Here is a 455629-nt window from a genome sequence, read left to right on the forward strand (position 1 = left end):
TAGATGCCCATCCCAGGAGCTGGTGGAAGACCCAGCCCCCACACTCAGACTATTCCACATTGACAATGACCTCACTTGCCCAGTCACCTCCGCTGATGTGGCATCACAGACCCAGAAGGACCGAACGCTCAAGCATGTACTATCTTGGGTTCTGCGCGGGTGGCCCATGGGGAAGATGGCAGAAGAATTCACCCCATTTCCCAGAAAGCAGCAAGAACTAGCCACTATGAAAGGCTGCCTCCTGTGGGGCAACAGGGTCGTGATTCCCAGATCACTCCAACATAAGACTCTAGAGACTCTGCATAGGAGGAACCCAGGCATCGTTCGCATGAAGGGGCTGGCACGAAACTATGTGTGGTGGCCAACCCTGGACAAGGATATAGAGACCTGGGTGGCCAGATGTGACCCGTGCCAGGAAGTCCGCCCAGCGCCACCCCGTGCCCAGTCCACAGAGTGGGAGGCTCCCAGCAATCCATGGTCAAGAATCCACATAGACTTCGCGGGTCCAATGAGCGGAAGATACCTCCTCATTGTTGTGGATGCCTTCTCGAAGTGGCTGGAGGTTGTGCCCATGGCATCCACAACAACAGAAGCCACCACCAAGGCACTCCGGAGACTATTCGCCACGCACGGGCTACCGGATGTCCTCGTTTCCGATAATGGGCCGCAGCTCACATCCAAGCCCATGGAAACGTCCCTGGCAGGACTGGACATCCGTCATGCCCTGATTGTCCCCTACAGACCGGCCGGAAATGGGCAAGTTGAAAGGATGGTGAGGCTCACCAAAGGAGCCCCTACCAAGATGGGCACCGGCGACTGACAAGAGAGAATGGACCAGTTCCTCCTCACTCAACACATCACGCTGCACTCAACGACGCACAAGAGCCCGGCTGAACTGTTGATGGGCAGAAGACTGAGGTCTCATCTGGACCGGCTGCACCCCCTGTACAACCCGGAGGTGCCATCGGATGCCAGCCACCACCCCCTGCGCCTTTGCCATAGGAGACCCAGTCTTCGCGCTCAATTTCCACGGGTTTCCGAAATGGCTGAAAGGAAGAATTGAGAGCACAACCGGCCCAAAGTCTTATAGAGTGGAGCTGGAAGATGGACAGGTCTGTAGACGTCACATCGACCAGCTCCGGAAAAGGTGGAGGGAAGCGGAAGGAAACCAGCCTGACGAGGTAGGCCTACAACACCCCGATGAGGTAGGCCTACAACACCCCGACGAGGTATGCCTACAACACCCCGACGAGGTAGGCCTACCACACCCCAAGGAGGCAGGCCTACAACACCCTGATGAGGTAGGCCTGCCACACTCCAGCGAGGAAGGATGGCGACACCCCGGTGAGGTAGACCCGCACCACCTCAGCAAGTCAAGCCATCGCCGATCCAAGGGAGTAGACCGGTACCTGCAGCCTGAGGGGAGTCAGCACCGCGCCGACGAGGAGGCCATTCGCCACCCCAGCGAGGGAGACCTCCACCTTCACGATGAAGTAAACCGGGGACAACACACAGAGGGAGACCCGCAACCCCCCGGCGAGGGCGACCTGCCACACCCCGGTGAGGGAGACCACCACCGATGCAAGGTAGTAGACCGGGGACAACCCAGGGAGGGAGACCCACAACGCCCCCGCAGAGCCAGCCAATGACTCCCCCGTGAGGGAGACCACCATCACGCCGGCAGGGTCGACCAAGACCACCCCAGCGAGGTCGACCTGCACCAGCCCGACACGGTAGACGGGCGACCCCCCGGCGGGGTTGGCCACCCGCCACAAGCCGACACGCAAGAGCAACAACAACAACAACAGCAACAACAACTGAGACAACAGAGCTACCAACAGAAGCCGCAAGGGGCAAAGGACAATAAAATGGACTTACCGGACATCAGTCGTCACCCCCGGGTCGACAGTGATGTCCAGCCACGAGGTTCCAGGGATCCCGGTCAGCGGAAGGACCAGTGCCACCAGCAGGTAAATCCAGACGATGTGGCCGGAGATGCTGGGACAGGGCCCGCACACTCGACGGCCGGACCCCAGACCCTTCTGGGTCGAGAGCCGGAGGGGACAGGAGCTTTGCCTGCTCCGGCCGGCGGCGAAACCCAAATGGAACTGCGCAGGTCAGCCAGGACCATCAAGCGTCCTGCCTACCTGCGTGACTATGTGACTTTCATTAGCGCTGATAGACAGACTTCGAACTAGGAGGGGAGGGGTGTTATGTCCTTATAAGGACATCCGCCGGGGATTGGCTAATCCACCGGCGGGAGATTCAAACAACTGTCATTGGACGGCTGAGTCTGCCGAAGCATATAAAAGAGCTCCGGCAGCACAGCCGTCCATCTTCATTCAGAGCTGAAATAAAGGTACTGAATTTATTTATTTATTTATTTGTTCCTATTTCTATACCGCCCTTCTCCAAATAGGACTCAGGGCGGTGAACAGCCAAAGTAAAAAACAGAACATACAAAATTTAAAAACAGTTTAAAATAATTAAATATTTTGGCCGTAAATTAAAACAACCCAATTTAAAATCAATTTAAAATTTAACTCAAGCCAGCCCAGCTAGTTGAAATAAATGGGTTTTCAGGGCCCGACAAAAAATCTGGAGGTCTGTTATTGTACGTATCTCTGGGGGGAGGTTGTTCCAGAGGGTGGGCGCCGCCACAGACAAGGCTCTCCCCCTGGGAGTCGCCAGCCGACATTGTCTGGCGGACGGCACCCTGAGGAGGCCCACTCTGTGCGAGCGTACTGGCCGGTGGGAGGCTATTGGTGGCAGAAGGCGGTCTTGTAAGTACCTCGGCCCTAAGCCATGGAGCGCTTTAAAGGTGGTCACCAACACCTTGAAGCGCACCCGGAAGACCACCGGGAGCCAGTGCAGCTCGCGCAGGAGAGGTGTCGCATGGGAGCGCCTCGTCGCCCCCATAATCCCCCACGCGGCCGCGTTTTGGACCAGCTGGAGCCTCCGGGTGCACCCCAGGGGGAGCCCCATGTAGAGAGCGTTGCAGTAGTCCAGGCGGGAAGTGACGAGTGACTGTGCGTAGGGAGTCCCGATCTAGAAAGGGGCGTAACTGGCGTATCAGGCGGACCTGATAAAAAGCCCCCCTGGCCACGGCCGTCAAATGATCTTCTAAAGACAGCCATGCGTCCAGGAGGATGCCCAAGTTACGAGCCCTCTCCGTGGGGGCGAGCGATTCGCCCCCAATAGCCAGCGATGGCGTCAGCTGGCTATATCGGGACGCCGGAAGCCACAGCCACTCGGTCTTGGAGGGGTTGAGTCGGAGCCTGTTTCTCCCCATCCAGGCCTGCACGGCCTCCAGGCACTGGGACATCACTTCAAGGGCATCGTTGGGGTGGCCTGGGGTGGAGATGTACAGCTGGGTGTCATGAATGGACCAGAGCTGGTCGCGTCTTCCTTTCCCTGCGCCGATCTAACAGTAAGGTCTGTCATTTGTCATGTGACTTGTAGCTCCTGAATCAACACATCATGCCTGCAAAGATAAATGCAACCTTTGGATTGAAGAACACATTTATTATCTGAAGTGAAATCAGTTTCTTCCTTCACACTTTTGGTTTTTTGTAGTTTATGCATGTAGTAAGCCCCCCTCCCTAGATTAAAATATTCTTTATTCTTAATATTAAAAAGGATAGAATATTTCCCCTAAAAAAGAAAAATTGTAAGAAAGGTAGAAAACAGCCCCAATCTTTCTGCTATAGGAAAAGAGCCTCAAGCAGAAGCTTGAAGAGGCTGATCTTTAGGAATGGAGATTTTGTACCTATTCAGAAAGACTGGGCCAATCTTTCATAAGCAGACTCCAAATAAGCAACACAATAGGCAAGCCAAAGATAACAAGATTCGTTCAGAGAAACACCTAGGATTTGCATTTCCTCTTTTGCTTGTAGAGTCAGCCATGACCCCTACATGACCCCATAGGAATCTGGCAACAGCCATTAAAATATTGAAGGACGTACTCTTGCACAGTGTAGGAAGAAAAATCCATCTGGTTCAGTTCCAAACTGGGAGAAATGTGCTGGAAATAAAATGGAGGGTGATTGGAAAGAAAGTTTATTGATGAGCAGAACCAGCAACAACATGTGGTTCTGGGGCAGCTGACAAATTAGTTTGATGAGTGCAAGGAGTTTTATAGTTTCTAAAATGCTGCAGGAATTGTGCAATGTGGTGAGCCTGGTGTCTTGCTATTCTAAGGGTGGTGCAATAATCCTATTATGTCCTAAAAATTCACATCCTGTCCTTAGAATATGGGTGGGGGAAGGATGTAAATTTTAATCCCATCACTGGAGGTGAAGGTATTTTATTTGTGAATAGGCTGGCCCAAGGATTTCTTATTGGGCCCAAAATCTCCATCGCTAAAGATTTGTGCTGGAGGCTGTTTTAACTATGCAGGAAATTGGGGCTGCCTTCTGCCTCTAAGAGCAAGTTTAATATAATATTCTGCCTCTTTTAATATTCCCCAAAATATTTCATTCTTCTGGGGGGAGGGAGGGGGCTTCCCACAACAGGAACAAGCATCTCAATCACAAAACCCCAAAGAATGTTTAAAAGCCCACCTACTCTCAATCCCATTTTGTCAACCACCCCAAAAACATGCTGCTGTCACTAGTTTCTTGCTACCGAATAAACAGAGACTTGCTTTCCTGCAGCCTGCCTACATTTATTTCCAGCATCTTTCTCCCAACTTGGAGTTGGACCGGATTTTATTCTTCCAACATGCATTCTAGCTTTCCAGATTCTGCAATCTTTTCACAATTATAATAAAACAAGGCCTCAAAATTTTAGTCTTCTGGAAGAAGAAGCCATATGGCCAGGAAGGCAGGGCAGAGAAGTTGGCTGTTCTACTACCGAAAATAAAATGCCATACATTTTTGTGTTAAAGGCGCCAAACTATCCCTTTACAGAAACTGTCCTCAGCTCCAGAACCGCAGCAACAACCTCGACCCGCCTGCTAGCCACGCCTCTTTTCCCTACGCAATAATCAGAAGTAGACCCAGCGACGCAGCGTCCAGTTTACAGTTGACAAGCGGCGCCTCGTGATTTCTCCATTTGATTCCTGTCACTAGCCAATCCTGGGTATTTCCGGACGCGTTTTCTACCTTGCTGAGCGGAGCGCGGCGGGGAGGCGGAAAGGACGTGGTCGGGGATTTCGGCCGTTTGCGTTTAACGTGTCTGAAAGGCAGGAGGTTGGGACTGAGTGTTTTATTTGTTTTTCCAATGTGAGCCACCCAACCCGAGCAAGCAAGAAGGCAAAAGCTATAGTTGCTGACTCGTATGAATGAAAACGTTTAAATAATATTTTAAACTATGCTGGCTGGGTTTCCTTATTGTGCAAACCTGTGAGGAGATAGGTGCTTCTGGTTTAGTAAACGCCTGATAATGGAGAAAAAAGTTCCTCAGCATGCATAGAACACATTTCTTAAACCATGGAATGTCTGCAGTTTCCTTCACATTTTGAATAAAGGAGCAAGACTAAATTTTCAGAACAAATAATAAGAATTTTCGTTCCCTCTTTTTGCGGAAAAAGGTATAGTACTGTTACGTTCTGATTTCTATTTTGGAGGGTTAAACTTTCAAACTTGCAAAAATAGGTTAAAAAGACTTACACTTTCCATACTTACCATAAAATAAACAAACCTTTGAAATTATTGAAGAAAATGGTGATTTCATTCATATATTTCAGTCATACACATATTTGTAATTTTTGAATTACACTACAAAATGCCTTGGACTATCTCCCAGTTGGGTGATATTTAAATACACAAAAGCATAAGCATGCTATTTTGTAGTTGTTAAATCCAATACTTCCGGACTGTAACCCCTTCGTGTTTAGGTTGCACAAGTATTTTGTATTTTTTGCCTTCAGCGGCATTTTTTGCTTTTGTGCAAAAGCATGATAGATGCTTTTTTTCCCTGTAGAGGAATTGTGCCTTTCTAAGATTTAGCCATTATAAATTGTAATATTATTTTAAATAAATAATAGCTCTAAGGTAATTCTACACATAAAAATTCTATGACTGGATTTGCACTTTTGCTAAACTATATTTTAATTATAGTTTATTAAGTTAGCCGTTATTTGTGGTTTTTATATAATATGTGAAACTGAGATTTTAAGTAGTCAATATGCCTTTCAGCTTATTTTTGAAGCCACTGGAATTCCTTACTGACAAAATGTGTCATTGTTACTATTTGAACACAATTTTGCTTATTTAAAAAAATGCATTAAGTCTCTGATAGTGATACTTTAAAGTCCCTAAATTGATTTAAATCTCTAATAAAAGACTAAAATTGTTGTTTCTTGAAAGGAAAAAATGCTCCTATATGAAGCAAAATCTGCAGTATAGCTTAGCATGTTTGAATTAAACCAGGCTTTCGTTGTTATTATTATTATTGATGAGACTGACTAGTGCACAGTAGGAAAGTAAAGCTTTTTCTAGTTTGGTAGCAGATAGCTGTAAAACACCAACATAGCACAGTAAAAAGAGAAGAAAACATAATTGGCCATAACCAATTGTCAAACCATTACCTCATATTATTTTGGGTTTTAACCCAACTCTCTCAGCCAAGTGGGGACATCTAGAATTGTTTGAATGGATATAAGGATGTGAAGATAGATAGATAGATAGATAGATAGATAGATAGGTAGATAGATAGATAGATATTATACATACATACATACATACATACATACATACATACATACATTGACCGGATCATATCTTATACAACCTGTCACATCCCAATACAATTTACATATTTCAATATGCCAAAATATTCTTTTTCCCTACTTTTTTATCTTGTCTTAATACCTTCTATACTTATTATATAAACAGTATCACCATCCGCCCTTCAAATCCTAATTTCTTAACATTATTTCAATTAATTATCTTATCCATTGTTAATCATACATATTCTCTTTTAACTTTCATATTAGTTCATTCTTCATCCTAACAAGTTTGAGTATACTCGGGGTTGCCCTTCTACTCGGGGGTTGAGTATACTCGGGGTTGCCCTTCTACCATTCCATCTCCCTTATTTTAAAACAATCTTTCTTCTCCTTCTCCTTTTTCCCTTCCCTCCCTTCTTCTATCCTTTTCTACTTTCTTCTTTCCTCCTCTCCTTCCCCTTCCTTTTCCCCACTCCTCCTTTCTTCCTCCCTTTCTGACCTTCTCTCCTACTCTTGTTTCCCCTCCCTTTCTTCCTCTCCTTTTCCCTTTCTTCTGCTTCTTCCTCTCTTCTCCCTATCTATCTCTCTATTCCTCTTTCCATTCTCTCTCCATTGTTGTATTCATTTTCAATTCAATATTTTCCAAAATGGTATCCGAGCAACCCTGATTTTTTCTCCATTTATTGAATATGTTTCTCAAAATCCCCATCACATTTTTTGGTTATTAACAATGTATTTCATCTTATTCCATTCTTACATTGAAACCCTTTAACTTAATTAACCTTCCACCTCTTATTTTCCTTAATTCCTAATTTCTTATTCTAAAATCAACTAATTATTTTATTTCCTCATTTAAACATTTTTTTCTAAATCCCCATCAATTTTATATCTTAATTTCAGTTATTTTCATAGTTAAACCAGATTACATTTCATATTACATCTGCTCAGGGTGGATAAAAATCAATGATTTTTTTTTAAAAATCAAAAAAATCGGATTTTTAAAATTTAAATCGGATTTTTTTTATTTTTATCGAATTTATTTTAATAAAAAACTTTTGGGGTAAAAATCTATCGTAAGATAGTTTTCTATTTAAGATACATAAATTAGTTTATTCAGCACGAAATGGAGCTTAGTTAAGTAGCATGAGGCTGTATATTCTGCAACACTGGGACTATCGGTGAGTCAACAGCGGGTCAAAGGAGTAGCAGAGATGACAGTTGCCCTTTAAAAATTATGATTTAAATCGAGTTGATTTAAATCAAGCCTTTTTTACTAGTGATTTAAATCATGATTTAAATCATGATTTAAATCGACTCGATTTAAATCAAATCCACTCTGTATCTGCTGATCCATTTTACAATAAACAATATACTTCATCTTGTTTGTTTCTTACATATAATTTCTACTATTAAAACAATTCCCTTAAATCAACTAATATATGCTTTATTTCCCTTCCTTCTCTTCATTATTCTTCCCCTTTTAACCATTTTCTTTTGGTCTCTCCAAAATTACACTTCTTAATATTTTTCTCCCTTTGTCCCATCTTTATCTTATCTTATTCTTTTTCTTTTTCTTCTTATATTTATTGTATCTTTTCTCCTGAATCCTTTCTCTAACTTTTAAGACTGTTACTGTCATAATTCTCCCCCTGTTTTTACCCAGTCTTTTCCCATTTCCTTCTCTTCCCTTCTTTTTTGGGAGATATTCCCCCCTGTCCATTTTTTTTTTTGAAACTGTAAATCCCAGTGTAATTATCTTTTTATCTTCAATTATTTTCCCTTCAACATTGTATTCTTTCTTCTCATTTATATTCTCTTTTCCCTTTTTTGTGTATTCTAACCAGGCTTCTGCTTCTTTATTACCCTTGAATGCTTCACGCACATTTTTAAGCATCTCTATTAATTCCTCATACTCCCAATGCTCCATATTGTCAATTCAATTTTTTTTAATATTTTAATTTATGTTTAATTAAGATTCAAGTCCATGTAGCCTCTCTTTTTTATTTCCAAATAATATCCAGTTCAAATATTTATCTAGTTCATTCCAATTTAAAGCTTTGTTATTCTTCACCTCCTTTCAAAGTCAAGACCCAGCTATTTAAAAAGAAACAAATACTCCGTAAAGTTCCTCACGGTAGTCAAAGTCATTGCTGTTCCTTCAATTTTCAAAGCAATCGTTGCAGTGCTTTCTTTCCACCAGCAGATGTCTCTCTCCAATCCACAATTCCCAAGACAACAAAGTAACACGTTTACAAAAATGTTTTAAATCCACATAAAAAATACGTTCTCTTCAATTTCTTTTCCTTTTATTGTTTTTAATTTCTCCAAATTCCATTTTAAATCCAATTGTAAAATTTCCTTTCTTGTGCTTTGATGTTTTAGCTTCCTCTTTGTTCTTCCTTCCAATATCAAAACTATCACAAATAATTAAAATCTTCATTAAAGAGTGCTTTCCCTCGGTTTTCTTTTTCCTGTATTATCTTTAATTTCTCCAAGTCCAATTTTAAGTCCAGGTAGAAAGTTTTCTTTTTTTGGGCTTTAGTCCTTTAACTTCCTCTTTGTTCTTCTCCCTCCATTAAAATTCCCAAGTGCCAATTAGCTGCTTATTTCCGCACCGAGACCTCTTTTAAGTTTTTTTAAAATTCCTTTTTTACCTGTGAGTTGGCCAATCACTCCCCCGGTACCAATATTCCATTCAAACATCGCTCCTGCACAAAATCTTTGTCCGGTTGCCCCAGCTCCAGAGCGGTCATTTTAATGGCCGCCCCACCGCCGGTTCAAAGAGCTGCCTCTGACCCTTCGAGGAATTTGCCTGTTCCTCTTGGTCGTCCGAGGCACCTCTCTTTCTTTGCCATCCCTACAAGATGGTTCCGGTCTGAAGACCCCCCCGACAATGGTTTGTCTGGCTGGGTTTTCATGAGGCTTGTCAAAGCCCGCTATTTTCCAGCCAGTCTCGCCGTGACGCTTCTGGTTCCCCCTGGATGTGAATATTAGGGCTGTACAACAGAAACTCTTAACAATGCAGGGAACAAGTATAAGACAAATGTTTATTTCATTAAGGCAGATGTACAATATGTCTGCTTTCTAAGTTGCTCTTGGCTCTCTTTGCATTCCTCACAAAGTATGCATTCCTCACAAAGCAAAAGGGATAGATGTACTTGGCCACTTCCAGAAGAAGCCACTTAATTCTGGAAAAAGACCCAGCTAGAGAGGGTTGCTAAATATGTGCTCCCTAGAATGCTAAAAACGACTCTTCCAAAATACCCTGTTTCCCCCAAAATAAGACATTCCCTGATAGTAAGCCCAATTGGGCTTTTGAGCACATGGCAATAAGGCCAAGCGCTTATTTCAGGGGTCAAAAAAATATAAGACAGGGTCTTATTTTCAGGGAAACACGGTATTTGCTCATCTCTAATGAGTATAAGAGTTCATCTATCTTCAGTGTTTCATACCTAGCACTACAGAAGTATGTAAAGTAAGTGCTATCCATTGATGCTGAAAGTTTCAGAGCTAAAGAACTCCCAATAGCAATCTTGTATATTTACCACAGTAGTAATCTATGCTCTTCAATCTTTATGTAAAAACAAAGCAAACCTCCAACTCCTTGATCACAATTGAATGGAGTAATTGAACTTTTTTTTAAAAAAATACATGTTAAATGTTCACATATCTACTTTGGCTAGATCTTGTTGTGGCCCGCCAGCGGTCTGCGCAGATCGTGGCTGATCCCGACGAAGAGGAGGCTGGTGTAGTGTCACGCCAGCAGCCTGCGCAGCCAGCGCTCGCGTCGGACAGCGAGGAGGCTGAAGAGGATGTGGTGCCAGAGGCAGAGACTCAGCCAGGGCATTCAGAACCTCCAGAGGTTCCTTCAAGTGGAGAGAGCGAAATGGAGGAGCCTCTTCTCAATGCTCGAGCACGCAGGGCTGCCAAAAGGCAAGAGTGGCTACTCAGGAGGAAGAGGTCTACTCGAGAGTAGGGCTTGAGGATAATTGGCCACTCCCTTAGCCTATTTAAGTTGCACGCAGCTAGTGCTTTCTTGCTGGAAACAACTCGTATTTTATTATCAGAGTATTTTGGTTTATCATATCTTGTTTTCTGGGCTGGTGGCCAACCTTTGCCGGTCTTGTTTATTCTTGCTACTTAATAAATTTGATAAGGACCGTTGGTGTGTGTCAATATCTTCAGAAATCCGGAGCTGCGGCAGAATAGATCTCGTATATACAAAGGCCCATAGATTGGAGATTCCAAAAGTTAGAATGTTCCATGTATTTATTTGTATGGAACTAATATACATACAAATATCTGGAACAATCTTTTGGAATCTCCAATCTTCCCTTTGTACATTCAAGATCTAGACTAAGGCCAGTGGCGGTACAGCAAATTCCGGGGCTCCTGAAAAATGCTGATATCCCAGCTGCTTTAGGGTATCCTCAGGGATCATACCTGTCCTGTAGGGACAGTGAAGAACGGAAGCACAGGCAGGCATGAACAGGGAGGTTGCAAACTCCCTGAAGTGTCTGCATCAGCCTCCGACCCAGCAGCAAAGAAAGACAGTCTTTAGGAGCTGTCAAAAGCCAGACTTGCCACACGTAAGATAAGGGAGAAAAGAACGAGGAGCGATGGTGAAATGGAGTATTGTTACTGAATGAGTGATTGGCCAACTCATAGGTAAGATGAAGAAACTTTTTTAACTTTAAAAGAGCTCCCAAGCTGAAATAAGCGGGTAATTGGCATCTGGGAATTTAAAGCGAAGGAAAAAAAAAAAAAAGAGGAACTTTAAAAACAAAAGCCCTAAAAGGAGAACTAATCACCTGGATTTAAATTGGACTTGGAAGAAATTAAGAATAAATATAAAGAAAAGGAAATTGAGACAAAGCATTTATTTAACAACAAAAGGAACTAATTGAAAAACAGAAAGCACTACTTTTGTGGATTTACAATTGATACTTTTGCCTGGGGATTTGTGGATTGGAGAGAGTCATTTGGTGATGGAAAAGAAATATTGCACTTAAACCAACGTGAGAAACCGTATGGGGAATATTTGTTTAAACAGCTGCAGTAAGATTACAAAAAGAACTTTAGATGTACTAAAAGAAGAAGGGATAATCTATACATGGTTTCAGTATGGTCAGCTTCAAGCTAGATGGAGGGAAGATCAAAAAATTGGGGTTATGCAAAATGAGGAAAATTTGATGAAACAGATTAGAGATCAAAGTCAGATACATATTAAAAGGTTGTATAATGCTTTATTGGAAATAGATTCAGAAACGGAATTGGTTAAGGATTGTATGATAAAATGGGCACAAAACTTTCAGGAACGAGTGATGATGGAAACATGGGAAAAGATTTGGGTCAGAAATGTTAAATTTACGCAAGCACAAAATTTGAGAGAGAACTTTTATAAAATGTTTTATAGATGGCACTTAGATCCTAAAAAATTATCATGTATGTAGCCGAATTTGCAAGCTAAATGTTGGAGATGTGAATGTGATGATGCAACCTATTATCATATATGGTGGACTTGCAAGAAAATCAAGGCATTTTGGATAAAAATTTGGTGGGTGATGCAGAACATTCTGAAAAAAAGGTTGAAATTTACTCCTCAATTGTTTTTACTGGGTATAACGATGGATTGTACAGTATTAGAGACTAAATTGATTTTGAACTTAATATCAGCAGCAAGGCTGTTGGTAGCGCAATACTGGAAGAAGGACTTTTTGCCTACTATTGAAGAGTGGATATTGAAAGTAACGAACTTAGCAGAAATGGCGAAAATCTCAGCGTATTTGAAGGACTATACACAAGAAAGATACGTATCGGAATGGAGAAGATGGATTGATTATATTCAAAATAAGTATCAGACAAGAAAATATCAAATAGCTTATGAATGAACGTTAAGTATTAGAAGTATTATGTTATCTATAGTGGAGTTAAAGTTTCAGGGGGGGATTTGGTAGTCTGAGGATAGATAGGTTAATTTAGCTTATGATTGTTAATTGAAATACCCTGTATTTTGCTCTGGGAAGTCTCGGGGGGGGAAGGGAAAGGGGGGGAATATTGGGGGGGAATTTTTTTTTTTTTGTAAAACTTTTCAATAAAAAAAAAGATTACAAAAAGAACTTGAAATAACCTTGAACTGGGGAGACTTAAAAGGACTATTTGAATTGGATTGAATTGGATACTATTTGGAAAGAAGAAAGAAAACAAAGAAAACATTAAATGGACTTGAATTCTAACTATATATAAGTGAAAATAAAAATAAATTTAAAAGTTATTTCTTTTTAAACTTTGAAAATATGGACAATATGGAAAATATGAGTACGAGGAGTTGAGGGAGATGTTGCAAAAGGTGTGAGAAGCATTTAAGGGAAACAAAGAAGCAGAAGACTGGATAGAATAGAAAAAGAAAGAAAGAGAAAAGATAAATGGGAAGCAAGAATATAATGTGGGAAAGGAAGTAATTGAAGGAAAAAATATAGATCACACTGAGATTAACAGTGATAAATTAAAAACAAAAAAAGGGAAATATCTCTCAAAAAAGAAGAAAAGAGAAGGAAATGGGAAAAGAGAAGGGGAGAACTAAAAGGGTAATAAAGTTAAAAATTAGAGGAAAGATGCAGGAAGGAGGATATAATAAACACAAGAAGAAAAGGAAGAAAGAAATAAGTGAATGGGAGAAAGGGGAGAAAATAAGTGAAATTCAGGAGAGTAAAAGAAAATGGTTAAAAGTGGAAAGAAAAAAAATGTAATAGAAAGGAATTAAAGCGGTGATATGTTTTTTTTTCCAAAAAGTTTTTTTATTTTTTTAAACAAAAACAACATAAAAACATCATCCTTCCAAACAATCGCAGACAGTGTTTTGATCGGTTTAGATCATTTCGTGCTCTCAAAGAATTTTCAAAGTCACATTATATGGCAAATGTTCTGACTTCCGCCGGCGACGTCAACGTGTTAGGGGCAAAAGGAACGGTGCTCCGTTTCCAAAGCCCCTAATATCCTCGCGGGCGCTGATTTCGGCGCTACCGACCCCGTAGAGGTCGGTAGAAGAAGGGGAAATTTCTGAGGACCTCGGGGAGGGCGGCAATCCCCCCGAAGGTTCAGGATAACTCCTCTAACTCGGAACGAGGAAGAACCAGCCACCCGGCTGGCCAGAAACGCTGACAGCTGTTAAGAGGGAAGCGAAGATTGAAAAAGAAAAGCATCGGTGAAAACAGAAGTGAGGATTAAAGATTGAAAAGGTATATCTGCATTTTCTAACGGTTGGGAGAAAGCGGGCGGAAGGAACCCTTGAGTAAAAGAGGAGAAAGAGAAGCGGCGACTGATAAGTGGAGTGAAGGGGAGGAATCCATATTGAAAGTGACAGCGCGTAATCTGGTAGTCAGTGGAATCCGAAAGAATCCAGAGGGAATACGGTTGAACGAAGTGTGTGATTGATAACCAGAGCTTCATAACAAAAAGCTGGGAGAGCGAAGGTCTCTGAAAACTTAAAAGACTTAACGGGAGGACTTTTAGAGCCCCGGATATCCATAGAAGAAAGGATGGTGAAGCCATATTGAGCAACGGCAGGGAGAACACAGTCAACTTAGAACTTATAACATTGTTGCCGATACTTACTGGACAATCCAGACAAAGGCTTCCTTAACAGGATCAAGTTTATTGATCGAGTTAATTGGATAATTGGATAATAAAGCAACGGGACTATTGGATTGTGTTATTTGGGGAAGCAGACGCTTGATACTTTTGGCGCACGATCGGTGTGTATTGGACAAAAAGTAAAGTAAAGGGAGGAAAAAGTACGATCGGACGTGAAATACATTGGATTTATAATTTTTGTTTCTGCCACGGCTTATCCCGGTGAGGACTTGAATTGAGGATTACGGAACAAATGGATAATACATGGACATATTATATTGAAACTATTGACAGTTGAAAGGAAGTGGACTTGAACTATAATTGGATATTTGATATAAAGATTGCCAGAACATAAGATACTACCAAGACCAACTACTAATTACTAACAGTGACTAAGAAGTAATATTTGGTGTATATATACTCACTGCTTTGGAAATCTATACTTATATGACTGCATAACATTACCTTATACTTATCTTGTACCCATTAAGTGAATTGTTGCCTTATTAATTTGTTTTTATATATTTATATACGTAGAATCAGAGATATAGATTTTATTATAGCTAAATATAATTTCTATTAATTTGTCTTTATATAGTTAGAATCTCAATGATTTGTTAATTTGTCTTAATACAACTAGAATCAAAGATCCGGATTATATTATACTTATCATAGCTATATTATAATTACAAAAGTATATCCATATACGTATGTTATATAAATTAAAATAAATTGGATAAATTAGATAAGTAAGATAAATATTTAGACAATTGCTGAAGGAATCTACGTTTGACATTTGATTGCATAGTATGACTTTATTTATAAGAAGTGTATATTAATAGATTAAGTGATATATTAATTTGATCTATATATAGTTAGTATTAAAGATTTAGTCCATAGTATATTAGATACATTTATATTAACTACATCCCTTTACCTTCTGAGAGAAATCATATTGCACTTACTCCCTACTTACTAATATACCACTTACTCAAATACTTAATACCAGGGAGAATTAGCTGATGGATTGCTAGAACGTTACACTTTTCCCTCGACCCTCCCACTTAGCTTCCCATGCTGATTGATTTATAAGTACAAAGGAGCCTGGAAAAAAGAGAAAAATAAATTTGGGTGAAATTTTAAAACAGACCCTGAAATATTGACCAGTATATGAAAATCTGGGAAAGAATAAAAAAAGAGATAATAATGGCGACCACAAGTATAACGACAACAGCTAAAATAAGTAAGAAAACACCATCGGGCCAAATGATACTTATGAACTCACCAGCTCAACAGAAAGTAATTGAAACCACAGAAAAGGAGAAGATGAGTCCTGCCCTACAGAACATCCACTCCGCATTAGCAATGATCCAGGAAGGCATGAACAGAATGCAGGAAACCATGGCACATAATCATGAAGAGACCAAGAAAAATCATGAAGAATTGAGGTCAGATGTGAGTGAAATTAAAGATAACATCAAAAATATGATGAGAAGATAGAACAAATTCAGCAAAACATAACAGAAAACGAGCAGAGGATCCAAAAGGTGGAAGAAAGAGTAGAATATGTGACCAACAGAATGGAAAGAATGGAACAAGATCAAGGGGCATTTAATAAGGAAACTGAGGACGCGTTAACCTATCTGGAAATGGAAAAGGCATCATTCTACTTACGGTTTCAAAATGTAGAAGAGCAGAAGGATGAGGATCTAAGTGAAATAATGATTGAGATACTGGCAAAGGCAACCCAGGTGGATAAGGATGAACTGCGAAACGGAATGGATGAAATATATAGGGTGTACACGAACTACGCAAGAAGAAACAAATTACCCAAAGAAATTCACATAAGATTCACGAAAAAAATCTATTAAGGAAGAGATCTACAGGAAGATGAGGGAAGAGACAATCATGCATAAGGGAAGAGAAATCATAACTCTCAAACAAATACCAAGAAGAACGAGAGGTCAAAGAAGAAATTATAATTTCCTGACCACCCAGCTAAATAAATTTAAAATAAAATTCCGCTGGCTACTACCGGAAGGCCTACTTATCTCCTGGGATGAAAGAAAGTACAAGATTGATAATCTGGAAAAGGCTCAAGAATTCTTTGACCAGCACTTTACAATGGAAGAGGAACAGGAGACAAGGAGAGAAGCGGAACCCAGGACACGGCGGATGGAGAAGGAAGAAAAAGATCAGGAAGAGGCAAAAAGATTGGAGAGAGAAAGAATGGAGAGAGAGGGAGCGAGGGAAAAGACTCAAAGAGTTACCAGAAACACAGCAAAGTTGAAAATCACAAATAGATAAACTCGATAGAGATGGAAGGAGAAATAAAAATTATATCAATTAATATAAACGGACTCAACTCCCCAAGGAAAAGGAAATATATATTTACGAAATTGCAAAAATTGGACTTAGATGTGATAACTTTACAAGAAGTACACATTAAAAGACAGCAACAAATATTGTTGGAGAATCAAAAATTAGGAAAATTATTCACATCCCTAGGAGATAATAAGAAGAGAGGAGTGGCAACTTATGTCAAAAACCATTTAAAAGCTAAACAGATATATACAGATTCGGAAGGACGTATTTTAATAACTGAAATACAAACAGAAACAAGGAAAATATTGCTAGCTTCTATCTATGCACCTAATGGAAACCAGAGAGAATTTTACAAGAAACTACATGATACAATTAAAGATTTGGAGTACGAAAATATCTGTGTTGTCGGAGACTTCAACGCAATCGTGAATATACAAGATGACTATCGAAGTAATAAACAAAGTAAGACTCGAAAAAGAATCTTACCGGATACATTTAAGGATATGACTGAAGAATTGCAATTACATGATGGATGGAGAGAGGCCAACAAACAAACCAAACAATATACCTTCTACTCAAACCCACACCAGTCATGGTCTCGGATTGACATGGCCTGGATGACGCCAGACCTCAGGAAGGATCTACAAGACATTGAAATTATACCGAATACATGGGCCGACCATAATCCTATAAAAATAACATGGAGAGGACAGCGAAAGCAGAAGAGGTGGATGATGGACACCGGAATAATAAAAGATAGGGATTATGTGCAGATGATGGAGAACGAACTTAGAATATTTTATCAAATAAACACAAAGGAGCAGACTTCAGTACAGAATCTGTGGGACACTACTAAGGCCTATATAAGAGGCCTCGCAATAGCATACACAGCAAAAAAAAATAAAGATAAACAACAAAAGAGGAAAAAATTAATGGAAGAACTCAACATATATGAGTCACAATTACAGAAACAGCCTGACGACAAAACAACAAGGGAAAAATTGAATCGTACTAAACATGAGTTGAACTTAATTTCACAAGCAGAAATCGTACAGAAAATGAAAATGGTCAAGCAGAAATACTTTGAATATGCAAACAAAACAGGTCGCTGGCTGGCATACAGACTGAAGAAAGAGAGGGAAAAAAGAATAATATACCAATTGCAGGATGAAACAGGACAACTATATAGTATGAATTTAGATAAAAAACATATAGTAAGGGAATTCTATCAAAACCTCTACACACAAGAAGAAACTCAAGACCAAGATATTATGGAATACCTACAAAAAGCAAATATCCAGAAATTAGAAGAATCCCACAGAGAAATACTGAATAAACCAATAACAATGATGGAGTTGATGGAAGCCCGAAAGAAACAGAAGAACAACAAAGTCCCAGGTCCGGATGGAATTCCAACGGAATTTTATAAAAACTGCCAGTCTGCAATAGACGAACTACTACTACAAGTTCTCAATGAGGCACTGCTGGAAGCAGAAACACCTAAATCTTGGGCCGAAACAATTATCTCACTCATCCCCAAAGAAGATACGGATCCGACTAAAGTCCAAAATTATAGACCCATCTCGCTGTTAAATGTAGATTATAAACTATTCACGACAATTATAGCACAGAGGCTGAAAACAATTATACATAATTATATACACCCCGACCAAAATGGTTTTGTCCCAAGGAGACAAATAAAAAACAACATGAGGACAATAATAAACGTTCTCGAATACTACGAGCAAAACATCAATAATCAGGTAGCGCTAATCTTTCTCGACGCGCAAAAGGCGTTCGACAATTTGAACTGGAAATTCCTTATAGCACAACTGCAGATTATGAATTTCGGCGACAAATTCCTGAAAATGATTAAGAAAATATATTCTTCCCAGACAGCAAGAATTATAATTAATGGAGATATGACCGAAAAAATAAGCATCCAAAAGGGGGTAAGACAAGGATGCCCGATATCGCCTCTACTGTTTATAATCTCACTGGAAGTCCTTCTAAAGAAAGTAAGAAAGGAAGAAGAAATAAAAGGACTGAAGATAAGGAATGAGGAGTATAAACTACAGGCTTTCGCGGATGATGTGGTCTTCATAGTGGAACAACCGGAAGTAGCGGGAGTCAAATTATTAGAGAAGATAGAGGAGTATGGCAAAGTGGCGGGGCTTAAGATCAATAAACAAAAAACCAAAGTCTTGACCAAAAATATGACAATGACACAAGAGGAAAAATTAGAAGAAGAATTAGGAATGCAAATTGCGAAGAAAGTAAAATATTTGGGAATTTGGCTTACTACAAAAGCAACAACTATTAGAGAGGACAATTACATTAAATTGATGAAGCAAATTAGAAAAGACTTGGAAAGATGGAATAAGGTACAACTATCATTTCTTGGGAGAATAGCGTCTGTAAAGATGAACATATTACCAAGACTCCTATATCTCTTCCAAGTGATACCAATTGGTCCGGGAAAAGATTTCTTTAAGGATCTCAATAAGACAATAATGAAATACATCTGGCAAGGAAAGAAAGCTAGAATTAAAATAAGATGCTTACAGGACACAAAGGAGAAGGGAGGCCTAGGTCTACCAGACTGGGAGCTATATTACAAGGCGGCGGCGTTGAATTGGATCAGAGAATGGATAGATCTATCAAATAGGAGAACGCTATACTTGGAGGGATTTGATCTGAGTCGAGGTTGGCATGCCTTTCTGTGGGAAGGCACAGACAAGCAACATCCGTACTTCCAGAGACATGTAATAAGAGGTGCACTATATAAAACATGGCAAGATATCAGAAGGCAACACTATAGTAAAATCCCACGATGGTTGTCGCCTATGGAGGCGCTAATTTATCCAAACACTATAGAAATAGGAAAGATGCGGAAATATCAAGAATTGTTGAGTAGTGAGGGAGACCTACTTACGAGACAAGAACTGGAAAGACGAGGCATTATGATTGATTGGTGGCCATACCTTCAAATTGAGTCAAAATATACAGCAGACCGGAGACATTATGATTTTCAAAGCCAACCAAGTGAACTAGATAAAATTTTAAAAGGCACAGATGAGAAAATAATATCTAAAATTTATGGATATTTAATAAGGTATAAATTAGAGGAGGAAACAGTGAAAGAAAACATGGTAAACTGGGCAAGAAATATAGGTCACAATATAGAGTTGGATAGATGGGACAAGCTATGGGCAGAAAATTATAAGATGACACTGTTGATTCCATACAAAGAAAATTTATACAAGATATTTTATAGATGGCACCTTCCTCCGGCACGTTTGGCTAAAATGTTTCCAAACACATCACCAATGTGTTGGAAGTGCAAGACACAAATGGGGACATATTACCATCTCTGGTGGTCTTGCAGGAAGGCACAACGCTACTGGCAAGAGATTAAGAGAATAATCGAAGAAACAACGAGGCAAAGTGTAGAAATGAAACCAGAACTCTTTCTATTTGGAATGACTACACCACAGTGTACCAAGGAGATAAAATATCTTACCATCCACATATTGACAGCGGCACGTATAGTGTACGCTCAGAATTGGAAATCCGAGATAATACCAACAGAAGAAAAAATAATAACAAAAATAAATGAATGCGCAGAGATGGATAGGCTCACAAAAGAGCTCCAAGATAAAGAGAACACTGACTTTTATTTAGTTTGGCAAAAATGGTACACATGGTTAGAAAGAAGGATAGGGCCAACAACATAGGACATTAGGAGAACATAACTCAAGAATTGCAGAAATAGATACATGAGATGAGCCGTAGGATTGTATAAATAAATGAAGAAAGATACTGCTGAACTTCAATGAATATATCAAGGTATAAGCAAGTGAATTTGTAAATAGTATGATTAAGGAAAATTGGTTAAATGGACATTAATCACCGATGCGAAGGTTTTCTAGAAGTTAGTCGATTGACTCTTTGTTAATGTATAAGTGTTTACATGTATTTGTGTTTTATGTTTGTTTATGTTAATAAAACTTAAATATATATATATATATATATATATGAAATCTGGATAAAATGTTTAAATATCTGTTTTTTGCTAGAGGAAAGAACATTTGCCATATATATAATAGCTATATAAAATAGCTCCCATATCAAATAATATTGTTTATCTTCCTGTTCTCTTATTTCAAGTGTCAATCTCATTTCAGCACAGTCCAACATTTATTTTCTTAATAATTTCTTCATCAGTAATTCACTTCTCTCCTTTCCAATTTTTTGCAAATACAATTCTAGCCACTGTTAAAATATTCACAATTAAATATTGCAGTTCTTTATTGAATGTCTCTGGTAAGATCCCTAATAAAAATATCTCTGGTTTAAGGTCAATATATCTCTTTGTCATTTTTTCCAACCACGTGTGTATCTTAGTCCAAAATCTTCTTGCGTCTACGCATGTCCACCACATATGGTAATAAGATCCTGGGGTCTGATGGCACTTCAAACACTTCTCCGATTTGTTCTTGAACATTCTAGCTATCCTCGGGGGCAGATGCCAGCTGTAAAACATCTTATTCAAATTCTCATATGCTGTAGACATTGTCATTTTATAATTATGCGACCACAATTTTTGCTATTTCTCTAAGTCAATACCATAACCAAAGTTTTTCCCCCAGCTATCATTGATTTTTTAACTTCTTGTTCTTCCAATTTTACCTCTAGCAAGTACCCATATAACTTTTTAATTATGTGGTCATCAGAGCCCATTAGTATCTTATCCAAAACAGTCAGAACATTATAAATACCTTCTTGTTTGAAATCTTCTCGATATCTAGAAAATATTTGCATATAGGAAAACCAATCCATCTTAAATCCCTGGTCTTCCAGGTCTTGTTTTAGTTTGAATTCACCCTTTTCATCCAATATATCATTATATCTAACAATTTGTTCCCTTTTGAATATCACTGAATATGAAAAAGCTTCAATTGTAGATACCCAGACTGGGACCTTCATATAATGATATTTTTTAATCTTCTCCCAATTCAAAAACAGTGCTTCACGTATCTGATGTCTTCTAAAATACCCGTTTTTTTGGTTCCTTTATACCATAAAAAGGCATGCCACCCCATCAACAAATCATGTCCCTCCAAAGTCAATAGTCTAGTGTTTTTCAATGTTATCCATTCTTTAATCCACATTAAACTAGCTGCTTGATAGTATAGTTCAAAATTAAGTAAACCAAAACCAACTCTCATTTTAGCATCTTGTAACAGCTTAAGTTTTATTCTTGCCTTCTTTCCCGCCAAATGTATTTCATCACCATTTTATTCAAGTCCACAAAGAATTCCTTACCCAGCTTTATCGGAATTGTCTGAAAGAGATACAAAATTTTAGGTAAAATATTCATCTTAATAGTTGTGATCCTGCCAATCAAAGATAATTGCAAATTTCCCCATTTCTCCAAGTCTTGTCCTATCTGTTGCTTAAGCTTATTATAATTATTTTCTTTAAGTGAACTTCACCTCGTTGTCAATTGTATCCCCAAATATTTTACCTTATTCGTAATCTGCATATTTGAAATCTCTGTCAATTCTTCTTTTTGCTTTTTCAACATATTTTTAGTCATTATCTTCATCTTCTCTTTATTAATTTTCAAACCAGCTACTTCCCCAAACTCTCCAATGCTTTCTAACTATTTATTGACATTAGTGGTTCTTCAATAATAAAAACCAAGTCATCAGCAAAGGCTTGCAGCTTATATTCTTCCTTTCGTATTTTCATACCTTTTATCTCTTTTTCTTCTCTAATATTTCTATTTAAGACTTCCAGAGTCAATATAAATAATAGTGGGGAGAGTGGGCATCCTTGTCTAGTGCCTTTTTCTATTTCAATAAAGTCAGACAGTTCTCCTCATCGGAAGGAAATGGCAATCAGAGATGGGTAAGGACTCTTCTGTGCAGCATAGGACTGAGTCTGCAGATTTGCATAGCTCCGCCCTCTGCTGGTGATTCCCAGTGTTTCGACTTGGTCTATGCTGGACAGTCGTGTCTTCCTAGACCGGGTCATTCCCTTCACTTTTCACCTCTTTTTGGCTGAATTTTGGATTGGATTTATCATTTCTCGACTTCTGGACTGTTTTTTGACTTCGATTGAGTGGATTCCGGCGTGAAGGGCCTTACCCGATCCTGCCGAAGGCCGCGGAGCGGCGGGGGACTGCCGGCCGGCAGATCCCTTGGAGGGGCGGCTAAACGCCTTATTACGGCTCCCCTCAGCCTCCCCTGTCATCGGGAGAGCTTCTAATTGCGTTTTAAAGGCTTTTGCCAAGCAGCTCTGCTAGCACCAAACAGAAGAGCTGGACGCGATCTCTGCTGCTTTTACTGCCGGTGGCTAGCAGTTTGTATTGGCAATACGTAGGGAGGCGCTCATCCCTTGTTGTCTTGTGTCCTCGCCTCTGTATCATGGTCAGAGCGATTGGCGACCTCTACGAAACGGGATTCAGCCTCATCAACAGCTAAGTGTTACCGGTGGGCTCATTTACCCGTTTTCAGCCTTTGCGCTATCAGCGGCCATTCCAAGTTGGCGGACACCACGAGGCAGCACCGTGCAGTGCCGGTGGCCAGGGGAGTGAGGCGCAGGCATACCAGTGACCCGGGGGAGGGCAGTTCGGGAGTACAACCGCCTTCTAAAAGAGCCCCAAAGAAGGCCCCAGTTCCCATTGCACCCAAGTCTTCCAGGGAGGAACTCAGGCGTCATAAGGCACTGGAAAAAGCTGTTCTCAAGGCCCAGCAGTTACCGGTGGCCATTTTGAGCACTCCTTCAGCCTTACATTCCCCTCAGGAGTTAGCGCCACAACCCAGAAGAGATCTCTCGCTGGATCACCCAACGCTCTGTGGCCTCCGGGCACAGAACCACTTTTTCAAACCTTGCCAAATGCCAGTGCCCCTAACACCTCTGGTGTGGACGCACAAGGACTGGCACTACTGGCACCAGCTCCACAGTCCTCCCTTCCACCTTTATTGGATCCACAGGGCATGGCTCCACCTGCCTCATTGGAAGCTATCATAGCTAGAGCGATCCAGCAGGGCTTGGTTCAAGGATTACAGCAGGGTCTTCTCCAGTCCTCGCCTCAGTACGATCCTGACCAAACGCACCTGCTTCAGTCACAGGAGGACATCTCTGAGTTGCAACACTATTCTCCTGAACATTCTAAGCACGGTTCTATATCTGAGGAGGAAGAGTCCAGGGACCTGGCTCTCTCTGATGACGAAGGTTTGGGACCAGATCAGCCCGCCTTCATTGGGCTCTTTAGGCCCCATCTTTTCAGATCTTTACTTTACAAGGCCCTTGCGGTTACCCACCTTGGCAGCTCAAACTCTTCCAGTGGTGGACACCCTGGGGATTCTGACCCGGCTACATCCTTATTCGTTGAACCTGCAGTCGAAGCTGAGCTGGTCCTGGCCCCAAAACTTTTCACTGATGTCATACAGCGACAATGGTCTCTTCCTGGAGCTGGCCTGGCTCCAAACGGTCTGGATAAGCGCCTCTACCAATCAGCTCCAGCTCTCTCCAACATCTTGCAGGTTCCATCTGTGGACGGCCCCATCGCTGCCTTGACATCTGCCTCTTGGGTAACTGGATCACCGGAAGAATATCTACGTCCACAAGACAAACGGGCCAAAAAGACTCTGATCAAAGCCCACCAGTCAGTGGCCTGGGCCATCTAGAGGCCACATCGGTGTCTTTTTTCAATTGAGCTTCACTCCTTTGGCTCAAACAGCTTCAGGATAGACTGCCTCCTTCTGATACACGCACACATCAGGACTTAAACAAAATTGCGGCAGCCTTGGAATACTCAGCAGATGCCACATTAAACTCAGCTTGCTTCACTGCCAAGACTATTGGATCTACCATCAGTTCCCGGCGTCTTCTCTGGCTCCACCATTGGCAGGCAGATACCAGGAGCAAATGGCAGTTGGCTTCATCACCCTACTCTGCTAATTCCTTGTTTGGGCCCCCCTTGGAACCGCTGTTGGCGGAAACTAGGGATCGTTGCACGGTTTTACCGTCTGTTTCCAGGCGCACCGACTCTCGATACTCATGGTCGGCTGCAGCCCTTTCGTGCCCCGGACTCTGGCTTCTTCTACTTTTTTTTTTGAATTTTTTTTTATTTTTAAACAAAACTTAAAACATAAAACAATTGTCATCCATTACAATTACAGAAAGTGTATTGATAGGTTACGAATCTTTTGTGCTTAATCCTCTATCCCACATTTTCTTATTCAACAGTTTATTACATTATTATTCTCCTTTACCAATTATTTAACAGTAAATTATCCTCTATAAGGGGGAAAAAAAACCCTTTATATATTTTATTATCTTATCCATTTCATTTCATATTTCATTTCCATTCTTTCTTGTCTAACCATTGATAAAATAAATCCCATATCAAATAATATTGTTTATCTTCTTGTTCCCTAATTTCAAATGTCAATTTACTCATTTCAGCACACTCCAAAATTTTCTTGATAACATCGTCATCCGTGGGTATCTTCTCACCTTTCCAGTTTCTAGCAAATACAATTCTAGCTGCCGTTAAAACATTCACAATTAAATATCTCATTTCTCTATTATATATTTCTGGTAAAATCTCCAATAAAAATATCTCTGGTTTAAAGTCAATATATTTCTTTGTCATTTTTTCCAACCACCTGTGGATTTTTGTCCAATATCTTTTAGCTTTTGCACATGTCCACCACATATGGTAATATGAGCCCGGGGACTGATGACACTTCCAACATTTCTCCGATTTGTTCTTGTACATTCTGGCTATTCTCGCCGGGGGTAGATGCCACCTGTAAACATCTTATACAAGTTTTCCTTATATACTGTTGACATTGTCATTTTATAATTCTGTGACCATAATTTTTCCCATTTCTCTAAGTCAATCCCATGACCCACATTTTTCCCCCATGCAATCATTGTTTCTTTAACTTGTTCTTCTGCCAATTTTACTTCTAATAAATGGCTATACAATTTTTTAATCACATGGTCATCAGAACCTATTAAAATTTTATCTAAGTTTGTCAAGGTGCTATAAAAACCCTCCTTTTTAGAATCTTCATCATATCTAGACTGTATTTGCATATATGAAAACCAATCCATTTCAAGCTCTTGTTCTTCTAATTCTTGCTTCGATTTAAGTTCGATTTAAGAGGGGGGCTGGTGTCGCAACGAGACAGCGGGAAGTTTTCGGGGCTCCGGAACTACCGCTGATATCTCCACCGCGGGACGATCCAAATTGAATCTCACTGTCCTGTTGAGACAGTGATAGAGGAGGGCACATTTTGTTGATCCCAGGGACACCGCAAAGTCCCTGGTTGATCCAGGAGAAACTCTTTTTTCCAGCGCTGAAGAGGCAGCCATTAAGCTGCTGAAGTTGGGACAGCCCCGAACGGAAGAGAATGAGTGAAAGTGTTACGATCTGGTGAGAGTTTTTTCTAATTTGATTTTACAAATACCCTGAAGAGCAAATGCAACTAGGATTTAATATAGAAGTAATTTAGCGGCGGAATTGAGCCTGAATTTAAGTTAATTTTCCTAAAATATAAACTATTCCTATGTGTGGATATCTGTGGAAAATTTTACTTTAAACTTGACGGGACTGGACTGGACTGGACTGGAAAGGAGGCTTACTTTTTTATCTGCTTAAATATTGAATTTTTGATGTTAACTGAGATTACTAATTTTGGAATTAGATTTGTCATTTTTGTTTTTGGCAGACCTTTATTTTTTTAATATTCTTTTTGCTATATTGCTAATTGAAAGAAGTGGAAGAAATAAGAGACTGCCATCTAGTGGATTGAAATGTATCTTCTAACAGCGGCTCTGGAAAAGAGAGCTGTTAGACTAAGTGTGCACAAGAAAGGAATTTTGAATGTTACACAGTTGTGGGCTTTTATATAAAATGGAAATTCTTTCTCTCTCTAGTTCCACTCTTCCACTTCACTAATAATTTTATTTTTTAAAACATTTTAAAATATTGGAACAGATATATACATATATTTTTTTCTTCTCCCTTTTTTTTATTCCTTTATTCCTTCATAATAAATGTTTACTTAATTGGATTAAGGCACATAAGAGCCTGAAGAAATTCCTTTTTTTTTCTTTCTTCTTTTTCTTTTTTTAATTTACTGATTGGAGATTGTTATTTGAATGGGTTTTTGGCTATTTTACACAATTGGATTAAGACATACAAGAGTCTGAAGAAATTTTCCCGTTTTCTCCTTTGGTCTCTTTCTTTTCTTTTTTTCTTTTTTTTTCTTTCTCACTTGTTGATTGGAGATTTTTACTTGAATTTGTTTTTGGCTATCTCCGATGATTGGATTAGGGCACACAAGAGCCTGAAGAGTGTTGGGGGATTTTTTTTAGGTTTTTTTTTCTTCTTGCTTTGCTGCACTTTCCTTTTTTCCCTTTTTTGGTTTTTTTCTGTTTTCTCTTTTTCTTTTTAACCTTTTGTAATCTCCTGCCATCTACAAAACGGATTAGGGTTGAGAAGAACCTGAAGATATATTACGCTACCGTATCGAATTGGATTACTTATAGAAATGAGCAAAAAAGCAGTAGTTATTAGTTCTGCCGGATCGACCCTTTCTTCATCACCAGCGGGAGGACAACGATCAATACAGATGATGATTCAGCAGGAAAAAGAGAAAGAACGTGAGAAAGAAAAAGATGCGACAATGCAGATGATTTTGCAAGGAATACAAGACATAAAATCTAAAATAGAGAAAACAGATGAAAAAGTGGAGAATATACAGCAGATGATGAAGAAATATGAAGACAGACTTGAAAAAATTGAAAAAGAGGAACAAAGAGATAAAAAAATCAGAGATATGGATTATAGATTAGAAAAAGTTGAACGTGATAGAAGCGGCTTAGGATGGGAGATGGATAAATCAGAATTTTACTTAAGATTTCAAAATGTAGAGGAAGAAAAAGGAGAAAATTTGGCGGAAAAAATGATAGAAATTCTTGCAGGAGCTCTAGAAATTTCTAAAGAAAAAATGTTTGATGGCGTTGATGAAATATACCGAGTATATACTAGATATGCAGTGAGAAATAAACTACAAGAGAAGTCCACATAAGATTTACCAAAAAATGAATCAAAACACAAATATTGCAGATAGCAAAGAGAAGGCGTTACAATACAAGAGCAAGGAAATTACGGTGCTGAAGCAAATACCGAGAAGAATAAGAGAGCTGAGAAGAGAGTATCAATTTTTGACAAAAATACTGCTCCAGAAAGGAGTGAACTACAGATGGCTGATATCAGAAGGATTGGTGTTTACATGGCAAACACAAAGATTCAAAATAGATTCAATTGACAAAGCTAAAGCATTTCTTGTGGAATATATAAGAGAAAAAGATGTGCCAAGAAGGGAAGAGTCACTGCTCCAACTAGAAGAAGAGGATCTCCTGATGATGGGAAAGGAGTAGAGTGCATTAGAAGGCGCAGTAGGAGATGCCATAGAATACAAAGAACAACTTGAATTGAGACCTAATAGATCAACAAAACCGGACTCTGGCTTCTATCAGTCCCACTACCAGCAGCCCTTTCAGTCCCGTGGCCAACAGCAGGACTCCCAGGTCAGGCAGGGAAACAGGTTTTCCCCCAAAACGTTCCTTTCGGGGTGGCAGGGGTAGATCTTTCCATAGGGCCAAGTGATTCGGTTTCCTCCGCCCCTATTGGTGGACACCTCGCCCTTTTTGCCAATCAATGACGGGTTTCCACTACAGATTCGTGGGTCTTCCAAACTCTCCAATCTGGACTTTCTCTGGAATTTTGTTCTCTCCCCACCTCGGTCTTCCTCTCTTGTCCCATTTCTAGGGACAAGCTTAAATGGACCTTGGTTTCCAAGGCCATTGAACCTCTGATTGCCATCAAGGCAGTTCAATGCATGCCCCCCGACCAATGGGGTCACGGGTTCTATTCCCGTCTCTTCATAGTGAGGAGTCCTCGGGGGGCGGGGTGGGGGTGGAGGGCCATTTTGGACCTGAAAGCCTTGAACCGGTACATAATATACCGCCGGTTCAAGATGCATACCCTCCACTCTATCCTCAATACTCTCAGACCAGGGGATTTCCTTTCCTCTATTGATTTGACAGAGGCTTACCTCCATGTCTCTATCCATCCCGCCTACCGTAAGTACCTTTGTTTTCACTACTGCGGGGGTCATTACCAGTACGCAGCCCTCCCCTTTGGCCTTTCCTCTGCCTCCCGAGTTTTTACCAAGATTATGGCGGCCCTTGTTGCCCATATCCATTCCCTACCTCTTCGAATTCAATTTTATTTAGATGATATTCTTATCCAATCAGCATCCCGTCAAGCTGCCCATCAGGATTTGACCACTACCGTCCAGGTACTTCAACGCCATGGTTTTTCCATTAATTGGGCTAAAAGCCATTTAACTCCGTCTCCCACTCTCCAACACTTGGGGGCGGTTATTGATACCATGGCATCCATGGTTTCTCTCTCTCGGGACCGCCAATCTCCCTGCGCTCCCTTGCTCAACAATGCGTCACGGATCGTGCCTCCTTGATCCTATGACTATCCCGTCTCCTGGGCAAAATGGTTTCAACCTTCAGCATTGTCCCTTGGTCTCGCCTCCACAGCAGGGAGTTGCAATGGTTCCTCCTTCCTCATCAGAGGGCTCGCTCCAGTATGGCACTTTACAGGGTGTCCCTTCCTCCCCTGCTGGTCAACTCACTTCGGTGGTGGACGTCATCGGCGATCATCAAGTCCAGCCCCTTCCGGGAACCAGTGCGGTTGATTGTCACCACCGATGCCAGCCTCCTAGGCTGGGGGGCCCACCTGGACCATCAGTTGGCTCAAGGTCAGTGGTCACCCTCAGAACAACACCTCAGTATCAACCTCCTGGAGTTACGGGCCATCCACCTGGGCCTTCTCCATTTTTGTGAGAGGGTGGAGAATTGTGATGTTCTTGTCCTCATGGACAACATGATGGCTAAGGCCCATATTAACAGGATGGGACACATTCGAGGGCTCTCATGGATGAGGCCTTCCTCCTCGGTTTCTGGGCCGAGACTCATCTACGCTCCATCCATGCAGACTACATCTCGGGGGTGGCCAACTCTCAGGCGGACGCTCTCAGCCGACACCAGTTGGATCACGCCAAATGGAGCCTTCCTGCAGACCTGTTTCAAGAGATCACGGTGCGGTTCGGCCTACTCTTGGTAGACCTTTTCGCCTCGTCCGCCAACCATCAAGTGCCGAGGTATTTCTCACAGTACCGGGATCCCAGGGTGGAAGCCACGGATGCCCTCCGCTCTTCTTGGCCTTCGGGCCTTCTATACGCTTTTCCACCTTTTCCATTAATCTCCAGGGTCCTCAGGAAGGTAATGGAGGAGTGGGCGGAGATCATTCTCCTAGCCCCGCACTGGCCTTGGAGACACTGGTTCCCAGACTTGGTGTCCCTATCTGTCTCGCGTCCTTGGAGCATCCCCGACGATCGGATTGTCCTCACCCAGGGGGCTCTTCAACACCCGGATCTGACGTGGTACCACTTAACCATTTGGAGATTGAGAGGGGCTTGTTGATGAGGGCCAACGTTTCCACCTCGGTCATTTCAACCATCCAAGCGTCTTGTCGGGAGTCCACTAATCGCATTTACAACGTGACATGGGTTTTCGTTTCCTGGTATCGAGGGTCAAACGTTCAACCGCTCTCGGCCTCAATCGTGGACGTATTACGCTTTCTTCAGGAAGGGCTTGACATGGCGTTAGCCCCCAATACCCTCCGCCGCCAAGTCGCCGCCATCTCCTCAGTGTTGACCTGCGGCTCCTCCACAGTTTCTCGGCACCCCATCATCTGTCACTTCTTGCGTGGCACCTCTAACCTGTGTCCTCCCACCGTCCACCATTTTCCCACATGGGACCTCAACAAAGTTCTGTCCACACTGACGGTATCTCCATTCGAGCCCCTTTGTCTCGTGTCTCTCCATTTCCTTTTGTTCAAGACTGCCTTCTTAGTCACCATCACGTCGGCTTGACACATCTCGGAGCTCGCCGCTCTATCCATGTGTCGTGACCTCTGCGTCTTCCACAGAGACAGAGTCGTTCTCCGTTTGGACCCCTCCTTCGTACCAAAGGTTAACTCTCTATTCCACCGGGCACTATTCCAACTTCTGCCCCTCCCCGTCTCACCGCCTGGAATGCTCCTGGCACGCTCTGGATGTCCGACGAGCACTTAAAATCTACATCACTCGCACGGCTCCATTCCGAAAAACTGAAGCTTTATTTGTCTCGTACCAACCAGTGTCCATCGAGGTCAAAACCACGGCCCCTATGCTGGGACGGTGGATTCAGGCCACTATTTCCACTGCTTATCAACGTCAATTTTTGACGGTCCCGCGGAACATTATGGTTCACTCAGCGAGAAGCGCGGCCACCTCTGCTGCCTGGGCTACCCAGGCCTCGTTGGAGGAAATTTGCCACGCGGCAACCTGGACTAGCCTCGCTCCATTTATCCAACACTACAGAGTCGACTCCTTTGCCTCAGCGGATGTGGCATTCGGATGTTGGCTACTCCAGGCTGTTCATGCAGTTTAGACCTCCAGGGTCTCGATTTCTTCCCTCCCGGTGGACATGCAGCTGTGGTATGTCCCATGTCTGACTGCCGTTTCCTTTCGATGAGAATGGACATTGGTCTTACCTGATATGTCCGTTCTTTATGAAGAGGAAATGGCAGTCAGCCCCACCCTCTTTGAAAGGCCCTGTCTCTTGGTGGGGTGGGTGGATCTTTAATTCTCTCTCATTTCAGGAAGACACGCCAGTCTGCATCAGCGCCCTCGACGAAACACTGGGAATCACCAGCAGAAGGCGGAGCTATGCAAATCTGCAGACTCGGTCCTAGGACGTGGACAGGATTCTGGGTAGACTGAACGCGACCACTTGTTTATTGGACCCGTGTCCTTCCTGGTTAGTACTGGCTTCCCGGGAAGTGACACGAGGCTGGCTCCAGGGGATTATAAACGCTTCGCTGAGTGAGGGTGACTTTCCCGCCGCCTTGAAAGAGGCGGTGGTGAGGTCTCTCCTCAAGAAGCCTTCCCTGGACCCGGCAATGTTGGTAAATTATCGTCCGGTCTCCAACCTTCGCTTTGTTGCGAAGGTTGTTGAGAGTGTGGTCGCGCAACAGCTCCCCCAGCACCTGGATGAAACGACGTATCTGGATCCGTTCCAGTCGGGCTTCAGGCCCGGGTACAGCACGGAAACGGCATTGGTCGCGTTGGTTGATGATCTCTGGAGGGCGCGGGACAGGGGGTGCTCCTCTGTCCTGGTCCTGTTAGATCTCTCAGCGGCTTTTGATACCATCGACCATGGTATCATGCTGCACCGGTTGGAAGAGTTGGGGGTGGGAGGCACTGTGTTGCGGTGGTTCTCCTCCTTTCTCTCTGACCGGTCGCAGTCTGTGTTGACAGGGGGACAGAGGTCGACCCCGAGGCCCCTCATATGTGGGGTGCCGCAAGGGTCGGTCCTCTCGCCTCTCCTGTTCAACATTTATGTGAAGCCGCTGGGCGAGATCATCCGTGTTTTCGGGGTGGAGTACCATCAGTACGCTGACGACACCCAGCTGTACATCTCCACCCCGGATCACCCCAACGATGCCCTTGAAGTGATGTCCCGGTGCCTTGGACCCCTTCTTGACCGAGACTCGTGACAAGAAGGAAGTTTTGGCTCCTGTTTTTCGTAGGGGGGATTCCCGTTATGTACCTCATCCTGCACGGCCTCAATCTCGGGCTTCTGACGGTGGGGGTCCTTCTACTTCTTCCGCCTTTTTCCCTCCTCCGCGGCCATTCCACAATTTTGGGAGGTCCCAGGGTTCCCAGGATAGGCTGTCCCGGGGAAAACCCTTCATGTCCAAACGGCCCTTTCGAGGGGGAGGAGGTCGTTCCTACCGGTGCCGTCACTAGTCACATCTCTGACCCTCCCATTGGCGGCAGATTGGCCCTCTTCGCTGCCATTTGGGAGAAGTCTATTTTGGATGAATGGGTCCTGGCCACCTTAAGATCAGTGTTGGCCATTGAATTCCTTTCCCCTCCCCCGAGCACCTTTGTCTGCTGCCCGATTTCTCATGACACCGAAAGGAGGGCTCTTATGGCTTCTGCTGTTCAGCATCTCCTTTCCATCAGGGCTATCCAACTGATCCCTGCTGACGAAATTGGGACGGGATTCTATTCTCGAGTTTTTCTGGTGCCTAAGTCCTCGGGAGGGGGTGTGTGGAGACCCATTCTGGACCTAAAACGGTTAAATCGGTACGTGGTGTATTGGAAATTTAAGATGCAGACTCTTAAATCTATTCTTGACGGTGTTAGGAGGGGCGATCTCCTTTTTTCTATCGATCTGACTGAGGCCTATTTACACATCCCCATTCTACCTTCCCACAGACGTTATTTGCGGTTCTGTTATGGGGGGGTTCATTATCAGTATCGGGCTTTGCCCTTCGGACTTTCGTCCGCCCCCCGCACCTTTACTAAGGTGTTGGCGGCTTTAGCCGCTTACCTCAGGCTCTCGTCGATCCTTTGTTATTTAGATAACATTTTAATTTTGTCGTCTTCCGCTCTCCAGGCTACCCAGGATATTCAGTTTACTCTTAGGACATTAGCTGCCCATGGTTTTTCCATTAACCTGGAAAAGAGCCATCTGATCCCTTCTACCTCCCTGGTTCATTTAGGGGCTCTAATTGACTCATTACAGGGTAAAGTTTTTCTCTCCCCAGAGTGTCAGGTTAGCCTGCGGGAGTTGGTGGTTAAAGTCGAGGAATCTCGGAAGGTCTCTCCTTATATTCTTTCCCAACTTTTGGGGAAGATGATTTCTGCCATAGCCATTGTTCCTTGGGCTCAGCTCCACGCCCGGGAGCTCCAATGGTTTCTTTTACCTTTTCAGAAGGCGGGTAGAGGCTCTTCTTCCAGTCAGATCCTGCTCCCTCCGGCAGTTCGCAGATCCCTTCGATGGTGGTGGTCCCCGGCCCTTTCGGCAGGTTCTCTCTTTCTCGAGCCCCAGAGAGTAGTGGTGACAACAGATGCCAGTCTCCGCGGCTGGGGGGCACATTGTCAGGGTCAGCTCGCCCAGAGTGTGTGGAACGAGATGGATGCTCGCCGTCCAATCAACTGGCTAGAGTTGCAAGCCATCTTCCTGGCCCTCAGGGCGTTTCGTCAACTTCTAGCCGGAGCCCATGTACTTGTCTTGACGGACAATGTAACGGCCAAGGCTCATTTGAACAAATTGGGGGGTACCAGGTCGAAGTCCCTATTGTCAGTGGCTTTGAAAGTCGGTCTCTGGGCGGAACGTCATCTCGGATCCCTTCGGGCGGAGCACATCTCGGGCATCGACAATATTCAGGTGGACTGGCTGAGCCGACAACAGCTGGACAATGCAGAATGGCGCCTCCACCCCCAAATCTTCCAGGCTCTGGCCCGTCGATTCGGGTCCCCAGTCGTGGACCTATTCGCTACTCCTGCAAACACACAGTTGCCTCGCTTTTTCACCCGGTTCCCAGCCCCTCAGGTGGAAGCTGTCGACGGCCTCCGAGTCCCCTGGCCCCAGGGTCTTCTATACGCCTTTCCTCCAACGTCTCTACTCCCCAGAGTGATCCGCACGCTCTTGGACGAACGGGCAGAGGTAATTCTTCTGGCTCCACACTGGCCTCGCAGAGCATGGTTTGCAGACTTGGTTTCCCTCTCTGTCGCTCCCTCCTGGTGCATCCCGATCACAACAGACACTCTGAGTCAAGGGGCAATGAACCACCCAGACCTCCCATGGCTCAATCTGACCGCCTGGCGGTTGAGTGGTTCTCTCTGAGCACGGCTAATATTCCGAACGATGTTATACATATAATTCAGGCCTCCCGTCGCCCTTCTACTAACAGAATCTATTCTGCCACCTGGCGGTCTTTCTGTTCTTGGTGTGACAGGAATGGCGTACCTGTACTACAGCCTTCGATAGTGGACATTCTGGTGTTCCTACAACGAGGTTTTGCTGACGGCCTCTCTCCAAACACGCTAAGACCCCAAATTGCAGCCATCTCTTCGGTACTTACCTGTGGGTCCCTCTCGTCTTTGGCGCAGCATCCTCTAATTCGACGTTTTCTCCGCGGGGCCACTAACTTGTCTCCTCCCGTTTTACACCGCTATCCCACTTGGGATCTACCTTTGGTCTTGGACTCTCTCATGGGGCCTCCCTACGAACCCCTACGAACAGCGTCTCTGCGCTTGTTGTCATGTAAAGTCGCCTTCTTGGTGGCTATCACTTTGGCTCGTCGCATATCGGAAGTGGCTGCTCTCTCCACCAGGGCGGACCTTTGCGTGTTCCACTCGGATCGTGTCATCCTCCGTCTGGATCCAACCTTCGTGCCGAAAATCAACTCTGTCTTCCATCAGTCCCAAGAGCTCATCCTCCCGAATTTCTGCCCTCGTCCTTCTCACCCTCGCGAACGTCGTTGGCACACTCTGGATGTTCGCCGTGCCCTTCGCATCTATATTAAACGCACTGCATCCTTTCGACGTTCAGAAGCCTTGTTCGTCTCCTTCTTACCCGTTTCTTTGGGTCTCAAGGTATCTTCTTCAACTATCGGTCGCTGGATCCGGCAAACCATCGCCTCCGCCTACAACTTCCGCTCCCTGCCGCGACCGTCTCATGTGACTGCCCACTCTACACGCAGTGCAGCTACGTCGGCGGCCTGGGCTACGCAGGCCCCATTGCTGGAGATTTGCTGTGCGGCCACATGGACCTCTCCGGCTCCCTTTATTAAACACTATAAAATTGACTCATTTGCCTCTGCTGAGGCAGCGTTTGGTCGGCAGGTGTTGTAGAGGGTTGTTGCTGGGGAGGCTATTTCGGACCAGCCTGGGCCTCCCAGGTCTCGGGACAGTGAACTTGGGTATGTCCCACACTGGCTGCTGTCTCCATCCACAATGGAGAAGGGGCGTTGGTCCTACCTGATACGTTCCTTCTCGTTGGGTGGAGACAGCAGCCAGACCCTCCCGGTTTTTTTGTGCCAGGCTGGTCTCGTTTTTCTCTCTATAAATTTCTCTTATCTTGACCACACGCCGAGTCTTTCCTTAGTTTTTCGCCAAAAGCTGGTCTACCCGGCAACAAGGGCGGGATTTAAACTTTGGATAGACCCAGTCCTTCAGGCTGATTGGATGAGGATTACCCACACTGGCTGCTGTCTCCACCCAACGAGAAGGAGCGTATCAGGTAGGACCAACGCCCCTTCTGGCATCTTTGATTTGTGTAACCCCTGGAACAAGGTAGAGCCTCTTGATAAGCACCATTAGCATTATCTCTTCTTGATCATCTTCTTTGTGTTTACACTTGGCTATTTAGCCCCCTGGAGGGAAGGGAACTCAAGATAGTTCTTAGGCAGGAGGGGGAGAGATAAGGCTCTGATCAAAAGGTGGAACATATGTTTTGATGAATGCTAAATACTGTATTTTTTGGAGTATAAGACGCACCTTTCCCCTCCTAAAAGGGGGTGAAAATTTAGGTGCGTCTTATACATTGAATGTAGTCCCGCCCACCCACTGGCCCCCACCCTTTGGTCTCTGCCTCTCAGCAGTTACCTCCTTGCAAGCAAACAGCAAGAAAAAAGCTGATTGGATTGGCATCCCGACTCTCAGCTGATTTGCTTTCAGCTGTTTTGCACAGGGCTCTGCTGCTTGCTGCAAAGAAGTAAATTGCTGGAGCAGATTTTTTTCCCCCTTGTGCTAATCAAGCTATGCTGAAAACGAAAATGAAAGTAAAGCAGGCTGTTTGCTGTTTGCTGTAACGTTGCAAAATTAGGCAGAGGCAGAGGGAGATTTCTTTTTCTTCTTTTTCCTCACCAAAAAAGGTAGGTGCAAACAATGGGAAATTTAGGGCAAAAGAGGAGAGTTCAATATTTTAAAATATAAAAGAAAAAAAGGAGAAAGAAAAAGGCAAAAATAAAAATGGGAAGGGAGAAAAAGAAATGAAAGAGAAAGATGTTATACATATTTAGACTTGAAATATGAATAGTAGTAAGAAATAAATGGGAAATCATGACTGTAAAAATGAAATGAATAATAATTGGAATATTTGTCTTTGTATTTTTGAAATCTAGACAATGATAAGTTTTTATTTTTTTATTTTTTTAGAAATATGAATAAGTATAAACTGTAACAATTGAAATACCTTCAATGGTATATGGTGGTGAAAGTAAAAAGGATTAAGTTGTAACTTGGATAACAGCTAGAACATTTTTAAATTTAATTAGGGAAATTGTAACAATTGAAATATTTTTAATTATATATTGTGATGAAAGTAGAAATGATTAAGTTGTGATTTGGAGGATTATATGGACAAAACTATTTGGGTTACTGGGAGAGTTTAAGATGTGAAAATGAGTAACAAGGGGAAAGCTCTATTTAACTAGGGTATTGTAATAATTGAGATACTATTAATTGTATATTGTGTTGAAAGCAGAAATGGTTAAGTTGTGGTTTGGAGGAATATATGGGGGAAATTATTTGGTTTATTATTATTGGTAAATATAATTGATTTGTAAGAAATTGGATTGCATGGAAATAATTGGAATATTCATGTTCATATTGATTAATATACAAAAAAAGATAGTTATATAACTAATTGATTTAAATTAACATGTTGAATTTGTATTGAACAATTGTAATATTACATAATTAACCAATGTGAGGATGAATATAAAAATAGATGACAATGGGAAGGGGTATAATATAGAATAGAAGGGAAAAATTGAATTTGATTAAGATTAGAGATGAGGATGAAGGGTAATATTGGTTTTTTAAAAAAATAGATGAGGAATAAATATGGCAAAAAGGAAATATAGAAATTGTAAATTTAATTGAAATGACTAAACACTGTTTAAATTTGTGAACTGGCCAAATACTCTGTTCAAAGAAAATGCATTGTATGTTTGTATGTGTGTTTGTCTAAAAAATACAAAAAAAGTTTTTATAAAAAAAACAAAAAAAAAGTAGGTGCATCTTATACTCCGGTGCGTCTTATACTCCGAAAAATATGGTACTTTATAGACTCCAATAATGGTATATGTTTGTTCCAGGAATTTAGTCAATGTGGCATATTTATGTTAGAACTTCAAAGGCATAACATATGTATGTGTTCCAGGAAACAAATATTTACAGCATGCAGGTATACAAAGACATCTTTTATCATACATATATATGTTGCAGGAAACAAATAACAAGTTTCTACTAATTCTAGTATTTCAGTATATCTATTTCCTTACACTAGTTTTCAAAGTTACATAATTTATTTTTCTTCTTTTTAATAAGATTGATATGTGATTTCAATAATTTTAACAATAACAAACCCACAGAAGCATTCATGATTTAAAAATATTTTAACTTGACAGTATTTCACTTTTTTGTACGAATATTTTTAGTGGCAATATATTCCTTGATTCATTTTAAGATTTAATTGGTGTTATTAACACAAGATAGTTATGATTCAGTTAGGCTCAATGCTTTAACGCTCAATTAAAGTTTGAGAATTTTCTTCAATTTAAAATTTTAATATGTTAAGCAACATATTAGCTATCTGAGTGTTTTTCAGTCAAGATAGCCAAATTGCTATAAATAGAAGACTGATTTTGTATAAATGGAGGCTTACTTTTCAGTTGGTTTACTGATGTGATTTTTACTTATTCAGTGTAAGGAAGAACTAATAATAGAAACCAGTTTCCATGCTGCTAAATTAAGAGTGAACAAAATATTTTGAGCCATGCTGCTTCCAAATGATATTGAGAAGGACTGGCGGAAGCAAGATGTTTTTATCAGAGTATAATCTCGGCTTGAACCTAGTTATGTTTGCATGTTTTGGTTTCTTGATGTGATTAATCTAATGTGAAGGTGAGGACTAGCATGGTCATAAAAAAAGAGCCAGGCATCAGATTGGCCAATTAAAAATTTCTTTCTTTTGAATTCAAATTTTATTTTATTCAAGATTAAAATACAAAATTCCAAACAAGTAAAGAAAACAAAACAAAACAAAAATACACAAAACAAGCAAGACATTTAAAAAGTGCATTGAAAAAGAAAAAAAAACCTATCATCTATAAACATATTATCCCCCTGATTAATACATTACTACAAAATTAATTTTCCACCCATTGCAAAACAAACCCAAAAGATTTTAAACTACCAAATCCATTTGCAAAGTACTAACTTGTCATCTATATACTATATTAATGACAAAATAGTTAACAGAAAGAAAAACAATACTAGTGTTTCAAAACCCTCTGTTAATAAACTATTATTGTGAACAACTCAGAAAATTTTCTATGGCATCTATTTATCCCAAACCATCTCAAAGGTTAACAGTAATTGTCCTGGATCAAATATCCATGTTTGTATCTTAATGCCATTTCTTATCAATTGTCTAATTTAATATAGTAAGTACAATATCCAAAGTCAGTCTATCTTTCCAACAAAGTTCAGATAAACCTGGTTCCTGATTGTGATAAATCCATTCTCCAGCGCGCTGCTTGGAGAATCCAACAGCGTGGATTATTCTTAGTCTGTTAGCCAGAGACTGAGTGAATATATCTTTAAATCTTGTTGACTCCGCCTCCACTGACAGGCTGAGGTTCAGTTTTATTCATCATATTGTGATTGAGGAGTTTGGACTTTGAGATCGGCCCTCCTCCACTGCTGATGGTTGGTGAGTCGCTCCTGGGGCTCCAGGCCGGCTTCTACCATCCGTACCTTCAGAGGCAGCGTCGTGGAGCTCTGTCCTTTCGGACATCTCCGCTTGCTTAAAAATTTGCTGCTGGTGTGCACGCTGGTTCCCTGGCTTGCTGGCACAACCGCCGCCACCTTATTCAGCTGCACAGACTTGCAGGGCGGCTTCGGAGTCACTGCCCGGGTCTGCCGCAGCAAACTCTAAGTGTCAAATTGGCTTCGCTGCGCTTGGAACACTCTGTAGTATTCGTGCGCTTTTGACTTGCTGACAGGACTGCGGAGGCGCTGGAGGGCTTTTCCTGCCCTCGCGCCATTTTGTTTATCAACGGCTAGCCACAGAGGTGCTAAGGAATAATTTCCCCTCGCGCCATTATTCTTGCTGCAGTTCGAGTTGCTGAGGCATGGAGGAGCCGCCTAGCTCTTGTGCCTTTATCCGGAGACAATTAGCAAATCAGTGCTGGGGGCACAGATTTACTCCTGCACCTGTCATTAACTGCTTCGCTGTTAGCGCCAGAGTCGTCTTCTCGCTGAATTGAACCAAGTGGAAAGAAGGGCACCAAACATGCTCCTAGCGTTGCCAAGCCCACTTCTTCCCGGGGCTCCGGGCATTCCTCAGCAGATGCCAAGGATACTACTAGGAGGCATCAAGCCTTAGAAAGGCAGTTTGCCTTGGCTCACAAGAAGTCCAGTAATTCTGGCCATCGGGACCGTTGCAGTTACCATGGCTGCTCCAGATACCGGTCTGAACCCTCATCCTCTGTCAACAGCTGCCCAGGGTGCACCCTCTCCTGTTGCTCCCCTCCAGTCTCCAGACACTGGGGGACTACATCCCTCTCAGCCTTCCTTATCTACAGGGCCTGGAGTGGTGGCTCAAAACCAACTTCTGTCACTCTCTTCTGCCCCGACAGCAACGTTCAGCCCCACAGCTGCGGGGCTCTGCGCTGGGGAAGGATTGCACCTGACTCTGTCCTGTAACATTCAGGCCTTAGTCTCTGAGACAATTTCAAAAATCCTATCAACTGGACATCACCAAGGCATTCAGTTTCCCTTTGTGCCAATGGATCCCCAGCCACTCGACCAGCCATCTGGCGGGTTTGAACATGATGGATCTTCTCAACAGGATTTGATCCATAGCGAGGATTCTTTGCTAGATGATGAAGACCGTGGGGCCATGGAATTCTCCAATGACGAAGGCCTGGAGCCTGACAGACCATCATTTACAAGCCTCTTCCGTACCTCTCTCTTTAAATCCTTATTACATAAGGCTAAAGTCACAACTTGTTTGGCCGCCTCCAAAGGTCAACCTGATCGACAGGAGGCATCTAATCCCCATGACGTGTTGTTTAAAGTCCCCAAGGCGGAGCAGGAGTTCATTCCCTGTCCTCAACTTTTCACAGAAGTGATTCAACGGCCATGGAGCCAGCCCGGTTCTCTAACAGCACCTAATGGTCAAGATAAAAAGTTATATTGTTCTGCCCCAAGTCTTCAAGGTTTGCTTCAGTTACCGTCAGTTGATGCACCTGTGGCCAGCCTAACCTCCTGATGAATGATGAATGATACCCTGATGAATGATATCGCAGACAGCCTGCCGACGGAGGACCATAAAGCTGAACTCGCCTTCCACAAGACTCACCAAGCGGCAGCCTGGGCCATTAGGGCTGCTACTTTGGCGTCTTTCTTTAATTGAGTATTGTTTATTTGGCTGCATCAACTTCAAGAACATCTCCCCCAGAAGACACAAGGCTGCACCAAGATATCAACAAACTGGTGGCAGCCACCGAATACTCTGCTGATACATCTCTGAATGCAGTGAAATTCGCTTCCCGCGCCCTAGCCTCCACTGTCACATCTCGTCACCTCCTTTGGTTACGTCACGGAGGGCACACCATACAAGGGTTCCAATCTTTTTGGGGAAGCTTTGGACCCTATATTGGTGGAGGACAAGGATAAACAGAAAATTATGCCATCTTCCTACAGACGGGCTGATCTCCGGTATACTCCATATATGTCGCGGCAGCCCTTTTGGACTGAGCCTAGACCCAGTGGGTCCCAACCCTACAGACCTTACTCCCAGGGGTTCGACCGGCCATCTGACAGGTCCTTCTTTAGAGATCAGGGTAGACACCAGCCCCCGGCCAAGCGACCGTTTAGAGGGTCAGGCACTTGGCCCTTCATTTGTTACATCCAGTGCTCAGTTTCAGCCAACCTGGACAAAAGATGCTTAATGGACGCAGAAATCCAGCACCTCCTGGACATCTGCGCCATAGAGCCAGTTCCCAAAGAACATCATGGGACAGGTTTCTACTCAATCTTTTTCCTCATTCCCAAAAGTTCCGGGGGCTGGATGGGGATCTTGGATCTCAAGGAACTAAACAAGCTTTTTGTGTACCACCAATTCAAAATGCAATCCCTCAAGTCGATCTTGGGTTGCATCAGGAAGGCAGACTTGATGACTTCAATAGACCTCAGGGAGGCCTACCTTCATGTTCCAATACGGACATCTCATTGAAGGTTCCTGCGTTTCACTTATGCCAATCGGCATTTTCAATACCGGGCCATGCCATTCGGCCTGTCATCAGCCCCCAGGATCTTCATGAAACTTTTGACGGCAGTGGCCACAACTCTCCGGCAAATAACCATCAGAGTTCTTTGCTACTTGGACGACATTCTAATTCTGTCATCCTCTCACAGACAAGCTCTACGAGACCTGGTGATGGTGCGTCAAACCTTACAACTTCACAGTTTTTCCCTGAACCTGGAGAAAAGCCATCTACAACCCACCACTTGCATCCTCCATCTAAGTGCGGTGATAGACTCTGTCAGGGGACAAGTCTTCCTGTCTCCAGATCGTCACCTCAGCATCATGACCTTAATATCTCAGGTCCTTTCCTCCAGATCAGTTCCCCTGCTCCTTTTGTCTCAACTGCTCGGAAGATGATCTCGTTCATTGCAATAGTCCCATGGGCACATCTCCATGCCCGACAGTTACAATGGTACCTGCTCCCGTACCAGAAGTCACTTCGCAGCAGCTCCAGAGTCAAGGTGCTGCTTCCATGGTCGGTTGGCCTATCTCTCAGTTGGTGGACTTCCACGGCCATGGCAAAGGGATGCATTTTCCAAGAGCCGCAATGCGTCACCGTTACAACAGATGCGAGTCTGATAGGTTGGTGCGCTCATCTTCTCTCCACAGTGGCTCAGGATTGCTGGTCTCCGACAGATCTCCAAAACAATATCAACTGGTTGGAGCTGCGGGCAGTTCACCTGGCCCTCTGACACTTCCACACTCTGCCATTGCAGGGCAACATGTGCTAATTTTAACAGACAATGTAACCACGAAAGCACATGTGAACCGTGAGGGCAGCACTCATTCCAAACCACTCATGGATGAGGCTGCGAGGATGCTGTCATGGGTGGAGAGACACACTCTCTCGATCACGGCACAACACATCTCCGGGTCAACCAATATCCAGGCGGATTGGTTGAGCAGGACTCAGATAGATCAGTTGGAGTGGCGTCTCCATCCCACTCTATTCGGAGAGCTGTTGCACCGCTTTGGACGTCCAATTCTAGACCTCTTTGCACACCCCAATAACGCTCAGCTCCCCCGTTTCTTCTCCCAGTTCCCATGTCCAGAGTCAGAAGGGGTCGACACGCTCCGGTGTCCTTGGCCACCGGGCCTGCTATATGCATTCCCACTCCTCCCGCTCATCCTGAGGGTGGTGCGCAAGATCCTGGTGGAGGGTGAAGACATCCTTTTGGTCGCCCCCCATTGGCCGCGGCGTCTGTGGTATACGGACCTAGTGAGTCTGTCTGTCGCCCATCCCTGGAGGATTCCCCGGGACAGGATCTCTCTCAGCCAGGGAGTCATTCAGCATCCACAGCCTCAGAGGCTCCAGTTGACCGTCTGGCATTTGGGAGGATCCTCCTGAGGAAGGACAACCTTTCAGGGTGGGTGATCTCCACCATTCAAGCTTCCAGGCGTGCCTCTACGAACCGGATTTACAACGCCACATGGAGGTCATGGAAGCGCATTGATTCAAGCTCGGCTTCCGTGTCTGATATCCTTGAATTCCTTCAGGACAGTTTTGACAAAGGTCTTGCCCCGAACACGCTTCGCAGATAAGTGGCGGCCTTGCACACTGTCCTACTGGATATTGATGATCATCCTCTTACCCAACACCCAAGGATTCGTAGTTTTCTTAGAGGAGCTGCCAACCTCCGTCCCACTGTTATCCACCGCTACCCAACATGGGACCTTCCCCTGGTTCTCCAAGCGCTCATGTTGCCCCCCCTTCGAACCTTTGGGGTCCATCAGCCTCCGGTTTCTGACTCTGAAAGTCGCCTTCCTGGTGGCAATCATCTCTGCTCGAAGGCTTTCTGAGATTGCTGCCCTGTCCGTTCGGGGTGACCTCTGTATCTTCCATTCGAACAGAGTAGTGCTGCAGATGGATCCCTCCTTTTTGCCCAAGGCCAACTCATTATACCATCGCGCCCAGGAACTGGTGTTACCTGATTTCTGCCCGGGCCCGCGGCATCGCCTGGAAGCCCAGTGGCATACCTTGGATGTCAGGAGGGCCCTCCACAGGTACATTAAATGGACTGCACCTTCCCGGAGATCTGAGGTGCTCTTCATCTCCTTCCTTCCTGCATCAATGGGCTGGAAAGTAACTTGTTCTACAATCTGCTGCTGGATTAAGGTGTGCATATGCAAGGTGTACGCGCTGAGGAATAAGCCCCTGCCGGGACGGATTCTACCACACTCGACAAGGAGTGCTTCCACCACTGCAGCTTGGGCCACCCAGGCTTCTGTGATCGACATTTACAGGGCGGCCACCTGGATTTCACTTACTCCATTCATCCGCCATTACAAGGTTGACTCCTTTGCCTCAGCTGAGGCGTCCTTCAGATGGCGTGTGTTGCAAACTGTCCACTCTACGACGGCCACCCGGGAGCATTTAGCCTCCCTCCCTTCTTAGTATTTGCTTGGATATATCCCACGCTTTTGGATTCTCCAAGCAGCGTGCTGGAGAACGGACATTGTCTTACCTTAACGTCCCTTCTATGCGCGCTGCTTGAGAATCCAACCTGCCCTGGCCGGCTTCTGCTCTTCAGTTCCGGATGGCTCTACTTGACATTCTTCTTGTCTCATCCTTTGTGAACAAAACTGAACCTCAGCCTGTCGGTGGAGGCGAGTCAACAAGATTTAAAGATATATTCACTCAGTCTCTGGCTAACGGACTAAGAATAACCCACGCTTTTGGATTCTCAAGCAGCGCGCATAGAAGGGACGTTCAGGTAACACAACGTCCGTTTCCCCATCTCCTTCAGTCCTCCTAGGAAAAGCCAATTTGCTTCTTCACTCGTTATAATTTCTGCTATTGTAAAAGACTACAAGCTTGAACTTCAGAGAGGTATATTATATCAGCTCATTTAATTCTAAGAATATACAGTCCCAATTTCTTTTTTTTTTTTATTGAAAAAGTTTTACAAATACAAATTTTTCCCCCTTTCCCCCCCCTTTCCCTCCCTAACCCTCCCTTACCCTCCCCTCCCCCCATGGCTTCCCCAGAATGAAATCCAATTATACATTTCTTCCTGACATTCTAGTATACTATCCCCTGTAAACTATACATTTCTAGACAACATTCATCTAAAAATTATCTAATACTTCTTAGTTTAGTATTTATTCTACCCATAATCTATCCCTATCCTCCACTCCCTTACATAAATCTCTTGTGTCCGGTCTTTTATATATGCTGATAACTTCACCATTTCTACAAGACTAGCCAGCTTCAGAGTCCATTCTTCAATAACATCCCTTTTCCAGTATAACCTAGTCTATCACCATATACCCTATCAGTTTTGTTTCACCCACTTTTCCGCAGGTCCGCCATATATAATTATTTATAAAATCTAAACAATCACATCAGATCCTTCTTCCAACAGAGTATTTAGTGTCTTTAGTTGTCATCTGCCCACATCGTTAAGAAATACTTTTATGTATAACCCCCCCCGAGTGACTTTATATTTATATTCCATATAATATCTTCGCAAAGTCTTCCATCTAGATTATTAATTCCATCAATCGTGTTAGGGTAACAACCAGATCAACTGCAAATGCCCTTGTTCCGTAATCCTCTTGCCTCATAATTATTCCCTTCAACGTACACATAATCCATCTTTCTTAAAATCTATAATAGAAAATTCCAATTCACTTAATTATAGGCCTTCTCCACATGCTTAAACACCAGCACTGCAGGGATCTGTTTATTCTTCTCAAGATAGTCCAATAAGCCTATAATTTGCCTCACATTATCTTTCATATATCTGCCTTCTATAAGTCCTACATAAACATAAATCAATTCTTAGATAACTGGCATTGATATGTTGGATAATAGTTTTACAAAAATTTATAATCCATATTCAAAAGAAATATTGGTCTAAAACTTTCTAGTTTTGTGGAACCTGCTTTTTTTCTTGCCTTGTGGTGCCTTGAAGCTCTGCTGTTGTTGCTTTTCTGGAATTTGTTTATATGCTATTCGAGTTGTATGCTGATCTTTAACTGTGGAGGACATTAGATCAAGATCCACAGCCACTTTTCTTGTTTTTTTAAGTGGTCCAGCTAAAACCTTTAAAGGATAATCCAAGCGTGAGTCATCCAAAGAGCCCCCTGTATTTCCTTGTATTTCCATTGGCTCCACCTCCATCTGCTTCCACTGGACTTTAGTCTTTTGTTCAATTTGCTTTTCTTTATCTCCCTCCTGTATTCCTGACGCTGACAATATACGTGGAGATGTTGGGCCAATTTTAAAAACATTGCGATAAAATTCTTCCGCTTTTTCAACAGTATTTAATCGATATCTTTCTCCTTTTTTTTTTATTGCAAAAGTTTTACAATTACATTTTTACCCCACTTTTCCCCCCAACCCACCCCTCACTCCCCACCCTAACGCCCCCAAACTCCTCCTAACCCTCCCCCTGACTTCCACTGAATATAATCCCATCAAAATCCCTTTTTTAATAAAACTTGAACCCCTCAAACCCCCTTATAATTTTTTCTCTTCACAATTCATACATTCATACATTTCTATTTTTATATAATACTTTCAGTGAAAAGCTATTTGATACTTCCTAGCTTGATATTTATTCTGCACATAATCTATCCAATTTTTCCATTCCCATACATAAGTCTCTTGTGAGCGGTCTTTTAAATATGCTGAAATCTTCGCCATCTCCGCAAAACTGGCCATCTTTAAAGTCCATTCTTCAATAGTGGGTAGAGCTTCATTTTTCCAATATTTACCTATCAATAATCTTGCTGCTGTTATCATGTACAATATCAACTTAGTTTCATCCAATGTAAAACCCTTTACTATGCCCAATAGAAACAATTGTGGAGAAAAATGAATTTTTTTCTTCAACACATTCTGCATAACCCACCATATTTTTATCCAAAAAGCCTTAACTTTCTTGCAATTCCACCAAACATGGTAATATGTAGCATCTAAACAATCACATTTCCAACATTTTGGCTGAACATTGGGATACATACAGGATAATTTCTTGGGATCTAAATGCCATCTGTAAAACATTTTATAAAAATTTTCCCTCAAATTCTGCGATTGTGTAAAGATATCTTTCTCCTTGATACGTCAATCTTATGCCAACTGGGACATCCCATCTGTATGGAATCTGTTGTTTCTTTAGTTCAATCACCAAAAATCCAAAATCTTTTCTGTCTTTTAACATCTTAGGCGGCAACTCTTTGTAAATCCCAATCTGCCTTCCATCCACTTGTAGGGTAGAAACAAAAAACTTTTGCAAGATGTCATTTCTTATTCTTTTATCTGTAAAATATATCACTACATCTCTAGGCAATTGCCTTTGTCTTGCTACCCAAGAATTCACTCTGTAAATCTTATCAATTTTGGACAAAACCTCTTCAGGGCTAACCTTTAACATCACAGCTAAAGCATCAGCACAGATCCTTCTCAAATCTCTGTTATTTTCCTTTATCCCCCTCAGTCTTACAGCAAATTCCATAAATTTAAATTGCATCATTGTAACTTCATTTTCAATCTTTTGCATTTTATTATCTACATTATAGATCTTATAATCAGCTTCCTTCATTTTAGACTCTACTTCTAAGTTGGTTTCTTCGATTCTTTTATCAATCTGAAGAATTATTTCTGAGAAGCCACTCAGAACTGTCAAAAAATCTCGCTTCATCTTATCATACCTTTCTTACACCAGTTTCTTAGTTTCCTGTTGAAATTTCTCAAAACTTCTGGTCCATAAGCACAATAATAAATTCGTTCAAGTCTTTAAAATCAGTGCTTAAAAACTGCTCTTGTAATTTATGAGTAGGGGAACCCCCCCATACAGCTTTGTTTTCTGGCATTAAAGCCATTCTGCCACGCAGACAGACTCTTTTTTTAAGGAGGAAATCTTCTCTCCCTTCTCACCAGCACAAAATCCTCTCAGAATTAATCAAGTCTCTAAGGGAGATAGAACATAAAGACAGTTTGGAAAAAAAAACTTTTTCCTTCTCCTCTAACCAGCGCTCTTATTTTAGATACTTTATAGCATACTGAAACTATCAAGCAAGTCCACTTTCGCTTTCAGCTTTGTTTTTTTTCTCCTTTCAAGCAGCTAAAGCCGGGCGCCATTTTAAACCTTCATTCTTTCTTCAATCTTAAATCCAATCACAGGGGTAATATATATACTTGCAGTTTTAGATTCCAAATCCGGATTTCACTCTGTTTATTTTAATCCTTTAACTTTCACTAATTACGTTGGTTGCGCCGTCTGGCTCTGCAATAAGCAGAATTCCCCCGTCGTCCGGAACCTCGGCGAGCTGGATAGGGAGCCTCATCCTGCTTCCTCTCCAGAGGCAAAAAAGACACTCTGGGGACTTCGCAGGGGCTCTACCTGCTCTCGCCGGCTCTCCTCACGCTTCTTCAAAGAAGCAGAGTTTTTTCGAGCTGCCTCTCAGATGTGGAGGTGGCTCTTTACGGGCGGCGGGGCTGGCGGTCATAAAAGACCGTCTGGCGACGACAGCGACCGGAACCGGAAGCCAGTCCCAATTTCTTTTCAATTGAACTAATCGATTCCAAATCACATTCCTTTTGTGAATCTAATTCCAAAACAACATGTCTCTTAATATTTTGCACAGCCATTATCATTGTATCAAACTTTTTGAAGAAGCTTTCAGCTAGAAATTGCATGTTACCAAATAATCTTTTCAGCCAGCTCTGTTTGTTTGTAATCCGATCCATTGTTACTCTGTGTAAATTAGTCAGGAAACAAAGAATGCTGAAGCAAAGTGAAAAAATAAATTAAAGTGATAGGGAGGATATGTTATGGATATGTCAATCCAGAGTTAAAAGAAAAATTAAAAAAAAGAAACTCCAAATATTTTGCATGTTAATAAAGTACAAAAACCCTAAGGTAAAAGTCTAATATTGATCAAATAAAAGCCCTCTCTAAGAGGTTTACAGAGTCAGCATATTGCCCCCAACAATTTGGGTCCTCATTTTACCCGCCTCAGAAGGATGGAAGGCTGAGTCAACCTTGAGTCTGGTGAGATTTGAACTGCCAAATTGCAGGCAGATGGCAGTCAGCAGAAGTAGCCTACAGTACTGTACTCAAATAACTGTGCCTCCGTACTTTTTATATTTCTGTTTTAAAATTTAATAAAATTACTATTAAAAAGAATTTATGAAAGTCCAGTCCTTCCCCTCCAAATATTGATCCCAACCAGGAGAACCAGTTTAATGAAAAGCAGGAAAATAGTAGTGTTCCAATATTTGAGGGGCTGCCACAAGGAAGAGGGGGTTGGCCTATTCTCCAAAGTAACTGAAGGCAGGACAAGAAGCAATGGATGGAAACTAATGAAGGAGAGAACCAACCTAGAACTAAAGAGAAAACTCTTGATGATATGTTTGCAAAATAGTACTATTGTATTTTTCGGAGTATAAGACACACCGGAGTATAAGACGCACCTTAGTTTTTGGGGAGGAAAATAAGAAAAAAGCTGGCAGGTGGATCGGCCTCCCGGAATACCCCCAATCAGCTGTTCCCAGAGGTGAATTTTAGCAACAGGTTCCTTGGTTGTGAGCTCTGTACCTTGTTTTTTGTTTTTTGCTTTTTGCTTTTTTTTCTGCCTCTGAAACTTCTGAAACTCTGTTTCAGAAAAAACTTTTTTTTCTGCCTCTGAAAGCCTCTGAAATAGAGCTTTAGAAAAAAAACTGAAGTTCTGTTTGGGGTTTTTTTTTCTGAAGCTTCGTTTCTGATGCTTTTTTCAGCCTCTGAAACCTCCGTTGGAGAAGCTGGGAGGGACTACATTCGGAGTATAAGACGCACCCAGATTTTTTTGGGGGAAAAATACTTATACTCCAAAAAATATGATATGTGGTATTTAGATTTTCCTGGCCTGGTCTAGCCTGGCTGCTCAGGTTTGGCCTTGAAAGTAAATTGTGTAGACCAACACCAGCTATGTACCAGGATGGACTAATCACTAATGGATCTATTGTCTTAATATTGTCCCACAACAACCTTAACTAGCTGCCAGGTTAGAACATCAGCCCTCGTGATACCACTAGATAATAATCATTCTTCATATGTCTTGTGTTCATTTCAAATGATTATTTTAGAAATCTGATTAGGATAATCTCTTTTATTTTATCATTTTCTAAATTATTTTTCATCTGCTATTAGATGAGATTGTGTGGAGTAACATAAAATGAATAGTGTCCTTTCAACTGCATAAGAGATGAAGATAAAATTTTGGTTTAAGGAAGGAAGGGCAATTTTTATCTATTTCCTTTTTGTCAAAAGGAAGGCAAGGACAAAAGTAATGAATTGAAAGCATTCATCTTACTTCTTCTTTCTTCCTGGCCCATTTTGTGCTTTGCTCTAATGTTTGGTAAACTTTGTGATAATATACAAAGACATAAATAGCTACTAATGAACTAATGAGTTGGAAGGAGGTAAAGTTAACAGCCAACATATTTGGTATCACTTCATTATATTTTTTCATTCCACATATTTGGTATTACTTTATTATATTTTTTCATTCAACATTTCTTAAAGTTATTTGTCAGTTCTGAAGTCTAATTTATATCGTGTTTTTATTTTATCTTTCAGATTATGATACAGATGCAAGGCTTTGGGAGAAAGTATATTAAAGCCTTTTTGAAAGGTTTTTTTGTTGCTGTTCCTGTGACTGTCACTTTCCTCGACAGATTGGCTTGTATAGCGAGAGTAGAAGGGACTTCAATGCAGGTAACTAGGATCTTTTCTGCTGTGTTCATTTTTAAGTACCGGGTTTCCCCGAAAATACAACCTGCCCCCAAAATAAATTCTAGCCTGATTATTTTGGAGTGGGTCTAATATACGTCCTACCCCAAAAATAAGCCCTAGTGAATGGAATGGTCATGGCCAGCACAGGAGACAGCCCTTCCCTTCCCTGTCACCTCAGGGTTGCTCAGCCCCTTAACCGCAGCCCGTGGATCAGCTGATCCAGCGAGGGCCAGACATTCTGTCTCTCCAGGTGCCTGGAGATGTTTCCTTTTTTTTTTTTATTTTAAAAACAAACTTTATTCAATATAAGAAGATAAAAATTGTACAAAACATTCTTAACTCTAAAAATGCAATTCTAAATTACATACATACTAAAACTAACAAACAGGATTATCTATCTATAATATTTAAACATGTGAATATATATATACATTAACCTTAATTTCTTAATGACGGTGTATATTTGTTACCTTTAATTTCTTACTATATTTGACTTTACTTTTTTTCCCATTGATTAATCCATTCATACCATCTGTCCCATATTTGGAAATACTGTGAGTCTTCCTTATCGTTTAATTTTAAAGTTAATCTATCCATTTCTGCGCATATAAATATCTTTTGAATTATTTGCTGTTCCGTTGGCAACTGTTCTAATTTCCAGGATTGGGCTAGGGTTAATCTAGCCGCCGTGATTATATGTAACGTGATGTACTTTATTTCCTTTCTACTACTTTTTTTAAGTATACCTAACAAAATTTCAGGTTTTAGGTCAATCTCTTCTTCCGTTATTTCTATTATCCAGGTTCTAATTTTCATCCAAAAATTTTTAATTTTTGGGCAGAGCCACCAGAGATGATAAAAGGTTCCCAGTGTTTCTCTGCATTTCCAACATATCAGGTTTAAATTTGCATACATTTTCCATTGCACTGCTAAGTCACTTCATTATAGATGGGATTTTGTCATCTTCCTGTCAGGGACTGAGCGTGGTTTTTTTCATGAAATCCTTTAACCACGCCCCCTCTGCTGTCCTTCTCCTCAGTTATTTCGCTCAGTCTACTTGTAGGGACCTGTGAATTTCCTCTGCTTGAGTTTAGTCTTAGTGTTAGGGAATTTAGACTTTATTATTTTTGTTTCACTTCTGGGCGTTTCATTAGTGGAGCAAAAGACTTGCTTTGGGACAGCTTGCGGCTGCGGCTGTCCCTTGTTTCTGGTGGTGAGGGGACTGGTTCTGGGGCTCCAGACCATCGCCTCACTGTCCATATGCAAGCGATTGGAGTCTGACCCGGCTGGGCAGCTCCAAAACGGCCTGTGCCGTTTCTCCTTAGCCGCTGGTGAGCTCGTCAGTTCCAGGTGAGCCTGGTAAACCGCGGCCGCCATTTTACAGCTCCAATTAGAGTAGGGCGGCTCCGGAGTTCCTGGTAGTTTGACTATTCAAACTCCGTGTATTTGCCTCACTGTCACTGCGGGGAAGCAGAATTTCAAACACTCTGCTTTTTTTCGCTGGAGCTGATCGTCCTGGAGAGGCTGCGAGACGCTGGGTGCTGGTAATAATTTCGCGCCCTTTTCCCCTTGAAATTGATTGACAGTTGAGGTATTGGCGGTGTGAGGAGATTATCAATCTTGACCGCCCTGGCTGCCTGCTAGCTGCGGAGGGGGAAGCAGAGTGACAATAGTGGGAGGACTCCTACTTCTGTTTGAGGTATTCATCTGTGGGTCGTTTGACTTGGGCGGCCATTTTGTGACTTTCTTTTTGGCGCCAAAACTGTTTCTACTTAACTGAAGCCTGCTGCCATCTCAATTTATTTTACTATGGCAGACCAGGAATTCTCATCTGACAATGAGCAACCTCACTCACCGCCTAAGGCAAAAAAGAGTAAAAAATCAAAGTCTAAAGCCCCTGCAGTGTCTGCCAGACAGGATCCTGAGGCTTCTTCATCCAGGCTTCCTCCTTCTGCTGCTATGGACAGAGATGCCATTAGAAGGCATAATGCTTTGGAGAGGCAATGCGAGAGGGCTCAAAAGAAAGTTCAAGCCTCCTTGGTTTCACCTTCTCCTTAGTCTGAGGTGGAGGATGACTTAACTCATATAGATCCGATTCAGCCTCTCTCCACTCTCAGGGTGCTCAGCAAGATGGTCTGGCTGCAGCCCAGAGTATGAGCTTGGGGGTGCAGGCTATGGATATGAACCAACCTGTTAGTTTTCAGTCTATTCTTACCAATGCTCTAGCCCAAGCGTTTGTTTCAAGTTTTAGTCAACAGATGCCTATTGCACCTGCGACTTGCCATCTTCATGCTAACCAGTTGCCCTCTTCTTCTGCTAGCTGCCATTTTCATGCCAACCAGACAGTTCCTGGACCTAGTCAGGCTAGTCAGGCTAGTCAGGCTATCTCGCAGGATCCTCTTGATAGTGAGGAGGCAGAGCGTTTTGAAGGGGAGGTTGAGGAACCAGAGTTTTCAGAAGATGAAGGTGTTGAACCTGATAAGCCTGCATTCACTACCTTATTCCGGCTTGCTGTGTTTAAAACGTTGCTGCGTAAAGCTAAATTGGCAACCAACATGGCCTCTATCTCCAGTTCTCATGCCCAAGACACTGGCAGTCAGAAATCTCATAATGACTTATTTCCTGTTCCTTCCCAGGATCAGGACTTTATTCCCTGTCCAGAGTTATTTTCTGGGGTCATTAAGAAACAATGGGAACACCCGGGGGCCCTTTCTGCCCCCTCTGGGCTCGATAAGAAAATTTATTGTGTAAACCCCTCTCTGGAGAGCCTTTTGGCCCTTCCGTCTGTGGACCCTCCAGTAGTAAATTTATCATCGTCTACTATTTTTTCCTCAGATGTCATGGAGTGCTCCGCTCAGAGGATAGGAAAGCAGAGGCCGCTTTCAGAAAGAGCCACCAGGCAGCTGCCTGGGCTGTAAGGACCGCCACTTCGGCCTCCTTTTTTAATCGGGCGAATCTTGTTTGGCACAAGCAGCTTAGGGACTGCCTTCCCCCGGATGACCTGCGTCTTCAGCAGGACATAAATAAGATGGTGGCTGCAGCCGAATATTCGGCTGATGCCTCTCTGGATGCAGCTAAGTTTGCAGCTAGGTTGATGGCGTCTTCGGTGACATCTCGTAGACTACTATGGCTTCGCCCCTGGCGGGCTGATTTAAAAGCTAAGTGGAAATTGGCATCCTCCCCTTATCAGGGTAATAATTTGTTTGGCTCTGCATTAGACCCCGTTTTAGTTGAGGGTAAAGATAAGAAGAAGGTCCTACTGGTGGCCTATCGTAGGACTGAGCGTCGCTTTATGCCATATTCCCAGAGGCAGCCCTTTCGTCAGGACCCAGGACCCAGTGGGTCCTATGCTTCCAGACCTTACACGCAGGGGTATGACAGACCAGCTGACAGACAGTCTTTTAGGGGCAGAGGCAGGTTCCAGTTTGCCTCTAGATGACCCTTCAGGGGTTCTGGATCCAGGCCTGGAAGGAGAGGCAAATGACTCGCTTCCCCCACCTTCCATTGGCGGACGACTCAGCCACTTTGTCAGTCAGTGGGAGGAATCCACTTCCAAGGATTGGGTCCTTCGGACTGTGAGACTAGGTCTTACCTTGGAATTCAGAACCAGGCCCACCAACCATTTCCTTCCCTGCCCTATTCCTCGTCAGCCAGAGAAACATCAGCAGTTGAGGAAGGAGATCCAACATTTAATAGATATAGGGGGCTATAGAACCTGTTCCTGCAGGGCAAGAAGGGTCGGGGGTGTATTAGGTTCTGTTCCTAGTTCCCAAGGCCTCGGGGGGCTGGAGAGCCATCCTAAATCTCAAATTTGTCAACAAGTTTCTTCTATTCTGAAAGTTCAAAATGCAGTCCCTCAGGACTATTCTGGATTGCGTGCAGAAGAACGACGTGATGACGTCGCTGGACCTCCAGGAAGCTTACCTGCACGTGCCAATCCACCCGGCCCATCGCCGCTTCCTGAGGTTTGCTTATGCGGGAGTACACTACCAATATCGGGCCATGCCATTTGGTCTTTCCTCCGCACCACGAACTTTTACGAAGTTGTTGGCGGTGGTGGCTGCGACCATCCGGCTGGTTCCGATCCGGATTCTCTGTTATCTCGACGATATATTGCTGCTTTCTCAGTCTCCTCAACAGGCTCTGCAGGATCTGAGGACGGTGACCAACATCATCACTCGTCACGGCTTCTCCATAAATCATCGAAAGAGCCACCTTCAGCCTACAACCAGAATTGCTCACCTGGGGGCGCTGATAGATTCGGAGGAGGGACTGGTTTACCTGTCGCCAGAACGGCAAGCCGACATCAGGACCTTAGTTCGACATGTCCTAGATCATCCACAGGTAACATTTCTGACCTTATCGAAGCTGCTCGGGAAATTTATTTCTTGTATCTCAATAGTGCCGTGGGCGCGAAGGCACGGTCGCCAACTCCAGTGGTTCCTCCTGCCAGCGCAGAAGTTGGGCCGGGGCACATCTGCATCCAAGGTGAGACTTCCTCCCAGTGTACGAGCGTCCCTCAGGTGGTGGGACTCAGAGGCGATCAGCAAGGGTTGCTTCTTCCAGGACCCCGACAGGATTGCGGTGACATCAGACGCGAGCCTGTTGGTCTGGGGTGCACACCTGGGGTCAGAGGTTGTCCAGGGTCTGTGGTCTCCCTTAGAAGCCAAGAACAGCATAAATTGGCTAGAGCTTCGAGCTGTACGCCTTGCCTTGAGACACTTCCAGGACATGCTTCTCCACCAGCATGTCCTGGTTCTGACGGACAATACGACCACCAAGGCCCATATCAATCGCAAGGGAGGCACGCGATCCCCCTTTCTAATGACAGAGAGATATGTTGATGACCTGGGCCGAGACTCATGTTCTTTCCCTGAGGGCAGAACACATTTCAGGGGCTGCCAATGTCCGGGCCGACTGGCTCAGCCAGAAGCAAGTAGACCCCTCCGAGTGGAAGCTCCACCCGGACCTGTTCCAGTGCATCGTGGGCAAGTTCGGCCTTCCAATCGTAGACCTCTTCGCCAGCCCGGAGAATACTCAGCTTCCTCTGTTCATCTCAAGATTCCCAAGTCAAGGGGCTCTAGGTCACGACGCCCTCCGTTGTCGGTGGCCCCGGGGTCTACTGTATGCCTTTCCGCCTCTAGCCCTCATCCCGAGGGTAGTAAGGAAACTGATAGCGGTAGGGGCGGAGGTCCTCCTCTTAGCCCCTCATTGGCCAAGACGAACCTGGTTCGCCGACCTAGTGGCCCTGTCGGTGTCGCCCCCCTGGACAATACCTCGGGACCGGATCTCTCTCAGCCAGGGGGCAGTTCAACATCCAGACCCCAGTTGGCTGCGCTTAACCGTGTGGCATTTGAGAGGGTCCTCCTGAGGAGGCGTAATGTTCCGGGTAGGATGCTTGGCACCATTCAGGCCGCTAGGCGGCCCTCCACTATGAGGATTTATGAGTCGTCCTGGCAGACCTTCTGCAGTTGGTGCCGTCTTTCGGACGCAGGGTGTTACAACAAGTGGTTTCAGCGTCCAGTGAGGGGACCAGTCAGCTTCTCCCCCTTTAACTCCTGACGCTTGGGTATATCCCATCTATAATGAAGTGACTTAGCAGCGCAATGGAAAACGGACGTTGCTTACCTGAACGTCCCTTTTCTTTGCGCTGCATGTCACTTCATCCCTCCCTGTTACCTGCCTGGTCCTGGGCAGCGGGATTGTTTCTGTTTTCTCATCAGCTCCTGGGTTTGACACGCGACTTCGCGAAACAACTGAGGAGAAGGACAGCAGAGGGGGCGTGGTTAAAGGATTTCATGAAAAAAACCACGCTCAGTCCCTGACAGGAAGATGACGAAATCCCATCTATAATGAAGTGACATGCAGTGCAAAGAAAAGGGACGTTCAGGTAAGCAACGTCCGTTTTTGCCAATCTAGCAAGGGCTAGGTACCACCTATACTACATCTTGTAATGGTTCTCTTTATATGTTGTTGCTTTGTTATTCTGCAATTATTTTCCCATATCATTTCCCACTCTTCCAATTGTATATTTCTTCCAATGTTCCTAGCCCAAGCTATCATTTGACCTTTAACTATGTTTTCTGCCAAGTCGAACTCTAATAGGTATTTGTAAATCTTTGAGATTAATTTTCCCTCTTTGGTTTCTAATAATTTATCTAGTTGGTTAGATTTTATTTCAACTCCTCCTTCTTCACTGTCTTTTTTGTATCTGGTTTGTATTAATAAGTACGGCCACCAGTCCATTTCTATACCCTGGTCCCTGAGCTCTTGCCGTGATTTTAGTCTTCCATTTATATCCAGAATTTCTTTGTATCATATTATTTTTTGGGTGGCTGATGTATTGGGGTGCATTGTTGCCTCTAATGTAGATATCCAGCCTGGGACTTTCATATAGTGCTTACGTTTAATTTCCAACCAGGTGCCAATTAGTGAGTTTCTTATTAGAATGATTTTTGAAATGTTTATATGTTTTATTTCCAATATTCCACAAATAAGCATGCCAGCCTTTTAATAAATCGTGACCTTCCAATTTCAATATTCTTTGGTTATCCAAATTGACCCAATCCTTAATCCATATCAGACTTGCCACTTTATAATATTTTTCCTAGGCTGGTAGGCCAAAGCCTCCTCTGGTTCTATCATCCTGTAATGTTTTTAAATTTATGCTTGGTTTTTTCCCCTCCCATATAAATTTTGAGGTTATTTTATTCAAATTTGTAAAGAAATTTTTCTCTAATTTAACCGGGATAGTTTGAAATAAGTAGAGGAGCCTTGGGAGTATATTCATCTTTATCACCGCAATTCTTCCTAGCAGCGATAATTTAAGTTTCCCCATCTCTCTAGGTCTTTTTTAATTTGTTGTATTAGTTCTCCATAATTGTTGTCTTTGATAGCTATATTTCTGGTTGTGAAGTTTATACCTAGATATTTTATCTTTTTAACTGCTTGCAGTCCCGATTGTTGTTCCAATTCTTCTATTTGTTTTATTGTTAGATTTTTGGTTAATATTTTGGTCTTGTTTTTATTAATTTTTAGCCATGCCACCCTGCCAAATTTCTCTATCTCCTCCGTCAATTTTAATTGTATTTCTAGTGGGTCCTCTATGAAGAATACAAGGTCATCAGCAAAGGCTTGGACCTTGTATTCTTCTCCTTTTACTTTAAGTCCTTTTATGTTTTTATTTAGTCTAATTCTCCTAAGCAGATTCTCCAGGGTTAAAATGAAGAGCATGGGTGAGAGTGGGCACCCTTGTCGTACTCCTCTACTTATTTCAAAGAAATCTGTTAATTCCCCATTCACTAGTAGTCTTGCCTTCTGATCTGTGTATATTGTAGATATTATCTTTTCAAATTTCTCTCCAAATTTCATATTTTTTATCTGTTGTGTCATGAATCTCCAATTGACCCGATCAAATGCTTTTTGTGCATCCAGAAAAATCAGCGCTGCCTGTTTCTCTGGATGCACCTCATAATATTCTGTTATATTAATCACCATCCTTAGTTTATTTTTAATTTGTCTTGTCGGCAAGAATCCATTCTGATCTGGATGTATTCTGTTATTTAATATTATTTTTAATCTATTCCCCATTAAGTTCATAAACATTTTATAATCGGTATTTAGTAGGGAAATTGGCCTATAATTACTAATTTGTGTTGTATCTGTCCCTTCTTTGGAAATTAATGAAATATGTGCTTCCTTCCAAGATTCTGGTATCTTTGCTTCTTTTAATGCCTCATTGTAAACCTCTAATAATATCCCATTTAATGATGTTCCTAATCCTTTGTATAGTTCTATTGGTAGCCCATCTGTTCCCAGGGTTTTATTATTTTTTTGTTTCCTGATTGTTTCCTGTAATTCCTCCATCGTAATCTCCCTATTTAGCATCTTTTTTTCCTCTTCTGTTATCACGGGCATTTCCTCCTTTTTTAAATATTGGTCTATTTCTTCTACTTCCATCTTATCTTGCTTATATAGGTTTTGGAAGAATTGAATTGTTATTTTTTTTCCCCTGGGCTCTGTTGTAACTTGCCTTCATTATCCTGTAGTTGATGGATTATTCGTTTTTCCCTTTCTTTTCTTAGTTTATAAACCATCCACCTCCCCGGTTTATTTGTCTGCTCAAATTGATTTTGTCTTATGAATTTCAATGCATTGACATATTTTTCTTGTTCAAATATATTCAATTTGTGTTTGGCTGCCATCCAATTGACTCTTATTTGTTCATCCCCTGGTCTTTCCTGTAATTTCTCTTCCCAATTTTTAATCTCACCATAAATTTTGTTATATTCCTTTTCCCTCTCCTTTTTCCTTTTACTATTATATGCTATTGTTATTCCTCTAATGTAGGCTTTTGTTGTGTCCCACAAATTTTGTAAGGATGTCTGGTTTTTATTATTATCCTTGAAGAACCATTTCAGTTCTTCTTCTATTCTCTCAGTATATTCATTTTCTTTCATTACCTGTGTATTCATCATCCATCCACTTTTCCCCTTTCTCCATCCTCTCCATTCTATTATTAATGGGTTATGATCAGCTCAGTCATTTGTCCCTATCTCTACTGATTCAATCTCCTGTGTTAAGGTCTTCGTAGCCCATACCATGTCTATCCTCGACCAAGATTTGTGAGGGTTGGAGTAGTATGTATACTTTTCCTCTTTGGGGTTATATAGTCTCCAAATGTCTACTAAATTTAGTTCTTCTATGAGGGATAAAAATGTTTTCGTCAACAAATTTTTCTTATTATTTTTTATTCTGATTACTTCTATAGTCTTTTTTTGGGTCTACAATGGCATTAAGAACGCCTAGCAGGCATACATTTTCTATATTTTGTTCTATTATTTTTTCATGTAGGTTTTGGTAAAATTCTTTTTGTTCACTATTTGGTGCATATACCACAACTAATAACACATTTTTACCTTTAAGATTAACTTCGATCATCACGGTTCTTCCTATTCTATCTACATATTTAAGTTTGCTTTCTATCTCTTCTTTAACGTAGACTGCTATCCCTTTTTTCTTCTCATCTGTTAATGATATAATTACCCTAGTTTTTTGCATTGTAGATACTTTTCTTCTTGTTTTCTTATCTGGATTTCTTGAAGACATACTATGTCTGCTTTTTGTTTGATTAATTTTCTAAATGTTTGATTTCTTTTAACAGGAGAGTTAAGTCCGTTTATGTTTATTGATATAATTTTCAGATTCCTGTCCATTTTTAAAAGTTGGTCTTACTTCTTTTTGTTCCTTTACTTCCTGTCCCTTTTTTTTTCTTGGTTTTGTGCTCTTGTCGTTACTCCTTCTTCTTCTTCTTCTTGAATTTCCCCCTCTTCCTCTTTTTCTTTCTCCTTATTGTTCTTTCTACGTAGGGATATTTGGTCTTCTCGTCTCGATGTTGTTTTGCCTCTCCTTTCCGACTCTTCTCCTCTGCTGTCTGTCCCTTCTTGTTCCATCACCTGATCGTATAAGTTTTGTGCCTTTTCTATAGTATCCACTTTTATCTTTTTCCCCTTCCACGTGGCTAATACTCCTTCCGGCAATAACCATCGAAATAATATTTGTTTTCTGTTTAATAATGCAGTGAGGAATCCATAATCTTTCCTCCACTCTCTAATTCTTTTTGGTATTTGTTTTAATGTTATTATCTCTTTTTGTTTATAATATATTGGTTCTTCTTTAGCTATTTTAAAGACAATATCTCTAACCTTCTTTCTTACAAAACGTACGTGGACTTCTCTTGGGAGCCTATGTTGTCTCGCGTAGTTGGTATTTACTCTGAATACTTCGTCTATTTCGTTGATAATCTCCTCTTTATCTCTTTGCAAAATCTCGGCTATCATTTCAGCCATTACTAATGTCAGGTCTTCATCTCTTTCTTCTCTTACTTTTTGGAATCGTAAATAGAATGCCGCTCTCTCCATTTCAAATTGTGCCACTGTACTTTCAAGTTCTTTATTGAGACCTGTCATTTTTACATCTAATAGTTCTAATTTCTCTTCTGTTCGTTCTGTTTTTTTTTCTATGGCCATAATCCTTTGGTCGTTTTTTGTAATCATCTCCTGAATGGAGTCCATTTTTCCATCTAGTTTTTGGATATCTTCTTTGACAGAATTTTTTTTTTATTGAAAAAGTTTTTCAAATACAGATTTTTCCCCCTTCCCCCCAACCCCCCTTCACCCTCCCCTCCCCCCATGGCTTCTCCAAGATAAAATCCAAATTGATATCACATTATATAATACTTTACCACCCTTTTACACCACCCCCTATGTGCTAACCATTTCTTTCTAACATTATTATTATATCCCCCCTATACTATACATTTCAAAGCAACATTCAGCTATAAAACTATATAATAAATCCTAATTTAGCATTTATTCAACTCATAATCTACCCATTTCCTCCATCCCCACACATATATCTCTTAATTCAAATCTTTTAAGTATATTAATATCTGAACATAACATCCCTTTTCCTAAACTAAACAATCAGTAACCTAACCTATCTCCACCCACTTTCCTACAGGTCTATCATACATAATATTTTTAATATCTTTGTTCTTCTGCCCGCACCACTAAAAAATATTTCCATATATGAATAAAATCCTCAAATGACTTTAAATTTATAATCCATATAGTGTCTTCTGTAACTTCTTTCAACTAAATTATTAATTCCATCGCCCATGTTAGGGTAACATCAGCTTCAGCTTCCAACAGTATATTCAGTATCTTCCATTACCATCTGCCCCCATCAATAGTAAGTATTTTTGTATATAAAAAAACCACCTGAGTGACTTTATATTTATATTCCATATGGTATCTTCTGTAATGTCTTTTATCTAGATTATTAATTCCAACCACCACATTGGGGTAACAACCAGATCTTCTGCATGCCCCAATCCCATAGTTCTCTTGCCTTATAGCTCAGCATATACGTAATCCATTTTTCAAAGAGTCCAAGATAGAAAATTCCAATCCACTCAATCAGAGGCCATCTTCCACATCCCAAAAGCACCAGCACTGCAGAGATCTGCCACTCTCCTCAAAATAGTATAAGTCAATAATTTGCCTCAAGTATATTTCATATATCAGTCATCTATAAATCCCGCTTATTATATTTAATCGTCTCTTCAATAACTGGCATTAGACTGTTGTTTAGTTTAGAATTTTTTAGTTTTGTAGGACCTGCTTCTTCTTTTCTTAACTTTTTGTGGTTTAGATCTCCATCCTGGTTGCCTTCCTAGGACTTGTATATCAGCTGATTGAGTTACATGCTGGTCTGTAACTTGATAAAACATCAAATCGAGATCCAAAGCCGCCTCTCTTATATTTATAGGTGATCCAGCTATAGCCTCTGAAGGAGAATCCTCTGTAACTTGTTGTTTTTGCATTACCTCCATCTCCATCTGCTTATCCTGAGTTTCAATTTCTTGTTCATTTTCAATTTCTTGTTCCTAACACTGGTGACATACGTGGAGATGTTGGGCCCATTTTAAAAACCTTGTAGTAAAATTCTTCCGCTTTTTCAACAGTATTTAGTTGATATCTTTCTCCTTGATATCTCAATATTATACCAACTGGAGCATCCCACCTAAATGGGATGTTTTGTTTCTTTAGCTCAGTCACCAAAAATCCAAAATCCTTTCTATCTTTTAACATCTTGGACGGCAGCTCTTTATATATCCAGATCTTCCTTCCATTCATTTCTGGAGTGGAGTTAAAAGACTTTTGCACAATATCATTTCTTATTCCTTTATCAGTAAAGTAAATCACCACATCTCTGGGCAACTGCCTTTGCTTTGCCACCCAAGAATTTACTCTGTAGGTCTTATCAATCTTACAGAATACTTCTTCAGGACTAACCTTTAAAATCACAGCCAGAACTTCAGCAGACATCTTTCTCAAGTCCTCTTTATTTTCCTGTATTCCCCTCATTCTGATCGCAAATTCCATAGATCTGAATTGCATCATTGTGACTTCATTTTCAATCCTTTGTTTTATATTATCTGCATTGTAAGTCTTGTGATCAGCTTCCTTTATTTTAGACTCTACTTCTGAACTATTTTCTTGAATATTTATCAAATCATTTTCAATTCTTTGTATTTTATTATCCAGATTATGAATCTTATAACCAGCTTCCTTCATTTTAGACTCTATTTCTAAGTTGATATCTTTATCCATCTTTATAATTATTTCTGAAAAGCTTTTCAAAGCTGTTACAATATATCGTTTCAGGTTATCATACTTTTGTTGTACCAACTCTTTAATTTCCTGTCTAAATTTTTCAAGATTCTGGTTCACAATCTCATCATGTCTTGCCATCTCCTCCAAAACAAATTCCTTTAGGTCTTTAAAGCCATTCTTCTGCATCTGCAAGCTCAAAACTTGTTCATGTGATTTATAAATGGGGGAGCCCCCCCCCACAGCTTGGTTGTCTGGCTTTGTCAGTTTTAACGCCATCCTGCCACACAAACAGACTCTTTTTTTAAAAAAAGACTTCTCTCCAGACAATATCAATATCAAGTCTCTAAGAAGGAAGAAGCATGAAATAGGAATTTTTCTCTTCACTTCTAGCCAGCACTATTGTTTCAGATACTTTGTAACGTATTAAACTGTTCAAACGGAAGGACTTTCGCTTTCAGCTTTCTTCTCAAGCCTCAGCCAGTCGCCATTTTAAACTTTCTCTTTTTTTCCCTTTCACTCTTTCTTCACTTTTAAAATCAATCATAGGGTTTTTAGAAATACTTGCAATTTAGAGTCCCAAATCCGGATTTCATCCTGCTTGTTCAGACAGTCTGTTAGTTTTCGCTGATTGGGTTGGTCCCATCGTCTGGCTCTGCAAAGCGCAGAGTTCCCCCGAAGCCCGGAGCAGCGGCGAGCTGGATAGGGAGCCACATTCTGCTTCCTCCCCAAGAGTAAAAAAAAACTCTGGGGAGTTCGCAGAGGGCTCTACCTGCTCTCGCCGGCTCTCTCTCACGTCTCCTCAATGAGACGGAGTTTTTCTAGCCATCTCTTACGGGCGACGAGGCTGGCGGCCCCGAAAGACTGTCTGGCGACGACAGAAGCCAAACCGGAAGCCCTTTGACAGAATTTTTAATTTCATCTAAGTCTCTCCTGGTTTCCTCATGATTTTTAGACATACACTCTTGCATTTTTTGCATAGTCTCTTGTATTGTTACTAACGTGGTCTGAACTGTCTGCATACTCATGGTCAGGGTTTGTTTTTCAGTTGGGAAAATCCCTTCTATAGTTTTTTGCGTTGCTGGAGATGCCATTAATCCAATTGGTGTTGAAGTAACCTTCTTCCCTGATTTTACTGTGGTTACTGTAGTAGATGTCATTTCTTTCAGAATTTTATATTGTTTTTCTAAAATTCTGTCTACTTTTTTCCAAATCAGCATCCGCTTCTCAATCAATTTTTTTTATACTATTTGATATTAAAGTTCTTAAATGAGATTAAATATCTTCTATTTCTATTATTCTTATGGTAAATATCCTCTTATATTCAGGTATGTGATCACAATCTATATTGCCTTACTAATTTACTTTATATCTCTATTATTCCACTATTATTCTGATTGATTTTCAATTCAATTGGTTATATAGCCTATAGAAATATATCGTTAATACAAACTTATACCAAATGTTATGATATTCTATCTCTAAGATAATTAATTAGTTATCTAACAGACGTTATAATAAATTAGATCTCAGTCAAAACGTATATAATGGTGTAAGAATCAAAATATTACAATATTACAATATTTAAGCAATACTAAGTTAATATATATATATATTAATTAATACTATTTGAGTTAAGTTGATCTTCTAATAAATAATTAAGATAATTAAGAATAAATTAAGGAATAATTAAGAATAAATAAATTACTATAATTACTATAATTACACAGTAAAACTTATAATTCAATGTATCGTTAATATTGGTAATTATTATATTTAAAATATATGTTGCATATAAGTATATAATATAAGTATAATATGGGTTTTTTTAAAGGGTTAGTTACTATAAAATTCACTGATCACGTTTTTGCAGTTCTCCAAAATCCACCAATATTAATCCACTCTTCTTAAAGTTAGAAAGCAAAGCACACACAGTCTTTCACTCTTACTGTCCAAAATGGCGATCCTTACTTTCTGATTTCTTTTTATCCCAGATTAGTTGTTGTCTATATTGTTCTTCTCCATCGGTGTAGCTTTACCCAGAAAAGAAAAATCAGCATCCTGCTTCCTATCGTTTCTTCCTCCAAGATATACTCTCTTGCAAATGTCTCTTCAGTAAATAAAACTAACGTGGCAGGTTTCGCTGAGTCACTTCGCTCCCCTCATTGTTTGCCGCCTGCACCTTTCCGAGTCTCTCTGCCTTTCTGCTACTCCTCTGGGCTCTAGGGTTGAACTCCTTGCAGCAATCGTCAATAGAGTTATTTTAACTTTTTGTTCTCCTGCTCACATTGATTTTCACCCCGTGCTCACTCGTTCACTTCCTGCTTTTTATACTTGAAACGTTGAGTCTCTGCTCTGGCCAGATCGGCCGTCTTCTTCCCGCGTCCGGAATAAGAGCTCTTCTCAGCGCGGCGGGAGACCGCACCTTTCCACACCACCTCCTCCAAAGTATCCCTCTTTCAGTCGGTCCGCCCCAAGACCGATCTCTCCCACAACTGGCTCCGAAACGCTGAAAAATCGACACGGAATGCGGAGCACTCCTTCTCGGTGTCACCTCGACCCACGCCTCAACCGGAAGTCCGCCTGGAGATGTTTCCAGCGCACTCTTACTAGCCCCAGACCTACCCACAGTGCCAGGAACCTTGCAGCCGAGGCCAGCATGAGAAATGGGCTCCCTTGCAGCGTGTCCTCTCTGGGCCTCGCCTGCCTCAGAAGCCAGGGATTCTGCAGACATCCTGGCCATGTAAATGCTGCCCAAATCCCCAGATTGTTCGCAGCTCAAGCAAGCCGCACAGCCTCTCCACATGCCTGCCTGCCTACCACACCTGGGCCTGGCAATCACTGTCTGCCCCAAACCAAGCAGCAGGGAGGCTTCGGGACAGCGCCCTTCTAACACCCACCACCCTGGCAAAGGCAAAGTGGAAGCAGGCAGTGGCCACACAGGGCTCCTCCGATGGCCTCCCCAGCCCCGGCACTGCTCGCAGGCAGCCCATACACGAGGTCTGGGCACGGGTTGAGCTTGGCATTTCACCTTCCTGTCTGTTGTGAACTTTTGGCTGCATGCAAGGAAAGCAGAAGCAGCACAGACCCTGGCTTGTTTCTCTCCCCAAACTCTGCGCAGAAGCGGCAGCACTGCTTTGAGGTTTGTCATACCAGTGCAGCCTCTTGGAGCAGGACCCTGCAAGGCTTGTTGTGGTGTTGCACGCGTGAATGACAGCACCGCCATGAGCTTCATCACACTGGCGCAGCTGGCGTCATACTACTCGTGGTTGTGTTGGTATGTTGAACCTCATGCTACCACTTGCAACATTCTTCTCCAAGAGGCTGTGCCGGCACAACGAGTCTCACAAAGACTCATTTCTGGCAGAGTTTGAGGGAGAGAAACACAGACCAGGGTCTCTGCTGGATTGTTGCTGGACTTCTTTGGATTTCGATTTCAGTTTTTTTGCGACACCTTCTGGCCATTGGCTGCTCCCCACCTACAACCATTATAGTCAAACATGCCCAAGGCTTTGCACAAATTGAAGCACGGTCACAAAGCAGGGCGCTCTGAGGATCCACCGCATCTAGGGGCCTCTTTGGGCAGTAAGGAGGTTACTTCTGGATCCCTTTCTAGGCTGTCGGATTCAGACCATCCCCAGCCTCATCACAAATCCTCCTCTCACTCTCACCCTTCCCGTGCGGAAGGGTCGCCAGGATAAGGTACTTCAGAAGCTGTGTGCCAAAGCCAGCGGCCACCAGCAATCGGCCAAGAAGATGACTATGATCTCTCCGCATGCAGCCACGGCATGTGACCCTGGGGTACAAATGGATCAACTTTCCCTCCAGGACTGTCCGGCTCCCCCGCAATTCTGGATCCTGGTCCAATAGCAGATTCTGGCACGCCTCCACCCACCTTGCTGGTCTCATCCGAGACAGTGTCAGCACCTCCTCCAGCTGAATCTGGCCCTGGGGGGCCACAACAACATAATTTTCTCTCGCAAGAACAAATCCAACAGTTAATTGTAGCAGCGGTGCAACAGTTATTGGCGTCCCAAGTTCTGCCCGCCAGCAGAGCTGCCTTGGTCCACTCCGGTCTCTCTACCTCTCGGGTGGATGTCTCGCAAGAGGACGCTCTTTCCATAGAAGCACCGGATTCTCCCGTTTTGTCCGTTTCAAGCTGTGCATCGTCGCAGGCCGAGGACGTTTCTCACGATTTGGACCTGTCAGAGGACGAGGGGCTCCCTCCGGACCAGCCCGCATTCACGGGCTTGTTTCCCCAAACTTTGTTCAAATCGTTACTGCACAAAGCTGTCCTTACAGCCCAGCTGGGCTCCCCGCCTCCAGCGCAGGCTGGCCCTACGACGTCAAAAGGGGCTCTGAATTCTCTCTTTGCTGAATTATCCAGGCCTGTGGACATCATTCCTACCCCCCCTCTGTTCCTTGAGGTCATCCGGAAACAATGGTCCTCCCCCGGATCGACCCTGACCCCCACTTCTACGGACCGACGGAATTACTGCGTGGCACCGAATCTGGCCGACCTTCTCCAGGTTTCATCCGTAGATGCCCCAGTGATTGCACTCTTGCCGCACGCCCTGGTCCCTGGTGCTTCAGATGAAGGCCTCCACCCTGAGGAACATCGGGCAGAGCAGGTTTTGCAATGGGCACACCAGGGGGCCACCTGAGCCATTCGTTCTGCATCGATAGCGTCATTCTTTAACCGCACTACGCTCCTATGGCTCCATCATCTGCAAGATGGCCACTGGGGATGTCCGCGTTCGACAAGAATTGAACAAGATCATTGCTGCCACACAGTTCTCTGTGGACGCTACCCTCAATGCCACCCGATTTGCGGCCAAGTCCCTCTCCTCCTCCGTTACTGCCCGGCGCTTAGTCTGGCTTCGCCACTGGCAAGCTGATTCCAGGCATAAATGGCATCTGGCTTTGGTCCCCTTTTCTGATTCCAAGCTTTTTGGGGACCCCGTTGATGCTTTCCTCACAGAGACCAAGGACAAAAAGAAGGTCCTTCCGGTGATCTTCCGTAGGGGAGACTCAAGGTTCCACCCTTACTCATCCCGTCCCCAGTCTCGTTCCTATGAGGGGTCTTCTTTTTCTGTTCCCTCTGCCAGACCGCAAGGGAGTTGTCAGCCTAGACAGTGGGGTGTTCAGGACAGAACGCCCAGAGGTAGGACATTTGTTTCCAAACGGCCCTTTTGAGGGGGAGGAGGTTCTTTCTTTCTTTCTTTCTTTCTTTCTTTCTTTCTTTCTTTCTTTCTTTCTTTCGATTTATATACTGCCCTACTCCCGAAGGACTCAGGGCGGTGAACAGGCAAAAAATAAAATACAGAAATACAAAAGTTAAAAGATATAATTAAAACCAGATTAAATAATTTAGTCCAAGACAATTCAAAATCCCAATAATTTAAAACAAATTAAAATTTTGATGTAAAAAATTTTAAAACGGGAGAAAATTAGGCCAGGCCGGTTTCTCTAGGTGCCGTCATTAACTGCATCCTGGACTCTCCCATAGGGTCCAGGATGCAGCCCTCTTTGCCCCTGTTTGGGAAGGTTCCACCTCCAATAAATGGGTCTTGGCCATGTTACGATCTGGGTTGGCCATTGAATTCGTCTCCCCTCCTCCGATGTCTTTTGTCTGCTGTCCGCTTCCCAGCAACATCGAGAAATGGGCCCTTATGGACTCAGCGGTTCAGCATCTCCTTTCAATCAGAGCTATTCAGCCTGTGCCTGAGATTGAACAGGGGACGGGATTTTATTCCCATGTTTTTCTTGTACCAAAGTCATCGGGGGTGGGGGGTGGGTGGAGACCTATTCTGATCTTAAGCGTTTGAACTGGTATGTTGTATACCGGAAATTCAAGATGCAGTCCTTAAGATCAATACTCAACGGTGTTAGGAGGGGCGATCTCCTCTCTTCCATAGACCTCACCGAGGCCTATCTCCACATTCCCATCCTTCCCTCCCACAGGAAGTTCCTTCGGTTCTGCTATGATGGGTGCCATTTCCAGTATCAGGCCTTGCCCTTTGGCCTTTCGTCTGCCCCTCGGACCTTTACCAAGGTATTGATTGTATTAGCAGCATTCCTTAGGGCTAAGTCTGTTCATCTTCAATGCTACTTAAACGATATTTTGATTCTGTCCGCTACTCCGCAACGAGCTTCCTCTGATCTTCAGCTGACCCTCCAGACCCTGGCTTCCCATGGCTTCTCCATTAACTTAGAGAAGAGCCACCTTGTCCCTACCACTCGTCTGCTCCACCTGGGGGACCTGATAGATTCGGTGGCAGGGAGGGTCTTCCTTTTGCGTGAACGGCAGGATAGCTTGAGGTCTCTGGTTTCTAAGGTTGAATGGGCTAGGTCGGTGTCTCCCCATGTACTGTCACAGCTCCTGGGCAAAATGATCTCTGCCATCGTGATAGTTACCTGGACCCAGTTGCACTCGAGGGAACTTCAATGGTTTCTTTTGCTGTTGCAGAAGGCGGGCAGAGGCACTTTTACCACGAACATTCCCGCCTCCAGAAAGGTGATCAGGTCCCTGGGGTGGTGGTGGTCACCTGCAATATCCCGAGGTTGTCTCTTCTTCGACCCGTGGAGAGTGGTGAGCCTTCTGGGTTGGGGTGCTCATTTTCTGGGCCAAGTGGCACAGGGGACCTGGAACAGCACCGACGCCCGTCGCCCCATCAACTGGCTGGAACTGCGGGCGGTCTACCTAGCGCTTCGAGCCTTTTGTCATCTCATCTCCAACTCTCACGTCCTGGTTCTAACGGACAATATTACGGCAAAGGCCCATATCAATCGTCTAGGGGGCACACAGTCCCTATCCCTCATGTCGGAGGCCTTGAGATTGGCTGTCTGGTCGGAGACTCACCTCGCCTCGTTGTGGGTGGAACACATTTCTGGCGTCGCCAATGTTCAAGTGGACTGGCTAAGCCATCAACAACTGGATCACACAACTTCCGGTGGCTCCGCGGACGACGAGGACGGTCTCCATAGACCGCCAGCCACCCGATCTGTAAAAACCGCCTTGACAGCGCTAAACAGCTGTCCGGCGGTTTGAAAAAACTCTCCTTCGGGCAAAGAAGGAGAGGAGAGTCGGAGGGGGTGGGTAGAGCTCCCCGAAAGTCACTGGATTAATTCCAGGGACTCGGAGGGTGAGAGCTCCCCAGTTCACCCCTCCCATTGCTCCGGATCGCTGGTGCCTCTGTTAATCAGAGCAAGATGTCTGCGTCCAATTCTGCCGGCAAACAGTGAGTTTTAATTATTTCTAACAAGGCAGACAGAGCGGAAGCAAGAGTGCAAGCTTTCTAAAAAAAAACAGAACTTAACTCTGTGAATACATTGTTGCAAACAGAGCTCTCTTGAGCTGGAGGCTGGAGAGGAAGCCTTTGTTATGGGCAGAAGGGAAAGTGAAAGTTAAAGGGAAACTGCTTGTTAAGAGCCCTCTGCCTGAAGAGAAAACTGCTGGGGATTGAGTTTAGCTTGAAGAGAGGATTGTTTATTTTGGAAAAACTTTGAAACATACTTTGTAAGACTGTTTATAAGATTCTGTGGCTGTAAAAGGAAAAAACTTTTTTTTTAAATAAAATGGCTGCTAAACAACTAAAGCCACCAACTTCTAAAGGGGGAGGAGGTTCCCCTGTAGTGACTCAAAAACAACAACTTCCGGCTGACACACAGTCACAAGACCTTAAAGAATTTATAATGGGTGCCCTGAATAATCAGACAGAAATGATGAAAGAATTTTCAGAGGAGTTAAAGAAAATTAAAAGTGTGGTGGAGGAAAAACATGATGAAATAAGAGATGACATTGTTTTTGCAGTTTCAGGACTGGCTATTTATATGTTAAAGATTGAGGAGAGAGTACGGGAAATTGGTGATGATAACTTGGAGCTTGCAACTAAAGTAGGAGAGGTTATGATACAAACAGAGAAAGTGGATGATGAAATGGTTATGTTACAATACAGATCAATGGAATTTGCCCTGAGGCTTAGAGGTTTGAAAGAAAAGAGTGGTGAAAATTTAAAAGATGTTTGTTCCAATGCTTTAGCAGAGCTGATCTCAGAAAGGCCAGAAGATGTGGCAATTCAAATGGAGAAAATTTACAGGGTCAATTCCTGGCTGACAAAACAAAAGCAGCTACCAAGAGATGTGGTGATTTATTTCACAACAAGGAGAGTTAGAAATGATATTCTACAAGCTTCTTACAGAAACAAGATTAAAGTGGATGGACAAGAGCTGGTGGTCCTGAAAGAGCTTCCTCCCAAAATGTTAAGAGACAGAAAGCAGTTTGGTTTTTTGGTGAATGAACTAAAAAACCAGCAGCTCCAGTACAGATGGGATGTCCCATTTGGGATAATAGTGACATACGCTGGGCAAAGACATCGCTTAAACACAGTTGGAAAGGCAAAAGATTTTTATGCCAATGTTTTAAAAGCTGGAAGGCCACCCTCACCAGGGGGTGCTAGAAAGCAATTGGAAATTACACAACAAGAGAAAGATGGAGGGCAACCACAAACTTACGCTCAAGCACTAGCTGGAGGAGCCAATTTGGAAGAAGATTTACTACTGAGTGGGGGTCCACCACCAACCCTTGAGTCATTAACGATGATACAGCTGCCAAAAGATCAACGATTGACAAGAGCTACTTACAAACAACATCTGGCACAACAGCCTCAAGACTCAACCCAACAAGTCCAAAAAACACAACCAGTGGGAGGAGCTAGGCCGAAGTCTAAAATGGCGGAGGAGGTTCAGCTGATGCTCTCAAAGCTTGGAGCGCCCAGAGATGGCAAATAAATTTTTATCTTGGAATGTCAACGGTTTAAATTCTCCACAAAAAAGAAAGAAAATATTTCACTATTTGAAGCAATTTCAGAACGACGTCATTTGTTTGCAAGAAACGCATATTAAATCCTCAGATCAAAAGTATTTGATAAATTCAAAATTAGGTACACATTTTGTGGCATCAGCACCAGAAAAGAAAAATGGCCTAGTTATATACGTTAAAAGAAGTTTAGTGGCCAATTTAATTGAGGCTGACACTCAAGGTAGATATATTGCAATCGAATTAACAACACAGAATGGGAAGCTGCTTGTAATTGGAGTATACGCACCTAATCAACAACAAGATAAATTTTATAAACTTTTACATACCAAAATATTACAATGGGATTATAGATCTTTACTTCTAATGGGTGATTGGAATGGGGTAATAAATACCCAGAAAGATAAAAAAAGTCTTTCCAAGATTTCTATGCGTGCTAAGTTGCCTAAATCTTTTTTTGATATTTTGGAGGATATGGAGCTCAGAGACATTTGGAGAGAAAGGAACGTATTGGAGAGTGATTTTACTTTTTTTTCAGATAGGCATCAATCTTTTTCTAGGATTGATTTTATATTAACTACAAATGATCTTTTTTCTAGGGTGAAGAGTACGAAGATATGTCCAAGAACTTTAACTGATCACAGCCCGGTTTGGGTGGAACTAGAGCAGGAAAGAGGGGAAAGGAGGTCTTGGAGGTTAAATGAGAATTTATTTAGATATGAAGATAACTTGTGTGAGCTTAAAAAACAAATGAAGAAATTTTTTTTTAACAATATGAATAAAGGAACTTCGATGGAGATGGTATGGGATGCGTGTAAGGCATATATGAGAGGAACATTAATTTTTTTGAATAATAAATATAGATTAAAACAACAAAACAGACGGAAAGAGATAGAGGAGGAAATTAAAAAGAAAGAACAATTGCTTATAATTAACCCGGGAGATAAAAAGGCAAAAGATATGATTAATATTTTAAGAGAGCAATTTAATATGTTAATGGCTGGGCAAGTAGCAACCAGCATACAATATGCCAGACATAATACATTTTGTAATGCTAATAAACCTGGGAGATGGTTGGCTTACACGATGAGGAAAAAACAAAAATCACGTGTTATAGACAAGATAGAATTTAGAGGTAAAGAGATTTATCAACAGAATTTAATAAAAAAGGCTTTTTTGGAGTTCTATACAAAGTTATATGCTAAAGATGCAATTCAAGATGTTGATATTGATAAATATTTAAAGATGGAGATTCCTGAATTAACGCTGGAACAGAGAGAGAGATTGAATCAGTCAATAACTTCCGAGGAAATTGTTGGGGCAATTAAACAATTAAAAATAGGTAAGGCTCCGGGAACAGATGGACTAACAGCTGTCTATTATAAACATTTACAATCTGAAATGTTAGAACCACTCAAAATTTTATTTAATAAAATACAAGTAGGAGGAGGAGTACCACCTTCTTGGAAAACAGCCTTTGTCTCACTAATTCCAAAGGAGGACCAAAATTCCATTAAACCTGAAAATTTCAGGCCAATTTCACTTCTGAATACTGATTATAAGATTTTTGCTAAAATATTAGCTAATAGATTAATGCCAGTTATGCAACAAATAATTCACAATGATCAATCAGGGTTTATAAAAGGGAGACAAATGAGATATAATGTTAGACAAATCGTAAACTTACTGGAATATTTGGAAAAAAATAATCAAGTCCCTGCAGCGTTTATATTTTTGGATGCAGAGAAGGCATTTGATCGTTTGAACTGGCAATTTTTGTTTAAAATAATAGAGAAAATGCACTTTGGGGAATATTTCACACAATCAATTAGAGCGATATATCAGCAGCAAACAGCACAAATTATAGTTAATGGAGGTTTAACAGAGGCTTTTAAAATTGAGAAAGGAACAAGGCAGGGGTGTCCTCTGTCCCCACTACTACTTATTTTGACTTTGGAGGTACTATTGAACAAGATACGTGATTCAGAAAAATTGAAGGGTATTGTAATTAGACAACAAGATTATAGATTAAGAGCATTTGCAGATGACTTGGTTATTACCTTATCCCAACCTATAGAGTCGGCTCCATATATATTGGATATAATTGATCAATACGGGAAAGTATCAGGATTTAAAGTTAACTCACATAAGACAAAGATGATAGTTAAAAATATGACTATACTTGAAAGAGATAAACTAGCAAGATTAACAGATTTTGAAATAGTTAAAAAGGTTAAATATCTAGGGGTATACATAGCAGCTTCAAATACAAAATTATACAAAAACAATTATGAGGTTCTTTGGCAGAAGGTACAGAAGGATATGGAAAATTGGAAAAAATTACAGTTGTCCTTATTGGGAAGAATTGCAGCAATTAAAATGAATGTTTTACCTAGATTTTTATTTTTGTTCCAAATGATACCTGTGCTTAAGAAAGATGAAAATCTGAGAGAATGGCAGAAAGGTGTTAATACTTTTATTTGGGCTGGGAAAAAACCCAGAATAAAAATGAAAATTATACAAGATACACGTGCAAGAGGGGGTCTTAAAATGCCTAATTTAAGATTATATTATGAAGCAGCGGTTTTATCACAAATTAGTGATTGGTTTAATTTAACTGAGGGGAGAATTTTGAATTTAGAAGGTTATGATTTGTTATATGGATGGCATGCCTATTTGTTATATGATAAAAAAGTGGATAAAGTATTTAAGGTTCATATATTAAGAAATGCTTTGTTAAGGGTTTGGAAAAAATATCAATATAAGTTAAATTATAAGATACCTTTATGGGCAAATCCTAGACATGCAATAGAAAATATAAGTATAGAACAAAAACAGGAGGTGATTACTTATAAAGAGCTTCTTATTATGGAAAGGGGGGTAATGTATTTGAAATCTTTAGATATACTGAGAGAAGAAGGTATAATTTATACATGGTTTCAGTATGGTCAACTTCAAGCTAGATGGAAGGAAGATAAAAAAACTGGCTTTGTGCAAAATGAGGAGAATTTGGTAAAACAAATTAGAGATCAAAAACAAATGCATATTAAAAGGTTGTATAATGTTTTATTGGAAATAGATTCTGAGACGGAATTGGTTAAAGACTGTATGATTAAATGGGCACAAAATTTTCAAGAGCCAGTAATGATGGAGACTTGGGAAAAGATTTGGATTAGAAATGTGAAATTTACACAAGCACAAAACTTAAGAGAAAATTTTTATAAAATGTTTTATAGATGGCATTTAGATCCTAAAAAATTATCATGTATGTATTCTAATGTGCAAGCTAAATGTTGGAGATGTGACTGTGATGATGCAACTTATCATATATGGTGGACTTGTGGAAAGATCAAAGCATTTTGGATAAAGATTTGGTGGGTGATGCAGAATATTCTTAAAAAGAGACTGAAATTTACTCCACAGTTGTTCTTACTGGGTATAACTACGGACTGTACAGTTGCAGAGACTAAATTGATTTTGAACTTGATAACAGCAGCAAGATTGTTGGTAGCACAGCACTGGAAGAAGGACTTTTTGCCTACTATTGATGATTGGATATTGAAAGTAACTAATTTAGCTGAAATGGCTAAAATTTCAGCATATCTGAAGGATCACACACAAGAAAGGTATATACAGGACTGGAGAAGATGGATTGATTATATACAAAATAAGTATCAGACCAAAAAATATCAAATAGTTTATGAATGATTTCTTTTATTTGTATAAGCGTTATATAAGTGATATTAGAAGTATTATGTTTAAGAAATAGAATTTTATATATGGGGGGTTAAGAATTTTTTTTTCAGGGGGTGTTAGTTTAATGATTGGTTATGCAATTTAGTTTATTGTTAAAGGTCAATAGAAATACCTTGTGTTCTGCTCTGGGAAGTCGGGGAGGGGGGGTTGGGAGGGGGGATTGTGGGGAAATTGTGATTGTTTTAAAACTTTTTCAATAAAAAACAACAACAACTGGATCACACGGAATGGCGCCTTCACCTGCACATCTTACGCCAAATTGCGGCATGTTTCGGGATGCTGGTGATCGACCTCTTTGCCACGTCGGACAACGCTCAGCTTCCGCGCTTCATCTCTCGGTACCAGTCACTGCATATGGAGGCCACCGACGCTCTATGATCCCCGTGGCCACCAGGGCTACTCTATGTGTTCCCTCTGGTCTCCCTGCTTTCCTGCGTGATTCGCAAGCTGTTGTTGGAGCGAGCGGACATCATCCTTCTGGCTCCGCATTGGTCACGCACCCGGACCTGCAGTGACTACGGCTGACCACTTGGTGGTTGAGCGGCGCGCCCTAAGAGAGGCCAACATCCCGGCAGAGGTGATATGCACCATTCAGGCTTCGCGACGGCCTTCTACAGACCAAATTTACTCAGCCACCTGGCGGGCCTTTTGTACATGGTGCGATCGGAATGGGGTTCTACCCCTCCAGGCCTTGGTTGTCAACATTCTGGTGTTCCTTCAAGAGGGCCTTTCCAAGCTGTTTCCTCCTAATACATTGAGAAGGCAGGTGGTGACAATCTCATCGATCCTTACCTTCGGATCGTTGTCTTCCTTGGCACAGCACCCCTTGATTCGGCGGTTCCTGTGGGGCGCTACCAATCTATGCCCGCCTGTTCTGCATCGATACCCAACCTGAGATCTCTCTGTAGTTCTAAATTCTCTTACGGGTGCCCCGTACGAGCCCCTGCGGACGACTAGCCTGTGGCTCTTAACTTGCAAAGTTGCTTTTTTGGTAGCTATTACCTCGGCCCGCCACATCTTGGAGATGGCCGCCCTCTCCATCCGTAATGACCTCTGTGTTTTCCACGAGGATCGTGTGGTACTCTGCCTGGACCCTACCTTTGTGCCCAAGGTCAACACGACCTTCCACCACATGCAGGAACTAGTCCTGCCCAACTTTTGCCCTCGCCCGGCTCACCGACTCGAACGGCGGTGGCACTCTCTGGATGTCCGGTGGGCACTACACATTTACATTAAGCGGACTGTGGATTTCCACAGAACTGAAGCTCTATTTGTCTCCTTCCTGCCGGTTTCTTTAGGTTGCAAGGTGTCGTCACCGACCATAGGACGTTGGATCCGGCAGATGATAGCCAAGGCCTACAAAGTACGTTCCCTACCGAGACCTCCTTGACTGACTGCGCATTCTACCCGCATTGCTGCGACATCGGCAGCCTGGGCCACCCAGGCCTCACTGCTCGAAATCTGCAGGGCAGCGACATGGACTTCGCCTTCTCCATTCATCCAGCACTATAAACTGGACAAGTTTGCTTTGGCTGATGCCGCCTTTGGTCGTCGGGTTCTGCAGCGAGTTCTCTCGTGGGAGGGTTCTTTGGACCAGCCTGGTCCCCTCCCCAACTGTAGGGACTGTGATCTTTGGTATGTCCTATCCTGGCTGCTGTCTCCACCCACAATGGAGAAGGGGTGTTGGTCCTGCCTGAGGACTCCCTTCGCCAGTCTGGTCTCTATGTCTTTGCCTTTCTTTCCTCTTTGATTTGGTCTCCCACACGCTGAGCCTGTCTTCTTGTCTTCGCCAAAAGCTGGGTCTACCCAGTAACAAGGGCGGGACTTCACAGCTTTGACAGACTCAGTCTATCAACCTGAACAGATGAGCACAACCCATCCTGGCTGCTGTCTCCACCCAACGAGAAGGTGCGTCTCAGATAGGACCAACGCCCTTTCCCCTCCATGCCAAACTTTGTGTGTAGGTATGAAGTTTCACAAAGCTCCTTAATCCGGGACTGCTGGCTCCCTCACTTTCTGCTTTTTATACACATACTGATGTACCCACCCTTCCTAGGGCTGCCTTTCTCCTTCCCAAGACTCCATTTCCAAGGAAAGAAGAGTGCTGGGCGGCACTGGATTTCCCCCCCCCCCCGGCTCCTCTCAGCCTCAACTTTGCTCCTGAAAGCCTGCCAACTTCTCTGGTTGAGCTCCACCAGAGCTTGGTTTTGGGAAAGACCCTTGGAGAGATGAAGTGGGGAGGGGGGGGCTGAGGGCAAGCGGCAAGGCAAAGCTAATAGCTTTCCTTTTTGCTTTATCTCCCAAAAGTGCTCCTCAGGCGTGGCCACTTCTGCAGCAGGAGATGCGCCCCACTCGCCTCGCAATGGCCTTCCGAAGGGTACTCTAGCAATAGCTACATTTTTTTTACTGTTATTTCGTTCTGACTCACGTGGCCCAGTACGGTGTTAAGAGTTAACATTTCTGAAATTTTACCATAGCTATGGAGGTCTCCTTTTGCAGCGCTCTGCTGCAGCTTCGGAGCAAACCTCTGCCTTCCCTGCACAGGATTGCAAGACTGGAGGCTCTGAAGCCATGGAGGGAGCATTTTGGGATGTGTATCTGTGCAGGGCTCCTCTTTGAAAGAATGATCTGCAGTTGGCAGGGGGAGATTTTCCTGCACACCGTCCTAGCTGCGGAGGAAAGGACAATGTGCAGGAAAATCTCATCCCCCTGCAGATAGTTCTTTCAGAGAGGAGCCCTGCACAGATGCACATCCAAAAACGCTCCCTCCATGGCTTCAGAGCCTCCAGTCTTGCAATCCTGTGCAGGGAAGGCTTTAACAGATTTAACAGATTAACAGAATTGTAAGGGACCTTATCGGTCATCTAGTCCAACCCGCTACTCAAGCAGGAGACCCTATACCATTTCTGACAAATGGCAGTCCAATCTTTTCTTGAAAGTCTCAAGTGATGAATCTCCCACAACTTCTGAAGGCAAGCTGTTCCATTGGTTGATTGTTCTCACTGTCAGAAACTTCCTCCTCATTTCTAGGTTGAATCTCTCCTTGGTCAGTTTCCATCCATTATTCCTTGTCTGGCCTTCAGGTGCTTTGGAAAACCGCTTAACCCCTTCCTCTCTGTGGCAGCCCCTCAAATATTGGAACACTGCTATCATGTCTCCCCTGGTCCTTCTCTTTACTAGACTAGCCATGCCCAGTTCATGTAATCATTCTTCATATGTTTTAGTCTCCAGTCCCCTAATCATCCTGGTTGCTCTCCTCTGCACTTTTTCTAGAGTCTCAACATCTTTTTTATAGTGTGGTGACCAAAACTGGATGCAGTACTCTAGGTGTGGTCTTACTAGGGCTTTATAGAGTGATATTAGTACCTCATTTGATCTTGATTGTATCCCTCTGTTAATGCAATTTAGGATTGCATTGGCTTTTTTAGCTGCCGCTGCACACTACTGGCTAATATTTAGCTGATTGTCCACTAAGACTCCAAGATCCCTCTCACAGGTACTGCTATTAAGCCTGGTTTCCACCAGTTTATATGTGTGCTTTTGGTTTTTCTTACCTAAGTGTAAGACTTTACTTTTCTCTACATTGAATTTCATTTTGTTAGATAGGGCCCAGTGTTCGAGTCTGTCAAGATCCATCTGGATCTTGAGCCTATCTCCTAGAATGTTAGCTATTCCTGCCAGCTTAGTATCATCTGCAAATTTGGTGAGTTCCCTTCTATCCCTCATCTAAGTCGTTTATGAAGATATTGAAAAGTATTGGGCCTAAGGCAGAGGTTTGCTCCAAAGCTGTGGCAGAACGTTGCACAAGGAGACCTCCACAGCTATGCTAACATTTCTGAAATGTTAACACCGTACTGGGCCATGTGGGTCTAGACAAAATAATGGTAAAAAAAAATGTGGATTCTCCATTGAGAGTGGAGACAGCAGCCACGATGGGGTATGACAGTTTAAAGGATTGAGTCTGTCAATCAAGCTAAGGCATGCCCTTGTTGCCGGGTAGACCAGCTTTTGACTCAGTCCTTCAGCGTGGACGCGTGTGTGGGTCTTTAGCTCTAGCTATTACCTTTGCTATCTGCTTTATCTGTATTCGTTTTCTCTGGTGTTTGACTCAGATTGTTCAACGGTTTCTGGCTTGGACTACAGATTATTGGCTCTGTTTGGATTTTTTCGGCTGACTTTGGACTGTTTGGACTTGGTTTCTGTGAGTTTGACTGGCTTTGGACTTTTTTTCCCTTCGGCTGCCTTAGCGGCTGCCGGGGGATACAGGGGTTTCCTTCCCTTGGATTTCCCTAGGGGACGGTTTTTTCGGAGGCTGGACTGTGCTGGGCTTTAACTCTTTGCCTCCTTAATTGCTCCCCTTTCTAATCGGACCGATCACTGTGAATTGCCTGTTTCGGGAAGCCGCGGACTCAGCGAAGCCGCGGTGGCCATTTTAAACTGTTTTTTCCCGCCGTTTGCATCAGCGCCACTAATTAGCTGCCTCGGTGCTTGCCTTCTGGTGTTGGCCCGGCTTTTTCTGCTGCCTAACGGTCCAAGGACTCTGGCACTTAATTCATTCACCTTTGAAACGGAGAGGTCATTCTCACAGCTGGCCAATATTGACATTTGTGGAGCTTCGCACTCCCATTCTTGCACTGCAGCAGCCCAGATTCTGACTTTGGCAGCTCTCCTCTGTTAACGGCCGTCTTCTCACGCAGCGCCCTCAACCTAACTGGATCTCCATTGGAAAGTCGGCCATTTTGTGGAGCTTTTGCGCTCCCTGCCCGCAACAAAAAACTGTTTTTCCTGGCTGGAGGCCAATTTGATAAGCAATTGCTCATTTGAGCTGCCTTCCTTGTGGAGTTGTCGCGCTCCCCTCAGCACGTTACAGGGCCATATTCTTTGAGGCACAGCCTTTAAATTTGTGGAGTCTAGCGCTCCCACTGACATCTGGGCAAGCTTAGTTGTGGAGTTTCTTCTGCGCTCCCGCTTCTTCCTCGACTTTTTCCGTTGGCTTGCCCGTTGACTGCTGCAATGTCAAAGGCCCTTTCTAAGTTGAAGCACGGCTGTAAGGCTGGTGCCAGTGAGTGTGGCCAATCAGACTCCTTGTCTGCTACCCAGCAACCGGCCCGGGAGGCCCCCAGGGTTCCATCCCTGGCTTCACACTCCTCGCATTCTTGACATAAGTCTGCCAAGTGAAGATTGCCATCTTCTTCTAAAGTGGAGAAACGGAAGGACAAGGTTTTGACAAAGCTATGTGATAAGGCTTGTGCCAATTTGGCTCCTACTGTTCCTCCCCCACCTTCTGCTTTGGATGAGCCGGCACCTGTGAGTGTGCCTAGGCCTCCCACTCCTGATCAGTTGTCTCTCCAGGACTGTCCAGTTACTATTTCTGCTGATAACCTGTGGGGTTCCGATTCTATGGCTCAACCATCATCTTCGGAACCTGCTGCCTTGCAGACCGCTTCTCCCTCGGATTCGGCTGCTGTCCCTCAATCTGAGATGATTACTTGGCAGCTTCTTCCTGCCCAGCTTCAGCAACTGATTGAAGCAGCTGTGCAGAAGTCCCTAGCCACATGTCCCTGTCCTCCAACTCGGCAAGGATCGGTGAGATCAGCTTCTCCAGTTTCTTCAGACTGGGAAGCGCCTGGTTGTTCCCATGCGGCTCGGCCCGACTCCCCCACCTGCTCCCATTCGAGCCATCCTTCGGCCTTGACTGATGTGGACTATGCTGATTCTGATTTATCAGAGGATGAGAATCTTCCTCCAGAGCAGCCGGCCTTTACTGGTCTTTTTCCACAAGCTTTGTTCAAATCGTTACTTTTCAAAGCAGTTAATATGGCCCGGTTGTCTTCGCCGAACACTGATCTGGCTCCGGTCACGTCTTCTTCTGGGCCCCTGGACCCCATGTTCGCAGAGCCTGCTAGGCCTATCACTTCTATACCGACACCCCCTCTCTTCTTGGATGTGGTGAAAAGTCAATGGGAGGCTCCAGGTGCGGCACCCCTTCCCTCGTCTAACGACAGAAAGAATTTTCAGGGTGCTTCAGATTTGGACTCTATGCTTCAAGTTCCCTCGATTGACGCTCCTGTTGCGGCGCTGTTACCTAACGCTAATGTTCCTGGCGAACCCGACGAGGGTCTCCGTCCTGATGAACTTCGCTCGGATCTGGTTCTCCAGAGAGCCTTTCAGGGGTCCGCCCGGGCGATTAGAGCAGCTACCACGGCTTCCTTCTTTAATCGGACCACCCTGCTTTGGCTGTGTCAGTTACAAGAAAAACTGCCTCCGGAGAACACTCGAGCCAGGCAGGACTTAAACAAAATAGTGGTGGCTGTTCAATTTTCCGCAGACTCTACCCTGAATGCTGCCAGATTCGCGGCCAAGTCCTTGGCTTCTACTATCACGGCCCATTGTTTGGTGTGGCTCCATCACTGGCAGGCGGATGCCAGGCACAAGTGGCGCTTGGCATCGGTTCCCTTTCGGGGAACTAAACTGTTTGGGGCCGCTCTAGATCTTTTCCTCACTGTGACTGGAGATAAAAAGAAAGTGTTGGTGGCAGCCTATCGTAGAGGGGAATCACGTTATTCACCATATTCATCTCGTCCCCTTCCCAGAGGTGCGGACGGGGTGTGTGTCCTTCCTTTTCTTCCTTCCCTTCCTTTAGATGGGATAGTGCCTTCAATAAACAAAGGGGTTCCCAGGATAGGTCAGTCAGGGGGTGTCCCTTCGCTGCCAAACAGCCCTTTCGAGGGGGAGGAGGTCGTTTCATCCGGCGCCGTCACTGATTGCATTCAGGACCCTCCCATTGGTGGTAGGTTGGGCCTTTTTGCTGCCATTTGGGAGAAGTCCTCTTCTGACAAGTGGGTCCTGGCCACCTTACAATCTGGTTTGGCCATTGAATTTCTTTCCACCCCCCCCCCCCGGATACCTTTGTTTGCTGTCCGCTTTCTCGTAACTCCGAAAGACGGTCCCTCATGGACTCTGCGGTTCAGCATCTCCTGTCGATCAGGGCTATCCAACTTGTGCCGCCTGGTCAACAGAGGAAGGGATTCTACTCCCGGGTATTTCTAGTTCCTAAGGCTTCGGGGGGGTGGGGGGTAGAGACCCATTCTGGACTTTAAGCATTTGAATAGGTATGTCGTGTACCGGAAATTTAAAATGCAATCGTTAAAGTCTATCCTTGATGGTGTCCGGAGGGGCGATCTCCTCTCCTCTATAGACCTCACAGAGGCTTATTTGCACATCCCTATCCTTCCCTCCCATAGACGGTATCTCAGGTTTTGTTACGGGGCGTACATTATCAATACAGGGCCTTGCCCTTTGGCCTCTCATACCTTCACGAAGGTTTTGGCCGCCTTGGCGGCGTACCTTAGAATTCACTCAGTTAGACTTTTGTGTTATTTGGATGATATCTTAGTTTTATCGCCCTCCCCGTGGCAGGCAGTGGCGGACGTTCAACTGACCATCGAGATCCTGGCCTCTCATAGTTTTTCGGTCAATTTGGAGAAGAGCCACTTGACTCCCTCTACCCGTATCCTTCATTTAGGGGCTCTGATTGACTCGGAGACGGGTAAAGTTTTCCTGTCTCCGGATCAGCAGGTTAGTTTGCGGGAGCTGGCAGCTAGGCTTGAGAAGGCTCGGGTGGTCTCCCCCTTGGTCCTTTCTCAGCTTTTAGGTAAGATGATCTCCGCCATATCGATAGTTCCCTGGGCTCAGTTACACGCCAGGGAGCTTCAGTGGTTTCTCTTACCATTACAGAAGGCTGGCCGAGGCACGTTCACCCAACTGGTTCCAGTTTCCCCTGCTGTGCGCGGGTCCCTCAGGTGGTGGCAGTTCCAGGCTATATCGGAGGGCAACTTCTTTTTCGAGCCACAGAGAGTCATCGTGACGTCAGACGCCAGCCTTCAGGGCTGAGGGGCTCACTGCCAAGGCCAGATTGCTCAAGGGATGTGGACCGAGTTGGAGTCTCGTCGACCAATCAATTGGTTAGAACTGCAGGCGATTTTCCTTGCTCTTAGGAGCTTTCGTCGAATTGTTTCCAGGGCCCATGTTCTTGTCCTAACGGACAATATGACTGCCAAAGCACATCTGAACAGACTGGGGGCACCAGGTCCAAGTCTCTGTTGACGGTGGCTATGAAGTTAGGATTATGGGCGGAGCGACACCTCGCCTCGCTTCGAGCGGAACACATTTCGGGGGTGGCCAACTCTCAGGCAGATTGGCTGAGCCGTCAACAAGTGGACAACGCCGAGTGGCATCTGCATCCTCGTATCTTCCAGGAACTCGTCCGCCGTTTTGGAGCTCCGCTCGTTGGCCTTTTTGTGACTCTATCAAATGCTCAGCTTCCACGCTTCTTCGCCAGGTATCCCGAACCTCGGGTGGAAGCCATCGATGCTCTCCGGGTCCCGTGGCCAGCAGGTGTACTATACGCTTTCCCCCCAATGTCCCTGCTACCCAGGGTCATCCGCAAACTTCTTTTAGAACGGGCAGAGGTGATTCTTCTTGCCCCTCACTGGCCCCGGAGACCCTGGTTTGTGGACCTAGTATCCCTCTTGGTTGCCCCCTCTTGGCGCATTCCTCTCATCGAGGACGCTCTGACTCAAGGTACCCTGCTCCATCTGGACCTTCCTTGGATCAGTCTGACCGCTTGGCGGTTGAGCGGGGCATGTTGAGGAGTGCGGACATTCCAGCGGACGTCATTCGGACTATCCAAGCCTCGCGGCGTCCTTCGACTGATCGCATTTACTCAGCTACCTGGCGGGCCTTTTGCTTATGGTGTGACCGGAATGGGGTGGAGGTCCTTGAGGCCTCTATTGTGAATATCCTCGTTTTCTTACAACAGGGACTTTCAGAGGGACTTTCTCCCAATACACTTCGTCGCCAGATGGCTCCATTATCGTCTGTACTTACCTGCGGTCCCTGTCGTCGTTGGCATAACATTCTCTGATTCGCTGCTTCCTCCGAGGCGCTACGAACCTCAGCCCACCGGTCCTGCATAGATACCCTACCTGGGATCTTCCGTTGGTGTTGGAATCACTTACTTATGGATCCTCCATATGAGCCATTGCGGACTACCAGTCTCCGGCTCCTCTCGTGCAAGGTTGCCTTCTTGGTAGCCATAACGTCGGCTCGCCGCATCTCAGAAATTGCGGCTCTGTCCACTCATGCGGATCTTTGTGTGTTCCATGAGGATCGTGTGGTTCTCCGCTTGGACCCTACCTTCATTCCAAAGGTCAATTCTGTCTTCCACCGTTCCCAAGAATTGATACTCCCTGATTTCTGTCCGCGGCCTTCTCACCCACAGGAAAGACATTGGCACTCCTTGGATGTTCACCGAGCATTGCGGATTTACCTCAAGAGGACTGCCCCCTTCCGCCGATTGGAGTCGTTGTTTGTTTCTTTCTTACCTGTTTCCCAGGGATGCAAGATTTCGTCGTCCACCATCGGTCGCTGGATTCAACAGACTATTACTTCGGCTTATGATCTTCGCTCGTTGGCACGACCTTCCATATTGACTGCTCACTCCACCCGCAGCGCAGCTACGTCGGCGGCATGGGCTACACAGGCCCCGTTGTTTGAAATCTGCAGGGCTGCTATGTGGACCTCTCCTGTTCCCTTTGTGCGACACTATAAACTGGACAAGTTTGCCTCAGAGGAGGCCTCCTTTGGACGGCGGGTGTTGCAGTGTGTAATTGCCGGGGAGGGTGTTTTGGACCAGCCTGCTCCCACCCTGCTTTTGGGACAGTGAACTTGGGTATGTCCCATCCTGGCTGCTGTCTCCACTCTCAATGGAGAAGGGGCTTTGGTCCTACCTGAGATGCACCTTCTCGTTGAGTGGAGACAGCAGCCAGACCCTCCCTGTGCTAGTCTGGTCCTTTCTAGGCTTGTTTTTCTGCCTGCTTTCCTCTCTTGTTGCCTATCTCTTATCCCACACGCCGACTCTGTTCTTCAGTTCTTCGCCAAAAGCTGGTCTACCCGGCAACAAGGGCATGACTTAGCTTGATTGACAGACTCAGTCCTTAAAGCTGATTGGGTGGTCATACCCCATCCTGGCTGCTATCTCCACTCAATGAGAAGGTGCGTCTCAGGTAGGACCAACGCCCCTTTTACTGCTGCTACAGTACCCTTCGGAAGGTCAGCGCGAGGTGTGTGGGACAAGTCACTTGGCCTGCTGCTGCTTTTACGGCTACAATTGGCCAGAAAAGTGGCCACACTTGCTGGAGGTTTTTAACGGCACCCACAAGGCAGTTGTTACGTGGACAGAATTGCCTGCTGTGACCTAACGAGGTAAGGCGGGCACGAGGCATGTGGGGTGCATCGCTTCGCATCCTACTGCTTTTGTGGCTGCAATTGGCTACCAAACCCTCCAAGCTTGCTGGAGACAGCGGCCTGAGCGGCACCCGCAAATCAGCTGTTTTGTGGATGGTGGGATGGCCTGTTGCGACACTTCAGGAAGCTGGCACAAGAGGCCGCTTGCCCCGCCCCCTGCCTCATACCAGTAGATGGGGGAAAAAATAAGATCTCCCCAAAAATAAGACCAAGCGCTTATTTCGGAGGTCAAAAGAAAATAAGACCCGGTCTTATTTTCAGGGAAACATGGGTATAAAGGCCTGAATTAGAACTAAGAGACAATCCAATTTGAAAGGCAAGATAAAAATATAATTTGTGGTACTAGAGAGATAAACTCTGTACTGTACAGCAAAAGCCTTTCCTCACAAAGATGGTCATTTCTAATGTGTTTACCAAGGTTTTGTATTTGGGAGAAATATGAACGTACTTCCATTTTATTGAATATGATTTTGAAACATGCCCCTAAATGTCTTTGAGCTGAGAGAAAAATATTTAAGGAAAGTGTTATTGATAAATCAAAATATGTAGATAAATAAATGCTTTAGGTGAGTGAGTTAGAAGAATTCATTTTCTTATATGTTTTCACAAAAATAAGACCTGCCCTGAAAACAAACCCTAGCCTGATTTTTTTGGGGTGGGCCTAATATAAGACCTACCCTGAAAATAAGCCCAGGAGATGGGCAAAACCAGCATGGGAGGCAGCAAGTCTGTGGTGGCTGACAGTGTCCAGCCGCAGCTGCAGCCCGCCAGTCCTTTGCTGTAGCGCAAATACTGTTAATTCCAAACCTGCAGGCAGAGGTGGGGGGAAAAGACGGAAGATCCAGATGTACTGTGTGGCTGCCTGACTCACAGGAGGCTCGCTGGAGGTTTGCGCAGCGGCACTGGCAGCAGGTGTTCTGACCTAGGCCTCCCAAGATCATGAAGCAGACTGCTCATCCTGATAAAACCTCTTTTATTTAGGTTAAAGGGAATTCTGCTTCAGCAAAGTCCTGGCAAACAGTCTTTCATGAGATTTCACAAAAACAGACCTCTATCAGGCTTGGAGAGTTGCCAGGGTGATATCTTCCAAACGCCACGCTGTAGCAGCAATTATTTGGCAAGAAGTCAAGAACAGATCTTCCCCCTAATGAATTGAACTAATTGTCTCCCTCCCCTTTGCTCCTCTTTATTCCCTATGGGAGGGGCCATTCACCGTCCACCTGTACCTTTATTTCTGAGGTGGCACTTGTTCCTTAGCTGTTCCCTTCTCCTGGCAGCTCTGCACATGCGCACATCAGGAACAGTCTCCAGCTATTCTGCCCCACTGATATCCGACTCCGAAGGCAGCTGATAACTGTCAGACGGCCCTGACCCCATCTTTGCCTCTGACGCAGAGCACTCATCAGAGCCTTCCCCAGACTCTAGAACTGGCCATGTTCTTCCCCAACCTCCTCACTGTCTGAGTCTGTCACCAGCTCCGCTGGCGGACCACAACAGCAGGCAGCGGCAGAGCCATGGAGGATGGGGAAGGCAGGCAATCCCGACACCCCCTGTGAGTGTTTGTTTGGCGCGGCCATAGGCAAGCCGAGAGATGGTGGGACAGAATGTGGGGCACATTGGGATCGCCTCTGCCTCCACCTGGCCTCTGCTGTACACTTTTTGCCCAGAGAGAGACAAAGCTTTGTCTGCTTGCAAAGGGAATGCTTTGAAACAGACCTAGTCACTCCATTTCAAACCCCTTTGCAAGCACACAAAGCTCTAAGTCTCTGTTATTTCTCAGTCCGAACGAAAAGTGTTTGGTCACCTATCTGGTGCTTGGCAATGGAGCAAATCGCTCAAAAAATATCAAGCGAAGGAAATGGAAGTAATCTGGGGAAAGTGGCCAGATGACTCTGAAGTGGTTGAGGAGTGAGTGGGTCATGGGAGGAATCTTTCCTAAAATCCTAAGTGCGTGAGGGTGAAAGAGGAACCAAAGAGAGAGCAAAGGAAGAGGATGCCTTCACCTTCTATACCCATCCTTCCCTGCCCAGGCTCTGCTTCCCCCCCCCCCCGAATTCTTGATGAGCATCGGAAGCAGAAGAGGGCAGGAAGGAGACCAGAGTGGCCAGGAAATGAGGGAAATCCACAGTTGCCCATAGATTGATAAGCCGAGGGTGGTGGTGGTGGTGAGCGATTTGTGACATCCTGCCCCACTGTTGGTGAACTGGGGCCAGGGAATTCTTGACACTTCCCCAGGAATGCCGGGGAGGGGAGTAAAAGGGGTGCCACATCAAAGATTTTGGGTGTCAGGCGAGAGGGGCGGACGGGGATAATCCATCCCAGGGGGATCCTTCAGGAGACAGAATAATGGCTTGGGAAGGAAGCACCCAGGTTCGGCTGCAGCGGGATATACTGGTTATATGTGTAGCATGTGTTATGTTGTGATATGTTGTGTTGTGGGAGGGGAAAAAAAAAAAGACCGGTTCTGATCAGCACATAGCGTAATGCAGGGGGTGAGACAAGAGCACGAGAAAGTCTCTTGATTCCTGTGCATGTCTTTTCACATTTCACTAAGTGTAAACATATGTATATGTGTGTGTGTGTGGTGGTGAGCAGAGCCCTTCCCGAGTCTTCTTGCTGCCTGAAAATACACAGTGAACACTGTATCTTTCACCAGTTGTGTGTGTATTTGCTGAGAACCTTCAAATTGCACTCTTCTCCCTCGGGAAGAGCTCCGCTCCATACACACACGCATACACATACACATACACATACACACACTCCATACACACACGAAGAGCTCCATACACACACGCACATTTGCACTGGGGTGAAATGTTCCCAGTTTGGACCGGATCGCCTATCCGGTAGCGATGGCGGTGGGTGGTTTGGAGAACCAGTAGCAAAAATCCCTGCACCCGCCCCCCATGCTCAGCTGAGCCGCGCAATTATCAGAGGCTTTTTTTTTTTTACTTTTAAAAGCATTTTTTCTACAACCTCTTCGGCCGAAAAAATGCTTTTAAAAGTAAAAAAAAAAAAAAAAAAAAAGCAGATCCTGGGCAGGAAAGGGGGGGTTGCACAGAAGGCAGAGGCACCCTATTCCTTCACTCATTCTTTTGTTCCTCTTTCACCTCACATGCTTAGGATTTTAGGAAAGATTACCCCCATGACGCACCCACTCCTTGGCCACTTTAGAGTCATATGGCCATTTCCCTCAGATTATTTCAATTTCCTTCGCTTGATGTTTTCAGAGCGATTTGCTCTATTCCCAAGCACCAGATAGGCGACCAAGCACTTTTCGCTCAGATGGAGAAATGACAGAGACTCAGAGCTTCATGTGCTTGCAAAGGGGTTTGAAATAGAGTGACTAGGTCTGTTTCAAAGCGTTTCCTTTGCAAGCAGACAAAGCTTTGTCTCTTTCTGGGCAAAGTGTACAGCAGAGTCAGGCGGAGGCAGAGGCAATCCCAACGTGCCCCCCACTCCATCCCACCATCTCTTGGCTTGCCTGCGGCCGCGCTGAATAAGCACCCACACGGGGTGTCGGCATTGCCTGCCTCCGTATGCCTCTGTCTGCTACCACTGCTGCTGCGCAAGACTTCCCTAAAAAGAAGCCCAATGCTTATTTTCAAGCCCCAAAGAAAATAAAACTGAGTCATATTTTCGGGGAAACACGGTGTATTTACACTGATCTTTTTTGATAAATGATTCTTGATCAAAGGCATTTGTGATGGTTCCAGGAAATGTTAAAGAGAAATCTCATGTAAGACTTTCATGGAAATAATGCGGCACTTTGTGTGAGTGTGAGTTCTGGTGTGAAAGGACAGCATTATTTCCCTTGCCGCATGTGTTGCTGAATGTTGCTCTCTGATTACATAAGGGAGGCTTTATGGAAAAAGCCATTTGAAGCATGTCAGTTGCACTCATACATTAAACATTCTTTTTATGACCTTGTAATCCCTTAATTCAGGGTAGAGTCAGGGCAACTGGATGGAGCTGAGTGTTTACTGACTGGATGTCCTTCCTGAGGCCGTGCAGCAGGAGTTTGCAGGATATATTTTTTCTTTGCACTCTAGGGGAGAAACATCTGGTACTAGGATAAAACTATCAACCTTCCGAATGGGAGGCACTAGGCCTCCACGCCGCTCAGTTGCACTCATACATTAAGGCTTTATAGTGATTTTAATCTGGGAAGAAACTTAAGGAAAGAAACTAAATTTAATTGGAATTTTCAAATTCTGTTTGACTTCTTAAGAATACTGATCAGGTCAGTTATTTGTTTCTGTAAGGGATGCTCTGATACAGTTGCAAGAAAAAGTATGTGAACCCCTTGGGATTACGTGGAGTTCTGCATGAATTGGTCATAAAATGTGCTCTGAACTTCATCTAAATCACAATAATAGAAAAACACAGTCTGCTTAAAATAATACTACACAAACATTAGATGTTGCCATGGTTTAATTGAACATAACTACATATTGTAGCTACCATATTGTAATTAAACCTGCAATTTTGGTCATATGTTATGACGGCTATTAAGGAGGTCATCACGTGACCATACCCAATTTTATTTTATTTTTGCAGTGATTTTTAAGCAAACACATCAGTCCTAAAACAAAAAACATGATCGTAAAACAAATGCCATGGTTGTTAAGTGAATGCTATTGTTAATAAGCAAAAGTATTGTTGGGCTTACTAGAAGTAAATGTTTTCTGACAAAAACATTGTATATTATGTGACCATAGGTAAGTGCAGATGGTCTTAAATGTGGGCCAATTGCTGAGTGCCCAAAATGCATGACTGCATGACTGTGGAGGGATGGATGGCCATTGGAATTCTGAATCTGGTTAATAAGTCCCTTTTGGGGGGTTTGTCATAACTTCAAATGGTTGCTAAAAGACTGGTCATAAGTTTAGGACTACCTGTATGTGACTGGCAGGATTGTATATAATACACATCTAGCTATTTTGCACCTTTTTAAGACAAAATGTGTCCTATCTTATGTTCAAATGTTTTTACATATTCCAGCTAAAAACAGGCAGTTGGTAAGCACATTGACAGTCCTAAGCTACCTTAGGTGTATTGATATCAGGGGTGAAATGCTCCCGGTTCGGATCGGCTCGGGCGAGTAGGTAGCAATGGCAGCGGGCAGTTCGGAGAACCGGTAGCAAAAATCCCTGCTCCCGCCCCCCATGCCCAGCTGAGCCACGCATCATCAGAGCCTTTTTTTTTTCTTTTAAATGGCTCTGACCAGCAAAGCTCTGACAATCCCAACTGAGTTACCTGCTAATCAGGTAACTCAGCTTGGATCGCCAGAGCCATGTAAAAGAAAAATCCTTTTTTCTTTTAAATGGGTCTGGCGACCCCAGCTGAGTTGCCTGCTAATCAGTAGCAAAAATCCCTCCCCCTCCCCCCCTCAGCTTGCTTACCTTAGCTGCTGGTCGTAACGCCTTGTTGTAAACCCTGCAATCCATTGCATCAGCAACCAACTGAATCTCCCTGCCTGGAATCAAGCAAAGCTGGCTGAGGAATTCTGGGAGTTGAAGTCTACAAGTCTTAAAGTTGCCAAGGTTGGAGACCCCTCTTCTATTGGGTAAGTTTTTTTCCCCTTTGGGAGCTTTAAAAAAATAGTTAATTGGGTTTTTATTTAGTTGTTCTTTTTTAGACCTAGCCATTTAGAGTTTAGGAAGTTTTAAATTTAGCTGCTTTTATATAAAAATAAAAATAAATTAAAATAAAATATTTGTGCAGCTTTCTGAGATTTAGTGTGTTTCTGTAGTGTTTCACTCTAACTACACAAACACACAAAATCTCACAAAGCTGTATGTGGAATTTTGTGTGTGTAAAGTGTGAAAGTTGTTTTTTTGGGCTTTTTGTGGCTGTGTGAGGTTCCTGTGTTGCAGAGGCCATTTTGGATCTAGCATAGCTGCTTTTATATTGTGGGTGAGCCAGTTGTGTTGTGTTGTGTTTTGTAGGTTAAAAAAGGGCAAAGAAGTGACGTCAACTTGGCCACGCCCACCTGACCAACAAGCCATGCCCTCCCAGTCACCTTACCACTAAGCCCCGCCCACTAATTAAGCCATGCCCACAGAACTGGTAGCAAAAAATTTTAGATTCACCCCTGATTGATATCATTTTAAGATAGTAATGCAGGTGGACTTTCGGTTGGCTCCGCATGCTTCGAGATGCTCCTCCGTGAGCGCCCGATCCCCGGCACTGTAAAAGCCTCCAGAACAGCAAAAAAACAACTGTCTGGAGGCTGGAAACTCTCTCCCCAGGCAAAGGGGAGAGAGAGCCGACAGGTGGAGGTAGAGCCCCCCCAAGTGCCCTAGGAGAAATTCTGGGGCGCGAAGGGTGAGAGCTCCCTAGAAGCCTGTCAATCTGCTCCGGACCTGGGTCGACTCTGCTAATTAGCGGAGCAAAAAGCCGCGACCAATTCTGCTGAATACAAATGAGGGGAACTACAACATCCTGAATTGCTGCAGGCAGAACAAGCCAGGAGAAATCAGACTGCAAGTATTTAACTTAACTCCAATGTTTATTGCCTCCTTCGGAAGTAACAATTTAGTAAATTTGCAACAAAATGGCGATTGAAGCTTGAAAAGGGCGTGGAAAGTGAAAGTTAAAGGAAAGTTTCGTTTCGCTGGAAGCCTCTTGCCTGAAAAGAGCTTTTGTAATGAGAGAAGGAGGATTTTAAGACATCAATTTAAGATTGGGGAAAACTTTTGACTTTGATGAACATTTCCTTTTGGCTTCTGACTAAAATATAAAGATTAATTTAACCTAAACCAAGAATGGCCTCAAAACCTGTAAAGACTGTTTCCACTAAAGGAACTGGGAGTGCTGGAAGTTCCCCAGCTCACACTTTTAAAATGCAAGCCTCTGCACCCCCAACAAACCCACAGACTTTAACGATTGAAATGATACAAGAAGCCCTAATAGCTACACAGACTAAACTTGCCACTGTGATTAACGAAAAAATTAATGAAACTAATGAAAAAATACAGGCTGTTTCAGAGGACATTTCAATTCGGAATCAGGAAATTAGGGAAGATATATTACTGGCATTTAAAGGTCTGGCAGGCAATATTGAAATACTGGATGACAAAGTTGAAAAAATTAAGCAATGTACAGAAATTTTGGATAATAAAGTAGCAGAGACTCAGAATAGAATTGAAAGGGCTGAAGCTGATGTAATGATGATTCAATACAGGGATATGGAATTTGCTTTAAGAATAAGAGGGGTGAAGGAAAACAAACAAGAGAATTTGAAAGAAATGATGTCAGAGGCATTGGCACAGATGTTAGGGGAGAAGAAAGTGGAGTTAGGCTGGCAGATTGACAAGATATATCATGTCAATTGGTGGGTGGCCAGATAGAAACATCTACCAAGAGACATTGTAATATATTTCACTACAAGGAGATTACGCAATGAAATTTTACAGGCTACCTTCAAAAACAAGCTTCGGGTGGAAGGCCAGGAGGTGATGACAATGAAAGAAATTCCTCCCAAAATGTTGAGAGCTAGAAGGGATTATGCCTTTCTGGTGGATGAACTGAAAAAGCGTGAGATACAATATAGATGTGAAGTGCCAGCCGGCTTAGTGGTGACATATTCGGGAGAGAGATATCGCCTTAATACAATATGGAAAGCAAGAGATTTTTACATCAATGTGTTAAAGGCTGGGACATCCAAATCACCAGAAGGAAAAAGAAAGAAGGAAGTAATGGAAGGAGAGAAAGAAGAGCTGATGACAGTAGTCCGGGGGGAGTTTCAACGAGTCAAGAAGAATTGTTACAGATTGCTGTTCAAGATTTGGATTTAATTGATATATCAGAAGAACCGAAGGATCAAAGACAGACTAGAGCAGCAACAGCTAAACGCAGGGAAGAATTAAGACAGCAACAACTTCAGATGGCAACTCAAGAAACTACCAAAACAGAAGCTGTGGGAGGAGCCAGACCTAAAAGTCAAATGAGGCAAGAACATCAGAAAGTGCTCCAGATGCTTCAGAGGTCCAGAGATGGGAACTAGATTTTTAACCTGGAATGTCAATGGTTTGACTTCGCCACAGAAGAGGAGGAAAATATTTCACTATCTTAAACAATTTAAGAATGATGTAATTTGTTTACAAGAGACTCATATTAGGATACAAGATCAAAAATATTTGACAAATACAAGATTAGGTACACATTATGTAGCAGCAGCACCAGAGAAGAAAAACGGTATAATCATATATTTGAAAAGAGACTTAATTGCCAAATTAATTGAAGCAGATGATCAAGGAAGATTTTTAGCGATTGAACTTTTAATAAAAGGAGAAAAATTACTGGTAATTGGAGTATCTGCCCTGAACCAACAACAAGAAAAATTTTATAATCTTCTACATTCAAAGTTGATACAATGGGGATACAAGACTTGTATCCTATTGGGTGACTGGAATGGTGTTTTGGACGTAAAAAAGGATAAGAAGGGACCTAAGCAAAATGTTTTAACAAGAGCAAGATTGCCCAAGTCGTTTTTGGAGATGATGGACGATTGGGAGTTGAGGGATATTTGGCGTGAAAGAAACCCAGAAGAAAAAGATTTTACTTTCTTTTCGGATAGACACCAATCCTTTTCAAGGATTGATTTTATACTAATTACTAATGATCTTTTTTCTAGGGTGAAGAATACAAAGATTTGTTCAAGAACATTGACAGACCATAGTCCAGTTTGGTTGGAACTGGAGTATGGAAAAGGGCCTAGGAAGTCCTGGAGGTTAAATGATAGTCTGTTTAGATATGAAGAAAATGTAAAAGAGTGTAAAAAATTTATGAAGGAATTTTTTGTTATGAATATGCAAAAGGGTACATCTATGGAAATGGTATGGGATGCAAGTAAAGCATATATGCGAGGCATTTTGATATATTTGAATAATAATTATAGAAAAAAACAGGGGGAAAAAGAAAAGAATTAGAAGAAGAAATTAGAAAACAGGAACGAGCTTTGATAGCTAATCCAACAGATAAGAAAATTAAAGAGGCAATTAATTTACTGAAAGGTCAATTTAATATGTTAATAGCAGATCAAGTGGCAACTAACTTACAATATGCTAAACATAATACTTTCTGTAATGCTAATAAACCACGTAGGTGGTTAGCATATATATTAAGGAAAAAGCAGAAATTAAGGACTATAGAGAAAATAAAACAGAAAGGTAAAGAGGTTTATGAGCAAGAACTGATTAAACAAACTTTTTTAGAGTTTTATTCAAGGCTGTATGCTGGTGAGAAAATTCAAGATATAGATATAGATAGATATTTGCAGAAAGAGAACATCTACATAACTTCAAAAGAGCAGAGGGATAGTTTAAATCAATTGATAACTTCTGAGGAAATTTTGTTTGCAATTAAGCAGTTGGAAGTGGGTAAAGCTCCTGGGACGGATGGTTTGACAGCTGTTTATTATAAAAGCTTACAGGAGGAAATGGTGGAACCATTGAAGGAATTATTCAATAATATACAACAGGGAGGAGAGGTACCTCCAACTTGGAAGACAGCTTTTATTTCTTTGATCCCAAAAGAGTGTCAGGATCATACAGATCCAAAAAACTATAGGCCGATTTCACTTTTAAATACAGATTATAAGATTTTTGCTAAAATATTAGCAAATAGATTAATGATAGTTATGCAGCAAATGATTCATCATGATCAAACTGGTTTTATAAATGATAGACAAATGAAAAGTAATGTAAGGCAAGTTGTTAATTACTAGAGTATTTGGGAAGGAACAACCAGGTCCCCGCAGTGCTAGTATTTTTTGATGCTGAGAAAGCCTTTGATAGATTGAATTGGCATTTTTTATTAAAATTAATAGAAAGGATGCAACTTGGAGAACATTTTATACAATCTATTAAGGCAATATATCAAAAACAAACAGCGCAAATAATAATGGTGGTTTAACAGATATTTTTAATATAGAAAAAGGAACAAGGCAAGGTTGTCCCCTGTCTCCATTATTGTTTATTTTGATACTGGAAATCTTACTGAGTAAAATACGTGGGATGGATACAATAAAGGGAATTAAAATTAGACAGCATGAGTATAAGCTACGGGCATTTGTGGATGACCTGGTTGTTACCTTAGCCCAACCAGTACAATCAATTACAGCCTTGATGGATATAATTAACTTATATGGACAAGTATCTGGTTTTAAAATAAATACAGCTAAAACAAAGATAATAGCTAAAAGTATGACTAGAAGCCAAAAAGAAGAGATAGAAAGGGTAACAGGATTTGAGATAGTTAAGAAGGTTAAATATTTAGGGGTTTATATTATGACCACAAATACAAAATTTTATCAGCCCAACTATGAACCGTTATGGCAAAAAATACAGAAAGAGATGGAAAATTGGAAAAAACTACAACTGTCTTTGCTGGGAAGGATAGCCGCAGTAAAAATGAATGTTTTATCAAGGTTTTTATTTCTTTTTCAAATGATACCTATACTTAAAAAAGATGAAAATTTGAAGGAATGGCAGAAGGGCATAAATAAATTTGTTTGGGCAGGGAAAAAACCGCGAGTAAATCAAAAGATAATGCAAGATACACGAGAAAGAGGAGGTCTTAAAATGCCTAATTTAAGATTGTACTACGAAGCCACTGCCCTCTCAGCAATTACTGATTGGATAAATTTAACGGAGGAAAGGATATTAAATATTGAAGGATATGGTCTGGTCTACGGCTGGCATGCTTATTTATTGTATGATAAGAAAGTAGATAAGACTTTTAAAAGTCATATATTAAGAAATGCTCTATTACGTGTCTGGAAAAAGTATCAATATAAATTAAATGATAAGTTACCAATATGGACAGTACCCAGACACCTGATAGAGAATATAAATTTGGAGCAAAAGCAAGATAAGACTACATACAAAGAACTCCTTTATAAAGAAGGAGTCAGACTACAATTAAAACCTATGGAGCAATTAAGAGAAGAAGGAATAATTAGAACTTGGTTTCAATGTGGGCAGCTGCAGGCCAGATGGAGAGAAGATCAAAAAATTGGTATTTCGCAACAGGATGAGAATTTGATAAAACAAATAAGAGACAAAAGTCAAATGCATATAAAAAGGTTGTATAATGTGTTAGTGGAAATAGATTCAGAAACAGAGCTGGTCAAGGACTGTATAATAAACTGGGCACAAAATATAGGAGAACCAATAATGATGGAAACATGGGAAAAGATATGGGTTAGAAATGTAAGATTTACGTAAGCTCAAAACTTAAGAGAGAACTTTTATAAAATGTTTTATAGATGGCATTTAGATCCCAAAAAACTAGCCTGTATCCAAACTTACAACCTAAGTGTTGGCGATGTGGATGTGAAGATGCTACATATTTTCATATATGGTGGACATGTAAAAAAATTAAGGCTTTTTGGATAAAAATATGGTGGATTATGCAAAATATTTTAAAGAAAAAGATTAAATTTACACCACAGTTTTTTTTGTTGGGAATAGTCACGGATTGTACTGTAATAGAAACTAAGTTGGTTTTGAATTTAATAACAGCTGCCAGGTTACTGGTGGCACAGTATTGGAAGAAGGAAGATCCACCTACTATTGAGGAATGGACACTAAAAGTCGTGCATTTGGCAGAGATGGCAAAAATTTCAGCATATCTTAAAGACCATTCAAACAAAAGATACATAACGGAATGGAGAAGATGGATTGACTGTATTCAAAAGAAGTATCAGACTAAGAAGATTCATATAGCTTATGAGTGAAACATTTTTAACTTTTAGCTTATGTTTATAGTGTTTTGAGTTATAAGGAGTTAAAGACCTAGAAAGAATTTGAAGTCAACAATTTGTTAGCATATTTTAGTTTTATGCTTGTGGATGCTATACCCTGTGCTTGTTCTGGGAAGTCAAGGGAGGGGGGTGGGGGGAAGGCTGAGGGGGGATGGGGGGAGGGAAGGGCTGAGGGGGAAGGGCGGGGGGGGAGAAAATGTTTGTATTTCTTATAAAACTTTTCAATAAAAAAAAGATAGTAATGCAGGTAATATTTGTGATATGCAAAGTAACAGTCATTATTTTTGGAACAGTTGTAGAGAATAGCATTTACAGTGATTGAGTTGTAAATTATTTTAAAATGTTACAATAATGGATAATTTGAGAGGAATATTAATATCTAACTGAAGATACTGTTTTCTTTTTTCTTTTACTTGAGCAAGGAAAATGTGACAAAATTCTCTTTGTTAAGTATAGTTAATAATAATAATGATAATAATAATTTTATTTCTATACCGCCCTTCTCCCGAAGGACTCAGGGCGGTGTACAGCCTATTTAAAAAACACAGACAAAACAACAGTATAAAATTTAAAATAATTAAATAAAGTGGCTCAAATTTAAAACCCCAATAAATTTAAATACCCCAATTTAAAACTATTGTGTTGATAGTCCGGCCTGGCGGAACAACAGGGTCTTCAATGCGCAGCGAAACACCTGGAGGTCGGAGATCTTACGAATTTCCGGGGGCAGTTCGTTCCACAGGGCTGGGGCTCCCACAGAGAAGGCCCTCCCCCTGGGCGTCGCCAGCCGACATAACTTGGCTGATGGCACCCTGAGGAGACCCTCTTTGTGGGAACGGACTGGTCGGTGGGAGGCTATTGGTGGCAGAAGACGGTCTCGGAGGTACCCGGGTCCTATGCCATGGAGCGCTTTAAAGGTGGTAACCAACACCTTGAATCGCACCCGGAAGACCACTGGGAGCCAGTGCAGCTCGTGCAGGAGGGGTGTCACATGGGCACAACGGGTTGCGCCCATAACCACCCGCGCGGCCGCATTCTGGACCAGTTGGAGCCTCCGAGTGCTCTTCAAGGGGAGCCCCATGTAGAGAGCATTACAATAGTCCAACCGGGAAGTAACAAGGGCATGAGTGACCGTGCGCAGGGTGTCCCGATCCAGAAAGGGCTGCAACTGGCGAATCAGGCGAACCTGATAAAAGGCCCCCCTGGCCACGGCCGTCATATGCTCTTCTAAAGACAGCCGCGCGTCCAGGAGGACACCCAGATTGCGAGCCCTCTCCGTGGGGGGCAAAGATTCACCCCCAATAGTCAGCGATGGCACCTGCTGACTATATCGGGGTGCCGGAAGCCACAGCCACTCGGTCTTGGAGGGGTTGAGTCTGAGCCTGTTCCTCCCCATCCAGACCCACACGGCCTCCAGGCAGCGAGACATCACATCAAGTGCATCGTTGGGGTGGTCTGGGGTGGAGATGTACAGCTGAGTATCATCAGCGTACAGATGGCACTTCACCCCAAAACCACGGATGATCTCACCCAGCGGCTTCACATAAATGTTGAACAGGAGGGGCGAGAGGACCGACCCTTGCGGCACTCCCCATGCGAGATGCCTCGAGGTCGACCTCTGTCCCCCTGCCAACACGAACTGCGAGCGGTCGGAGAGGAAGGAGGAGAACCACCACAAAACGGTGCCCCCTATTCCTAACCCCCTCAACCGCTGCAGCATGATACCATGGTCGATGGTATCAAAAGCCGCTGAGAGATCTAATAGGACTAGGACAGAGGAGCAACCCCTGTCCCGAGCCCTCCAGAGATCATCCACCAACGCGACCAATGCCGTTTCTGTGCTGTACCCCTGCCTGAAGCCCGACTGGTACGGGTCTAGATAGATAGCTTCATCCAGGTGCCGGGGAAGTTGTCGTGCCACCACGCTCTCAACAACCTTCGCCACAAAACGAAGGTTGGAGACTGGATGATAGTTGGCTAATTCAGCCGGGTCCAGGGAAGGCTTCTTGAGGAGGGGCCTCACTACCGCCTCTTTCAAGGCGGCAGGAAAGGCACCCGCACTCAGAGAAGCACCTATAATCCCCTGGAGCCAGCCTCGTGTAACCTCCCGGGAGGCCAGTACCAACCAGGAGGGACACGGGTCCAATAAACATGTGGCGGCACTAATCTTACCCAGAACCCTGTCCACATCCTCGGGAGTCACAGGATCAAACTCCTCTCAGATAACATTCTCAAGACCTGCCCCGGTCTCCTCCCGTGGACTCATCCAATCGGAGTCCAAGCCATCCCGAAAAATGGTTAGATTTTGCCGCTTTTATCGCCACTAGGTAGGTCTTGATATAAGACCTCACCTGTGTCCGGTCGGAATCGGATTGACTAGTCCTCCAAATGCTCTCTAGGCGTCTTTTCCGACGCTTCATCTCTCTCAGCTCCTCAGAGAACCAAGGAGCTAATTGAGATCGGCATCGGGTCAGAGGCCACAAAGGCACGACGCGGTCCAAAGCTCCAGCGGCCGCCCTTTCCCAGGCGGCCACCAGCTCTTCAGTCGAGTCGTGTGTTAGAGTCTCAGGAAACGGCCCAAGCTCCGTCAGGAACCTTTTGGGATCCATCAAGCGCCTGGGACGGAACCATCTGGTCGGTTCCGTCTCCCTGCGGTGGGGGCAGGCGGTAGGAAAGTCTAGTTGAAGGAGTGAATGATCTGTCCATGACAAGGGTTTAATATCTAGGTCCCCTCTACCAAGATCATTCAACCACTGACCAGAGATAAAAATCAGGTCCAGAGTGTGTCCTCCTATGTGAGTGGGGCCTTGAACTAACTGGGTCAGATCCAAGGCCGTCATGGAAGCCATGAACTCCCGAGCCACCTCTGACGCCTCACCTGCGGATGGGAGGTTGAAATCCCCCATGACAATAAGTCTGGGGGTATCGACCGCCACCCCGGCAATGACGTCGAGTAGCTCGGGCAGGGTCGCTGCCACGTGGCAGGGAGCCAGGTACATAGTCAGCAAACCCATCTGCACCTCACGGCCCCACTTCACACAAAGGAACTCACATCCAGCTATCTGAGGAACAGTGGTCTCCCTCGGACAAAGACTCTCCCTAATGATCACCGCCACTCCCCCACCCCTCCCCTGGGCCCTTGGCTGATGAAATGCACGGAAACCTGGCAGGCACATCTCTACGAGGGGGACCCCCCCCCTTGGCCCAACCAGGTCTCCGTAATACCTGCCAGGTCACTTGATATGACCCCCTGCGCCCGTCATATCTGCCCCTCCCACTCATGATTTCAATTACACAGCCCTTTCTATCGTCCCCCTGCCCCCCGGTTAAATTTCCTTTCGTGACCCCTCTGCTGCAGCTAATCAACCCATCATCCCGCGCAGTCGCTATCTGGACCCCCCCAGGTCCACTTTTACAACCCCCACCCGTCCTCCCGGGTCCCCTTAAAATTTTCCTTAAAAATTTAGCTAAAATACCCCTCAACCCCCTCTTTGCTGCATGCCATCTCTCGGGGTCCCAAAGCCCGTCATCAAGATAGGCCCTCGATAATGTGGAGGGCCAGGCCTGCGAGAGGGGGGAGTCTCGCAGCGCAAGAAGGTCGGTTTTTTGGAGCATCAACCGAACCAAAGTTAAATGGAATGTAATAGAAAGTGAAGTTTATTCAGCTTGTTGTCTTACACTCATTGATAACAGACCTTCATCAGTGATATTATTGTCTTATTTGAAATGTTCACTGTACAATCTACAAGAATTGGACTTGTAATAGACCAAAGGCTCCTAGCTGGTTTTGGGTACTCATTATCCTGGTTCACACTGTGCTTAAAATTAAGAGTTCCTTTTTGATTTTAACACAAGTAATATGGTTCACTCTCCTTATTTTTACATTTGTTTTCACATTCTGAGCAAAGCTATGTGTAATGCAGCAGGACAGTTTCTGAAGAACATAGTTTTGCTAATAAACCAGGCATTTATTTGTCAGAATTGAATAGTGGTATCAGATATACAAATATCTGATTTGCAGTGCTGCTTTATCTGTCTGTTTTGCAGTGCTAGTAATCTGAGTTATTAGTTCCGAAATACATCAGAGTGGTATTAGTTGTGTCCTAAATTGTCAGCAGTTTCAACAGACAAAGTACAGTAAAAAAAGAACAACTATTTTTCCTCTAGTAGACAGGAGTTCTGTTTTAGCAAGTATCAGGGAAGTAATCAGATACCCAGGCAATTGGTTCTTTTGGATCCAGAGACAATAAGCATATCAGTAAATAAAGGATTTTAAGTTGTATTATTAGCTCAGGCAAACGGATTTAAAACCATAACATAATATACAAGCAAACGGATTTAAAACCATAACATAACATACAAGCAAACGGATTTAAAACCATAACATAAAAAACATACATATCAAGCAAGATGATACCCAAATCTCTTATAAGTTTATCAGCTGTTCTCCTTAGTAATGACAGTAGAGATGTCCCAAGGGTAGCTGGTTTCCATATTACCCAATGCTAGGTTCCGGAATGGGACTTTCAGTCTCTGACTTTTCATTCTCCTCTGGTGTTTCTCCTCGGGCAATTCTCCCCTGACTTATCTCCTCAGCTGGCACGCCTCCAGTCATTTGCCGTGGGGAATGAGCCACCGGCTTCTTCGTCCCAGACCCTTTGACATTCGGCCCAGTCGCAGAAAGAGGGTTCATCCTGGGTGTTCCGTCCTCTCTGACAATTAGCCCCCAACCAATTGGCTAGAGGGGGTGTAATAGAAATCCAGCCAAAGGAGAGAGGTGTAAAAGAATTTGCCAAAATGCCTGACTTCCTTCCTTCCTTCCTTCCTTCCTTCCTTCCTTCCTTCCTTCCTTCCTTCCTTCCTTCCTCTCTGCCCCCCCCACCAATACGGGGAGGAAAGTTGGTTTACTCCGAAGTAAATCCTACTAAATTCAATGCTAGGATTTAAATTCAGTGAAAGGAGAGAGGTGTAAAAGAATTTGCCAAAATGCCTGACTTCCTCCCTTCCTCTCTCCCCCCCCCCTTCCAATACAGGGAGGAAAGTTGGTTTACTCAAGTAAGTCTCACTAAATTCAATGCTAGGATTTAAATCCAGCAAAAGGAGAGAGGTGTAAAAGAATTTGCCAAAATGCCTTTCTTCCTTCCTCTCTTTCTCTCTCATCCCCCACCCCACCACCACCACCAATACAGGGACACTGTTACTGAGCGGGCTAAAAGCCTTCCTCCCTCCCTCCCTCCCTTCAACTAGTTAGTTAACCAAGTCTGGAAGGGTCCAATAGAAGAGAATTTTTCCTTCCTTCCTTCCTTCCTTCCTTCCTTCCTTCCTTCCTTCCATCCATCCATCCATCCATCCACCCACCGACCCACCCACCATAACAGCATAACATGGCAACTAGCCATGTTTGAGGCTCCTCTAGAGGGGTGGAGCTTAGTGAAGGTTTTGTGTGTGTGTGTGTGTGTCTGTGAAAAAGGAAACGTAGGCCATTTCACTGGATAAAAGGCCATTTCACTGGATCACACTGCAGAGAGCAGTTGGTTCCTCTTCTGAACTGGAGACCAGACTATTGTGCGGTGGGGGGGGATAAAATAAAATAAAGAAAGATGGATATTGTTTTTTGGAACTCCACCCCTCTAGAGGAGCCTCAAACATGGCTAGTTGCCGTGTTATGCTGTTATGGTGGATAGATTGATGGATGGAAGAAGGAAGGAAGGAAGGAAGGAAGGCATTTTGGCAAATTCTTTTACACCTCTCTCCTTTCGCTAGATTTAAATCCTAGCATTGAATTTAGTAAGACTTACTTACGAGTAAACCAACTTTCCTCCCTGTATTGGTGGTGGGGGGGAGAGAAGAGAGAGAGAGAGAGGAAGGAAGGAAGGAAGTCAGGCATTTTGGCAAATTCTTTTACATCTCTCTCCTTTCACTGGATTTCTATTACACTCCCTCTAGCCAATTGGTTGGGGGCTAATTGTCACTGAGGACGGAACACCCAGGACAAACCCTCTTTCTGTGAATGGGCCGTGTCGAAGGGTCTGGGACAAAGAGTCTGGTGGCCCATTCCCCAGGGCAAATGACTGGAGGCATGCCAGCTGAGGAGATAAATCGCCCAAGGAGAAACACTCGAGGAGAATGAAAAGTCAGAGACTAAAAGTCCCAGACCCCTAGGTTCTGTGCAAAATCTCCCCATAGACAATAACCCCAAAGTTTGTTCATGACCATAGCAGGGGCATGATTTCACAAGACTGCAAGACTGTGGCACATGGGGATGGGATGGGATGGCACAATGGGAATCAAAGGTCTGAGTCTTTCATATTACAAAAAGCTTTGCTGATTTCCATTCCTCTTCTCCTTTATTCAGCCAGCAAGAGTGGAAAAACAAGCAGGTTAGTTCAATCTGAGCTCTAAGCTTCCAGATTTTTCTTAATATGAAGGAGAAATCCAAATACATCACCAAATTCCTTAACAACGACTGTCTGCATTGCAACTACAAGCTCATCTTGAGATAGTTAATGAAATTTGTGTAAAGATTGAAAGTTTGAGAGGTAGCCTTATGCAAATATTAATTCTCTGAGTGTTGCAAAAATGCGGATTGGGACTTTAGTAGAGTGAACCCGTGTATGTTGATTTTCATTTTGTGCCTCAGAAATTATTATATCTTCCACAACTGTTCTTTAAACATAAGTCATTTGAATGATCTGATACATTAAGGTTGTGTGTTAGGGAAACACTATTTTGAAATTAACATTTCTTTCTTTTATAAATACCTCCCTTAAAATATTTAATTTAATTTGTTCCTTAAATATCAAGTTTCTGGTAATTTCAGTTACATGGTTCTACTGTGTAACACAGTGAGATTTAGTACTTTTAAGATTTTCAGTGATGGTATTTTTGAAGGCAGTGGTTAGATTTTTGAATTAAGGCCTATTTGAAATGTTAAAACTTTACCCCAAATTCCTTATTTGCTCTTGAAAAGGAGACTGTTTAATAGATTCCTGCCTTCTCTATAATTCATGCAATATGGCTGGTATATTCATTTTTGTTATTGAAGATGACTATGGACAGTAGATCTGTTTGTAGGCCTTGTTGATTTTGCATGGTTTTATCTAACTTCATATGATCTCATATATTCATTATTTAAAACTACATATAGACATATGACTTGATGTTCTTTTAAACATATTTCCCCATGAAACAAATTTTTGTGGAAATTTTGTTACTAAGTAGAATGGGAAATATATTGCATAATCAGGGAGTTTGAAAACTGAAAGATACCTGTGTTCTATTCTGCATATTAGTTCCAGAATTGCAAATCAGATTGCTTCATTTAAAAATATGAGCCAAGTTCTCTCAGAGAAGCTAAAGCATTGTAAAAAGCATGTGATTTTACAGTTTGTGTGACAGCTTTGCCATTTTGTACTACTGCATCTGTACCAGGAAAATTGTAAAAGTAGTGTAGTTGTCATGGTTCATTTGGAGCTAATTCTATTGTCAATTGAAATCTTGACAATAGCTGTCTTAATATAGTTGATGGCCTCCGTGTCTTCCCACAAGGCTGCAGGCCAAATGGCATGTACGGCCCAAGGCCAGCCTGCAGTGGGGTGTTGGGATCCACCAGCAATTAGATCAGCATTCGATGGGAGTGAGGAAAAGGTGGCCCTTTTTATAGGGCAAGTACTAAACCACATGGATAGGTACGGCCACCTCTATACCTCCCAGTGGGACAGAGTAATGGCCATTACAGCAGTGATGGAGGGGGAGGCTGCTGATTGGGTGGGTCAGCCTCCGAAGGGCCTCCAGGGGGATGGGGAAGGCCGTTTGTCAGCCTCTGCTTTTACTGCTTCAGCTGCCATAAGAAACGGGTGGGAAACAGTTAGGGGGGCGAAGGGGGAAAGGGCACAGGAGGAGTCTTTCCAAGAAACGAAACCCATTCTCCAAAGGAGCCGTCAGACCAACCGTCATTACATTCCTGATGGATGACGTTGCCAGACGTGATTCCACCTGACCTTTGGGAGACCTTTGGATTGGATGATGGGCGATGGACAAGGGGGGGGGAGATGCTTTCTAGATGCAATTTCACGCGTTTTGCTTAGTTCCAGCTTTACCTGGGTTGCGATCGCTTCATTTTCAGTAAAAGTACTAATCTCTATAAAAAATGGAGTTTGGGTCATTCTTTCCTGGATTTTGAAGGAAGCATACCTGACAGTAAGATGGAACTCACTCCAGTCATCCCGGACAAAAACCGAGGGGACTGTAATCCAAATTATGTCAGATCAAGAGAGTGACGGAGACCAGATTGGGGCAGTGAGTTCCACGGCAGCCGCCCTCCAAGCGGAGAAAGAGAATGCGGAATGGTTGGGAAAATTCTGGCTGGATTCTGAAGAAGCCAGATGGTCGAAAGGAGTAGGGAGATTGCTGGACTGGGGGAGGACCCCCCGGGGAGTAACCAGCTCCCGACCTCGTAAGAAAGAGGCAGTCTGGCTGCAGGAACAAAAGGAAAGCTTCATGCTGGCACAAGCCTTACAACTTCTCCGTGATGTGGAAGAGAGCAAGAAAAGCCGGGAGAGCCATGAGTCTTTTGGGTTCCCTGTGGAGAAGGGAGGAGAAGGCCCCAGGGGGGAGCCAGAAGAGATAGCCTGTGGGGGAGAGGAAAAAGCTGAGGAAGGAACATCCCAGGCTTCTGCAGCTCAAGGGAGGGATGCAGCCGGCCAGGGACCTCCCGCCTTGCAGCCCCCCCCCCCCCGCAGACGTAAAAAGCCAAAAATTCCCCCCTACCTGGGAAATATGGTGGAAATCCGAAGACCTTGGGGTTTTTCCTGACCCAAGTGTGGAACCACATGCAGGACTGGGGGGAAGACTACGTATCAGATGCCGCCCAAGTGAGATGTGTCACGAACTCCTTAGAGGGATTAGCAGCTGAATGGATGGTGGTCCTCCACAATAATAATTCCCCCTTACTGAGAAATTACAATCAGTTCATGGGGGCCCTTAGGAAGCGGTTGACCACTTGAAGACCACTTAGCTGAATGAAAGGCGAGACTCAGGATGAAGGGCATCCAGCAGGGCCGGAGGCCTGTGGCAGAGTATATCTAAGAGTTTCGTGAGCTGGCACCCTATATGACAGGGTGGTCAGAAATGGCTCTGTTGGAGAGCTTCAAAGATGGGCTGAATGAAGAGATATACCGAGACTGTAGAAGTATGGGGGTCCCCGAAGACTTGCAGAGTTGGTACATAGTAGCTGAGGATGTGGAGATTGAATTGGCCCGAAGCCGACTCCGAGGAGGGCGTACAGGGGACCAGTCATCTTCCTTCCACTGTAAGGGAGCACCAAAGATGGCTGGGGGGAGAGCAGAATTCAAACCCAAATCAAAGCCCTTCACCTGCTTCAAATGCAGGAAGGAAGGACATCGGGCTGCTGAATGCTTCTCCAAACCAGCTCCGGGGCCAAGAAGGGCGACAAAATACCCGCCAAGACCCGTGGCAGTGCCCTGAAAGGAGAAGTCGTTGAGTTCGCTCCCCGAAACCAGGGTGAGCTGGGAACTCCGACCAACAGCGAGGACAGCGAGACGGACTCCGATTCCGACACCGACGATCGGGTGAGTCATACGGAAGACCCCCTGCTCATCCACGTAGAAGTAAGGGTGCCATCCACAGGGACCCATGCCCAAATGTTAGCCCTGTTAGACTCGGGGTGCACCAGGTGCATAATTAGCCCCAAGGTGGTGGAGGAAATGGGACTGAGACTAAAAACGTTAAAAAGACCCATTGCGTTCTGTCAGCTAGACGGATCGATTGCAGGAGGGGGCCCAGCCAGTTTTATGACCGAACCCCTTGAATTGCAGTTGGGAGATCATGTAGAGAATCTCAGATTTATTGTGGCCCCTGGCATGGAGAGACCCTCATACTTCGTACTGCCCTGGCTTCGTAAATGGAACCCACGGGTAAATTGGAAGATGGGGGTCCTGCGCATCCGCACTGCAAAACCGATTCCAGAGAAGGAAAGTCCACCCCTGAAGGACGATATAAAACCGGAAAGAGCGGAAGTAGCAATAGACCATATTGTGGGGCAGGAGAAGATTCCAAAGGAGTATTGGGATCTCTGTGAAGTTTTTAGTGAAAAGGCCTCAGACGCGCTGCCTCCCCACCGGGCTACCGACTGCACCATTGAAATACTCCCCGGGGTGAAGCTTCCCAAACCAAAAATCTACCCCATGACCCCTCGAGAATTAGGGGAATTGCGAAATTTTATTGACAAAAATCTTGAACGGGGATTCATCGAACGAGCCAAGCCTAAGGTGGCGGCGCCAGTGATGTTCCACGAAAAGAAAGATGGCTCCTTCCGCTTGGTGGTCGATTATAGAAATATCAACGCCATTTGCGTGGAAAATGTTTACCCCCTCCCACTCATGAAGGACATGTTAGCCCACTTAGGGAAGGGAAAAGTCTTCACCAAACTCAATTTAAGAGAGGCATACTACCGAGTGAGAATTAAAGAGGGGGATGAATGGAAAACAGCATTTAATTGCCCACTGGGATGTTTCCAGTTCAGAGTGCTCCCTTTTGGCTTACAGGGAGCCCCTGCTGTATTCATGCAATTGATCAACGAAGTATTGCATGAGCACCTGTAAAAGGGAGTGCTGTTCTACTTGGATGACATTCTTATCTACTCTGAGAACATGGCCGACCATGTGAAATTGGTGCGAACTGTCCTGAAAAAACTCAGGGCTGCTGAACTATATGCCAAACTTTCTAAATGTGAATTCCACCAAGTCAAAATCGACTATCTTGGATATCGCATATCGCATGAGGGAATGGAAATGGACCCTGAAAAGGTTCGAGCAGTATTGGAATGGGCCGCGCCACGCACCCGCAAACAACTACAGAGTTTCTTGGGATTTGCTAACTTTTATAGACAGTTTATCCCCTCGTTTGCCAAAATTGCGCTGCCAATTACGGATCTTCTGAAAACAAAAGGTGAAGTAAAACCAAGACCCTCGAAACCAGTTGAATGGACTATGAGTGTCAAGCCGCATTCGAAAAGTTGAAACGGCTGTTTGCGGCTGAACCAGTACTCAAACACCCAGACATGGAACAGCCTTTTGTAGTACAGGCTGACGCGAGCGACGTAGTTGTGGGAGCAATACTCTTGCAAAAAAATGCAGAAGGGGAACTACAACCTTGTGCCTATACACGTCCTGTAAACTATCAGAAACGGAAAGGAGATGGGCCATATGGGAAAAGGAGGCTTTCGCAGTGAGATGGGCGCTGTTAACATGGAGACAATTTTTAGAAGGAGCAAAGCACCCTTTCGAGGATTGGACTGATCACAAAAATTTGGAGGCGTTAAAAACACCACATAAACTGTCCCCAAAGCAAGCTCGTTGGGCCCAACATTTCAATCGTTTCAATTTCACTCTATGCTACCTTCCTGGTGGAAAGAACTTCATGGCAGACGCACTTTCCAGATTGCCTCAGTACAACAGCATCAAGAAGGAGGTGGTTCAGTCTCAGTGCCATTTTTCCACGCAGACAAAATTTACTGGAAAAGAGAAAAAAAAAACTTTTTTCCAACCAAGATCAATATCAGATCCCCAAGGGGAAAAAAAGGAAAAAAAAACAGAAGTGAGAGTGAGGTTTTGCCTTCAGTTACAGCCAAAAGTATTCATTCCGCTACTTTGTAATTGAAAACGGAAGGAGTTTCCCTTTCAGTCTCTCTTCAAGCCGCAGCAGCAATCGCCATTTTAAAAAACTTTTTTCCCTTCACTTCACTTCTTAGGCAAAATAAAATAAAAAGAATACTTGCGCTTCAGGATCAGAGGTCCAGCTCATATCTTCTTTAATTAATTTATTTGACAGATTTACAGGCTTGCTTTTGCCCCCTAGCTCTGCGTGTAGCAGAGATTTCCCAGAGCCCGGAGCATCGGCTGGGGATACGGGGAGTCTCTTCCGCTCCCTCCCAAAAGTAAATAAAAAACTTTTGGGATTAGGCAGAGGACTCTACCCACCCCAGCCGGCTCTATCTCCGTTTCCTAATGGAAACGGAGTTTTTTCGAGCCGCCATTCCGCTGAAAAAGGCGGCTCTTACAGGCAGTGGGTTCGACGATCCCGAAGGAGCGTCCAGCGGGGACAAACAGCAAACCGGAAGTGAAAGTCTCTTATAAAGCTAGACAAACAGGCAGTGGGGGGGGGATTCCCCCATTAATAAATTACATCAACAAGTTTTAACTCTCCAGTCTCAGAAACCTGACTTTAATATAATAGAATTTCTTCTTGAGGAGATTGTAAGAAGGGATGAGATTGTGAATCAGCAACTTGAAAAATTTAAGTTGGAAATCAAAGAAATTGGTGAAATCTAAGTTTGGCTTTTTGGATCGAAAGATTTTAAAAACAGCTAATGGCTTAGCAGACTTTGTGATTCAGTTGGATGCAAATACTAAATTATTAGAGTCTAAAATGAAAGAAACTGAGGAGAATTTGGATGACAAGATCCAAAAAATTAAAAAGGATTTGGCAAACACTCAGGATAATAGTTCAGAAGACAAACTTAAAATGGAGGCTGATCAAAAGACTGGTAATGAAGAAAATGTACAACAGAGGATTGAAAGAGAAGTTTTAATGATCCAACACAATTTTACAGAATATGCAATTAGACTGAGAGGTCTGCAGGAAAATGACAGAGATGATTTAAGGAAGATATCTTCTGAAATTCTGGCTGGGATTTTAAAGGTTCAACCTGACGAAGTGTTTTGCAGGATTGACAGAATTTATAGAATAAACTCCTGGTTGGCAAAACAAAGGCAATTGCCTAGAGATGTGGTGATTTATTTTACAGACAAAGAAATTAGAAATAATATTGTGCAGAATTCTTATAATTCTACTTTGCAATTTCGTGGAAGAAAGATTTGGATTTTTAAGGAACTCCCGCCCAAGATGTTAATGGAGAGGAAGAAATTTGGTTTTCTAGTGAATGAGTTAAAAAAAAGGAATATTCTATTTAGGTGGGACGTCCCAGTTGGTTTAATATTGAGACACCAAGGAGTAATTCACCAACTGAATACTGTCGAAAAAGCGGAAGAATTTTATCAAAAAAATTTAAAAATAAATTTAACATCTTTAGGCATAACACAGGACAAGCAAAAAGAGCTGGAAATAAAGGGAAAACATCAAATTACAGAGGCTGTGGTAGATAAACTGTCTTCGGACTCCTTGGATACCCCAGCTGGACTGTCTATAAATTTGAGAGCAGTGTCATCTGATTCTAATGTGATGAATTATCAAGTTACAGACAAGTGCGTAAATCAACCAGTTGATATACAAGTGATGGAAAAGACATATGAGATAATAAAACAAAACCAACAAGATCAATTTACAAAGCAGAATGACAACCGATCAGCTGATACACAACTTGTAGGAAGGAAATCTGGATGGAAATGCAACCCGCAAAAGAAAAAGAAAAGAAACAGATCTCGTAGAAATAGTTTCTAAACCAAGCAACAGTGAAGCCAGGGATTTTAAAAAATAAATGAATATGTGAAAAGATATTGGAGGCGAATTATCGTTTAATGCTATCTTGAGGAAAGTGGCAGATCTCTGCAATGCCGTGATTTTGGGATGTGGAAAGAGCCTTACATTGTTGGATCTGAACTATCTATTTTGGATTTCTTTTACCGATAAATATATTATAACTATTTTGAGTTACAAGGCAAGAGAGTCATGCTGGGGCATGCAGAAGATCTGGCTGTTACCCACTAAGATGATGGGAATTTATAATCCTGATGAAAACCACAATTACAACTATATGGAATATAATTATAATGTCACTCGGGTGGTTGTGTTTACTTTTATATATACATGAGGATATTCATTATTGATGGGGGCAGAAGATGACTGAAGATTTTGAATAAACTGTTGCACCAGGATGCTATGTTACCCTATTATGGATGATGGATTTAACAATCTAGTGGAAAGACATCAAAGAAGATACTAAATGAATTATAAATTTAAATTTATTGTCTTTTCTCTTTTTATAAAATGGAATGTATATATAGACATATGTATGTTTTAGCAGAGTGGGCAGTGGATTATATTTAGAATTGTAGTGTATGGTAATCTTGCAGGAAACTGGGTTGAAATAGGCTAGTTTAGTGATTGATTAGTTTAAGAAAAAGGATTTTTAAGTCATATATTTTGGGGAGTGGAAGAATTGGATAGAACTGAATAAATGTTAAATTTGGAGAAGGCTGCTTTGAAATGTTATATTAATATATATAAAAGATTAAAGGTTATGTTGTTGTAATAATAATAATATTTTATAAGTTTGGGGGAGGAGAAAAAGGGTAGATTATTGCGAAAAGCGGAGAAAAGCGGAGTTATAAGAATATTATGCTAAGGGTCAGTACTTTGAGGAGTGAGTAAGGGCATGGTAAAATATTATGTAATTAATTATGAATTAGCTTATTGTTGTGAAGAAGAAGTCACAGGGGGGGATGGGTGGTGAGGGGAGGTTGGGGAAGAGGGGGGGAAAGGGGGAAAAACTTGTATTTGAAAACTTTTTCAATAAAAAAAAAAAAAAGAAGGAGGTGGTTCAGCCTATTATCCCTTCGACACAATTGGCAGCACCAGTTACTACCAGAGAACAGGCAGAAGCCGAGCCAGAACTCTCGGGAGATTTGATTCAAAAATTACGAGAAGCCCTGGAAACTGACGAGTGGTTTAACAACCACTCGAATGAATGTACACTCCGTGATGGACTAGCTTGGATTGGGGCAAAATTGTATGTCCCTGCCAGTTTAAGAGTAACAGTATTGCAGTATGCCCATGACGCCAAGGCAGCGGGACACTTTGCATTTGTTAAAACTCTACATCTTGTTAAGAGACAGTTTTGGTGGCCTGCACTCAAGAAGGACATAGAGGCATATGTGGCTAGCTGTCCAGTGTGTGCCTCGGCTAAAAGACCTCCAGGGAAGCCACCTGGATTACTTCAGAGTGCCGAATGCCCTGTGGAAGGAAATATCCATGGATTTTATTGTGGACGTACCAGAGAGTAAAGGGTGCACTGTCATTTAGGTGGTGACAGATTTGTTTTCCAAACAAGTATATTTCATCCCTTGTTCAAAGATCCCTTCAGCAAAAACCCTTGCAAAACTGTTTATTCGTCAGATTTACCGACTACATGGAGCTCCAAAAAGGATAATCTTGGACAGGGGTGTACAGTTTACTTCCAACTTCTGGAAGGAGTTTTTGAAGTTGATAGGCTCCGCCCAGGGACTTAGTTCCAGTCACTACCCCCAAACAAATGGGGCTTGTGAAAGGACCAATGGGATTTTAGAACAATACCTGAGATGTTACGTAAATTACCAGCAAGACAATTGGGTGGACTTATTGCCATTTGCAGAAGTGGCATATAATAATTCCATACACAGTAGCACCGGGTTCACTCCGTTTAAGGTAGCATCGGGCCAAGATTTCGTACCGATCCCCGAGCTACCACAAGATGATCCCCAGAACCCATCCTTGATGGACTGGATTGAACAATTAAGGAGCACTTGGGCAGTAACTCGAAAAGCATTAGATGAGGCACACTGAGCCCATAACGCCCAGGCTGATAAGAAAAGGTCCCCAGCACACGTGTATAAAGTGGATGATAAGGTCTACTTCTCCACTAAGTACTTACAGACTTCCCAAAAGTCAAAAAAGCTTGGTCCCAAGTATGTGGGTCCATTTCGTGTGATTAGATTGATTAATCCAGTAACAGTTGAATTAGAGTTGCCAAAAACGTTGAGACGAATACACCCTGTATTTCATGTTAGCTTGTTGAAACCTGAACACTCGTCTCCGCTAAGGCCGAACCAAAGCTCCCCTCCAGTTCCCATACTCATAGAGGGGGAGCAACATTTTGAAGTTAAGGAAATTTTAGACTCTAGGAAACACCATGGTAAAGTGCAATATCTGGTGGCCTGGAAACATTTCCCTTTGTCTCAAGCTGAATGGGTGAATAAACGGGATGTCCGGGCCCCAAAGAAAGTACAGCAAGAAAGCCTCTGGAGCCTGGAGAAGGTGAAAAATGGGCCTACTGGGCCCACCATGCTATCACATGCCAAAAGCGGGGGTCGTGCACACATGCGCGGGGGCCATTGAATTATGGGTGTGGGTACATGTGCACGTGACCCCCCCGCACTCCCCCCCGCTTTTGGCACGTGATGGCAAAAAGGCTAGCCATCACTGCCCTAGTCAATAAAGTCCTGGAGAAACTGTTACACACATGATTGCATGTGAAACTATCGAAATGTGAGTTTCAGTGGACCCGATTGGACTACCTAGGGTTTTGCATATCACCAGTGTGGGTGGAGAGGGACCCGGCTAAGGTCAAAGCAGTGATAGACTGGCAGGTTCCCAGGACCTGAAAACAATTACAAAGTTTCCTGGGGTTTGCCAATTTCTACCGCCAGCTTATCCCGTCATTTGCCCAGATAGCTCTACCATTAACCAATCTCCTCAAAGCAAAACATCTCAGAGGGAAGCCTCGGGCAGGTCACCTGATACACTGGACCGTTGAATGTCAACAAGCATTTGAACACCTAAAGGCGCTTTTCATGAATGAACTAGTCCTCCAACACCCAGATCTGGCAAAGCCTTTTGTGGTGCAGGCTGATGCTAGTGACGTCGCCGTGGCTGCAGTCCTGTTACAAAAGAACGAGATGGAGTGCTGCAGCCATGCACATATACATCCCGGAAATTAACGGAGACAGAACATAACTGGCTGATCTGGGAGAAGAAGGCCTTTGTTGTTTGATGGGCATTGATGACTTGGCGGTATCTCTTGGAGGGCGGGGTTGTGCCATTTGAAGTGTGGACAGACCAGAAGAATTTGGAGGTCCTGCAACAACCCCGATGACTGTGGCCAAAACAGGTGAGGTGGGCCTTGTATTTCAGGTGTTTTCATTTCACCCTGAAATATATACCTAGGGGGAAAAACTTCCTGGCTGATGTCCTATTCAGGAAGCCACAATATGAAAGTGCCCATGAGGAGGTGGTGCAAGCTATCATACCTGTTGACCAAATCCAAACAATAAACACCCACCATTTGTAGACTGTAACCTTCCAAACTCCCGGTGGCCCCATCCCTCAGGCCATCCAGTTTGCATTACCAGGGGACCACTACCAGGAGCTGCAGAGAAGACTAACGCCATAGTAGCACAGTATCTATGATGTTATGTCAAACATCGACAGACCGATTGGGCAGATTTACTCCCATTTGCTGAGGTAGCGTACAATAAAGCTATCCATAGCAGTACAAGATATACCCCATTCCAGGTTGCAACGGGACGAGAATTTGTCCCAATACCAAAATACCCTAAAATTGCCCCAGTGGATGGCGGAGTGAAGGAATGGACAGACCAAACGAAGGGCATATGGCAAGTGGTTAAAGAGGCATTAAATCATGCAGTGGCAAGGTACAAACGGCAGGCGGACAAAAAATGAAGGCCACAGCCTATGTTCAAAGTGGGTCAAATGATGTACCTGTGCACCAAGTAAGCCTCCCTGGTAAGAAACTCGGACCTAAATACATAGGGCCCTTGCCCGTCTCTGGGTGATAAATCCAGTGACAGTACAGCTTCGTCTGCCCCGGCTGCTGGGGAAGACCCATCCAGTGTTCCACAGCAGCCTACTCAAGCCAGTCCGCATCTCTGCATTAAGGGGACCTGATGTACCACCGCCACAGCCTTTTGTGGGGGGGGGGGAACCGCAATTTGAGGTGGAAGATATCCTAGATACGAGATGGCACAAAGGAAGACTCCAATATATGGTAGTATGGAAAGGGTATCCACTCTCAGAGGCCTCCTGGGTACCCAGTGAAGACATGAACGCCCCCAGACTAACCATAGCATTCCATCGACAAAATCCAGAGAAACCGGGGGAGAGGATAGCCCGGCTTGAGCTCACTCTGCTGTTTGTGTTCCAGGTCCCAACTTCCTGGTAGGGGGCTCGCATGTCAGCCCCAACGCGTGGCCACGTGTCGAGGCTGCCATTCCGGTGGGTGCCAAGGTTCTGGCAAAGTGGCAACTCCCATGGCACCCTGGTTCCTCAGCTTACCTCCTGGCCACCAAGCAATGTGAAGATTCCTCCTTGCCTGCATCTTTGTCATTTCCCGGCCTGGCAGCAAGCTTTCTGAATGGACTGGTCAGCAAGTACAGCTGGGAGCGGCTTCCTGAGCAGCTGTTGGGGGAGGCTGAGAGACTGAGGGTCATGGAGAGGTTTGGAAATGGCTATAATGATGGCTAATCTGGAGGAGTAACCATCGAGCTGGGAGCGTGTGGGAGTAATGCCTAATTGCAGTATCTAAGGGAACAATGATTGATAAGTGGGGAGGAGCCGGGTTAAGGGTCACCTGGTTGATAAAGCTTTATAAGGTGGTAGGGAGCACAAAACATTAACTCCAACAAAATCATCCTGTATTGATTTATGGATGTTAGTTTGTGCCGGTAAAGGATTCAAACCATCATTTGGGTGTGTGGAGTTTTCTTTATACACTGGAAAAAAAGATATTGTAGCAAAAGCACTTAGACTTACCATATTTTTTGGACTATAAGATGCACGGTGTATAAGACACACCAAGATTTTGAAGAGGTAAGTTAGAAAAAAAAGTTTTTTGCAAAAAATGGGGTATACAGACGGTTTGGGAGGTTTGCAGAGTGCTGCTGGGGTCTGGAGGAGGGTAAAAACACCCCCGTTTTTATGAAAAATGGGCCCGTTTTTGCAAAAAATGGGATGCGCAGAGGGTTTGGGAGGCCTGCAGAGTTCTCCTGGGGGCTGGGGGGGTGGGCAAAAATGCCCCCGTTTTGCAAAAATGGGGGCGTTTTTGCCCTCTCCAGCCTCCAGGAGTACTCTGCAGGCCTCCCAAACCCTCTGTGCATCCTGTTTTTGTGAAAAATGAACCCATTTTTTTTTGCAATAATGGGACAAGCAGGGCAGGGCTTTGGGAAGCCAAAAATGGCTGTATTCAGTGTATAAGATGCACCAACATTTCCACCCTCTTTTAGGGGGGAAAAAGTGCATCTTATACTCTGAAAAATATGGTATATACTGCTTCACAGTGCTTTACAGCCTCTCTAAGCGGTTTACAGAGTCAGCATATTGTCTCCAATAATCTGGGTCCTCATTTTACCCAAGTCGGAAAGTTGGAAGGCTGAGTCAACCTTGAGCCTGGTGAGATTTGATCTGCCAAACTGCTGGCAGCCGGTGATCAGCAGAAGTAGCCTGCAGTACTGCATTATATCCACTGCATCACCACAGTGATTTATGTTTCAGAAACGGTTTTGTTGACAAAAAGCAATATGGAAATAACTTGCAAAATAAAAATACAATTTTTGGAGGGAGAGGGTACCAAAAATCAATAATTTTTGATACTTTGACATTTTATTTTATTTTATTTTATTTTTACTTTAATTTATATGCCGCCCTTCTCCGGAGACTCAGGGCAGCTTACAATGCGTTAAGCAATAGCCTTCATACTTTTGTATATTTATACAAAGTCAGCTTATTGCCCCCACAAACTGGGCCCTCATTTTACCTACCTTAGAAAGGATGGAAGGCTGAGTCAACCTTGAGCCTGGTGAGATTTGAATTTACAGTAATTGCAGACAGCTGGTGTTAATCACAATGCTTTTAGTCTGCTGAGCCACCAGGCCCCTTATTTGTTTATCATGGCTTGGTTTTGATATGTCTAGAAAAAAATGAAGTAATTCTAATATTTCTTAATAAAATTTTGAGAAATTATTTTTACTTCCAATCTCAACCAACATTTGACTTGTTTTTATAGCAATGAGTTTTTTATGTAATAAATTGTTGCTTCCGACTTTTGCCATGGAATCATAACTTTTTGTAAGTGCAGCCATCATTTCTTATCGACATGAACATTGTCAAATGGAAATGTATAGTTTTTTTTATATAGTAGATGTCATTTCATATAATAAGTATAAATTTCATTGTATTTCCGCTTCTATAATTCTATAGCTTTGACTTCATAAATATGAGCAATGCCCCCATGACTTAAAAAAGAGTGTTCACATTAGATTTATTATAGATGAAGTGCATTTGTAATTCTAGTATTTCCTTGGTACTTCTCCCTAAGCTACTTCAAAACTGTCTTTTCAGTATATTAACTTTAAAGATCAGATGAGCAACCTTTTGTAAAAAGGTTGGATCAACTATTGTAAAATATTCTACAATATTCTAATATGCAGGTATTATTTTCCTCATATTTTCAGCCTCTGTTTACATACATAGCTTAGGCAACGTGGCATGGGTTACAAGTAGATAGCATGTGATACAGTTCAGTGCTTTTAACGATTCGGTGTAGAGCTTTCCTAAGCTTGATTCTTTGCAAATCTCTTGACCACTTTTCCCCCCAATTCTTATTGATAAGAATTCTAGGCTTCTCAGGGGACACAGGTAGAAGAAAGCTATTATGCAAGTTGATTGGGTTGTTCTGTTTGTGAATGGTAATACCTGTTCCTTTTTAATCCTCCCAGCCTTCACTGAATCCAGTAGAACAGCAAGTATCTGATATAGTGCTTTTAAATCATTGGAGTATTCGGAATTATGAAGTACAACGTGGAGACATGGTTTCACTTGTGTAAGTAGCTTTATGCAAATGTCAGCATGTCTTTGTTTTCTTCTTTATTGATGAGTGACAGTTGTACGATGATTACCATTGCTGATTTTCATTAGTTGTGTTGTTTTGCTATAGGCAGATATAAGTAACTTGCAATGTTACAACAGCAGTAGTGATTTAATGATGGAAGATTATATAACTTTATTCTGAACGTAGATATATTTGTGATGAATATGATGTGACCAGAACAGTTTTTCTTCAGTATGGAAAAGAACGTGTGGTAGGCGTTTGAATGATTTTGTTAGTGCTTCATTTTTACAGATGCGTGGCCATAAATGTGTTTGGTTATTTCCTAATACCATAAAATGAAGAGCCATACAGTGGTGCTGTTTCTCTGCTAAGTATACTCTTGGCAATTCAAGAATACAGACTGTTCTTGTCTTAATGGATGTAGAAATGAATGTTGAATTGTGCATAACAGATACTATGACATTAAGCAAATGGATGGTACATGCTCTGAAGAAAAAATTTGTTTTTTCAATTTATAATTAAAGTATTTGGTGCATAGACAGTACTGAGGATTGTGTTTGCTTTTCCTGGCTGAAAATTGCATGTTAGTACTTACTGATTGTTGGGGAAGTATACTTTATATGTTTATTATTAACATTCTCAATGCATTAAATTACTAGTATTAGCAATAAGTACATCTTTATTATGGCCAAACACCAGCAGAATAAAATATGTACAAAGAGTAAAATAAAGAAAGTAAATAATACTTAAGATAATAAGTTTCCAGGCTATTTCTTATTTACTATTTAGTATTTTCCCAAAAAGAATCATACTGTGCTCTATTGTTATTCACAAGACAGTGCCCAGGGCTTCTCTAGATATTAACTTGTGCCTAATATTACCAGCTACTGGAAAAAACATGCTGCATTATATGTAATGCAGATAATACCTTTATTGGATAAATATTAAGAAATGTGAAACTAGTCCCTATGACTTGGAAATTTTAGCAGAATAGGAGCAATAGGCTTGAAATGATTGTCTAAAAATTGTAATATAAAGGTACATGAATAACATTTTTTTAAGTTCCTGATTTGCAAAAGTATGATGACTCCTTGAGTGGTATGTTACTAAATCTACACTCTAAGACTGTTGAAAGTTGCAAGTGAAATCTTGCATTAGCAAATGTGTTTCTATATTTAGGGAACATAAATGAAAAGAGATACTGTGTTTTCCCGAAACTATGACCTGCCCAATTGGGCTTTTGAGTGCATGCGCTAAAATACCCCCCCAAAGCCCCCCCAAATACTTAGATGCATGTGCAGCTGCTGCGTAAACAACACAATGTGAGGAGACGAGGCCAGAGGGGGGCAAGGGAGGGGGAACATGCCCCACACACCCCACACGCACTTGCCATCCACACGGAACGGCCTCATAGAGGCCGCTCCCGCAAACCTAGCTCCTGCACCCCTTCTCTTAGTGGTGTCCGCAAAAAGAGCGGCCGCAAAAATACCTCTTGCCAGCCCTAGCCCTGTTGACCTGGAACTGGGGGGAGGGGGACTGGCACTGGAGCTCCGAGCAGTGACCGGTGGGGGCTGTCTGCGCAGCCATGAAGCAGGATCGGCATGGCTGGTTCTTGCCTGCAGCATTGCCAGCGAGGATTGGGTCAGGGCTGCTGCCGCTGCCACCTCAGATCAACAAGCCAGATTCGGTGAACCGGATGCACTGCTGCCACTTGGGAAAAGAGAGAGAGGAGGTGCTGCGAGAGAGCCCATTTCTCATGTTCTTCTTGTCCCGGGCGGCGGCAGCGCATTCAGCTCCCCGAATCTGGTTTACCGATCTTGGCTGACAAGGGAGAGTGGCAGGTGGAGAGGGGTGGGGCACAGAGAAGCGAGATGCATGGAGCAAGATGGGGCTCCCCTTGCCATCTCTTCTCCCCCTCCTCACTAGGCATGGCAGGAGCTGGAAGTTAGGTAAGACATGCATCTCACTTCTGCATCACTAAGAGAAGGGGCACACGAGCTAGGGTTTGCGGGAGCAGCCTCTGCAAGGCCATTACACGTGGATGGCAGGTGCATGTGGGGCGCTTGGGGCATGTTCCCCCTCCCTTTCCCCCCCTCTCCAGCCTCGCCTCCTCACCTTCTTCTCCTTCTGAGTGGCAGCAGCGCATTCAGTTCCCCAAATCTGGCTTGCCGATCTCAGCCGGCGAGGGGTAGTGGCAGATGGGAAGGGGTGAGGCAGTGGAGAAGCAAGACTCATGGAGCGAGACGGGGCTCCCCTTGCCATCTCTTCTCCCCCCCCCTCACCGGGCATGGCAGGAACTGGAAGTCAGGTGAGACACGGTGGAGAAGTGAGACATTGTCTTACCTGACTTCTAGTTCCTGCCATGCCGGCGAGGGGTGGGGGAGAAGAGACAGCAAGGGGAGTTCCATCTCACTTCATGCGTCTCGCTTCTCCGCCACCCCACCACTCTCCCCCTGCCACTCCCCCTTGCTGGCCGAGATCAGCAAGCCAGATTCAGGGAGCTGAATGTGCTGCTGCCGCCTGGGAGGAGAAGAACGTGAGAAATGGATTCTCTCACAGCGTTTCCTCTCTCTCTTCTTCTCTCAAGTGGCAGTGGTGTGCTCCAGCACCAGTCCCCCTGCCGCGGGCCAAGGTTTAGGAGCCTCCTGCACCTCAAAAATAACCCCCCCCAATAATAAGGCCAAGGCCATATTTCGGGGGTCAAAAGAAAATAAGACCCTGTCTTATTTTGGGGAAAACACAGCAGCTGCCAGGTTTTCCTCTGTGGTAAGTGAAACACTCAATTTCTGCAAGTTTGGAAATTAATTTCTGTTTAAAGATCTATGTCCTTGATACATTTTCTTGAAGTCATTATTGCCTGTCCATAGCCTAGGGCCGTGATGGCGAACCTATGGCACGGATGCCACAGGTGGCACGTGGAGCCATATTGGTGGGCACACGAGCTCAGCTCCGGCATGCATGCATGCGCCAGCCAGCTGATTTTCGGGCCTTCTGGGCCCACCAGAAGTCAGGAAACACACTGTTTCCGGCCTCCAGAGGTCCTCTGGGAGGGTGGGGAAAGCCCTCCCCAGGCTCCTAGAAAGGCACTGGAGCCTGGGGAGAGCAAAAAAACGGGCCTACCGGGCCCACCGTGCCATCGCATGCCAAAAGCACCGGGGGGGGGGGGCAGGGCACATAGAATTATGGATGTGGGCATGCGTGCATGTTACCCCACCATGCTCCCCCCACTTTTGGCACGCAATGGCAAAAAGGTTAGCCATTACTGGCCTAGGGACAGTAAAAATTATGCGTGAAAGTCCAAGGAAGCATAGTTTAAAAGTTACAGTCTGCTTCACATAGGAATATATTAAGGAATATATTAAGAAATAATATATTAAGAAAATAAAGCCAAGTGGAAGGAATTTTCTTTTTAGCTAGTAGTCAATGTCTATCAAAACTCTGATTTCAACTGTCTGCATTACGACCTCCAGTTGTTATTGCTGCATTTGGGACACATAATTCCAAAATAGTTGCTATATTCCTTGGCTTATCAAGGAATTTAAGCATTTTAAACATTTAATCTGTACTGTTTTTTTCTCTTGATAACCTGGTGATGTAGCTTGGGTCTGGTAATAAATATCATTATTTTAGTCTTTTGGTAGTTAATTTGAAGATGTTCCTTGCTACAATATTTAACTAGACACTAAAGGATAAGTAGAGTTTGTGACAGTAGCACTGCATCATCAGCATGCAACAATATTGGGATTTTTTGTTTTACCAGTTTAAATGGGTAATGTAAACTAAACTAAGACCTTAACTAGGGTATTAATATCGTGTTTCTCCGAAAATATGACATGTCCTGAAAATAAGGCCAAGCCTGATTTTTGGGGTGGGCGTGAATATACGCCCTCCCCCGAAAATATGCCCTAGTGAAGGGTGGACATGGCCAGCAAAGGAGGCAGCTCTTCCCTTCCCCAGTCACCTCATGAAGGTTCAGCCCCTTAATTGCTGTCCACTGATCAGCTGAGCCAGCAAGGGCTGTGCAACTCAGCCCAGACCTCCAGCTGCCGGCCTCCTCCTCCTTTTCCTGCCAATCATTCTTTACTTGGGATCGCAGCACAGACACACATCTCCAAAATGCTCCATCTGAAGCCTTCAGCCTTGTAATCCGGAAAGGGGCGTCTGTGCTGCGATCCCAAAGAAAGAACGGTGTGTGTATGTGTGTGAGAGAGAGAGAGTGAGAAGAAAGAGAGAGAGAGATCTGATCCAACCTCAGAGAGTTATCCAGGGCTGGTAGCAATGTTCTCTCCATTCCCCCCCCTCTCTCTCTCGCACACACACACGTCCCTCACCCCCCCAACCCTACCAAAGCAGCCACATCCCTGCAAACTACTGCGCCCCCACCCCTTCCACCACCTGCGGCACTGACTGTAGACCTTGAGCACCTGCTCCTGCACCATGCTGGCACCCCGCCCGCTCTCGCCCCCGTGCCCAGGCACTACATCCGCATAGCCCGCGCTACCGAGCACCAGCCACAGCAGCCAAAGTGCCAGCATCACCACCCTGGGTCTTCCTTGGTAGGGTGGCCACCAGCCGCAGAGAGGCCTCCATGCAGGCCACGCGGAAATCAGCATGTGCGCTTCCGGTGGGGGCGGGGCAGAAGCTGCGTGGTGGGACAGTCGTGGAGGACTACAATGGCAGGCCTGACGCGTCCTGCAGCTGGGCGCAGTTCTCTTGGTGGGGATCGCTGAGGCACTGCAGTTGTTGCTGCTGCTGCCGCCACTGCCTGTGGAGGCCTTGGCCGCCCCCCTGCGGCCAAGCTCAGCCGTGGGCGAGGAGCGTTGGCCATGGCTGGGCCGGCCGAGCTGTGTCTGTCGGGGCTGCCCTTGGCACAACTGCCTGGCATGTCGGTGCCAGGCACCTGGAAAGAGTAAGCAGGGCCTGTGGAAGGAAGGGAGGGTGGGCAAGGGTCCCACGAGGCTCCCTTCCCCAGGAAGAGTCTGGCCTGGTTGCCATCCAGTCTGGTGACTCCTGAGGTAGAGGGGGTTCCCGGGCTTGCTGGTGGGCACTCTGGTCAGTCAGCACTCGGGTAGGGGGACCGCGGGGCGATTGGAGCGAAGAGAAGCAGGGGGGAAGGGGAGGCCTCTGGCAACCATCACCATAGAGCAGGAAGCACACTCCCAGAGCAGCCACTGCCCTGGCTGGGGTTTGGAAGCCACAGAGACGGAGTTTGGGGGAGAGAAAGAAAGACTTCTGCTGCTTTCCTTGCATGCAGCCAAAAGCAGAAGCAGCAGAAGTCTTTCTTTCTCTCCCCCAAACTCCGCCTCTGCGGCTTCCAAACCCCAGCCAGGGCAGCGATTGCTCAGGGAGTGTGCTTCCCACTTTATGGTGATGGCTGGAGCTGGAGCTGGAGCTGGACTCTGCGGGGGGGGGGCTGCCCAGGCCGTGGCTTCCATGTGGGTGCTGGTGGTGGGCACTGGCGACATTTGCTATGAGCTCCTCAAGGACCTGGTGCTCACCGGCTTTGTTCACATTGACGTGGTGAGGCCTGGGAGGTGTGCGAGCGGGGTGGGAGGAGACAGGCACTTACATGGCTTGGCGGCTTTGGCCTGCTTGCATTCTACACACACACACTGCGGAATGGGAGGAGCTTGATGGCAGCGCATGGAGGGAGCCTCTCTCTGCCAGACTCCCAGCTGTGAATGCACAAGCCATCCAGGGTCTCCTGCACCCCCAAAATAACAAGACTCCCCCGATAAGGCTAAGCCCTTATTTGGGGCTTTAAAAGATAATAAGACCCTGTAATTCTCTGGTTTTTTAGGACCAACTTGTTCTTTTGGTATCAAAGATATATAAGCAGTTGTCCAAGATGGGGGTATTTTGCCCCCTTGTTGAATATTGCAAAATAAGTCTCTAAGTTGTCCCACCATTTCAGCTTGTAAAGTTTTGTAATACACTGCGGTCAAACCATCCGTGCCAGGAGCTTTGGCTGTTTTTAGCTGTTTAATTGCTGCTGTTATCTCCTCCTCTGTTATAGGATAATTCATTCTTTCCTTTTGTTGATCAGTAATTTTTGTAACTCTCTTATCCTTTAAATATTTTTCTATAAGTCCATTCTGCACCTCTTCTTTAGCATATAGTTTAGTATAATAATCCACAAAAGCTTCTTTAATTAGTTTTTGTTGAAAGATTTCTTTCCCTCCAATATCAATACTATCAATAGTCCGTATACTTTGTTTTTTCCTCAATGTGTAAGCCAACCATCTGCCCGGTTTGTTAGCGTTGCAAAATGTATTATGCTTCGCGTATTGTAAACTTGTTGCAACTTGTTCCGCCATAAGCATTTGAAATTGGTCTTTCAAAAGTTTTATAGCACTTCGTATTCTTTCATCTGTTGGGTTTTTAATAAGTAACTGTTCTTTATTCTTTATTTCCATTTCCAACTCAAATCTTTTCTTTTGTCGGAACAGTCTATGTTTAGAATTCATGTAGATGAGTACCCCTCTCATATAAGCTTTACTTGCATCCCAAACAATTTCAATTGGGGTACCTTTATTCAAATTTATTTCAAAAAATTCTTTCAAATGCTTTTTAAGTTCTATTGTATTTTTTTCATATCTAAACAAGTTCTCATTTAATCTCCAAGAACGTCTCTCAACCTTATCCATCTCAATTTCTATCCATACAGGGCTATGGTCAGTCAGAGTTCTTGGAAAAATCTTTGTTCTTTTTGTCTTAACAAGTAAATCATTTGACAACAGGATAAAATCAATCCTAGAAAAAGATCTATGTCTATCCGAAAAAAAAGTGTAGTCCAATTCATTTGGATTATGTATTCTCCAAACATCTTTTAATTCCATATCTTCTTTCATATCAAAAAAAGTCTGTGGTAGTCTAATTCTAGACTTTGCCAAGCTATCGAGGAATGGACTTTGAAGATGGCCAGTTTTGCAGAGATGGCGAAGATTTCAGCATATTTAAAAGATTGTTCACAAGAGACTTATGAATGGGAATGGAAAAGGTGGATAGAATATGTTCAGAACAAATACCAAACTAGAAAGTACCAAATAGCTTTTATTTGAAAATAATGTATTAGAAATATCATAATGTAAAGAGATAAAGAGGGAAAATAATATAGGGGGAGGGATGGGTTCAGGTATATATATCAGTATTATTAGTTATGAGTACATAATAGGGAAGTCTGGGGGGGAGGGTTAGGGAGGGTTAGGGAGGATGGGAAGTTTGGGGAGGGAGGTGGGGGGTGAAAAAAGGGGTGAAAATGTAATTGTAAAACTTTTGCAATAAAAAAAAAAAGATAATAAGACCCTGTCTTATTTTTGAGGAAACACAGTAACAACGAAGTGGATTTATCCGTAACACCTTTTTGCACTACTACTATATTTGAAGGGATCATTCTACTTAAATTTTAAATTCTTAATGATCTAAGAGGAAAAAGTAAAAAAAAAAAAACGCAGAAAAAGAGATAGACACTTAAAACAGGGAAGATAGTGATTAATTTTTCAAGACAGAGAACAAAAGGTGAAGAATTCTTGTAAACTATTGTAAACTGACACTTCACAACAGGGAAAATATTTAAATTTTTAGAAATTTTTTAGCAAACAAACAAAAACAAAGAAGTCATGGAAATAGAGACTGACACTAGTGACTTGCAAACTGTGCCATATGTTTCAGCTTATGCCCACAGAAGACCCAAACTATGTATGTATCAAATGTAAACTACTTGAATTACTAGAAGAAAAAGTTAAGGGTCAACAGGCAACACTGGCCACTCTGAAACTCAATGAACAAAGCGAGAAATCTCAACCTAAACAAGAAGACCACACCAAAATATTTATTTATTTATTTATTTGATTTGATTTGAGTCCTTCTCCGACAGGACTCAGGGCGGTGAACAGCCAAGTAAAACATAGCATACAAAATTTAAAACAAATTAAAAAGATATTAAATAATTTCGGCCCACAATTTAAAACACCCCAATAAAATCAATTACAAATTAAAACTGAAAGATGGGATCAAGCCAACCCGGCTAGATGAAATAAGTGAGTTTTAAGGGCCCGACAAAAAGTCCGGAGGTCTGGGATCATACATATCTCTGGGGGTAGGTTCTTCCAGAGGGCGGGTGCTGCCACAGAGAAGGCTCTCCACCTGGGGGCCGCCAGCTGACATTGTCTGGCCGATGGCACCCTGAGGAGCCCCTCTCTGTGTGAGCGTACTGGCCGGTAGGAGGCTATTTGCGGCAGAAGGCGGACTCATAGATACCTAGGCCCTAAGCCATGGAGCGTTTTAAAGGTGGTCACCAACACCTTGAAGACCCGGAAGACCACCAGAAGCCAGTGCAGCTCCCGCAGGAGGGGTGTCACATGGGAGCACCCCGTCGCTCCCATAATCCCCTGCGTAGCCACATTCTGGACCAGTTGGAGCCTCCGGGTGCACCTCAAGGGGAGCCCCATGTAGAGAGCATTGCAGTAGTCAAGGCGGGAAGTGACGAGTGCTTGAGTGACCGTGCGTAAGGAGTCCCGATCCAGAAAGGGACGCAACTGGTGTATCAGGCGAACCTGGTAAAAAGCCCCCCTGGCCACGGCCGTCATATGCTCTTCTAAAGACAGCCATGCGTCCAGGAGGACACCCAAGTTGTGAGCTCTCTCTGTGGGGGCCAATGACTCGCCCCCAATAACCAGCGATGGCACCAGCTGGCTATATCGGGACGCCGGAAGCCACAGCCACTCGGTCTTGGAACAGCCTGAGTCAGAGCCTGTTTCTCCCCATCCAGACCCGCATGGCCTCCAGACACCGGGACATCACTTCAAGGGCATCGTTGGGGTGGCCTGGAGTGGAGATGTACAGCTGAGTGTCATCAGCGTACTGATGGAACTCCACTCCAAAGCCACAGATGATCTCACCCAGCGGCTTCACATAAATGTTGAACAGGAGGGGTGAGAGGACCGACCCCTGCGGCACCCCACAAACAAGGCACCTCGGGGTCGACCACTGCCCCCCTGCCAACACAGATTGCGACCGGTCAGAGAGATAGGAGGAGAACCACCACAAAACGGTGCCCCCCACCCCCAACCCCTCCAACCGGCGCAACATGATACCATGGTCAATGGTATCAAAAGCCGCTGAGAGATCTAACAGGACCAGGATAGAGGAGCAACTCCTACCCCGAGCCCTCCAGAGATCATCCACCAACACGACCAATGCCGTTTCCGTGCTGTGCCCAGGCCTGAAGCCAGACTGGAGCAGATCTAGATAGACAGTTTCATCCAGGTACTGCGGAAGCTGCCGCGCCACCACACTCTCAACAACCTTCGCGACAAAACGAAGGTTGGAGACTGGACGATAGTTAGCCAAAACAGCCAGATCCAGAGAGGGCTTCTTGAGGAGGGGCCTCACCATCGCTTCTTTCAAGGCGGCCAGCAAGACACTCTCACTCAAGGAAGCGTTAATAATCCTCTGGAGCCAGCCTTGTGTAACCTCCCAGGAAGCCATCACCAACCAGGAGGGACACGGGTCCAATAAACATGTGGTCACGTTCAGCCGTCCCAGAATCCTGTCCATGTCCTCGGGAGCCACAGGATCAAACTCCTCCCAGATAACACTCTCAAGACCTGCCTCAATCATCCCGTCTGAACCTACCCAGTCAGAGGCCAAGCCTTCCTGAATCTGAGCGATTTTATCATGCAGATACTGCACAAAATCCTCAGCTCGACCCTGCAAGGGATCATCCCACACTCCCAGATAGAGGAGGGAGCGAGTCACCCTAAACAGGGCGAAACAAAACAAAATAGGGAGTAAACAGCTTCTAAAAAAATAATAATGATGACCTCATATATGAAAATAAAGAAGAAAACCAATACATCCAAATTGAACACAATAGGGAACAAACAGCTTCTGCAAAAAACAAGCCTACATATGTACCTAAAGAGCAAGACCGATGGAAACATGTTTATTTCAGGTCAACAAAGCCTTGAAACATATGCAAGATCATTTATTACATGATCATAGAGGTGAGGACATGATTTGATGGTGAGGAATAAAGATTAATAATTTGTTATGGATAGATCATTTTCTGATTATATGGTTGATTAGCACCATGACTTTCCATAGAGAGGGTGATCCATTCAAATGGTCGGTGTCAGGTCTGCCAGGCTCAGCTTGGTGCCTCACAGCCATCCTGCCATCAAAGGTTAAAAGGGGTGGAGCATAGATAGGCAATAAATGGCTGCAGTGGGTCAAATGGGAGGCAGTGCCGGGGGTTGGGAGCGCGGCCCCGCTATCTTCATGCAGTGGCCCGCTCCGGCCCCCAGGATTCTGCCTGCCTCCCTGGGGGTCTGAGAGAGAGGGTCCCTGGGCTTAGGCTGGTTTATTTTAACGCCAGGTCTGTGGTTAACAAAGCTCCCCTGATCGATGAACTGATTGAGGAGGAAAATGCGGACCTGGCTTGCATTATGGAAACCTGGCTGGGCATGGAGGGAGGTGTCCCTCTCAACGAACTCTGCCCGCCAGGTTTTCGGGTGCTACACCAGCCGAGGATCCAGGGGAGGGGTGGAGGGGTGGCGGTTATTATCAGGGAGGCCCATGGTCTGCGGGTCACTGCTCCTCAGATAGACGGATGTGAGTCCCTTCTCATGAGATGGGGACTACAAGGTCAGTTGGCCCTGTTGATTACGTACCTATCTGTCAGCCTCCGCCTTTACTGCTTTGGCTGCCATAGTAATGGGAGGGGGGAGAGCTAGGTAGCATGGGGGGGAACGTGCTGGAGGAAACGAAACCGATCGTTAAGCCACCGGACTGTATTTTTGAAGCTGCCGTCGGGCCAACGGTCATGGCATTCCTGATTGATGACGCTGCCAGAGGTGTGCTTCCACCTGACCCCTGGAAGACCTTTGAATTGGATGATTTACGGTGGACAGTGGGAGGGGATGCTTTCTATATGAAAACCGAGACTAGAGAGGGAAGAAAACCCCCTGGAGGACGGAGTAGAACACGAAAGGGCGGAAGTGGCAATAGGCCACATCGAAGGGGAGGAAAAGATTCCAAAGGAGTATTGGGATCTCCGAGAAGTTTTTAGTGAAAAGGCCTCGGATGTGCTACCCCCCCCCCCCCACAGAGTTACGGACTGTACCATTGAAATACTCCCCGGGGTGAAGCTCCCTAAGCCAAAGATCTACCCCATGACCCCTCAAGAACTAGGGGAATGGCGAAACTTCATTGATAAAAACCTAGAACGGGGTTTTATCCAACTAGCCAGACCAAGGGTGGCGGCGCCTATAATGCTCCGAGAAAAAGAAGATGGCTCCTTTCGTTTTTTAGTTGATTATAGGAATATCAACGCTATTTGCGTGGAAAACATTTACCCCCTGCCGCTCGTGAAGGACATGCTAGCACATTTAGGAAAGGGGAAAATTTTCACCGAACTGGACTTATGAGAGGCATACTACAGAGTAAGAATTAAGGAGGGGGATGAATGGAAAACCGCGTTTAACTGCCCACTGGGATGTTTCCAGTTTCGAGTGCTCCCTTTTGGACTACAAGGAGCCCCTGCTGTGTTCATGCAATTGATTAACAGAGGTCGACCTCGAGGCATCTTGCATGGGGAGTGCCACAAGGGTCGGTCCTCTCGCCCCTTCTGTTCAACATTTATGTGAAGCCGCTGGGTGAGATCATCCATGGTTTTGGGGTGAAGTGTCATCTGTACACTGATGATACTCAGCTGTACATCTCCACCCCAGACCACCCCAACGATGCTCTTGATGTGATGTCTCGCTGCCTGGAGGCTGTGCGGGTCTGGATGGGGAGGAACAGGTTCAGACTCAACCCGTCCAAGACCGAGTGGCTGTGGCTGCCGGCGTCCCGATATAGTCAGCAGGTGCCATCGCTGACTATTGGGGGTGAATCTTTGCCCCCCACGGAGAGGGCTCGCAATCTGGGTGTCCTCCTGGATGCACGGCTGTCTTTAGAAGAGCAAATGATGGCCGTGGCCAGGGGGGCTTTTTATCAGGTCCGCCTGATACGCCAGTTGCAGCCCTTTCTGGACCGGGACGCCTTGCGCATGGTCAGTCACGCCCTTGTCACCTCCCGGCTGGACTATTGTAATGCTCTCTACATGGGGCTCCCCTTGAAGAGCACTCGGAGGCTCCAACTGGTCCAGAATGCGGCCACGCGGGTGGTTATGGGCGCAACTCATTGTGCCTGTGTGACACCTCTCCTGCGCGAGCTGCACTGGCTCCCAGTGGTCTTCTGGGTGCGATTCAAGGTGTTGGTCATCACCTTTAAAGCGCTCCATGGCACAGGACCCAGGTACCTTCGAGACCGACTTCTGCCACCAATAGCCTCCCACTGGCCAGTTCGCTCCCACAGAGAGGGTCTCCTCAGGGTGCCATCAGCCAAGTTATGTCGGCTGGCAACACCCAGGGGGAGGGCCTTCTCTGTGGAATGAACTGCCCCGGAAATACGTAAGATCTCCAACCTCTGGGTGTTTCACTGCGCACTGAAGACCCTGTTGTTCCGCCAGGTCGGGCTATCAACATAATAATTTTAAATTGGGGTATTTAAAATTTTTGGGGTTTTAAACCGGCCAAATCTATTTAATTATTTTAATTTTAATCATTGTTTTGTCTTGTGTTTTTAAATTGGCTGTACACCGCCCTGAGTCCTTCGGGAGAAGGGCGGTATAGAAATAAAATTATTATTATTATTATTATTATTATTATTATTATTATTATTATTATTATTATTATTATTATTATTATTATTATTATTATTATAGTACTGCATGAGCACCTGTATAAGGGGGTGCTGGTTTACTTGGATGACATTCTTATCTATGCTGAGAGCATGGATGACCATGTGAAATTGGTGCGAACTGTCCTGAAAAAACTCAGGGCTCCTGAACTATATGCCAAACTCTCTAAATGCGAGTTCCACCAAAGCAAAATTGACTATCTTGGATATTGCATATCGCATGAGGGAATAGAGATGGACCCTGGAAAAGTTCGAGCAGTATTGGAATGGGCCGTGCCACGCATCCTCAAACAACTACAAAGTTTCCTCGGATTTGCTAACTTCTATAGACAGTTTATCCCCTCGTTCACCAAAATCAAGCTGCCAATAACAAATCTTCTGAAAACAAAAGGTGAAGTAAGACCAAAGCCCTCACGAGCCCTTGAATGGACTATGGACTGTCAGGCAGCATTCGAAAAGTTGAAAAGGTTGTTTGCTGCTGAACCAGTCCTCAAACATCCGGACATGGAAGAGCCTTTTGTAGTACAGGCTGATGCCAGCGACGTGGCAGGAGGAGCAGTACTTCTGCAGAAGAATGCAGAAGGGAAATTACAACCCTGTGCCTATACGTCCCGCAAATTGTCAGAGACCGAAAGGAGATGGGCCATATGGGAGAAGGAAGCTTTTGCAGTGTGATGGGCATTGTTAACGTGGAGACAATTTCTTGAAGGAGCTAAGCATCCTTTTGAAGTTTGGACTGACCATAAAAACTTGGAGGCTTTGAAAACACCGCGTAAGCTGTCACCAAAGCAAGCTCGCTGGGCTCAACACTTCAACCGTTTTAATTTCACTTTACGCTACCTTCCTGGTGGAAAGAACTTCATGGCGGATGCACTTTCCAGATTGCCTCAATATAACAGTACCAAGGAAGAAGTGGTTTGGCCTATCATACCTGTGACACAACCAGCAGCGCCAGCAATTACCAGAGCACAGACGAGGGCCGATCCAGCCCTCTCGGGCAATTTGCTTCAGAAACTACAAGAAGCTCTAAAGACTGACGAGTGGTTTCGAACCCACTCGAATGAATGTACACTCCGTGATGGACTAACTTGGATTGGGGCCAAATTGTATGTTCCGGCCAGTTTAAGAGTAGCGGTGTTGCAGCACGCTCATGACACCAAGACGGTGGGACACTTTGGATTTGTTAAAACTCTACATCTCATTAAAAGACAATTCTGGTGATCTGCCCTCAAAAAGGACATAGAGGCATATGTAGCTAGCTGTCTGGTGTGTGCCTCAGTTAAGAGACCTTCGGGGAAGCCACCTGGTTTACTTCAGAGTGTGGCAAGGCCAAATGCTCCTTGGAAAGAGATATCCATGGATTTTATTGTAGACCTGCCAGAGAGTGGGGGGTGCACAGTCATTTAGGCAGTAACGGATTTGTTTTCCAAACAAGTGCATTAAATCCCTTCAGCTAAAACCCTTGCAAAATTGTTTATTCAACATGTTTATCGATTTCATGGCGCTCCAAAACGTATAATTTCGGACAGGGGTGTGCAATTTACCTCCAACTTTTGGAAGGAGTTTTTAGGGTTAATAGGCTCTGCCCAGGGGTTAAGTTCCGCCCACCACCCTCAGGCGTCCGAACCAGGACTCTCCTCCGGTCCCCATACTGATAGAAGGGGAACAACATTTTGAAGTTAAGGAAATTTTGGATTCTAGGAAGCATCACAGTAAAGTGCAGTATTTGGTCGTCTGGAAGCATTTCCCATTATCTCAAGCTGAATGGGTGAATAAACGTGATGTCTGGACGCCAAAGAAAGTTCAGTTGTTTCACACCAAATATCCTGATAAACCCTAATTTCTGTGTTGTGTTGTTTTCTCTTTCCCTATTTAGGACTAACATCTCTTCTGCAGAGGGGCCAAATGTCAGCCTCCGCCTTTACTGCTTTGGCTGCCATAGTAACGGGAAGGGGGAGAGCTAGGTAGCATGAGGGGGAGCGTGCTGGAGGAAACGAAACCGATAGTTAAGCCACCGGACTGTATCTTTGAAGCTGCCGTAGGGCCAACGGTCGTGGCATTCCTGATTGATGACGCTGCCAGACATGTGCTTCCACCTGACCCCTGGGAGACCTTTGGATTGGATGATTTACGGTGGACAGTGGGAGGGGATGCTTTCTATATGCAATTTTCGTGTGCATTGCCTTAGATTCTGTTTTCCTTTGGTTCGTTCACTTCACTTTCTAGTAAAAGTACCTTTCTCTATGAACAATGGAGTTTGGGTCATTCTTTCCTGGACTTTGAAGGAAGCACACCTGACATTATCTCCCAGCTTCGTATCAACGGCCCTGCCTGGGCTGCTAAATGCCATATCGGGGCTGGTGGTTGAGTTTCCCAGACTCATTGTGCTGAAGGACTTTAACCTACCCTCCCTGGGGAAGGTGTCAGGAGCTGCCCAGGAGTTCATGGCTTCCATGGCAGCCATGGACCTGACCCAGATAATACAGGCCCCGACTCATCGGGGGGGGACACGCCTGATCTAGTTTTTATCTCGGAGCAGTGGCGGAGTGAGTTCGGTGGGGGTTTGCCAGTTATTTACCCCCTGTCATGGACCGATCACTATCTCCTTAGGCTGGGCTTCCATTATGCCGCCCCCCTGTCACGGGGAGGCGGAACCGACCACCTGGTTCCGCCCCAGGCGCCTGATGTACGCTGAGTGATTCCAGACGGAGCTTGGGACTATACTTCTCTCACTTTCTCACGCCCCGGTCGAGACTCTGGTGGATGCCTGGGATAAGGCGGCTGTCAGGGCTCTTGACCGGGTCGTGCCTTTTTCAACCTCTGACCCGACGCAAATCCCGGTTGGCCCCTTGGTTTACTGAGGAGCTCCGGGAGATGAAGTGTTGGAGGAGAGGCCTGGAGAGCTGTTGGAGATCCAGCCGTTCCAAGTCTGACTAAGCACAGTTGAGATCCTTCACTCGATCTTATCTGGAGGCGGTGGAGCATGTTCACTTCTCCGCCCTCATCACGTCCGCAGATAATCGCCCGGCCGCCCTGTTTAGGGTGTTCTGCTCCCTTTTGAATCAGAGAGCAGGGGATGACTCTATGCAGGGACGGGCCGAGGAGTATAGTCAACATCTGCGGGATAAAATCGCTCAGATTTGGGATGGGCTGGACTCTGACTGGGCAGGGTCGGCCGAGGAGGTGGTGACGGGACTGGTGATTTGGAACGAGTTTGATCCTGTTACTCTTGAGGAAGTGGACAGGATCATGGGGAAGCTGAGTACCACCACATGTTTGTTGGACCCGTGTCTCTCCTGGCTCGTTTATTCGGCCCGGGAGGTTACACCTGGCTGGATCCAGGCAGTGATTATTGCCTCCTTAGGTGAGGGGAGTTTCCTGGGCACCTTGAAGGAGGCGGTGGTGAGACCCTTCTCAAGAAACCTGCCTTGGATCCAGCTATTTTGAATAACTTTCGTCCTGTGTCCAACCTTCACTTTATTGCGAAGGTTGTTGAGAGCATGGTGGCACATCAGCTCCCGTTGGCCCTGGATGAAACACTATATCTGGACCCGTGCCAGTCGGGTTTCAGGCCCGGGTACAGCATGGAGACGGCATTGGTCATACTGGTGGATGATCTCTGGAGGGCTCGGGACAAGGGATATTCCTCTGTCCTGGTCCTATTAGATCTCTCGGTGGCTTTTGATACCATTGACCATGGTATCCTACTGTGATGCCTGGAGGGGTTGGGAGTGGAAGGCACTGTTCTATGGTTGTTCTCCTCCTGGGCATTCGCAAGCGGTGTTGGCGGGGGGACAGAGGTCTGCCCCGAGGCCCCTCACTTGTGGGGTTCCTCAGGGGTCTGTCCTCTCTCCCCTTCTGTTCAACATCTATATGAAGCCACTGGGGGAGATCATCCGTGGTTTTGGGGTGGGGTATCATCAGTATGCTGATGATACCCAACTTTTTATATCCACCCCGAATCAGCCCAGTGATGCCCTCGACGTGATGTCCCGGTGCCTGGAAGCAGTGCGGCTCTGGATGGGGAGGAACAGGCTTCAGATCAACCCTGCCAAGTCAGAGTTGCTGTGGATACCGGCATCTCGGTTCCAAGGGAATATTCCATCGCTGGTTATAGGGGGTGAGGTGTTGCACTCTGTTGATAGGGTGCGCAACTTAGGCGTCCTCCTGGATTCACGGCTGCCTCTGGAAGATCATGTTACTACCGTGACCAAGGGGGCATTTGCCCAGATTCGTCTGGTGCGCCAGTTGCGCCCCTACCTGGATCGTGATGCCTTATGCACAGTCACTCATGCGCTCGTCAACTCCTGGATTGACTACTGCAACACTCTCTACATGGGGCTGCCCCTGAAGACCATTCGGAGGCTTCAGCTGGTGCAGAATGCGGCCGCGCGGGTAGTGATGGGAGTGTCCCAACACTCTCATGTTACAACCCTCCTGCGGGACCTGCATTGGCTACCAGTTGCCCTCCGGATGAGATTCAAGGTGCTGGTAATCACCCTTAAAGCCCTAAATGGCTTAGGCCCAGGGTATTTGGCAGACCATCTGTGGCCAGCAACAGCTCCCCATTGCCCGGTGCGTTCCCACAGGGAGGGCCTCCTTGGGGTGCTGTCAGCCAGACAATGTTGGCTGGCAACCCCTAGGGAGCGGCCTTCTCTGTGGGCACCCCTACCCTGTGGAATCAGCTCCCCCTGGGGCTCTGGGTGGCCCCTGACCTTTGCTCTTTCCGCCGTGGCCTTAAAACATCGCTATTTCACCTGGCCGGCTTGGACTGAAGGGGTTTTAGAGGGGTTTTTAGTGGTTTTTATAGTTTTATAGTTTTATTGGGTAGTTTTAAAGGAAGGATTGGACTGTATGTGTTTTATTGTTGTGAGCCACCCTGAGTCCTTTTAGAGATAGGGCGGCATATAAGTCCAAAAAATAAATAATAAATAAATAAATAAATAAATAAATAAATAAATAAATAAATAAAGTTTGTGTATATGATGGGAAATAGGGAGGGGGAATGACAGGTGATAAAGACCAGAGAAGCTGGTATCAGCATTCAAGGCCAGGCACCCTAAGAAAGAATGTGGATTACCTCCAAACATCTCTGCATTCTCAAAACACTTTGACGAGTTCTGATTGGCTGAAGATGGACTGGTCACGGGGAGAGGGCAGGGATGAGGGGAAACCTTTCTGTATGTTTTGAGCACCAGAAACTCAGAGCTACCCTGACTTTACTGCAGCCAACATCTGTTTAGTAAAAGAACCTTTCGGTTCAACCAAATGGGAGTTGAGGGTCTTTCTTTCCTAAGGGATAAGATTGGAGCAGATCTGACATTAGGCTAGCTCTGCAGTTGTAGTCAACCCAGAGAGGAAATCGCCTCTACCGTGGGAACCGTGCAAACGAAGTTGGCTCAAGGAAGCAACCAGGAAGAGATCAAAGTCTGGAGGGAAGCAACCTTGAAACCCCCTCCTGGAGGGCTGAATCTATCTGAGTGCCTGGGAGAGGACGACCTGCCAAGACCACAGGGTCAGGAAAAAGGAAGAGTGGAAAAAGAAGCCCATTGGAGTGACATTCATCTGTGGGAGTCGTGGAAGCAGCTAGCAGGAGACACAAATGGAGGAAGAACCAATCGCAGACGAACAGGATCGAGAGGACTGGATGATGGAGCAAGCTATAAAGTTCCTGAGGTGGGCTTTTGGCAATCTCAAAGCATGAGAAGCCCTGGTCTAGGTTGCACACCAAGCTGACCAGCTGACTCCAGCCATGGCAAGTGATGGGACAACCACCTCTGTTGCTGCAATGGCATCAGCAGCAGGCACCACAGCAGCGGCAGCAGCGGCTGCACCTGCACCTGGCCCTGCAGCCCAGCCTGAATGGGCTGTAGGAGCAGTGTTACTGCAGTAGAGAGGATGCAGGACACCAGTCCTGTCATGGCCCCATCAGAGCCCAGAAGGAAGAGTTGGAACTGAGATTATCCAACAGGGAAGGCTCACCAGAGACTGAGGACAATGATGTCTCAGGCCCCTCAGGCATTGGGTGAGGTGGCCAACCAGATGGAGAGCTGCCTGCTACACAGGCACAGGAGTGGATCAACTGCTGATAGGCAGCTGATCTCTGATGGGGAACAGCTGTCTACTCCACTTGATCCAATGGCAAGGAGAGTGGAGTGTAGGCAATCCCAGAGAAGGGCTGCAAGGCTACTTGGGAGGAGATCACCCCACTTCTCCTCAAAAGGAATACCTGGAGGGGAATAACTTAAGAAGAAGCCATGGTGATTTAATCTTTGCCAGAAAAAATTGTAACATTTCAAATGCTCTTTTACACTCCGCTGACCATAAAATGGCCTGCCCAGGCTGTGGCTTTGATTTAGTGGGCTTAGTTCATAATAAATCAGTCAGGGACAATGCTACTTGTGCGAATGAGGGGATGAAGTGCCTATAGAAATTGGCAAACCCCAAGAAACTCTGCAATTGTTTCCTTGTTTTTGGGGCTTGCCATTCTAACACCATCATAAACTTTGCAGGATCCATCTTTTCTCCCTCACCTGATATTCTGTAAGTGAAGTAATCCAATTCAGTGCGATGGGACTCACACTTGAATATCTTTACAAATAATTTGGCGGATAGGAGTTTTTCCAAAACTTGACAAACTAACCTGGTTTGTGCCTCCATTGTTTTTGTATAAATGAGGGTGTCATCCAGGTATACAAGTACTTCCCTGTATAAGTGTTCATGCAAGACCTCATTTATCAGCTGCATGAACACAGCCGGGGCCCCTTGCAACCCAAATGGCATCACTCGAAACTGGTAACTACCCAGGGGACAGTTAAACATTGTTTTCCATTCATATACAACTGAATGAAATGAGCCGCCTGCCTGACATCATCCGATAGCACCGTAAATCCAGCTTGCCCGATCGATCACCCTGTGCCACCACCACTGTTTGTGTCCCAGTCTTTGTTGCAGTTTTCTCGCTGCGAACCCCACCTGGCTTCCCGTGTTTCCATCTCATTTGCGGCTCGTGTGTTGAGCTGTGGATACGGCTCGACTCCTCCTCTTGCTACCCCTTCCTTAGACCATCTATGACAACAAGTTTATGTAATGTCTTCAAGAAAGACTTGGTTATTTTTTACACAAGTTGTTGCAGTGCTTCAGATCCCTTTTGCACAGAATGTAAGAAATTTAGTGACTCAGACATGCCTATCACTTCTTCCAGTAAAATAACTTTCCAATTTTCCACATTTGATTAACCCCTCCCCTCCAATTCAGAAATAGAAGCAGAAACCCAAATTAAGTTATCTATTGCAGCATGCTACAAAATATGAATGAATATCAGAGTACCTTTGCTGATAGAAACATTGTTTTGCTATATAAGGGAAAAGTAGATCATCTTTCTCCAATTTATAATTCTTTTTTTTATTTAAAAAGTTTTTTTTATTTTATAAACAAACAAACAATACATAATCAACATTCAATATATCTTCTGAATACATCTTTTAAGTCTTCTTTTTGCTCCTCCAATATTTATCATATTTTAATGTTGTAAACAACCAAACAAATAATACATAATCAATCATTCAATATATCTTCTGAATACATCTTTTAAATCTTTTTACTCCTCCAATATTTATCATATCTTAATATTGTCATTCCCTTTATTATAACATTTCCCTCATTTTTCTTACTTCTCTATTAATACCTTGATCTATCTTTTAATTATATTAAAATTAGATAACTATTTTATCCCCACACAACCTTCAACCCCCCCCTCCCCACCCCCACCCCCGACTTCCCAGAGCAAAAACAGGGTATAGCATTAAACTAAACATAAGCTAAAATATACTAACTTGCTACAAGATTCAAAACTCCCTCACCCTCTTTAACTCCTCTTTTAAAAATTGTTCATCAGCCTCCCCTTTTAAAATTCTAATTTAAACATTTTAAAACTTTCTTTAAAGCATATCTTTTTAAAAAAAGAAAAAAAAGAAAATGTTATTTTGCATCCATTCAATTTTAAATTAATCATTTTAGTACTTCATTAAGTTCTTTTTTTTCTCAAAAAATACTTCAATAAAATATTCTTCAGAATATAACCTTAAAGATACTATTAATCCATTGAGTTTAGTTATTCTAACTCTTAAATTCATTCTTCAGAATATCAATTACAAAACTTTCAGAAAACTATCCATTAACTTTAAAATTAACCATTTTAATACCACAGTCATTTTTTAAAAATGCTATCCATTTTTAGTTAAACATTTTTACTTAAACTTAAAAAAGAAATGCTAATTTCAATAGACTTTTCAAATTTATTATTAAGATCCTCCCCAAAAGAAATTAATCTTCAATTCTTCTCTTCTTTCTATATTTTTTCCAATCCTTCTTCTTCAATAATACTTTCTCCTTCAGCATTGCTCCTCCCCCTGCTTTTATTTTCAAAAAATTTTGAATGTAGATTTGAGACTGATGCATCTTTGAAAATCGCTCTCTCCTAAAAGTTATCTCCTTCATTTTGAAGCCTCCATTTTGACTCTTCCTGCTTATATAATCAGTCACTTCCTTCCTTAAAAATTGATTCTGTCTATAAAACCAAGAATTGTCACAATAAAGTTTATCAGTCTGCAGGAAAGAGTCTATTTGCTGCTTTTCAGTTAACTGCATAGAAGCCTCTGTCAAAACCTCTGTTTTCAATGTGCTAATTTCCATCGTGTTTCTGACAGCCTCTTTTCCCTGCTCCAAAGACAAATTAGTTTGATTTTCTTCCTCTTTTCCAGCCAGCAAATCATTATTGTTCTCCAGATTATAATTTTGAATAGTCCTTTCAATTGATTCCAGTATAGCAGAAGTATAGAAATTTAAAAGTTCTTGTAAAACCTCTACAGTCACAACTTGTGAATTTGCTGGTTCATATAGTAATGATCCTCCATCCTTGATGTCAGCCATATTTCAATTCCCAGTTTAAGTTTATTCAGCTATCAGGTCAATAAATCCAATAATTTTCCACACAATTTAGAAGTATAAAGTATAAAGTAGTTGAGGCCAATACCATAGTCTTTTTCATTTCACTAGCACTTTAAATCTTTTTCTTGCCACGTAATCCGGTAGCTGTTGCAGTTTTAACAATTACTTTCACTTGTAAGTTTCGTTTTAACACCCTTAAGCGCCATCCTTTTTCTTTCTTTTAAACGGAGTTAAAGTTTAATACTTGCATTTTCTGTTCTCCTGATTTGCTCTGCCAGCATCCAGATTCAAATTTTCTCATAGTCCTTAAAATTGCACTGCTGGTGTGGTCGCGGCCCCTTGTTCTGCATAGAGCAGAATCGTCCCTGATCCGGAGCACTGAAGGGCTTTCAGGGAGCTCTCACCCTGCAAACCCCAGGCTTAAAAAAAAAAGCCTGGGGGTCTAGGGGAGCTCTACCCAGACCCTTCTGCTCTTCTCTCCCCCTTTTTCCCTGGGGGAGAGTTTCGAGCTGCTAGAACAGCTGATTTTCGCTGTTCTAGAGGCAAACGGAATCACGGGGCTGGAGCTCCTAAAGGAGCGTCCATTCGGGGAACGCGGAGCCACCGGAAGTCTAATTTATAATTTATTTATTTATTTATTTGTTTCCATTTATATACTATATTAATTCTTATTAGACAGGAATTAAGTAAGATGGTGGAGGGGGTGGAAGACAAAATTTACTATGATTAATTGTCTGTTGTGGTACAGCTTTTTCTCCTATTTTCCCAGCTATAATATCCAGTGATTAATGAAATTGGTGTTTCCTTTCCATTAGTTAATGATTGCCTTAGCTCGGGTGTCAGCAACCTATGACTCCAAAGCCACATGTGGCTCTTTCAGGGTGGAGAAGGTCATGGGTGGTGGTGGTAATGGAACAGGCCACCAGCCTAAGACCACCCAAGGCCTCCCCGACTCACTGAAATACCTCATGCTCCCCACAATTGCTTTCCCCCCACTCAACCTGCCACGCCGGGTCACTTACCTTGTGAACATCTAGCAAGCAGTCTCCTCTCCAGCCTCTCAGCCATATGTGCCCGTCTACAGTTCTGTTTGGGATTTCACAGGCCTCACTCGGCATGTTGCCAGCCACAATGGAGCTTCTGGGGATGGATCAGCCTATCCAATGCTCTGTTCAGGCCTCTGTGGACCACCCCGGCCCTTTGCAGGCTGAAATGGAGCTTTCAGTGGCTGATCTGCCCCTCCGACGCTGTGTTTGGGCCTCCACAGGTATCTCTGGCCCATTGCAGGCCAAAATGGAGCTTCTGGGGGTCGATCTGCCCCTCCAACGCTTTGTTCAGGCCTCTGTGGGCTTTCCTCGGCCCGTTGCAGGTTGAAATGGAGCTTCAGGGGGGACGGAGTGTTGGAGGGGCCACAGGGCCAGGGGAAGCCCACGAGGCCCAAATGGTGCATCAGAGGGGTCCACCCCTCCGCCCCTCCATCCCCCTGGAAGCTCCATTTCAGCCTGCAGTGGGCTGGGAAAAGCCCGCAGAGGCATGAACAGAGGATTGGAGGGGTGGATCCGCTCCCCAGAAGCGCCATTTTGACCTGCAACGTGCCAGGTGAGGCTTCTGGAGGCTTGAACGGAGCGTCGGAGGGGCAGATTTGCTGCTCAGAAGCTCCATTTGGGCCTACAACATTCAGGATGAATATTGCAGACCCTCTGTGGTTGTTCATAAGGACGAACAACTGCCGTGGTGCTGCAAGATTCATAGTTTTGGGCCTTGGTCGCAAATGTTAGGAGGCACTTATCGCATAACTTTGAATCTTCGCTAAGGGAATGCTCTTAACCCAGGGATTACCTAAAATCAGAGATGTCAAACTTGATTTCATTGAGGGCCACATTAGGGTAGTGTTTGACCTTGGGCTGGGGTGGGCGTGGCCAGCTCAACCTCACTTGTGTCAGGGGCACCTGTGGCAGCCGAAGCCAATGAAAACAGGCTCCCAAGCTCAGTTTTCGGCTGCGATGGTGTCCTGCAACCCTCTGCCAGTGAAAATGGAGCTCCATTTTCACTGGCAGAGGTGGAGGCGGAGGCAGAGGCAGAGGCAGAGGTTTCCAGGGCGGCCCCATGGGCCAGTTCTAAGTACCCCATGGATCGGATTCACCCCCGGGGCCTTGAGTTTGACACCCCTGCTTTAAGTGAAGATAAATATATTTAGGTTGAAGTAATGTTGATGTACTTTGAGCAGTCATTAGATCATGTACTAGTGAATGGGAAGACAGTGGGAATAAAAGGGCAAGGTTAAGGTAATAGTTGAGAATGAGCAAGAGCTTTGATTCCCTAAATATTTCTCTATAATATTATTCAGTGAGTTAGGGTCAGGTAGTCCTCAGGTTACAATCCTAATAGCTAAGCAAAGCAGTTGTTAGCATAATATCACCTGATGCTTCCCTTCCCCAGCATGAACTGCCTCTCATTCAACTCCCACCAATCTTTCCCATCTCTGTCCTTTTATCCAGCCTGCATTCTGTCACCTAGCCCCACTACTCCCATTCACTGATTTCTGCTTCTGGCTAGTATCCAGAAGCTGGGTGAAGGCTTGGAATGCATGCAGTGAGTGTAGCAGAGCAGCAGAGCCTTATTCTGTCAAAGGGAGTTTGCCAAGCCCAGCTGGCAAAGAGGCAGCAGAACAGAATTGGTAGAGGAGGCAGGGTAGCAATGTGGAGGGGAGGAGCCCCATCTGCTTTTTGGGTAAGGAGTGAAAGCCCACAGACTATGGAAAGTGCAGGAGAGGCTGCTGAGACATATGTACTTCATTGTCAGGCAAGGCAGGTTAAGTGGTGGTGAATCCTCAGGCAAAGGTGGCAGCTATGCAGGAGGTGCTTTTAGAGATTTTGGTAGAACTAGAGGGCAACTTGCATTGAACACTAGCCTATGGAGGCAAGATGGAAGTGTTACTGGAAAACTGGTCTGTGGGTTTCAATGCATTGAAAGCTACTGGCCCTTCTTTATTTTTTTATAAAAAGTTTTTTATTTTTTCAAAATACAAACATTCCATCTTTCCTTACACAGTGTGTCGTCTGGGTTGAAATATCTCTGTGTGCCAACCTTCAACATTCACAACATCATTCACTTTAATATAATTCTCTAATCTTAAAATTATAGTGTATTAAACAATTAAACATTATAAGCCTATTCATTTTTCCTCTTAATATGTCTTCTAATAAAACTACAATAATAATAGCATTACACATAATTATCCTCCTCATCCTAATGCTAACAATTATCATCTTATTTATACCTCTATCTTAACATATTTTCTATTCTTCTTTAATTTTCTTCTATTTCCACTTCCCCTTTTACTCTCTAACCATTGATAGAATAGTTCCCATATCATATAATATTCAGTTTGTTCCTTCTCCTTAATTGCTAGTGTTAATCTTTTCATTTCTGTACATTCTAATATTTTTCTAATCACCTTCTCCTCAATGGGAATCTCTTCACTTTTCCAGTGTTGTGCAAATACAATTCTAGCTGCCGTTAGAACATGGATAATTAAATAAGTATTCTCTTTATTATAGCTTTCGGGTAAAATCCCCAGCAAAAATATTTCTGATTTTAGTTCAATATGTTGTTTTGTCATCTTTTCCAAATGTGTCCTTATTTTTATCCAATATTTTTGTGCTTCTACACGTGTCTACCACATATGATAGTAAGATCCAGGTATCTGGTGGCATTTCCAACATTTAGCTGACTTATCTTTAAACATCTTTGCCAACCTTGCTAGTGCAAGGTGCCATCTATAAAACATCTTATACAAGTTCTCTTTATATGCAGTTGACATTGTTAGTTTATAATTACTATCCCACAGTTTCTGTCACTTATCTAAATCTATCGTATAGCCAAAATTTTTCGCCCATGCTATCATTGCCTCTATCAGATCCCTAAAAGTGATACTGCCCTTCAATTGGGAGAAGGGGGGGCCTTGGATTTGATTTATTAGCATTGCCTGTATCAACAGTTATTTTACAACCTATATCCTGGTGCCAAAGTGTCCTGAGATCTCCTTAACTTTGGGGAATGTTTATGACGGCCCTGTGGGATGTTTCACTTTAAAGGATAATGGAGGATAGCGATGGGAATACATGTTTATCTGGTTCTCAGGGTAGCTGATAAAGAAAACATCTTCACACTTGTGTATTGGCTAAAATCTGCATTCTGGCTAAAGGGAGGGGTCTCTACTGCTTTAATCCAACTTGTCTTGCCTAACGCTATTCAGATGTTGCTTTGCATCCATTGCTGTCACTTCTGCTTAATAACAGGTTCTTTTTGAAATATTCCATTTCAAGAGTTCTCACTTTCTTAAGTTAGGAGGCGAGGCAATCCTTACAGAAAGCAACGTCTGAAAAACAGTCAACCCAGAGAAGAAATCTTCGCTCTACTGAGAGGACATTACAAACCATGTCCGAACAAACCAAGGAACAGGGAGAAGCCAAATACTGGGGGGGGGGGGAGCCAAAGGAAAGCGTTTTCAGGTGGCAGACCTGTGATCCCCTTCCCAATTCCAAACATGCAGAGGCAAAAAAAAGTGCATCGCATTTCAGGCGGCAGATCTGGCCAGGAGGAAAGAGAAGGTGAGTCTGCTGAGGAGGACGAGGGCGTGCGGCTCTGCAATGTGCAATGGGAAGAAAGGCACTTTCAGGCGGCAGCGCTGCAATCCCCTCCCCGAATCCAAAACGGTTCCCAGTTCCCCTCTGCACTTTGCAGGGGAACTGGCTGCCTGCCGCCTGAAACACGGCTCTGAGAATTGCATTGGGGAATCCGGGCAGCAGTGCCTGGAAAGAAGGGACATTTCACTTTAGGAACTCCTGTTCAGCTCGCTCAGCTCCTGGGTGCGGAGAGGGCTTAGGCAGCAGCGGCATTGCTGGGGAGTGAAGTCATTGCGACCATTGTCTGCCCTGAGCTGCCTGCTGGGCGGCCAGAGAGGTGACCAGCTGCAAATCATGGCACCCGCCTTGTTTCCCGAAGCTGCCGGGCAGATTCCCCCCCAGAGAGTCCCAAAGAGGTTTGTTCCTCAGGCTGTGCTCTGTCCCTCCCCCCCAGAGCATGCGAGGGGTCTCTTTGGGGGAAAGCAAGTAGTCCCTGCAGATCACAGGAGCACCCTGATAAGTTTTCTGGAAAAGAACTTATCAGTAATCGACGCTCTCTTTTCCAGCTGAGTCTCTGAGGCACCTCTCGGTTGCAGGAGGAGGAGGAGGGCGGCATAAAGCAGCGCCACTTTAAATGCTGGTACGCAGAGGTAGAATTCTTGTTTTCTTGTTTTCCTCCCCCCCAAATTAAGGTGTGTCTTATACTCTGGTGTGTTTTATACTCCAAAAAATACGGTATCTGTTGGGTAGGAATCCATTTTGGTCCGAATGTATAATTTTGTTCAATATGTTTTTAATTCTATCTGCTATTATTGCCATAAATATTTTATAGTCAGCATTTAGCAACGAAATTGGCCAGTAATTCTGGATCTTCTGTTGTTCACTATTGTTTTTAGGGATGAGAGTTATTAAAGATGCCCTCCAGGATTCTGGTATCTTGGCCCTTTCCAGTACTTCATTAAATGTTTCTAATAACAATTGTTCTAATGACTCTTCAAATGTTTTGTAAAATTCAGCGGGGATTCCATCTGGGCCTGGAGTCTTATTATTTTTTTGCTTTTGAATTGCTCTTTGTATCTCCAGTTTTGTTATTTCCTCATTTAATACTTCTTTTGTTAACTCTGATAATCTGGGAAGATTCCTTTTTTGGAGATATCTTTGAATATCTTTCTCTTCAATTTTTTTCTAAACTATATAATGTTTGAAAGTAATTTACTGCTATGTTTTTCTTTTTTTCTTCCTGGAGGTGCACCATCCCATCCTCATCCTCTAATTGTTTTATTAATTTCTTTTCCCTTTTTTAAATTTATAGGCCAACCATCTTCTGGGCTTGTTGGCATTTTCAAAATAATTTTCTTTAGCTGCTCTAATTTTTTGTGCTATTCTTCTTGCGTTATTAGTTGTAGTTTGTGTTTAATTAGCTCCTTTTCTACTTTAATTTCTTGGATTTGGGGTTCTTTCTGTAATTTAGGTTCTACTTTTGCTAATTTTCCTTGGAGCTCTGTAAGTTGTTTCTTTTTGATTCTATTTTTCCTTATTGTGTATGCTATCGATAGACCTCTTACATAGGCTTTCGTTGTGTCTCATAAATTTTTAGTAGTGGTCTTTTCATTCCAATTTTCTTTTAGAAACAGGCCTAATTCTTTTTTTGTATATTGAATAAAATTCTTCTCTTTCACTATCCTTTGATTCATAGTCCATCTTCCTCTTCTCCTAACTTCTTTCCAGCTGATTTTTAATGGGTTGTGGTCTGTCCATGAATTAGTTTCAATTTCTATTTTCACAATATCTTTTCCTGTTTCTAGATCCATCCAAGGCATATCTATCCTGGACCATGATTTTTAAGTTAAATTCCTGGGCCAATTCAAAGAATGCATATGGTAATATTTTCCTTTCATGATTTTTCTTTTTTCCGGTTCTATAATCTTTTTTTGGGTCTACCACTGTGTTAAAGTTGCCTACTATGTATACTTTATCCATCTGTAATTCTATTAATTTTTTGTGTAATTTACTATAGTATTCTCTCTGATGTATGTTAGGTGTATAAATAACTACAATTAATATTCTCTTTTGTTGTATTGTGAGTTCAATCATTAGCGTCCTTCCCTCATTATCTGCATAAATTTATTTGGGATTTAACCTTTCCTTTATATAAACTGCTATCCCTCTTTTTTTTTTGTTTCTGCCAATGCTATGAATATTTTTCCTATTTTAGGGGCTTCCAAAAAACCACTTTTTCCTTTTGGGATATGCACTTCTTGTAGGCATACTATTTTCATATTCAATTTTTAAAGTTTAGTGATTATTGGTCTTCGCTTTATCGGTGCATTCAACCCATTTATGTTAATTGATATTAAATTCACCTCCTCTTCCATTAAATTTACTTATTTGTCCTTCCTGCTTTCTTTTTTTGTGTTACTTCCCTTTGCTGTCTTGTTCTTACCCCTGCTCTGTACTGATTTCCAGTCTCTAATTGTTCTCTTGACCCTCGGTTTGATTCATTTCCTTCTTGGCTCTTTGATTCTAATTCCTCTCTACTGTCTGGTTCTTTCCCAAAGTTTTGTTCAAAAAATACCTGAGCCTTTCTACTGTATCTTCTCTAATTTTTTTGTCTTCCCAGATTATCAGCATGCCTTCTGGTATTAACCATCGGAACATGATTCTATGGTTAATCAGTTTGGCAGAGAGGAATTGATAATTTCTCTGTTGATCACGAATTCTTTTGGGTAATTGCTTTAGTGTTATAATTTCTTTCCCTTTATACATCAATTTATCTTCTCTTGTCTTTTTGTAAATTTCATCATGAATTGATTTCTTTGTGAACCTAATATGAATTTCATGTGGTAGTCTGTGTCGTTTCATATAATTTGTATAGATTTGATATACCTCATCAGTACTGTTCCCTAATTCCTGTCTATTTATATGCAGGGGCTCTGCTAGTAATTCCACCATGAGTTTATATAGGTTCTCCTCTCTATTTTCTACCACATTTTGAAATCGTAAATAATGGGAGGATCTCTCTAGCTCAAGACGTAATACTGTCTCTTTCAACTCCTTTCTCTCCATTGCCCATCTCTCTTCCACAGCTTCTAGTTTCTTTTCAGTTCTTTCTACTTTGGCCTCTACTACTTTTATTTTTTGTTCATTATTTGCTATTGATTCCTAAATCTTTTCCATTCTGTCATCCAATTTCCTTATGTCTCCCTTCACTCACACATGTCCCCTTTCATTTCTCCATGGTTGTTATTCATCGTTTCCTGCATTTTCATCATGACCTCTTGAATCATGTTCAGAAAGGTCTGCATGTTTTGTACAGCTGCTGGTGTTCCTAATATTTCAGTAGGTTGCATATCTGTTATTAATTTCTGCCCTACAGGTGAAACCATCATGGGAGTTGTCTTTTTTACTGTTTTTGTGACAGTAGCTGTATTTGACATTTTAATTTTTTGAGAGTGACTATTCCACAACACCATATGTATCTAGGATATTACTCCAGACTGTATCTGTACCTCTTTCTATCTCTGATCTTTCTTCCTAAACTTAAATCAACATATAGTACAAGATTATCAGTAGTCTCAGTTCACAGTTAATTTCAAGTCAATAATATCAAAAGGGGAGTAGATATATTTCCTATTGTTAGAATATTTGAGACAGCTACAGGAGAGGCTTTCTCCCGAGGAAACCAGATTACACCAAGATATCAATAAGATCGTAGCCGCCACCGAATATTCGGCGGACGCCTCCTTGAATTCGGCTAAATTTGCCTCTCGTGCGCTAGCTTCCACAGTCACATCAGGGCGACTCTTCTGGCTTCGCAGATGGAAAGCTGACGCCAAGGCCAAATAGAAGCTGGCTGCGGTGCCGTATAAGGCCCCCAAACTCTTTGGAGCTGCACTAGATCCAGTCCTCATTGAGGACAAGGACAAGCGCAAAATTCTGCCAGCATCATACCGCGGACCAGAGTGCCATTATACTCCTTACTCTCAGTGGCAGCCCTTTTGCGCTTCCTCAGGACCTGGGAGCTCCTTTTCACAGCAGCCTTCCTTCCAGAACAGTGACTGTTTCTTCGACAGGCAACAATTCCGCGACCGTGGCAGGTTTCAGTCTTCAGCCAAGTGCCTGTTCTGTGGGTCCAGGTACAAGACCTTCCTCAGGGGCAAGTGACTTCAGGCCATCAGATCTCATTGGCAGTTGTCTCCATTTTTTTCACCGCCAGTAGGAGCAGTCGATCTTGGACGTGTGGGTTCATCACACTATTGCTCACGGACTCTCCATCTAGTTCACCGGCTGCCCTCCTTGTCGCTTTCTGCATTGTCCGGTTCCGGTCTCGCCCAAGAAGCAACATCTAATGGCTAAGGAGATTCGACATCTCTTGGACATAAGGGCCATAAAACCGGTTCCCTTGGATCAATATGGGACCGGCTTCTACTTGGTTCTGTTTTTGGTCCCCAAGAATTCGGGGGGCTGGAGGGGGATTCTAAATTTCAAGCAGCTGAATCTGTCTGTCTGCTATCGCAGATTCAAAATGCATTCCCTTCGATCGATCCTAGGCAGTGTGAGAGAGGGAGACCTTTTACAGTCTCTGGATCTCAGGGAAGCTTACCTGCACGTTCCGATTCATCCCTCTCACCGGAAGTATCTGAGGTTCGAGTATGCGGGCGGCCATTTTCAATACTGTGCCATGCCCTTTGGGCTCTCCTCGGCCTCCAGGACATTCATGAAATTGGTGTCAGTGATGGCAGCTGCTCTCAGACCCCTCCCTGTGAGGGTCTTGTGTTACCTCGATGATATTCTGCTACTCTCGTCCTCTCTGGCCCAGGCAACACGTGACAGGGAGTTGGTGATCAGTGCCTTCCAACAGCACGGCTTCTCGATCAATCAGGACAAAAGCCAGTTAATCCCGTCCACCCGTCTCCTTCACCTTGGGGCGGTGATAGACTCAGCCAAGGGACAGGTGTTCTTGTCACCGGACAGAGTCCAGAGTCTCAAGGATTTGGTAACCCAGGTACTTTCCCAGAGGTCCATCCCCTTGCTGCTCCTGTCACTACTGTTAGGGAAGATGGTTTCCTGCTTTACGATCGTCCCCTGGGCTCGCAGGCACTCACGCACCTTACAGTGGTTTCTCCTTCCCTTTCAGTGGACAGGCCGCAGCAACTCATCTCACAAAGTGACCTTACCTCCACAGATTCAGCTCTCGCTCCACTGGTGGACATCTCCCGCCCTATTGCGGGGCTGTTACTTCCTAGAGCCAGACTGTCTGGTACTGACCTCAGACGCAAGTCTTCATGGCTGGGGCGCGCAGCTCCTCAATCAGGTGATGCAGGGCCAGTGGTCTCAGGCGGAACAACTGAACAGCATAAATTTCCTGGAGCTGAGGGTGATTTGACTGGCTCTTCATCACTTTCAGCCAACTTTGGAGGGACATCACATCTTGGTCCTCACAGACAACACATCGGCCAAAGCATACGTGAACCAGGAAGGGTGCACAAGATCGAGGTCACTGATGCTCGAGTCGGAGAGGATGTTCAATTGGGCAAAATGTTACACTCTTTCCATCAAAGCAGACATTTCCGGTGTCGCAATCATTCATGCCGACTGGCTGAGCAGGGAGCAGATCACCCCTACGGAATGGCAGCTTCACCCCCTCCTGTTTCAGGAGTTCACTCATCGGCTCAGGACTCCGGGCATCGACCTGTTTGCCAGCCAATTGAACGCTCAGCTTCCTCAGTTCGCGTCTCGATACCTGACCCCGCTGGCAGAGGATTGCAATGCCCTTCGGTGCCATTGGCCCCCAGGCCTGTTGTATGCATTCCCTCTGATCCCCCTCATTCCGTGGGTTGTTTGGAAGATGCTCGCCGAAAAGATGGAACTGCTGTTAGTGGCTCCCAATTGGCCACGCCACCCATGATTCTCCGATCTGGTGACGCTCTCCATCTCTCGTCCATGGGTGATTCCTCCACATCGAGTCTCTCTGTGCCAGGCGGTCATAAGCCACCCAGAGCCTCAGTGGCTCCAGTTGACTGTCTGGCACTTGAGAGGGTCATCCTGAGGAGGGACGGCCTGTCAGACGAGGTGATTGGAACAATCCAGGCGTCCAGACGGCCATCCACATCCCATATCTAAGAGGTGTCTTGGAGAACGTTCTGCACCTGTGCTCCAGGCACCACGTTGATCTGACATCTGCGGATATCCCGGACATCCTCAACTTTCTCCAGGCTGGTTTGAACAGAGGTTTGGCTCCTTCGATTCTATGGAGACAGACAGCTGCCTTGTCAACTGTGCTCACGTGCCCACCTTACCAATCCTTGTCGCACCATCCTCGGATTCGGGGTTTCCTCCATGGTGCCACGAATCTACGGCCGCCTACAGTCCATCGATATCCATCCTGGGACCTTCCACTAGTCCTGCAAGCTCTTACATCACCCCCATTCGAACCTTTGGGTTCTGTCGCTCTCAAGTTCCTCTCGTTCAAGGTGGCTTTCCTCCTGGCGATTACATCGGCCAGGAGGGTTTTAGAGCTCACCGCCTTATCAATTAGGAAGGATCTCTGCATTTTTCATGCTAATACTGTGGTTCTCAGACTGGACCCTACATCTACGCCCAAGGTGAACTCCTGGTTTCGCCGGGCCCAGGAGCTCATCTTACCAGACTTTTGCCCGTCTCCTCGGAACCCCCATGAGGAGCGCTGGTACACGCTGGATGTTCAGCGGGCCCTTCGCTGTTACATTTGCCGTACAGCTTCCTTTCGCAGGACTGAGGCCCTTCTGGTCTCGTTCCACTCGTGTCAGGGCATTTATTAATCCCATGTTTGGCTCTGGGAGATGAATCGAGGCTTATCCTTGTTGCAATATTCTGATAAAGAAACGCGAAGAAAAGTTTCTAATAAAACTCATTTATTTGTTATAAAGAAAATAAAACACCTCACTAACTAAGAAAAGTTAATTGTTACATTTTTGAAAGTAATTCTTGCCGGCTATCTGAGCCGGACCTCTGGCAAGAGAACAAAGGAAAGAGTGTGTGAAGAGCAAGTGAAGGAATGTGGGTGGATACGGAAACACGTAGCTTACTGATAAGAAGTTGGCAAAGCTATGGAGAGTCTGACAGTCCAGAAATAATGAGCTCAGCTGGTAAATAAAATAACGCAGTGACATTCCCCTTCTTTGCCAGTTGAGCGAATATCAGTTCATCATCAAATAAGGCACATCTTCTCACGCAGATACTCGTGTTGAGCTGCTGGAAGTGGTTTGTTGAGCATATCAGCAATTTGATCATGTGTAGATACATACTGCATTTTTACAAAACCTTTTTTCACTAAATGCTTTATGTTTTGGTAACGAATGTCAATGTGTCTGGACCTAGAACCTGTAAAATGAGATTCAGAAATATAAACCACCGATTCATTGTCTTCCATCACGGTGATCGGTCGGATCGGGTGTGTCCAGATATCTGTGACTAAAGCATCAAACCAAGTTAGAGAATTACATGCATCTGAAACACAAGCATATTCAGCTTCAGTAGATGAACAAGAGACAAAATTCTGTTTACGTACTTGCCAATAAACAGGACATCCATTTAAGAACATCATATAACCTGAAGTACTTTTACGTGATTTCTTATCACTTGCCCAATCAGAATCTGCATAACAACATAATTCTGCATAATCAGTATGTGTTGGTTCTAACAATAACTTCAAATGTTTGGTGTATTTTAGGTATCTCAATAATTTCTTAATGCATGTCCAATGAAACTGTTTTGCCTTACCTACGTGTCGAGATAAGAGATTAACACTAAGTGCAATGTCGGGTCTGGTCCAACTACTAATGTACAATAGTGACCCTATGACTGAACGATAAAGTGTTTGATCCTCGAACTCAGGACTTTCTTCTTGTGTCAAGTTGTGAAAATCTGTTTGCATGGGTGTCTTTGTTGTGTTAGCATCTTTCATGTTGCAATGATGCAAAATTTGTTCAATTTTATCTTCTTGTGAAAGACTAAACCCCTTCTGTGTTTTTTCAATCTGAACACCTAAATAAGTGCTAATATGACCCAATGATTTCAATGTGAAGTATCTCTGCAAAGCTTTGGCAAAAATTTCACTCATTTGCTTATTTGGACCAATATAAACAATATCATCAACATAAACAAGAACTATCTCATATGCATTGTTAGATCTTTTTGTGAACACGCACTCATCAGTTTCGGACTTAATAAAGCCCATTGAATTTAGTTTGTCAGTAAGACATAAATACCACATTAAACCAGATTGTTTCAGACCATAGAGACTTTTGTTTAGGAACCAGGTATCCCCTTCTTGCTGTCGGAATCCTGGAGGACTTCTCACATAGATCTCTTCGTCTAGGTCTGCATGTAGATAAGCCGTGTCAACATCAAACTGGAAAACTTCTAAACCAAGGATAGTTGCAGTTGCTAAAGCAATTTTTACACTCTCAGTTCTAACTGTTGGTGAGTAAGTATTTGTGTAGTCCTCAGGATAACGTTGAGCGAAACCCTGAGCAACAAGTCTGGCTTTGTACAATGACTCACCATTTGGTTTATTTTTGATTCTATAGACCCATCGAGTGCCAATGACCTTTTTGTTTGATGGAGGTTTTGCAGGTGTAAATACTTTGAGTTTCTTTAGACTGTCCATTTCAACCTGCATTGCTTCATACCATTTGTCTTGCTCTGAATCGGGGAGCTGCTTGATTTGTGTGAAATTATCAGGTGGAAGTGTGACATTGCAAATCAAAGGCAAGGGTGCTTTTGTCAGTTGCCAAGAATATCGTTGTGGAGGGATTCCTTTTGTGGCCCTCTTGGAAGTCTCGGAACAACTGTCCAGTCTTCTTCTGCTTCGTCCTCGTCCTCACTTTCGTCGCTAGCATCAGCATCCGCGGCTTGCGAAGACGGAACATCGGGTTGAGAAGAACCAGTGGAATCTTGAGCATCAATCTGCGTGGCATCAGCAGTATCATCTCTGGGAAAATAAACTCCAGGATCATTGGAATGAATCCTGGACCAGTCAGTATCTTCTTCAAAATTAGCAGATTGGGAAATCACAATTGCATGTTTAGAGTCAATAAATTTGCTCCATTTTGAGTTATCATCAATACCCATAAATCTCAGTCTCTTTGCTGCTGGACTTCCTTTTCTTCTTTGAGCTAAGGGAATGTTCACCATAGCATATGAACCAAAAATATGGATGTTTTTAAGATTGGGCTTGTAGCCATACAACATGAAGAAAGGAGTCTGATTTGTTACACTGCTCCAAGTACGGTTGACAATGTAATTTGCATACTTGATAGCTTCACCCCAGTATATCTTACCAAGGTTGGCGTCTTCTAGGAGACAACGCATCATGGTTTGCAGTACCCCTTGTCTTCGTTCTACGACTCCATTATGAGCCGGTGTGTAAGGCGCCGACGTCTGATGAATAATTCCATTCTTACGCATCCAGTCCTGGAAACACTGAGACATGAACTCGGCACCACGATCACTCTGGATTCTGGCGATGCGAACTTGGTGTTGGGTAGAAACAAGGGTTGCAAAGTCTTTAAAGATCTGAAAGGTCTCTGATTTTTCTTTCATAGGATATACATATCCATATCTAGAGTAATTATCAACAATTGTTAGAAAATATTTTCTACCACCAAATGATGGCGGGAAAGGACCAACTATGTCAATGTGAACCAAATCAAAAATGCGTGTTGACAGGCGTGTAGCGCGTTTGGGAATGGCTGCTGCTTTGGATTTGGCCTTTTTGCATACAGCACAATCCAAAAACACCTTACACCCCTTTAGATCCAAACCTTTTGCGAACTCCGGCATCTTCCTAAGAACACGGAAACTGGCATGCCCCAATCTCCTATGCCATTTGTGGATACACCTGGAATGCAAAGGTTTACCAGTTAGTGAATTCTCAACATTAACATTTTTATGCGGAACCTCAGGCTTGCTCTGAGCAACCTGTTTACCAATTCTATTTTTGTTGGCTTTAGGAGCCTTAGGGGTAGCAACAGGATCTCTCACTGGAGCATCTCTCTCTGGGCCTGTGCTCTGCCTTTTTGGAGTTTGCATACTTGCCTGTGTTTGTGTTTTAGGCTTTGGCTTTAAGTAATAAACACCACCAATTAATATGGTTTCAGCAACAATATCTCCATCTTTAACTATGTAACTTGCTTTTTCAAGGTGGTGAACTTGGAACTTTAACATTCTAGACAAGTGACACTGACTAAGCAAATTACTGGTTGCTGTTGGTATGTAATAAACATCAGGAATGAATGCATCAAGCTCTTCAACCTAAACAGTTCCTTTTCCTTTGACCTGACAAGGATGATTTGAAAAAGAATAAAGTTCACGTAGTTCTGGTTCAGGCTCGTGCATTTCTGTGAAAAGTTCCTTTCTGTAGGTAACATGCAATGCTGCACCACTGTCCAAAGTCCACAGGAGTCGTCTGTCGTACTCTGGTTGAGGTTGTGGATCATTGGTTAAAGCCAATGTGGCGAGTGGAGTTTGTGGATCACGCCGGGGACCACGACGACCTTGTCTTCCGCCTCTGCCTCTGCCTCTGGAATCTGTTCCTCTGGGCTGGTACGTGACGGGAGCTGGAACTCGTTGGGGACAATCCCGGGTGGCATGTCCCACACGATTGCAGGTATTGCATCTTGGCGTCCTTGGAGCATAGGTCCTTCCTCGGAAGGGGCGACTAGCTGGAGCCTTTGATGCGGGTGGTCCTCTCAAGTGTGGCGTGGCCAACATGAATGCCTCTTCTTCAATTAAAAGTCTACAGACATTGTCCACTGTGCGTTGAGCAATAGGGACTTGGTTAATTTTTGTAACAGCATCTTTCCATTCATAATTCAAAGAGTTAATAATGATGCTGATCATTTGAATATCTTCAATGTTATGGCCTCTTTCTCTCAATTCTGTTCTCAGACCTTTCAGTTTGGTCAAATGTCCTCCAATTTGTTCACCAGGTTTCAATCTCGAACCGTGGAGTTCAGACATGAGTAAACATGAAGATTCAATTGAGATAGGCCTGTAGCAATTTTCCAATTCAGCCCAAATTTGTCGGGCTGTTGTATTTGGTGGAAAAGTGACCTGCAGTTCAGTATCCATGGACATCAATAATGTTGTGCGAGCCCTTATCTCTAAATCTCTTATTGCATAAATCCAAGGTTGAGCAGGAGGATTAAATACCATAAAATGAGTGCCTTCTCTAAGAAGCAATAGTGTAATCTCACTGACCCAGGCTTTGTAATTGTGTCCTGACATTTTTAGTTTTAACTCACCAGTTAGTGGAGAGACAGAAAATGCCTGGTAAGGAGCCTGCAGTTGGTATGCTGGCTGTGCTGGCAGAAATGCCTGTGGTATTTGCTGTGCCTGTTGTGGACCTAAAAATGGTCTTGGTTGTGCCATTGGAGGTGGGCCAGGAGGTGGCCCTATTTGCACTTGTGGCTGGGGCACATACGCAGGCATTTGTAGCTGCTGTGGCTGATGCACTGGAATCTGCTGTATTCCAGTTGCCATTTGTGCTTGAGCTGCAATATTGGCGTGGCCTGCTGGAGATGCAATCATTTGCCTTTGCTGTGTTCCATCTAAAAGGGCACCATCACCACCAGGGGGTGTTGGAGTTTGAGCCCGTGGAGACACTTGTGGCGTTTCAGCTTGAATCTCTGAGTGAGTTAGAGACAGGTTTGCCAGGGTCTGCTGTAGTAATTTAAAATGTTCATCTAAGCTCCTTTCTCTTTCAGCTTCCTGTAGTAAATTACTTTCGCCAGCAGATGGTGCTGCACCTTCGGGCAGCTCAGTTTCAAGAAATGATTGCGTGGCAGGTTTATATGTAACTTGATCAGGGAGACTTTCATGTGACGTATGCAGTGCCCTCTGTCTTAATTGGCCTGACACAGAATCCACCAGGGGGAGTGTCTTTGGCTCTGAGCAAGAAGACAAGATGGCCTCTTTTGAAAATCTTAAGTCACGGGATTCTTCCTTATCATGCTCAAGCATAAACAAATCTCTCTTAAATCGAGACAGTTCATTTTCATAATATTTTACATGCTCACGATAGGATTTGATGGCCATCTCACGCTGGGTGAGCTCAGGGCTTTGAGAAGAATAATGAATTACTTCTCTCTCTGCGTGGGGGTGAAAAAGCTTCGCCATTTGTGGAAACTTTCTTGGCCTGGCACCAAGCACATCGTAATCTGTGGGCTCTGGTAGAATAGATTCATAGCATGCAAATTGAGAAGAAAAAGCTACCGACCTCAGTCGCAGTTCATTATCTTCAAAAGCAGCTGTTCTGATATCTGTCCTTTGATGTGTTTCCGAAAGCATTTTCAGATCTTCTTCACCCATGGCACCTTCTTGTTCCAATTGCGTAGCAAGAGGCTGGAATCTTGAGGGCGTTACTATCTCCTGTTCTTCTTCCAAAGAGGATAAAGCTCTATGCTTCATTTTTCCTTTTTTCTTCTTCTGTTTCGGCATCTTAGCAAAATAATTAGCGTACCTCAGTAGCTAAAAACTAATTGCCTATGCGCTCTTATCAGAAGTAACAAAACAAGGAAAAAAGCCATAAATCAAACCATCCTCTGCTACCAGAATGTCAGGGCATTTATTAATCCCATGTTTGGCTCTGGGACTAATTACCCTGGTTTAAAGGAGGAGATGAATCGAGGCTTATCCTTGTTGCAATATTCTGATAAAGAAACGCGAAGAAAAGTTTCTAATAAAACTCATTTATTTGTTATAAAGAAAATAAAACACCTCACTAACTAAGAAAAGTTAATTGTTACATTTTTGAAAGTAATTCTTGCCGGCTATCTGAGCCGGACCTCTGGCAAGAGAACAAAGGAAAGAGTGTGTGAAGAGCAAGTGAAGGAATGTGGGTGGATACGGAAACACGTAGCTTACTGATAAGAAGTTGGCAAAGCTACGGAGAGTCTGACAGTCCAGAAATAATGAGCTCAGCTGGTAAATAAAATAACGCAGTGACACTTTCCCAGAGGTCCATCCCCTTGCTGCTCCTGTCACTACTGTTAGGGAAGATGGTTTCCTGCTTTACGATCGTCCCCTGGGCTCGCAGGCACTCACGCACCTTACAGTGGTTTCTCCTTCCCTTTCAGTGGACAGGCCGCAGCAACTCATCTCACAAAGTGACCTTACCTCCACAGATTCAGCTCTCGCTCCACTGGTGGACATCTCCCGCCCTATTGCGGGGCTGTTACTTCCTAGAGCCAGACTGTTTGGTACTGACCTCAGACGCAAGTCTTCATGGCTGGGGCGCGCAGCTCCTCAATCAGATGATGCAGGGCCAGTGGTCTCAGGCGGAACAACTGAACAGCATAAATTTCCTGGAGCTGAGGGTGATTTGACTGGCTCTTCATCACTTTCAGCCAACTTTGGAGGGACATCACATCTTGGTCCTCACAGACAACACATCGGCCAAAGCATACGTGAACCAGGAAGGGTGCACAAGATCGAGGTCACTGATGCTCGAGTCGGAGAGGATGTTCAATTGGGCAAAATGTTACACTCTTTTCATCAAAGCAGACATTTCCGGTGTCGCAAACATTCATGCCGACTGGCTGAGCAGGGAGCAGATCACCCCTACGGAATGGCAGCTTCACCCCCTCCTGTTTCAGGAGTTCACTCATCGGCTCAGGACTCCGGGCATCGACCTGTTTGCCAGCCAATTGAACGCTCAGCTTCCTCAGTTCGCGTCTCGATACCTGACCCCGCTGGCAGAGGATTGCAATGCCCTTCGGTGCCATTGGCCCCCAGGCCTGTTGTATGCATTCCCTCTGATCCCCCTCATTCCGTGGGTTGTTTGGAAGATGCTCGCCGAAAAGATGGAACTGCTGTTAGTGGCTCCCAATTGGCCACGCCACCCATGATTCTCCGATCTGGTGACGCTCTCCATCTCTTGTCCATGGGTGATTCCTCCACATCGAGTCTCTCTGTGCCAGGCGGTCATAAGCCACCCAGAGCCTCAGTGGCTCCAGTTGACTGTCTGGCACTTGAGAGGGTCATCCTGAGGAGGGACGGCCTGTCAGACGAGGTGATTGGAACAATCCAGGTGTCCAGACGGCCATCCACATCCCATATCTAAGAGGTGTCTTGGAGAGCGTTCTGCACCTGTGCTCCAGGCACCACGTTGATCTGACATCTGCGGATATCCCGGACATCCTCAACTTTCTCCAGGCTGGTTTGAACAGAGGTTTGGCTCCTTCGATTCTATGGAGACAGACAGCTGCCTTGTCAACTGTGCTCACGTGCCCACCTTACCAATCCTTGTCGCACCATCCTCGGATTCGGGGTTTCCTCCATGGTGCCACGAATCTACGGCCGCCTACAGTCCATCGATATCCATCCTGGGACCTTCCACTAGTCCTGCAAGCTCTTACATCACCCCCATTCGAACCTTTGGGTTCTGTCGCTCTCAAGTTCCTCTCGTTCAAGGTGGCTTTCCTCCTGGCGATTACATCGGCCAGGAGGGTTTTAGAGCTCACCGCCTTATCAATTAGGAAGGATCTCTGCATTTTTCATGCTAATACTGTGGTTCTCAGACTGGACCCTACATTTACGCCCAAGGTGAACTCCTGGTTTCGCCGGGCCCAGGAGCTCATCTTACCAGACTTTTGCCCGTCTCCTTGGAACCCCCATGAGGAGCGCTGGTACACGCTGGATGTTCAGCGGGCCCTTCGCTGTTACATTTGCCGTACAGCTTCCTTTCACAGGACTGAGGCCCTTCTGGTCTCGTTCCACCCGTTCCGGCTTCCATGGGCCAGAAGATTTCTGCTTCCACGGTGGGACGGTGGATTAAGGCCTGTATTTCGCTTGTTTATGACTCAAAGCCAAGCCCCTGCCTGGCAAGATCTTACCACATTCCACCCGTTGTGCGGCTACTACGGCCGCTTGGGCTACACAAGGTTTGTCTTGGACATCTGTCATGCGGCCACGTGGCCATCCATTTTGCCCTTCATTTGTCATTACAAGATTGACGCTTATGCTTCGGCCGAGGCTTCGTTTGGGTGGAGGATGCTACAGGCCGTACACTTGGACCTGGATTCAGGGAGCAGTCAGCTTCCCACCCAGGGGCTTTGAGCTTGGGTATATCCCAACCATGAATTGTGGGAGCAATGCACTGGAAAACGGATGTAGTCTTACCTGAACGTCCCTTTTCTGGGCTGCAACCACAATCCATTCCCTTTCCCTTTGGCCTCCTGCTCTGGACCTGAGGACTCTGGGGTGTCAGTGTGTGCTGTTCTGATTGTGCAGTGTCTCATATGTAGGTTGTCTGCACTTTCGAGACAAAGACTGGAGTGCAAGGAGACAAGGGGATGTGGTTATAGCACGAAGGAAGAAAGTTTTTCTCTCAGTTGCTGTCAAGACATGGAGAATAAACCCAGCCATGGATTGTGGTCGCAGCGTCCAGAAATGGGACGTTCAGGTAAGACAGCGTCCGTTCTCTTCTATAGCTTTTTCTCATCTTTTAACCTCTTCTTTTCCATTTATTCTCATTTCTTCTTGTGGTCCTAAGTATTGTTCATAAAATTGTTCCGCTTTTTCTATAGAATCCAATCTATGTCTTTGTTCCATCCCAGTCACCAGTATTCCCTCTGGAATCAGCCATCTAAAATTCACTCCATTCTTCATTAGTTGCCTTGTCAGGAATTGATATTCGTTCCTTATTTTTCTTATTCTCCTCGGAATTTGTTTTAGTACTACTATTTCCTTCCCTTTGTATTTTATAGGTTCATCTTTTGCTCTTTATAGAATCTCTGCTTTTATTGCTTTTTTTTTTTTTTTGTAAATCTCACATGGACCTCTCTAGGAAGTCTGTGTCTCTCCGCATATCTAGTATTTACTCTGAATAGCTCGTCGACGTCTGCCAAGATTTTTTCTTTGTCCACCTCTAGGGTGTCCGCCAGCAACTCTGCCATCATCTCTGCTAGATTTTCTCCTTTTTCTTCCTCCATATTCTGGAACCGCAGATAATAATCAGCCCTGTCCATTTCTATGATGTTATTGTTCTTTATTTTTGTCTGTTAGTATAAGTCTGTTACCAACATCATCCACTTTTTTCTCCGTTTGTTCCACTTTTTCTTCTACTTTCTGTAGAAGTAAACGTTGTTCTGTAGAAGTAAAAGTTGTTCATTACTTGCCATCATTTGTTGAACATTCTCTAATTTATCCTCTACTTTCTCTAATTTGTTTTCTACTTTCCCTATTTTTTCTTTGAAGTCATCATGCAGTGCTTGGATCAACCCTTTTAATTCTAACTGCATCTCATTGGCCTTCTCTTGTTGTAACAAAGCATCCAAGGTCCTCTGTCCAGATGGGCTTGAGGCTGCCGACAATGACACCAAAGATGGTATCAATGGTGTTTTCCTCATTTTGAGTTGTTTTAGTATTTGTAATCCACAAGGAGAAGAAATTGTAATTAACCGTTCTAATCTGAGGGTAAGAAAAGGGGAAAAAAACAGAAAAAGGACAAAGGACAAAAGAAAGCTGCTGGCCCTTCTGAGGCTTTGCAGGAGGAAGGCTGGACTATGCAAGCAGAAGTCCTGTGTACAGACTCTGAAGCCTGCTGGCAAATTCTCTAGGGGTACTTCCAATGTGAGCTGCAGAATATGCGCTGTGCCTTCAGGATTCAGAGTTCAAACTGTCCTTTTAATTATTCCCTTGCTTGTATGTATACTATGGTGGACCTTTTCTTATCAGAACTAAAAATAATATTTCTGCAGCTATAACTTCTTAAAAATCATTCTGTATTTTCAAAGGCTGCACATTGATTCCTTGCTACATTGAAAGACAAGCTCTGCAGTAGTGCCACTCCATTCATGCCATCATTCTATTCACCATCAGGAGAAAGAGGTTGCTGGATACCAGTTTCTGGATACTAATGGCATGCATAGATGTCTTGATATACTTGCATTCAGTCTTACGTGATGCAAATATTTTAATTTATAAACCACCTCTCCAAAAAGATAACCAGCACAGTGATAAGCCTAACTTCTTTCACATCCACAGCCAAACTGGTTAAGGAAACATAGAGTTGGTGAGCAGACAGGTGGGGCTATACAGCATCAGCTTTGCCAGATCAGTCAAAGAGCAGCTAATTGCTGGCCTCTAAAGACTCCTCCACCATCCTCCATATGACCTCATAGGATGTTCTTGGCTGTGATAGTAAAGAATATATTAGTTTCAGGTTAAATTCCACTTTAGACTGGTTTCACTAAAGTAGCAAGCTGGCAACAAGATGGACATTATGTTGGGAAGAATGTATGCTTAGCAAATGATTAGTGGGTTATCTTCCTCTGTCAAGCAGGACCATGTAGATAAGTCTTTTGATACAGTGTAGCTGGCTATTATCTAATAAAAGCACTTTATCAAGAATTGGAATCCATGTTACATATGGAAGAAGAACATAATAAAAATCCAATTGATCAGGGGTGGGTTCTACTTACCTTTACTACCTGTTTGCAGTGGGGCCATGGGTGCGCACGTGCAAAGCGAGCGCACACACGCGCTCTTCTGCTCATGCGCATAAGCATTTTGCTGACATTGGGGTCAGTGGGTGGAGGCTCCTGCCGATTTTACTACCTGTTCTATAGAACCAGTGCGAACCGGGAGCAACCCACCACTGCAATTCATGCTTTGGTGTGTTTTTCCATAATCATCTTGCCTCAGTAATTTGTATCACAATCTACCTTGGTCAGCAGAGATCTTGCCCTTGAGGAAAATATTGAAGTATCTATGAGAACAGGTTTAGAAAGTCATGTACTGCATTTCACCTTGGAAGTGTAGATTTGGCTACCGTGTTTCCCAAAAAATAAGACCCTGTCTTATTTTTTTTGAACCCTGAAATAAGCGCTTGGCCTTATTGCCATGCGCTCAAAAGCCCGATTAGGTTTATTATCAGGGGAAGTCGCATTTTGGGGAAAACATGGTATTTGGCTACCCCTATTTTTCTTTGCATGCTATAATTGCTTGGCATCAGGATCCATAGAGCAAGGAGAACTGTTATAAACATTACATTCATTACAGGCAGAAAAAAACAATGCAGCATTGTGATGAATCCATATAGCCTTTACCTAATCCTTCATTCAGTAATAAAATGCCCTCCTTTGAAGTCAGAGTTTCCCTGTATGTATGTATACAAAAGGTTTGCTAGTGCAGGACTTTATTTAGACTGGGTCAGTTATTTATACATGGAGAATAGTCATTACTCTAGCACTCTACATTTGAACAAAACTCCTGCATTTGTACAAAAGGTGGTTCATGTGTTTTTCTAGTTGGACAAATGCAGTCATTGGGGAGTGAGATTGACAATAGTTATCCCCATGTGCATCAGATTAATGGTCTAAATGAGAGTAACGAGTCCTAATTATTTTAGCTCTATTTAAGTTAACTGTCAAATAATGCTAGGAAAATGATCACAACAATTATTTTGCCTGTGTATGTGTCATTGTCAAACTAAATTTTCATTAATATTCATTGAAATTTAATTGAGAATATGATCAAACAGCAAGAGTCAATACTTTCTGTTCTTAACAGCAATTTGTTAATTTGCTGGTGCTTTTGATCATGATTTGTGATAATTCTGCCCCAGATACTGGAATAATTATGTGTGTGTAGCACAACATGATTAACATGCAATAATAATTTGAATATGTTGGGTCAGTGCTTATTCAGTAGCAAAAAAAGTGAAAAATAAATCAAAATGTTCACTGCTTATTATCAAACTGTGGTATTATAAATTATACTAAATGGCATAACAAATGAAAAGCACAACTGACTGTATCCATTTGATGCAAAAATAGTGTATTTTTCTATTTGTTATTGCTAAGTATTCACTAGGTAAGTTATTTTTTGCCACTGTTTTGAATGTTGCTTGAAACAAATGTGATTGTAACCATTGAGTTATATCAGGAGCAGGTTTTAAATGTACTTTGTTTTTTAAAAAATCCAAATATACAAAATACATGAACAAGTTCTTGCTACACGGTGTCAGTATTAGAACAGTGTCAGGGTTGGGTGCCAGCTGGGAGGAGAGGAACCGCAACAGTTTGTCGGGTGATTCTCCACTTGTCTGGATGCTTCCTTGGGGTTCTCCTTCCCTGGGATGCCGATAGGGTCCTGAGCTGAGGGGCTGGGGCTGGGGCCAGGCACTCAGATGCTTGGTGACTGTTTTGGCCACATCGGAAGCACTTAACAGTCCCTGGCAGTGCCAGTTGTGGTGTTTCAGCCAGCTTTGCAGGGGCTCAGTGTCCCAGGGTTCTCTTGGCTGGCTTCTCTGGGGTAGGCTTGCAATGTGGGTGTCAGGTTTCGAGGTCGTCTCAAATAAATTGCATTTCAAACAAAGTATTTGAAGAAAAACTCCTATTTATTAAGCACATTTTACACACGACTCCATCGAAGCCAACACTGACTTCCAGACCCAAAACCCTCCCTTTCTGTTCCCCACTCCCCTGCACTCATTGGCCATCTTCCAAGTCATTCTACCCCTAATCTACTGCTCCAGCTCAAAGGAATTTCCCCCCTCCCATCCCATCTCCTAGGGGATATTATTTCCAGGGTTAATAAGTAGGTGAAAAGTCAAACGTCCCTTTCCAGACACCTCCGCCTCTCCTTCTTATGTCAGCACTAGAGTAAATGCAGCTTGAAGTGCTGACAGTGGGTGGATCTCTAAGTCTATTGCCATGGCCAAATTGTACCAGTCCTGTATACGGTCCAGAACTCCCCTAATGACACAAGCCTGCCTGAGGTCTTGATCCAGGGCCTCTTTGAAGTGGTAGATGAGAAGGCATTCTGGCCAGTCTCTCAGTTTTCCGGCCAGCCTCAAGAATTCCCAGACAAAATCCTTTGGGGGTCAGCCAGCTTGTTTCAGGGCTTTGATCTGAGCTTTGGCCTCCTTCCGGTGGACCATGTCTTCAAACCGGACCTGGAGTAGCTGCACAACCTCATCAGCATCTTCTAGCTCTGGGACTCCTTCATTGTGTAACTGCCCTATCCAATCTGCTGCATCCCCTTCATTCATGTTGTCTACAATCGCCGAGACTATGTCTCGATCGGTCTGATGTTGGTCTCCATAATGGTCAATATAGGACCAAATCCAGTTTAGGAAATAGGCCAGCTACCCCGGGGTTCTGTCAAACGTCACTCTGAACCATGGGGGAGGGGCAACTGGCTGTGCAGGCTGTGGGGCCAGGGCCAGTGGTTGGACCAGATACTGCACCCACCCCTGGGTAGAAGGCCCAGCCAGGGGGGATTTGGTCAGCGGGAGGCAACCTGACAGGTTGGTGAGGGGGGGTGTTGAGTCTCAGCAGCCCCAATGGTCCTCCCTGCAATCCCAGGCTGGATTGGCCTAGTGGCCCTTGCTGTTGCGCCACGACGGCTCTTGGAGGATTCTTATGGATTAAGGAACCATGACTGTTTGCTCTCTATCTTAAAACTGATTGAAAATTATTTGTAGTTTCCAATTAATTTTTTTTTACAATTTTAAGTGAAATGCAATTTTTATTATTAAAAGTTCAAAAATATTGTTTCATACTTCTGCTATTGAGTCTAATCAATAAATAGGACAATGACAGTGACAATTTGTGGAAAACAAAAACCGTGACTGTGTTAAGATGATACTATTGTTCCTGATCTCCTAAAATTCAACATAATTAATAGTAACTTTTTTTTAAAAAATGACAATATGCCTGCCAATTTTACTTTTACTAAATAAACATGGAAATTTAAAATGCTGGTCCTTCTTAAAATTCTATTCTTAGTTTTAAGTGTTATTAATTTGCATTTGTAGTTTCATATGCTACTTTGAAGTGGCACAATAAGATAACATGGTAGATCTCAAATGGCTTTCTAAAGACTTTTCCTCAGAAGGCTGTCAAAAGAAAAGTACTCAATTATATTTATTTATTTATTAAATTTGTATACCGCCCTTCTCCTTTCGGACTCAGGGCGGTGAACAGCCAAAATAAAAACATTTGTACAAAAGTTAAAATAATTATTTAAAACTAATTAAATAGAATCTGGCCCATAATTTAAAACATATCAATTAAAATCAATATCAAACGTTAAAAACAACATGGAATCAGGCCAGCCCGGTTAGCTGAAAAAAGTAAGTTTTTAGGGCCCGACGAAAAGTCCGGAGGTCTGAGATCACTCGTATCTCTGGAGGTAGATCGTTCCAGAGGGTAGGTGCCACCACAGAGAAGGCTTTCCCCCTGGGGGTCGCCAGCTGACATTGTCTGGCTAACGGCACCCTGAGAAGGCCCTCTCTGTGGGAGCGAACCGGCCAGTGGGAGGCAATTGGTGGCAGAAGGCGGTCCCGTAAGTACCCTGGCCCTAAGCCATGGAGCGCTTTAAAGGTGGTCACCAATACCTTGAAGCGCACCTGGAAGTCCACTGGAAGCCAATGCAGCTCGTGCAGGAGAGGTGTCACGTGGGAGCGCCCCGTCGCTCCCATAATCCCCCGCGCGGCTGCATTTTGCACCAGTTGGAGCCTCCGAGTGCACCCCAAAGGGAGCCCCATGTAGAGAGCATTACAATAGTCCAGACGAGAAGTGACGAGTGCTTGAGTGACCATGCGTAAGGAGTCCCGATCTAGAAAGGGGCGCAACTGGCGTATCAAGCGAACCTGATAGAAAGCCCCCATGGCCACGGCCGTCGTATGCTCTTCCAAAGACAGCCGTGTATCCAGGAGGACGCCCAAGTTGCAGGCCCTTTCCGTGGGGGCTAATGATTCACCCCCAATAACCAGTGATGGCACCAGCTGGTTATACCGGTAGTATCTATACCAACAGATACTAACACTCTGTGTATATTACGTATAATGCTTTTTTTCTCATATACATACACAAATGTATACATCTGCAGTTATATCTAGTATTTTCAGTGCTGAATATACTGCAGTTATTTTTCTGTAATTACTCAAGATTCAGTCTCCTTAGAACTCAATGTATTTGCATGTTATGAGTTCAAATAATTCATTAAACCCTACCAGAGCATTATCTCTTTAATCTACATGTATCCACATAGTTGACTTTCATACTATTGTTGGTGCAATCATGTATTTACTTCCTGAAGCAATGACAAATGGTTCCATTCACTTGGTCCCTCATTTTTCAAAGTTTTCTTTCATCATTCAATAATCAACTTTCATCATTCAGAGATCCTTCATCAGTTTCTCATAGATGGTCATTGAAACTTAAACCTTTTTGTGCTTATTGAAATTCTCTTTCTCCCTTGAGAGTGGAGACAGCAGCCAGATGTGGGTTATGCTCATATGTCAAATGTGGACTGAGCCTGTCAATTGATTATTAAATCCCGCCCCTATTCCTAGGGATTCCAGCTTTTTTGCTCAGTCGTCAGACTGGACAGTTGTGTGGAAAGTGTGCTCTATCTGCTTTTCAGCGTTAGAGTGTTATTTCTGCTTAATTTCTTCAGTTCTTTTATCTACTGAACATTTTAATTTAATTCAACTATACGTCAGAAGATTCTTAGGACATCTGAGGACGTTTTCTTCTTTCAGCATCAGAAAACATCGTTGAAACTGGTCAGTTAATCATGTCCTTGGAGCATTCCGCTCCCTTAAGGGGGCGGGGGGTTTAATTTCGCCTTTATCAGCAGAAGCTATTTTAAATGTAAAAAAACCAATTGTTGAGTCTTGCGCTCCCCTTGTCACAGCTAATTTAAGCTGATCATTAAAGTGGAGTTTCGCACTCCCTCATGCTAACCGCTTGTCGGCCACTAAATAAAGTCACAGCTTTACAGATTGTTGCTGCAATTTTTACATCAAAGTCGGCTTTGACGCTTTTAAAAACAGCCTCCCTTTGCTGTTGCTGACTTTAACTGATTTCAGCTGTTTAGCGCTGAATTGCGGCCAAAAAATTTAGCCGAAAAGAGGAGTCTCACACTCCCAAGATCATCTAAAAACCTCTTCTAACATAAATTGATTTCAGCTGCTTAGAGCTGAGTTGCGGCTTCAAATCTTGCCGAAAGAGGAGAATCACGTTCCCAATATCAATTTACGCTCCCAAGAGCAATTAAAGCCTCATTTAATAATTATTCTACATAGGTACTTATAGTTACTTTAACGACTTTTAACTGTTGGAATTTTATCTCTGCCTTACAATTGAGCCTCACGCTCACATTGACAGTTGAGTCGGTTGCCATTTGAATACCGGCAATAACTCAAATTCCATTCCTGAGAGCCTCCAGCCTATCAGGCTGTGCCAGTTGAGTGCTGAAACGCCATTTTGATTACTGGCGCAGCTAGAATTTACATTTACCTGAGAACATTAAACATATTAGCCTTTATCTATCCTTTTAAACTATTGAAAAATAATAAATATTTTAAATAACTTACATTTTACTGATTATAGATTTGGTCTTATTCCCAATCTATTATTATGCCTAAAGCTATCTCAAAATCCAAACATGGCCGAAAGGCCACAGTAAGAGATCAATCACAGGCTTCATTTAGGGAGGATCATAATCAGAAACAAAAGGAATGTGTACTTCCTATGCGCACAACCGCAAAACATTCTTTGGTGACTCCCAGTGCTGTCATCAGTTAGAACAAGACTGTTAAAAAGTCACGTAAAGAAATAATTATACTGACTCTAAGGTTTCTTAGTTCAATCATCTGAAGTTTGGGGTTCTAATCCCGTTATGGGTACAACCACTACTGAGGAGTCTAGCGCTCCCACGTTCTCAGTGCTTAATGCACCAACATCCTCTGTTCCTATCCAAACTTCTAATGAAGTGGACCAGGCTGGAGATCAAGCGCAAATCAATTGGCGCACATAATATGGATGATGCTATTTCACTATAGCCATAAACTTCTGCATTTGAGGAGTTATCTCGCTCCCTGATTCTTGCCGCTTGTCGGCAGTTTTAAGAAAGCACAGAGTTTTTCCCTGCTATTTTAAACTGCCTCACAGCTGATTGAGGCTAATTAACATTTTCGACTACGAAGCTTGACTTTCTCTGGCTATCTCCGTTTATCAGTGCTTTGATTATTTGGCCAAATTAGACTGTTTAAGACAGATCTGCCTTCATTTGAGACTGAGCAGTGCTTCAGTTTTTGACAGTTACGCCAGCTCAAGTTCTTAGGTGACTGCTCGGCCGCCATTTTGTTTAAGGGCAAGGGCACAGTTTTTTTCTATCAAGCCTCCAATCCTTAGTTCTGTACTGGCTATAAGCATATTCTGTCCTTATAAACTAAGACTGCCACATCTGGCTACTGGAAATGGTGTTGGAGATATAATTTACATCTATAACATGTTTATATTAATTTAAACTACTTTTAAATTTACGTTGCCCTATTACAGGGCTGATAAAATTTTAGGGGGTTCTTTCAACCCGATTGATTAATTAAGGCCAGTCATGCCTAAGGCTCTGGCCAAGTCAAAATTAGTGCCACAGTGCGAGAGCAGTCAGTGGATTCTAAAATGGAAGCTTCCAAGCATACTCAAGGGGAAGGAGTAGCAATTAAGCCTTGTTCTGAGGCTCCTCCTAAGCGCAAGGAGAAGCTACTAAGAAAAACTATTGGCAAAGACAAAGGCACTGGTTCTGCCCCATTGGCTATAACGGTTGGGTCTCCAGGAGAATGTAGACATGCCTCCTCTCTGACCTCGGATCACATGTCAATACAAGATTTCCCACTATTAGTTGAGCCATCTGATTTATGGGGATCTCCTCCTCCTGTTCGGAGTAACAATAATGTGGAGTCTAGCACTCCCACTCTTACGGTGGCACAGTTTGTGGATAGCTAGCTCTGACAGTTTTCAGAGTTAGACTGTTTTCCTTCATACCTGATTCTTTGGATTTGACCTTGGATGTCATACTTGGCTATTCTTTTGTTTGCTGGACATCCTTTCATCGAACTGGTAAGTTTCTGTATGTTGGTGGAGCTTTCTACTCCCGTGGGTGGCTCAAAATCACCGGCTTTGCCAGTGGAGCACTGCATTTTAAACAGCGACTTCTCTTTGCGGAGTCTTGCACTCCCCACGGTCTTTGGGCAGCCATTTTTTGTCACTGCCAGCCGCATAACTGTTAGTGGAGTTTTTCGCACTCCCTGCCTTTCGCCACTTGTCGGCCTTTCACTCAGGCATAGCCTTTCTCCAGCATACTCAATAGAGCCGCTTCTCAGCTGTTTGAGACTAGTTGCCGGGTTCTGAGTGGAGTCTTTGCGCTCCCAGACTATCACCGCTTGTCGGTTCTTTTCCTCCAGGCTCTGATTCTCTTCTGCGGAAATGAACAAAGCTCTGCCCGCTGTCACTATTAACCGCTTCTCAGCTGTTTGACTTTGCCGCCCGCTTCAAAGTGGAGTTTTCGCACTCCCTGTGGTTTGCCACTTGTGGTCACATCACAAGGGCTTGGTGATCTGTAAAATCACCCTAATTTATACCTGCTTGACTCTTTGACTTCTCTTACCTGTCCGCATCTCAGCTGTTTGACATTGCTGATCTGCTCAGTAACGGAGCTTTGTGATCCCTGAGTTGGCAGTTCTGGCCGCCATTATGTTTAGGGGCGAGGCGACACGTTGAGTTTCTCTCAGGCCTCCAGTCTTTCTGGCTGTGCCTGCTACCCTGGCCTAACCTTGCCTTCAGCCCTTTTGGCAGACATTGCTTCACCTTACAGGCTTGGGGTTAATTGCCTTCTCTTTTCTCTGTTGCTGCCTCGCATATTTATCACAGAATGCATCTAGAATTTGACATTCCCCTGATACAGGACTGCCTTGCTTAACATGGAGTCTATTTTCCACTTCTTGGGTGTTATATGGCTTATCGTGCCTAAGGCTCTGGACAAGTCAAAACAGGGCCACCAGGCCACAGTAAGGGAGCAGTCAGTTGCTTCCAAGCGTAAGATGCCAAGCATGCGCAAGGGGATGGAGTATCCATTAAACCTCAGGCTAAGTTTTCTGCTAGACGTAAGGAAAAGCTTCTATGGAAGCCTGTAGTCAAGGCTAAGGACAGTGGTCCTACATCATCTACAACAGCCAAGGTTTTCTCCAGGGGAACGTAGACGTGACCTCTCTCCGACCCCAGATCAGATGTTGCTGCAAGACTTCCTGGTGTCAGTTGAGTCAGCTGATTTATTGGGATCTCCCCCGCCTGTGGGGTATCAATGCTGTGGAGCAGGGCCGGATTTAGATGAAAAAAGGCTTAGGCTATTCCATTTATGAGGCCCTTTCACCTATAGTGAAAGTGTAATTTTAATTTTGCAACAATTTGAATGTAGGCCCCTCTTGATCTTGAGGCCCTAGGCTGAAGCCTAGTTAGCCTATAGGAAAATCCGGCCCTGCTGTGGAGTCTAGCACTCCAGCTGGGTTGGTGGTGCATCCACCTGTATCTTCTGCTCTGGTTCAAGCCTCTACAGAGGCCGACCCAGCCTGAGACCATGATTCTAACCCTTTACGTCCAGAGGACATTCAATGTATGATTGCAGCAATGGGGCAACGATCCCTGTCGACTCATACTTTCTCGACTGCCAGACTGATTACAGTGTATTCGGTCCATTCGGACTATTCGGCTTCGCTGGACAGAGTCGATATGGAAGATACCCTCTCGCTTGTGGGCTCAGATTCTCCATCTGTCTCCTATATCAGTAGACACTCTGTATCGGAAGAGATGGAGCCTCAGGAACCAGAGTTGTCGGAGGTTGAGGGCTTACCTCCAGATCAATCTGCATTCACGAGCCTATTTCCCCAGGCTCTGTTTAAGTCTCTTCTGTTTAACTCCTCAGCAGGACATTTCAGATCTCCAATTTACCATTCAGACACTGGCCTCGCACAGCTTCTCTGTTAACATAGAGAAAGCCATCTGAAACTCTCGACTAGAATTCTTCATTTGGGAACTATGATTCTAGAATTACGGTTCCTAGATGTCTAGAATTCTTCATTTAGGAACTATAATTGATTTAGTTGAAGGTAAGTTTTTCCTCTACCCGGATCGTAACCCGGGTTGAGATCTCTTGTGGCCAGGGTCATAAAAGATAGAATGTCCAACGTTGCAGAAGCTGTGGATGCTCTACGCTCCCCTTGGCCACAAGGTCTGTTGTACGCCTTTCCACCGATTCCTCTAATTCCGAGGGTAATTCGGAAACTAATACTGGAAAGGGCGGAAATCATTCTAATAGCGCCACATTGGCCAAGAAGGTCATGGTTTGCAGACCTCATGAATTTATCAGTGACTCCTCCTTGGAGGATACCATGTATCATGAATTGCCTCAGCCAGGGCGTAATCACACATCCGGAACCACAATGGCTACAGATGACCGCATGGCGGTTGAGCGGGATGCTCTCCAGCAAAATCACATTCCATCTCCAATAATTAGAACCATGCAGGCATCTAGGCGGTCATCAACACAACGAATTTATTCAGCAACTTGGTGCACATTTACATCTTGGTGTGAGACCCAAGGTTTTTCTGCTCTTCAAGCTTCTGTTTTGCAGGTACTGATGTTTTTACAGGCTGGTTTAGAAAAAGGACTTTCTCCCAACACTCTCAAGAGACAGGTGGCTGCTATCTCATCTATTCTGACATATAATCCAAATAATTCATTGCCACAAGATCCCATGATTCGTCGTTTTCTCAGAGGAGCAGCTAACCTTTGTCCACCAGTAATACATCGATATCCTTCTTGGGAACTTTCAGTTGTGTTGGATTCACTTATGGGTTCGCCATATGAACCAATAGACTCTACCAGTTTACGTCTATTGTCAGAAAAAGTTGTTTTTCTAGTCGCGATTACTTTGGCGCGACGTATTTCAGAACTTGCAGCATTGTCGATCTGAGATGATTTATGTGTATTCCATGTAGATAGAGTGGTCCTCAGATTGGATCCTACTTTTATACCTAAAATTAACTCTTCTTTTCATCGTTTGCAGGAAATTGTTTTACTAGATTTTTATTCCTCACCTTCCAATCCATTGGAAAACAGATTACACATGTTGGATGTCAGACAGGCACTGAAGTTATACATCCAGAGGATGGCTGATATTCGTAGGACAGAGTCAATGTTCATTTCCTATCTTCCGGCTTCATTAGGAAATAAGGTCCTTCATTAGGAAATCTTCTTCGACGTTAGGTCGATGGATCCGAACAACGATTAAGATGGCATACGAACCGCGATCTTTGCCTCCTCCTACCAAGGTGACAGCTCATTCCACCAGAAGTGCTGCAAATACAGCTGCTTGGGCTTCTAAGGCTTCATTGTCTGAAATATGCAGAGCAGCTACTTGGACCTCTCCTTCTCCATTTCTTAAACACTATAAATTAGATAAATTTGCCTCTGCAGAGGCTGATTTTGGGAGAAGAGTTTTACAAGGTGTTGAGGTCAGGGAGGAGTTTTTCGGCCCAGACTGTTCCCTCCCATGAGTTGGGACAGTGAACTTGGGTATGTCCCACATCTGGCTGCTGTCTCCACTCTCAAGGGAGAAGGGGACGTTGGCAATGCCTGATACGCCCCTTCTCGTTGAGTGGAGACAGCAGCCAGTCCCACCCAGTATCAATCTGGGCACTAAGAGTAGAATTTATCTAACAGTTTATTTTTTTCTACTTTCCACACTCAGAGTCTGTCTTCCTCCTTCACCAAAGCTGGAATCCCTAGGAATAGGGGCGGGATTTAATAATTAATTGACAGGCTCAGTCCACATTTGACCAATGAGCATAACCCACATCTGGCTGCTGTCTCCACTCAACGAGAAGGGGCGTATCAGGCATTGCCAACGTCCCCTTCTTTTCCGAAAGATTCTTATTTAGTGGAAAATCAGAAGTGTAACTGGGTAAACAGAAATTTACTTCCGAAAATCCTGACACAGAACACGGAGTATCTATTGATATAGGTAATACTTTTAAGATGTATATTTTCCCCTTTGTAAAATAATCACCAGATGAGATAGCAGTAAAATTAGGAAATATAGATGGCAAGTAAAAGAAGTCTAATAAATTGTAAAGTGAAGGAATGCTGATCTTAGAACTATCAACAATAAATGTATTGTATGCTCTCGATGGCAGCAAAGATTTAGATTTTACTGCCTCTTTTTGCTGCCATCTAGTGATCGTCCACATATTTACAGCCAAACCTGAGCCAACCTGAGAAAAAAGACATCTCAGGAGTAAATGTTTGCTTGGCAGTAGAAAGTTTTTAAAGACTTCTTTTAATAATTCCCAGCCTACACTGAGGTTCTAATGAAGGTCATGCTTAAAAGCTACCAGTCCCAGGCCTTGGCTGAAAATAGTGCCTTACACAATATTTAATTCCTTGACATTGCTATAGTCCCGATTTTATCTTTATTGATTTTCAAATTGTCTGTGAATACTGCTTTTGGAAATAGACTGCTGTTTCCTAGATAATCTGTTTCGATCTTTGAAAAAAAAACCATGGACTAATTATCCATTTTGCAAGTGATTGACTTCCTGCATATTTGCTCTAAATAGCCCAGTGGTGGGTTTCTACCGGTTTGCCCCGTTTCAGGTGAACCGATAGTGGCAGTGGCGGGAGACTCCGGCCACCTGCCCAGACATCATCAAGGATGCTCTGCGCATGCGCAGAAGGTTCTGCACATGCACAGAAGCGCTGTACGCGAGCTCACAGTTCCAAACCAGTAGTGAAGGTAAGTGGAACCCACTACTGAAATAGCCACTCCCTTGACAGAATGCTTGCAGACTTATTTCCTGCTCTTTGCATATCTCCCATTTTTATCTTAATGTTCCAATTTTATATGGACCGATTTTTCACTCTTTGACCCATTGCAGCTGGTATGAATTACAGTCAGCTAACATCTTCATGGTTGTGATTTGATGCTTAAATCTGATATTGTTTTTTTCCCATAAACAAACACAACTAATCTTTATATTTGGAGGAATATTTAGTCTTGAAAATTGAAAAGTTAATTTCCATATTTTCTGTATAATCTTTTAACCTTATTTTTAAAGGGGGAAAATCTATTTTTTAACTCTTGTACACTTGATTCTATTGCCCTCTTGTCATTTCAGTTGTCTTGAACTCTGCAATGCATTAGAAGGTGGTTTCCAAATACTTTAATCAAGTATATATATTTGGACAGCAAAATATTTATCTTAAATGCAGTGTCAGCATTTCAGAATGTATTGCTAGTCAGCAGAATTTTTTTTTTATTTTCTCTTATAATCTTACAGGTTGCTTCATATATGCTGCATTAGCATGAATAAATTAGCATTATTTTAAGATGGATCTTCTAGAACCAAGCTAGAATAACTGCTTGTTTCAATTCTTCTGTTTTTATAGCTTTTGGAAACAATTTGACCTGCTTTGTTCCTTTTGTCTTATTATATCATTTAGTACAATATATTTAGAGAGAAGATTCCTTAGCAACAGGATTTACATGCTATATAAAGTTTTCCCTGTCAGTTGTGTCCAACTCTAGGGCATGATGCTCATCTGTTTCTTGGCTGAGGGAGCCAACACTGTCCGAAGACAATTTCTTTAGTCATATGGCCAGCATGCTCCTGTTGCATGGAGCTCAGATCTCAAACCCCGGCTGTCAGTTCTCCATCTGGCAAGCTTAGCATTTTTAACCAGGGATATCAGTTATTTTCGTTCCCAAATAAAGATTAAGCACCAGTCTAAAATCTCTGTATATTGTACATAGTACAATTGATCATATTTATGAAATGAATAGGGGAAATGTTTCAGAATTTGAAGCACAGAATTTCTCTGTGGTTCACAGGGAAGCAGACTTAGCAAGAGTATTTAGACCAGGGGTGAAATCTAAAAGTTTTTGCTACCGGCTCTGTGGGCGTGGCTTAATTAGTGGGTGGGGCTTGGTGGTAAGGTGACTGGGTGGGCGTGGCCAAGTCAATGTCACTTCTTTGCCCTTTTTTAACCTACAAAACACAACACAACACAACTGGCTCGCCCACAATGTAAAAGCAGCTGTGCTAGACCCAAAATGGCCCCTGCAATAAGCAGGAACCTCACACAGCCACAAAAAGCCCAAAAAAACAACTTTCACACTTTACACACAGAAAATTCCACATACAGCTTTGTGAGATTTTGTGTGTTTGTGTAGTTAGAGTGAAACACTACAGAAACACACTAAATCTCAGAAAGCTGCACAAATATTATTTTATTTTAATTTATTTTTATTTTTATATAAAAGCAGCTAAATTTAAAACGTCCTAAACTTTAAATGACTAGGTCTAAATAAAGAACAACTAAAAAAAACCCAATTAACTATTTTTTTTAAAGCTCCCAAAGGGGGAAAAAACTTACCCAAACTTACCCAAAACAGGAGTCTCCAACCTTGGCAACTTTAAGATTTGTGGACTTCAACACCCAGAATTCCTCAGCCAGCTTTGCTGGGAGTTGAAGTCCACAAGTCTAGGCAGGAAGGCAGGCAGGCAGAAAGAGCTGCTCACCGATGAGCTTGAATGCAGGCAGGGAGATTCAGTTGCTTGCTGATGCATGGATTGCGATTGTCATGCGATCAGCAGCTAAGGTAAGCAAGCTGGAGGCTGGGAGGGGGGGAGAGAAAAAAAGAAACTTTTTTTCTTTTACATGGCTTTTAGCAGGCAATTCAGCTGGGATGTCAGAGCTTGGCTGGTCAGAGCCATTTAAAAGGGGAAAAAAGGCTCTGATGATCACGGGGCTCAGCTGGGCATGGGGGGCGGGGCAGGGATTTTTGCTACCGGTTCTCCGAACTGCCCGCCGCCATCGCTACCTACTTGCCCGAGCTGGTCCAAACCGGGAGAATTTCACCCCTGATTTAGACCTACCTTTTTCAGGATTCTGCAGAAAGCTGAACAAATGCTGTTGCTTTTTTAAGGAGTCTGTTTCTTAAAATTAAGATGATCTTAAATTTAAAATCTGTTCCTTTCCCACCCATATTCATGGCTTGTGCTTTGTGGCATTATAAAAACACTAAATGGGATGTGGTGCTGCTAGAATGGAAGAATGAAAGGTTCCTAAAGCATCCTAAAGTTCCACCTTGATCCATTTTGTAGCTTTATGTGTTTTCATTTTTACCTCTTTTTCTTCTTTCTGACTGCTGACTTTATTCAGTTTCATTTGATTCTGAACTGGTGAAATGATCATCTGACCTAAAATTCATTTCCTTCTTATTGTCTTTAATAAAAGAAGCAAAATTTCCACCCTCTTCCACACACTGGTAGATTGCCAGCAACTTTTTAGATATATTAGAATTTTATGATGCAACCAACCAGGCTGTGAAATTGCTCTCTAAACATTTCAACTGAGAACAAATCTAACTGAATGTAGTGATTTCATTTTGGGATAAAAATCTATATAATTGATTATAACTTTAAGTACATGAAAAAAGTAATTCATAAATTACTACATGCCTTTTACATTATAAATTAAATCTCATTCCAAGGACATTATTATTTTTGTTATCTTGTGAAAATTGATTTGCCTTGTCCAGCTAGTGGACCAGACAATACAACTTTTCCAAAGTTATGTAGGAATATTTAGGATCGCATTGCAACTGCACAATTAAAACAAGCTTTCAAAAATCACATGTGCATTTCTTCAGAAATGTATCTCTATTAGGAATTAAAATATGTATTGGAGATACATATATTCCAGAATAATGTCTTCAGAAAGAAAAATACTGAAGCTGTTTTGATTGTAATCAAAAGTTGTATTTTTCGCGGCACCGCCAGACGGTCCTCCGTGACCGCCGCCCCGTTGCCTGTAAAAGAGCCGCCTTTACATCTGAAAGGCAGCTTGAAAAACTCCATTTCCTGATGGAAATGTGAGTCTGAGCGGGCGGGGGTGGGTAGAGCCATCTGCGAAGTCCCCAGAGTCTTTTTTTAACTCTTGGGGACGAGCAGGTTTGAGCTCCCTATTGTCCCTCGCCGCTGCTCCGGGCATCGGGTGCACTCTGCTTTTTTTTTGCAGAGCTAGGCGCTGGAACCGGATTAACTAACGAATCTAACAGATGGATTTATTTAAAAAAGATGAGACTTGGACTTGGGACCCTAAATTGCAAGTATCCCTAATGAACTTACAAGCATTTTAAAGTGAAAGAGAAGGAAAAAAAAGTTTTAAAATGGCCGCTGAGGCTTGGGAAGTAGAAGAAAGCTGAAAGTAAGAGTCCTTCCATAACAGATACAAAGTAGCGGAATATATAGTGCTGGCTACAATTTGAAAGAAAAATAGTTATTTTAAGTTCCTCTCTTCTTGGAGATTTGTACTTGATCTTGTTTGGGGGGTAAAAAAGAAGAGTTTGTTGGAAGGATGGCGTTACTAATTAAATCTGATAGACAAGAAGGGGGGGGGTGCTCCCCCACTTACAACTGTTTGAACAAGCTCTGAGCCTACAGACTCTGCAGAATGGTTCTAATTTAAAAGAATTTATTCAGGAGGAAATGGCAAAATATTATGAGACTGTGAACCAGAAATTTGAAAATTTAAGGCAGGAAATTAAAGAAATGATACAACAAAAGTATGACAACTTGCAACAAAAGATTGTAAGAGTGACTAATGGTTTTTCAGAAATTGTTATAAAGTTGGATACAAATATTAAATTGCTAGAGTCTAAAATGGAGAAAATTGATAATTTGAACAATAAAATATTAAGAATTGAAAAGAACTTAATAAATATTCGAGATAATAGCTCAGAACTAAAGTCTAAAGAGGAAGCTGGTCACTGGTCATTAGACTTATAATGCAGAAGATATAAAGCAAGGAATTGAAAGAGAGGTTGTAATGCTGCAATACAGGATTACAGAATTTGCGATCAGAATCAGAGGCTTACAGGAAAATAACAGTGATGATTTAAGAAAAACATCTGCTCAAGTTTTGGCTGGGATCTTAAAGGTTCATCCTGAGGAGGTATTTAGTAAAATTAATAAGGCTTATAGAGTGAATTCCTGGATTGCAAAGCAAAGGCAACTGCCTAGAGATGTGGTGATTTATTTTACAGATAAAGAGATAAGAAATGATATTGTACAAAAATCTTTTAATTCTACTTTACAACTGAATGGGAGAAAAATTTGGATATATAAGGAATTGCCGCCTAAAATGGTAAGAGATAGAAAGAAATTTGGACTCTTGGTGTCTGAGTTAAGAAGACAAAATATTTTATTCAGGTGGGATGTCCCAGTGGGTATAATACTGAGATATCAAGGAGTAAGATATCAGTTAAATACTGTTGAAAAAGCGGAAGAATTTTATCATAAGGTACTTAAAAAGCAAAATCAACAAGAGACAGAAATTCAAGAAAAGCAGAAGGAGATGGAGACAATGAAGAAACAACAAGTTAAAGAGGTCTCCACAGATGAGCCGCTCTTGGATTCTCTTTCAGAGGTCTCAGCTGGATTTTTTAATATAAGAGAGGCGGTTCCGGACCTTAATGCAATGATTTGTCAAGCCACAAACCAGCATGGAAGTCATTCAGTTGATATACAATCTACAGAACCAGAAAGATCTCAGCCACAAAAGCAAACCCAACAGGATCAAGTTATACATCAGCAAAACCAAATAGTTGATACACAACCTACAGAAAGGAATTTAGGATGGAGATCCAACCCACAAAAAGTCAAGAAAAGAAGAAGTAGGTCTCACAAATATAAAAACTTTTAAACTAAACAACAGTGCAATGCCAGTTACTTATGAGAGGACTGAACATATGAAATGATAATTGGCAAAGTATTGGTTTATTTAATCCTGAGGATAGGGCAGATCTCTGCAGTGCTGAATTATTTTGGGATGTGAAAAAGGCCTTAAATTGAATGGTTGGAAATATCTTGTTTGTTTTTTTTGGATTTCCGGATAAATATATTACTTGTATGCTGAGTTATATGGCAAGAGATCTACTGGATCGTGGCACGCAGAAGATCTGGTTGTTACCCTATTATGATGGTTGGAACTAATAATCTGGATAAAAGACACCTCCATAAACATTATATGGAATATAATTATAAAGTCACTCGGGTGGTTGTCGGGTTTTTTTTTTTTTCTTTCTTCCAATATGAAGATACTTGTTACTGATGGGGACAGATGGTAATTGAAGATACTGAAAATACTGCTGGAACAAGGATGCAATGTTACCCTAACACGGGTGATGGAGTTTATCATCCAGTTGAAAGATATTACAGAAGATGCTATATGGATTACAAGTTTAAAGTTTTTTTCTTTTAGGATTTTATTTACATAAGGGAATATTTTTCTAGGGGAGTGGGCAGAAGAATAAAGATATTAAGAATAATTATGGTAATTTTGTAGGAAAGTGGGTGGAGATAAGTTAGGTTATGGATTGTTTAGTTTAAAGAAAAGGGATATTATGTTTAGATGTGAATATATGTAATGAAGGGGGGGAAGGAAATGGGTAGTTGAACTGAACAAGTGTTAAATTAGGATTTATTGAATAGCCTTAGAGTGGAAGTATGCTTCGAAATGTTATATCGTATGGGGGGTAGTAAAAGGGCAGATCACGAGCAGAAATTGTTAAATTGGGAGATATAATAATATTATTATGTTAAATCAGGAGTTATTAGACATTGTTATAATAGAATCTCACTTTGAAATGCATATTATAGTATAGTATAAGGGGGTATGATAATTTTATTAGAAAGAAAGGGTCAGTATATGGAGATGGAGTAAGTGGATAGTAAAGCATGATATAATCTGTTATGAATTTGGGTTTTATTATGAAGAAGTCAAAGGGGAAGGGGGGGTGAGGGGGGTTAGGGAGGAGGGGGGGGAAAGGGAGAAAATTTGTATTTGAAAAACTTTTTCAATAAAAAAAAAGTTGTATTTTTCATCATAAAAAAGTTTCACATATTCACTGTGTCTACAGAATTTGTTCATTTTATTACACTATAGGTCAATTCTAGTTTTATTTGTTTATTGAAAACTCATGGCTAAGTGTATCATACAACAGAGGAGGAGAGCCTTATTCAGTTCCACTATTGTACATATAATTAAAAAACAACAAATACAGAAAAAAATCTTATCTATTTGTTTAGACAGCATTATGTACCTCTTAGAAGTTCTTAAGAAATCACATATAAAGTCTTAGAAAACAGTTTGGTTGGTATAGAACTTCCAAAGACAGGTGTTTCCTTTGTAAAAAAAAATACTACACCAGTAAATATTTGTATTTGTAACCACCATTTGTACTCACTAAGTTTCCATAAAGGAATCCTTTTTCACCTTTTAACTGAGCACGATAGAAGAGAGTCTTGATAATGTCACCTTAAAGCAACAAGTCTAATAACCTTAACTTTCATGGCATGTTTGTTGGAACCTCTACAACTGTGGCCTGCACTTCGAGGACTATGCTTTTCTCTTTATCAGCATCCCAATAACTGATTAAAGGAGGATAAAGTTCACTGAAAGAAAAGGATTGTTTCTTCACATAATTCTTGAAAAATCTGTGTCCTGCATCACAATTCATTTCATGACAGATGCAACTGAGGAGAACAGCAACACAAGAGAATCCTAAAAGAAAACCAAGGCAGAAAAGAACTGTAGTGCTGTTGATGCTGTTCTTCTCACAATTTCTCATTGCCGGATCCAATTCTTTTGTTGTAACATTGATGCACTGTCTTGCATTCTGAAGCCGGATAGTGGGGATGTCTATACAAATTTTATATTCCATTGATGAGGTGAGATGAGTAAAATTATAGACCTTTCGGTGTGATGGAATTCGAACTCTATGAGAGGACAGGGAGTTTCCATCTTTTGGAAAGGCAGTCCACCTAATGTTAGATTTCACAATTTTAGAATTTGTTTTCCAGGATACTAATACGGAATTGTAGCGTACATCTTCTACTGTTATAGAGAAAGATTTGTGATTCTCCTGGAGAAAAGAACCATCCACATTTATCATAATGGATTTCAAATCTGCACCTACTAAATTAGTTGCTATGCATGTGTATAGGCCACTTTCTTTTTGTGTTATATTACTGATCTCTAATGTTCCTTCTGAATGTACATAATATTTAAGAGAAACAGTATTGGGTAAAAGCTTATGTCCTGATGGAGTAATCCAATATACTTCAGGTTCTGGAACGGCGGTAGCTCGACAATGTAAGGAAACATAGCTACCTGTTTCTAAATTTAAATTTACAGGAAAACTTTCTGGGGCTATCAGTGGAAGACAAATTTCCATCATCTCCCTGAAATGAACCATCCTGACATTCTGGCCTTGGAATTCAGGAGGATCTACACAAAATAGTGACTCTGGCTCCATGAATCTGATGCTCGTTTTATTCATATTAATCCATCGAATGACACAATCACAACGCATTGGATTGCTGTGTATGCTAATTTCCTTGAGATTGGGCAAAGATTCAATTGTACTGTGATACAGTGCACTCAGTGCATTGCTATTGAGCATGAGTGATTCCAGCCGTGGAAGGCGATAGAATGCATTAGGGTGTATATATGATAATCTTGGATTATTGGTTGCTTCTATTTTCCTTAAATCTGGCAAATTTTCAACAGCGAGGTTATCTATAGATATCAGTTCAGGCATGTTATTAATTCCCAATTCTTTCAGGTGTATCATGTTGCTAAAATCCCCTCTTTGTATTCTGTTAATGGGGTTTTTGTTTAGATCCAAAAATTTAAGATTTGTAGCCTTTTGAAGAGCTTTGTGGGGCACTTTAATTAATCTGTTGTCATAAAAAGAGATGCTTTCTAAATTGCCAAGACCAGTCAAGGCATTATCTGGTATTTCTCTGAGATTTATGCCTGCTAAAACCAGGCTCCTCAGATTTATAAGGGGTTTAAAGTTCATATCTTCAATTCTGCTTATTGGATTTTCTCCAATCATAAGAACCTCCAGATTAGGAATAGCTTCAAACCATTTGCTGTTAATTATTTGCAGTTTGTTTGAATTGAGATGAAGCCTAAGAAGGTTATCAAGGCCTGTAAAAGCCTCTGATGCAATTGTAGAAAGTAGATTGTGATTAATGTAAAGCTCTTGGAGATTATTAAGTCCAAAGAAACATCTGTCAGGCAATTCTATAAGTTTGTTTTCCTCCAGATATACTGAAAGAAGTTGAGTTATCTTCTGAAGTTCGATAGTAGCCACTGTGGATAAACTGTTCTGGGATAAATCCAAACCAGTAAGGTTTACAGGAAATTCTCGAGGGTATTCAATTTTTTTAATACAGTTTGCTTGTAGAAGTAGTACCTGTGTATTAACAGGCAGTTGAGGTGGAAAAGTAGAAAGGCCTACATCATTGCAGTCTACTGTTGATGCCTCCATGTATATTGACCTAGGAGTAAACCACGGTCGTATCTCGCAGGAACATGACTGGGGGCAGTCTGTTTTCTTATTCAGAGCTTGTATTGGAACAGTGATAGTTAGGCCAAGTATAAAGTAAATTTTAACTGACATGTCCTTCATCTTAGCTCTGGATTTCAGAAAATCAATTGTATAGTTTTTATGTACAGTAAGGGTTGGTTATTTGATAAGACAGTCACTTGAATTTGTCAAATAGTGCATGCTGCAGAAACTCAATGTTCCTTTGCTTTTTGGAAATGCACTGCATCTTTATAATCACCATGTCACAATTTAAAAGGCATTTTTGGAAAATGATGTTATATCACATGGATAGATTCTTTAAACCAAAAATATCCAGACGAAAATATCAAAGGAAGTAGCTTGTTTATATAACTGGAATCATTTTAAATTCCATTACATCTTTTTTCATTTTTGTTTGTTTGGAGAAAATAACCTACAATATAAAAGAGAAAATAATTAATACTATCAATGAATATAGCAATGAAGGTTTATGTATTATTATTTATTTAAAGTTATAATTTTTGTTGTTTTGTTTATCTTAAAAGTTTGTTAGCCTAATAATAACTTATATTCTTATAACTATCTAATGTCAACTAGCAAAGCTTTCAAGTTGCAATAAGCGGGGTGGGGTGGGGTGGGAGAACTGATGGAGCTGCTTGATTGCCCTAACTGAAACTACATCCCACAAATGCCTCTATAGATTTTGTCCTAGGTTACCGGAGGAAGCAGGAGGGATGTGGTTCTATAGCCTGCCAATGTGGTCAATTGGAGAATGTGATTTATGACATGGCCAGGGAGGAGGGGGGAGACAGGGTCATAGGGGACCGTAAATCTATGTGAGGTCAGTTCTGACTGCATCAGATTATTGCCGGAATGGTGCTCCTAATAAATCACTGTATTTCTTTTGAAGTTTGGCTCGTAGCTCATGAATTAATTAGGGCATCTTTCAGAAACTTCTAACTACTAAAACTACTAAAAGTAGTTAGAACTACTTTTTAAAATCTAACAAGATCACCAGATTTCCTGAATCCTGGACTCTCCAATCGCTCCCCGATATCTGACGGGCCTGGAGGGAAAATCAGGCAACCATGGCAGAGGACAGGCTATCTGAAGAGAGCCTGATTGCAGCCGGGGTGCAGCCTCCCTCAGACATCAAAGCTGAAATGCCTGCTCCAGCGGCGGAAGCAAGAAGAGATAAGTATTGATGGGAGTTAATCCCTAAAGCAGCTGAAGTTGAGTTCCCCCACCCCAATGCCCAGAAAAAGAGGAAGCCCCTGAGTGAATTGGGAAGAGTGGAGTGGATGCTGGACTGGAGCCCCTGGGGAGTTCCAGAGAGCAGCTGAGGGAGGAATTTGATCAGGCCACCCTTTGTGATGAGGGGCCATCATGCAGGCCAAAAGAGAGGGGGGGAGCAGTGGATCCCTTTGAAGTGAGGAGAAGCAGACAGGAACACAACCCCTCTTCTCCACCCATCAGAAGGAGGCTGCAACCAGTGCCTTTTCCATGCAGCAGGTAGGCTGCCCAGGGCAGACAACCCCCTTCCTCCCTCCGAACTAGAGCTGAGGAAGATGGCCAGCCACATCAAATGCAAGCATACAGAAGCCAACAGGGGGAGGGAGGAGCAGTGCGGAATGAACCACCCCAGTTCAGGGGAAAGTTTGATGGGGATTCAGAAAAGCTAGCTCTAATCCTTGACTCAGCTGAGATCCACCTCCAACGTTATGGACACCTCTACCCATCCCCCAGAGCCATGGTGAATACCACCGCAGAGGGCTACAGGGGGAAGCAATGGAATGGCTAGCAGCCCTTCACAAGAGGAGACCGCCCCCAACTGCAAGACGCAGATGACTTCCTATGACTGCTAGAGGCCAGATTCGAGGAGGTGGAGGAAGTCCTGTATGCGGAAGATGAGCTCAGCTATCTAAAGCTATCTAAGAGCTGAGGTGGCGCAGTGGTTAGAGTGCAGTACTGCAGCTACTTCAGCTGACTGCTAGTTCAGCAGATCAAATCTCACCGGCTCAAGGTTGACTCAGCCTTCCATCCTTCCGAGGTGGGTAAAATGAGGATCCAGATTGTTGGGGGCAATATGCTATCTAGTATACTGTCTTTGGTGTAAGCCACCCAGAGTCCTCGGAGAGTGGGCGGCATAGAAATATGAATAATAAATAAATAAAGCAGAGGGGCCGCCCCATTAAAGAGAACATCCGTGAATTTAGGAGAGTCATTGGGAGGCTACCCCCTTTACCAGAGCGGCTGTCAGTGCACCTTTTCAGAACAAGCCTAGACAAGCAAATTGCCCAGGTAACCACTTACCAGGACATTCTGAACCGGCTCTCTGAGTGGTTCCAAGTAGTAATAAAAGTCAATGGTGGATTGTGCGCCAATGACATGAGAAAGCAACCAGACATGAAAGAGAGCGGTCAACCCGACCTGGTTCCCTAGCTGACAGGAAGCCACAGCACCATGGCGGGCCCTGAAACCAGCCCTCCCTCGAAGTCCGCTGAAGTGCTACAGTTGTGGGGGGATGGGCCACATGGTATCTGCATGCATGACCCCAGCCCTGAAGCCTAGGCCAGAGCCCTGGGTTGTGCCCTGGGTGGTGACCCAGAGCACAACTGGAACAAGGCCCCAAATGGGCCACCAACAACGTCCCAGCAGGCCCTCCAGACTGCAGAAGTCCCTCCCCACGCAGCCAAAGGGGGGGAACCCTAGGCAACAACTACCAGTCACCAGAATCCTATGACAGTGAGGACGAGGGCGAAAACAACCCAATGGTGAAGGGACCAGTTTTCCCATTCTCACAGCCCCAAAAGCAGGGAACAAGGGGACTTTTCAAGCCCTAATAGACTCAGACTGCATTAGATGCTTGATCAACCTAACCACGGTCCTGAAACTGGGGACCAGAGCAAAAAGACTGGTCCACCTGATCCGGTTCGAACAGATCGATGGGTTCCTAATGTGGGGAGCCTATGCCACCCACCTGACCAAACCAGTGAGGCTAGAGCTAGCAGATCACTGGGAAGTAATTTGATTAGTAATAGCCCCCAAATGACAGATGCAGTCATACTGGGACTCTCCTGGCTAGACAAGTGGGGACCGACCATCTGGTGGCAAGGAGAGGTGCAGACTAAGGATAGCAAGGGGGCCCCAACCCCCTCCACGCCAGCAAACAGAAACACCACCCACACAGGGAACCCTCCAAAAGAACCCACCAGAACAACTGGCAGCCACATCCAACAAAACCCCAGAGACGGAACAGATCCCAAGGCAATATCAGGACCTCGCAGAAGTATACAGCGAGGCAGAGTGCGACATCCTGTACCCCCACCATGAAGCAGACTGCACCATCGAAATCATCCCTGGGGCAAAACTACCCAAGCCCAAACTGTATGCCATGACACCCCGGGAAATGCAAGAAATGCACAAATACATAGACAAAAACCTAGCAAGGGGGTTCATCGAGCCAGCCAAGCCACAGGTTGCAGCGCCAGTCCTCTTCAAAGAAAAAAAAAAAAGATCAGGGACTTCCGGCAGTGACGTCAGCATGCTTGGAACAAGAGAATGAGGCTCCGTTCTTGTAGTTCCAATATTCCCAACCAGGAAGCCAAATCAGGCACTATTGATCCCGGAAAAATTAATAGAAAAAAGAGGAATCTTCAAGGACCTTGGGGGAAAAAGCAATTGTCCCGAAGGTTCAGGAGAAACCTCTTAATTCCGATGGGGAAAAAACCAGCCATCTTGGCTGGCCGAAACGCTGACAGCCGAGAAGTAGAAAGCAAAATTTGAATCAACAGATCACAACAATACGAGAAGTGACTTTAAAAAAAAACGAGTGAGGTACAGTTATATTGTGGAAGGAGAGAGCAGGGAGATCGAGACTCCAAAATCAGTGGCAGAACTGCAGCCAGATAAACGCGGCAACGAAAAGGGAGAGGAGTGGAAGAAGGAACTTTGACAGATAGTGACCATGAAAGGCGAGAGAGTGGGTGAGAAGAGGAAGAAAACTCCAATGGATACACTTTGAGGCTTGAAAGAGGTGTGGATTACAAAATAAATAGATTTGCTGAAAGGCGGTGCTTTGGACTAGGACTGTAAGATTGACGGAAGGCTTTAAAGATCAGAAAGAGATAATGAGCGGCGGAACTGGAGTGGTGATTGGAGAAGTGGTGGTTCTAACAGAACTATAGACAGAGCAGAGTTGGAAAATAATGAGTTTGGAATCTTTTATCTAAAATTGTAGAAATTGGATATTTGGATATTTCTGGAGAGTGGCATTAAAAACTATTTTAAGAGAGTTGAAGTGGAGGCTAAGCAGCTGACAAAAGAGGGGAAAAAAGGACTGAACAGATGACTGAGCAGAGAATGATGCAAGAGTGAAAGAGGACTGTATGGAAGAAGAATAACCATATATATATGGTTATATTGGTTATATATATGGTGATATATGGTGATATATATATATGATTATTCTAATCAGAATTAATTATTAATTATTAATTATAATAATTAATTAATAATTGTTTATTGTTGATTATTAATTGGTAATTAGTGCTTATTGATTGAGACAAACTGGATTATTGATACTGAATACTAATCTTAGTAACTGCTAGTTATATTTATTTATCTTTATAGTTGATTATATATATTGTGCTAACAAATTAATGAATTTCTAGAGTTTTAAATTTTTTCCCTCACTCTCCTCTTTTTTCCTCTCTTTCATAAACGTATTTATAAGTTAAAATTTATAGAGTCCTAAATAAGCATATAGAAGGATATAGAATATACAGTATATAGTAAAATACATTGCCTTGTAGAGTGATTACATATTTATTAGAGTGATAAATGTATTTATACAGCTAAAGTCATAATATTATAAATATAGACTGACATTTAAGGAATTGCATTATATAGGTTAAATTTAAAAACTATTTAAGTGACTCTTATAGGTAACAAATTTAAGGATATTAAAAGAAGTCATTGTTTGAAATTTTGGAAGAATTTGCAACAAATAGTAAAAATGACAAGCACAGGCACGATAACCAAAATAAATAAGAAAATAACCTTAAATCAGGCATCTCTTATAGCCTCTCCAGCATAGTAAAGGTCGATAGAAAGCATGCTGGGAGCAGATAAAGAAAAGTCAGGCTCCATTTCCAGTATACAAAATATTCAATCAGAGGGACTTCCGGTTTCCTCGGCGGCGGCGGTGCCTTTTGAAGCTCCACCAGCCCCGCCGCTTGTAGAGCCGCTTCGCGACTAAGAAGCGGCTCGAAAACTTCAAAATCCCTAGGATTTTTGAAGAGAGATCACAGGGCACAGGTTGAGCCCCTGCAACCCCCCCAGGGAATAGTTTCTGGGGAGGGAACAGGAGCGGCTCCCGTTTAACCTGCTGGAACTCCGGGCGGCGTGGGACAAGTCTGCTTTTGCAGAACAAGCCGGCTACAGGAAACTTCAAACTGAAAGGAAAGGAATCAGCCTTAATAAGCAGCATATTTTTACTTGAACCCTGAAACTCGGAATCGCAAGTATTAGAGTTTTCTTGGCTTTCTAATCTGAGTGAAAAAATGCGGATGAGTGAAAGTGAACTGTAAAAACATAATTTTCATTTTTATTCTGGGTTTTTTCCCAGCCCAAATGAAAGTATTAACACCTTTCTGCCATTCTCTCAGATTTTCATCTTTCTTAAGCACAGGTATCATTTGGAACAAAAAAAAAATCTAGGTAAGACATTCATTTTTATTGCTGCAATTCTTCCCAATAAAGACAACTGTAATTTTTTTCCAATTTTCCATATCCTTCTGTACCTTCTGCCAAAGAACCTCATAGTTATTTTTGTATAATTTTGTATTTGAAGCTGCTATGTATACCCCTAGATATTTGACCTTTTTAACTATTTCAAAATCTGTTAATCTTGCTAGTTTATCTCTTTCAAGTATAGTCATATTTTTAACTATCATCTTTGTCTTATGTGAGTTAACTTTAAATCCTGATACTTTCCCGTATTGATCAATTATATCCAATATATATGGAGCCGACTCTATAGGTTGGGATAAGGTAATAACCAAGTCATCTGCAAATGCTCTTAATCTATAATCTTGATGTCTAATTACAATACCCTTCAATTTTTCTGAGTCACGTATCTTGTTCAATAGTACTTCCAAAGTCAAAATAAACAGTAATGGGGACAGAGGACACCCCTGCCTTGTTCCTTTCTCAATTTTAAAAGCCTCTGTTAAACCTCCATTAACTATAATTTGTGCTGTTTGCTGCTGATATATCGCTCTAATTGATTGTGTGAAATATTCCCCAAAGTGCATTTTCTCTATTATTTTAAACAAAAATTGCCAGTTCAAACGATCAAATGCCTTCTCTGCATCCAAAAATATAAACGCTGCAGGGACTTGATTATTTTTTTTCCAAATATTCCAGTAAGTTTACAATTTGTCTAACATTATATCTCATTTGTCTCCCTTTTATAAACCCTGATTGATCATTATGAATTATTTGTTGCATAACTGGCATTAATCTATTAGCTAATATCTTAGCAAAAATCTTATAATCAGTATTCAGAAGTGAAATTGGCCTAAAATTCTCAGGTTTAATGGAATTTTGGTCCTCCTTTGGAATTAGTGAGACAAAGGCTGTTTTCCAGGAAGGTGGTACTCCTCCTCCTACTTGTATTTTATTAAATAAAATTTTGAGTGGTTCTAACATTTCAGATTGTAAATGTTTATAATAGACAGCTGTTAGTCCATCTGTTCCCGGAGCCTTACCTATTTTTAATTGTTTAATTGCCCCAACAATTTCCTCGGAAGTTATTGGCTGATTCAATCTCTCTCTCTGTTCCAGCGTTAATTCAGGAATCTCCATCTTTAAATATCTATCAATATCAACATCTTGAATTACATCTTTAGCATATAACTTTGTATAGAACTCCAAAAAAGCCTTTTTTATTAAATTCTGTTGATAAATCTCTTTACCTCTAAATTCTATCTTGTCTATAACACGTGATTTTTGTTTTTTCCTCATCGTATAAGCCAACCATCTCCCAGGTTTATTAGCATTACAAAATGTATTATGTCTGGCATATTGTATGCTGGTTGCTACTTGCCCAGCCATTAACATATTAAATTGCTCTCTTAAAATATTAATCATATCTTTTGCCTTTTTATCTCCCGGGTTAGTTATAAGCAATTGTTCTTTCTTTTTAATTTCCTCCTCTATCTCTTTCCGTCTGTTTTGTTGTTTTAGTCTATATTTATTGTTCAAGAAAATTAATGTTCCTCTCATATATGCCTTACTCGCATCCCATACCATCTCCATCGAGGTTCCTTTATTCATATTGTTAACAAAAAATTCTTTCATTTGTTTTTTTAAGCTCACACAAGTTATCTTCATATCTAAATAAATTCTCATTTAACCTCCAAGACCTCCTTTCCCCTCTTTCCTGCTCTAGTTCCACCCAAACCGGGCTATGATCAGTTAAAGTTCTTGGACATATCTTTGTATTCTTCACCCTAGAAAAAAGATCATTTGTAGTTAATATAAAATCAATCCTAGAAAAAGATTGATGCCTATCTGAAAAAAAAGTAAAATCACTTTCCAATACGTTCCTTTCTCTCCAAATGTCTCTGAGCTCCATATCCTCCAAAATATCAAAAGATTTAGGCAACTTAGCGCGCATGGATATCTTGGAAAGACTTTTTTTATCTCTCTGGATATTTATTACCCCATTCCAGTCACCCATTAGAAGTAAAGATCTATAATCCCATTGTAATATTTTAGTATGTAAAAGTTTATAAAATTTATCTTGTTGTTGATTAGGTGCGTATACTCCAATTACAAGCAGCTTCCCATTCTGTGTTGTTAATTCGATTGCAATATATCTACCTTGAGTGTCAGCCTCAATTAAATTGGCCACTAAGCCTCTTTTAACATATATAACTAGGCCATTTTTCTTCTCTGGTGCTGATGCCACAAAATGTATACCTAATTTCGAATTTATCAAATACTTTTGATCTGAAGATTTAATATGCGTTTCTTGCAAACAAATAACATCATTCTGAAATTGCTTCAAATAGTGAAATATTTTCTTTCTTTTTTGTGGAGAATTTAAACCGTTGACATTCCAAGATAAGAATTTATTTGCCATCTCTGGGCCCTCCAAGCTTTGAGAGCATCAGCTGAACCTCCTCCGCCATTTTAGACTTCGGCCTAGCTCCTCCCACTGTTTGTGTTTTTTGGACTTGTTGGGTTGGATCTTGAGGCTGTCGTGCCAGATGTTGTTTGTAAGTAGCTCTTGTTAATCGTTGATCTTTTGGCAGCTGTATCGTCTTTAATGACTCAAGGGTTGGTGGTGGACCCCCACTCAACAGTAAATCTTCTTCCAAATTGGCTCCTCCAGCTAGTGCTTGAGCGTAAGTTTGTGGTTGCCCTCCATCTTTCTGTGTCATTTCCAATTGCTTTCTAGCACCCCCTGGTGAGGGTGGCCTTCCAGCCTTTAAAACATTGACATAAAAATCTTTTGCCTTTCCAACTGTGTTTAAGCGGTGTCTTTGCCCAGCGTATGTCACTATTATCCCAAATGGGACATCCCATCTATACTGGAGCTGCTGGTTTCTTAGTTCATTCACCAAAAAACCAAACTGCTTTCTGTCTCTTAACATTTTGGGAGGAAGCTCTTTCAGGACCACCAGCTCTTGTCCATCCACTTTAATCCTGTTTCTATAAGAAGCTTGCAGAATGTCATTTCTAATTCTCCTTGTTGTAAAATAAATCACCACATCTCTTGGTAGCTGCTTTTGTTTTGCCAGCCAGGAATTAACCCTGTAAATTTTATCCATTTGAATTGCCACATCTTCTGGTCTTTCTGAAATCAGCTCTGCTAAAGCATTGGAACAAACATCTTTTAAATTTTCACCACTCTTTTCTTTCAAACCTCTCAGCCTCAGGGCAAATTCCATTGATCTGTTGTCGAGATCCACTCGACACTTCGATCCGCTCCCGGGATCGTGGGCCCGACCACTGTGCCGAACTACGGGAGCCAGACGAGGGAGGGGTATCAACGAAAGACGCTTCGGGGCTTTGGGATCTGTTAACACTGGTGGTGGGGGTGTTAGGATAATGGTAGGCGACCGGACACAATTGCGGACGAGCAAGGGTTAACTTTTCGCTACTCACCGCCCTGGCAACGCCTGCGCACTAGTACCCGGAAGGGCGGTGGTTATACATTGTTAGCGCGTTCTTTAGATTGCGTTGGGAGGCAGCCGCTCCCAACGCCGACTTTGTGTATCCTGCATACCCGTCAACCTAGCTGTGTGTCCCGTGGAGGAAGGTGCTAATCAATAAACTGTTACAGCAAGCCGTGGTTGGGCGTTTTCCTTTCCTCACACACGGAGTCCGCAACGCAGCTTGACATCTGTATTGTAACATAACCATTTCGTGATCCACTTTCTCTGTTTGTATCATAACCTCTCCTAATTTAGTTGCAAGCTCCAAGTTAGCATCATCAATTTCCCGTACTCTCTCCTCAATCTTTAACATATGAGTAGCCAGTCCTGAAACTGCATAAACAATGTCATCTCTTATTTCATCATGTTTTTCCTCCACCACACTTTTAATTTTCTTTAACTCCTCTGAAAATTCTTTCATCATTTCTGTCTGATTGTTCAGGGCACCCATTATAAATTCTTTAAGGTCTTGTGACTGTGTATCAGCCGGAAGTTGTTGTTTTTGAGTCACTACAGGGGAACCTCCTCCCCCTTTAGAAGTTGGTGGCTTTAGTTGTTTAGCAGCCATTTTATTTTAAAAAGAGTTTTTTTCCTTTTGCAGCCACGAAGTCTTATAAACAGTCTTGCAAAGTATGTTTCAGAGTTTTTTCAAAATAAACAATCCTCTCTTCAAGCTATACTCAATCCCCAGCAGTTTACTCTTCAGGCAGAGGGCTTTTAACAAGCAGTTTCCCTTTAACTTTCACTTTCCCTTCCGCCCATAACAAAGGCTTCCTCTCCAGCCTCCAGCTCAAGAGAGCTCCGTTTGCAACAATGTATTCACGGAGTTAAGTTCTGTTTCTTTTAAAAAGCTTGCACTCTTGCTTCCGCTCTGTCTGCTTTGTTAGAAATCATTAGAACTCACTGTTTGCCGGCAGAATTGGACGCAGACGTCTTGCTCTGATTAACAGAGGCACCAGCGATCCGGAGCAATGGGAGGGGTGAACTGGGGAGCTCTCACCCTCCGAGTCCCTGGAATTAATCCAGTGACTTTCGGGGAGCTCTACCCACCCCCTCCGACTCTCCTCTCCTTCTTTGCCTGAAGGAGAGTTTTTTCAAATCGCCGGACAGCAGTTTAGCGCTGTCAGGGCGGTTTTTACAGATCGGGTGGCTGGCGGTCTATGGAGACCGTCCTCGTCGTCCGTGGAGCCACCGGAAGCCACCAATACAAAATTTAAAATTTTTAAAAGAATTACATGACTTTGGCCCAGAATTTAAAACATTCAAATTAAAACCCATTGACAATTTAAAAAGCTAAAAAAAGGGGAGGGGGTTCACGCCAGCCCTGCTTGATGGAAAAGAAAAGTTTTTAGGGCACGGCGAAAGACCCGGAGATCCTATATCCTTCGTATCTCCAGGGGCAAATCGTTCCAGAGGGCAGGAGCTGCCACAGAGAAGGCCCTCCCCCTGAGGGTCGCCAGCCAACATTGCCTGGCTGACGGCACCCTGAGGAGTCCCTCTCTGTGGGAGTGTACTGGTCGGTGGGAGGCTATTGGCGGCAGAAGGCGGTCCCGCAAATACCCAGGTCCTATGCCATGGAGCGCTTTAAAGGTGGTAACCAACACCTTGAAGCGCACCCGGAAGACCACTGGAAGCCAATGCAGTTCATGCAGGAGAGGTGTCACATGGGAGTGCCCCCTCGCTCCCATAATCCCCCACGCGGCCACATTCTGCACCAGTTGGAGCCTCCGGGTGCTCCTCAAGGGGAGCCCCATGTAGAGAGCATTGCAGTAGTCCAGGTGGGAAGTGATGAGTGCCTGAGTGACTGTGCATAAGGAGTCTCGATCCAAAAAGGGACGCAACTGGTGAATCAGACGATCCTGATATATGATATATGTTATATTAATAAAAGAATACCGTTTTTTCTAGACAATAAATTAAATCTTGATCATGTGAAATTATATTGTTCAGTCTTTTTATTTCCAATTTAAAAACCAAGCCTGAGAGTCTACAACAGGGCTGTCAAACTCGCAGCCCGCAGGCCAGATGTGTCACATGCTGGCCATGCCCACGCCCAGTTTAGCAAAGAAGTGATGCGGCCATGACAACTTGACTTTGACACCAAGTCAGCTTTTTTTTTTATTGCAAAAGTTTTACAATTACATTTTCACCCCTTTTTTCACCCCCCCACCTCCCTCCCCAAACTTCCCATCCTCCCTAACCCTCCCTAACCCTCCCCCCCCAGACTTCCCTATTATGTACTCATAACTAATAACACTGATATATAAGCTTGAACCCATCCCTCCCCCTGTATAATTTTTCCTCTTTGTCTCTTTACATTAAAATATTTCTAATACATTATTTTCAAATAAAAGCTATTTGATACTTTCTAACTTGATATTTGTTCTGCACATAATCTATCCATTTTTTCCATTCCCATTCATAAGTCTCTTGTGGACAGTCTTTTAAATATGCTGAAATCTTCGCCATCTCGGCAAAACTGGCCATCTTCAAAGTCCATTCTTCGATAGTGGGTAAAGCTTCATTTTTCCAATATTTACCTATCAATAATCTCGCTGCAGTTATCATGTACAATATCAGCTTAATTTCATCCTGTGTAAAACCCTTTACTATACCCAATAAAAACAACTGTGGAGAAAATTGAATTTTTTTCCTCAAAACATTCTGCATGACCCACCAAATTTTTATCCAAAAAGCCCTAACTTTCCTGCAGGTCCACCAAACATGATAATACGTAGCATCTAAACATTCACATCTCCAACATTTTGGCTGAACATTAGGGTACATGCATGACAACTTTTTAGGATCTAAATGCCATCTATAAAACATTTTATAAAAATTTTCTCTCAGGTTTTGCGACTGTGTAAATTTAACATTCTGAACCCAAATTTTTTCCCAAGTTTCCAGCATCACTGGTTCTTCAAAATTCTGTGCCCACTTAATCATACAATCTTTAACTAATTCCGTTTCTGAATCTCTTTCTAACAAAACATTATAAAGCCTTTTAATATGCATTGGACCTTTCTCTCTTATATGTCTAACCAATTCTTCCTCATGCAACATAATACCAGTTTTTTGGTCCTCTTTCCATCTCAGTTGTAATTGATTATATTGTAACCAAGTTAAATTAAACCCTTCATCCAACAGTGTCTGTAATGTCTTCAGCTGCCATCTGCCCGCATCTGTGAAAAGAACCTCTTTATATAAAACCCCCCCGAGTGACATTATATTTGTATTCCACAAAGTATGACCAAGATCCAGCCATAGCGGTATTTTATAATCCCATTTGAGTCGGTGCTTCTTCCAAACTCTCATCAAAGAGTCTCTAAGTATATGACTTTTAAATACTTTATCTACTTTGTCGTCATAAAATAAATAAGCATGCCATCCAAATTCAAGATCAAAACTTTCTGCATTCAATATTCCAGTCTTTTTACTTCCAAACCAATCACTTGTTAAAGTTAAAGCTGCTGCATCATAATATAACTGTAGGTTTGGGAGTTTAAGGCCTCCTCTTTCTGGAACATCTTGCATAATTTTCAATTTCACTCTCGGCTTCTTCTCGTTCCAGACAAACTTATTCACACCAGACTGCCAAACTTTCAGTTGTTTATCACTTTTAAGCACCGGAATCATTTGAAACAAAAACAGAAATCTTGGCAAAATGTTCATCTTAACTGCTGCTATTCTTCCAAGTAAAGACAGTTGCAGCTTTTTCCAAGTCTCCATGTCTTTCTGAACCTCTCGCCACAACACCTCATAATTATTTTGAAACAATTTCATGTTTGATTCTGCAACCTGAACTCCAAGATATTTTACCTTAGGTACAATTTCAAAACCTGCCCTCCTTTCAAGCTCATGTTTGCGATCTTGTGTCATATTTTTAACTATCATTTTAGTCTTTTTTGAATTCAGTCTAAAACCTGAAACTCTACCATAGTCTTGTATAATGTCCTTCATCAGGATTGTTGATTCCATTGGTTGTGATAGGGTAACAACCAGATCATCTGCAAATGCCTTTATTCTATAATCCTCTTGCCTTATCATTATGCCTTTCAAAATTTTAGAGTCCCGTATTGTATTTAGCAAGACTTCCAATGTTAAAATAAATAAAAGTGGGGACAACGGACATCCCTGTCTTGTTCCTTTTTCAATTTTAAACTCTGTCGTCAGACTTCCATTAATAATAATCTGTGCCTTTTGCTCTTGATAAATTGCTGAAATCGCCTGTATAAATTGGTCCCCAAAGTCCATCTTTTTTAAAGTCTTTAGTAGAAAATTCCAATCCACTCTATCAAAGGCCTTCTCTGCATCCAAAAAAACCAGCACTGCAGGAATCTGTTTATTCTTATCAAGATATTCCAATAAATCTATTACTTGCCTTACATTGTCCTTCATATATCTGCCCTCAATAAATCCCGCTTGATCCTCATGAATCACCTTTTGAATTACTGGCATCAACCTGTTGGCTAATACTTTCGCATAGATTTTATAGTCTGTATTCAAAAGAGATATTGGTCTATAATTCTCTGGTTTTTTAGGACCAACTTGTTCTTTTGGTATCAAAGATATATAAGCAGTTGTCCATGATGGGGGTATTTTACCCCCTTGTTGAATATTGCAAAATAAATCTCTAAGTTGTCCCACCATTTCAGCTTGTAAAGTTTTGTAATACACTGCGGTCAAACCATCCGTGCCAGGAGCTTTGGCTGTTTTTAACTGTTTAATTGCTGCTATTATCTCCTCCTCTGTTATAGGATAATTCATTCTTTCCTTTTGTTGATCAGTAATTTTTGTAACTCTCTTATCATTTAAATATTTTTCTATAAATCCATTCTGCACCTCCTCTTTGGCATATAGTTTGGTATAATAGTCCACAAAAGCTTCTTTAATTAATTTTTGTTGAAAAATTTCTTTCCCTCCAATATCAATACTATCAATAGTCCGTATACTTTGTTTTTTCCTCAATGTGTAAGCCAACCATCTGCCCGGTTTGTTAGCGTTGCAAAATGTATTATGCTTCGCATATTGTAAGTTTGTTGCAACTTGTTCCGCCATAAGCATTTGAAATTGGTCTTTCAAAAGTTTTATAGCACTTCGTATTCTTTCATCTGTTGGGTTTTTAATAAGTAACTGTTCTTTATTCTTTATTTCCGTTTCCAATTCAGATCTTTTCTTTTGTCGGAACAGTCTATGTTTAGAGTTCATGTAGATAAGTACCCCTCTCATATAAGCTTTACTTGCGTCCCAAACAATTTCAATTGGGGTACCTTTATTCAAATTTGTTTCAAAAAATTCTTTCAAATGCTTTTTAAGTTCTATTGTATTTTTTTCATATCTAAACAAGTTCTCATTTAATCTCCAAGAACGTCTCTCAACCTTATCCATCTCAATTTCTATCCATACAGGGCTATGGTCAGTCAAAGTTCTTGGAAAAATCTTTGTTCTTTTTGTCTTAACAAGTAGATCATTTGACAACAGGATAAAATCAATCCTAGAAAAGGATCTATGTCTATCAGAAAAGAAGGTGTAATCCAATTCTTTTGGGTTATGTATTCTCCAAACATCTTTTAGTTCCATATCTTCTTTCATATCAAAAAAAGTCTGTGGTAGTCTAATTCTAGACTTTGCCAAACTCTTTTTATCTAGTTTAGAATCAATTACTCCGTTCCAGTCTCCCATAATTAAAATAGATCTATAGTCCCATTGCAATATTTTAGTATGTAACATCTTATAAAAATAGTCCTGTTGTTGATTGGGAGCATAAATTCCAATCAAAAGAATTTGGCCATTTGCTGTAAACAATTCAATTGCTACAAACCTACCATCTTGATCTGCTTCTATAACTTTAGCTGTTAACTTTTTATTTACATAAATAACCACACCATTCTTTTTCTGCGAAGTTGAAGATATAAAATGTGCTCCTAGTTTTGAGTTTATCAAATATTTTTGATCTTGAATTGTGATATGCGTTTCTTGTAAACATATTATATCATTATTAAATTGTTTCAAATATGTAAATAGTTTCTTCCTTTTCTGTGCTGAATTCAACCCATTGACATTCCAAGATAAACACTTAAAGATCATCAGCCTCTTTCTGGAGCACAGAGCAAAATACTTGAAGATCATCCGAAAGCTTCGATCTCGCTCCTCCCATAGCTCCACTCTCTTGTACAGTACTCTTAACTGCCTTCTTGTCTTGTCTTTCCTGTTGTTGTTGTTGCTTTTGTTTAAGTAGCTTAGATTGAGCTCTAGTTATACGTTGATCTTTAACTTCAGTCAACTGAATCAAGTCCAAAATTGGAGAAGAATCAAACAAGGGCTCACTCAGAAAACCTCCTTCTGCACCTTGCACTACTTCTAATTCCTGCTTGGACTGTTCTTGCAATTGCCTCTCTTCACTCTCTTTAATCTCCAAAACTGTGGATGTACGTGGAGATGGTGTTCTTTCCTTAAGAATAGTAGTGTAAAAGTGTTGTGCCTTCTCCACGGTATTCAACCGATATCCTTCTCCCTTATATCTAAAAATTATCCCAGCTGGTGCGTCCCACCGGAAGGGTATCTGTAAATTTTTCAATTCCTTAACAAGAAAACCAAATTCTTTTCTGGCTTTCAGCATTTTAGGAGGTAATTCTTTAAAGATTTCAAGTCGTGAACCCCCCACTTCTACTGAAGTATGAAAAGATTTTTGCAGGATATCATTTCTAATTTCTCTATCTGTAAAGTATATGACCACATCTCTAGGCAGTTGTCTTTGTCTGGCCACCCAAGAGTTCACTCTGTAGATTTTATCTATTTTGTGAAATACCACATCAGGATTAACTTGTAGAATCTTGGCCAAGGCTTCAGAACAAACTTGTCTCAAATCCTGTCTCTCCCCCTCTCGAATTCCCCGAAGCCGTATGGCGAATTCCATCGCCCGGAATTGTATCATAACAATCTCATCTTCAATTCTCTGCATTTTATTGTCAACTTCATCAATTTTATAATCATTGTCTTTCATCTTGACATTAACTTCTGATTTAAATTCTTCAACTTTAAAATCAACTTTCCCAATAAATTCTGCCAGGCCAGACGCCACTTCTAATATTTTTTTGGTCACCTTATTTTGATTCTGTTTCACCATATCTTTAACTTCATTAATTTCCTGCATAAATTCCTGATGTGATTTTTGAAGTTTATCATCTATCTCCTGTTGAGATTTTTGAAATTTATCATCCAGAGTTTTAGAGATAAATTGTTTTAAATCTCCCACATCAAATTCTTTTTTCTGGGTCTGTAACTGCTGTGCAGAGGGAAGCTGCGTTTCTTGTTTATGTGTGGGGGATCCCCCCCCTGCTGCCTTCCCTTCCTGCTTCTTTGAAGCCATCCTGCCACGTAGTCTGGATTTTCTAAAAAGGGAAGTTCCTTTTCCTTTCCCTCTTGCACAAAGACTTCTAAAAAAGTCCCCCAGATTTGATCAATTAAAAGCTGAAGTAAAACAAAGTCCAATATTAGAAAGGGAGAAATTTTCCACTTGCTTCTCTTATAGCAAACAAGGCAACTTTGCAACAACTTGGAAACTTGTAACACAAAATAACTTCACCAATCCACACTCATTGGCTCGTTAACTTTAAGGCTAAGCGCCATGTTTTTTTCAAAGCACTTTCACTCACTCAAATTTATCTCAGTTTGAAAAGTCAACAAAGCGCTGATACTTGCGTTTCCAAATTTCAGGGTTCAGATAGGTTCGCTGTTTGTTAAAGCTGATTCTTTTCAAATTACGTTTCCTGCAGCCGGCTTGTTTTGCGGAAGCAAAATCGTCCCACGTCGCCTGGAGTTTCCGCAGGTTGGGAGGGAGCCACACCCGTTCTCTCCCCAGAAACAATTCCCTGGGGGACAACGGGGGCTCAACCTGTACCCTGCGATCTCTACTTCTTCAATCCTTAGGATTTTGAAGCTTTCAAGCCGCTTCTGAGTATCGAAGCGGCTCTACGGGCGGCGGGGCTGGCGGAGCTCCGAAAGGCACCGCCGTCGCCGAAGGCAGAGAAACCGGAAGTCACCAAGTCAGCTTTTGATGCTGAACACACAGTAGGCTAGGTGTTGGTCCTACCTAAGCCCCGATTCTCTTCAGCTGCGGAATGGTCCAGGAATGGGTTGATACAGTCTGATCTGCCTGGAGACTGTCATAATCTTTTGGCCACGCCTCCATGTTTCTCCGTCAGGCCCCAGTTTTCAGCAATGAAAGACTTGAAAGAGAATCTAAGCCAGAGCATTAGTAAGGCCCCGGCTCCAGGCCCACACAATGATGGGCGGGGCTGGACCGTTCCGCAGCCAAACAGAATCGGCGCTTAGGTAGGACCAACGCCCATTCTCCTAATAGGCTGTGGAATAGTCCAGGAATGGGACATACCAAAGCCTGGCTGTCCTAAGAGCGGGAAGCCAATGGGCTGGGAGCACCCATGGCTAAATGTACCTGCTGAAGGACCCATCTTCCAAAGGATGCCTCTGCAGAGGTGAAGACGTCCAGCTTATTAGCCTGATAAAGGCGAAGGAGTGGTCCAGGTAGGCACCCTACAAATTTCCTCAAGGGAGGCTTGGTGGTCGCTGCACTATGTGTAGAGTGCGCGGTAATGCACCTAGGTAATGGCAGTGCAAGTGTCTCATATGCTTGGGTGATACAGGCCCTGATCCAGCCACCCATGGTCGAAGAAGACACTTTGGTGCCAATCAACGTTGGCTGGAAAGATACGAAGAGAGCCTCGGACTTTCTGGAGGGTACAGTACGTGTAATGTACACTTTGAGGGCTCGCCGCACATCCAAGGTGTGCCACTTCTTCTCCATTGAGAGTGGAGACAGCAGCCAGTGTGGGTAGTGCTAGTCCAATCAACATGGAGGACTGAGTCTGTCAATCATTGTTAGTTCCGCCCTTGTTGCCGGGCAGGCCAGCTTTTGACCCAGTCCTTCAGTGGACAGGCGTGTGGTGTCTTAGTTCCTCATAATTCTAGCTATTTTTATTTTGGCTTAATTAGTGTCTTTCTGGCTTTTTTGACTTCGGATTGTTTTTTGACTACATTTGCTGTTTTCACTCCTTTCACGGTTGACTGAATTTCGGACTGTTTTCTGACTTCGCCTCTGGTAATATTGGACTTTATTATTATTGCTGACTGGCTGGGAGGCTTCCTTTTTCGCTTTAAACCCCCTGGGGGGGTTGCCTTACGTTTCACTAATAGGGGAATTTGGACTGTCTGCTCCCTTCAGCTTGGCTTCTTAGTGATTGTGTGCCTCCCTGCGCAAGCTTCGGCGGCGAAATTACAGCGCTTCTCAAACAGACGCCATTTGAAGCCTCGTTGAGTGCCTGCGGTTGCTGCGGCAGCCATTTTGTCTGCCTCCCTTTGTCTGGCTTCACAGTGAGGGCGGTGGCCATTTTGATTGTGCCAGGACTGTTTTGCCTTCAAAGTAAGGGCAGCGGCCATTTTGAGAGCTATTTGCTGCCTCTGAATACAGCCTTCATTATCGTGCCGTTTTTTCTTCACCCTTTATCTAAACGGCTTTTTTCTGGACTGCTCCTTGGTGGTGGCTGTTATTTGGGCACAATATCCCCATTGAACTTCCTGCCTACTATCTGGGGGATCGTATTTGCACCGCAGTGATAGATTGAAACTACTTTGGGAATACACATTCCAACGCATTCTGCAAGTGGAGTTTGACATTTCTATTAACTATTGGTGGTTGCGCTTATTTCAAGGGCTCACTAGTGGGGTGTTTGCACCCCCATATTGCGCTGGAGTTTGGCCTTTTTTCTATTGGCTCTTGGTGGTTGTGCTTATTTGAAAGGTTCTCTAGTGGGGTGTTTGCGCCCCCTTATTGCCCTTGCCAGCTCACTTTCACTGCTACCTTTTTTGTGGAGTTTTTAATGCTCCCACTATTGTGCAACTTTGTGGCCTCCTCTTCGTTGCTACCGTTGTGAGCCTTTCTAACTGGAATTATGCCCAAGGCCCAGGAGAAGTCTAAGCACAGCCATAAAGCCGGCAAAACTGCACAGGGCCACGCACAACCTGAACATGTTGCACAGCCTTTAGCCCGGGAGGCCTCTCAGGAGCCATCCCCAGTTACAACTTCGGCTCAGATCCATCACAGATCTCACAAACATGGCCTGACTTCCAAAGCTGAAAAGAGGCGGGATAGAGTTCTGACCAAACTCTGTGATAAGGCCTGCGCCAATCTGGCCTGTACAACCGCTACGCCTGCCACGGTGGTGGAGGCCTCAGCTCCTGCAGTTGGTTCAAGACCGCTCACACCAGACCAGCTGTCACTCCAAGATTGCCCTGTTACCATCTCCACAGCTGCCTTATGGGGTTCTGAGGCCACCCTGCAACCGGTGTCTTTGGATCCGGACTCGTCTCATGTCACTGCCGTGCCACCTCCCGCTTCTTCAGCTCTGGTGCAACTTCCTGCTCAGTTATCCACAGAGCAACTCCAACTGATGATTGAAGCTGCTGTGCAGAAGTCTTTAGCAGCCCGCTCCGGTTTTTCCAGCCGTGCAGGATCGGTGAGGTCAACCATTTCGGTTTCCCCAGAACAGTCTACCCCGGAGGAGGTGCAAACGAGGAGACCGGACTGTCCTACGTGTTCCCATTCCAGCCAGCTGTTGACGTTGGCTGACGCTGAAGGAAGTGACTCAGGACTGTCGGAGGATGAAAACCTCCCTCCAGAACAACTATCATTTTCTGGTCTGTTTCCGCAGTCCTTATTTAAATCCTTACTCTTTAAGGCAGTCAATACGGCTCGTTTGTCTTCTCCTGTGGTGGAGCCGGCCCTGGCTTCTTCAGCTGCTCCTTTGGATCCCATGTTCGCTGAACTGGTCAAGCCTATCACATCTATTCCTACTCCACCGCTCTTCCTAGATGTTGTGAAGCGACAGTCGTCTTCCCCAGCTGCGGCTGTTCTTCCATCTGCCAATGACCGTAAAAACTTTCAAATGGCTGCGGAATTGGAATCTCTCCCTCAAGTTCCTTCGGTCGATCCCCCCATCGTTGCCTTATTGCCAAATGTCAACGTCCCAGGGGAACCCGACAAAGCCCTTCGTCCGGACGAGCGCAGATCCGACTTGGTGTTACAGAGGGCTCATCAAGGGGCCGCCTGGGCCATCCGAGCTGCGACCATGGCGTCCTTCTTTAACCGGACTACTCTGCTCTGGCTACGGCAGCTGCAAGAGAAGCTTCCACCTGACGATATACGGGTCAAGCAGGATCTGAACAAGATTGTTGCATCCTTACAATTTTCAGCAGACGCTACACTTATTGCCGCTCGCTTTGCCTCCAAGGCTTTGTCATCTTCCATCACGGCTTGCCATTTGGTCTGGCTCCGGCATTGGCAGGCGGACGCCCGTCATAAATGGCGTCTCGCTTCTGTTCCCTTCGGTGGATCCCGTCTCTTTGGGGAGGCATTGGAGCCCTTCCTTACCGAGACTAAGGACAAGAAAAGAGTGTTGGCTCCAGTTTTCCGTAGAGGGGCTCTTGTTTTGCTCCATATCCACCTATCCACAGTTTAGAGGTCCTGACTCCGGGGGGCCTTCTTCCCTGTCTTCACCTAGGCCGTTTTCTGCTAACAGGCAACGGGGTTATCAGGACAGGTCCTTCCGGGGAAGACCATTTGTTTCTTGGCGGCCCTTTCGAGGGGGAGGGGGTCGTTCCTACTGGCACCGGCGCTGATTGCATTTCTAGCCCTCCCATAGGCAGTAGATTGGCCCTCTTTTCCACCATATGGGAGCGGTCCACTTCAGACCAGTGGGTCCAGGCCACGCTGAGATCAGGGCTGGCCATTGAATTCGTTTCTACTCCCCCCAACACCTTTGTTTGCTGTCCGATATCTCGTAATTCCGAACGAAAGTCCCTTATGGACTCAGCGGTTCAGCACCTCCTGTCCATTAAGGCTATCCAGCTGGTTCCGTCTGGTCAGGAGGGTATGGGGTTCTATTCCCGGCTGTTTCTAGTCCCTAAATCATCGGGGGGGTGGAGATCTATTCTGGATCTAAATTTACAGGTACATGGTGTACCGTAAATTTAAAATGCAATCCTTGAAGACCATCCTTGACGGTGTCCGGAGGGGCAATCTCCTCTCCTCCATTGACCTGACAGAGGCCTATCTACACATCCCTATCCTACCTTCCCATAGGCAGTTTTTGCGTTTTTGTTATGACGGGGTACATTATCAGTATAGAGCCCTTCCCTTTGGCCTTTCCTCTGCCCCCCGCACCTTTACTAAGGTTCTGGCTGCTTTGGCTGCTTCCCTTCGACTCAATCCAGTTAGACTCTTATGTTACCTTGACGATATTCTGATTTTGTCTACCTCTGCCCAGCAAGCTATCGTCGATGTCCGTCTCACTGTTGAGACTCTGGCGACTCATGGTTTCTCTATTAACTTGGAGAAGAGTCACCTCTCCCCTTCTCCTACTTTAGTCCATTTAGGGGCCCTGATCGACACTATCCAGGGTAAGGTTTTTCTTTCTCCCGATAGACAAGATAGCCTGAGAAGCTTAGTCTCCCGGGTTGAGAGGTGTCGGGTTGTGTCTCCGTATGTTTTGTCCCAACTATTGGGGAAAATGATTTCAGCCATAGCTATAATTCCCTGGGCCCAGCTGCATGCAAGGGAACTCCAATGGTTTCTTTTGCTGTTGCAGAAAAGGGGCAGAGGCACTTCGACAAGGCCAGTTCCGATCCCTCCTGCAGTTCGTCGATCCCTGAGGTGGTGGCGTTCCCCTGCTCTCGCTGCGGGTTGCTTCTTCCTCGAGCCCCAGAAGGTGGTGATGACAGACGCCAGCCTCCTGGGCTGGGGAGCTCATTGCCAGGGCCACCTGGCTCAAGGAACGTGGACAGCCTCAGACTCTCGGCGACCAATCAATTGGCTGGAGCTTCAGGCAATCTTCCTAGCCCTGAGGGCGTTTCATCACCTGGTGACCGGTGCCCACGTTCTTGTCTTAACGGACGTCGCCGCAAAGGTGCATCTCAACAGATTGGGGGGCACCAGGTCGAAATCCCTCCTCACAGTGGCTCTGAAACTGGGACTCTGGGCAGAACGCCACCTCTGCTCTATCCGGGCGGAACACATCTCCGGGGCACAGAATGCACAAGCGGACTGGCTGAGTCGCCATCGGAGTGGCGCCTCCATCCGCGCATTTTCAACGACTTGTCACTTTGCTTCGGTCGCCCAGTAGTCGACCTGTTTGCGACTCACGAGAATACTCAACTCCCGCAGTTCTTCTCCTGGTACCCGAATCCTCGGGCAGCCACCGTCAACGCACTTCGGTCTCCATGGCCGTCGGGTCTCCTGTACGCCTTCCCCCCAACATCCCTCATCCCCAGGATCATACGCAAGATTCTATCCGAGCGGGCGGAAGTGATCCTTGTGGCTCCTCAATGGCCTCGGAGGCCCTGGTTTGCCGACCTCATGTCCCTCTCGGTGACCCCATCATGGCGCATCCCTATCGAGATCAACACTCTCTCTCAAGGCGCCCTCACTCACCCGGACTTTCTCTGGCTCAACCTGACTGCTTGGAGGTTGAGCGGGACACGTTGAGGGCAGTTAACATCCCGGCGGACATTATCCAAACATTACAAGCTTCTCGCCGTCCGTCTATGGACCGTATTTATTCGGCCACTTGGCGGGCCTTCTGTGACTGGTGTGGCCGAATCGGTGTGCCGTTTCTTCAGCCTTCTATAGTGCACATTCTGATGTTTCTGCAGAAGGGCCTCTCTCAAGGGCTCTCTCCTAACACGCTACGCCGGCAAGTTGCTGCGTTGTCTTCCGTGCTTACCTGTGGCTCCTTGACATCCTTGGCTCAGCATCCCTTGGTCCGCCGTTTTCTCCGGGGTGCCAAGAATTTGTGTCCTTCCGTGCTGCACCGATATCCCACTTGGGACCTCCCACTGGTCTTGATGTCGCTCACGGGCTCGCCATACGAACCTCTGCGTACAACCAGTCTCCGGCTTCTTTCCTGCAAGGTTGCCTTTTTGGTAGCCATTACTTCGGCCCGCCGCATATCTGAGATTGCAGCTTTATCTTCTCGCTCGGACCTTTGTGTCTTCCACGCAGACTGAGTTGTCCTCCGCCTGGACCCTACTTTTGTGCCAAAAATCAATTCGATCTTCCACCGCTCACAGGAGCTTATCCTGCCTAATTTCTGCCCTCATCCTGTGCACCTGCGGGAGCGACGTTGGCATGACCTTGATGTCAGGCGGGCGTTACGTATCTACCTGAAGAGGACGGCTTCCTTTCACCATTCGGAATCCCTCTTTGTTTCCTTCTTACCCACCTCCCAAGGTTGTAAAGTCACCTCGTCTACTATCGGTCGCTGGATCAAACAGACTATTGCCTCGGCCTACGATCTTCGATTTCTTCCACGCCCCGCGAGATTGACAGCTCATTCCACCCGCAGCGCGGCTACAATGGCAGCGTGGGCAACGCAAGCTCCTTTACTTGAGATTTGTAGGGCAGCCACGTGGACTTCGCCTGGCCCTTTCATAAGACACTACAAGCTGGACCGGTTTGCGTTGGCAGAGGCTGCGTTTGGTCGCCGGGTCCTGCAAAGGGTCGTTGCCGGGGAGGGTGCTGCGGTCCAGCGGGATCCCCCCCTTCTCCAGGACAGTGAACTTGGGTATGTCCCACACTGGCTGCTGTCTCCACTCTCAATGGAGAAGGAGCGTTGGTCCTACCTGATACGTTCCTTCTCGTTGAGTGGAGACAGCAGCCAGGCCCTCCCTCTCTCTCTCTCTTTTTTTGGCTGGACCTTGCTTGAATGTATTGGCCTTCCTTTCCTACTGTCCTTTTCTCTCTCACCACACGCCAAGTCTGTCCTCGATCCTTCGCCAAAAGCTGGCCTGCCCGGCAACAAGGGCGGAACTAACAATGATTGACAGACTCAGTCCGCCATGCTGATTGGACTAGCACTCCCCACACTGGCTGCTGTCTCCACTCAACGAGAAGGAACGTATCAGGTAGGACCAACGCTCCTTCTCCAAGGCATGGGAAAGCTGAGGACAAAAGTTAGGCAAGATGACCTCCTGGGCACGGTGAAACCAGGAGTTCACCTTGGGAATGAAGGAGAGGTCGAGCCGTAGTATTACCTTATCTGGATGGAATATGCATAGGTCAGCCCTTACTGAGAAAGTTGCTAGTTCGGATATGTGCCTAGCGGATGTAATAGCTGCAAGGAAGACCACCTTAAGGGTGAGATGACGAAGGCTCGCTATTCTTAGAGGCTCAAAGGGAGGTTCTGTCAGGGCCCACAATAATTTAGGTAAATCCCAAGTGGGATAGCGGTGTACAACCGGAGGCCGCAGATTACTGGCACCCCAGAGGAACCTGCGGATGACGGGGTGACGAATGAGGGGCTCTGCATCCGGGCCCGACAGGACAGTGGAGAGTGCGGCCACATATTGTTTGATGGTGTTGTGAACCAGTCCTTTGTTGAGGCTGTCCTGAAGAAACTCCAGCACCTGTGGAACAGAAGTTGAGACAGGGTTAATGCAACGCGCAGTGCACCAGATAGAAAATACCTGCCAGGTGGAGTTGTAGTTCCGGATGGTGGACTGCTTCCTATCCGCCTGAATGGTCCGGATGACCCTCTCAGAGAAGGCATCCTGTCTCAGGAGGACCCCTTCAAGTGCTAGGCAGTCAGTTGGAGCCACTGAGGCTCTGGATGAAGTAGGACACCCTGGCTGAGAGAGATCCTCTGTGAGGGAATCCTCCAAGGCTGTGAGATGGTCAGCGCAACAAGATCTGCAAACCACGGTCTCCGTAGCCAATGAGGGGCCACCAGAATCACCTCCGCCCCTTCCGCCATGATCTTGCGAATCACCCCTGGAATCGGGGCAGGGGCGGGAAGGCGTAGAGCAGGCCAGGACGCCAGTCGCAGCGGAGCGCATTGGTCCCCTCTGCCCCTTGGGTTGGAAACCTCGTGATGTAGCGAGGAAGATGCACGTTCAGGTTGGAGGCGAACAAGTCCACCAGAGGCTGGCCAAAGGAGCAGATGTCCAGGAAGAGATCGGGGTGGAGACACCATTCGGTGTTGTCCACTGTAGTCCTGCTCAGGAAGTCCGCCTGAGCGCTTGACGAGCCCACGATTTGTTCCACCTTCAGAGAAAGGACATTTGTTTCTGCCCATCTCCCAAAGTGGAGGGCCTCCACATGAGGTGCCATAATCGGGTGCCGCCCTGGGGGTTGACATGTGCCTTTGCCACGGTGTTGTCCGTAAGCATGAGGACGTGCCGGCCTCGCACTAGTGGGTGAAAGTGTCATAGGGCCAGGTGGATTGCCCTCAGCTCCAACCAATTGATATTGTGGGCAAGGTCCTGGGGGGACCAGCGACCTTGTGCCACATGGTGGTCGAGGTGAGCTCCCCAGCCGTAGAGGCTGGCATCTGATGTGATGGAGATCCTCCAGGGCTCCTTGAATACTGTCCCCTTGTCCAGGGCAGAGGACGTCCACCAGCGGAGGGAACGTCAGACTGTCAGAGGGACCCGAACCAGGGTACGGAAGCAGGAACCACTGTAGGCTCCGCAAGTGAAGTCGAGCCCAGGGCACAATTTGGAGGCACGACATCATCTTTCCTAGCAATGATGATAACGTGGCCAGGGAAAACTTGGGGTTCCGATGTATGTGGGCCACCAGTGTTCTGATGGCTACTTTCCTGTCCTGGAAGAGGAAGACCTCTCCCATCCTGGTGTCTATGAGGGCACCTAGGTGGGTCAGGCTGGTCACGGGATCCAGATGGCTTTTTGGGAGGTTGACCAGAAAGCCGTGGTTCCTCAAGGTCTGAAGGGCCAATTGCAGGTCCTCCTGAGCCCTCTGAAGGGAGGAGGCCTGAACCAGTATATCATCTAAGTACGCCTGAAGCCGCACTGGGATTAACCACAGGTGGGCAATCAGAACAGCCAGAAGTTTGGTGAAACAGTATTGCAGATGGCAACCCGCATAGTGCTTCTTGCGCTGCGACTTTCTTGCGCTGCGAGACTCCCCCCTCTCGCAGGCCTGGCCCTCCACGTTATCGAGGGCCTATCTTGATGACGGGTTTTGGAACCCTGGGAGATGGCATGCAGCGAAGAGTGGGTTGAGGGGTTTTTTAGCTAAATTTTTAAGGAAAATTTTAAGGGGACCCGGGAGGAGGGGAGGGGGTTGTAGAGATGGACCTGTGGGGGGTTCATATAGCCACTGGGCGGGATGATGGGTCACTTGGGCACAGCAGAGGGATCACGGAAGAAAATTTGTCTGGGGAACAGCGGGGTGTCGGGAAGGGCAGTGCAATTGAAATAGTGAGTGGGAGGGGCAGATATGACGGGTGCAGGGGACCACATCACCAGTGTCCGGTCGGAATCGGATTGACTAAGGGATTATAAGTGCTTCTCTGAGTGAGGGTGCCTTTCCCGCTGCCTTGAAAGAGGCGGTGGTGAGGCCCCTCCTCAAGAAGCCTTCCCTGGACACGGCTGAATTAGCTAACTACCGTCCGGTCTCCAACCTTCGTTTTGTGGCGAAGGTTGTTGAGAGTGTGGTGGCACGACAGCTTCCCCGGAACCTGGATGAAGCTATCTATCTGGACTCGTACCAGTCGGGCTTCAGGCAGGGGTACAGCACAGAAACGGCATTGGTCGCGTTGGTGGATGATCTCTGGAGGGCTCGGGACAGGGGTTGCTCCTCTGTCCTGGTCCTATTAGATCTCTCAGCGGCTTTTGATACCATCGACCATGGTATCATGCTGCAGCGGTTGAGGGGGTTAGGAATAGGGGGCACCGTTTTGCGGTGGTTCTCCTCCTTCCTCTCCGACTGCTCGCAGTTCGTGTTGACAGGGGGGCAGAGGTCGACTTTGAGGCGCCTTGCATGGGGAGTGCCGCAGGGGTCGGTCCTCTCGCCCCTTCTGTTCAACATTTATCTGAAGCCGCTAGGTGAGATCATCCGTGGTTTTGGGGTGAGAGTCCACCTGTACACTAATGATACTCAGCTGTACATCTCCCCGCCCCAGACCACCCCAACGATGCCCTTGATGTGATGTCTCGCTGCCTGGAGGCCGTGCGGGTCTGGATGGGGAGAAATAGGCTCAGACTCAACCCCTCCAAGACTGAGTGGCTGTGGTTCCCGGCGTTGTGATATAGTCAGCTGGTGCCATCGCTGACTATTGGGGGTGAGTCTTTACCCCCCACAGAGAGGGCTCGCAATCTGGGCATCCTCCTGGATGCATGGCTGTCTTTAGAAGAACATATGACGGCCGTGGCCAGGGGGGCTTTTTATCAGATTCGCCTGATCCGCCTTTTGCAGCCCTTTCTGGATCGCAACGCCTTGTGCACAGTCACTCACGCCCTTGTCACCTGCCGACTGGACTACTGCAATGCTCTCTACATGGGGCTCCCCTTGAAAAGGACCAGGAGGCTACAACTGGTCCAGAATGCGGCCGCGCGGGTGGTTATGGGCGCAACTTGTTGTGCCCACGTGACACCTCTCCTGTGTGAGCTGCACTGGCTCCCAGTGGTCTTCCGGGTGCGATTCAAGGTGTTGGTTACCACCTTTAAAGCACTCCATGGCATTGGACCTGGATACCTTCGAGACCATCTTCTGCCACCAGTAGCCTCCCACTGGCCAGTTTGCTCCCACAGAGAGGGTCAAATTATGTCGGCTGGCGACACCCAGGGGGAGGGCCTTCTCTGTGGAAGCCCCTGCCCTTTAGAATGAACTGCCCCCAGAAATTTGTAAAATCTCTGATCTCCGTGTATTTTCCTGTGCCCTCAAAACCTTGTTGTTCCGCCAGGCTGGGCTATCAATGTAAAGATTTTAATTGGTTTTTAAATATGGGATTTTAAATTTGGGGTTTTATAATTGGGCCTATCATTTAATAATTTTAATTATTTTTAAATTTTGTCTGTCTTTGTCCTTTTAATCAGGCTATACACAGCCCTGAGTCCTTCGGGAGAAGGGCGGTATAGAAATAAAATTAATAATAATAATAATAATAATAATAATAATAATAATAATAATGATGATGATGATGATGATAACAACAACAACTGAATCGGAGATACTTCTGATGCGCGTGGGCGATCAGAATGTGGAGATAGACCTCTGAGAGGTCTATTGAGGCCAAGAAATCCCCCAGGCGGATTCCCTCGAGGATGGACTTGAACATCTTGAACCTCCTGTAGACCAGGTGGGTGTTGAGGTTCTTTAGGTCGAGGATCATTCTCCAGCCCCCCGAACGCTTCGGCACCACAAAAAGGGTGGAATAGTACTCCTGTCTCCTTTGGCCTGATGGAACGGCCTCTATGGCCCTGAAGTTTAGGAGGTGCTGAGTGGCATCCTCCCTGAGGCCTCACTTGGCTGATTCGCGGGAGACAGAGCATGGCACAAAGTGGTCCGGAGGGCTGGAGAGGAACTCCAGACATAGACCAAATTTGATGTTTCTGAGGTCCCAGGAAGTCCATGATTGTGAGCGCCCACTGGTCTGCAAAGAGGCTCAATTGACCTCCTATGGGGGGGGCGATGGAGGGGTCATTTGTTTGCGGAACTGGCGGCCACCAGTTCCGCTAAAGGACCATCTTTGGGATTCGATCTGAAGGCCCCTGTACCAAAATGGCTGCCTGTCTTGCTGGTGAAACTGCCCTTGGTGGTAAGACCGCTGTTGGGACAACCCTTCCTGAGGATTAAATCTAAAAGGCTGCCTCCAGGAGTATGGAGTAACTCGCCTGTCCACCCTCCAAGCTGCAGAAGGTAAGACCTTGCGCTTAGCTTTGTCCTCTACAAGAAGGGGTTCAAGGGGAAGAACCGGAAGAGTCATAGTGATACTGGCTGGGAAATAGCGAAGCTCCGAAGGGCTTCGCGAAAACCCAGTCAGACAAACTACTGTCAGGAGGTCTTCGGACCGGAACCATCTTGGAGGGATGGAGGAGAGAGAGAGAAGCGTCTCGAAAGACCAAAGAGGAGCAGGCAAGCTCCTCAGAAGGACACAGAGACAGCTCTTTGACCTGACGGTGGGGGAGGCAGCCATTATATCTGCTACAAACTGGGGCAACCAGTGTAAGATGTGAGCAGGAGTGGAGATTGAACAGAGTATTGTTACCGGGTGAGTAATTGGCCAACTCACAGGTAAGAAGAAAAAACTTTTAAAAGCTTGAAAGAAGTCCCAATGACTAATTAGCGGCTAATTGGCACTCGGGAATTTAAGCAAAGGAACAAAAGGAATTTTAAAACTAAAATTAAAGCCTTAAAAGGAACCTTTCACCGGGACTTAAAACTGAATTTGGATGAAATTAAAACAAGACAAGAAAAAAGGAGATAGAGAAGTATTCTTTAAATAACAAAAGGATTTAATTCGGAGAAGAGGAAATAATCATTTTTGTGGATTTACAAAGGGATATTTTGTGGCTGGAGGATTTGTGAATTGGAGAGAAATGTCTGCTGGTGGAAAGAAAGTATCGTACTAAGCTTATTTATATCATCGTGAGAAAATTCTGGAAGTACTATAGGAGTGTTTTGTTTATATATAACTAGAATGTGATTGCAAGAGGAGCAGGGAGAATCAAGACTGAAATTGGAATGGCTCAAAGGAATGTTTGAATTGTTTGAATGTTTGAATTGGAAAGGAAAAAAAGGAAAAAGGAAAAAGAGACACTACATGGACTTTGAATATGAATTATATGTAAAGGAATAATAAATTTAAAAATCCTGGCCTTTTAAATTGATAACATGGAGAATTGGGAAGGAAATAAATGAAAATAAAGATACAGATGATTACACTGGGATTAACAGTGACAGAATAAAAAAGATGATTACACTGGGATTAACAGTGACAGAATAAAATGATTACACTGGGATTAACAGTGATAGAATAAAAAAGATTACACTGGGATTAACAGTGACAGAATAAAAAAACTGATTACACTGGGATTAATAGTGATAGAATAAAAATGGATAAGGGGGAATACATCTCAAAAAGGAAGACAAGAGAAAGAAATGGGGAAGAAAAAGGAGGAGAAGGCGGCAAGGGAATGGGAGAAAGGGAGGAAAGTGTCAAGAAATGGAATTGTGGAGAAATTAAAAAAAATAGGAGATAGTAAAAAGGAATTTAAAAGATGAATATGTTAATTGAAGAGAAGGATGTTAACATTAGAAATCATATGTAAAAAGCAATTTAGAAGGAAGATACAGGTTATTGTAAAAGGGATATAAGTAAAGATAAAATGAAATGTGAGTAATTAAAAAAGAAGAAATACACTATTTAATGTAAAATAGATCAGTAGATGCAATGTGAAAGACAGAATTTTGTTATTGGAAGTTGTACAAATTTGAGAGAAATAATAGTAACGAAAGAATTAATTGAAATTAAGGGGAAAATTGAAATATAAAATTGAATAAAATGGAAATGTTAATAAATGATGCAAGTAATAATAAAACAATACATGTAAGAAATAAAATAGAAGAAAGATATTGTTAAGGATTGGAAGGCTATACTAGTAAAGGATTTAAGATAAAAACGGAATAAGTTGAAATACATTGTTAATAATTAAAAGATAAGGGGAATTTTGAGAAAACAAATGAAAGAAAAGGCGGGGTTGCCTGGACACCATAGTGGAAAATAGAAAATTGAAAATAGATACAGCAATAGAGAGACGAAAGAGGAGTAGAGGGATGGAAGGGAGGAAGAAGGAAAGAGAGGAATGGGAAGAAAGGAAAGAGGGGAGGAAGGAAGGGAGGGGAAATAAGAGTAGGAAAGAGGGTTAGAAAGGGAGAAAGAGAGGAGGAGAGGGAGAAAGGAAGGGGAAGTAGAGAAGGAGTAGGAGAAGAGGGAAGAAGAAAGTAGAAAGGAAAGAAGGGAGGGAGATGGAAGAGATTGAGAAGAAAGATTGCTGTACAATAAAAAAGATGAAATGGAAGAAAGGCAACCCCGAACATGCATAAATGCACTAGGACCGTGTTGGCGAACCTATGGCATGCGCGCCAGAAGTGGCATGCAGAGCCATTTCACCTGGTATGTGAGGCATCACCCATTCCTCTTCCGGGTTTCTGGCACACGCATGCGCATCGGCCAGCTAGTCTTCTTCTCTCTCTCCCTCCCTCCCTCCCTCCCTCTTTTCCTTCTATTTATTTATTTATTTATTTATTTATTTATTTATTTATTTATTTATTTTATTATACTTATATGCCGCCCTTCTCCCAAAGGACTCGGGGCGGCTCACAAAATTAAACGATAAAAACAATAAAAATAAATTACTAAAAACAATCAATTTAAAATCTCCCAATTAAGAATCACCCAACAGATCAGCAAATTTGTTGGAAAAGCCATGTCTTCAGGTCATGGTGGAAAGAGTGGAGGTCGGGGGCCATCCGGAGCTCTGTGGGTAACCCATTCCAGAGGGTTGGTGCGCCCACAGAGAACGCCCTCTTCCTGGGCGCCACCTGCCGACATTGTCTGGCCAATGGCACCCGGAGGAGGGCTGTCCTATGTGAGAGCACAGGGCGATGGGAGGCAGGCAGAAGGTGGTCCTGTAAATACCCCGGGCCCATGCCATATAGGGCTTTATAGGCAAGTACCAGCACCTTGAAGTGGATCCGAAGGACCACCAGTAACCAGTGCAGCTCACGCAGGAGAGGTGTAACACGGGACTAACAGGAAGCTCCCATAACAACCCGCGCGGCCACATACTGGACCAACTGGAGCCTCCAGGTATACCCCAAAGGCAGCCCCATGTAGAGGGCATTGCAGTAGTCCAAACAGGAGATAACAAGAGCTTGGGTGACTGTACGGAGGGCATCCCTGTCTAGGAAAGGGCATAACTGGCACACCAGGCAAACCTGTGCAAAAGCCCCCCTGGTCATGGTCGTCAGATGGTCCACTAAGGACAGCTGCGAATCCAGGAGGATGCCTAGATTACGAGCCCTTTCAGAGGGAGTAAGCAACTCCCCTCCCATCAAAAGCGATAGGGTCACTAGACCATGAGATGCCGGCAACCACAGCCACTCCATCTTGGAGGGGTTGAGCCTGAGCCTGTTCCTACCCATCCAGACCTGCACCGCGTCCAGGCACTCAGACATCACGGAAAGGGCATCCCTGGGTTGGTCCGGGGTGGAGATGTACAACTGGGTATCATCAGTATACTGATGATATCTCATCCCAAAACTACGAATGATCTCACCCAGCGGCTTCATGTAGATGTTAAAGAGCAAGGGGGAGAGAACCGACCCGAGGCACCCCACAAGTGAGGGGCTTCGGGGAGGATCTCTGCCCCCCCGCCCAAACTGCGTGCGACCCGAGAGGTAGGAGGAGAACCATTGCAAAACAGTGCCCCCCACCCCTAACCCCCTGAGTCATTGCAGTAGGATACCATGGTCGATGGTATTAAAAGCCGCTGAGAGGTCAAGTAGGACCAGGGTGGAGGAATAACTCCCATCCTGGGCCCACCAGAGATCATTCACCAGAGCGACCAATGCTATTTCTGTGCTGTGTCCGCGCCTGAAGCCCGATTGGTACCGGTCTAGATAATCCGTTTCCTCCAGGAATTGTGGAAGTTGGTATGCCACCACGGACTCAACAATCTTTGCTATAAATGACTCAGTCTCCAGGCAGATCAGACTGTATCAACCCATTCCTGGACTATTCCGCAGCCTATTAGGAGAATTTCCAAGAAACAAAACAGTCAATGATGCTCCAAGCACTATAAAAAAAATAAAAATAAAAGAATTGTTGCAGCCCAAGTACTAACTGTAGATCAGATGATTATAAATTGATCATATTTCTTCTGATGAAAAGTTACATCAATATTTGCTGATTCTTCTGTGTGGATAATTCAGATTAGATCTTTTGCAATTAATTGCAACTACTACATTTCTCTGATTGTAAAGCTCTTCTCAAAGCATCTCAAAGATAATAAAACATTTGTCCATTGGTTTTCACCTAGCTCTTCATGTAGGAAAAAGTGGGATTAAATTTTCATGGTCAAATTTACAGCAAATGAGAATAGAATAGTATAGAATAATAGGAAGATGGGTAAATGATTAATAAATTTTAAATAAATGTGAGGAAAGCAAAATGAGATAACAGTTACAGTGGATATAAAATATCTACACACCCCTACTAAAATACCAAGTTTTTAACGTAAAAAATCAGACCAAGATAATTCACTTCAGAATTCTTTGTACCTTTAATATAACATATAAACAGTACAATTCTATTGAAAAACAAACTAAAATCTTTTTTTCTTTTGTCATACATTCAAGGTTTAATTATTGGTACTCAGCTCTGTTTCCTAGCTCAAATTAAGTAATTGAAGTCTGTGAATTTGGTTGAAGTTGTTTAAATTGGCAACATGTTTTATGAAAACTTATTTTCAGTTAAGTTAGATAATTCTTGTCAAAATTTTGGTACCACAGCTGTAGGTTAGAATATTCATATTTTACTTGATACTTGTTCCTATTGTGGGACACATTCCTACTTCTTGATAATCTTATAATGTAAGGTGACATCTGGAAAAACGTATCCAAGAGAACCTAATATTTCTAGGTAATATTTAAAACTCTCTTTATCCACACATCCAATATTATCTCATTTCAAATAGGGAAGAATAGAGCAGTCCATCAAAGCAATCAGTCTAGTATTCAAGCCCACAACTTGTACAAAGACTACAGGCAATAATATGAGCTAGTTAAGACAAGCCAATATTTCTGACCTTTAAGGCAAGGATTAAAGCTATTCCATTTGATTCCAGTGTCAAGTATCCACATTGGAGAAGTTTTTTACAATTGCAAATCTTACATTCTTAATCAAATTCACTACCCAGGGCATCTGACAACACTATTGTGTGACTTTGGCCTAAGCATTTTATACATATTAACTAATACAAAACCTGGTATGGATTAAAGAAAGAGAATTGTATAAAGAATTGAGATTGTGTAAAACAGATAAGTAGAATTAAGTAGCTTAAAACAAATTGAAAGTACTCTTCTTTTTCCCCTAAAATCACTGAACCTATCCCAGAACATTCCATTGGATAAAAGTTGTTGCATTATGAGATGTTATTCTCTCCTGTATCCATAGGAAACATAATTAAAACAGAGAGCAACCAAGATTTGTTTACTCAAAAGAAATGAAAGCTATTTGCTTGAATGAATGCCAGTCTCAGCTGATATTAGCTGGGGGGTGGGGGGGGTGGGGGGCATGCAGATTTTGTCTCATGCTGGGATCTGTTATCACTTTTAATTATTATAATTACTAAACAGTAGAAGAAGAGTTTTATTTCTGAATTGTTTATTTTTGATATTAGCTTCTATCTGCATGTTGTTCCTGCTGAGTTTTAAAAAGTCTTACTTTATATTATTTTGGGGTAATATATTTGCATAAAAATAAAGAGCACACAGGATACAAGACCTGTCAATAAAACTACAAGGACTTCCAATGCAATTCCAGATTATAATCTCATGCACAATTCCTTACATAAGCCCCATCTTGATTGTTCAAAATGTGCCCAGTGATAGAGTAGATATGCATAATAAACCCCAACCTTTTGACTTTTGGCAACTGTTTATTTCTATATTATACACATATTAAAATATTCATTTTCATATTGAGGTCTTGTCTGCAAAGTTGGCTTTTCCTTCTCTATCACTTTTGTATTTTGTCTTACAGTCAATAAATTGATACTACTTTGCATGTTGGTATATTCCAAAACAGCACCAAGCTTTAGGGTGGGCAGATCTTTTAGAATCTGAATCTTTAGGCTGAAGTCTTTTTAGTTGAAAATTGATAATAGAGAGATTCTTCCAGTTGTAGCAATAACTCAGTAATAAGTTACAAACATTTTAGATTCCATTAGAGACAGCGTAGTCTGTCTCAAATGTACAGGCATCCTTTGATTTATGACCAAATGTTTGAAGCTACAACAGGGCAGAAAATTTTGACTGATCCTGGTACGGTATTTTCTGGCGTATAAGAGGACTTTTTAACACATGAAAATCTTCTCAAAAGTCGGGGGTCATCTTATACGCTGGGTGTTGTTCTCCTGTAACCAGGCAGACCAGCCCGAAAGGCTCTGACAAGCCTTAAATGGCTCTGGCGATCCAAGCTCTGACTATCCCAGTTGAGTTGCCTGCTAATCAGGCAACTCAGCTGGGATCGCCAGAGCCATGTAAAGTTTTCCCCTCCAGCTTGCTTACCTTAGCTGCTAGTCGCAACGCTTGCCTTGCTTCGCTTGCCTGAATCCATTCCATCAGCAAGCAACTCCCTGCCTGCAATCAAGCAGGCAGAGAGTTGTGGACTTGAACTCCCAGAATTCCTCAGCCAGCAAAACAAAGCTGGCTGAGGAATTCTGGGAGTTGAAGTCTACAAGTCTTAAAGTTGCCAAGGTTGGAGACCCCTGTTCTATTGAGTAAGTTTTTTTCCCCTTTGGGATCTTTAAAAAAAAATAGTTAATTGGGTTTTTTTTTAGTTGTTCTTTTTTAGATCTAGCCATTTAAAGTTTAGGAAGTTTTAAATTTAGCTGTTTTTATATAAAAATAAAAATAAAACAAAATAAAATAATATTTGTGCAGCTTTCTGAGATTTAGTGTGTTTCTGTAGTGTTTCACTCTAACTGCACAAACACACAAAATCTCACAAAGCTGTATTTGGAATTTTGTGTGTGTAAAGTGTGAAAGTTGGGTTTTTAGGCTTTTTGTGGTTGTGTGAGGTTCCTGCTTGTTGCAGGGGCCATTTTGGGTCTAGCACAGCTGCTTTTACATTGTGGGTGAGCCAGTTGTGTTGTGTTGTGTGTGTGTGTAAAGTGTGAAAGTTGGGTTTTTGGGCTTTTTGTGGCTGTGTGAGGTTCCTGCTTGTTTCAGGGGCCATTTTGGGTCTAGCACAGCTGCTTTTACATTGTGGGCGAGCCAGTTGTGTTGTGTTGTGTGTGTAAAGTGTGATAGTTGGTTTTTTTGGGGCTTTTTGTGGCTGTGTGAGGTTCCTGCTTGTTGCAGCGGCCATTTTGGGTCTAACACAGCTGCTTTTACATTGTGGGTGAGCCAGTTGTGTTGTGTTGTGTGTGTGTAAAGTGTGAAAGTTGTTTTTTTGGGGGCTTTTTGTGGCTGTGTGAGGTTCCTGCTTGTTGCAGGGGCCATTTTGGGTCTAGCACAACTGCTTTTACATTGTGGGTGAGCCAGTTGATGTTTTTTAATTTTTATTTGGTGTGCGTTGGAAGAAGGGTAGTCTTATACGGCGAGTATAGCCCAAACCCTATATTTTAACAGGAAAAGTTGGGGGTCGTCTTATGCGCCCAGTCGTCTTATACACCGGAAAATACGGTACTTATCACAATCACAGTGTTCCTGCAATCACATGATCAACTTTGGGTGTTTGACAACTGGCATGTATTTAAAATGTGATTGCCATTTACAGCCTTCCCAAGGGGCTACTGACAAGCAAAGTTAGCAAGGAAGTCAGATTCCCTTAACAACTGTGAATATTTGGCTAATGACCATGGTAAAAACAGTTGTAAAATTAGGCACAATTCACTTAACAACTGCATCACTTAGCAATGGAAGACCAATGGTGATGATAAGTGGAAAACTACCTGTATTTTATAGGAAAATGAAAGCTAAATAGCCAGTGCAAAACTGAATTTTGTCAGTGCTATGTTTAGAAGTTGACAGAGAGAAAAATCCTTCTTATGAAATTAAGAATACATACATATGAATTCTCATTTTTAGGGCTGGTTCATGCTGAAGCACACAAAGATAGTGGTAGAATTTTCATGTAATTTATGTTTTGAATGGGGGCTATTTCATTTTTTTAGTTGCTGAGATGTATTACAAAGTTCTAAATAATTCTGCTAATAATTTCATCTAGCAATTTGATAATTTACAGCTACATTTCTTTAGAATTTTGTGGTTTCTGTACAATTTTGTAGGGCAACAAAAAGGAATTAAGAGGCCAAATGCAATCCGAGGTGGCGCAGTGGTTAGAGTGCAGTACTGCAGCTACTTCAGCTGACTGCTAGTTCAGCAGATCAGCGGATCAAATCTCACCGGCTCAAGGTTGACTCAGCCTTCCATCCTTCCAAGGTGGGTAAAATGAGGACCCAGATTGTTGGGGGCAATATGCTAATGCAATATGTTAATTTGCATTATGCTATATGCTAACTTTGTAAACCGCTTAGAGAGGGCTATAAAGCACTTTGAAGCGGTATAGAAGTCTAACTAATAAATAAATAATAAAATCCACAAGTTGTTTACCACCATTGCACTAATAGCTTCTGCTCTTTGTAATTCAGGAATTCAGATTTTCCAATTGACAATTGAAGGAACAGGAAAATAACCAATCAAAATAATGAATGTACAGTATAGCAGTAGCATAAACAAACCAATTTATGAATTCTGCGTGGACTTGCCTGAGTGTCTTGGGAAGGAGTAGTTCAACTGTTACTGGATTGATGACCCTAGTGATAGGGAAAGGCCCAATGAAATTTGGCCCTAGTTTCTTTGATGACTGTAATGATTTCAGGAATTTTGTAGATAAGTATACTCTATCTCCAACATGGAAAGGTTTGGGTTCCATTCTTTTCTTGTCAGCTTGAATTTTAAAAACCTCTCTAGCTTCCTTTAAAGCTAATCTAACTACTGGCCATGTGTTTTGTAAAGTATCCATCCACTCCTTAAGTGACGGGATCATGGGTTCTTCTGGCATGGGGCTAAAATCCTGGCCTGTTGCTACTCTAAAGGGGATAAAACCAGTACTTGAGTGTACAGAGTTATTAAATGCAACTTCAGCAAAAGGTAAAAGTTCAGTCCAGTTATCCTGTTGAAAATTAATAAAACATCTTAGATATTGTTCTAGCACAGAGTTTGTCCTCTCACAATTTCCGTTAGTACACGCATGATGTGATGAGCTCAACCCCTGGGCGGTGCCAAGTAAGCTCAAAAATGCCCTCCAAAATCTGGAGGTGAATTGAACCCCTCTGTCAGAGATGATTCTTTGTGGAGCTCCATGAAACCAATAAATGTGTATTAGGAATAATTTGGTTAAACTTTTACCAGTTGGGATCTTTTGGTAAGGTATAAAATGTGCCTGTTTTGAAAACAGGTCTGTCACAACCCAAATGACAGTATTCCCCAGACTTTCTGGCAGTTCTACCATAAAATCCGTAGCAATCTCTCTCCAGGGCACTGAAGGTTCGGCTACCTTCTGTAAGAGTCCTGGGGTTTTCCCCTGACGTCTTTTTGCTGCTGCACAAATGGGGCAGCTAGCTACATAGCTTTCTATGTCCTTTTTTAGTGATGGCCACCAAAATTGTCTTTTAATTAGGTGTAAAGTTTTCACAAAATCAAAGTGTGCAGCTAATTTGGAGTCATGGCACCTTGCCATTAAGTGTAGTCTTTGGCTGGCTGGAACATATAACTTCCCTCCCACCCACACTAAGTCATTTTTCATCAGACAGCTGGATTTGTGGCTCAAGAACCATTCATCGGTGGCCAATGCTTGTTTAAAAGTTTGGTTGGTGTCATTGTCTGTCAATGTTTCTTGTTTTGCCTGGGATCTGGTGATTACTTTAGTGGCCAGTTGATTGTTTTGTACTATGAGTTTGTGTTCTGCCCCAGCTATGGACCCCAAAGAACGCAGCACACACAAAGTCTGTATAAACCTTAGTTTACTAAATTAAATCAGTCTTTTTCAAATAAAGGCTGTTAATTAACTTTCTTAACAGCCTACAAGAATCCAAAAAATAAATAATCGCAATCTTACTATGGTTGGCAGAAAGCCCAGAAGCAATTTGTAGGAAACTGATAAGAGAACTAAGATCAAGACACGAAGGAGAGTGAACGAAGTTGTTCCCTGCAAATTGCCTCAGTCGTCCTTTCCTAAATAAGCTAAGGAAGTGGCCAATTAGCCCCAAGCCTTACTCTCGAAGAGACCTCCTCCTGAGGAGCCACTCCTGCCTTTTGGCAGCTCTGCGCACCCATGCACTGAGAAGAGGCTCCTCCTCTTCTTCCTCTTCACTTTTAGGAGCTTCTGGAGGTTCTAAAGGCCCTGGCTGAATCCCCGCCTCTGGCAACACATCTTCTCCAGCCTCCTCATTGTCTGACTCGAGTGCCAGTTGCAGCACACCAGCCTCCTCGCCTTGGAATCAGCTACTAGCTGCACAGACCACTCACAGGCCACAACAGTTTGATTACGTCTGACTTCGCACTATTGCATTGTGGTTTTCTGGATAGAGCATCTGCCAGAAAGATTTTTGCCTGGGGAGGTATTTGAGAGTAAAATCAAATTGTTTAAAGTACTGAGCTCATCATACTTGTTTCGGGGAGTGTTTAGAGTTTAGAGTTTATTAGATTTCTATACCGCCCTTCTCCCGAAGGACTCAGGGCAGTGTACAGTCATATTAAAACACATAGATTTATAAAATTTAAAACCAATTAAAATCGAATATAAAAATTTGGCCGCGAATTAAAACATACATACATTTTAAAAATTCATACTAGGCCAGTCCAGCTTGCTGAAACAGAAGGATCTTAAGGGCGCGGCGAAAAGTACACAGGTCAGGGCTAAGACGAAGCTCTAGGGGCAGCTCATTCCAGAGAGCTGGTGCCCCCACAGAGAAGGCTCTCCCCCTGGGTTTCATCAGTCAGCACTGTTTGGCCGACAGCACCCTGAGGAGTCCCTCTCTGTGGGAGCGTATTGGCCAATGGGAGGTTGTTACTAGCAGAAGACGGTCTCGTATATACCCTGGTCCTAAGCCATGGAGCACTTTAAAGGTGGTAACCAACACCTTGAATCGCACCCGGAAGACCACCGGGAGCCAGTGCAGCTCACGCAGGAGGGGTGTTATGTGGGTGCACCGAGTTGCACCCATAATTACCCACGTGGCCGCATTTTCCATGGCGATGCTGCGCAATTCCTCATTGGGGATCTCCCTCACATCTTGCTAGGGACTGAGAGTGTGCTGTGCCTTTAAATCTTCTGCTGGCCACTCCTCCCTGGCTCCTCAGCACGGCAGTTTATTTCTCTCAGTCTTAGTGTAGGGACGTGAGTATAGTTTCTCTCACCTCAGTGAGACTTTTTTTGCCTTTTATTAGTAATTTCTTTTCTGTGCTGTAAATAGTGTATAATCTAAAAGTGTATATAGTTGATAATTTTCTGATTAGTTAGCGTGGGAGCGATTTTCTCAAGAGAGGCTGCTGCGGTGACAGCAAGCCCCTGGCTGCTGCCGTGGGCACCATTTCTGATTAACTTGGACGCCCCGGCTTCTTTCTGCAGCGATCAGAGCCTCCCTAGTTAGGAGCTCTGAACAGCCCTCGCGCTGTTTTTTCCTTGCCGCCGGCGCGCGTTTGGGGCCGCTGGTCAGCTGGTCGTCCCGTCGCCGCCATTCTGCTCCCAAATTAGGTGGCGGTTGCAGAGTACCTGCTCGGGGCCCCGAGTACAAACTCTGCCTGATCGATTGCCTCGCGGCGCTAAGGGGGCGGAAGCCTCTCGCGCCTTATATTGGGAAGCTTTTGCCTGAAAGTAGGAACGGATCCCTTACAGCTGCTGATCCTTATCTGCATTGACTCGTTGGCGAGGCTGCGCTTTCAGGGGCGTTTGTTTCCTGGCGCTTCTTAAATTCCTCAAATTGAAGGCTGCGTTGGAGTGAGTATGTGCCCTATCAGGGGACCTTTCTGCCATTGAATTGGCGCCCTTTTTGTTGCGGCGGCCATTTTGAGGGAGAATTTTAGTGCCAGTTCTGAGGCCATAATTTTTCCCTTTCTCCTCAGAATTCTCCTTGGAGACTCCTGGTAGTCTTTAACCGTCATGGCCAACCAGGAATTTTCATCTGACCCTGAACAGGCTCCAGTTCCTCCTAGGCCTAAGAAGGCCTCAAAAAAGAGGCCTGCTGCCCAAGCTTCAGCCTCTTCAGCCAGTCAGCCCTTATCTGTTACAGCCAGGGAGGAACAGAGGAGACACAACGCCCTAGAGAAACAATTTTCCAGGGCCCAAAAACAGGCACAACTCATGGGGGAGGTGGTTCTGGAACCTTCCCCTCCTCAACCGGATCCATTGGAATCAACAACCCAACTGGCATCACAAGATATACCTTCTGATTTACCTCAGGCACCCATGTTGTCTGATAGGCCGGGACCTTCAGCGTCATTTACACCCACGGCAGCTGGTCTCAGGCCTCAGGAGGCTTTAGGTTGGCCACCACATTTAGACTTTCAAGCCTTATTCACAGATGCTCTGGCTAAGGCAATTACCTCAGGCCTTCAACAAGGGGGACAGCCCCAGTGTGGGTATCATACTTGTCAGATGCCAGCTCCTTCCAGGCCGGCTTGTGGACATCATCCTACTACGCATCCTCCTCCTCCTCCTCCCCCTCCACCCCCTCCCCAGCCTGCCCAGGCGATCCAACCTTCCTTAGAGGCTCCAAGTGAGGTTTCATACTCAACTGAGGGAGAACAGGTTGAGCCAGAGTTCTCAGATGATGAGGAAGTGATCCCTGAGAGACCGGCCTTTGCCACCTTGTTCAGGCCAGCGGTCTTTAAGACCTTACTCAGAAAGGCTAAAGCAGCTACAAACATGGGTACCATCGTCAATCCTAACCTCCAGGGTTCTTCTGATACACAACCGCATGGCGAGCTTTTTGCTGTTCCTGCTCCTGATCATGACTATATCCCGTGCCCTGAATTATTTAAAGAGGTCATTAAAAGGCAGTGGGAATCGCCCGGGGTTCTCTCGGCTCCCAGCGGGCATGATAAAAAGCTGTATTGTGCTGACCCGGCTCTGGAGGCCCTTCTCAACCTTCCATCAGTAGATCCTCCTGTTGTGAGCCTATCCTCTTCAGCTGTCTTGTCATCTGACACTGTAGAGGTGCTGAAATCTGATGAACGTAAGACGGAGGTCTCATTCCGTAAAACGCACCAAGCAGCGGCCTGGGCGGTGAAAGCTGCAACATCCGCCTCCTTCTTTAACAGAGCCACTTTAATATGGCTTCGCCAGTTGCAGGAGAGGTTGCCACCAGGGGACACCAGAATTGCCCAAGATTTCAACAAATTGGTAGCCGCTACGGAATATTCGGCGGACGCATCCTTGGATGCGGCCCGGTTTGCAGCCAGGGCCATGGCTTCTTCCATCTCCTCACGTAGACTTCTGTGGCTTAAACCCTGGAAGGCTGACTCCAAATCAAAGTGGAGATTAGCATCTGCCCCTTACCACGGGTCCTCTTTATTTGGGGCAGCATTGGATCCAATTTTAATAGAGGGGAAAGATAAACGTAAAGTCTTGCCTGTTTCTTATAGTAGACAAGAGCGCAGGTTCACACCTTATAGTCAAAGGCAGCCCTTTCGGGCAGAGTCAGGGCCCAGGGGGTCCTATTATGGTAGACAGTATTCACAAGGATATTCACAAGGATCCGACCGCTTTGCAGGAAGGCAGGGCAATAGCGACAGAGGGAGATTCCAATCCTCTTCCAGACGACCCTTTAAGGGAGCAGGAGCCGGATCCCGTTCTTCCAGAAGGGGAAAATGACTCCCTCGATCCTTTCCCAATCGGGGGGCGGCTTCTTCACTTTCTACCCCAATGGGAGACTTCCACTTCCGATCCTTGGGTTCATCGTACTGTGGGGGTAGGATTGACTCTGGAATTTTGGACTCTTCCCAAACGTGTTTTTGTTCATTCCCCAGTGCCCCGGCGTCGAGACAAACTGAACAATATCAACTCAGAAATCCAGCACCTTCTGCGGATTGGAGCAATAGAGGACGTTCCTCTATCGCAACGGGGGAAGGGAGTCTATTCTCTCCTGTTTTTGGTTCCCAAGGCCTCGGGGGGGTGGAGGGCCATCTTGAATCTCAGGTACCTCAACAAGTTCATCAAGTACAAGAGATTCAAGATGCAGTCCCTCCGAACCATTCTGGGATGCATTCAGAAAGGGGATGTTATGACTTCCATCGATTTGCAGGAAGCTTACTTGCACGTACCAATCCACCCTCACCATCGCAAGTACCTCCGCTTTGTGTACAACAGCCAACATTATCAGTACCGGGCGATGCCCTTCGGGCTTTCGTCTGCTCCGAGGGTGTTCACCAAACTGTTAGCAGCAGTTGCTGCCACCATTCGGTTAATTCCAATCCGCATATTGTGCTATCTCGACGATATTTTAATTTTGTCCAATCCCCCCCTTCAAGCTCAGCAGGACATGCAGCGGGTCTGTCGGGCCCTGGAACTCCATGGCTTCTCTATAAACCACAAAAAGAGCCACCTCTCCCCGACCAGGTCCATCGTTCATCTGGGAACCCGCATCGACTCAAAGGCGCTTCAAGTGTTCCTCACGGAAGAGAGACGGAGGAACATCACGGATGTGGTCCGGCATACCCTGGCCTTGAGGCGAGTGTCTCTGATAACTTTATCTCGGTTGCTCGGCAAGTTTATTTCCTGTTTAGATATAGTTCCGTGGGCACATCGTCACTTGAGACCACTCCAGTGGTTCCTCCTGCCCTTCCAGCGCCGGGGCCTGGGTTCTTCCAAGATCGCGGTGTCGCTTCCGAGCCCAGTATGGGAGTCGCTCCAGTGGTGGATGTCGGAAGCTCTCTCCAGAGGTTGCCACTTCCACGTGGTCTCCAGGTTAGTGATTACCACGGACGCCAGCCTGTCCGGCTGGGGTGGTCATCTGGGCTCTCTGGTGGCCCAGGGACTCTGGTCGATGGCAGACTCAGGACAGTATCAACGTTCTGGAGTTGAGAGCCGTGCGTCTGACACTGCTACATTTTCAACAGTCCCTCCGCCACCGGCATGTCCTTGTCCTCACGGACAATATGTCAGCAAAAGCCCACATCAATCGGGAGGGGGGTACCCAATCCCCGGCTCTCATGAGGGAGGCGGAAGCATTGTTGGACTGGGCGGAGCTTCATGTGTTGTCTCTGAGGGCGGAGCACATTTCCGGGAAGGCGAACATTACTGCGGACTGGCTGAGCAGACAACATCTGGACCAGTCGGAGTGGAGGTTGCATCCCGACCTGTTTCGGGAGCTGACACGTCGATTCGGCCTTCCTCTGGTGGACCTCTTCGCCAGTCCAGACAACACACAGCTACCGAGGTTTGTCACACGGTTCCCTTGCCCGGGGGCCGAAACCTGCGACGCCCTGAGGAGTCCCTGGCCTCAGGGCCTCCTTTATGCCTTTCCCCCCATCCCACTAATTCCAAGGGTGATCCGAAAACTGTTGTTAGAGAAAGCGGATCTGTTGCTGGTCGCTCCCCACTGGCCTCGGCGCCCCTGGTTTGCCGACTTGGTAAGCCTTTCCGTAGATCGACCGTGGCGCATTCCCCAGGACCAGATCTCGCTCAGCCAGGGGGCGGTTCTACATCCAAGCCCCCAGTGGCTGCAATTAGCCGTATGGCGCTTGAGCGGGTCCGCCTGAGGAAAGAAAACATCTCAAATGACGCCATCCTTACCATCCAAGCGGCCAGACGCCCGTCCACCGTCCGAATTTATGACGCCTCCTGGAGGGCCTTTTGCCTCTGGTGTGCCTCCCAGCATACGGACCCCACGTCCGCATCTGTACCTGACGTTATAGACTTCCTCCAAGCGGGCCTCGCCAAAGGTCTGGCCCCCTCTACCCTCAAAAGACAAGTGGCTGCTTTAGCAACGGTCCTTGTGCCAGGGGATTCCGGCTCGCTGACTCTGGATCCCCGTATTCGTAGTTTTTTAAGGGGTGCTACGAATCTCCGGCCTCCTCCCATTCGTAGATACCCTACTTGGGACTTACCTCTTGTTTTGAACTCTCTTACGATTGCTCCTTTCGAGCCGTTAGCCTCTGTTAGCCTTAAGTTTTTGTCTCTGAAGCTGGCCTTTTTACTTGCCATCACGTCAGCCCGGAGGGTCTCTGAACTAGCCGCCCTGTCGATTCGCAGCGACCTTTGTATTTTTAAGCCCAATTTGGTTGTCCTTAGACTAGACCCCTCGTTTGTTCCCAAAATCAATTCGGTTTTCCATAGACAACAGGAGGTTATTCTCCCTGACTTTTGTCCTGAACCCCGGCACCCCTTAGAGACCCAATGGCATACCCTCGACATACGCCGGGCACTACGCCGTTATATTGCCAGGACTGCCGCCTTTCATAAGTCAGAATCGCTCTTCGTGTCCTTCCACCCGGCAACCATGGGCCAACGGGTGTCATCTCAAACCATAGCCAGATGGATCAGGGCCTGTATCTCCGCGGCCTATGGCGCTAGGGGCAAGCAGGTACCAGGGCGAATTTGGGCACATTCAACACGCAGTGCAGCCACGTCGGCGGCATGGTCAACTCAAGCGTCTATCTTGGACATTTGCCGGGCTGCCACGTGGACATCGCTCTCACCTTTTGTTCGCCATTATAAGATCGATACATTCGCCTCTGCAGACGCTTCATTTGGCCGGAGGGTATTGCAATCTGTCCACTCTCCTGGGACCCTGGGACCCAGCCAGCCTCCCCCCCAATAGTCGGGTGCTTGGGCATATCCCAATGAGGAATTGCACAGCATCGCCATGGAAAATGAACGTTGTCTCACCTGAACGTTCCTTTTCGGGGCGATGCTAAGCAATTCATCCCTCCTCTCAGGCTGTCTGGGACGGGAGCGGGTTCTTTCCTGTTTTTCCTCCTCAGATCACGACCGCTATGGGGTACCTTCGAGAAATAAACTGCCGTGCTGAGGAGCCAGGGAGGAGTGGCCAGCAGAAGATTTAAAGGCACAGCACACTCTCAGTCCCTCGCAAGATGTGAGGGAGATCCCCAATGAGGAATTGCTTAGCATCGCCCCGAAAAGGAACGTTCAGGTGAGACAACGTTCATTCTGGACCAGTTGGGGAGAATTTCCTTTGGGTCTTTGGCAAATGGCCCATCTTTGCTCAGTCTCATTCAACTTTTTGGATGTGTAAGCACATGGTTGTAGCTGGTCTTGCTCATTTTTCTGAAGCAGGACCGCTTCTATTGCCACATCGCTGGCATCTGCTTGTATGATGGTTTCTAGGTGTCCGGGTGTTTAAGAATAGTTTCTGCTGAGAAGAGTCTTTTAAGTTTTTCAAATGCAGCTTGGCATTCCATTGTCCAGTTCAAAGGCTGCTTCGGTTTTGGGTTGCCGTCCCACTTCGTTTTTAAGAGCTTGGTAATGGGGAGGGCAATCTGAGTGAAAGCAGGGATAAACTGGCGGTAAAAGTTGGCAAAACCCAGGAAGCTTTGTAACTGTTTACACGTGCAGTGTGGTTCCCAATCAAGTACAGCCTGCACTTTTTGAGGGTCCATTTCTATGCCCTGGTGAAATGCGGTACCGCAAATAGTCAATTTTTTCTTGGTGGAATTCACATTTAGAGAGTTTAGCATAAAGTTTGGCGGAGCAGTGTTTGTTTAAAACAGCCCTGACTAGTTTTACATGTTCTGCTTTGGTCTCTGTATATATTAAAAAGTCGTCCAAGTAGACCAGGACTCCCTTATACAAATGCTCATATGTAGCACTTCATTTATTAATTGCATAAACACTGCGATTGTAACCCTTGTAACCCTAAGGGGAGCACTTTGAATTGATAGCACCCAAGGGGGTGGGTGTTAAATGCCATTTCCCACTCGTCCCCCTCCTTAATTCTGATTTGGTAGTAAGCCTCCCTTAAGTCCAGCTTTGAAATTTTTTTCCCTTTAGCGATGTGTGCTAGCTTATTATTCATAAGAGGGAGGGGATACATGTTCTCCACACTGATTATATTTAAATTTCTAAAATCCATACAGAGACGTTTTGTAAGCACTGCCTCTCCTTCCAACTTAAGAAAGTAAAAACCTTGAAACTTAATATTTCAAAAGTATGTATTCCCATCGCTATCCTCCATTATCCTTTAAAGTGAAACAGCCCACATGGCCGTCATAAACATTCCCCAAAGTTAAGGGGACCTCAGGGCGCTTTGGCACCAGGATATAGGTTGTAAAATATCTGTTGACACAGACAATGCTAATAAATCGAATCCAACCCCCCCCCACTTCTCCCAATTGAATGGTAGTATCACTTATAGGGATCTGACATGTTTTGAACCATCTTTTTTTCCTCTAAATAACAATGGGGCTGCAATTTTTGGTCAGGCTGGCTCGATGAAACCCCTTCCTAGGTTTTTCTCAATGAATGCTCTCAGTTCTTCCAGGTCCCTTGGGGACATGCTGTACATCTTGGGTTTAGGGAGTTTGGTGCTGGGTAAGATTTCTATTGCACAGTCAGTGGAGAGGTGGGGGGGGGACCTTGTCCGAGGCTTTTTCACTAAACCTCAGCCAAATATTTGTATTCTATGGGTATGCCCTCAGTTGGCATAGTGTAACCAGGCATGGCTGTTTCTCTGTGCTCTGCCCCCTCAGTTTCTTTATGTGGATTCTCGGCAAAAGTCACGTGCATCTGAAATTTTATGATGCCTTGCTTCCAATTAATTTTGAGGTTTCATTTTTTCAGCCTTGCAAGGCCCAAGACCAGTGGTGAAATCTAAAATTTGTTACTACTGGTTTTGTGGGCGTGGCTTGGTGGTGATGGTGTAATGTGACTGGATGGGCATGGCCAATTTTCTTTTAACTTTTAAAACCATTTTTTACATGTAAAACCATGTAAAAAAATGCTTTCAAAAGGCTCTGATGATCCCAGCTGAGTTGCCTGATTGTCAGAGGGTTTTTAAAAAACCCTCTGCCAATCAGGCAACTCAGCTGGGATCGTCAGAGCTTGGCTCGTCAGAGGCATTTAAAAGAAAAAAAGCCTCTGATGATCGAGTGGCTCAGCTGGGCATGGGGGGCGAGGGCAGGGATTTTTGCTACCGGTTCTCCGAACTGCCTGCCACCATCGCTACCTACTCGCCCGAGCCGGTCCAAACTGTGAGCATTTCACCCCTGCCCAAGACTAACAGCCATTCCATGCCAGGTGCCTGTCGAGCCCCGGATGGGTCTCGACATTGTTGGGGAGGAAGATGAGAAGGGGCCGAGCGGCTGTAAACTCTGGTGACATGCTCCCAGCTGTTTGGAGGGACCTTGCTGCTCAAGCACAAAAGAAACAAATGCTTTCATCGGAGCTCGGTGGAGCATAAAGCTTGCGAATGGCGCCTCCTTGTAACATAACAGAAAGCGCGCCCTATTGTCAAGCAAGCTAGTGGGAAGGGGTGTGTGGTGTTAACTGTTTGATCGCCAAATGGTAAATTGCTTGTTACTAAGTGTATAAAGAGTGCTACGCAGCGGCTGCGTGTAGCGCTAACTTTAAACGTTGATGCCGGCTTGTGCCTTACTCCTGCCTGTGTTGCTGTGCTTAACCTGATTAAAGACACTGCAAACCGCTTCGTTTCCTTCTGGTTGTTGTTTGCTTCCAGAGCAGTTGGGTGGACAAGCTGAGAGAAAGTTAGCGCTCTCCTCAATCACCATCCCAACCACCTTTTCTAGTGGCGTTTTGTGTGTTGGAGGCGTTTCGTTATGGCAGAGGGGACGGCGCCAGGAACCTCGGAGTTGGAGGTACCTCTAGGGGCAGGCATGGAGGAGGTGCTTGTGGAAGCGGAGGAGCTGCAAACCAGACCCCCTGAACAGCCGGTGGTCAGAACCAAACTGCGCCAGCTACGTGAGGAGGATTGTTGTGGGCCGGCTGGTACGCAGAGTCAGGGGTTTGAGCATTCTGGACAGACTTCCGGTGGAGACTGGTGGCCCAGTTCCACCCACACTGGTTCTAAACTGCCAACTCCTCCCCTGTTGGGTCCGTCTTTCAGGGGTTGGAGGGAAAGGCACTGGACAGATGACGAGGAAACGGATTGGGGTTTTTCAACTATGGGTCCTGACTCCAGTGCTTTGGAAGCCCTTCGAGACAGGTTTGGGGAGGGGAGTTTTCGGGACACCCCCTCTTGGCAGCCCTGGGCAACCGGATCAGAGCCATTACCAGGCATGTCTTGGCAGGACAATGGACTTTCTAGGTCAGAGGTCTGGTTCCGCATCGCCAGCCCTAAATTCCAAAGGGAACAAGAACCAGGTCGAGCGGAGGGCCAGACCGGGGCCTGGGAACATCGGATGCCCAAGGAGGAGTCCAGCAACAGGGGCCCCGAGCAACCACTGCATAGAAGAGAGGTAGGGGCTGGAAAAAGGGCCCAACGTCTTGTGGGAGACCGGTTTGGTTCCACTGACAGGAGGACCATTGAAGACCAAAGGAGTGATAGGGAGAATAGGCCACCTATCCCGCCTCCAGCGTGGCCTCCAGTTCCTGGGATGTGGGCACCTCAACCCACTTGGGGCCCCCCAGCACTGCAAGCTACATTCGACGGGAGCCCAGACTGTGTGGCATTGTTCCTAAGCCAGGTGATCAGTCATCTAGACCAGTATGGCCGCTGGTATCTGTCTCAATGGGCCATGGTGGTGGCCATTACGGCCGTGTTGACAGGTGATGCTGCAGATTGGGTGGCTGGTTTACACCGAAATCATGCTAGAGAACTAGTAGACGTGGGCAAGTTCTTGGAGACCCTCTGTTCTACCTTTGAGGATGAGTCCAGTGAGCAAGTTGCAGAAGATGATCTTGTGGCCCTCAAACAGAGGGGTTTTCCAGCTAAGAACTATGTACGGGACTTCCGGAAACTTGCTAGTCACTTAAGGGACTGGCCAGAACAAATGCTAGTCCAGCAGTTCCATATGGGGTTGGATCGTGAGTTGAGACAAGCCTGTGCGTACCGAGGCCTAGCTCTGCGCTTAGCTGTCTGGTTCAAAGCAGCTATTGAACTGGACATAGCGCTCCGAGAGTTTAGGCCTCGGTCGGAGGTTAATGTGGGACAGAGAAGGACCGCCACAGAGAAGTCAGCGGAGAAGCCTCAAGCCACGCAACTCCAAACCCCTCTGCCCGGCGCAATCTCGTCTGACAGATCTCAGAGACCGGCCTTCTGTTGTTTCCGGTGCAATCAGGTGGGCCACAGGGTGGCCGAGTGCCCTTTACCACCTTTGCGGGCACCACCCCAGAAACAGGCTGCGAGGGTGCCAACCAAGGGTCGACCACGACAGCCGCAAGAACGAACACAAGCGCTCCAAGGACCAAAGACTGTCGTAGACACCCAGGCCAGGGATGTCGTACCAACACCAACGGCGAGGAAGTTCCCAATGGTGTCAGGCAACAGCGATGACAAGCTGGAGGACCACTGGTGAGCGAACCTGTGTACCCTTTTGTAATACCTGTGGTGCTGAGAAACTCCCACTGCCCAACAGGTCTTCAGTATGGAGCTTTAGTGGACACTGGGTGTACCCGTTGTCTGATTCATAAAGCTGTGGTAGATGCTCTGGGTCTACGGACAAGGCGGCTAAAAGTTCCTGTCAAATTCAAATAGATGGACGGGTCGTTGTTGGGGGAGCACCCACTACCCACATAACAGAAAGTATGTTGTTGGCAATAGGCGACCATCAGGAGTCCATTCGGTTCATCGTAGTTGAGAAAATGATAGAACCGGTGATCCTGGTTAGACAAGTGGCAACCACACATCTGGTGGGAGGGGGGTTACCGTAAACTCAGGATCCCTCTGGGACGAGCCGTCCCAACCCCCATCCCTCCGGTTGTACAGCCAGGTGGGGGGCAGGACAGTAGCTGTGCATCCACAGAGGTTTTGCATGCACAGGGATTCCCTAACGTCTATCAAGATCCTGCAGGCGTATTTAGCGAGGAGGAATGTGAGGTACTACCCCCCCCCCATAGGCCCACGGATGGTGCTATCGAGTTGGTGCCTGGAGCTAAATTGCCGAAGCCACGAATGTATTCCATGACCCAACTGGAATTAGCTGAGTTGCAACAATATATTGACAAAAACCTAGCCAGAGGCTTCATCGTCCCTAATAGATCCAGGATGGCTGCCCCAGTTTTCTTCAGGGAGAAAAAGGATGGTGGGGTACGTTTGTGCATTGACTTCCAAAGTTTGAACGGGGTGTGCGTAGAACATTTGTATCCTCTTCCGCTTATGAAGGATCTTTTAGCTGCGTTATCAACTGGCTGTCAGGTTCCGATGTTATCTCAAATAAATTTCATTCTTGAACACAAAGTCTTTGATGAAATCTCTTATTTATTGAAGAATAACAATCCATTCCTGAACTCATTTGCAGCCAAAACTAATCCTCCGATCCCAAACCCCTCCCTTTCCATTCCTCAAATCTCAGTGTCTCATTGGCCACCTTCCAAGTCCATCTTTCATTTCAGTTACTACAAGTCACAGGAATTCCCCCCTCCTCTCATCACCTAGGTGACGTTATCTGCCGGGGGGGAAAGAACTGGGTGAAAAGTCAAGCTACTATCTCTGACAGGCTCTTTCCTACTCATTCATGTCAGCGCTTGGGAAATCATAGTTTGGAACGCTGACATCGGCCGTGTTTTCACAAAGCTCAATTTGCAGGAAGCGTACTACCGGGTTCGGATCAAGCCGGGTGACGAATAGAAGACCACCTTCAATTGTCCCCTCAGTAGTTACCAGTATCGGGTTATGCCGTTTGGACTCCAAGGCACTCCAGCTGTGTTCATGCAGCTTATTAATGAAGTGCTGCATGAGCATCTTTACAGAGGAGTTCTTGTTTATTTAGACGACATCCTGATCTACACCCACAACTTGGAAGAACACATTAAACTGGTACATCAGGTTCTGGAGAAACTGTTGGCTGCTAAACTGTTTGTAAAACTCTCATAATGCGAATTCCATAAATCGAAAATAGATTACCTCGGTTATCGGATATTGAGCAACGGTATAGAAATGGATCCACGTAAGGTCCAGGCTATTGTGGAGTGGCAAGCTCCTCAAACAAGGAAGCAACTCCAAAGTTTCCTTGGTTTTGCTAATTTCTATCGCCAGTTTGTCCCCGCCTTTGCCACTATAGCTCTACCATTAACGGACCCATTACGCATTAACCAGCTATGGTAAACCCAAGACCAAGGCAGGTGTTGCAATGGTCAGCCCAATGCCAAAGTGTGTTCGAGCAATTGAAATATCTCTTCACCAGAGAACCAGTACTCAAGCATCCTGATCTGTCACGTGAGTTCATCATTCAGGCTGACGCCAGCGACGTTGCTGTGGGAGCAGTGTTGTTGTAAAAGGATGAGCAGAATCAAATACATCCTTGTGCTTATACCTCACGCAAATTGAACACCACGGAGAGGGGGTGGGCGATTTGGGAAAAAGAAGCTTTCGCCGTCCAATGGGCGTTAATAACTTGGCGTCACATTCTGGAAGGGGCAACCCTCCCATTTGAAGTGTGGGCAGACCATGAAAATCTAGAAGCGTTGCAAACGCCTAGGCGTCTATCTCCAAAACAGCTAAGCTGGGCACAATATTTTCGAAGGTTTTCCTTTAAACTCAAATATGTACCAGCAGGGAAGAATTTCCTTGCTGACACGCTATCACGTATGCCACAATACAATAGCAAGCGCGAAGAAGTAGTGGAATCCCTTATACCGCCCATTGGGACTGGACAATATGTTGCAGCAGCGCTACAAAAAGAATTGTCTTTCCTAACGGACCTACGAACGGCTATCCAACAGGACACGTGGTTAACCCAAAACCAGACATTGGTAGTCCTACGAGATGGATTGGGGTGGAGTGGGGATCGGTTGTACATTCCAGAACCACTCCGAGCGACAGTCCTACGGCGGTGTCATGATGCCAAACCAGCAGGTCACTATGGTTTCCTTAAAACTCTTCACCTGATCAGACGTCAGTTTTGGTGGCCACGGATGCGTGGTGAAATTGAACAATACGTGAAAGAGTGCCCCACATGTGCGGCAGCAAAACCATGGTCAGGGAAGCCGATTGGGCGTTTGCAGCCAGTGGCTGATCCTAGTCGTCCGTGGGAGGAGGTAGCGATGGACTTTATAGTGGACCTCCCTTCTAGCAATGGATATACTGTCATCTGGACGGTAGTGGACCTATTTTCAAAGCAAGCGCACTTCATACCCTGTCGAGGTTTACCGTCTGCTCGACAGTTGACAGACATGTTCATCCAACATATTTACCGTCTTCATGGAGTCCCAAAGTGAATTATATCAGATCAGGGTGTCCAGTTCACCGCTCGATTCTGGAGATCTTTCATCCAACCGGATAGGATTTACCCAGGGGTTAAGTTCAGCCTTCCATCCCAGTACTAATGGGGCCGCAGAATGGGCTAATGCCGCAGTGGAATGTTATCTCCGTTGTTATGTTTCTTACCAACAAACTGACTGGTCTGCTTTGATCCCATTCGCTGAAGTCGCATACAATAATATCAGCCATCGTAGTACGGGCTTTTCTCCTTTCCAAATCATCTATGGGAGAGAATTCCCTGCCATACCTGAAGTAGAACCTCCAGCTACAGATGTAGCTACGCCTTCCGGCTGGGCAGACAAAATCCGACAAACGTGGCCAGAGGTTAAGGCTACAAAAAGCAGCGAGTGAATACAAACTGTATATTGATAAAAAAAAGAGCAGATCCAAAACCGTTTTCAGTGGGGGATCAAGTTTATTTATCAACCAAATATTTAAAACTATGGTTGCCTAGTAAGAAATTAGGGCCCAAATATATAGGTCCTTTCCCTATAACACGCGTGATCAACCCCGTCACTGTAGTGCTCAAATTACCTTCACTGTTAGGAAAAGTACACCCTGTTTTTCATAGCAGCCTCCTAAAGCCCGTCAGTGGGGATAGAACTACGACTCAGCCTGACCCACCAGGACCGAGCCATACTGACCAGTGTGAGATAGATAAAGTGTTAGATTCCCAACTACGCAGGAGCAGGCTGCAGTACTTAGTACGTTGGAAAGGTTATCCGTTAGCACAAGCGTCTTGGGTGGCAGCTCCAGACGTCTATGCCGACTGGTTAATCCATCGGTATCATTGCCAACATCCAGATAAACCGGGACCCAGTGGGTAGAGTATTTTCTGCAACTAATGTCTCTGTTTTACCTCCTGTAGGTGGACTCCTGGTAGAGGGGAGCTGCCTGTCGAGCCCCGGATGGGTCTCGCCATTGTTGGGGAGGAAGATGAGAAGGGGCCGAGCGGCTGTAAACTCCGGTGACGTGCTCCCAGCTGTTTGGAGGGACCTTGCCGCTCAAGCACAAAAGAAACAAACGCTTTCATCGGAGCTCGGTGGAGCATAAAGCTTGCGAATGGCGCCTCCTTGTGATGTAACAGAAAGCGCGCCCTATCGTCGAGCAAGCTAGTGGGAAGGGGTGTGTGGTGTTAACTGTTTGATTGCCAAATGGTAAATTGCTTGTTACTAAGTGTATAAAGAGCACTACACAGCGGCTGCGTGTAGCGCTAACTTTAAACGTCGATGCTGGCTTGTGCCTTACTCCTGCCTGTGTTGCTGTGCTTAACCTGATTAAAGACGCTGCAAACCACTTCGTTTCCTTCGTTTCCTTCTGGTTGTTGTTTGCTTCCAGAGCGGTTGGGTGGACAAGCCGAGCTGTAAATGTAAGTATTTCTTCATGGCTCCCGATGCCTATTTGTAGAGGCTCGGTGGCAAAGGAAGCTGGGTTCCCCCCCCTGCTATTGACCCATCTAGTTGGCAAAAAGCGATGGGAGTTTTCAGCTTTCTTACATTAATCCTCAACTTCCCTACTAGGGTTGGGCTAATCAAGCAGCGAGTGCGCCCTGAGTCCACTAAAGCAGAGATATTTATCTCCCTGTCCTGGTTCAGGATAAATAGTATTAAGGGGAGGATAAGCGGTTTAATTGGTTTGCTTACCAGTGGTTTAATCCTCTGGGTCGCTCCTGAATGACTATGATTCCTCCTGCTGAGATGCCGGAGTTGTCCTCCCGAAAGAGGGAGGGGATGAAAACTCTATGATCTCCCTGCTCCTCAGGGCAGTCTGCTTCCCGCACTGGCCAGGTTTCACAGGTTCCGTTCCCCCCCCGACGGGCGTTCTGGTTTTCAGGTGGGTGTTTGAGACCACACTCTGCAGCTCAGTGCCCCTCCTTTCCACACTTGAAACAGGCTGAGGATTTTGGAGAAAATGCAGTTTGCAGTTTGAGGGGCTCTTGCTTCCATTGGGGTGGGGATTTCTTCCATGCTCGCCACACTTGGTACTGGTTTCTGGCCATCTCGATCTCAGCTTCTTCAGCAGTGAGGTAGCACTCATGTAGGTGATTTGGTGCACTTCGGGCCATGCAGGCATTGTATGGATCATCACACAGCTCATCCTTGAAACAGCTTACCAGAATGTCCTCTAGTCAGTTCATATGACATGTGAGGTCCTGGAATTCTTCAGTATAGTCTGCCACTGGCTGCCGTCCCTGCTTCACCACCTTAATGCGGTCGCATGCTTTGCAATCTGTGAGGGGGTCCTCGAAAGGTTGTCGCAGGGCCATCATGAAATGGTTGAAGTCCCACAGTTCTGGTGCATTGGTGTTATGCAAGGTCATCATCCATCTGGCAGCTGCTCCCTCCACGGATAGGGTAACAACTTGCACTCGGGATCCTTGGGTTTGGAAATCACACCCATACTCTTGCATGTAGATGAGCACATGTGCCACAAAGAATGCTAATTGTGGATCCCCATCAAGCTTCACCCCAGGTGAGAGAGTTTTTCTTTCCAGTTGTGGGTCTTGGGGCTGGTTGGGAATGGGCCCATGCGCGTGCTGCCTGGCGGGAGGGTTCGATGGGTCCTCTGCCACTGCTGTTCTGCCATCTGGTCAATTGGCAGGCTCCAGAGGGGGGTTGGCCCCCCTAGCATCATCCACGGCTGCTGCCCTTTCAGCGCTCCTTGGCTTATCGTTCTGGCTTCCCTCGGATGTTGAGATTTTCCAAAGTTTCCATCACCAATTGGGTTATATGCCTCTTCAGATGATCCTTTCAGCGGTGCTTCGGTTAGTTTCCCCTGGTCAAACGGGGCTTCTAGCTCCAATTTCCACCCCGGTTTTCAGTTACTGCGGCTGAGGGTGACTTCTCTGGTTCTTCCATCCCAGCTGTCTTTCTTCCCAATGCCAATTGACCAGCAGGGCTTTTTGGGATCCTCCAGGGTTACCTCATCCTCTCCGATGGGGTGCAGAAGCAGGCATCCAGCTGAGCGATGGTTGATTCTCCACCCAGCATTCGGCTTTTTCCTGTTCCCTGTTTTGTTTGGACATGGTTTGCAGGGTCCCCTCAGTAGAGCGAAGATTGCTTCTCTGTGTTGACCATTTTGCAGAAGTTGCTTTCTGTAAGGATTGCCTCTCCTTCTAGCTTAAGAAAGTGAAAACTCTTGAAATAGAATATTTCAAAAGGAACTTTTTATTAAGCAGAAGTGAGCCAGGCTAAGATCCAATATTGGGACAAAATTCAAATATTATAATTCTAAATCTTTGGTCAAGACAGAAGTGCCTCTTCCGTGCCAAGGTGCTAAGCTGGCAAAAGGTATTTGACGTAGGTACAGAATTGTAAAAGGGCAAACTGACCCTAAACAGATACATTCTGTTGTTTAATGTTTATTGCATCCCAAATGTCATGCATATCCCTGGATAAGGGGTGCTGCTTCCTTATTGCCCTTGAGGCGTCTCCTAGCCTCTTATCTCCTTTTGTTATGTCTTGAGCTCCGGAGCAGAGAACCTGAGTATGTGAGAAAAAGATTGGTATTTCCTTTCCCAGAGATAGATGAAAGGGCAGCTTCTACGTGTGAAATGCATCACTCCTTGTAATAATTTTGCCTTTAAACTGTATAAATACATGGCCAGAAGAAGCTATCAGCGTTCAGACTTTTTGCTTGTCTTTGGACTGTTTGAACCATGCACAATAAACTCTTTCCTGCATTGAAGAGCTTGGCTGGTTCCGTTTCTTTTCCTGCAACAGAAGTGACAGCAATGGATTCAAAGCAACGTCTGAATAGCCTTAGGCAAGATAAATAGAATTAAAGCACTAGAGACCCCTCCCATTAGCCAGAATGCAGATTTTAGCCAATACACAAGTGTGAAAATGTTTCCTTTACCAGCTACCCTGAGAACCAGATAAGAATGCATTCCCAGTGCTTTCTTCCGTTATCCATTAAAGTGAAACATCCCACATGGCCATCATAAACATTCCCCAAAGGTAAGGAGATCTCAGGGCACTTCAGTGCCAGGATCTAGGTTGTAAATATCAGCTGACAACCAATAAATATATCGAATCCAACGCCCCCTTCTCCCAATTGAATGGCAGTATCACTTTTAGGGATCTGACAATAGGTCTCCTAAGCTGAGCTTGTCTTCTTCCATGAAAAAGGATCTCTAGCAATAGACTTACATTTGTATCTTTAGACCAGGGCTGTCAAACTCATAGCTCGCAGGCTGGATGCATCATGTGCTGGCCACGCCCACGCCAGGTTTAGTGAAGGGGGGAAGTTGCAATATGTCACATGACGCTGCTGTGATGATGCAAGCTTGATACCCCTGTGCCTCAATTTCTTCCTTTTCTTACTGGTAGAATCATAATTAACTAACATGACAGAAGCCAGATAGAACATTATTGTCAGATTTTTCAGCAGAGAAATGAAATTAAACCATACACACATTCATTTAAGAGCAAGTCCCTTTGAATTCAGTGGGATGTATTTATCATTAGGTAGGTTTAAGATTGAATTGCATGCCTCTTATCAGAAATTAATCATCATATTCTCTAATGTATGAAGGAGCAACCCAGTTTTTCATTATTTGAGGGTCTCAATTTAAGAACTTAAGTTTTAGATCCAAAGTTTGACCTTCCAAATATGAAAACAATGGGTTCTTTATCTCTTTATATTGTGTTTATGAATGATAAATCGTTTATTGTCTTTACAGGAAAATGTTTAAAATCGAAATATCAAAGGGAACAAAATCAGCCCATTTGCTGAATTTATAAGGCTTTTTCTCTAATGCTTGAAGTAAGCAATTAACCAGTAGAATAGCTTGCCTTTTTAAGAACAGACTAGACAGTCACTTATCTGAAATATTATAGATCAGGGGTGTCAAATTCGATTTCATTGAAGGCTGGATCAGATCAGCATTGTGGTTGTCCTCTGGGGGCCAGAGGGGAGAGGGGCATGGCTGGGGTGGTCGCAGCTGACTGGACGTGGCCTGAGGACCTTGTATTTGACACCCGTGATCTATAGCAAGAGGCAATCCACATCCAAAGTGCTATGGCTACTTTGCAAAAAATGACAGTTCTTTAAGCTTTAGGTTTGGTAGCTTCCTAGAGACCTTTGTTTGGCACAGGTGGAGATCACAAAGGTGGAGGAGTAGGTGCCTTCTGATAGGAGGAGAAGGGAGGCCTTCTCTGTAGGCTAAAGGGTCGGTTACTGTCAGTTATCAGGCGGGGGTCTCCTCCAGTGATTTCCAGCTTGCATTTCGATTGATGCGACCTAAACCTGCATTCCCCAGCCACGTCCTGTTTGTTGCTGGTCGGATTCCATTATGATTACTTACAAGGGTGCAAAATCACATCCTACTCCCTTCCCTCCCTCCCCCCACCCCAGCCTGAACAGTCCCTCCTGTTTGACAAGCGCTTGGAAGATTTGCATGTGAGTCTCCATTCTCATGCTCCCCAGCCTGCTCTGCACCCACTCCAGCCGCAGCCTCGGGACTCCCCGGTAGCCACCCCCTCAACGCCCTCTCCACTTGAAGTGCACCCCACTTCACCCTCTTCTCAAGTGGGGGCCTGCAAGAATCGCAGGGCAGTAGCCGGAGAGGCGGGATGGCTGGCGTGGTGGAGGTGGTGAGAATGGGACAGCTGGAGGGCAGTCCCAAGGCTGCGGCTGGAGTGACTGCCACTGCGGGCATGGAGCAGGCAGGAGAGCGTGAGAATCATGGGGCAGTGGCCAGAGAGGTGGGCTGGCCACCCAAGTGGAGGGCTGGTGCGGTAGGGGCAGTGAGGATGGGGCGGCTGCAGAGCCACCTCCTGGGGGGAGCGGGTTGGTGATGGTGGTGGTGGCTTTGTCCCCCTAATCCTTGAGAATGAGGACGCCTGGCAGCTGAGGGGTGAGTGATAGATGAGGCAATGCTGGCCCACCACCTCCTGTGAAAACACGCCTGCTGGAATAGCGTGGGCCGGACTGAAATGACACAGGCTGGCCCCTTACAATTTCCAGAACGGCAGTGCAGGCCAAAAAGAGCCTTGGTAGTACAGGGGTTTAAGGCACCCTGTTATTAAGCTGGTTATTAAGACCAGCTGCCTGCAATTACTGCAGGGTTCGAATCTCGCCAAGGCTCAAGGTTGACTCAGCCTTCCATCCTTTCTTAGGTAAATTGAGGACCCAGTTGTGGGGGCAATAAGCTGACTTTGTATAAATATACAAAAGGATGAAGGCTATTGCTGAGCACATTGTAAGCCGCCCTGAGTCTTCGGAGAAGGGCGGCATATAAATCAAATTTTAAAAAAAATAAAAATCCGACCACATTGCAGGCCACATCTGGCTCACGGGCCTTGAGTTTGACACCTCTGGTATAGGATCTTCTGCTTGAGCATGGGGCTGCACTAGAAGACCTCCAAGGTTCCGTTCTGTTCCATTCCTTTCCTTGAAAGTTCCAGGACTTCAATATCAAGTGAATCAGACACATAATTGAACATAATCAGTTCATATGGCAGTTCCTGAATGAGAAGTTACAATCCTTTCCCCTCTCAATAGCACATAAACATAGAAGAATTACTTGGCAATATTGATCTTATATTAGCACAATAGTGCAGATTTATTATTATGAGCAGATTCCTTAAAAGCAAGGATTAAATTAATCTACTAACCTAGTGAAAATTCCCAAGAAAATAAAATATCTAAAGTATTTATTATTCTATACTTAAGATTTTTCTGTAGTAAGGTAAAGGTAATGGTAAAGGTTCCCCTTGCACATATGTGCTAGTCGTTCCTGACTCTAGGGGGCGGTGCTCATATCCGTTTCAAAGCCAAAGAGCCAGTGCTGTCCAAAGACGTCTCTGTGGTCATGTGGCCAGCATGACTAAATGCCAAAGACGCACAGAACGCTGTTACGTTCCCACAAAAGGTGGTCCCTATTTTTCTACTTGCATTTTTACATGCTTTCGAACTGCTAGGTTGGCAGAAGCTGGAACAAGTAACGGGAGCTCACCCCGTTACACGGAACTAGGGATTTGAACTGCCGAACTGCCAAGGTTTCGATTGACAAGTTCAGCGTCTTAGCCACTGGGCCATCGTGTCCCTTCCATTTCTGTAGTATGATTGTCCAAATCACTTAATTGGGAAGTATTGTCATTCTTATGTGCTTAGAACTATGCAAAACATAATGGCTGTTCTTCATACAACGGAAGGATTATTTCTTCCATATCTTTCCACACCAGAAACAGAACTGAAATGGACCAATAATATTCAACTTCTATTTATATGATAAATTGAAATTGGGCTATTGCAAAGAAATAACTTTTCTGGAAATTAAATGTTTTCCTAATGCATATGGCATTAGGAAAGAATTAGCAATGGCAATGGAAAGGAATCTTAATCCACATACATATTTTTGCAGATATTCTGTGGAATGTTGTAGCTTGCTTATACTGTTTGTTTATATCTAGATGGGGACAACAGGCTTCAACTGAACCCTGGTAAAATGGAGTGGCTGTAGGGGCCGCTTCTATATCTGAGGGTTTTCCTTGCGTAGGGTTTGCAGTACCTTGCTGGGGGGGGACATGGTGAGGCTCGGCCATCTTTCGAGCCCTGCTCTGGGCTGCCACCTGCTCACTCTCCCCTCAGCCTCAGGTCCCACATCCAGCCCGCAACAAGGGGACATGCCGTTTTCAGGCCATCTCAACCAGCAGATAAGCAAGCAGGCGGCCCTCGGGGGAGGCATTTTTCTCAGGCCTCCCTCTCGAAAGGCAGCTTTGCCTTGCCATGTCCTCCCCCACCAAGGTGACTCTTTGGCTGAGTGCAGCAAGCCCGGAGTGGATCTCCCTTCTCCCATTCCAGCCTGTGGGTCTCACATAGTTCTGCTAACTGTGGCGGCCGGCACTCAACCGAAGCACTCGGGCCAGCAGGTGAGGGACGGGAGGCTGGCAGAGGGGAGATGTGGGCCACATAGCTTCGTGCTCTCTGGTCATCCCCCACCTGCTGGCAGGCAAGGCCCAGCAACTACAGAGAATCTGGACGGGGGGCAAGATGCATGCTGGGGGGGGAGCCGAGCGATGACAGCTCAGCCCTGGCTCGTTTTCCCCTCTGCCACCAGCCGCAGAAGGAAGGTAAGGTTGCAGAACGACTAAAGAGGTGGTTGTGAGGGGAAGAAGTGGGGAGAGTGAGTAAGGGGACTCTGAAGAAAGGGAAATGGGGTGGAGGTAAGCGAGCTGATGAGGCAAAAGGTGAGACTGTGGTGGAAACATGCAGAAGCAAGCAGGGCGGCGGGGGGGAGGTGAAGGTGTCCTTTAGAAAGGCAGGAACTGGCGCATCCCCTGACCTGAGGCAAAGGGCGAGCGAGCAGCTTCTGCCTGGAAGCCCCAGGGAAGGCCAGAGCCAGGGACTGGCATGTCCCCTGACCCGAGGCGAAGGGCGAGCTGGCGGCATGCAGGCAGAAGGATGGCGAGAGCCAGGCCTGAAAGCTGGCTTAGCCTCACCAGGTCCACTCCGAGGTAGCCCTTCGGCTGAGCACCTTACCTTTGCGGGCAGCCGCAGTGAGCAGAGCAGGTGAGGCGCAGAGATCAACTGGGCCATGTGGCCAGTGTGGTAGGCTGCGGCAAAGGTAGGCAAGCAGGTGAGGTGAGATAAGGAAGCCAGCCAGTGGTACGATCAGCCGGTTCTCTGAACTGCGCAAAATCTTAACAACTGGTTCACCTGAACTGGTCCAAACCAGCTGAATCCCACCTCTGATATCGAGCAACTTTATATCTGGTTTATTCCTCTAATTTATAATGAGCACCCACATTTTTAAAAAATGAAGATTATGGCTAGTGTTTAACCTCAACAAATGTACATCTGACTCTCACTTTTTTTTTGCAACTTGCAAAAGACACCAAAACACTCTTCTTCACATGTAACAAACCATTTGTGATTTGCAAGAGATAGCAGAAATAGTTCTGAATTATGGTTAAACCAATTCTTAAGGTCTGTTCAAAGTTATGAAAAACGTCATGTACTTTCCTACATGCTTTCTCATGTAGAGCCTTAGTCTGAAATTGATTTTAATAATTTCCTGTTGCCTCCCTGAATAATGAGCTCCAAGGATTTATTTTAGGTTTTTTAGTTTTTCTTTTCTGATACTTTTTTCTGTTGTGCCTTTCAACTTTAAGTGGAGTAGTGAAACAATTCCCAGTGGATAGTTTGGTACTTGTTTGTATATACAGTAAGTTGCAAGCTGTGAATTTTTAATTCATGCAGCCAAACATTGCCAGAATGGTAGACACAGTGCTGTGCAACAACCATTTGTTTTCTAATGCAGGCAGCCATATTTTCAGGGAATTTTGTCTACAGCCGAACTCTAAATGAATAATTCAATGTGTTTCCATTGTAAAATGTTTTGTAGTTTATATTTTCTTGTCCGGCAGTTATGCACATGAGAAGAAGCTTCCTAAAAAAACACTCTTGAGACAATACAAGTAGGTATTTCTGTTTTTAGATTTTCTTCCTGCTAAGCATTTAATTCAATGCTATACTATACTGCAATACTATTGCAGTATTTACTGATTGTTGATCAGAAGGGAATAATTGTAAGTAGTTTCTTTTTAGTTTAACACAATTCTATCATCTGCAGATATGTTATTCAAAGCTATTGCCCAGTTTGAGATAAAATGCAGATAAATTAATATTTCAAGTTAAGTTTGAGCCTACCAGTAAATCTTAGTTTATATTATATTTTTTGTTAATTTACAACTTTTGCTAATCTTGTAAAGGTAACATAATACTGTAAGCAAGTAAAATATATAACAAGGTAGAAAAACAACCACAAAAAGACAGAAAAAAGGATAGGAAAAAATAAACATTTTTTATCCTTAAAAAGAACCAGCAACACCCCACCTCCAACTCATGGAATAGGTGACTGATACTGTTGTGGTATGCAATATATAGTATGTTCCATTTATAAGTTTATGCTCAAAGAACACCCAAATTATACATGTATTAAATGTAAACTATGTGAACTACTAGAGGAAAAAGTAAGGGATCTAGAGGCAACTCTAGCCAAACTCCAACCTACGCAAGAAAGCTATGTGCCCAAATTGAACCAAATAATGAACAAATAACTCCCAGAGGATTTGAGCCTGCTGATAAACCCTTGGAGGAAGACAAATGGAGGTATGTCACACATAGAAGGAAACACAATAACCAAAGAAAAAAACAGCACACATCTAAGAAACACCTACTGCCCAATCTAATCCAACCAGAAGCAGCACCATTAAAACCGAGCAACCAATTCCTCCCCCTAGATGAAATTAGAGACCCACAAACTCTCCCTCAAAGAAAACATGCAAGCACCTAGAAAAGAGACACCATCAAATATCCCTAAAAAGTCACAATAACAAACTCTCCTGAGATAAACAGAAAAGCACCCCAGACTGTACCCCTTAAAAAAGGAAGGCGATATGTTGTCTCCCTGGAGCAAAAATCAAAGATTGGCTGAGAACCTAACCAAAATAATTAGGCCCACAAATTACTATTCTTTCCTCCTCCTTCACATTGGGATGAATGACACAACAAAGAACCTGGAGCTAGGAGCACAAGTAGTGTTCTCATCAGTACTCCCAATGAAAGGACAACACCCATTGAGGGAAAAAAGAATTCTAAAAATAAACCACTGGTTAAAGAGTTGGTGTCACAAAGAAAACGTTGGTTTCCTGGACCATTGACTGCATTACCTTCATGAAGGATTCTTGGCAAGGGATGGGCTGCACCTCAAGAAAACAAAGAAAAAGACTGGCCCAACTCATCAGAAGGGATTTAAATTAAAATTGAAGGGGGAGGGTGGCAAATCTTTAGAATCTCTAGAACACAAAACCAATCATAAATCCCAAGAAAAAATCAAACAATGAGGTAGGGAGTGATGAAAAAAAAGAAAACCTTAAACAACAGGAGATGCAGGAAACATACCCATGGACAGGCATAAAGGACTTAAATGCTTATACACAAATTCTCAAAGCCTGGGGAACAAACAGGGTGAACTAGAAGCAATAGTACATGAGGGTAGGTCTGACATAGTTGCCATTACAGAAACATGGTGGGATGAAATCCATGACTGGGATGTACTGATGAATGGATACAAATTGTTCAAAAGAAACAGATCAACAAAAAGAGGAGGTGGAATTGCACTGTATGTAAGAGATCACTACATATCTACAGAAATGCACATGATTAAAGGTACAACCCCTCCAGAATGTATATGGGTCAATATAAAAGGGAGAAAAAGTGACATTGTCATAGATGTATATTACATGCCACCCAACTAATCAGAAAAATAGATGAACTCTTTGCCAACCAGGAAATACGTAAGATCTCCGACCTCCGGGTGTTTCGCTGCGCACTGAAGACCCGGTTGTTCCGCCAGGCCGGGCTATCAACATAATAATTTTAAATTGGGGTATTTTAAATTTCTGGGATTTTAATTGAAGCCTAATCTATTTAATGATTTTAAATTTTAATCGTTGTTTTGTTGTGTTTTTAAATAGGCTGTACACCGCCCTGAGTCCTTTGGGAGAAGGGCGGTATAGAAATAAAATTATGATTATGATTATGATTATTAGTTAACAAATGTATGTAGGAAGCATACCACAGTAGTAATGGGAGACTTTAACTATCCAGATATCAACTGGGAGACAAACTCTGCAGCAAGTGGGAGATCAAATTCCTAACCAACCTAGCTGACAACTTTGTCATCCAAAAGGTAGAGAAGGGAACTAGAAGTAAAGCTATACTGGACTTAACTCTTACTAATACAGAAGAAATGATAGAGGGAGTGGAAGTTGCCAGAACCTTAGGTGAAAGTGACCATGTCATACTGGAATTCAATATAATGCAAACACAAGCAATAGAAAATAATCCAACCAGTGTCTTAAACTTTAAAAGAGCTGATTTTAAGAAACTCAGAGACAGCCTAGGAAAGATTCCATGGACAAAATCCTAACGGGGAAAACAACTCAAGAAACATGGGAAACTCTGAAAAATGCAATCGTAAAAGCTCAGTCCAGCACAATACCACTGGGAAAGAAAAAGAAATTCAAGAAGAAACCAGCATGGTTGCACAAAGATCTCTCTGACAGACTTAGAAAAACAAAAAAGACTAGTACAAAAAATGGAAAGAGGGACACTTAACTAAGGCTGATAGCCAGAATATGCAAGGATGAAGTCAGGAAAGCAAAGGCTCAGAATGAACAAAGACTTGCAACAAAAATCAAAGATAGTAAAAAAAAAGTTTCTTTCAACATATCAATAATAAGAAAAAAATTCAAGGAAACAGTAGGTCCACTAAAGAGAAAAGATGGCAAGGAAGTAACAGACAGTAGAGAGAAAGCAGAATGGCTTAACTCATTATTTCCATCAGTCTTCATGCAAAAAGAAATTATAGCCCACTGTACCAAAAAAATTACTGTAAAAGACAAACCTGAAATAAAAATTAAAATAAGCAAGAAAATGGTAAGGAAACGCCTATCTGACCTTGACGAATATAAATCAGCAGGACCGGATAGATTATATCCCAGAGTTCTGAAGGAGCTGGCAGATGTTATCTCAGAACCATTCTACCATATCTTTCAAAAATCTTGGAGCACCTGGGAAATATCTGAGGATTAGAAAAGGGCTAATATGGTTTCCATCTTCAAGAAAGGGGGGAAAAACAGACCCAGGAAACTACAGACCAATCAGTCCAACATCAATACCTGGGAAGATCTTGGAAAAGATCATCAAGAAACAGATCTGTGAACAACTACAGTAGAAGCAAATAAAGTTATAACTAGCTTAGAAATAATTCTAAGAAGAGAACGAATCCCAAAGATACATCAACCTCAAATCCAAATTCAAAAATTTTCGAAAATAAAAGCAGGGGGAGGAGCAATGCTGAAGAAGAAAGTATTATTGAAGAAGGAGGACTGGAAAAAATATAGAAAGAAAGGAAGAATGGAAGATTAATTTCTTTTGGGGAGGATCTTAGTAATAAATCTGAAAAGCTTACTGAAATTAGTATTTTTTAAGTTTATCTTAAGACAATGATATAAAGGAAGTGTTTTATTATATTTAGTTTTGGATATAATTTAAGGGATAGTTTTTTGAGGGTTATATTTTGAAGAATGTTTTATTGAAGTAAAAATGTTTAACTAAAAATGGATAGCTTTTTAAAAGTTATCAAGGTATTAAAATGGTTAACTTTAAAGTTAATGGATAGCTTCCTGAAAGTTTTGAAACTTATATTTTGAAGAATGTCTTATTGATGTATTAAGAGATTTTAAAATGTTTAACCTAAAATAATATATATATTTTTAAAAAAGACATGCTTTAAAGAAAGTTTTAAAATGTTTAATTTAGAATTTTACAAGGGAGTAATGTTGAATAAACAGAAATTGACAAGTGGTTTATGAATGACCAAAGAGGATAAATGTTTAATTTAGAATTTTATTAGGGAGTAATGCTGAAAAAGAAGGTATGGAAAGGATTTTAGTAACAAATGTGAAATGTGATAAGATAATTTATAAAGGGGAGGTTGATGAATAATTTTTAAAAGGGGAGTTAAAGAGTGTGAGGGAGTTTTGAATCTTGTAGTAAGTTACCATATTTTAGCTTATGCTTGTTTAATGTTATACCCTGTTTTTGCTCTGGGAAGTCGGGGGGGGCATGGGAAGGGGGGGGGTTGAAGGTTGTGTGGGGATAAAATTGTTGTATAATTTTTAATAAAATTAAAAGATAGATAAATGTATTAATAGAGAAGTAAGAAATGTGGGGGAAATGTCATAATAAAGGAAATGATAATATTAAGATATGATAAATACTGGAGGAGTAAAAAGAAGACACAAAAGATGTATTCAGAAGATACACTGAATGATTGATTATGTATTGTTTGTTTGTTTGTTTATAAAATAAAAAAAACTTTTTAAATAAAAAAAAGAAAAGAAAAGAAGAGGGGGGTCAAATTATTTTACAAAGCACCAGAGGGTCAGACAGGAAACAATGATTGGAAATTAACCAAAGAGAGAAGCAAGCTGGAATTAAGAAGAAACTTCCTAAACAGTGAGGATAATTAATCCATGGAATAGCTTGCTCTCAGAAATCGTGGGCTCTCCATCACTGGAGGTTTTTAAGAAGAGACTAGCCAGCCTCTTATCTGAAATAATATAAGTTCTCCTGCTTGAGCAGGGGGCTGGACTAGAAGACCTCCAAGATCCCTCCCAGCTCTGTTCTATTCTATTCTGTTTTGTGGAAATCATGCTAACATCAGGGGTGGGTTTTGTTTTGTTTTTTGGATAATACTTTTTGTTTCACAAATTCCATGTTCATAGAACTTAATAAACAGTAAGTAATTGTATGAGACTTTGGACTTTTTTTCTTGGGGATTCCAAGTATTCATCAAGGGAAATTTAGGAAGAATTTAAACACAGCATGGAAAGAAGTCATCTAAGTTGACATTGCATTGTTGCCTTCTATATGCTGCCAATACTTATGATCCTGAAGATACTACAAATGTTCTTCAGGAATCAATTTCATTCATGCCACTGATCATATAATTACCGTGAACTTGTATAACTTTCATATTAATGTTCAATTCAACAAATTTCCAAAAATTAAATATTTCAAAGTAGTCATATTCTAATGACTTTTGGAATATTGCAACTAGTGGCATACTTGAGGAATGAGAAGCAGCACAGTTCTCTAATTCTGAAGTATTGAAACAAAATCAAGTTTGTGTTTCTTGGAGTTGGAATGACATGATGGATCCTCTTTGTTGTTGCTATATGACTATACTACTTGCAGTTTTTATTCCATTTAAAATATGTGTACTCTTAATTATCTATATTCTATATATTATCTATATAATACTGTATTACAAAAATGAGAGATTGTGTGGACATTCAGAATACCACAACAGTCATTTATAACAGTAGTACCTCTGATTATATATCTACGTATGAACTGCATGAAGCATTAAAGAAATATATAACTAAATCTAAGTGGTTTGTGTGAGTTCTCCCTGTTTGTGGGCTCTGAAAGGAGCCAAAACCACCTTGGAGGGGTGGCAAAGCTAAGGAGGGGCATTCTGTGAAGTCACAGGTGAGAGCACAACTATGCAGAACTCCAGGACTTTTTTTCTGCTCTATGCCACGGCAAGGAGAAGAGGCAGCCTAAGATGGCTGCCACAGAGCCGGAGACAGCTTAACATCTAAGAAGCGTGAACAGTGTTTGGAACTGGATGAGAAGAATCCTTTTATTGAAAGTGTAACCCCAAAAGAATATTCAGGAAAAAAGAATCTCATAGTTATCTATAAAGTGGATGCGACTTAACACCTTGAGCAAAACTTTAAAATGGAAGAGAAAAAAACTAAAGGAAGAAAATAGAAAATTTGTTAAAAATATAGAAAATTGGATTTTCTAATTGGACAGGTGTTGGTTTGGGCTAGGCATTTTAAAATGCTGGAGCTGTTTACATAAAAAGCTATATCACATTTATGTTTTGGAGTACTCTAGTAAAATTGGATAAGACTGGTTAAGATTGAAATCTAATTTAAGAACGCCACCTGCTTTCCCAAAATTCTAGAAAGACTTGGCTTTTGGAGATCTAAATGTGAGAATAAGAAAAACTTTATTACTAAAAAGACTCCTGAAAGCTTCAATATAAGACTGAACTAGCAGAGGGATTCATGAAGGTTCCACTTTAGGATTATCTAAAGGAACAGACTGATTAATTTCGGGATACAAAGATTCTTGGGCATTGGAAATTGAATTTTTTGAGAAGTGGCTTTAGGTTTGAATATAAGATTGCTGGATTATTGGACAAAAAGAAAGAAAAACAAAAAATGAGTGGAATTTGGGAAGAACTGGTGTCGATAACTCAGAGTATTAAAGACACCTTGACAAGAAAATGCGAGGGGATTATGAACAAAATGCAGAGCATAGATGAAAGGCTGGAAATTATGACACAAAGGACAAGGAGAAACCAGGATACCCAGGAAGAGGAGGAGCTAACTGAAAGAACAACTGAAAAATAGAATAGACAAAACAACAAATAAAGAGAAATGGCAAGAAGGAGATAAAAATAAAAATAATAATGATTGATGAAATAAAACAAGCGGAGAGTATTTTAAGGGAAGTTAAACAAGAACTGGAACTGCAGGAAGACCTTTTTGGAAGAGAGATAGGGGTAAGAGTAGACAACTTGAAAATTAGACAATGGAACAGGGTAGAGAAGGGAGAAATGTTTAAGAGGATTGGCCAAGAAGTGGAAGCATACAGAGATAAAGATCCAAGAGAGGAATATGGGAGACAAGCTAAGAAACGGATAATTAAAGCTTTAAAGCGGATGAGAGATGATGAATAAAAAAGGGGAACATTTCTTAAAAACAATAGTAAGATAAGTTAAAAGAGGGTTGGAAGTTAGAGAAAGGGGAATATGGTGATGATTATAAAAATAATATATTGAAATATTGAATAATTAAACAATCAAAGATTATATTCAACAAAATATGTGTACTGTTACTAAAACTGTGTAAGATTGTCAATATGTATTAAATATGAAGAATATTGTTTAATTTGTACTAAAACGTAAGACACTCCGATATCACACTGTTCATACAATGATATGTTTGTAAAAAAATAAAAAACTTAACTTAAAAAAAGTATATTACTTAGGAATGCTAAATGTTTTGGACCATGTGTTTGAATTGTGATCCAGCCAATAAGAATACAAACACATCTACATTTGAGTGGACAGGAAAGCCATTGAGCTCCAATTTTTTAGAATGAGAAAATGAACTTTTAAAGACTATAAATGTTCAAATACACAAATTAATGGCTATGGCCTATCTCTCCTCGAGATACCTTGAATATCTCTAAGGGCTATATTGTTGAGATAAGTATTTTTTGCAAGTGGTCCTCAACTTACGACCATTCACTTAGTGATTGTTTGAAGTTACAATAGAACTGAATAAAGGAACTTATGACTTGTCCCCAAAGTTATGGCCATTGCAGCTCCTCTATAGTCACATGATCAAATTTCAGGCACTTGGGAAACTACCTACACTTACTACCTCAAGGGGATTTCAACTCCACCTGCCCACCTTTTTCTCTCCCCCATGCCCCTTTGGCCCTCTACATTCTGTGACCCCTTCCTCAAGGCTTTCTTTCCAAGGTTATGCCAAGATCTGGGGAAGACAGCCCCACATTACCAGCACTGGCCTCATAAAGGCTCAAGGTGGGCATGCCTCATCTGCAAAAGGAGCAAGAAGACAGCAAAGGTTAGCTGTAATGTTGAAGCACAAGATGGTAAGAATCTTGGGTTGGGGGCTGGTGTGGGATGGATCCTGGGACATTGTGGCTTTTTACCTTGCTCTTGACATACATTAATTTATTTATTAATTCAATTTGTATGCCGCCCCTCTCCGAAGACTCAGGGCGCCTTGTTCCATACTGCCAGGCCTTTCCAGGATATGGCAGTTTTGTCCTTCATTGTGGGTTGGGCTACGCAGCTGTGGTTTCCAGGGGCAGCTGTAGCTTCATGATATGGTGCAATTCTAGGCCTTCTTGCAGCCCCAGAACTATACTGTGCACAAAGTCCCTGAGCTGCAGCATGGCAAGCAGCCCCAGAGCCCCATAGTTGTGGGGCTGTTTGCCACCCTGCAAGGTAGAGTTTTTGGCAGCCAGAAGGACAGAGATGGGGTGGGGGAATAGGCAGTTAGGCAGAGTTGAAGAGGAGACAATCCCTTATCTTGGGAGAACTGAAGCTCAGGACTGAGAGGGATCAACCCAGAATAGCTTGATTTAGGGTGGGTCCTTGACTGAGTCTCCGGAGAAAGGCGGCATATAAATTGAACTAATAAACAAGAATTTTACTTAATGATGGCAATGGGGAGTGCCACGAGTGCTGTGATGCAGTCATATGATGTTGCACTTTATGATTTCATCGCTTAGCAACATAAATTCCAATCCCAATTGTCATATATTGAGGACAACCTGTAGAGGAAATTCCCCCCAAAAAAGCAAAAAGCATATCAAGGAAATAGTTGGGCTATAATCACTATCCCCAATATCATCTAGTTTTATTTTTTTCCAATCTTCCTTCTTTCCTTCCTTCCAATTCCTAAATATAGTCAGAGTTACCTATAGTCAACTTTACCACATTATTAAATTGGATTAGTGGTAACTTTACAGAAGTGTGTTATATATGAGATATTTTAATTGTTCTCTTTTTTTTTACTGAAATGCTTTTTCCAAAAATACCAGTTCACTTAAATGAAATATTTTGAGTTTAGGGCACAGATCTTTTTGTTTATCTAAAGGCGTGGGCAAATGTGGCTCTTTTACAACCTGTGGACTTCAACTCCCAGAATTCCTGAGCCAGCTTGGCTGTCTCAGGAATTCTGGGAGTTGAAGCCCACAGGTTGTAAATTTAGCATTTTTAATATTCTCTTTTTAATTTTAAATCCTCCTGTTATTATTTCAGTCTCTGCTACATGTAAATTGGTCTTTTTTATAGATTCAAAGACTTTTCTGCTTACAGGTAGTTTTGACCTGCAGCCAGTTGCTTAGCAATTGTTTGAAATTACAATGGGTTCAGAATGGGTGATTTAGGATTGATAAAGTGTTTTAGACCATCGTAAAATATCATACCACACACATCTCCTGTGTTCATGTGGCTATTTTGGGCACTTGGCAGTTTATGGCATAAACTCATCTTTATGACTGGTCTTGTGACTGCAATTTGTGATTTTGTGCAGGTTTCTGGCAAAACAACCACCCATTTGTAAGAATTTGTTACAATTATGGTGTTTGCTTAATGGCTATGGATTTGCTTAATGACTGCTGCAAAAAATGTAAAATTAAATCTAGTTTTGTTGATGCCTCGACTCATGACCTTGAGACTGTAAATCTGGTTCCAATTGTGGCCGTAGGTTGATGATTACCTGTAGTTTGATTTTTTATTGTATTGTATCACTTTGTTACTATTTTACATTTATGTTACTTTACCAAAACAATTCATTAATTACAATAGACATATATGAAAAATATAAAAATAACAAATAAACAACTGTGGCTTCAGCAAGGTGGATATTTAGATGCAGTTGAAGTGGCACTGTTTCTCTTATTTAGGATGATTTTTTAAGCTAACTTGGATAGACCTGAAAACTTATTAAAGCTTTGCAAAATTAATGAGGACCCGGTTTGTGGGGGCAATAAGTTGACTTTGTATAAAAAAGAACACCGCTTTGGGGGGGGGTGTGAAAGCTCTACTAAGCAGGTATATACAAAAGTATGAAGGCTATTGCTTAACGCATTGTAAGCCACCCTCAGTCTCCGGAGAAGGGCGGCATATAAATTGAACCAACCAACCAACCAATCAACCAATCAATCAATCAATCAATATCTGGATAGAAAACAAGCAATATCCTGACTGGCGCCGCGGGGACACAGATGGGGAAATGGTGAGCTCCACTGAGCCCTGCCAAATCCCCTCTGCTAAGCTGCCGCCGATAGGTCTGCGGACCTCCCCTGTCTTGTAGGGACAGGGGGACAAGAAGGAATGCCTTGGGCGGCCGAGAGGAACGGGCAGGTTCCTTGGGGCCGGAGGCTTCTCCTTCACGCCGGCGGCAGCGGAACAGCAGCCATGGCGGCTGCCCTGAAACCGTGGCAACGGGGAACAAGGATTGTGCTGGAGGAAGAAGATGAAGAAAGAGCAAAAACCAAGAATTCGGGTGAGTGACACCAACCCAGGCAATATAACGTACCTATTTGGAATTATTGGAAAATAAGACCCCAAAATTAAAAGCGGCTGCTGGACTGTCGGGCTTAAAGATTGAAAAGAAAAAAAAATGGGTAAAAAACCCAAATTGAATTTTGTTGCAGTAAACTTAAACTGGATGATTTGGTATTAATAAATTTCTGAAATTTGACTGTGCCTTTAACTGGAGTGGAGAGGAGAAATGGATATTCCTGAGAATTAATGCCTCTAAAAGAAAATGAAGCTAATGAAGATAGACAGATGGATGGCTACAAAATAGCCATGGAGTCTGCAGTGATTAAGCAGGGAAATGGATTGAAGAGATTTCCCTTTCTGGGTGGAGAAGAAACATGTTAATTGGCTTTTTACCTTGGATTACTTGAAATTAATATTGGATATAAGGATTTTGGAGATTCCTACTCTGTCCCAGATGATTTTAAGAAAGAAGAAAGAAGAAAGAAAGAACATTTTGGATTTTAACAATGGAGACTGACAAAACTAGGTGTGGCGTAGTTAACAAAGACAGGAAGCTGATGCACTATGCTTGGATCAGACATTTTAAAAGTTTTAAAGAGACATACAGAAATTCTTTACTTTGAACTGATGAACCTTGAAATAGAGCACTGTTGTGTCTCGGGATCGGCTTGGCTGCGCTTCCGGGTTGCAACGGCCCCAGCCGGTGGTTTCTAGATTCTACCAATAGGTGGCTGGGGCTTAGGACCAATGGCTGGCCGGGGTTTTAGGTCCAATCAGCTTTGTTGGCCATCTACTCCACCCAGTGGCCAGCCTGGAGTGGAAGCCCAAACAATATATATTCCCGGTCTGTTCCTTGCTATACAGAAGCTTGTTCTAGTCTTTTTTACTTGCTTTTAATATGGAATAAAAGAGAGTTGAAGTTACTTGGTGTCGCCTGGCTTCATTGGAACCCACTACATTTCAAGCACTTTGGACAGAGAGGAAAAGGAAGAAAAGGAAGAATTAAAGTGGATAAATTTAAATGTGACTAACTGAAATGTAAAGTTTAAAAGCCTATGTATATATGATAAAGTTTAAAAGCCTAGGTATATATGATTTTTGGATAAAAACAGGAAGGGTTATGAAATAATAAAAATAGAAAATAAGAGGTGGCTATTAAAATAGTGGATGATATCAAGGGGATAAAAATAATAAAGAAGAATATATTTTGAGGCAGGTAAATTTTAAGAAAATGTACTGTTTGATGTAATACGTTTTAATTTTAATTTGCAAACAAATGTTAAACTGATGAATAAGGATTGATTGAACAAAATACAAGATACACAGATGCTAGTGATTAGTCTTGAATTAAGGTAATACAAGTTGGAAATCATGACTATTATGAAATATACTGAGATTTAAATTGAAAGAGCAGGATGGAAAAATGATATAAAACAGATAATTATATTATAGTTAAAATGTGTGGGATGGATACCAACTAGATAAGAGTTTGAGACTCGGTGGAAATACGTTGGAAATTAATTCAAAATGCTGGAAACAGCCAAACAAATAGGAGGAGAGTTGGAGGAGACTATGCTGGTAATCAGCCAAACAATGGAGGGAGTCAAGGAGGAGACTATGCTGGAAATCAGCCCATAAAATGCTGGAAACAGCCAAACAAATAGGAGGAGAGTTGGAGGAGACTATGCTGGTAATCAGCCAAACAATGGAGGGAGTCAAGGAGGAGACTATGCTGGAAATCAGCCCATAAAATGCTGGAAACAGTCAAACAAATAGGAGGAGAGTTGGAGGAGATTGAGGAACTATTCTAAAATCAACTAAATAGTTGGTGTTTTGGAGGGGATCAAGCTGAGAATTAATCAAATAGAACAAGTTGGAAGATAGTTAAATATTAGAGGGAGATATAGTGGAAAATATATTAGAAATTGGAGTAAATAAAATATGCCTTTGAGAGAAATCTGTGTAATATGTAAACTGGGAGAAAAAAAAAACCTAAGGTAAACTGATTTGAGGTAAGGGTCAAAGGATTAAAATTAGATAAAATGTTGTTTTATAAAATATAATAAAAATGGAGTGGTATTGAATTGAAACTAAGAATAAATGGTGATAAAATTGTAAGGTAAACACTTAACAAGAGGTTAGAATATTGTAAAAATTATTTTGATATGACTTGTATAAGATATAAGGTAAAGAAGAATAAAGATATGTTTAGAATTGTTATGCAGATGTAAAAATGAGTTAAAGTGAATTTGAAACTAATTTTGGATAGATATAATGGATTTATATAGATGAAAATGTTAAATTTGAGGTAAAATTGGTTTTTTCTTAAGTTCTGAATTTCTTTTTTATCTTCTTTTTTTTTCTTTTTTTGTTTATTTATAAAAGATGTAATGGAAATTGTGAATTGAGCTTGTGAAAGGAATGTAAGCATGATAACCATCTATGACCGGATCAAGATTTTTGCTCTTGAAAGTTATATTTTTATGTTTAAATTTGAAAAAATAAATAAAAAATATTTAATATTAAAAAAATATTAAAGATATTTTAATGGTGAAACACATTATTTGTCCTTCCACATTGCAATAAAATTTTAACCCACAATTACAAAATTCAAGCGATTTATTGTAATTTTTCTTCTGATTTAGTTCAAAACCTGTTATATTTACCACCATGTATTTTAAAAAATAGTGGTATTGAATAAATTGGTTTTAAATCTCCATCCATCACTTTGCCTTTCTACTTATGTATGTAAGTATCATCAGTCTGTCTTATACCAATTTTATTGTCATATTTTTCTACATTTGTAGATTGATTTCTGAAAGTACATTGGATTTCTGTGTCTGCTCTTCAATCACAAAATATTCCATTAAACTGGGGATATGTTTTTTAAGGTGCCAGAAATTGCCGTTTAGTTCATTCCTGCTTTTTAAATAGAATGTATTTATAGTCAACTTGCCTCATTTTAGTAAGGCCTGAATTTAATTATGCATGAACTAATATGTATCTTGTCAAAAAGTTGGAGTGGCCCACTGGTTAGAATTACTTCTGCTGACTGCCAGCTTTCGGCAGTTCGTATCTCACCGGCTCAAGGTTGACTCAGCCTTCCATCCTTCTGAGGTCGGTAAAATAAGGACCCAGATTGCTGGGGGCAATATGCTGACTCTGTAATTATCCTCAGTTATTGGATACAATGATTAAGTTGCATTTCTATTTATATGAAAATTAAATGAGTAAGTAAATAAATAAATATTTGATGGATGGAATAAAAAATGGGACTTCTTCCCTTCCTTTCCTTCCCAGTATTTTCTGTGATTACAATAGCTAGGTCAGGACTGTCAAACTCCCGGCCCACGGGCTGGATGCATCACGCGCTGGCTACGCCCACACATGGTTTAGCAAAGGATAAAAAGGTCCCTATATATGACGTGATGCTGCCGGGACGAGGTGAGTTTGACAACCCTGAGCTAGGATATCTAGTTTCAATGGGAAGCTCAAAGAAAAATCAGTTTGCTTTTCTAGCAATTAACTAAACCATCCTATTTCTTTTCAACTGAATATGATTACTAACAACATAGTATTTTGAAGTAGTTACATTTTTCTTTTTTTTAAAAAAAAAAGTCCCAACTGGTGCCTCTCTAAAATATAAGCATATGTATCTGATTATTTCGGGTGATTTAATGTGATTGCAAAATAGAACAGTGAGGATAGTATGGCGGATAAAAATTATTTTTTGTAAAGAATATATTAGCAGATTTAACAAGAATATTCCTCTGAAGACTGGTGTTTTAGAATATGCATAGGTGTTACTATCACTATGGAGATAATTAGAAAAAGGGGGGAATTGTATTTTGAAAAGCTCTAAGGTGATACTTTAAATGGTTAGAATCATATACCATAGACTTATTGTTAGCTAAACTAGCTTGGATTACACTTGATTACCTACAGTTTAGTCACAAGTCTCAGTTATCAACATTTGTACTGTTACATCCATACAAATCATCCTGACCCTATGTTCATGCAAGCAATGCATTTACTGTATCACCCAAAATACAGTATGATTTATTTCATGTCTGCAATGAAACACATTTGCATGAGCTGAAAACATAAAGATGCAACTCTCTTTGAAACAGCTAAAAGGTGCCTAAGAAGGTAGGTTTAAAGCAACTATTTTTGTTGTTGCATAGAAAATCAGATTTGCAAAGAGGAAAAGGAAAGCTGCCGCTGTGGAGAATGGCATGCTTGCCAATAACAATAGCTTTTCTACCTTGCTTCTTCTGTACTGTAATCTAAAAAGGAATAATTGCCTTAAACTCATTTATTATCAGAGTAGAAAAAAGTGGGTTTTTATTAGGGTTGCTTTCTTCCCATCTTTTAGAAAGGGCAGCTGATTTCTTGGTCAATCCTTGGCTTTGAGCCCCCACCCACTTTCTCCTGACTTCTTTATGGGAAAGTGACCAGTTTCAGGAAGAGAAGTTGTTTTCTTTCTTGCCCTCTCCCTGCTTGCACTGAATACTGCAGAGCCAATATTAACTTTCAGAGAAAGAGCTGCTGGGGAGGGAGCAGGCTTCCTCTGGTATTTTTTGGTGGGCAGGAATGGAGCAAAAGCAGGCATTTGAGGAGATGTGTGATTCCTCAGTTTACACACACAAAAATACTACACAAGAACTATTTTGGAAGGCACGTTGGCACTTTCTATTCATACTGGAGGCCTATAGGAACAAGAGACTTTTTTTATTCAGATCCACTATTGATATCTTTATATTAAATATGTTAACAAGGTTTGGTTTGCTTTGGCTATGTTACATCCTCTTTCTATATCTGTGCCTGCACTACTACTTATGTACATGAATACATACATCAAAGCTAGCTTGTCAAGCTTGCCTGTTTTATCCATTTGGTTCCTTCTAATTTAAGCACACAGCCTTATTGATTCCAAATTATACTACTGGTTAGAAGAAGACAGAGCTAGTGCAAGACCTCTTCCTCACTCCCGTTTTCAAGCAAATATCTCAGATTTTTCATAACAAGCAATAACAATAATATCAACATCAAAGAATGAATATACAGTCTTCTGACCCCAGGTTTTCTATCAGAAATTTTCTTTAATGGTTTATGATATAATCCTTTCAGTTACCAGAGATGAGGACTTTTTAACCTTATATATGCCAGTTCCATCTGCATTACTAATAGGGACATTGCCTTTCTGACTACCAAATGTGTGTGGGGGAGGGGAGTAATCTACAACAATTCTTAAAAGTCTAATCTGGGAGACATTAAATTGGAATGTGATTATCTTATTTGGCCTTCCTTTTCTGTGGCTGCTAGGTTCCAGTATGACATGCTGTGGCATTTGCTGTAATTCAGCCCTTGGAAGGGGGTTAAAAAACTGCCCTGTGCTGCATGTAATTGGTTTCCAAACAGAGAAAGTGGGCTGTTTCATTTTGCCTTGAGGATACTGAGAATCCCATTATTCAAGCCATTTGATGTATGTTTCAGCTTTCAGAAGTCTTGGGGAAGAAATAGATTGAGGATTTGATTGTGGGTTGTTTGGAGCAGACAGGAGTCCTTTGTATGTCTCACCAAAACAGTAAAATCTGGAGGGGGAATATGGGAAATTGCTCAGGCTGAAAACTAGAGATAGAAAAGAAACATTTCACAAGCAAATAGCACAAGAACAGAATTTAGGATAAATAAGATACTTACCCTACAAAAGTAAATTTGGTCCTGGAATACTCATGCATATTTTATTCCTTAGTTCAGGTATTGATGTTAAAGCTAGGAAACTGAGTCAGTATCTGCACAGATAATATTAGTGCTGTCTCTATATCCTATAAGAGGAGAGAATCTGTGTGCAGCCTGCCGATTTCCCGTACTTTTTTCTAGAGCTTTGTGCTGGCTTTCAGAAGCTCACAATCCGGGGAAGGAGGTGGAAGGGAGGGAGGGAGAGAGAGAAGGCGGGAGAGAGCGAGAGAGGCTGAAAGCCTTCTAGCTTTTCTTCTTTCTCTTCGTTTCCACGGTGGTTAGTGGTGCATCATTCACCCGCTCAGTTGTCACACTGACATGGTGCTGCCTGCTCAGTGGTCATTAATAAGCCTCCACTCCCCAGAGAGGAACCAATAGCTTTAGAGTGCCAAGATGTAGGACTTGCTGCTGCTTTAGCCTGGTTGGCTGAGACAACCTGTCTGTTAGATGACATTACTGTTTAGGGTACAAATACACGGAGCTCTCCTTTCTCTGCTTCCAGGCATTCTTTCACTGCAGAGAACGAATACATCTCTGCGAAGCACTGCATAGTTCCATTTAAAGTGTAGGGTATAATACTGAAAAGGAGGCACATTCCTGCTCTGGTTATATCAACTCACTAGTTAGGAGATATATATATTCCCTCCCCCTCCCCTTCTCCCTCTCCTCACAGACTCACAGAGAAAGATCTACAGTATGTCTACAGTATGTCTATTAGATCTACAGTATGTCTATTAGCCTAATATGTTTGAAACTTCCCTATTTGTTCTCCCTTATGTTTTGCAACATGCATTGATTGAATGATAGAAAATGCATATTTACACACTCCTGAATATAAATATGGAGGCACAAAACAGACATCAATGAAATTTGTAAGCAAACATAAACTAGAAAAAAAGAAGGCAGACTTTTTCATATTCTCTCTCTCTCTCTCATTATCTGAATTATCTGTTTTATGTTACTTTTCCTAAATAAGTAGTGCGCTGAGTATTTACAGAATTATAGCTGAGTTTGAAAACATATTCTTGTCAAAAAGAAAAAATATTTACTCGAAATTTTGATTAACTTTTTTTTCTATAAAAGTGTTTACACAGTGGCAGATCTCTGCATGGCCGTAATTTGGGGACGTGAAACGAGCCTTAAACTGATGGATTTGAATTATCCATTTTGGAATTTCTTTTTGTGTTGATAAACATATTATATTATCTTGAATTACAAGGCAAGAGAATTATGCTGGGGCATGCAGAAGATCGGGTTGTTACCCACTACGATGATGGGAATTAATAATCCTGATGAAACCCACAATTATTACTATATGGAATATAATTATAATGTCACTCGGGTGGTTGTTTTTACTTTTATACATATAAGAAGATATTTACTACTGATGGGGGCAGATATGATTGAAGATCCTGAATAAACTGTTGCACCAGCAAGCTATGTTACCCGATTATGGATGTTGGTTCTACCAATCCAGTGGAAAGACCTCAAAGAAGATACTATATGGATTATAAATTTAAAGTCTTTTCTTTTTTTTTATTTAGATATAATGGAAAATATAGACATATATTTTTAAGTAGTGTGGGCAGTGATTCAAAGATATTAAGAAATGTTGTGTATGGTAATTTTGCATGATAGTGGGTGAATAAGCTAGTTAGTAGATTGATTAGTCTAAGAAAAGGGATTTTTAAGTGATATATTTAGGGGAGTGGAGGAAATGGATAGAGTGGAATAAATGTTAAACTAGATTTTATGGGGAAGGCCGCTTTGAAATGTTATACTAATATATATAGAAGATTAAATGTTAAAGTAGGACTTATTGTATAGTTTTAAAGTGGAGAAGTTATTCTATAATGTCATAGTATAATGTCTTTTTTTTTTCCCTTTCTTTTCTCTTTTCTGAAATGTATGGATAAAGGGGGATGTTATAATATTAATAATATTTTTAGTAAGTAAAGGTCAATATCTAGAGGAGGGAGTAAGTAATCTGTTATGAATTAGGTTTTTGGTTTTTTTTGTTATGAAGAAGACACGGGGGGATGGGTGGGGAGGGGGGGTTAGGGAGGAGGAGGGAGAGGGGAAAAAAAGGGGGGAAATTTGTATTTGAAAACTTTTTCAATTAAAAAAAAAGTGTTTACACAGAAAGAGAGAAACTCAAGTACATAAGGATTTGAAAATCAACAGGTAGAATTTGATTAAAAAAAATACCGGATTTACTCTACTGTACATATTTACTAATATAACCCTCCTTTTGAGATGCCACCCTCTAGTGGAAAAGATAAAACTTAGCTTTCATTTCTGTTGGCTTGACAGCTACCTATACCCTTATTATAGAGATAGTATCTAGTGATTTTTGAAACATGGATGAATAGTATAAGAAGCCATCGTTCTGCATTCAACAACTATTCATGAAAATATTTGTCTGTCTTCTATGAGTGCCTGTATTAATTTTATAATATATTAACCATTTATATTCTGAGTTCTTTGGGGAATTTGGGGATAGGACACCTACAAATAAATGCTAAACTGAACATTTAGTAAACTAATATTATATTTTCAGTTTTGTTGTAAGAATTAGACAGCATGCTAAGTGTACAACAGTATAATCCTACCACATCTGGTTCCCTAGAACTGAATTTTATTTATTCATTTATTTCCTATTATTTCAGGGAAAGGTTCTGGGCGGGGTACAATATAATCAATAAAACTGATATTAAAATCAGAATTAACTTAAGTTTAAAAAGATTTAAAATTATAAAAATAACATTATAAAATTTCAAAAGCTGAAAAATTCCAAAATGGGGAGTTAGCGGTTAATAATACAAGCTGGGCAGATTCCTATGGGACCAGACAGCCCCATGATTGTGTGTTTCCCAAGCAAGGCTTGGAAACAGAGAGGAATTTACAGTCTGGCTCCCTGAGCTTGGCTGCCCGTGTTCCCCTGGGTCCTAGAGCCCCTTTCACCACCCAAGGTTGTTTGTTGTTTGTTACCTCAGCTCCACCAGGGCGGGCTGGCTGGCTGGGGCAGCTCAGGGAGGAAAGAAACCAACAACCGTAAACCTGGATGACCCTTAATCTATGGACAAGCTCAGTTATGGTTTACTTGAAGAATGAGTCAGCAACTTCAGGATTTGAAACATTACTAATCAAGCTGAAAGCTGAAAGCTGAAAGCAGATGCAGAGAAACCCACTAAGTTAATTAGCATTCTTTGCAGTGGTTGAGCCCTTCCTGGGAAAACTTTCAGCCAAACTGACTTTAATTTTCACTTTCCATGACGCCGGTAAAACAGACATCCGGGGCTAGACACCCTCTTCGGAGAGAACCAGGATTTACTCCCTGTGCAATGTTCTTAAATAGAGCCAAGTCGTGGCTCCTTAGACTGTACTGGTGGAGAGGAAAGCAGGACTTCAACCAGGAGGAGCATTTGAAAGACAAATACCTGGGATACCTCAATACATGACTCCTCACAAGCCATCTGTGGAGTCTCCAGAGCAGTTTTAGAGTTGTTTTAATTTTTTGTTTTAACTTACTTGATACCTTTCTGCTTGAGATATTAATTTTATTAATTTTACCTTGGGGAGGGTATGTGTGTGTGTATGTGTGAGTGTGTCGGGATGGGTTGGATGGAAGGAGTGGGTTTGGAGTGGCTGAATTTGGGGAGAATGAGGGAGCCAGGGGCAAGAATGGAGCCCCCTCTGCTGAGTGTGCAAACAGAAGCAGATGAGGGCTCAGATACAATCCCCAGCTCAGTGTGAGTGGGGTGCGTTGCCTGCCGGAGAGGAGGGGGGCCGTTGAGGTGGGGGAGGGGATCTCTGGGTTATTAGAGAGCTGGAGCATTGTGGTTATGACTGGGAGAGGTAGATATGGCGGGAGCCGAGGGGTAGGCCGCTCTCGGGGAACTAGGACTTGCTGTCTCAAAGGGATTACTTGTTCCAGCCCCTCTGGTTCTGGTTCACCGGGCTCGCCTCATATACCTGGTGACTCTGGATGTCAGGGCCCTGGCCTCAGGCTGCTGCTGTTTAATGCCAGGTCTGTTGTCAACAAGGCCCCCCTCATTCGGGATTTAATCCTGGAGGAGGGGGCTGACCTGGCATGCATAACTGAGATCTGGCTGGGCCAGGAAGGAGGTGTGCCCCTCTCAGAGATGTGTCCAGATGGGTTCCAGATATTGCATCAGCCGCAACTCCAGGGAAAGGGTGGAGCAGTGGCAGCTATTGTCTGAAAGAGTCTTTGCCCTCTCAGGATCCCTGCCCCGGAGATTATTGGGTGTGAGTCTCTCCTCTTGAGGTTGGACTCAAGGGTTCAGTTGGGCTTGTTGCTGATGTACCTGCCTCCCAGCTGCATTACAATAGCCCTGCCTATGCTGCTAGAGGCGGTAGCTGGGCTGGGGGTGGAGTTCCCCAGGCTTATGGTACTGGGGGACTTCAATTCGTCACTTGGCGAATCCTCAGATGCAGCTCAGGAGTTCATGGCTTCCATGACAACCATGGACCTGACCCAAGTAGTTCAGGGTCCGACTCATGGGGGGGGGAAACACACTTGACCTGGTGTTTCTCTCGGGGCAGTGGAGATATGATCTGGAATTAAGGGGTACAGATGCTTCTCCCTTGTCGTGGTCAGATCATTTCCTGCTGAGGTTAGACTACAGAACGCTACTCCTCCATCGCAGGGAGGCGGAGCCGATTAAGTGGTTCCACCCCAGGCGCCTAATGGACCCTGAAGGGTTCCAGAAGGAGCTTGGGGAGATACCTGACTCCCTTGTCCACAGTCCAGCTGAGTCCCTGGTGGCTGCCTGGAATAGGGCGGCATCTGGGGCACTGGACCAGATTGCGCCTTTGTGACCTCTCCATGGTGGTGGATCCAGGAAAGCTCCCTGGTTTACCGAGGAGCTCCGGGAGATGAAGCATCAGAAGAGACGTCTAGAGCGAAGCTGGAGGACCAGTAACTCTGAATCTGACCGAACACTCTTAAGAGCCTTTATTAGGACTTATGGTGATATGGGCGGCAAAATGTTCACATTTTTCCGCACTTATTGCATCCGCTGATTCGCGCCCAGCCACCCTATTTAGGGTGACTTGCTCCCTCCTTAATGCAGGGGGAGTGGAGGAGCCCTTGCAGGGTAGAGCTGAGGAGTTTGTGCAGTTTCTGTCGGATAAAGTCACTCAGATTCGGATGGACCTGCACTCTGATTGGGCAATTACAACTGAGATGACGGGGGCAGGTCTTAGTCCTATTGTGTGAGATGAATTTGAGCCTGTGACTCCTGAGGAAGTGGACAAGGCTGTAGGAGCAATGAGTTCCTCTACTTGTTTGTTGGACCCGTGCCCCTCCTGGCTGGTTTTGGCCAGCAGGGAGGTGACACAAGGCTGGCTCCAGGCTTTAGTTAACGCGTCCTTGAGGGAAGGGGCCTTTCCGCAACCATTAAAGGAAGCAGTAGTAAGGCCCCTCCTCAAGAAGCCTTCCCTGCCCATTTAGGTGGGATGCTCCAGTTGGAATAATATTGAGATATCAAGGAGAAAGATACCAACTAAATACTGTTGAAAAAGCGGAAGAATTTTATTATAAGGTTCTTAAAATGGACTCAACATCTCCATGTATAACACACAAGGGGAATAAAGAAAAGCAAAATCAACAAGAGATTGAAACCCAGGCTAAGCAGATGGAGGCGGAGGTAATGGAAAAACAACAAGTTACAGAGGCTTTTGTGGGCGAGCCGCTTATGGATTCTCCTTTAGAGGTTGTAGTTGGATTACCTATAAATACAAGAGAGGCGGCTTTGGATTCTAATGTGATGACTTATCAAGTCACAGATCAGCATGGAAATCAATCAGTTGATATACAACTCCTAGAAAGGCAACCAGGATGGAGATCTAAGCCACAAAAAGTTAAGAAAAGAAGAAGCAGGTCCTACAAAAATAAAATTTTTTAGACTAAACAACAGTGTAATGCCAGTTACTTAAGAGTTGATTAAAAACATGAAAATATAGCTGAGGCAAAGTATTGGTTTATACTATCTTGAGGAGAGTGACAGATCTCTGCAGTGCTGTGTTTTTGGGATGTGGAAGATGGCCTTTAACTGAGTGGATTGGAACTTTCTATTTTGGACTCTTTGACAAATGGATTATGTTTATGCTGAACTATAAGGCAAAGAGAACTATGGGACTGGGGCATGCAGAAGATGATGATGATGATGATGATGATGATGATGATGATGATGATGATTATTATTATTATTATTATTAAAATTTCTATACCGCCCTTCTCCAGAATAGGACTCAGGGCGGTGAACAGCCAGAATAAAAGATCTGGTTGTTACCCTAATACGGTGGTTGGAATTAATAATCTAGATGAAAGACATTACAGAAGACACTATATGGAATATAAATATTAAGTCACTCGGGTGGTTTTTTATATACGAAAACATTTATTATTGATGGGGGCAGATGATAATTGAAGATACTGAACATACTGTTGGAACTAGAATTTGATGTTACCCTAACATGGGTGATGGAATTAACAATCCAGCTGAAAGACATTACAGAAGATACCATATGGATTACAAGCTTAAAGTCATTTGAGGATTTTATCTATATATGGAAATATTTTTTAGTGGCGTGGGCAGAAGAACAAAGATATTGAAAATATTATGTATGGTAGACCTGCAGGAAAGTGGGTGGAGATAGGCTAGCTTACTGATTGTTTAGTTTAGGAAAAGGGATGTTATGTTATATTAATATACGTAAAAGATTTGAATTAAGAGATATATGTATGGGGGAGGAGGAAATGGATAGATTATGAGTTGAAATTGCCAAATTAGGATTTATTATATAATTTTATAGTTGAATGTTGCTTTGAAATGTATAGTATAAGGGGGATATAATAATATTGTTAGAAAGAAAGGGTCAGCATATGGGGGGTGGAGTAAAAAGGATGGTAAAGTATTATATAATCTGTTATTAATTTGGGTTTTATTCTGGAGAAGCCACAGGGGGAGGGGGGGTTAGGGAGGAGGGGGGGGAAAGGGGGGAAAAATCTGTATTTGAAAAACGTTTTCAATAAAAAAAAAGAAGAAGAAGAAGCCTTCCCTGGATCCAGTAGAATTAAAGAACTTTTGTTCAGTCTCCAACCTATCCTTGTAGGTGGTAGAGAAAGTGGTGGCACTTCAGCTTCTGCGGTCATTGGAGGAAATGGATTATCTAGACCCTTTTCAGCCTGGCTTCAGGCCTGGCTACAGCACAGAAACTGCCTTGGTCACACTGATGGATGATCTCTGGCGAGCCCAAGATGGGGGTCATTCCTCCATCTTGGTGCTACTTGACCTCTCAGTGGCTTTCGATACCATTGACCATGGTATCCTTCTCGGACAACTAAGGGAGTTGGGAGTGGGAGGCACCATGTTACGGTGGTTCTCCTCCTATCTCTCTGGTTGGTCACAGTTGGTGTTGGTAGGAGGACAGAGGTCAACCCCTAGGCCCCTCGTTTGTGGGGTGCCTCAGGGCTCGGTCCTCTCTCCCCTCCTATTTAACATCTACATGAAGCCGCTGGGTGAGATCATCCAACGATACGGGGTGAGGTATCAGCAATCCGCTGATGACACCCAGCTGTATATCTCTACCCCGCGTCAATTCAATGAGGTGGTGGATGTGATGTGCCGGTGCCTGGAGGCCGTGAGGGTCTGGATGGGAGTCAACAGGCTCAGACTTAACCCAGAAAAGACCAAGTGGCTGTGGGTATTGCCTCCTAAAGACTATGTTGATTGTCCATCCTTGGTTCTGGCAGGGGAGAAATTGTCCCCCTCAGAACGGGCTTGCAATTTGGGTGTCCTCCTAGACTCACAGCTAAGATTAGAGCAACATCTGTCAGCTGTGGCTAGGGGGACCTTTGCACAGGTTCGCCTGGAGCACCAATTGCAACCCTACTTGGATCAGGAGGCTCTCCTCACAGTCACTCATGCTCTTGTCACCTCACGGTTAGATTATTGCAACACGCTTTACATGGGGCTATCCTTGAAAAGTGTTCGGAGACTACAGTTGGTCCAGAACGCAGCCGTGCGAGCTGTCGTGGGTGCACCTAGGTACACCCACATTACACCAATTCTCCGCGAGCTGCACTGGCTCCCTATTGGTCTCCGGTCACAATTCAAGGTGTTGGTTATTACCTTTAAAGCCCTACATGGCTCAGGGCCAGGTTATCTTCGAGACCGCCTTCTACCGCTTAGCTCCCAGCGACCGCTAAGATCCCACAGAGTTGGTCTCCTCCGGGTCCCGTCAGCTAAACAATGCCGGCTGGTGGGCCCGTGAGGGAGGGCCTTCTCTGTGGCTGCCCCAGCTCTCTGGAACCAGTTACCTCCTGAGATCTGGACCATCCCCACCCTATTGGCCTTCCTAAGTGGTGAAGACCTGGCTCTTCCGGCAGGCCTGGGGCCATTGATCTCGCTGTTACAATCTGGAGAGATCCGGCCATGAAATGGTGTGAATGGCTTTTAATTGTTTTTAATGTTTTAACTTTTAAAGTTTTTATATATGGTTTTTAAATGCATTGTAAGCCTCCTTGAGTCTTTGGAGAAAGGCGGCATACAAGTTGAACAAATAAAATAAATAAATAAAGGCTGAACAGCCAATTTTTGACCCTTTTATGGAAGGCCAATAGATTGAGGGCTTTCCTCACTTCTGAGGGAATGATAATCACAATGCAGTGGCAGAGAAAGCCCTCTTTCCAAATCCTAATAGCCAAAATTCTTTGTCTGACAGGATCTGCAGCATATCTTCCCTGCCTGAACATGTGAGAATACAGATTTATAACTGTAATTGAGCCTGGGATTAAGCCATGGTTGCAAGCCATGGCAATTATTAAGCAGATCATCATGTGACCACACACGATTTTACAATCTTTTTTGTGGTGGTCATTAAGTGGATGACATAGTAATTATGTCAAATGTTCGACTGGTCAACCCATAATAAGGAAACACTCTCGGGAGCTTTGAATTCCTCAAAGTAAAACTTTATGGGATACACCATTTTGGTACTGAAGAATCAAAAATAGCTCCGGTTTTCCCGCGCAAATGCTTGCTTAATTAAACAATAACTTCCCTTTCTCCTCACCCTGGGTAATCGCATTGTCCAATTATGAAACATCCTTTTGTTATGGGAATAATCCATCTTCTTCTCAAGCTCCTGCAGTGATGACCTTGATGGTTGGTTGCTAGACTCTCATGGTCCACTCACACATTCTCAGCATTCTATTTCATGCTTTCCTCCCCCCAGTTCATTGGCAAGTTGAAAAGTGTTAAGGTTTGAAAGAAGCAAAGTGGTTCAGTCTTGACAAGCTAAATGAAGCCATTATACTTAGTAGGCATTTTTGCTAGAAACCAGAAATCAAGGTCAGAAACTGGTAAAAACCACTGAAAATTGTGGCCACGTCTCTATGGAATGATGTAAACTACTGTAAATATGAGATGGTTGCCAGCATCCCAAATGTGATCATGTTATAGCAGGAGTTTGTGCAACCATCGGAACTTCAAAATTGCACTGTATATAATTCTGGGGAAGGCTGTCATAACTTCAAATGGTCACTAAATGACAAGTCATTAAGCAAAGACTATGTGTGGCTGCTCCTTCTAGGCTTAGACACAATTTCGGATCCTGAAAGAAGGTCTTGTATCTTCCTCTCCCTTTCTCCCTGACTCCATAATTGAAATTGGAAAATTCTCTCCTCAGAAATCCTCCATTTCTTCATTGTGCCCCTGAACCAGGGGGAAATTTAGAGCAAACATGATGGTATAAATAATGTTTTTCCTTGTGCTTTCAAGTCATGTGTAATATTTTTAAAAGGCTTGGAAGAAGATGGAAAAAGGCAACTGTCTCTCCAGTTTCATTTTCTTCCTGCCATTATGTAGGTAACAGCAGTTCTAGAGCAATTCTTTATAAAGAAAAGTCCCATCCACGGGAAGCAGGCAGTACATGAAACCATGCCCCCTCTGGTCCACGGAAAAATATCTCTCCATGGAACTGATCGCTGGTGCCCAAAGGTTTGGGGGCACTATGCTAAACTTTGGTATTACCATTTTGAAGAATTATTATTATTAATCATCGCACAGTCAGCCAGATGTTCAGTCTGGGTTTGGCATTTTTGTCTGTCTATTGAGTCCTTACCAAGGACCTGGGATAGGCAAATCTGGATGTTCAACAGTGTTACAGCTATCATCACAGGATGGAAGCAGTCCGAAGTAAAGCTGCCTTCTGCAATTGACTAATGGCAAATTAGTCAATGTTTATGATGTTCAAATGGTGCTCTAGTTGTTTTGGGACTGCACCCAAGGCGCCTATTACTCTTGGTACTATCCTTGCTTGCCTTTGCCATAGTCGTTCTCTTTCTATTTTTAGGTCTTTGTATTTTGTTATCTTCTCCAGTTCTTTCTCTTCTGTTCTGCTGTTTCCAGGCACATCCACTATACAAACTTTTTTGTCTTTCTTATCAACAACTGTTAAGTCCTGGGTGTTATGTGACAGGTGCCTGTCTGTCTGGATTCTGAAGTCCCAGACCAATTTAACTTCTTCGTTTTCTATGACTTTTTCTATTTTATGGTCCCACCAGTTATTACTTACAGGCAAATGATATTTCTTGCAGATCTTTCAATGCACCATTGTTGCTACTTTGTCATGCTTGTAGTCAGTTTGTACAATCTTCTTGCAGCAGTTTATCAGGTGGTCCACTGTTTCTTCAGCTTCTTTGCATAGGTGGCACTTACTGTCTGTTGCTGTCTTCTCAATTCTGGCTTTGTATACATTTGTCAAGGTTTGGTCTTCTGCAGCCAGAATTAATCCTTCGGTCTCTTTCTTTAACTTTCCTGCTCTTAGGCATTACTAAGTCTTGTTAATATCTGCTTTCCCTGCTATTTTTTTTAATGTACTGGCCATATAGTGCTTTATCTTCCCATGCCTCCGTTCTGTTCTTCATTTGGTCTTGCTTGTAGGCCAGTTTGGTCTCTCCAGTAGTCAGCAAGCCTTCCTGGCATACTAACTTCAGTGCATCTTCTTCATTGTCCTTCAGATATTCTTCCAAAGCCCTTTCTTCTTCTTCAACTATCTGATGTACTTGCAACATTCCACACCCACCTATTTGCCTTGGTAGGTAGAATCTGTCAATGTCGCTGCGAGGATTCATTGTCATTATTTTTCTGGTCTTCTATCCATTGCTTTTAATTCTGTTTGAGTCCAGTTCACTATTCCAGCTCTAATGACTGCTATTGCCCAGGTGTTGATTGCGTTGATAGTATTTCCTCCATTGAGTTTGGACTTTAAGATCTTTTTCACTCTCTTGATGTATTCACCTCTAATCTTTTTCTTGACTTCGGTGTGCTTGATATTGTCAGCTTGAAAGATACCCAGGTATTTGTAGTAATCATCTTCATCCAGATCTTAATGTTATTTTCATGGGGCATCTTGATTCCTTCAGTTTTCACTATTTTTTCTTGTTTGATAGTGAGTGTGGTACATTTGTCCAATCCAAACACCGTTGCAATATCTTGGCTATATTGTTGAGTGTTGAGCAGCGATTCTATTTCAGATGGTGTTTTTCCATACAGCTTTAGAACATCCATGTAAAGGAGGTGGGATTGTCTGGCAGATGTTTTTGATGTTTAATAGCCATGGCCTGAGTTATTCAATATTGTTGACAGAGGAAACAGTGCAATGACAAATAGTAGTGGTGATAGTGAATCTCCTTGAAATATTCCTCTCTTGATATTAACTTCTCCAAGTCTCTCATCATTGACCTGCAACTGTGTCTTCAATTGTGCCATCAATCTTTGCACAAAGCTTCTTATGTTTCTACTGACTCCTGTTATTTCTAGGCACTTGATTATCCAGTCATGTGGCAGAGAGTCGAATGCCTTTTTGTAGTCAATCCATTCAGGTTGGTCTTCCTTCTCTTGCAGTTTTCCAAAATCATTTTGTCAATTAGGAATTGATCTTTTGTTCCTCTGCTCTTGGGGCAGTTTCCTTTCTGTCAGGTGGAAAGAGATTGTTTTCAACTAGATGCTGTTGGACTGCATCAGCTACCACACCAGTTAGCAATTTTAAAGTTGTTGGTAAGCAGGTAATTGGCCTTTCATTATCAGCTAGGTTTTGCCAGATGTTAGCCACTCTTCAATTTCACCTTGTAGTATATTGTTAAACTGCTTGGCAATGAATGAGAATGAACCAGTTAGATGTTTCAACCAAAAACCATGCAGTTCATCTTCACCTGGTGCTGACCAATTCTTGGTCTTCTTTGCTCTTTTCTCTGCCATTTCTGCTGTTATAGTTCTTTCATTTCAACTTCTTTTTTATTTTTATCCACTTCTTTTAACCAAGCTGCATCCTTGTTGTATTTCATTGGGTTATCCCATATCTGCACCCAGAACTGCACTGTTTTCTTCCTTGTCAGGTAATGACTGGTTCACTGCATTTTCTCCATTGATGGATCAGCAACGCTGCTGATTGGATTGAAATTGAAGGTTCTGCCTATAATTTGCAATCCAGGTTTCATACCTGCTAATCTTCTTGACTATTGCTGTTATTTGCTACTTTATTATTTCCAGTGCTTCCTTGATCTTCCTTGTTTCTAAGTGATATTTCTTTATTAGTTATTATTTGGTCTTCCTGTTCTTCAGCTTCTGTCAGCCCTGGAGGCCATCTTTTCTTTGGAGCTTCAGGGCTGCCACATTTAGTGCCTGGGAAAATGTGAAGTGGGATTTGCAAGGAGTTGGTGAAGATATATAGCCATAACAACATTCTTTTCTCTGAGAGCCAAGGATGTTCAGCCTGCACCTGGAGTGGTGTGACTGATGGATTGGATTGGACGGTGGATTGATTGGATCATGTGACAGACATATGGTGCAGGGGATCAGTCTTTGATTTTCTTTTGGGTGGGGAAAACCTGGGAACTTTCAGATTTGGGTTTTCCAAGATGTGCCAGTATGACATCTCTAATAAAATGGATCGTTGAGGAATTGTTAGCCTCAGAGTCTTCTTTTGTTGGGGGTGTTACCTGGAACCCTGACACTTTTCTTTCATCTGTTCTACCTTGCTTGCATCTGATCTCAATTTGCTAATCTTATTTTCCAATCTAATCTTCCATTTTTGTAGTTTAGTTTTTTTTCCTCTCTGTTGATTTTGCATCCCAGGTATTCAGTTATAGCTGCAACTGTGCTGTAGATTAGTTGATTTGTTTCGTGCAGTGAGTTGGTGCTTATACTTGATATTACAGTATTTGCATCTTTTAATGCTTGTGCTAGCTGTTTCTTTGGAATAAACTTCAATGCAGACAGCCTTATTCTGATGTTTTTCTGTTGTTCTAGATGCTTAGTTATTCTTTGTTTCAGTTCTTTTACTTCTTTTGTTACAGGGTTTTGCTCTTCCTGTGGCAGAGGAGTGGGTGCCTAGTCTCTAAATGAAAACAATTGTATATCTCTGTTGAATTCTTCTACTACCAACTTTCCCTGGTTTGCCTCTACATTCTGAATTACTTCTGGCAAGGCTTTGATTTCTTTGCCCCTGGGTGAACCTTTGCAGTTCTTCCAATTCTGCTTCTGTGAATACTTTATTTCGTATTATAAATCGACGTGGATCTGCTAGCCTCTGTTCTGTTATTTCTGATTCTGGATGTTGTTCTTTCCAGAACTGGTGCATTCTTTCCAAATATACTCTTCTTGTTGGGCTTGTTCTGTAATAACAGATCATTATTTCTTTGTTTTCAATCACTGTATATTTGCGACAGGTAAACACCTTTCCTTCCAGTAGTTCTGTGGTTGCTGGCCCTGGTTGCTCAGCCAACAGTCCTGAGTCCTGTAGCCCATTTTTCACCAGATATCCAGGAACTCCAACATCTAGTGTGCACCTTGTTAACCCAGGTGACAACCAAGTCGGTATGGCTTTCTGAAATTTATGTCTCACCATAATTTTTATGGGAGAGACACTCTTTGTCTGACTCCTCTGTTGAGACCTGCCCAGTATGGTTGAACCTCTGGCATAGCTCCCATCTTCCGCAAAGCACACAAGCCCCACTGTCAGATTCCTATAAGTGATACTGCCATTCAGTTGGGAGAAGGGAGGCCTTGATTCGATTTATTAGCTTTGCCTGTGTCAACAGATATTTTACAACCTATATTTGGCGCCCTGAAATCCCCTTAACTTTGGTGAATGTTTATGATGGCCATGTGGGCTGTTTCACTTTAAAGGATAATGGAGGATAGCGATGGGAATACATGCTTATCTAATTCTCAGGGCAGCTGGTAAAGAAAACATTTTCACACTTGTGTATTGGCTAAAATCTGAATATTCAGATGTTGCTTTGAATCCATTGCTGTCACTTCTGCTTAATAAAAGATTCATTTTGAAATACTACATTTCAAGAGTTTTTACTTTCTTAAGTTGGAAGGAGAGGCAATCCTTACACCCCATCAAGGTAGTGCCTCACTGGGGGGTTGTTGTTGTTATAAACTTTTATTCATTAAACATGAAACTCAGTCAACTGAACATTTAAGTCACTTGAGGTAAAGAGAGAAGTAAAGAATGACATCCAAAAAATTGATGAAAAAAATGGATTTGATACAAGAAATTATTCAAAAGAATGATCAAAGGATAAAAGAAATAGAACAAAAAACGGAATTGACAGAAGAAAAACTGGTGGCACTGGATACAAAAATGACAGGATTAAACAAAGAACTTGAGAACACAGTGGCACAGTTGGAAATGGAAAAAGCGGCATTTTACTTGCGTTTCCAAAATGTGGCGGAAGAGAGAGACGAGGATCTGACGATGACAATGGCAGAGATGATTGCTGAGGCGCTTCAAAGAGATAAGGACGAAATAATAAACGAACTTGATGAAGTGTACCGGGTCCACACAAATTATGCCCGACAAAACAAACTTCCCCGGGAGGTGCATATAAGATTCGTAAGAAGAATCTAGTGAACAAAAGGAAAGAATGAGTCAACTGATAACAGTTGAGGAGATTATTGCCGCAATTAAACAACTGAAAACAGCTAAAGCACCAGGGACGGATGGTTTAACTGCAGTGTATTATAAAACTTTACAAGCAGAAATGGTTGAATACCTCAAAGACTTATTTTGCAGTATACAACAAGGGGGTAAAATACCTCCCTCATGGAAAGCAGCTTATATTTCATTGATACCGAAAGAGCAAGCAGGTCCTAAAAAACCTGAGAATTTCAGACCAATATCTCTTCTGAATAATGACTACAAAATCTTTGCAAAAGTATTAGCCAACAGGTTAATGCCAGTTATTCAAGAGGTGATTCATCATGATCAAGCAGGATTTATAGAAGGCAGATACATGAAGGATAATGTAAGGCAAATAATAGACTTATTGGAATATCTTGAGAAGAATAAACAGATCTCTGCAGTGCTGGTGTTTTTTGATGTGGAGAAGGCCTTTGATAGAGTGGATTGGAACTTTCTATTAAAGACTTTAAGAAAAATGGACTTTGGGGATCAGTTTATATAGGCAGTTGCAGCAATTTATCAACAACAAATGGCACAAATTATTATTAATGGAAGTTTGACTACAAATTTTAGTATTGAAAAAGGAACAAGACAAGGTTGTCCGCTATCCCCATTATTATTTATTTTAACACTAGAAGTCTTGTTGAATACAATACGGGTGTCAGGTTTCGGGGCTATCTTAAATAAACTTCATTCTCAAGCGCAAAGTCTCTAATGAATCACTTTTATTTTAAGAATAGCAGAATCCGACATTCCTGATTCAAATTGCAGCCAAACTGGCCCCTCCTTCCAACCCCCTCCTCTTCCGCTCTCCAACCCCAATGTCCCATTGGCCATCATGCAGATCCATCTCTACATCCCGGCACGTTCTTTTCACAGGAATGTGGCCCCCACCCTCATCACCTAGGAAACACTATCTGTAACATTCAAAAAGCTAGGTAAAAGTTCATCTCAGCAATAAATCAAGCTTCTGCTCTATGCTTCATCTTGTTCATGTCAGCGCTGGAAGAGAGCCTAATTTGGAATGCTGACATCCTGCCCCTCTCCCTTCACCTATCCCATAGGGAAAAACACAACAAGATTAGTCTCATCAGCCCCTCCTTGGCTGTGCACCCCCCCTCCCAGCTTTCCCGGGTGGTCTGCATGGAATTTTGCTATAAGGCGGTCAGCTTGAATGTTTGCGCTCTTCACCCAGGAAGCCTCTGACAATGGGTAACCCTTCCATTTAATTAAGTACTGAAGGCGCCCCCTCTTGATTCTTGAATCAAGAATCCGCTGCACTTCGTAGTGCGTTTGGCCCCCAACAACCAGGGGCCCAGGGGGTTCACGTGTCGTTGGCCTTAAAGTAGACCCCACTACAGGTTTTAGAAGGCTACTGTGAAAAATGGGGTGAATTTTCCCCAAAAGCCGTGGCAACTGCAATTGCACTGTAACGGGGTTGATTATTTTTATTATAGGAAATGGTCCTATAAATTTTGGGCCCAATTTCCTGCTCGGGAGTCTAAGTCTCAAGTACTTGGTGGAGAGGTAAACTTTCTCTCCCAGCTGAAATGGTCTTTGGGGAGTTCGGTGCTTGTCTGCTTGTTCCTTATAAGATTGAGCCGCCTTTGCCAGCGCCCTCTTTACATTCTCCCAAGTTTGTCTCAACATTGCCATCCAGTCGGTCAAACTGACTGAGGAAGGGGGCTCCCTCGGGTATTCTGGCATGGGAACAAAATCCATGCCACTCACTATTTTGAACGGGGTTAGCCCCGTGCTGCTGTGGACAGCATTATTATATGCAACCTCCGCAAAAGATAGGAGGTCTGCCCAATTGGACTGCTGGTAGTCGACGTAGCATCTTAAATACTGTTCTATCATAGCGTTCAGTCTTTCTACCCCCCCCCCATTGGTGCTCAGGTGAAATGCTGAGCTGAGCCCTTGGGATGAACCTATGGATCGTAGAAACTCCCTCCAGAACTTTGCTGTGAACTGGACCCCTCTGTCGGAGATGATTCTCCTGGGGACTCCATGTAGGCGGTAAATGTGTTTCAGGAACAGTTTGGATAACTGACGGGCTGAAGGCAGTCCACTACAAGGAATGAAGTGTGCCTGTTTGGAGAATAAGTCTATTACAGTCCAGATCACTGTATTTCCACTGCTCCTCGGTAGGTCTAATATAAAGTCCATTGCAATCTCCTCCCATGGTCTTGTTGGCTCAGCTACTGGTTGCAACAATCCAGGCGGGCACCCTGGTCTTGTCTTCATCGTGGCACAAATGGTGCAGCTTTTTACATAACTGTCTATGTCCTTTCTCATGTGTGGCCACCAGAACTGCCTTTGTACTAGGTACAGAGTTTTTAGGAACCCGAAGTGTCCTGCTGGTTTAACGTCGTGGCTCCTCTTGAGAATCAGGATGCGTAAACTCTGTGGGACATAGAGCTTTGTCCCCCTCCATGCTAGTTCATCTCTTTTTGTCAAGAGATGTTGATTGTCCCGATACCAGGGGTCTGTCAGCGTTTCATTTTTTAATTTTGCAGTTAAGTCACTTGCAAGTTGGCCTTGCTGGTCACGTTGTTGCCATCTGGTGATCACTTGGGCCGCAGCTTGGGTGGAGGGGATGATGGCATTCACTACCTGCTCCCGCTCACTGTTGTATTGGGGCATCCGGGAGAGGGCGTCAGCCAGGAAATTTCTCCCTCCTGGGATGTGCTTAAGCTCGAAATTGAAACGATTGAAGTATTGTGCCCACCGCACTTGCCTGGGCAACAGTTTTCGTGGGGTTTTTAGGGCCTCTAGGTTTTTATGATCAGTCCAGACTTCAAATGGTTTCTGGCCTCCCTCTAGAAGGTGCCGCCAGGTCAACAAGGCCCACCTTACTGCAAACGCTTCCTTCTCCCACGCCGCCCATTGCCTCTCCGTATCGGTGAGTTTGTGGGAGGTGTAGGCGCAGGGTTGTAGATCACTTTGGTTGTTCTTTTGGAGTAACACAGCTCCTACTGCCACATCACTTGCGTCTGCTTGGATGACAAAAGGCTGTTCCGGATCCGGGTGTTTTAAGACAGGTTCTTTCGCGAACAGTCCTTTTAGCGTCTCAAATGCCTGTTGGCAGGTCAGGTCCCACTGTAGGGGTTGTCCCGGGCGAGGTTTCATCGCTGGGCTTCCTGTCTTTAGGAGGTCTGTCAAAGGTTTGGCAATCTTCACGAACGAGGGGATGAATTGTCTGTAGAAATTCGCAAAGCCTAGAAAACTTTGCAGTTGTCTGCGGGTGCGAGGGGGCTGCCATTGTAGAACTGATTGGACCTTGGCTGGGTCCATCTCTATCCCCTCGTTTGATACTCGGTAGCCCAGGTAGTCTAGCCGTGATTGGTGGAAATCGCATTTTGGCAGTTTGACGTATAGGTTTGCCCGTAGCAGTTTTTTCAGTACTTGGTGGACGAGGGGTATATGTTCGTCTATGGTCTCTGTGTAGATGAGAATATCGTCCAGGTAGACAAGGACCCCTTTGTAAAGGTGTTCATGTAAGACTTCGTTTATTAACTGCATGAATACTGCCGGGGCTCCTTGCAATCCAAAGGGCATTACTTTAAACTGGAAACTACCCAGGGGGCAGTTGAATGCTGTTTTCCATTCATCTCCTGCCTTTATGCGTACTCGGTAATAAGCTTCTCGAAGGTCTAGTTTGGTGAAAACCTTCCCTTTAGCTAGGTGGGCTAGCATGTCTTTCATGAGGGGGAGGGGGTACAAGTTGTGTACACAAACAGCGTTGATACTTCGAAAGTCGACCACCAGTCTCATGGAGCCGTCCTTTTTCTCTTTAAACATGACCGGCGCCGCTACCCTTGGTTTCACTGGCTCAATAAATCCCCTTTGTAAGTTTTTGTCTATGTAGTCCTGCATTTCCTGCATTTCTCGGGGCGTCATGGCATACATTTTAGGTTTGGGTAGTTTCGCTCCTGGGATAATCTCGATGGCACAATCAGTCTCGCGGTGGGGGGGCAGAATGTCACACTCGGCCTTGTGAATACCCCTGCAAGGTCTTGGTACTCCCTTGGGATCTGGTTTGCATTACAAGCGGTGGTGGGTGCGGTTGCCAATTGCTTTGCTGCACCTTTTGGGAGGGACCCTTGTGTTGGTGGTGTTTTCTTCTGTAGTGGAGGGCTGCTTTGGGGTTTCAGCGTGGGAGGGAATTCTTCTGGTCGGGGCGGCAGGGGTTGGGGCCCCTTTGCTATTCTCAGCCTGCGGGTTCTCTCTTGCCACCAAATGATTGGGCCCCATTTGTCGAGCCACGAGAGTCCCAATATGACTGGTTCTGTCACCTTGGGGGCTATTATGAAGCGGATCGTCTCCCAGTGATCTGTGAGTTCTAGTCTCACGGGTTCAGGCAAGTGTGTGGCATACATTCCTCCCACTAGGGACCCATCAATTTGCTCAAAGCGAATTGGTTGTTTGAGCTGTTTAGCTCGGATTCCCAATTTTAGAACTGTGGGTAGGTTGATTAGGCACCGTGTGCTACCCGAGTCTATTAGGGCTTGGAAAGTCTCTTGGGCCCCTGTTTTGGGGGCTGTTAGGCATATGGGGAAAAGAAAAGGGTGGACGGGTCCACTCACCATCGGGACAAGCTCAGGATCCAAAAAGAAGATCCACCAGAAGACAAGCTCAGGATCCAAAAAGATCTTGACAGACTTGAACAATGGGCAGTATCTAACAAAATGAAATTTAATATGGAGAAAAGCAAGGTTTTACATCTGGGCAGGAAAAACCAAAGTATAGATTAGGTGAAACCTGACTCAAAAACAGTAACTGTGAGAGGGACCTTGAAATCCTAGTGGACGATCACTTAAACATGAGTCAGCATTGTGCAGCAGCAGCCAAAAAAACTAATAAAATTCTTGTATAAACATATAATATAATAATAAACATAGAATAAGCATAGAATCAAAATCACATGAAGCATTAGTACCACTTTATAAAGCCTTAAATACCTGAAATACTGTATCCAGTTTTGGCCACCACATTACAAAAAAGATGTAGAGACTTTGGAAAAAATGCAAAGAACAACTATGATTAAAGGTGTGGAGACTAAAACATATGAAGAAATGTTGCAGGATTTCGGTTTGTCTAGTTTAGAGAAAAGAAGGACTGGGGGAACATGATGGCAATATTCCAATATTTGAGAGGCTGCCACAAAGAGGAAGGGTTCAATTTATTTTCCAAAGTAACAGAGGGCAGGATAAGAAACAGTGGGTGGAAATTAATCAAGGAGAGAAGCAACCTGGAATTAAGAAGAAACTTCCTAGCAGTAAGAACAATTAACCAGTGAAACAGCTTGTCTTCAGACATTGTGGGTGCTTTATCACAGGAGGTTTTTAAGAAGAGACTGGATAGTAACCTGTCTGAAATTGTTTAGGACAGTGATGGTTAACCTTTTCAGCACTAAGTGTTGAAACTGGAGCGCGTGTGCACTCACGCCAGGACCCAAAAGAGAGCAGATGGCTGGTGCACATCCATGCGGCAGCCAGTTGCTCTTCTGGGTTCCGTCACACATATGCATGCCAGACAGCTGGTGCAGCGAGCATGAGCACCAGACAGCTGTTCTCTTCTGGGTTCTAACACATGCTGGAACCCAAAAGAGAGCAGCTGGCCAGTGTGCATGTGCGCTGGCCAGCTGTCCGGTGTGCATGCGAGCAACAGAACCTGGAAGAGCAGTTGGCAATGATGCATGTGCCCACAGAGAGGGCTCTGCATGCCACCTCTGGCACGCATGCCAGAGGTTCACCATCATGGGTATAGGATCTTCTGCTTGAGCAGGGGGCTGGACTAGAAGACTTCCAAGGTCTCTTCCAGCTCTATTCTGATTGATTGATTGAAACATCTGTTAGAACTAATAAAAAATAATTGCTTTGTTAATAATGACATATACTTGATAGAAATAAAACAGGGATAAAATAAAGCTCTGTAAATTTATGTAACAACTTAATAATACCTTTAGTTCAGCCACAATTGCTGGCATCCTTCATCATTATGAGCCATGGAGGTGCAGTGGTTAGAGTGCAGTACTGCAGGTTACTTCTGCTGACTACAGGCTGCCTGCAATTTGGCAGTTCAAGTCTGACCAGCTAAAGGGTGACTCAGCCTTCCATCCTTCTGAGGTCGGTAAAATGAGGACCCAGATTGTTGGGGGCAATATGCTGACTCTGTAAACTGCTTAAAGCACTGTAAAGTAATATATAAGTCTAACTGTTATTGCTATTGCTATTGCTATTACTCATGATGTAATGAGTAATTACAGGCTGCTAGGAGCTGGAGGCCATATGTTCTTTAAGCTGCCATTAGGCACAGGAAAGAAATGACAAATTCTGTTGTAGTAGATCTACAGTATTTCAGAACAGGATTTCTTACAAATAAACTAAGGAAGACCACTCTTCTCAAATGCAGATTAGTTCAGTAATACATTATTAACATTACACTTCTTAGTCATCTGATTTTTACTTTCTAATTCTTTTCTTCATTTATAAAACCTTATGGTTTAATCACAAACTCTCTAATAACTATCATGAGCATTTCATGTTTGGGAGGGGTTGAGAATGGTAGAGAATACTTTATTTGGCCAAGTGTGATTAGACACACAAGGAATTTGTCTCTGGTGTAGAAGCCCTCAGTGTACATGTAAAGCAACAGAATCAACATCATCATCATCCCCCAAGTAAGATGAATGAATAAAGAAGGATAAATGATAATATTACAGCCAATTCTATGGAAGGCGGGCTGATTCCAATTGTTCTTTCTGCAGTCTTAACTATCCATTGGAGTCTGTACTTGTCCTGTTTGGTTGTTGTGCCAAATAGCAACTAGACAGTTATATAAGTACAAATGACAGACTCAATAATTCCTCTGAAAAACTATCAACAGCTCCTGGGGCAGTCTGAACTTCCTGAGTTGTCATATGAAGAACATTCTTTTTTGTGCATTTTTATGACTGTTAAGTATCCATTTCAAAACCTGGGAGATTATAGAATCCAAAAATTTGAAGGACCCTACAGATGATGGTAGGCTCTTACCGCTTATCAGCATTCATTGAGATCTGACTACACCATGTGCACAATTATTAGGCAAGTGACCATATCATCATTTTTATGCATATTTTCCACCTCCAACCTGTATAAACTTGAATGCTTAGTTGGCATAAGCATATCAGGTGATGTGTATTTGTGTACACATACACAAATGTATGTGGAGGGAGGGTGTGGCCTAAGGAGATCAACACCCTATATCAAGGTACACATAATTATTAGGCAGCTTCTTTTCCTCAGGCAAAATGGGCTAAAAAAAGATTTAACTCTGAAAAGTCAAAAATTGTAAAAAGGATGCAGAGGGATCCATCCATCTTTCAGAGGGATGCAGCACTCTTGAAATTGCTAAGTTATTGGGGCATGATCACAGAACCATCAAACGTTTTGTTTCAAATAGTCAACAGGGTCTCAAGAAACGTGTTGAGAAAAAAAGATGCACATTAACTGCCAAAGATTTGAGAAGAATCAAATGTGAAGCTACCAGGAATCCATTATCCTTCAGTGCTGTCATATTCTAGAACTGCAACCTACCTGGAGTGCCAAGAAGTACAAGGTATTCAGTGCTCAGAGACATGGCCAAAGTAAGGAAGGCTGAAACCTGACCACCACTGACACATACATTGAAACGGCAAGACTGGTCCAAGAAGTATCTGAAGACAGATTTTTCAAAGGTTTTATGGACTGATGAGATGAGAGTGACTCTTGATGGACCAGATGGATGGGCCCGTGGCTGGATCAGTAACAGGCACAGAGTTCCACTTTGACTCAGATGCCAGCAAGGTGGAGGAGGAGTACTGATATGGGCTGGTATTATTAAAGATGAGCTAGTTGGACCTTTTTGGGTTGAAGATGGACTCAAAATAAACTCCCAAACCTACTGCCAGTTTTTAGAAGACACTTTCTTCAAGCAGTGGTACAGAAAAAAGACTGCATCTTCCAAGACCACCATGATTTTTATGCAGGACAATGCATCACATGCATCAAAATACTCTACTATGTGGCTAGCCAATAAAGGCCTTAAAGATGAAAGAATAATGACATGCCCCCCTTCCTCACTTGACCTAAACCCCATTGAGAACTTATGGGCCCTTCTTAAATGAGAGATGTATGGTGAAAAAAACAGTATACCTCTCTGAACAATGTCTGGGAGACTGTGATTGCTGCTGCACAAAAAGTTGATTGTCAATAGATCAAGAAACTGACAGATTCCATGAATGGAAGGCTAATGACTGTTATTGAAAAGAAGGGCTGCCACATTTAGTGATGTGGGAAACTAGGAGGGGGGATTGCATGGAGTTGTAGAGATATCTAGCCATAACAACATTCTTTTCTCTGGGAGTCAAGGACGTTCAGCCTGCACCTGGAGTGGTGTGATGGGGAGGCATCTCCAGTTGAGACGGTAGATTGATTGGACCATGTGGTGGACATGTGGGTGCAGGGGAAGGGACTTTGACTTTCCTTTGGGTGGGGAAAACCTGGAAACTTTCAGATTCAGGTTTTCCCACATGTGCCAATATGACATCTCTAATAAAGTAGAAGTTTGAGGAACTTCTAGCCTCAGAGTCTTCTTTCATTGGGGGTGTTACTTGGAACCCTACCAGTGGTGGGTTCCTTCCGGTTCCTCCCGGTTCCGCCGAGCCGGTAGAGGTGATGATATGATGTCACTGAACCGGTTCTGGCCCCCCACCCCCCTGCATTATTCTTACCTTTTATTTGGCCCCACCCCCAATCTATTGCTGCCTCCTGAGTCCCAACTGATGGCTAGAGGGAAAAAAACTGTTTAAACTCTTGCCATGGGGCTTCAAAGGGCCGCCCTACAGCTGATCAGTATTAAAAGAAAACAAATGAGTAGCCTGCAAAAATATATGGGTAGATCAGTGCCTGCAAAAATACATGAGTAGATCAGGGCCTGCAAAAATAAATGGGTAGATCGGTACAGCTCTGCAAGTAGTTAAAAGCCTGGTAGACCAGTACCTCTACTAAATCCTAATAATTGTCACATGACCATCAAGCCACGCTCACAAAATAAACCACACCCACAGAACTGGTAGTTAAAAAATTTAGAACCCACCCCTGAACCCTACCATTTATTTATTAACATTTTGGATTGACCTGTAGAGAGCATTCTACAATAAATAAAATTAATCCTCAAAAATACAACTTGCCTAATAATTGTGCAAACACTGTATATATTTGCCCTAAGTAATGGAAGTCCACATTAACTACCAAAGAGGATTTAGAAAATAAAATCAAATATGAAAGGAGCCCCTGTTTCCTGCAGTCTTCTAATAACTCTGAGGTAATAAGCAAGGTAATCAGACTTAATATAAAGTAAATGCAAATATGTTTTCCAATAAACAGTATTTTAAAATCTCATGTACAAAGAATATAGTTTTCTGTTCCTCAATTAGTCCACCTAAATGATGACATAATTTTAAAAAATGGATTCAAAGGGCATAACAGAGATATAAGCAAGAAAAACTGTTGCAAATTTAGGATATAAAATAAAAGAGGAGGTGGAGTTGCACTATATATAAGAAATAACTACATCTCTACAGAAATAGAGCACAAAAATGATGAAAATTATCTTGAATGCATTTCGGTCAATTTTTTTTTTTATTGCAAAAGTTTTACAATTACATTTTCACCCCTTTCCCCCCCCTCCCCCCTCCAAACTTCCCAACCTCCCTAACCCTCCCATTTCGGTCAATATTAAAAGGAAAAAAATGACATTGCCATAGGTCTATTCCAGTGGTTCCCAAACTTTTTCAGTCCACCGCCCCCTTGGTACTACAAACTCATCCTCAGTGCCCCCCACCCAGGGGTGGGTTCTACTTACCTTTACTACTGGTTTGCAGTGGGGCCCCGCACGCGCTCTTCTGCACATGCGCAGAAGCGTTTTGGTGATGTTGGGGTTGGTAGGCGGGGCCTCCTGTCGGTTTGACTACCGGTTCTATAGAACCGGTGTCAACCGGGGCAACCCACCACTGCTCCCTCCCCCACCCCCTATAAATAGCATTGTTCAGAATAGCAGTTTGCATGACCCACTAAGGAAGATAGTAACAGTAAAACACACGGAATAGAGCCATTTTTGGCCTCCTGAAGCTTTGCCCCGCATGTCCTGTTTTTGTGAAAACGGGCCCGTTTTTCACAAAAACAGGGTGCGCAGAGCCTTTGGGAAGTGTGCAGGTTGTTCCAATACAAATCTATCCCTGTACCAAAAATAGCTAACACTATTAGTTAACACTAAAGAAATCACCTGAATCAACCAATCTAGAGCAGTGATTCTCAGCTGGGGGTTCCTTTTGAATTTGCTGACCACCAGCGAGTGGGAGAAAGCTATTTCTCAGAGGAGAGGATGGAGAGGACTGTGGGATGAATTCACACCCATTCCCAGACCCCCTTGGGATCAACCTGCAGCCCTCCCCTGCCTCCTCAAGTAGTGGAGCGTGTGTGTGGGGGATGTTTTTCAAGAAGTCACAAGAAGGGCTGAGAGCTGGTTTTTGTCCCACAAGTAAGATTTGGTCCAGAACCAACCCCAACATGAAGGTCTTTTATTTGCTCCTTGTACTCCTTGTCTTTGCAGGTAATAAATTAAATTTCTAATGATGTAAAAATAGCTCATAACTCACCTTTCTAGACAGCTATTATCATGTCTAAAAGCAAGATATTCTTCTCCATCTTTTGTCTGGAGTACCATTTAATCCAGAGCCTTTTAATTCCAGAAGTCCAAGTTTAAAGAATGGACTTCTGGAATTAAAGCTCCAATTTTTAGCTAAAATTTAATTCACACCTGTTAGTTTTGCTTGAGCAGTGTGAACAATTGACAATGTGATCCTCCAAAGGTCTGAAAAAAATATCATTGACTTTTCTTTGGCATTTAAACTAGATAACCAATGTGAAAAAGTGCATCAAGGAAGGACTGGAAAGCCAATTCATACTGAACTGTATTGGGTTTTCTGTTGTTATTTGAATAAAACGGACATTGCTTACCTGAACGTCCCTTCTAGGCGCACTGCTGGAGAATCCAAGGTGTGGATGATTAAACAGTCTAACAGCCAGAGACTGAGTGTGTGTGTTACTTTAAATTTCTTCAGGCACACCCCCTTGCTCGTCTGAGCGTCAGTTTCATTCACGAAGAAGTAGTTCATGGAGACGTGCATATAACCGGAGAAAAGTACAGCAGCCTGACAGGGCGGGTTGGATTCTCCAGCAGCGCACCTAGAAGGGACGTTCAGATAAGCAACGTCCATTCTCCAGCGCGCTGCTTGGAGAATCCAAGGCATGGGATATACCAGAAGTTCTCTTTATGTATCTGCGTAGTGCCCAACGAATGTCTAGCGTATGCCAATGAGCCTCCTGCGGATGTCTTGGACCAGGGCAGAAGTCTGGAAGAACCAATTCCTGCACACAATGGTAAAGGGTATTAACCTTGGGCAGGAACGAAGGGTCCATCCGAAGCACTACTCTGTTCGGGTAGAAGATACAGAGGTTGTCTCTGATCGATAGGGTGGCCAGCTCTGACACATAGCATGCCGAGGTTATTGCCACCAAAAAAGCCACCTTTAGAGTCAGAAAGCATAAGCTGATAGCTCCCAACAGTTTGAAGGGAGGCTGCATTAGGACCTGGAGAACCAGGGACAGATCCCAGGTTGGGTAGCGGTGAACAACCAGCAGACTGATGTTGGCCGCACCTTTCAGGAAACCCTTAATCTTTGAGTCCTGACAGAGGAAGACCGTTGTCAGCTTTCAAGACAGTGCTCAATGCCGCAACTTGCCGGCGGAGTGTTCGGGGCAAGACTTTTGTCTAAACCCTCTTAGAAAATCTAGCACCTCAGACACGGATGCAGAAGTAGGATCGACATGGTGCCTGGAACACCAGGTACAGAAGGCGTTCCAGGAGGCATTATAGATTCGGCATGTAGATGGATGCCTGGATGCTTGAATCATGGAAATCGCCCGCCCTGAGACATTGTCCTTCCTCAGGAGGATCCTCTCAAGTGCCAGACGATCAACTGGAGCCATTGTGGCTCTGGGTGCAGTATGACCCCCTGGCTGAGAGAGATCCTGTCCTCCAGAATCCACCAGGGACGAGTGACGGACAGGTTCAGCAAGTCCGCATACCAGGCTTGGCGCTGCCAATGGGGGGGAACGAGTAGGACCTCCGCCTTCTCGGCCAAGATTTTGCAGATTAGTCTCGGGATAAGCGGGAGAGGTAGAAAAGCGTATAGCAGTCCAGGGGGCCAGGCACTGGAGAGGGCGTCGATCCCTTCCACATGGGGGTAAGGATATCGGGCAAAATATCGAGGCAGTTATTATTATTATTATTATTATTATTATTATTATTATTATTATTTATTTATTTATTTATTTATTTATTTATTTATTTAATTTGTATACCGCCCTTCTCCAACAGGACTCAGGGCGGTGAACAGCCACGGTAAAACACAACATATAAAATTTAAAAGCAGTTTAGAAGCATTAAATAATTTTAATGGAATACCTGACCCAAGTAATTCACGGCCCTACTCACATGGGGGGACACACTCTGGACTTAGTTTTTGTCTCTGGTCAGTGGTTGAGTGGCCTTGATATAGGGGATATAGATACTGAACCCTTGTCATGGTCTGACCACTCGCTCCTTCGACTTGACTTTCTGACCGCCGCACCCCGTCGCAGGGAGGCGGAGCCGACCAGGTGGTTCTGCCCCAGGCGCCTGATGGATCCTGATAGGTTCCAGATGGAGCTTGGGCCATTTCCTGAAACTCTAGCTCACGACTCGGCTGATGACCTGGTGGCCGCCTGGGATAGTGCGGCTGCCGGGGCTTTGGACCGGGTCGTGCCTTTGCGGCCTCTGACCCGGCACCGAACTCACTTAGCTCCTTGGTTCTCCGAGGAGCTGAGAGAGATGAAGCGCCGGAAAAGACGCCTAGAGAGCGGTTGGAGGGCCAGTCGTTCCGAATCCGACTTGACACTGGTAAGGTCTCATATTAAGACCTACCTAGTGGCGATAAAAGCGGCAAAATCTAGCTATTTTGCCGCTCTTATCGCATCATCAGATAACCGCCCAGCCGCCCTGTTCAGGGTGACCCGCTCCCTTCTCCATCTGGGAGCGCGGGAGGACCCCTTGCAGGGCCGAGCTGAGGATTTTGTACAGTATCTGGATGATAAAATAACTCAGATTCGGGAAAACTTGGCCACTGACTGGGTTAGTTCAGACGAGATGACTGAGGCAGGCCTTGAGAATGTTATCTGGGAGGAGTTCGATCCTGTGGCTCCCGAGGACGTGGACAGGATCTTGGGACGGCTGAACGCCACCACATGTTTATTGGACCCGTGTCCCTCCTGGTTGGTGCTGGCTTCCAGGGAGGTTACACGAGGCTGGCTCCAGGGAATTATCAACGCTTCTTTGAGTGAGGGTGTCCTGCCGGCCGCCTTGAAAGAGGCGGTGGTGAGGCCTCTCCTCAAGAAGCCATCCCTGGATCCGGCTGTTTTGGCTAACTATCGTCCAGTCTCCAACCTTCGCTTTATTGCGAAGGTTGTTGAGAGTGTGGTGGCGCGACAGCTTCCACAGTACCTGGATGAAGCTGTCTATTTGGATCCGCTCCAGTCCGGTTTCAGACCTGGGTACAGCACGGAAACGGCATTGGTCGCGTTGGTGGATGATCTCTGGAGGGCTCAGGATAGGGGTTACTCCTCTATCCTGGTCCTGTTAGACCTCTCAGCGGCTTTTGATACCATCGACCATGGTATCATGTTGCGCCGGCTGGAGGGACTGGGAGTGGGGGGCACCGTTTTGCGGTGGTTCTCCTCCTATCTCTCTGACCGGTCGCAATCCGTGTTGACAGGGGGGCAGCGGTCGACCCCGAGGCGCCTTGTTTGTGGGGTGCCACAAGGGTCGGTCCTCTCGCCCCTCCTGTTCAACATTTATGTGAAGCCGCTGGGTGAGATCATCCGTGGTTTTGGGGTGGAGTTCCATCAGTACGCTGATGATACTCAGCTGTACATCTCCACCCCAGACCATCCCAACGATGCCTTGGAAGTGATGTCTCAGTGCCTGGAGGCCGTGCGGGTCTGGATGGGGAGAAACAGGCTTCGACTCAACCCTTCCAAGACCGAGTGGCTGTGGCTGCCGGCGTCCCGGTATAGCCAGCTGACGCCATCGCTGGTTATTGGGGGTGAATCATTGGCCCCCACGGAAAGGGCCCGCAACTTGGGCGTCCTCCTGGATGCACGGCTGTCCTTAGAAGGGCATCTGACGGCCGTGGCCAGGGGGGCTTTTTATCAGGTTCGCCTGATACGCCAGTTGCGCCCCTTTCTGGATCTGGACTCCCTACGCACAGTCACTCAAGCACTCGTCACTTCTCATCTGGACTATTGTAACGCTCTCTACATGGGGCTCCCCTTCGGGTACACCCGGAGGCTCCAACTGGTGCAGAATGCGGCCGCGCGGGGGATTATGGGAGCGACTGGGCGCTCCCATGTGACTCCTCTCCTGCGCGAGCTGCATTGGCTTCCGGTGGACTTCCAGGTGCGCTTCAAGGTGTTGGTGACCACCTTTAAAGCGCTCCATGGCTTAGGGCCGGGGTACTTACGGGACCGCCTTCTGCCACCAATTGCCTCCCACCGGCCAGTTCGCTCCCACAGAGAGGGCCTCCTCAGGGTGCCGTCGGCTAGACAATGCCGGCTGGCGACCCCCAGGAGGAGAGCCTTCTCTGTGGTGGCACCTACCCTTTGGAACAATCTACCCCCAGAGATACGAGTGATCTCCGACCTCCGGACCTTTCGTCGGGCCCTAAAAACTCATCTCTTTCAGTTAGCCGGTCTCTCTTGATTTTATGATTTTATGGTTGGTTTTAAATTTTGATATGGATTTTAAATTGATAAATTTTAAACTATGGGCCAAATTTAATTATTTTAAATCTATTTTTAATCGTATTTATGTATAAATGTTTTTATTTTGGCTGTTCACCGCCCTGAGTCCGAAAGGAGAAGGGCGGTATAGAAATTCGAATAATAAATAAATAAATAAATATTTTTAACTATCATCTTCGTTTTTTTCTGATTCAGTCTAAATCCTGATACCATACCATATTCTTCTATAATGTCTTTCATCTGGATTACTGATTCCATCGGCTGTGTTAGGGTAACAACCAGATCATCTGCAAATGCCCTAGTCCTGTAATCTTCTTGCCTAATAACTATTCCATGTAAAGAATTTGAGTCCCATTGTGAGCGTTCCAAATTAGGCTCTCTTCCAGCGCTGACATGAACAAGATGAAGCATAGAGCAGAAGCTTGATTTATTGCTGAGATGAACACCATCGGGTCATCCTCGCCTTCGTCTTCCGTGTCATAGGGTTCGGGGAACTGATCTCTCTCGTCTGGGATTCCTCTGGCAGTGTTGGCTATTCCTGCCAACTTAGTGTCATTTGCAAATTTAATGAATTCCCCTTCTATTCCCTCACTTAAGTCTTTTATGAAGATACTGAAGAGTACTGGGCCTAAGATGGAACCATGCTTCTTTAAGGGTACTCTAATTACTTTGAGCGGATGAAAAATTAACTTCAGAGATATTTAAAAAATAATAATAATAAAAATAAAAATCCCACCTCACTAATTAAAAAGGAGTGTTTTTAATGGATCAGTTAAAAACAAAATTTGTGAAATTAAATAAAGACCAGTAGAAGAAAGGATCGAGCTGAAGAGAGAATTGTAAAGTTAATAAATCTTTAAGAGTTTGTGCAACATTCAGCCTCTTTCAATATTTGATCTAGGTGGAACTAAATTCTAAAAAACCACTTTTCAGAAATGTATGTTGAATATTAGTATTATATGGTAGAATTTATAATTAAACTTACCAGATGCATATTCTTGTATTTTGGATTTCAAATTTCAAATGCATTTTCTATGCAAATAACTGTGGTTATTTTAGTGCTACTTTTAACTAGTTTGTTTTATGTATAATATGTCTTTGTTGGTGAAAATAAATTTCTTGCAAGATTTTACTTCAGGGGTAACAGATTTAACAGATTAACAGAGTTGGAAGGGACTTTATAGGTCATCTAGTCCAACCTCCCACTCAAGCAGGAGACCCTATACCATTTCTGACAAATGGCAGTCCAATCTTTTCTTGAAAGTCTCAAGTGGTGAAGCTCCCACAACTTCTGAAGGCAAGCTGTTCCATTGGTTGATTGTTCTCACTGTCAGAAAGTTCTTCCTTATTTCTAGGTTGAATCTCTCCTTGGTCAGTTTCCATCCATTATTCCTTGTCTGGTCTTCAGGTGCTTTGGAAAACAGCTTGACCCCCTCCTCTCTGGGGCAGCCCCTCAAATATTGGAACAATGCTATCATGTCTCCCCTGATCCTTCTCTTCACTAGACTAGCCATGCCCAGTTCCTGTAACCGTTCTTCACATGTTTTAGTTTCCAGTCCCCTAATCATTCTGGTTGCTCTCCTCTGCACTTTTTCTAGAGTCTCAACATCTTTTTTATAATGTGGTGACCAAAACTGGATGCAGTACTCTAGGTGTCATCTTACTAGGGCTTTATAGAGTGGTATTAGTACCTCACTTGATCTTGGTTGTATCCCTCTGTTAATGCAATTTAGGATTGCATTGGCTTTTTTAGCCGCTGCACACTGCTGGCTCATATTTAGCTGATTGACTCCAAGATCCCTCTCACATAGTATGAAAATGTCTTTATTTATTTGTTTGTTTGCTGCCCATCTTGTAGCAAACAACTTTGTAAAATCCACAGTTCTATATATATGTCACAGATAAATGCCTGGTCTCAGATCCAGGGCTGGATGCAGGGGGGCTGGACAGGCCGACTCCCAGGGTCCACCCTAACCCATTGACCCCTCCTTACCTTGGCCACGCCCCGGGGGTACTTAAGGTCCAGCCATGCGGTCCAGAGTTAGTTCCAGAGCTGTACCTGCAAGAATGAGACACTTATGAATAAAGACTGCTGATTCAAAGAGTACCTGTGTAATGGAGTTATTAGGCTCGATCCTTGAACACCTTTAACAAAAATGGTAGGAGAGGATGGTTAAATAGCCCAAAAAACTACTCCAGGACATGCCAGGGAACTTCAAGCAGGCGACCACAACGAACAGGGTGAATACCAGGGCATTCACCAAGAAAATGGCAGAACGGCCGCCACCGACAGGAATCGTGCAAGGAGAGGCGCCAGAGACGAGCGGCCCGCTCTCCAACCCATGCACCCCAACCAGACACGACAAAGAAAGAAAAGAACCCGAAAGCCCAGTACGTGAGGGAAACGACTTAAAGGAAAAACTTCTAAAACTCATAGACTCAGCCCAGAGCAACACCGATCTCATTGCAGAACTTCGGAGCCTGGTCGAGGACTGCGAAGTGGCGAGTGAGGAAGATGACGGCGAGTCAGACTACAGCGCTGAAGACGCGGTAAGGAAAGATTGCCCCTACCAGAGATCCACCGAGAAGGCCGAAAAAGAATTCGCGCCCTTTTCGCGGTGGCCATCTTGAACGGTGACATCACCAAAGATGGCCAACCAATTACCAATGGATTCCCGAGATTTAAACCTCATGGCGGGAATCGGGGCCTACACCAAGGTGACCACCCAGGTCCACGACAACGACTGGGATGGCCCAAAACCAAAATCCACGAGCTCACCTACCGAGCCCGAAATCGATGGGGCAATAAAATTAATTACTGCGGCCCTCGGGGACAAGATGAAGCTACACATCCTCCGGCACCACACGAAGGCCCAGAGGGTCCACCGACCCGAGGGGAGCCAACACCGACCCAAACCCAGAAGGACCAACCACTGCAGTGTGGGCCCAACACCAGCCGCGACTCCCAAGGGGCCCACCCATGGAAGCACCGGGACCGGGGATGGAGTACCGAGGACAATGGGACTACTCACCCAACCGGCGACCCGAACCAAGGCCCATGGGACCATCGACGGGCAGGGGACAACCATCGGCGGGCAGGGGACTCGGCCCGACCCCAGGACACAGCCTCCACGACAGGCCGGGCCATCCGGAGCCATTCGCAGCCCCAACGGGATTCCCGACCTTCACCGACAATCCACGCCGCTTTCCAGGGATCCAGGTGACGACCCAAAGGCCCCTCGAGCAAGCGAGGCCAGCCAAAGAGGAGCCGAAGGCCCATCCGGACGCATGGGGCCTTCACCCGGGAGCTACAGGAACGAGCTCCTCACTCCACAGCTGCTGGACTGGAATGGACTTCAGGCATGCTCAGAACCTCCCTACGAGAGAAACGGAATGGAACATAGAGATAGATCGATGCAAGAACATAGAGGCAAGTCAGTACAGACTCACAACAGTCATCCCTCTGCCTTATTGCGAGTTTCCATATGTACAAAACCATGGACAGCGACACAATGTAAGTAATTTAACTTACAATTCAGGGACTTTGCCAAATGACTTTCCCAAACTGAGACTAGATGGGGGTAATTTCTTGGAGTGGAACCAACAACTCCAAGTCATTCTCCTGAGGGAAGACCTGTTGTTTCTAGTTACTGACCCTCCAGAAAAACTCTGAACTTTTGACTTAGACTGTGCACATCACAAGGCTTACTACATAGTAATTGCCAGCATTGCCCCCAGCATTTACCCCAGCATTAGCCATACCTAACAGCCTCAGAGGTAGTACACAAAATGCACAGCCTGTTCTACAGCCAGAGTGTAGCAAGCACCACCAGGCTTTCCAGGGAGTTTTACTCAACCAAACTCAAGGCAGGGACTCCCAGGAGCGAACACTTACTGTCATTAAATGCCACCAGGGCTGAACTAACACAGAGGGGGAAAATTATAAGCGAGAGAACCATGATTAGCATCATTGTCAATTCCCTGGATCCCAGCTGGGACACATTTATCACACATAGAGCCTTGGTACTACAGTGGTTTAAAGCACCCTGTTATTAACACAGCTGCCTGCAATTTACTGCTGGTTCGAATCTCTCCAAGGCTCAAGGTTGACTCAGCCTTCCATCCTTTCTAAGGTAGGTTAAATGAGGACCCAGTTTGTGGGGGCAATAAGCTGACTTTGTATAAATATACAAAAGTATGAAGGCTATTGCTTAACGCACTGTAAGCCGCCCTGAGTCTCCGGAGAAGGGCGGCATATAAATCAAATTAAAAAAAAATAAAAAAAATAGACAAACTCAGCTCAGAAAAACTTACACTGGAAACACTAACTAACAAACTCATTGCTGAGGATAGCCTAAGGAAGGACCACTCAATAAGCCGTAGGGAACAGAGACCCACTAGGAGGGTGGAATCACAGAGTAGGAGCCACAACAACACAGAATGTTACACATGTGGCTCAAAAAAACACTACAAGAGGGATTGCCCTAGGAACACTAGAGACAGGGATAGACCACACCGGAGAGATGGGCCAGAGCAAAGGACAAGATTCACTGACAGGCATTCACCCGACAACAGACACAAACGTAGGGATTTCCCCAGCCCCAGAGATAGAAGAGCTTACAGGGATAGCTCCAGGGAGAGCCAAACCGGGTCACTTTATGGACTGGGGGACCAAGAACAATATACCGATCAGGACAAGGAAGAGGGCACGTGGTTACTAGACTCAGGGGCCGTCAACCACACCACATATGACCAGAACTCACTGACTTCATTCACCAAAGAAAATTTTATAATAAAGGTGGCCAACCAAAATAACGTCCAGGTGACAGGGAAAGGAAACACATATGTGCCAGGGATAGGAGTAATAGAGGGGGTACTACTAGTACCAAACATACCCTACAACATCCTTGCCACCCTGAAGCTGAGCAGGGACAACAACATTGAGGTGACATTCAAGAAAGGGGAAGCATACGTAACCAGAGGAGGCAAAAGCGTAGGGAAGACAGTAGTTAGAGGAGGCTTACCATACTTTCACCCAGACAGAGACATACACCCAAAGGTAAACACCCACCTAAGGGCTAAGCCAGACTCCACAGGTAGCGGAGACAAAGAAACCCACAGTAAGGAAATAGAGGGGGTTAGCCATGAACACACAACAAAAGAAGCAAGAGATCAAGGATCACCTGGCAAAAGGAAGCCATCAATAGGGAAGTTAGTACATGACAATTGTGCACACCTATTGCATAGGAAATTGGGGCATATCAGCTTTCCGGTGATACAAAAAATGATGGAATGTTCCGAGGGTATAAAAATAAAAAACTGTGAGAACTATCTCGAATGTTCTGTTGCAAAAGCTCTAAACTAAAAACTAAGCCCAGACCCAAGAAATCTGTGTGCACCACCAATTCCATCTTTCAACTCATACACATGGACCTAGTGGGACCACTAAGACCCTCCATTAAATACAAAAAAAGATTTTTCTTAACCATAGTTGATGATTTCAGCCGCTATGGCTTTGTATACACCCTAAAACATAAAAATGAGGTGTTCCAAAAATTTAGAGAATTCTATGCAAGGGTAGAAACACAGCATAACACTAAGATCAGACAGATAATGACAGACCGCGGGTCTGAATTCCTGTTGAGCGACTTCTCACACTGGTTGAAAACACGCGGGATATTACACTACACATCTTCTCCATTCTCCGCCTTCCAGAATGGCATCATAGAACGAAAAAATGGAACACTGCAAACCATGATGAGGTGCGCACTAGAGGATGCGGGGTTAGGGCAGCACTTCTGGTCAGAAGCACTCATTTACTCAAATTATACACTAAACAGTTGTGGTCCAGTGTCCTGAACAAAACTCCATATGAGCTGATGTACCAGAGGAAACCACAGGTGTCACACCTACATGTATTTGGGGTTACAGCTGATGTACACATCCCCAGGCAATTGCGACACAAGGGAGACAGAGTATCCAGGAGATTGAGGTTTATGGGATATGAACCGGGGACGAAGGGATTCAGGTTCATAGATAGTAACAACAGATTCATAATATCATGAATGGCTGTTTTCCATGAAAACGCCAACTGGTCCAAAATACACCTCAATGAGGTGTTCCTCAGTAAGGACGGACCCAAAGACAGTCAGGGGGAGACAGAACACACCACAGAAGGGACCACAGAGCAGGGAAAGGACAAACCCAAGAGACAGGAGGTACAAGTTAGGGAATGGAAGGAGAACCACCCCAACATTAAGATAGACTCACTCACAGAGAAGGAGGCTAAGTACCTACATGACACTGAAACACCACCAGCCAGGCCAATCAGGGCAAACAGGGGCAAGGCACCAAAAAATTTAGAGGATTATGTCTTATCTATGCACACTAACCAACTAACCCCCAACACATACGAAGACGTGCTAAGGCTACCAGAGGGAGAGAGGGCCAAGTGGGAACAGGCTATGGAAAAGGAGATGAGTAGCCTAAGGGAACTAAAGGTATACACCCCCTCTGAAGTCCCAAAAGACAAAACACCCATAGGCACCAGATGTGGCGCAAGGGTTCGCCCAAAAGTACCCAGAGGACTATACAGAGGCATACTCCCCCACCGTCAGAGCTGAAAGTGTGAAATGTGCCTTGGTGATTGCATCATTACTTGGCCTGGAAGTACATCAGTTCAATGTACAAACCGCTTACCTACATGCTGAGCTTGACAAGAAGATTTATGTGAGGGCACCACCCAGCCAAAGTACCACAAAGAGAGAAACCTGGGTCCTAAACAGAAGCCTGTACGGACTAAAACAGTCAGGGAAATGTTGGTACGAGTGCTTGTCTAAAACCTTGAAGTCTATGGGTTTTTCAGCCACCTCAGCAGACAATTGCTTCTTCATTAAGAAGGTAAACAACTCCATTGAGTATGTCCTGATATATGTGGATGATATATTGTACATCAGTGACCAGGCCAGCAAATGTAATGATTTCGCTAACGAGTTAGGGAGACACTTCTCGTTAAAGATACTAGGTAAGGTGGACAAGTACCTGGGGGTACAGATCATGAAGACTGACAAAGGCTTCCAGCTCTCACAAAAGGACAAAATATTGGAACTCTTGCAGAAATGCAACATGGCTAATGCCAAAACATGTGAGACACCAATGCAACTGGATATTATAAAGGACATGTATAATGAGGCTGAGGCATTCAAGGACAATACACTTTATAGATCCACCATAGGGTCACTACTGTACATTGCGAACTGGACAAGGCCCGACATCGCCTTGCCAGTTAACTTATTATCCTGACACGTAGGTAATCCCACCGTTTACCATTGGGAGGCCATCAAGAGGGTACTGAGGTATCTAAAACATAGTGCAGACGCCTGCCTATCCCTAGAACCTGAAGCAGCTGCAAAACCCACACTCACTTGCTATGCTGACGCCGACTGGGCTGGAGACGTGAAAAGTAGGAAGAGCACCTCAGGTTACATATTCTTCCTTAACAACAGTCCAGTACATTGGTACACAGGTAAACAGAACCTGGTAGCCACATCCACGACAGAGGCCGAATTCATATGCCTATCCAAAGACGCCAACAATCTGGTTTGGTTTGATGACCTGCTCACAAATGTTTGGACTGAGCCCACCTACCCGATCACTATCCACGAGGCCAATAAAGCTGCAATTGAAATATCGAAAGCTGAAGCAGTAGGCCAGAGGTCGAGGCACATTGACATAAAACACAAACATGTCAGGCAATTTTCAAACATTGGGTTCATAGAGGTCATACACTGCGATACCGAAGAGCAGACAGCGGACATATTAACGAAACCTTTACAAAATAAACAACATACATACTTAACATCCAAAGGCGTACTCTCAAAGACAACATCTCAGGTGCACACACTCCATGGGCATTCAGATCAGGCATTTAGAGGGGGTTTTGTCACAGATAAATGGCTGGTCTCAGATCCAGGGCTGCATGCAGGGGGGCTGGACAGGCCGACTCCCAGGGTCCACCCTAACCCATTGACCCCTCCTTACCTTGGCCACGCCCCAGGGGTACTTAAGGTCCAGCCATGCGGTCCAGAGTTAGTTCCAGAGCTGTACCTGCAAGAATGAGACACTTATGAATAAAGACTGCTGATTCAAAGAGTACCTGTGTAATGGAGTTATTAGGCTCGATCCTTGAACACCTTTAACAATATAATTCCCACTGATCTCTATGATTCATTTTGAAATATGTATCTATATATGTATGTAGATGTATTTAATTTCTTAAAATACTTGTTAACTTCTTTCCAAGGTGGAAATTTTAGATACTATCAAGCAAAGGATACCAATTTAGCGACCACAATTGGGAATGTCAATTTGATTGTTAAGTGAAGCAATCACGGAGTGAAACTCTGTCCTTATGATCTTTCTTCAGCTTTCCTTTGCTTTATAGACCTATGATGGTTGCAAATGCAAAGAATGGCTGTTGTAACTGTGAGCAATTTGCTAAATGAGGACTATCTGTCCAATTTCTGACCATTATATTATACAATCAGTATTGCAGGAAGCTGTTGGATAATCAGCAGATTCTGTACTCTTTTTTAAAAAAATTAGTGGAGTATCTTATAACTGTTGTCACTATCATATCTTTTTAAGTTATGTTCTTCCATGCAGTATGGAGCTCTCTTCATTTTTAAAAAACTGTTTTAAAAGAGAAATGTCTTCATCAGATTGTGATTCCATTTACTCTGAAATAAATGACTGACATAAATGTTTATGTATGCTACTGTCAGCCTCCGCTTTTTCATTGCTTGCTTGCTCGGCTGCCATTGTAACGGGGGAGGGGGGGAGCTATTGAACTGTCTGGGAGTGGGAAGTGAGCTGGTGGAGAAGAGAAGAGAAAGTTTTATTCAGTGTTTTCTTTGAATCTGATAACTACTCAAGGTCAACCGTCGTGGCATAGCAGGAGGATGGCACTATCGGACGCTGCACCCCACATGACCCCTGGGGGGAATGTGGATTGGATAATCCAGGCTGGACAGTTGGGGGAAGGGTTTTGGGGATGCTTTCTATATGTAATTTTTGCGCCTATTGCCTCAGACCTTGCTTTTTTTTTTTTTTTTTGGGTTGCATTCAGTCAATACTCAGTAAAAGTACCTTTCTCTATGAAAATGGAGTCGGGGTTTTTCTTTCTTGAGAATTGAAAGGAGGCACACCTGACAGCTACTGTGCTGGCATTTAGTAGTAAATTCATCTTTAAATATCTGAATCCATCTCAGCATTCTCTATAATAGGGCATTAATTTGATCATGAGTGAATATTTTCTACATTTATTTTGTAACAAGAAGAGAATAAATTACCTTGGTCTTCGGATTTAATTTTTTTTCTGGTTCTTGTCCCCTTTTCTACACAGTAGACTGAAATGACAGTGATGGCAATAGCTTCACTTCTGCAATGATAGATGCAATATCAGACAGAATACCAAAATCTGCACAGTCCTCATTTTCAGGCTAGTTTTTCTCTTCATTTTTTTTTTAAACAATGAGAACCCTGCTGAGTGAATAATTGCCCCTTCCATTTTTTTACCTAGATCTCCAAGAAACCCAGAACAGAAGATCATTAAACGAGTGATTGCTCTTGAAGGGGACATCATCAAGTAAGTATTATACATTGTCACCTCTGACTTTTGTGAGAGTATTCCAGCACCCTTTTAGTAGAATTTGAGTGGTATCCGAAACAACCATCGTTTTTTGTCACATATGAATATGTATTATTACAAAGGTACCAATCTATACCTTCTTTATTTTTTTAATGAGAAAGGAAGGGGTTTAAGGCAAAGATATTCACCAGTTGACAAGTCACAGTTGTTTCAATTTGGAACAAGGACCCTGATTTAATAAACTATGCTGGAATTAAGTTGCATGTTTATTTTCAATGTTGTCCCATTGTCTGTCTCTTCACAAAAATGGTTAAAAAACTAGGAAGAGCTACTTTTCCCTTATATGTGAACATTAAATTGTAATTAATTGCTCCTAACAACAGAATTGCATGTCAACCTAGGCCAGGATTATTCTTCTTCTACAAATCTAGGCTTCTTTAATCATAATTCTGAGTTTGGACATAAAATGAACCTGTAAATTTGGGGTTTACTACTGCTTCCTCTTGTTTACATTGATATGATGCTTATTTACCACCTTAAAACAATGTAGGAGCAATATGACCGGTTGGTCTCGCAGCGAGACGGACATGGGATAGTGGGCCTCTGCGAAACCCAGCTGATACCTGCTTGCCAGGAGACCCTACAGGGTCACCTTGGAGGGGTGGTGAAGATAGAAGGGCCTCTTTCTCAACTGCAAGGAAATGGCAATTTCCTCTCTAAATCCAAAGAAATCCTCCTGATCGGCAGCAGAGATGACAGCCATTCTGGCCAGCACGAAGCTGTGACAACCAGAACAAGATTATGAGCAGGAACAGTTCATGAACAGAGGATTGAAACTGGGTGAGATGATTTTCAATTTCTCTATTAGAGACTAAACCCAAATAATTAAAAAAAAAAAAGACTCTCCAAAATCTGAGAAAGCAGCGAGCTAATACACAGAGATAGATTATAGACCCAAAAGAGAAACTAAGAGAAACTAATTTTTATGAAAGACTATGAAGTTTTAAAATATAGAAAGACCAAACTGGAACATGTAGTATTGTAAAAAGTGACTTAATTTGTGGATAATATTGTTGGATTACTGAAAGAAATCATATAAAGGAAAATCGGGATTTTTTTCTTCGATCTTTTGACAGTCAGCTGTTCCATTTTTGCTTCATTTAATGCTGGAACTTAGAGCTGGGGTGCCACCTACTGGTGAAATACTATACTATACTATAACATGGTGGGAAAAATTGCCAAAAGTCCTTGACAAAGAATGAGATTGATAACAGAAGAAAAACAAGGAGTAGAAGAAAGGAAATAGAAAGCTAAACAATACCTGGAAGGCCTTTTTATTTTGTTTTCATATCTATTTGTTTTTCTGGCTGCTGGGAAATGACTGGTGAGTCTCTTGAAGATTTTTTAAGGCAGTGTTGATTATAATTAACAGAAATTAACCTGGAAATTAAATACTTGACTCTGGATTAATGAGATTTGTAGAAATTTGGTGGGCTATTCTGGATTATTAATACTATTTAATAGAACTTCTTATGAGGTGAAAGAAGAAAGAAGAAAATTAAACAAGAGTTATAAATGTGGACAACTGAGAGGGTGCAAACTGGAAAATTTTGAGGACTATAAACTGTGTGGACTTTGAGGAACAGTTCCGGGACTGAGTAAAATTTACTAATATTGGCCACTTGGGTGTCTCTGGGTAATTGGGACATGGGGATCTTGGTGGCCTATTAAATTAATACAAAATGTACCAACAGGGAGAATCAAATATATTTTAAAAAGAAATGCTATTGATGCTTCAATGTTTCAGGAAACTATGACAAAGAATCATAGGGAGATGATAAACTTGATGGATACAGATGTGAGACTAGAAAACCCTCAGCAAATGACAATTAAAAATGAACAAAAAAATTCAGAAAGTAGAGGAGAAAACAGAAGGAGCTGAGGAAAGAATAGAGGAGATAAATCAACAAATGACACAAATAGATAAAGACTAATAGAATACATTATAATTACTATGTATACATAAATGTTAGAAGTTGAAAGATTATTAGTATTTATACTTACACAGTATTATTATTATTGTTATTAGTACTGTGTATAATATACATTGACCCAGACAATGCACTGTTCACCAAGCACTTATGGATGTTAAAGAAAAAAACTATAAATAAAATTATTTTAAAAAAACAATGTAGGAGCATGTGTAGTTTTTATATTAAACACATTTATATCACAAATCAAAATGTACTTTCATTGAGAGAGGGTGTGGCCAGCATTGGGCGATACGGTGTGGATTCTGGAGTTCCAGAAGAGCACTGATATCCCAGCCAATTTTGGGGATCCCTAGGGGACAGTGAAGAAAGAAGACGCAGGCTGGCACGGAGAGGGAAAGAGCAAGTTCCCTGAAGTGCTGCCATTAGTCTTCGACCCATCAGCGAAGGAAGGCAGCCATGGAGCTGTCAAAAGCCGGAGCAGCCACGATCAGAAAGAGGAAGTGCAGGAGTGGTGATTGAACAGAGTATTGTTACCGGATGAGTACCAGCCAACTCACAGGTAAGAAGAAAAAACTTTTAAAAGCTTGAAAGAAGTCCCAACAAGCAATTAGCGGCTAATTTGCACTTGGGAATTTAAGCAGAGGGGGGGGGGAAAGGTACTTTAAAGTTAAACTTTAAAGAGCCATAGGAGTATATAGCTGAAAAGATTAAGAGAAGCAGAGAGGATGAGGACTGAGATTGTGATGGTTCAAGTGAGCATTTGAATTGGACACTATCTGGAAAGAAAAAGGAGATATCGCATGGACTTTGAAACTAGAAGTATAAGTAAATGAAAATAATAAATTAGAAAATTCTAGCCTTCTAAAGTGACAATATGGAGAATTGGGAGGATGAATGTGAGATATTAAGGGAGATGTTTGAAAAAATAAGAGAAGCATTTAAGGGAAATAAGGAAGCAGAGGATTGGTTAGAATGCAAGAAAAAAGACAGAAAAAGATGAATGAGAAGCAAGAGAAATAAGGAGAAAATATTGAAAAGGAAATAAATGAAGATAAAGATAAAGATGATTACACTGGGATTAACAGTGATAGAATAAAAATGGATAAGAGAGAATACATCTCAAAACTGAAAAGAAGAGAAATAAATGGGGAAATATTGAGAGGGAAAATTAACAGAGTGAAAAGAGGCAGAAAGGGAGATATAAGAAAAGGAGGAGGAAAAAGGTAAGGGAATGGGAAAAAGGGAGGAAAGCATCAAGAAATGGGATTGTGGAGAGTTTAAAAGAAAATGGTTAAGAGTCAGTGAAAATATTAATATGTTAATAAAGAGAAGGATGTTAGTTGTAGAAATTATATGTGAAAATACTGTTTAATGTAAAATAGATCAATAGATGAAATGTGAAAAAAATGAACTGGTTTTGATGTTGGCAGAAGCACTAAGTGGAGAGAAATAAAAGCAACAAAAGAATTAATTGAAATTAAGATGGGAATTGAAATTGAAATGTAAAATTGAATGAAAATGAAATGTTAGTAAATGATGTAAATGACAGACTTGTAAGAAGTAAAACGGAAGAAATACATTGTTAAAGGGAAAAAAGCAAGGGTTGGAAGATTATTTTAACAAAGGTTTCAAGGAAAAAATGCAATAAGTTGAAATATTTATTAATAATTAAAAAGTGGAGGGGAATTTCGAGTAATATTTTTAATAAATGAGAAAGATTGGGGTTGCCTGGACACCATAGTGGAAAATATTAAATTGAAAATGAATACAACAATAGAGAGAGAGAGATGAAAGAGGAGTAGAGAGTAGAGAGATGGAAGAGAAGGGGAAAAGAGAGAGAGATGGAAGAGAGGGGAGGAAGGAAGAGAAGGGAAATCAGAGTAGGAGAGAGGGCTAGTCAGGGAGGAAGAAAGGAGGAGAAGGAGAAAGGAAGAGGAAGTAGAGAGGAGCAGGAGAGGAGGGAAAAAGAAAGTAAGACGGAAAGAAGAGAGGGAGATGGCAGGATTGAGAAGAAAGATTGCTGTACAACAAAAAAGATGAAATGGAAGAAAGGCAACCCCGAACATATATAAATATACTAAGATAAAGAATGAATGGTTAAAAAATAAAAGAGAATAAATATGAATAAGCAGGAAAATTAGAATTTGAGGGCGAATGAAGATGTTGTTTATATAAGTAAGCAAAGACATATTGAGATATGATTAAAAAAGGGAAAAAAGAAAATTGTGGCAAAAATTGTAATTGAGTAAAGTGTATTTGAATTTGATAAATTGTATAAGATAAGATATGGCCAATACTCTGTTCAAAAAAGATGTGGGTGAATTTTCCGTGTTTTTGAAGCTTTTTTGGCAGGTCGGATCTTGGAGGGATCGGCAAGGTATAGGGGTTTCTTCGGAGTTTGAATGTGGAGCAGTGTGAGCGTCAGATACACAGGGAAGAAATCTGCTTGAGAATGGTGGATCCAGAGGCATAATGCCCCAATGATTTGTACAGGGAGTGAATAGTGGAAAGCAGCTTGAAGAACCGGAGAGAGGAAAATAAAAATTACAGAAAGGGAAAACTCTCAGAGATTGTTAAAAGATTCGAAAGAAAAGTGGCAAAGTGAGACTTCAAGAGGGACCTTGAGCGGCAAGGCAGTGGTGGGAGTGGAGATCGAGAGCTCTCAAACAGGGAGTGAACCTATCGTGGTGAGTTGAGCAAATGAATGGATTGGAACTTGTTCGCTACATTTTTTGGTGCTAGAAGAAACTTTATAACCTTGGATGTTGTTGTTGGGGTGTAAGAAGAGAAAGTGTCAGGTTTGAAGGATATGTTGGAGGCGATAGATTAAAAGCTGAGCTACTGACAATGAAGGTGACTGTGCAGTTTTGAACAAAGAAGACATCTTGAAGGAAGGGGTGAAAAAACTCTATTAAAAAACTCTTATGACCGTTAACAACTAATTGAAGAAACCGAAGAAAAAACTAAAAAGAAACATTTAGAACTCTTTATATAGAGAGATCTGGATGGGGAGAAACAAGCTCAGACTCAACCCCTCCAAGACCGAGTGGCTGTGGCTTCCGGAGTCACGGTATAGTCAGCTGGTACCATCACTGACAATAGGGGATGAGATCTTGCTCCCCACAGAGAGGGCCCGCAACTTGGGTGTCCTCCTGGATTCACAGCTATCTTTAGAAGACCATTTGACGGCCGTGGCCAGGGGTGCCTTTTATCAGGTTTGCCTGATCCGCCAGTTGCGTCCCTTTCTGGATCGGGATGCCTTGCGCACGGTCACTCATGTCCTAGTTACCTCCCGTATGGACTACTGTAATGCTCTCTACATGGGGCTCCCCTTGAAAAGCACCCGGAGGCTCCAACTGGTCCAGAACATAGCTGCGCGGGTGATTATGGGCGCAGCTCGTTACACCCATGTAACACCTCTCCTACGCGAGCTGCACTGGCTCCCGGTGGTCTTCCGGGTGCGATTCAAGGTGTTATTTATCACCTTTAAAGCGCTCCATGGCTTAGGACCTGGGTACCTACGAGACCGTCTTTTGCCACCAATAGCCTCCCACCGACCAGTTCGTTCTCACAGGGAGGGACTACTCAGGGTACCGTCAGTCAAATTATGTCGACTGGCGACTCCCAAGGGGAGGGCCTTCTCTATGAGGGCTCCAACCCTTTGGAATGAACTGCCCCCAGAGATACGGAATATCCCTGATCTCCATGCTTTCCACCATGCCCTCAAGACCCGGATGTTCCAACAGGCGGGGCTAAACATATGAACATGTGAATGATTTTTTGAATGTGATCTAATTCTGGGTTTTATTTAATTGACCAAACTAAGTAATAATTTTAATTAGCAATTTTATGATGTTTGTGTGTCTATATTTTTCTTGACTGTACACCGCCTTGAGTCCTACGGGAGAAAGGCGGTATAGAAATATAATAAATAAATAAATATCTACACATCAATTGAAGTGTTTATAATTAAATATCTATATTTGTAGTCATTATATATTTAGATAATATCTATTTTTATTTACATATACTCAAATATTTATAACTTGTATTAACCCATATTAATATTTGTTTATCTACATACTTATATATTTAGTTCTGTATATTAATAGATCTTCACTTAATTGTAAGTGAATAGAGTAGTATATATAGAAATATATTTAAGGTTGTTAATTGTAATGGTAATAGAAGTCTAGGAAGGAAGGAATACATTGATGAATTATTGATTACTGTTGATTTATATATTAATAATTATTAATCAAATCTTAATAGTTTATTAATCAACAGATTGTTAAAAATTGGAATTGACTTAATTAAGGATTATATCATAACATAATAAGAGATTATTGGGGAACATTATAACAGTTAAAGGGAAAAATATAAGGGAAATATGGAAGGATAAAGATTGGAAGAGAGGAATAAAGAAATACGGTTGATTAAAAAATATGGCACTGTGGAAAAATGTTTTTAGGAATATCAAAATGACAAGCACAACTACCACAGTCACCAAAATAAGGGGGAAAAATAACTTCAATTGCAGTTTACCCCTCAGAATCAAAATCGGTGGAAGCCATGTTGGGAGGTGAAAAATCTGGCTCTACTGTTAATTTACAATATATGCAGTCAACCTTATTAGCAATACAGGAAACAATGTTAAAAATGCAGGAGGTCATGACAACCAATCACAAAGATATTAAGAATGATATGGAAGAAGTAAATGGGGAGATACAAAAGCTAGATGCTAAAATTGGTACAATGCAGGAGATGATAACTAAAAATGAACAAAAGATAAAGTCGGTAGAGGCTAAAATGGAACATATGGGGAAAAAATGGGCATAGTAACAAATAAAATGGTGGCAGAACATAGGGAACTGGAAGAAGCCATAATAATTTTGGAGATGGAGAAATTGATGTTCTATCTCTGCTTTCAAAATATCCCAGAAAACAAAGAAGAAAATCTCCCTGCACTGATGGCTGAGCTACTAGCGGAAATATTGCAAAAATGTAAACAAGAACTGGAAAATGAAATCAATGAGGCATACAAGTTCCATACGAATTACGCACGGAGGAACAGACTTTCAAGAAAAGTTCATGTTAAATTTGTTAGGAAAAAGATAAGAGACGAAGTATATAGCAAAACACGAGAAGACCCACTGATGCACAATGGCAAGGAGATTACGGTACTGAAACAGATTCCAAAAAGAGTAAGAGAACAAAGACGAATTTCTCATTTTCTCTCTACACAATTACTAAAATATAGAGTGATGTTTCAATGGCTCATCCGGAGGGGATGTTGATAATGTGGCAGGAGAAGAAATTTCAGATTGATACATTAGAAAAGGCTCAGGAGTTCTATGATCACTACATATGCGGAGAAGATGAACAAGACAGCAGGGAGGAAGGAGAAAGTAAAAACCAAGAAGATCAGATTTTGGAGGAAAAAATTATAGAACAAGACACAAGAGACCATAAGGAAGTAGAGCGTCAAGTGAGAGAAGAAGCCAGAACTAGAGCACAGACCGAGAACAGAGTAAGGAGAGGACTGAGATCAACAGATAAATAAGAAGATGGAAAATGAAATAAAGATGCTGTCATTAAATATAAACAGCATCAACTCAGTCACTAAACGTAAACAAATACTATCAAGATTACAAAAATAAAAAATGGATATCATCTGCCTTCAGGAGGTACATATTCAAGAAAAATATAGCGACTTCATAAAATGTCCTAAATTAGGGAAAGTATTCTCGGCATTGGCACAAAATAAAAAAAGAGGGATCGCTGTATATATAAAGGATTGGTTAAATCCTAGGAATATATTTAGTGATAAAGACGGAAAAATTTTAATAATGGAAATAAGTACAAATTATAGGAAAATTCTGCTAGTAACAATTTATGCACCAAGCATAAAACAAGAAAAATTCTATAATAAATTACACAGGAAAATAACGGAATTAGAGGGTGAAAATATTTGTATAATAGGGGACCTCAATGGAGTGGTAGACAATAAATTGGATTATAAGACAGTGAAAGAAAACAAAAATAAAAGACGAAAATTACCAAATGCATTTTTCAAAATGGCAAAAGAGTTTAATTTAAGTGATGCATGGAGACAATTAAATTTACAGAAAAAACAGTACACCTTCTTCTCTCATCCACATAACTCATGGCCTCGAATAGACATGGCATGGATGAACCCAGAATTGATCAATAATCTAGAAGATACGATATTATGCCGAACACCTGGGCAGACCATAGTCCCTTAGTATTAAAATGGAAAGATAGGGGAAAAAAGAAGAGATGGACATTAGATCAAAGAATTGTAAAAGAAAAACGTTATACACAAACAATGGAAAAGGAATTAAAGATGTTTCTTAAAGAGAATAGGAATGAAGATACTACAACACAAAACCTATGGGACGCCGCCAAAACTTATATGAACTATTGCGTACATGGCGAGAAGAAACAAAGAGAAGAAGGAACAACAAATGTCAAGAAGGAACAACAAATGTCTCCAACATTGGAGAAGCTGAAAAAATTAGAACTATCACTTCAGAAAGATCCCCAAAACATGGAAATTAGAAAGGAAATAGAGTTAATGAAACATAAAATCAATATATTACAACAGGAAGAAATGATAAGGAATATAAAATTGGCAAAACAAAATTATTTTGAATTGGCAAACAAACCAGGGAGATGGCTCATCCATAAATTGGGGAAAAAAATTGATACAATATCTACAAGATGAACAAGGAAATTTGCATCATAGAATCGATGGGAAAAATATTATTCAAAATTATTTTCAAATACTATATAGTCAAGAAAACATTAAAGAAGAAAATATCATAAATTACCTACAGGAGAGGAATTTGCCAAGTATAACAGACGAAGATAGGGAAATGTTGAATGGGAAAATTACTTTAACAGAGTTAAGAGAGGCAATTAAAAAACAGAAAAAGAAAAAAGAAAGAACAATTACTTATATCTAATCCAGGAGATAAGAAAGTAAAAGAAACAATAAATATACTACGAGGGCAATTTAATATGTTAATGGCTGATCAGGTGGCAACTAGTTTATAATATGCTAAACATAATACATTTTGTAATTCCAATAAACCAGGTAGGTGGTTGGCCTACATGTTGAGGAAAAAACAGAAAGCACGAGTCATTAGTAAAATAGAATATAGAGGTAAGGAAGTTTACCAACAGAATATGATTAAAAAGACTTTTTGGGAATTTTATACAAAGTTATATGCTAGTGACTCAATACAAGGTATAGATATAGATAGATATCTAAAGGAAGGGAATATTTTGGAATTAACGTTGGAACAGAAGGAAGGATTGAATCAACCAATAACTTCTGAGGAGATTGTTGTGGCAATTAAGCAGTTAAAAATAGGGAAAGCTCGAACTTCCGGTTTCCTTGTCTTCGGCGACGGCGGCGCTCTTTGAAGCTCCGCCAGCCCCGCCGCCTGTAGAGCCGCTTCGCGATCGAGAAGCGGCTCGAAAACTTCAAAATCCTGAGGATTATTGGAGGAGAGATAGCAGGGCACAGGTCGAGCCCCTGTAACCCCCCAGGGAATTGTTTCTGGGGAGGAAACAGGTGCGGCTCCCTTCCAACCTGCTGAGACTCCGGGCGGCGTGGGACGATTCTGCTTCTGCAGAACAAGCCGGCTGCAGGAAACTTAAAGCGAAAGAACCAGCTTTAATAAACAGCGAAACTACCTGAATCCTGAAATTTGGAAACGCAAGTATTAGCACTTTGTTGACTTTTCAATCTGAGAAAATGCGAGTGAGTGAAAGTGCTTTGAAAAAACATGGCGCCTAGCTTCAGAGTTAACGAGCCAGCGAGTGTGGATTGGTGAAGTTACTTTGTTTTGCTACAAAGTTTTCAAGTTGCTACTAAGCTGCCTTGCTTGTTACAAGAGAAATAACTCGGAAATTTTTTCCCTTTTCAATATTGGACTTTGCTTTATTTTAACCCTTGTTTGATCAAATCTGGGGGACTTTTTTAGAAGTCTTTGTGCAGGAGGGAAAGGAAAAGGAACCTCCCTCTTTAGAAAAACTAGATCACGAGCCAGGATGGCTTCAAAGAAGCAGGAAGGGAAGGCATTAGGGGGGGGATCCCCCACACACAAACAGCAAACGCAATTTCCCCCTGCTCAACAGTTACAAACTCAGAAAAAAGAATTTGATGTGGCAGATTTAAAAGAATTTATTTCTAAAACTTTGGATGATAAATTTCAAGAATCACAACAGGAACTTCAAAAATCACATCAGGAATTTTTGCAGGAAATTAATGAAATTAAAGACATGGTGAAACAGAATCAAATTATGGTGACCAAAAAAATATCAGAAGTGGCGTCTGGCCTGGCAGATTTTATTGGGAAAGTTGATTTTAAAGTTGAAGAATTTAAATCAGAAGTTAATGTTAGGATGAAAGACAATGATTATAAAATTGATGAAGTTGACAATAAAATGCAGAGAATTGAAGATGAGATTGTTATGATACAATTCCGGGCGATGGAATTTGCCATACGGCTTCGGGGAATTCGAGAGGAGGAAAGACAGGACTTGAGACAAGTTTGCTCTGAAGCCCTGGCTAAGATTCTACAAGTTAATCCTGATTTGGTATTTCATAAAATAGATAAAATTTACAGAGTGAACTCTTGGGTGGCCAGGCAAAGACAATTACCCAGAGATGTGGTCATATACTTTACTGAGAGAGAAATTAGAAATGATATCCTGCAAAAATCTTTCCACACCTCTATACAAGTGGGGGGCTCACGGCTTGTAATTTTTAAAGAGTTACCTCCTAAAATGCTGAAAGCTAGAAAAGAATTTGGTTTTCTTGTTAAGGAATTGAAAAATTTACAGATACCCTTCCGGTGGGATGCACCAGCTGGGGTAATTTTCAGATATAAGGGAGAAGGATATCGGTTGAATACCGTGGAGAAGGCACAACACTTTTACAGTACTATTCTTATGGAAAGAACACCATCTCCACGTACATCTACAGTTCTGGAGATTAAGGAGAGTGAAGAGAGGCAATTGAAAGAACAGTCTAAGCAGGAATTAGAAAACGTGCAAGGTGCAGAAGGAGGTATTCTGAGTGAGCCATCGCTGGATTCTTCTCCAATTTTGGATTTGATTCAGTTGACTGAAGTTAAAGATCAACGTATAACTAGAGCTCAATCCAAGCTACTTAAACAGAAGCAACAACAACAACAGGAAAGACAAGACAAGAAGGCAGTTAAGAGCACTGCACAAGAGATTGGCGCTATGGGAGGAGCGAGATCGAAGCTTGTGGATGAACTTCAAGCATATTGCTCCGCGCTCCATGAAGAGGTTAATGACCTTTAAGTGTTTATCTTGGAATGTCAATGGGTTGAATTCAGCACAGAAAAGGAAAAAATTATTTACATATTTGAAACAATTTAATAATGATATAATATGTTTACAAGAAACGCACATTACAACTCAAGATCAAAAATATTTGATAAACTCAAAACTAGGAGCACATTATATATCTTCAACTTTGCAGAAAAAGAATGGTGTGGTTATTTATGTAAATAAAAAATTAACAGCAAAAGTTATAGAAGTAGATCAAGATGGTAGATTTGTAGCAATTGAATTGTTTACAGCAAATGGACAAATTCTTTTGATTGGAATTTATGCTCCCAACCAACAACAGGATTATTTTTACAAGATGTTACATACTAAAATATTGCAATGGGACTACAGATCTATTTTAATTATGGGAGATTGGAATGGAGTAATTGATTCTAAATTAGATAAAAAGAGCTTGGCAAAGTCTAGAATTAGATTACCACAGACCTTTTTTGATATGAAAGAAGATATGGAACTAAAAGATGTTTGGAGAATACATAACCCAAATGAATTGGATTATACTTTTTTTTCTGATAGACATAGATCTTTTTCTAGGATTGATTTTATCTTGTTGTCAAATGATCTACTTGTTAAGACAAAAAGAACAAAGATTTTTCCAAGAATTTTGACTGATCATAGTCCTGTATGGATAGAAATCGAGATGGATAAGGTTGAGAGACGTTCTTGGAGATTAAATGAGAACCTGTTTAGATATGAAAAAAATATAATAGAACTTAAAAAGCATTTGAAAGAATTTTTTGAAATAAATTTGAATAAAGGTACCCCAGTTGAAATTGTTTGGGATGCAAGTAAAGCTTATATGAGAGGGGTACTTATCTACATGAATTCTAAACATAGACTGTTCCGACAAAAGAAAAGATCTGAGTTGGAAATGGAAATAAAGAATAAAGAACAGTTACTTATTAAAAACCCAACAGATGAAAGAATACGAAGTGCTATAAAACTTTTGAAAGACCAATTCCAAATGCTTATGGCGGAACAAGTTGCAACAAGTTTACAATACGCGAAGCATAATACATTTTGCAATGCTAATAAATCGGGCAGATGGTTGGCTTACACATTGAGGAAAAAACAAAGTATACGGACTATTGATAGTATTGATATTGGAGGGAAAGAAATCTTTCAACAAAAACTAATTAAAGAAGCTTTTGTGGATTATTACACTAAACTATATGCCAAAGATGAGGTGCAGAATGGACTTATAGAAAAATATTTAAAGGATAAGAGAGTTACAAAAATTACTGATCAACAAAAGGAAAGAATGAATTATCCTATAACAGAGGAGGAGATAACAGCAGCAATTAAACAGCTAAAAACAGCCAAAGCTCCTGGCACGGATGGTTTGACTGCAGTGTACTATAAAACTTTACAAGCTGAAATGGTGGGACAACTTAGAGATTTATTTTGCAATATTCAACAAGGGGGTAAAATACCCCCATCCTGGACAACTGCTTATATATCTTTGATACCAAAAGAACAAGTTGGTCCTAAAAAACCAGAGAACTACAGACCAATATCTCTTTTGAATACAGACTATAAAATTTACGCGAAGGTATTAGCCAACAGGTTGATGCCAGTAATCCAAAAGGTGATTCATGAGGACCAAGCGGGATTTATTGAGGGTAGATACATGAAGGACAATGTAAGGCAAGTAATAGACTTATTGGAATATCTTGATAAGAATAAACAGATTTCTGCAGTGCTGGTCTTTTTGGATGCGGAGAAGGCCTTTGATAGAGTGGATTGGAATTTTCTACTAAAGACTTTAAAAAAGATGGGCTTTGGGGACCAGTTTACACAGGCAATTTCAGCAATTTATCAAGAGCAAAAAGCACAGATTATTATTAATGGAAGTTTGACGACAGAGTTTAAAATTGAAAAAGGAACAAGACAGGGATGTCCGTTGTCCCCACTTTTATTTATTTTAACATTGGAAGTCTTGCTAAATACAATACGGGACTCAAAAATTTTGAAAGGCATAATGATAAGGCAAGAGGATTATAGAGTAAAGGCATTTGCAGATGATCTGGTGGTTACCCTATCACAACCAATGGAATCAATAATCTTGATGAACGACATTATACAAGACTATGGTAGAGTTTCAGGTTTCAGAGTGAACTCAAAAAAGACTAAAATGATAGTCAAAAATATGACACAAGATCGTAAATATGAGTTTGAAAGGAGGGCAGGTTTTGAAATTGTACCTAAGGTAAAATATCTTGGAGTTCAGGTTGCAGAATCAAACATGAAATTGTTTCAAAATAACTATGAGGTGTTGTGGCGAGAGGCTCAGAAAGACATGGAGACTTGGAAAAAGCTGCAACTGTCTTTACTTGGAAGAATAGCAGCAGTTAAGATGAACATTTTGCCAAGATTTCTGTTTTTGTTTCAAATGATTCCGGTGCTTAAAAGTGATAAACAACTGAAAGTTTGGCAAACTGGACTTAATAAGTTTGTCTGGAACGAGAAAAAGCCGAGAGTGAAATTGAAAATTATGCAAGATGTTCCAGAAAGAGGAGGCCTTAAACTTCCAAACCTACAGTTATATTATGATGCAGCAGCTTTAACTTTAACAAGTGATTGGTTTGGAAGTAAAAAGGCTGGAATATTGAATGCAGAAAGTTTTGATCTTGAATTTGGATGGCATGCTTACCTATTTTATGATGACAAAGTTGATAAAGTATTTAAAAGTCATATACTTAGAGACTCTTTGATGAGAGTTTGGAAGAAGCACCGACTCAAATGGGATTATAAAATACCGCTATGGCTGGATCTTGGTCATACCTTGTGGAATACAAATATAATGTCACTCGGGGGGTTTTTATACAAAGAGGTTCTTTTTACAGATGCGGGCAGATGGCAGTTGAAGACATTGCAGACACTGTTGGACGAAGGGATTAATTTAACCTGGTTACAATATAATCAATTACAACTGAGATGGAAAGAGGACCAAAAAACTGGTATTATGTTGCATGAGGAAGAATTGGTTAGACATATAAGAGAGAAAGGTCCAATGCATATTAAAAGGCTTTACAATGTTTTGCTAGAAAGGGATTCAGAAACGGAATTAGTTAAAGATTGTATGATTAAGTGGGCACAAAATTTTGAAGAACCAGTGATGTTGGAAACATGGGAAAAAATTTGGGTTCAGAATGTTAAATTTACACAGTCGCAGAATTTGAGGGAAAATTTCTATAAAATGTTTTATAGATGGCATCTAGATCCTAAAAAGTTGTCATGTATGTACCCTAATGTTCAGCCAAAATGTTGGAGATGTGAATGTTTGGATGCTACGTATTATCATGTTTGGTGGACCTGTAGGAAAGTTAAGGCTTTTTGGATAAAAATATGGTGGGTCATGCAGAATGTTTTGAAGAAAAAAATTCAATTTTCTCCACAATTGTTTTTATTGGGCATAGTTAAGGGTTTTACACGGGATGAAACAAAATTAATATTGTATATGATAACAGCAGCAAGATTGTTGATAGGTAAATATTGGAAGAATGAAGCTTTGCCTACTATCGAGGAATGGACTTCGAAGATGGCCAGTTTTGCAGAGATGGCGAAGATTTCAGCATATTTAAAAGATTGTTCACAAGAGACTTATGAATGGGAATGGAAAAGGTGGATAGAATATGTTCAGAACAAATACCAAATTAGAAAGTATCAAATAGCTTTTATTTGAAAACAATGTATTAGAAATATTTTAATATAAAGAGACAAAGAGGGAAAATTATGTAGGGGGAGGGATGGGTTCAGGTATATATATCAGTGTTATTAGTTATGAGTACATAATAGGGAAGTCTGGGGGGGGAGGGTTAGGGAGGGTTAGGGAGGACGGGAAGTTTGGGGAGGGGGGTGGGGGGGTGAAAAAAAAAGGGGTGAAAATGTAATTGTAAAACTTTTGCAATAAAAAAAAAAAAAAAAAAATAGGGAAAGCTCCAGGAACAGATGGACTAACAGCTGTTTATTATAAGAACTTACAGCTTGAAATGGTAGAGCCGCTTAGAACTCTATTTTGTAAAATTCAATCAGGGGGAGGAGTTCCACCCTCTTGGAGAACAGCTTTTGTTTCATTGATTCCGAAGGAAGATCAAAACTGTATCAAACTGAAAATTTTAGGCCAATTTCACTTTTGAACACGGATTACAAATTTTTTGCTAAGATACTATCGAATAGACTAATGCCAGTTATGCAACAAGTTATTCACAATGATCAATTGGGTTTTATAAAAGGGAGACAGATGAAATATAATGTTAGGCAAATTATAAATTTATTGGAATATTTGGAGAAAAATAATCAGGTCCCTGCAGCGTTTATATTCGTGGATGCAGAGAAAGCATTTGATCGACTGAACTGGCAATTTTTGTTTAAAATAATAGAAAAAATGCACTTTGGGGAGTATTTCATACACTCAATTAGAGCAATATATCAGGAACAAACAGCACAAATAATAATTAATGGAGGTTTAACAGATGTGTTTAAAATTGAGAAAGGTACGAGGCAGGGTTGTCCATTGTCGCCATTGTTGTTTATTTTAACTTTAGAAGTCTTGTTGAATAAGCTACGTGATTCTGACAAAATAAAAGGAATTGTAATTAGACAGCAAGATTATAGATTAAGAGCGTTTGCAGACAACCTGGTTCTTACTTTATCTCAACCTATAGAAGTGGCTCCCTATATGTTGGATATAGTAGCTGAATATGGTAAAGTATCTGGATTCAAAGTAAATCTACACAAGACAAAGATGATAACTAAAAATTTATCTATAACTCAAAGAGAAGAGTTAGGGAGGATAATGGGGTTTGAAGTAGTTAAAAAGTATCTAGGAATATATATTGCATCCTCAAATACGAAATTGTATAAAAATAATTATGAAATTCTTTGGCAAAAAGTACAGAAAGAAATGGAAAAATGGAAGAAGTTACAACTATCACTACTGGGAAGGATAGCAGCAATAAAAATGATTGTATTACCTAGGTTTTTATTTTTGTTTCAAATGATACCAGTGCTTAAAAAAGATGGAAATCTGATGGAATGGCAGAAAGGGGTTAATACTTTTATTTGGGCTGGGAAGAAACCAAGAGTCAAACTGAAAATTATACAGGATATACATGAGAGAGGAGGTCTTAAAATGCCTAATTTAAGATTGTATTAGGAAGCAGCAGCTTCATCACAAATTAGTGACTGGTTTAACTTAACTGAAGAAAGAATGTTAAACATAGAAGGTTATGATTTGTTATATGGATGGCATTGTTGTATGAAAAAAAGTGGATAAAGTGTTTAAGGATCATATACTTAGAAATGCATTGTTGAGGGTTTGGAAAAAGTACCAATATAAGCTGAACTATAAGATACCTATATGGGCAAACCCCAGACATGTAATAGAAAATATAAGTACAGAGCAAAAAATAGAGGTGATTACTTATAAAGAGCTTCTTCTTTTGGAAAGGGGCAAGTTGCAATTGAAATCTCTAGATGAATTAAAAGAAGAAGGGATAATTTATACTTGGTTTCAGTATGGTCAGCTCCAAGCTAGATGGAGGGAGGATCAAAAAATTGGGGTTATGCAAAATGAGGAAAATTTGGTGAAACAGATTAGAGATCAAAGTCAGATGCATATTAAAAGGTTGTATAATGCATTACTGGAAATAGATTCAGAAACGGAATTGGTTAAGGATTGTATGATTAAATGGGCACAAAACTTTCAGGAACCAGTGATGATGGAAACGTGGGAAAAGATTTTGGTCAGAAATGTTAAATTTACGCAAGCACAAAATTTGAGAGAGAATTTTTATAAAATGTTTTATAGATGGCACTTAGATCCTAAAAATTATCATGTATGTACTCGAATTTGCAAGCTAAATGTTGGAGATGTGAATGTAATGACGCAACCTATTATCATATATGGTGGACTTGTAAGAAAATCAAGGCATTTTGGATAAAAATTTGGTGGGTGATGCAGAACATTTTGAAAAGAAGGTTGAAATTTACTCCTCAATTGTTTCTATTGGGTATAACTATGGACTGTACAGTTTCAGAGACTAAATTGATTTTGAACTTAATATCAGCAGCTAGGCTGCTGGTAGCTCAATATTGGAAGAAGGACTCTTTGCCTACTATTGAAGAGTGGATATTGAAAGTAACAAACCTAGCAGAAATGGCGAAAATCTCGGCGTACTTGAAGGACCACACGCAAGAAAGTTACGTATCGGAATGGAGAAGATGGATTGATTATATTCAAAATAAGTATCAGACAAGAAAATATCAAATAGCTTATGAATGATTGTTAGTATTAGAAGTATTTGGTTATCTGTAGTGGAGTTAAGGTTTCAGTGGGGGAGGCAGTACTTTGAGGATAAGTAGATTAATCTAGTTTATGTTTGATTAAATGAAATACCTTGTATTTTGCTCTGGGAAGTCGGGGGGGATGAAGGGGGGGGAAGGGAGGGAAACAGGGGGAAATTTTTTTTATTGTATTTCTTTTTTGTAAAACTTTTCAATAAAAAAAAAACCAAAAAAATAACAAAACACCAGGGACAGATGGAATTTTGGCGGAAGTATATTATTATTATTATTATTATTATTATTATTATTATTATTATTATTATTATTATTATTTTTATTTTTATTTTTATTTTTATTTTTATTATTATTATTATTATTATTATTATTATTATTATTATTATTATTATTATTATTCAAATTTCTATACCGCCCTTCTCCTTTCGGACTCAGGGCGGTGAACAGCCAAGATAAAAACATCTATACAAACATCACAGTTAAAAATAAAGTTAAAATAATTTATAAATTTTATATAATATTTATATAAATATAAAAAATTTCAGGAAGTTTTGGAAGAAATTATGTCGGATATATATAATGAGGTATTAGAGCAAGCCAAAATGCCAAATTCCAAATTTAATGCATATACAGTATATCATTAATCCCAAAAGAAAGTACGGACAATCAATTTATTCAAAATTATAGGCCAATTTCTCTGTTAAATGCCGACTATAAAATCCTGGCAACAATAATAGCAAAAAGATTAAAAAAGATATTAAATAAAATTATTCATTCGGATCAAAATGGGTTTTTACCCAAATGACAAATTAAAAACAATACAAGAATTATAATGAATATTTTAGAATACTATGAGGCCCACCCAGAAAAATAATTGGCAGTAATAATAGTAGATGCACAAGGCGACAACTTGAATTGGCAGTTTTTAATTACTCAATTAATCGGGATGAAATTTGGTGAAAAATTTATAGAAATGATTAAGGCAATTTACTTTAAGGAAACAGCAAAAATTATGGTCAATGGAGATCTTACAGAAAAAGTTGACATAAATAAAGGGGTCAGACAAGGCTGTCCATTGTCTCCCCTTTTATTCATCCTTTCATTAGAAATATTATTGGCGCAGGTAAGGGGAAATAAGGAAATAAAAGGATTAAGAATTAAAAGAGAAGAATACAAAACACAGGGCTTTGCAGATGACATAGAATTTATAATAGAGGACCCTTTGGAAACAGGAGAAAAGCTCCTACAAGAAATAGAGAAATTTGGAACAATAGCAGGCATGAAAATAAATAAAAACAAAACAAAGATAATTATTAAGAACCTCACCCAAGGCCAAAATAAGAAATAGAGGAGAAACTAGGAATTCAAATTGTCAAAAAGGCTAAGTACCTGGGCATTTGGCTAATGGTAAAAACATGTTCAATAAAGGAAGACAATTACTTAAAATTATAGCAACAAATTCAAAAAGATTTAGAAAATTGGGAAAAACTACAGATTTCTTTGATTGGGAGAATCGCCACGATAAAGATGAATATCCTACCTAAAATTTCATATTTGTTTCAAACAGTATCTATAAAATTGGGGAAAACCTTCTTTGACAAATTGAATAAAATTATTAGTAAATTTATATGGCTAGGGAAAAAGCCCAGAATCAAATTTAAAATGTTACAAGATGCCAGAAGTAAATGGAAGAATTTTAACAATTGAGGGTCCTGACTTGCAGAAAGGTTGGCATGCCTTTATCTGGGATGGAAAAGACAAAGCCCATAAGTATTTCCAGAGGCATCAAGTGAGGGAAGTACTTGGATGAAAATTAAAAGGAACTTTTATCCAAAAATCCAAGATGGGTGTCGACAATGGAAGCCTTGGTCTAACCCAATTTAGTTGACCTTATCAAAATAGTAACTATAAGGAATTGTTCGATGGACTAGGCAATTTGAAATCCAGGCAAAAATTGGAAGAAGGAATTAAAATTGATTAGTGGCCCTATTTACAAATCCAAACAAAATACAAAAAAGATTTAGAAGTATATGGATTCCAAACTGACCAACAAGAAATGGATAAAATATTAACTGGGACTGATGAGAAAATAATTACCAAAATATATAAATGCCTCCTTCAATTCAAAATGGAGGAGGAAACGGTAAAGGAAACTGATAATTTGGGTGAAAAATTTTGGGTATAATATTTAATTAGAGTATTGGGAAAAATTATGGGGAACAAATTATAAGATGACGTTGTCAGCCGCCTATAAAGAAAGTATTTACAAAATGTTTTATAGGTGGCATTTACCCCCAGCGAGATTGGCCAAGATATCCCCCCAAAATTAACCAATTGTTGGAAATGCAACCATCAACACGGGACATATTTCCACATGTGGTGGACATACCCCAGAGCAAAGGCATACTGGTTAAAAATTAAAAAATTGCTAGAGGAAATGACAGGGGAAAAAATTGCTATGAAACCCGAACTATTTTTGTTGGGAATTATAAAAGAGAAGATTAGAAAAGAAATTTATTATCACATACTCCGCATAATTACGGCCGCCAGAATTTCATTTGCACAAAATTGGAAACAAAGATTTACTCCATCAAATACGATGATCATAAAGAAGGTGCTAGAATGTGCAGAAGCAGATAAATTAACAAAGTAATTACTACTAAAAGACCGAGAGGAAACTATTTATTATGAAACATGGAATAGATGGTATAGCTGGTTGGAGAAAGAATCTAAAATTAATGTATAAAAGTATAAACGTAAAAGAAGATATTATAGAGGAACGAAATAGTTAATGTGTAATAGATAGGTATATATCGTAGAGAATATAGAATTAGTAAGTAATATATAAAATGTATGTGTATATAAAATTAGTAAGTAATATATAAAATGTATGTGTATATAGTTGGTCAAAAGACAAAATAGATATTATCAAAGATGCCGGTATCAGAAAGCTGTTAAAATATAACAAAGATGTTAAAGATGTAAATGCTGAATAAAAATTATTTAAAAAAATAAAAATAAAATCACCCATTATACATATATATTCATAGTCCAATTCTATAATTTTCCTGTGCAACTTCTTATAAAATTCTTCTTGTTTGTCATTTGGAGCGTATAACGCTATCAAAAGTATTTGTTTAAAATTTATTTTTATTTCCACCATTAAAATCCTGCCATCCTCAAATATTAATTTAGGCTCTAGTTTTTCTTTGACAAACTTCTTACTTTGTTGTATCAATGAGGTAAATACAGCTCCTAATTTTGAATGTTCTAATAATTTTGTATGTTGTTTTCTAATATGTACTCCTTATAAGCATATAATGTTCACCTTTAATCTATTTAATCTGTTAAATATTCTATTTCTTTTTGTCGCCGAATTCAGTCCATTTACATTTATTGATATTGCTTTTATTTCTTCTTCCATATTTTGCTTTACATATTACTAGTTTTAAGTTTCATCACTCTTTGTTCCTTTGGATCCTTCGATCTTGCACCTTCTCTTAGTGCTCTTTCTTCCTGCACTTTTGTGCTTTCTTCTGTACCTTTATTTCCCATCTTTATGTTTAATTTCTCTTGCTGCTCCCAATTCATCCTCTAATGGTCCACAAAATTTTTCATAAAATAACTTTGCTTTTTCAATTGAATCCAGTCTATATCTTTGTTCTTGCCATGTTACCCAAATTCCTTTTGGTATTAACCATCTGAAACGCACTCCTTTTGTTATTAAAATTTTTGTTCAGAATTGATATTCTCTTCTCAAATCTCTAACTCTTTTAGGTATTTGCCTCAGTACTATTATTTCTTTGTCTTTGTACTTCAATGCTGTACTTCTTGTTGTTTGTAATATCTCTGTTTTTAGTGCTTTCTTTGTAAATTTTACGTGTACTTCTCTTGGTAGTTTGTTTCTCATTGCTTATCTTGTATGTACTTTAAAAGCCTCACCAATCTCATTTAAAATCTTCTCCTTAGGTTCTATAGCTTCTGCCAGCATCTCAGCAATCATCTCTGGTAAATTTTCTCCTTTTTCCTTCTTTATATTTTGAAATCTTAGATAGTAGTCAGAACGATCCATTTCCAATGAGATTATTGTTTTTTCTTGGTTTCTGCCTACTGAAATCAACTTTTCTTCTAATTCTTCAACCCTCTTTTCTGTCATTTCCATTTCTCCTCTACTTTTTGGATTCTTTCTTCATTTTTCCCAATCATCTCTTTCATTCTTTTAAGTCTTGTTTCAAATCATCATGAAGAGACTGTGTGAGATTTTTTAGTTCCAATGTCTCCGAAGTTTTTGTTTCTGTCAATGAGGGACTTGTTGCTGGGTGTAGATGTGCTGTAAGTTTCTTCATTTCGATGTTGTCAAAAATAGTTTTGTAATCCACTTGTGTTTTATTTGTAATCCAAATATCCAATCCTCCCCAATGGTTGGATTAGAGAAAAATAAAAGGAGAGCAAAAAGAGGGGGAAAAAGAACAAACAACCAAAAAAAAAAAAAAAAGACAAGAGTCCAATTATCCCCTCAAAAATATTCCAACAGCAAAAAAATGGAGAAAAAGAAAAAAGAAACCACCAAAAAAAGAAAAAAATAATAACCAAAAGAAAAAAATAAAAACAAAAATTTAATCCCAAACAAAAGAAGGATAAAAAAAACCTTTTCTTCAGACTCTTAATCCACTTTCTCAACAATCCAGTTCTTTTTAAATCCAGTAGCAAGAGAGAAAAAACAGTAAACAAAAAGGAAAAAAGAATATCCACTCTCTATTCCCTTTACTAACTTATAAAAAGTCCAAAAAAAAAAAAAAAGCAAAGTCAGGAAAAAGGTTAAGGTTAAGGTTTATTAAATTTGTATACTGCCCTTCTCCCGAAGGACTCAGGGTGGTGAACAGCCAAAATTAAAATACATACAATATAAAAATTAAAATAAATTAAAACAGAATTAGATCAGTTTGGCTTCCCCAAATTTTAAAACCCTTTACCCATAAAATAGCCTATTAAAATTTTAAGCCAGCCCAGCTTGCTGAAATAAGAAGGTCTTCAACGCTCGGCGGAAAGTACGGAGGTCTGGGATCAGTCGTATTCCTGGAGTTAGCTCGTTCCAGAGGGCGGGTGCCCTCACAGAGAAGGGTCTCCCCCTGGGGGTCGTCAATTGACATTGCTTGACCAACGGCACCCTGAGGAGACCCTCTCTGTGAGAGCAGATTGGCCGGTGGGAGGTTATCGGTGGCAGAAGGTGGTCTCGTAAATACCCGGGCCCTAAGCCATGGAGCACTTTAATGATGAGAACCAATACCTTGAAGCGCACCTGGAAGACCACTGGGAGCCAGTGCAGCTCGCACAGGAGAGGTGTTACATGGGAGCGCCATGTTGCCCCCATAATTACCCGCACGGCTGCATTCTGGACCAGCTGGAGCCTCCAGGTGCTCCTCAAGGGGAGCCCCATGTAGAGAGCATTGCAGTAGTCCAGGCAAGAGGTGACGAGGGCATGAGTGACTGTGCATAAGGAGTCCCAATCCAGAAAGGGCTGCAACTGGCGAATCAGGCGAACCTGATAAAAAGCCCCCCTGGCCACGGCCGTCATATGCTCTTCAAAAGACAGCCGTGCGTCCAAGAGGACACCCAGATTGCGAGCCCTCTCTGTGGGGGGGCAGCAATTCACCCCCAATAGTCAGCGATGGCACCAGTTGATTATATCAGGATGCCGGAAGCCACAGCCACTCGGTCTTGGAAGGATTGAGTCTGAGCCTATTTCTCCCCATCCAGACCCGCACAGCCTCCGGGCAGCGAGACATCACATCAAGGGCATCATTGGGGTGGTCTGGGGTGGAGATGTACAGCTGAGTATCATCAGTGTACAGATGGCATCGCACCCCAAAACCACGGATGATCTCACCCAGCGGCTTCACATAAATGTTGAACAGGAGCGGCGAGAGGACTGACCCTTGTGGCACCCGCAAGCAAGGTGCCTCGAGGTCGACCTCTGCCCCCCCAGCCAACACGGACTGCGACCGGTCAGAGAGATAGGAGGAGAACCACCATAGGATGGTGCCTCCCACTCCCAACCCCTCCAGCTGGCGCAGCATGATACCATGGTCGATGATACAAAAGCCGCTGAGAGATCTAATAAGACCAGAACAGAGGAACATCCTCTGTCCCGAGCCCTCCAGAGATCATCAACCAATGTGACCAATGCCGTTTCCGTGCTGTACCCAGGCCTGAAGCCGGACTGGAACAGATCCAGATAGACAGTTTCATCCAGGTACTGTGGGAGCTATTGCACAACCACACTCTCAACAACCTTCGCGACAAAGCGAACAAGTGGCTTCAGGCCTGGGTACAGACAGGATGGTAATTTACCAAAACAGCCGGATCCAGAGAGGGCTTCTTGAGGAGGGGCCTCACCACTGCCTCTTTCAAGGCGGGAGGTAAGAAACCCTCACTCAAAGAAGCTTTTATAATCCTCTGGAGCCAGCCTCGTGTAACCTCCCAGGTAGCCAGCACCAGCCAGGAGGGAAACGGGTCCAATAAACATGTGGTTGCATTCAATCTCCCCAGCATCCTGTCCACGTCCTCGGGAGTCACAGGATCAAACTCCTCCCAGATAACATTATCAAGACCCGCCTCGGACACCTCGCCTGAACCCACCCAGTCAGAGTCCAGGCTGTCCCAAATCTGAGCGATTTTATCGTGCAGATAATACGCAAAATCCTCAGAACGCCCTTGCAAGGGGTCTTCCCGTGATCCTAGGTGGAGAAGGGAGCAGGTCACCCTAAACAGGGCAGCTGGGCGATTATCTGCCGACCCGATAAGAGCGGAAAAGTAGTTACACTTTGCTGCCTTTATCACCACTAAGTAGGTCTTGATATAAGACCTCACTAGTGCTCGGTCAGATCCAGCATGACTAGCCCTCCAACTACTCTCTAGGCATCTTTTCCGGCGCTTCATCTCCCTCAGCTCTTCGGAGAACCAAGGAGCTGGGCCGATTCGGCACCAGGTCAGAGTCCGCAAAGGCACGACCTGATCTAAAGCACCAGCAGCCGCCGTATCCCAGGTGGCCACCAGGTCTTCAGTCAAGTCGTGAGCCAGAGTCTCAGGAAATGGCCCAAGCTCCATTTGGAACCTATAAGGATCCATCAGGCGCCTGGGGCGGAACCACCTAGTTGGTTCCTCCTCCCTGCGGCGGGGTGTAGTGGTCAGGAAGTCAAGTCTAAGGAGAGAATGGTCTGACCATGACAAGGGTTTGATGACTATATCCCCTGTATCTAGACCATTCAACCACTGACCAGAGACAAAAACTAAGTCCAGAGTGTGTCCTCCTGTGTGAGTAGGGCCATGAATTAACTGGGTCAGGTCCATGGCTGACATGGAAGCCATGAACTCCCGAGCCACCTCCGACATTTCACCGATGGACGGCAGATTGAAATCCCCCGTGACCAAAAACCTGGGGGTATCAACTGCCACCCTGGCTATGACGTTGAGGAGCTTGGGCAGGGCCGCTGCCACGCAGCAGGGAGCCAGGTACGTAATCAGCAAGCCCACCTGCATCCCATGGCCCCACTTCACAAGGAGAGACTCACATCCGGCTATCTGAGGTACAGTGGCCTCCCTAGGATCGAGGCCTTCCTTTACAACAACTGCCACTCTCCCATCCCTACCCTGGGCCTTCGGCTGATGAAATGCACGGAAACCCGGTGGGCACATCTCAATGAGGGGGACCCCCCCTCCTGGCTCAACCAGGTCTCTGTAATACCCTCCAGGTCCGCTCCCCCCTCCTGAATCAGCTCACAGATGAGGGGGGCTTTGTTGACCATGGACCTGGCGTTGCACAGCATCAGCCTAAGACTGGGGCTCTGAGACTCTGGACAACCCAGGGAACAAGGTGAGCATTGGGGGCCGGAGCCCGTCACCGCTTGGAGACAGCAGGCACGTGCCCCACAACACGATGTGGCCCCCTGCTCCCACCATATCTGCCCCTCCCACCGACAGTCCTGATGGAATCGCCCTCCTCCATACCAACACTAACCTCCTCCACTCCCCACTCCGCACCTCCCCTAACATGACCCTGTACCGGGCCTGTCCCCCTAACAAATCACCCTCCCTCTCCTTCACCAAACAACTCTCCCCCCCAAAACCCCTTAAAAGATTAGCTAGTGACAATTTTAAAAAACCCTCAGCCCCCTCTTCGCCTCATGCCACCTCTCGGGGTTCCAAAACCCGTCATCGAGGTAGGCCCTCAATAGAGTGGTGGGCCAATCCTGCGAGAAGGGAAAACAAAAAGCTCAGCTGCCAAAAAGCTCAGCTGCCGAATACATCTTGCCACAAGAGGATAAAGTGACCATGTCCCAAGGGTCCAGATGGAAGATAAAGGTCCAGAGGAGAGCAAATAAGATGGGAGCATCCAAAATCCAAGGTCCAAGACCACTGTCCCCTCACAACAGTGGGCAAAGTCTCTTGCCAAGTTGACACAGTTCAAGGGGGATACAATCCAACCACCCTCTCACAGTGATTGGTCTGATGGTCAGTCCCCTCTACTGGTGAGATGGAAGTAGTGAACCAATGCAAAATATCAAACACAGCCCAAGGGGTTAAGGTCCAAAACCACCCTCTCACGGTGGTTGGTCTGATGGTCAGTCCCTTCTGCTGGTGGGATGGAAGAATTACACCGGCTCACATGGCATCCCAACGTATTTGACAATCCCCCCCCAAACGGCTAGGGGGAAGGGCTCAGATGGAAATAAGCCAGGTCTCGGTGTCAGTAAGTCAGTAAAAGCGGCAGCCAGTCTGAGATAGATGTAGTACAAAGGGGAAACAATGGAAAATAGGGGGGGGAGATGTTCTCCTATCCCCAGCCCCCAAAATCCAAACGGGGGCCTCCCAAAGTCTGACCCATCAACTGGGCAGCCCTCATGCAGGTCCCAGCCAATCCCAGACAGTAGATGTTTGTCTGCCACGTTGATCCCATCGACCACATCAGTAGGGCTAACCACGGGTGCTCTCTTCCTCGCCATCGTTGGATGGCTGCCATTACAGCCAAAAAAACTATCTCTCTATTTCTCTATCACAACAAAATCTAAACAAAGTACTTTAAAGTGTTCAGAAAAAATCAATAAGGGAATAGACAAAAAAGATGAGAAGTTTAAAATGTGGAGACAAAGTTAACAATCCAGTCTTTCTCTCTTGCACATCTGTTTTCTTATCTTCTCAGTCCAAATGATCAAGGTCAGCCTTAGAGCTAAAATCAAAGCCCTTTTCTCTCTTTTTTTAAATATTCTAGTCTTCTACCATTAGATGGCACTGCAGGCTAGTTCAGTCAATCAAACCAAGCATTTTCAACAAAAGTCTTTTCCGCATTCAATTAATTCTGTCCAAACTTTATTTTTTATATATATATAAAGTAGTTTTTATTGAATATAAATATTAAAAAAGACATACATAACATATACACAACAAACATTTATACTACATATACACAAAAAGAGTGTAATTTCTTCTTAAGCATTTTTTCAGAGTGACGTTCTACAATTCTACTTATGATATATTCCTTCACCTCTCCTTAATCTAAAGTAGGCCACACCCATATCCTCCCTGTAAAGGCACAGTATCAATTTTCTTACTTCTTCGTAGGGTTTATGTGTGTTTTTCTTCTAGCCAGGTTTTCCCTACGTAGCCAAGGTTTTTTTGTAGCTCCAGCTACATATATATATATATATATATATGTACATATTATATATATATAAAAATCGGTAATATTTCCCCTATATTTTTTGTATATTTCTGATTTTTAACCAATTATACCAATTATTCCATATTTTATAATAGTCAGATTCTTCTCTTTCTTGTAATTCTTTGGTTAACCTATCCATTTCAGCGCATTCTAAAATTTTCCCTATTACTTCTGTTTCACTTGGTATTTTTTCTTGCTTCCAATTTCTTGCGTAGGTTATTCTTGCAGCAGTTAATATGTGAATTGTGAGATATTTGATATCCTTAGGGTATGATTTGTTAAATATTCCTAATAAAATGGTTCTTTTTCAATCTGTGTTTTTGTTATTTGTTCCAACCATTTTTTGATGTTAGACCAAAATTTCTTTGCTGCCGGGCACGTCCACCATAAATGATAGAAAGTCCCTTGTGCCTTTTTGCACTTCCAACAAATTGGGCTATTTTTAGGTTGTATTTTTGCCAATCTGGTTGGAGACATATGCCACCGATAAAACATTTTCAGTTGGTTTTCCTTGTACGCCGTTGCTTTCGTTAAATTTAGGTTTACCTGCCAGAACTTTTCCCATTTTTCCAAAGGTATTGTGTGTTTGATGTTTTGAGCCCACTTAATCATCGTTTCTTTGACTGTCTCTTCTTCCAATTTATAGCGTAGAAGAAATTTATAAATTCTACTAATTAATTTATTTTCTGAATCTAATATAGTTTTATCTATTTCTTGTTTTTGATTATAAATTTCATATGTTTTTATATGTTCTCTGTATTTGGATTGTATTTGAGTGTAAGTCCACCAGTCTATTTCTCTGTGTAAATCTGTCTCCAATTGTTGTTTTGTCTTTAATTTGCCTTGATAGTCAATTATATCTTTATATCTAATTATTTTTATCTTATCTGTTAAATTTGGGTGACTAATTGATTCTGCCAGTGCTAGCCAATTTGCTATCTTCATATAATGTTGTTTTTTAATTTTAAGCCAAATTTGTAATAATGAGTTTCTTATTGTGTGTCTTTTAAAATATGAGTGTGTTTTGTATTTCTCATCCCACATAAAGGAGTGCCAGCCAGTTTGAAGTTTGTGTCCCTCAATTGTTAAAATTCTAGAGTCCTTTAATTCTATCCAATCTTTGACCCACGATAGTACTGCTGCTTGGTAGTATACCTCCCAGTCAGGGAGTGCAGCTCCTCCTCTATCTTTTGTATCCTGAAGCAGTTTAAATTTTATTCGTGGCCTTTTCCCTTGCCATATAAATTTAGATGTTATTTTATTCAGCTTTTCAAAAAACGGTTTATTTATTTTAATTGGGGTGACCTGAAACAAATATAAAAATTTAGATAATATAGTCATTTTGATGGCCGAAATTCTTCCTAGGAATGAAATGTGTAAATTTTTCCATTTTTCTAAATCTTTCTTTGTTTGTTCTAGTAATTTATCATAATTGTTTTCTTTAATTGCTGATGTTCTTGTAGATAACCAGATTCCTAGATATTTTATTTTTTTGTTGTTTGGATTTGTATATTATCTGTCAATTCTTTTGTTTGGATTTCCGTAAGGTTTTTTACAATTAGCTTCGATTTACTTTTATTGATTTTTAGTCCGGCCACTTCTCCAAATTCTTCTATTTTTTGGAACAAATTAGGTATAGATTCCATAGGATTTTCTGTCAAAAACACTAGGTCATCAGCAAAGGCTTGAGCTTTGTATTCTTCTCTATTGATCCTTAAACCTTCAATTCCTTGGTCTTCTCTAATTTTTTTCAACAGGATTTCCAATGATAGAATATATAGTAAGGGAGAAAGTGGACAGCCTTGTCTGACTCCTTTTGTTATATTAAATTTGTCTGTTATGTCATCATTCATAATTATCCTTGCTGATTGCTTGGTATAGATTTCTGCTATAATTTTCCCAAATTTTTCCCCAATTTGCATATTTTGTAGTTGTTCAATCATAAATTTCCAATTTTGATTATCGAAGGCCTTTTGGGCGTCAAGAAAAACCAACGCTGCCTGCTTCTCCAGGTGTGATTCATAATATTCTAGAGCATTAAGTATTATTCTCATGTTGTTCTTTATTTGGCGTCCCGGCAGAAATCCATTTTGGTCTAGGTGTATATATGTATTTAATACTGATTTAATCCTTTCGGCCAAGATTGCTGCAAATATTTTGTAATCGGCATTCAATAATGAAATAGGTCTATAGTTTTGTATTAACTGGAGATCTGTATCTTCTTTTGGAATGATTGTTATTATGGCTTCTGTCCATGAGTTTGGTATTTTGGCTTTCTCCATAGCTTCATTATATAATCGCAACATATTCTCTTCCAATACTTCTTGCATTGTTTTGTATATTTCTACCGGTAGCCCGTCAGGTCCCGGTGTTTTATTGTTTTTTTGCTTTTTCAGTACTTCATCTAATTTTAATTTGGTTATTGGCCTATTGAGAGTAATTCTTTGTTCTTCTGTGATTTTTGGCATTCCTGATTTCCCTATGTACTGTTTTATCTTGTCTTCCTCTATTTTCCCCTGATTATATAGATTCGCATAAAATTTCTTAATAATTTCTTTTTTGGCCTCTTTACTATGTTGAATTTCTCCTTTATCATCTTTCAATTGGTATATCATTCTTTTTTTCTGTTCTTTTTTCAGTTTATAGGCTAGCCATCTGCCCGTTTTATTTGCGTGTTCGAAATAATTTTGTTTCGCCATTTTTATTTTTTGGGCTAGTTCTATTTGGTTTATCAAATTCAATTTATGCTTAATCATTTCCCATTCTTCTCTTATTGTTTTGTTCTGGGGCTTTTCCTAGAGTTTTTGTTCTATTTGTTTTAGGTCTTTCTCTAAATTATCTAATTGTTTTTTCTTCTCTTTATTCTTTTTCCTCGTATATGCTATTACTAGGCCCTTTATATATGCTTTTAAAGTATCCCATGTGTTTTGTAAAGAGGTTTCCTCTATTTTATTTATCTGAAAAAATATTTTTACTTCCTTTTCTAACATCGAATTAAATTCTTTTTCTTTACATAATCTTTGGTTCATTGTCCATCTCTTAATGTCTTCTTTCCCCTTTCCAGTTTATGAATAGTGGATTGTGGTCTGCCCATTGGTTTGTGCCTATCTCAATTTTTTCTACTTCTATTTTGATATTTGGGGTCATCCATGCCATGTCCAGTCTTGACCAGGAGTTATGCGGATGGGAGTAAAAGGTGTATTGGGCCTCTTCTTCATGTGTTTCCCTCCATACGTCTGCCAAGTTTAGTTCTTCAGCCATAGTAAAGAATTCTTTTGGAAGTATTTCTTTTTTCTTTTGTTTTTTTTCCCCAGTTTTGTAGTCCTTCTTTGCATTTACTATTGCGTTATAATCCCCTATTACACAAATATCATCATATTCTAATTCTGCTAATTTTATATGTAGATCTTTAAAAATAACCTGTAGTTTTTGGTTAGGTGCATAAATCACTACAATTAACATTTTCCTCTTTCCTATTTCTAATTCAACCATCACCACTCTACCTTGCTCATCGGTATAGACTAGTTTAGATTGTATTTTTTCTTTTACGTAAATCACTACTCCTTTTTTCTTTTTTTGGGCCAGAGATGAATATAGTTTTCCTAATTTGGGGTTTTCTAGGATTTTTTGATAATCTTTTTGAATGTGTACTTCTTGCAGACATATCACATCTGCTTCTAATTTTTGTAATTTTGTGAAAATTTGATTCCTTTTCTTTGGGGCATTTAAGCCATTAATGTTTACCGAAAAGAGTTTGATCTGTTCATCCATTGCCTATCGTATCTGTTTTTTTGTGTTTCTTGTTTCCATCCGTGCCTTAGCTTTTGCACCTTCTCTCTGTTCTCTCTCTTTTTCTTGCCTCTGTCTTATTTCTTTTTCTTTATTTGTTTCTATTGGTTCTTCTTCTTGACTTTTACTATCTGTTTCCTCCTTGCTTTCCTGTTATTCTTCTAGTCTAAAGTGTGTGTTATGAAATTCTCTTGCCTTTTCTAAAGTGTCTATTTTATATTTTTTGTCTTCCCACGTAATTAAGATCCCCTCTATTGGCAGCCATCTGTACATTATCTTGTATTTGATCAATAGTTGTGTTAAAAACTGATATTGTTGTCGTAGATTTCTTACTCTTCGGGGTATCTGTTTTAAGATTATAATTTCTTTATCATTATAGATCACCGTTTCTTCTCTAGATTTCTTATAGGCTTCATCTCGGATTGATTTTTTTAAGAATTCGACATGGACTTCTCTCGCCAGTCTGTGTTTTCTTATATAATTTGTTTGTACACGGTAAGTTTCTTCCAATTGTCCTTTTATTTCTTCTGGCTCTTTTTGTATCATTCCTGCAATAATTTCCACCATCTTCCCTTCTAAATCCTCATTTTTTTCTTCTGGAATATTTTGAAAACGCAAGAAGTATGAGGCCTTTTCCATTTCGAGCATGGCCAAGGAATCTGACATTTCTTTATTTAGTTGTAGGGTTTTTTGTTCCATTGCTTCTACTTTTAATTCCACATGATCTATTTTTGTTTCCGTTCTAATAGCTATTTTCATCTCTAGTTGTCTAACTGTACCAGTGGCTGTTACTATAGGCTATATACTAGTTTATGGTGCAACAAGATAAAAACAAACAGGAATAATGACAATACAAGCTACCATTTCTTTTTTCTTCTTCCTCCTGTTTTCCTATAAATGCTTTTTTTTTTCAGATTAACCATGCGTTGATCCATTGTCTATGATAGGAAGTGACAGGAAGTAAACCTAGATGTTGTGGGCTGAGAGTCATTCGGCTGGCTTTCATGCCTAAGGTGGAATCAGCACTCATAATCTCCTGGTTTCTAGCCTGGTGTCTTAACCACTAGACCAAACTGGTTCTCCGTTTCTTTTTCTTTTTTTAATAGCAATTAATTATCAGTCTTAGATACATAGCATATTCATTGCAGAACATTATTATCTTGAATCAAATTTTAAATGTATAAAATAAGAAATATATATCAAATATGGATAGCAATGATGTCTGTAAAACTGCATTTAGAGGCATTTAATTGTCACAGAACCAGTGGTGGGATTCAGCCAGTTTGGGCTGGTTCAGGCAAACCTGTTGTTAAATTGCTGGCTGGCCCTGCCCCGCCATTACTTATTGGCCTCACATGCCTTGGCTGGTGTCTTAGAGTCACACTGCGGCATAGCTACATCTACTCTTTGGTTCCCTTGCCTCGACCAAGTGGCCACGCAGCCCAGCCTGCTTGCCTGCCTTTGCCACAGCCTACGATGCATCAGCCTCCCGCTCATCTTGGCCTGCTCCCGAATGCCCGCCCTGGGCTGCTTCTGACCACTCCAGCAGCAGAACAGGTAAACATGGCTGGGTGCCCCCTCGGGGAAGCGGGGCTGGGAAGGGTGGTCAACCTGCACCTGCCTGACCGCCTACCCCCAACTGATCACCCAACCCTGCAGTCAGCCATATCTGGCTTCATCCTGAGCAGCGATCCCAGCACCGGTCTGGTGGCCACCACTGCCTCGCGAGCCAGCCAGCCTGCCTAGCCCGAGCCAGAGAGACTCCTGGCCAGTCTCCCAGAAACCAGACAATTCTCTGCAGCTTCTGGGTCTCACCTGCCAGTGGGCGGGGAGCAGGCGATGACCAGGGAGCATGAGGCTACACAGCCCACATCTCTGCCAGCCACCCCTCCCTCACCTGCCCACCAGGCCAAGTTTTTCAGCCAAGCATGGACCGCCACTGTGAGAATGGTGCAAGCCCCTCATTTTAATCATCCCTGAGTGCCCATCATGTAGTGTCTCTAGAATATCCCTTTGTAATATTTTGGGAATAATTACTCTATCCCCCCACAATAGGCACCCTTTCAATCCTGATAGTTCACGTTGGTGCATTTTAAATGGCTTAAATTCTTCGTCTACTGCAGTCTCCGGCCATCACTTCCATACCCAGTTCAAAATATGTGCCAATGTTCTGTCTTTTGTAGTAGCTCTCGCGATCTCTGCTGCCGTGATCAGTGTGCTCGTGAGAATCTCTATTAGTTGTCACCAGTGCTGGGTCCTCCTGGGTCCTCCTGGGTCCTCCTCCAGCACATCTGCTGAGTGCATTGGCATGGCATGGCCGGGGTACTTACGAGACCGCCTTCTGCCACCAATAGCCTCCCACTGGCCAGTACGCTCGCACAGAGTGGGCCTCCTCAGGGTGCCGTCCGCCAGACAATGTCGGCTGACGACCCCCAGGGGGAGAGCCTTCTCTGTGGCGGCGCCCACCCTCTGGAACAACCTCCCCCCAGAGATACGTACAATAACAGACCTCCGGATTTTTCGTCGGGCCCTGAAAACCCATTTATTTCAACTAGCGGGGCTGGCTTGAGTTAATTTTAAATTGATTTTAAATTGGGTTATTTTAATTGACGGCCAATAATATTTAATTATTTTAAATTGTTTTTAAATTTTGTATGTATTGTTTTTTATTCTGGCTGTTCACCGCCCTGGGTCCTATTCTGGAGAAGGGTGGTATAGAAATTTAAATAATAAATAAATAAAATAAATGGTTGATCATCTTCCCGTGTCTGTAGTGCAGTTGGAAGTTGTATGCGGTGATGAATTCCGTCCATTTTGTCATTCTTGGTGATAGTATGTCTGGTGTGGGTTGATCTCCCATGATAATCCCCAGAAGTGGTTTGTGGTTGGTTATCCATTCGTACTTCCTTCCGTAGACATATTTGTGAAATCTTTTGATTCCAGCAACTGCAGCCAGTGCTTCCTTGTCAAGCTGGCTGTAGTTTCTTTCTGGTTTGGATAGAGTCTTGGAGTAAAAGGCAATGGGGGCTTCTTTTCCATTCAGCATGCAATGGTTTAGTATTGCCCCTATTCCGAAAGGTGACGTGTCACACATTAGTCTTAATGATAGGTTTTCGTTATACTGGACAAGAACACTGTCAGATGTTAACAGCTTTTTTATTTGATTGAATGCACTCGCTTCTTTCTGTCCCCATGTCCAGTCTGTCTTCTTATCGAGTAGTCGGTGTAAAGATTCAGCAATCATCACTTTCTGTGACAGGAAAAATGTTGTAAAAATTTAATAATCCCAGAAATGCTTGAAGTTCTGTCCTGTTGGTCGGGGTTGAGGCTTCCCAGATTGCTTTCGGTTTGCCAATGTTGGAGTGTATGCTGGAACTATCTATCAAATATCCTAGGAATTCTACTTTTTCCACCACCAGTTTGCATTTATCATTCTTTACCTTTAGCCCCACCTCCTTAAAATGGCTTAATACTGTCCTTAGTCTTTGCCGTAATTGTTCCTTGTTAATTGCTGATATGAGGACATCAAGTGTGGTACTACTCCTTTGATGCCCTGTAGGAGGTACTCCATGACACTCTGGAACAGTCCCAGAGCCACGCTTACCCCAAACTGCAACTGTCAGCATTTGAATGCCCCTCTATGCATGACAATAGTCTGGGCTCTGCTGTGGCATCATCAATGGGCAGCTGTTGATATGCTTAGGCCAGGTCAAGTTTTGTGAATACTTTTCCTCGGCCCAGGGAATGCAGCAGGTGTTGTACAACAGGTACACAGTAAGCACTCTGTTGTAAGGCTTTATTTAATGTGCATTTATAGTCCCCACACAAATGCACTGACCCATCTGGCTTCGTGGGAGTTACTATGGGTGTTTCCCACTTGGCATGATCCATCAGCTCCAAAACCCCTTGAGCAACGAGTTTGTCCAGTTGCTCATCTATTTTGGGTCCTAGAGCAAATGGGACCCTCCTGGGCTTTATCTGGACAGAGGCAACCTGGGGATCTAAGTTAAAAGAAATAGGGGTCTTGGTGTACTTGTCCTGGTCTTTGCTCCTTGTCTCTTATATACAATTTTCCTGTCTTCTATCTATATGATCAAATATTTTCACCATGTCCTTGTGTAGTTCCAGAATAAGGTCCTTAATGTCCTTAATGTTTTGAATCATTAACTCCATTCCGTTTGAGTCTCCACAATTATCAGTTCAGAAACCAAACCTCCAAGTCAAATTTAAATGTCTCATCAATGTTCAATCAAATTGGTTAGTTACTTCAGGGTTCCTCCACTCCTCAAGTCGTTTTTGTATATCCAGTAGTATTTAGGGGTCTCCAGACACAAATTCTTTTTTTAATATTCCAGTCTCCAGTGGTTAGAAGGTAAATATATATAGTTCAACAGTTATTTCCCTTCATTTCAATATTTACTCCCAAGTTGCAAAAATTCACTGTCATCAGCAGATGGCGCTCTTTACTTCACTCTGCTGCCTCTCTGCTTTTATTTTTACAAGTCCAATTTATTTCTCTTGCTTAGTTTAACTTATAACTCAGTTACCTATGGCAAATTATTTGAAGAAAAGGTAGGTTTATAGTTCCAGCATCTTAATATGCCTTCTTAATATCACACCTTTTGTTTTGGGGATTCCATTTCCAACTTAATTTTCTTTTTAAACAAATATTTACTTCTTTAAATTTCCAATATGCTTTTTCACAATAGTTACACGCTGCTGTAACAAATTGTTCTAAAAGGTATTCCCCTTATTTTTTGGGGGGGGGGGCGTCCAGCTTCAGCTGTAAATCTTTTCTTACCCAGATGACACATTATTCACCATTTCTCTTCTCCTGCACAAACTTATGGTTTCTGGATGTTCCCTGGCTTCATGGCAGCCATTTTAACTGTTGCTGCTCCTAGTCTTCGGATGAGGGGGTTTTCCGAGTCAGGGAGGGGAAATGCGGCTCCCCTCAATCTGCAAGGTGGTTTCCCTTTGCTTCACCACCCCTACAGGGTGGCTATGGTTTCAAATGAAGCCCCCAGCAGGGAGAGCTCAGAACAGACCCACGGAGGTCATGGATCTCACTTCTAAAGGCGCCGGAAGTTCAACCGGAAGCCTTATTGTGCTATTTTATTATGAGTTGGGGAGATGTTTGGCAAAATTGTTTAAACAGGAAAAAAGGGCATGGTTGAATTTGCTTTTTAAATCCTGTCAGTACTTCTGTAGATAAAAAGTGAAAAATCATTAAAAAGATCACAGTATTGTAGAGTTGGGGCACTTTTTGCACTGTCAGTTTGAAGCAATCTTAAAATTTCTAATGGAAAGCACATAAAAGAGGCATGGATGACTTTCCTACCTTTCTGTAGTTGACTAGGTTGTGCCAGTTTGATGAAACATGGATGTCTCATCTCTCTTCTCTCTGAGATCCTCTCTGTTTTGCACCCTGATGCCTCCACCTTTCTGTCTTTTTGTCTTAATTGAAATGGGTCAAATTATTTAATTCCCTTTTAAACTGTTTTAAATTTTATATGTGTTCGTTTTTATTTTTGGCTGTGCACTGCTCTGAGTCCTTCGGGAGAAGGGCAGTATAAAAATTAAATAAATAAATAAATAAATAAATAAATAAATAAATAAATAAATAAATAAATAAATAAAATGTAGCTGCTTAGTGATTTCTGCTGCCATTTCCTGTCAGTCACATGGATGTGTTTACCTGATGTTTTCCCACATAACCCTGGCTTGTGAGACAGGTAAGAATTTCACAGGCTATGCCATCACTGAAGAATAAACCAAAAAGTAGAGAAAAATAAAGTGGATAAAAATGAAATAAATGCAATAGTGTAAGCCATGTGATAAGGTAGTCAGCACCCCTTTTCCTTTTGAAGAACATCATTCTCTCAAATGATTTATTTATTTTGTTAGATGTTTATCCTGTCTTTATTACTTTATAAGGAACTCAAGGTGGAGAACTTATCTAATATTCCTTCCTCCTCTTAGGTTCCACACAACCACAATCTAAGAAGTGGTTTGGGATGGGAGAGAATGATTGGTCACTGAGCCATTTTTTCAAGTCTAAAATTGGACTAGAACTCAGAGTCTCTTGGTTTCTAGGCCAGCACCTTAACCACTACTTTGTTTAAAAAGGATGAAGGAATGTCAAAATAACTTGTAAGAATTGCATGCAAAAACAGGGTTGGAGGAAACAAATTTGTAAAGCTGCAAACATCACAAATAACATTTCAGAATAATCTAGAATGATGAAAAAACAAGAGAGGTTGTAGCAAATTACACTCTGATATGGACCTGTTAGTAGGAAAGGAGACTAGAATGAGCAGTAATATTTTGCATCAAACCTGAAGTCAAGATGTTTGTTATTTATTTGCACAAGGTGAGCAAATATTTATTTGAAAACTACTTGCTTCAGGGAGGGGCGAGGTGGGTGGCCAGGCTGTGGCAAGGAGAGCCCGGGCGAGATGAGGCGCCCTTTGACTTGAGTGACATCGAGTTTGCCATGCCCACCCAGCCACTCCTACCCAGCCTGTCATTAAGGCAGAGAACCGGTTGTTAAATTATTTGACTCCCACCACTAATTTATATCCTAATTGTAATAAGAATTCAGTTCTTTATGCAGCAGGACTGTTAACAAAATGTATTCTATGAATCAGATTTCTTTATTCCACAAGAAATTGTTTTATTTTTTTCATCATCTAACTTTGCTAAGCCCTTAAGAAGTAATGGGCAAGTTATAGGTCAGCCTGAAGCCTGAGAGGTTTACATCATATTTACTTTAAGTACAAAACTAACTTATAGATGAGGCTGTTATTCTTATTTTGGTGTGAATCAAATAAAGACTGGATGGAGAGATATAGTTCATATTCTATGAGTTCTGAGATCAAGTTCTACATTTTCTGTATTTATAATAAATTGAAAAGAATAAAATTTAATGTATGCATATTCTTTGCAGACTTCTTCCCTGATTTACAAAAAGGGTCCTGCACACAAATGGAAAATACATCCATATAAGCTTCCCAGTCAATGTGGAATATTGCATAAGAAGAATCATAGAATACATGCAGGACAATACACATTATTCTCTGCTTTGCTACTTTGCTTTAGGAACATTTTGTTCCAAACAAATATTACATAATTGATTAATATCCAGTGTTGATTTTGGCTGACTGTAGTATATAAACCAAAATACTAACAAGCTCCCCCAAAACATGGAAGGAAATACATTTTGGTGTTAAAGCAGAATTATATCCCCTTTTTTTCTGTCTGAAGAGCAATGAAATTACATTTTTTCAGTCACAATGACCTTCTATTAGATTATTTTCTTCCTGCACAAGTTAAGTCCCATTTAACGGTAAATAGAGCTCCATAGTGCATGATATAGCAACTGAAAAATCATTACTTCAGCAAAGAATATCAGAGACCATTATATATCAGTAAAGAAAATTAGAATGCTGGGGGTTTCCGGTTGGCGTCCCAACGCCTCAGACGGGGAATTAGCGGGGCTCCCTGTCTGTTAAGCCGCCGCCGGCAGGTCGATGTACCTACCCTGTCCTGTAGGGGGGACAGGGGAATAGAGAGGGATCCTTTGGATGGCCGAGAGGAACAGGCAGGTTCCTCGCGGCGGGAGGATTGCCCTCTGTACTGGTGGCAGTGGATGCGGCAGCCATGGCGGCTGCCCTGAGATTGTGACAATCGGAACAAAAAGATGTGCAGGAGGAGAAGCGGAGAGTGGAGCAGGGAGTTTGAAAGCTGGGTGAGTGGAATGCTGCCCAGGCAGGAACTGCCCATAAAAGCTGGATTATAAATAAGTATGCCCCAGCCTTAACAGCGGCTGAGAAATATTGGGGCAAAAAGACTCAAATGAATGGTGGAGAAAAGACCTGTTGATAGATAGTGCTAATTACAGACTTCTTGGAAATGACTTTATTACAGATTTCGTCTTCTTTTTTCTTTTTTTCTTTTTTTTTTGTGGCTAAACGAGACTGGATTATGTTTGAGAGAGAGGAAGGAGAAGAAGAAATAAATATGCTTTTAAAAGTAAAGACAAAAGACAAACGGAAATGGAAAAAATGGCTGCCAGCTGAGAGTGAAAGTGTAAATTCCAGACTGGTTGTTACTTGAAAGAGATACTTTGTTGCTTGTTGCTTGTTACTAAAAGTGGATTATTTTGAGAAAAAATTCAAGAGGCTTGACTTTGGAAATATAATCTGTGTAATGGAGGATTTATTGAAGATCAGAAAGAAGAAACTAAATGGAATAATGAAAACTGATTTAATAAGTGTGGCAACAAGAGAAAAAGGGCGTGGCAACAAAAGAAGGACATGATGATATTATATATGGAATAGCCAATTCAGAATTAACTTTATAGAAGTTATAACTTTGAGGATATTGAAATGGGAAATAAATATACTCAGACAGATTGGAGAAAGAAAAAAAATGGAATATATCATGTAACAAGATAACAAAATATCATAGTTTGAATTAAATGGATGTCATGGTGTCTGGGAGTTTGATGTCTGAATAATCTTAGGAGATACTTTCCTTCTTCTCTTTGCTCTTTCTCTATTTTTTTTCTTTCTTTCTTTTTTCTTTTTCTTTTTTGTCTCTTTTCCTCTCTCTATTTTTTCTAATTCTCTTTTCAATTTCTCTTGTTATATTTCTATTTTCTTTCCTTTTTTATTTTTGTTTCTCTTTTCCTTTTTTATTTTAACTATTATTAATATTGTTACTATTCTCTCTCCTTTTTCACTATTATTTTTATTAAAGTTGATTTTATGAATATACAAACAATTTGATTAGAAAAAAAGAGTATAAATGATTGAAAAACATGATTTTTTGATGTCTTAATATCTTTTTAAATTTGGAATTTTTAAGCTCTATTTACAGACCTAATAATTTAGAAGAAAATGTTTTTTAAGGTGCTGGACATTAAAAAGAATTATTTACAGATTTAATAATTATAGAAAATTGATCTTAAAGTGATTCAAAATGTTGATACTTATTGGAAATATGCATGGCATGGAGGAAAGTCTAGGAGAGAATAGGAGTTAAGATATTTGTTGACATACTTTTTTATCTTAAATCAGTTAAAGATACAGATGAGAATGGATTTAAAAATAAATATGAGTAATACATTGTGAATTAATTAATTGTAATTTAATTTAATTAATTAAAATAAAATGCTATGAATCAGTTAAATGAAGTTAGGAGTGGAGAGAAGCATGATTCTGAAGAACAGTGAAAGTAAAGCTGTGATTACAGAGCCTCCATTTCGTCCTGTAACATGCTGGGGGTGGCCTAGAGAGGCCCAGACAGGGCCTGGGAGGGCTGGATCAGGGCCAGGGAGCCTCCATTTTATTCTTAACAGGCTGGGGGTGGCCTAGGGAGGCCTGAACGGGGCCTGGGAGGGCTGGATCTGGCCCACAAAGGCTCCATTTCGGTCTGTAACAGGCTGGGGGAGGCCTACACAGGACCGAACAGGGCCCTACCAAGCTTGGGCAAATGGCCAGGAGGCAAGACAAGCCTCCCAGTGAGGAGAGACTGGGAGGGAGGGGTGAGGCTTCAGCCAGTTCGGTGAACTGAGCAAACGGTTACCAACTGGTTCTAGTGAACCTGTGCGAACCGGCTGAATCCCACCACTGGCTTCTGGACCCAGAATTGAATTGTCATATAGAACAATGTGAAGGATGGCAGAAATTTGCTGGCAGTGCAGTTTTGGGTTATTAAAATGCCATGTTTGGTATTTTATATACTAGTAGTGTACATATCTATACTATTAGTTCTAATTCTCAAATTTAACACCTCGACTCTTTTTCATTGCATTGTTTATGTTTCATATGTGTAATCAGTAAATGGGGAGAAAGAAGGGAAAGCACATACACTCCCATTTTACCACGTGCTGCCATCTGAAAAATATTTTTCTACTTCTTCACATGCATTCATAGAATAATTCACATTGAATATTGAGGATTTTTGGTAGTGCAGTATTTGAAAGATTTCATGGTGGACCATGACTACCTTTGTTTAACTTGCCTCAATCTTCATCTAGATATATTGTGATATAATGTCGAGAATGATTGCTTTTGTTGACCGGGAATCCTGGAAACTATAACTGTCAGTATATAAGGGTTCATGAATTAGAATAGACATAGTAACAGGTCAGGTACCTGTTGGTGACCCAGACGGCTCGGAGCCTGGGCGTGGCTTAGGTTCACTGATCTGTATATATATATGAGTGCTTTATCGATTCTGTACTTCTGGATTCTGAGTTCTGGTTCTGGCTTCTGCTACATGGTATATAAAGAAGTTTCTTACATAAATGAATCCTGCTGAATTATTTACTTGTGTGCTGGTTGGATTGCTGCAAACTCTAAAAATAACTTTAGTGCACCTGGAGGGCACCAAGTTGAAGGTGGCCAGAGGTCCCCACATGACTTTTAGTGATGAGAATGCCTATGAAAGTGCACTACATAGCATTGTTCTCATGAGCATTCTTCCACTGAAAACAGTAACATTGTTAGGAGTCTGTATAAAAGTTCTTACAGCTGCATGCCCTTCTCTTAAGCCTTAAAAATGGAGAGATCTGTACCACTTACTTGCCATGCACAAGGTAAACTCTTCTCACTTTGAACATAGTTCCTGTCTTCCTTCTAACTGATATTACTTCTCACGCCAGTGCACTTTGTATTCTTACATGTTCTGTATGAATCAAGCTAACAATATTTACGTAAACTATCCTTTTTTAAAAAATTCCAGTTACTTGCATTTTAACAATTAAATTACCTTTCTGTATGCTCTCTGCTAATTAATCATCCCATATTTAAACTCCACTCTCCTCAATTTCTGACAGAATATATGTTGTACTGCTCTTTAGGATATATGTTGTACTGCTAATTTGTTATGTCCATTGCTCATTGATAATGGAAGGATTTGAAAGATGTGCATAAACAAATTTCCCTTTGCTTTTAAAGTAAAGTCATTTCTTGCTCATTTTGTTATTCCCAGATTTACATTTTGAATAGAATAGTTAATTACAAAAAAGCTATGCAGCATTTGCATGACTTTTCCTAATATATCTCCTCTAAAAAGCAAAACAATGTTCCATTTGTAAGTATTTTATTGGATGAGGATTCCAATTCTAGGTTCCCTGCCTATTATTGTGTATAGAACTGCCAGCCAGTTGCCAGAAAGAGATATCATGGTTGATGCTGGGTTTGTTCAGAGATCAGGACTGCTCAAGACAAGAGAGTTGTGTGGCAGGCTAGATATATCCAGTGCAATATCTAATATATGGTAGAAAACATAAAGTAATCATAAACCAAATGCACTTTCAGGCTTCCAAAAAACATCCCCAATGAAATAAAACTCCAAGGCAATACATTCCTCAAAGTTCCACTTTATTAGAGATGTCATGTTGGCACATTTGGGAAAACCCGAACCTGAAAGCTTCCAGGTTTCCCCCACCCAGTTGAAAGTTCACAACCCTGTTCCACACCCACAAGTTCATCACAGGGTCCAATCCAGGGGTGGGTTCTAAAATTTTTTACTACCAGTTCTGTGGGCGTGGCTTATTTTGTGGGCGTGGTTTGGAGGTCATGTGACTGGGTGGGCGTGGCTAGCTGATCATGTGACCGGGTGGCCATAGCTATGTGTATAGGGACTACTCAGAGGGCTGAAAAAAGTCATTTCTGACAGGTCCTTGCACTTTTGACTGGTCCTCACACTTATGACCATCCTCACATTTATGCCCGTGCAGCATTCTTAACAACCATGTCACTCATTTCACAACTGCTTTTCTTCACCATGGTGACAAGATAGGGCAAAAAACGTAAAATGTGAGGACAGTCATAAGTTCGAGGACTGGTCAAAAGTGCAAGGACCAGTCAAAAATAACTTTTTCAGCCCTCTGAGTAATCCATATGCACAAAAGGATACAGCAATAGAGAGGGATGAAGGAAGGAGAAGAGAGGGAAGGAAGAGAAGGGAGGAAGGAAGGGAACGGAAATTAGAGTAGGAATGAGGGTAAGAGAGGGAGGAAGAGAGGAGAAGGAGAAAGGAAGAGGAAGTAGGGAGGAGAAGAAGTGGGGGGGAGAGAAAGTAAGAAGGAAAGAAAAGAGAGAGGTGGTAGGTTTGAGGAGAAAGATTGCTGTACAATAAAAAAGATAAAATGGAAGAAAGGCAACCCCAAATAAATATAAAGATATTAAGATAAAGAATGAATTGTTAAATTTTAAAGAATAAAAGAGAACAAATATGAATAAATAGCAATAATTAGAAACACACATACAAACATACAATGTATTTTCTTTGAACAGAGTAGTTGGCCGGTTCACAAATTTAAACAGTGTTTAGTCATTTCAATTAAATTTACAATTTCTGTATTTCCCTTTTGCCATATTTATTCCTCATCTATTTTTTTAAAAAACAATATTACCCTTCATCCTCATCTCTAATCTTAATCAAATTCAATTTTTCCCTTCTATTCTATATTATACCCCTTCCCATTGTCATCTATTTTTATATCCATCCTCACATTGGTTAATTATGTAATATTACAATTGTTTAATACAAATTCAACATGTTAATTTAAATCAATTAGTTGTATAACTATCTTTTTTTGTAATTAATCAATATAAACATGAATATTCCAATTATTTCCATGCAATCCAATTTCTTACAAATCAATTAATTATATTTACCAATAATAATAAACCAAATAATTTCCCCCATGTATTCTTCCAAACCACAACTTAACCATTTCTGCTTTCAACACAATATACAATTAATAGTATCTCAATTATTACAATTCCCTAGTTAAATAGAGCTTTTTTTTCTTTTGTGTTTTAAAATCTTGAACTCTCCTCTTTTGCCCTAAATTTCCCATTGTTTGCACCTACCTTTTTTGGTGAGCAAAAAGCAAAAAGAAAAAGAGATCTCTCCCTGCCTCATTTTGTCACGTTGCAGCAGAGCCTGCTTTACTTTCAGTTTCGTTTTTTCCCTAGCATAGCTACTCATTTGTTTTCTTTTAACACTGATCAGCTGTAGAGCGGCCCTTTGAAGCCCACCGGCAAGAGTTCAAACAGTTTTTTTCCCTCTAGCCATCAGTTGGGACTCAGGAGGCAGCAATAGATTGGAGTGGGGCCAAATAAAGGGTAAGAATAATGCGAAGGGGAGGGGCGGGGGGGAGAACCGGTTTGGTGACATCATATTGTCACCGCTACCGGCTCGCGGGAACCGGTGCGAACCGGGAGCAACCCACCACTGGTCCAATCTATCCTTCAGGCTCAACTGGAGACAATCCCCAGTCACTCCCATCCAGGTGCAGGCAAATGTCCTTGACTCCCAGAGCAAGGAATGTTGTTATGGCTATTCTTCCACCACTCCAAAAAAAAAAAAAAAAAACCCTCCCAGGCTAAAATATGTGGCAGTCAGAAAAAATGGCTTTCAAAACTGACAGGCTTACCCTCCTCAGGAAAGGAACGCATCCTGGAACGAGATAGAAGTCAGGGGTTGATACCATTCAGACATTATATGATCCAATCCATCCTTCAGGCTCAACTGGAAACAATCCCCAGTCACTCCCATCCAGGTGCAGGCAAATGTCCTCCCCCTCAGGAAAGGAACACATCCTGGAACGACATAGAAGTCAGGGGTTAATACCATTCACACCATCCTTCCCTCCTCCAGGCGGACCCTTAGGCTTATCAGGAAATTTCTCATGAAATAGCTTAATTAAGGTGTCTGCATGAATATCCCAGCTTTTCACCCAAGTAGCTTCAGACAATGGATATCCCTTCCAATGCACTAAATAATGCAATTTTGCGAGGGAGATCTAGCTGAACGATTACTGGGTTAATCATTTTTACTATGGGGAAGGAACTTCAGGAAGGGGAAGGGGAGAGGAGGAGGAGGAGGGGCCTTACCTGGAGGCAGATAAAAGCTGCAAGGCTTTAGTTCTTGCAGTGCTATAGTTCTTTCGGGCAAGCCGTCCCTGCACAGCTCTCCTAGATGTGGTTTCTTAAATTTGCATGTCAGTCTGCATGCACAAATGTTTTTATGATTTTGCTGCAGATAAACAAAGACAAAAATTACTATAAAATTTTAAAACAAAATAACTTATAATATCAGAATAAAATAATCAATGTCCAATATGTTCTGGCAAATTTTAACTTCTTATTCATGTAAGTGGTTATATTTTATATTATTTTATTTTATTTCATTTCATTTCATTTTTATTTTATTATTTTATTATATTTTATTATTTTATTATTTTATTTTACTCCCATTGCAAAATCAAGAGGTTTTTTTTCAACAGAATTGCTTTTTGTTCATTGTGCAAGCATATACCGTGTTTTCCCCAAAATAAACCCTGTCTTGTATTTTTTTTGCCACCAAAAAACGCACCAGGTTTTATTTTCAGGGTATGCCATCCATTGACTCACCTCACTTGCGCTTGTCACCCCTGGCCTCCTTTTCACTGTCAGGGGCCGTCAGGAACTTCTTCTGTGGCCAGCAAGGCCAGCAAGGCTTTCCTGAAGGCCTCTGCAGCTGATAACAGAGCCCTGGATTGATCTGGCTCTGTTATTGGCTGCAGAGGCCTTCAGGAAAGCCTTGCTGGCCTTGCTGGCTGCAGAAAAAATGGGTCAGCAAGGCAGGTGTTGGGGTGCGTGTGGTCTGGCTGCAACTGTCTGAAGGTAAGTAGTAGGTCAGCTCCACCCCCCATCCACCCCCTAGCTTAATTTTTACCCATGCACCCTGGAGTGGGCAGGGTCTTAATTAGGGCTTATTTGGGGGGGTAGGGCTAATATTGGGTGCACATGTAAAAATCAAGTTAGGGCTTACTTTTGGGGTAGGTTGTATTTTGGGGAAAACATGGTATATACAGGACCAATAGCTTAGGCATATCTTGCATTGAGTGGGTTGCCTAATTATGTAGCCCTTTTCTTGAAAAATAAAGGAAGGAGGAAGGACAGTGTATGTCTCTCTTTGAGGGAGATGGGTGGTTCAGAAATATGAAAAAAATAAATAAACATGGTCCTTTTGTCAATTTCAGTGTCTTCTTCTTTTTCTTCTTTCCAAACCATTCTTAATGTGCATCTTTCTAACTGAGTGATAGCTTGTTATACTGTAATTTCAGGTTCATGTATGCCAACCAAATAACTTTGAAAATACAACATAATTTTATTAGTGTGCAAATAATAAAATAGTATACACTGGGCTCCCAGCAAAGTATGAGAATACTTTATTGGCAATATCTGCATGATAAAATCGCTCAGATTCGGCACGGCCTGGACTCTTATTGGATAGTTTCAGACGGGATGACGGAGGCGACTGAGACTGTTATCTGGGAGGAATTTGACCCTGTGACTCCTGAGGACATGGACAGGATTTTGGGGAGGCTTAACGCTACCACATGTTTACTGGACCCGTGTCCCTCCTGGTTGGTACTGGCCTCCCGGGAGGTTACACGAGACTGGTTTCAGGAGATTACCAATGCTTCGCTGGGTGAGGGTGTCTTCCCAGCCGCCCTGAAAGAGGCAGTGGTGAGGCCCCTCCTCAAGAAGCCTTCCCTGGACCTGGCTGTTTTAGCTAATTATCGTCCTGTCTCCAACCTTCGCTTCGCGGCGAAGGTTGTTGAGAGTGTGGTGGCGAGACAACTTCCTTGATTCCTGGATGAAGCTGTCTATCTAGATCCATGCCAGTCAGGCTTCAGGGTGGGTTACAGCACGGAAACGGCATTGATCGCATTGGTTGATGATCTCTGGAGGGATCGGGACAGGGGTTGTTCCTCTGTCCTGGTCCTCCTAGACCTCTCAGCGGCTTTTGATACCATCATTCATGGTATCATGCTGTGTTGGCTAGAGGGGTTGGGAGTGGGGGGCACCGTTTTATGGTGGTTCTCCTCCTTCCTCTCTGACCGTACGCAGTCTGTGTTGATGGGAGGGCAGAGGTTGACCTCGAGGTCCCTCATTTGTGGGGTGCCGCAGGGATCGGTTCTCTCACCTCTCCTGTTTAACTTTTATGTGAAGCTGCTGGGCGAGATCATCCGTGGCTTTGGGGTGAAGTGTCAACTGTATGCCAATGACACACAGTTGTACATTTCAACCCCAGGTCACCCCAATGATGCCCTTGACGTGATGTCCCGTTGCCTGGAGGCAGATCTGGATGGGGAGGAACAGGCTCAGACTCAACCCCTCCAAGACTGAGTGGCTGTGGTTTCCGGCGTCCCGATATAGCCAGCTTACACCATCGCTGACTATTGGGGATGAGATCTTACCCCCCTCAGAGAGGACTCGCAACTTGGGCGTCCTCCTGGACTCACAGCTGTCTTTGGATGATCATATGACGGCCGTGGCCAGGGGGGCTTTTTATCAGGTTCGCCTGATTTCCCAGTTGCGCCCCTTTCTGGATCGGGACACCTTGCACATAGTCACTCACGCCCTCGTCACTTCCCGTCTGGACTATTGTAACGCTCTCTACATGGGGCTCCCCTCAAGGAGCACCCGGAGGCTCCAAGTGGTCCAGAATGCGGCCACGCAAGTAATAATGGGGGTTGCCATGGCAACTTGAAAGCTTTGCAAATTGACAGGGGGGACCCATCGCTCCCATGTAACACCTCTCTTGCGCGAGCTGCACTGGCTCCCGGTGGTCTTCCGGGTGTGCTTCAAGGTGTTGGTTACCACCTTTAAAGTGCTCCATGGCTTAGGACCTGGCTATCTACAAGACCGCATTCTGCCACTGATTGCCTCCCACCGACCAGTACGCTCACACAGAGAGGGCCTCCTAAGGGTGCCGTCAGCCAAACAATGTAGACTGGCGACCCCCAGGGGGAGAGCCTTCTCTGTGGGGACCCCTACCCTCTGGAATGAATTGCCCCCGGACATATGAAGGATCCCCGACCTCCGCACCTTCCGTCATGCAGTGAAGACCCTGTTATTCCAGCAAGCCGCTCTGATGGGATAAATGGTTTTAATTTGGTTTTAATGGGGTTTTAAAATTGGTTTTAAATGGAGTTTTAAATTTGGCCTATGATTTAATTATTTTAATCTGCTTTTAAATTCTATTTTGTACACTGTTTTATTATGGCTGTTCACCGCCCTGAGTCCTTCGGGAGAAGGGCGGTATATAAATTAAATAAAATAAATAAATAAATAAATAAATAAATAAATAAATAAATAATGACACTTTGCTCAGCAGCTTTGGGGTGGGGAGGCAGAAGCATAGCTTATATTCCTTTGCTTTACAGTACTACAAAGGAAAGACAAAGAAGAAAGTGGACACAATGTAAATTACTACATGATGTTGGATTTTTGATAAATCCATCTGGGTAACCTTATTGTTATTTATCTCTTCCTACCATGTCCATATGGCAGCTATACCATCTCTGAGAAGTGGTCAGTTAATAGAAACCGTTTTGTTTTACTGAGCCACAGGTTCCTATCTGATTCCTCTCCCTGTCACCACTCAGGCTCAATGAAGTTTGCTAGGAATGTTTTCTTGCAAGGACACTTTAAGCAGTACATGTGTGTGGGGGGTGGGGGAGGTTCTCATAGATTTGGTAGTGAATTGAGCTCACATATGTACAGGAGTTGTACCTTTTACCAATAATCTCCTTAGATGGCCTTTTCAATTTCATCAGAAATTATGAATCTTCTTTTATTTCTATCTGCAAGAGAATGCAAACCACAGTTACCATGTTTTCCTGAAAATAAGACCCTGTCTTACATTTTTTTGAACCCTGAAATAAGTGCTTGGCCTTATTGCCATGCGCTCAAAAGCCTGATTGGGTTTCTTATCAGGGGATGTCTTATTTTGGGGAAAACAGAGTAGGATCCACAACTGTACATTTATTCCCATGAGCTTAGAACATTGGTTTGCATACAACTTTCCTAGTGTTATCAAAGCACCTGTTTCTATACTAGCTTATAAAATTGGGATTTATATAGGTAGTCTTCAACTTACTACCACAATGCACCCCAACATTTATGTTGTTAAGTGAGACATTTGTTAAGTGAGTTTTACCCCATTTTACAAACTTTCTTGCCATAGTTGTTAAGTGAATCATTGCAGTTGATAAGTTAATAGCCTGGTTGTTAAGTGAATCTGGTTTCCCCATTGACTTTCTTTGTCAGAAGGTCTGAAAAAGTGATGACAAGATCCTGGGACACAGCAACTGTCATCAATATGAACCAGTTGTCAAGCATCTGAATTTTGATCACATGATTATGTGATGCTGTAATGGTCATAACCATGAAAAATGGTCATAAGTCGCTATTTAGTGCTGTTGTAACTTTGAACAGTCGTTAAATGAACTGTTGTAAATTGAGGACTACCTGTATTTCTCTCCTCCCAGCTATGTGTTTTTTATGGAACATAATATTAGAATACCATCATTCAAGGAACAAAATTGTCTCATATGGTTACTGTGATTTCAGATCTGTCTCTTTCACATAGTGGTTACTGCGATAGAAGTGTTTCCTGGTATCATGCTGAGGCTTTGATTCACAACAAGCTTGCAGCCAAATGTTATTCTTCTTCTCTCCCAATAAGGTTCCCCCAATTACATCTTGCCTATCTTTGAAAATGAGTAGATTACATCACTAGAATAATATTCCTGAGGCTTCATATCTCCTTTTTAAAAACTTTATTGAGAAGAAAAACTACTTTTGTGGAAGCTTATATAGGACTGCATTGTAAGCCTATAAGGATATGAAACCATTGTACTCCATTTTATTTTATTTTTTGAAACATCCAAATATCATAGCAAGCATAGTTAATGGCAAAGAACACAATCTATGGAGGATCCTGCATCCTGTAGCTTGGTTTTCAGAAATACAAATGAGCATTTTCAAGTCGGCGTGGTTATATTTGCAAATTGGATTTGTGTGTTGGGGGGGGACAGGACAGAGGGCTGAGAGAAATTAAAGGGCTACTTTGAAATTTATGATGTTATTATTTTATTAAAAAAGAGATCAGCATACAAAAAATAAAGGATCAATACATACTAAGACTGTAGCCAAAGTGTTGACTTTTTATTTTGCTTTTTTACACAACTAACTTTCCATTTCCACTTGCCTTTAGAACCATAGGCTATAAAAAGAAATATGTGAAAATTCCACATGGCCATATATGGGTAGAAGGCGATCATCATGGGCACAGCTTTGACAGCAATGTTTTTGGTCCGGTAAGAACATAATTATTGTACAAAACACTATGTTCATGTCATAAAATATATATTTTATTACAGTATAACAATACAATATACAATAATTTAAAAGAGTGCACCATTTAAGCTTTTTTATGAGCATTAAGAAAGATTGCTAGGAGCAGCTTCTCCCATCAGAGAGTTGCAGGAAACTTTTAATGACTGATATTTAAAAGGAAAGGAAAAGCCTTCTTTGATCTGAATGTGACTCATAACTTCCTCTTCCAAATGAACATTTGCAATAACCATAGCTTCCCTTACATTTGGCAGAGCTGCTGACCATACTTCCTTCCATTTGGCTATAATTAGTGCCTTAGGAAATTGTGTATTCCTATTATGACTTGACATTTATTTAGTGCCAACTGTGGACTAGGAGCTAAATAGGACACAGAAAAGCCAAGAGGTTTTTATAAAGCATATTAGACAACCGTTTCTGGAATAGAGGTAAGAGTGTGACAGTTTTAAATGAAAATGAAAGCACTTGTGTAGAAGAAAAATATATGATGCAGTGAAGAATTTTCTTAGAAGAGAAGTGGATCTTCATAATTTCTTTCCAACCATCTATTGAATTGAAAAAATAATGACAAAAAAGTGAGATGAACATTAGAGAGAGGTAATGGTACTGGGAGGGAAACAAAAAACAAAAGGACTTCCGGTGGCTCCGTGATCGCTGATGGACAGTCCTTTAGGAGCTCCAACCCCCCGATTCTGTTTGCCGCTAGAACAGCGAAAATCAGCTGTCTAGCAGCTCGAAACTCTCCCCCTGGGGAAAAGGGGGAGAGAAGAGCAGAGGGGTTTGGATAGAGCTCCCCTAGACCCCCAGGTTTTTCTTTTTAAGCCTGGGGTTTGCAGGGTGAGAGCTCCCTGAAAGCTCTTCAGTACTCCGAATCCGGGATGAGTCTGCTTTATGCAGAACAAGGCATCGTGACCACACCAGCATCAGCAACTTTATTTTAAGGGGAAAAAATTTGGACTTGAAAGCTGGCAGAGCAAACACAGGAGAAATGAAAATTGCAAGTACTAAACTTTAACTCCAAAATCTATCACTTCCCTCTGAATCTCTGTGGTAGAAAGGGAAAGTAAGATGGCGTGTGACTCTAACGGGGCGTGGAAAAGTGAAACTTAGATACAAAAGTATTATGTGGTGTTGAAAGCCCCTGTTTAAAAGAAGAGGATTTTATTTTAAAAGGAGAAGGATTTAAAAATTATATCTAAGGAAAAAAAATTGCTGGCTTTTTTGAAAGTGATGAAGGCTCACAAATGCTGACTGTGGATCTTTTGAAAGAAGTTTTGGAATCATTTTTGGAATCATTGGATAATTTTGTTGGGCAGCAGACCAAAATGGCGGCACCACAGTGACCCCCGAACTTAGGGAGGCGATGTTCGACATTTTCAGGAGTGTCGGGGGTCAGTTAACCATCTTTTGACCCCCTCCCAGAGAGCCGAGGTGTTGCCGGCTCGATAGAGCCATGGATGGAGCCTGAGGAACAGCTGACTGTCAGGGAGGAGGTTAGAGGACGGCGTGGAGAACGGCGCAATCAGGGCCCAGCTGTCGGGGCCTAGGCGGCCACCAGGGCTAGCACAACCGGCGCCGTGGGCAGCGAGGTTGCTGTGGTGGTGGCGCTGACGACGATGGTGCTGACAGGAATGCCGGGGCAGCTAAAGAACCGCGGTTCGGAGGCAGGCTTGGGTGCCACCGGCAGCAGCACGGAGGTGGCAGCGATGGCTACAGTGGCGGAGGTGACTGTGGTGATGAGGGTGGTGGCGCTGGAGGTGGCGTGGGCAGCGGCAGTACCTGGAGGCTTGGCTGCAAAGACGCCCCCGTTGTTGGTGGAGAAGAGGGCAGCATTACAATCGTTAGGATCCCTCAGTTTTTGAGGGATCTGGACACTCCCCCTCTTTTTTTTTTCTAAAGCATTGGAGGGGGCTTAATGGGCTGAATGGCCTGAAGATCAAGCTTATGGGGAAGGAACTGAGGATTGTCAGCTGGGAGATGACAGTTGGTCTCCCCCTTAACTGTTCCCCCCCCTTATTAGGCTTAGGCCTAATATGGCCACTCAGCATAAATTTACAACTTTTGATTGATCTGCAGCCTTATTTGACCATTATTTGACCATCTTGTCCCCCCTGGGTTACCCGGATTATTCGATTATTCAATCATTTATTCCATCCTATGACTACACCTTGCTTTTTTCTGAACTAAGCCTCGGCTATCGCTGGTGTCAGAACGGGAGGAGGCACAGACACCAAGAGTCTTGGACTTGAGGCTGTAATTGCTGCTAAAGATGCTTCAACAAAGTACTGAGTGAAGGGTCTGAATGCCAATATAATATTTCAGTTTTTTCTTTTTAATAAATTTACAGATATTTCTAAAATTCTGTTTTCACTTTGTCATTATGGGGTAATGGGTGTAGATTAATGAGGGAAAAAATGAATTTCAATAACTGTAGAATCAGGCTGCAGCATAACAAAATTGACAAAAGTGAGAAGACCTGAATACTTTCTGAATCCACTGTACATGTGTATAATTATAAATAAATACATATAAGCACACACAAATGTATTAATCAGGTATAATATAAGTGAAAATTTTCTCTATGTATTAAATTCATCGATCATCTAAGTCACTATAAGTTCAATAACAATAACTCAATAGCTGATATATACTAGTTACAAGTTTCAACCCTTGCCCTTCAGATAAGAATTATAATTTCTTAAGTTTAAAACATTTGCATACTTCCAATTGATGATCAGATGTTAAACTCTATATCTAGTCTTTATATTTTATATCTGTTACCATGACAATTTTAAAATATACTCTAGGTAGTAATTTTGTTGCTTGTAATCAAGCTTGATTAAAATGAATATGTAAAATCTCTTCTTGGTGATGGGGAGGGCAATCTGAGCGAAAGCAGGGATAAACTGGTGAGAAAAGTTGGCAAAACCCAGGAAGCTTTGTAACTGTTTACGCATGCATGGAGGTTCTCAATCAAGTACAGCCTGCACTTTTAGAGGATCCATTTCTATGCCCTGGTGTGAAATGCAGTACCCCAAATAGTCAATCTTCTCTTGGTGAAATTCACATTTAGAAAGTTTAGCATAAAGTTTGGCACAACGAGTTTGTTTAAAATCACCCTGACTAGTTTTACATGTTCTGCTTTGGTCTCTGTATATATTAAAATGTCGTCCAAGTAGACCAGGCCCCCCTTATACAAATGCTGATATAGCACTTCATTTATTAACTGCATAAACACTGCAGGGGCTCCTTGTAACCCAAAGGGGAGCACCTTGAATTGGTAGCACCCGAGGGGGGTATTAAATGCCATTTTCCACACATCCCCCTCCTTAATTCTGACACGGTAGTAAGCCTCCCTTAATTCCAGCTTTCAAAACACTTTCCCTTTAGCGAGGTGTGCTAGCATATCTTTCATACGGGGGAGGGGGTACATGTTCTCCACACTGATCGCATTCAGGTTACAAAAATCAGCACATAGGGAGTTGGAAGAGCTGAGCCATCTTTTTTCTCTCTAGATAGCACTAGAGCTGCAATTTTTGGTTGGTCTGGTTCGATGAAACCCCTTGCTAGGTTTTTCTCAATAAATGTTCTCAGCTCTTCCAACTCCCTCGGTGACATGCTGTACATCTTGGGTTTAGGGAGTTTAGAGCTGGGTAAGATTTCTATCGCACAGTCGGTGGCATGGTGGGGAGGGAGCTCGTCTGAGGCTTTTTTGCTAAAAACCTCAGCCAAATCCTTGTATTCTATGGATATGCCCTCAGTTGGTATGGTGTGACCAGACATGGCTGTTTCTCGATTCTCTGCCCCCTCCGTTCCTTTATGTGGATTCTCAGCAAAAGTCACATTCCTCTGGAAATTTATGATGCCTTGTTTCCAATTGATTTTTGGGTTCCATTTTTTCAGCCATGCAAGGCCCAGAACTAACGGCCATTTCATGCCAGGTGTCACTATAAATGTAAGCCTTTCCTCATGGCTTCTGATGCCTATATGTAGAAGCTCAGTGGCAAAAGAAGCTGGCTCCCCTCCTGCTATTGACCCATCTAGTTGGCAGAAAGCAATGGGGTTTTTCAGCTTTCTTACATTAATCCCCAACTTCCCTACTAGGGTTGGGCTGATCAAACAATGGGTGCACCCTGAGTCCACTAGAGCGGACATATTTATCTCCCTGTCCTGGTTTGGAATAAATAGTCTTAAGGGGAGGGTAAGCAGTTTAATTGGTTTGCTTACCAGTGGTTCATCTTCTGGAACACTTCCAAATGAGTGTGATTCCTCCTGCTGAGATGCCAGGGTTTCCACCCCAAAGAGGGGGGGATGGTCTCCCTGCTCCTCAGAGCAGTCTCCTTCCCATGCCAGCCCGGTTTTTCAGGGTTCTCCCCCTGGTGGGTGGTTCTGGGCAAGTGTTTGCAAATGACACTCTGCAGCTCGGTGCCTCTCTTTTCCACACTTGAAACAGGCTGAGGATTTTGGAGAGAATGCGGTTTGTGGTTTGAGGAGCTCTTGCTTCCATTGGGATGGAAATTTCTTCCATGTGTCGAGCCCCAGCTGGGACTTGCCATCACTGGGGGCCTGGGGAAGTCGGAGCATTGGTAATACCCACCTGAATGCCTGGGACGGTGGGGGAAGCTCCACACAGCAACCAGCTGGGTCCAGCATTGAGCGGCATGCAGGCTTGACGAGATCGGCACAGCTTCCCGAATCTGAGTTGCCGGTGCTGACCTATGACGCTACGGGAGCGCCAACAACATTGATGGGCGGGATTGTCAAAACCGCCGAACAGCTGATGGGGGGGTTGGGGATTGCATACCGGATGGTGGTTTAACAGGGGAGGGAATAAATAGTGCTGCACGGCGGTTGCGGGCAGCGCTGACTTAAACCCCATGATCCGGCTTGTTCTGTTCTTCTTGCTGTGCTGCTGCTTAGACCTAGATTAAACTGTTGCAAATCGACATCGTTTCTTGGTTCTTTTTGATGGCCACGGACAGGGTGAGAGACAGAGCCGAGAGAAAGTCAGTGCTTCCCTTCATCTGTGACTATTTCTGTTGAGCTGGTGATCCCGTTTGCTGAAAGTTTGGAGAATGGCAGAGGGGATGGTGCCAGGAGGGATTGAGATGGAGCTGTTGGCTGAAGCAGCAGAGGAGGAGGTGCAAGAGGAGACCGCTGAGCAACCAGTGGTGAGACTGAAGATACAATAGACCCAGGGTGAGGACTGTCAGGCAGAGGAGGGTCTCCAGGTGCAGAGGAGCCATCCTGGACAGTCAGCTACTGGGGAGTTGTGGCACAGCTCTGCTCTTACTGGAACAAAGTTATCAACTCCCCCTCCTTTAGGTCCATCTTTCCAGGGTTGGAGGGAGAGACGTTGGACAGATGATGAAGAGGGGGAGTGGAGCTATGCTACAGGCCCTGGCCCTAGCACCATGGATACCCTTCGGGAACGATTCGAGGAAGCCAGTTTCTGTGACGCCCCCTCATGGCAACCGTGGGCTACTGGTTTGGAACCTTTGCAAGGCCCGTCTTGGCAGGACACTGGGACATCTAGTTCAGAGGTTCATTTCCACCTTACCAGCCCCAAACTACAGAAAGAGCAAGCACCGGGTCGGGTGGAAGACCATATGGTGTCCTGGGACCAGGGGTCTTCTCTGAGAGAGGTGGGGGGTTCAGAACACCAACCTCAGTGGCAGGAGAGGGGGCCTGCGAGAGGAACCCAACAGCCATCAACGGACTGACCATGTGCAGAGCGAGTAGAATACCTGATCCTCCTGCTAAGGACTATGTACGAGACTACCGGAAGATTGCGAGGTGCCTGGTCTGTTGGCCGGTACGAATGTTAGTCCAACGGTTTCACATGGGGTTGGACTGAGACCTGCGACAGGCCTGTGTGTATAGAGGCCTGGCTCCATATTTGGCTGTTTGGTTCAAGGCAGCAATAGAGCTGGACGTGGGACTCAGAGAGTTCCGGGTGTGACCCAAGGGGAGCTTAGGACAGAGGAAAAGCCTAATAGAAAAACCAACAGAAAAACCCCAAGGCTTAAGAGAGTCCAGACCATGTGTGATCCCGGAACCAATGGAGAGATCCCGACGACCGGTGTTTCGCTGTTTTAGGTTGGCCACAAAGCAGCTGAATGCCCCATGCCATCACCACGAATACAGCCCCAAAAGTCAACCTCTGGAGTTTTAACCAGAGGATGGGCACTGCAACCACCAGAGAGATCCCAAGTGACACAAGGCCCAAGGTGGCTACAGAAACCCAGGCCAGAGACCCCATATTGACTCCGATGGTGGGGAAGTTTCCTGTAGTGTCTGGGGACAGTGATGACAAGGACCTGGAAGACCCAATGGTGAGCGACCCCATTTATCCTTTTGTGATACCGGTGGTATTGAGGAACCCTCGTGCTACCACCAGAATCCAATATGGGGCTTTGGTGGATTCGGGGTGTACCCGGTGTCTTATCCGCCAAGCTGTGGTAGATGCCCTGGGACTGCAGGTGTTGCGGCTAAAAACTCCAGTTACATTTGAACAGATGGATGGATCATTGTTGGGAGGGAGGGGCAGCTACCCATGTGACAGAGAGACTATTCCTGGAGATAGGAGACCACCGAGAGGCTATTCACTTTATTGTGATCAAAAAGATGATTGAACCAATAATATTGGGGTTAGCTTGGCTTGACAAGTGGCAGCCCAACATTTGGTGGTAAGCGGGATATCGAAAACTAAGATTGACACTTGGTCCGGATCCGTATTATCCGGATTCGGATAATACCCCACCTGCACCGGCTAATGAAGGGGCTAAGAGAAAGGGTGTGCTTCGGTGGTTCCCCCTCCAGAACAGGGGTTCCCTAGAGTCTATGAAGATCTCGCTGTTGTCTTTAGTGAAGAGGAGTGTGAGGTGTTGCCCCCTCATCAACCAACAGACTGTGCCATCGAGTTGGTTCCTGGGGCTACACTGCCGAAGCCAAGAATGTACTCAATGATGCAAAAGGAACTAGCCGAGTTGAGACGGTATATTGATAAAAATTTAGCGCGAGGGTTTATCAAGCCTAGTAGATCCTGTATGGCAGCCCCTGTTCTTTTCAGAGAAAAGAAGGAGGGTGGAGGTTACGCTTATGCGTTGATTTTCAGGATCTTAACGGAGTCTGTGTGGAACATCTGTACCCGCTTCCTTTAATGAAAGACCTCTTGGCCACATTGGCAACTGGTCAAGTCTTTATGAAACTCGATTTGCGTGAAGCTTACTATCAGGTCCGCATCAAACTGGGGGATGAATGGGAAACCACATTCAACTGTCCCGTCGAGAGTTATCAGTTTCAGGTCATGCCGTTCGGTCTTCAGGGCACCCCTGCAATGTTCGTGCAGCTTATTAATGAAGTGCTGCATGAACATCTGTACAGGACGATGGTATACCTGGATGATATTTTAATATATACCTGAACCATGGAGGAACATATCAGTCTGGTACGTCAAGTATTAAAGAAGCTGTTAGTGGCTAAGCTGTTTGTGAAACTGTCAAAATGTGAGTTCCACAAAGCGAAGATAGTGTCAGCATTCCAAACTATGATTTCCAAAGCGCTGACATGAATGAGTAGGAAAGAGCCTGTCAGAAATAGTAGCTTGACTTTTCACCCAGTTCTTTCCCCCCAGCAGTTAACGTCACCTAGGTGATGAGAGGAGGGGGGAATTCCTGTGACTTGTAGTAACTGAAATGATAGATGGACTTGGAAGGTGGCCAATGAGACACTGAGATTTGAGGAACAGAAAGGGAGGGGTTTGGGATCGGAGGATCAGTTTCGGCTGCAAATGAGTTCAGGACTGGATCGTTATTCTTCAATAAAGATCGTTATTCTTGGAAGGCAGGGCGGAGGATTTTGGACAATACCTGTATGACAAAATCGCTCAGATCCGGGGGGATTTGGACTCTGACTGGGTAGATCAGGGCAGAGTGATGAGGAATAGTCTTGAGAATGTTATCTGGGAGGAGTTTGACACTGTGACTCCCGATGATGTGGACAGGATTTTGGGGAGACTTAGTGCGGCCACATGTTTACTGGACCCGTGTCCCTCCTGGTTGGTACTGGCTTCCCGGGAGGTTACACGAGGCTGGCTCCAGGGTGTTATCAACGCTTCGCTGAGTGAGGGCCACTTCCCCGCTGCCTTGAAGGAGGCGGTGGTGAGGCCTCTCCTCAAGAAGCCGTCCCTGGATCTGGCAATATTGGCCAACTACCGTCCTGTCTCCAACCTTCGCTTCATGGAGAAGGTTGTGGAGAGTGTGGTCACACGACAGTTCCCACAATTCCTGGAGGAAACATCTTATCTAGATCCGTTCCAGTCAGGTTTCAGGTCTGGGCACAGCACAGAAATGGCATTGGTCGCGTTGGTTGATGATCTCTGGAGGGCTCGGGACAGGGGTTGCTCCTCTGTTCTGGTCCTGTTAGATCTCTCAGCGGCTTTTGATACCATCGACCATGGTATCATGCTGCACCAGCTGGAAGAGTTGGGGGTGGGAGGCACCGTGTTGTGGTGGTTCTCCTCCTTTCTCTCCGACCAGTCGCAGTTTGTGTTGGCAGGGGGGCAGAGGTCAACCTCGAGGCCTCTCATCTGTGGAGTGCCGCAGGGATCGGTCCTCTCGCCCCTTCTGTTCAACATTTATGTAAAGCCGCTGGGCGAGATCATCCATGGCTTTGGGGTGAGATACCACCAGTACGCTGATGACACCCAGCTGTACATCTCCACCCCAGGCCACCCCAATGATGCCCTTGAAGTGATGTCCCAGTGCCTGGAGGCTGTGCGGATCTGGATGGGGAGGAACAGGCTCAAGCTCAACCCTTCCAAGACTGAGTGGCTGTGGCTCCCGGCATCCCGATATAATCAGTTGACTCCATCACTGACTATTGGGGGCGAGTCTTTGGCCCCCACAGAAAGGGCTCGCAATCTGGGAGTCCTCCTGGATATGCAGCTGTCCTTGGAGGAACATCTGACGGCTGTAACCAGGGGGACCTTTTATCAGGTTCGCCTGATCCGCCAGTTGCGGCCCTTTCTTGATCGGGATTCCCTGTGCACAGTCACTCATGCCCTCGTCACCTCTCGCCTTGACTACTGCAACGCTCTCTACATGGGGCTCTCCTTGAAGAGCACCCAGAGGCTCCAACTGGTCCAGAATGCAGCAGCGCGGGTAGTGATGGGAGCAGCATGGCGCTCCCATGTAACACCGCTCCTGCGTGAGCTGCACTGGCTCCCAGTGGTCTTCCGGGTGCGCTTCAAGGTGCTGGTTATCACCTTTAAAGCGCTCCATGGCATCGGGCCTAGCTATCTTCAAGACCGCCTGCTGCTACCGACGACCTCCCATCGTCCCGTGCGCTCCCACAGAGAGGGCCTCCTCAGGGTGCCATCAGCCAATCAATGTAGGCTGGTGACCCCCAGGGGGAGGGCCTTCTCTGTGGGGGCACCTACCCTCTGGAATCAGTTGCCCCCAGAGATAAGGAGAATCCAAGACCTTAGTGCCTTCCGCCGTGCCCTTAAAACCCAGTTTTTCCAGCAAGCCGGGCTGGCTTAAGAAGAAATTTTAAATGTTTTAATTGGTTTGTATTTTTAATTTTGGGCCAAATTTATATATATTTTAATTGTTTTTTAATATTTGTATTTTATGTTTTTTAATTCTGGCTGTACACCGCCCTGAGTCCTACATTGGAGAAGGGCGGTATAGAAATTTAAACAAACAAATAAATAAATAAATAAATAAGAGATTTCATCAAAGACTTTGTGTTTGAGAATGAAATTTATTGGAGATAACATCAGAACCTGACAGATAGATTACCTGGGCTACAGGATATCAGGAGATGGCGTGGAGATGGATCCATGGAAAGTCCAGGCGATTGTGGATTGGCAAACCCCGAGGATGAGAAAACAACTCCAAAGTTTCCTCGGATTTGCCAATTTTTATCGACAGTTTATTCCTGCATTCGCCAAGATAGCATTATCCCTGACAGACCTTTTGTGCACTAAACCCCACACCTTGAGACCAAAACCGGGCCAACTATTGAATTGGATGACAACATGTCAAACAGCGTTCGAGCAGTTAAAATACTTGTTTACCCAAGAACCGGTCCTCAAGCATCCCGATCCAGCACAAGCGTTTATTGTTCAGGCGGATGCTAGTGACGTGGCTGTGGGGGCGGTACTCTTACAAAAGGATGGACAGGATCATTTACAACCGTGTGCTTATACCTCCCGCAAATTAAGCCCCACAGAATGAGGATGGGCAATATGGGAGAAGGAGGCCTTTGCTGTGAGATGGGCATTGATGACGTGGCGTCACCTCCTTGAAAGAGCATCACATCCATTTGAGGTGTGGACGGATCATAAGAACCTGGAAGCACTACAAACGCAGAGACAGTTATCCCCTAAACAAGTGCGGTGGTCTCAGTACTTCCACAGGTTCTCATTCCATTTGAAATATGTCCCGGCTGGGAAGAATTTCCTTGCGGATGCCTTATCCCGTATGCCACAATACAACAGCAAACGGGAGGAGGTAGTAGAAGCCCTCATACCACCTAGTCAGGTGTCACATAATATATCAACAGTGCTTAGGTCATGTGCCTTCCTTACATCCTTCATGGCCGAACTAAAGACAGCGGTACAACGTGATCAGTGGTTGGCACAGAATCAGGCTTTAGTAACCGTTCAGGAGGGTTTAGCATGGAAAGGGGATAAACTGTATATTCTGGTATGCCTCCGGATATCTGTCCTACGACGGTGCCATGATTCAAAACCAGCGGGGCATTTTGGATTTCTGAAAACACTTCATCTTATCAGACGGCAGTTTTGGTGGCCACAGATGCGCAGAGACATCGAGAGATACGTGAAGGGGTGTTCAATATATGCAGCGGCTAAATCATGGTCAGGGAAGCCAATTGGATTGTTACAAATGGTAGCTGATCCCAGTAGACCATGGGAGGAGATCGCTATGGACTTCATAGTCGATCTCCCCGCTAGTAACGGGTACACTGCAATCTGGACAGTGGTGGATTTGTTCTCGAAGCAGGCCCATTTCGTGCCCTGCAGAGGTTTACCATCTGCACGACGATTGACTGATATGTTTCTTCAACACATCTACCGCCTCCATGGGGTCCGTAAGCAGATTATATCAGATCGAGGAGTCCAGTTCACCGCCAAATTCTGGAGATATTTTATACGCCAAATAGGATCTACCCAGGGTTTAAGTTCTGCCTTCCATCCCAGTACCAATAGAGCAGCAGAATGGGCCAACGCCACCGTAGAGCAATACCTCCATTGCTATGTCTCTTACCAACAATCCAATCGGTCTGGTCTCCTTCCGTTCGTGGAGGTGGCTTACAATAATATAACTCATTGCAGTACGGGTCTTTCTCCCTTCCAGATTGTATATGGCAGGGAGTTCCCAATTATACCAGAAGTAGAGCCTCCATCCATGGATATGGACACCCCAGGCAGTTGGGCAGAAAAGATCTGCCATGTGTGGCCAAATGTCAAAACAGCCTTACAAAAAGCTGCAGACGAATATAAGACGTATATAGATAAAAATAGGGTGGATCCAAAACCGTTTCAAGTAGGAGATAAAGTCTATTTATCGACCAAATATTTAAAGCTTAAGTTGCTGAGTAGGAAATTAGGGCCAAAGTATCTAGGTCCTTTCCCGATTGCTCAAATAATCAACCTTATGACTGTGCTCTTAAATTACCCTCTCTCCTGGGTAAAGTACATCCTGTGTTTCACAGTAGCTTATTGAAACCTGTCACTGTGGACAGGACTAGTGATTCCTCTGGTCCGCCGGGGCCGGTACATATGGATCAATATGAAATAGACAAGATATTAGACTCCAGACTTCGTAGGGGCAGGATTCAGCATTTAGTGCGCTGGAAAGGGTATCCCTTAGTTCAGTCATCTTGGGTAGCGGCAACAGATGTACATGCTACACGCTTGATACGAAAGTATCACCGCAAGTATCCAAACAAGCCAGGGGCTCCGGGAACTGTGTCCTCTGTGATTAATGTCTCTACTCTTCTTCCTACAGGTGGACCCCTGGTAGAGGGGAGCCGCCTGTCGAGCCCCAGCTGGGACTCGCCATCACTGGGGGCCTGGGGAAGTTGGAGCATCGGTAATACCCACCTGTATGCCTGGGACGGTGGGGGAAGCTCCGCACAGCAACCAGCTGGGTCCAGCATTGAACGGCATGCAGCTTTGATGAGATTGGCACAGTTTCCCGAATCTGAGTTGCCGGCGCTGACCTATGATGCTATGGGAGCAGCAACAATATTGATGGGCGGGATTGTCAAAACCGCTGAACAGCTGATGGGGGGTTGGGGATTGTGTACCGGATGGTGGTTTAAGAGCCAGGGAGGGAATAAATAGTGCTGCACGGTGGTTGCAGGCAGCGCTGACTTAAACCCTGTGATCCGGCTTGTTCTGTTCTTCTTGCTGTGCTGCTGCTTAGACCTTGATTAAACTGTTGCAAATCAACATCATTTCCTGGTTCTTTTTGACGGCCATGGACTGGGTGAGAAACAGAGCCGAGACCATGTTCGCCCCGCTCGGTACTGGTTTCTGGCCATATCGATCTCAGCTTCTTCGGTGGTGACGTACCACTCATGTAGATGATTCGGTGCACTTCAGGCCACACAGGCATTGTATAGATCATCACTCAGCCCATCCTTGAAACAACTCACCAAAATATATTCTGGCCAGTTCACACAACATACGAAGTCCTGGAATTTTTCAGTATACTCTGCTACTGGCCGTCCCCCCTGCCTCACCACCTTAATGCGGTTGCGTGCTTTGCGATCTGCTAGTGGGTCCTCAAACTGTCATTGCAGGGGCATCATGAAATGGTCGAAATTCCGCAGTTCTGGTGTATCGGCATTATGCAGGGTCACCATCCATCTGGCAGTGGCACCCTCTAGGGCTAGGGTCACAACTCGCACTCGGGATCCTTGGGTTTGGAAATCTCACTTGTATTCTTGCATGTAGGTGAGCACCTGTGCCACAAAGAATCCTAATTGCTGTGGATTCCCATCAAACTTCACCCCAAGGGAGGGAGTTTCTCTTTCCAGTTGTGGGACTTGGGGCTAATTGGGAATGGGTATCGGTGTGCATGCTGCCTGGGGGGAGGGTTTGCTTGGTCTTCTCCTGCTGCTGCTGCGCCATGTGCTTGATAGGCAGGCTCCAGAAGGGGGGTGCCTCCTGTGGCATCATCCACTCTGGCTCTCCTCGGATGTTGAGGTTTTCCAAAGTTTCCATCACCAATTGGGTTATATGCCTCTTCAGATAATCCTCCCTCAGTGGTGCTTTGGTTAGTCCCCCCTGGTCAGCAAGGGCTTCTAGTTCCAGGTTCCACCCCTGTTTTTGGTTGCCATGGCTGAGGGTGACTCCTTTGGTTCTCTCATTCCAGCTACCTTTCTTCCCAATGCCAATTGACCAGCAGGGCTTTTCTGGATTCTCCAGGGTTACCTCATCCTCTCCGATGGGGTGTACGAAACAGGCATCTGACTGGGTGGCGATTGATGTCTCCCCCCAACATTCGGCTTCTCCCAGTTCTCTGCTTCATTCAGACATGGTTTGCAAGGTCCCCTCAGTAGAGCAAAGATTGCTTCTCTGGGCTGACTGTTTTGCAGATCTTGCTTTCTGTAAGGATTGCTTCTCCTTCCAACTTAAGAAAGTAAATGAAATGTGGTAGTTCAAAAGGAACCTTTTATTAAGCAGAAGTGATAGCAACCCAGTTAAAGCAAGATCTGAATACCCTTAGGCAAGACAAGTAGGATTAAAGCAGTAGAGACCCCTCCCTTTAAATCAGAATGCAGATTTTAGCCAATACACAAGTGTGAAGATATTTTCTTTACCAGTTTCCCTGAGAACCCGAACAAACATGTATTCACGCCATTATCCTTTAAAGTGAAACAACCCACATGGCTATCATAAACATTCCTCCACGTTAAGAGGATCTCAGGGCTCTTTGGCGCCAGGATATCTGTTGTAAAATATCTGTTGACACAAGCAATGCTAGTAAATCAAATCCAAGCCTCTCCTTCTCCCAATTGTTTGGCAGTATCACTCTTAGGGATCTGACAAATGGTTTGGTTTGACCTGAAGCATTGAATTCTGTGCAATAAATGTAAGAAAGGTTGATTGAGCTGTAATTAAAATAGTAATAGCATTTTTGCTGCAAAACTGTGTAATAAATATCTTCTGTTGACATTAATTGGGCATGCAGGGTGCTATGGTTGAAATAATTTTGTTTATTAATTTATATGGATATTTATTAAATTGTTCAGTACTTGTCATTTTATCACAATTGGTGTGATGGAGTGTCAGGAAAATATAGCACCCTTATTGAAAAGTATCCAAGTCTTGGGAAAGTAGAAAATGTAAGAAAGAAACTCAACTTCAATTGGGTAGAAGAATCTGTTACAATATCATAACTGTATTAAAGTGACATTCCAGGATTTTAGTATCTCTTGTTCTTTAACCTTGTCTACCTTTAAAGGCTGATAATAGAAGTCATTTTTTCAGAGAATCTTGATGTAATTTGGTTCCAAATGACATTTAACATATAGGCAACTTGTGAAGTTGTAAATGATATCAAAAATGCCTCTAGGAGACTTCCAGTCCGGCACCGTGGCGCTACAGTCGGGGCTATGGCGGGCTCTAACGAGCCCGCGGAAACCCTGAATGACAAACCACCGATCGATCGGTCTTCGGACCGACCCTGTCTTGGAGGGATAGGGGGAGATGAGGAGCACCTCGGAAGGCTTAGAAGAACAGGCAAGTTCCTCGGGAGCCAGAGGGAATCCTCGAAGTCGGCGGTGGGGGTAGGCAGTCATGGCGGCTGTCGCAAAGTCGTGGCGGACCATGAAAAGAATGTGCAGGAGAGAAGAGGGAGGAAAGGAAGAGTTTTTCGAAGCCGGGTGAGTGGCACCGACCCAGGCAAGAAACAACGGATTTTTTTTAAAAGGAAAAAATAAGAACCCAAAACTTAAAAAGCGGCTACAGAGCTTTGGGGCTTGAAAATCTGACATGGAATAATTAATTGGAAATAAACGACCCATGTTAGAAATTTTTCAGCATAATTGATCTGAAAGAATTGGCTTTCACTGAATTAGAAAATTGGATTTTATTTTCCCTATTTTTTTTTAATTGGAATGGATTGGAGAAACATTCTTTTTTTGTGTGCTCTTTTTTGAGAGTTAATAACTTTGGAAAGTTAATGAAGAAAGGCAGATGAACGGTTACATTGTAGCTATGGAGTCTGCAGTGACTAGGCGGAATGTGGATTAAACAAATTTCTCTTTTATTTGGAAAAGAACCACTATGAATGGAGTTTTACTTTGGATTATTTTGAATTTAACTTTAGATTTAAGGAGTTTGGAGATTTCTGTTCTGTCGCTGGGTGATTTTAAAAAGAAGAAAGAAGAAACACTTTGGATTTGCTAGAAATGAAACTAACTGGCATAGTAAGAAAAAGATGTGAGGGGTTTGATTGAAGAGACTTTATTTTCTGCCTGAGAAAGAAATAGTTTAAATAGCTTTCTGCTTTGGATTATTATGAATACTTTGGAATTAACATTAGACTATTGGAGTTTGGGAATTTTTATTCTGTTCTGGGCGATTTTAAGAAGAAAGAAGGAAGATTCTGGATCCTTTCTATTTCTATAATGGAAATTTACAGACTTAGCAAAAGGAAGGTGTGGTGCATGAATACAAGACAGGAAGTGGATACATCATGCTTGGAGCAGACATTTTAAGAGCATTAAAGTGATATGTAGCACTTTTAATTTGAATAGAAGAATTTTGAACTTTGAAGTGGAGCATGGACAGGCAGGAAAAAGAAGAAACAAAATAGGTTTAAATTAAATGTAATTAAATTGCAAAGTAATGTGTAAGAGTTTAAAGGAATAAAAGATTTTTGGGTTTTTGGGGGGTTTTTTGGATTAAAACAGGAAGGTTTTTGGAACAATAAAGGAAGAAAATAATAAATGGCAATTAAAATAGGGATTTATATACTAAGTGGTTAAAAACTATAATGAGAAGTGTATATTAATGAGAGATAACTTTAAGAAAATTTATTATTTGTTGTAACATGCTATACACTGCAAACAAAGTTAGATTGGTGATTATGAGTGATTAACATATTATTGAATGTAACTGAAATACACAGATGATAGAGATAAATTGTGATTTAATTCAACAAATACTGGAAATGATGATTACTACAAAATATAATGAGAATTAATTTTGATGAATATGTTGAGATATAAAGATCAAATAGATAAATACGATGTAAGGGAAAACTAAAATAATAAGGTGAAGGATACCAACTAGATAAGAGTCAGAGACTCGGAGGAAATAAGTGGAAAAATAACTAAAATGTTGGAAATTAGCCAAATAATGGCAGGAGAGTTGGAGGAGACTATGCTGTAAATCAGCCAAATATAAAATGCTGGAAATCAGCCAATAAAACGCTGGAAATCAGCTAAACAAAAGGAGGAGAGCTGGAGAAAAATATGCTGGAAATCAGCCAAATAATGGGAGGAGCTCTGGAGGAGACTATGCTAGAAATTAGCCAAATAAAATATGCTGGAAGTCAGCCAAACAATGGAGGGAGTCCGGGAGAAGATTATGCTAGAAATTAGCCAAACACAATATGCTGGAAATCAGCCAAACAATGGAAGGAGTGTTGGAGGAGATTATGCTAGAAATTAGCCAAATAAAATATGCTGGAAGTCAGCCAAACAACGGAGGGAGTATGGGAGAAGATTATGCTAGAAACTAACCAAATACAATATGCTGGAAATCAGCCTATAATGTGGGGAGATTGAGAGGAGATAATATTGGGAATAATTTTAAAAGAGTGGATAATTTGGGAAAGAATAAAGAATAAGTAATATGTTTTTGTGATAAAACTGTGTAATAAGTGGGATATTAAATTGGAAAGTCTAAGATATTTTGATTTGATAAACAGGGTCAAATGATTAAGATGTTGATAAAATTGTGTTTTATAAATCTCAATGAAATGGAGTTGTATTGAAATTCAACTTGATAATTCTGGTGATAAAATTGTAAGGTATATAATTAGAATAAGAGACTAGAAAATTGTTAACTAATTGGACATTGATGAGATATAGATATAGACATATCTATATCCTCATATCCTCATCTTCTACGCATGCCCAAGATGGCGACGGTTGCCGAGATCGCGGCTTGAGGATGAGGGACTGACCTACCCTTTGGGGTCTTTGGGGGTCGTTGTGAAGATCTACGACCCCAGGCCCGGTTAGGAGAACTCTCTGCCCACACGGAGAGGGTCTTTTCCCCTCCGGATATTGAGGCTGGGCAGAGAGAGAGAGCGGGCGATGTTGGGAGCAGCGGACTGCTTCAGCTGGGCGTCGGCAGCGTTTCCTCCAGCTGGAGTCCACGTGGGCGTCGGAATCGGCGTGGCGGCGTTTTTTGCCTGGGGCACTGCGGTACAGTGATTTCCCAGGCTGAGGGGTTGCCCGGAGTGCTATGGGAGTTGCCGGATTTCCCAGGAGATCTTTGGGACGCTGCCAGACCCTTTTGGACGTTACGGCAGCGACGGCGGCGATGGCATGACGACGGCAGCTGTGATGGCAGCCCAGAGGGTCTGGCAGGGAGGAGACACCCCTCCCCGGAAGTTGGGGATGGGGGGGCAACGAGGCCGGGAGATCATCTGCCTTTTGGGTTGGGCAAGGACCTGGCATGAGACGCTTTCAGATCTTGGGAGGCCTCCATTGTTATGTGGGGGCTGGGGGGGGCTAGAGATAACTGCCCCTGTTTCCCCCCAATGCTTCTCTACCAAGACTATGCCCACCTTGGATTGTCGGCTAGCTCACTGACTCACCTGACGCCAAGTTTATTTTCATCTGAACTTTCCCTAACTGTGGGGAGGACTATTTAAATCTGAATGGGGGCTGGTACATGGCTCCATCCCATCAGCTGAGAGGGCTGGGCTCAGTTAAACCACCGTGAGAGGGTGGCTCTGATGTCGGGGCCCCTGGGGGCTGAACTGGGATGATATTGAATTCTTGCATCTGCCAGCAGAGGGGACCTGACCATCGGACCAACCGCCGTGAGAGGGCGGTTTTTGGACCTGAGCCCCGGATGCTGTGCTGTCTGCATTGGTTCATCGCTGCCATCTCACCACAAGAGGGGGTCGAATGGTTGATCGGACCTCCGTGAGAGGGTGGTTGGGTCTTCCCCCTTCCCCCCCTTGGACTGTGGTCGACCTGGAACTTGACTTCGTCCTCTGTTGTGAGGGGACAGTGGACCGGTCCTGTTGAAAATGTTTTTGAGACTCCCATTCCATGTCTCTCCCCTGGACCTTCTATATGGACCCCTAGGATATGGTTGCTCCCATCCTCTGTGGTCAAGATGTATTCCGCAGCGGAGCTTCTTGGTCTGCGAGACTCCCCCCTCTGGCAGGCTTGGCCCTCCACTCTATCGAGGGCCTACCTCGATGACGGGCTTTGGAACCCCGAGAGGTGGCATGCCGCAAAGAGGGGGTTGTGGGGTTTTTTAAAATTGTCTTTTTGTAATCTTTTAAGGGGCTTAGGGTGGGGGGTGGGGAGGGAGGGGCATAGGTCAGGCCCGTTACAGGGGCATGGAACGGAAGGCGGGGAGCGGGGTGTGGAGGAGCTCAGTGTGGATAGGGTGGAGGGCAGTTCTATCAGGACCATGGTTGGGAGGGGCAGATATGGCGGGAGTAGGGGGCCACATCAGGTGGTGGGGGCACACATCCGCTATCTCCAAGCGGTGGCATGCCTCGGCCCCCATGACTCTTCTCGTCTCCCCGGCTGTCCAGAGTCTCAGAGCTCAGGCCTTAGACTGATGTTGTGCAACGCCAGGTCCATGGTCAACAAAGCCCCCCTCATTTGTGAGCTAATACAGGAGGGGGGTGCGGACCTGGCAGGTATTACAGAGACCTGGTTGGGCCAAGGGGGGGGTCCCCCTCGTAGAGATGTGCCCACCAGGTTTCCGCGCATTCCATCAGCCAAGGGCCCAGGGCAGGGGTGGGGGGGGTGGCGGTCGTTATAAAGGAAGGTCTTGATCCGAGGGAGGCCACTGTACCTCAGATAGCCGGATGTGAGTCTCTCCTGGTGAAGTGGGGCCATGGGATGCAGGTGGGCCTGCTGATCGCGTACCTGGCTCCCTGCCACGTGACAGCGGCCCTGCCCGAGCTTCTCAACGTTATTGCCGGGGTGGCAGTTGATACCCCCAGACTTTTGGTCATGGGGGATTTCAACCTGCCATCTACCGGTGGGGCGTCTGGGATGGCTCGGGAGTTTATGGCTTCCATGACAGCCATGGACCTGACACAATTAATTCATGGCCCCACTCATGTGGGAGGACACACTCTGGACTTGGTTTTTATCTCTGGTCAGTGGCGGAGTGGTCTGGATATAGGGGATATAGTTATTGAACCCCTGTCATGGTCGGACCATTCTCTCCTGAGACTGGACCTTTCGACCGCTGCACCCCACTGCAGGGAGGCGGAACCGACCAGGTGGTTCCGCCCCAGGCGCCTGATGGATCCTGATAGGTTCCAGAGGGAGCTTGGGCCAGTTCCTGAAACTCTGGCACACGACTCGGCTGAAGATCTGGTGGCTGCCTGGGATAGGACAGCCGCCGGTGCTCTGGACCGAGTCGTGCCTTTGCGGCCTCTGACCCGACGCCGAACCTGCCCGGCCCCTTGGTTTGCTGAGGAGCTGAGGGAGATGAAGCGCCGGAAAAGACGCCTAGAGAGTGGTTGGAGGGCGAGTCGCTCCGAATCCGACCGAACACTAGTTAGGTCTCATATTAAGACCTATCTAGTGGCGATAAAAGCGGCAAAGCGTAACCACTTTTCCGCTCTTATTGCATCGGCAGATAACCGCCCAGCCGCCTTGTTTAGGGTGACCCGCTCCCTCCTATATCAGGGAGCGCGGGAAGACCCCTTGCAAGGGCAGGCTGAGGATTTTGCACAGTATCTGCACGATAAAATCGCTCAGATTCGGGAAGGCTTGGACTCTGACTGGGTAGATCCCGGCGGGGTGACTGAGGCTGGTCTTGAGAATGTTACCTGGGATGAGTTCGACCCTGTGACTCCTGAGGACGTGGACAGGATCCTGGGGAGGTTAAACGCAACCACATGTTTATTGGACCCGTGCCCCTCCTGGCTGGTACTGGCCACCCGGGAGGTAACACGAGGCTGGCTCCAGAGGATCATAAATGCTTCTCTGAGAGAGGGTTTCTTGCCTCCCGCCTTGAAAGAGGCGGTGGTGAGGCCCCTCCTCAAGAAGCCTTCTCTGGACCCGGCCGTTTTGGCAAACTATCGTCCGGTCTCCAACCTTCGCTTTGTTGCGAAGGTTGTGGAGAGTGTGGTTGCGCGACAACTCCCACAGTTCCTGGATGAAACTGTCTATCTAGATCCGTGCCAGTCCGGCTTCAGGCCTGGGTACAGCACGGAGACGGCATTGGTCGCATTGGTGGATGATCTCTGGAGGGCTCGGGACAGGGGTTGTTCCTCTGTTCTGGTCCTGTTAGACCTCTCAGCGGCTTTTGATACCATCGACCATGGTATCATGCTGCGCCGGCTGGAGGGACTGGGGGTGGGAGGCACCGTGTTGTGGTGGTTCTCCTCCTATCTCTCTGACCGGTCGCAGTCTGTGTTGGCAGGGGGGCAGACGTCGACCTCGAGGCGCCTTGCTTGCGGGGTGCCGCAAGGGTCGGTCCTCTCGCCGCTCCTGTTCAACATTTATGTGAAGCTGCTGGGTGAGATCATCCGTGGTTTTGGGGTGTGATGCCATCTGTACGCTGATGACACTCAGCTGTACATTTCCACCCCAGACCACCCCAATGATGCCCTCGAAGTGATGTCCCAGTGTCTGGAGGCCGTGCGGGTCTGGATGGGGAGGAACAGGCTTCGGCTCAACCCTTCCAAGACCGAGTGGCTGTGGATGCCGGCGTCCCGGTATAGCCAGCTGGTGCCATCGCTGGCTATTGGGGGCGAGTCACTGACCCCCACAGAGGGGGCTCGCAACTTGGGCGTCCTCCTGGACACACGGCTGTCTTTAGAAGAGCATATGACGGCCGTGGCCAGGGGGGCTTTTTATCAGGTTCGCCTGATACGCCAGTTGCGCCCCTTTCTGGATCGGGACTCCTTGTGCACAGTCACTCATGCCTTGGTTACGTCACGCCTGGACTACTGTAACGCTCTCTACATGGGGCTCCCCCTGAGGAGCACCCGGATGCTCCAGCTGGTGCAGAATGCGGCCGCGCAGGTGATTATGGGAGCGACGTGGCGCTCCCACGTAACACCTCTCCTGCGCGAGCTGCATTGGCTCCCGGTGGTCTTCCGGGTGCGCTTTAAGGTGTTGGTTCTCATCTTTAAAGCGCTCCATGGCTTAGGGCCCAGGTATCTACGAGACCGCCTGCTGCTACCGATAACCTCCCACCGGCCAATACACTCTCACAGAGAGGGCCTCCTCGGGGTGCCGTCGGTCAGGCAATGTTGGCTGGCGGCCCCCAGGAGGCGAGCCTTCTCTGTGGGGGCCCCCGCCCTGTGGAATGAGCTGCCTCCTGGAATACGATTGATCCCGGACCTCCGGACCTTCCGTAAAGCCCTGAAGACGTTTTTATTTCATCAAGCCGGCCTAGCCTAAATGGTTTTTTAATTGGGATTTTAAATTTTATGGATTTGGGGTTTTAAATTTGGGTAGCCAATGATTTAATTCTTTTAATTATCTTAACTTTTGCATTTGTATGTTTTTTTAATTTTGGCTGTTCACCGCCCTGAGTCCCTTCTGGGAGAAGGGCGGTATACAAATTAAATTAATAAATAAAATAAATAATGAGTTAAAATTTAATTTGAAGTTAAAACTGTATTGATATATTAGAGTTGTTTAGACGAAAATGTTAGAATTTGTAAGGATCGCCTCTCCTTCCAACTTAAGAAAGTACGAACTCTTGAAACGTAGTTGTTCAAAAGGATTCTTTTATTAAGCAGAAGTGAAAACCATCCAGTTAAAGCACAATCTGAATGCCCTTAGGCAAAGCAGTAGGATTAAAGTGGTAGAGACCCCTCCCTTTAGGTCAGAATGCGGATTTCAGCCAATACACAAGTGTGAAGATGTTTTCTTTACTATTTCCTTTGAGAACCCGAACACACATGCATTCCCACCACTTCCCTTTAAAGTGAGACAACCCACATGGCTATCATATAAATTCCTGCAGGTAAAGGGAATCTCAGGCTTCCTTGGCGCCAGGATATAGGTTGTAAAATATCTGATGACACAGGCCATCCAAGTCCCCCCTTCCTTCACTTGAATAGCAGTATCACTTTTAGGGATCTGACATGCTACCCTCCTTAGAAAACAAAAGGGTCCACCTGTAAAAAAAAACAAAAACAAATATACACAAGATTTCAAGATTTCATGATAGTAGATCAACAAGGTTTGTTAGGGTATTGGGAGTGAAATTTTCTCAGTAAGATTGGAGCCCTAACGTGGTGTTTAGCAACCCATTCATTGTGTGCTGATGGTAAATGTTTCCAAGCAACTAAGTATTGGACTTTCCCTCTGTGGATCCTAGAATCAAGGATTTCCTTGATTTCAAAGTGTTGTTCACCTTCAATCATGATGGGAACAGATGGTGTAGATGCAGGTGGTCTGAGGGATGAGGTTACTTCTCGTTTGAGTAAACTGATATGGAATACTGGGTGGATCTGCCTGAGTGTCTTTGGAAGAAGTAGTTCAACTGCTACTGGATTTATGATTCTAGTGATGGGGAAAGGTCCAACGAACTTTGGCCCTAGTTTCTTTGATGGTTGTAATGATTTCAAGAATTTTGTAGATAAGTATACTCTGTCTCCAATATGAAAAGGTTTGGGTTCCATCCTTTTCTTGTCAGCTTGAATCTAAAAGCTTCTCTAGCTTCCTGTAAGGCTAATCTAACCACTGGCCACGTGTTTCGCAAATTATCCATCCACTCCTTAAGTGAGGGGATGGTGGGTTCTTCTGTGGGTAGTTCAGGCATGGGGCTGAAATCCTGGCCTGTTGCTACTCTAAAAGGGGTAAAACCAGTGCTTGAATGTACAGCATTATTAAACGCAACTTCAGCAAAAGGCAAAAGTTCGGTCCAGTTATCCTGTTGAAAATTAATGAAACATCTTAAATATTGTTCTAGTACCGAGTTCAAAATTTCAGAATTGCCATTAGTACACGGATAAAAAGAGGTGCTCAACCCCTGGCCAGTACCAAGTAAGCCCAAAAACGCCCTCCAAAAGTTGGAGGTGAATTGAGCCCCTCTGTCAGATATGATCCTTTGTGGAGCACCATGAAGTCGATAAATGTGTATTAGGAATAATTTGGCTAAACTTTTAGCAGTTGGGATCTTTTGGCAGGGTATAAAATGTGCCTGTTTTGAAAATAGGTCTGTCACAACCCAAATAACAGTATTTCCCTCACTGTTTGGCAATTCCACGATGAAATCCATAGCAATCTCTCTCCAAGGCGCTGCAGGTTCAGCTACCTTCTGCAATAGACCTGGGGATTTCCCCTGGTGTCTTTTTGCTGCTGCACAAATGGGGCAGCTAGCTACATAGCTTTCTATGTCCTTTTTTAGTGATGGCCACCAAAATTGTCTTTTAATCAGGTGTAAAGTTTTCACAAACCCAAAATGTCCAGCTAATTTGGAGTCATGGCACCGTACCATTAAGCATAGTCTTTGGCTTGCAGGGACATACAACTTCCCCCCCACCCAAACCAAGTCTTCTTTCATCAGACAGCTGGATTTGTTGTTCAAAAACCATTCATCAGTGGCCAATGCTTGTTTAAAATTTTGGGTGATGTCATTGTCTGTCACTGTTTCTTGTTTTTTCTGGGATCTGGTGACTACTTTAGCGGCTAGTTGACTGTTTTGTACTATAGGTTTGATTACGTCTGACCTTGCACGAATGTATTGCGGTTTTCTGGATAGCGCATCCGCCAGAAAGTTTTCCCCCCCCGGGAGGTATTTTAGAGTAAAATCAAACCGTTTAAAGTACTGAGCCCATCGTACTTGTTTTGGGGAGAGTTTCCTTGGGGTCTTTAGGGCTTCTAGATTTTTATGATCAGTCCAGACTTCAAAAGGGGTCTTACTGCCTTCTAGGAAGTGCCGCCAGGTTAACAATGCCCAACGAACTGCATATGCCTCTTTCTCCCAAATAGCCCACCTTTGCTCAGTCTCATTCAACTTTTTGGATGTGTAAGCGCAGGGTTGTAGTTGGTCTTGCTCATTCTTCTGAAGCAGGACCGCTCCTATTGCCACATCGCTGGCATCTGCTTGTATGACAAATGGTTTCTCCGTGTCCGGGTGTTTTAGAATTGGTTCTGCTGAGAACAGTTGTTTAAGTTTTTCAAATGCCGCCTGGCATTCCATAGTCCAGTTTAACGGCTGCTTTGGTTTAGGATTGTCCTCCCCCTTCGTTTTTAAGACCTTGGTGATGGGGAGGGCAATCTGAGCGAAAGAAGGGATAAACTGGCGGTAAAAGTTGGCAAACCCCAGGAAGCTCTGTAACTGTTTATGTGTGCGTGGAGGGTCCCAATCAAGTACAGCCTGCACTTTTAGAGGATCCATCTCAACTTCCTGGTGTGAAATGCGGTATCCCAAATAGTCAATCTTCTCCTGGTGGAATTCACATTTGGAAAGTTTGGCGTAAAGTTTGGCAGAGCGGACTTTGTTTAAAACTGCTCTGATTAGTTTTACATGTTCTGCTTTGGTCTCAGTATAGATTAAAATGTCCAAGTAGACCAGGACCCCCTTATATAAATGCTGATGCAGCACTTCATTTATTAACTGCATAAACATTGCAGGAGCTCCTTGCAACCCAAAGGGGAGCACCTTGAATTGGTAGCAGCCGAGGGGGGTGTTAAATGCCATTTTCCACTCATCCCCTTCCTTAATTCTGACACGGTAGTAAGCCTCCCTTAAGTCCAGCTTTGAAAAATTTTTCCCTTTAGCGAGGTGTGTTAACATATCTTTCATAAGGGGGAGAGGATACACGTTCCGCACACTGATAGTATTAATGTTCCGGTAGTCAACGCATAAGCGTTTTGAACCATCTTTTTTCTCTCTAAACAACACTGGGGCTGCAATTTTTGGTCGGGCTGGCTCGATGAAACCCCTTGCTAGGTTTTTTTCAATGAATGTTCTCAGCTCTTCCAACTCCCTCGGTGACATGCTGTACATCTTGGGTTTAGGGAGTTTTGCGCCGGGTAAGATTTCTATTGCACAGTCAGTGGCACGGTGGGGGTGGAGCTCATCTGAGGCTTTTTCGCTAAAAACCTCAGCTAAATCCTTGTATTCTATGGGTATGCCCTCAGTTGGTGTGGCATGACCAGGCATGGCTGTTTCTAGATTCTCTGCCCCCTCAAGTCCTTTATGTGGATACTCAGCAAAAGTCACCTTCCTCTGAAATTTTATGATGCCTTGTTTCCAATTGATTTGTGGGTTCCATCTTTTTAGCCATGCAAGGCCCAGAACCAATGGCCATTCCATGCCAGGTGCCACTATAAAGGTAAGCCTTTCCTTGTGGCTTCCAATGCCTATATGTAGAGGCACGGTGGCCAGAGAAGCTGGCTCCCCTCCTGCTATTGACCCATCTAGTTGGCAGAAAGCAATGGGGGTTTTCAGCTTTCTTACGTTAATCCCTAACTTCCCTACTAAGGTTGGGCTGATCAAACAACGGGTGCACCCCGAATCCACTAGGGTGGGGATACTTATCTCCCTGTCCTGGTTTGGGATAAATAGTCTTAAGGGGAGGGTAAGTGGTTTAATTGGTTTGCTTACCAGTGGCTCATCATCTGGATCGCTTCCGAACGAGTGTGATTCCTCCTGTTCAGATGCCAGGGTTTCTTCCCCAAAGAGGGGAGAGGATGGGACTTCTATGGTCTCCCTGCTCCTCAGGGCAGTCTCCTTCCGACCCGGTTTTCCAGGACCCTCCCCCGGTGGGTGGTTCCGGGCAGGTGTTTGGGAACGACACTCTGCAGCTCGGTGCCCTTCTTTTCCACACTTGAAACAGGCTGAAGATCTCGGGGAGAATGCGGTTTGTGGTTTGTGTGGCTCTTGCTTCCATTGGGGTGAGGATTTCTTCCATGCTCGCCCCGCTCGATACTGGTTTCTGGCCATATCGATCTCAGCTTCTTCGGCGGTGACATACCATTCATGTAGGTCATTCGGTGCCCCTCGGGCCACGCAGGCATTGTATAGATCATCACTCAGTCCATCCTTGAAACAGCTCACCAAAATATCTTCCGGCCAGTGCACACGACACGCGAGGTCCCGGAATTCTTCAGTATACTCTGCTACTGGCCGTCGCCCCTGCCTCACCACCTTAATGCGGTCACGTGCTTTGCGATCTGCCAGTGGGTCCTCGAACCGACGTCGCAGGGCCATCATGAAATGGTCGAAATTCTGCAGTTCTGGTGCGTTGGCATTATGTAGGGTCACCATCCATCTGGCTGCGGCACCCTCTAGGGCTAGGGTCACAACTCGCACTCGGGAGCCTTGGGTTTGGAAATCACGCCCATACTCTTGCATGTAGGTGAGCACATGTGCCACAAAGAATCCTAATTGTTGCGGATTCCCATCAAACTTCACCCCAAGAGGGGGAGTTTCTCTTTCCAGCTGAGGAGCCCGGGGTTGGTTGGGAATGGGTGCCCGTGTGCGTGCTGCCTGGGGGGGAGGGTTTGCTGGGTCTTCTCCCGTAGCTGCTGCACCATCTGCTCGATAGGCGGCCTCCAGGAGGGGGGTGCCTCCCCTGGCATCATCCATGACTGCTGCCCTTTCAGTGCTCTTTGGTTGTTGTCCTGGCTCCCTTCGGATGTTAAGATTTTCCAAAGTCTCCATCACCAATTGGGTTATATGCCTCTTCAGATAGTCCTCCCTCAGGGGTGCTTCGGTCAGCCCCCCCTGGTCAGTAAGGGCTTCTAGTTCCTGTTTCCACCCCGGTTTTCGGTTGCCACGGTTGAGGGTGACTCCTCTGGTTCTCTCATCCCAGCCATCTTTCTTCCCAATGCCAATTGACCAGCGGGGCTTTTCAGGATTCTCCAGGGTTACCTCATCCTCTCCGATGGGTCGCACGAGGCAGGCATCCGACTGGGGGGCGGTTGCTGTCTCTCCCCAGCAATCGGTTTCTCCCAGGTCTCTGCTTTGTTCAGACATGGTTTGCAAGGTCCCCTCAGTAGAGCAAAGATTGCTTCTCTGGGTTGACCGTTTTGCAGATTGTGCTTTCTGTAAGGATCGCCTCTCCTTCCAATTTAAGAAAGTACGAACTCTTGAAACGTAGTTGTTCAAAAGGATTCTTTTATTAAGCAGAAGTGAAAACCATCCAGTTAAAGCACAATCTGAATGCCCTTAGGCAAAGCAGTAGGATTAAAGTGGTAGAGACCCCTCCCTTTAGGTCAGAATGCGGATTTCAGCCAATACACAAGTGTGAAGATGTTTTCTTTACTATTTCCTTTGAGAACCCGAACACACATGCATTCCCACCACTTCCCTTTAAAGTGAGACAACCCACATGGCTATCATATAAATTCCTGCAGGTAAAGGGAATCTCAGGCTTCCTTGGCGCCAGGATATAGGTTGTAAAATATCTGATGACACAGGCCATCCAAGTCCCCCCTTCCTTCACTTGAATGGCAGTATCACTTTTAGGGATCTGACAGAATTTTATGTTTACATTTGTCTCTTTTTTTCTTTTCTTTTTTTCTGTCTTAAATTTTTAAAAGATGTAATGGAAAAGTGGAATAGAGCGTGTTAAACGAATGTAAGCATGTTCACCATCTATGACCGGATCGAAACTCTGTTCTTGAAAGTTATATTTTATGTTTATGTTTGGGAAAAAATAAAAAAATATTTACCAAAAAAAAAAATGCCTCTAGGGAGCCATAACAAACACTTTAGATATCATTGCTTAAAATAAATGAATGCTTTACTAATATAAATATAGCTATTATTTTACAACCTGATGCCAGATGCAGAAAACATTGTACAAATAAAATACCACATGCAATTGCTGTGGGTTAAAATAGGCCTGTTTACCATTCTAATCTCACCATCTGTGCATTTGATATGGTTCTAGACAAGTGTTCTCTAATTATTGTCAATATCCAGATCTCTAGAGTTTGTGTGACTGAAAATATCTAGGTGTTGAATTTTACACATTAGGAGAGCAATTTTATTATATCTTGGCCTCATCATTTTGGAATGCCAGCCCAAGATTAAATTGTCTGGATTGATCTTCTTTGTCATCAACAACCAATAGCAGCTCTCTCCTTTTCTGCCCTGGCCTTCTCTTTCTCCCTCCCTCTCTTTCCCTTTCTTCCTGTTGAAAGAAAGGGAGATAGTTAATAGAGATTATCTCACTTCTAATATCTTGAATACCATTTATGACAAAATAAATTAAAAAAACTGCTGGGCTTTCTTACAATAATTACTTTCCTTACAATAATTACCCTCTTTCTTTTCATTTGTAATATAGAGAAATGTCTGGAACATTTAGCATATTATAAACAACAAAATCATACTTCCGTAGCTAAGATTAGACCATCAGGTACCATTTCATGCTACTTTGGGGCAATTCTATAAAAAAAACAGGATAAAGTAAGATTTTTTTTTTCAAAACAACTACAACCCATAGTAAATGGTTGGCAACAAATTGATGCTTATACTATGGCATTATTTTATGTTATGTTATTCTCTGGGCTGCCCATCTGAAACTCTGGTCAGCTAACAATATGTAAAAAAATTAAAGAACAATATTAACAAAGAATAACAAACCATCACTGGTCACTGAAGGTAAGTCTAAACAGAACATTCAACAAAAACTTTCCAATGAGCCATCCAGCCTTCCAGCCTCCAGGAGTAGAGCACATGCAGGTTTTCACAGATTTAAGGAAATCCAACAGGGCCGAAAACCATCTAATCTTAGGGAGGGAATATGGTAAGCCCTGCAACAGAAAGGTATGCTTCCTGGATCACATTAGATGACATTATTTAATTAAAGGAACCTGGAGCATGCCCTTCCTACTGGAACTCTTTGTAATAAGCAAATTAAAAATCACTTTTAAAGGTAGAAGTAATTTACAGATACTCTTAGACAATAACAACATTGAGGTGTAAAATTGTAGAAAAAATCTTGGAGTTAATCTACTTCACCTAGGGACAAATAGTTTTCTGGTCTGGCATATTTCATTTAAAGCTGATTTTATCTTGCCTTTCAAAAATCTGTTTTAAGATGTTTTTAAACTTAAATGATGAGTTGAATGCTGTCTGGATAGAAATGCAGATTGAACATTGAAATATTAGTGCTGCTGCTACTATTAATAATCATAAGATAGTATATAATAATGTGGAAAGTGTGAGTCAGGTACATTTGCTTAAAATTATAGATTACACTTTTGGAGCATTTCCAGTCAAAGCACTTCTCTTCAGTACAGAATTATAAAATACTTCAAGACTATTTGAAATACAGTCAATATTTTTCATGAACTATGTATGATGTAGCAAAATGGGATTCATTTGAATCAGTACAGAATATTTTTTTGTCTTGAATTATACTTATTTTTCTTTATAGATTTTCAGTCTTGCTCTCCCTTCTCAGTTCTACAGACTTCTTCATTTTACTTCAGTACTGAATAATTTTCAGACTTGATAAATTATGGGAAAAATTATGTCTAAACTAAAAAATATAATTTTGAAATGGGACTATGTCTAATAGCTTCTATTTAACTTTTTCATTCATTTGTATTAATTAACTAATTCATGCCTTCTCATGGTCTTTGGGATGTTTGCAAACCACATTTGATATCCCTGTTCTGATAGTATGCTAGAAAATCATTTATCATACTCTGCTACCCTGTAAATTATAATTTTCAATTGTATCTGTTTTGTGTGCATCTATTAAAAGTTTTATATTCCTTTAATATATTTTGTTAACAACTTGAGAAGCTTTATTCAAAGTTAAGTTATAAAAGTTTCGCGTTTCCGGTGGTGACATCAACGTGTTTGGAGCTAGAGAATGGGGCTCCATTCTTGAAACTCCAAGATTCCTATCTAGGAAGCCGTTCCAGGCGCTATTGATCTTGGAGAGATCAATAGAATAAGGAGGAGTCTCCAAGGACCTCGGGGGGAAGGCAACCATCCCGAAGGTTCAGGAGAAACCCCCTAATTCCAGAGGGGAAAAAACCAGCCATTTTGGCTGGCCCAAAATGTTGAAACCGCACAGCAGGAAGATGAAGATCAAACTGAAAGATCGCAACTGTATCCAGTTTGAAGTGAAAGCGGATTGACACAAAAATGGAGTGAGCAAAGCACAGCGATAAAGCAAAGCAGAGTGTGAAGAGCAGAGAAATTGAGACCACAAAAGACGGGCGGAACAGCAGCCAGAGAAAGCGGCGACGAAAGACGAAAAGGCGGAAGAAGAACTGACAGGCGGTGACTGTGCAAAAGAGAGACTGCTTGGAATGAGAAATTTCAAAAGGATTTACGTGGTGGCAATTTAGACCAGACTTTAGATTTGGACTTAATAGAGAAGAAGGGTTTTTGGACTTGAATAGGGAACCATAGACGGATGCATCCAGAGAGAAAAGAATAGGAAGACAGCGAAACGGTGAGAGCGAGAGAGAAAGTGACGGAGGCCATTGCAGCTGGGATAGCGAGTGAAAGTTACACAGCAGACCAGCAAGTGGAGAAGCGGTGTTTTGGGAAAATAACTGAGAAGCTAGTATGAAAATTAACTAACTGACAACGGCGATCGGGCTATATTAAAATGCTGAAATTTGGACAGTTGGACTCTTGTGATTTGGATACTCCTGGAGAGAGAGACATTAAAGACTATAAATTATAAAAACTTGGACACAAGAACTTTACATGTAAGAGTGAAAAAGAACTGTATATTAAGTGCAAATAATTTTACATATATACCTGATTAATTTTTGTAAAACAATATAATTACTCATTGAGACTTTTTGATTGTGAGATGCTCAATTAATTGATAGTTGATCAACTATATAGATGATTAATTAAGAACTAATTAGAATAAATAGTTTAAGTGGATATTAATTTAAACAATATTTAATTCTTACTTACATATTTACATTAGTGATATTTGATTTGACAGACTTGATTTGATAGACTGATTATTATATTGTATTAGCTATATTAAGATTTAATGAAGTGTTAGAATCTTAAGTTTTTCCCCACATCTCCTTCACCTTTTCTTTCTTCTTCTTCACTTGAGTATATATATCTATATATTTAATTATTTATTAGAGTGTTAAGTGTTAAGGATATCTATAGAAGTAATTTACAAATCAACAAGATTAATATGATATTAATTAATGTGATATTAATTAATATCACTCATGCCCTAGTTACCTCCTGTATGGACTACTGTAATGCTCTCTACATGGGGCTCCCCTTGAAAAGCACCCGGAGGCTCCAACTGATCCAGAACGTAGCCGCACGGGTGATTATGGGCGCAGCTCATTACGTCCATGTAACACCTCTCCTATGCAAGCTACACTGGCTCCCGGTGGTCTTCCGGGTGCAATTCAAGGTGTTAGTTATCACCTTTAAAGCGCTCCATGGCTTAGGACCTGGGTACCTACGAGACCGTCTTTTGCCACCAATAGCCTCCCACTGACCAGTTCGTTCTCACAGGGAGGGACTACTCAGGGTACCGTCAGTCAAATTATGTCGACTGGCGACTCCCAGGGGGAGGGCCTTCTCTGTGGGGGCTCCAACCCTTTGGAATGAAATGCCCCCAGAGATACGGAATATCCCTGATCTCCGTGCTTTCCGCCGTGCCCTCAAAACCCTGATGTTCCAACAGGCAGGGCTAAACATACAAACATGTGAATGATTTTTTAAATGTGATCTAATTCTGGGTTTTATTTAATTGACCAAACTAAGTAATAATTTTAATTAGCAATTTTATGATGTTTGTGTGTCTATATTTTTCTTGACTGTACACCGCCTTGAGTCCTACGGGAGAAAGGCAGTATAGAAATATAATAAATAAATAAATAAATAAATAATATCTGAAGATCTACACAATATAGACTTTAGATATTACCATTGACAAAATATTACTATAGATAACGAAACTGAAATACAATAAGAATAGTTCAGTGCATGAAGTTTTGGGAGAACCTACAAAAGAGAGTTAAGATGACAAGTACCAGAACAACCACTATAACCAAAGCAAACAAGAAAATAACTTCAAATCAAGTCTCCCTTACAGCATCCCCTGTTCAACAGAGATCTATAGAAACTATGCTTGGAACAGAAAAAGAAAAGATGGGTTCCATTTCCAGCATGCAAAATATTCAGTCAGTCTTGGCAATGATACAAGAAGTGATGAATAAGACCCAGGAATCGATTACTAATAATCATGAGGAGACAAAAAGAAATCACGACGATTTGAAATCTGATGTGGGAGAAATAAATGACAACATAAAGAAAATGGATAACAAGATAGAAAAGATCCAACAGAACATTGCTAAAAACGAACAAAGGATTCAAAAGACAGAACTCAAAATGGAACAGACGGTCAAGAAAGTAGAAATGCTGGAAAAACAACAGATGGCAAATACTCGAGAGTTGGAAGACTCACTTACCTACCTGGAAATGGAGAAGGCATCATTTTACTTAAGGTTCCAGAACATAGCAGAAACCAAAGAGGAGGACCTGGGAGATATTATGATGGAGATTTTCGCTGAAACAACACAGAAAGATAAGGATGACATACAAAGGGATATTGATGAAGTTTACAGGGTGCACACTAATTATGCACGTAGGAACAAACTGCCAAAAGAAGTGCACGACCGATTCACAAAGAAAATGATAAAAGAGGAGATATACAGAAAAATGAGAGAGGAAGCAATCTTTTACAAAGGGAAGGAAATAATAACATTGAAACAAATTCCGTAAGGGACCAGAGGAAAAACTACAACTTCCTCACATCACAACTAAACAAACACAAAGTGATGTTCCGTTGGCTACTACCAGAGGGTATCTTAATCTCGTGGCAGAACAAGAAATTTAAGATAGATAGCCTGGAAGTATTGAGTTTTTCGACCAACACTTTGTCCTTGAGGAAGATCAAGAATCGAGAGAGGAATCAGAAAATAAGAGCCAAGAGGAACAACCCATAGAAGAAACAGAAGATGAACAAGAGGAGAAGAGAAGACTGGAAAGAGAAAAAATGGAGAGAGAAGGAGCAAGGGGAAAAACGCAAAGAATTACAAGAAACACAAGGAAATTAAAGACAACAAATAGGAAGAAAAATGGAACAGGAAATAAAAATGATTTCGATTAACATAAATGGATTAAATCCCCAATCAAAAGAATCCAGACATTTTTTTAATTTTAATTTTTTTTAAAATTTGATTTATATGCCGCCCTTCTCCGGAGACTCAGGGCGGTTTACAATGCGCTAAGCAATAGCCTTCATTCTTTTGTATATTTATACAAAGTCAGCTTATTGCCCCCACAACTGGGTCCTCAATTTACCTACCTTAGAAAGGATGGAAGGCTGAGTCAACCTTGAGCCTTGGCAAGATTCGAACCTGCAGTAATTGCAGGCAGCTGGTCTTAATAACAGGGTGCTTTAGACCACTGTTCTACCAAGGCTCTACATTCACCAAACTACAAAAATTGGAGATGGACATCATTAATTTACAGGAAGTTCACATCAAAAAACAACACCAAAAGATATTAGAAAATACAAGATTAGGAAACCTTTACACTTCACTAGCAGAACAAAAAAAAAAGAGGCATTGCAGTTTACATTAGGAAACATTTAAAAACAAAACAGATATATGCAGATGATGAGGGAAGAGTTCTAATGATCAAAATACAAACAGAATTAAAAACAATATTATTGATCTCGATTTATGCACCAAACGAGAACCAACGTGCCTTCTTCAAAAACATACACAACAAAGTTAAAGACCTGGATTACAAGAATATTTGCATGGTAGGCGACTTCTATGCAATTTCAGACACAGAAAAAGACTATTGGAGTACTAAGAAAAATAAAACCAGGAAAAAGACCTTCCCAGATAACTTTAAAGAAATGGCACAAGAACTATGCCTTCAAGACGCTTGGAGGGAAATAAATTTTAATGGATTATTTTATGGGCAAAGGGTTTTAAATTTTGGGAAGCCAATTTGATTTAATTCTGTTTTAATTCATCTTAATTTTTATATTGTATGTATTTTAATCTTGGCTGTTCACTGCCCTGAGTCCTTCGGGAGAAGGGCGGTATACAAATTTAATAAACCTAAACCTAAACCTAAATAAAGAAAAAAAAACAGTATACGTTCTATTCCAATCCACATCTATCCTGCTCTAGGATAGATACGGCATGGATGACAACAGACTTTAGAAAAGACCTAGAAGAAATAGAAATAATAACAAAGACATGGGCAGACCATAGTCCGGTAAAAATAATTTGGAAAGGCTATCAGAAGAAGAAGAGATGGATGATGAATACCAAAATCTTAAAAGACAAAGACTATGTACAAATGATAGAAAAAGAAATGAAAATATTCTTCAAGATCAACATTAAAGAGCAAACCTCCCTCCAAAATTTGTGGGACATGGTGAAAGCCTATATAAGAGGTCTGACAATAGCATATTTGGCGAAGAAAAACAAAGAAAAACAGCAGAAAAGAGATAACCTGTTGAAAGAACTCAAAGAGTATGAATCCGAATTACAGAATGAACCTCAAAATAAAAGGATCAAAGGAAAAATAAATTTGACAAAACACAAAATAAATTTTATCACACAAACAGAAATAGCCAGAAAAATTAAATTAGTGAAACAAAATCACTTCGAACATGCAAATAAGACAGGGCGATGGTTGGCGTACAAATTGAAGAAGGAAAAAGAGAGAAGGACAATACACCAACTACAGGATGACACAGGAGAGATATATTACAGGAATAAGGACAAAAAGAACATAGCAAGAACATTTTTCCAAAAACTATATGGACAGGAAGAGACTTCAGAAGAGGACATCAGACAATATCTAAACAAAGCCGACATCAAAGAACTAGAAGAAACACACAGGGACTCATTGGACAGGCCAATCACGATGACAGAATTAATAGAGGCGAGGAAAAAACAGAAATTAAACAAAACCCTGGGACCGGATGGAATACCCACCGAGTTTTATAAAACCTGCCAACAATCAATAGATGAAATTCTACTCAGAGTATTCAATGACGCAATTCTGTAAACTACAATCCCCAATTCCTGGACAGAGGCCATTATTACATTAATACCAAAAGAAGAGATTGACCATATACATATTAAAAATTACAGACCGATATCACTCCTAAATGTGGACTACAAATTATTTACATCGATTATCACAGAAAGAATTAAGAAAATAATTAACGAATACATTCATTCGGATCAAAACGGTTTTATCCCAAAGAGACAGTTAAAAAACAATATGAGAATAATAATTGACGTATTAGAATATTATGAAATAACTGTAGACAAACAATTGGCCTTAATTTTTTTAGATGCACAGAAGGCTTTCGACAATCTAAACTGGAAATTTCTTACACTACAATTGGAAACTATGAAATTCGGCGATAAATTTACAAATATGATAAAGAAAATTTATTCCTCCCAAACGGCAAAAATAACAATAAATGGTGACTTGACAGAACAATTTCCAATATCAAAAGGGGTGAGACAGGGATGCCCTCTGTCTCCTCTGTTATTCATATTAGCTTTGGAAACTCTCTTAAAGGAAATTAGAAGATTTAAGGAAATAAAAGGTCTAAAAATCAAAAGGGAAGAATACAACCTCCAAGCCTTCGCCAATGACATCGTATTTATTATAGAACAACCAATAACTACCGGCACTAAATTATTAGATAAAATAAAAAAAAATAGGAAAGTAGCCGGACTCAAAATCAATAAACAAAAAACAAAGATACTAACAAAAAATCTTACCAGTCAACAAGAAAAGGAATTAGAAGATGAATTAGGCATGCAAACGACAAAGAAGGTAAAATATCTAGGAATATGGCTCACCAATAAAAGTTCATTAATTAGAGAAGACAATTGTGACAAATTAACAAGACAAATTAAAAAAGACTTAGAAATTTGGAAAAAACTACAACTATCTTTTTTGGGAAAGATCGCTTCAATTAAAATGAATGTTCTACCTAGAATTCTATACTTATTCCAAGTGATCCCAATAAAACCGGGGAAGAATTTCTTCAAGGACTTCAATAAATTAATAGCAGACTACATCTGGCAAGGGAAGAAAGCAAGAATTAAAATAAAGCACCTACAGGATACAAGAGAAAGAGGAGGACTGGCACTACCAGACTGGGAAACATATTACAAAGCATCAGGACTAATCTGGATCAAGAAATGGATGGAACTCAAAAATAAAAGATTATTGAATTTGGAAGGATTCGATTTACAATGAGGATGGCACACATTTCTATGGGAGGGCACCGACAAACGACATGAATATTTCCAGAGGCATATTGTCAGACAAGCACTATATCAGACATGGCAGGGCATTAAAAAATACACTACAATAAAATTCCGGAATGGTTATTGACCATGGAAGCTCAGATCTACCCAAATGCCATGGATATCACCAAAATGAAAACCTACAAAGATTTGCTAAATAACCAAGGGGAATTAAGAACGAGACAAGAATTGAAGGAGATGGGTACAGACATTGATTGGTGGCCATACCTACAAATAAAATCAAAGTATAAAAGAGATTCGGCTCAATTTGGATTCCAAAAAGGCCAATACGAATTAAATAAAATTTTACAAGGATCACAGGATAAATTGATTTTAAAAGTTTATAATTATTTATGAGGATACAAATTAGAAGAAGAGGTGGTTAAAGAAAACATGATAATTTGGGCAAAGAATTTTGGCTATAATATTGAATTAGACAATAGGGAAAAATTATGGACAATAAATTATAAATTAACAATGTCTGTACCCTATAAAGAAAACCTGTACAAAATGTTTTATAGGTGGCACGTCCCACCGGCCAGGCTGGCAAGAATGTTCCCCAATACTCCTCCAACATGCTGGAAATGTAAACTTCACAAAGGAACCTATTATCACATGTGGTGGACCTGCCCAAAAGCAAAACAATATTGGCAAACGATCAGAACACAAATAGAAGAAATTGCAAAACAAAGAATAGAAATGAGGCCAGAAACCTTTCTACTAGGCATAATAAATGGACAATATGAAAAGGAAATGAAATACTTAATCATTCATATAATCACGGCAGCACAAATAATTTTCGCACAAAATTGGAAGAGTAGTGACACACCAACAGAAGATAGAGTAATTAGTAAAATCATGGAATGTGCAGAAATGGACAGACTCACAAAGGAATTACAAAACAGAGAGGAACATGACTAATATGGGAAAAGTGGTACACATGGTTGGAAGATAGAAAAGGGAAAAAAGATTAGGAAGTAAATGGAGTGACTTAATATAAAAATAGGAACATACACTACTAATGTAGGTTAACAGTGAAATACAAAGATAGATATAAGAGAAAGACCAACAAGGAGGAGTCAAAAGCACAAATAAGAACAGACAGTACAGTTGCGACAAATTGGATAAGATGTATATTTGAATTCTTGTTTACATGTTTACACGTTTTGTATGTTTTCTTGTTATTTATTTTGTTTTGTCTGTAAGTTAAATAAATAATTTTTTAAAAAAAATTATAAAAGTTTCAATGTATGACCATTTTTCTAAATAGAATCATAATTTATATATAATTAGTCTGCTAATAAGAAAGTGAAATAATCAATTTGTTGTGAAGTTGTAAAATAATTAAAGTAGTAAAATCTGAGTTATAAATCCTTTCATGGAAAATAATCTGGTTGTGAGTAGTGAAACTGTAGAATGGTAACATTACAATATAAGTAGTCCTCGACTTACATCAGTGACCATTCAAAGGTACAACTGTATTGAAAAAAGTTACCTATGATCATTTTTCACAGAACCATTACAGCATCACCATGGTTATGTAATCAAAACTCAGATGCTTGACAATTGACTCATTGTCAAAGTATGCATATAGTTAATGTATAAAAATGCATCTCTCTTAAGGTTTTCAGGTTTTTATTATAAATTTGACAGAGGGTGGTAGTACTCTTATTATAGCTCTTAGAAATAATAGAAATAATTAGAAATTAATATGGCATCATACAGAAATCTTATGGAAAGCCCATCATAGAAACCACTAATCACTGCAATCCATGTTTTCTTTACTTAGAGGTTAAGACCCATTGTGTTCAGTGGAGTTATAGGTGTGTATTGGATCATAGCCCACGTTTATGAGTACTGTTGTGCTTTTCATCTATTTTCATCGATAGTGAAATGTCTTTTAAAAGTAGAATTACATTTAAAAACAAATTAATTTGACAAATCTTTTTTGCATTTTGAGGAGCTGCAGTGATACAGTGGTTAAAATGCAGTACTGCAGGCTACTTCTGCCACTTCCTGCAATTTGCAGTTCGAATCTCACCAGCTCAAGGTTGACTCAGTCTTCCATCCTTCTGAGGTGGGGAAAATGAGGACCCAGATTGTTGGGGGCAATATGCTGACTCTGTAAACCGCTTAGAGAGGGCTGTAAAGCACTGTGAAGCAGTATATAAGTCTAAGCGCTATTGCTATAATGTGCTATAGGAATGCAAGAAAAAATAAGACTATGTTCTACCTTACCTTTTGGTTTAATGTCTTTTGTATTCTTCCAATTATCTCTATTTTGAGTCTTTGAGGCTATGTTGAGATGTTGAGACTTTGGAAAAAGTTCAGAGAAGAGCAACTAAGATGATCAAAGACCTGGAGACTAAATCATATGAAGAACGGCTGCAGGTTTTGGGTTTGGCTAGTCTAAAGAAGAATTAGGGGTGACATGATAGAAGTATTCCAGTATTTGAGGGGCTGCCACAAAGAAGAGACGGTCAAATTATTCTTCAAAGTACCATAGGGCAAGACAAGAAACAATGGTTGGAAACTAATCAAAGAGAGAAGCAACCTGAAATTAAGGAGAAACTTCCAAACAGTGAGGATAATTAATCAGGGGAACAGCTTGCCTTCAGAAATTGTGGGTGCTCCATCACTGGAGGTTTTTAAGAAGAGACTATATCAAGGGTGTCAAACTCAAGGCCCGCGGGCCGCATCCTGCCCATAATGTGGTCAGATTCAGCCTATGGGGCCGTCCTGGAAAATGTAAGGGGGAGGCCTGCATCGCTTTGACCCAGTCTACCCAGTGCAAAGAGGAAACATGCCAGCAGTTTGGAGAGTGGTGTCAAGCTGGCCACGCCCACCCAGTTGCCCCCCTGCCCCCCCCGAGGTCAACCACAGCCCTGATGCATCCCTCAATGAAATTGAGTTTGACACCCCTAGATTAGACAGTCACTTATTTGAAATGGTATAGGTTTTCCTGCTTGAGCAAGGGGCTGGACTAGAAGACCTCCAAGGTCTCTTCCAGCTCTATTCTATTCTAAATTATACTGGCACCTAAGTAACAATCTGCATGAATGTACCATGGAGTTAGACTTTTATTCCATTATGAAAAATTATACATGCTATTTTCCCAAAGTGATTCTGTACATGGGATTCCAGATAATTTTCTATTTTAAGTCTCTGTAGCATCTTGAACTCATAAGGTCATAATAGTGGTGGCAACAAAGATGCTTATATAATTTTCTCATAATTGTAACTGGTGATGTAAAATACAAATAAATATGGAATATATACAGATCAGCAGAAGTCTGCTCTAAATTAAACTTTGTTGAATAAAGACTTTTTAGAAAAGCAGAGAAAGAGAGTCTCTTTTAACAGTTTAATTAACTATTGCATGTCTTTAAATACCATATTTTTTCATCTATAAGATGGCCCCATGTATAGGATGCCCCCTACTTTTCTTACCCAAAATTCAGAAATCTGGAATGCTCCCGCATTTAAGTGCCGGTCGATGCCAGCCTTCCCTCTGGTGGGCCTGGGCAACTTCTGGAGAGAGATGGACCCATTTCAGCGCCTGGTATTCAGATGCCCTCGCTTCCCCCAAGCATTTCTTTGCCTACCTGATTTCCAAGTCCATCGTGTTTCTTCATTGCATTTCGTGCTGTCGTGTGCAGGGAAACAAGTTTGTGGGACTAAGTTCAATCAATCAATTCCAACTTCTTAAGATTTTTTTTTTTTTTCGTGAGAAGTTGGAATTGATTGATTGAACTTAGTCCCACAAACTTGTTTCCCTGCACACGACAGCAAGAAATGCAATGGAGAAACGCGACAGATCTGGAAATCAGGTAGGCAAAGAAATGCTTGGGGGAAGTAAGTGCATCTGGGCAATGGTGGGTGGGGCAAGCTCCTCGGCATGGTGCTGCACTGCAATGGAGAAACAGATAATGGAGTGGCCAGCACAAGAGAAGGAGGAAGCTGCTTTCCCTCTTTCTTCTCCCTGCTCCTCTTTCCCTTGTGCCGGCCACTCCATTTCCCATTTCTGCATTGCAGCACAGGACCCAGGATCCGCTTTGATAGCGGGGATGGTGGTAATTTAACAACTGGTTCATCCAGGGTCAGGTTGGCCATCGCAGGAGGCTCATCTGGCATGTGCAGCAGAGCTGAAGGACAGGGATAGGCCATGCCTTCTCCTCTCAGTCCCCCATGTATAAGACATCCCTCCATTTTTAGATAAATATTTTTAAGAAAAAGTAGTGTATTATATATGGAAAAATACGGTAATCACTCTTGGTAAAATAAAGTAATTAAACTGAGAAAAAGGTCAGCTCATAGGAATGTGCTAGACCTTTTGTTGACACATCTGATCTAGGTGTTAGCATTCCCAGTTCAGTTATTTGGATAATGAATTTAACAGGAGAAAGACTAAGTATAGTGCTGTTTTATTTTAGTTTTTTATATTGGTAAATATGTAAATTACATAGAAATATAAAATAATACACATATTGAGAAAATGAATTAAAATTTTCTATGTGCATTCTTTTAATTTATGCAATGTCATAGACTTTGTTAAAAATAATTAGAAAGCTACATTGCAAAAGAACTACAGAACTATTCCAGTTCTTAATTGCTTTATGAAATAAAATTTTCTTAAATGATTATACAAAATGGTGAAGTCTACTCCATCTTTTTTCTACATTAATTACGTTTTTTCCCTGAAATTCATTCTAAATTCATTTTTGAATACTTAGTTGAATGTGTTATCTTGAAATTGAAATCACTGATGGTGATTTTGTCAATGCTGATAGTGTTCAAGTGGTACTCCAGAGATTCTACATCAGAGGTGATATTCAGGAGGTTCTGACCAGTTCTGGAGAACCGGTAGTGGAAATTTTGAGTAGTTTGGAGAACTGATAAATACCACCTCTGGCCCCGCCCCCATCTATTCTCTGCCTCCCGAGTTCCAGCTGATGAGGAGGGAATGGAGATTTTACAGTATCTTTCCCCTGGAGTGAGGTAAGAATGAAGATTTTTCAATATCCTTCCCCTGCCACACCCACCAAGCCAGGCCTGCCAAGCCATGCCATGCCCACCAAGCCATGCCCACCGAACCGGTAGTAAAAATTTTTGAATCCCACCACTGTTCTACATGTTGGTTATTCTTTTTTCCCCCGGTTCCTCTTTGTTCCTCTGAAGAGAAAGCTGAGTGCCTGGTTTGGAAATGAAAACAATTCAGTAGCTCTGCTGACTTCCTCTATTGCCAACGCTCATGATTTGCCTTGAAAGTTTGACCTACTGCTGGCAAGGCTTTCATTTCTTTGCCTTGGGTAGATCTTTGCAATTCTACTTCTGTGAATACTTTATTTCATATTATGAATTGACATTAATCTGCTAGCCTCTGTTCTGTTATTTCTGATTCTGGATACTGTTCTTTCCAGAACTGATCCATTCTTTTAATATAGCCCCTTCTCATTAGGCTTGATTTATAATAATAGATCATTATTTTTCAGTCTTCATATATTTGCAATGGATAAATAACCTTTCTTCCAATAGTCCTGCAGTTGCTGGCCCTGGTTGTTGTTGTTTGTTTAAATATATTGTGCTATGTTGATTTTTTTGCCAAGAACTGCCTGAAATGATTATATTCTAGCCTGTACATTAGCCTAACAAGAACAGTTAAATCTGTTTTAATCTGAATCTGCAAAATATAAATGCTCAACCTGTTCATTCTTCTTACCAGGTCATGTTTGAATGTGAATAGCATTGGTCCTAGCACAGAAATAATGTTTCACATAACACTATGCCTTTGGTGTAGCATTTGTTAAAACAGAAATAACACTTCTCTTCACTGAAGCAACTCAATTAAAACTACTTTAGTGCTTAATATTTATTTGATTACAGAATTATTATTCATTATGAGGTTCTTTAATGTATCTAATGCTACTCACAAATAACTGCAACATAGTTCTGCTACATTGAAATTTAGGGCACCGCTCATTTGAATTAGATGAGGAACCAAGGATGCACATTCTTTGAGTACATTTTTTTGTGTCAGCCATCCATCTGTGCCATCCAGTCCATGCTTAACTATCATTTCTGATTGGAATGTCATGGGATATTTTGCCAAATGTTTTTGCTAAAATCAAGATACGTTATGTTTAACATTTCAAAATCTGGAAAGAAAGCTATCCAACCAAAAAACATGAGAAAATAAATCTGGCAAAACTTACATTTGGTAATTACTACATTGTTTTCCAAGTAATTACTACATTGTTTTCCAGGTAGGTCAATTTGTTTATAATCTTCCCAGATATCAGTGTCAAAGTGTCAAATCTGTAGTTGTCCTTATTCCCCTTTTTTGCTAGGACATTTTCCTTTTCTAATCATCTAATCCATCACACACTGTTCATAATGTTTTCAAGCATATTTATCTTCACTTTAATTGTAGATAATTATCAATGAGTTATATAGACAGATGTAATTTTATAATTTTATGATGTAATTAAATTTATGATGCAATTTTGTACATATGTGTCAGACGTGCCTCCTTTCAGATTTCAAGAAAGAATGACCCCGACTCCATTTTCATGAATAAAGGTACTTTTACTGAAATTGAACTGAATGCAGCCAAGGAAAGCAAGATCTGAGGCAATAGGTGCGAAAATTACATATAGAAAGCATCCCCTCCCAACTGTCCAGCGTAAATCATCCAATCCAAAGGTCCTCCAGAGGTCAGGTGGAATCACACGTCTGGCGGTGTCATCAATCTGGAATGTCAGGACCATTGACTCGATAGCAACTTCAAAGGCACAGGACTGCAGCTAAGATTCGCTTTTGTTTCTCCTTTTCATTCCTCCTCCAGCATGCTTCCCCCTCTAGCAACTTCCTAGCTCCCCCTCCCCCGTTACCATGGCAGCCGACAAGCAAGTATTGAAAGAGTGGAGGCTGATAGCAGAATCCTTTGATTAACATCTGGATTGGGACTCCTTATGCACAGTCACTCATGCCCTCGTTACTTCCCGCCTGGACTACTGTAATGCTCTCTACATGGGGCTCCCCTTGAGGAGCACCCGGAGGCTCCAACTGGTCCAGAATGCAGCCGCGTGGCTGATTATGGGGGCGACTTGGCGCTCCCATGTAACACTTCTCCTGCATGAGGTGCACTGGCTTCCGGTGGTCTTCCGGGTGCACTTCAAGGTTTTGGTTCTCACATTTAAAGCGCTCCATGGCTTAGGGCCTGGATATCTACGAGACCACCTTCTGCCACCAATAACCTCCCACTGGCCAATACGCTCCCACAGAGAGGGTCTCCTCAGGGTGCCGTTGGTCAAGCAATGTCGACTGGCGACCCCCAGGGGGAGAGCCTTCTCTGTGGGGGCACCCGCCCTCTGGAATGAGCTACCCCCAGGGATACGAATGATCCCGGACCTCTGTACTTTCCGCTGGGCTCTGAAGATTTTCTTGTTTCAGCGAGCCGGGCTGGCTTAAAATTTTAATTGATTAATTTTTATGGGTAAGGGGTTTTAAAATTGGAAAGCCAAATTGGATTTAATTATTTTTAAATTATTTTAATTTTTATACTGCATATATTTTAACTCTGGCTGTTCACCGCTCTGAGTCCTTCGGGAGAAGGGCAGTATAAAAATTTAATAAATAAAATAAATAAATAAAATAAACATGTTGTCTAATCTGAGCATGAAATTTTTCATCAGAAACGTATTTTGTTATTGCCATGGACAGAGCATCTAGATGCTAGGCAACAAAGCACTCTTTTATGATAATTCATTTTAAAAACGGATTTGGAATCTGTAGTTCAAATAGAGCAGGGGTGTCAAACTCAAGGCCTATGAGCCGGATCCAGTCTGCTGGATGCTTAGATCTGACCTGCGGGGCCAGCCTGGTTCATGGACAGTCCAAGGACTGGCTCATGGCCAAAATGGGCCATAGGGAGGCCGCATGAGGCCCCCCACAGCCCCTTTTCAGCTGGGAGAGTGCTCCAGGAGGCCATGGAGGCTGAAAACCCGCAGCACAGGGGCTACCTGGGGCATCAGTATGGCCAATTTTTGGCCAGCAGAGTGCTGCAGGAGGACTGGCTTGGACTGGATTACAATTATGTGGCTTCAAGTAAGTGCCTGTTCTGGATAGAAAACAAGCAACATCCTACATTAATATTACAGTTTAATGCCAGATTTTACATACTGTAGATCCTTTTAATCTACAATCAACAATCTATTCTATATTCTACATTCTTTATTCTATTCTGTATTCTATTCTGTATCTATAATTGACAGCCAATGGTGGGATTCAGCCAGTTCACACATTTTCGGGAGAACCATTTGTTAACTTTCTTTTTTTAAAAAAAATTTTTTTATTGAAAATTATTAAAAAAATACAGAAAAAAATATAATAATATGGATAGAATTGCAGAGAGTAATATAATACATATAGAGTTTTAAAGTATCAATTTTCGCCTGGAGAAAGTACAAACTTCCATTAAGCTAACTCATCAAAAGAAAGGAAGGTTTAACCAGAAAAAAAATTCTCAATCGTCATGCAGTACTCCTGGAAGTATTTACCCACGTTCACATTAAGGTTAATATTTTCGTTCTTCTTAAGATTTCTTTTTTTGCAGCCAAGCATACCATCTGTCCCAGCTCCTATATAACCCCAATTCTTGTCTATCTTGCAAAAGTCCAGTAAGCTTGTCTGCTTCTGCACAGTCCATGATCTTTACAATTAACGTAGCCTCCGATGGGATATTTTTGGATTTCCATTCTTGCGCGAACGAGATCCTGGCTGCAATGATGATGTGGAGAGCGAGATACCAATTAGATTGGTATTGGGGCTTCCGGTGACGTCACCATAAGAAGAAGGATAGGAAAAGTACTCCTGACCTGATCTTCTTTTCCCTGACTCAGACGGCTTCTTTTTCTGCCGAAACCGCCCCTGGAGGGAGCGGGGAGAGTGAGGAGTGCAGGGCGCGTGTGGATGTGGCGATCCCGCGCGCTGAAGGCTTGATCCTCCTTCAGTCTCTGAAGTCAAGGAGAGGGCGCCGAGGAATGGCGGCCCCAAAGGAATGACTCATCGTGTTGGATAGGAAGCTGACTGGCAGAGAGCTGGAGAATTGGAGAACTCGGATTTTTGAACTTGGAGGTGAGGAACGTGGAGAGAGAGAGGGTGAAGCTCTAATTGCCGGGACAAGTTGTGAGGCGAAACAGCCTCACTTGATCAGCGGCTGAGTGAGAGTAACCCGGACAGTGAAGAAATCTGCCTATTTAATAGGGGAAGAGCTGGTAACGGAGTGTAAATTTTCTCTCCTTTGCATCTGCTATCTCCTTGATTGGATTATTGGATTTGGCTGTGGACTTTTCTTTTTCTATCATAAACTTATAAATCCGGGACAAACTATCAATAATCTCCCTTATTAAGCTGAATCACTAGCTTTCTGGTACTCTATATTTGTAGCTGAAAACGTCTTTGCTTGGAACTGTCGGCAATATAAGATCAGCAACTCCATCTAGTGGCAGACTTGGAAACCCCAAAAGAAACTTCGTGCTGTACTTAGAGGAAATTTAAAATCTAAAGATTTGGTCCTCCTCATTTCCTCTTTCCTCCCCTTTTTGGTTAATCTTTGACAGTACTCTCCCTCCTTTCTTCAACCTTTATTTACTGATCAGGCCTGAGTGATATATCAGGCTGAATAGAAACTTAAATAAGATTTACTATTGTTACAGTAGAAAATAATTAATATATCTGTATACTTAGCTGATTTAAATTAATTGATAAATAGAGAATTTGAGGAAGAGAAAAATTAAGTAAGCAGAAAAGTGGAGAGAACTTAGTGTGTATGTTGGGTTGGAAGAATTTTTGGTCTCCAAATAAAAATCAAGGAGGACCTCAAGGAGAGATGTCCATTGCAGCAGTTACAACCGTTACTAAAGGGAACAAGAAAGTTTTACTGCCCCCCTCGGCATCATCGCCGGTATTATCATCCCAAATGTCATCTAAACCTATAGAAGATGCAAATACATTGGGAAAGTCCCCCTCATTACAGAATTTACAGGGAATGATGCAGACGATGCAAGAGGTAATGATGAAAAATTTTGAGGACTTAACGATGAATTTGAGAAGTGAAATGGGAGCGGTGCGGGGAGACATTAAAATATTAAATGAACAATTGACAGAAGTGCGAGAGGTAATGGTTAAACAAGAGGGAAGACTTCACGAAGTGGAAGCCCGTACTAACAGATATGAAGAACGCTTGGCAGGATTGGAACGTGAACAGGCCACAACTACGAGGATTATGGAAGAAGAAATAATTTTCTTACAGATGGAACGCTCCTCCTTTTTCCTAAGAATGCAGAATGTGGTTCAAGATAAAGAAGAATGTGTGAGAGAAGTAGTTGGAAGTATTTTAACTGAAATCTTGGAAAAAGATAAGGAGTTAATAATGAAAGACATTGATGAGGCCTATAGGGTATTTACGGGATATGCAAAGCGACATAATTTGCCTCAAGAAATTCATATTCGATTTTGTAAGAAGGATATACGGGAGGAAGTTTATAGGAAGGCAAGGGACCAGGTGATATCATATAAAGGACAACAAATTATGATTTTAAAGCAAATCCCTAGGAAAGTTAGAGAGCAGCGGCGAAGATACCAATTTTTGATGATGCAATTAAGGAAAAATGCAATTCTATATAGATGATTGATACCGGAAGGTTTACTGATAACTTTGCGAGATAAGAGGATTAAAATTGAGAACTTGAGAGATGCACGAGATTTCTATGAACTAAACTTTAAGGCGAATGAATTGGAGACTGAGGGGGAAGCGGAAAATGGAAGCTTAGAAGACCTACAGGAGGATGAAGAATCTAAGGAACGAACAGATGGGAAGGAGAGAAAGATAGAGAGGGAAGGAGTTGGTGGAAGGAAAGAACCCCTTTCCCCAAGGAGAACCCGACAGACTAAAAACAAAACAGAGAGCAAGTAATAAGTAAGTAGTAAGGAGGATGATAAAGGGAAAGGTGGGGGTATCTTTATTTTCAGCTAATATTAATGGTTTAAATAATCCATGTAAGAGAAAGAGAGTGTTTAACCGGTTGGTAAAAGGAAATTATGATATGATATGCCTGCAGGAGGTTCATGTAAAAGGAAACCAGAAAGTGATACTGGAGAATAAAAGACTGGGAAATTTGTATGCCTCCCTGGCAGATCAAAAAAAGAAGGGAGTAGTGATATATGTAAAAGGACACTTAGAATCTAAATTAATTTATGCCGGGAAAAAAGGTAGAGTCCTGATGGTAGAGGTAACAATGGACCAAAGGAAATGTTTGTTGGTTGGAATTTATGCCCCAAATGGATGCCAAGTAAACTTCTACAGGAAATTATATCAGAAGCTATTAGAGGTTAACTATGCCAATATTTGTTTGCTCGGGGACTTTAATGCGGTTATAGACCCAAACTTGGATTATATACCAGAGAGAGGTAAAGCCAGGAAAAAGAGGAGGAAACTTCTGCCAAAAATTTGTAAACAGATTAGAGAGGTAACAGGATTGAGAGATATATGGAGGGATAGAAATCCGGGAAAGAAACAGGGTACTTATTTCTCCCCCAGACATCATTCCTGGTCCAGATTAGATATGGCCTGGATGACTGTAGGATTATGTGACCAGGTGTTAGATGTGGCAATTGAGGTTAATGACTGGGCAGACCATAACCCGTTGAAAATAGTATGGAGAGGAGCCCGCAGAATAAAGAGATGGAAGATGGATGTAGGAGTATTAAAAGACAAAGATCTACTCCAAAAGCTAAAAGAGGAGATGGTTTTTTTCTTTAGGGTCAATAGGAAAGAGGATACTAGTCCACAGATTATCTGGGATACGGCGAAGGCGGTGATCAGGGGAGTAGTATCATCTCATATAATTGGAAAGAGGAAGACCCAAAGACTGAAACGGAGTAAATTGATGTGTGAATTGGAGAAAGTGGAAGCGAGGTTGCAGACAGACCCAGGGAACTTAAAACTAGTTGAGAAGAAGAAAATAACCCGACACCAGTTAAACCTATTAGATCAGGAAGAATTGGCTACTAAAATTAGATGGGCAAAACAAAGGCATTTTGAGCATGCAAATAAAACAGGAAAATGGCTTACTTATAGACTGAAGAAGCAACAGGAGAGAAATAGGATAGTTTGTTTGAAGGACCAAAGGGGAAGATGTGTTTCGGATAAGGAAGGGAAAGGAAAAATAATACAAGAATATTTTACTGCTTTGTATTCAGCTGGAGATGAACAGGACCAGGAGATTAGAGAGTATTTGGCTAGAGCGGATTCCCGGAAGGTCCCACTCCCAATGAGAGAAATATTGAATGCAGAGATTACCTTGAAGGAAGTAGAGTTAGTATTAAGGGAACAAAAAGGGGGAAAGACCCCAGGTACGGATGGTCTGCCAGTAGAAATTTATAAGGCCCTCCTTGAGACTTTGGGGGAATTTTTGACTCAAGTATTTAATGAGGTTCTGGTCTTTGGTCAAATGCCACCCTCCTGGTCTGAAGCATATATTACACTAATTCCAAAGGAAGGCACTGATCCGCTTCTGATTAAAAATTACAGACCGATTTCTCTGCTTAATTCCGATTATAAATTATTCTCTGCGATTTTAGCGAAGAGACTAAAAATTTTCCTGAATGAGTACATCCACGGAGACCAGAATGGCTTCCTACCTCATAGACAATTGAAAGATAACGTGAGAACTATAATGAATATATTAGAATATTATGAGTGTAATTCTGATAAACAGGTGGCCCTGGTCTCCGTGGACGCACAAAAAGCCTTTGACAGAGTGAGCTGGAAATTTCTCTTTGCACAGTTGAGCAAAATGGAATTCGGGGAAAGATTTACCAGGGCAATCTGGACAGTATACGCAAAACAGACAGTGAAAATACTTATTAATGGGGAGGAGTCTGAAAAAATTGATATAAGTAAAGGTACTAGACAGGGATGTCCATTATCTCCACTTTTATTTATTTTAACCCTAGAGTTATTATTGAATGAGGTCAGAAGAAATCAAGGAATTAGAGGGCTAAGAAACAGAGGGGAAGAGTTTAAGCTCCAAGCCTTTGCGGACGACTTGATATTTGTCTTGGAAGAACCTTTGGAATCGGGACCAATCTTGCTACAGGAATTGGAGGCTTAGGGAAAGTAGCGGGATTTAAATTAAATAATGATAAAACCAAGATCCTAATTAAAAATATGACGAAGAATCAAAAAGCGCAGTTAGAGGAAGAACTAGGGATCCAGATAGTCAAAAAACTAAAATACTTAGGAATTTGGCTTTCATCTAAATGCTCGACCATTAAAGAAGACAACTATCAAAAACTACTTAGTCAAACTGAAGAAATGTTGGAAGGATGGAAAAGTTTACAGTTATCATTATTAGGTAGAATTGCAGTAGTTAAGACGTATATCCTGCCTAAATGGATTTTTCTCTTTCAGACAGCCCCAGTTTTAGTAGATACAAATTTTTTTCATTCTTTAGATCAGTGTATACGTAGATTTGTATGGCAGAATAAAAAACCAAGGATTAAATTGAAAATGCTTCAAGAATCCCCTTCCAGGGGAGGATTTGGCCTACCTAAATGGGAGCTTTATCATCAGGCAGCTGTCTTAACTTGGATCAGAGACTGGATTGCCTTGAGGAGGAGGAGAATCCTTAGCTTGGAAGGCCACAATTTGCAACAGGGGTGGCACTATTATCTGAGTCAGGAAAGGCCCAAAAAACATAAATATTTTATGGACCACTTTATTCGAAAGGTTTTGATGAGCATATGGGATCGAATAAGAAATAAATTTTACCTGATGACTCCGATTTGGCTTTCCCCTTTAGAGGCAATGACACACCCGACTCTTTACAACAGAAATAAACCACTAATCTACCAAGCTCTGTTGGATCCTTCAGGCAAAGTAAAATCTCGAAATATGCTGGGGGAATTAGGCTATGAGCTAGATTGGTGGTCATACAATCAGATCCAATCTAGGACAGCTCAGGATAAAAACAAAGGAGGAATTTATAATTCTCTACAGGAACTTGATAAGATCTTGTTGGGGAAGGATGAGAAGGTATTATCCAAACTCTATCAATTCCTCTTAATGGACTGGATTGGAGAGGAGGTCATCAAGGACTCAATGGTTGCCTGGGGGAGAAATTTGGGATACTCGATTGAACTTGAAAAATGGGAAGAAATCTGGGGGACAACCTTAAAATTAACAATGTCAGTTTCCTATAAGGAAAATATATACAAAATGCTATATAGATGGCACCTGCCCCCGGCTAGATTATCGAAGATGTTCCCGGGGTCCTCTCCGGTTTGCTGGAAATGCAACGCCGCTATGGGAACTTACTTTCATAGTTGGTGGACCTGTCCCCGAGCAAAAGAATATTGGGCTAGAATTCAAAAATGGATTTTAGAAATCATAGGATGTAGAATAGATTTGAACCCGGAAACGTTTTTACTAGGCATGAAACCATTTGTTAACTTTCTGAGCAGTTCAGAGAACCAGTTGTTGGAAGAAATCTCCTTTTGTCTTTTTCCACTTTACAGGGCTAGTCCTGTAAGGAAGGCAGGAAGGAAACATTCTGGTATTGTTTCTAGCCTAATCTTTAGTGCCCTGCTTACAGTTGAATTGTAACAGCTAAAGGTTCTTGGCAGTATGCCCAGATTTACTGTCACCTGAGCTTCTTTGCTGTTACTTTGCTTTGCTTTATTAGGGCCTTGATTTTCTTAAAGGGGAAAGGTTGTTTTAGGCTTTTTACACTGCTGTTGGGAGGAAATACTCCCCTGTTGGAGTTCTTCCAGCCGAGATGCAATGATCAGCACTTTGAAGAAATAATTGAATAACAAAGCAGAGCTGCCAGAAAGAAGCTTTTAATGACAAGGAACCAAGATGAGTGACATTCAGCAAGATTTCTTGGCTAGCTACAAAGATTGACATTCAAATGTGAGTTTACATACCCCTTCTGAGTTTTGATCTAAAACTGGTTTTTGGTGACGTTTAATTCTGTGCTTGGTGATGTTTAATCCTGTGTTTATTGATGGGATAATTTTCCCTATTCAGTTTTGTTTGGAAGGAAAAAGGTTAATCTCTATACCTGAAAAGAAGCAGGGTTGAGAAATCTGGCTAGTTCCTGGGTCTATTTGTTCTGATAATTTGTTTCACAAGCAAAAGCTACTATTTTGCTTATGTAGCTATTTTGCTACATTCTAGTGCTAATTGCATTCTTTGTAGTTAGGCTTATCTCAAGTGTTTACACTTGAGCTTGCATGGGGTGTAAGCTCTGGCAATGAGCCAGACAAGGCTTGTGTTTTAGTTTTAAAAGGATTTAAAATGTTTTGATTTAATTATTTGTATTGTGTTTGAATTTTTCACTGCCTCATGGTTTCTTTTTCCTATCTGGGGAGTGGGGGGGTCTTCCTTCACTGCTTTAGTGGTTCCTGGCACTGTCCTTTTGGGATGTACTTCCAAGAGGCAGGATACAAAGTGATTTTTTTACTACCTTTCTGGGGGCATGTGATTTCTGGGGGCATCCTTAAATCTGGATGATTTCCTTAGGATATTTTGTGAGGTGAGTGAGACCATCTTTAAGTGGTGCAAATGGATCTAAGGATTGCTTCTCCTGGGTGTGAAAGGGTGCTTTGTCAGTTCACTGGGCACAGGAGTCTCTTGACTATGGGGATTCTTCAGTCATCCAAGTCATGGTTGTCCCAAAGGTGCTTTTTTCAAGAGGCAACTGGACTTTCTTGGTTTCCAGAAAGTCCAGTTGCCTCTTGAAAAAGCACCCTTGGGACAGGAGTCTCTTGCATTACTTTGGAGTAGCCAAGGTACATGATTGCTCAATGATAGTAAGATTTTTTTTAAAAGGAGGTAGGGGTGTGGATCCTCCAATTCCTTTTAGTTTTCTCTCATGATAATAAGACTTGGTAACATGGCACCAGGCTTGAAGTTTATTTAGATATCTGTGGCATATACTAATTTTATTGTGATCCTGACAAGCTTGGGAGGCTTTAACCTGAGTCCCCTATATAATTTGTTAATTTGTCTCTTTAGCTCGGCCAAATATGTAGCCCAAATATTCCCACCCACTTTCTGGAGAGCTTAAATGACCTCTCTGCTAAAGGATTTATGAGCAAGTGTTGGCTGCTGATAGTTATCATTGCATTTTAACTGTTTTAATTCCTCAAGGTGCTCTGGCACGCTGCCTGATTTATAACTCTGGCTTGCATGTATTTCTAATCTAATGACTGGTATTTAAGGCAGGTTTTTGCAAACAAAGAAGCTTTTTGTATTTTTCTACAGGTAATCCTCGACTTACAACACTTCATTTAGTGACCATTCAAAGTTACAATGGCACTGAAAATAGTGACTTATGACAATTTTTCACACTTATGACTGTTGCAACATCCCCACAGTCATGAGAGACCGGGCAAGGCAAAGCGCCCCTCGATTTGAGTGATGTCGAGTTGGCCACACCCACCCAGTCACATGACCACCCAGCCACGCCTACCAAGCTGATCATTAGGGCAGAGAACCAGTTGATAAATTATTTGAATTCCATCACTGTTGACAGCCATTTCTATTTACTATCCTGGAAATTTCCCTCTGCTGTTAGATCTTGTATTATCATGTTATTTATGCTATTGTATTTTTGTTATTAGTTGAATAATAAAAGTGTCAGGGTTCTGATGGATGCCCTAATTAAATCATGAGTCTTGAGCCAAGCTTCAAAAGAAATCCAGTTATTTATTAGGAGCTTCATGTCACCACATTCCCAAGTGAAGCCAGCTTTGATCCTACATAATTTACGCTCCAATTATGACCCTGTTTCCCCCCTCCCCCCAGGGTGTACATCAACCTATCAAAATGTGAGTTCCACCATGCACGGCTAGACTGCCTGGGCTACCGAGTGTCAAATGAGGGCATAGAGATGGACTCAGCCAAAGTACAAGCAATCCTAAACTGGCAACCCCCTCACACCCGCAGACAGTTACAAAGCTTCCTAGGGTTTGCAAACTTCTACAGGCAATTCATCCCCTCCTTTGCGAAGATTGCCAAACCCATGACAGACCTCCTAAAGACAGGGAGCCCAGGAATAAAACCCCACCTGGGACAACCCCTATTGTGGGACCTAACCCAACCTGCCAAAAGGCATTTGAAACACTGAAAGAATTGTTTGCAAAGGGACCAGTGCTGAAGCATCCTGACCCCAAACAACCCTTCATCATCCAAGCAGATGCCAGCAACATGGCAGTGGGAGCAGTGCTACTCCAAAGAAATAGCCAAGGAAACCTGCAGCCCTGTGCCTACACGTTCCGCAAGGTCACGGACACAGAGAAGCGATGGGCTGCATGGGAAAAAGAGGCTTTCGCGGTGAGATGGGCACTGCTAACCTGGTGCCAACTGCTGGAAGGGGGGCAGAGACTGTTCGAAGTCTGGACTGACCACAAAAATCTGGAGGCCCTTAGGACCCCGTGAAAACTATCACCCAAGCATGTCCGCTGGGTTCAATACTTCAATCGGTTCGACTTTGTGCTAAAGCACATCTCGGGGGGAGGAATTTTCTAGCCAACGCCCTCTCTCACATGCCCCAGTACAAATGCAAAGGAGAGGAGCTAGTAGACACCATAATCCCCCCTACCCAAACAGCTGGCCAAGTGACCACCAGATGACAACACCACGACCGGCAAGACCAACCCTCAAGCGATCTAATCACAAAATTCAAAACCAAACGGCTAGCAGGTTCCGAGACAACCAACACATCTTGACAAAAAGAGATGACTTAGTGTGGAAGGGGATGAAACTCTATATGCCAGAATTCTTATGCACCCTAATCCTCCAGAGAAGTCACGACGTCAAACCAGTAGGCCACTTCTGATTCCTAAAGACTTTACACTTAGCAATTCTGGTCACCTGGCATAAAGTGGCATGTGGACATTTATGTGAAAAGTTGCACCATCTGTGCTACAATGAAGAAATGATCAGGAAAACCCCCCAGACTGCTGCAACTGGTAACAGAACCAACGAGGCCATGGGAGGAAATCGCAATGGACTTCATAATGGAGCTGCCAAAAAGTGGAGGGAAACATGGTGATCTGGACTGTAATACACTTATTCTCCAAGCAGGCACACTTCATATTCTCCAAGCAGGCACCCTACAGCGGACTACCCTTGGCTTAGCAGCTAGCCAAACTGTTCCTGAAGCACATCCACCTCCTGCATGGAGTGCCACAGAGAATTATCTCAGACAGGTTTCCAGTTCACAGCTGAGTTCTGGATAGAGTTCCTGCAGGCAATGGGTTGTCCCAAGGCCTTATCCCAGCTTTTCATCTGAGTACCAGTGTGGGGGCAGAAAGACTGAATGCCATGGTAGAAGAGTACCTGAGGTGTTACGTGAACTATCAGCAATCCAACTAGGACTATTGTATACAACCTTAGCCTTTCACCGAGGTTGCATATAATAATGCTGTTCACAGTAGCATGGGACTAACTCCATTCAAAGTACTGAGTGGCATGGACTTCATCCCAATGCCTGAATACCCAAGGGACTCCCCCCTCCTCAGTCAGCTTGACCAACTGGATGTCAACACTGACAGCAACCTGGGAGAATGTCAAGAAAGTGCTAGCTAAAGTGGCGCAAACCTATAAGAAACAGGCAGATAAACACTGAGCCCCGTAATGGCCATTCCAGAAGGTCTACCTCTTCACAAAATAGCTGAGGTTAAAACTCCCCAGCAAGAAACTCGGGCCAAAGTTTATGGGATCATTTCCCATAGTAAAGATCATTAACCCAGTCACAGTGCAATTAAAATTACCCCGACTGCTAGGGAAGATACACCCGGTATTCCATAGCAGCCTCTTAAAATCCGTGATCAGATTGACCCTCAGGCCACTACCCCGTGAGCTCCCAGACCAGGGGTGAAATGCTACCGGTTCAGACTGGTTCAGCCGAACTGGTAGTGATGGCAGTGCGAGGCTCTACCCACCAGCCCAGTCATTGTTACTTCCTGGTTTTAACCAGGAAGTAACCAGTTTTTTTACCATCTGCGCATGCGCAGAAGGGTTTGTGCATGCACAGTGTCTGCGTGCAGGGCATGTGCACTTCTGAACCGGTAGGGAAGGTAAGTAGATTTCACCCCTGTCCCAGACCCCATGAGGCCACTACCCCATGAGCTCCCGGACCCCGTGGTCATAGGGGGCCAGACCTAGTATGAAGTGCAGCGAATCCTCGATTCGAGGTGACACAGGAGACAACTCCAATAGTTAATCAAGTGTTGTAGCCCGTCAGCGGCCTGTGCAGCTAGTAGCTGATTCTGACAGCAAGGAGGCTGGTGTGGTGATGCGCCAGCAGCCTGTGCAGCTGGCACTCGAGTCAGACAATGAGGAGGTTGGAGAAGATGTGGTGAAAGAGGCAGGGATTCAGCCAGGGCTTTCTCTACATCTCCCACAATGCAATCTCTTAAGGAGACAGCTCTTAATCCTTAAGGTAACTAATTCACTATGACTCACTATCTGTAACAGCACAACACTTATTACCCTCCCATCCAGCCCCATCAAGTCCTCAGAGGCACTGGGCTTGCTTTGCCAATATACTGGGTTCCATGCACTCCTCCCCACTTCCACTCCCCAGTCACCATTCACTTACTTACCTTTTGATGAAGTCTAGAACTCAGGAAGTAAGGGTAGAGAAATCCGCTCCATTGCTGAGCCACATGGCACAATCAAGAAGAAATCCTGTCACTTTTGCTTCCTTTGCAATCCTTTCCTATCCAGCCAGCATAAATTGCTATGATTTCTTCTTAGTGCCGCCAGCGCTATTACACAAGTCTTTACATGCGTCTTTCTATGACTTTCATTGACTATGAAAAGGCATTTGTCAGTATCCAGCAAGAAATAATTAATGTATTGCTCAACCAAGGTGTAGACATTGCTTACAGGTCTACACAAGAAACGCAAAGGGGACTTCCGGTTGACGTCGCAGCAAGACAGTCGGGGAAATAGCGGGCTCTGATGAGTCCCGCAAAAATCCTGGCTGCCGAACTGCTGCCGATGGGTCTGCAGACCGAACCTGTCCTGCAGGGATGGGGGGAGAAGAGGGGCACCTCAGAAGACCAAGAGGAACAGGCAAGTTCCTCAGAGGTGAGAGGGAACCCTCTGTGAGTCAGCGGCTGGGGACGGCAGCCATGTTGGCTGCCACGAAGCTGGGACAACCAGTCAAGAAAAGTGCTGGAGGAAAGTGAAGTAAAATGGAGCCTTTTGAAGCCGGGTGAGTGACAACACCCCAGGCTTGTAACAACGTTTGGAGCTATATCAGTAACTAGAAGATTCCTAGCCTAAAACAGCAGCTAAGTAACAAAGGGGCTTTCAATTTTTTTTTTAAACTGCAAGTTTAAAGAACAAAGATCCGAGAAACAACTAATTTTGGAACAAGAATTAAGAGACTTAATTTAGAGATTTGGTAAAAGGACTAAACACTTTAAAATCTGAATTGGACTAAGGGTGGGGGAGGAGAAGATTTGATACTTTTTTAACCAAAAGAAGAAAATAAAGCCGATGGTTATATAATAAGAAATAAAATGGAGTCTTGCATGACTAATGGGAAATTTGAATTATAGAGAAACACCATCTGGCACAAAGAGGAACCTTGTAACCTCCCTTTGTTATGAGAACTTTGAGCTCTGCAGAAAAAAAAAATTGCTGAACTGTGGAGGAGGATTTTTCTTTCCTGACTGCAAGCAGCTGGACTTTGGTGAAAAGAAAAGGAGTCTACAATGGAATTCCTACAGTTGAACAAATAATAATTTGAATGTTGGCGCAGGAATAGTAGAAGGATTTAGCTCAGCCCCAAAAGAAAGAGATTTGATACATTATATCCGGAATAAAAATATGAAAAGAAATCTAATTGGATTTATGGAGAATAAAATTAAAACTTGGAAAATGGAAATAAATTTATGTTTGCAGACGAGGAAATGAAGATAATGTGATTAAAAATAAAATAAAATAAAGATGATTGTAATAAATTAAAGGGAGCCTTTTATAGAAATTAAGATTGTTAAATGAAACTAATTAATACATGTAAAGATATGTTTAATGCAAGAACTATGTTTTAATGATAAAATGTTAAGATAAAGAATAAGGGTGAATATGATTAATTGAAAATGTTAGAAGGAATTTAAAAATATACTTAAAAATATGTTTTAAGCAAGAACCATGTCTCAAGGTTAAAATGTTATGATTGCTATGAAAAAAGATAAAGAAAAATATGACTAAACGAAAAGCAATGCATAGATGGAGGGAAACAACAAAGAAAGGTTTGAGTAGAGATTGTTACACCAACTATGAACATGCTGTATTTAACAGCCAAAAAGTTATAATATGCTGTATAGAACAGCCAAACAAACGGTCATGCTGGGTATCAGCCAAAATGAAACTTAATATGCCGTGTAACGGCCAAAAAACAAAAATAGAGATGCTGTGTTCAACAGCCAAACAAACCTGAAGATGCTGTGTAACGGCCAAAAAACAAAACTAATATGCTGTGTTCAACAGCCAAACAAAGGGCATGCTGGGTAACGGCCAAAAAATAAAAATATGCTATATTTAATAGCTAAAACAAAGGCTTATGCTGTGATCAACAGTCAAGAAATAGAAATGATTGGTTTAACATCAAAGATAATAAAAAGAGGTGGGATGATCAAAACAAGGAGGTATGTGTTGAGAGTGATAGTTAAGATAAAATGCATGTTAGGTTTAATAATAATTAAATTAATGAATGTTTAATTTGTCTAATATAATTGTATGATTTATATTGTCAAAATATCCATCTAAGCAAATGAAAGAGAAAAATGAATTGTTAACTGGTTAGGATTTAAGATTTAAGTAACGGGTTTTTGGGGATAATGGTATAGTTATATAGATAGATTTGAGGGAAATATCTGTTTAAAATATTGAGTTGTGTTAATTGAAAATAAGATTTGTTAATGATTTGTTTCAATTTGTGACCTGAGCAAAAGCTTTGTTTTGAAAAGATGTGTTCTATTTTATTATTTTTTTTGTTTTAATTTAAAAAAAAAAATTATCAAAAAAAAAAAAAAGAAAAGAAACGCAAAGGTAGGAAGGATATTTTAGTTTACTAACTCAGTAGTAACAGTTCTCTGGGAGAAAGCATGCCTATATATATCAAGGATTGAACTTCCAACACACATGCTTTAATTCATAGGCCCGGTCTATAACATTTCTGTGTAAGTGGTGATTTTGTACCAATTAATGTGGCTTGCCGAAGTTTAAGATAGTGCCATAAAAAGATGATGATTCCATTTGCTGCAGACATGGAGATGCCATCCCTGAGGAATGGCGTTCAAAATTTAGAAAAAAGTAATCCCATGCATGCATTTCTTGCCTCACTAAGCTCTGTTCAGCTAAAAATATAATAGTTAAGCCAGTGAAACAAGTCATTGTCATTTATGATTCTTTATTTAACTAGCAAATTTATATGACCCAAGTTAATAAATGTTTACACGGTTTGGTGTTATTTTCATTTAACTTGCTTTAGCATTATAATTTCTCAACACCAGTCCTATTACAGAAATATTCCCATATTTTAGACTTCGAACAACCTCAGCTCATTGTTCAAGCAAGATTTAGCAAATCCTCTTTCAACAAGAATTATAAAATGCCATATGTATATAAAATACCATTATGTACCCACCTCTTTTAGCCATTTCTTGTCAGGCTATATTACACCTGGGCTTTCATTACTTTTTTTCAGATCTCTCTTGGCCTTCTACATGCTCGTGCTACTCATATACTTTGGCCTCCAGAACGTTGGCAAAAGTTACAACCCAAGCTTTTTCCAGAACGCCAGCCTCTCCAGCGTGACCAGGAATGACTAGTTTGGATCTGTTGGAAAACTTATAATTGAATGTGATATGACTATATGAAATGGCTGATGGTGACACTTTTCTTAATAAAAGGTTGGTGCAAATGATATATTGCTTTTAAAGCAATTCTGTCCTGATTTTAACATTTCAGCCACCCCAAAATTCTACAGGGTTTGAACACTTTAATCTAGTGTCTTAATTTTATAGACGAAAAGATTTGTTTTACTTTTTTTTCATTACAAGTTTTAGGGTTTTTTTTCTCTTACTATTTGTTTTTTCACAGTATACTAGATGTTACTAGTGGATGGTAAAATATGATATCAACATGTAATTCATCATTATTTTAGATGTAATACTTTATGTATTTTAATACTTTAGATGGTATAATAATTGTTTTGAAGTAATAATATTTCTAATGTAGAAAACTGTGCCCTGGAATCAATTTTCCCATAAATACATTTCATTAAATGTTGTTTTACTTGTTATTACTGTCATGATTATATTAAATTGTATTTGCATTTCATTTTTAAAGATATTTAAAATCTCTATTTCTAATGTAGTCACTCACTGACAGAATAAATACACTGAATTGGAATATACTTTACAGAAAATCTCTAGTCTTTATTTTACTAAATGTTTAAGTATGATAAAAAAGTGTGATCAGAACTGCTATTGATTCCATTTTTTTGAGGATATTTTAAGATTGTCTTTAATTCTATAGATATTTTGCCTTGTTGAAAAGTAATATGGCATGTTTGGGATGTTAATGCAGCGTGTATTATTCCCATAACTCATTTCATTTTTATAGATTTATGCCCAGATAAGTGTATTTGGATTATAACTTTATTTGCATAGTAAAGACTTAGAACATTTAATTGTCCTATACCAGTAAATAACTTTCACCTTGATACATTAATTATATGTAGTGGCACATTATATTAATGGCACATGCATGCTTTGTAACACATACAAAAGATTCCAAATACAAGAGGAAGTTTTTCTGCATGGGGGACTATAACCATATCAATATTAGAATCAATGATATGGTTCAAATGGGATAGTAGTCTGATTTAGGCAGCTATGTTTTTGTGGCATTTCTCTGTCTTTGACCATTGCTATATTTGATACATCACCTTCAACATGCAGATTACAAGATCAGTGCTAGGTTCACAGGGTTAAGGAAAATTGAACTAATGTAGCTTTTCTGATCCTGCATATGTAAAGGCCTAATGCTGTTGTATTGGGGCAGTCTGGACAAAGTATCAGTCATAAAGTCCCCCCCCCCCCAGGAAAATAGCACAGTGCTATTGACCTTGAAACATATCAACTTCAAAGAAAGAACTGCAGCAAAGATTCACTTTCATTTTCCTCCAGCACGCTTCCCCCCCAAGAATCCCCCTAGCTCCCCCTCTCCCATTTCCATGGCAGCCGAGCAAGTAAGCATCGAAAGAGCGGAGGCTGACAATTAGTCTGTAATACTGCAATCTATCCATTGCACACCATGGCTCTCAGAGCCTCTTTTTCAAGACCCATTGATGACTTTCTTCTCATTCTTGGAATGTAATATTCTGGGTAGCCATAGCAAGATTAGTAATTGTGTAGGGTATATCTCAACAATGATAAAACTCTATGACAGCTATGCCTTTCACTGTTTTAGTCTCTTTCATCTGCATATAAAAACTATGCAGATATATTTTCTTTTCTGCTCTGAAAACAATTTTGATTTTATTTATTTTTTCTGGAAATTTTTTGGAAGTTTCATTAATCATGCTTTATGCTTAATTAAACCTATATAAAAGAAATTAGTTTGAAAGACTTTGCTTATATTTGTAAATGTTTTAATCTACTCAATGAGAATTTGTTTCCATTTGAATGGAATCTGAATCTGACTCACATTCTACTAAAATCAGAGAATTCACACTAAAATTTAACCCAATATATATTTCAGAGCATTGACAAAAAAACCCCCACCTTATTTAGATTGTTTGTTTTAAGATGTTCTTTTTACCTCCATTTCTTATGTCTCAATGTCTGTGTGCTTAGGAGTCAAGATGCCCCATCCTATGGCATTGTTTGTTTATTAGCAGCAGAAGTTGTTGCTCTTTTAGAAATTGTTATAGAGATAGGTTAGAAATTACAATATGTAGAAAGAGGGAAGGTTTACCAAGAATTGAATTGAATTAAAGGGCAAAATGGTTAGAAAATATGTACACGAACTGTCCAGATGTTTTTCTCTTTTGCGACAGAAAGGCATTCCTTCACAAACACCACCTTTGGACTTTGCTGTACACCAATATAAAGCTTACTGATAAAAGCCTGGAAGGACGAGAAATTGGGAAGGACCTTTCATTGTCTTGTTGACCACTGAGACTGCAATTTGGACCACTGAAAAAGGTTGGACTCATTACTCCTGAGTGAAAGGGCCCATGCCAGCCCCAAAGGAGTGGAAGGTGGAATCTCACCAAGGAGATCCACTGAAGTTGACGATCCGGAGAACCCAATGGACTGATGGGCAGTAATGTTACCAGTGAGAATAGCTTTCTTCATTATCTGGACTATTTCTGTATTTTTCCTTTTTAGGACTGAATGATTACCTATGCTGTTTCCCCAACTGGAGAGGACTACAACTGAGCAGATTCCATTGCGCACCCTCCCAGACGTATTGGTTTTGTAATTGTGCTTGTGGATGTTGTTGTTCTCATTGCATTGAGTGTGTAATTTGTATTGGGTGTAAGATAGAGTTTGAAAAAGTAGAATTCCCCAAATTCCCTAAGAAAGTAGTAAACATCTTTGTGCAATTGTCTGAAGAAATTGCCAAGACTCTTACAGTAAAGAATTGTTTTGTATGTGTGGGAACAAATATGGGAGAACAATGGCCTTGGAAATCTCAGGAATTAAGTCACAGTATAGTAGCTGAAATGTGGAAAAATAAAACTCTGAAATTCACAAAAGGAAAGGAAGGGACATAGGCCCTGACAACAAATTTGGTAAGGGAAGTGTGATGTGAGAGAAAGATGAAAAAGAAGGGTACTAGAAAGGTAACAGTGGAAACATGATTTGTTTGACTGTATGGAATAGCAGCAGTTGGTTGGGAGGAAGTTGAACCACAAAGGAGGAGGCATTATAATAATCCTCCTCAAAGGAGGAGGAAATAACTGAGGTGGCTTATTTAAAGAATCCTGAAAGTGACACCCTGGACTGGGTAGCTCTGGAAGGTATGTATTGAATATGTGGAAAGTATGCCTATGGATATTATCTCATCACCTATCTCTATTCTCATCAACAATTTATAAGTTTTCGAAATCATGCCTTTTTCTTGGCCCATCAAAATTTTATCTAATTCTTGTAACTCACCATTAATACCCTTCCTATCTCTGTCTTTTTTGTATTTAGATTGGATCTGTAAATATGTCCACCAGTCCACTTGTACCCCTTGGGAGTTCAATTCCTGTTTAGATTTTAATTTTCCTTGTACATTTAGCAAGTCTTTATATGTTAGTTTTTTCGCATAATTATAGAGTTTAGGGTATGTCACTGCTTCTAAAGGTGATATCCAACACGGTATTTTAATATAATATTTTTTACTAACTTTTTCCCAATTTCGAATCAAAATATTTCTTATGTGTGTGTATAGTTTATTGAATAGCCCGAAGGCCTTTTCAAACAAAACAGAAAAGAAAAAGGGAGAAAGGTAAAACGGTTACAAAAATAGCAATTTAAAAATATATGATAGATGACGTTAAAATTTTACAATATCAATTTTCAATAGCCAAGACTAGATAACCCAAATAGGATAGCTCCTCTCTAACTGAGCTCATCTTCCTTACAATCGATAAAATGTTTTTTGATATAACTGGCTCGTATTGCTGTCATTTTTTTAAGATATCGAGTGATCGCTCTTACCAGGGGAGGAGAGTCAGCCCTCAACAGAAATGCTAGTTTTTGGCTTATATTCCAGTGGGGAAATTTATTTATAATTGGGGACAGATATTGTTTTCTTACTTCTTGATAGAGACTACATTCGAATATTATATGCGCCGTGTCCTCCACGACGTTTACCCCACATATGCATATTCTTTTGTCATACGGGATTTTCCGATAACGGCCGAATCTAACGTTTGTATCTAGAAGTTCGAATCTAAACTTAACAAATAACTGTCTCTCCACTGATGGCATTTCTAAATGTAAATACTTTTCCAGAGTGAAAGTTGTTTTAACTGCTGTCAGCAGTTTAAGGGAATGATTAGTTGAAAGGGTTGCCATGTCCATTTGCCCATGTATATCTTTAATCCGTTATTTAACTTGGTTCAGTGTGTCACACAACGGGAACCCTATGCCATATCGGTTCAATATTTCTGACAGCCGGGTTAGCCAGGAATACCTTTGAGGATTTGAAATCTGCTGTTCCTCTAGACATATTTTGGGGAGTCTGCTGGCATCCATCTGGGTCATTTTTAGCCAGTAGGCTACCGCCCTAGTGATTGTATAGGTGTACAGTGAGAAATGTCCCAATTCAGCTCTGACGGCTGCAGCTGAAGTGGAATTGTTTACCCCAAGCATCCTCCTTAACAAATTATTTTGAGTTCTCTCTAATATGGGGGCCTCTGTAAGACCCCAAATTTCAGCACCATAGAGCATGATCGGGACAAGTTTAGCCTGAAAGACTTTACGAAGAGGTAAGATGGAGGTTGGTTGGATTCGTTTACTTAATTTGGATACAAGGCTTGCTCCTGCTCTGACCTTTTGAGAAAGGTGTTGATGGTGCGGAGTCCAACCTCCTGCACTGGAAAAAACAATTCCAAGATAAGTATATTGGGTAACTTGCTCAATTTTTGTGTCATTAATCTGCCAATTGTGCTTTTTATTCTTATTGCCAAAGACTAAAACTTTTGATTTAGCTACATTTATAGTCAAGTGGCTTGCAGTACAGTAACGTGTGAGCTTGTCAAGAAGTCTCTTCATTCCTATTTGGGTTCTAGAAAACAACACTAAGTCATTGGCATACATTAATACGTTAATAAATCTAGAGCCTATTTGGGGGCTGTGCGTCAGAAGATCATCCAGCTGTGCTGGGATATCATTTATATAAAGGTTAAAAAGAGTAGGGCCCAGCAGGCAGCCCTGCCTCACTCCTCTAGTTGTCGGTATGCTGTTTGTTGAGGCCCCATTTGCTGCATATCTGACTCTAATTGCCGTATTAGTATAGAGAATCCTGATCAACAAAATAAGTCTGGGGTCCATCCCCATAACTTGTAGTTTCCTCCACAAGTGGTTCCTATCTATAGAATCAAAAGCAGCAGTAAGGTCAATAAAGGCAGTATACAGCTTTTTCCCCTGGGTCTTGTATTTATTAATTAAGTGGGAAAGGACAAAACAATTGTCTATGGTAGACCTACCTGATCTAAAACCTGCCTGCTCATTTGCCAGAATTTCCTTATCCAAGCACCAGTCCTCTATTTTATTTAGGAGATGTTTCGTATACATTTTTGAAATTATATTAAGAAGACTGATGGGTCGGTAGTTGGATGGGGCAGCTCTGTCACCTTTCTTGAAAATTGGAAAAACTATAGCTAACCTCCACCCTTCAGGGATTATCCCTACTTTATCGATATAAGTAAACAGTGCTACCAGCACCGGTACCCAAAAATCAATGTTGGACCTAAAGAGTTCAGGAGGCAACAAGTCCTCTCCAGGGGCCTTCCCGGCTTTTAAGGATTGAATTATATGCTTAACTTCGGTAGGGGTAACTGGTGTCCATTCCGGACATTTCCTTAATTCTTGCTGGAGGATATCCAATTGCAAGACATTTGTTGTATTGTTACCATCAAATAAAGCAAGATAGTGCTTCTCCCATTTTACTGCTGATATATCAGTGTCCATAAATGGGGAACGTTGTTTTAATATACCGGCTATCTTATGCCAAAAGATCGTAGGGAATTGGGATTTTGCTGCCATTTCTACCTCTTTCCACATCCTGGTGTTATAGCTACTTTTCTTGTTTTTCAGTAGGGATTTGTATGCTCTCCTGAGTTGAACCATATTTGAATAATCACCATCCTGTCTGGATCGGTTAACTTTCTTAACTGTGGCTCTTAGATTTGACCTCAAGTTATGGCAATCATCATCAAACCACTTTCTAGAGATCCCATCTACTTTTCTATCATTCTGGATCATTAAGTTCCTAAGAGTAGAAGTTAGCTCTGTATAAGCTGGCATTGGAGTGTTGTCTCCGGGCTTAGATTGGGAGATTTCCCTTGCTAGGTGTCTGGCTTCGTCTGAGCCCAAATAAGTGGTGACAGATTTGACATCAAGTCTGTGCCAATATAGCCTTTTATAGTTATAAACCCGGGCGTTTGCTAAGGTGTCAATTTCCTCTCTTGAATGAGGCCTAACTTCTGAAGAGAGTGAAACCAGAGCCGTGATGGGAAAGTGGTCACTTTCCTCTCTAAATATAGCTCTTACTTCTGAAAAATGGTGTACTAAACTAGAGGAAGTGCAGATATAATCGATAGAGGTTGAGGTTTTGTTGGACGAGAAAGTATAGGGATATATATAGCCATCACTCGAGCCACTAAGTACTTGCATATCATTCATAAACAGCAGGGAAATTAACCTCTGGGCATATTTATTGGTCCTCTTGTCCATTGAGGACCAAGTGAACTCATTATATAAGTAACCAGTTGGTACCAGGCCTCGGTTAGCATAGCTCTTCATTGAGGGACCTAGTCTTGCATTAGTATCTCCAGCTAATATAATTTTTGCTTGGGGAAAGCGTCCCTTTAAGGTAGCTAATACTGAATCTAATTCATCCCACAAATCCCTTCCTAAAAGGTGGAATGAAAATGGAGCGATATATACATTAATTAAGATTAAGTCCATCCCCCTGAATGTACATCTAATAGGCAGAATATATTGGAATTGAGGATCTAAAGAAATTTCTTCACCCTTCCATCCCGTATCCCTTTTGACCAACGTGGTTAAGCCCCCAATTGCCCTCCCTCTTAAATTGACTTTGCCTGCCGGTTTATGCCATGAGGCAAAACCCGGTAAACTGATCTGTGGATCATTAGTAGTCAGCCAGGTTTCTTGAAGGAGGATGAGATGATGTGTTGAAATCAATTTTATAAAATCCATCCGGTTTGCAATGCCTTTCCAGCCCGCTATATTCCAGGACAGGAGGGAAAGGCTAGGGATATAAGATACCCTAGTTGTTGGCCATTTGTTGTTTAGTCAGTCACCCTGAGGCACTACTCCTTGTGTCTCTTCCTCCACCCTTCTGGTGGGGGGGTCCAGAATTACTACCACCGCCTTCTCTGGAGTGCCAAAGGGGTCAAAAGTGGCCTCTGTTTGTTGCGGAAGTACCTCCTCCGTTCTTAAGGAAGATGAGACAGGTGAGGGCAGTTGCACTGTTGGGGGAGGGTGAACTTCTGCCGCTACATTCATGGTCTTTGTTTCTTTGAAAAGACTTTTGCCTTCCCTTCTATCCCGCTGGACGGACTTAACGACTTTAGGCCTTGTCTGCACATGCTTTCCCCGTTCTTCCGACTTGGATAGCCTTCTCGTTGAACTACACGCTTGTGCTAGCGAAGATCTTAATAAATCAAATTCAATTAACATCGACCTTTGCTCCTTTGGAGACAAGGAGACAAATTCGCTGATTATAGCATCCTCTGGTTTGTCGGTGCTTGCCTTCATATGTGGGACCTCCCTGATCTGACCTGCCTCCATAGTTTCTCCGGATTCTGGAGGAAAGACCCTGGAGGTAGCAGCGTGGTTCTTGGGTACCATTTTTGATGTTTGGTTAAGTCCTTGTAAAAGCGGTTTAATGGGCCCACTTGAGAAGACTCTTGTAGGAATGACTTCAAATCTGAGCAGGGATCCTTTTCTTTTCATTACAGCGTTCGGTATAGTATTGCTGTCAAAATGGAGTATTAGTCGGACACAATTGCTATGCTGGGGAAGTTTTTCATATCTGAGTAGATCTATTAATAAAGGATCAGATTTCAATAGCTGTGCAAGTGAGAGGGTTATCCTTTCCTTTGAAGTCCATCGTCCTCTATTGCATGGGATTTTCCTTATCCTTAAAGCGATTTGTTTCTTTAACAACCTTCTTCCTTGATGAGGGTTAGCATCAGTACTTGCAATGCTTTGTTGTTTGGGTTGAGGTCTTACACCCTCCCACTCTCTCCGCGCCTCAGGACGGTGTGCAATCTCACTCTCCTTAGCTGCAGAGTGAGGGCCATTTAAGAATTGGAAGATCCTCTCGATGTCTCTTTTGATCGATGTCAGTAAGTCATATATTGAATCTACTGTGTGCGCAGTTAACATACTCTGAGTACAGACCATCTCTCTGAGGTCTGAATATGTCGGAACTTCTTTTAAGCAGCTAGGAGTAGGAGAGGGGATAGAGCTTGAAAAATCACCCATTCTAGCAGGGGAGTTTGAATCTGAAATCCGGGAAGAAAACTCCCCTTCTGTATCTCCCCCTCCCAATGATACAGTCGACAGAGACAAAGTTCGAAGTTCAGATTGGGGTTCTGGATTACACCTCTCCATAAAGTCATCCAATTTAAGCTGTTTAAGAGGCTTGGAGTAATTAAGTTCCGTCATAGATTTTGGGGAGAGAGAGCAAGCTCTCTGCCTCTTACTTTTCTTTCCCATTCTGGTAGATAGTTGATCCAGTATCTCCCAGCGAAATTAAATATCGCAACAATTTATCCTCCCTCAGCAATCGTAGTTAAGGTAGGCCTTAATGATGGTCTCAGCCGAGGCACCACAGAGGTAAAAACCAATCTCCTTTCCAAACAACGGCTTGTCTTTTACTCCCACTTCTTTGCTATCATCTATTTTCAGAATTGTTTAAATTGTTTAAATTATTTCACAAGGGAAATATGTGGGAGAAAGAGACTAAAAAGCTGATAGAGTTTCATTAAAAGCAGGCCTACCGGGAGTGTCTGCAGCCAGCCAGTTCCTTACTGTACTCGTTCCAAAAACAAACAGCTCAAAATCCCCTCCGAGGTTAGGGGCCTCCACTGAGGTTTGTCAACAAGTCCGGTAATCCGAATTTCAGGCCTTGCAAGGAGAAGTCACAGGAGTAGCCTAAGCCAGGAATGCAGGTTGTAGTGTTGTTAAAATATGTCTAAAACAAACAGTAGCCACACTATATGTGCTTTGTAAAAGTCCAGTATAAATAGAAATAGATTAAAAATGAATTAAAAATATAAAAATACTTTAAAAATGTTAAAAAAGAAAAACCTAATTTGGTTTTGGGAGAGCTCCTTACAGCCGTTGCTCACCTCCCTCTCTTCGCTGACTTTGTCGGCAGCAAAGGTATCTCTGAGGATTTTAATCCCAAATTTCCTTTATGCACATCTCGGTGTGAGCCATCTTCAGTGGAATTTAGAGAATGTCAGTGTGCTTCTGCTTGTAAGGGATTCTCATGGTCAGTAGGTCTTCCTTTTGAATGATTTTCGAACCACGCCAAATCCACATTTGAATTTCTTATGTAATGTCGAGTGAACCATTTGCTTTGAGGGGTGTTGTCTCGCCAAAGTGCCATATGCCAACCCTGATGTAGGTCAAAGCCTTCTATTTTGAGAAGACGGCTATTATCTAAAGTAATCCATTCTTTTACCCAGGTTAGCAAAGCTGCTGAATAGTAGTTCTCCCAACATGGTAAGCCCAGGCCTCCTCTTTCTTTTATCTCTTGCATCATCTTTTTTTTTAATCCGTGGTTTTTTTCCCCTGCCAGACAAATTTAGTTATTATTTGGTTTAGGTCCATGAAAATTTTTTTAGATAAGTTCACTGGGGCGGTTTGAAACAAAAAGTTAAATTTCGGTAACACGTAGGATTTAATTGTTATTACTCATCCTAGAAGTGAGAGTTGTATTTTAACCCATTTATCTAAGTCTTTTCTTGTTTGAGTCAGTAGTTTGTTGTAATTATCTTCTTGTATGCTCGAGCATCTGCCGGTTAGCCAAATTCCCAAATATTTAACTTTGTTAACTACCTTTAATCCAGTCACTTTCTGTAGGTCTTTCTTAGCTTCTTCTAAAATATTCTTAGTTAATATATTTGTTTTCTTTTTATTGATTAGTAACGGACTGTACCATTGAAATACTTCCTGGAGTAAAACTCCGTAAACCAAAAATCTACCCTAATCGAGAGCTTGAAGACTCACTCACATATCTGGAAATGGAAATGGCATCATTTTATTTAAGGTTCCAGAATATAGTAGAAAACAAGGAAGAAGATCTGGGAGAGACAATAGCAGAGATCCTCGCGGAAACAACGCAGAGAGATAAGGATGATATACGAAAGGATATAGACAAGGTGTACAGAGTGCATACCAATTATGCACGCAGGAATAAACTCCCAAAAGAAGTTCATATTCGATTCACGAAGAAAACGACAAAAGAAGAGATATACAGGAAAATGAGAGAGGATGCAATTTTCTACAAAGGGAAAGAAATAATAACACTGAAACAAATCCCAAGATGTGTCAGAGATCAGAGGAAAAACTATAATTTCCTCACAATACAATTAAACATCACAAGGTGATGTTCCGCTGGCTACTACCAGAGGGTATCTTAATTTCATGGCAGGACAAGAAACTTAAAATAGATAGTCTGGAAGGAGCCCAAGAATTTTTTGATCAACATTTTGTCTCCAAAGAAGAGCAAGAATCCAGAACAGAAGTGGAAAATAAGAGCCAAGAGGAGCAATCACTAGAGGAAGTGAAAGATGAACAGGAGGAGAAGAGAAGATTGGAAAGAGAAAGAGAAGAGAGGGAAGGGGAAAGGGGGAAAACACAAAGAATAACAAGAAACACCAGGAAAGTAAAGACAACAAGTAGATAGGAAGAAAAATGGAACAGGAAATAAAGATGATTTCGATCAACGTTAATGGATTAAACGCCCCGGCTAAAAGAACCCGGACACTTACCAAACTACAAAAATTAGGAATGGATATCATGAACCTACAGGAGGTCCACATTAAAAAACAACATCAACAGATACTAGAAAATAGAAGACTAAGGAACCTTTACACCTCACTGGCGGACCAGAAAAAAAGAGGCATTGCAGTCTACTTCAGGAAACATCTAAAAACAAAACAGATATACGCAGACGGAGAGGGAAGAGTTTTAATGGTGGAGATACAAATGAAATCCAAGACAATACTGCTAATCTCAATTTACGCACCAAATGAGAATCAACGTACATTCTTCCAAAATATACATGACAGAGTAAAAGATCTAGACTACGAGAACATCTGCATTATAGGTGACTTCAATGCAATTTCAGATATAGAAAATATTACTGTAGTACTAGGAAAAATAAAACTAAAAAAAAAAAACAACAACAACCTTGCTGGACACTTTTAAGGTCATGGCACAGGAATTCTGCCTCCAAGATGCATGGAGGGAAATAAATAAAGATAAAAAACAGTACACTTTCTACTCCAACCCACACTCATCTTGGTCCAGGATAGACATGGCCTGGATGTCAACAGATCTCAGGAAAGACTTAGAAGAAATAGAAATAATGATGAACACATGGGCAGACCACAATCCGCTAAAAGTAACCTGGAAAGGATACCGAAAGAAAAAGAGATGAATGATGAATACCGAAATTTTAAAAAGCAAAGAATATATACAAATGATGGAAAAAGAAATGGGAATATTTTTCGAGATTAACACCAAAGAGCAAACTTCCCTCTAAAATCTATGGAACACGGCGAAAGCCTACATAAGAGGCTTAATGATATCCTTCTTGGCAAAAAAAAAAAAAAAAACAGGTAAAAGACAACTTATTGAAGGAACTCAAAAAGTATGAATTCGAGCTACAGAATGAACCCCTAAAAAAGAAGATCAAAGAAAAAATGAATTTGGCCAAACACAAAATAAATTTGATTACACAAACAGAAATTGCGAGGAAAATCAAATCTGTAAAGCAAAACCATTTTGAATACGCAAATAAGACAGGGCGATGGCTGGCATACAAACCGAAGCAAGAAAAAGAGAGAAAAACAATCCATGAACTACAGGATAAGGTTGGAGAAATACATTATAGGAACAAAGACAAAAAAGAAATAGCAAGAATTTTTTTCCAGAAACTATACAAACAGGAAGAATCTCCAGAAGAAGATATCAAACAATACCTTAATGAAGTCGATATCCAAGAACTAGAAGAATCAGACAAGGACCTTCTGGACAGGCAAATCACGATGGCAGAATTTATAGAGGCGAGGAAGAAACTGAAAGTAAACAAAACCCCAGGACCAGATGGCATATCTGCAGAGTAATAATAATAATAATAAGTCTTGCCAACAGCCAATAGATGAAATTTTACTTGGAGTATTCAACAACGCACTTCTGGAAGCCACAATCCCTGATTCTTGGACAGAGGCTATCATAACACTGATACCGAAGGAAGAGACAGACCATACCCATATCAAGAACTATAGACCGATATCGCTCTTAAATGTGGACTATAAACTATTTACATCAATAATTACATAAAGAATCAAGAAAATTATCAACAAATATATCCATCCAGACCAGAATGGTTTTATCCCAAAGAGACAGATAAAGAACAACCTGAGACAAATAATGGACATATTAGAATATTACAAAACAAATTCAGATAAACAAATGGCCTTAATTTTTTTAGATGTGCAGAAGGCCTTCGATAACCTAAATTGGAAATTCCTCACATTACAATTAGAAGCTATGAAATTCGGCAACAAATTTACCAATATGATAAAGAAAATCTATTCTGCTCAAACAGCGAAAATAACAATAAATGGTGACCTAACAGAACAATTTCAAATAACAAAAGGAGTAAGACAAGGGTGTCCCCTATCTCCCCTTCTATTCATTTTAACATTGGAAATTCTCTTAAGGGAAATTCGAAGAGATAAGGAAATACAAGGTCTGAAGATCAGGAGGGAGGAATACAAGCTCCAAGCCTTTGCAGGCGACATCGTATTTATTGCAGAACAACGGGCTCCAAAATATTAGACAAAATAGAGAAATATGGGAGAGTAGCGGGACTTAAAATTAATAAACAAAAGACAAAGATACTAACGAAGAACCTTACCAACCAGCAAGAAAAAGAATTAGAGGACAAATTAGGTATACTAACTACAAAGAAGATAAAATACTTAGGAATATGGCTCACCAATAAAAGTACATCAATTAGAGAAGACAATTATGATAAATTTATAGGACAAATCAAAAAAGACCTAGAAACCTGGAAAAAATTACAATTATCTCTGTTGGGGAAAATTGCTTTAATTAAAATGAATGTCCTTCCCAGAATGTTATACCTATTCCAAGTGATCCCAATAAAACTGGGGAAGAATTTCTTTAAAGATCTTAATAAATTAACACCGGATTATATTTGGCAAGGCAAGAAAGCAAGAATTAAAATCAAATACTTACAAGATTCAAAAGAAAAAGGAGGACTTGCGCTACCGGACTGGGAAACATATTATAAAGCATCTACATTGATTTGGACCAAGGAATGGATGGAGCTAAAAAACAAAAGATTGCTAACTCTAGAAGGATTTGACCTACAGCGAGGATGGCACACATTCTTATGGGAGGGCACCGATAAACAACACGGATACTTTCAGAGACATATGGTCAGACAGTCATTATATCACACATGGCAGAGTATCAAAAAAGCACATTATTATAAAATCCCGGAATGGTTATCGACCATGGAGGCTCAGATTTACCCAAATGCCATGGATAGCACCAAAATGAAAACCTACAAGGACCTATTAAACAACCAAGGAGAGCTAAGAACAAGACAAGAACTGCAGGAGATGGGTACAGACATTGACTGGTGGCCCTACTTACAAATAAAATCAAGATATCAGAAGGATTTGACCCAATTTGAATTTCAAAAAGGCCAAAATGAGCTAGACAAAATCTTACAATGACCACAGGATAAATTGATAAAAAATAGTCTACAATTATTTGCGAACATATAAATTAGAAGAGGAGGTAGTCAAGGACAACATGTTAAGCTGGGCAAAGAATTTCGGCCATAACATCAAATTAGATAAGTGGGAAAAATTATGGACAATACACTACAAATTGACAATGTCTGTACCCTATAAGGAAAATGAACTCGCAAAGGACGATGAACCAACAATTTCAGAATTGTATTTATATTTCACATACTTCTTCATTCAATAATGCAAGACACCCTACTGAAGCTGGAAAGCAAGAAAATTCTTGCATGTGATCTTCACATTATCACGTGTAAGCTGTGTGATTCTTTGCAAAAAAAATACAATGAGCAGTTTTTTTGGAATGAAAGTTTTATTTGCCTTACGTAAAAAACATTTGCCTGAGAATGCCGTGCAAAAGTTCAAGAAAGAAGCCATCAATGTGTATCAAAGAGCCATTGTGTGCCTAGAAAAGTGGTATAATTTCACCGATTCAGTATATGAGATGCTAAATTGTTTCAATCTAATTGATCGCAATAATCCTCCAACTTTAGAAGAAATGACGAACATCTGGTTATTATCACCATGGCGAGAAGAACTTCCACCCAACACTCTCTTCGATGAAATTTCTGCCTTAGAAGAAGTTTATGTTCATCTGCAGGGCGATTCATCCCTTGATAAGTGGACGTACTTTTTCAAGAAAGAGCCAGCTCTGAGTTTACTGAAACTGTTCCAGTATTGTGCATCAATTCCGGTATCAAATGCAAACGTTGAACGAATTTTCAGCGTCATGGGAAATTTGTGGACTGACAAACGTAACCGACTGCTTGTATCAGTTCGAAGTGAACTTTGTATATTTTTTAATATTTCTCAACGTTGTACTGAAATTAAAGAATTATTTCTTAAACACAAAGAATTGATCAAAGCTGCACAGTCAAATAAAAAATACACACAACAGCAAAGTAAAATGTAATTTAATATTTTACATATTATTATAATATATTTGATGTTTTGAATTTTAAGTAAAGTTTTGAAGTGATTATTTTAATACGTGTTAAAATGTTTGTAAGAAAATATATAATTTAATTGATAATTTAATTTAATTTAATAGGGGTGCTGCCTTGAGACAAAACTGTTTGTTCTTTTATTCTGCTCTGCAATAGGAAGGGGGGGGCTGCACATTTGTAGTGAGACAGAAGTTAGCACCTTACCTGTTAGAAAATCTCTAGCGAGGATATTAGACACAACAATAGCTCATTTATAAGAAAAACCCCCAAAACCACATAGCTGGCACACTTTGCAAGATACGCGTGACCTGGGGTGAAAATCAGGTGATGTGACATTTAGTTATTTAGCATAACAAGTGTAATGGTTTAGGGGGTTGAAATCCAAATAATCAATCAATATTATCTGGGGATAATTATCAATCAACATTATTAGGGGAAAGGAATGTGTCCATTCCTTGACTATAAAAATTGCTGTAAGATTCTAATCTGTGCCCTTGGTTAGCTTTTTGAACCAGGGTCCTAATATCTTGGTACCAAAATAAAAGTATAATTCTGTATCACATCTTGTTGGCTTCGACACCAAGCAAGACCCCAGTTTTGGGGACAACAGTGCCTTTCATTTCTTAATCATTTTTAAGGACTATTAATCTTTATTAAGATAAAACCGTCTTTCTTTAGCTACAGCCTGTTATTCCTTTTTGAAAATCTGTGCCATTTGGGTGATTTCTTCTTGTTAAACAACGAGGAACAAGGCTGCTAAGGCAAGCTAAAATAAAATGTGGACTATTTTTTTTTAAAAAAAATTGATGGATAAATATAAGTGTGGTTCTAGATTATTATTTTTAATAATTTGTAGCTTGTTCTGCTTTGTGGTGGTTAAAACTTTCCAATTTTTATGATTCCTGATTGGTCATCAATTCTTAAGTGACTTACAAAAAAGCTACTCTTTGACTAAAGATAAATCCATCAGTTCATAGAACAGCTACGCTTCAAGGATGTTAAAAAAACTACTCAAATTACTGTTATTCTCCCTCAATCATGAATGGCTCAGGTGGCAGTGGCAATAGTGGGCATAAAGGGGATTGGTTTTCTGGTTTTAATAGGGTACAGGGCAGGGGTGAAATACTCCCTATTTGGACCAGATTGCGAGATCCGGTAGGTGGTTTGGAGGTGGTTCAGAGAACCAGTAGCAAAAATCCCTGCACCCCCACCATGCGCAGCTGAGCTGCAGGATCATCAGAGGCTTTTTTTTTTTACTTTTAAAAGCATTTTTTCTACAACCTCTTCCGATGAAAAAATGCTTTTAAAAGTAAAAAAAAAAAGCCTCTGATGATCGCGCGGCTCAGCTGAGATCATCAGAGCTTTTCAAAGCATTTTTTTCTGCAACCTCTTGGCTGAAGAGGTGGTTAAAAAAAATGCTTTGAAAAGTCTCTGACGATCCCAGCTGAGTACCCTGATCGACAGAGAGGCATTTTTAAAAGAGGCTCTCTGACGATCCCAGCTGAGTTCCCTGATCAGCAAAGAGGCATTTTTAAAAGAGCCTCTCTGATGATCCCAGCTGAGTTCCCTGATCGGCAGAGAGGCATTTTTTAAAAAGCCTCTCTGACTATCACAGCTGAATTTCTGATCGGCAGAGAGGCTTTTCAAAGCATTAGAAAAAATGCTTTGAAAAGTTTTTTTTTAAAGTTGGCCATGCCCACCCAGTCACATTACCCCCCCCTCCACCAAGCCACACCCACAGAACTGGTAGTAACAGATTTTACATTTCAGCCCTGGTACAGGGGAAAATTGAATGAATTTGTCTGAGGGATTTTGGCAACTCGAACTCAACTGTGACTGGGTTGATGATTCTTATGATGGGAAAAGAGCCAATGTATTTTGGTCCCAGTTTTTGAATGGCTTTCTGGATTGTAGGTATTTGGTGGAGAGGTAGACCCACTCTCCAATTTTTAAAACTTTGGACTTTGCTTACTTTTTGTCTATTATAAGTCTCTCTCACCTTCTCTAATGATTTTCTGATGACAGGCCATGAGCCTTGGGGCTGGGTAATCCAGTCTTTAGTGATGAGATGGGGGGGCAATTCAGGCATGGGCACAAAGTCCTGTCCCATAACTACTTTGAAAGGGGTGAATCCAGTGCTTCTACGTACAGAGTTATTGTAGGTCACCTCAGCAAGTGGCAGGAGGTCTGTCCAATTGTCCTGTTGGTAATTTATGTAACATCTCAAGTATTATTGTAGCACCTCATTCGTACATTCACACACACACAAACACACACACACATACACACCATTTGTTTCAGGATGGTGACTGGAACTGAGCACCTGGAACTTCCCAAGAATCTTTAAGAACTCCTGCCAAAATTTGGAAATAAATTGCACTACACAGGCAGAAATTATTCATTGCGGAGCACCATGTAGTCTATAGATATGCTGTCAGCCTCAGCTTTGCCTGCTTCAGCTGCCATAAGAAACGGGAGAGGGATTAGTTATGGAGCAAAGGGTGGGAAGAAGCAGGAGGTTTTTTTTTTCCTTGTAGGATGTGTCTTCATGAGAAATGAAAGTGGATCTTCAAAAGGGGACAGCTGACCAACTGCCCTACATTCCTGATGAATGACGCTGCCAGACGTGTTGCCACCTGACCTTTGGAAGACCTTTGGATTGGCTGATGATTTATGAACACGAGGGGGGGAGAAGCTTAGTAGATGCATTTCGCGCGTTTTGCTCACTTCCAGCTTTACCTGGGTTGCTATTCATTTCATATTCAGTAAAAGTACTAAATTCTTCAAAATGCTTGAGTTTGGGGTTTTCTTTCCTGGATACTGAAGGAAGCATACCTGACATTAAGCTGGAAGTCACAACCAGTCATCCCGGACAAAAACCGAGGGGACTGAAAATCCAAAACATGTCAGATCGAGGGAGTAATGGAGAAGAGAAGCTGGGGGCAGCCAGTTCAATCGCCCTCCAGTCGGAAAAGGAGACTGCAGAATGGCTGGAAAAACTCCGTTTGGAGACGGAGGAGGCTAGATGGTCGAAGGGAGTGGGGAGACTGCCGGACTGGGGAGAGGAACCCCGGGGAGTGACAACTTCCAGACCCCGAAAAAAGGAGGCAGTGTGGATGCAAGAACAAAAGGAACGTCTCATGATAGACCAAGCCTTGCAGCTTATCCGTGATGTAGAAGAAATCAGAAGAAACCGTGAGTCTTTTGGAATTCCTGGGGAGAAGGGGAGAGCAAGCCCCAGGGGGGAGCCAGAACAAACAGCCTGCGGGGGAGAGGAAGAGTTTGAGGAGGGAACATCCCAGGCTTCGGCAGCTCGAGGGAGAGATGCAGCCAGCCAGAGAACCCCAGCCTTGCAGGCCACCCCCCCCCACAGACGTAAAAAGCCAAAAATCCCCCCCCTTCCTGGGAAGTTTGATGGAAATCCTAAAGCCTTGGGATTTTTCCTGACCCAAGTGTGGAACCACATGCAGGACTGGGGGGAGGACTACAAAACAGAGGCGGCTAAAGTCAGAAGCGTCGTGAATGCCCTAGAGGGAGTAGCTGCTGAGTGGATGGTGGTTCTCCACAATAACAACTCTCCCTTGCTGAGAAATTACAACCAATTCATGAGGGCCCTTAGAAGGCGTTTTGAAGACCATTTAGCTGAACGAAAGGCGAGACTCAGAATGAAGAGCATTCAGCAGGGCCGGAGGCCGGTGGCAGAGTATATCCAAGAATTTCGTGAACTGGCACCCTATGTGACAGGCTGGTCAGAAATGGCTCTTTTGGAGAGTTTCAAAGATGGATTGAATGAAGAGATATATCGAGACTGCAGGAGCATGGGGGTCCCCAATGATTTGGATAGATGGTACATAGTAGCTGAGGATGTGGAGATCGAGCTGAAACAGAGCGAACTCCAAGGAAGGCGGATGGGGGACCAGTCATCCTCTTTCTACCGTAAGGGGGGACCCAAGATGACTGGCGGGAAGACCGAATCCAAACCCAAGTCAAAACTCTTCACCTGTTTCAAATGTGGGAAGGAGGGTCATCGGGTGGCCGAATGTTTCTCCAAACCACTGCCAAAAGCCACCGGGGCCGGCCAAAAGAAAGGCGACAAAATACCCGCCAAAACCCGCGGCACCGCCCTGAAAGGAGAAGTCGTTGAGTTCACTCCCCGGAACCAGGGTGAGTTGGGAACTCTGACCAACGATGACGACAGTGAGACGGACTCCGACTCCGACACCGACGAACGGGTGAGTCGCACGGAAGAACCCTTACTCATCCCCGTAGAAATAAGGGTGCCCTCCACAGGGACTCACACGCAATTGTTAGCCCTGTTGGACTCGGGGTGCACTAGGTGCATAATTAGCCCCAAAGTAGTGGAGGAAATGGGACTGAGACTAAAAACTTTAAAAAGACCCATTGCATTTTGTCAATTAGACGGGTCGATTGCAGGAGGGGGCCCAGCTAGCTTTATGACCAAACCCCTTGAACTGCAGTTGGGGAATCATGTAGAGAATCTCAGCTTTATTGTAGCCCCTGGCATGGAAAGACCCCTCATTCTAGGACTGCCCTGGCTTCGAAAATGGAATCCACGAGTAAATTGGAAGACGGGGGTCCTGCGCATCCGTACGGCAGAACCAACTCCGGAAAAGGAAGGCCCCCCCCAAGGGACGACATAAGACCAGAAAGGGTGGCAGTAGCTATTAACTATATTGAGGGAGAAGAAAAAATTCCAAAAGAATATTGGGACCTCAAGGAAGTGTTTAGTGAAAAAGCATCAGATACCCTGCCAACCCACAGGGCCACTGATTGCACCATTGAAATACTCCCTGGGGTGAAACTCCCCAAACCAAAAATTTACCCCATGACACCTCGAGAATTGGGGGAATTGCGGAATTTTATCGATAAAACCTTAGAACGGGGATTCATCGAACGAGCCAAACCCAAGGTGGCGGCGCCAGTAATGTTCCGCAAAAAGAAAGATGGATCCTTCCGGTTAGTAGTTGATTATAGAAACATGAACGCCATTTGCGTAGAAAATGTCTATCCCCTCCCACTCATGAAGGACATGTTAGCCCATTTAGGGAAGGGAAATTTTTTTACCAAACTTGATTTAAGAGAGGCATACTACCGAGTGAGAATAAAAGAGGGAGATGAATGGAAGACACCTATATAAGGGGGTGTTGGTCTATTTGGACGACATTCTAATTTATTCTGACAACATGGCCGACCATGTAAGACTGGTTCAAGCGGTCTTGAATAAAGTCAGAGCAGCTGAACTCTATGCCAAACTTTCTAAATGTGAATTCCATCAAGACAAAATCGACTATCTTGGATATCGTATATCGCATGAAGGAATAGAGATGGACCCGGAAAAGGTCCGGGCAGTGATGGAATGGGCTGCACCACGCACCCGTAAACAGTTACAGACTTTCTTGGGGTTTGCAAATTTTTATAGACAATTTATCCCCTCCTTCGCGAAAATCGCACTGCCAATTACAGACTTGCTAAAAACCAAAGGGGAAATAAAACCCAAACCCTCGAAACCACTAGAATGGACTATGGACTGTCAAGCTGCTTTCGAAAAACTGAAATGACTGTTTGCAGCTGAACCGGTGCTCAAACACCCTGACATGGAACAACCTTTTGTAGTACAAGCTGATGCCAGCGACGTCGCTGTAGGAGCAATACTCTTGCAAAAGAATGAGAACGGGATATTACAACCCTGTGCTTACATTTCTCGTAAACTATCAGACACTGAAAGGAGATGGGCCATATGGGAGAAAGAAGCGTTTGCAATTAGATGGGCACTGTTAACGTGGAGACAATTTTTAGAAGGGGCGAAACACCCTTTCGAGGTGTGGACTGATCATAAGAATCTAGAAGCATTAAAAACACCACGCAAACTATCACCAAAACAAGCTCGCTGGGCCCAACACTTCAAGCGTTTCAATTTCACTTTACGTTACCTTCCTGGTGGAAAAAATGTCATGGCAGACGCACTTTCCAGATTGCCACAGTACAACAGCATAAAGAAGAAAGTGGTTCAACCAATGATCTCCTTGACGCAATTGGCAACACCTGTCACTACCAGAGTGCAGAGTAAAACCGAATCAGAACTCTTGGGGGATTTGCTCGAAAAATTACGAGAAGCGCTAAAAACTGACGAGTGGTTTAAGGCCCACTCGAATGAATGCACACTTCGCGACGGATTACCTTGGGTTGGATCGAAATTGTATGTTCCGGCCACATTAAGAACAACCGTATTGAAATATGCTCATGATGCCAAGGCCGCAGGGCACTTTGCATTTGTCAAGACTCTACATCTTGTTAAGAGACAATTTTGGTGGCCGGCACTTAAAAAGGACATAGAGACATATGTGGCTAGCTGTCCAGTATGTGCCTCAGCTAAAAGACCTCCAGGAAAATCCCCTGGATTACTGCAAAGTGTGGCTAGACCGAATGCCCCATGGAAAGAAATATCTATGGATTTCATCGTGGACTTACCAGACAATGAGGGCTGCACAGTCATTTGGGTAGTAACTGATCTGTTTTCCAAACAAGTGCATTTCATCCCTTGCTCAAAGATCCCTTCAGCTAGAACTCTTGCAAAACTGTTTATTCGACAGATTTACCGACTACATTTATTTATTTATTTATTTATTTATTAAATTTATATACCGCCCTATTCCTAAGGGACTCAGGGCGGTGAACAGCGAACGATAAAAATACATGTAATACAAACGTTAATAATAAAAAACCAATTAAAATATACTAAACATTCTGGTCCTAGATAATTAAAGACATCCCAGTTTAAAATAAAATCAAAAAGCAATATAAAGGGAAAGTTAGGCCAGGCCAGCCTGCTGAAACAGGAATGTTTTGAGGGCACGGCGGAAAGTGCGCAGATCCGGAATCTTCTGTATCTCTGGGGGGAGCTCGTTCCAGATGGTGGGTGCCCTCACAGAAAAGGCTCTCCCCCTGGGGGCCGCCAGTCGACATTGATTGGCTGACGGCACCCTGAGAAGCCCCTCTCTATGGGAGCGTACTGGGCGGTGAGAGGCTATTGGTGGCAGAAGGCGGTCTCGTAAGTACCACGGTCCTAAGCCATGGAGCACTCTAAAGGTGGTAACTAAGACCTTGAAGCGCACCTGGAAGACCACAGGGAGCCAGTGCAGCTCGCGCAGGAGGGGAGCCACATGGGAGCGCCATGCTGCTCCCATAACTACCCGCGCGGCCGCATTCTGGACCAGCTGGAGCCTCCGGGTGCTCCTCAAGGGGAGCCCCATGTAGAGAGCATTACAGTAGTCCAGGCGTAAAGTGATGAGGGCATGAGTCCCGATCCAGAAAGGGACGCAACTGGCCAATCAGGCGAACCTGATAAAAAGACCTCCCGGCCACAGCCGTCAAGTCTTCTTCTAAAGACAGCCGTGAGTCCAAGAGGACGCCTAAGTTGCGAACCCTCTCCGTGGGGGGCAATGACTCATCCCCAATAGTCAGTGATGGCACCAATTGACTATATTGGGACGTCGGAAACCACAGCCACTCGGTCTTGGATGGGTTGAGCCTGAGTCTGTTCCTCCCCATCCAGATCCGTACAGCCTCCAGGCACCAGGACATCACTTCAAGGGCATCATTGGGGTGGTCCGGGGTGGAGATGTATAGCTGAGTATCATCAGCATACTGATGATACTTCACCCCAAAACCACGGATGATCTCACCCAGCAGCTTCACATAAATGTTGAACAGAAGGGGTGAGAGAACCGACCCCTGTGGCACCCCACATACAAGGGGCCTCGGGGTCGACCTCTGCCCCCCTGTCAACACAGACTGCGACCGATCAGAGAGAAAGGAGGAGAACCACCGCAACATGGTGCCCCCCACCCCTAACTCTTCCAACCGGTGCAGCATGATACCATGGTCGATGGTATCAAAAGCTGCTGAGAGGTCTAATAGGACCAGGATAGAGGAGCAACCCCTGTCCCGGGCCCTCCAGAGATCATCTACCAATGCGACCAATGCCATTTCCGTGCTGTATCCAGGCCTGAAGCCCGACTGGAATGGATCTAGATAAGCCGATTCATCCAAGTACTGAGGAAGCTGTTGCGCTACCACACTCTCAACAACCTTCGCAACGAAGTGAAGGTTGGAGACTGGACGGTAATTAGCCAACACTGCTGGGTCCAGGGAAGGCTTCTTGAGGAGAGGCCTCACCACCGCCTCCTTCAAGGCGGCAGGGAAGACACCCTCTCTCAAGGAAGCATTTATAATCCCCTGGAGCCAACCTCGTGTAACCTTCCGAGAGGCCAGCACCAGCCAGGAGGGACACGGGTCCAATAAACATGTGGCCGCGCTTAGTCTGCCCAGTATCTTGTCCACGTTTTCCGGAGTCACAGAATCAAACTCTTCCCAGGTAATATTCTCAAGACTTGCCTCCATCCTCCCTCCCACATGGATCACATGGATCACATGGATCGCCAAAAAGGATAATTTCTGATAGGGGTGTACAATTTACTTCCAGTTTCTGGAAAGAGTTTTTAAAGTTAATAGGCTCCGCCCAGGGGCTAAGCTCCAGTCACCACCCCCAGACAAATGGAGCCTGTGAAAGAACCAATGGGGTGCTAGAACAATATCTAAGGTGTTACTTAAATTACCAACAGGACAATTGGGTACAATTGTTACCATTTGCAGAAGTGGCATATAATAACTTTGTACACAGTAGCACCGGATTCACTCCTTTTAAGGTCGCGTCGGGCCAGGATTTTGTACCCATTCCCGAACTACCACAAGATGATCCTCAGAATCCCTCCTTGATGGATTGGATTGAGCAATTAAAAAGCACATGGGCAGTGACTCGTAAGGCATTAGATGAGGCACACCGGGCCCATAAGGCGCAAGCTGATAAGAAAAGGTCCCCAGCTCACAAGTATAAAGTGGGTGATAAAGTCTGTTTGTCTACTAAATACTTACAGACTACCCAGAAGTCCAAAAAGCTAGGGCCTAAGTATGTGGGACCATTTCGTGTGATTAGATTGATTAATCCAGTAACAGTTGAATTGGAATTGCCAAAAACCTTGAGACGAATACATCCTGTATTTCATGTTAGTTTATTGAAACCTGAACACTCATCTCCCTTAAGGGCTGATCAAAGCACCCCTCCAATTCCCATTCTCATAGAGGGGGAGCAACATTTTGAAGTTAAGGAAATTTTGGACTCTAGAAAACACCATGGTAAAGTCCAATATCTGATTGCCTGGAAACATTTCCCTTTATCTCAGGCTGAATGGGTGAATAAACGAGATGTCCGAGCTCCCAAGAAAGTACAACAATTCTATACCAAATACCCAGATAAACTATAATTATTGTATATATTCTGTTTCTCTCTCTTTTCTTTCCTTTTATTTAGGAATAACGTCTCTTCTGCAAAGGGGGCCGAATGTCAGCCTCAGCTTTGCCTGCTTCAGCTGCCATAAGAAACGGGGGAGGGATTAGTTATGGAGCAAAGGGTGGGAAGAAGCAGGAGGTGTTTTTTTTCCTTGTAGGATGTGTCTTCATGAGAAACGAAAGTGGATCTTCAAAAGGGGATGGCTGACCAACTGCCCTACATTCCTGATGAATGACGCTGCCAGACGTGTTGCCACCTGACCTTTGGAAGACCTTTGGATTGACTGATGATTTATTAACACGAGGGGGGGAGAAGCTTAGTAGATGCATTTCGCGCGTTTTGCTCACTTCCAGCTTTACCTGGGTTGCTATTCATTTCATATTCAGTAAAAGTACTAAATTCTTCAAAATGCTTGAGTTTGGGGTTTTCTTTCCTGGATACTGAAGGAAGCATACCTGACATATGCTGAATGAACAGCTCAGGCAAAATGTGAGCAGATGGGATTTTTTGGCAAGGCACAAAATGCACTTATTTGGAGAACAGATCAGTAATCACCCAAACCATGATGTTTTCTGAGCTTTCTGGTAGCTCTACTATGAAGTTCATAGATATTTCCTTCCAGGGGGCATTAGGTTCCACCACAGGTTGGAGGAGCCCTGGTGTTTTCCCCTGCTGCTACTTGGCTGAAGCAGAAACTGGGCAGCTAGCCACATAGCTTTGAATGTCTTTTTAAAGCAACAACCACCAGAACTGGTGCTTAATCAGGTGTAGTATTTTTACAAAGCGAAAATGTCTGGCAGTTTTTGAATCATGGCTTTTCCCCGGGATTAATAATCTTTGGCTTTCTGGGACATACAATTTTGCTCCCACCCAGGCTAAGCCGCCTTGCATTGTGCATTGATTTTTGTGAGTCTGCAACCACTTCTCCCCCTCTAAGACTCCTTTTAGAGTGTCTACTATGCTTTTTCCAATCTGGGGCTTTGCTTTTGTCTGTGCTCAGGTGTGAGCTGGCAAGATGGAATAACTGGTCTCACTATTTCCTGTTTGAAGCTGTTGTACTGGGGCATCCTGGATAGTGCATTGGCTAAAAAAAATTCCTCCCGGGGAGGTAGCTAAGGGTAATGTTAAATCAATTAAGGTACTGTGGCCACCAGACTTGTTTGGGTCATAGCTGCTGGGGCATTTTTAGGGCTTCTAGATTATTGTGATCAGTCTACAGCTTGCTGCCATGTTAAGAGCACCCAGTGCATTGCATAAACCTCCATTTCCCAAACTGCCCACCACTGTTCAGTGTCAGTTAGTTTCCTAGAGGTATATTGCTCATGGCTGTAGGGCACTGTGGTTGTTCTTTTGTAAAAGAACTGCCCCCACTACCACATCGCTTGCGTCCGCCTAAATAATAAATGGGGTATTAAAGTGGGTTTTAGCACGCTCGGCAGCAAGCAACCATTTGAGTTTTTCTAATACTGCCTGGAACCCCATTGTCCACTTCAGGGGCTGACTTGGCTTGGATTTCCCCTCCCCTTTTGTCTTTAGCAAATTGGTAATGGAGACGGTGATTTGGGCAAATGACAGGATAAATTGGTGGTAAAAGTTTGCGAATCCCCAAAAACTTTGCAATTGCTTCCTTGTGCAGGGCTGGGCTCACTCTAGCAGTGCCTTAATTTTCTCAGGGTCCATCTCTATCACTTCATGGGAAATTTGGTAGCCCAAGTAGTCAATTTTGCTTCACTGGAAACTGCACTTTGACAGTTTAGCATATAGCTAAGTGGCCCCAAGTTTTTAAAGCACCACTGTGACCAGTTCCACATGCTCTGCCATAGTCTCAGTATAAATCAGTATGTTATTTAGGTAGACCAGCATGCCTCATCTATCAGCTGCATGAAAACTACAGGGCACCTTGTAGTCCAAAGGGGGGGGGGCGTGAATTGAAAGCACTCTAAGGAACAATAAAAGCAGTTTCCACTTGATCCTGACTTGATAATAAGCCATTTGAAAGTCTAGCTTAGTAAAAATCTTCCGTCAGCCAGAGTGAGGGACATGTCTTTCACTAGGGATAGTGGATAGACATTTTCCATGCACACTGCATTTATCTCCCAATAGTCCACACATAAACTTGGGGACCCTATCCACTTCAAACTGAACCTGGCTCTAGCCATCTTTCTGTTCCTCAGTTGCCACATAGAGGGGGAAGGGAGAGAAGGAGGTTGGCATGCATTACTAGACACAACAAAGAGCTTTCTCATGAGAACCAAGATCATCTCTACTGGCAACAGATAAGGTTGGGGAAGGAGTGCCTGAAGAGCCCACCAATTAACACAATTGACCAACGTGACCTGTGGCACTTGGAGTTAGGGTTATTTCCTAGTTTAATTATACTGTAACTGCAGGAAAGATTTAGATTTGGTTTTCCATTGAAGCTATGCTGATATGATGTATTCATTAAAGAAAACCTTTGAGAAGGAGCCAAGTCTCAGAATTCTGATTTGCTTGAGTTCATTAGCTGGAGCCGTGACATTAAACCAAATCTCATAAACCTACCCCAGGGTCCTGAGCTCCCACTGCCCTCCTGACAACAATGTAGGGGTGGGAAAGACTCAGGGAAGATAGGAGATTGAGAATATGGGGGAAGCGACCACTAACCCTAGTGCTACCCTATCCAGGGTCGCGCCATAGGCAAGTCGCTCTAGTGAGGCAGCCCTCCCACTGGTGGTCAGTCCGAAGGTCTGTGTGGAAAGGATTGAGAAGCCAGCAACGTGGGAAACAGCCCTAGCCACTGAGGACCTTTACCAAGCAGAGGTGGGTGCCGGGCACAAGTGGCTGCCAAAGGCCGCTGAAGTAAAATTTCCCCTGAGGTCCCCTTGGTTGCTGGCTGGTCTCATCCCAAGATGGAAAGCAAAGAGGACCGCCGAGTGGGACAACCACAGAGAATGGAAGCACCTGGACACCCTTCACAGCCCATCGGTAGAGTGGCTGAGTGGGAGGTTTGACCACATGGAGATCCAAGGAGTGGAACTGATGTGCCAAATCAGGTCATCTGTGGTGACAGCGGCTTGAGTGAAACAGGCACTCATCAAAGTCATGGAGACACAGAAAGAGCAGGCAGACAAAAGGCAATCCTCTCAGAAGCTGTTTCACATAGGAGAGAAAGTTTACCTCTCCACCAAATACCTGAAATTAAAGCTGCCATGTAGAAAACTGGGTCCTAAGTCACAGTGGAGCTGAAACTCCCATGCCTATTGGGGAAAATGCACCTGGTTTTCTACAGTAGTTTATTGAAGCCAGTAATAGGCTCGGAGCTAAGGTCAATAGCTCAGGAAGCCCCAGGTCCCATTGCAGTGTGGGGAGAGACCCATTACAAAGTAAAAAGAATCCTGGATTCTATACTGTACAAGGGGAAGTTATAGTATTTAGTACAGTGGAAAGGCTACCCCCTTTCAGAAGCCACTTGGGTGAAGAGTTAAAACATAAGAGAAGACAGGTTGATCAGAAAATTCCATGAGAAAAATCCCCAGGAGCCAAAAGGACAACTGGATGGTGGCAGGGGTGACTAAGGGAAAATTAACATGTCTGCATTTGGTATTTTCCAAATACTCCTCACTAACTAGGGGGGAGAGCTGACTATCAACTTTGAACTGAACCTGGCCGGAGCCATCTTTCTGTTCCTCAATTGCCACACAGAGGGAGAATGGGGGAAGGAGTTTGGGATGCATTACTAGACACAACAAAGAGCTTTCTCATGAAAACAAAGTTCATCTCTACAGATAAGGATGGGAAAGGAGTGCCTGAAGAGCCTACCAATTAACCCAATTGGCCAATGTGACCTGTGACACTTGGGGATGGGGTTATTTTCTAGTTTAATTATACTGTAACCACAGGAAAGATTTATATTTGGTTTTCCATTGAACCTGTGCTGATATGATGTACTCATTAATGTCTTCAAAGAAAAACCAGAAAGTCCAGTTGCCTCTTGAAAAAAAAGCACCTTTGGAATTCCAAATGAAATCTACATGTAGTCCTACTTTAAGTTGGTTCTGTGTTGATAAGACTCCCCTAAATAGGACTAAATTTGAATATCCCTCCTTTCCCAGTATTTGTGTGACAGCCTTAAAGTTTGCATCTGGTGCTTAAAGATGAAGGATAAGTTTATTCATTACAGCAAGAGAGTCAACTTAAAACGTTGTTGAAGTAATGAGATTAGTTCTGCTGTTTGAAAGAATGCACAGAACTTTGTTCAGCTTTGAATGCCACATGGGTTATGGTCTGTGACTCTTTCTGTGATCAAAGGCAACCAGGAATAAAAATGAAACATTTGCAAATGTTAACAGTTGCCAAAGAATGTGAATAGAAAAATCATTAAATGCCTCTGAAGGGCCAGCAGCAACTATTGCTTCTACTTTAAAAGTTTATGTGGTTTAATTTAATTTATGAGCTTTAATTTTTGTGTGAGGTTCCAATAAAATAATTTGCCCCTTCCAATTATATCTACAAAGAGGCCCAAACTGCATTTTAAAATATTGTTTCACTGTTTCACATGTTGCATCCATCATTCAAAGATGTTTCCAGCAGAAGCTGTTAGTGAACTGTCTTTCTTTCTTTCTTTCTTTCTTTCTTTCTTTCTTTCTTTCTTTCTTTCTTTCTTTCTTTCTTTCTTTCTTTCTGGGTTTTCCCCACCCCAAAGGAAATCCAAGTCCCTTGCCCTGCACCCACATGTCCATCATATGGTCCAATCAGGACCATCCTAACCAGAGTAGCTTCCCAGTCATGCCTCTCCAAGTGCAAGTTGAACGTCCTTGACTTCCAATGAAAGAATGTTGTTGCTGTTATGGCTATACATCTCACCCCATCACCATCCAACCCTCCTCCCAGTTCCCACAGCATGCCATCCACTAAGTGTGGCAGCCCTGAAGATCCAAAGAAAAGGATGGCCTTCAGGGCTGACAAGCTGTCCCCCCACCCCAACCGAAAAGCATGTCCTGAAACGAGAGGAACATAGGAGGTTAGTCCAGGCAATCCCTAATCACCTCTCCCCCCTCCTGCAGGAGGACCCTTTGGCTTATTAGGGAATTTATCATGGAATTGTTTTACTAGCCTATCTGCCTTTACATCCCAACTTTTAACCCAACTGGCCTCAGACAAAGGGTATCCTTTCCAATGGACTAAATACTGCAACCAACCCCTATGTAATTTAGAATCTAAAATTTTCTTAACTTCATAATGGGTTTCTCCTTGCACTACCATCAGATTAGGTGCTGGGTGATCCTGTGGTCTCAGTCTTGACCTGACAGCAGGCTTCAGCAAGCTGCTGTGAAAGACTGGATGCACTTTCCCTAACAAGAGTGGGAGGTTAAGATGAACCATTACTGGGTTAATTACTTTCACTATTGGGAACGGCCCTAAGAACTTAGGTCCTAGCTTTCTGCTGGGTAATTTCAACTTAATGTATTTGGTAGATAGATAAACTCCATCTCCCACACAGAAGAGGGGCTACAGAGACCAGTGTTTATCTGTTTGCTTTTTGTATGCTTCTGCTGCCTCTGCTAGCACTTTCTTGGTGTTTTCCCAACCTGTCCTGAGTGACTCCATCCATTCATCCATTCATGGATGAAGGCGGCACTCTTGGCAGCTCAGGCATGGGAACAAATTCCATGCTGCTTGTGACTTGAAAGGGGGTTAGTCCAGTGCTGCTATGCACAGCATTGTTGTAAGCTACTTTGGCGAAAGGCAGCAGGTCCACCAATTTTCTTGCTGGTAATCCACATAGTATCTTATATACTGCTCTACCATAGCGTTCGTACATTCAGAGGCTCCATTCATGCTCAGATGAAAAGCTGAGCTGAGTCCCTGAGTCGACCCGATGGACTTCAGAAATTCTTTCCAGAACATAGCAGTGAACTGAACTCCTCTGTCTGAGATTACTCAGCAGGGCACTCCATGCAGCCAGTAGATCTGCTTGATAAACATCTTAGCCAGCTTCCTAGCAGAGGGCAATCCGGAGCAGTCAACAAAGTGGGCTTGCTTGCAGAATAAATCTACCACAGTTCCAGATGACCATGTTTTCCCCACTCTCTGGGAGTTCAACTATAAAGTCCATTACAATGTCCTCCCAGGGCTGGCGGGAGTCAGCGACTTGTTGGAGAAGCCCAGGGGGTTTCTCTGACCTCATTTTCATGATGGTGCAGGTAGCACAACATTTTACATAGTCCTCCACATTGGCTTTCATTTTTGGCCACCAGAACTGCCTCCGGGCTAAGTGGTAAGTTTTTAGGAAGCGGAAGTGACCGGGCAGTCAGGAGTCATGGCTGCGCTGCAGGACCTGCAGCCTCAAGCTATATAGCTCAGACCCCTTCCAAACGAGTTCATCTCTTACGGTCAGGATGCCTTGGTTTTCAGCTTCCTTGGGGTTTTCCTTCCCCGAGATGCCGATGGAGTTCAGAGTTGAGGGACTGGGGCTGGAGTCAGGCACTAGGATGCTCGGTGGCCTTGCTGGCCACATCGGAAGCACTTGATCGACCCTGGCAGTGCTGGTTGCAATTCTTCAGCTGGCTTTGCAGGGGCTCATTGACCCAGAACCCTCTTAGCTGATTTCTCAGGGTGGGCTTCCAGTGTGGGTGGATTTCTACGTCCATGGCTACAGCCATTGGGTCACCAGTCTTGTACGCAGTCCAAAACTCTCCTGTAACCACAGGCTTGCCTGAGGTCTTGGTCTAGTGCCTCTTTGAAGTAGTAAATGAAGAGGCATTCAGGCCAATCTCTCAGTTTTCTGTCTAACCTTCAGAATTACCACACGAAATTAGTAAAAAGTGTAGATATTCAGATAGTAAAGAAAGTTAAATATTTAGGGATACAGCTGACAGCAAGATGTGTAACAATTAACGAAAATAACTACCATAAATTGTTGAAGCAAATCCAAGTAGCTCTGGAAAAGTGGAAGAATCTGCAATTATCTTTGGTAGGAAGAGTAGCAACAATTAAAATGAACTTATTGCCAAGATTATTGTATCTATTTCAGACAATTCCAATAAAATTGGAAAAGAAATACTTTGAGGAGGTTAACAAAATAATACACAAGTATATTTGGCAAGAGAAAAAAGCAAGAATTGGTTTGAAAATGATTCAGGATATAAGAAGTAGAGGAGGTTGGACTACCAAATTGGGAACTGTACTATCAGGCAGCAACCTTGTCATGGATGAAAGAATGGATTGTATTGCAGAGTACAAGATTATTGACCTTGGAAGGACATGATTTACAACTGGGGTGGCATGCATTTTTATGGTATGGAAAAAATAAGATACATGGATACTTTCAAAGACACTATATAAGGAATGCATTATTATTAGTGTGGGAAACTACCTGAAGATACCAGTTTGGCTTTCAACAATGGAAGCATTGATTCACCCAAATATTTTTAATATGGGAAAAACTGTAATATATAAAGATATTTTAAACAAAGATGGGGGACTTAAAACAAAAGAAGAAATGAGCGAGCACAGGATCAATATAACGTGGTATTCATATGTGCAGATACAGGCTAGATATGAGAAACATGTTAAATTACAGGGCTTTTATAAAGAATTAATGGAGTTAGATAAAATCCTAACAGGAAACAGAATAAGGACACTGTATAATTATCTATTGGGTATGAAATTGGAGGAGGAAAAAGTAAAAGAGAGAATGATAGCATGGGTGAAAAACTTTGGTAATACAATAGAATTGGATAAATGGCAGAAATTGTGGGATAGGAACTACAAATTAACGGTGTCAACCGCATATAAAGAGAATTTGTATAAGATGTTTTACAGATGGCATTTACCACCGGCAAGGTTTGCAAAGATGTTTAAAGATAAATCAGCTAAATGTTGGAAGTGTTACCAACTACCTGGATCTTACTACCATATGTGGTGGACACAGTGGTGAAATGTAAAATTTGTTACTACTGGTTCTGTGAGCGTGGCTTGGTGGGGTAATGTGACTGGGTGGGTGTGGCCAACTTTTTTTTTTTACTTTTAAAAGCATTTTTTTCTACAGCCTCTTCGGCTGAAGATTTTGTAAAAAAAATGCTTTTAAAAGCCTCTGACTATCCCAGCTGAGCCACTCGATCATCAGAGGCTTTTTTTTTTTACTTTTAAAAGCATTTTTTTGGCTGAAGAGGTTGTAGAAAAAATGCTTTTAAAAGTAAAAAAAAGCCTCTGATGATCGCGCGGCTCAGCTGGGCATGGGGGGGCACACAGGGATTTTTGCTACTGGTTTTCCGAACCACCTGCCGCCATCACTACTGGATCGGGTGATCCAGTCTGAACCGGGAGCATTTCACCCCTGGGTGGACATGTGAAGAAGCAAAGAAGTACTGGAAAAAAAATTAAGATGGTTGGAAGAGATGATACAACAATGTATTGAGTTGAAACCAGAAATATTTCTCTTAGGACTTTTACCGGAAACCTATAATAAAGAGAATGTATATTTAATTATTCATGTATTAACTGCAGCTAGAATTGTATATGCACAACATTGGAAACGTGGAGATATTCCTATTGAAGAGAAGGTGATAAGAACAAAAGAACACGAGTTCTTTTGTGGGTCGACCTGCTTGCTTCAGGGCTTTGATTTGACCCGCTAGTGACTGCCTCTGCAATGGCAGCATGAGACCCCATTCTCTGGAATCACTAGGCTCAGGAGGCCTCCTCAGTCTCCATTTGAAGGCCTGGGTGTGCTCCACTCTGCTCATTGCGATCTGAGGCTCCTGTAGCATCACCCCAATTTCCAACTCCTGAGGCAGCGTGGCTCCCGTGGTTTTGCCCCATAGGGAAGGATCCAGCTGAGCAATCTGCCAGGGTGCCAGCTCTCTGGGCTGGGTGCCAAAGCTCAGCCTCCATGGTCTCTGCTGCTGCTACCATGCTCTCAGAAGGGGAGTAGATGGTCTCTAGGATGACCTCTGAACTAGCCCTGGTAGTTCCTCCCATAGTTGCTGTTTCCAACTTCCCTGAGTCTTTGCACCACCCGGCAATTGGGTTAGTGCTTGGGGCTCAGGACCCCGGACAGCACCACATGAAGTGGGGAGCTGAACTGAGTTTTTAAAGGAGATTTGGGTTAATGTCAGGTTCCAAGTAACACCCCCAACTAAGTAAGACTCCAAGGCAGGCTTTTCCTCAAATCTTTATTGTGAAATATCTTGAAACTTTAGCCAACCAGCACCTTTCTCACCTGTTTTCTAATTTATCTAATCAAAATATATAAAATTAACACATTTTATCTCAGAGGTTGATAATTTCCCAAAATTTGTAGACCAGTGTTATTGTCCTAAAGTAGAATATCTTGCATTGCCTATGTATGATAGGCATTCAGTGACTCAATGAAATCAGCATTTCTCATTTTTGAGCCCCTCAAAATGATTAATGTCCCATAATTCCTAACCAGCAAAGTCATTCTTCTTTGTCATGGTCATATCCCAAATCCACAGAATCGCTGGTGAGATTTAGATTTATCTATATTTATTAGTTGTATGCTCACCAGCAACTCTGCACTGCTTATTTTGTATTTGGGTTCTTATTGTATATATTTCTATTTTTCCCAGTTTCACCCATCCTGTCTCTTTAACAAAGCATCCAGATCTATAACATAGTCTGTTACATTGGAGAATAAGTGGGTTTAGATGCATGTTAAGTTGCATACAGAATAATGTGTAGTGAGGGCAGAACAATGAAACAGCGTTTATCCAGCAAGTGGGATCCAGGATAATGACTATATAGAGGTCTGCTACTCTGCCAATACAGTTACCTGCATATGGCCATTTAGCAGTCTCTACATAGTAGAGCACCTCCAGAAGACACCATGTCACACAGCCGGGCATCTTCATACAAGACAAGGTCTCAAGTCTCTAGTTCTTCCAAACAGTCATCAGCAAGTAATGTATTTGCCTTGCCAGAGCAAAGGCTGAAGCAGCAAAAGTACGAGCAGTCTTTGCTGAACAAGAAATGGAAACGAAAAAAGAGAGAGCACATTTCGAGACCGAAAGATTATAGAAAGAATCTGAAAGAATGCAGCAAGAGGCATCCCTGGAAATGCAGAAAGTCCTGTTAGAAGTGCTGTTAGGCTTGTCATAGAGAAAGAAGTAGCAGCTGCCACAACTGAAGAAAAAGCTGTATATAAAGAATGTATATAAAGACAAAGAATGTAATAAACGTAGCAATGTGCTTGGGCCAGAAGCTGAACTCCAAGTGTTGTAAATGACCACACACAGAGAGGTTGAGGAAATATGTGGTAACTTTATTGCCTTACATAGTGACATTATATAGCTTATCATTGGCTCACAGAATCTTAAATCATAGGTTAATCATTACTGCTTGCTTAAGCACTTCTAATATTTAGCTATAATTAAAATCTAACACACATCCCACTTCCTCTCCTCCTGTTCCTCTTGTTTACAGAGTTAGGGTCTTATCTTCTAATGTCATTTCCTGACGCTTACGTGCAACTAACCTTCCTTATCTGAGGTTTGCCATCCAAGATAGGAAAATCCCTGCACATATGCAGACTGCAGACTCCTACATGTCCTCTCTTTTTATTTAATTTTGAGGGAACAAAGATTTTTGTATATATCGCATTTGGTAAGGAGGCAGAGAGAGGGGAGCAGGACGAAACATAGCAATTAATGAGGGAATACACTGAATGAAACAACAGCAAGCAACTAACATGACAATAATAATCACAGCATAAAAAAATAACTGCTTAAGCCAGGACCAATCAGGAAGCCAATTGGTCAACCAGTCAAAAGGAGAGGAAATAGCATGAACATTATTCTGAAAATATGATTGGAGTTTAGCAAGTTCATCTTCAATGGTTTTGTTCAAAGAGTGAAAATGAACAGCACATCCACGATGGCCAACAAGTTTACAAAAACCTCCTTGTTGTGCTAACAAATAGTCAATAGCAAAACGTTATTGGAGCACATCCTGATTCAGGTCCTCAATTTCATGCTGGAGATCACGAACAATAGCAGCAGTGGCATTAATTGATTTCTCCAGGCGACATGTTAAGCCCAGGATAGAATGTCTATTTTCTTGAGCTATTATTCCAGGGTAAGCCCCTAAGGTGATCACCCCAGTAATAGCTCCAGCCACAGCACGGCCAAAGGTATTTAGAGAGGACAGTTGTGTATCAATGATAACTTCATCATTACATGTAGGACCTAATGGAGAATGTTGTTGTCGTGAAGAAGATGAAGAAACACCAATTTGTACAGGTAGGGAAAAGTAGCCAATAGCAGCACACTGATAGTTCTGGACTTCCGCTGGCTCCGTGAGCCTCGAAAGACGTTCTTTTGAGAGCGTCTGCTCCCTGGCTCCGTTAAAGCCCCAGAGCAGCCGACAAACGCTGTCTGGAGGCTTGAAATTCTCTCCCCGGGCAAAGGGGAAAGAGAAGAGCAGGCAGGTGGAGGTAGAACCCCCCCGAACGCCCTAGGAAAAATCCTGGGGCGCGAAGGGCACGCGCTCCCTAAAAGCCTGTCAAGCCGCTCCAGACCAGGGACGTCTCCGCTAATTATAATTAGCAGAATTAGAAGCCGCGACCAATCTTGCTGAATGGAAATGAGGGAATTAACATCTTGAACTAACAGCAGGCGGAACGAGCAAGGAGAAATCAGACTGCAAGTATTTTTTACCTAACTCCAATGCCTAGAGCCTCCTTCGGAAGTAATCACTTAGTACTTTGCAACAATATGGCGATTGAAGCTTGAAAGGGCGGGGGAAACGGAAAGTTACAGGAAAAGTTTCGTTTTGCTGGCAGCCCTTCGCTTGGGAAAAAAAAAGCTTTTGTGCTGACAGAAGGAGGATTTTAAACGTTAATTAACATTTGGAAATCTTTTGAGGAACTCTTCTTTTTGACTCTGATTAAATATAAAGACTAATTTCAAACTGGAAATGGCCTCAAAGTCTGTAAAAACTGTTCCTACTAAAGGAACTGGGAGTGCTGGTAGCTCCCCAGCTCATATTCCTAGATCACAAGTTTCTGCTCCTCCAGCGGATCCACAGACTTTAACGTTGGAAATGTTGCAACAAGCTCTCCAAATCACCCAAAATAAAATTGTTGATGTAATTGATGAAAAAATTAAGGAAACTAATGAAAAAATTAAGGAAACTAATGAAAAGATACAGGCTGTGTCAGATGAGATTGCAATTCGCAATCAGGGGATTAGGGATGATATATTAATGGCATTTAAGTGTCTGGCAGGCAATATTGAGATGGTGGATGACAGAGTTGAGGAAATTAAACAATCTTCTGAAATTTTGGATAGTAAAATAGGAGAAGCTCAAAACAGAATTCAAAGGGCTGAAGACGATGTAATAATGGTACAATACAGAGATATGGAATTTGCTTTAAGATTCAGAGGGGTGAAGGAGAATAAACAAGAGAATTTGAGAGAAATGATGTCTGAGGCATTGGCACCGCTGGTGGGGGAGTCCAAAAATGATCTGGGCTGGCAGATGGACAAGCTGTACTGTGTTAATTCCTGGATTGCTAGACAGAAACATCTACCAAGAGACATTGTGATATATTTTACTACAAGGAGAGTTCGCAACGAAATTTTACAGGCTACTTTTAAAAACAAGCTTCGGGTGGAAGGCCAGGAAGTAATGACAATGAAAGAAATCCCCCCTAAGATCTTGAGAGCTAGAAGGAAGTATGCCTTTCTGGTGGATGAACTGAGAAAACGTCAGATACAGTACAGATGGGAGGTGCCAACTGGACTAGTGGTGACTTATTCAGGAGAGAGATATCGGCTTAACACAATTTGGAAAGCAAGAGATTTTCATACTAATGTATTAAAGGCTGGCACACCCAAATCAACTAAATCACCAGAAGGCAAAAGAAAGAAAGAAGTAATGGAAGCTGAGACAGAAGAGCTCTTGACAGTAGTTCAGGGGGGAGCTTTGGCTGATCAAGAAGAAATTCAAATTCAAATGGCTACTCAAGAGTTGGCGCTGATTGATTTCTCGCAGTTACCAAAGGATCAAAGACAGACCAGATCGGTGACAGCTAGACTCAAGGAAGAATTAAGACAGCAACAATCCCAGATGGCAACTCAAGAAATGATTCAAGATACTACTAGAACAGGAGCAGTAGGGGGAGCAAGACCTAAAACTCAAATGAGATCAGAGCATCAGGACTTGCTTCAGAGGCTCCAAAGGCCCAGAGATGGGAACTAGATTTTTGACTTGGAACGTTAATGGCTTGAATTCTCCACAGAAAAGAAGAAAAATATTTCACTATCTTAAGCAATTTAAGAATGAAGTAATTTGCTTACAAGAGACTCATATAAGAATACAAGATCAAAAATATCTGATTAATGCAAGACTTGGTACATCTTACGTAGCAGCAGCACCAGAAAAGAAAAATGGTATAGTTATATATTTGAAAAGAGACTTAGTTGCTAAATTAATTGAAGCAGACGATCAAGGAAGATTTTTAGCGATAGAACTTTTAGTAAAAGGAAAAAAAATACTTGTAATTGGAGTTTATGCCCCGAATCAACAACAAGAAAACTTTTATAATTTACTACACTCAAAATTGACACACTGGGCATATAAAACTTGTATCCTGTTAGGCGATTGGAATGGTGTTTTGGATGTTAAAAAAGACAAGATGGGACCTAAACAAAATGTGTCAACAAGAGCAAAATTGCCCAAAGCGTTTTGGGAAATGATGGATGACTGGGAGTTGAGAGATATCTGGAGTGAAAGAAACCTGGAAGAAAAAGATTTTACTTTTTTTTCAGATAGACATCAATCCTTTTCAAGGATTGATTTTATATTAATTACTAACGATCTTTTATCTAGGGTGAAAAATACGAAGATTTGCTCAAGAACATTGACAGACCATAGTCCAGTTTGGCTGGAATTGGAGTATGAGAAAGGGCCTAGGAGGTTCTGGAGGTTAAATGATAATTTGTTTAGGTACGAAGAAAATGTAAAAGAGTGTAAAAAATTTATGAAAGAATTTTTTGTTATGAATATGCAAAAGGGCACATCGATGGAAATGGTATGGGATGCAAGTAAGGCATATATGCGAGGAATTTTGATATATTTGAATAATAAATATAGAAAGAAACAGGGGACAAAAAGAAAAGAATTAGAAGATGAGATTAATAAACAGGAACGGGCTTTAGTAGCTAATCCAACAGATAAGAAAATTAAAGAGGCAATCAATTTATTGAATAGTCAATTTAATATGTTAATAGCAGATCAAGTGGCAACTAATTTAAGATATGCAAAACATAATACTTTTTACAATGCCAATAAACCAGGCAGGTGGTTAGCATATTTGTTAAGGAAAAAGCAAAAATCAAGGACAATAGAGAGAATAAAATATAAGGGTAAAGAGGTTTATGAGCAACAATTGATTAAAAAATCTTTTTTAGAGTTTTATTCGAGGCTGTATACTGGTGATAAAATTAAAGATATAGATATAGATAGATATTTGCAGAAAGAGAATATTTATACAATTTCAAATGAGCAGAGGGATAGTTTAAATCAATCGATAACTTCTGAGGAAATTGCGTTAGCAATTAAGCAGTTGAAAGTGGGTAAAGCTCCCGGGACGGACGGTTTGACGGCTATTTACTATAAAACCTTACAGGAGGAAATGATAGAACCGCTGAAAGCATTATTTAACAATATACAACAGGGAGGAGAGGTACCTCCAACTTGGAAGACAGCATTTATTTCGTTGATCCCAAAAGAAGGGCATGACGATACAGATCCTAAAAATTATAGGCCAATTTCATTATTAAATACAGACTATAAGATATTTGCAAAAATTTTGGCAAATAGATTAATGACAGTCATGCAGCAAATGATTCACCATGATCAAACTGGTTTTATAAATGGTAGACAAATGAAGGGTAATGTAAGGCAAATTGTTAACTTATTAGAGTATTTGGGAAGGAACAACCAGGTCCCCGCAGTGCTTGTGTTCTTGGATGCTGAGAAAGCCTTTGATAGATTGAATTGGCAATTTTTATTAAAACTAATAGAAAGGATGCAATTTGGAGAACAATTTGTACAATCTATTAAGGCAATATATCAAAAACAAACAGCGCAAATAATAGTTAATGGTGGTTTAACAGATGTTTTTAACATAGAAAAAGGAACAAGGCAAGGCTGTCCCTTGTCCCCGTTATTGTTTATTTTGACGCTGGAAATTTTATTAAACAAGATACGCGAGATGAATACAATTAAGGGAATTAAAATTAGACAGCATGAATACAAAGTACGAGCATTTGCAGATGACCTGGTTGTTACCTTAACCCAACCGGTACGATCGATTACAGCCTTGATGGATATAACCTGCTTATATGGACAAGTATCTGGTTTTAAAATAAATGCAGCTAAAACAAAAATAATAGCTAAAAATATGGTTAGGAGCCAAAAAGAAGAGATAGAAAGGTTAACAGGATTTGAAGTAGTTAAGAAGGTTAAATATCTGGGGGTCTATATTATGACTGCAAATACGAAATTATATCAGTATAACTATGAACCATTATGGCACAAAATACAGAAAGAGTTGGACAACTGGAAAAAACTACAACTGTCTTTGCTGGGAAGGATAGCTGCTGTAAAAATGAATATTTTACCAAAATTTCCATTTCTTTTTCAAATGATACCTATACTTAAAAAAGATGAGAACTTAAAGGAATGGCAGAAGGGCATAAATAAATTTGTGTGGGCAGGGAAGAAACCACGAGTCAAACAAAAGATATTGCAAGATACTAGAGAAAGAGGTGGTCTTAAGATGCCCAATTTAAGATTGTATTATGAAGCTGCTGCCCACTCAGCAATCACAGATTGGATAAACTTAACGGAGGAAAAGATATTGAATATTGAAGGATATGGTTTGGTTTATGGCTGGCATGCTTACTTAGTGTATGATAAGAAAGTAGATAAGACTTTTAAAAGTCATATATTAAGAAATGCTCTATTGCGTGTCTGGAAAAAGTATAAATATAAACTAAATGATAGGTTACCAATATGGACAGTACCCAGACACGCGATAGAGAACATAAATTTAGAGCAAAAGCAAGATAAGATTACATATAAGGAACTCCTTTATAAGGAAGGAGTTAGACTACAGTTAAAATCCATGGAACAATTAAAAGAAGAAGGGATTATTAAGACTTGGTTTCAATATGGACAGCTGCTGGCCAGATGGAGAGAAGATCAAAAAATTGGTATTTTGCAGCAGGATGAGAATCTGATAAAGCAAATAAGAGATGAAGGTCAAATGCACATAAAAAGGTTGTACAATGCATTATTGGAAATAGATTCAGAAACAGACTTAGTCAAGGATTGTATGATAAAATGGGCACAAAATGTAGGTGAACCAATAATGATGGAAACATGGGAAAAGATATGGGTTAGAAATGTAAGATTTACACAAGCACAAAATTTAAGGGAGAATTTTTACAAAATGTTTTATAGATGGCATTTAGACCCCAAAAAACTAGCTTGTATGTATCCAAATTTACAACCCAAGTGTTGGCGATGTGAGTGTGAAGATGCTACATATTTTCATATATGGTGGACATGTAAAAAGATTAAGGCTTTTTGGATAAAAATATGGTGGATTATTCAAAATATTTTGAAGAAAAAAATTAAATTTACACCACAGTTTTTTCTGTTGGGAATAGTTATGGATTGTACTGTAATAGAGACTAAGCTGGTTTTGAACTTAATAACAGCTGCCAGGTTACTGGTGGCACAGTACTGGAAGAAGGAAGATCCACCTACTATTGAGGAATGGACATTAAAAGTTGTGCATTTGGCGGAAATGGCAAAAATTTCATCATACCTTAAAGACCATTCAAATGAGAGATATATATCGGAATGGAGAAAATGGATTGATTACATACAGAAGAAGTATCCGAATAAGAAGATTCATATAGCTTATGAATGAAATAATATTAAGTAGTTTATGTTTGTTTTTTCTGCGTTATAAGGAGTTAAGGACCTAGGGAGAATATGAAATGTAATAATTTGTTAGCACATTTTAGTTCTTGGTTTGTGAATGCTATACCCTGTGCTCGTTCTGGGAAGTCTAGGGAGGGGGGTGGGGGGAGGGAGGGGAAGGGAGGGTGGGAAGGGGAGGGGGGGTTGAGGGGGGAAGGGTGGGGGGGTGAAAATGTTTGTATTTTTCATAAAACTTTTCAATAAAAAAAAACAAACAAACACTGATAGTTCTGACGGTGTACGTTGGTTGCCTACTTGACAAAAAAGAACCACATATTAGGGTCCTTTAGTTGCCAGCCAGCACAAATGGATCCAGTATCAGTCATATCAGAAGCATTAAAAATAGGAAAATTATCAGGATACATTTCAGGCACAATATTAGGCTCATACAAAGAAGAATTAAAGGTTCCCCAGAGCCAATAATAGTCAGTACAATAACTATAATTCCCTACTTTCGATAAAATGCGTTGAGCCTTAGCATAATCATTCCAATTGTTAAGCCAAGTATGGCGAGCATAACAGCAAAAACATAAGCCTCTAGTATATTGATTAGTACAAAGATAACACCAACGAACAGAATTAAGTGGTGGCTTAGAAAACAACCAAGAATAATGAATGGTTTGCAATTGGGAAACAATAAAGGAAGATGAAGATATTAAATCAGGTATGAAAGCAACTTGACCAAAAGCCATAGGAGGCTCATAATACATAATACATTAGTACCATGAACCAAAAACATATATTGAGCATGACGAACCCAGAGATTAGGATTAAGTTGTATAGGCTGAGTATCATTTAAAGCAGTAACAGAACTAAGAGAAGACAAGAGAATACAAAAAAGAATTGTGACAGAATTAGCTGTAATAATAGCAAAAACAGCAGCAACTAGATTTTCAGGAGTTTGAGATAGATCAGCTTGAACCAATTGTTGTTGAGCTTGGTATGTTGTGGCCTTCACTTGCCTTCCATGTTCGGAAGATGGACCTCCGTTTTGAGAATCAGATTGAAGTTGGAAATTGGGTTGTGCAGACCCTGATGCCAAGCCATGATAGGATCGCATGTGCCGAGCAGGGATCCACAAAGGTTGGCGAGTCTGGGGGAGTTCAACCGCCGCGTAACCATGTCCCCAAGTAATTAGGCGAGCAGGTCCCTGCCACTCAGGATTAGGAGCAAGGCGATACTTTACTAGCGGTCTTGTCAGTGGTTCTATTGCACGAAAATGAACATTAACAGGAATATCTGAAAAGGAATCTACAAGAGTTAAATAATTCCAAGTAAACAAAGCAACAGATAGTAAATGTTGAATCTTTCGCAAATGGTATGGACCAGACTCATGCTGCAGCTGTCTCTGCAAAAAGGACTTAAAGGTTAATAATAGCAAAAACAGGAGTATTCCAGGGGCTAGTAGAGGGTTCAATATGACCAGCAGCTAATTGTTCCTGAACAAGTTGCTGTAAAGCAGGTAACTTTTCCATTGAAAGAGGCCATTGCTCCATCCACACGGGGGCAGTAGAGAGCCACTTAAGGGGAAAAGTCACCATCCAAAATCAATTGAGCATTTTAAAAAGTAAGTAAATCACGACCCCAAATATTAGTATGAATATCCAAAATATAAAGTTGCAGGGCAAAGGACTTACCAGCTGCTGTGGAGAATTGAATATCTGCCAGGCTGCCGTGGACCCACCTATACCCCTAAAGAAGAAACTGACTTCTTAGGCCATTGTACAGGCCACTGTAAAGATGAAATAACAATAACATCGGCTCCTGTATCAAGCAACCCTTGAAAAGGTTGCTTATTCAAATAGAGAGTTAACAAAGGATGAAAGGAAGTAACAGACTGAAGTAAAGCCACAGAAGGAGAGGTAGAACCAAAACCAGCATCCCCACGTGCCCCTGTGCCAGGACATGGGACTTGATAGGGGAGCAAAAGTAATTGAGCAATAGATGTTTCAGCAGGAAGAGTTTTAGGAAGATTCACCCAAGCCTGAATAAAAAGAGTTCCAGTGTAATCAAAATCAATAACACCAGGGACTACAAAGCACCCCTTTTTATGAGCTGAAGATCGAGGCAAGATAAGACCCACTAAACCAGAGGGAAGAGGGCCTTTAAATTGAGAAGGAACCTCCAAGGGAAATTTAAATTCCACAGATTCCTGAGTTATTAAATCGAGCCCAGAACTACCTGCTGTGGCTGGGACTGCAGAAGAGAGGCTGGGGGAGACATGACTACGGGAAAGGCACTCTTTTGGCTCTGGGTAGGAGCCACACCCATTGGCAAGTTTCCCGACTGAAAACGGCACTGATTAGCCCAATGAAATCCTTTTTTTTACAAATTGGGCATTTTTTAGAAGGGCGATTTTGAGAGGCTGCAGGAGTCGAGTGACAGTCCTTTTGAAAATGTCCAGGTTTACCACATTTAAAGCAATTGCCAGTAGAACGTTGCCCTTTTTGTATAGCAGCAGCCAAAAGATGCATTTTATACGATTGAGAACCAATATCCTGGCAAACCCACAGCATGTCAGCCAAAGTATAATGATTGGTAGCTTTTAAGGGCTGCAAGGCTCGCTTACAATCAGCATTGGCATTTTCAATAGCTAATTGCCGAAGAAGTTCCCCTGCAGCTTCCTGATGGTCAAATTGTTGACGAATAGCTTTAGACAATCTTTCTACAAAATCAGCATAGGGCTCACTAGCCCCCTGTCTAATATTAGAAAAATTTGCTTGTGGTTCCCCAGCCTGAGGTACCTTTAAAAAGGCATGAAATGCACATTCAGAAACAATAGTTAAGGTGGCTGGGGGAAGCCCAGTTTGGGCAGGAATTGTAGCAAATTGACCTGAGCCAAAGAGTTGTTCCACCGTGTATGCTCCTCCACCCCCCAGAACAGCAGCCTGAACATGTCTCATAAATTCACTTTCCCAATCAACATATTGCATTGAAGTCAAAATCATTCGGAAAACTTGCTTCCAATCCTCAGGAATCATAATATATCCATTTTTTATTCCTTCTACCAAGCCTCTAGTAAAATTACCACCGATGCCATACTCTGTAACAGCCTTTTTTAGTTCTCTTAAAATTTGATAAAATTTGATTTCCCATTCTGCTATCTGCTGTCCTGCCAATTGGCCCTGGCCCTGATGATATTGTACAGGACATACAGACATTAATTCAGCAAGTTCTGCCCCAGGCATGGAGGAATCCTGTTTACAGGATTCTACCATTTTTTGAAAAGAGGATAGAACAACAGAGTCAGAAGTTTTAGTAATCTGACCTGTGTCAGTAGGAGCTGAAGGAGGTAGAGTCAGATAGTCCGGGGAGGAAGGAGGATAGACAATAGCATTGGAGTAACATGGAGGTGGAG

The 455629-nt window shown here is 42.7% G+C and overlaps 2 protein-coding genes and 1 long non-coding RNA gene across 5 annotated transcripts; 1 reads left to right on the forward strand and 2 right to left on the reverse strand.

Annotated features, from left to right (window-relative positions):
• Window positions 1-4980: 4980 nt before the first annotated feature.
• Window positions 4981-414785, forward strand: IMMP2L (inner mitochondrial membrane peptidase subunit 2). 3 transcript variants are annotated; one of them, XM_060689055.2, is made up of 6 exons: window positions 4981-5082; window positions 50530-50667; window positions 118042-118145; window positions 300951-301016; window positions 351312-351414; window positions 410821-411531. In XM_060689055.2, the coding sequence occupies exons 2-6, from the start codon at window positions 50533-50535 to the stop codon at window positions 410938-410940; spliced, it is 528 nt and encodes a 175-aa protein (XP_060545038.1). In that variant the 5' UTR covers window positions 4981-5082; window positions 50530-50532; the 3' UTR covers window positions 410941-411531. The 3 variants fall into 3 exon arrangements, 2 of the variants coding, with proteins under 2 accessions (XP_060545038.1, XP_034264742.1); XM_034408851.3 differs by having other exon boundaries at window positions 4986-5192; XR_015728767.1 differs by lacking the exon at window positions 351312-351414 and adding an exon at window positions 413179-414785 and having other exon boundaries at window positions 5074-5192; window positions 410821-411025.
• On the reverse strand, window positions 297234-345858 carry LOC148112871 (uncharacterized). The gene is made up of 3 exons (XR_015728768.1): window positions 345694-345858; window positions 300721-300809; window positions 297234-299476 (listed from the first exon to the last, which is right to left on the reverse strand). It is a non-coding gene; the product is annotated as an uncharacterized LOC148112871 (long non-coding RNA).
• On the reverse strand, window positions 373445-380093 carry LOC148112872 (uncharacterized). The gene is made up of 2 exons (XM_087874165.1): window positions 377295-380093; window positions 373445-373854 (listed from the first exon to the last, which is right to left on the reverse strand). Exons 1-2 carry the CDS (start codon window positions 378666-378668, stop codon window positions 373834-373836), a joined length of 1395 nt encoding a protein of 464 aa, XP_087730291.1. The 5' UTR covers window positions 378669-380093; the 3' UTR covers window positions 373445-373833.
• Window positions 414786-455629: the final 40844 nt, after the last annotated feature.

Source organism: Pantherophis guttatus, chromosome 7, assembly GCF_059756535.1.
Source record: "Pantherophis guttatus breed Tessera chromosome 7, ASM5975653v1, whole genome shotgun sequence".
Classification (NCBI taxonomy): Eukaryota; Metazoa; Chordata; class Lepidosauria; order Squamata; family Colubridae; genus Pantherophis; species Pantherophis guttatus.

Coding starts and splice junctions, on each gene's coding strand:
- IMMP2L (XM_060689055.2), top strand. CDS start 50,533: ATGATACAGATGCAAGGCTTTGGGAGAAAGTATATTAAAGCCTTTTTG. Junction 50,668..118,041: donor TAGAAGGGACTTCAATGCAG/GTAACTAGGATC, acceptor TAATCCTCCCAG/CCTTCACTGAATCCAGTAGA. Junction 118,146..300,950: donor GGAGACATGGTTTCACTTGT/GTAAGTAGCTTT, acceptor TTTTTTACCTAG/ATCTCCAAGAAACCCAGAAC.
- LOC148112872 (XM_087874165.1), bottom strand. CDS start 378,668: ATGTCTGAACAAAGCAGAGACCTGGGAGAAACCGATTGCTGGGGAGAG. Junction 373,855..377,294: donor ATCCAGATGATGAGCCACTG/GTAAGCAAACCA, acceptor TTTTTTTTACAG/GTGGACCCTTTTGTTTTCTA.